Source organism: Mustela putorius, unplaced genomic scaffold (assembly GCF_011764305.1).
Source record: "Mustela putorius furo isolate JIRA1106 unplaced genomic scaffold, ASM1176430v1.1 tig00000129_pilon_pilon_pilon, whole genome shotgun sequence".
NCBI classification, from domain to species: domain Eukaryota; kingdom Metazoa; phylum Chordata; class Mammalia; order Carnivora; family Mustelidae; genus Mustela; species Mustela putorius.
Window position 1 is genome coordinate 26,246,081 of NW_025421290.1, and position 509,803 is coordinate 26,755,883.

General features: G+C 39.1%; 7 protein-coding genes and 1 long non-coding RNA gene across 32 annotated transcripts; 2 read left to right on the top strand and 6 right to left on the bottom strand.

The window, feature by feature from the left end:
* Window positions 1–20,063: 20,063 nt before the first annotated feature.
* TTC8 (tetratricopeptide repeat domain 8) lies at window positions 20,064–78,184 on the bottom strand. 6 transcript variants are annotated; one of them, XM_013057740.2, is made up of 17 exons: window positions 78,008–78,184; window positions 64,248–64,277; window positions 58,682–58,802; window positions 57,324–57,387; window positions 56,815–56,974; window positions 56,507–56,596; window positions 52,961–53,005; window positions 50,783–50,854; window positions 49,219–49,224; window positions 44,865–44,950; window positions 40,599–40,686; window positions 38,126–38,236; window positions 28,964–29,103; window positions 27,449–27,623; window positions 27,025–27,147; window positions 22,757–22,840; window positions 20,064–20,755 (listed from the first exon to the last, which is right to left on the bottom strand). In XM_013057740.2, the coding sequence occupies exons 1-17, from the start codon at window positions 78,119–78,121 to the stop codon at window positions 20,639–20,641; spliced, it is 1,626 nt and encodes a 541-aa protein (XP_012913194.1). In that variant the 5' UTR covers window positions 78,122–78,184; the 3' UTR covers window positions 20,064–20,638. The 6 variants fall into 6 exon arrangements, with proteins under 6 accessions (XP_012913194.1, XP_012913204.1, XP_004739144.1 ...); XM_013057750.2 differs by lacking the exon at window positions 64,248–64,277; XM_004739087.3 differs by lacking the exons at window positions 49,219–49,224; window positions 50,783–50,854 and having other exon boundaries at window positions 78,008–78,183.
* A 29,803-nt stretch (window positions 78,185–107,987) lies between these two features.
* Window positions 107,988–285,655, top strand: EML5 (EMAP like 5). Of its 7 annotated transcripts, XM_004739095.3 has the most exons (44): window positions 107,988–108,313; window positions 137,287–137,446; window positions 147,244–147,342; window positions 148,444–148,512; window positions 151,151–151,336; window positions 153,209–153,344; window positions 154,703–154,904; window positions 170,263–170,400; window positions 175,427–175,683; window positions 176,799–177,011; window positions 183,489–183,656; window positions 184,393–184,499; window positions 185,247–185,365; window positions 186,582–186,768; window positions 196,226–196,331; window positions 197,876–197,969; window positions 198,923–199,023; window positions 205,459–205,661; window positions 206,273–206,384; window positions 207,645–207,772; window positions 213,498–213,639; window positions 234,321–234,473; window positions 235,486–235,617; window positions 242,157–242,245; window positions 243,413–243,589; window positions 244,904–245,105; window positions 245,954–246,080; window positions 249,314–249,328; window positions 251,777–251,785; window positions 255,411–255,489; window positions 257,082–257,211; window positions 259,444–259,542; window positions 261,697–261,717; window positions 271,982–272,155; window positions 272,836–273,044; window positions 275,462–275,619; window positions 276,877–276,991; window positions 278,246–278,434; window positions 278,606–278,778; window positions 280,059–280,221; window positions 280,625–280,728; window positions 281,225–281,378; window positions 281,839–281,939; window positions 282,210–285,655. In XM_004739095.3, the coding sequence occupies exons 1-44, from the start codon at window positions 108,117–108,119 to the stop codon at window positions 282,244–282,246; spliced, it is 5,934 nt and encodes a 1,977-aa protein (XP_004739152.1). In that variant the 5' UTR covers window positions 107,988–108,116; the 3' UTR covers window positions 282,247–285,655. The 7 variants fall into 7 exon arrangements, with proteins under 7 accessions (XP_004739152.1, XP_044927433.1, XP_004739154.1 ...); XM_045071498.1 differs by lacking the exon at window positions 243,413–243,589; XM_004739100.3 differs by lacking the exons at window positions 107,988–108,313; window positions 137,287–137,446 and adding an exon at window positions 139,061–139,079.
* A 220-nt stretch (window positions 285,656–285,875) lies between these two features.
* Window positions 285,876–338,589, bottom strand: ZC3H14 (zinc finger CCCH-type containing 14). 10 transcript variants are annotated; one of them, XM_045071515.1, is made up of 18 exons: window positions 338,380–338,589; window positions 337,869–337,911; window positions 335,596–335,691; window positions 328,221–328,335; window positions 325,732–325,772; window positions 324,253–324,448; window positions 323,069–323,498; window positions 322,223–322,383; window positions 321,738–321,838; window positions 320,059–320,214; window positions 299,265–299,339; window positions 294,508–294,667; window positions 293,509–293,741; window positions 289,303–289,423; window positions 287,828–287,964; window positions 287,446–287,537; window positions 286,577–286,683; window positions 285,876–286,132 (listed from the first exon to the last, which is right to left on the bottom strand). In XM_045071515.1, the coding sequence occupies exons 3-18, from the start codon at window positions 335,603–335,605 to the stop codon at window positions 286,126–286,128; spliced, it is 2,142 nt and encodes a 713-aa protein (XP_044927450.1). In that variant the 5' UTR covers window positions 335,606–335,691; window positions 337,869–337,911; window positions 338,380–338,589; the 3' UTR covers window positions 285,876–286,125. The 10 variants fall into 10 exon arrangements, with proteins under 10 accessions (XP_044927450.1, XP_044927447.1, XP_044927446.1 ...); XM_045071512.1 differs by lacking the exon at window positions 335,596–335,691 and having other exon boundaries at window positions 287,446–287,534; XM_045071511.1 differs by lacking the exon at window positions 335,596–335,691 and having other exon boundaries at window positions 338,380–338,588.
* A 4,975-nt stretch (window positions 338,590–343,564) lies between these two features.
* LOC123390494 (translation initiation factor IF-2-like) lies at window positions 343,565–348,006 on the bottom strand. Its single transcript, XM_045074583.1, has 4 exons — window positions 347,982–348,006; window positions 346,084–346,631; window positions 344,841–344,918; window positions 343,565–344,710 (listed from the first exon to the last, which is right to left on the bottom strand). The coding sequence occupies exons 1-4, from the start codon at window positions 348,004–348,006 to the stop codon at window positions 344,630–344,632; spliced, it is 732 nt and encodes a 243-aa protein (XP_044930518.1). The 3' UTR covers window positions 343,565–344,629.
* Window positions 346,305–420,366, top strand: PTPN21 (protein tyrosine phosphatase non-receptor type 21). 3 transcript variants are annotated; one of them, XM_045071536.1, is made up of 19 exons: window positions 346,305–346,437; window positions 350,578–350,961; window positions 380,441–380,610; window positions 386,921–387,018; window positions 388,894–388,961; window positions 389,734–389,804; window positions 392,151–392,238; window positions 392,644–392,732; window positions 395,152–395,239; window positions 395,956–396,035; window positions 400,827–400,887; window positions 401,546–401,630; window positions 405,566–406,974; window positions 410,881–411,018; window positions 411,976–412,197; window positions 415,137–415,265; window positions 415,450–415,684; window positions 416,264–416,424; window positions 416,642–420,366. In XM_045071536.1, exons 2-19 carry the CDS (start codon window positions 350,782–350,784, stop codon window positions 416,768–416,770), a joined length of 3,501 nt encoding a protein of 1,166 aa, XP_044927471.1. In that variant the 5' UTR covers window positions 346,305–346,437; window positions 350,578–350,781; the 3' UTR covers window positions 416,771–420,366. The 3 variants fall into 3 exon arrangements, with proteins under 3 accessions (XP_044927471.1, XP_004739159.1, XP_004739160.1); XM_004739102.3 differs by lacking the exon at window positions 346,305–346,437 and adding an exon at window positions 349,620–349,812; XM_004739103.3 differs by lacking the exon at window positions 346,305–346,437 and adding an exon at window positions 349,620–349,808.
* Window positions 348,402–349,577, bottom strand: LOC106006123. The gene is made up of 2 exons (XR_001180005.2): window positions 349,360–349,577; window positions 348,402–349,226 (listed from the first exon to the last, which is right to left on the bottom strand). It is a non-coding gene; the product is annotated as an uncharacterized LOC106006123 (long non-coding RNA).
* Window positions 420,367–420,620: 254 nt separating the features above from the next.
* Window positions 420,621–425,589, bottom strand: LOC123390495. Its single transcript, XM_045074584.1, has 3 exons — window positions 425,507–425,589; window positions 424,570–425,343; window positions 420,621–420,732 (listed from the first exon to the last, which is right to left on the bottom strand). The coding sequence occupies exons 1-2, from the start codon at window positions 425,587–425,589 to the stop codon at window positions 424,590–424,592; spliced, it is 837 nt and encodes a 278-aa protein (XP_044930519.1). The 3' UTR covers window positions 420,621–420,732; window positions 424,570–424,589.
* Window positions 425,590–430,739: 5,150 nt separating this feature from the next.
* SPATA7 (spermatogenesis associated 7) lies at window positions 430,740–471,330 on the bottom strand. 3 transcript variants are annotated; one of them, XM_013057853.2, is made up of 12 exons: window positions 471,161–471,330; window positions 464,710–464,784; window positions 462,404–462,499; window positions 458,998–459,045; window positions 451,409–451,542; window positions 443,300–443,775; window positions 442,127–442,193; window positions 439,806–439,921; window positions 437,637–437,690; window positions 435,657–435,734; window positions 431,725–431,782; window positions 430,740–431,458 (listed from the first exon to the last, which is right to left on the bottom strand). In XM_013057853.2, exons 1-12 carry the CDS (start codon window positions 471,177–471,179, stop codon window positions 430,889–430,891), a joined length of 1,791 nt encoding a protein of 596 aa, XP_012913307.1. In that variant the 5' UTR covers window positions 471,180–471,330; the 3' UTR covers window positions 430,740–430,888. The 3 variants fall into 3 exon arrangements, with proteins under 3 accessions (XP_012913307.1, XP_012913303.1, XP_004739162.2); XM_013057849.2 differs by having other exon boundaries at window positions 451,409–451,560; XM_004739105.3 differs by lacking the exon at window positions 462,404–462,499.
* Window positions 471,331–509,803: the final 38,473 nt, after the last annotated feature.

The following is a 509,803-nucleotide window of genomic DNA, read 5'->3' on the forward strand; positions in this document are numbered from 1 at the left end:
TCTCCAGCACATCTTGTTTTATTTCTTTAAGTAATCTTACCATTATAATCAGTTGCCTCATTTATTCGTTTCCAAATAAATTTCCTTCTGAAACACAAGATCCGGAAGCAGAAATCCTGTGTGACCCGCTCGCCACACCCAGGAGAGTGTGCGAAGTGTGTGACATACGCTAGGTCCTCAGTACTTACGGACTAAGTGACCAAGTTAAAGCTTTAAAGATAAATGAGACATTATATGTTAATTAAAATTATTTTGAAAAGATAAATGAGAGTTTTTAAAGAAGAACAACATGGGCAGGCGTTCTAGTCTGAGACAACAGAAGAGCATATGTAATCGGCACTGAGGGATAAAATAGCTTTGGACTGTGCGGAAGAAGCCAACCGTAGGCAGACACAGGGAAGGGGATTCTGTGCCCCAGAGGGAAGCTCATTCCCGCAGGGACAGAGCGGCGATGGGAAGGTTCTAGCCGCAGGTGAAAACACGCTGAGACAGGAGCATGACGAGTGCAGCGGAAGCCGCAGGGGTGGAGATGACGGGAGGAGAGGCGCTCGACAGCAGGCTAAAGACTTTTAATGAAAGCCAGGTTGTCCTCTGGGTTTGTCAGACGCCCTGTGGGATGGCGTGGTTGCACTGGGGCACAGAGGAATCAGAGTCCAGGAGAATACTGAGGAGTTTTAGGGATCTCAGGCACTGTGTCACTAGGGTGTCAACAAAGATGGTGTCATTAGCCATGACCATAAGGAACCAAGAGACATTTTAAGGAATCAGTCGGGTTCTGATGAGAGCCCTCCTGTTTACCACAGACTGCATTTGTCCTGGCTGTATCCTCACAGGACGGGGAGAGAGCCACAGAGCTCGAGGGGATCTCTTATAAGGGTGCTAACCCAATTCATGAGGGCCCCGTTCTCATGAACTAATTACGCCCCATACCCCACGTCCTCATACCATCACACTGGCAGTCAGCCTAGGAATTTGGAGGGAACACGAACATCCCATGCATCGCAGTGACCTTGACCGTCCCTTTCCTCCCACGACCCCTGACTGTACTTCGCGGTTAGTTCTCCTGCCATCCCATCATTTCTGGGCTGCATCTTCCATCCTTGTGACTCACACTGCATTCGAATTTCTGTTGTTCACAGGCAGGAACCCGAACTGGCTCGGCCCACAATGTGCAGACTTTCCTAAGTCTGCAGAGACTTAGGAAAGGAGACCCAGAACAAAAACACATGAATGAAACCAAGTTATTTGATTGTTTTTGAGGATTTTGAGGTATTGAAAACAGATAAGCTTTCTTCTGAGTATACAGTTATTGCAACTACTTTTTTTTTTTTTTAAGAAACAGAAAGTAAGTGCAGGGTGTTGGTGGGGAGAGGGCAGAGGAAGAGGGGGAGAGAGAGAATCTCAAGCAGACTTTCTGCTCAGGGCAGAGCCCCACACGGGTCTTGATCTCAGAACCCTGAGATCACGATCTGAGCCGGGATCAAGAGTCAGACGCTCAACCGACTGAGCCACCCAGGTGCCTGCGACCACATTTTAGCTGGCTCCCAAGCAGAAATCGCTACATTCAGAATTAATGTTACCAAAAAGCAACTTAAATAAAAGTAGGATGCCAGCCCCTTCTGCTCCATGACCCCCAGTATTCCTGTAGTTTAAACCAGAGCAACAATCTCAAAGTCATGCATAGGACAGATACCGATATATGCACAGCAAATAGATGAGATTTCATTCAAACATCACAGGAGGCCCTCCGAGATAATAGCTGGGCTGTAACATAGCAGATAAGAGAGACAAATTGCTACAGAACTTGGAAGTCCAACTATTTTTTTTTTTTAAGAAGTGCTTAATTGATACAGCATGTAATAGGACATGTCCTCCTGGAGTTAATGAAATTTAGATCATAGGACTCACACGGTGAGGTCATCTGCAAATCAAGTTTCTAGATAACATTTTTGAAAATGACTCATGTTACCAGAAGTGCTGTGGGACAAAGGACTGCCTGTGTTATCCCGGAAGGGCATTCTGCTTGTCAGGAAACAAAGCTGCTGGAAAACCGACCATATGTTACCTATAAAACACTGCTTTGTGCTGACTTCCTAGCAGTGGAGGAAAAGAAGAAACTTAGAGACCATGACAAAAAATCTGGTGGAGGTGGAGGAGGGTTGTAACCCCAGAATCCAACCACTTCTCTTCTCCTCCAGCACCATCTCACCCCTGGGGCTCTGCGGTGGCTTTCTGTCTCCTTATTTTCCCTCTTCAGGGTCTGTTCTTGTCACAGCAGCCAGAGTGATCCTTTTAAAACCAAAGTCCTACTTATGTTCCTATGCAGAACTCAACAGATGCCCCACCCCATGCAGAAAAGCCGCTGCTGTGGCTTCCAAGACCCTATAATCCGTCAGCATCCACCACTTCCACACACTCATACACATGCACACATGCACGTACTCATACACACGTACCTTTGACCTCAGCCTGCGATACTCTTCCCCTCACCCATGGTCTGCTTGTCGCCCTTGAACAACACCAGGCGTGTTCCTCTCTTATGGCCTTCACTTGAGCTGTTCCCTCTGCCTGGAACACTCTTCCCTAGGATACCCACTTAGCTGACTCCTTCAGCCTTCCTGAAGTCCGTGTTCAAATGTCAGCTCCAAGACCTACCCCATCCTCTCTATTTAAAATTGCAACTTGCTGCTTCCCTTTCACCCTCTCCTTTGTTGCCACATTTATTGACAGGTGTCTGTCTCCCCTGCTAGAACATACACCCCATAATCACAAGCTTTTTCATGTATTTTTCCCACTCCTATGTCTCCATAGCCTAGATCAGTACTTAGCATTTAGTAGATGCTCAATAAACATTTATTGACTAAATGTCTCAAGGGGAAAGTACAGTTGGGCAGAAAATAGTTTCCTGAGTTTCTAAAACTCTAAGCCCACAGACAAGAGAAAGGAGAGGGTGCAGACAAAATGCGTGGGAGAAACTGGAAAGGGGGAAGGAGTCTTCCCTACCCACATACTAGAATAACGGCTGAGCGGATTGAAGGAAACTGATGAAACCTGAGTTTAGTGAGTTCTAGAGAGTGAACCCGATGCTTTGCCTCATGGACAGAGCCCCAGGGAAAAACTCAAGACCACTGACGGGGGATGCCCAGGGTTGCATCTGTGCAGAGGGGATGAAAAACAGCCTCTCTGAGAGGTGTTTACCCAGGAGGGAGTGGAGCAGCAGACAGAGGTGTGGGACTGAAGACAGCCCCAAGGAGTGGACGGGAAGGAGAGAGGTCTCGGCGGCAGCCTGTGTGTCCAGATGTCCCCCCCCACACACACACCGCCCCCCTCCCACACGTCCACATAACCCCGAGAAAGTGCAGTGAACCCTAGAGACTGATTGGATTTTTCCCGCCACCCCATTGGGATAAAGATAGAAATTTGAGTTATGTAAAGATAAAATTCCATTTCCTGCACTCCAAAGCTCCAATATGCCTGGTTTTATGTCATGTCAAAATGATCACTAATATACCAAGGAATGGAATGGGTTTCAAAGACATTTTGGTCACGTGCCAGGCAGAGTCCAACTTTGTCCCCAGCCTGGGACAGGCACTGTTTCCTCTGCTGACCTTGGGTGCACTTCTGCAGGGAAATTAGAGAAGCGTTAGGTGGCTGCACATAGCCGAGTAATTGCCATGGCAACCAAAGGCCCATCACCTGAGCTTTATTCAAACTGCTTTCTCAGGAGTGAATTGTTGCACCCAAACTCAGAAAAATGGAAGATGGAAAATTCATCTTCTCCCTCTCTTTCTCGTCCTTTTTTATGTTTTAGTACTGGACGTCTAAGAGCGGCCCGTCCCATCTCTTCTAAAATTACTCAGAATGCTTTTTTCTTTCCATCTCTGATTCGTGGTCTGATTCATGGATCTTTGCACTTGATGAGGTGAGGGATTGGGATAGAATGAGCACACGGCAGCTCCCTCGGGGGCTCACCCTGCCATGTCGCACGTTGGAAGGCTGGCAGAATGACGATGTGTCCCCAAAGAGGCCACAGCAGAGCAAGTACATCTCTGGTCTGTTGAAGGGGATCCACAACCCTGTCATTCTATTGTCTGGAGAGGGAAGTTGTCATGTCAGACTGTTTCTGGACGTGGCGTCGTGTTAATGAATAAATGATGACTTGTCCAGATTCTTGTGGATTTTATTTCTCTCTGATCTATCATTTAAAGTAGAAGACAATAAACATGAAATCATGTGGAATACAGTTCAGGTGATGGGCTCCTAGGTTGCTATGGCGATCACTCTGCAAATCAATGTCCCTTCTAAAAACACTTCTAACACCTTAATAAGCCTCAGCATCAACCACAGAACATGCCTACAATGTTTATGCCTGGGACCCTTCCCCAGGATCTGACTTAGTGGAGATCAATATAGGGCCTAGGAATTGTAGGGTTTAAAAATTTTTTTAATTTAAATTCAATTAGCCAATGTGCAGGACATCTTTAGTGTTTGATATAATATTCAGTGATTCATTCGTTGCATGTAACACTCAGTGCTCATCACAACACGTGCCCTCCTTAATACCCATCACTGCATTATCTCGTCCCCCTGCCCACCTCCCTTTCGGCAACCCTCAGTCTGTTTCCCAGGGTCACGAGTCTCAGGTGGTTTTTAAAAAAGCACACCCTTCCCCTGGCGATTCTCATTTAGATGGGCTTCACACCACCCTGGAAGAAATACCACCCACCCAGAATCTTCCCCCGTGAGTAAAGTTGGGCTGTTTGAGTACAGCTTTGGTTGACATGCCGGTGAGTCTCCGCTGACATTGGGGTAGGAAACCGCAGCTGCAGTCGGGTACGCTACTTAATTAGGTGCTCTTGAGCTAGTTGCATATCCTCAATTTTCTTACCTGTGTTAAGACATAGATCTCCTCTTACACAGGGGAAATCTGGATAGCTTATGAGTGAGAACCTAATACAAAATTACTACAGCCTGAATATCAAACATAGGCACAGGCAGACAAAGAAAATTCGATTCCAGACTGGCTCATATTAAAATAGACATTACTTCTGCAAAAAAAAACTTTTAATAATGATTTGGGAGAAAAGATGCCCATGCTCATGTGAAAAAAAAGCCCAGTCTCCTAGCTTGATGTTGAGATTGCAAAAAAGAAATGGATTTTCTATCTTCATGTCTCCAGAGCTGCTGTAATAAGAAGTCATTTAGGTTTTATGGAAACTTTTGTTACTTTGCCTTAAGGGTACCTACATGCATGTGTATCTTGGTCTGAAAGACATAAAATCATTACATATATGGTTATATTGGGCTACAGAGTAGTGGATGGAATTGAATTAATTGCGGGAATTTAATTAAACCTATTGGTTACTATCCCTTGAAAAAGAGCAACCTGTGGGTCAGTTATATCATAGAGACAAAATTACCTGGTTTACAAAGGAAAGAAAAAATTCGATCATAGAATTTTAGGTTGGAAAAACCCTAAGAGAGGCTCCATTCCTATTATTTACACTCGCAGATTTTTATTTTCACACCTGGGCAAAATTCTCAGCACCACCTGGATCCTTGCATGGTTCTGGGGTGATCCAGAGTGATCATAGGTCTACTTGAATTCAAGTATTTTTGTCATTTAGACTTTGTTGCTTCTTCATTTTTCAGTATTTGGATTTGACTTCTACAAGTACATTTCAGATTCTGCTTGCTTTCTTGTTTGTTTTGTTTTGCTTTAGAGAATGGGGCCAGATGGAGGGAGTTGTTTGAACTAACAGAAAAACAAGCTGATAACCAGGACTTTAGCGCGCACACACACACACACACACACACACAAAAGTAGGGGATAATAGGGCAAGATTAGCTCTGCTGCTCTAACAAAATATGTACACTAGGTGGCTTAAAGAACAGGTATTTATTTCCTATAGTTCTTGAGGTTGGGAAGTCCAAAATTAGGGTGCCGGCAAATTCCATTCATGGCGAGGGCCCTCCTCCTGGCAGAGAAGCATGCCTTCACACTGTGTTGAGAGAGTGTGTTGGTGTGTTATTGTCTCTTGCTCATCCTATAAGGGCACTAATCCCATTATGGGGGTTCTATCCTCATGACTTCATTTAACCTAGTCACCTCCTAAATGCCCCACATCCAAATACCATTATATTGGGTGGTTAGGGCTTTCACATATGAATTTTGGGGGGAGCACAAGCATTCAGTCCATAATAATGGCGTTGCACAAAAAGTATTTAACATGGAGGCACACAGGTGGCTCAGTCGGTTAAGGGACTGCCTTTGGCTCAAGTCATGATCCTGCGGTACTGGGATGGAGTCCTGCATCGGGCTCCTTGCTCAGGGACTCTGCTTCTCCCTTTCCCTCTGCCCCTCCACCTCATGCTCACATTCTCTCTTTCTCTCAAATAAATAAATAAAATCTTAAAAAAAAAAAAAAAAAAAACCTATTCAACACCGCTCAGAAGACCTGGTCCCCTGGCGGTGATGGTTTTGAGACAGGCCTTTCAACACTGCGAGCAATGTGCTCATCTGAGACAAAGGGGAGGGACGACACACTTTGTGCAAGCTCTTCTGGCTGTGAAGTGTTATGACTCCACGAGCATCTCGTGCCTGGCCCCTGGTCGTCACTCCAGAAACATGTCTGAATGGGTGATTACATGGATTAGGCGCCCATAAAGAGAAAGAAATCCCTGGGTCTCTACAAGCTTCCAGATCCTGTCTCAAAATGCACACTTTTGAGATAAATTATCCAGGAGCACCTAGATGGTTTAGTCGGTTGGGTGCCTGACTTGGTTTTGGCTCTGGTCATGATTTCAGGGTCGTGGGATCCAGTCCCAAGTCAGGCTTCACAATCAGTGTGGGGTCTGCTTGTCCCTCTCCCTCCCCTATCTGCTCCTCCCCATGCGTGCCCTCTCTCTGTTAAATAAATAAATACACAAAATCTTCTTAAAAATATTTGAGGCAACTGTAAATGGAAGCAGAGAAAGAAGGAAGGAAGGAAGGAGAAAAGGAAAGGAATGAAAAGAAAAAGAACAAAAGAAAGGAAGAAAAGAAATGATCTAGCAAAAAGCACATTGTTATGGGGTATGAGCAAAGCTATGGTAGTGGAATATGGGTCAACTTTTTTCCTTTAGGAATTCTGTTTACATAAACCCAAAAAGCAATACATTTTCCTGAATGTATGATGAAGTTCACTGTTTCTTTTTTCTAGACTTTTCCACAACACCTCAAACGACCCTGGCTAAGGGATCATCTTAGGTGAGTAGATTTCAGTGCCATCTGCTCTGTACTTCATGTTGATTTCAGCCGGCTCTTTGAGCCTCATACAAACTCTGACATTTCCCATTTAACTCTGAGCCCAGTGCCTAGTTCTTTTATATCAACACCCTGTGCTTTGGTTTAACACAGCTGGAAGCAAAGCTATGTCATCTTCACACGCGCTTTTCCGCACATTTCGAGGATTTAACCATAGGAAACCTGCCTATACATAGTCTTTGAGTTACACTGATAGAAGAGACACAATATAATACAGTGCCTGGTACGTAGTGGGTCTTCAGGCAGGGTTTGTTGAATAAATAAATAGCTGCCATCTACATATTCTTCCTGAGACAGGGGCACCTGGGTAGCTCAGTCGGTTAAACATCCAACTCTTTTTTTTTTTTTTTGATAGACAGACATCACAAGTAGGCAGAGAAGCAGGCAGAGAGAGAGGAGGAAACAAGTAGGCAGAGAAGTGGGCAGAGAGAGAGGAAGAAGCAGGCTTCCTGCTGAGCAGAAATCCCCAAGCAGGGCTTGACCCCAGGACCCTGAGGTCATGACCTATGCCGAAGGCAGAGGCTTTAACCCACTGAGCTACCCAGGCACCCCAAACATACAACTCTTGATTTCAGTTCAGGTCACAATCTCTGGGTCATGAGATCCAGCCCTGCCTGGGGCTCCGAGCTCTGCAGGAGTCTGCTTGAGATTCTCCATCTCCCTCTCTTTCTGCCCCTCCCGTCCCCTGTACCTACGCACATGCACACTCTCTCTAAATAAATTAATTAATATTCTTCCCAAGACAGACCTCTGCTTACTGCCTGCTAATGTCCCTTCACGAGCCAGCCATTCCTGGCCCAGATCTCGGAGCCCACGTGTCCACTACAGACAAAGGCGTGGCCCACTATTCACACGGATTCTGCCACACACATAAGAGCCCTGAGTCCTCCCAGCAGGCATCTGTTACTCCCATGTGGACTTCGGTGTAAACATGGCCCCCGGCTGCCTGTGTATTTTTCCTCTGAGTCAGAGCCCTTTATCAAGGGCACATAAAAGAAGGGGAGGAGGAGATTCATTTTTCCAAGCCCTGCAGGGTGTGCATCCCATGCTTTTCCAATCTGCAGAAGGGAACTTGAGTCTCTCTTTCATGAGAGCATGTCCCCATCCTGACCTTCTGTGCCCGGAGCAGCTTTCTACCTGCACAGGCCACCAAGACTCTGGTTCTCAAGATTTCCGGAACATCCTCTTTCAGAGGGGGCCGGCCCCATTGAAGGTGATGGGAAAGGACAGACTTCATACAGAGAATGAGACACAGGATCCCCTATAGTGGGTTGACTAACATCTTCCAAATACTCATGTCCTCCTAGGACTTCAGAATGTGGCTTATGTGGAAATAGGGTCTTTGCAGATGTAATTTAGTTAAGATGAGGTCATATTAAAGTGGACTTTAAATCCAATAACTGATGTCCTTGTAAGCGAGAGAGGACACCTATAGACACACAGGGAAGGAGCCCATGTGACAGTAAAGGTGAAGTCCAGAGAGACGCAGCGACAAGCCAAGGATTGCTGGCCACCAAGGAAGAAGCTCTCAGAGTCATCAGGGCCTTGCCGATATCCTGATTTGGGACTTCTTCCTGCAATGTGGGATTCCCCCAAATAAAAGTATATTTTAAAATAAGTCAGCATGGCGCTGGATTTTGTGCGGTGACATTGTAGGTCAACAAAGGCTTGGACCATTATGGGAAGCGGAACTGAGGAGAAGGAAGGAGAAGTTGGAGCACACATGGGGTCAGGAGCAGAACACTGAGCTAGATGTTACCATGTCACACTGGAGGGTTTTGAATTGCCCAGGAAAAGGTTGGAAACATTAAATAGAGGCTTAAGTTGTGGATGCCTTTTAATATTAACTACTGAGGCACCGGGGTGGTGCAGTCGGTTGAGGATCCCACTCTTGGTTTGGGCTCAGGTCATAATCTTGGGGTCCTGGGAATGAGCCCCACATTGGGCTCCCTGCTCGGCAGGCATCTGCCTCTCCTTCTCCCTCTGCGCCTCTCCCCTGCTCCTGCATTTTCTCTCTGTCTGTAAAATGAATGGATAAAATCTTTAAAAAGGAAGAAGGAAAGAAAAGGAATGTTCTCTGACTCTCCTCCAGGGCCACCTCAAATCCTCGCTGCCTTTCTGTTCTGGCACGAGCAGCATGTGAGAGAACCAGACGAGTGCTGCCTGGCCGAGGGATTTGCTCCTCACTCCCACTGGCTGTGGCAGGGGGGTGGGAACAGGGACCTGTTTAAACCACGTCTGCTGGTAAGGAGCAGATACTTCCAAGAGACATCATGGACTCCGCTGGCACCATAAAAATATGTTTATTCCATGCAGTAGGATTGATGCAACTAATATGAGGCTATAAAGATTGTTTCTGTCTTTAAGGCAAATAGAATGGGGCGTTTGGGTGGCTCAGTCCGTTAAGCATCTCACTTCGGTTCAGGTCATAACCTCCGGGTCCTGGAAATCCTTGTCCAGCAGGGAGTCTGCTTGTGCCTCTGCCTCCTCCCCCATTCATGTGCATACATGCTTTCTCAAATAAATAAAATCATTTTTTGAAAAAGCGAACAGAAGACTTTGATTCCCAAATGGTATCTACATAGCAACTTCTAGGATCTTCAGAGTGACTTGCAATTTTAAAAAAAAGCATATGATCCCCTCCATCGTAAATACACCTACACACACACACACACAGATACACCAAGAACCCCAAAGGTGTAATCTGTGTGGCACCGTGTGGGCAGAAATGGATGTGTGAACAAAGTCAGCCCAGAAAGTGTCTCAAAACACGTATTCATCCTCCCACCCCCTTCCAAACACATTGCGTTGAGTTTACAGCTTTGAAAATGTAATTAACACTTTTATTCATGGGAGAGTCAGCCCTGAGATTTTTTTTTAACAGGATGTACTAGAAACAGATTCAAATCTCAATGAGCAGTGGTTCACCTGAAGGATAAACTGAGGAGAGCCACCGTTTTCTGGTCTCCTGGGAACCTGGAGACCGTCAAGGGCTTAGATCAACCTTTTTTTGAATCCTGCTGTCATCGCTGTCCTATCCCTGCGTCCCATTTGAAAATTAAAGTGCACCGAGTAGAGCTTCAGGCAACAGCACGGTGAAAGCCCAGGAAAGCTATTTAAAAAGAGAGAAACTAAAGCTTTTTGGCTCTTGGCTGGGCTAACGTCACCAGCCCCGCTCCCAGTCTGGGGATCTGCTAGAGCAGTGCCTCTGCCAAGGTGGCTGCTTTCATGATGTGAGCTTAGGGCTGCCGCGGGGCTCCTCCCGCCCTCAAATGTCTCCCATATCATTCTGCCATGATGCCCGAGATCTCAAATGAAATTACAAGTATTCTACTCAGGAGGGAGAAACGCATAAAGCTGCCAACATTCAAGAGCGGTTTTGGCATCCTCTTGAGGGAAGAAGACAGAACTGGCAAATATTGGGGAAGGGATACAAAGGTCTAGAACAGGAGGTGCTGCTGGGCAGGGCAGGGCAGAACCCGGAGACCTGAGCAGCAGGAAAGGAGGCGGGCTGAGCCAGGGTGGGAGGGGGAGGCGAGGGAGGCACTAAACAGGGCAAACTCCACCCACTTAATTCTTCCACCTCGAGCTGAGAAAATAGAAGGATGGTGTGGGTACTGCTGGCAAAACCACAGGCTAAATTATAGACCTTCGCCCTGGAATAGCTGCTTTGTGTGAAAATGTGAGGGACATGTTATTTTTATATTAAAACAAATACAGATACGCTTTGGGGTTAGTTGCAAGATCCACGTGGCTATTTTAAAGAGAACAAACCAGAAGGCTCCAGCCTCAAATGTCATGCTCGCTGGGGACCTCTTGGGGTGACTTTCTCAGCTCTGCCACCTCGCTGGCCCCTGTTAGTGAATGTCACCAAGCACCTGGAAAGGCTGCTGGCTAAAAAGCTTCAAGGACATGAAACTAAGGAGCCTTGTCCTGGGAAATCAAGAACACAGGGCAAGTCATGAGAACTTGTGTTGTTTTCAATGGAAGTTCCCGAGAAAAAAAAATTTTTTTTTTCGATTGACATCCTGTCAGGGGCTATAAAACCAGCCTAACCCCCTGTTAAGCCTGGCCGGTCAGCATGGAGGGGGTGTATTGCCTCCTGTTTCTGTCAGAGTCATTTGTGACTTCCTCCTGTTGTCTTTCAAATGAATAAACCTCGTACATGCTTAGTCACTGTAACGTAACTAAGATGTGCTCGGTGCTGTTTGAGGTGACCGTGTCCAGTCACAGGAAGTTGAACACATTCAGCTTTGCCTTCCAGGGAGTGTCTACGTTATTAGAAGGCTGCCTGGTTGGGAAGGTGGAAATGTACTGGTCTAGTGGGGAATAGACGCATTATTTCCTCCTTTGGTCTCTTACCAGCTGTGTAGCTCTGGGGGGACCATTTTATGTCTCTGAACTTTGTTTCTCATCTGTCCAATGGGGATCTGAATTGCTGGACCGCCAGGCCCACAGGGCTGCTGACAGTGGCAGAGAAGATCATACAAGCACTTTGTGACCTATAGAACTCATGAAAATAGGACACGGGAGACTTCTCATGTGTGTGAACCATTTGTTCCATCTCATCTTTTTTTTTTTTTTTTTTTAAATTTATTTGACAGAGATCACAAGTAGGCAGAGAGGCAGGCAGAGAGAGGCTCCCTGCTGAGCAGAGAGCCAGATGTGGGGCTCCATCCCAAGACCCTGGGATCATGACCTGAGCCGAAGGCAGAGGCTTCAACCCACTGAGCTGGGCACCCCTGTTCCATCGCATCTTGACGTTTATCGCATTCACGGGGAGCTCTTTCCTTGTCATCTACTTTTGCCAGTTCACCTGTTCTTAACTGGCTTAAAGGAGTTAGCACACCAAGAGGCTGAGATTCCCAGGTCTTTTTCAAAAAAAAGAGAGAGAGAGCATGCAAGGGGGGTGGGAGGGGCAGAGAGAAGGGAGAGAGAGAAACTCAAGCAGACTCCTCGCTGAGCGTGGAACCTTATTTTGGGCTCAATCTCGGGACCCTGACATCCCAACCTGAGCCAAAATCAGAAGTCAGTCGCTCAACCGACTGAGCCCTCCAGGTGCCCCTCCTTCCAGCTCTGCATTTTACTTTCCAGATGACCTTGGGAATGGTAGGTAATTCCTCTGGGGTTATTGCCAGGAAAATGGGAATCATGTCAGTTAATTTGTAGAGTTGTAAAGATTACAAGCAGTGGGCACCGAATCCATAGTAATGACCTCTCATTCTGGTGTTCTCTCTCCCCACCTCTGTTCACAAGTATATCATGAGGGTCTTGAAAGGTAGTCGGAATCTTTCAATTTGAAGTCCTCTCTCCAAAGGAAGCTGGAACATCTCCCACTGGAGATTTACTGGATATCTCTCATTTGAGTTGTAGTAACAGGTAGATTCTTGAATAGATATAAGGCTATTTAGATTATCTATTTCTTCTTGAGGAAACTTCAATAGTTTGTCTTTTGAGAAATCTAAAGGTAAAGGTGCTCTTAGAAACCACTTAGCAGGACACCTTGGTGGCTTAGTCAGTTAAGTGTCTGACACTTGATTACCACTGAGGTCATGATCTCAGGGTCATGAGATGGAGTCCGGCAGCCAACCCCATGTCAGGCTCTGCACTTAGTAGGGAGCCTGCTTGAGATTCTGCCTCTCCCTCCACCGTTCCCTGCCCATACTCTCTCTCTGTCTCTCAAATAAATAAATCTTTAAAAAAAAATCCTAGCAAATTGGTTTTCAAACTTTAGAATACATCAGAGTAACCACCACTTCCCCCTAGACACTAATTTTAATGTTGTAATAAATACTATAATGGAAAAAAACTGTAGCCTGGGGTAAGGATTACTGTTTTTATTTCCCCCAAATTCCTGTCTCATGAAATACAAAATATCATATAACTAGAAGCCCTGCATTTGTAAAAAGATAGCAATCTTGTTAAGAACACTACTTGTTGCAAACCATGATTAATGAAGCACCATCTGTGATATTCAGTGCGCTACTCGTGAGTTGGAGCCATCTAGGCAATTTTTATGCTTTTGAATGCGAATGGGAGGACAAAAGGGTGAATCCACGAAGTGTGGCATAAACTATCTGATTGGTTGCATGTACTATGCAGCTGAGAAATTTTTATTTATTATCTAGTATAAGGGTATTCATTTTCACACTCTCCCCAGAAAACTTAATTTAAAATTTATATCCAACTTTATATTCTCCAGCTGATCCTAAACATTGCCTCTACATAAATTCTTTTTTTTTTTTAATTTTTATTTGTTTGACAGACAGATCACAAATAGGCAGAGAGTCAGGCAGAGTGGCGGTGGGGGGGGGGATGCAGGCCCCCCACTGAGCAGAGAGCCCGATGTGGGGCTCAATCGCAGGACCCCTGGATCATGACCTGAGCGAAGGCAGAGGCTTTAACCCACTGAGCCACCCAGGCACCACCTCTACATCAATTCTTACAAAACACTTGCCTCCTCTTCAACCTGAACTCAGGTAAAGCTTGAACTCCTTAACTGTGGACTCGAAACCTTCTGTTCCAATTCTTCCTAGGCCTCCAAATTTTGCTCTCATGCCTAGCCTGCTCCTGCTGCTACTGCCCAGCTCCATCCCGACAAATTCATATTCTAGTGGCCCCCAAATGTGTTTGCCCATTAACATTGCCTGGAAGGCCCCTCCCTAACTTCTCTGTCCTCTGGCTGCTCAGAATCCTTCACCTGACATTCATATAGCATGGTATAGCCTTTCTTATCCTTGTAACTGATTCAGGTCTTTACATTTAATGTGTGTGTGTTTTAAAAAAATATTTTATTTATTTATTTGACAGAGAGAGATCACAAGTAGATAGAGAGGCAGGCGGGGGTGGGGGGAGCTGGCTCCCTGCTGAGCAGAGAGCCCGATGAGGGAATCGATCCCAGGACCCTGAGATCATGACCTGAGCCAAAAGGCAGTGGCCCAACCCACTGAGCCACCTAGGCGCCCCTAATGTGTCTTTTGTAGGTAGTTTGTATCTGGGTCTTTCTTTCTTTCTTTCTTTCTTTCTTTTTTTTTTTTTTTTGACCAGTCTGAAAATCTCTGCCTTTTAACTGGGGATAACCATATTTCATTTAGACCAGACTATGGACTGAATTGTGCCCTCCCAAATTCATCCGTGAAGCCCTAACCCCCTGATACATTCGGGGACAGAGCCTTAAAGAGGTCAGAAAGGCAAAATGAGCTCATAAGGTTGAGACCTTTATTCAGTACAGCTGGTGCCCTTATAAAACAAGAAAAACATAGCAGAACTCTCTTTCTCTCTGTCACGAGAGATCCCAACAAGAAGGCAGCCATCTACAAGTCAGGAAGAGAGCTCTCACCGGGAACGGAATTGGCTGACACCTTGATCGTGGACTTTCCCAGGCTCCAGAGCTGTAAGAAAATAAATTTCTGTTGTTTAAGCCACCGCATCTGTGGTGGGCTTATTATGGCAGCCTGCGCTGAGACAGGCCATTTACATTTAATACAATTATGGATATGGCTAAGTTTAAATCCACCATACAGTTTGTTTTCAGTTTGCGCCATCTCTTCTTTGCTCCCTTTTCCCTTTTTCGTCTTCCTTTGTCACCTGCATGGTACAGGCACGCTGCTGTGGGACTTCAGAGGTAGGGGACGTTTATTCTGCCCAACCAGGGTGTGCTTCCTGAGGGAGCTGGTTCTGAAGGGATCCTAAGCTTTCATACGGTTATTCTCAAATGCTGAGAACTAGTAATTATGTTTGGTGGCAGAAAGGGAAGGTGGGAAAAGTGTGGAATTCCAAGTAGATTTGAACCTGACCCCAGGACACCGCAAAGAACTGAGAGAGTTCAATTTATAACAAAAATCCATTGGCCTTCACGTGCTATGCATAGTTCTTGAAGTTTTTGGAAATTAGTAACTCGGCCTACATATAACTTTGAAAGTCTTTTCTTGGGCAAAAAATGAGCTTCTCTAACTTTTACTCCGCCAATGGCATCCAAAAGTCTTACTTGCACCTGGTTTTTATCTACACCTGTTTGCCACAGAAAAGAAACAAGTCAAAATACAATACAGGAGGTAGCTCTAAGATATAAAACTAGTGAGAATAAGCACTTCCGATAGGAAAAATTTCCACATGTCTGATCTGGGAGGATAGACTTTTAAAATGCAAAACATCATCATTTCATAATACAAAACATTAAAACTTCCATTATGTTCTTAAGATTTTTTTAATTGAAGTTTAACGGATATAGAACTTATTAGTTTCAGACATACAACATGATGATTCGATATATGTACATATGACAATATGATCACAATAAGGAGTTAAAATCTATCACCTCACATAGTAACAATATTTTTTCAGTGATGAAGACTTAAGATCTACTCTTTTTAGTAACTTTCAAATATACAACACAGCATTACTACAGTGGACAGTTAGGTTCCTTTATGTCCTGACTATTGCAAATAACGCTGTAATGAACATCAGGGTACAAGAGAACTTTTCAAGGTAGTATTTTTTTTTTACGATTTTATTTATTTATTTGACAGAGATCACAAGCAAGCAGAGAGGCAGGCAGAGAGAGAGGAGGAAGCAGTCTCCCTGCTGAGCAGAGAGCCCGATGCGGGGCTCATCCCAGGACCCTGGGATCATGACCTGAGCCGAAGGAAGAGGTTTTAACCCACTGAGTCACCCAGGCACTCCACAAGATAGTATTTTTCCTTCCCTCAAATAAATACCCAGGAATGGAATGTCTGGATCATATGACTATTTTAATTTTCTGAGAACTCTCCATACTATTTTCCATAGTGGCTGCACCAATTTACATTCTCACCAACTGTGCACGGGAGTTCCCTTCTCTCCTCATCCTCACTGACACTTGTTATTTCTCATTCTATAATAATAGCCATTCTAACATGTATGGGATAATCTCTCATTGTGGTTTTGATTTGCATTGCCCTGATGATTAGTGATGTTGAGTACCTTTTCATGGATCTGTTGGCCATCTGTTTATCTTCCATGTAAAAATATCTCTGTAGGTTCTCTACCCATTTTTTATCAGATTTTTTTTTTGCTATTGTGTTGTATGAGTTATTTATATATTTTGAATATTAACCCCATATTAGATATATGATTTACAAATATTTTTTCCTGTTATGTAGGTTGCTTTTTCATTTTGTGGATCATTTTCTTTGCCGAAGCTTTTTAGTTTGATGTAGTCCCACTGGTTTATTTTTCTTCAATTGCCTATGCTTTTGGTGTCAGGTGCAAAAAATTGCCAAAACCGATGTCAAAGAGCTTACTGCCTATGTTTTTTTTTTCCTTGAAATTTTATAGTTTCAGATATTATATTCAAGTGCTCTGCTCTGACTTGATTTTTGTGCATGGGGTACAGTAGTATTTCAGTTTCATTCATGGATGTGGCTGTTAAGTTTTCCCAGCACCATTTTTTTGAGATTGTCCTTTCCCCCTTTTTCTTATTGCTTTCCATTGATCGGTGTGCCCATTTTTATGCCAACACCGCACTGTTTTGATGACAGCTTTGTAATACAGTTTGAACTCAGGATACGTTACACCTACAGTTTTGTTATTCAAGATTGATTTAACTTCTCAGGCTCTTTTGTGGTTCCAAATCTTAAGATTGGGTTTTTTTTTTTTATTTCTGTGAAAAAAATATCATTGGAAATTTGATAGGGATTGCATTGAATTTGTAGATTGCTTTGGATAGCATGGGTATTTTAACAATATTCCAATTCATGAGCACAAAATATCTTTCTACTTATTTACATCTTCAACGTCTTTCGTGAATGTCTTGTAGTTTTCTTATAGTTTCAGTATACAGGTCTTTTAAAATTGCTTATAATTATGGTTGCCCAACTGTAAATATATTAAAAACTATCAAATGTACACTTTATTTAAGACCTTATTCATTTCTTTGTCAGTGAGAGAGAGAGAGGAAATGCAAGCAGAGTGAGCATCAGGCAGAGTTAGGAGACTCCCCAATGAGCAAGGAGCCCGATCGGACTCGATCCCATGATGCTGGGATCACGAGCTGAGCTGAAGGTAGACGCTCAACGGACTGAGCCACCCAGACATCCCAAATGATACACTTTAAAAGAGAGAATTGTGTGGTATATAAAGAATATCAGAAACTGTTACGTTAAAACTAAAAAAATCTTTTGGATTTGCTAAATGGGAGTTAATAACAACCTCGATGGGAGGAGTTCCAGCAGCAATTGGAGTTGAAGCCAGACTGAAAAGGGCCATGGAACAAGTGAAGTGAAGTACGCAACAAACCTCACCTGCTCTTTCAAGATGTTATGACAAAGGAGATAGGGTAGTGCTCGAAAGGGAGAAGCTTTAAAGGGACCGCGATTTTAGAAAAAGAGAGAAACAATCCTGTAAAGAAGGAAACAAGCTGTTCCATCAGAGCGGCCTGTGAGGTGCGAGGCGTCGGCAGGTGTGGAATCTTGGAGCCCACAGAAACTTGAGTTTCAAATACTGGAGAAGGGTCTGCTTTATCTAAATACAAAAAAAACCTGTCTTCCTAAAATGTGTCTAAGTTTGGCCTTTTCTTCCCTGAGATAAAGTGGTGGTGTTCTCCAAGAGCTTTGTTCTTTACACTCCGCTAAGAAATTACTCCTGACGAGTCAGGATTCGGGGACGGGGAAGGGTCACAGTGCAGAAAATAGTATAGTCCCACACGATTATAATTCAACCTTTAGTAATCTTTGTTCCTTCATCTCAAGAATTTGGCTTTAATATCAAGGATATAAGATCACAGCATCTCTCAGAAATGTTAATTTTTTAGTCAGCCAAAAATAGGATAAATGCCATCTGTGTGGAAAGATGTAGAACTGCCGTAGTTTTCAAATTGCTGAATCAAATTTTTCCCCTAATATCTGAGCCTTGATAACCATTTTGGGAGTCTGGAACATATCCACAGACCATTCCCATTTATCTGTCTCCTGGAACTAAAAACTATCCAGTAACGGTTTCTTAACTCAACTCCATTTCTGGGTTCATTATTTTCCAGTGTTGGGTCCTACCACAGTATTTCGGAAATCTTTTGTTTTTCAGAATGCTTAAACTCAACCCCAGCTGAAAGCTCTTGATAGGAATCCCTCATGTTAAGGAAGAGTTAGTGGTGGAAACCACATTAAAAGTGTAGTGATGTGCCCTCTTTATGAATTTTCTTATCTCTAGGCCATAAATGATGTTGGGTGCTTTGACGCTGGGACATGTCATTCAGAAACGTAACAGAGCAATGAGAACCATAGAGGACTGGTTCGGACTTGACCTATTTGGGAAGGAAGACCTTCCAACCCCAGCAATTACTGTGTTGGCTGGGATCTTGCCAGTTTCTTCTTTTCATCAGTGGGAAGCTCAATGATGTTAATTTTGGTGGAGCAATTTGTAACTTGAACTTTTTAAGCCAGGGCAGAAGACAACTGGTTACCTTCCTTCTACGGAAATGTTGGCACCGAAGCCAGAGACACAGTCCAGAAATAACTATTACAAAGATGTATCTAGCTCCGGCTGCACAGTGTTCTTTTCAGCCATCGTTCCGCCGGGAGCCGTCCTGACTCATTCTTTGCATTGCTCTTCACACTGAATTAACATAAACTCCAGACAAAAATAGCTCCATGTTACCTTAGGAATACTGACTCATTTATTTTTTGCTGTGTTAATATTCCCATACTATCCAGTTTTATTAATGCATAGAACATTCATTTGAAAAGGGCGTAGCTTTATTTACAGGAGAAACCCTGAGGTGATCTCTCTGGAGGGCGAAGAGCACGTCCTCAGGGGGCCCATATTATCTGCATTTGAATCCCAGCTCTGCCACTTACACGCTTTATAACCCTGAGCAAGTTCCTTGACTTCTCTGTGCCTCATTTTTCTACCAAGGAAGACAGGAGTAACAGCACCTTCTAGGACTGCAGCAGGAATCAAAGGAATAATCCCCATCGAGTGCTTAGAACCGTACTGGGCACATACAACATCCTCCATAAATGCAAGCTGCTGTTAGTGCTTATTTTAGCTTAAATGATTCACATGACAGAATTTCAACCTAAATATTGAATACAGTATTAGGACATTGGATGGCACTTGAGGAAATTCTCATGAACTAAAAAGCATGTCCTGGAGAAGCAGGTAAAAAAGCACACGAACAAGGTCTTGGGTTCTAGTTGTGACCATACCACGGCCCGGCAGTGCGACCCCAGGCCTGGCTTTGGTCATCTGTGCCACAAAGACCTTCAACTACAAATCCTCTGAAGTCCCTGCCCTCATTCCTCAAACTCCCAGCTTTTCCAGCTAATCTGAACAGAAACAAGTATCTGTAAAATAATTTTCATGACATTAAAAACCGAAAGAATAATAGTGAGGGGTCCCACAGTCCTAAATCTGACTGAGTGGCTTTGTCCCTTTAACACATTTCCTTGTGTGAATGCATGGATGAGAATTCCACTAAATATGGGAGGAGACGAGTTTAAGAGTCTTTCCAGGATTTTGCAGTGCAGGGTCTTGGGATCTGGCCTAACCTCCAGGCTGACCGCAGGTGGGGCTCTGGGCTTGTGACTCTGTTTCTAATACCGATAGTCTTATATTGATAATATGATAGCCTGTAAATAGCTTCTCAGGGAAATTCAAAATTGGCGATACATCAAGTAAAATTAAAATAACGATTTGATTTCTAAGGTCACAGGACTTCTGAAAAACTTCTTTTAGCTGAGATGTCTAAGATAAAAACTCATGAAGAATGACAGAATATTGGTGTATTACACACTGATTTATTTTAAAGCATAATATATAAGAAAATGTGTAGTGTCTTGTAAAGCCTTTGAGAAACAGTTTTAAATACAATTTTTAAGTTCTAAATAAAGTCTCTAACTGGGATGAATATACACATTTTTACCCAAAGAACTGTGATCTTTATGGTGACTTCAGACCTCTGAAGCTACATGTTAGCTAATGGCCAGCTTAACATTAAAAATATGCATTGTAAAAATTCGAGGAAATTCATGAAAATGTTTTGTAAACATTTTTATAAACATCTACCACATAATGTGGGAGAAGTTTTCACGATCTATTTACAAACATTAAATCCTATCTTTTATAATACTATACAAGTTATTATTAATAAGTTTGCTTATGAATTCTTATGTAAACTCCAATACGTCTTCTTCATTAGTATTAAGCACAGGTCTGTATAGCATGCATATATATATATATATATATATATATATATATATATATATATATATATATATAAACATACTACTTTTCCCATTGTGTAATGCCCCCTCATATATATCCTATGCCCGAGAATATACTTGGTCTGTGGGACAGTCAGAGCATAGCAAAATGCTGCTTTAGCTGTTTAATTAAGTGTTGGGTATCCACATGATCTGGAAATGCTGCTTCTGACTTTTGAGCAGCAACATAGCTTCTCTGCAGATCTCCAATCTGTAAGAAATACCAGAATAAGACCACAGGATGAGACCAGGAAAAAATGAGTAAGAAAGTTAAAAAAAAAGTACTACCTTACACCATAGAAAATTAAAGGATTTAAGGGTAAATTGCTTGGATTATGCCACTTTAATTTTAAAATTCTTTCACCTAGATTACAATTCAATCTTGAAAAACAGGAGAGAAATAAAATATCCAATTACAATTATCCAAATAATTTCTGCTCCACTACAACTGTCTAGTTATGAATTCATAAACCTTGTTTTCTTTTCCTATCACAGGTAATATTATAAAAATAAGATAACATCTGCATTCTACAATAGCCAGCTCTGTATAGTTTCCAAAAGCCCTTGGACAACTATTTGTAATGTGCCATAAAGATACTGTGGTTAGGGCATTATCTTTTAGACAGAAAATTCAAGCAAAAACGATTGTACATAAGATAAAATAACACGCTCAGGGAGGTTTTAAACGGAGCTAGCCACGTAATGTGGGAGAAGATATCTGTCTTTAGAAGTTTATTAAGGGTATCTGATTTTCAATAAAGCTGGCATTAAAGTCCAGTCCCAGAGAAAAGCACACAGTATCTGGATCCATCTGAATAGATCTGGATTCACGCATACGTTTACAAAAAGTGAGAGCTTTTTAGTATGTGCATGCACACAAAACCTAGATAATTCAATTCTGGCAGGGTTTTTTTGTTTTGAAACACGCAGTACATATTAAAAACGTAAATTTCTTCTTTTAAAAAACTAGTAGCATTTCTTTTTAACATACCATTTTATTTTATTGAAAATACAGCATTTTGCTTAAAGAAATATCTCATTTGAGTTATATATTATTAAAATGTGATAAAGTAAAAAACAGTTATCAAGTCTTTGTGGTTTAAGTACATGGCCATGCAGGGCAGTGGAAAACGCATGGGGATTGTTGGGTGCTGGGTATAAATTCTGACCCCGCCAGGGTCATGCGACTCTCGGGAAGCCTTAGAAGCTCAACCAGCCTTGGGTTCCTTTAGAACGTAAGCTGCATGAGGTAGAGGTTTTGTTTTATTCACAGCTGACATCCTTTGTGCTGACAACAGTGCCAGAGGCACATAGCAGAGGCTCAATAAATGAAACATCAGTTGTATGAAAAAAACGAATCAGGAAGGCCGACCTACATGACAGCTGGTTGGGAGAATCAGAGAGGGTGTGTAGAGTCCCAGGAATAGTGGCTGGCACTTGACAAGCCCTCAAAAATGACCCCTTAGAAATGACTGCTTGGTTCCAAAGCAGAAATGAAAGTGAGGATGGCTTCGTGTTTGTGCTTTGAAAAATGACCTTTTCATAATGTCTTCTGAGTGTCTTTACACCAGCAAACACTTTTAGCCATTTCCTTACCCTTCAAACTTACTTTCCATGTTAAAGGAAGATTTCTCAGTAAAAATTAGTTATTAGATACCTTTTATTGTTGTTCTTATTGAAAATGGCGTGATTCCTTTTAGCTCTTGCATATTAACTGACTTGAAACATAGTATTAAGTTGTATTTTTCCCACATTGTTCATAGCTAAGATAGCTTTCATTGATACCCCTAATTTTATAGCAATTATGGCAGAGCCTTGATGGCAATATGGTCTACAATAAAATACAAGATTTCTTTGCTATAAAAATAAAACCCAATTACTAAATCCTTCCTCGACCAGGAGTTACTAAATGAGTATTTTTTTCAGGCCTAAATGTCATATTTTAAAAATAAAATAATTCTGCAATTGATAACAATCTATAAAGCAATCTATAATAGTAAGTTTAGTCCATATTCAGTGATAAATTTCTTTAAAGTTTATTAAACTGTCCCTTGAAGTGAAAGACAGGTGCATACAATATTTAAAAAATCATTTCTTTCAAAACATCATTATAATTTCCTTATTTATCTTTCTCCTTATTTATCTGTAATTCTTTTTTTAACCCAGGGAAGAAAAAGAAACAGACTGGATGATGAGTCGATAAAGAGAATACCTTGTCAGAGACCGTCGCAAAATTAAAATGTGGCTCATACATATGGGGTCCCAAGGATGACGCGGTTTGTAACAGTGCTCTTGCCTGTATTAAAAAAAAAAAAAAAACGGGGTGGAGGGAGAAAACCAAAAGTACATGAGCATCTATCAGCACTATATTTGTGATTTGTTTTGTTTTGCTTTTGGTAAAAGAATCCTTTACCCGAGATAAGACCTTAATAGGGGCGCCTGGGTGGCTCAGTCGTTAAGCGTCAGCCTTCAGCTCAGGTCATGATCTCAGGGTCCTGGGATCCAGCCCCACATTGGGCTCCCTGCTCAGCAGGAAGCCTGCTTCTCCCTCTCCCTGCCTGTGTTCCCTCTCTCTCTCTCTCTGTGTCTCTGTCAAATAAATAAATAAAATCTTAAAAAAAAAAAAGACCTTAATAAATGTGATCCTCTGAGAAATACAGGTGACATTCCTTGTGAAATAGGACTTTCTGAAATACAATTAATACTTATATCTTGCCAAAATTAATGATAAAACTGCTTCAAAATAAGAATCAAATTAAGAGTAGATTTAAAGTCGAGAACCACAGTTCTTAATGACGTTTATATTTCAATATGACAAATCAAAATATAATCCTCTCAATGCTAAAAAAAAGTCTTATTAACCTAGCTTTCATTGCTGATTGATTTCTTAGCCTTCTAATTACCTGTTCTCTAATGCTATAATAACAACAATAAAAAAAAAAAACCATAGTAAATTTCCAAGCCCCCAGTTCAGTGCTGGAAGACAGTGGTAAGTGTTTATAACAGTGCTGACATCAAAATAACAAGTGACTGCAACTGAAAATTACTAGCTTTTTGTTCTTTCAAGTACTCAAAAAACAAAATTTGTATCCCCTATAGGCTCAAAGGATAGTTAGGACCACAAACTCAGCATTCCAAGTTGCTGAGCACCCCTCCAGTTTGTAACTAAACCCAAAACCTCCATCCATGACCTGTGGACATATCTTTTTTTTTGTTTAATGGGAAATAACATATGGGATGGTAGATATTGATTTTTTTTTTTTTTTTAGTATATGTGCTGCCGAAGTGAGCACTTGATTTTTTTTTTAATGATTAGCTATTTTTGTTTTAATCAAGGTATAATTTTAATAATAAAAAAAAGGTTAGTAGCATGAAAACTTTCACCAAAACCTTTCAAATCGGTTCATAGTAGAGCAAGTGTAATAAGTAGGAAACAAAATCACCAACATGGGAACAGAGAAAACTCCCAAAAGCACTTGGTCCATCATAGAACAAGTTCCCATTTTACTTTATTTATTTTTGTTTGTTTTTAATTAATTATCTTTATGAACATATAATGTATTATTTGCCCCAGGGGTACAGGTCTGTGAATTGTGACACACTTCACAGCTGACACACTTCACAGTACTCGCCATGTAAGTTCCCATTTTAGAGTACAGTCGACCCTTGAACAGCACAGGTTTGAACTGCATGGGTCCACTTAGGTGTGGATTTTTTCAATAAGTATAGTACTGTAAATGTACTTTATCTTCGTTATGATTTTCTTAATCACGTCTTATTTTCTCTAGCTTACTTTGTTGTAGAATACAGTATACATACATATGACATAAAATATGTCTTAATTGACTGTGTACATTCTTGGTAAGGCTTCTAGTCAACAGTGGGCTCTTAGTAGTTAAGTTTTGGAGGGTTTGAAAGTAATACTTGGATTTTCCACTACTAATTCAGCACCCTTAATTCTGAATTGCTCAAGAGGCCCTGTAGTTAGTTTTTTGGTTTTTTTTTTTAAAGATCTTATTTATTTATTTGACAGAGATCACAAGTAGGCAGTGAGGCAGGCAGAGAGGGAGGGGGAAGCAGGCTCCCTGCTGAGCAAAGAGCCCGATGTGGGGCTCGATCCAAAGACCCTGGGATCATGAGCTGAGCCGAAGGCAGGGGCTTTAAACCACTGAGCCACCCAGGCACCCCACTGTAGTTAGTTTTTGTCTCTAAAATACTAACCCATCTTATTTGTGGGAATTTGTGAAACAAAGGCAACATTTCCAAGGATGCTTCTTTCCTTGTTGTGTTACAAGTTCATCACGGTGCTTAGGAGACCAGCTGGGAGGTTAACACTGTGTCTGCAGGTCAAGTTCCTTACCTTCCTTGAGTCCCTGTTTCTTCATCTTTAAAGTCTGGCATGTCGTACTTATCTCTCCTTGATTGTCATTAATATTGTAGGAGGATATTTAGCATTTTAAACTTTTTAAATAATATAATGTATTAAGCATCTATGTGTGCTCAGTACGAGGCTACCATGCCCAGTGCTTTCCATGCATGATCTGCTCATCCTCCCAGAAGACCTTCAGGTACTGCTGTTACCTCGCTGTCTGTGCTGTCCATTCACTTCACAACTACACACTCACTACGCATCACATGCCAGGCACTGTTTTGTTTTTTATGAACATATAATGTATTATTAGCCCCAGGGGTATAGGTCTGTGAATCATCAGGCTTACACACTTCACAGCACTCACCATAGCACATACCCTCCCCAAAGTCCATCACCCCGCCACCCTATCCCCACCCCCCTCTCCCCAGCAACCCTCAGTTTGTTCTGTGAGATTAAGAGTCTCTTATGCTTTGTCTCCCTCCCGATCCCATCTGGTTTCATTTTTTCCTTCCCTACCCCCCAAAACCCCCCACGTTGCCTCTCAACTTCCTCTTAGCAGAGAGATCATATGAAAATTGTCTTTCTCCGATTGACTTATTTCACTAAGCATAATACCCTCTAGTTCCATCCACATCGTCGCAAATGGCAAGATTTCGTTTCTTTTGACGGCTGCATAGTATTCCATGGTACATATATACCACATCTTCTTTACCCATTCATCTGTTGATGGACATCTAGGTTCTTTCCATAGTTTGGCTATTGTGGACACTGCTGCTATAAACATTCGGGTGCGCGTGTCCCTTCAGATCATACATTTGTATCTTTAGGTAAACACCCAGTAGGCCAGGCACTGTTTTGATGGTAAAAATACAGCAGTTGGAAGACAGAGAAGGTCCCCCTATTTTCACATGGCGGCCATGCTCCATTCTACATAGAAATATGAACATATCTGATAAAATAAGTATTGTGAGGGAAAAAATTAGGAGGAGATGTGATCGTGCCTGAGGGCTCCTTTAGACTGACATCCGAGATGACCTTTCTTAGGAGGTGGTGATTAAGCTAAGACCCGACTGACAAAAAGAAAAGTCATGGCAGGATCTGAAAGAACATCCCAAAGGCTGTAAACTAAGAACAGGCGCAGCGTATTTGCAGAGCGGGGAGGCAGCTGATGTGTCCGAAAGTCGGTGTGAAGGGAGAAGTGATGAAAGATATGGTCTGAGGGAGAGCCAGAGGCCGGATTATGTGGGACCCTGTAGGCCAAGATCTGAATCCACATTTCATGCCAAGTGAAAAGGAAAGACTGTGGAGGATGCTGAGCAAAGTAGTGATAAAAGCATTCTTGTTTTCTTGTTTAGTATTTTTTAAATCCCTTCCACTGTTGTGAGGAGGGCGTGGTCTAGGGTACAACTACTTGCTCATAAGTAGAGACAAAAAGACCAGCAAGGAGACTGTTGTTGTGGAGTCCAGGCAAAAGCGGAGGGCAGTCTGGAGAAGGGTGGTAGAGGCGGGAAAAAGTAGTCAGGTCTGGGATGGGGCTTGAAGGTAAAACTTGGCAGGGCCTGCCGAATGCCATGAGCCTGGGGTGGCAGCGAGAGGCAACTAGGACAGACAGGTTTCAAGGGTGGCTCCTTGGCTTTTGGCTGGACCACCCTATTGGTGGATGGGGGACTGGGAACCGTGAACCGTTCACTAACACCAGGAAGACTAGGAAGGTATAGATTTGTCCTGATAAAACTAAAGCTTAGGGGAAAACAGAAAGGTTAAGTAACTTGTCCAAAATCACATCACTAATATGTGACAGAGCTGGGATTCAAATCCAGTTAGTCAGTCTCTAGAGATCACTGCCTGGGCAGTTCAGTGGGTTAAGCAACCGACTGTTGATTTCAGGTCAGGTCCTGATCTCAGGGTCCTGGGATCGAGCCCAGGCTCTGCACTCAGCTGGGACTCTGCTTGGGATTCTGTCTCTCCTTTTGCTCCCTCCCATTCATGACCTCTCTCTCTCAAATAAATAAATCTTTAAAAATAAATGAACTGCAGCATAAAAGACAGCTACACCTGAGAGCTCTCTTTGAAACAGATCGTCCAAGGAACCACAGTAGCTCACTGACCTGCTCAACGTGGCCCTTCCGCATCTCCAGCACGGCCAGGTTGTTGTAGGCCTCGGCGTGGTTGTTGTTGTTGACCAGAGCAAGCCGGAAGCACTGATGGGCCAAGTTCATGTCTCCAATGCCCTTGAACAAAAAAGCAGGTATTTGTACACACAGCTCCATACTTTTACACCCACCATCTCCTCCCTTCTTTCCTTGTGGTGTCTCTTCTGCTACCAAACAACAAGGACCGATCATAATCAAGTGTGAATTGTACATATGAGGATCCAACCTGAGAAAATGAGTTCTAGGGTGACTCTCAGAAATCATGCAGTTGCTACGGAAGACCGTAACCAAATCTGGATTTATGCTACCTGAACATTTCTTCAAACTAACTTACAGCTACCTTTTCTATACCAGAAATTACATTAGAGAAACAGCCTACCACAGCTACGTGGCCCAGGTTGTACCAGACATCAGCTGCCTCTTCTTCGTTTTCAGCCAGAGCAAGGGCACGCTCAAACGAGGTCAGAGTCATATCATACTGCTGGGCATAGAAGCAGCAGAGTCCCAGATTGTTAAAAAGCTGGCAGTTATAAACACCCATCTGCAGGAGTCGCCTTTTCAAAAAAGAGCACACATATTTTGGTGTCAGACCAACTCGATAAATATTAAGACCTATTTTTTTTAATAAAGTTAGAAATGTTTTATAACTTTTAATATCCCTGATGAATACAAAGTATTATAGGAAATGAAAAAAAATGTCAAAGCAAATACAAAAGCATGTCTTTTTTAAAGGTCCTGGTCATGGGCAGTGTATGAGAGGCAAGGTCAGAATCAACTCACATACGTTCTTTTCCCCCAAAAAACTGTTAGAAGACCCAAGACACAAGAGTCGCATAGAGTAAAACCCACAACATTGTGCTTCATAAAGGTTTGGTGTCAGTCAGTAAACCCCTAAGACCTTCTAATTTGAGGGCTGTGTTTAGGATTTACCTTCAAGTTTTCAGCTAACATGAAGCTTGGTTTTGGTTATCTGCAGTATATATATGCTGTGTCTACTGACCTTCCAGGGACCTTCCACCAAGGAAGACAAGACCATCAGTGCAATCCTTACCTTATCCACTGAGCTCTCATGCTGGAGCTCAAAAAACCCATTTGTTTCTACTCATCATTAATCCCCAAAGACTAGATCGTTCACATAACCAAATGAAAATCTACCTCAGCAGCTCTGAGGAACCCATGACCCATTTTGGGGGAGGGAGAGTAGAGGCAGCTGCTTATGCCTAAAACAGCATTCATTTTATCCTAGTTTATGCTGCTGACATATATTTGGAAAGAACTCTTGTCAGCAGCCAGTTATCTCCTTGTATATTACCTAAGGGCAGAAGAGGAAATCAACACTTGAAAAATTAATCTCACAAGCCATCTGTAGGATGAAATAAGAACACACTCAAAAGAAAACCAGAGATCAGAACTTATTTAGGCTTGGAATACTTATCTGGACAGGAGTTGACAATACTTCACAAAACAGGGGAAGCTGTTTCAGGTCCTCGTCAGAGCTCGGGACCTGGTACCCAGTGCTCTTTGCAAATCTCATTGCTATTTCAGCTTCGGGGTCTTTATATGCTGTGGGGTGGTATTAAGGGAAGCCGTGATGGGCAGAAGTGTTTCCGGGAACTATTGAACAGTTGTTCGTTGACAACAAAATGGCTAACACATCCGATGACACGGCGTTAAAAACTCACTTATCCAGGTACGTGTCCACAAGATGCCAAATACCAATGCATTTTCAAATTCTTACATGTCACCTGAATGCTCATAAAACCTCTGTGTGCTTGAATGTTTAGTCTCCTAGAGACATGGCCTATATATTATCTGTCTGCATGTCCACTCTGTCTTTATTGCTGCTGTACTGATACTTCACAGGAAAGTTCTACAAAGTGACTGTAAAGCACACCTGTAAAATCGCAGAGCTATTTCTGGTTGATCGGAATAAAAGTGGTTGCTTCCAATGCAGGCAATGGCTTCCACATGAGTATTGTCCTGTTTCAGAACTTCTTTGTAGTATTCTGCTGCTGATGAAATATTGTTCATTTCCTATTCTCCATCAAGACAGAAGAGCAATACTTCAGTGCCAAGAAATTATTTTTCTTCTGGCTGATTTATGTTCATTCATTCAACAAATATTGAGAGCCTATCCTGTGCCAGACTGTGTTCTAGGCCCTGAGGACACAATATGAATAAAAAGACAAAGCTAGATATCCTCAAGGAGGGTACAGCTAGCAAGGAAGACAAATGAATGAATGGATGGGCGATATAATGTCAGACAAGTATAACTGATGGGAAGAAAAGGAGATAGGCACCTGCGTGGCTCAGTCAGTTAAGCCTCTGATTTCGGCTCAGGTCATGATCTGGGTCCTGCGATGGAACATGTGTCCAGCTCCCTGCTCAGCGGGGAGTCTGCTTCTCCCTCTCCCTTTGCCCCCCACCCCCAGCTTGGGCTAGCTCTCTTGCTCTTTCTCTCTCAAATGAATAAGATCTTTAAAAAAAAGGCAAGGAGAGAGAGGAAGGGAAGGATGGAGCAGAGGAGTAACATGGCTGTATTTACGTTTTTGAAGAATAATTTGATGGCTACACACAGGATACACCGAAGTGGGGAAGGAGTAGCAGGAGAGCTGGAGTCCCCCCAGTAATCCTAAGTCAATGCATTCAGTGTTATTAATGTCCTAGCTCTCAAGTCCACCTTCAAGGCCAGTGCAGGCTCCACAGTCCTCACAGAGATATCCCTAACGCCCTCACTTCACATAACTCTCTTCTGCCTCTCAGTTTATACGACACGTATTGTGGGCACCTCTCACTTGGTCTTATCATATGAGGACTCCTACTTCTCATTAGATTTTCGTAACATTTTATCAAATCTAAGACACTCCACTGTTTGTAAGAAGAACCACAGAATACTTTCTTATCACACAAAACTTTTTTTTTAACCTCCATGGACTTCACTATGTTTTTTTTAAATTTCAGGACTTTATTATTTTTTATTATTATTATTTTTTTTTTTTTAGAGCAGGTTTAGGTTCATACCACAACTGAGGGGACAGTACAGAGATAAATGCATTTTGTTCAATATCAAAAAATTATAGTCATTAATATTATCCCCAATCTCATCCATTATTAGTAATATGAAAACCGTTTTGACCTTGTGGACCCTCTGAAAGGGTCTCAGGGACCCCAGGGAATCCCTGGACCACACTTTGAGAAATGCTGGTATTAAAATATTTGGGGCCTTTCTTCCCATTCTTCCTCACTCATCCCCATAAGGCAATCTCAGGATGCTCGTTTCAGCCCCTTCTGGACCTCTTTGGAAGCCAACCTTGCTGCGACGTGCCCAGCTGCTCTGCCCTGCCATGTGCAGCAGGATCTCTGGGCAGAGAAGGTCTGCAGGTCATATGGTCATGTCTCTGATCTGGGTGGATCAGGCTGTCTAACTCAGGGGCAGAATTCTATTAAGTCCTTTTGGTCACAGAGCTAAAGCCACTTGCTCCAATTCGGCTTTTATCAGTGATAAGTTAGTGGTTTATCTTCTATTTTTCTGAATCTTATTTCTATCTTGCAGTTGTTTCTCAGCTTGGAGTGAAGGGGGTTGATATTAGTTCCATAAAACATTCATGAGTTGATCCAAATTCATTCTGTATGTATACTTGTTCACATACTTTCTATCTGAAATTCTTATTCAAAGCCCTGCCAGGATTTAGTTCCTTAAGAGAAAAGGCTTTCTCATTCATTGTTTGTATCTGAAAAATAAGTAATTTTTTTTTTCAAAACACAAGGCTGTTGATACATTCATTAATTGGGAGTTCATTCTCTCCTGAATTTTGTACTGCTTTTACATGCAACTATTCCAAATAGTCTTTAATAATTTAAGAATGTAAGAATCTACTGAAAAGCATGAATAAAAAGAATTTCACCAAAAGTGTATTTTTACTTTTTGGTGAAAAACAAAAACAAAAAACCCTTGTAAAACTTAAAAGGAAAAAATAGATGAGCACCTTAATTCTCTCCCCTTTAGTCCCTCCTTCCTATAGACTGAATGTTTGTGTCCCTCCTAAATTCATACTAAAGCCCTAATCTCCAACATGATAGTACCTGGAAGTGGGGTCTTTGGGAGGTAACTAGGTCATCAGGATGAAGCCCTCATGAAAGGGTTTAGTGCCCTTAAAGAAGAGACACCAAGGGCACCTTGGTGGTTTAGTTGGTTAAGTGTCTGCCTTCCACTGAGGTTAGGATCCCAGGGTCCTGGGATCGAGTTCCTGCTGAGCAGGGAGGCTGCTTCTCCCTCTGCCCCTCTCCCTGCTCTCTCCCTGTCTGTCTCAAAAAAATAAAAATCTTAAAAAAAAAAAAAAAAAAAGAGAGAGAGAGAGAGAGATACCAGAGAGAAAATCTCTCTCTCTCTACCATGTGAGGGTACACAGAGAAGGTGTCTATCTACAGACTATGGAAAGGGCCCTCACTAGGAAATGAACTGGCCAGCACCTTGACCTTAGACTTCCCAGCCTCCAGAATTATGAGAAATAAAGATATGTCCTTTAAGCCTCTCAGTTTATGGTATTTTGTTACAGCAGCCTGAGCAAACTAATATATTGTCCTTCCAAAGAATAATCTCCACACCTAGGCAGCGACTAACTGAGCCTAATGGCCTTGAGAAGCCTGGGTTCCAAGGAACATGACTCTTCTGGTTTCCAGGCAACAACATCCCACCATGCAAGGCTTCAGTGCTACTGTTGTCAAAGTTGGTGTATTAGTCTGCTGCAGCTGGTATACCAAAATACCATAGACTAGGTGACTTAAACAACAGAGCTTTATTTCCCCAAAATTTTGGAGGCTGTAAGTCTAAGATCAAGATGCCAGCATGGTGAGGATCTAGGGAGGACTCTCTTACTGGCTTACAAAGGGCCACCTTCTCACGGTGTCCTCAGATGGCAGAGCAAGCACCAGCACACTCTGGTGTCTCTTCTATTAAGGGCATTAATCCCACCATGAGGGCCCCACAAGGGTCTCAAAAGGCCTCATCTCCAAATACCATCACACTGGGGGTTAGCGCTCCAACATATTAATTTGGGAGGGACACGATTCAGCCTAATGCAAAAAGACTCCAGCCTGAATGGATAATTGTTTCAAGGCTTTCAGTTGTATAAAATTACTTTGGAATGTTTGTATACTTGATTGATAGGCATATAATTTATGTCATCTTGAGGAATTTTGGACTGAAACTAATTTATGTTTTTGGCAACCTCACATGTAGTTTTTAAAATGTGTTGTTGTAAAATGTGTGCTTATGCTAAATAAATTTAAACACTGCAAAAGGTTATAAAATGAAAATAGTCCCCTCTCCAAATCCAGTCAGAGGTTCTGTGAATAGTTTGAGTATTTTTCTATTATATATTTTTTAAGATTTTATTTATTTGATGGAGAGCAAGCACAAGCAGGGGAGCAGCAGACAGAGGGAGAAGCAGGCTCCCCAGGGAGCTCCAATGTGGGGCTGGGTCCCAGACCTTGGGATCATGACCTGAGCAGATGCTTAACTGACTGAGCCACCCAGGTGCCTCTAGTTTGAGCATTTTTCAAGAAATTTTGTTCACATAAGTGTAGATGTATGCAAGTTTTAACCATAACATAATCATTCTGCACAGTTTTTTCTTCTTTCTTTTTTTTTTTTCATTCTATACATTCCGATACACGGCTCATTGTTTTTGCTCTGTGTCTTGACTCTTTCCATATCAGCACAAAGGGTTCTACCCCATTACTTTTTTATTTCTGCAGTTTTCCATCTATATAGACCACAGTTTATTTAACCAGCCCCTTTTTCATGAAGCATTTGTTTCCTTTTTTTTTTTTTGGCTGTAAAAATATTATAAAATCGTCCTTGTACATAACTTTCTGAACTTGTATGAAAACATCCTTAAGGAAAATTCTACAAGCGAAATTGCTGGGCCAGAGTATGCATGTGAGGAAATCTCATCAGTAATCGCAAACAGCCTCAAAATGGGTTGTGCCAACATACACTCCCAGCACCAGTGTTTATACATGCGTGGGGTTTTCCTCACAACTTTGACAACCCTACACGTCATAGAACTTCTCCATCTCTGTCAACCTGATTAAGTCAAAAAAGGCATCTCAGTATTTTAGTTTTTATTTCTTCAATTATGACTGAGGTTAGGCGTTTCATACACCACCTCTTTATATTTCCTTTTCTGTAAACTGCCGATTCATGTCATTTGCCCATTTTCTTATCTTTTGTCCTTTTACTAGTGGCTTGTGTAATGGGGGCTTGAATGGGAAACTGTCCTCCTGGATACAGGAGAGCTGGGGGCAGACATGTAGCTCAGAGATCTCTGGACACTGACTCTGCTTTCTCCTTTTAGATTAAACGAGTCTGCTGATGTGACTTAAGTTCAAAATCCAGGAAGTCCTGGTGTTTATAAACATTTCCTTCAGAAGACAAGTATAGATGGTTTAAGTTCTTCCAGATGGGTCTTACTGAGCCCCAATATGAAAGGCATTTTGGTGTAGCTACAGTGTAGCTGGAATTGGCTGCTGTCTCATCTCTAGGGTGATTTTACTTGCAGGAAGAGGATCAACAGCCAAGATGCAGGCCAGGAGTTAAACAAGGGCCTACGCAAAAGCCACCCCCACGATTTTGACCCACAACTGCTCTAAGGAAACACCTCCTTTTTATAAGTGTTTACAATTTTGGCTAAATGAGAACCTGTAAGTTTGTGTGAATCCCCATTTGTGCATGTGTGTGTGCATATGCATGTGTAATTCTCCCACCAATCTGGAAACCATCTGAAATTCAGCAACTTTTAAGCAATGTATAGATTGAGGAAATTAAAAGTAGTCTTTTGTCTGTCTCAGGTATGGCAAATATTTTCCCGTTGGATATTTTTACACTGTTTATTTGTTTTGGTTTCATTTCTATATTTTTTAAAGATTTTATTTATTTATTTGAGAGAAAGAGACACAGTGAGAGGAAGCGCAAGCAGGGGGAGTGGGAGAGGGAGAAGCAGGCTTCCTGCCCAGCAGGGAGCATAGTGCCGGGCTCATCCCAGAGACCTGGGATTGTGACCCGAGCTGAAGGCAGCTGCTTAACAGACTGAGCCACCGAGGCACCCCATTTGTTTTTATAGAAAACTTAGCTTTATAAAAAACTTATTTAACTCTATAGAAAATTTAACTTTTATCTTCTCAAATTCAATCTTTTCTGTTATGGCTTTCAACTTTCTATCACACTTAGGTCTTCCCATTCCAAGTTTATACAAATAATTTATCTGCATCTTTTTTTCTGGAACTTTCATGGTTTTAAATCTTTGAGTCATCTGGCAGTAATAGATTCTTTTAGTATAAGAAATCATTATTCATCCAGCTCTATTTTTTTTTTTAAATCATCCAATAATCCAGTTGGTTTTAATAGACAGTCTTTACAACAGTGTAAATTTTCATATGTATGAACATACATACTCTATTTTGCTCCTTTAATCCAGTCCTGCATTAGAATTGTTTAATTTATAGTAACTCTAGAATAAATTTTGTCAATGTAGATTTAAAAAATATTTTCAAATATATAAATGCCACCTCAAGTACATAAATAACCATAGTATCATTTAAGTGATGTTGATAGTGGTTATTTTGGAACAAATTCACAAAATACTATAATTTGATTTAAGTTATTTAAAATAAAATGGCAAATAACTTGAGGTGAATGTTGCAGTGGTTCTCAAACTGTTATACATCAGAAACACCTAGTGAGCTCAAACATACAAATAATTGCCTGAGTCCTGCCTTCCAATCCATCTGATTCAGTAGGCAGAGGATAGGCTGCACTTTTCAACCACTCCTAAAGTTATTTTTACACACAGAAAACTTCAGGGATACTAGAATAATGTCTCCTAAGGTAACATTTCCAATTTCAAATATCTTCAACAAAGAATAGTCCAGAGATCGGCCTTTTGAATGGATAAACAGAATTCCTCAACAATTAAAACCACAACCAAATAAATTGAGCAAGAATAAATCATTTTAAACAATAAGCGAATGAACACAAGGCAGTACTACATGTTCGTTTTAAAATAGGAGAACACTGAAAAGATACAAGATCAAAATGAATGTGATAAATAAAAAAGAACATAAAGGAAGAGGATCCCACAAGGGAAAAGTCTGATGTACATACAAAAACCCCAAAGGCATATGTAGGGTAGGCTGCAATGCTAACTTTACTAATTAACTCCAAAATCATTGTCACAGAAAAAGAATACACTGGAAATCTGTCTTTAAATGGTAAACTTTGGCACAAGGGAAATTAACTGTTAGGTTCAGTGGGAAATACTGCATCTCACTCCTTTAAATTTGCAGTTAGTCCTTGATCGTGCTTTCTGTGGATGATATATCATCCCCACAACTTGAATGCTTTCTTCTCCACTTTGAGAGTCAACTACAATTCTACTTTTCTCCCCAACCCTTCCCTGTAGACTTCTAACCTTCAAAGCCTGGTCAGATCCTGAGCACAGGAAGGAGGAAAGGAGCTGGTTAAGGGTCTACTCCCTGTCCCAGCCCAAGCAATGGTGACTATAACAGAGGGTTGGCAGGAATTCTTCCAACTAGCAACCATCAGAGATTCCATAGATTTCTAGCTCTTTCTGCCAGTACTTCCTGCCTGAAAAGAAGAGCAGAAGGACTGAAAGGGGCAGAAGGCGAAGCTTAAAGGTCAGAGAACTCGGATCATATTGAGGCAGTCACCGCTCTGTATGAACACAATTATATTTCTTAAGCCTTTTGGTCAAAATTTTGTTCGTGCTCAATTTAGGGTCACACAAGGACAGATACAGAGATACAAATACAGCATTTTATTTTTATTGAATGATCACAGCCTTTTCCTTCTGTGTTTATCAGAATTATATTTCAAAAGGGGAAACAGTATTTCCAGACAATTTAAAAATAAAATTTGCTTTTCATTTTAAAAGTAATGCATGCTCATGAGAGAAAATCTGGAAAATACAGAAAGTATGAAAAAGAAAATAAAAGTCATTCATATACTATTATCCAGTTATAGCAACTATTAATATCTTCCACTCTTAACCTAACAAATAATTTTACAACATTGTACCTAGAATTTCAAGGAATGTAAGAGAGTACCGAGATGCTTGTCAGTATTGTATGGGAAGTCCTAAACAATAACTTTTTTTTATTATTAAGTGGCAAAATATTTGAAATGAAGAGATAAAGCTATGTTTGCAGATGATGACTATTTTATTGACTTAGAAAATCTAAGAGAATTTTTGGATAGGGCATTAAAATGTAAAAAGGGTATTAAGTCTATTTTTTAAAGATTTTTAAAATTTATTTATTTCAGAGAGAGAGAGAACATGAGCAGGGGAGAGGGGCAGAAGAAAAAGGACAAGCAGACTTCCTACTGAGCAGGGAGCCCAATGTGGGGCGAATCCCAGAATCCCAGGATCATGACCTGAGCTGAAGGCAGATGCTCAACCGACTGAGCCACCCAGGCACACCAGTATTGGACCTGTTTTCTAGTATCAAATGAATTTTAAAAAATTAATGTATTCCTAGTTACCAGAAATAGTCAAATAGAACATACAATAGAAAAAAAGGATTCCATCCATTGTTATACCTAGGGATGGATCTCTGCAGGAGAGAGTGTTACAGGCCTGAAACTGCTGTGCTTAGAAAGGCCTGTTTATAAGGTTGGTCCCTGGGCATCCGAGAACTTGGTGAGTTCTCTATATTGAAATAAAACTTCCCTCAAATGACAAGAGGGGCTCATACATGTAAACTTTCTGTACAAAGAGTATGGTGCATAAACCTGATATGGTGTAGGAACACCTGCTTTATGTCTGGGAGTCTGGTATTTTGGTACATGGTAGGCAGAGGGTGCCCATATGACCAATGCCCAGGAGTCCCCTTGAGTACCAAGCCTCTCATGAGTTTTCCTTACAGACAGTTCTTCACACATGTTGTCACAACTTGTTGGAAGAATAAAGTGTGTCCTCTGTGATTCCACTAAGGGACAACTTCTAGAAGCTTGTATCCCTGATTTCCTCTGAACTTTGACTCATGTTCCTTTTCCCTTTATTGAGTTTGCTTTAGAGGCTTTTGGTATAAATCTTGGTCGTGAGTACCACTGAATGCTGAGTCCTGAGTCCTTCCAATAAATCACTGAAACTCACAGTGGTTTGGGGAATCCCCAATAAAACATCTTCATGGAGATAATTACAAAATGTTCAATGAAAAACAGAAGACCTAAATAAATGGAGAATTTTACCATGATAGAGAGTGTGAAGAAGGGCAGCCACTCACCCCCATCAGTCATATATTCAGTGCAATTCCAATCACTATGCTTGTAGGCATTGTTTTGATTTTTAATGGTTCATGATAAGTCAATCCTAAAATCAATAAGGAAGAGCAAAGGGCCAAGAATAACCAGCTGTGACAGAGGGTAGGTGGTAGAATTTGTCCAACTTGAAATCAAGAATTACTTGCTGGAAAGCTATAGTAATTAGGCAGTGGGAAGGTATCTCAATGGGGCTTTCCGTGGAATGTGACATGATTCTAAAATTTCTAAGAATAAGTCCAAAATAGATAAAACATTCCTAGTAAAGATGAAGAACCATACCAAGTAGGATGTGAGGCCTCAATAATTAAGGCAGTATAATACTAGTACAAGTATAGACAAACAGATCAAAAGAACAGAAAGTCCCCAAAACATATTGACCATATATGGAAAAAAGTTGATATTTGACATTACAGACCTTGGGAGAAAGATCAAATAGATATGCTGGACAAACAGCTATCTATCGTGGGAAACTCACTGAAATCCCTATTTCATACCACACGCCTTACTCTTCTGTATGTTTGAGATACATCAAAATAAAAACTTAATTTGACAAAATGCATACACTAAAATCTCTTACTCTGTTAGTAAAACACAGGTCCGTAATCATAATTTTACAAACTGTTCTCCTTCCTAGGATCCCAAGGGCCTATGAGCTTACTTAAGTATCATATAACCTCAATTTCACATCAGCTTTTTGAATAATATAAACCTTACCTCATAGATCCTGGCAATTCCACAAAGTAAGGTTACTTCTCCTGGAAACTTATCTAGGCCTTGTTTGAAAATATTTAAAGCCGTCACTGGTTGGTCCAATGAGACATAAACCTAAAACCAAGACACATTTCAATAAAACTACTGGTTTTTAAAATAACAGTGTTTGTTATGACAAGTTTATAATTATTGCTCATTGCTCAATAATTATTGCTCCTAGGTATTACAAGTAAAATCTTTTCAGAAACACGGATTATTTTTCAAGAGTGATGTTATAGTTTTATCTTCACGTCATATATGAAACATCCATTCATTTATTCCTTCAATAAACACTCATGACGGACTTGCTACTCCTCAGAGACCAAGCAGGAACTCAATAAGAGAGGAATGAGGGAAAATTTTTTTAGGATAGAACAGATGGGAGTATGTCTATAAGCAGGTACAAAGGAACCAATTATGAGATAGAAGTTGGAGACACAGGAGAAAGAGGGGAGGACCAAGCAGCAAGAAGGTCTGAGAAAGAGCAGCAGTGGAGAGCCTGTGGAGAAGGTGGTTTTGGACAAGGGCCCTCGGAAATAGAGGAGGAACAGATTTGTGAGGAATGGTGTCATGGAGCTGAGAAAGGTAGCCCTTAATGGCTTCCACTTAATTAGCAATTAGGACATTAGCACAAATAAATCCTATATTCTGTAGGAATTTCTAAAATAGGGAATTACAGTTTTAGGCATGGAAACATAAGAGTAAGACATTTTTTCTTCATGATCTCGGATCCTCTATTTCTTTCCAAATAGACTGTGCTTTGAAGGTGGCCCAGATGGAACCACAGAAAAACTGTTTTGTAGTGTTTAGTGCTGAAGTATGAGATTAAAGGGAGAGGTATGGATGAAAATATTTCAACTTTTACTTTATACACTATTGAACTGCTTTTTTAAATAGAATAAATAATATATCAAGTAATATAACATTTATTTTTTTAAAAATTAACAATCTAGTATTTTCAGAAATAATATTGCTCCTAAATGAGATTGATCTCTATTTCATAGCAATTATTTTTCATATATTAAAGAAAAGTAGTAAATTTTACTTTTATACAGTCACATAGGCAGTAATAGATTTAAGCAAATCAATTCATGGAAAAATATGTCAAACCATGTATTCAACAAGAGTTAAAAAGCACATTTTTTTTTAACCACCTGGCAAGTGATTATCAGTTAAAAAGATGAGTTGAAGAGCGAGACCTGAGTCAAGGTATCTGAAAAGTCTAAAAGTCACTGTGATGCTTAGAAACTTCTTTAAGAATTTTAGGTTTACTCACAAAACAAACTGAGGGTTGCTGGAGGGAGGGGGGTTGGGAGAGGGTGGGTGGGGTTATGGACATTGGGGAGGGTATGTGCTTTGGTGAGTGCTGTGAAGTGTGTAAACCTGGTGATTCACAGACCTGTACCCCAGACCTGTACCCCTGGGGATAAAAATATATGTTTATAAAAAAATAAAAAATTTAAAAAAAAAGAATTTTAAGTTTAATATATAATGTACAGAAAGTGGACTTAGTCTTAAACATCTCTTAAAACTATAGTAAACAAGATTATTTAACACCGTAAGTTTACAGAGTGTAGCTTCATTCTGTTTCTTCTTAGTATGCAAATTCTTAAAACCATACTTAGGAAGTAGTGGCACTTCCTTTGATAGCTCTTCTTTTCAACCTCCTTTCACAAAACTTTTTAATATTAAAAAATTCGTCAAGATACAGCAAGATGATGTCCTAACCACCACTTCATCAAATGTTTCAAATAGCCCTGGTGAGGGCCCAGAAATCACTTTTTCCCAGGACCGAAAATTCTGGGGGGTAACTGTGAGGGGGCCATAGGGGGCGTTGTGAGCGCTGGCTCTGAACATCCAGGTGACCCTGAAAATCCTGTTTCGCCTCTTTTAAGTATCCAGGTCATAAGAATACAAAGGAAATGTTAAAATCTACATTGTGGGGGTGACTACGAAGCTTAAATTCACGTGCGGGTGGGACAGACCGGACAGAATACCTCCTCCTGAACAGGTGTTCAATCAAGGCGAGGTACTGTCTTTGTCATTATGGCAGAGCCAAGAAGCCCAGGACCTCCATGAAAACAATTCTGGTTCTCTGTAGTCTGCTGCGGTGGGAGACAGGCATGCTGTAGAAAAGAAGACCTCTCTGGGGCCCGTTACCCACAGGGGGTGGGAATAAGCCTGTGGCAGTTTCTTCTGCTCTAATGGGCAATCTTTCAAAGGGGTTTTCTTATTTTTCATGGCAATCAATTTCTCCTGAGACAGTTACCCTCCATATGTTCTCACTTTTCCACTTGCTATAAAGAAAAATAAGTCTGAGCACATTAACTTGCCAACAATTCCTGAAGAAATTGGCAACTCTCTGTATACATTGGCCAGAATTTGAACATTTATTTTGAGAAGACAGATTTCACTCCAGTTAAGAATACTTACTTACTTTTGCCAAGTAGAGAAATGTATCTACCATTTCCTGCTGCTTCAGGGCTGATTTAAACTGTTTTTCTGCTTCACGATACATTCCTAACCTAAGAAGAGCCATTTTAAAAATGAGACATTCAACTTAAAAATAAATGCTACAGCACTTATTCACACACACAGGATATGAATAGAGACAAATCACATTTCTAAGAGTAAGCGTGTACCGAAGAAGGTAATGTCATACACACAAATTATTATCAGCATTATATGTAGATAGTTGAGCACAAAGGTGCCCATCTCCCACATTCCTGTCCATGTAACCCTCCAGTGGTGCGTAACAAGTCTGTCTGCAGCCTGGACACAGCAGGACTGATAGCTGCCAGCAGCCAGAGCACATCAGTTTACCACCCAAAGAGCTCATAGTCAGCTGGACCTATGGCAAGTGACCTGAGTAAATGCGCTGGGTCTCCATTTTAGTAGAACTTAAAGATGGCATTTCTTTGAAAACATGGTCTACTCTGAAACAAAGGCCCATTTTTAAAGCCCTTTTTAAACTGTTTTGATGTAAGTAGTAATTGCTTCTTGAATGATACAGTTATACCATTTTATGATTCTAGAAACATTTTCTTTTCCTTTTTTATCTTTGTATCCGATACAGATTGTCCTAGTCTACAAATGTGAGATTTGTTCCTTGTCTAACGATAATAGTTAGTCCTGATATCAGCCCCATTTTTCTGCCCAGGGAACATTTTATTACTATTTTCGCATTAACGCTCAATCATTAAAGCACACTTGAGCCTGCTCTAGATCTGTTGGGCTTTCTTCTAATGAATCCTCCCTAGCCAGCCAAGAGCTGCCTAGGCACTTTATGATGCTTTCATTCTGTGAAATGATTGTTTCATGAGATGTTCCACTGAGCTGCTTTCATTCAGAGCCTTGACAGAAGAGCTCTGACTTTCTACCCAGGTTGTCTAAGTTGAGCACTGGTATGGCTACACCCAAACAGCTGTTGGAATATATGGGATTGAGGAGGTTAAAAGGGACCCCCCCAAAACTGCTTTGAGATGGCAAAAGCCCTACCTCTTCAAAGTTCCCACAACTTTTACCAGGAATATTCACAAAATGTTACCAAAGAGCTCTCAAGTTCTGAAACACAGCCTAGTTCTATAGAAACCTTCAACTGAGCATTCAAATCTTAAGCATGTGGCTAAAGTTCAGCCACACTTAATTATCCAGGAGAGTACGTACATTTCTATCTAATATGCTGTCTCTTCCCAAAAATGATTTAAAAGGGATTATAGGGACCCCTCGGTGGCTCAGTTGTTAAGCATCTGCCTTCAGCTTGGGTCATGATCCCAGGGTCCTGGGATCGAGCCCCATATCAGGCTCCCTGCTCAGCAAGAAGCCTGCTTCTCCCTCTCCCACTCACCCTGCTGGTGTTCCCTCTCTCACTGTGCCTCTCTCTGTCAAATAAATATATAAAATCTTAAAAAAAAATTATAATATAATCCTGTAAGATACATATATAAAACAAGAATATGAAAACAAAGATTTTTTTTAAACAATAGTGATGGAAATGTAAACAAATTAAAATTAAAAAAAAAAAAAGCAATCAAAGCCATTTAGCTACTCTGGAAACCAAAAAAAGGAAGGATGGGTCATATACATTTTTTGAATACTGCAGCCTCAGGAGATAACTTCTTCTAATACTAACAAAAAGGAATAACCACATGGGTTTTTCTGCAGGGGAAATTAAATGGGCAGTGTATAAAGTCTAGGAATAAGGAAAATATCAGTCAAGTTCATGAATACAGGTCAATATCGGAGAGTCAAAGTCCCAAGATAAACCCACCAACTGCCAACCTTTTCTCCAACTTAATTCAGTAAATATTGTCAAGCACCAACCTTATGCACATTTCATGATGCAAAAATGAAGATTAAAACCATGAACTAACTGCACAAATAAGAATGGAACAAAACATGTTCACAAATAAACGGAATTGTATTATGGCCAATAAGAGGGAAAAAAAAAGGTACGTTAGAGCACAGAGGAGGAGTGAGCCAAGATAGTTTCAGGGAGGAAGCGACAGGCAAGATTTTGAGAGCTTGACAGGGTGGGGAGGGGTGGGGCGGGGGGACACCTTAGATGGAAGCGAAATACCAGCACAGGCACACAGCAGAGTGCACAGCATGGAAGAGGAATGAGTTGTTTGGTTTAACTGGAGAGGAGGACACAATAAGTAACGGGAGAAGGGAGTGAGGGAGCAAGCATGGACTGGGACCAGATCAGACATGCTACACTTAAAATGCAGACTCCATCCTAGAGGTCATGGAGATTAGCCAAAGAATCCAACAAGAGCTGCTTTTTCCACAAGTTATGCTGGTGGTGGTATATAAGAAGGATTGGGGGAGCAAGAAAATGGGGGCAGAAAACCAAGGTAAGAAGCTAATGGAACAATTCAAACAAACTAAGTCAGAATTTAGGCACTGGAGTGCGAATCTGGTGGTAGGGTAGCTATTGTAGACCATCCGGCAGAATTTACCAGTCAGGAACAAAGAGAAACAAGTCAACTAGGGCTCCATCCTCTGGTAATCCATCCTTGACCTCTCCAGCCCAAGTTAGGAGCTCTTTCTCTATGCTTCCTGTGCTTGCTTCTGTGACAGTGGAGGCTGGGCTTATCACTGTTGACTGTCCTCTCTCCCCCACTGGACTGTAAATCCTTTTAAGGAAGGGCTATCTAATAAATATTTGTAACCCCTGTGCCTGGCTTGTTAAATATCTTGGTGAATCAGGAGTGCTGAGCACATACTAAAGATGAGAGGCTATTAAGGGGCAGAGAACTGGGATTAATATGGCAAGGTAAACGCATTTAAATGCCATCTTGTACAGATGGCAGAAGGAACCCAAATTGTGCTTTTCTTTAATTATTAAAGATTTCTGAAGGTTTTATTTAGAAGCTCAAGATTTTAAGCTTGCTTTCAGAAATTACATTCATAAAAGTTTAATGGTATAATGCTATAAAATTACCTTTTAGTAGAAAATACTTCCTCAGTCTAGCAGCAGAAAAAACACTTAAGTTCTATGTAAATTATCTAAGTGGAAAGTAGTCTTAATTTCAACCAAAAAAGAATAAGCATCCTTTTTATTCCATTTATATAGTTCCTTTTCCTCACAGTGTTTGGTAAGTAAAGTTCCTAAGTACTAAAGGATGCTCATAGTAACTGGTCTACCTTGTTTTGAATATCAAACAATGTATTAAAAAAATATTATATTTGTAAAATACAGTAATTGCCCATTTGTCTCTATTTTTCAAATGTTCCAATACCAGGCAACAAGTTTTAGTTCTCATTTACTAGTTGCTGTATAATATTATAAAATTAATTACAATTTTTCTGACCTTTCAATTAATTTGCTTAAAAATGTGTGTAGGGGCACCTGGGTGGCTCAGTCAGTTAGGCGTCTGACTCTTGATTTCAGCTCAGGTCGTGATCTCAGCATCATGCTATCGAGCCCTGTGTGGGGCTCCATGCTCAGTGGGAAGTCTGCTTGAAGAGTCTCACCCTCTGACCCACCCCCACTTGTGTGCACACTCTCCCCCTCCCCCAAAAAAGTGTGTTTAAACATTAAGTGAATTAATGTAAGAATATTCAGATCCTAAACACTGGAATTATACAAGTAATAAGAACTGGAGTCAGAAAGCGGAGCTCAAATTCTTGTTCTGCAAGAATTACGGACTGTGTGAATTTGGACAAGTCACTTTATCTTTCTGAGGCTCAATTTTTCTCATCTGGACAAAGAGCTAATGATAATAGCAATAATCTCCAGGTGCTGTGAGATTTAAGTGAGATAATATTACATGAGGACAAGCAAGCTCTCAACTGTGAAGCACTTTACAGATGTGAGGCATCAAGGGACATAAAAAGATGTGCGAGCAAGAGAAGAGGAATGGGAATCACCAGACAGTTCTAACAGGTCCCTTACTAACTAGTCTTTCACTAAGGAGTTCCTGATGCAAATCACAGGCTTTCTCTGGCCTCAGCTTCTTCACCTGAAAAGGGGTGTTGGATCTGATGGTCTCAGAGTTTCCTCTGCCCAGCATTACCATTTTATTATTCCAAAGGTATGAGTTCTTAGTGCTACCATGTTTAAATGTTTTCACACCTAAGTCAAAGACATAGTTCTCATTTCTTCCCAAGGAAATCAACCCACAAAAAAATAACATCAGAGTTGAGACTCTAAAATATGCCACCTGTCTAAGCCCTTCACAAATAATCAAAATTTTACCTGAAGTAACATTTCCCAATCTGCACTTTCCACCACCAGTCCTTGTACTGAGAGTGCTCTGTGGAAAGGGCAGCCAAGTCCAAAGCCTTTGAAAACAATTCATTTTGGATTAGGATTTTCTTTTTGAACAATGAACAGAAACAATAAATAATGAAATAAACCATATAATTAGCATCCATCAAAACATGCATTAGAAATCAGACAGAAACTCAAGTTGCTCATGTTTCCAGATGGCTCCACCAATTTTCCCTAAATAATCAGTTCCAGACTGGAGGGCTGGCAGCAGATGAATAGTAAAAACTGATCAAAGAAAAGCAGATGTACAATATATTAGAATACAGTTTTAATATACAGAGCACAAAATGGCTATTAAAAAAATCCCCTAAGTTGCATGCTCTCCCCACCCTTTATCTACCATCCAATGGGTCAAAGCGCCTCTAAACTCAGTGGCAGCCAAGCCTTTGGTGTGCCAGCTAGGTCCAACTGCAGTCCCCACTTGAAGACAGATGTAGAGAAATAGAGAAAGAGCAAGTAAGCAGAGAGGAGGAGGTCTGGAAAACAGCATCATGAAGCGCCAAAGGATCAAGGGCACTTGGATATCCGTCATCTTTCATGACCACCGTTCTATCATTCTGACCCCAGCTCACATCCAGCGATGCTGCAGACTGAAACAGATCTTCTGAGCTGCTTTCTTATTTTACATGTGTTTATCCCTTTCTCTCTCATGTCTTCTAGTTTGTTCCTTCTAGTGTTTATTCAAGATCAGACATGAGATGACTAAAAGGGACTTAGGATTTTATACAAAAGAAGCGGAAACCTTTTGGACAAAAAGGAAAGCAAGTCCATCTTTACACAAATTTGAAGCTCAGATGAAGATCTGGTGAATTAAAACTCAGGTTATTAGTTAAAAGAGAATTCTCATGTTTTATTATATTTATGATTCGTTCTCTCAAGGTTGGAAAGCTCTTATTCTTTAGCCAGTGTTAGTATTACCGTGCTAGGCAACAGTTAAAGTAACTCTCAGACTTCAGTTCTATTAGCTCAGAATATATCCCATATTACTGTCCATGTCTTAATATGAACTCTTTCCTGAAATGCAAGCCAGATGAGTTCCTACCGCAGAATTAATAACTTTTCTTTGTGTTTCCCTATCTTTTCTTGCTCCAGGGGAGACTTCTAAATATGCAAGCTCTTTATAAAGGGATGATGTCACCACATTGAGGTTCTAATGAACCTGAAAAAATCAACACCTCTATTGGAAAGCTATGGGAATTTAAAACAAGCCACATACTACTTTTATATGCTTATTTTCCTTTTTCCCCAAGCCAGAAATAAAAGTGGAAGCCAAAAAATGCAGGGGGGGAAGTGTAACTTTCATTAGCATTATCTCTGAAAATGCTCAAAAACCGTATTTTTGATCAGCTCAATTGAGGACTCCATTGTAAATATCTGAACATATTAATTTTAACTTAATCTTTATAAAGAACTCTTCCAGCAGATAGATCATATTCACTCTCATGTTTAATATAACAGACCTTCTAGTTTTTCAGAAAAATATGTCACTCTAAAATTGTCACATATTTCAATTTCCCAAGGTTAGGTTTAGCACTTACTACAGGCTGCTGAGTTAGCTGATGGTTCTAAAACAAGTCTTCCTATGTAAGATGTCTCATGTTTGTACTGAACTGATTAACATGAATTGTTGATATAGAATAAAAATTGTAAAAAAAATACATTTTAGTGATCATTCATCATATGAACACTAAGGGTTCACTAGACAAAACTATTTGTGAACATTTCAAATGGGCCTTAAGCTCCCTAAGGAAAGGTACTTCCTCATACACATCTCTGTTGTTCTGATATGTTTCTATGCTATTTTTTAAATTTTTTTTAATTAACATATAATGTATTATTTGCCCCAGGGGTATAGGTCTGTGAATCGTCAGGCTTACACACTTCATAGCACTCACCCTATCATTAAAAGGCACTCGGGAATGATGTATTGATTGAATTAATTCTGTTCCTTATTTCTGACTTTTATTGAAAATAACTTAAGAGCCAAACAAACTGTCATAGTAATAAGATTCATAATGAAAAGCTATTAACATTTTAAAATGTTAAAGCAATGACAGATCTATATTTATCTTTCCCAATTTTTAAAAACAAATGACTACATAATATTTAAGAATCTTTGAATAATTTAATCAATCTGATATTTAGATATTAATGAAGGTCTAGAATGTCCTTAAAAGGACATGTTTATAAAAGTCCATCAGGAGAGGGACCTTGGCAGATCATGATATTTGTGAATATGCCCAACCGAGGGTCCCAGTGTATTTCTGAGTTAACAGTGCTCCAACCACTAATATTTTTTTCTAAAACCAGCCATCCTTTAGCTATTGTTTGAGTTGCAACAACTTTAGGATGATGAAATTAAAGAGCATATGGAAATAAAAGATTCCAGAATCAGCCCACATGCCACTTTAATTTTGCCAGTAGTGCCACTATCACCCCAAAAGGCACAAGTGAGGAGGGAAGGGGGTTAGTAAGGACTCAAAGGCAGAAACAGAGTTTTCCATCGATCAACTTTACTTATTGCCTATCACTTCATAGCATTCCCTATAGTTACGTACACTATCCTCCAGATTCGTCTATAGACAAATACAGAATCATCAACCCACATGGCACTTAGTTTTGTCAGTATTGCCCACACAAATGGAAGAAGCATTAAGAATGGAAAGACGGGAGGAGAGTTTTCCACGGAAAATCAATTTTATTCTTTTTTAACATTTAAGTACAACTTCACAGTATCCTCTTTGTCTATAATATTCTCTGTATCTGTGTGAAAAAGTTTACTGAAAAAGAAATTTGGAGGCCACCCAAAGTAACTAATATAAAAGTACCTCTGATTTCTTTTTTTTTTTTTTTTAAGATTTTATTTATTTATTTGACAGACAGAGATTACAAGTAGGCAGAGAGGCAGGCAGAGAGAGAGGAGGAAGCAGGCTCTCCACCGAGCAGAGAGCACGATGCGGGGCTCAATCCCAGGACCCTGGGATCATGACCTGAGCCGAAGGCAGAGGCCTTAACCCACTGAGCCACCCAGGCGCCCCAGATTTCTTAAGGGTATTAAAAACCCAATTTCTCTCTTCTCTTTCCAGCTATAGTTGTAAAACATAGTTTGGGGAAAAAAAGGTATAAAAATGCACAAATGCATGCTTTCTGCTCATTTCCTAAATCCTTCCCCCATTGAGAAAATAACATTTGTGGTAAAAATCTAAAATGACATCTTAATGGAACGAGCTGATCCATAACAGAACTCTAATGTGATGAGCCCATAACAGAGTAAAAAAACAGATACAGGGCGTCTGTCCTACTCGATACTGCTCACATGCATCATAGCACCAGTACGCAGGCACTCAGTAGTTCCATATTTGAAGAATAACCCAATCAAGCAATAAGCCAATTGATATATTAATGAATAAAAGAAAAACAGAGGAATGAACAATGTGTGCTTTTTACCAAGTAAAAACAAAAATTGCTTAGTTTCATGTTCCGTAAAATATGTGTATTGAGAGTAAGCAGATGAAAATAACAAGCAGCATGCAATTACAAGCATTTTAATTTATTACTGCCCCTAATTTGTAGCTAAACTTACAAATGAAATGTCATTATAATATTATTAAAAATTTTGGAAAAAAACTGGATAAAATTCTAGTCAAATTAGATAATTTCCATTAGTGCCATGAGGTATAGATTTTTATTTACTATTGTAATGTAAGCTATTGGCACCATGAAGGCATTAATAAATATTTGTAGAATTAATACAATATCAACCCTGTAATGCTTTTATTTCCAATTTTTGGTAATACCTTCTAGTATATGTTATAAATATATATGTTTAGAGTGATAATTCTTTTTAATGTATGTGTTAAAGTACATAGTTGTTGGCTTAACATTATAAACACTTTCCTGTTTCTGCCCAATTTTTATGATTATAACTTTTAAGGGCTGCATAAAGACCCAGCATGGAGTATGTTATAATTTACTAAGCTCATCTTCTATCATTGAACATAGAGTTTATCGTAGTCGTCTTTGCTACTACGACCAATGTGACAATGAACATCTTTCTAACTACAGCACTTCTTTGTGAAATTTCTTGAGAAGGGAAATTACAGAAACAAATTAAGTATGTTTACAGCTATCTGTTTCATATTATCATATTCTTTTCCAAAATATACCATTTAAAATATTATCTATAAAGTATCAGTATAAAAATTACTCTTCTCTCTCCCAGCATTTTTCCCAACTTTCATAAACATAAAATTGTAAGTCCAAAATTCCTTTAACTTACATTTTTGTGTTAGAAAGTACATCTCTAATGTGCTTGTTTACTGGTATTTTCTCTAATGTAAATTTTCTGTTACTGGATCATTTCCATTTCCATAAAACATTTCCTAACAAAGTCAGATGAGCTTTTTCCTATTTACAAACACTAACATTTTATAATCATGCTCATATACATATTTCACCCCTCTGTTGTCCTTCTATGTTTCATTTTGTTTTGTTTCTGCTCACTGTGCAGAGATATAAATGAATCAGTTAAGTCTTTATCCTTTGTGATTGCTTCATAAATCCAACCAAATCTGTGAACTATTCTATTGCTTACTGGTTTAATTTTTTTTTAAGATTATATTTATTTATTTGACAGAGATCACAAGTAGGCAGAGAGGCAGGCAGAGAGAGAGAGGAGGAAGCAGGTTCCTCGCGGAGCAGACAGCCCGATGCAGGGCTTGATGCGGGGTTCAATGTGGGGCTCAATCCCAGGACCCTGGGACCATGGCCTGAGCCGAAAGCAGAGGCTTTAACCCACTGAGCCACCCAGGTGCCCCTGGTTTAATTTTTAAAAAAATTCTTCAGTTATCAAATGTCTACAAGGAAGTCTTTAAACAAATTTTCTCAGCAGTGTTGTTTACTGAAGTATAAGGCTCTGTTTCAAAAAGAGTGAAAAAAAATTGCACTCAATGTTGCCTGTTTTTGGAGTATTAAAGAGTCTTTCACTGTTCCTAAGAATAAAAATAAAAAATTTGTAGGTGGAAACTTTAGCTCTCAAACAGAATTTTGTAATACTCCCTTACTATTGAGATCTGACAATAATTTTTGCTGTGCCTTTTCTCTTAATTTGTGGACTTTCTCCCTTGAGTCAGAAGACACACTCCCTCCTATTTGTCTGTTATACGGAGCTCTGGCCTTCAAGTTCTGTTCATGCTCCCAGGTCTATTTTCCTACATTGGGAGGTCTAGCATTCCAGCTTTCTATTAATCAATGCCTTTCAAACCATATTCTTCAGCAGTAGCTCCCAACCCTGGCTGAAAATTCGCATTGCCTGTGGAGCTTTTATTAACAACGAATTTGCCAGACATACCCATGGGGATTCTGATTCAGAGGGTCTAGCACGGTTCCAGAAATCCATTATGTTAAAATCACCAGGTGGTGCAGAAACAGTAGGATTTAGGAAATACTTAAGAGCCCTAGGCTTTGAGGGACTGGAGCTCACCCGGTGGAGTGAGGAGGCGGCTGGGTGGGTGTGTTCGTGGTCGGCTACTTCTGCTTGAATTCAAGCAGCCCTGCTTATGTCTGTTTTACACAGCAGGATCTGGAGGAGATTTCATTTGAATAGAAAGGTTGTGCTGCTTCAAGAAAAAATTTGAAAGTCACTGCTCTATTGGTTTAAGGTTTTCAAATTTTAAGATGTTCAGATTTTTTTTTCAATCAATGAATATGAAGAATCGTGAAAACATTCTAAAATACTCAGATAATAAGTAAAGGTCAAAGTCTGTTAGACTCTACAGAGTCCTTAGAATCTTTAGAATATAGAATATAAGTTCAGTTAGTGCAGAGAATAAACCCTATTTTATTTCAATGTGGTTGCTATTCCTCAACACCATCATATCAATGCCAAGATATAGAATGACAGCCTCAAGATGAATCTATCGATAAAGACACCATCACCATGATCTACAAACAGTGTACAATCGGTCTACATTCTGAACCCATCGTCTGCAACTATTTCTTGAACAATCCAAGCGTGCTTCCACTCAAGGCCTTTGCAGTTAAAGTTCTCTCTGACTTACAGCAGGACTATAGGGTCTGTGCCCCTCGATTACATCTCTGTTTAAGTGTCTTTGCAGAGTAGATATCACTGACCACCTACCACCCTCCACCCCCAAAACAGTATCTTCCCCCCGCAGCACTGTCCAGTCCCCTCCCTACTTCCGGGCTCTGCTGCTCTCACCGTACTTATCATCCCAGGGCATGTGAGGTGTTTCTAAATTTGCTAGTTCTCTCTATTCCTTGTGCAACCAGGATATAATCAACACAAGAGCAGAGATTTTGTCTGCCTGCTTCACTCTGTTTCACTCTGTGATCTTAGGGCTTAGAACAGTGGCTGGCACCTTGTCGTGGCCCAGACAGTTTTAGATGAAAGCATATATGTCTCTTCCATCACTGAATTAATCCTCAAAAAGTCCAAGACACAAATTTCTGCTGTGTAGAGACTGACTCCCTTATTCGGATGTTTCTTTATAAGGGCAGTTTAACTACATGACATTACATGTCTCACTGGAAGCCTCTGCCCAGCTTTGTATTAAGTGAAAGTGGCATGTACCGACTTACTCACAGGAAACGTGCATGACATCTGCTCCAGACTTGGTTTCTCTTCTTCCCTACATGGCCACACGCACTAGCACCTCACGACAGACATGACGCTGTGCGTGTGGTGTGCAGGCTCCCGCCAACAGTTAGTACCAGTGGTATCTCCATTTGGACAGCTTGTCACAATCTCAAACTCAAAATGCCTTCAAGTGAATTACGCAGCTTCCGTAGAAATTGACTTCCTTCCCTAATTATCCCATTTCTGTTACTAAAACAATCCTTCTTCTCATAACATTTTTAGGAGGCAGACTTGATGTGTGTCTTTCCTCTGTCCTCCACATCTAATTTATCATCATGTTCTGTCACTTCTTCCTTTAAAATGTCTCTCTAATGCTCTCATTTCTTAGTAGATGGCCTATTTATTTCTCACTCTATACCCTGTTCATGTTTTTACTCTTTCTTCATATTTATTTTCCTTCCTTCTCCCAAAAAATCTGACTGATTTTTTTGGCTCTTATTGATAACACCCCTCTGATTTTTTTTTTTTTCCCTTTGCTACCTGGTGACAATTTCACAGCTTGGCAATTACCTCTTTAATTGTTTCATTATGCCAATTTTCTTTTCTCAGCTAGATTGCACAGCTTATAGAGTCAAGAAAACAAATATTTTTATTAGTTTTCCTAGTACATAGCAGAGTGGTTGACACACAGAAAACACAACTGAGGAAAACATTTTTATTTTCCTGAATATTTAACATATGGTTATAAAGCTTTTTCCCTAAACTAAAAATAAAATGAGGGAAAACACTATCATTAGACACTGCAGAATTAACTATGTTTAATTTGACAAAATTTGTGAGGTAAGTGGTCATTTGCATATTAGCATGTAAGAGTGAAATAAATAAAGTCATAAGTATATAACAAAATTCTGCTAAGAAGCTACCAAGGTAATTGAATATTACTGAAGCTTGGTGATGGGTGATACTCGCTCATTATATTATTTTCTCTACTTGTGTGTGTTTGAATTTTTCTATCATATAATGTTGTAGGGGAAAGGGGTGCATTACAAAGAAATAAGAAACACTCACATGACCTATAATAATACCCTATATGGACTACAGGAAAAAAATGAAATCAACAGTGCTAACTATTAGCATGAAAAAGATACTGTAGCATAAACACACTATGCAATATTCTCAGTTATCTGTATCTTGCTCTTCAGTGGATATCTACATACTCTCTTGGACCAGGCACAGTTCTTACCAATTCTATATTTATAATAAATTTTCCTGTTGTAACTGACAGTGGATTTGAAAGTATCAGTAATGCTCCAATTTTTAATAATTCCACCTGTTTATAAGGTAAAAAATAGAACCTTTCATAATCAAAATCCCCAATGTCAGAAAAAATTACAAGAGAAAATCGCATGAATTCAAAACTTACGGTCTTAACATCATTTTCATGATGAAAGATATACTCGAACAAAGCCTGTGAAGAAAAAAAATGCCAAAAATACATTAGATTTTATTTTAACAAAAGCACTGTATTGTTATATCAAGACTGAAAGACCATTTTAACAGCAGCTGGGTTGAACCAAAATAACAATAACAAAAAATAAAATAAAATAAAAGTACCTTTACAAGTTAAGGGTCTATCCATTATTACAATCACCATTTTAAAATATAGCGATTTATACCTGATTCCTATTTTTATAGAATACGAACTGGAAAACTCAAATAACTAAACAGTGTTTTTTGTATTACACATACTATTTTACTAGAAAGAGACAAACGAAAAGACCAACTTTGGAAATGCCCAAAACAGATTCAGCCCATTCTATTACACACTCTACATCTGTAGCATAGTGATTATGATATTGATAATGACACTTTAGACATGGGGGAGATCTGGAAGTTCCTTTTGAAACAAAGTAGAGCTTGAGTATAAAACGGGCTGTGTAGATGATGACTGTAAGACCCATTACTGTGCTACTTCCCTCAGCTCATCTGGATAAGTAAGCATTTACTGAATTACCCCTTGATGGTATCACATTTGTCCATAAAGCCATTACTGTACACTTGCAAAGAGGCTAGTGTATCAAGGTTATTACCAAAGAAAACTTAAGAGGCAACCAAAGAAACAGGCCCTTCTTTTAAAAACGATACCTAACCCTCCATTTGTTCTGTTATAAAAAAGAAAAGTTAAAAGTGTGGTTGGTGCTACCATTGCTGTGAAACGAAGCTCATTAGAAATGAGTTCCAATGAGGAAACGTGGGTTGGAAACCAAAGATAGGAAAACTGGGCATTCTTTCTTTTTTTCTTTTTCTTTTTCTTTTTTTTTTTTTAAGATTTTATTTATTTATTCATGAGAGACAGAGAGAGAGAGAAAGGAGAGGCAGAGGGAGAAGGAGGCTCCCTGAGGAGCAGAGAACCCAATGCGGGGCTCAATCCCAGGACCCTGGGATCATGACCTGAGCCGAAGGCAGATGCTTAATGGACTGAGCCACTCAGACACTCTTACTGGGCATTATTTCTATAACACACTAAAAAAGCACAAAATCTAGTTCAGTTTAAGTCTATTAACATAGACCAGGTCTGTTCTGGAAGCATCTGAGTTTACCAGAGATGCCTTCACGGGACTGCACTCCCTGGACAGAAAACAGCAATGGGGGGCGCTATCGGTGGGGGAGGTGGGCAGGGGCCAGGTGGCATAGTCAGTTAAATCAAGACTAGGACTCTTGATTTCAGCTCTGGTCATGATCTCAGGATCATGGGATCAAGCCTCACATCAGGCTCCACACTGAGTGCAGAGTCTGCTTAAGTTTCCCTCTCTCACTCTGCCTCTGCATCACCATCCCCCCACCTCTGTCTCTCTCTTCTTCTCTCAAATAAATAAATCTTTGAAAAAGAAAACAGCAATGGTAGCAACTAGCCATCCAGCCACCTCAAGTAAATGGCCTAAAAGGGCAGGGGAACTAGATATTCCGTATGAGTTCCTGTTAATACTCCATTCTCACAAAGGGAAATAAGTATAACTTTGCAATTCTGCTAAGTGTAGTTGACCAGATTGCTTTCAAATAAGAAATTAAGAAAAATGTCATCAGTGTTATTATAGGATAATTCCCTATCAAGTGACATTTCTTTTTCAGATTTTAATTGCAACTCTGTATGGCTAACAACCACTCTTATATTCCCCAGTGTTTGACATTTAGTAAATATGTTAAACACCATTAGAACTAAGATTCAGAATGAACTCAGTGCTAATGCACAGAATTCACAAAAATTACAGTTACAAACCTGGGCTAAGCTTAGGCCAGTTTCATCACCAGCTAAGTGCTCATGTCTCTGAACTAGTCCAAACAACTCCAAGTTTATCTTTAGATTGAAAAGGTCATGGACCTCTCAGGCTCTTTTTCTCTCTCTTTCTCACTCTTTCTTACCATGCATACACACACTTACTTTCACTCTTTCTCTTCAATTTAAAGGAGCATCTAATCTATTTTTTAAGATTTATTTATTTATTTGAGAGAGGGAGAGAGTACATGTGCACATGGGAGGGGGGCGGAGGGGAAGAGGGAGAAAAATCTTCAAGCAGACTTCCTGCTGAGCACAGAGCCAGATACAGGGCTCCATGTCCCGACCCTGAGATCATGGACCTGAATCTAAGGGAAGAGCTGGACGTTCAACTGACTCAGTAACCTAGGTGCCCCAAGCAACTACTCTTTGAATAGTCAGAATTATTAACATAATTCTCCATAAGGATCACTCAGGCCAGACAGTAACATTGTGATGCCTGCCTAATTACAAATTAGAAGTACATATTTTTTTATCTTCCTTTTGACAGTCCTAAAACTCTACAAGGATAGCAAATCATTTTTCTGAGAAGAGTTCAAGATGAAAAAGAAAACACACATAGACACGGATGACCTTCTAAGCTCCCTTCCACTAAGATGATTCTGCCTGTCTGCTTTCTTTGTTATAAACTGCTGTTCCTTTATCAACAATAGCCAAACTATGGAGAAAGCCCCAATGTTCAATGGTTGATGAATGGATAAAGAGGATGTGGTGTGTACACACACACACACACACACACACACAAAGAAATATTACTCAGCCATCAAAAAAGAATGAAATCTTGCCATTTGCAATGATGGGGCTAGAGCTAGAGAGTGTTATGCTAAGTGAAACAAATCAAGTCAGAGAAAGACAAATACCATATGATCTCACTCATATGTGGAATTTAAAAAAAGACAAACATATGGGAAGGGGGAAAGAAAAAGCAAAGGAGAGAGGGAAACAAACCATAAAAGACCCTTAACAGTACAGAACAAACTGAGGGTTGATGGAGGGAGGTGGATGGGGGATGGGCTAGATGGGTGATGGGGATTAAGGAGAGAATTTGTTGAGATGAGCACTGGGTGTTTGTTGTATGTAAGTGATGAATCACAGAATTCTATTCCAGAAACCAATATTGCACTGTATGTTAACTAACTAGAATTTAAGTTTTTTTTTTTTTAATTGCTGTTGTTTATCAGAGGAAAAAGAATTTCCTATAATGATGGTATATAGATTTTATTTCTGGTGGACTTTTCTTAACTCAAAAGACTAAGAGAAGTTTTACATCGTTCAGTAATTAAACATTTCCATTTCAATCAAGACACCGCCTTTCCTGGGCGCCTGGGTGGCTCAGTGGGTTAAGCCGCTGCCTTCGGCTCAGGTCATGATCTCAGGGTCCTGGGATCGAGTCCCGTGTCGGGCTCTCTGCTCAGCAGGGAGCCTGCTTCCCTGTCTCTCTCTCTCTGCCTGCCTCTCCATCTACTTGTAATTTCTCTCTGTCAAACTAATAAATAAAATCTTTAAAAAAAAAAATTTTTTTTTAAAAAAAGACACCACCTTTCCTTCACCGTTTTTTTTTCTATTTCCTACAATGTTGTTATGATAATATATCTAAACGTCACTTCATAACATACAATCATTTTAAGTACATACCTTTGCCAGTTTAGGTTTCTGGGCATATTTTGTTAAATTCAGTCTAGATAAGTTTATAAAAGGTCCATCAGGACTTGTAAGCATGGAAGCCTATGAGAGAAAATGACAGAACAAGATCTGAAACTTTCTCTTGAAACATAAATTGAGTTTAATGAGCATAAAAATTATAAAGGCAACAGAAGTAAAAAAAAGAATCAACTGTAAAAAACCTTCCATATAACCTTCCATTATAACAAGAGCAAAAAATGATATACCATAAAGTTACTTTGGTAATAGAAAACTGTGGTAATAAAGCGGTCAGAATTTACCGTTCCCAGCCTGACAAATCTTCCAGATGAGCTGGTGATGGGGCGAGCTGTGTAGGCAGTTCTGGGAGTTCTGATGGCCTGCTCCATAGTGCCAGGCCTTCCGCTCTGTGTGCCAGGTCTAAGGAAACCTGTAATGGGTCTTCCAGCTTGAGTGATTGGCCTGTGGAAAGTGTACGTTGTGAAAATACAAAGAAGGTCAATAAAGGAAGATTCTGGGACGCCTGGGTGGCTCAGTTGGTTAAGCAGCTGCCTTCAGCTCAGGTCATGATCCCAGTGTCCTGGGATCGAGTCCCACATCGGGCTCCTTGCTCAGCAGGGAGCCTGCTTCTCCCTCTGCCTCTAGCCTGCCACTCTGTCTGCCTGTGCTTGCGCTCTATATCTCTCTCTCTCTCTCTCTCTAACAAATAAATAAAAATCTTTAAAAAAAATAAATAAATAAAAATAAAGGAAGATTCTCCTACAGTCTGGTCACTATTTAAGGATAGAGGGTATGAAAGAGAAGTGCATACCTGATAGCCGGACTAGGCCCTCCCGTCTGATTAGTTCCAGGGAGTTTCAAAGATGTGCCAGGGCCTATGAGATGAGATGGAAAATTCAATCAATATATGAGTTACTAATCTGTAAAAACTGTCAGCTAATGTAATTTTCAGGAATGCGCTGGTCTAGTGAAAAGGACATTAATAACAGGAAATGTATTTTAGGGAAAAAAATGGGTTTGAGACTGATATTTACTGAATATCTATCATGTTATTTTATGTTATCACATGTAATCCTCACACTAAGTCTGAAAGGCAAGTAATATTCACCCATTCAGCAAAGGCTTAGAGGGTTAGGCAAAGAGGTCATCCCATTAGCAGAGCTGGGGTTCAAACTAAGGCTAGCAAGGCCCAAAGATACTCATAGTTTATTTCTGATACAAAATCAAGAATTTAGACATTTTAGCTCCAAAAGAGCAAAACGATGGGGGAAAAAAGTTCATTTTTAACATGAACCATATGTATTTTTTCCCTCAATTTTCATTTGAAGCTTTAAAAGTTATTATCTTTCAAACATATAAATGGCTGATAACTGTTTTAACTATCAAATTCCAGCAAGACCACCATGTGTCACAGCAATCACTCAATACCATTTGCACCAGCACATCCGTAAGCTGGGGACCCGGCTTCTGTGACGACACCAAGAGGCATTCACAGGCCAGCATATCACCCCATCACTTCACATCACGCATGAGAGCAAACCACCTTCAGTTATTACAGTGATCGTTTTTTTTAATAATCCTTTTAGAACACTTCTGCTGTTTGGGTGCTTCCGGTGTTTCCACTCTGAGATAAACAATCTTCTGATAGGTTAGATAAGCAGTTCAGCTAGAATGCCTTTTAAACATAAAATTTTTAAATGCATAGTATAGCTTTTATTGAAAAATGGTTTTATACATCAATCTCATATCTTAAGTTTAAGATAATATAATTGAATTGAGGAAGGAAAGTCTTTGTACTGTATGACAAGATAGAAACCATTTACGTGGGCGCCTGGGTGGCTCAGTGGGTTAAGCCGCTGCCTTCGGCTCAGGTCATGATCTCAGGGTCCTGGGATCGAGTCCCGCATCGGGCTCTCTGCTCAGCAGGGAGCCTGCTTCCCTTCCTCTCTCTCTACCTGCCTCTCCGTCTGCTTGTGATTTCTCTCTGTCAAATAAATAAATAAAATCTTTAAAAAAAAAAAAAAGAAACCATTTACGTAATAGAATATTATGTAAATGGTCTCTCATGTTTTTCATGTATATAATGTCGTATGTTTCTTTTATATACAAAGAGTATTATTCTTCCTCCTAATGGCATTTCATTTACTTAAGGGAAAAACCAATACTTACGTGGAACTTGAGCAATAGCATTTTCATCCAGCATCATTTCTGCAATTCCTTCCTGATTTACATCAATTTCATCTATGTATACCATTTCAGTTAGTGCTCGTGCCTTTAAAATCCAAGCTGCCTATAAGCGTGGATAAAATAAAGCATATATTAAGTAGTATTAGAAGTACTGCCTACAGAAGCTTTATTATTGTCTAAGTTTCCATTCGGTCTGTTTACCACTTAGTGCATTATATTAATTTAAATAGCTATGTCAAGAAACTAATAAAAGAAGGCAGGGTCATTACTAATCAAGAAAAATCCATTAGATCAATTATCTAGTAAATAAAAGTATTGTAATTACCTGGTAGTCTTCTAACGTGACTTTTTATAAGTAAAAGAAGATCTTAAGAGAAAATTTTACTAGACTAGTAATTTGAAAACAAATTAATAAAGCTATGACCACAGTGCTCTTTCTTCCTCCTTCAGGACCAGAGTCCATCATGAAGACCTTCTCGATGGTTTAGCTCTAAACCTACTTCCCTCTTGTCTTTCTCACAGAGCATTCTCTTTATACTCCTATTATATGTACTTACCATATTCGAGAAACTGTAATTATTGGGCAGAGGTTAGCCCTCCCTTCCCTAGAACACAATCCTTTTTACCTTGTTCAGTTCTGAATTTTCCGTAACACCTACGGTTTTTGCACACATTGGTATTCCAAAAATGTTGACTTGAACTAAGATCAATTTCTCCCAATTCCCAATAACTAATCAACACAATCTTGGTTGCTCTGGGATCTAGCTAGTAGAAAACCTGCTAGAAAATGGAGGTGGGGGAGATAGAAAAGGCAATTAAGGAATCTGGAAAATATCAGCTTTGTTCTACCTTGAGAAATTAGATGTCAAGGTCTACACAGTTAAATATCTTCTTAAACATTTAAAATGGCTTTATCAGAAATGTTTACCTTTCTGCTTCACTAGAGAATAGAAGCAAAGAGCAATAAAGGTTGTCCAGTGGAGGAGCTGGGAAGAAGGCAACTCTTGAGCAGAAGCACAGAATTGACTCTAATAGTACAGAGGAAGCAGCAGCATGGGAACTTGGGGGATGGTGTGAGGAGGGCTCACACATCGGGCTGTGAAGCAGGCTGAAGGAAAGGCAAAGGGACTGAGAGAGAAACAGAGAGAGCTACAGAGGTCCAAACAGTCCTCACATCAAGAACCCAAGATGCATTCATCTTCTCATGCACTCAGTCCATATCTACTGAACACCTCCTAGTTACAGGGCATTGGGCTAGGTTCTGAAAAGGAAACACGAGAAGATTAAAACTTGGATCTTAATTTCCCTGAACACATCACCTATCTGAATTAAGTATCAAGGCAAAGCAGTGCATGATAGGTGACAGGTTTGTGGTATAGAAAATAGTTTTATAGGAATTAAAAAGCAGAGATCCTTTTGTGGGCTAAAATAATTGGAATGCATATAGCAGACAAAAATTTTTAAGGAAAGAAGAAAATCTTTATGCTTTCACTTTAATGGGAATAAAGAAGGCTGCCTTCATTGCATACTTAGGTTCCTAAAACGAAATTATATTTGGTTAGATGATTGGCTTTTTAGGCTTATACTTTGCTGGGTAAGGTTTATTGGATTCTCATAAGATAACTTACAATAAAATGTCTCAACTGTGTGGATTTAACACAACTGAATGAGCAGAACATAGAATCAAAGAATTTGTAAAAAAAAAAAAAAATCAATTCCAATTGGAACTACATCTAACTGTGGGAGCCACTAAAGTGTGGAAACAATTGGAGGTTTTCAATCCTCAAAGATCAAGGAAGGTTGGCAGATCTATACAAGTATGGTCAGGGAAGTCATCCCTCGCTTGTACTAATGATTTAATTTAACTTCAAAGATGGAAATAAGTAATCTGATTTATCTTGAGTCCCCACGGCTCATACTACCCTGCAAGCGTCTGATGGCTTTCATTTCTGAAGAGGACGTTGCTTGTTCAGCAGCCTGGTGGACAGGAAGGACTGCAGCATTTTCTTTGAAACAGTAAAGCAAGATGTGGGCTCCACCGGTTCACTCCTATATTACTAGGGAGCACCTGCTACCTACATGCCAGGTCCTGGGAACAGAGATGAGTAAAGCACAGCTCTCCCAGCTCACACAAATATCAGTGTTGTTGGAAAAACGCAATAATGAAAGTCTGGAGCATACTGTGGGAAGGCAGAGAGTGGCACCCAGCTGCCTGGAGGGTGGAGGAAGAGTAGGAGAAAAGAGTTTGCTAGTGGCCAAGACTGGAGAGCATGTGATAGGCAAAGCAACGGGACCAGGACAGGCTAGCTTGAAGGCTCATGACAAGTTTAACAAATCCAAATCAGTTGGTAAATGGTTGAATCGGGTTCGGGCTGAGGCAGCAATCAGAGAAGAAACTGGAGAAAAAGGCAAAGGGGCTGATGACGGACCCTGGATGCCACAGTGAGGTATATGGACTTTCATCCTGATGAGGAGGAACTCATGAAGCTTCAAAACTATGACTTGGAGTCCCAGTCAAATCAACCTTCTAAAAGCCATGTTCTAATTATTATAGTATCACTTATATTTGGGGCATTAATTATCCCCGCACATATCTTTTTAACAATTTGCATGTACCTACTGATAGAGTCTACTCCATCATGCTTCCTCACATCTATCTACCTATTATTAAATATTAAGAAGGTGCAACTGTTTTTAATATTAGGCTAAGCAAAACAAAAGGAAGTAAATCCACTGTTCCCTCCCCACCAAATGAATAAATGCTTCCCATCTTTTGGAAAATGTGATTCCATAAGAATTCACTTTTTAAAAAAGGTAGAGATCTATATTTCAGTTTCTGGAACCTAATTCTTCAGAAGTAGAAATAATGATGGGAATCTTGTATATTTAAAGATCTATAATAAAATCTATTTAACCATTACTTAATTTTAAATTTCATCAGTATTTGAGAATATTAATCTTCCTGATTTTCCTTCTGTCCTAACAAAAATGACCTTGAAAATCACATACCACTGCTTGATTAAACATCAGACTGTATTCAAAGAACTGCTCTTGGCAATGTGAACAATTCTTAGGATTTTGATGAAAACAGCAGATGGGGCTTTGGCTTTAAAAAAAAATGAAAAATTTTATTTTGGAAACAAGCCAAGTATGTTTTACAGCCCTAAAATCCTCTGTTGAAATTAAAAAAAAAAAAAAAAGTTCAAAACTAATCAGTGATTAAAGTAAACTGCATAACAAAGCATAACGGATGATCCCAAACTGCCCCTTGGATCTGCATAAAAACATAAATTGGTATTATCAGATAATGTTTAAATTGTTACTAAATGACAGGGTCATGTAGTAAATATACTTGAATACCCATCCATTGGAAGTACTGTGAAATCAACAAAAATCATAGAAGTGGGGCACCTGGGTGGGTCAGTGGGTTAAAGCTTCTGCCTTCCGCTCAGGTCATGATCCCAGGGTCCTGGGATCTAGCCCCACATCGGGCTCTCTGCTCGGCAGGGAGCCTGCTTCCTCCTCTCTCTCTGCCTGCCTCTCTGCCTACTTTTGATCTTTGTCTGCCAAATAAAGAAAAAAAATCTTTAAAAAAAATCATAGAGGGGCGCCTGGGTGGCTCAGTGGGTTAAGCCGCTGCCTTCGGCTCAGGTCATGATCTCAGGGTCCTGGGATCGAGTCCCGCATCGGGCTCTCTGCTCAGCAGGGAGCCTGCTTCCTCCTCTCTGTCTCTCTGCCTGCCTCTCTGCCTACTTGTGATCTCTATCTGTCAAATAAATAAATAAAATCTTTAAAAAAAAAAAATCATAGAAGTGTCGGAACTCTTCTCAAGGGAAAAAGCACAGATTCTCCCAATCTAAGCAAGTAATCATCATGTCAGTTATGTCCTTCTTTGTCTGTGAAACATAATCCCATCTCATTTGCCTACTGAGGCAGTCTACAGGACATTCCTCTTGAGGCAATTACATCAGGGAAGTAATGCTTTGCTTGTACTATCTTCTGTGAGGTTGATCCAATTTTAGTTATGAAAATAAACAAGGTGAAAACTCTAGTGAATGAGCAAAACATGTTTAAATTGCCCTGTTCCTTTTAATACAGGATTTGAGGCCACTCGTTGAAGACATAAAAGAAACAATTTTGTTAGGTTATTATTAGAATAAGGCCACCAAAGAACAGTGTGTCTAACCTGATTGAGCCATCATAAGAATCAGTAACATTTGATACTCTGCCTACTCTATGAAAATGAAAAACTGAAGCACAAAATATTGAATTGTTATTGTGAAGCATCATTTATTTTGAAGTTGTAAAAATATGCAAAGGAGGAAGGCAAAATGTGTGAATAATGAGCTCAAAAGAATCCTGTCAGATTTGTTCCCTTTTTATTCTTTTAGATCACTATCGAGTGGATGATTCAGTCTACAGTAACAGAACAGAAAAGCAATACTAAATACAGATCCTTCATCAAGTTCCTGCGCTGGCTGGAAACTTACAAATGCCATTTACAGCTTTAAAACCATACAGTGCAAAGTATTGGTGTTTTAATTTAATTTTAACAAAATCTTCCAAAATTACTGAAAACAAACAGCACAGTACTTACTCTTTTTATAGTTTAGGTCCTTCTCAAAGGAATTGTACATATATTATGCAAAAAACAGTTCTGTACCATCTATCAATTTGGTAATGATTATGAACCTTGTAGACAATGTTGAAATTCTTTTCAAGAACGGAGTGCTACCTTTTAACCCATTTACGGGCTTGTTTAATGCCACACAGACCTCTATCAGAGTACTTTGTATCTTACTTTCTTCTACACGTTTGGATGATTACTCACATGAACCACATACGAGGTTCCAAACTATTTATTTACCTAAAAACCACTGTTACAATTTTCTGTCATGTGGTGGGGCAAACACCTGGAAATACTGAAGCTCTCTGATTTGTAGCACTTTCATCTCTTCACCGTATTCCCAGACCTACTGGAAACCCTCAGAGTTAAAAGCTTCACCTCCTCTCCTTGGATTCCCTCCAGACTCGTTCACTGGGTCTCATCCAGTTAAGCAGGTCTCTCTATCCTGCAAGAATTTGGTAGACATGGCTATCTGGCCAGTAATGTTCCTTTCTTTCTTCCTCATGGTGGCAGGCACCGCTCTCTAAAACCAAGCCCTTCCCAAGCAGAGTTAGCCTAATCTTTGCTCAAGACACTGTCCTATTCATCATGGTCTTTCTGGACACCTGGGGCTCTGCTGATTTCTTGGCTCGCTCACTTTCTAACTCCTGATTCCCCTTGCCTCCTTCTCTAATTTTCTCATCCTCTGGTCAATATTGGTCATTTCTATTTAAACTCCAAGTCTTAAGACCATAAGACTACTCATCCGAAAATGTTGGAAATATAATACTTTACATAAAAAGGTACAGAACGTCTGGTAGAGATGGCTAATTTTATAACAGCATTAATAGATATGCAGCGAGTTTTCTAATCTATAGGACCATGTAAGCAATTGAAATTATAGTATTCTCTAAACTAAAGGTTGCTAAACTAAACCTTTACCTGAGACACTGGCAATTCAGGATCTGGTTCCTGGAAAGCATTAAGAAGGTAGTAAACATTTTTAAGAAATACGGTTTCTAAAATAAAAAGTCTTAGTGACTAATTAGATATGCGTAGGTGGACTCAAACTCATTCAGTAAAAATTCAAATATTAACTTCAATCTTTCCCCACAACTGTTTTCAAGAGTTTTGGATATATTAATACTAATATTGGTATTAGTGTAAAACTAATATATACTGACAAGTGCTGAATTTTCTCCAAGTAGGAAATTCTAATTACTCTAACCTCATTTAAAGCACAGAGAAGTTATCTTAACTACTTATTTAATGAAGACACAAAATCTCAGAAATTACAATAATTTTACAACTATACCAAGGAAACATTTCTTTATACTCAAAAATAAGTTCATGGTGGTTAAAACATTCAGACTTTAATCACTTGGGGAGGAGGAAGAAAATCCACATACTATAAGCCCTTCTGCTCCACATATAAATAATGGGATTAGTGCCTGATGATAAAAAATTAATTCTCACTGTAATGCACTCTGAGAAATGTTTATAAATAGACTATGTCACATATATTAATGTCAGGTGTTAATAAACTCAGGGTTTTTTCTGTTCAAACTAAATAGAAATCCACAGGGAAAAAGTCAGAGTTGTAACAAATGTATTTAACAAAACATTTACATTTGTTTATCTACAGTTAGCAACCTGCACTGAACACTCAGTTGGCAGCATGTTTTATTAGGGAAACTACTAAGAAACAAAATAGAGAAAGAAAAAGAAAAGATCCTTCCTTGCCTTGCTTTCTATAGCTCTAAAACCCAAAAGAATACCCTAAATATTTTTTAAGAATATATTATGCGCACAAGCAATGTGTAAGCCATCTGGTCACCATACAAAGATAAGCAATTTCTATAGCATGACACTCAGTAGGAACATGAGAGGCACGGGTTAAGCTAGGCTAGAAAAGCAAAGGCTCAGAGGGTGGGGTTTAGAGAATATTTGGAAAGCAGCTGAACCAAACACAAAACAGCAATGAAGAATACATCGCAACTGGAGGTTTTCAATTCCAGTGTGTATAAGGAAGATCTGGAAAATTATAAATTGCTTAGAACTCACAGTCCATACTTAAACATACTGATACAGGCAATGAGATGACATAAGACATAACCCTGTCTATTCTTTCTTCTGTTTATTTGTGGACACGTCTGAATGACACATGTCTCTCATTTAAGTCTCATAACCACCACCGGAGGGAGGCAGGTCAATGTTCTTATCCATTTGACAGATCAGGAAACCAGTTCAGAGAGGTCATATAATTTGCTCGAGGTCACACAAGGAAGCCAGAGCTCTTCCTTGCCAGCACATCTTGGATATTAAAAAATGACTTGGACATAATAAGGCAGGATTGAAGCATAAAGTGTAGGAGAGTACAAGGTAAGTCCATATAGAAAGGGGAGGAAACGTTAACCAGAGGTGACTGCAGATAATGGAAAGGAAAACAAAAACAGGTATAAGAGCTAGAAGCCTCTAATCATTAAGTAGAAGCTGGATGCCTGTTATTCTGCCAAGAGCAAGAAGATGCTTCCAGTGGCCCAAATTCAAACCACCAGCTCAGCCTCGGTGTTCTGTTCACTGCTAAAGGTCTTTGTGCTCCCTGGGGTTCTTCTGTTCCACAGGAACACATCTGTGACTTACCACACAGGTAAAGCATGTGGGGAAATGACAAGCAATGAGAGGGTCAGAGAAGACCATGAGAGGCTTAGAGGAAAAGGTGGACAGAGAGGTGATGTTGCTTAGATGGGAGAAGGAGAAAGACAGAACCAGGAGTGAGGCAGAGAACACGTTAGTCCCACAGCATGTCCCTGACATAGCTGGTCCCCTGGCTAGGTGCTGAAAACATTCTATGAGGAAGGCATGCAGAGTTATATACCTTGCAGTAAAATGTATCAAATGCTATATTCAAGTTAGGGGCCAGTTAAATATGACTTAGAGCAAGAGGGGGGAAAACAGAATACATGGGAGATAAGAAGAGAGTCAGAGAAAAGGGAAGGAGATTATTCTGGAAATTATTGAGTACCAGGGATCTATGAACTGTATTCAACATCACTCTGTCATCAGTTTCACTGAACACTTTCCTCACAGGTGCGTTCCAGGTTACCAACAATCCTTTCAGAAAAATATCAGTGATTTTGATCCTGCATGGAAATTGCATGAATCCTGCATGGAAATCTCTCTAGCTATCTAGAGACAATAGCAGCTAACATTTGTGATCACTTACTATATTTTAATGAACTTAATTAACCCTCACAACAACCCTTTGAGGCATATTATCATCTCCATTTTACAGATGAGAAAACACTCATCCGTATATAGGCAGTGTATAGGCAGTATTTGAACCCAGACACTCTGGCTCAAGAGCCTGAACTTTGCTGAGTATATGAGATCATAGCAAGGCATGAAAGCCGGCTACTATATGGTGAGGGAGACCAAGGCTGGGTATGGCTGGTCTGGACTGGAGATCCATCAGGAGTAGCAGGACTAAGAAGGGAAAGTCAGGATTTTTAAATTTAGAGGTAGAGAAAAAAAAAATTTTTTTTAATCACTGGGACTTTCATCTGTGGGTCTCTCAATTAGAGTCTGTTATTTAAATTAATCCATCCAAATAGGGAACCACAAGTCAGGTTCATTTGGTCTAGCAGATTATTTCCATGGGCATCAACAAAGTTGAGGCTAGGGGAGCCTGGTTGGCTCAGTCAGTTAAGTGTCCAGCTCTTTTTTTTTTAAATTTTTTTAAGTATCTAACTCTTGATTTCAGCTCAGGACATGATCTAAGGGTTGTGAGATCAACCCCTGTGTCAGGCTCCCCTTGTCAGGCTCCATGCTAGTGCCTCCTAGAGCCTGCTTAAGACTCTCCCTATCACAATGGACTCTGGGAAAATAAACCAAGGGAGGGGGGTGGGAGATGGATGAGCCTGGTGGTGGGTATTAAGGAGGGCATGGACTGAATGGAGCACTGTGTGTTATACACAAACAGTGAATCATGGAACACTACATAAAAAACGAATGATGTACTATATGGTGACTAACATAACACAATTAAAAAAAAAAAGAAAGAAAAAAAATTCTCCCTCTCTCTCTCCCCCACCAACGTTCTCTCTTTCTCTTTCTCCCTCTTTCCCCTCTCTTAAAAAAAAAAAAAAGAAGAAGAAGAATCACCATGCCTAGCCTTAGAGTTAGAAGAGCTGGGCTCGATCCTCAGGGAGTCACTTAGCTGCATGACCTTGAACAAATCATACAATCTCTGTAACCTAGTCCTCCTCTTGAATTGGAGCAGTAGGGTCTATAGGGGGGTTTTAAAAAGAAAAGCTTGCATTTTTAAGAATATTTCATAATTTTTAGAGTCTTTTCACATATGCTGTCACAGTTAATGAAATGTAAGGTGCTATCACTTTCAATAAGTATCAGTCACATAAACAATTCTATAATAAATAGGCACCAAACTCGCTAGTACTTCCCTTTTCAGAACGAAGAACTCCCAGTTGTGGCACATCAAATTAAGACCTCCCTTTGACTCTCCTTCAAAGTGAGTGAGTGAGAGGACAGGGAGCAGTGACACTGCCTAGAACCAGCAAATACTCATTAGCATCAACTTCAATTCACATCAGTTTGCTTCCTTCCTTCCTCCCCAGGGTAAGGCTTTCTCTCTTAGGGTGTTGCTGTTACTTCAGGGAATCAAATCTCTAGCTAATTCTGAATGTGACTTCTTAATTGCCACCAATACTTACTCTGGTTAATGAGTCTGACCCAGCTCTGTTCTGAAACTACTGAGACATCATTCAGATGGTAGCAGTAACAAGAAGGAAAAAAAAAAGTAAGAGAACAGAGAAATGGATGGATGTCAGAAGGTTTGGGCAGATCTAGGGACCAAGCAGCCAAGTAGGAATGTATATCTAGAATTCAGCGGGAATACAAATTCATAAAATGAACTGCTCCACAGAGTGTAAGAATCAAAAGATTAAGTTTGGCTGAGTCTCCACGGTCCCAAAGAGGAAATAAATTCGATAATCATATAGAAAGATGGCTTTGTTTTGTTTTGTTTTGTTTTGCCTGGAGCACCAGATCATTGTCTCAATCAACTACTAAGATGTGGCTCACTGGGGACCCCTAGTTCCATGTCTTTCCTCTAAGCCAGTGGCTTTTAGCCTTTTCTCTATCTCCAAATCATTTACAATAATAATCCCCTCTCTGTATCATCTCTTATTATAAGTAGAGATTGGGGAGGAGAATGTGAATTCCCATTCAAAGCCAACACTCCCACTCCCAGAATCAGTGATTTTAATAATTTGAAAATCCATCAGAAATCTACCCTGTAATAAAAGCATACTGTCTTTTAAAAACCTCACTGCCTGAAAAATCTGCATGTTTTATGAACTGTTTAATTATAATGGAGCTTAAAAAAAAATTGGGGCTGGTTTTAAAGCCATGCATCTGACATATGGAACACAAAGAACAGTAATCAGATTAAGCAACTAATCAGGATGATGGACATGAGCTGTAACAGCAAGCATTCCCTCTGGGTCACATTGCTGTGCGGAAGGAAGACCGTTTTGTATTTCTCCCTTTTGTATCTTACAACTTACAACTATTTGTTCAATCATGATTGAAAGAACACTTTGAAAAAAGACAGAACCTCTCTATGAATTTCTTGTTCTTGCTGTATTTTATCAAGCAGGGAAGCTACAATAAATTAACCAGTTATCTTTCTTTCTTTATTCCCAAGAGATCAGAACCTTAAAGTCATGCTTACAGACCCTGCCTTCTTAGTTCTCACTATTCCATACCTGGGGAAAACAGTTCACAATCCATCTTCTTCAAGAACCTTGCCCCATTACCAAATACCATGTTCTTAACAGTCAACCTATCCTTCAGTCCTTTTGTGTCCAAATAAAAATGTATTACTCTAAGGAAACATGCTATTCCATGCTCTACCTCCCTGACCAGGCTAACTACTCTGACTTTGGCAAGAATCAAAATTAAATAAAATCCAGATGTCCTAATGGAAAGTACAAGGCACAACTTAAATATTTTTGTTTAATAGTACCAAAATTGTATCTCTTAAAGGAGGAATAAAAGGAATAGTCTCAGAGGTGGGCTTATCCTAAAAGGCTAATGTATTGGGACCAAAATGGGATTTTTGAGAAGCTCCCTGGACCAGCTTAAAGAAAAATGAACAAATAACAAATCACTTTACAGAGGTTCTCCTCACCTGGGACAAAAACAAGCAAACCAAAAGTGAAAAATAACATCCCAAACAAAAGCTATTTTTGTCTTAGGAGGGGGAGGAGGGAATCCACTTGGCACACGGAAAAAATAATTTAACTTCCTTGCTCTTCCGTGTGTCCAGACACTGCTTCAAAGTCATTCATTTGTACTAAAACCGGTTTGGTGGCACAGGAATGGTAATTCAAAGAGCTGTGAGGGAAAAAGACTCTAAAATGTAGAAGCCTCAAAAAAAAAAAAAAAAAAAAAATAGCCCATGAGGCTAAACGAACATGTGAAGACAAATCAGCTAACTGCAGAGCTGAGGACCATCTGCTTCTGCTCTGATCACATTTCTGTTAGCTTTTCATAGATCGGTAGTCTTGCCATCATTTAACTTCCTCCACTGAAACAATGAGAGCATCATATGAAATGCCAATGATGATAACTACTATCAAAAATACTCTCTTGGAGGAATCTAGGAAGAATTTTCTTAACTGATTAAAAAAACAATAAGATGGGAGCACCTGGGTGGCTCAGTTGGTTGGGTGCCTGCCTTTGGCTCATGTCATGATCTTGGGGTCCTGGGATCGAGCCCCACATCAGGCTCCCTGCTCACTGGGGAGTCTGCTTCTACTTCTCCCTCTACCCTCTCCACCCCCACTGTGCCCATGCTCTCTCTCTCTCAAATAAATCAATAAAATCTTTAAAAATTATAATAAAAAATAACAAGGTATACAACATGTTCACTTGCTACATTTATATTTTGTAAGATGATTGTCATTATGATGATAGTTAGCACCTCTATCACATCTGCCATGTGGAACACAATAGCACCCCTATCACATCACATAATTACCATTTCTATTTTGTGGTAGGAATAATAAAAACAAAAAACAAAACAAATCAAGAAATGAGTTAAGAATGTCCATAATGCAATTACATTTATTTGAAAAGGTAAATGTGTTTAGGAACCTATAGGGGTGGAAGGACAAAAAGGTCCTCAGGCAACTAGGATGATCTTTGTAAACAGAAGGGAAGGTGATACACACGGATAATGCCATCAAAATACATAGGGGTGCCTGGCTGGCTCAGTCAGAAGAGCATGCAACTCTTGATCTTGGGGCTGTAGGTTCGAGTCCCGCATTGGGTGTGAGATTCCTTAACAATACAATCTTTAAAACACACACACACACCACACACACAAACATGAATACAATCAATACACTCATTCAGCAGATACATAATGAGAACCCCTGTGTAGCAGACTCTGTGCCATAACCATACAGATGTGCCATCCTGGATTCATGTTGTAAGAGAAGGAAAGAGAGTTTTCAATTTCTTAATCAAATGAAACTTCTTAAGCTTCCTAAAGCTCTTCATTATTTGTATCATCACTCCAACATAAATATTTTTAAATGTTTTAATTAAATAACAAAAAGGCTATGAAAAACCCATAGCGAATACCATTCTCAACGGAGAAAAACTGAGAGCTTTCCCACTAAGGTCAGGAACACCATTATCACCACTGCTATTCAACGTAGTACTAGAAGTCCTAGCCTCAGCAATCACACAACAAAAAGAAATTAAAGGCAGCCAAATCGGCAAAGAAGAACTCAAAACTCTCACTCTTTGCAGATGATATGATACTTTACGTGAAAAACCCAAAAGACTCCACACCAAATCTGCTAGAACTTGTACAGGAATTCAGTAAAGTGTCAGGATATAAAATCAACACACAGAAATCAGTTGCATTTCTATACACTAACAACAAGACAGAAGAAAGAGAAATTAAGGAGTCAATCCCATTTACAATTGCACACAAAGCCATAAGATACCTAGGAATAAACCCAACCAAAGAGGCAAAGAATCTATATTCAGAAAACTATAAAGTACTCATGAAAGAAATTGAGGAAGACACAAAGAAATGGAAAAATGTTCCATGCTCCTGGATTGGAAGAACAAATATTGTGAAAATGTCTATGCTACCTAAAGCAATCTACCTATCAAAATCCCACCCATTCTTTTTCCAAGAAATGGATCATATAATCCTAAAATTTAATGGAACCAGAAAAGACCTCGAATAGCAAGAGGAGTGTTGAAAAAGATAGCCAAAGTCGGTGGCATCACAATTCCAGACTTCAAGCGCTACTACAAAGCTGTCATCATCAAGACAGTATGGTACTGGCACAAAAACAGACACACAGATCAATGGAACAGAATAGAAGGCCCAGAAATAGACCCTCAACTCTATGATCAGCTAATCTTCGACAAAGCAGGAAAGAATGTCCAGTGGAAAAAAGAGAGTCTCTTCAACAAATGGTGTTGGGAAAATTGGATGGCCACATGCAGAAAAATGAAACTGGACCACTTCCTTACACCACACACAAAAAGAGACTCCAAATGGATGAAGGACCTCAATATGAGAAAGGAATCCATCAAAATCCTACGGGAGAACACAGGCAGCAACCTCTTCAACCTCAGCCTCAGCAACTTCTTCCTAGAAACATCGCCAAAGGCAAGGGAAGCAAGGGCAAAAATGAACTATTTGGGACTTCATCAAGATCAAAAGCTTTTGCACAGCAAAGCAAACAGTTAATAAAACCAAAAGACAACAGACAGAATGGGAAAGGATATTTGCAAAGGACATATCAGATAAAGGGCTAGTGTCCAAAATCTACAAAGAACTTATCAAACTCAACACCCAAAGAACAAATAATCCAATCAAGTAATGGGCAGAGGACATGAACAGACATTTCTGCAAAGAAGAAATCCAGATGGCCAAGAGACACATGAAAAAGTGCTTGATATCACCTGGCATCAGGGAAATACAAATCAAAACCACAATGAGATACCACATCACACCAGTCAGAATGGCTAAAATCAACAAGTCAGGAAATGAGAGATGCTGGCGAGGATGCGGAGAAAGGGGAAGCCTCCTTCACTGCTGGTGGGAATGCAAGCTGGTGCAACTACTCTGGAAAACAATATGGAGATTCCTCAAAAAGTTGAAAATAGAACTACCCCACGACCCAGCAATCACACTACTGGGTATTTACCCTAAAGATACAAATGTAGTGATCCGAAGGGGCACATGCAACTGAATGTTTATAGCAGCAATGTCCAAAATAGCCAAACTATGGAAAGAACCTGGATGTCCATCAACAGATGAATGGATAAAGAAGATGTGGTGTGTGTGTGTGTGTATATACATATATATATAAATATATATATATATATATATATATATATATATATACTATGCAGCCATCAAAAGAAATGAACTTTTGCCATTTGCAACGATGTGGATGGAACTAGAGGGTATTATGCTGAGCAAAGCTTAAGTCAATCAGAGAAAGTCATTTATCATATAATCTCCCTGATACGAGGAAGTTGAGAAGCAACATAGGGAGTTTGGGGGGTAGAAAAGGAATAAATGAAACAAGATGGAATTGGGAGGGAGACAAACCATAAGAGACTCTTAATCTCACAAAACAAACAGAGCGTTGCTGTGGGGAGAGGGGTAGGGAGAGGGTGGTGGGGTTATGGACATTGGGGAAGGTATGTACTATGGTGAGTGCTATGAAGTATGTAAACCTGGCAATTCACAGACCTGTACCCCTGGGGCTAATAATATATTATATGTTAATTTTAAAAATAAATAATAAAATAAAATAAAAATAAGAAAAAGGCAAGATTTCTACATACTGAGGGAGACCATACCAGGAAATATTTCCAAAATGAAATAACAAATGGGCACAAAATACACAAATCTGTGCTAAGAAAAGTATACAGTAAAGGAACTCTCAAGCACTGCTGGTGGGAATAAGTTGATGCAGCCACGGTGGAAATAGCATAGAGGTTCCTCAAAATATTAAACAAAGAAATACTATACGATCCAGTAATTCCACTCCTGGGTCATTACCCAAAGAAAACAAAAACACTAATTTGAAAAGATATATGCACCCCTGCATTTCTTGCAGCATTATTTACAATACCCATGATACAAAAGCAGCCATATCCATAACCACAGATAAAGAAGATGCGGTATGTGTGTACCATGGAATATTACATGGTCATAAAAAAAGAATAAGAGGCGGGGCGCCCCGGTGGCTCAGTGAGTTAAAGCCTCTGCCTTCGGCTCAGGTCATGATCCCAGGGTCCTGGGATCAAGCCCCGCATCAGGCTCTCTGCTTAGTGGTAGCCTGCTTCCCTCTCTCTCTGCCTGCCTCTCTGCCTGTGATCTCTGTCTGTCAAATAAATAAATAAAATCTTTAAAAAAATAAAAATTAAATTAAATTTAAAAAGAATAAAAATGTAAAAAAAAAAGCAAGCCATTTGTAACAACATGGATGGACCCTAGAGGGTATTATGCTAAGTGAAATGAATCAGGCAGAAAAACACAAATACCGTATGATTTCATTTAAAACAAAACAAACAAAAGGCAGAAACAGATTCAAATACAGAAAACAAACTGATGGTTGCTAGAGGGGTGGAGTGCAGGGAGTGGGCAAAATGGGTGACAGGGAGTGTGAGATAGAGGCTTCTAGTTATGAAAGGAATAGGTCATGGGAATAAAAGGTACAGCATAGGGAATATAGTCAATGATACTGTAATAGCATGATATGGTGACAGATGGTAGCTACACTTGGGGTGAGCACAGTATAATATAGAAAAGTTGAATCATTATGTTGTACACCTGAAACTAATGTAACATTACATGTCGACTATACTCAAATTAAAAAATTAAAAATAATTACTTAAAAAAGAAAAGCATACAGTGGAAAAACACAGTGTTCAAAGGTTGAGTCAAGAAATGACTAACATGAGTGAACCCTATAAACTTTTCAACAGCCCTATCCAGCTATCAAAAGCCCCGTTTGGTAAGGTAAACTTCTATTCCTGATGAAACAGTGCATTGTTCTGGCAATATATATAGTTCTTACTTAACTAAACTACATGAGCAAGACAAATAAAAAGATTACAAAGGAAAGGAATATCATCAATTTCTTCTAGGTCTGGTACTAATTCTCCTAGGCCTACTCTGATATTTATAGGAGCTGAACATATCAACCCCTGCTCAAAACAAGAAAAAACTAACAAAGAGTAACATTTTTTTAATGTCTGTGGTATTAGACATTAACTATATCACATTATAGACTATTCTTTCAAATCCACAACAAATAGGCCAATAGAATAGGCCCAGACCTAACAAGACTTACTACCCTAATGATCTTAACCATGTCAATGGGTAACCAATGCCTACAGCAATAGGGAATTTTTTTCCTATAGAAACCTGTGTCTTTTTCTTCATTATCATTATCAAAAATCACAGTTCTGGGGCGCCTGGGTGGCTCAGTGGGTTAAAGCGTCTGCCTTCAGCTCAGGTCATGATCCCAGGGTCCTGGGATCGAGCCCCACATCTGGCTCTCTGCTCAGCAGGGAGCCTGTTTCCTCCTCTTTCTCTGCCTGCCTCTCTGCCTACTTGTGATCTCTGTCTGTCAAATAAATAAATAAAAATCTTAAAAAAAAATCACAGTTCTACCAAATATACTTTGTAACAAGTCTTTAATCCACCAAGAGGGTCCATGAGGCCTAATGAGAGCTGTACAAGAAACCAAATAAAAAGACCCAAGCCCTTACCTTCTTTAGCTGCTAATTCAGGAGCTGTAGACAAAGTCCTTCATCTCTTTATCTTACTCTTCCTAGATAAAAAGGAGCAAGAAGATCTCTACAGCCTCATCTAAACCATTAATGAAAATACTGCTGCTTTGCCTTGCACTTTCCAAAATGATCTCTCTCCAAGAGGATATGGGAGCTATCTGTCCCTCTGCCCCATCCCCCAAAAGGCGCCAGAGATCACATAAGTTTCAGAATACTGTCTTAATCAAATTTCGTTAGTTTCCTTCCTTCAGGACTTTCCAGAGCCTTTAATCCAAGTACACAAATATGTCAAAATTCTTTACTATTTAGCTAAAATCTGGAAAAAGGCACAGTAGATGGGAAAATGTACTGGGAAATGTTGAGAAACACACCATTTTGAAAAATTTGGCTACATAAGGGCCAAAGAGGCAGCACAGTATAAAGACAATAGGTTTACAAGCTTAGTAATTTTGGACAAATTACTTCACCTTGTGCCCCAGTGTAGTCAATCTACAAAATGGTGGAAATAGTACCAACTTCCTAAAATGGCTGAGGATTAAATGAGATGAATTGTAAAATCCTCAGAACCAAGTCTGGCACAGAGTAAATAATAAACGTTAGCTATTACTTTTGTTACCTTCTTTGCAGTGTTATTCCAAGCACAGAAATACATGTAATTAACACAACTTACGCCTGGTAAGTAACAAGCATTCAACAAAGGGTAATTTAATTGAACACATATAAAATTCTGATCACAGTGCCTAGCACAAACTAAGTCTGAATTCATAGGCACAGTACTGTAGTGAATTCACTATGATTATGTTACTAAGATTATAGGATCTTTTTATTTAAAGATTTTAAAAATTTATTTGACAGACAAAAAGACAGGGAGAGAGAGCACAAGCAGGAGGAGTGGCAGAAGGAGAGGGAGAAGCAGACTCCCTGCTGAGCAAGGAGTCTGATGCGGGACTCAATCCCAGCTGGGATCATGGCCTGAGCTGAAGGCAGATGCTTAACTGACTGAGCCACCCAGATCCCCCAAGATTATAGGAGCTTAACCATTAATAAAAACAGTGCTGCTTTGCCTTTAACAGTGTTTCCCCATAAGACTGTATCTCCCTAGTATGATAACAATGAAGATATCTGAGCCTTGCCCACTTCTAAAAGTAAGTTTCAGAATTATTGTATTAATCAAAATTGGGCAAAATTAAGTTCCTTTTCTTCAGGACCCAGGGCCTTTAGTATGAATCTTGAATCTCTAAGTAGGCAATGTACAGTTCCCAAATGCATTGACTGAGGAAACTTCCTTTCACTGAACAGTTCTTGGGACTATTGCTCTGTGGAACACAGAATGGAAACTGCCCTAAACTGATGAAAAACAGAAACAGCATGTAAAGTACTTGCAAACCATTGTGCCAAGAACAATGTCTGGTACATCACAAAGAGTTTTAACAAACTTTTGCTGTACAGATGTGAAGGGGTCATGATTTGTAACATTCCCAGACATACTCGATTTTGGAAAAAAAATTTTTTTAGCAGCATCTGTAGGACTACTGTGGCAAAAAATACACTTAGAAAAATGCTTCCTGGGGCAGCTGGGTGGCTCAGCTGGTGACCAGCTTTTGATTTTGGCTGGGGTCATGGTGAGGGTCCCAGGGACCTAGGCAGAAGCAGGCTCCACACTCATCAGGAAGTCAGCTTGAGGATTCTCTGCTCCCCCTTCCCCTCCAGGCCAGATGTTCTCTTTCTCTCTCTCCTTCTCTTAATAAATCTTAAAAAAAAAAAAAAATGCTTCTCCATGGATACGGAATCCTATTAACTAACATGAACAAACACAAAAGAATCTAGCTTTGTATTCCCACTAGCATGGATTGTTCTAGGATTGTTCTATCTAAAAGTCAAAACATTCACCTCAACAGGTTATCCTCCAGCCACTTGCTGGGAACTAAGGCAGAGCCTAGTAACAGTGTTCACACATATACCTGCACTTAGGTAACTCCCCTCAACGTCCCCTTTTTTTTCTAACATCTCCAGGGCAACACCACTAGAGGAAAAGTTGGAAAACCAGCTTTTATCAGAAGCACTGACAAACTGCCACAGCTCTGCTCTTCTTTTTCTCCTTTTTGCCTCTTCCAGGAACTATCTGCACTGGAGTATACGACCATTTTCGCTCTTTAATATCTTAATTCATCTTATTACTGCAGTACAGCAATAGTTAAGTTCTCTTAAAACCACGGTAATCATTCCTTCTTTTTAAGGGGTCTTTCCCCCTCATCTTCCCCTCCCAGATTCGCCTTTCTCTAACTTGTATGCACTCATACCCCAGAATCAAAGCCTCCTTCACTCTTGGAAAACAATCTTAAGATGAAGTGGAGAGATCACAATGTTTGGTCCAAAAAAGAAAAGAAAAGAAAAAGCTGCTATTTCAACAAGAGGTGAGAAGTTACAGATTTTGTTTATACATCACTGTCTTATAAATTAATAATACACACGCAGCGAACTTCAGAGCCCATCCATATGCAAGTATAAATGACTTATCAAAGTTCTGCACCAAAGTAAAATTCGGGATTTTTTAAAGTGTTCCTCAAAGGGACCCGTAAAGGAAAGGGGCTGTTCAAGTTTGAGGAGGGGCGGCCATGGCGCGGCACTCGAGAGTCCCGCGGGGACTCGGGGACGCCGCCACCAAGGACGAGCCAGCCGGGTTCGAAGGGGTTCCAGATGCCTATGCTGACCACACGGTCAAGTTCGCCCTGGGCCTTCCTCCCCGGAGCCCCCACCCAGCGGCCTGGGGACCCCCCAGTGCCCTCTGCCTCTCGCTGGGATCCACAGGGCTGACAGGGTCCGGCTGGTACCTGGTCGTAAGGGGACTTCTCCAGCATCTGCGTGCACAGATCTGCGCAGAGCTGGAACTTCCTGCGCCTAAAATAGCTCCAGGCGAGGAGCAGCGGCTCCATCTCCGAGCCCATGGCGGCCGAAGGCGGCCCACGAAGGACCAGGGCCCGGGCCAGGTGGGCGGGGTCGGGAGCGGGAGGCGTCCGGCTCTGCCCGGCAACGCGGCGGCGAGGGCCTTGCCTGAGGGGTGCCCGCGTCGCGCCTGAGATCAGGAAAATGAAAACCCGGCTCGAGCAGAACGCAGCTACAAGGCTTGTCAAACCTTGCTTGCCAAGAGGGTGTACTTTTAAAGGATACATATTTCATTAATTTCGAGAAGAGGGCGCCATGGATAAATGAAGAGGTAGTGCCTTAGACACCTACAGCCAGGGCCCTCCACTGTCGCTGAGGAGGAGCGGTTGCCTAGCAGCCGAACGCTCTGCTTACTGTGCGAATCTGAGAGTAGGCGCAGGAGCTGACCCTCCTACGGGTCCCTGTCCTACTCTTCCCGTGCATACATCCTTGCCCCTATCATTGACCCTTCTCGTGTTCTCCTGTTCACAACCATGAGAACAGTTTCTTCAATACCATACTGTCCACCAGAACCCAAAGACTTACATCCTAAAATTCTCCAGTTTGTTTCTTCAAGTCCTCAAAAGCAACAACAACTCAGTGTTCAAATAAAAAGGGGCATTGGATACGGCTTAGTCCAAACGACGCATTTTACGTAAGAGAAGCTGAAATCGGCTCAGAGAAGAAAAATTATTTACCTGAAGTCTCATGAAGTTAGGAAGCTGGACTGTAATCCGGGTGACTACAGACTGCTAATACAGTTCATTCAACAATGCGTACAGATTCTGGATTATAAATTGGTGACGTTTTTACAAACGAAATAACGCAACACAAAAAATTTAAAAGGGAGCTTTCTGAAACGCCGTCTCCAAGCAATTATTGTGTGTCAAATGCTTACTTGTGCAGAATGATTTCTTTAGGCACAGTTCTGACTTTGCTCTAGAGATTTACACAGATGACAAATATCTTTAATGGTTATGACAAAAGAAGTGTGACCGGATTAAATCCAGGTAGACTTCATTATGGAGGACTAGGAGAAGCAAGAGAGAAAAAATTAACTTGATACTGAAGAACTTTCTGGTCAGGTCTGAATTTCCTTAGCAAAGATAAATCACTCAGTTTTCTCAAATGCTAAAGTACCATAATGCAGACATTATCTTTAATCCAGACATTTCTATCTTTCATAGGTATCAAAACTAACTTTCTACTGAGAAATGGGTTAATATGAGTAGGTTATTTTTTTTTCCTTTACTAAGCAGTCTTTCTTGAATTTTTGCATCTTAGAAGCAAATAGTTATGGTTATTGTTTTGTTTCCCTCAAAGTGCCTCTAGAAATGTATGCTGTCCTAAGCAGCCTACCATTTCTGGGAGTCCGGCTTTAGGACCGCATATGCTGCCAATTGCAATTGGGCTCAGTATTTCAAAGGGGCTTTTTATTTTCTGATAAAATGTAAGCAGATGGTATGTAAGTAATTCTCAACTCCAGATCCTTATTAGACAGATTTTTTTTTAAGATGTTTTATTTATTTGAGAGAGAAAGGAGAGAGAGGACGAGAGCGGGGTGAGGAATAGAAGGAGAAACAGACTCCCCCACTGAACAAGGAGCCCCATGTGGGGCTTGATCCTGGGACTCTGGGATCATGACCCCAACCGAGGACAGCCACTCAACTGACTGAGCCAAATAGGGTCCCCAGACAGATTTTTAAACAAAATTTTTTACTTTAAATTTCCCCTATTGTTAACACTGTTAACATTTTATGTTACTGTGGTACATAAATCACCACAAAGGAACCAATATTGGCACATTGCTATTAATTCCATAGTTTATTCTGATTTTAGTAGGTTTTCCCTGATATCTTTTTTCCATTCCGGGATCCCACTTTGGATACCTTATTACATTTAGTTACTATGTCTCCCTTCCCTTCTCTGGTCCTGTGGCAGTTTCTCAGACCTTATATCTCAGACCTTGACAATTCTGAAGAGTACTGGTCAAGTATTTTGTAGCATGTCTGGAAATCTTTTAAAAACAGATGCCCAAATCCCATCCTTAGAGATTCTAAATTAAATGGTTTGATAGTAGGGGCACCTGGGTGGCTCAGTGGATTAAAGCCTCTGCCTTTGGCTCAGGTCCTGATCTCAGGGTTCTGGGATTGAGCCCCGCATGGTGCCCCCCATCGGGCTCTCTGCTCAGCAGGGAGCCTGCTTCCCTTCCTCTCTCTCTGCCTGCCTCTCTGCTACTTGTGATCTCTGTCCATCAAATAAATAAATAAAAATTTTAAAAAGTGGTTTGATAGTACATAAATAAATAAATAGTTTGATGTAGAGCTAAAGCATCAGGTTTTTTTGTTGTTGTTGTTTTTTTTTTAAGTTTTCTGGCCAATCTTAATAAACAGGCAGAGTTGAACTCCATGTTGAGATCTACATGGTCTTGCATTGTTGTTGTTGTTGTTGTTTAAGATTTTATTTATTTATTTGACAGAGAGTGCAAGTAGGCAGAGCAGCAGGCAGAGGGAGGAGAGTCCCTGCTGAGCAGGGATCCCAATGCCGGGCTCGATCTAAGGACCCTGGGATCGTGACCCTAACCGAAGGTAGCCACTTAACCAACTGAGTCACCCAGGCACCCCGGTCTTGTGTATAGTGAGAGTACTGCCAACTTCCTATACAGAATAAGGTTTTTGTATGTGGGAAAAATAAATGAATAAATACCTAAGTATATAAATAAGTATGGAATTTTAAAAGAGGCATTAAAAATATTTTAGGGCCACAAGAATTCATCTTAGCTTCTTTCAGAAGGTTGTTATTTTTTTCTTTTAGAAAAGTCAAATGGATGAGAAAAATTGTATATTAGCAAATTGCAGGATGTGAAGCATGTCCAAATGTAGCATAAACTGTGACTTTAAAAGGTTGTAAACATTTGTTATTTTTTAATCATGTAAATACATTAATCGATAACATGAATGTATAGCTAGACTTTATTACATTTTTTATAATTTCTAATCCATAATGCAGAAACCATTTTTTAAATGGCGTGCTAGTAACAGGAAGAATAGTAAATATAACAGTTCCTAGTGAAAAGGGTAGATGGGAATTACTAGAGCCATTTTCCTACTGAAGAAAATGAAGCACAGAGAAACAACTTAATCCCTTTGAAAGAGTCAGTTTCACAATCAGAGCTCGATCTCAGTTCCTGGATCCTTATCTTTTGCTCTCCAGCAACTAGATACCTCTTTTGGTTAATTCGGTTTAAAGCCAAATGCCAAAGATAATGTAACTTTAAAAGCCAAAGGTTAAATTTTCTTAAATCTTAAATTGGTATTATTCAGGCCATTTAAACTTAAACCAAAAGGAAAGCAAAGTTAAAAATGGAATCCTCTCTTCATCAACAAGTGTTTGTATAGGCCCCTATGCTTGGTGAAAAGAACACAGAGATGAACAAAAGAGGTGTCCAGCCCCAAGGGTACTTAGAATAAAAAGTGTTTAGTGGAAAGCACAGTGGATTTGAGGTCAGACTTGCTAGCTGTGTTTTCTCAGCTTAATTTTCTCAAATTAGGAATCAATATAGAAAAGAGGTTAAGAAGTGGGCTCTGGAGCTAGATTTCCTATATTTGCACTTCTGACTCTCCCATGCACTAAATGTGGGGATCTTGGGCAAGTGGTGTAATGGACCTATGCCCCAGATATGTGCTTCATCTATAATATGATGTGTGTTCACTGCATTCTTTTAGAATTTTTGATTCTGCGTTAAAGGACAAGAAAAATAAACAGGATGGATGAAACTCGTAAGAAATGTTAACTATAGATAGTAAGTATATTATAGACTTATAGGACATGTTAAACATAGAACAGACATTTATGTGTCAAAGACATTGAAAGGATGAAAAAAATGAAAGTGTTACTTGTGGATAGAAAGAGATGGAAAGCAAAATAAACCTTAAATATGCATAAAGCATGGATCAACTTTATCAACTCAAACTGGCCACCCATTGGTATCACCCATTCTAGCACATTTGCCCTCTGCTTAAAATACATACTGTTGGGGTACCTGGGTGGCTCAGTGGGTTGGGCCTTCTCCTTCGGCTAAGGTCATGATCTCAGGGTCATGGAATTGAGCCCCACATCCGGCTCTTTGCTCAGTGGGGAGCCTCCTTCCACCCCCTCCCCTGCCTGCCTCTCTGCCTGCTTGTGATCTCTCTCTGTGTCAAATAAATAAAGTCTTTTAAAAATAAAATATGTACTGTCACGGCTGGCACGACAAATCGATGAGGAACACGAGGGTAAGAAGATGGTGAAAAGAACTTAAGAGACAAAGAGATGGGGGCAGGAGGAGCACTGAGGAGGATGTCCAACAGTGCTAAGTTTATTCAAAGCACTAAGGCCATATATATAGTGATAATAGGAGAAGCAATACACCTGTGTCTAGTTAAACAACCACGAGTTCCTCATGACGCCAAATGGCTGATGCAGTGCAAATACAGCAAACCTGAAAGTTATTTATGGGCTGTACTAGGGCAGCAAGGACCAGCAACGAACTTTTGACCCCAACCGAATTGTTCTCATTTGTTTAGCAAGCGTGTGGGAAGTCACGTAGGCGAGCGCACAACACATAGCACAGACCCTTTCTCAGTGCTACTCAACTTTTCCCGTCCTAAACCTTTGGTTAGGTTATTCAGACTTTAAAGGAGGCACAAGTCAGGGCCTGGTTTGGTGCTCCTCTCAAGCCTTATTGCGGCCTCCCACAATGTACTGTTGCTCGCCAGATTATCACAGACCTATAGCTGTAGCCATGCATATTTTAATAGACTCTTCATCTCTCCAAGAGAGCAAGCATATATTGGCACCACAAACCTTCTTCCGTCTTTGAACTTTCTTGCCTGCCCTTAACTCTGCTTCTTGTAACCACACCACCTGCAGTAAGGGAAAGTGGTGCAAAGACAGAACATTGAGCAACCCATACGCAATGTGGTCCTTCTATTTGTGTTAAATTCTTAACCTACCCAATTCCCTTTCCCTTTGCTTCTCACTGTAGATTTTAAGTTGATTCAACAAACCAGATGATCTGAGCATTTTAATTTGGTCTATGAACTTTTCAGTTCCAGGACTTGTGGGATCGCCTACCAGTTTGTGTACTTAGAGGCCACCATGCCATTTCTCCACTATGTATAAAATGGGGATGACGGTGATGACTGCAACAGTGATTGATGATGACGTAGTGACTATCTTATGGGATGCTTATAGAGATCAAGCCAATTTAATTTAGGTAAGGCATAATTACATTGTCTTTTCAAAGATCACAGAAACACATTGGGATGGAAACCAACAACATATGCAACCAAGGATTGCTTCAATTTTCAGTCAGGCACATTTATTACATGCTAGAGAAAGAGCACTTTGAGACAATACTGAAGAAATTGAAGGTGTTCTTTTTTCCCCAGTTTCTCAAGAAAGTGCATAATAAATACCTACTGAAATTTATGAGTGGGTGCCTGAGTGGCTCAGTTGGTTAAGCGTCAGCCTTCGGCTTGGGTCATGATCCCAGGGTTCTGGGATGGAGTCCCTAGTTGGGGTCCCTGTTCATCAGGGAACCTACTTCGCCCTCTCCCTCTGCCCCTCCCCACCGCTCATGCTCTCTCTCACTCTCGCTTGCTCTCTCTCAAAAAAAAAAAAAAATAATAAATCTAAAAATTAAAAAAGAAATTTATACAAAAAATTTTCTTGAATCCCTATTATGAGATGCCAGGGATACAGAATGAGTAATGCATGGGAACAAATAAGTACAATAAAAGGAAATGGGAGCCATGATAAACCTATAAAGGGACAAGAGTATAAGTGAAGACTCAGGACTGGGCAACTTTATCTCTTCTCCATAGTTGGCAAAGGGCTCTGCAGTCAGCAGCTAAGGAAAAGCTTCACAACAGCATGAAATCGTGTGATCAGGAAAAAAGGTGTGGAAAGAAGGAAGAAGAAAAGGTGGGCTGAAGCCAGATCCTCAGGAGTATGGAACACCATGTAATAGTTTGTACATTCAGTAAAAAGCCACCAGGGAAATTTTGCCAGAGAATAAAAACAACTTGACAGACTTATGGTAAAGGCAGAAAGATTACTTAGGATACTACTGCAATAGTTAAGGTACAAGATGCTAGAAATAATAAGCACAGACAGAAGGGCAAAAAAAAATTTAAAGAAATAAAATCAGTAGGACTTGGACACTCATGGGTTAGGTGAAGGGCATTTGGCTAAGAAAAGAGAGAAAGCTAGTCCATCTCCAGGTTTCCAGGTTGTCATCAAGATCAGAGTGAAGGAAAAGGAATGGGTTGAGAAAAAAAAAAGAGATTGAATTTAGACTGGGGGATATTGACTTTATTGTCTCTGGACAGCCAGATGGAGATATTCTGTCAGTAACTGGAAATAGATGCATATAAGAGGCCATGGAAAGAGCTCAGGGATGGAGACAAAATTTGAGATTCATATAATTATATATCTTCTCATTAAAGGTGATGGAGAGGATGAGATTACCCCTCATGGAGAATTAGTGGAATGAGAAAGAAAAGAACCAAAGACATAACGCTGCAGATCACCAACATTAAGAGACAGGTAATGCAGATGTCCATCAAGATGTGTTGTATATATACAATGGAATATTACTCAGCCATCAAAAAGAATGAAATTTTGCCATTTGCAATGATGTGGTTGGAACTAGAGGGTATTATGCTAAAGGAAATTAGTCTGTTCAAAAAAGACAAATACCGTATGAGTTCACCCATATATGGAATTTAAAGAAACAAAACAGAAGAACGTAGGGGGAGGGAGGGAAAAATAAAATAAGATGAAAATTGAGAAGGAGACAAACCATAAGAGGTGCTGAACTCTAGGAAACAAACTGAGGTTTGCTGGAGGGGAGGTGGTGAGAAGGGATAATTGGGTGATGAACATAAAAGAGGGCACTGGATGTAATGAGCACTGGGTGTTATATACAGCTGATGAATCCCTAAATTTTACCTCTGAAACTAATAAAAAAGAAAATGAAAAAAAAAAAAAGAAACCAATAATGAAGATAAAACATACCAAGAAGAATTGATCAGGCATGTAAGAAACCAGATATAAGAAAAACAGAGTGTGATATCATGAAACCAAAGTACAGAGAGAGTTTCAAAAAAGAAGAAGCAGTTCAACCATGTTAAATTCTGACAAGAGATTATGGAAACTAAAAAAAAAAAAAAAAAAGTTAATTACCAGATTTGTCTATTAGTCATCTGTTTACAGTATTTGTCAGTGTCATTTCAGTGGAGTCAAGAAAGAAAAGGCAAGGAAATCTGAGTGCAATTGGCTGAGGTAAGAATCAGACCTAAGAAATAGACACAGGAATATTAGGTTATTCTTTTCAAGGAACACTCACTCATGCAAGTGATTTTAAAATGCTTGCAAAGCCACATGCCTATGCTTGAATTAATAGAAGTTTTGTACTTTATCGTGGTTCACCATATACTAAATACTGTAAGATTTTTTTAAGCTATAGGGTTCTACTACAGGTAGTTGGATAAACCACTAATTCTGCAGTCTAAATTTTTTTCTAAAGTGGATATGAGCTGAAGTAACATGTTTACACTCTTTTTGCTCAGGGAGAAGTGATACTTTTATAGTTCTGGATTCTACTGAAAACTGAGTTCATTATTAGCACAAGCATGGGACTTATTCTACTTTCTAAGTTTAGAAAAAAGCCATAAAGTGAACAATTCTCAGCAATATATAAGTAGCATTTGCTACTCAATATTAAAATAGGAATCACTGGGGTGCTTGGGTGGCTCAGTCAGTTAAGCTTCTGCCTTCAGCTCAGTTCATGATCCCAGGATCCTGGGATTGATTCCCACATCAAGCTCCCTGCTCAGAGGGTAGCCTGCTTCTCCCTTTCCCTCTGCCCCCGACCCCTGCCCACTAAGGCTTTCTCTCTCCCTCTCTCTCAAATATGTAAATAAAACCTTAAAAAAAAAGTAGGAGTCCACTAACAGATTATCTACTTACCAACATGACAATAGTATCACTTATTGAGCTCTTACTCTAGGTGGGTTGGACACAGTATTAGGTTCTATACATGCTCTTAACTCTCCCCTCTAACCCTGCAAGCTTGGTACCATTATTGTCCCCATTCTACAAAGAAAGAACAGACAGAGACTTAGACTTAGTTGTTTGAGGGGTCATTCTGCTAGTCTGTGGCAGACCCAAGATTTGAACTCCTGTTAGTCAAGACCCTACACCCTCTGCTAAATGTGCAACTTGTATTCTTTCAAGTGTACAAGATGCTCCAGCCACACTGAATTTCTCCTATTCCCTCTACGCTTCATGTACTTTCAGCATTTCATGCTTTTGCATGTGATGTCCCATAGCTGCAGTGTTTTATCTCCTTCCCCCCTGCCTTTTGTCTGTTTGGCATTGTTCCAAGCCAAAGTTCAACTCTGCTTAAAACTCTACTGATTCTCCAAAGACCGGTCTATGGGATACTCTCAATACCCCCTCTTATATAAAACCCGTTTGTGTGACATTTCAGTATCCCCCTAGTAGACTTTGGGGTTACTCATACCTTCCCAAAAGCCTAGCACAAGGCGCCTGGATGGCAATAGACATTTCACAGACTTCCGTTGAGTGAAGCTCAGTGAATACCATACTTTTCTACTAAATTAAAAATTGACAGTTATATTTTGAAATAAATAGTTTAATGTCTGAATATGCATTTCGACATCTATTTATATGTTTAGGGACCTGATTTTAACCATGTCAAAACTTCGTGCTATACAACTTGTTTTCATTAAAATGTCAAAGCCTTTCAAGATCAGTCTAACATAGATATAGTCTACCTAAATCAATTTGAAGATTCTTTTCTCTTTTTTTAAGATTTTATTTATTTGTTTGACAGATAGAGATCACAAGTAGGCAGAGAGGCAGGCAGAGAGAGAGAGGAAGGGGAAGCAGGCTCCCTGCTGAGCAGAGAGCCTGATGTGGGACTCATCCCAGGACCCTGAGATCATGACCTGAGCCGAAGGCAGAGGCTTTAACCCACTGAGGTGCCCCTGAAGATTCTTTTCAAAGAGAATTAAAAAGGGATAATCCTGAAAAGGTTAAAAGTCTATCAAACTGATTTTCGCTCTTTATTTTCTAAAATGATCAATTTAAAGATCTTTACATACTTTAAGACATATATATATGTGTATATATATATCTATGTGTGTGTGTGTGTGTGTGGTACAAGTTATCAAAAAGTTCATTTATTTTAAGCAGTGGATATTTTTTCTAATACTTTTCTATATGTATAATTCCAGTCTTGCTAGATGAATTTTTCTTAAGATCTCAAATTAGCTTTTCTTCCCCCCAGGTAATATCTTTGACACTTCAAATAGCTTCTGATACAATCCTCTTGACTATTTGTTATTCACCAAGCATTTATTGAATGCCTACCTGTGCCAGGCACTTTCTAAGCTATGGGTATAATGATTATTAGAGCTCTCTCTGGTCGTGGATGGAAGAAGAGATTACAACTATTGGTAAACTACTAATATACCTATCCTAAGCCATAGCCAACATCATGATACTCAACTCAATGATACCCTTAGAAACATTCCCAGTAAAATCTGGAGTAAGATGTGCTAGCACTACTATTACTTAATATTGTTCAGGAAAGTATAGTTAATGCAATGAACAAAGTTAAGAAGTTTGGCTATTCGAAAGGCAGAGCCAAAATAGTATTGTTTTCCAGTGGCAGATAATTGTCTTTGTAGGAAATTTTGTTATTTGGAAAGTTTTTATTCTGTAACTTATTGCACACTCTGAATCAGTGCCTTGGAATGCTACCTTCATTATATGCTAAACTTTAGAATAGAAGAATACTGTTTCTGGGTTGCCTGTTCAGGTCATTGACAGGAAGGTCAATATTTTTGAAAGTATAGCACAGTTTTAATTTCTGTAGCTCTATTTACAAATCTTTTTTTCACAGTCCACACATTTTTTCAAGCCTTCAAACACATGAGCCTTTATTCATAGAAGAGCTATTTTATGCTATAAAGGTAGTCACAATCCAATATTACTGTCATTTCAAATACCTGAACCATAATTTTCCTACTGGGAAATATTCTTTTAATACTCTGTTACTACTATGGTAAACCGCAAATGAAAAAAAGCTCTATAAAACCAGTGACTTCCTTGAAAATAAAGAAAATGCTTCTCAATTTCTGAACCTGAGTTGCACTACATTAACCTCAAATTACTGACCATCTGCCAGGATCTGTTCTTTTCTTGTGGCTCTTGAATGAATCTATTACCTGTTATTTTGGTAAAGCTCTTTAAAAAGTGAAAAACAATTATTAAACATTCCCTTTTATTCTAAATTTCCTTGTTTCGGTCTGAACTTCACAAGCAATTATGCATCCACTCAGGTGAGCCATCTAGGTGTTCTTGGAAATATTTATCAAGCCCCTTTGATTCATATCACATATGACAGCCTAAACAATTTTAAACTGAGCACATAAAGAGAGGCTGATTACATTCAATTGCTTTTCCCATCAAGCTCCTTGTACTCTGAAAATCAGATTCTGAAGACTGAAAAATGAATTAATTCTCAACAATTGAAAGAGGCTTAGAACTCTGTTGGTGTAAATTCTATTTATGTGACAGACAACCACTTCCAACTCCATCTTATCCTCATGTAGTCAGACATGATATGAAAGAGTACCTTATGTCTATTCATTTGTAAGGGGTCATCCAGATTCTTTAAAATCTTTTTATTTTTCTTAAGAAAAATTGACATAGATTCTTTTCACTGAAAAAAATGACAAGGATCAAAGCAAAATCTACCTATTATTTGACATTTACACATAGAGAACCCTAGTATAAATATTTAAAATATAAAATCAGAGTACAGAAAATTGCTACAGCCACTGTGGAAAACAGTATGAAAGTTCCTCAAAAAACTAAAAATAGAGGGGTACCTAGATGGCTCACTTGTTAAGTATCTGCCTTCAGCTCAGGTCATGATCGCAGGGTCCTGGAATCGAGACCCGCATTGGGCTCCCTGCTCAGAAGGAAGCCTGCTTCTCCCTCTCCCACTTCTACTCCCCCTGCTTGTGTTCCCTCTCTCGCTGTGTCAAATAAATAGATGAAATCTTTTTTAAAAAAGAAGTTAAGTTCCAGAAATGCTCTAACACCACCATCCAGACTCTGTAATAAGACTTTAAAGTCCTATGGCTCTTGGCTACTTCCCTGACCGAATCTCATCCTCTTATCGACACGCTTACTCCACTTATGCGACATTGGCCCCCTTGCTGGTCTTTGACTGGGCTTAGCAGGGCGATTTTGCTCTTATTCCTTGCTAACAGCCACATTCTTATCCCACATAGCCACTTTGTCACTTCATGAAGATCCCCACTGAAATGTCACTTCATTAACAAGGTCCTCCCTACAAATCAGCCCATCTCATTTCCCTGCCACTTTTTGGTCATAGTACCTACCACCACATATTTCATAAGAATGCACCTATACGGTATCATCTATGTTTGCCCCTACCCTCTCTTCCCCGGAACACAAGCACCAAGAGTTGACACTTTGCTGTATCCCTGATGCCTAGAATAACACTTGGCACATAATACGATCTCAAAAAATATTTGTCGAATGAATCGCTTTCTTTCCAATAATACTATGCTACATAAAACAAGTTGGAGGTCACTATTTGAGTTTAAAGTTCTAAATATTGATTAGCATTTTGATAAAAATTAACACTTGGTGATACGGGTTATTTAATAGAACATCTATACTTCTCATAAAACCAAACAGAAAATTGTCATCTTAAGAACCTCTGCATCTTTATCCCCTTCGTTTCATAATCTCTGGCCTCAGCTCTCTCTTTGCTATTAGGGACAATAACAGATTGCTACCTTCATGGTATTCATTACTAGACAAATTTAGTGGAGAAATAATGAGGAAGGAGTCCAGAAGAGTCATCTGCCCAGCAGACTTAAATGCTGACACCCATCCTTAAACCCCCCACTGGTCCCTGGGAAGATGAGAATGTCTAGAGCTGCATGGTGGAACATATTTTGTCTTCTTTTGAAAGTGTCATATTTGGGGCGCCTGGGTGGCTCAGCGGATTAAGCCGCTGCCTTCGGCTCAGGTCATGATCTCGGTGTCCTGGGATCGAGCCCCGCGTCGGGCTCTTTGCTCAGCGGGGAGCCTGCTTCTCTCTCTCTGCCTGACTCTCTGCCTAATTGTGATTTCTCTCTCTCTCTCTGTCAAATAAATAAATAAATAAAATCTTAAAAAAAAAAAGAAAGTGTCATATTTACACTTACTAGCATTCCCCCTTCCCTTCCTCAATATCTCGAGAAATTGTGCACTTCGCACTGAAGTTCTTTTTCTTTTTTAAGATTTTATTTATTCACTTGAGAGACAGAGAGAAAGAGCACAAGCAGGGGTGGGAGGCAGCGGGAGAGAGAAGCAGACTCCCCACGGAGCCCGACTCTGGGATCATAACCTGAGCTGAAGGCAGATACTTAACCTACTGTGGCATCCCCATTCTGGAACTTCTAAAGTACTAAGCATTTGTAGGCTATTGAATTCCGTTACATGACTCCTTTTCCTTTGGGTTATTGTGGCAGACTGTATCATTATTCCTGGTTATTCATTCACTCCTCCCCTGCAAGAAGGATGTTTAATCTCACCCATTGTTGCCATGTGACTTGACATTGAGTTGGCCTCCACTGACATTGAACCTGGCCATGTAACTTGCTGTGACCAATGGGTTATGAGCAGAAAAATTATACTACGTGTTCTAAATCTTTTCGAGCCTTTCTGTGGTTGGCTTTGCTCTTTTCCCTCTGCTCCTTCAGCCTGAGACCTAGAATGAAAAGAGAAAAGAGGTATAAAGCAAAGTACAGCTAAACCACATCACAGAAGCTGACCTACAATTGCCTACAAAGTGTGAATGGGAAAGAAATGCTGGTTGTTGTAAGCTACCGAGGTGCTTGGAAATTTCTCTTCAAATTAACCTATAAATTCAGTGTATTTTCGGTAACTAGAATAGTTGAATCTGCCATTCATCAGCAAGAACAGCCCCCCAAAAAATCCGAGAAAGAAGAGTCATAAGGATAATCTTGCCCTACAAGATATCAAAAATGAACACTGAAGCTATATAATCAAAACAAGGTGGTACTAAGATAGGTTCACAAAGTAGATTGATGGAATAGAATAGAAAAACTAAAAATGGCTACACATATGTGATGATATAACACATAATAAACATGGTATTTCTTCCCTACACTGTCCAATCTGTTCTTTCTGAAGTCACTCCAATCTCAAAAAACCATGCATCCCTCCTTCCAGTTGCTTGGACCAGAAGACTTACATATGTGCTTATCTTCTCTTTCTCAAACATACCCATCCAAACTCGTTAACAAATCCTGTGTTGGTTCTACCTCAGAAATAGATCCAGAATCCACCTCTACCAAACGACTTTGCCCCAACTCTCCTTATCTCTTTTTTTAAAAAAAAGATTTTATTTATTTGACAGAGAGAGATCACGTGAGCCCAGGACCCTGAGATCACAACCTGAGCAGAGGCTTTAACCCACTGAGCCACCCAGGCGCCCCCCAACTATCCTTGTCTCTTGTATCAATCACTGCTTTCGGCTCCTGAGAGCTTTGCTGCGTTAGACTTTGTCCCTTCATTGACACTACTCAACACAGCAAAGTTATTCTTTCAAAATATCCTACATCAGATCATGTCACTTCTTCCCTCAAAACCCCTCCAGTGTTGGCCATCTCACTCAGATTTAAAAGTCAAAGTTGTTTTGTTTTGTTTTTTTAAGATTTTATTTATTTATTTGACAGAGAGAGAGAGAGAGCTCACAAGTAGGCAGAGACGGGGAGGGGGAAGCAGGCTCCCTGCGGAGCAGAGAGCCTGATGCGGGGCTCGATCCCAAGGACCCCAGGATCACGACCTGAGCCGAAGGCAGAGCCTTAACCCACTGAGCCACCCAGGCACCCCCAAAGTTCTTAACGCTAATTCATAAGGCCCCTTCACCCACCTCATTAGATAAGATTTGATCTTACGTTGGCTTATTATACCCAAGTTACATGGGCTTCTGTACTATTCCTTGAATAGAGCGAACACGGTCCCATATCAAGTTATTTGTGCTTACTCTTTCCTCTTGCTCTATTCCCAGATGCCCATGTGAATTGCTTCCTCTCTTACTTCATGTTCCGCCTCAAATATTATTAGAGTGATCATTCCTGACCACAAAAACTAGTTATATAATTTCCCCAGTGCAAAATGAAAATACAGGGTTTTTTGTTATTGGAATTTCAAGACAATGGAGCATTACAACATTCAACATTTGGAAAGGTCCAAAGCTAACGCATATCTTTCTATCACTTTATCAACTGTACGTTAAACCACCGACACAAAAGGAAAACAACTAATTCTTATTTATATAAAACATAAACATAACATAAAACTAGTTTTATGTTCCTGTTACATATAATAAGACTCTATGATCATGTTGTTTCAACCTCCTTTATAGTTTGTCTACACAATTTCTGAAATCCATACTTAACCCATCCCATTTTTCATTTGTTCATTATTGTTATTCCAGAAGGCCCATCCCATGATCATGTGTAACCGATCTGGACTTTCATTCTGTGGCATAGATTTTCATGTAGATTTATTACCGTTGTGTGTGACATTGCTTAAAACAATCTTTACTCTTCATGTCTGATAACAACAACCACAACAATGTAATAGTAAGGATTACATAATACCTTTGGGGATACTGGTCTTCTTTTTGATCTGTCAGTTCATTGGAACCCAATTCAACAAAGAAATTTCTTACTAAGAAAGAAATCAATCAATGCCATTGCATTATTTGATTATTTTAAATCAAATCCTTTTTCAATTTAATTCCTATTTTGAGAAGGATTAATAATTAGCCAACTAATAGCTTTTGGGGGGATTATTCCATGACTCTTTTCTTTTCTTTTTTTTTTTTAAGATTTATTTATTTATTTGAGAGAGAGAGTGCACACAGAGAGAGAAGGAGGGAGAGAAGCAGACTCTCGCTGAGCAGGAAGCCCTATGTGGGACTCAATTCCAGGACCCTAGGATCATGATCTGAGCTGAAGGCATACGCTCAACCACTGAGCCACCTAGGCGCCCTATTCCACAACTCCTTTGTGAAATGAACATATTACATATGTGCCTTCTTAATTGACTACTTACTTTTTGCAGCTGTGTTATGTTAACACTGCTTTTCTTACAGATAAATTTTAGAATCTAATTTCAAAATTGTTAAGAGCTTTCCCCCTTCTATCTAGTCTCTGCTTGTTTCTCTACTTTTAGGCTAATGCTCTAACTTATTTTTCAAATTTGTTGAAGTTTTAAATTTAAAATTTTTCCCCACTTTTGCTCAGGAGGAAAGAGGAAAAGCTTCTTTGAATAATTATTTAAATGGACCTATTTCTCTTGAAGTCTTCCAAGAGTCCTGTCATTGTGTCAGCCCTGTTAGAATACAGATCAACATAAATTATAAAATATTCATAATGTTTGCTTCCCATAATTAGATTTTTATTTATGGGACTGTGTATTAGCTGGTATTTAAAAATTAATAGAAAAGGATAAAAAGTTTCAACAACAGAAGTTAATTTTCAGGAAAGAATATGTTTTAAGATATGCCAATGTTCAGGGGCACCTGAGTGGCTCAGTTGGTTAAGCATCAACTCTTGATTTCAGCACAGGTCATAATCTTGGGGTCATGAGGGGCACCTGGGTGGATCAGTCGGTTAAGTGTCTGCCTTCAGCTCAAATCAGTATCCCAGGGTCCTGGGATCAAGCTCTGCATTGTGCTCCCTGCTTAGTGGAGAGCCTGTTTCTCCCTCTCCCTCTGTAGCTCCTCCTGCTTGTGCTCTCTCTTTTTCTGTCAAATAAATAAATAAAATCTTTAAATAATAATAATAATAATAATCTTGGGGTCATGAGATTGAGCTCCACATTGGGCTCTGCGCCCAGTGTGAAGTCTGCTTGAGGATTCTCTCTCTGCTTCTGCCCCTCCCCCTGCTCTCTCCTTATGTAAAATAAATGAATAAATCTTAAAAAAAAAAAAGATGTGCCAATATTCAAAATGCTTTATTGTGACCTTTGAAATTTCTTTTCAGTGCATAATAAACTAGTTGACTATCCTTTGAACAAAGCCAATTACTCTTAAGAATGAGGTTTTTATTCTAAGCATTCATAGAAAATTCTCTACAGACTTTAATGAACATCACGAACAGACTAAAGATATTGTCACATGTATTTTTATCAATCAGAGGTCAAAATAGCGATATTTCTATTCACTATTCTGCAGTTTGTAATCTTTTTATTATCCCTTAAACACCTCTCATGAACAGCATACCTTTATAGATTATAGGAACCAAACTGCAAATATTAATTATCAATTTATTTTTTAATGCTTATGAATCAAGATTTTATATTAGAATTTTCTGATTAATTCCCCTCAAGGTAGTAATTAATTAATTATAACTTTGTAGTGGAGAAAACTGGTAGGCACCAACTTAACTGAGTGGCCAAAGTTAACATAACCAATAATGGAACAAATAAATATCATCTGCCTCTGGGTCTGATGTACTGAGACAGATACAACATTGCTTTCTGTATTCCTGCCAACAACGTAAAGCAAGAATCTAGTAGTGAGGGAAAAACATCAGACAAGCCCAACAGAAGAACATTCTACAAAATAATCTGCATTCTTCAAAATGTTAAAATGATGGAAGATAAAGAGAGACTCAGAAACTTTTCCAGATGAAAAGAGACATGGAAATTAAAACGCAACATATGAATGGAATCCTGGATCAGATCTTGAAATTTTAAAATGTTTCTTCTAAAGGATATTAACTAGACTACAGCAGCATTTGAATACGGTTTGCAGATCCAATAATGGTACTGTATCCATGTTAATTTGCCCCTGCTTCACTCCTAGATCCGTCAGGACTGTCACGGAACAAGCAGGGTCTCTCTCCCTCTGTGTTCATGCCCTTGCCCCAGTAGGCCACTGAGGCTTGTTACGCTTAAGCTTGTGGTGGGAGTGGAAAGATGTTCTTCGTCCTTTTGTCCAGCATCTGAGGCTTAGACCGGTCTGTGAGTCGGGGCCTGGGCACTTAGGCTTTTTTCCCCCACTCCTGCCTTCTCCTGACAGTCAAATGCTACCTTGTATCTCTGTGTGGTCTTTCTGGGGGAGTTCTCTGTTCCCAGCCCAGGAGTATCACACCTCTGCTTTGTGTTGGTATTTGGATGGTATTCCTGGGCCCAAGAGGATTTCCTGCCCCTCCCTAAGAACTGGTGGATTTTGAACTACCCCTCCCCTATCAGCAGTGGATCTTTTTCTGAATCCTACCGTCCTGTAAGTGGGCAGAGTTCTCTGCCTGTCCCCCACAAGAGAGGGACAACCAAGCAGACCTGTGTGCCTGCACCATGAAGGAAGCCATTCTCCATTTTCCTGCTCTGCCCTTGCTCTGATTTCTTTTTCAGGAAAGCCCTCAAGGAGCTTGTAGCTGCTGGGGAGACCGACATAAATGATTTATACAAGGAGATATAAAATTACAATTTTGATAAGTATTAAGAGGAGGAAGCAGGTGTTATGAGAGTGTATGAGAAGGAGAGTAGCCTCTTTAGGAAGGATTGACTCGAAAATGGCGACAGAGTATACCAACCAGTCAGCTGACAGTCCCTGTGGCAGGGTAATAGGGCACGTTCTAGGAAACAAAAGAAAACCAAAAGACCAGGGTGGCAGGAGCCTGGAGTAAGCCCAGTAAGTGCGAAGAAGGTGTGAAATGAAGGTGGTGAGGCAGGAGCCAGGCCATACTGGAGTTCTGGGCCTGGTTAAGGATGTAGCCTTTATTTTAAGCAGTGGGAAGATGCTGGAGAATTTCTAGTGGTGGTGGTGGTAGGGGGAGTAATTGTAATTTGATTCACAAAAAAATGGTATTTAAGCAATGTATAGTTGAGATCCTACAATGTTTGTATTTTACCTATTAAAGCCTTTCATTTCTTGAGGATAAACCAGACTGTACCAGAAGGGACCACAAAGAGAGTAAGTAACATTTGAACTATTCAGTGGTATGTCAGTATTTTGCATTTGGTTATAGAATGAGCATTGGCAAATGACTTTGCTATAGTGTATTAGATGGGTATAAGTTGTAATTCAAAAGAAATTTTAAATTAACTTAGTCACATTTATTTATTTATATTTTTAAAAAAGATTTTATTGATTTATTTGACAGACAGAGATCACAAGTAGGCAGAGAGAGGAGGAAGCAGGCTCCCTGCTGAGCAGAGAGACCGATATGGGGCTCGATCCCAGGACTCTGGGATCATGACCTGAGCCAAAGACAGAGGTTTTAAACCACTGGGCCACATAGGAGCCCCAACATAGTCACATTTAAATATGTGGCATTATACTGCAAAATAATGAGCAAATCTGTATTCAGAAACGTTTGTTACAAGTATATTTAGTTTTAAAAGGTTACAAAATATATAGATCAGATATTTATGGCATGCTCATAGGGTAGAACAAAATAAAAATAAGAAAATGTAAAGATATTGTTTAGGGATAGTGTTTTATTTGTTGGTTAAAATACTTTCCTAGGGGGTACCTGGGTGGCTCAGTGCATTAAGCCTCCACCTTCCACTCAGGTCATGATCCCAGGGTTCTGGGATTCAGCCCCACATTGAGCCCGGAATCAGGCTCTCTGCTCAGCGGGAGGCCTGCTTCCTCCTCTCTCTCTGCCTGCCTCTCTGCCTACTTGTGTCAAATAAATAAATAAAATATTTAAAAAGAAATACTTTCCTAGTATAGTAAAGTCTGTGACTTTGAAATGTATATGGTATTTTACTACTGTCTTGTCTTTTGTACACCCTGGGTTATCTTCTTTTAGCTCTAGTTATCATATCTCCTTTTTCTGGAACTGCACAATCTACAACTAGACTGTGGTTGCCTCTCCAGGAAATCCTCCTGCATCAAAATCAGCTTAAGATTTACCTTCTCATGAATACTTTGTACCTAAGTTTATTTTTTTGCACAACCTATAGTTAATCTACTTTTGTCTCTTATCTTTCCTACATTATTTTTAAAAAATATATAGTAAGTGGGGGTACCTGGGTGGCTCAGCCATTGGGGTCTCCCTTCAGCTCAAGTCATGATCCCAGGTCCTGGAATTGAGCCCCACGTCAGGCTCCCTGCTCTGCGGGAAGCCTGCTTCTCCCTCTCCCATTCCCCTTGCTATGTTCCCTTGATCGTTCGCTCTCTCTATATATATTGAATAAATAAAATTAAAAAATATATATATAGTAGGTGTTAATGATCAAAAGAATTCAAAAAAGCCTCAGATAAGAGCATGTTTACTCTCTAATTATTTTGTAATTTTTAAGATATGGTCTTTAGTTCCATTAAAATGTGCATATATATTTATATTTAATTCACTTTATATATTTTTTTACCTGTTTTTAAAGGTACTTATGTACTTCTCTTGTTTTCTCCTTTCAAACATAAATTTTTCAAAGCACAGACCGTAGGTTCCTTTTCCTTGATTACTCCTCCATACTACCGACTTCAGTGATTCACACGTGGGCGCTCAGTTTATGTTTAGGAATGATTATGGTGGTGGTTCTTAACCTTTTTCTTTCTGTGGCATGCTTTCGATTAGTAGAAGCTTTGGTGATCTATTTGAAGGCATTATAAACATGAAGCAGCTTGAAACAAGTCAACAATAATTACAGAGTAATCACTACTACAGTGGATAATAACATCTTTCAGTATTTGTGCAAGCATCTTCTGGCCTCGAAGGTGTTCTATTCAAAGTTCATTGAGCAAAATTGTCCCATTTTTTTCATGAGACTAATGTGAAGATATGTTTCTTACTTCCTACTGGTAGCTAGTTCTGCAACTCTGTGCTGAGGACCGTAGAATGCTTGGCATGTAACAACTCCATCTAATCCTCTGTGCTAAAACACTTAACAAACTCCAGCATAACTTTAGGAGTTTATGGCCATGATCCTAGAATTATCTCAGCTCCCTAAAAATGCCTGCCTGAGAAAGCTTGGTGCTACCAGCAGAATTTACCATTGTTCCAGCCTAGTAAGAGGGCTGTGAATTCCCTCTTATGGCAGTTACTTCAGAAAGCTTTCAATTATAAATCTGTTTTCTGCCCTTTGAGATGTAAAGCTACCATGGGAAACTACTTCCTGAAGGACAGAAGAGTAGTCTCTTTGAAATGCAAACCTTCAGGGAGATAACTTTCACCCTCAGTCCCTGCATTTGCAGAAATAAACAATTTCCTAAAATTCGTTGTGATAAGTGCTAAATGGAGGATAAGGGCCTAACTTTGGTGTCAGCCTTGCTTTCACGTGCACCACTGCCTCTTGTCATATAGAAGTTTATTTCTCCTCCAGATAAGCTTCAGTTAACAAATCTAGGTGTCCTAGTCATGTGGACTAATGGCTCTTAACACCCTGCCTTTTCCTTAGCACACCCAGGCTTTAAAAAAAATCTCTGCTCTTTTGTTTCAGGGAAGCTGAGTTCAATGACCACTGGACCCTCTTCTCTAGCACAATAGTATTACTGAATAAAGTCTGTCCTCAGAAAAGTTTCTAGCTTTGTCTTTGACAATAATATGTAGCACTCCTTGCTTGAGTCAGTGTTCTCAGTTGCTGCAGAAATATATTTTACCTATTGATTACAGTTGGGTAGCATTTGCATGCAGGAAGTAAGCACTTGGCTGCTGAAGGTTGAATCTATGTTAGGAGAGAAGGTTCCACGGGTCTCCTGTGTTTTTGCACATCTTGTTTGCAGTGGCACGGACTGCCTTTGTTCCAGACTATCTCCTCAAGGATGTTTGAACAACCTTGGAAGACAAAGATAGTGTCTCCCTCTGGAACAAAAAGTGGGTTTATTTATTATCCAGTAGAATAAAGATAAATAAAGATGATGCCTCGCTTGTGGGCAAGAGTCAAAGAGACTTACTGCCCATTATAAAAGACTTAGGTTCTCTGACCTTGGTTGAAATTCCTTTCCTTAATGAAACTGTCTTTGTAATTACCGTCTGGTCCTCTTTGCGTTACTCTGTGGGAATTGGGGCTCAGGGAGCCCATGGCCCAGAGATCACAGAAGAAGCTGGATGATGTAACCTGGAAGTGTGGGCATTAACTCCAACTCCCCAAGAGATAAACTTTAATAACTAGTGGGAGAAGAAACAGCTGGACAAATAAGTCCTCCCTCCTTCCTTTTTCTTCTACATTTTAAAAATCCTGATTAAAAGAAATTAATATCTTATTATGGAAAATTTCCAGTGTTGCCAAAATTTACTTGGAAACCTAATTTTCATGGTTTTATAATATTTTTCATATGGGCTGAATCTGTTTACTTAAAGTTTTCTCTATGGTTGGATAGTTAGGATTCCTTAATTTTATTGTTCTAAATTATGCCATAGTAAATATTTTGGCACATGTGTCTTGATCTGTATTTTTTATTATTTCACTATGACAGGTAACTAGCTGAGAAATTAGTGAGTCAAAGGAAAAGAACATTTCTTTTTTTAATTCAATTAGCCAACATACAGTACAGTACATCATTGGTTTTTGACATAGTGTTCAGTGGTTCATTAGTTGCGTATAACACCCAGAGCTCATCAGATCATGTACCCTCCTTAATGTCCATCACCCAGTTATTATCCCATCCCCCGACCCCCTCCCTTTTGTACCCCTCAGTTTGTTTCTGGAGTCTCTCATGGTTTGTCTCCCTATCTGATATTTTCCCATTCAGTTTTACCTTCCTTCCCCTATGGTCCTCTGCACTATTTCTTATATTCCACATATGAGTGAAACCCTATGATAATTGTCTTTCTCTGATTGGCTTACTTCACTTAGCATAATACCCTCCAGTTCCATCCATGTTGATGCAAATGGTAGGTGTTCATCCTTTCTAATGGCTGAGTAATATTCCATTGTACACATGAACCACATCTTCTCTATCCATTCTCTATCCATTCATCTGTTGAAGGATTTTGGTCCTTCCACAGTTTGGCTATCATGGGCATTGCTGCTGTGACATTGAGGTACATGTGCCCCTTCTTTTCACTACATCTGTATCTTTGGGATAACTACCCCAGTAGTGCCATTGCTGGGTCATAGGGTAGTTCTATTTTTAACTTTCTGAGGGACCTCCATACTGTTTGCCAGCTTGCATTCCCACCATCAGTGTAAGACAGTTCCCCTTTCTCCACATCTTTGCCAACATTTGTTTTTTCCTATCCTGTTAATTTTTGCCATTCTAATTGGTATAAGGTGGTATCTCATTGTGGTTCTGATTTGTATTTCCCTGATGGCTAGTCATGTGGAACATTTTTTCATGTGTCTATTGGCCATTTGTATGTCTTCGGAGAAGTGTTTTTTCATGTCTTCTGCCCATTTCTTGACTGGATTATTTGGGTTTTGGGGTGTTGAGTTTGGAAGTTCTTTATAGGTCTTGGATACTAGCCCTTTATCTGTTATGTCATCTGCAAATATCTTTTCACATTCTGTAGGTTGCTTTTTAATTTTATTGACTATATCCTTTGCCGTGCAGAAGTTTTATCTTGATGAAGTCCCAGTGGTTCATTTTTGTTTTTGTTTCCCTTGCCTTTAGAGACCTGTCTTTCAAGAACTTGCTGCAGCTGAGGTCAAAGAGGTTACTGCCTGCATTCTCCTCTAGGATGTCTGTTTTTATGCCAGTACCATGCACCTTGATGATCACAGCTTTGTAACATAATTTGAAATCAGGCATTGTGATGCCCCCAGCTTTGGTTTTCTTTTTCAACATCCCCCTGGCTATTCAGATAAGAACATTTCAAGGCTTGAGATGCCTAAACTGCTTCTAAAAAAATTTCTTGAAACGGGAGTGGCATAATCAGATGCATGATTTTTTATAGATAACGCAGGCTGCAGAATCTAGCGAATAGATCATTAGAATTTGAACTGAGCTATGGCAATGGAGGTGTGGCTATAGAGATGGGGATGGAGTTTAGGAAAATTTATAAAATAGAATCAGATGGAGTTGTTAATTGGATATGGAAAGTGGGTAACACCAAAAAATCAAAGACAACTGCCTAGCTTCCCAACCTGCCTACATGGAGGAATACTGATGTTGTTAATGTGGAAAAAGGAAATGGCAAGATGTGTAGAAGTGTAGAAGACAACTTGGTTTGAGACTTCTTTTACTTAAATCATATACCAGTTTTTAGAGGCTTTAGGTAAAATCTAATAGGTACTTGAAAATATGGTTAGTGATGGACAGCATCTGTTGCTTTGTTCTGCCTGGCATCTGAGGCTAGCTTTAGAATTTTTTTTCAGAGGAGGATATTCGAGTGGCAATCTGGTTAGAAGAAATTTTGTCCTTTTTTTTTTTTTTAAGATTTTATTTATTTATTTGACAGACAGTAGGGAACACAGGCAGGGAGAGTGGGAGAGGGAGAAGTAGGCTCCCCACTGAGCAAGGAGACTGATGCAGGGCTCAATCTCAGGACCACAGGACCCTGATCCAGGGCTCGATCCCAGGACCCTGGGACCATGATCCAAGTGGAAGGCAGAAGCTTAACGACTGAGCCACCCAGGCACCCCAAGAAGTTTTGTCTTAAAGCTGCATTTAGAGATGCCTGTGTGGCTCAGTCAGTTAAGTGTCTACCTTCAGCTCAGGTCATGATCCCAGGGTCCTGGGATCGAATCCCACAGCAGGCTCCTTTCTCAGCAGGGAGCCTGCTTCTCTCTCTGCCTGCTCCTCTCCCTGCTTATGCTCTCTCTCCCTCTCTCTGACAAATAAATAAATTAACTAAGGGGCGCCTAGGTGGCTCAGTGGGTTAAAGCCTCTGCCTTCAGCTCAGGTCATGATCCCAGGGTCCTGGGATCGCCCCGCATCAGGCTCTCTACACAGCAGGGAGTTTGCTTTCCCCTCCTCTCTCTGCCTGCCTCTCTGCCTACTTGTGATCTCTCTCTCTCTGTCAAATAAATAAATAAAATCTTAAAAAAAAAAGACTTAAAAAAGAAAAAGAGAATCTATAAAGTACTCATGAAAGAAATTGAGGAAGACACAAAGAAATGGATAAATGTTCCATGCTCCTGGATTGGAAGAATAAATATTGTGAAAATGTCTATGCTACCTAAAGCAATCTACACATTTAATGCAATTCCTATCAAAGTACCATCTATCTTTTTCAAAGAAATGGAACAAATAATTCTAAAATTTATATGGAACCAGAAAAGACCTCGAATAGCCAAAGGGATATTGAAAAAGAAAGCCAACATTGGTGGCATCACAATTCCGGACTTCAAGCTCTATTACAAAGCTGTCATCATCAAGACAGCATGGTACTGGCACAAAAACAGACACATAGATCAATGGAACAGAATAGAGAGCCCAGAAATAGACCCTCAACTCTACAGTCAACTAATCTTCGACAAAGCAGGAAAGACTGTCCAATGGAAAAAAGACAGCCTCTTCAATAAATGGTGCTGGGAAAACTGGACAGCCACATGCAGAAAAATGAAATTGGACCATTTCCTTACACTACACACAAAAATAGACTCAAAATGGATGAAGGACCTCAATGTGCGAAAGGAATCCATCAAAATCCTTGAGGAGAACACAGGCAGCAACCTCTTCGACCTCAGCCGCAGCAACATCTTCCTAGGAACAACGCCAAAGGCAAGGGAAGCAAGGGCAAAAAAAATGAACTATTGGGATTTCATCAAGATCAAAAGCTTTTGCACAGCAAAGGAAACAGTTAACAAAACCAAAAGACAACTGACAGAATGGGAGAAGATATTTGCAAACGACATATCAGATAAAGGACTAGTGTCCAGAATCTATAAAGAACTTAGCAAACTCAACACCCAAAGAACAAATAATCCAATCAAGAAATGGGCAGAGGACATGAACAGACATTTCTGCAAAGAAGACATGCAGATGGCCAACAGACACATGAAAAAGTGCTCCATATCACTCGGCATCAGGGAAATACAAATCAAAACCACAATGAGATATCACCTCACACCAGTCAGAATGGCTAAAATCAACAAGTCAGGAAATGACAGATGCTGGCGAGGATGCGGAGAAAGGGGAACCCTCCTACACTGTTGGTGGGAATGCAAGTTGGTGCAGCCACTCTGGAAAACAGCATGGAGGTTCCTCAAAATGTTGAAAATAGAACTGCCCTATGACCCAGCAATTGCACTATTGGGTATTTACCCTAAAGATGCAAACGTAGTGATCCAAAGGGGCACGTGCACCCGAATGTTTATAGCAGCAATGTCCACAATAGCCAAACTATGGAAAGAACCTAGATGTCCATCAACAGATGAATGGATCAAGAAGATGTGGTGTGTATATACACAATGGAATACTATGCAGCCATCAAAAGAAATGAAATCTTGCCATTTGCGACAACATGGATGGAACTAGAGCATATCATGCTTAGCGAAATAAGTCAAGCAGAGAAAGACAACTATCATATGATCTCCCTGATATGAGGAAGTGGTGATGCAACATGGGGGCTTAAGTGGGTAGGAGAAGAATAAATGAAACAAGATGGGATTGGGAGGGAGACAAACCATAAGTGACTCTTAATCTCACAAAACAAACTGAGGGTTGCTGGGGGGAGGGGGTTTGGGAGAAAGGGATGGGATTATGGACATTGGGGAGGGTATGTGTTTTGGTGAGTGCTGTGAAGTGTGTAAACCTGGTGATTCACAGACCTGTACCCCTGGGGATAAAAATATATGTTTATAAAAAATAAAAAATTTAAAAAAAGAGAAATAAATTAACTAAAAAAAATTTTTTAAAAAAAACACTGCATTTATTTAGCAAACACGTATTACTTTTCAAAAGCTTAGATTGCATGTGTATTTAGTTGTATAAAAGGAGGTTGAGTAGTACGACAGCATCAAAGTCACTGAGTAACCACTGCTGGCTTCCATCCCTTCTTATTCTGGTCACACCACTTAAGTTTTCCTTGACAGCATCACCCTTCTCTAACTCTCCCTTCCTGGGTTTTAGTCACCAGGCACTATTCTATGGACCCAAGAGTGGGTTCATATCTGAACTCAACCAATCAGAGCCAATGAGACTGAAGTCTAGGAGTTTCCAATGGAACTGCTGAGGAAAACAAAACAAAACACTCTTTCCATAGTCATTTGCTAAGAGACTATGATGTAGAATTGGAGATGATGGCAGCTAGTTTTCTTGTCTGCCATTGGAGTCAACCCAAAGGAAAAGAGAACTGATGATCTGGTTCTGAAAACCTTACTGGAGTCCTACGATGCCAGTTCTGGGTTTCAATTGTATGTGGCATTAAAATTCCCTTTTTACCTTAAGCCATTTTGAGTGGGTTTCTATCACATACAACCAAAGAAGTCCTGACTAATACAGTATGGGGGATGAGAAAAATGTTCAATTTTTCGAAAGTTTCAACTATTCAAGAAAAAACTAAGAGGGGGCGACCAAGTGCCTCAGTCACTTGAGCAACCGATTCTTGACTTCTGCACAGGTGGTGATCTCAGGATTGTGGGATAGAGCCCAGGATGGGGCTCTGTGCTGAGTGTGGAGCCTGCTTAAGTTCTCTCTCCCTTTCACTCTGTTCCTCACCCCTCTGCCCCCTCCCTCATACTCTTTCTCTTAAAAAAAAAAAAAAGATAAAACTAAAAGGAATCCTATTGTGACTACACAAGTATTCTCTTCTATATTTAGTGGCTGACAAGTGTATATGGAACATCTTCTGTAGTGCCAGGCACTGTGTTAGGCTCTGTGCATAGAACAGGTTAATTTAAAGGTATAGTTGCAACAATATATTTATGGACAGTTTATTAAAATATCAGTATAATTATAAGTTGACTGAATTAGCTAGCTAGAATTAATGCAAAAATCCGTGGTCAGGAAATAAAGTTATTTACTTGAATCTTAGAAATATTTCAAATGTCTGGAATATAAAACTCTATACTAGGAACTTGAGTTTCATGGTATAGATGGCCAAAGGGTATTGGAGATTTTACTTAGAGCATCTCAACAAATGTCTAACTCCTGATATATAGAATTTGGGGGTTCTTTATCCTGTATCCTTATTTGCACTATTTTCAAAGGTTACTGGTGGTAGAATCTCATCTAGTGAGAAAAGCTTGATTAAACTTTCTGATGTAATGTTAGTAATAGCAGATTATATAAAATTGTAGGCCAAGAACTAATCAGGCTTGTTTTTTTCTCTGGTAGCATTCATGAATACTTCATTTTTTAGTCACCTTTGTGTCTCAGCTGTCTCTTTTGGTCTTTAGTTGTCAGTTGAGGATGCTTTAATTAAGCATGTTTTTGCTTCACACTCCGCCCTTGGGTCATTAAAAATTGTAATGGAAAACATGCTAATGGAAAAATAAATTGTTTAAATCTGTTATTAATATGAGTATTTAAATATATATCATGGGATTCATAAGACATTGTACTGAAAAATCTGAACCAGAAAAGCGTATTATTTTTCACCATCCCACGTCTCATAAAAATTACATGTAACTAGCAATTAATGTACCACAAATACATGGCAACAAAATATTTCATCGTTTCTAAGTTCGCTGCTTAAATTTAAATGATCATTAAGTGTTTCTTTTTCTTACCAGCAGTTTTCAGGGAACTCACTAGGGTGAGCTAGCAAACATATTCTTAAGAAAAAGACAAAAAAACAAATATAGATGTCAAAGAGAAATTATATGTGCCTTTGTCCAGAGAACCTTTTTATGGCCTCAGAGCCCTTCTCAGGCCTGGGTTCTCTTTTCTCTTCAGCAAGTGCTCAGTCCGAATTCCTCTTTTTTCCTGAGATTGTTACTATCCGAAGTCAAAGATAAGCTGCGGAGTGGGGCACGTTTCCCCCAGTCTTGCTCACTACCCGCTTCTAATTCTTGGCTGCTCCTGGAAATTAGGACAAGGATCATTTTTATTACAAAAGTTTTAATCACTCTGGGAATAGCAAAAATAATAAGCTTGAGAACATCTGAAAGCTTAGAAACTACACGAAGTCCTTACACTAAGTTTTTTTGTTTTTGTTTTTTTCTTACACTAAGTTTTTCCTGCATCATAGTTCCTCACTACCCTGTTTAGATGATCACATACTGGAAAGTACAGTGGATTTGATTTTTACTTCCAGACTTACTGGTGGAGTTCACCAAATCTACTTGCACCTTCGGAGTTTACTCTTCATGATACGTAAATTCCTTGCTCTGAGATGGCCCTTCCATTCCTATAGACTAGAAGTCACAATCAAAAGGTAGAAAAACATCCCCTCCACTCAAGTAGGTAATTTACATCTTTGAGGATGTAGAGACTGGGTAATATCCATTCCAAGGTGTAGATACCCTATAGGAAACAACACTTTTGTGCAAGACACATTTCTTAAGAGGATACAAGTTTATTCTAGTTTTTGTCAGATTTCCAAGTTTTGGTATTTTCCAGGGAAACCAAAACCGATTTTTTAGACATGAGTTAGTATTCGTTGTAAAACTTGTGGCTATCATCATGCACTTAAAACCTTTAATAAAAATATGGATTTCAGGTGGCTCAGTTGGCTGAGCATTTCTTAGTCAGGTCTTGAAACCCCACATTGGGCTCCATGCTGGGCATGCAGCCTATATAAAAAATAAAAATTTGGATTTTATTTATTTTTATAGGTATTGGTAAATCTTTACATAATCCTGTGAGAAGGGGGGGCACTTAGAAAACTGAAAAGGAGCTGAACTGGCATGGTGAGGAATTCACTTCTCCCAGTAATTTTGTTTCGGGGACATTCTCCAGGATCACAATACTCAAGCCATCTTACTTCACCAATGCTACAATGTAAGACATATCAACAGTTTATTGGTATTTGGAATAGTAATTAAAAATAAATTCAGGTGCCATAGCTATTAAGAAATCAGACCTAGGGTGTCGTTTTATGAGCTATATCCTCCTGTCCGTTTTAAGGTCACCTGCACAAATAAGAAAACCTAAACTTAGAAAGTTAGGTTTTACCCCAATGGCTGGTATAGTGAGCAGTATGAAGCACCAAGAAACACACACACACATACACGAAGTATCACGGAAAAAATGAGATTGGCATCCTAGTGTTTATTCTCCCAGGCGCAAATGTAGTCCTGGTCGGGAGAGAGGCCTTTCCAGACAGACAGGCGCTTCACCGTTTCCAAGCAGCAGGAAGCTGGGGGTCGCCCACGGTTCGCCAGCGGTCTGGGGGGTCTCAGTGAGGGCTCAGCGCTGTGAGCGGCGAGGGGACTCAGCGCCAAGGCCGGGGTCGGGGATGGAGGGTGCGGGTGGGTAAGGGCTCCGTCGCTGGAGGAGAGCCGGCCAGCAGCGGTCGCCTGCAGCTCCGCATGCCCTCACTGTCTCCAGCTGAGAAGGGCGGGGCGAAGCGGGCGCGGGCGGCGTGGGCGGCGACGGCGGCTGGGGGCGGGGCCACGCGAGACCGCGCCGCCGCTTTTTTCGGTCCGGGGATGCGCGGCGCGAGCGCGCGGGGCTGAGGGACTGGGACGAGGCGGCGGCCGGACGCGAACGCCGCAGGTGACCGGGGCGGGGAGCCGGTTGCGCCGGCGGTGGCTTACGAGTGGAGGCGGGGGGCGGGACCTCGCTCGGCTCGGCTCGAAGCCTGGGCGCTGCGGGCCGCGGAGACGAGCCGAGGCGGACGCAGGGCGTGCGGCATCTCACTTGACGGCCGGCGGCGTCCGCGGCCCTCAGCATGTTCCGCGAGGCTCGGGTTCTCCTCCCGCCCGTGGGCTGAGGCGGCGGCGGCGGCCAGAAGAGGCGACATGCACCTGCCCGGCGCGGCTTAGAGGACGCGGCAGGCGGGAAGTCCCGGCCGCCAGCGGGAGGGCTGTCTTCGCGGGGCCGCGGCCGCCTGTCGCCGCCGCGGGCCTGAGCTGGAGCGGCGGGGTGGGCGCCCCGACATGGCGGCTCGGAGCGCCCCGAACTGCCACCTGCGGCTCGAGTGGGTGTACGGCTACCGGGGCCACCAGTGCCGCAACAACCTCTACTACACGGCGGCCAAGGAGATCGTGTACTTCGTGGCGGGCGTCGGCGTGGTGTACAGCCCGCGGGAGCATCGACAGAAGTTCTACCGGGGCCACAGCGACGACATCATCAGGTACGGGGAGGGGGGGGCGGGGGCGGCCGTCAGCCCCGCGAACCGCTCGCGGAGTTGGCCCTTGCGCGTCCTTCTGGGTGCCTGCCCTGACCCGCTCCTGCAGGGAGCATCGCCCCAGACAGAAACCCGCCAGTGTCTTGTCCCGGATCCACCCTGGTGACACCCGACAAACGCCTTTCCCCGTGTTCTAGAGTCTCCGTGTTCTAGAGTCTCTCCGTCGGGTCGGTGCGGTGATACCTGGGCGTTCGGTTTTATGGCTTTGTGCCCCCTTCCTCCTCCAGATTTGTGAAAACTGCAAAAAAAGGTTATTTTGGTAGCAGTTTATTCCTTTAAATCCCGCCAGAGATTTCTTATTAAACGAGTTCTTAAAGCACCAAGGTGGAGATCCTTTGCCTAATAGGAAACTGACAAAAATACTGCAAGCTCTAAAATAGTAGGTCTTGGGAAGCGCGCGCAGGTGGCAGCCTGGAGGGCACTCACCTCGTGGCCATAATAATGAGTTCAGATTTCACTGCCTACTGTTATCAGCAGACAGAAAAGAAACCCCTGCAGCCTTCAGGTGATTCATTGGAAATTAAGAATTTGCACGCCTGAGGGCACTTTGGTGTGGAGGGTTTAATCTGAAGGAGCAGCTAAAAGTGATGAGCACTGATTTCTAATTCTTTAGTTTTTGTTGTTTTCCCTAAAGTACTCCTAATAAGTTCAGTTTTGTGCTTTTTATTTAACCCCCCCCCCCATTTTAATTATTCTTTGGGCATTACCTTAAAATTGGTGTGAGTGCTTGTTTACGTTTTAGTGAGCGGTATATTTGAAATTTAATTTCCAATCAGTGTCTCAGCGGAACTTTTTTGACAAATAAAGTGAAAAGCTGCAGAAATGATTCTAGGCCATTGATTGATTATGTTTCAAGCACAACATTTTTGTCCTTGACAGAAGGAGAATATATTTAAAAACATTTTGAGAACATGTTTGTGTGCTGCTTCTGGGTTTTTAACAGAGATACCATGATTTGACTTGGTTGCTCAGTCTTCATTTATGTTCCACAGGATTTAAATTGGACATTTCAAGTCCAATATCTTCGTTTGATATCTTGTAGGCAAGATGCTCTGGTATTTACATTTTGTAAATAACATAGTAGTTCTAGTTTGTGGGGTCTCTATGGAACTCTGGTCTTTTAAAAGGGAGAAGGGAACCTAAAGGTAGAGCAAAATGAGTAAAGATAAGGAGAGCAAAACCCGAGATTATGGTGTTTTTGTTGGTTGGTTTTTATTCATTCACTCCAAGAGTTGAATTTACCCCAATTCTTTGTCTTTTTCCCTAGTCATTTACAGTTTCTCTCTCCTTTTCCTTGTGTTAGGTCTCCCTCACTAAAACAGGGGAGAGTAGTTTTACTTAGTTGAAGCTGCTGTGACTGAAGCCCTCTTCCAGATACTAGCTGTTAGGTTGAATTCAGTAGGCGGGGGTATGTGTGAACAATTTCGAAGTGTTCTCCTGGTGAACTTCTATTGTTTTTTATTCCTTGGTAGTGGAGAGCAGTGTAGTCCTGATGTTTTCTGTATCAAATATGATGTATTTGATGGGATAATTTATGTTTTGTTTATTCTTCCAGCAGCAATTAAAGCTATATGTTATTGTGTTTTAGTAAACAGGAAGGAAGGTAATGCTTTTGTCTTTTTTTGGTATATAGAGTTGCGCAGCCCAAACATATATCTCAAAATGACAAACTACTCTAATTTTTGCCGTAATTGGATACATGGTTATGATTTTATGCAAAAGTTCATCCTTAAAGTAATCTATAACAAAAAGATTTCTCAAAACATTGCATTGGGGTAGTGAAATCTGTATCATGTAGCATCTTGAAATTAGTGGCATGTATTAGATACAGTGCTGAGATTGTAACTTAAAAATCAGTGAAAGAGCTCTGGAAATTTTATTTCAGACAATAATGATACAGATCATTCTTTGTGAAATTGATCAAATTTTTTAAACATTTCAATTTTTGTCAATTTAGTGTTTGAGATGTAAGTATAGAAACTACTCCAGTAACTTTTCAATTATGTCACAACAAAAAAATATAATACTTATAAATGTGATACATGCTGGAAAATAATGTTACTGTAATGTTAGCTTTAGTAATAAAAAGTCAATCCTATTTTTATCATGTTTTGTTTCCATATTTTGTTGAAACTTACATAGAATTTATTGGTCAAATATGACAGTCTGGGGCTAAGATTATTCCAGAATGAGAAGATTGTTGGCCTAAGGTTTTGAAAATGTAAGTGCTATATTGAATGTAAAGACTGTCATTTGCTTACCAGTTCTTCTATCATCTTACTGCATCTCGTATGGCCAATAGTGGTGCCACCTGACTTGTCTTATCATTTTGTGTTGCTTGTGGTTGTCTTATTTTTGCTATCTATCTATACATACTTCTCTAGTAATTTATCCTTTAGTTTTATTTATTTCAGTACTACAGAATCATGTAAGAATTCATTCTACAGTCAGAAAGAATAGAGGAATTTTAGGGTCAATTTTTCTTTCTTTTTTTTTGTGTGTGAGTGTCTCAAGTTACTGATAAAATTCTCCAGCTTTTAAGTGTTTATTACAGGTTTAAATTATAAAATAAATTATGAAAGTCTAGACTACTGGTTTAGTACAAGATGCACATCTATAGCTTGGTCGGTATTTTGAAACTTTTCTCAGTTGTCTTCCCAAAGGGTGCATTAACTTAAAAAAAAATTTTTTTTTTTTTTTAAAGTAGGTTCCATGCCCAATGTGGAGGCCAGTGGTGGGTTTGAACTCAAAACCCTGAGATCAGGACCTGAGCTGAGATCAAGAGTCAGACACTTGACCAGCTAAGCCACCCAGGCACCCCTAAAATTTACTTTTCTAGTATGTCCCAACACTTTTTTGTCAAGTTCATTCTTGAAGTGGTGTATATTATTGGCCATTTTCAAATCATTTATCACTAGTGAGGACCACTGATGGTGGTCAAGCTATAGTTAGCTTGGTACATTTTGGTACCTGACTCTGGTTTTCTTATGCAAGTGAACCTCCGTATTGTGCCTGTGCCCATTGTTTCTGTATTTTCTAGGTATAGAGTTGTTGTTTTAAGATTTTATTTATTTGAGAGAGAGCACACAGAGTCATAGGGACAAACAGACTCCCTGCTCAACACAGAACCCGAGGGGCGCTCCATCCCAGGACCCTGAAATCAAGAGTCACATGCTTATCCTAAACAACTGAGCCATCCAGGTGCCCACTCCTCCTTTTTTTTCTAAACATGATAAAAGTATCTCACAAGTTAGTGATGAGCCTAAATTATATAATGCCTCTGAGACACTTTGGGAAGCATACCATATTAGATGGTTGCAGGTTAGAATGATGATAATCATTGCTTCTGGTTGGGACTTTTTTTCTTAGACAAAATGGAATTATAGTAGCTTTTTTCTTCAATTGTGGTAGGTAGTGTTCTTAAGAAAGAAAACTGATCAACTGACTGGAGAGAACCTGGTGAGTGAGGAGAAGCCTGGCCTTGTGGCTTTTCCTCCCCAGCCATGGCTGAGCTGGGGACTCTGATGGATTCAGTGGGGCGGGTGGGGGGGCGGGGGGGGAGGAAAGAAAAAAAAAACAAAACTGATCAAACTTCATTGCAATCTAGTAAAAGTGGTTTTTAACAGCTCTATTTATGGTATAGGAATTGAATTATATGAGTCAAATTATAGTTGGAAAAGCAATTCAGAATGTTGATCTTATGGTTGGTCAATATTTTTTTGTGTTTTGTATGGGTTCAAGGTGCAACTTTTTAAGGTCTGGAAGGAAATACTGCATATCTACTTGTTGTCTACTTGTGTTTTCAGTTATATGGCCAGTATTTCCCATAACTAGCCGATCATCAGAATCATTTAAAGAGCTTCTTGCCAATTTTTTAGACTTTTCCTCAGGTGCACTAAGTCGGAATCCTCTAGGATTGAAGTCCAGAAATATATATATTTTTAATTGCTCTAGATGATTCTGTTTGGGAAGCTCACTGTCAATCTGTATCCCAAAACATGCATGTGTAGAATTCTTTACATAAGCAGTTTGAGGAATGGATGTAAACCTCCCTTGAAACCTAATATCATAATTTTCTTAAGCACTGTGTAATATCTAGAAGCAGTACTTCCAAAAATATTAGCATATATACAGATTTAGTAAAATGTCCCTATGTTTAAGTTACTAGAATTTGGTAAGCTTAACTTTCACAGACTATATATCTTTTTTTTAAAAAAAGATTTTATTTTATTTATTTGACAGAGAGTGAGAGATCACAAGTAGGCAGAGAAGCAGGCAGAGAACGAGGGGGAGGCAGGCTCCCCATGGAGCAGAAAGCCCAATGCGGGCTCAATCTCAGGATCCTGAGATCAGGACCCGAGGTGAAGGCAGAGACTTAACCCATTGAGTCACCCAGGCACCCCTAAATGTATCTTTATTAAGGGAAATGTCAGGTTTTTAGATTTCCATTATAATAACTACTATTGTTTTATAATGTCTCCTTGAATATGAAGGGAACTAATGAAATATATTTTAGATATAAATGAAGGAAAACGTAGACTAATAAGTTCTTAGAACCATTAAGAACTTACTGTTCAAGGCCTTTTCACACCTGAAGGAAATACAGGTTTCCTCGTTGAGAGGAACAGACGTTGAGAGTAGCATGTCCTCATCAAACTTTAAAAAATTTTTTTTTTTTTAATTTATTTAACAGAGAGAGATTACAAGTAGGCGGAGAGGCAAGCAGAGAGAAGGGGGGGAAGCAGGATCCCTGCTCAGCAGAGAGCCCAATGTGGGGCTCGATCCCAGGACCCTGGGACCATGACCTGAGCCGAAGGCAGAGGCTTAACCCACTGAGCCACCCAGGCGCCCCGAAACTTTTTAAAGCCAAAATGGTGTAAAGCAAAGAAGCAATTACCATTAATCATATAGAAATTTTTTTGTACATTCTTTCACCCAGAAAATAACTTCTCTTAGCTTTTCTGATACCTTAGGATACATATTGTTAATGGATGCACAAATTAAATTGAAATCTAAAGCGCACATGGTCACAGACACACTTCAAAACTATGACGGCTTGATGCTGAGAGGCTGAATGTAGTTCCAAGCAAGGAGCTTTGGGGGGCCGCTCTCCCTGCTTGGGGTATATGCTCTGTGACACCTTGCAGTAAAAGAAATGCTATTTCTGCTTTTTACCTTTTTTTGGTGAAAGCTAAATTCCTTTTCAGGTTCCTGTCATTTAGTGAAAACAGGTTCTAAAGTAGGTCTTTAGTAAAGCAGGGTGGCGTGATGAATTTTCAAAAAAAAAAAAATGGGAGATACCTATATTTATTGAGCATTACCTTCGTGTAAGGGTCCTGCCTGAAAATATTATGAGTATAAAGATACAGTCAAGTGAAGAATTACTTAGGATACTATGTGTACTAGGGATAGCGCTGGTATACCTGTAATCTGGTATATAAATGGGGACATAACAGTTCACAACGATGTTTCTTAGTGAATATAGTACTTTAACTGGGTTTTTAAGGAAAACTGGAGAACATGTCATCAAAAGAATGAATGAAGGTATAGCATCCTGGGAAGGTATAGCATTGTATGCAGTGGTCTCATGTTAAGAGAGAATATTTGGGGGCGCCTGGGTGGCTCAGTGGGTTAGGGCCTCTGCCTTCAGCTCAGGTCACGATCCCAGCGTCCTGGGATCAAGCCCCACATCGGGCTCTCTGCTCAGTGGGGAGCCTGCTTCCCTTCCTCTTTCTCTGCTTGCCTCTCTGCCTACTTGTGATCTCTGTCTGTCAAATGAATAAATAAAATTTTTAAAAAAGAGAATATTTGGAAGAATTATTTGTACTCACTATCTTCAGTTTTGTTTTGTTTTGTTTTTTAGGATTTATCCATTTTATAGAGAGTGTGAGCGGGAGGGATGGAGGGAGAGGGAGAGAGAATCTCAAGCAGACTCCATGCTGAATGCAGAGCCCAATGCGGGGTTCAGTCTCACGATGCCAAGATCACAACCTGAGCTGAAACCATGAGGCAGTGATCAACTGACTGGGCCACCCAGATGCTGCTTCAGTTCTTTTTCTCCCATTCAGTCCTTTCTGTTTCTGTCCCTTCAGTCTTTCTGTTTTACCATAGCAGCTCTTGTCAAGGTCACCAGTGATCTCCACATTGCCACATCCATTGATCAACTCTCTGTTCTCATCTTTTTTTATTTATTTGCCACAGTCGGTTACTCTGACTTTCTTCAGACATTTCTTTGGTGGCATTTGGGAGACATTAGCATAGAAATGGGTATTTCATATTCTTTCAGTAAGTATTTATTGAGTACCTATTATTTACCAGGGACTAATCTTAGCATTAGAGATACAGCAGTGAGCCAAACAGATGAAATTCTTTACCCTCTTGGAATTTATATCTACTGGGGAAAGATATAGAATAAACAAGAAATATATTATCTGGTATATATATATTATATACAATGTGTGTATATAGTACATACTTCATATGTACTATATACATATGTTATATACATATGTATAGGATATAGTATATATATTAGATGGTATTTATATATAATTATAATGTGTTTGAATAGTGCAGGACTTAGGGGCACTGACTCCCCCATGCAGTTGAAAACCTGCATATAACTTGACTTTCTCAAAAATTAACTAATAGCCTGCTATTGAACAGAAGCCTTAGCAATACCATAAACAGTTGATTAATATATATTTTGTATGTTGTATGTACTTTATACTATATAATTACAATAAAGTAAGGTAAGAGAAAAGGTTTTTAAAATCCTAAGGAAGGGGGCCTGGGTGGCTCAGTCAATTAAGTGTCTGCCTTTGGCTCAGGTCATGATCTCAGGGTCCTGGGATTGGGCCCCTACTTCTGTCTCTCTCTCAGATAAATAGATAAAATCTTTAAAAAGTATATTTAAAAAAAATCCTAAGGAAAAGAAAATACACTTAAAGTCTTATAATATACTGACTGAAAAAAAAATCTCCATATAAGTGGATCAAGGGCCAACTGTACATATTGTGTATAAGGGCTAAAAAAAAAAAAAAAAAAAAAAGGAAAGTGAGGTAGAGACTAGAAACTATTGGAAAGAGTTTAGATAGGATAGTCAAGAAGGCCTCACTGTAAAGTATAGCACTTGAGTAGAGACTTGGAGATAAGGGAATGTGTTGCTGTGTGGGTATTTTAAAGGAAGGACATTTCAAACAAAGGAACTATCATGTGCAAAAGCCCTGAAGTGGAATGCTCAGGAGTGAGGCAAAGTCAGAAAGTGAGTGTGGTTGGAGTGCAGTGAATTTGAGTGATATTAGTAAGAAATGAGGTCTGCTGAAGCAGTGGTTGTGGGGCAGATTGCATAGGACTTCCTGGGCTGTGAGGATTTTATTTTAGTCTTCTCATTTGAGATTGGAAGTTACTGGAATACTTTAATCAAGTTAATGACATAATTTGACTTAATGGTTTATCAAGGTCACTCTGGCTCCAAGGTTCAGAACAGACAGGGAGAGGGGCAAGATGGGAAAAGACTGCTGGAATAATCTAGTGAAGAGATATGGGTGACTTGTGCCAGAATGCTAACAGTGCAGGTAATAAGAAAAGGTCAGCTATATTTCGAAGATAGAGACAACATGATTTGCTTATGGATCAGATATAACTTGTGATAGGTCAGTGATAATCACGTTTTTGGCTGAAACAACTGAAAGCATGGAATTGCTAATTACTGAACTGGGAAAGACTGTGGGAAAATTTTATGTTTTGGGAGAAAAGACCATGAATTCTGTTTTAGAAGTGTTAAATATGAGATACTAATCATCAAATGGAGTTGTAAATTAGGCAGTTGAACATATGTGTCTGTGATTCAGGGGAGCAGTCTAGGCTGCTATAAATTTAGGTGTTATTAGTATGTAGATAATATTTAATAAACCCATGAAGTCACTGAGGGATTAAGTATAGATGGAGAAAAGATCTAAAAAAAAAAAAATGGATTCATGTGGCACTCCAACATTTAAATGTATAACTTGGAAAAAGAACTGATTAAAAAAATGTGACCAGAGAGGCAGGAGAAAAACCAAGAGGGTGTGGGGTCATGGAAGTCAAATGAAGGGAGTATTTCAAGAGAAGGAAGTGATTAGGTATAACAAGTAAGATGTGAAGAATGCAGCACCTTAGTGGAGATGTTAGCTATTTTACAATAATTACATTCTAATCACAAGATTTTCCAGGAGACTGTGTATATCCAGATGATTGCTGGAACAGGGATGAGCAGGAAGTCAAAATGAGTCACTTCATTATTAGTATACAAAACTGGCCTTCTTCAGGATTTTTCCAGCAGCAGCTTTTTTTTGTTTGTTTGTTTTTGTTTTTACTTTCTTTTTCTTTTTTTTTTAAAGATTTTATTTATTTAACAGATAGAGATCATAAGTAGACAGGCAGGCAGAGAGAGAGAGAAAAGCAGGCTCCCTGCGGGACTTGATCCCAGTACCCTGAGATCATGACCTGAGCCAAAGGCAGATGCTTAACCCACTGAGCCACCCAGGCGCCCCTTTCCAGCAGCTTCTAATTTGAGTGCTAGAAGGCACATGACTGTTAGCCCTACCTCCCTGCTACTCAAAGATATGGGCCTCAGAGGAGGTTCGGTATCACCTGGGAGCTCTTTAGAAATGCAGATCTCAAGGTGCCTGAGTGGCTCAGTCGGTTAAGTGTCCAACTCTTGATTTTGGCTCAGGTTATAATCTCGGAGTCATGGAATTGAGTCCTGTGTTGAGGCTCCACGCTTAGCAGGGAGTCTGCTTCTCTCCACTTTCTTTCTGGCCGCTCTCTCCTGCACACCGAGCACATGAGTGCGCGCGTGCACGAGTGCGTGCTCTCTCTCAAATCTTTAAAAAAAGAAAGAAATGCAGATCTCAAACTCCACTGCAGACCTACTGAATTAGACTATATTTTAATATTCTCAGATAATTTGTAAACATAATTTGAAAAACATGCTCTAGATCAGTGATTTTTTTTTCAAAGTGTGGTCTGAACTAGCAGCATAGTATCATCTAGAAACTATTAGAACTACTAATTCTTAGGCTTCCCCCCAGAACTAATCAGGAACTGTAGAGACAGGTAAGACCCAGCAATCCATTTTATTCACTTTCAGGTAATACTGATATAGTCTAATGTTTGAAAACCACTGCTCTAGATTCCTGATTATCAACTGTGGCTATATATTAGAATCATTTAGCAGATAAAAACAAAGCAAACATAATAAAACCACCAATGGCTGAATCTCATCCCTGAAAGTTCTGATTTAATTTGTTTAGGGTAGGTCTTGAGTATAGTTTCTTTGTTGTTGTTTGCTTCTGTTTTAAAATTTTAAGCTTCCTAGATGGTTCTAAGGCAGCCAGGATTGAAAACCACTGCTGTAAATATGGTAGTAATCCATGTTTAGCTGGTGGGCTAGGAAGTCAACCTGAAAAAAATTCAGAGCCTGGTCAAATTTATTCACTTACTATTATGCATTATATAATGATGTGGATAATTTGCTAAGTATTGAAATCCCTTTAAAAACTTCAGACCTCTTGCCTAAGGTCCCCCCATGCTAGATAGGATAAATCTCCATGTTTGAAGATATATTACCAAAAAAAAAAAAGCAATCCTCAACATGTCCTCAGTATGGTTTTCTGTTGATGAATTTGCTCAGTATCATCAGGGACTTAAAACACTAATAGATATCATGCATCATCAGTCCAGGAAAGTGCTCACTCACTGGGCACCTGGACAGTTCACTTAACGTGCAAAATTAATGTGCACGGATGGTATCAAGTGAGGTGTAACTCTGTGCTCTGGGTGATGATTTCAACAGACTCAAATGGTTGCAGTGGGTTTGTCTGAGTAATTTGGACCATGGAGATCCCGATTGTCCATTAATAAATTCCATTTTGAAGCCAGCACTCAGAGATAGACCAAATATGTTAGTATTTGATAAGAAACATAAGTATATCAAAAGGACAGATCCTCTCCACCCTATGAAATTCTAAATTGATGTACTTGCATAGACAGTTCAAATAGCATGCTAGGTTCATATCCAGTCAGAGAATGATGTGTTTCGTAGGGCTTCAGACTACATATTGCCACTACCCAAGCATAAAGCACCACTAACAGCAGGCAGACAGACTTCAGTCCTAAAGGCCAGCAAATTCTCCTTGCTGGAGAATTTCTGTCTCAATATGGATCAAAATTCAGAGAGCATAGCACTGGCAAGGAGTTACATCTAATCAGCATAAACACACTGCTTAGGCTACAGTAGTATCTATTCTAAGAGGCACATGGCATCACCATATTGGCCAAAGACACCAAGAACTAGTACAAAGGCCTTAATAGTACCTGGATTTCCTACCTGAAGTATTACATTCTGTTGGCCAATGTAATTTAAAGGAGGATTGGATTCTAAATGGTCATGTGAAATACAGTGCCCATCTTATACTGGCTTGTGTATCTAAAGTAGAAAGCATTGGGCGGGGGGGGGGGGGACTAATTCCTTGGTGTTGGTTGATTGCTAGCATGAGGGAATAAGCATGGGACCAAAGATGGACCTTGCACCCTGGATCTAGCTTTTTTGGTCTGTAGTCAGGCTTAATTTATAACACCACAAAATTCTTAGTTTTTTTTTTTCTTCTGAGATGGGCAGCTTATAATGCTGGATTGGCAAATGAGGTTATGATTGTAGGTGTTGTTAACTCAGATTTCACTCTGAAAACAATCTTGTTATTCACAATTGAGGGCAGAATACCTGATTTTACTTTAAGTAAGAAGCTGGGGAATATAGGGATAAAACAGACCGATTGGATGTGAAGTGAGAATTCTGGAGTATCATTGCCATGTTATGGATGGCGTCAGCCTCTTGATGGAGCATAAAAAAGTGAGAGGTCTTTGTCATGGATGCTAGAAGCATGGCATGTGGCATAACAGGGAGCACTTCATTGAAATGAAAGACCCAGAAATAAATTGATGGCAAAAGAAGTGTACATAGCCCGGTCCCCAAATCAGTTAGATGAACTGAGAGGGACAGTCACCTTGTCAAGGAAATCCTGCCACTCTTCCTGTGAATCATGTATCTACTTCACCTCCCAAGGTGGAACACATCTATTCTTTGCCCCCAATCCATTGGAATTTCTTTTCATCACTATGGGAGGACTGACTTTCTTGGTCAGGAGATACAGTACTAGACACTACTGCTGCTAGTGTAAAAGCTCTCATTATGTTATTCATTTTAGTCTATGCAACGTAATTATAGTCACCATAAGCAGTTATTCTAAAGAATTCGCAGTTTTAACTTGATTTTGCTCATGGTATTATTTAAATTAGCCACAGGGTGATGATATAACCAAGTCTACCCACCTCAGAATCCCTGTCTTTATAGATGGTTGATCAGGGAACAAGGCATAATTCCCAGCCAGGAATGGAAAATGAAAGGCCATAGGTGATAACTAACTACAGAGCCCACAGACTAGTCATCCATTACGTGGTTGCAGTGTGACTTTTCTAATTATTAGTTAACCTTTGGACAATGTATTTAACACATAAAACTCTACAGAAGGTGGCTCTACTGGCATGATAAGGAATGTTACCTGTAACCTGGATGTTAGATTCAGATGACATGCACTTGGAAAGGGCAATTTTTGCAACCATAAAGAGACTACATAGGAGTCTGAAGTTTGACATCATATGGAATGTGAGAGGCTTCATGAACCTCCCCCTCAAAGGGTAGTTGTTATATTTTTTAAAGTAGCAATAATATACTATCAAATACAATTATAGAAAATTGAAAGCTGTAGAAAAAAATTTACCTGTGGTCTTGCAATCTGGAAATAATACTACTGTGTTTTAGAGATTTCCTTTTAAGTCTTTTTTTTTTTTTTTTTAAGTAAGCTCTGTGCTCAATGTGGGGCTTAAACTCATGACTCTGAGATCAAGAGTCCTATGCTCTACTGACTGACCCAGCCAGGAGCCCCTCCCTTAAAGCCTTTTTTTTTTTTTTTTTTTTTTTTTTTAAAGAGCAGTTTTAGGCTTATACACCAAAACTGAGAGGAAGGTACCCATTTCCCATATACCTCCTGCCCCACACATGAATAGCCTCCCCATTATCAATATCATTCACCAGAATGGTATATTTTTTACAAAGGATGAACCTGTGTTAACACATCATAATCGCTCAAAATCCATAGTTTACCTTAGGGTTCCCTCGTGGTGTTGAACATTCTTTGGGTTTGGACAAATGTGCAGTGACATATGTCTATCATTATACAGTATTTTTGCTGACCTAAAAATCCTCTGTGCTCTACCTGTATACTCCCTAGCTCCCCCATTCCAACCAGTTGATGTTCCTACTGTTTCTATAGTTTTGCCTTTTCCAGAAGGTCATATAATTGGAATAATACAGTATGTAATCTTTTCAAATGGACTTCTTTCACTTAGTAATATGCATTTAAGGTTCCAACCGTGTTTTCTCGGCTTGATAGCTCATTTCCTTTTAGTGCTAAATAATATTCCCTTGTCTGGATGTACCAAGTTCATTTATCCCTTCACCTACTGAAGGGCATCTTGGTTGCTTCCAAGTTTTGGCAATAATGAATAAGACTCCTGTAAACATCTATGGGCAGGTTTTGGTTAGATAGAAGTTTTTAATTCCTTTGGGTATAAAGGAACACAATTGCTGGATTGTATGGTAACAGTATGATTAGTTTTGTAAGAAACCACCAAACTTTCTTCCAAAATGGCTGTACCATTTTGCATTCCCACCAGCAATGTATGAAAGTCTCTTTTGCTCATCAGCATCAGCATTTGGCATTGTCAGTGTTCTGAATTTTAATAGGCATGTTCTAATAGGCATGTAGCTCTAATAATAGGCATGTAGTAGTATCATGTTGTGATTTGCATTTCCCTGATGTCATATGATGTGAAGGATCTTTTCATATGCTTATTTGCCATCTGTATATCTTCTTTGATGAGGGGGTCTGTTAAGGTCTTTGGCCTAATTTGTAATTGGGTTGTTTTCTTATTGTTGAGATTTAAGAGGGCTTTGTATGTTTTGGATAACAGTTCTTTATCAGATGTGTCTTTTGCAAATGTTTTCTCCCATACTATGGCTTGTCTTCAAATATTCTTGATGTTGTCTTTCACAGAGCAGAAATTTTTTAATGAGGTCGGTTTATCAGTTATTTCTTTCATGTATCCTGTATTTGATGGTGTATCTAAAAAGGCACCACCATTTTTCTGTGTTATCTTTTCTGTGTTATCTTTTAGGAATTTTATAGTTTTATGTTTTATCTTTAGGTCTATTATCCATTTTGAGTTAAATTTTGTGAAGGACGCTAAGGTCTGTGTTTAGATTCACTTTTTGCATGTAGTTGTCTGGTTCTAGCACTCTTTGTTGAAGAGGGAGACGATCTTTGTATTGCTTTTCCTCCTTTGTCAAATATCAGTTGACTATATTTATGGGGGTCTGTTTCTGAGATCTCTGTAAGTGTTGTTGAGTTCCAGTTTTTGTTGAGCAATATACTAGTTAATATGTGGAATGCAGCTTAACTGTAATATTGACTCCAAGAATAACTAGAAAAATACTTATGCTTTCTTTCTCATTAAGAAAACTGGAACCATCCTGGACTCAGAATCCACATGCCCAGGGTGTAATATAGCAGCCTAATAAGTTACAGCTCTTGCATTCAAATGTTTCCACCAATGCAAGTATATATTGCCATCAACCATTTTCAGAGGCATGACAAGGATATCCTAACAGAGAAGGAACACCAAATTGGGAGTCAGACAGCCTGGGTTCCAGTCCTGACTGTGATTAACTAGAAGGGAAACATTAACCAGAAGATAATGAAGTTGGAGAACTTGCTACGAGTTTACCCTATTTGTTGGCCGTTGTGCAGCTTGGGTCAAAGTACATTTGCACAGTAGAGTCATGTGTTTTCGTCTGCTTTCCTCCTGTGCCCAGCTCAGCTCTAAGCCCAGCTGGCCCTGGAAAGTAGACTCACTCATTGGGGTGGCTTTATCTCAAATAGGCGTCTAGTAACAAAGAAGGCAGCTGAAACTTCTATCAGTTCCTACATTATTTGGTCTGAGATGAAAGTGCCTACAGTCATGAATAGAAATACATTTTGAGCATTCTGTCATTTACAGAGTCTTTATTCCTTATGCTATACTCCAGGCAATAAATCTTTGTGAAGAAGGGAAATTTTAGTTAGTTGCTTAGTAATGCTGATGAATTTGATTACTAGGATGTTTGTGTATAAATGGTAAATTAAGGATGCACCATTTTTAAATATTAGCCTAAGGTTTAACTACTTCTGGAAGTGTTAGTAGGTAGAAATAGGAGTTGTGACTCTGGTAGATAATCCAGAATAAATCTTCATGTCACTTAAAAAAGAATATTGGAGGCATCAGAACTTTCAGATTCCAGCAGTACATTCAGCTCCTATCTCATATTAATCCTCCAGCATGTGCATGAGATCTTGCCCTTTCTTGCCTGCTCCAGCGATTCTCCTCATTCACCTATATCAGTATTTTTGATGATACTTTTAGATGAATCTTGAAAAGATGAATCTTAATGACTTCTAGATGAATCTTGAAAAGGCTTTTCAAGAAATGATGTTAAAAATAACCTAATATCCTTGCGGGGGGGGGAGCGGAATGAACTCAGTTATATCTCACCATATGCAAAATTTAACTCATATTAGGTCATATGTCTTAAACATCAAAGAGAACACTATAAAACTGGTACAAAAAAAGTATAGGAAATAGGGCATAAAATGGGTGACTTCTGAAAAAGAAAATTATAAATTGAACTGGAATAAAATTAAAACTTTTCAAACTTCCAGGTAACCAAAGATAGTGGTGGATGTATAGTAAGTAGCTTTCCAAAATTTCTTCCCTAAACAATGCATAATCATTTCACAAGTATGAAATTTCTATGCAAAGCTATAGCCTTACCATTATGTAAATAGAGAATACCAAGACTGTAAAATAACTAAGTAAAAAAATGAGAAAGAGAAACTCTACTTACAGTTTTGCAAGCTCTTTCCTCTCAACCACTGAGCTCTGCAGGGAGCAAATTAACCTACAAGAACTGTGAATACAGTATCTTGACTGAATACTGTAAGGATAAAGACAAAAAGAACTATAGATAACGGTATAATCTAGTCAGTAAAATTGTTTCTCACAGGGGTAGTGATTCTGAAACAACTTTGGATGTATTACACTTAAATAAATAGACTTTAGTTTATTGAAAGCTAATTTCTCACTCTTCGAGGAAGAAGTTATACATAAAGGGAGAAATTCTCAATAAAACTTGTGGTTTTGGATTAGAATCACAGGTATCAATATGAAATCATGGTTTTTAGATGTATACCCACATAGATACAGAATATAGATATATGTATATACATGGATATGGATATATATATATATATATATATATAAAATATATATATTATTTCCGAGTTCTGTCTATAGCCTAGAAGGAATAACACTCTGTAAAAATGACCACATTGATTGCTCCAATCTTGTTCTCTAAATACCATTCTCTAATAAAAGGAATTAGGGCTTCCTGGATAAGTAGCTAATTATAGGATGGAGCAGGAAAAATTCTAGATGAGCCTTGAATATATTGTGGTGCCTCTAAGTAGACAATTGCAGGGGTGCCTGGGTGGCTCAGTGGGTTAAGCCTCTGCCTTAGGCTCAGGTCACGACCTCAGGGTCCTGGGCTAGAGACCTGCATCGGGCTCTCTGCTCCCTGGGGAGTCTGTTTCTCCCTCTCTCTGCCTGCCTCTCTGCCTACTTGTGATCTCTCTGTCAAATAAATAAAATCTTAAAAAAATAGACAAATGCAAAAGAGCTAGTGGCTTGTTGAAAAAATAAGGGAGCCAACCTGAAGGATCTCCTGAAGGTCACAAATGGAACAATTTGAGCTATAAAACAAATAATGATACTTTTTGAATTTTAACCCATAGAATAAAACAGGAATTGTCAAAAACCAGACTGTGGGCCAATTATGGCCCGCCACATATTTTGATAAATAAAATTTTATTGGAAAACAAACATGACTATTTCTGCAACTTTTTTTAAAAGCTTGAATTATTAGAGAGCACACGAGAGAGCAGGAAGGGGCAGAGGAAGAGGGAGAGAGAATCTCAGGCAAATTCCCCACTGAGTGTGGAGCCTGATTTGGGGCTTGATCACACCCTGAGGCAAAATCAAGAGTCAGACACCTAATCAACAGAGCTACCTAGGTGTGCCACTGTTTTTGCAATCTTTTTTTTTTAATAGTTCTTCTAAGAAGCCTTTTTTGGAATTTTCTTTTTCTTAATTGCCCCAACTCACCACAGAATTCTATTACCACAGATAAACTGTGTATCAGTTTATGTACTTTATATGTATCTATTCATAAAAATAGTAAGACCTTCACACAAGGACCAGTTTTTTCAAAACCCCATGAAAGTGATACTGCTCCCAAGTAGAATGCATAGTTTACATATTGTCAGTGGCTGATTTGACATTATAACAGCAGAGTTGAGTAGGTGTAATAGAGACTGAATGGCATGCAAAGCCCAAAATATTTACTGTCACTTTACAGAAAAAGTTTATTATTGACCTTTGAATTAAAATATCTTTGAATTCAGCTGATAAAAACAATGGATTAACTAAATAAGAGAGAAAAGATCGTTCTTCCTATGGCTAAAATAAAAAAGATAAGAAATGACAAATATTGGTGAGGATGCGGAGAAAAAGGAACACTTGTACACTGTTGGTGGGAACGTACAGCCACTGTGGAAACAATATAGAAGTTCCTCAAAAAATTAAAAATACAAATACCATATTATCCATTAATTCCTAGCAAAGAAAACAAAAACAATAATTCTAAAAGATATATGAAACCCTATATTTATTGCAGCATTATTTACAATAGCCAGTAGAGAAGCAACCTAAGTGTTCATTGATAGATGAATGAATAGAGAAGATGTGGTACATTTGCAGACATACACACTCACATACACAAAATGGGATATCACACGTCCATAAGAAAGGATCTTGCCATTTGCAACAACTTGGATGGACCTAGGAGGCAAAATAAAACAAATACTTTATGATTTCATTTGTATGTGGAATCTAAAAAGAAAATGAACAAACAAACAGCAGAATCAAACCTAAAAATACAAAAACAAACTGATGTTTGCAGAGGGAAAAGTGGTAGAGGGATGGACAAAATAGGTGAGGGGGAAGGAGGGATACAGGTTTCCAGTTAGGGACTGAGTAAGTCACAGGAATAAAAGATACAGTATTGGACATATAGTTAATGATACTGTAGTAGTGTTGTATGGTGACAAATGGTAGCTATACTTGTGAGCATAACATAGAGAAGTTGAAAAACTACATTGTACACATGAAACTAATGTAACATTATGTGTCAAGTATACTAAAAAAAAAAAAAAAAAACTTAGGGGTGCCTGGGTGGCTCAGTCGTTGAGCGTCTGCCTTCGGCTCAGGTCATGATCCCAGAGTCTTGGGATCGAGCCCCACATCGGGCTCCCTGCCCAGCGGGAAGCCTGCTTCTCCCTCTTCGCTCCCCCTGCTTGTGTTCCCTCTCTGTCTCTCTCTCTGTCAAATAAATAAATAAAATCTTTAAAAAAAAAAAAAAAACCTTAAAAAGATAGGGGTGCCTGGGTCGCTCAATTGGTTAGGCGTCTGCCTTTGGCTCAGGTCATCATCCTGGGGTCCTGGGTTCAAGCCCCTTGTCGGCCTCTGTGCTCAGTGTTGAGTCTCTTTCTTCTATTTCTCCTCAACTCTTCCCCTTCCCTTGCTTGTTCTCTTTCTCAGATAAACAAAATCTTTAAAAAAAAATTAAAAAGCTATTTCTTCCTATGGTAGAATTCCAATTAATAAATGTAGAAGAAAAGAGTGAAATAAAGGGACCACATAAGTCGAATAGTACAGTAGTAACTGTTTCAGGCAAGGTCTGGTAATAGATGCTAAAATGAATGAAAGCTTGAGGAGAAACAGGATGGAGAGTAGGAGCATAAGCTCAAAGCATCTCTCCTAAAATACATACTGACTGCAAAGAAAAACTTCGTAGTAACTTTATAGTGAAGAAACCCTGAAAACACCATTTTTATATTTTCCAATATAAAAATGGAAGGACAATTCCTTGTCCAAGGAATTGAGGTAAACATCATCAGTAATAATACATATTGACCTCCTTAATTGATGAACTCCTTCATATGATGCGCTAAGAAGAACAAATAAAAATTTTGTGGTGTATTTGCCAAAAATGCATAATTTCACTCCGATTGTGGGAAAACATGTTACAAGTCCAAACTGGGAGATAGTTTACAAAATAATTGATGAGTATTTTTCAAAAGTGACCATCATGAAAGACAAGGAAAATTAAAGGAACTGTTACAGAGACTGAAGTTGCTAACGAGAAATAGCAACTAAATGCATCCTGGGATCCTAGATAGGATCTTGAAATTGGAAAAAACCTTAGTGAGAAAACGTGAATTTTGAATAAGTAGTTTAGATGGTGGTATAGTACTAATGTTAATTTCCTCATTCTGGTCATCCTACCAAGGTTAGGTCAGATGTTTATATTAGGACAGTGAGATGAGGGATGTAAGAGAACTGTTTGTACTATTTTTGCAACTTCTTTAATAAATCAAAAGTTCATCCAAAATAAAATTTTTTTAAAAAATAAAAATCTTTTGCTCTTTAAAAAGTACCATTAAGAAAATGAAAAGACAGTCCAAAAACTGGAAAGCAAGTTTACAAAACGTATATTTGAGAGAATTGTATCCAGAATATATCAAGAACTCTTACAGTGCAGGAATATGATAACAGATTAATTGAAACATAGGCCAAATGCTTTTTGACCAGAGTCAGACCCAGTTGCAGGAAGTGCATGACAATGTACAGAGGCTCACACCCTGGACTTCCAGTCATAGTTCAGTGAAGAAGAGCCCCTGGGAGATGGAGAGTAGGGGCATTTATAGAGAGCAGGGAGTTCAAGAAGGGGATCTTAAAGAGTTGATGTCCCACATTCACTCTTACACTGCATGTGGTTGAAACTAATTTGAAACAGCATCCCAAAGGCTTTGAGAACTAAATTATAATCATCCAGATTTCAGATTAGCCTCTGTGGTGTGTACATGCGGTACTACTACAAAGGGTTTAAAAATTCTAACATTGGAATCACAGAGGGAGAATTGGAACATGTACCCCAAACCTAACTGGATTGCTTGCCTGATGAAACACACACAAAAAATCAACATTCTTTAGAGGTTTTTAAAAGGGCCCAGAATTTATAACACAATATTAAAAATGTCCAGTACATAACCCAAGATTATCACACAAAGAATTAGGAAACTCTTAACAAACGATAGCAGTTGCCAGCCCCAAGATTATGTAAAGGTTAGAATTCTCAAAGAACTCCGAGCAGTTGTTATAATGATATGGCATGAAGTAAAGGGGAATGCTCTGGAAACAAATGAAATGTTCCAAGTTCTCAGTGAAGAAGTAGAAGCTGTAAAAAAATGGCATATTTAGAATTAAAAAATATAAAAATGGAAGTAAAGAATTACCTGGTGAACTCAGTATCTGTGTGGTAGACAAATTGTGCCCTCCCCTCCTCCCCAGCGCCTGTCCCCACAAATATATCCACTCCCTAATCCCTAGAATTTGGGAATATATTGTTAAATGTCAAACATGACTTTGAAGATAATGATTAACATATGGACCTTAAGAGAGTGTCCTGAATTACCCACTTGGGCCTAATTTAATCATGTGAACCCTTAAAAAATAGATAGCTTTCTCCAGCTGGAATCAGAAGACATGTAGCAGAAGTCAGAAAGATTCCAAACTTGAGAAGAGACTCATTGTCCCATCACTGGTTTGAAGATGGAGGTGTCAGTATAATGAAAAATGCAGGCAGCCTTAGGGAAGTTGAAGTTCTCAGCTGATAGCCAGCAAGAAAACAAAGGCCTTAGTCCTTTCACCACTGGGAATTGAATTCAGCCAGTTCTCTGAATGACTTGGAAGCTGATTTATCCTCAGAGACTCCAGTAAGGAATGAAGCTGTGTTAACACCTTGATTTTGGCATGTTGAGACTCTTACTCAGAGAACTCAGCTGTAACTGGATTTCTGCCCTGCAGAATTTTAGCTAATAAATTTGTGTTTGTCAAGATGCTCAACTTGTGGTAATATGTCATAGCAGGGTAGGAAACAGTCTGGAATATATTTTCACCCTTTTCACAAACTAATACGTTAGACTTTTATTGTTTCTTGGATGTCAGTGCAGTCATGAAATACATGGTTCAGAGATAAAGAACTTTATTACTCATGGCACAGCAGATAGCAGGAGTCAATAATAACATAATTTACATTCTTTTCACATGCCTTTGGAATTTTACCAAAAGTATAGGTCATATCCTATAAAACAAACCTCAATAAACTTAAAAGAATTGAAATTATATAAAATATGTTCTATAAACATAATGAAGTATAAATCATTAACTTAGAGAAAACAGGGAAATCAGAATATTTTAAAACGAATAAAAATGAAAACATATCAAAATGTGTGAAAATCGACTGCAGCATTGTTTCAAGGGCAATTTATAGTGTTAAGTACATATACTGGAAAGGAAAAAGGTTGAAGATCACTAATCTAAGATTCCACCTTTAGAACTAGAAAAACAAGAGCAAACTAAACTCAAAACCAGAAGGAAATAATAAAGAACAGAAATTAATGAAAACCATAAAACAGTAGGGAAAAATCAAACCACAAACTAGTTTTTTGTCTTCGGTTTTGTTTTGTTTTGTTTTGTTTTGTTTTGTTTTCAATGGTGGTCTTAAACTCCTGACCCTGAGGTCAAGACTTGAGCTAAGATCAAGAATCCACTGCTAACCAACTGAGGCACCCAGGAGCCCTAAAAAGCTAGGTTTTTTTGAAAAAAGTGATTAAATTGGTGAATTTTCAGCTAGACTACCAAGAACAAAAAGATGGAAGTTACTAGTATTCATCAAGCTATCACTGCAGACCTAAAGACATTAAAAGGATAATAAGGGAATACTATGAACAACTATACATAGAGCTATTTGACAACTTAGATGACATGCACTATTCCTTTGAAAGATTCAAGCTATTATAGCTTACCAAGAAGAATAGGTATCATGAATAACCCTCTATTTATTAAAATAATTGGATTTGTAGTTTGAAACATTTCGAAAAAGAAAGCCCCAGGTACAAATGGTTTCACTAATAATTCTGCCAAACATTTAAAGAGGGAATAATACCAATTCCACATAGCTCTTACTGACAATAGATGAGGAGAGAATACTTCCAACTCATTTTATGAGACTGGCTTTACTTTAATATGAAGTCCAGACAAAGGCATTAGAAGAAGAGGAAATTACAGACCACTATTCCTCGTTAACATAGATGTAAAAATTCTCAATAAACTAATCAAATAAAATCCATCAATAGAATAATACCTTGTGACCAAGGGGTTCATTTCAGGAATATAGGGTGAGTTCAATATTTGAAAACTAATCAAGTCAACTCCCTGTATTAAGAGACTAAAGAAGGAAAATCATGATCTTCTCAACAAATGCAGGAAAATAATTTGACAAAACTCAACATCTGTTCATGTATTTTAAAATGCATAGCAAACTAAGAATAGAAGGCTACTTCCTTAACTGTATAAGCATCTATAAAAAACCTACAACTAACATTATGCTTACTGGTGAGAGACTGAATGTTTTCCTTATAAGACCAGGAGAAAGATAAGGATGTCTTCTCTTTCCTCTCCTAATTCAACATTGTACTGGAAGACTAGCCAGTGCAATAAGGCAAGAAATACAAATAAAAGACTTAGAGGAAAGGAAGAAATAACTATTCCTAGATAATTTGCTTACATAGAAATTTCCAAATAATTTATAGCACTCACACACTACTCCTAAAAGTAGTAAGTGTATTTACCAAGGTCATAAGATACAAGGTCAATCTGCAAAAATCGGTTGTATTTCTGCACACTAGCAATTAACAACTGGAAACGGAAACTAAAAAACAGTACCATTTATAAGAACTCAAAAACCAATCTTGCATAAATTTAACAAAATCTATGCAGTTTTTGTATACTAAAAACTATAAAATGAAGCTGGAAAAACAAAACAGAGAACTTAAGAATGGAGTATATATATAATGTTCATGGACTGGAAGACTTAATGTAGTAAAGATGTCAGTTTTTCATAGATTGATTTATAGAGTTTATTTAATCCCAGTCCCAACAGGGTATTTAGGATATATAAACTGATTCTAAACTTATAGGGAAGATAAAGCAATTGGAATATCCAGAACAATTTAGAAAAGGAATGAAGGTGGAAGACTCAAAGTACTTAATTTTAAGGATTATTATAAAGCAACAGTAATTTGACCATATGATATTAGTGACATGATAGATACATTGATTAGTGGAACAAAATTATAAGGTACATTTTATGACAAATTAACATAGTCAATTGATATTTGACAAAGGTACATGAACAATTCAGTTGAGAAAAGAGTGTTGTTTTTTTTTTTTTTTAAGATTTTTATGTACTGATTTGATAGAGATCACAAGTAGGCAGAGGGGGAGGGGTGAGTGGGCTCTCTGCTGAGCAGAGATCCCGATGCGGGGCTTGATTCCAGGACCCTGAGATCATGACCTGAGCTGAAGGCAGAGGTGTAACCCACTGAGCCACCCAGGCGCCCCAAAGAGTATTTTCAATCAATGGTGCTGGAATATTTGGACAGCCATATGAAAAAATAAGCAATTACACCTTATACAAAACTGACCCAAAATGGATGGTAGATTTAAATGTGAAACATAAAACTACAAAGATTTAGAAGGAGACTTAAGAGCAAATCTATATTACCTTTGGTTGTGCAAAGGCATGGTGTATAAAAAAAATATGAAATGTACTTCATAAAAATAAAAGTTTGCTCTGTGAAAGAAACTGTTATGAGAAGGAAAAGAAAAGCTTCAGCCCGAGAGAAAATATTTGCAAATCACACGTTGGACAAAGGGATTTGTGTTGAGAATACATAAGTTAATTTTAAAACTCAAAAGTATGAAGACAACCCAATTAAGATGGCTAGAAGACTTGATCAGATTATAAGAAACATTAGTCAATCTTATTCATCAGGAAAATTCAAATAAAAAAGATTGACCCCAAGTATTAGTGAGAATGTGGAGCAACTAGAAATTGCATACTTTTGGGGTATATCACATGGCACAAGCACTTTGAGAAATTGGTGGTTTCTTATAAATCTAAACATGTACCTACCCTATCCTCCTTTCTGTCTTAATGAATTTTCTTATTCTCTACTTTTCATCAAAATGGATTCATATAATATGTGGCCCTTATATATCTATCTTCTTTAATGTATATGCTTTCAAGGTTTGTTCATGTTGTAACATATGTCAGGATTTTATTCCTTTTTATTGCCAAATAATAATTCATTGCATAGGTATATGCCACGTTTTATCCATTCTTCAATTGAGGAACTTTTTGGTTGTTTTCACTTTCTGGCTATTATGAGTAATGTTGCTGTGAACATTTGTATATAAGTTTTGTAAAGACATATGTTTCCAGGGTGCCTGGGTGGCTCAGTCATTAAGTGTCTGCCTTCAGCTCAGGTCATGATCCCAGAGTCCTGGGATCAAGCCCCACACTGGGCTCCTTGTTCCTCGGGAAGCCTGCCTTTCCCTCTTCCACTCCCCCTGCTTGTGTTCCTTCTCTCACTATTGTCTCTTTCTGTCAAATAAATAAATAAAATCTTACAAAAAAAAAAAAAACCCAAACCATAGGTTTCCATTACTTGGGAATTTAGAAGTAGAATTACTAGATCATAAGATAACGCTATGTTTAGCTTTTGAGGAATTGCCAAACCATTTCTGGGAGGGGCTGTATCATTTTACAGTCCCACAGCAATATTTGAAAGTTATGTTTCCTCCATATCCTTGCCAGTACTTGGCATAATATAAATTATATATATTTTACATGCACAAATATTATATATGTGTGTATATATATATATTGTGTGTATGTGTATACCTACACACACATCCATACTGTCTTTTCAATCATGGAAGTGGTATATCATTGAGATTTAGATTTGCATTTTCCTACTGGCTAATGACATTGAGCATCTTTTCATGTGCTTTTTGTCTGTCTTCCTTGGGGAGATGTTTATTCAAATCCTTTGTCCATTTAAAAAATGGGGTTATTTATGGTTTTATTGTTGAGTTCTTTATATATTATAGATATAAGTCCCTTATCAAATCTTTGCAATTATGTGTTCACATTCTGTGTGTTTTGTTTTCTTATTTTTGATAGCTGTCCTTTGGAACATAAAAATTTATTTTGGAGGCACCTGGTGGCTCATTTGGTTAAGTATTTGCGTGCTGCTTGGGTCATGGTCCTAGAGTCCTGGGATCAAGCCCTACATCACTCCCTGCTCAGTGGGGCTTCTCTCTGTCCCTCTGCTACCCCCCCCCCACTTGTGCTCTCTTGTTCATACTCTCTCTCAAATAAATAAAAACCTTTTTTCAAAACAGTTTTTAATTTTGATGAAACCTATTTTATTTTATTTTTTTGTTGCTTCTGTTTTTGGTGTCCTATCTAAGAAACCCTTATTTTATCTGAGGCTGGTAAGATTTATGTTTTCTTCTAAGAATTTTATTATTTTAGCTTTCACATTTTGAATTTTGAATTTTTGTATGTAGTTTAAAGTATGGGTCTAGATTTTTTGTTTTGCATTGTGGATATTCAGATGTCCTAGCACCATCATCTTCCTTTGAATTATCTTGGCATCACTCTTCATGGAAGTCAGTTGACAATGTATTGATTTATTTCTTGACTCTGAGTTTTGTTTCATGATCTGCATCTCTGTGATGCCAGTGTCATGCTGTGTTGATTACTCTAGTTTTATAGTAAGTTAGTAATTTTTGAAATTGGAAGTGTGAATCTTCCAATTTTGTTCTTTTTCAAGATTGTTTTAGTTATTCTCAGTTTTTTTGTCAGCTTGTGAATGTCTCCAAGACAAGCAACTGGTATTTTGGCATGGATTGGTTTTAACTCTAAATCAATTTAGTCAGTATTGCTATTTTAACTATATTACAAGCTTGGAATATGAGATATCTTTCCATTTATTTAGATATTTTAAATTTTATTTAGTGGTGTTTTGTATTTTTCTATGTACAAGTCTTGTACTTTTTTGTTACGTTTATTCCTAAGTTTTCTTTTTTGATGCTAATATAAATGAAATTGTTTTCTTCATGTAATTTTCAGATTGTTCATTGCCAGTGTATAGAAATATAACTGATATTTTATGTTGATTTTGTATCCTACCACATTGCTGAACTCATTTATTAGCTTTACTTGGGATTTATTTATTGTTTGTGATTTCTATATACAAGATAATGTCATCTGCAAGTAGAGATAGATTTACTTCTCCCTTTTGTTTCTTTTTCTTGCCTAATTGTCCTGACTAGAATATCCAGTACTGTGTTGGATGGAAGTGACAAAAGCTGACATCCTTATCTTGTTCCAACACTGAGAGGGGAAACTTTCGGGCTTTGACCATTAAATGTGATAACACTTGTGGGTTTTCATAGATTCCCATTATCAGATTGAGGACGTTCTTTTTATTATTTTTATTTTTTTAATTAAAGTTATGTAGATAAGATTTTTTCAAAACACAATTGGTCATAATACATTTGATAATATATTAAATATGAATTATTCATTTTCATAAGAAATAAAACTTTTATATGCAGGATTTTAATCCTCAGTTGCGTATTTTTATCACAAAAGAGGTTAGATTTTTGTCATATGCATCTTCTGCTGAGATTAATGTATTTGGGCCTTTTTTAAAAAACTTTTTTTTTGTTTTTGTTTTTGTATGTTGAACCAACCTTCCATTCCCACTTATCTTCCTTCCTACTGGTTACTCATTTAGTATTCCCTGACTTGATGAATACCATCTAAACCATCCAGATGCCCAAGCAAGAAATCCTAGACCCTTCTCTTTCCCTTACTCACTACATCCAATCAGTTGATTTTGTCTTTTTTTTTTTTTTTAAGATTTTATTTATTTGTCAGAGAGAGATTGAGAGAAAGAGAGACTGAGCAAGCAGGGGCAGCCAGAGGCAGAAGCAAGCAGTGTGGGACTTGATCCCAGGACCCTAGGATCATGACCTGAGTCAAAGGCAGCTGCTTAACCTACTGAGCCATCCAGGAGTTCCCAGTTGTTTCTGTCTTAATATGTTCCTAAATTTTCCCACTTTGAATCCACCCTCACTCTGATGCCAGGGGTGATTTTTTTTTTCTTCCCAAAGTTGAATCTCCTATTCTAAATCTACTTGTAGAAAAGTTTATGAAGGAGAAATTTCTATGAACTCCCTGCCTTCTGATAATGTACATAAACCATTACCAGCTGTTAAGTCTTTGTCTTGGTTTTAAAGACTCAGATTATTTTCTGTGAATTATGAGTGACATTTCTGTTTCTTGAAATGAGATTTGTGTTATAGTAAGTAGCCAAAACAGTATGGTATTGGCATAAAAATAGACACATAGATCAATGAAACAGAGCCCAGGAATAAACCTACATATATATGGACAATTAGTTTACGACAGAGGAGCCAAAGACATGAAATGGAGGAAGGACATTCTCTTTTTAAATGAATGGTGTTGGGAAAACTGAACAACCACATACAAAAGAATGAAACTTGACCACTATCTTATACTGTACATAAAAATTAACTGAAAATGGATTAAAAACTTGAATGTAAATCCTGAAACCATTAAATTCCTAGAGAAAAACAGGTGGTAAGCTCCTTGACATCAATCTTAGCATTTATTTGTGGATATGACTTCAAAGACAAGGGAAACCAAAGCAAAAGTAAACAAATTGAAATATATCAAACTAAAGAGCTTCAGCATGGTGAAAGAAACCATCATCAAAAGGAAAAAGCAACCTACTGAATGGGTATTTGCCAAAATTACATATTTGGCAAGGGATTAACATCAAAAACATAAAGAACTCGTACAACTTAACAAAAAAAATCTAATTAAAAAAACGGGAAGGGGGCACCTGGATGGCTCAGTGGGTTAAGGCCTCTGCCTTCGGCTCAGGTCATGATCCCAGGGTGCTGGGATCGAGCCCCACATCAAGCTGTCTGCTTTGCAGGGAGCCTGCTACCTCTTCTCTCTCTCTCTGCCGGCCTTTCTGCCTACTTGTGATCTCTGTCTGTCAAATAAATAAATAAAATCTTTTTTAAAAAATGGGAAGAAGATATGTATAGACATTTTTCCAAAGAAGATAAATCAGTGGCCAACAGGTACATGAAAAGATGTTCAACATCCATAATTATTAGGGAAATGCAAATCAAAACCACAATGAGATATCACCTCGCATGAGTAGACTGGCTATCATAAAAAAGACAAGAAAAAAACACATGTTGGAGAGAATGTGGAGAAATGGGAACCCTCCTAAATAAAACCCTGAGAATGTAAATTAGTGCATCCACTATGTAAAATACTATGGCTGTTTCTTAAAAAGTTGACAATAGAACCGCCATACTATCCAGCAATTCCTCTTCTGAGCATTTATCTGAAGAATGTGAAAACATTAACCAAAAAGATATGTGCAGCTTATTGTTAATTGCAGTATCATTTACAGTAGCCATGATATGAAACAGTCTAAATGTGGTCAGTGGATGAATTGATAAAGAAGGTGTGGTATATACACAGAATGGACTACTACCATTCCATAAAAAGCCATAAAAAGTGAAATCAGATGGCAACAGCATCAGTGGGTGAATGGATGAAATTAGCCATAAAAAGAGTGAAATCAGATGGCAACAACATGGATGGACCTTGAAGGTATTAGAACTAAGTCAGAAGGAAAAAGTAAAAAACAATATGATCTCGTCATATGTGAATCTAAAAACAACAACAACAACAAATAAAACAAAAATGAACTCATACACAGAAAATAGATTGGTGGTTATCACAAAGGTAATGGTGATTCTACAATGGTGGGTGGTTGAGGGGTGGGCAAAATGGGTGAAGGAAGTCAAATGTATGACGATAAATGGTAACTAGATTTTTGGAGGTGATCGTTTTGAGATGAATATAGATACTTAATTATAATATTATATACCTGAAACTTATATAATGTTACATACCAATGTTACTTCATTTAAGAATGGGATTTGTAATTCAAGTATTATCCTAGGGGTGCTGCTAAATACTATTTTTGGACACTAAGATTAGAGTAAAATTGGAGAAAAGGCTTAAAAACAGATGAAGACCAAATGGGAAAATGGCATGTGGTAAGGTTGCTACTAATTTGTTGCTGAGGTGCAGTTGATCTCTTGAGAGAATTCTTTTCTTGCAAAGTTTACACACGTTGTATCATATTACAGAGATTATGAAGTCTATCATCAGTCTGCTTATCACATACATATACTAGTTAAGTAACAACTTTTTGCATGAATTTTTGTAGAAGTTATTTATTTATTTTTAAAGATTTTATTTATTTGACAGAGACACAGCAAGAGAGGGAACACATGCAGGGGGAATGGGAGAGGGAGAAACAGACTTCCTGCTGAGTAGGGAGCCCGTTTGGGGCTCAATCTCAGGACACTGGGATCATGACCCAAGCCTGAGGTAGATGCTTAATGACTAAGCCACCCAGATGCCCCTGTAGAAGTTATTTTAAATCCAAATTATTTAAAATGGATAACATCTAATTTTTGCATTGGTATATATAAAGTTTACATCTATCAAATACTATAAAAGCTCTATAATCAATTTTAAGTCAATTTGTTTATTTATTTTGCAGCCTTGCATTGCATCCTGAACGAGTATTAGTAGCAACAGGACAAGTTGGGAAGGAGCCTTATATCTGTGTTTGGGATTCATACACTGTGCAGACCATATCAGTTCTAAAGGATGTTCATACACATGGTATAGCCTGTTTAGCATTCGACTTAGATGGACAGGTATGTGATATTTTTTCTCTTTTCCTAAACTATATCTTAAAAATGTGTACCATAAGAAATTATTATAAATCTATAAATATTAAATTGGAAAGCAATAGATGAAAGATGCCTATTTGTTCAAGGGTAGAGGTAGGTAGGTTGGGTGGATAGTTAATGAGTATAATAAAATAAGAACAGTAAGGAGTCTTTATTTCATGTATCAAGAACTTTTTAATCAACACTATTAAGAAAGCCAAAGAGATTCTGACTCAGTAGAGTATTACCTGGTTGTCCTAGAAAATTTTACATATTAATAACTCTTTTCCAGGTAGTTGAGTTGATAGGACAGATGGGAGACATCTTAGGAAAACTAGGTTTCTCTAAGTAGAGCTGTATGCATTTTTTCGGTTATTTTAAAGGTTTCTGTTAAAATTACATTTTTTATTGAAAATAGAGGCAGCTCTTATGAGCTATTTTTATACAAAATCAAAGTTGAAAACAAAGTATAATTATCATTCCACTTACTTATTACTCCCCAAATTATTATCTACTTCTAATTAATGATTGTTAAAAAAATTAAACATGCCAAGAACTTTTTTGTGGTGCTTTCATGAAACTTGTTATACCAAAAACATATTTAAGTAGTAGTAAGAAGTTGAATTTTGCAGATGTGGTTAATTTATAGCCTTTAATTTTTATGTTAAAATTAGACTTTAAAAATCATTTTAATTTTTAAAGAAATTTTAGTTACCTGCTTTTCAGTTCATAAAATTAATTTTATATTGATATTTTACAAAAACAGATTACATTGTGTTCTGTTTCCTTGAAAATGATAAAGTACATGTTTTATTTATAACTCTGAGGAATAGCTTATTTGAGTAGCATTAGATTAATGACTTTCTTTTAAGAGTCTGGTAAGAGATCTTTAAAGACTTAACTGGAAGCTTTCATTTGGGGAAAAATGTGTTTCTAGGTTTAATATCAATATGTAGCAGTGATTGGCAATTATAGATCCTTAATTTGCACCCCATTTTTACTATTATTTTTCAAGTCCCTTACTGTCCTCATATCCATTTCATTTTCTTTTTTTAAAGAAAGAGAATAATACTCTTTACCTACCTTACAGAAGATTAAATTTTATGAAACAAACCTCCACAGCTTTTTTTAATCATTTATCAAGTGTTCTGAAGTCCAAGGTATATTAACTATAATAAGCATCTGTATACTTTAAACACAGATGTTTTCTTAATTTTGAAATTGTTCTTTCTAAATGTAATATGTTGCATTGTTGAGGAATTTCTTTAATATATACAAGGAAAAGTCATGCCCATAGATTTTCCTAGTTGAAAGGCCTTTAATTTGCTTAAGTAACTTGAAAAGCCTTGGTTACATGTATTATCACAGATCTTTATGAGAATGTGTTACTTAAAAATTTAAGCTTATAGAAAACATAACAGCTAAAAGTTACTGAGCACATACTAAGTACCAAGCATTGTGCTAAGCCTACCTTATCTTATTTAATCCTCACAGCAACCCTATGAAATAGATACTATTATTATCTCTATTTTACAGATAAAGAAACTGAGACTTAGAGAGGTTAAATAACTTGCCCCAGGTTACACAGCTAGTAAATGGAGCCAGAGCGGAAACCCAGGTCAGTCACACTCCAAAGCTCATGTTTTTAACCGCAATACTCTCCTGCCTCCCAAACATGGAACTTAGGTGGTAGTGATTTATATTTCAGAAGGAATTCATCCATCTTAAATATAGTTAAAGCTTATAAGGAACTGCTGCCAATTGAAGATTAAATTAAGAAGAGTATCTCTGAAATGATATTACTGAGAAAATGTTTTAGTTAAAAAAATATATTTGAGAACATATCTATTCACTAATATCTATAAACTGTTTATGAGTTATCAACTAGAAAATATCATATGATTTTTGCATTTTGTACTAGGTTTGAAACTATAAGTGCTCTGTTAAGATTTATCCAATGAATGAGTTTCCTTGTTGGTAGTAAGCTGAATGTTATTTTCCCAGAGGCTTTCTTCTAAATGGACTGAATACTCTAATACCAGAAGTCTGCCTTACTGAGAACAATTAGGACTTGATATGCATGTAAATGCACATCAAATAGGAACTCAAATTTCTTAGTGGGAAGAAGGAAAATTTGAGTGGTACTTTGTCTTGAAAATATAAAATACATTTTAAAAACATTTCTCATATTAAAATCTAAGCTTATAATAACATCTGGTGATTCACAGAATAAATAAGAATAGTGTTACTTTTTAAACCTAATTTTGTCAGTTATGTGACGTTACAAAATAAAATGCTTTAGTTTACCTTTGACTATTGGCATATGATTATGAAGAGAGTAATTTTTGCAAAAACAGTAGGGGAGTTCACTGGTTTTTTCAAGTGCCTTTTAGAAATCTCTTGATATCAGGACATAGCTCAAGTGCCTAATGTATTTTTCTTGAGTTTTTTTTCCTATTTCTTTGACAGACCTAATTTCCGATGGCTTTATTTATGATTATACCAGTATTTACTCCATTAAGCCCTGAATCTTTTACAGAATTTGTGATTTTACTTTGTAACAACATGACAATTGTTATGTAATGAACACTGAGATTACCAGGACCCCCATACTAAAATCTTTTAAGTGTAACTGCTCCTTATTTGAGTATGTTTCACAGTTGCAGGAACTTATGGGATCATCTAGTTGTGTCTTTTGGGATATTTTTCTTATTTGAGAATTTAGTGTGCTAAAACTTTTTAATGAATACTTCCAATTCAATTAATGGACACAACGAAGATTTTGTTTGGGACTTAGATCAAGGAGGAATTTAGGAAGATGGTTAGAGGCTTCTTTACCTGGTTTTCTTTCTCCCTCTCTGACTTTTTACTTCTTAATCTTTAAAGGAGCTTTTCCTTCTATCTGGTTCTTAAATATCAGTGTTATTTAGGAGTTTGTAGCCTTCTTATTCTCTCACATGATTTTAACGTTCCCATCAGTTAACAGTGGCCCCGGCTTCTCTCCTTAACTCTAGACACCCCCTCCCTTGCGTGTCATACAAATATACCAAATATTACACATTTAAAACTGAATCTCCCTTTATTCCAACTCTATTAAAACACAAAGTTTATTCTTTCTCTGGCTCTGGCCTACATTTCTAGCTTTGTCTCCTGCCACTTTCCAGGTGGTACTCCCCTAAGCTATCCTGAATTAGGCTTTTTCTTGAAAATACCATGATCTCTCTAATCTTGGTGTCCTTTGGTCTGAAAGGCACTTTCTCTTACTTTTCTACCCAAATCCTCCTCAGTCTTTCAAGATACTGTTAAAGCATTACTTTAAAAAGTTTCTTGTTTATTTGGAAGAGAGAGAAAATACATGCATGAGGCAGGGAGAGGGAAAAAGAGAAAGAGGAGCAGACTCCTTGCTGAGCAGGGAGCCTGACAAATAGCTCCATCCCAGGATTCTGGGATCATGACCTGAGCTGAAGGCAGATACTCAACTGAGCCATGCAGACACCCTGAAAGCATTACTTTTACTGGAAAACCTTATTTTCTTCCTTATCTACCTAGGCTGGGTTAAATGTGAGGGAAAAATGATAAAAAATGACAGAAAGCTAGGAGAGGAAGTAGTATTGACTTGATTATTTCTACCTTATCCTCTCTGCTGTTACTTAACCTATGTTGAGGGAGGTTGATTTTGGCTATGTAAATTTGCTCAGAGAAGTGCTCCCAGATCTCTTTTGTTACTGCCTATATGTTTGGAGGCTCTATGGAGATACATGGAGTTTTAAAACTTTTGACCAGTTGTGGTTTGCTGTTTGTGTATGATGAGCCAAGTCAGAGAGAAAGGACGGTGCCCCTTAACTGTCCCTCACTTGATGCTTGTCTTGTGAAATTTTAATCTCTACACAGTAAAGATCTCTTTTAGCTAGATACTGATACCTTATAGTTCCGAACTATTAAAGACTCTCAAGAAAGCAAATCCTCTCCTTTTGTTCCCTTGAGATTTCTGCCAGCATGATTTGATGGAGAGCCATAACAGACTATATACTGTATCTTTTTATGGGAGCCATTTATTCCACCCATATGAAATATAATAAATAAATAAATAGTAATTCTACTTTGCAGAAATCTGTTTCTAACTGGGTACTTGATGACCTTTCTAATTTGGAAAGGAAGAGGGCATAGGTTCTTTCTTTCTTTCTTTCTTTTTTTTGGTAAGATTTAATTATTTGAGAGAAAGAGCATGTGGGTGCATGTGTACCCTCACATGCCTGTGTGTGAGTCGGGGGAGGGACAGAGGGTGATAATCTTCAAGCTGACTCTCTGCTGAGCACAGAGCCCAACTCAGGGCTCACACCCATGAGATCTCACACCCATGAGATCATGACCTGAGCTGAAACCAAGAGTTAGACACTCAACCAAGCCACCCATACACCCTGAGAGGATAGGTTCTTAAAGTTAATTAAGATTATGGTAAGCTGGGCACCTGGGAGGCTCAGTGGATTAAAGCCTCTGCCTTCAGCTCAGGTCGTGGTCCTGGGGTCCTGGGATCAAACCCCACATTGGGCTCTCTGCTCAGCGGGGAGCCTGCTTCCTCCTCTCTCTCTCTGTGCCTGCCTCTCTGCCTACTTGTGATCTTTGCCTGTCAAATAAATAAAATCGTAAAAAAAAAAAAAAAAGATTATGGTAAGCTAATAATGATGATAGCAAACATTTTATAATATAGTAACTCTCATATATATTAATTTTCTTGTTAACCCTATGAAACATGTTTATTATCCCCACTTAACAGGTGAGGAAACAAGATACAGAGAGACTGCATAACTGCTGAAAGTAATCCAGTTCATGAGAAATGTAGCTAGTGTTTGAACCTAGGCAGTCTGGTACCAGTGTCTATGCTTTAAATAAGAGATTAGTAAACTTTCTGTAACAAGTCGTATAGGAAATATTTAAGCTTTGTAGACCATACAGTCTCTGGCTCAGCTAGTAGTAGCTCTGCATTGTAGTGGGAAAGCAGTCATAGACAGCTTGTAAAAGAATAGGTATGGCTGTGCTTCAATATAACTTTATTTACAAAAACAGGGTGCAGGCAGGATTTGGCTTGAGTGTTATAGTTTGCTGACCCCTGCTTCTAAACCAGTGCTTTTCACATTTTGTGTTGTGGGCTGATCCTTATGATTTCTTTTTTAACCCTTCAGTTACTTAGAAGTGTATTGTTATTTTCCACCCATTTGGAGCATTTTCTGCATAGCTTCCTGTTATTCTAGTTTTTGTTTTTGTCAGACAACATAGTCTGTATTTTAATTTTTTTAATTTGTTTAGGCTTATTTTGTGATTTTCATGAAGCTCATATGTACTTGGAAAGATCGTGGAAAAACAAGCTGTTTTGTTTCTCCATTTGTTTACTGTGCTGTTTTGTTTCTCCATTTGTTTACTGTGCTATTGTTACTTGTTTTACTTACACATATTTTGTAAATTTTATAGCTGTTATTTTTGCTTTACACAGTTTTAAAAGAAAATTAAAAACAAAAGCCTTATTTACATATTATTTGGGCATTCTTCATTCACAAGTGTATCATTTCTGTGTGCCTGAAGAAATTTCCATTATTGTATCTTCTAGTGCAGATTTGTCAGTGGTGTATTTTCTCACCTTCTGTTTACTTGAATAACATTATTTTGACCCAATTTTCCAAAGATAATTTTGGTAGGTATACTATTCTATGTTACCTTCCCCTCAGCATTTTAAAGATTTTATGTATTTGTTTATTTGAGAGAGAGAGAGTGGAAAGTGCGAGTGGGGGAGGACCAGGATCAGAGGGAGAGGGACGGCCAATTCTGCACTGAGCTCAGAGCCCACTGCAGGCTTGGTCCATGACCCTGAGATCATGACCTGAGCCAAAATCAAGAGTCCAGAGCCAAATGGACTGAGTCACTCAGATACCCCCACCCCTCAGCATTTTAAAAGAGGTTATTCATTGTCGTTTGACTTGTATAGCTTCAGATGAGGAATCTAGGATAATTTTTTAATCTCTGATCCTCTCCACCAAAATTGTCTTTTTTTCTGGCTGCTTTTAAGATTTTTCTCTTTAGCACTGGTTTTCGCACTTTGACTACCATTTGTATTGATGTATGTTTTCTCTATGTTTGATTATTTTTGCTGGTAGTTCACTGAGCTTCTTAGATTTCTGGGTTTATGGGATGCATCACATTTAGAAAAGTATAGCCATTATTTCTTCAGGGTTTTTTTTGTCTCTTCCTCCATCTTCTCCTTGTGGAGCTAGAATAACTTGTATGTTAGATCACTTGATGTTTTTCTAACGTTAACTAAGGCATTGTTAATTTTTTTTCCATTTTCTTTCTGTGCTTTATTTTGGATAGTTTTTGTTGCTATGTCTTCAAGTTCATCTATCTTTTCTTAATGATATAAGCTGCTATTAATCCTATGGAATGAATTTTTATTTCACATAATTTAACATTTATTTTTACAAGTTGTGTGTTCTTTTATGTCTTTTATTTCTCATTTTATTCCTTGTATGTTTTAAAATAATTATTGAGCAGGGCTTCTGACTGGCTCAGTCAGTGGAACACGCAACTCTCGATCTCAGGGTTGTGGGTTTGAGCCCCATGTTGGATGTGGAGATTACTTAAAAATATAATCTGAGGGACACCTGGGTGGCTCAGTTGGTTAAGCGGCTGCATTTGGCTCAGGTCATGATCCCAGCGTCCTGGGATGGAGTCCCACATCAGGCTCCTCGCTCAGCAGGGAACCTGCTTCTCCCTCTGCCTCTGCCTGTCATTCTGTCTGCCTGTGCTCACTCTCTCTCTCTCTGACAAATAAATAAAATCTTTAAAAAAATAAATAAAATAAAATCTGAAATATTTCTTAAGCATCTTGAACATTTTCATTTTAATAGCTAATGTCTCAATTTTAATTATTCCTGTGATTCTTAGGTCTCTCTCACTCTCTCTTTTTTTTTTTTTTTTAAGATTTTATTTATTTATTTGACCGAGACCCAGCAAGAGAGGAAACACAAGCAGAGAGAGTGGGAGAGGGAGAAGCAGGCTTCCCACTGAGCGGGGGGCCGGATGTGGGGCTCAATCCCAGGACCCTGGGATCATGACTTGAACTAAAGGCAGATGCTTAATGACTGAGCCACCTAATTGCCCCTCTTAGGTCTGCTTCTATTAATGGATTTTTATCCTGATTATATGTCACATTTTCTTCTTTGTTCACATGTCTAATAATTTGTTTTATTGGATGGTGGACATTGTGTATGTTACATTCTGAATTCTTGATTTTGTTGTATTCCTTTAAAGTGTTTTGGTCATTGTTCTGGCAGGTAGTTAAGTTCCTTGTGGATTAGTTTGATCCTTGTGAAAGCTTGCTTTCAAGCTTTTGGAAGACAGGGCTAGAGTAGCTCTTTCTCTAACATTATTGGTTTAATTTCACCACTAAGTTGTGACACTTCTGGGTCACTGAATACCTAGTGAATTTAAAGAGGTATCTATGTTCTGGTTATTGGGAACTCAAGGGATCCTAACACTTTGTGATCTCTGGCAATTTTTTGGCTTTAGCTCCTCAGTAATCGCTTTTTAAAAATTCCCCAGAGTTTGTTCTTTGCATGGCCTCATAGATTTCACCCTATGCATGCAAAGATTAGTGTTCTCAAAGGGTCCCATAAACAAATTTTATGGGGCTTTTTCTCTGCTCTACGAATTCTAGCTGTTTTGACTTCTCTGAACTCCAGGCTCTGGCTTCTCAAATCAGCAAGTCTCCTGGGCTCTGTTTGGATTCTACCTTTCTACGCTGTAATTTGCAAACTGCTTCCTAGATGAGAGCTGGGGCAAGTGCAGGTCTCACCTTGTTTGTTTCTCCCCTTTCAGGGCTCACAGTGCTTCACTTCCTCTTATGAATGTCTGAAAGCATTTGTTTCATACATTTTGTAATTTTCTAGTTGTTTATAGTGGGGGCAGGTTCAGATCCTAATACTTCTCCGTGGCTGAAAGTCCATCTTTTGTGTTTCTTAATCCCTCTCACAGTTTCCATCTTCCTGTCTCCTCTTCTTACCTCTGTATCTTCATCTCCCTTTAAATGCCTATTTAACTCCTCCACTGTTTTAAATTTATTTTTCATTTCTAAAAATTGCGTTTGCTTCTTCATATCTCCTTGAATACTTTTTACAGTCTCCTATTCTTTGCTCGAATGAAGATACTTTGAAACCTTAATTTTATTTCTCTTCACCTCATAATTCCAGTGTCTGATGTTTTCTAGGACTGGTTTTGCTATTTGTCTTGACTTGCTAATTCTTACTCATAGTCCCTTATTTCCCATGGCTATGGGGGTTGGGGATGTTTGTTTATTTTTATGTTTACTGAATTGCTACCTGTAGGAATTCTTTGAGGGACGGATTGAAGTGTCAGTTCTCCAAATAGGATTTATATTTGACTCTGCTACACTGTTGAAGATGCTTGAAGAACCCTCAGACCACTCTGAAATTTTCCACTTGAGGAGTTCGTAATTAATGTAGAGTTAGGCCTTATGATTGTATGAAAGCTGTTTTTGACTATCAATTTTCAGGGAGGATTGTCTTTCCCTTAATGCATTGTGGCCCCCCCCTTTATTTTCAAAGGAGTGGTTTCTTGTCTTCCCTTACTTCTGAGGAGTTCACTGCTTTAGTCAGAAGTCTCAGGTTCAGATCTACACTATGGACTTGCCCTAAACTTTTTTTTTTTACTTTAATTTTCAGCGTAACAGTATTCATTGTTTTTGCAGCACACCCAGTGCTCCATGCAATCCATGCCCTCTCCAATACCCACCACCTGGTTCCCCCAACCTCCCACCCCCCACCCCTTCAAAACCCTCAGATTGTTTTTCAGAGTCCATAGTCTCTCATGGTTCACCTCCCCTTCCAATTTCCCTCAACTCCCTTCTCCTCTCTAACTCCCCTTGTCATCCATGCTATTTCTTATGCTCCACAAATAAGTGAAACCATATGATAATTGACTCTCTCTGCTTGACTTATTTCACTCAGCATAATCTCTTCCAGTCCCGTCCATGTTGCTACAAAAGTTGGGTATTCATCCTTTCTGATGGAGGCATAATACTCCATAGTGTATATGGACCACATCTTCCTTATCCATTCGTCCGTTGAAGGGCATCTTGGTTCTTTCCACAGTTTGGCAACCGTGGCCATTGCTGCTATATACATTGGGGTACAGATGGCCTTTCTTTTCACTACATCTGTATCTTTGCGGTAAATACCCAGTAGTTTGACTTGCCCTAAACTTTATCTCCTATTTTCGTTCAGCCTACAGGACAAAAATCAGGCTTCTCAGGAGTTAGCTGGTACTTTTAGAATAAAGTGTACATGGGAGCTCTCTTATCCTCCAGGACTCCCAGAAGTCTCTTTGTTTTTGTTCCAGATTTCATAATTCCTTGACAGCTCAGCAGTACATTTAAAAACATGTTTTTACATTTTTATCCAACATTTTTAGTTTTTAGCAGGAGAGATGTTTATGGTATTTTGTCAGTCCTACTGTTAGAATAGAAGTCTCTCTTCTGTTTCTTAATGTGAAGAACTATACTTATGCAGATATTACCAAGATGTAATACATCCAGCCTTTCTCTGTGAGGTCTATATAATATAAATGTGTAAGTTTTGATATGAAATATAAGTGTGTAAGTTTTGATGTTTAAGTTTATAATACCCATGAGGATAATTTGTTTGCATTTATAATTTGGTTTCTTTTTGATTTGTTTGCCTTTTTATTCCCTCATGGACTTCTTGGATATAATTCAGCGCTTGGTTTCAGTTGGACTTGATTCAAAGAATGCAGTTTGTGTTTGGGATTGGAAGAGGGGGAAAATGTTATCTATGGCTCCTGGTCACACAGATAGAGTAAGTATTCTCCATTGGAGTTTCTACTGGCTATTGGATGGGAAAAAGAGGAGAGCCAGGGGATATGTTTCCATGCTTTGTTATTACCAGATAGTTCATAGGTAATTAAAAATTTAAAGTACAATTATTAGACAATTGTGTATACTTAGATCGAAGTAGTTCACACTTTGGATTTAGTAAATAGATTATTTTAAAAGATGGTACTGTCAGAATTTTTAGAGTATTTTGGTGGTTAATATTTTAAAGTTGCACAAAATGGTTTTCGTGTAATCTGTCATGGTGAGTTGTTAAACATTAATTTATAAGATATATTCTTTATTATCACTGAAGAGAATAATTTTGTACATTTTTAAAGGTAATAAGCATCTTAGATGATTATGTAAGTAGGTGTCAAAGAAACATGATAAAGACTAATGATTTTTTTCTGCTATGAAATTATTTTTCAATCATTAGTTTTTACTATTAAAGTGCATGATTCTAATGTATATTTTATTTCAGCTGGGTTTTTTATTGTTTGCTCTTATAACAAAAATGGTTTGTATATATTTTGAGTTTTGGGAGAAGAACAAAGAACAAAGCTTGAGATCTCCATAACTTAAATATAGGTTAGTTTTGTTTGATCCATAAACAATAAAGCTAAAAAATAAAAACAGAATTTATACTGTGAAATAAATATTGTGATTATTTATGTAAGTAGATCTGTATGATAGAAAGCTATAAAAATGTACTCTATTTCACATACTTAAAGTTCTCTGTTTATAGCTATATAAGTGTTAAATGTACATTCAGTATCTTGCCTCTATAAAAATTATGTAGGTACCTGCCTCATGCTTTAGTTCTGTTGAACTATTCTTATTACTTATAGACAAAATTCTTTTAAAAATTAAAAACAGGTTGTTTTGGAAAGTTCACTGAAGTTAAGAAATAGTTTTGTTCATATCATTTACATATTTCTCATAAGATTGTGAAGTATGGGATTCTGATTATTATTTAGTGAGGAATATTGTTTTATGATGGTAGGGTTTTGGGGTTTTTGGTCTTTTGGATTCTTAAATGATTCTGAAAATAAGTATTTTAACCATGAATCTGATTTGTTTGCAGATATTTGATATCTCTTGGGATTTGTACCAGCCAAATAAACTTGTCAGCTGTGGTGTAAAACATATCAAGGTACTAGAAGAGTCTTATTTTATAATAGTCATGTATACTTACTCTCTGCTGCTAAGTACATACCACACTATTTACAACTTAGGTAGTCTTAGGATTTTGACAGTACTTATTTTTAAAATGTCAACATTTTTAACATTCTGTTGTTCAACCTAACAGGTATTTATTGTGTCATTACTGTATGTGAGGCGCTATAAGGGATATAGGTATGAGTAGGGAATGAATAAAACACTATTTATCAAGAAACTTATAGTCTTGTGAAGTAGGCTTTATTGTGTTCATCTAGTCTTCTCATGGTTTACTTACAGAGCAAAATGTGAGCATAGGAAACCAAGAAAAGTAAGAGGTTTCTTTCACAGAGACAAGATGGTGTGGCAGAAACCTCATGGACGGAGTTGGCTTTGCCATACTTAGCATTGTTTGACTTGGGATTAGTCATGTAGCCTCGTTGAGCTTTTTTCACATCTTAAAAGTGTGTCTTATAGAGTGGATTAAATAAGGCAGTATTTATTCAAGTGCTTTTCATAGTTCCTAGCACATGGTCATCTTTCTGAAAGTGTTATCTTTTACTTTCTCTATATTTACTCTCTGATTTGACCTTAGCCTTTGTAGTCACAGTTTATTTTGCTTATGAAAGCTCTGAGTTTTGTTTTACAATTATAGTTCAGATTTTGAAGCCCATATAACAGTTACTGTTAAATCCCTGGTGCAGATTGGAAGTGCTTGTTTTTCTTCCATCATCTAATTTAACAGTTCCTTGCAAAAGTTAATTCCTAGTAAGTAAGGTTCTCTGTTCACATTCTTTCTTTGATATGCTCACTTCCATTCACATTTTCTCCAGAGCATCTTTAGCTGCCACTGCAAGTTTGGTTTTGATATTTTGGTACTGATTTGATAATGAATAGTATTAAATATTTTTTGTACAAATATTCAGTAGCAAAAGGTTCTATGTTAGGTTTCAGGTACATAGTATAAGCACTGTGAAGATAGAAATTTTTGTTTTTTTCATCTATGATGAACAAAGGTTTGAGGTAGTACTTGATAGAAAATACTTAATTATTGGAAAATTAATAAGTAAACAGATCTTACTGTTTTATATTGTAAATAAAACTGAAAGTTCCATTTTCAGGTTTTAAACAAACTATTTTTCTGAATTAAACTATTTTTACTATGAGTTACATTTCTTTTCTTTTGGTAGAGTCAATGAAAAGCAGGGTAGATCTCTTTGTAGGCAATATGTGTGAGGACACTAAGTCCCAAAGATGATCTAGAACTTCCTTGTCCAGTATAGTAGCAATTAGCCACATGTAGCTATTTAAATTAAGTTAATTAAATTTAAGTTAAGTAAAATTTAATCATTTCTTCAGTCATTCCAGTCACATTTCAAATGCTTAAGGTCCACATGTATCCAGTGGTTACTTTACTGGACAGTATATATAGAGAGAGAATATATTCATCACCACAGAAAGTTCTATTAGATGGCATTGATCTCAATTATAGAACAATAGTTCTTTACTCTGAGTGTGAAAATTATTTAGTTGCCTGGGTTTGACTCTTCAGAGATTCTTTGTCCATTTACCTTGGTGGGGACCCAAGCAATACCATGTTTTATAATTTCCCTCAGGTGAGTCTAATGTGCAGCCAAAGTTGAGAATCACTCCTCTAGATGAAAATAATAGACTGAAAGGAAGGCTTTGTTGAATTTGCTGGAATAGAAGAGAACTAGTGATCCTTGTGCACAGGAATCATGGAGTTTTTAGAATTAAAAATCATAAAGTTTCATTGATTAAAAGCGTTCATTAGGTATTTAAATGGATAAGCATCACAATTTTTAGTTTTCTGAGGCTTCTGGTTTTAAGATCTTTAGGTCTTGAAATAAGATCTGAAAGATGAGATACGATCTTTATTATCAACAAATTATGTTACTTTAAGTGGTAATTTACTTATTATAAAGTTGAATTTATTCTCTGGGCCAAATATATTTGTGTAAAACTCTTCTTATATCCTTGCCCTGTTCCATTTTTGTTTCTTTATTTCTTTCTGCAAACTATTAAAATTTATCTGAATCTACATAAAAGAACAAAAACCCTGGTCATAAAGATTTATGTTTGACTTCCTGTTTTCTCCTAAAAATGAACGAATTATTCCAAATATATATCTCTTTTATTTTTAAGCTTTACAAGTAAAGGAATTGCTCAGCTTTGAAATATCAATGAGAGCAACATTTTTTTCCCCATCTTTACTTCACCAAAGATTGAATGTTAGGTTTGGTCCTCCTTCCTATTAGTGTATATCATCTTCATTTTCATTGCTAACACATAGCCAGATCTTTCACTTGTTGGAGTTTCAAGTAGATTTTTTCCAGAGACCAAAGGAGGGAAGCGTAGCCTATTGTAAAAATAATCTAGCTCACCCCCCTTATTCTTACAGATAAGGATTGAAACCAGTGACTTGTCTGTTATAATATAGCTATTGACAACACTAGGATGAGGATGTGAACATTTGAATGCTAATGTTTCATAAGGGGATTTCTTAGGTAATTTTTGGTCTGCTGCTCTAATATAGCTTCACAGTATTAGAAATATTTTCCTTTATTTTATAAGCATTCTTTGGTAATTTGATGATACTGTGTACCTTTTAGTTCTGGAGTTTATGTGGAAACGCTCTGACCCCAAAACGAGGGGTCTTTGGTAAGACTGGTGACCTTCAAACAATTTTGTGCCTGGCCTGTGCAAGGGATGAATTAACATATTCTGGTGCACTTAATGGGGATATATATGTTTGGAAAGGAATCAATCTTATAAGGACAATACAAGGAGCCCATACTGTAAGTATATTTACATATTTTGAACACCTTTAGATAACTACTTAACTTCTTATCCTAGAACAAAAGATTATATAATATAGCAGACTTTCTAATCACTTCAGTTACTTGAAAAATGCTGTTCTAACTGAATTATCTGTTGGTTTTCAAGATTTCAATGAAGAAACATTATGCAATTAGACACATGGATATTCATTAAATTAGTATAATTAGTAACTTGTTTAAACCGTTGCTCCAGTATGGTATCTTTCTCGAAGTGTTGATAAAAAGTTTATTAAATTCAACAAAAGTATTCTAGGTTAACTACATTAGAGTAAAGTTAGTACTCTTTTTTGGTTTTGTTTTAAAGATTTTATTTATTTATTTGACAGAGAGCATGAGCACAAGCAGGGGGAAGGGGAGGGGCAGGCAGAGAGAGAAGCACATTCCCAGCAGAGCAAGGAGCCCCATGTGGGATTCAATCCCAGGACCCTGGGATCATGACCTGAGCCAAAGGCCACTGTTTAACCAACTGAACCACCCAGGTGTCCCTAAAGCTAGTATTCTTATGACTAATTTACCAGTGGGAAATTTGGGGACAATTCTAGAAAACAATACCTTTTTAATTTTAATATCATTTTTTATTGAGTGGCAAAGAAATTTAATTTTTGTAATTCATGAGATTTTCATATTAAAAAGTTAACAAATCTGGAGTGAGGGGAATCTGTTGTTAAAACCTTGTAGTTTTTTTTTTTTTTTTTTTGATTAAGGATTTTTAGTAGTTGGGTCTCTTACATAGAGAAGGGAACTAGAGAGTGCAAAGCTGCCACATGATTAGCAGTGAGATCTCAAGTAGAGAAGTTATTAAATGTACTAATATGACCCACTATTAAATAGATAATATATCACATATTACATATATTGAAGAACCACTTAGAACAGGACTTGCTTTGAGCAAAATGTCTGAAGACCAGAAATACCAGATTTTTTTCCACAAAGATTGCAGCAACTCCTGTTTTCCTCTTAGTGCATAAAAATACCAGTTTCTTCCTTGTACACCTCAGTACAGGATGTGACCACTTTTGTAAATTTGGGGTTGCTTTCTGGCTGCAAAATAGTAACGTCTTGTTTTAGTTGTTTCTTATTTGTGAAATTTCATATATTTATTGGCTACTTGACATTCCTTTTCTATTAATTGGTTGTTATTACCCTTTGCTCTTTTTTGTTGTCTTTGTGGTTTGATTCTCTGTATTCACTTATATATTAGGGATGTTAACCCTTCAACAGCCCTACACATTGTAGATATCTCCCCAATCTGTTTGTCTTTGTTATGATATCTTTTCTCATATGAAAAATTGTTTTCCTTTGTGGTTTTTGGGTAACCTGCTTGCATAAAAGTTCTCTCATAGTTCAAAGTTATGTAAGTGTTCTTTTTTAACATACTTATTTCTTACATTTAAGATTTTATGTCTAAGGGCGCCTGGGTGGCTCAGTGGGTTAAAGCCTCTGCCTTCAGTTCAGGTCATGATCCCAGGATCCTGGGATTGAGCCCCACATCCGCATCTGCTCTCTGCTCAGCAGGGAGCTTGCTTCCTCCTCTCTCTCTGCCTGCCTCTCTCCCGACTTGTGATCTCTGTCAAATAAATAAAAACTTTAGAATTTTATGTCTATAATTCATATTTATATGTGGTGTAGGTTTAACTTTACATTATGCCCATGTCATGGACCATATATTGTTTTCATATATGTGTGTGTGTGTGTGTGTGTGTGTGTGTGTATATATTTGTGTTTTCTGATATTCCGATGTCATATCAAATTCTTTTAAAGTGTGTTTCTACCTACACACAGATTTTCTTAATGAGAATATATTGTTAAATTACTTTTTTTCTCTGTTAGGCAGGAATTTTTAGTATGAATGCTTGTGAAGAAGGCTTTGCTACTGGTGGCAGAGATGGCTGTATTCGTCTTTGGGATTTAACTTTTAAACCGATTACTATGATTGATCTCAGGGAAACAGACCAGGGATATAAAGGTAATAACAAAACAAATGTCTGACTACTAGGCAAATTCTAAATATAGCCAAGATTGTCTGTTTCTTTTAATAAATATAAATTTATGTTTTGTAAATATAAATGAGACTCAAATTTGCCCTCATATATTGTGTGCTTTTAATTGCACTCCCTTTATTGAGAGGTGAATTTGCCTAAAGACAGTCTATGTTTACTGTTATGACAAGGATTCTTTTGTATATCTAATGCTTATTATGATGGAACTTAGAGATGTGACAAGTGCTTGCTTAGGTAACCTTGGATTTTGAAAATATTTTACTATTAGAATGTCAAATGTAAGTATTTAGCAACTGTTGAAAATAAAGTGTGTTGAGGTATGGAGAAGATTTTGTTCAGGATGATTTAAATTCATATAGATGTGTTTTGTTTTTGGTTTTTTTTCATCCAAATTTGTCAACAATTGGGAGATTTTCTTCTTTGGGGATTTAAAAAATTGATATAATAAAACAGAATCACTATTAAGAAACCTTTTATTCACTTGTATAGGAATAGGATTGGAAGTTGCAGAGGTCTGTGTTTAAGCCTTATTTCAGTCACTTACTAGGTGTGTGACCTTGGGCCACATATTTAATCTCATCTATAAGTGAGAAAAACTATCTCATAGGATTAAATGAGCTAATTTAATATATATAAAATGTTTAAAAGTGCCTGGGACATAATAATCATCCAGTAAATGTTAACTGTTATGTTATTTTCATTAGTTTTGCTGAGCATTATTGTACCTTAAAGTCTGCAAAATAATTTGACACTTTTTCTTATTTGGCCCTCACAAGAACATTGTGAAGTCCACAGCACCTTTATGTTGGCCACATTATACAGATGAGAAAACAGAAGCACTAGCTTTCCTGAGGTTACAAAAGGGATTGTGGAATATGTAGAAAGAGTAGAAGTCTCTCTTTCTAATGATTTTATGAGTAGATGGAAGAAGTGAAATGTAGACACATGAAAAGTCAGATTATTATAAGAAAAAATAATACAATTCTGTAAAGGTATTTCCTGAATAGTTACTGTTTGTATTGTGGAGACTGTGTTATAAGACCTTGGCTGAAGAAGTGGTCAGACTATGACTGAAATTTTCTAAGAAGTAAGAAGAATGTATGTCCTGAAGGATGTGTAGAAATTGGGTATATCATATCATTTGCTATGTGGACGTATCATTCCATATAGCAAACAACCTGCATAATTGAAGAAAATGTGTGGATCAAAGACTTGCAGATTACTTTTATCTTACATCTAAGGTATAAAAGGTACAGAAATTAAATTGATTTAGCAGATTGGCATTATAACAGATTTATCTTAAATACAATTTACTTTTGATTAGGGTTGTCTGTGAGGAGTGTTTGTTGGCGAGGTGACCATATTCTAGTTGGAACACAGGACAGTGAAATTTTTGAAATTGTGGTGCATGAAAGAAATAAACCTTTCCTAATTATGCAAGGACATTGTGAAGGTGAACTTTGGGCACTTGCTGTCCATCCTACAAAACCTTTGGCTGTGACTGGAAGTGATGATCGTTCAGTCAGGTAAGCAAATTAAAATGTAATTTCATAGGCTGGAATTTGTCCTTAGAGAAACATAACAAAAACTGAATAAAAAAACTTCAATTTAAATATTAACAGCTTAAAATATAACAAATGAACATAATTAATAGGTACTTAGTAGAATTAACAGCTGATAAGATTTTTTTCTCTTAAAAAGTTGGAGTTAGCTACATAGCAAAATGTGCCCAGCTATTTCTGCCTCTTTAATAACCATATAATATTCCACTGTATGGAATGTCTCATGGAATATTATATGGAATTTTATATGGCTCAGTCAGTTAAGTGTCCACCTTTAGCACAGGTCATGATCCTGGGATCATGCCCCATGTCGGACTCCCTGCTCAGTGGGGAGTCTGCTTCTCCATCTGCCCTCCCACCACACTTAAACACTTTTTCTCTCTCAAATAAAAATCTTTTAAAAAATTCCGTTGCAGGGGCGCCTCGGTGGCACAGTAGGTTAAAGCCTCTGCCTTTGGCTCAGGTCATGATCTCAGGGTCCTGGGATCAAGCCCTGCATCAGGATTTCTGCTCAGCAGGGAGCCTGCTTACCCCTCTCTCTGCCTGCCTCTCTGCCTACTTGTGATCTCTCTCTCTGTCAAATAAAATAAAATTGTTTAAAAAATTCCATTGCATGGATATACTGTAATTTATTCGACTGAATCATTTTTTTTAAATTATAGTTGACATACAGTATTACATTAGTTTCAGATGTACAACATAGTGATTCAACAATTAATATACTTTACAAGATGTTCTCCACAATGGCTATAGTTATCCTCTGTCACCACACAGAGTTATTACAATTTTGACTATATTCTTCACAAACTGGTGCAGTTACTCTGGAAAACAGTATATAGGGTCCTCAAAAAGTTAAAAGTATGAACTTCCCTGTGACCCAGCATTTGCATTACTAGGTATTTATCCAAAGGATACAAAAATACTGATTTGAAAGGGTATAAGCACCCAGTGTTTATAGCAGCACTATCAAAAACAGCCAAATTATGTCAAGAGCCCACATCTCCATCGACTGATGAATGGATAAAAAAGATATGTGTGTGCGTGTGTGTGTGTATATGTGATATATATATATCACATATACATACATATCTACACATACAAATACACAGGAATATTACTCAGCCATCAAAAAGAATGAAATTTTTCATTTGCAACAATGTGGATAGAACAAAAATATATTAAGCGAAATAAGTCAGAGAAAGACAAATACCATATGATTTTACTCAAGTGGAATTAAAAAAAATAGATGAATGTAAAGGAAAAGAAGGAAGAGTAAAATAAGATAAAAACAGAGAAGGGGGCACCTGGGTGGCTTAGTAGGTTAAAGCCTCTGCCTTCGGCTCAGGTCATGATCCCAGGGTTCTGGGATCGAGCTCCACATCGGGCTCTCTGCTCAGTGGGGAGCCTGCTTTCTTTCCTCTCTCTCTGCCTGCCTCTCTGCCTACTTGTGATCTCTGTCAAATAAATAAATAATTAAAATCTTAAAAAAAAAAAAACACACACACACACACAGAGAAGGAAGCAAAGCATAAGAGACTCTTAACTATAGAGAACAAAACTGAGGGTTGCTGGAGAGGAGGTGGGTCAGTGGATGGGTTAAATTGGTGATGGGCATTAAGGAGGACACTTGTGATGAGCACTGGATGTTATATGTAACTCAACTAAATCACTGAGTTCGCTGAAACCAATACTACACTATATGTTAACTAACTTGAATTTAAATAAAATCTTGGAAGTTTAAAAAAAAATGGGTCAGCCAAGAAATCAAAGAACAAATTTAAAAATTCGTTGAGAGAAATGAAAATGAAAACACAGTGGTCCAAAGCCTTTGGGCTGCAGCAAAAGCAATTTTAAGAGGGACGCTTACAACAATATAGGCCTACTTCAAGAAGCAAGAAAAGACTCAATCTACCCATACTCCTAAAGGAGTTAGAGAAAAACACAACTCAAATCCAGTAAAAATAAGGAAATGACAAAGATTAGAGCAGAAATAAATGATACAGAAATTAAAGAAACAGTAGAATGGATCAGTGAAACCAGGAGTTGGTTCTTTGAAAAAATTAACAGAATTGAGGGGCACCTGGGTGGCTCAGAGGATTAAAGGTCCTGGGATAGAGCCCCACATCGGGCTCTCTGCTCAGCAGGGAGCCTGCTCCCCCCCCCCAGCCTGCCTCACTGCCTACTTGTGATCTCTGTCTGGCAAATAAATAAAGTCTTAAAAAAAATTAATTGATAAACCTCCAGCCAGACTCATCAAAAAAAAAAAAAATACTCAACATCAGAAATGAAAGAGGAGAGGTAAAAACAGACACCACAGGAATTTGAAAGATTATAAGAGAATAGTATGAAAAATAATATGCCAACAAACTGGACAATATAGAAAAAATGGATAAATTCCTGGAAACATGAAACTTACCAAACTGAAACAGAAGAAATAGAAAATTTGAACAGACTGATCACCAGTGAAATTGAATCAGTAATCCAAAAACACCCAACAAACAAAAGTCTAGAGGCTTCACAAGTGAATTCAGCAAACACTTAAAGAGGAGTTAATGCCTATTCTTCTCAAACTTTTCCAAAAAAGTATTACAGTAAAGAAAACTTCCAAATTCATTCAGTGAGGCCAGCATTACCCTTGTACCAAAACCATGTAAAAAGTCCACAAACAGGCTAGTATCTCTAGTGAACACAGGTGTGATAATCCTGAATAAAATATTAGCATTCCAAATCCAATAATACATTAAAAAAATCATTCACCATAGTCAGGTGGGGTTTATTCCTGGGTTGCAAGGGTGATTCCGTATTTGCAAATCAATGTGATAAATCACATCAATAACAGGATAAATAAGAGAAGATCTGCATCTATTTTAATAGATACAGAAAAAGCATTTGACAAAGTAGAACATCCATTCGTGATGGAAACTCTGAGTGGGCTTAGAGGGAACATACTTCAACATAATGAAGACCATATATGAAAAACCCAAGCTAACATCATACTCAATGGGGAAAAACAGAGCTTTTCCCCTAAGGTCAGGAACAAGACAAGGATGTTCACACTCACCACTTTTATTCAACATAGAACTGGAAGTCCTAGACAGGAATCACACAAGAGAAAGGAATAAAAGGGATCCATATTGGTAAGGAAGAAGTAAAACTTCCACTCTTCGCAGATGACATGATATTATATATAGAAAATTGTAAATTTACAATTTACAATTGTACCAAAAACAATAAAAGGAATAATCTTAACCAAAGAGGTGAGCGACTGCTACTCTGAAAACTATAAAACCTGGATAAAAGAAATTGAAGGTGACACAAAGAAATAGAAAGACATTCCATGCTTGTTGATTAGAAGAACAAATATTGTTAAAATGTTTATACTACCCAAACTAATCTACAGATTTAATGTAACCCCTATATAGATAACAACAGCATTTTTCACAGAATTAGCGTAAATAATCCTAAAATTTTTATGGAACCACAAAAGAACCCAAATACCCAAAGCAATCTTGAAAAAGAAAAAACTGGAGCTATCTCAATTCTGGACTTCAAGTTATATTGTAAATCCATAGGAATCAATACAGTATGTTCCTGGCACAAAAATAGACACATCAGTGGAACAGAGTAGAAAGCCCAGAAATAAACCCTCAGTTATATGATCAATTTATCTTCAATCAAGGAGGCAAGAATATACTATGGGGAAAAAGTCTCTTCAACAAATGGTGATGGGAAAACTGGACAGTGACATGTAAATAATGAAACTGCTTTCTTATACCACACACAGAAACAAACTCAAAATAGGTTAAAGTCCTAAATGTAAGACCTGAAATTATAAATATCCTAGAAGAGCGTACAGGCAGTAATTTCTCTAATATTGGTCACAACATCTTTCTAGATATGTCTCCTGAGGCAAGGGAAACAAAAGCAAAAATAAGCTATTGTGACTATATCAAAATAAAGAGCTTCTGCCCAGCAAAGGAAACAATGAAAAAAACTAAAAGACTACCTAATGAGTGGGAGAAGATATCTGCAAATAACATATTCATTAAAGGGCTAGTATCTAATATATATAAAGAAATCCTACAACTCATCAAGGAAAAAAATAATGCAGTTAAAAAATAGGCAAGAGATGTGAACAGACATTTCTCCAAGAAGACATCTAGGTGGCCAACAGACACATGAAAAAGATGCTCAGCATCACTCATCATCAGGGCAACGCAAATGAAAACGACAATGAGATATCATCTCACAGCTGTCAGAATGGCTAAAATAAAAGAAACAAGTGTTGACAAGGATGTGGAGAAATAGGAGCCCTTGTGCCCTGGGAATGCGAACTGCTGCCGCTACTGTGGAAAGCAATGTGGAGGTTCCTGAAAAAAATAAATTACCCTACTATCTAGTAATTGCACTGCTGGGTATTTACCCAAAGAATTAAAAAGACACTAATTTATGGGGATATGGGCACTCCTTTGTTATTATTGTCACATTATTTACAATGGCCAAGTTATGGAAGCTACCTAAGTGTGTACATCAATAGATGAATGGATAAGAAGTGGTATGTACATACAATAGAATATTATTCAGCCATAAAAAATGAGACAGTGCCATTTGCAACAACATGGATGAATCTATAGACTATAACGCTAAACAAAATAAGCCAATCAGAGAAAGACGGATACCATGTGCTTTCACTTGTATGTGGAATTTAAGAAAAAAAAATTTAAAAAAAAAATTAACAAAGTGAGGGGAGAAAAAAAGACAAACCAAAAATAGACTCTTAACTATAGAGAACATATGGTTACCAGAGGGGAGGTGGATGGGGGGAATGGGTGAAATAGGTGAATGGGATTAAGAGTACAGTTATCTTGGATGAGCACTGAGTAATATATGGAATTGTTGAATCACTATATTGTGCACCTGAAGCGAATACAACACTGTGTGTTAACTATACTGAGATGAAAATAAAAATTAAAACATAATTATTCATAGGTATGTACTTATTGCCATTTTGTTAATTGTTATTTGGTTGTTTTTAGTTCTTCTCTGTCCTCTTTTTCTCTTGCTCTCTTCGCATGTGGTTTGATAACTTTCTTTAGTATTATGCTTAGATTCCTTTTTTTGTTATCTTTTGTGTATCTATTACAGGCTTTGGTTTGTGGTTACCATGAGATTTGAATATAGTGTCTTAATATATAGCACCATATATTAAGTTGGGGGCCACTTAAGTTTGAACCTATTCTAAAAGCACTACAAGTGTGCATGGGTGTCTCAGTTGATTAACGTCAGACTCAGTGTCAGCTCAGGTCTTGATCTCAGGGTTGTAAGGTCAAGCCCCAAGTTGGGCTCTAGGTTGGGTGTGGAGCCTACTTAAGAAATAGATAAATAAAAGCACTTCATATTTATTTCCCCTTTTGTATTTTGTGTATGATGTCATATTTTACATCTTTCTATTCTATGTGTCCCTTACCTAATTTTTGTAGATAAAATTGATTTTACTACTTTTATCTTTTAACCCTTTTATTAGCTTTATAAATTATTGGTATCTTACCTTTATTTTGTGTTTGCTTTTTACCAGTGAAAATTTTTTGTTTCATAATATTTGTCTGGTCATGGTCTTTTCTGCTTAAGGAAGTCCCTTAACCTTTCTTGTAAGGCTGGCTTAGTGGTAATGAACTCCTTTAACTTTTGTTTGTCTGTGTAACTCTTTCTCTCTTCAGTTCTGAATAATAATCTTGCCTGGCAGATTATTCTTGGCTTTGGGTTTCTTCCTTTCAACATTTTGAATGTATCATGCCATTCTCTTCTGGCCTGCAAAGTTTCTGCTGAAAAGTCAACTAATTTCCTTATGGGGTTTCTCCTGTATTTAACTAGTTGGTTTTCTCTTACTGCTTTTAAGATTCCCTCTTGTTTTAACTTTTGCCATTTTAATTATTATGTGTCTTGGTATACACTTCTTGGGTTCAACTTGTCTGGGACACTCTCTGCTTCCTTGACCTGGATGTCTGTTTTTTTACTTGGGTTAAAGGAGTTTTCAACTATTATTTCAAGCAAGTCTTCTGCCCTTTACTCTCTTTCTTCTCCTTTTGGGGCCCCTGTAATGCAGATGTTAGTATGCTTGATGTTGCAGGGGTCCTTAACCTGTCTTCATTTTTTTAAAACTCTTTTTTTTCTTTTTTGCTTTTCAGCTTGGGTGGTTTCCATGACCCAGATTACTGATCTTCCAGATTATTGATCCTTTCTTCTTCATCCTCTGATCTGCTCTTGCTTTCCTTTAGGTTTGGGTTTTGTTTGTTTTGTTTCGTTTTGTGTTTTGTTTTTTCAGTTACTGTGTTCTTTAGCTCTGGTTGTTTTTTCTTTATATTTTCTCCTTGTTGACGTTCTCAATAAGTTCATCCAGTCTGGTGCTCATTTTTACAGCCATTAGTTTGAACACTCTGTCAGGAAGATTGTTTTCTTCCATTTTGTTCTTTTTCTGAGGTTTTGTCTCATTCTTTTATTTGGCACATATTCCTATTCCTTTGTCTTACTTTATCTGACTCCCTGTGTTTATATATTAGGTAGTTCATCTATATTTCCTGGTCTACACAGTGGCCTTAAGTACGGTGTCCTGCAGAGCCCAGTAGTGTAATCTACCCTGGTTACTAGAACCAGGTGCCCCTGGCATATCCTGTGTGTGAGCTGTGTGCAACCTCTTGTGATTGGGCCACAACTGATGTGGGAATGCTGGTAGGTGGGGCTGGCCCCCTTTCCTGGTGCAAGATTCATTTTGGAGGGGCACTTGTCCTAGGCTGCCAGGTGTGGCAGGGTGGTTGTCACTTTGGGGAGACATCAGCGCTGACTGAGGCTATTCACCAGGTGTGGTGGAGTGGGAGTCAATTTGGAGAGGCATTTGCCAGGGCAGGTAGGTTGGGTGAGGTAGGTCATTAGGGCAAGCCCACTTCAGGGCAAGTAGTACTTGCAAGATAAATACAGGATGTCAGCTAGGCTTAAGGAGGGCAAGAGAATGGTACCTGCTAGTACTTCCATTACCAGAGAAGACTCCTACAGATTACTGCCCCTCTAACATGCACCCTAAAGTTAATCTCTTTTGGAGAGACTTTTCAAACTACTGCTGCTTCACTGGGTCTCTGATCAGGCGATAAAGTGTGCTGGTCCCTTTAAGAGCTGTCTTAAGAGTCCCAGTAACTCTCTGGCTCTTCCGAGTTAAGTCTTGCTGATTTTCAAAGCTGTTGGAGTCATGCCCTGCTTATTTTCAAAGCCAGACATTATAGGAGCTCATCTTTCCAGTGTAGGTACCTAGGGCCTAGAGTACCTAATGTGGGGTTTGATCCCCTTTTTCCTCAGGGTGGACCTCTGTATGTCCTCCTGCTTGTGGGTCCTTACGCTGGGGCTGTGGTATCTGACCACATCTCTTGTCCTCCAACCCTTCTCATTTTGGCTGCTTCTTTGTGTTGTTGGCTGTAGTTCATCTGTTCTGCTCATCTTAAGGTTGTTTTCAGAGTGACGTGCATTGTATGTAACTCTTGCTTCTAGGTATACATGGCAGGAAGTGACCTCAGAATTCTCCTATTTTACTATCTTCCTAGTCCATTATTGATGAGACTTTAGGTTTTTCCAGTTTTATACTATTAAATACAATGTTTACAATGAATATTCTTTTATCTGTGCTATTATATAAATGTTTAAATGTGCATATCTCTTTGGTAACTTCTGAGTATTCAAATGATATATGCATTTTAAATTTTGTTAGATAATGCTTTATAGAAAGGTAGTAACAATTTATACACCTGTCAGCAATGCATAACAGTGCCTATTTTCCCATACCCTTGGCAGCCCTGATTATTACCCCAAAAGGTAAGTGATTTCCTGGGGCACCTGGGTGGCTCAGTCGTTAAGTGTCTGCCTTTGGCTCAGGTCATGATCAAGCCCTGCATTGGGCTTCCTGCTTGATGGGAAGCCTGCTTCTCCCACTCCACCTGCTTGTGCTCCCTCTCTTGCTGTGTCTCTGTCAAATATATAAATAAAATCTTTAAAAAAATTTAAAAATAGATCCATTTAAAAGTGATATAAAAATATGTAGTGGGCATGAAATACATTAAGTAAATGGTATAGCTCCCAATAGTATATTCCTGCTTTGTCCAGCACAATAGCCACTGGCCACATGAGCATCTGAAACGTGGCTAATCTGAAATGAGGTGTGTGGTAAGTGAAGAATTGGCATGGGAAACAAAAATGTAAACTATCTCCTTGATAATTTTTATTTATTTATTTCTATTGATATAATTTTATATTGATGTATTAATTGATAATATTTTGGACATATTCAAATTAATTTCACTTTTTCCTTGGTACTTACCAAATTTTTACTTTTTACTTTTATTTTTTAGTAACAACTATATATGTTTAAAGTGTACAACATAATGTGGTCTTTACCATAATGTTCTGATGTACATATACAGAGCAAAATGATTACTACAAACTCATTCACATACCAGTCCCTCTCTGTCAAATAAATAAAATCTATTAAAAAGTGATTTCCTGTTATATTGTGAAAATGTGCTTTTCTCTCCTGTTGAGATGTGTTGAGTATGTTTACATATGGTTAGAGGACATTAATATTTCGTTTTCTCTGATCTGTCTGGTGAAGCTCTTTTGCTGTTTTCTGTTAGTTCCTTGTTCTTTCTCTAATTACTTTAAAATATGATCTAATATTTGTCTACATTTTATAGAAATTAGCACATTGTCTATGATAGTGGTTCTCAGTGTGGTTCCTGTACCAACAGCATCAATATTCCTTGTAAGAAATGCAAATTCTCATGCGTTATCCAGGACCAAGTATCAGAAATTCATGAATTTGTGGTTTGATAAGTCTTCTAAGTGAAGGTGATATACACTAAATTTTAAGAACTGCTGGTCAGTTATATGTGTTTGGATATTTTATACACTTTGTCATTTTTTTTTTCCACCATTTTATCTGTAAATGTTTTGTGTAAAAGGTAACTTTAAATGTCACCACAGTACTGTTTTCACACAGCATTCCTTTGGCTTCTTTGAGTTACGCTCCAAAGAATGTGCATATACAGCATTTGTTGATGTGTCCTTTAAATCTTGTATTCTGTAGCTTCCTTCCTCCTTACCCCCTTTTTTTTCTTATAATTTTATTGTTGAAGAAGCTAAGTATTCGTCCTCCAGAGTTCCCCATATTCTGGATTTGGCTAGTTGCACCTCCATGTATTTTAATACATTCTCTTTTCCCTGTATTGTATAAACTGATAAGTAGATCTAGAGATTTGATGAGATGCAGTTATGAATTTTCAGCAAGAATATTTCCTGATGGTAATGTGTATCTCTGTTTGATGATATCTAACATGTAATCTCTTTTTAAAATCATATTAGCAGCTATTGATGGTTATTATCTAGATGAGTGTTTCTTAACCTTTTTTATAATTATTGCTTTTCTAATGAGAATTTTTAGATAATTTTTTCCCAAATCACATCCCCTTCACATGAAATTTCAAGTAAATGATATAGCTCACCACAAAAAAAGTACATATTTGTTTTTGTACTATGGCCCGAGAGAGTTACAAAGCATTATATTTAAAATTTTCATTCCTGAGAACTAATTTTCATTCCTGAGAACTAATTTTTAGCCCCCTTTGGGACAGTATTGCTCCTGTCAAGAGCCCGTGACCTAGATCTTTTATTAAGAGTTTCATATAGTGGTATTTTAACTTCACTCATATTCATTTGTTAGCTGTCATATTCCTATAAAAAGAATTTCTCTTCATCAGCCATTTGCTTATCCTGGGTGAAGTTTGTACAGGAAAACAAGAAAGTGTTTCTTTGCCATTTACTAGTTTAAAACATAGTTGGCTCCCTGGGATGCTTTGTATGATCTATTCACATTTCTTGCCATTTTTTGTAGGGTTATAGATTATTTCCTCCTTTGTTTTTAGCAGGTTTTTTATGTTATGGATATTAACTCTTTCTGATGTAAGTTGCAAATAATTTTCACCAATTTCTTTCTTTTTCTTTCTTTCTTTCATTGCTTTTTGCCACACAAAACTTTTTTGCTGTTATTTTTTTTTATGAACTTAATATTTTCTTTTATGACTTCTGAGCTTTCTATCAAAAATCTTCTGCAAAGTTAAAAAAAAGTTTTTAATATATGCTTCTGTATCCTAATGGATTTATTATTATTTTTTTAATTTACTTCAAGAAATGAGGTGGGATAACATAACATAACATAACATAAATGATATGTTAATCAGTCATCATTATGTCATTGACATAATGATATGTCAGTCAAGCATATCATTAACATGATATGTTAATCAGTCATGACTGATTGTCATTGTTCTGTCAACAGAACAGTGTTCTGTTCTGTCATTGTGCTACTCAGTTTTATGGGGATGAGAGATGCCATAGTTCTGTGTCCACCTGGAAATTTAGTGTGGGGCCACACTTAACCCATGTGCTCTGCTAGGAACTATCTTAGATTTCGTTTTAGGAGAATGCTATTACCAGTTGCTGCATAGCTGTTGAAAAAAAGGCAACTGATCTTTTAAAAAGTAATTCATCAGACTTCTGTTTCTGCTCTTGGTGAGCGAGTAATTTGGAAGGAACTCACATTAAAAACAACTAAAAATGCTGGTTAAAATATAAAATCTTCAAAGAACTGTCAAAATATTAATGATCTACTAGCCAAATTGTGAAAGAAAATGGGAATTTAGGAGCACCAATGGGCCAATGCCACTTTGCCCTGGGGGCATTTTTCTACCTTTGAGTAAAATTGGGCGTTGTTTGTGGCTTTCTTTTAGGGCAAGGGGGCAGATGTCAAGATCCAGGGCCCATCCACGAGAGTAGGTCAGCACACTCTACTAGAACATTGGGCTCTGAAAAAAATAATACCCTGCAAATTTGTGTGGGAATAGAAATCTCATTTCAAGTTTCAGTAGCACAGGAAGAGTAGTGTAAAACTGCTTGATGTTGTTATTTAAACAGCATTAGTCCTGGGGCACCTGGGTCTGCCTTGGGCCTGGGTCATGATCCCAGGATTCTGGGATCAAGTCCTGCCTCAGGCTGCTTCTCCCTCTCCCTCTGCATGCTGCTCCCCCTGCTTGTGCGCTCTTTCTCTGTGTGTCAAATGGATAAATTAAAACAAAACAAAACAAAACAAAAAACCAGCATTAGTTCTTGTCCAGATAACTACCACAGTGTAAGTTTTACATGTAAGTGCTGCTCTTGCCTAATAGTTTTAGATTGAATTCATTAAGACACAATATCAAACATGCATGAAAGCTAAGTTCCAAAGCTACTAATTGTTAAGGGCAGTTATGGTTCAGAAGAATTTCATTCTTGACTTTGAGATCAGCAAGGCATAATAAGATTTTACTACTTTTAAGCCATTAACTGCTGTGTGGTACAGCAAGTCAGGTTTTTGAACTTCTATTCCTGACAAAACTTCAGAACTAACAATGGTTATATCCCCCAAATCAGATGAAGTTCATCATTAACATTATTGGTTCGTAAACATTCAGTTTTGTGTTTTGTTTTGTTTTTCTTCAAAATACTTGTTGAAGTATAATACAATGAATAATCATAGGCTTTTTAAAAACCTTACATTTTTACAGTATTTGTAAAGTTGCCTAGGCCATTTTTTTCTATCCATGTTTTTCAACACTATCTAATTCCACCCTACATTGAATTAGTTTAGTTCTTTCTCACTTATGTCTTTGGAAACATTCTAGGCTATAGTTACTTCACACCAACTAGTCATAGAAGCTAATTCTTCATCACTTCAAACTTGGCATGGACTCCTTGAATAAACAATTGAGTAATACTAGTAATGTCTGTTGACTCTTCACAATCCAAGGAAACCACTCAACATTATTTATCTTGTTTAATTAACTGTTGGTGGTTTTCCCCAAACCCTCAACTTTTTGAGAAACTGTTCTCACTTTAAAGGCTAATAATCTTAAATTTATTTTCTCTGGACACATTTTTTAGCCACTGCAATTTAAAATGATATTGTTAAGCCATTACCAATAAGTAGCTTTCCTTGTTTAGCTAACATGACACTTAGAAACTTAACTTTTGTTGACATCTAATTTTAATTCTTAAATTCTAACTTTTCTGATAATTGCTTTCCTGTAAGAGATATTGCAAGGAGTGCTTAGTCTAGTAATGTTCATCTATATCTGTATTTTGTAGGGCAACTATATTGTCCTTGCATAAGAAATAGAGTGCTTTACTCTGCCGTGACCCTGGGATCATGACCTGAGCCGAAGGCAGAGGCTTTAACCCACTGAGCCACCCAGGTGCCCCTGAATTCTACAAGTTTTGATATGATATTTTTTATTATGACTTCAAAATATTAACTTTCATAAATTTTTTTTCTTTGTTCTTTGGGTTATTTAAAAGTATAATTCTTTACTCTATCATTTATACTCCACTCCACTACGCCTTAAAAATGCAAAATTTGAAGTTTACTTTTCGCTTTTTCTTTTCGTTTTGACACAATATGTGTATGTGGTTAACACACCTAGAACTTGAAATTCTATCAATTGTGCCCCTGCAATTTGTAGTGCGTGAAAGAAGCAGTGCAAAGTGATATGATTGTTGCATACTGTTTGCCATAGCTTTTCAACAACTGTACTTTGCCTATGTGGTATGAAAGCAGCCATAGATAATGTATAAACAAAAAAAATGTGGCTGTGTTTCCATGAAACCTGATTTAAGGACACTGAAATTTTAATTTCCTATAAGTCTCTCATGTCTCAAAATGTTATTTTTTTTCAGCCATTTAAAAATGTAAAAACCGTTCTTAGCTTTCCAAACTGTACAAAAATAAGCAGTGGTTCCAGTTTGGCCACAGGCTATGGTTTGCTGACCCCTGCGGTAGAGCATTAAAGTCTTTGGTAAATATATTTATTGTTGAAATATAGAAAGTTTTCCTTTGGAATCAGGAAAAGTGATATCCACTTTCCCCATTGTATTTGTCACCATTTTATTTAACTATGGAAGTCTTTGTCAGTACAGTAAGACTAAATATATATTTATAATACATTTATATATAAATACTTGGAAAGGAAGAACCATTTCATTTGCTGATATAATTGTATATGTAGAAAATCAAAAGAAATTTTTTAAAAGATAATTTGACAAATTTCCTGCCTATAAACACAATATAAAAAATCATTTTTCCCAGGAAAAATCAACAAATAGAATTTTTTAAAAAAGATACTGCTGTAGCAATGTCCACAATAGCCAAACTATGAAAAGAACCTAGGTGTCCATCAACAGATGAATGGATTAAGATGTGTGTATACACACACAGAGAGAGAGAGAGAGAGAGGGGGGAATACTATGCAGCCATCAAAATGAAATCTTGCCATATGCAACCACATGAATGGAATTAGAGGGTATTATGCTGAGCAAAAGAAGTCAGTCAGAGAAAGACAATTATATGGTCTCTCTGATAGGAGGAATTTGAGAGGCAGGGCAGAGGGTTGTGGGGGGTAGCGAAGGAAAAAATGTAACAAGATGGGATTGGGAGGGAGACAAACCATAAGAGACTCTTTTTTTTTTTTTTAAAGATTTTATTTATTATTTGACAGAGAGAGATTACAAGTAGGCAGAGAGGCAGGCAGAGAGAGAGGAGGAAGCAGACTCCCTGCTGAGCAGAGAGCCCGATGCGGGACTCGATCCCAGGACCCTGAGATCATGACCTGAGCCGAAGGCAGCGGCTTAACCCACTGAGCCACCCAGGCGCCCACCATAAGAGACTCTTAATCTCACAAAACAAACTGAGGGTTACTGGAGGGTGGGGAGTAGGGATAGGGTGGCTGGGTGATGGACATTGGGGAGGGTATGTGCTATGGTGAGTGCTGTGAAATGTGTAAGCCTGATAATTCATAGACCTATACCCCTGGGGCAAATAATACATCATATGTTCATAAAATTTTTTTTTAAAAAGAGACTGCTATAAAAACATTTGAAGATCTAGGTTTTGTTTTTGTTTTTGTTTTTTAGATTTTATTTATCAGAGAGAGAGGGAGAAAAGCGAGCACAGGCAGACAGAATGGCAGGCAGAGGCAGAGGGAGAGGCAGGCTCCCTGCCGAGCAAGGGGCCCAATGTGGGACTCGATCCCAGGATGCTGGGATCATGACCTGAGCCGAAGGCAGCTGCTTAACCAACTGAGCCACCCAGGCGTCCCTGAAAATCTAGTTTTGACAATCTTTTCTTAACCTCTTGGAGTTCATCTGTTCATTAAGATGAAGCATTTGTTTTTATATTATCTATATTTAAATTTCCTCCTAAGTACTATTTCAGCTGAATTCCACAAGTTGTTTTTTTTTTTTAAGATTTTATTTATTTGACAGAGATCACAAGTAGGCAGAGAAGCAGGCACAGAGGAGGAAGCAGGCTCCCTGCTGAGCAGAGAGCCTGATGCGGGGTTCGATCCCAGGACCCTGGGATCATGACCTGAGCCGAAGGCAGAGGCTTTAACCCACTGAGCCACCCAGGTGCCCCTGAATTCTACAAGTTTTGATATGATATTTTTTATTATGACTTCAAAATATTAACTTTCATAAATTTTTTTATGAAAAATTTTTTTTCTTTGTCCTTTAAAAGTATAATTCTTAATTTTCAATTGGCATTTTCTACTTTCTGTTACAGATTTCTAACAGAGTGTGGAACAAACTGAATTTGCATAGTCTTAAGTGTTACTTTTAAATTAAAAGACTCTATATAAATATATAGTATATACCATATACCACTATATAGATACACACACACACACACTATATGTAGTGTGTGTGTATGTATATCCCCTTTGATCAGGGTAGAAATCATCCACCTAAAATAAATGATTGGAAAAAACTGATGTCATTACACCGTTGTAAAAATAAAAGATTCTAGGGGCAACTGGGTGGCTCATCAGTTAGGTGTCCGACTCTTAGTTTTGGCTCAGGTCACAATCTCATGGGTCGTGGGATCAAGCCCCATCTTGGGCTTCCCACTCAGCTGGGCGTCTGCTTGGAATTCTATCCCTCTCTTCCTCTCCCCACTCACACTCTTTTTCTCTGTCTCGAATAAATAAATCTTAAAAAAATAGATTTTATAAACTCTTATCTTTCAAAGTATGAGTAGTATTCCTTTTCTCATAGATTAGAATTTCTGGCCAGAAAGTATAGAGTTAAAATATGTTTATATTACTTTCTTAGATGATTATTTTAACAAAAATCTTCTCATAGAGTTCATCATTTTTAAGCATACATTAGTTAATTATTCTTTTATTTTAATTAAATATTACAGGATATGGAGCCTAGTAGATCATGCACTAATAGCAAGGTGTAATATGGAAGAACCAATTCGTTGTGCAGCTGTAAATGTAGATGGAATCCATCTTGCCCTTGGAATGAAGGATGGCTCATTCACTGTACTTAGAGTAAGGTATGGTATTGGGGTAGAAACAGTAAATTTCTGTTAAGTGATAATTTGCAATACTCATTGTTTTTACCTATCTCATTTTCACTCTGCTTTCATCTTAACATATATACACACACATCTATATATTTCAGATATTAGTTTTATTAAATACTAAATATATAAAAAATGACTCGAAAAATTGTTAACTCAAAAACCTTGGCTTTGGGGCTTAAGAATGCTTAGTGGATTAATGGCTAAAATTTTGAGCTATGAATTTGGGTGTTGACCTCCATTCCTTGGAAGTATTGACTTTTAGTAATGATCCACTGCCATTGGTGGAAGGGGTTGGTGGTGACCTTGAGGCCGTTATAAATGGGTGAAAGGTTTTTTGTTATTTGCAGCTTTATTCTTTGAAAAAAAAAATGCCTCCATATTTTCTCGTTTGTTTACATAATTAGAAGAGTTAAACAAATCTGTTAAAGCAGATGAGAATCTCATGTTGAATTATAGGTACAGTACATTCTATTGAATTCTATATAGCTATTAAAAACTTTGCTGTGGGGATGCCTGAGTGGCTCAGTTGGTTATGCACCCGACTCTTGATTTCCACTCAGGTCATGATCTCAGTGTTGTGAGATCAGATGCCCTATTGGGCATAGAGCCTGCTCAAGAGTCTCTCTCTCCCTTGACTCTCCCCACCCCAACTATCATGCCCTCTCTCTTAAAAACCAAAGCAAATTTTGATGTAAATCCATGTGTGTTCACAAGCATATGTATTTATGAAATTCTTCTTCTCTAGCTTAAGGAATGGTAGGACATTTTCAGTTGCCCAATAAATAAATAAATTAAAAAACATGCTCAAATATATCCTGTCTTAAATGCTTACCTCAAACCTAAATCCCCTCTAATTATATCACATTTCTACTCTTCCACAGTGAAATTCCCAAAAAACTATGTAATTTACTGTTTTCTTCCAGTTATTGACTTAATACCCATAATGCAGTATAGCTTTTGCCTTCATCTTTATATTGAAAAATTCTTGCTAATTGTACCATGTCACTAAAGCCAGGCAGCATTTTTCACTTTTCATCTAGCTTGATTCTCAGTACTATTTAACCCCCTTAACCACTTGCTCCTTCTCAGAGCATTCTCTTCCCAGGCTTTGGATATTTGTTCTCTTTCGCTTTTCAGCCTACTTCTCCAGGTTCCATTTTCTTTATAGGCTAATTTATCTTCTGCCTACCAGTAAGTATCGGAGGACCTTAAAGCTCAGACCTGAGCTTTAAAAAAAAAAAAACCAAAAAACTCAGACCTGAGTGTTTGTTCCGTTTTCTCCCTAGGTAATCTCATCCTGCTTCTAACTTCAGTTACCACTGATGGTCCCAGATACATAGTTCTGGCCCTGATCTCTCCACTGAACTCCAGTTGTATATATCCGGTTGTTTAACATCACTTGGATGTCTCAAAGGCATCTGCAATTCAGCATTTCCAAAACTGAACTTATGATCCTCCCTCCTGGGCTGATCTTCTGTCTGTGGGCCACATTCTTTTGGGTGGCACAATTGTCCAGGTTCTTGTACCAACCAGAAACTTAGGAATTATGGTTGTTTCCTCTCTCTCTAACCCACCATGTCCAATCCATTACATTCTATTGATTTTACTTGCCTGATTTTCAAAACACTTTAATTAATGTTTGTAATATTAGAATTATAATATCTTTAACATAGACTATATATTGTATAGTATAGTAGTATAGATTATAATATACTCTATTTTTTTAAAGGTTTTTTTTTTTTTCTTTAAAGATTTTATTTATTTATTTGACAGAGCGAGATCACAGTAGGCAGAGAGGCAGGCAGAGAGAGAGAGAGGGAAGCAGGCTTCCTGCTGAGCAGAGAGCCCGATGCGGGACTCGATCCCAGGATCTTGAGATCATGACCTGAGCCGAAGGCAGCGGCCTAACCCACTGAGCCACCCAGACGCCCAATATACTCTATGTTTTAAATCATTTCACTTTTTTCTGAAGTCTGAATACCCACCATCTGTAATAGCCTTCTAATTAGTCTTTTTTTTTTTTTTTTTAGATTTTATTTATTTGACAGAGAGATCACAAGTAGGCAGAGAGACAGGCAGAGAGAGAAGGGGAAGCAGGCTCCCCACTGAGCAGAGAGCCCTATGCGGGGCTCCATCCCAGGACCCTGGGACCATGACCTGAGCAGAAGGCAGAGGCTTTAACCCACTGAGCCATCCAGGCGTCCGGAGCCTTCTAATTAGTCTTAATCCTACTGTTACGCTACTTCAGTCTATTACTGTCAAACCATACAAGTGACTTAATTGATTCATCCTACCCCAACATAAACTCACAGATTAAGGCCAAAAATCTTAAGATTTGTGAGGCCTTTTTGATTTTCCCTCAGCTGCTCTCATCAGACTCATCTCACACTCTAGCCTCTTTGCTTGTTGTCAGTACAGCTACACTTCATTGACAACAGGTAGAGCTTCAGGACTTTGTGTTGCTGCCAGCTCTTTCACGTACAATTCTGCTGGAAGGTGGTCCCTTCGCCTCCCAGTTCCTGGCCTCTCCTAAGCTAAATCTCATTAAGTCCTTAGAATGAAGTTTAAATTCTACTTCTTTTGGTCTGTCTCCCCTAACTCTCCCACCTAGGAACTGTCTTCCTGTTCTGTGCTGTAATCAACACTGTGTTTTCACTTCTGTGATGTGTCACAAATTGTTAATATATGAATATTCCCAGGCTATGGCCTGCCTCCCTCTCTTTCCTAAAGAAACCATAGAATTCACATAGCAGTTTTCCAGAAGACTTGAGAATTTTAAAAAATTAATACACTTTCATCAAATAGTCTTCTTTCCTATAAGCTTTTCAAACTTCCTCATGAGAGAAGGTAGTCACAACTTGTAATGTTGACATAGTAGCATAATACATACTACAAAAGAGCCCATCAGAATTGTGGTATATGTTCACCTGTGTGTGCATACCTGTGTATGTGTGTTGGTGAACAAGGACTTAAACCACACTTATTTCTCTCATTACTTGGGAGCAATTAAGTGTCTAGCAAAAAGGCTATATATAAAAAAATAGTTCTGAAGAATTTTTAGGGAACATTTAGGTTAATGTTTGTGAACAAGATTAGAATGATAAAATCTTCAGTAAAGAAGGCATAAAAAGTAAAAGCTATCAAATAGTGCCTTAGGTGTTTTCTTAAAAATCTTGTTCTTTGTAGATATGGATGGATAGGTGGATGGATATATATGGAGAAAGGGAAATCAGATGTGTGGACTTTATTAAAATGTGAAGGGAGGGGATCACTGGGAAAGGTAGAAATAGCTACACAAGTCTTTGCTTAGATGGAGAACATTGTGAGTTGCAGGGCTTGAGGCAACAGTGGTATTGATCAGGAAAACTTTTTTTTGAAAAAGGTTTTTCTTTATTTGTCTTGTTTTTATCCCCTTCTATATAGTTAAGAGGCTGATTTTCATCTCTTACGTTAACACCAGGGTAAAACCCAAATTCCTTGGCAACATTGTCACATCTGTCACACATGGTCTATAGTTTCTCTCTTCTACCCCGTCAAGTCACTACTTTTCCCACTTAGTCTTATATCCACATTGTGATATCTACCATTCTCCAAATGTGCCTTATACATGCACATCTCCATGCTGTGTCTTCTTCCTGGAAAACCTTTCAAAAAGTTTTATTCTTAGCCAAACCATCAGGTTTTATGTTCAAAATATAGATGTCATTCTTCCTTGGTCCCCTCTTGCTTTTAGTCTGTCTAAATCCTTTTTCAGTATTTCTTATAGAATTTCCCGCATACCTTTTGAGCACTCATAACATTTTATCAATTTTAAAGTACAATACTACTTTCTATCCATCTCACAGAAGATGAGCTCCTCTTTGTATCCCATGTAACTAGAACACAGTTGTTAGTAGGTGTTACTGGAAAAAAAAATTGAGTTTGATTGCTTTAAATTGTCCACTTAGGAACCTTAAAAATTGAGATATATCCATTTAAACTTCTAAAAAATTACCTACATCGAACATTTCAGGTGGTAATGCAAAATTTAAGTGGAAAAAAATCTTGGCACTAAGTGGAAATGGGAATTCTTACCTCCTCCTGCCCCTTCTCCCTCACTGCCTCCCTTTTCTTCTCCTCCCCACCAACTCCCGACAACTTTGGTAATTCAGTGGTATTAAATTAAGTTTTTATCCATTTGTATGACTTTTACAAATACCCGCATTATTTTGGAAATGCAGTTATAAGACATCAGTGAAAAAGGTGTTTAACTTTACTGGTTGACATGATCTCTGGGAAGAATTTGTATTAAAAAAGGTCAAAGGTTGAAATAAAAATAGTGTGGCTGTATAAAGATAAACATTCAAACATGTTACTTAAATAATACAAATAAATTCCTTTTTTCTTTTTTTTTTTTTTTAAGATTTTTATTTATTTATTTGACAGAGATCACAAGTAGGCAGAGCGGCAGGCAGAGAGAGAGGAGGAAGCAGGCTCCCTGCCAAGCAGAGAGCCTGATGTGGGGCTTGATCCCAGGACCCTAGGATCATGACCTGAGCCGAAGGCTTTAACCCACTGGGCCACCCAGGCGCCCCAATTCCTTTTCTCTTTATCTCTTGAATATAATTTTGTACATTTGTCCCATTACAAAAATTTATTTGAAGATCTTAGTGTTTATAATTAAGCATATTTCATAAACTCAGTTAAAGGAGCTTTATCATAAAAATCTATTGACTATATCTCCTTTATTGTATGACTCTGGAAATTTAGAATTAATCTTTAAACTACATTAAAGTAATTAACCGAAATTCAGCATTTTCCCTTACTTTCAGCATATGTTGTCCTCATATATTTCTGTTTGAAAAAGTAATTTTTCCTGAATTAATATTTGTCTCATGTATATTTACTTTGTGATTTGTAAATACTTGTAGCCTCCCAGCCATTTTAGGCACATTTGAAACTGAACTAATTCTGTAATGACTTGATTTTATGTGTTATCATTATTTTTTCCTTACAGAGATATGACCGAAGTTGTACATATTAAAGATAGGAAGGAGGCAATTCATGAGTTAAAATACTCACCAGATGGAACTTACCTTGCTGTTGGGTGTAATGACAGCTCAGTTGATATCTATGGTGTTGCGCAACGTTATAAAAAATTGGGGGAATGTGTTGGATCACTTAGTTTCATCACTCATCTGGACTGGTCCTCAGACAGTAGATATTTACAGACAAATGATGGAAATGGGAAAAGACTTTTTTATAGAATGCCAGGTAAAAATTTCTAATAAATTGTATATAATTTGTAGATTTTTTTATTGCCTATTAATTTTAGAATTTGAGTAGAAGCAGAGTATAAAATACATTTGATTATAGGAAATTAAAGAAGGTCTGAGCTAGTATTTCAGGCATTGTGATCTTTTCTATAAGGCTGCCCTATTATATTGAAATTCTTTATATTTTAGTCCTTGGTAATTAAAACTTTGCTTGGAGGATCTAAGACAGGTCTACTTTATGTCGAATTCCATGCTATGTGAGTAGTATTCGGTAAAGCCCTAGTGTATATTAGAAAGTCAAAATGCCATTTTTATGGGTGGAACTAATTAAATATAATTGCTAAAAATGTCTGATACAAATTGGGATTTTTTGTGGTTACCTCAAATAAATTTTGCAAATATCCATAATATAGCTAACAAACTAAATTTGGAAAGCAGTTTCCATCAAATATTTTTTTTAAAGAATAAAAGCAACCATCAAAATATTGTCTCTCAGTACTTCATTTAGTATGATCCTTATGAATTAGTCACTGTTTTACAACAACTTATTTAATAACACTAGGTACATAATTAAATTAATATATCTCCCCAACAGTTTTTCATTAATAATCTGTAATGAAAAGTGACTGAATCCTAAATTCCTGTTCTTAAATGTATTACTCCTTGCTCATTCTTCCTTCTTTCTCCTTTTCAGTTTTTTTTTCTCAACTCTAGATCTTCTTAGGTTTCTTATTTAATAGCTGATTTGCCACTTTATATATAGATTTTACTTGTTCTAACTTACCTTATTGTGACTAATCTAGCATGAATTTGATAGGGGTGTTTATTCTCCAGATGAGTAAACCTGCTGTGCTATATCACAATCCAGTCAATGTGTGTCTCCGTATAATTTTGGTAGTAGCTTTTTTTTTTAATTCCTTGCATTTAACTTTCTTCTTTCCTTACCATATTCACCTACCTATTCCTAATAATCTCCTTTAACTATAGTAGAAAGATATTTAAATTTTGGAGTTTATTATGTTATCAGTATAATTTATCAGATATTTATAATTTATCAGTTTATTTGAGAAAAAATTAAATAACTTCTTAATTAAGACTCTGATTTCTTTTTAGGAGGAAAAGAAGTAACAAACAAAGAAGAAATAAAAGGTGTTCATTGGGCTTCATGGACATGTGTTTCAGGCCTTGAAGTAAATGGAATTTGGCCCAAGTATTCAGATATCAATGACATAAATTCAGTAGATGGAAATTATATTGGCCAAGTTTTAGTTACAGCTGATGATTATGGAATTATAAAATTATTCCGATATCCTTGTTTGAGAAAAGGTATCTTTTCTTTCAAAATACAAGTTCAGGTCACAGTTTGGAACCTGTTGGTTTGTTGGTTGGTTTTCATATACAGGTGTGTTTTTTGCTTAGATCCTTAACATTATTGTTTTGAAATTTGTGTATTTTGTATAATAGAGTAAGAAAAATAAGGGGTCTTACTGGTTATTTTCTGCACATTTTATGTATCACCTTTTTTTCTTGGATCTCTTTTTTTTAATTTTTTACTTTTTATAAACATATATTTTTATCCCCAGGGGTACAGGTCTTTGGATCTCTTCTTTAATGATGATGTTAATCATTCTGTTCATAGACTTAAGAATAATTAAATGAAATGCTGTATTATTTATTTATCCCATGCCTTGTTCCATAAAGTATTTCAGTACACTTATATACAGGTCCACAGGTACTAAAATAATTACATGAATAGAAAATTAGTGTCAGGAAATTAGTTTTCTAGAATCTAAAAATTAAAAGCAGGGCACAAAGTAATTTTCATCATAGCTACTTTTTTTAAACTACTTTTCAATTTTTTTTTTTAGTTTTTTGAGGGTAGTTGACACACATTTTTATTATTTATTTATTTATTTATTTATTGGTTAACTTTTCCTACCAGTGAGGCTTGAACTCACGACCCGGAGATCAAGAGTTGCATGCTCAACTGAGCAGGCCAGGCATGCCCCCATCATAGCCTTTTTCTTTTCTTTCTTTCTTTTTTTTTTTTAAGCATTTTTTTTTTCCCCCTATTCAGGGAAAGCAATTTTTCCCTGAGATTCAGTTTTCAAAGAATTCTCTTCTACAGTATGGAGCTTTAGATTAGGAGCAGTGAGAGTATTCCTAGAGCATTAACGTCTGTAGCAAGTGTAGTAATGATTTTTTACTTTTGGATGAATGTTAAAAACACATTTCAGTGAAAGGTGATTATGGGAATATCTGGAATAGTTGTATTTATTTTTTTTAAGATTTTATTTATTTATTTGACAGAGATCACAAGTAGGCAGAGAGACAGGCACTGGGGGAAGGGAGCAGGCTCCCCACCAAGCAGAGAGCCCAATGTGGGGCTCTATCCCAGGATCCTGGAATCATGACCTGAACTAAAAGCAGAGGCATTAACCCACTGAGCCACCCAGGCACCCCTGGAATAGTTGTATTTAAGTAGGTAGTTCATTGATGTTAAACTTAAGGGCCCAATTTTCCCAGAAGTCTATGCTAACATTTCTGTTGTGCCTTTATAATAAAATGGTAAATTTCAGATACTGCCAGTTAATGCCATGTGGTTGATTCCTGTTTGCAGGGTGTCAGCTTCCTAGTTATATGTGAGATTACATCCATAAGTAATTAAGTGTGTTAATAAAGGCTAGTTAAATCTCTAATAATTGAAATACCCTCTTTATGGATCCCATCCCATAGCCAGGACATGAGAGTCATTAGGCACAACAGATTTTATTATGACTCAGAATGAGACTTGCTTAGTTAAGAAGGTGTGTGAGATTCAGTAAGGTTAATCATGATGATCTTAATCTTGGACATTGCTTCTACTCAGTGTTTCATATACTGGCTCTATGCAGAAACAAAAATAATTTTCCAAGCATTCTTAATCAAATGGGTGGGATTTTATTGATAGTCTTTATGTTCTGTAGTTTATTGACAGTATTTTTGTTGCATAGTAATTTCATTTTTATAAAATGTATAATAATCTGAATTGGAATATTTTACTGAAGTCTCAGAAAAATAAGTCTTGTTCAGTCACTGCTTCAAGAATATAATTTGTTTTCCTTATTTTTCTTTTTGTTAGATTATTATAAGAAATTTAATTATGGTAAGGGTTTTTATTTCTGGGCACTTGTGAGTTAGCTTGAGACTATGTGTAAGTAACTGGGAGAACAGAAAATAGGATAGAACTACTGCATCTTTAAAGAATTAGTAGAAATATTTTAAGATTCCATGTTTATTGAATTTACATACTTGCATAAAGTTAGCAGTATTTCTAGAAAAATTACCTTTTACATTAGTTATGATGTATATGATGTATATTCTTTCACACATTAAGTTGTATTATTGATCTAACTGAAGTTTGGGAAAAGAGTGTGTTTACTGTAGTAATTCTTGTTAAATACTTACTTAAGTAATATCCATTGCATTCTAAGAAGTGCAGCACTTACAAAATGTGGAAGTTAAATAATAGAGGTAGTTTATATTGTAGAATCATTGTTATTCAGACACAAAATGTATGAGATTACCTGAATGGGAATGATCCTCTTCCATATTTAGCCCCTTTGAATCCTAGCCCAAAGCATTACTTCTCCTTTCCCCCCCATTATTATCCTCTTTCTATCTAAATTATTTTGCTTTCAACAGTAATTTCTGTCAAATAATCGGACTCTTCCCAGGCAGCAGCACATAGGCTTTGGTGGAGGATGGAGAGGTGAAGGCAGGGTGTTGTAAGCTAATATCTCCATCACTCATACTAGCTGTCAACACTTTCTCTCCACTTGTTGACAAATGAAAATTTATATTTAATAAAAATCTTTCTTTAGATTTGATAAGAAAATTCACTGAAAAAACAAACATCAAATAAAAAACATATTTGTATTGGAGATTTACTCAGGATTTGTTTTCTAAGATTCATCCATATTGTTGCATGTAGTTCTAGTGTCTTCTTCTTGATATGTTGTGAATATATGGTATAACTCATTAATTTATTCTCCTGTGATGGACATTTGGGTCATTTCCAGATTTTTGCTATTAGATGCAAATTTCTCAAAGATGTATACTTAGAAGTGAATTGCTGGGTCATACAGAATTTGTGAGAAAATGTTGAATTTTTTCCCAAAGTAGTTATACCCTTTTAAAAGCCCTGTTGATCCACATCCTTTTCAGTACTTGGCACTGCCACACTTTTTAATTTGTGTACATCTAATTAGTATAAGTGATGTCTCATATGTCTAACTAATGAGATTGATCATCTTTCCCATTTATTTTTTTGGTTTTCTGCATTTCCTCTTCTGTCAAAAATGCCTTTTTTTCTGTAGAGTTGTTTTATTTGTTGAAGATTTTTCATATACTCTAGATATAAATTATTTGTAATTTTTATAGTTTATAAATGCCTTTCTCCAGTTTATGGATTATTATAATAATTACTGTAATGGCTTACTATAATTATTGTCTTTTCTTGACCAGTTGTTCATTTCAGTGTAGTCAAATCTATCATTTATCTCTTTTTTTAATGAATAGTTCAGTTTTGTGTATTAAAATTTTACTATATTAGGGTCAGAAAGATAGTCTCATATGTTTTATAAAGAAGTATTAAGGTCAGAGTGGCTGGCTAGCTGAATCCCAGGAGCATGTGACTCGATCTTGGTTGCAAGTTCGAGCCCCACATTAGGTACAGAGATTACTTAAAAATAAAAAAATCGGGGCACCTGGGTGGCTCATTGGGTTAAGCCTCTGTCTTCAGCTCAGGTCATGATCCCAGGGTCCTGGGATCAAGCCTGGCATCAGGCTCTCTGCTCAGCAGGGAGCCTGCTTCCCCCTCTCTTCTCTGCCTGCTCTCTGCCTATTTATGATCTCTCTCTCTCTCTCTGTGTCAAATAAATACATAAATAAATAAATCTACACTTGATCTTAGCCAAAAGACCAAGAAGTGATAAAAAAAAATTTTTTAAATCTTAAAAAAAAATAGGATTAAGGTCATTAAAACATAGTTACAAATGGGAAAAAAATCTTCTGTCATATTGCTACAAGCTTTTGAAGAGATTTAGCTCATATTAATTATGTGTAAATTAGAAAATGAGATCATCAAAGCAAGTATTTCAGTATATTGCTTTACCTTCACCAAAAATTATCATCCCCTCCTTTAAGAGTTTCTATGACCATTCTAATTTGCTGTGACAAATCTTCTCTCTGAAATACTAATTCTAATTAATGACACACTCTTTAGGTCTTAACTATTCTTTCATCATTTCCTGTCATAGGCCAGAGTTTTCATAGTTAAGGGACTTTGAGAGCTTTTAACCCAATTTATATTAGAATGGAAATGGGGTTCAAGAGAGGTGAAGTGATGTGCTCAACTCCTGTGCTATTAAGCCATCAAGCTGACACTTAAGCTCTAGTCTTTTTATTTCAACTCTGATATTCTTTACACATCATACTTTTGTCTCCTTTTATAATTAAAAGGGTTGGAGTCATGTTCATGCCCTCTCCTTTCCTTCACTACTCTTCTTCCCTCCTCTACAATCTAGTATTCCAACTCAACTGTAGCATAGTAAGGAGAAATGTAATCTTTGTTTTTCTTTTTCTTTCTTTCTCTTCAGGTATTTAATGAATGTTTCCTATATACCAGGCACTAGAGATACAGAGTAAAAAGATGCCAACCTGTCCTAAGGAGCTTATAGTTTATTACAAGAAATAATAAGTAAATAGACTGTTACTTTTCAGTGTCATAAATATACTCACACAGGGTAATCACAGGGAATTCTGGAAACATGTAGGACAATACATGTGGTCTTGATGTGTCAGAGTCACTTGATGAAAGATGTGACATTTAGGTTCACTTTTAAAATCTGTTTATCACAGTTAAATAAGCAGTTCTGGCTATTGGGTAATTATTAATATAGTCCTTTTAATTAGAAACCATTTGTTCCCCTTAGACTTATTCTACAACTTTTTTGTTACGTTGCCTTGGTTCTTTCTTAGGGGGGATTGATCTTTGAAAAGTCACAGAATATAATCTGGAAGGGATTTACAGGATTATTTACACCTCTCTTGCGGTTATTGCCCCATATAGTTAATTTGAATACTGGCTCATATAACGCTTCATATACCTAAACATGACAATATTAATACATCTTTAAAACTTGGAATCTGATTTCCTGGAATCTCTGGCTTTACCTTTTAAGACTCTCTGGTGGCAAAGAGTACTTAAAAGACCCCATCCAGGAAAGTAATAGCTATAGTCCTCTTGATGGTCAAATAATGCACTCTCATATAGACAAATGAGACTAAATCTACCTTATTAGACTTTCCTAGATGAACTGTGGCAAGTTGCCCTTCTAGAAAGTTATTTCTTTTCAGCTGCATTAAAAATATGGTTCTTAAAATAACAGCATTGCTGTTAAGCACCAAATTGTAATTTAGGTAAGTTTCGGTCAAATCTTGTATGCTTTGCTTAAAATGGCTATCCCTAAATTCATGGCCAGCATGAAAGCTTATCTCCAGATTTTAACTAATGGAGCTTTGCCATCCTGACAGGGCTTCTGTAATTTAAAAATTTTTAAATAGTCTCAAAATGAAGCCAAATATTATTCTATCCAGTATACTCTAATAGAGATGTGTATATGTTGCCAAATACCAGGTTTATCCTAGCAAGATGCAGAGAATGTTTTCTGAACTTAAAACCACAATATTGGCTCTTGTCATCACACAGATTTTTTTTTAATTAACCACAAAGTTAGATATTTCCTTTATAGTTAGAGAAATTTGGTGTATACCACCTTAACCAAATGATACAACCTCACATCACTAATGATAGAACTGTGCCCCTTGAAATGATGTATCCAAAAGGATACAGGAGCACATGTGCCAAAAAACACAGAATCTGAATCTAATCATGAAGAAACATTAGACAAACTTATGTTGAAGAACATTACACAAAACATATAAATTTAAAGTATTACTATAAGGGACAGTTTTTGGGACAGCTGGGCGTATTTTATTTTGGTGAATGTGGTGTATTACATTGATTTTTGACTGTTGAACCAACCAGCATTCCTGGCATAAATCCCATTTGGTCCTATTGTGTATTCCTCTATATGTTGCTGTGTTAGGTTTGAAAGTATTTTGTTGTTGATGGCTTGTTGTTTGTTTGTTTTTTAAGACTTTATTTATTTGACAGAGATCACAAGCAGGCAGAGAGGCAGGCAGAGAGAGAGGAGGAAGGAGGCTCCCCACTGAGCAGAGAGCCCGATGTGGGGCTTGATCCAGGGTCCTGGGATCATGACCTGAGCTGAAGGCAGAGGCTTTAACCCGCTGAGCCACCCAGGCACCCCTGTTGATGGCTTAAGTTTTAAAAGGATCCTCTGGTTGCTAGTGCTAGCCCTACTGGGGATGGAGTAGACTGGGTCAATTTCACTTAAGACCTAAGGCGTCAGGACAAAACATTCAAATTTCATTATATGGAAACAGTTGATGCTTTTGTGGCTGCAGGCTTTTCTCAGAGCAGTAAGAAAATGTCTCACAATCGTAGTGGTTCGTACCAAATTATATTATAAATCAGTAGAGCAAATATTTACATCCCTTGATGTAGACTCATTCATTTTTTCATTCAGCAAACTTTTGAATGAGTATTTTTACCCTTTGATCATAATTAAGATAATGGAGAAAGGTTGTATTGGTTCAGATATAGAAATTGATGTTTTGAAGTGGTATTTTCATGTGTTGGCATTTACTTATCAATTTAAAAGTATATTTTTGTTATAGGGGCCAAGTTTAAAAAATACATTGGCCATTCGGCTCACATAACTAATGTCAGATGGTCACATGACTATCAGTGGGTTATTTCTATTGGTGGAGCAGATCACTCTGTCTTTCAGTGGAAATTTATTCCTGAAAGAAAACTAAAAGATGCTCTTCACATAGCACCCCAAGGTGAGTAGTACACACTGCCTAAGGAATTTCTCTGTCAAAAAACTTCAGTAACTGCAAATGAACACTTTTACTATTAAAGTGTAATCTATCCTTTTAAGTGACAATATAGTGTTTTGTTAGTGGAAATTTTAAAATACTAGGCAGATGTGTTTAGAGTCAAATATCAGAGCATGGAATACAAAGTACTTTTGCATACATTGAAATCCACCCAACAATGAGTGAAGAAACCATTACATTCTCAAAACAAACATTTAATGTATTCTTGGGGAGATAGGTATCTAGGTGTCCTATATGGTTTTTTGGACAAAGAAAATTTATCTAATGTCAATTCATTCGTTGCCTGTGGTATTTTCTAGATATTTTTATGTTAATTATAAACCTGTAAGGCTTATAAATACATATTTATATACATAAATATATATAATAGTATGTAATTATAAACCTGTAAGTTTTAGTTACTTATGTTTGCCCCAGCTTTTAAGTTTGATATAGCAGTCACTGGGTGCCAGTGAAGGGACTTACAGTAGCTGTTGAGTTTGCAGTGAGTGGAGATGAAGGTAATCTGTGGTGCAGTTTACTGACATCTGTGTCACTTGAAGAGATAATTTCATTTGATTGTTTTATGGCTTGTCACCATGTCAGTTGTCACAGTCAGCTCTTAATTATTAATTTTACAGTGCTTTTTTGAAAATGAATGTTCTTCAAACAAGTAATGTTTCATTTTTTAAAATTGCAGAAAGTCTGGCTGACTCTAATAGTGATGAATCAGATTCAGATCTGTCTGATGTTCCAGAGCTGGATTCTGAAATTGAACAAGAGACCCAGCTTACCTACCGTCGGCAGGTAATTAATATTATCACGTAATTTTTTTCTGAAAAAGTCTAGTTTCTTCTTTATCTTTCTCCCTGTTGTTTATTGATTTATTGTTATCTTTTGTGGTTTTTAATTTTCCAGGAAATGATGGTCTTTTTCAGTTTTCCTCCTTTAAGAGTTAAAGTGCACTTGTATAAAATGTTCTTTTATAATAAGGGCTTGATATATCAAATGTGCCTGTATTCTATTTGCCTATGGCTTTTTGTCACAGTACACTCCCATTTATTCTCTTTAAAATATTCTCTTCTGAAGTGTATGAATTTCATGGAACACTAAATACATATTTGTCAGTGTGATACATAGAAAATGTAAATTTGTTATTTCCAAGGAAGGAAATTTCATAAAATACATATCTGTTTAAGACAAGTGTTAAAACTTGGGGCACCTGGGTGGCTCAGTGGGTTGGAGCCTCTTGCCTTTGGCTCGGGTCATGATCCCAGCATCCTGGGACGAGCCCCGCATCAGTCTCTCTGCTCGGGGAGGGGGAAGCCTGCATCCTCTTCTCTCTCTGCCTCCTCTCTCTATCTGCCTCTCTGCCTACTTGTGATCTCTGTCTGTCAAATAAATAAATAAAATCTTTAAAAAAAAAAAAAGACAAGTGTTAAAACTTTAGTGGTCAGTAGTAACCACAGTGTTTGAAAGTTGCAGTAGGAATCTGTAAACACCTTTATTAATTTATATTCTAAGAGACATTTTATTTCTGTACATTATTTAAAGGTTTACAAAGAAGATCTACCTCAGCTTAAAGAACAGTACAAGGAGAAACAAAAAAGTGGTACTTCTAAAAGAAGAGAGCGGGCTCCAGGAAATAGTATTCGATTACACTTTGTTCATGGGTATGAAACAACTATTTTTCATTTATGTGTTTGCATTTTGGTTCACATTTAATAGCTGTATGACTTGAGCAAATCCTCTGGCTCTTTCCCCATCTGTGAAATGAAGGTAACAGCACCTATTTCATAGGGTTCTGATGAGGAATAAATAAGCCAGTGTTTGTGGGGACTTAGAATATTGTCCCGTGCATAATAAACACTATATGAGTGTTAATAATGGATTTATCTTATGGAAGTTTAGTATTTGTATTTATAGACATGATCTCTTTAAACAAATGAAAATAAGTAAAATGTAACAGATTATCATCTCCCCTAACTAATTATGATTTGGAATTATATTGTGCCCCTTATTGGGGCCTGCATTTGGCCTTTGTATTTTAATTTTAGTAAAATATGGCTTCTGGATTTTCTTAGAAATATAAGTTTCACATTTCATCCTTGAACAACAGATTCTCAAATTTAACCCTTCCTGTCCCTGATAATGCTTTCAGGAATTTAAAAAAATTCATTTAGTAAGAATATTTTATTTCCATTGTTAAAGTAGACAATATTTCCCGGCAGTTACGTATTGTACATTGAATTTCTTTGAAGTGCAAAGAGAGTTTACTTGTTACGAATGGAATTATATTGACCATTTTTAAAAGATTTGGCTTTTTTTTTTGGATATATATAATATTTTTAAATTGTTTTTTGGACATTTTTGGAATATATATTCTCATAGTTCAATAATGCATATAAAAGCATTCACTTTGAATATCCTTCTCCCAGGAAGCTTCCCTCTCCTTGCTAGATGGGAGATTGCCTGATTCATGAATCTTTTAATAAAACCAATTAGATCTTCAAAAAAAGAAGGAAAAGAAAGTCTTCCCAGCTCTGCCCTCTCAGGCATCCTTTTTCACCCTCCCAGGGCAGTTCTATACCCTTCCATTTATAAAAAAGCACCAATTTTTGTTTTATAGTGTACAAATTCAGTAATACACTTATGTAAATTGTAGTATACTATATATACTTTTCTGTACCTTTTTCCATTCAGTATTATAGCTTGGATTTAGCTGTTCGTAATCAGAGCAATTCATGAAAGTTTATGGAATTTTAGTTTTTCAGTATCTTGTAAAACTGGAAATAGAATGATCTAAAACGTACCTGCTTCTCTGTATAACCCATATTTACCAGATCAAAAGCTATGGTCAGTTTTATACGATATGTTTTCTGTTTTCAGTTACAGAGGTTATGACTGTCGAAGTAATCTGTTTTATACTCAAATTGGTGAAATCGTATACCATGTAGCAGCAGTGGGTGTCATTTACAATCGGCAGCAGAACACACAGCGCTTTTACCTGGGTCATGATGATGATATTCTCTGCCTGGCTATTCATCCTTTGAAAGACTATGTGGCAACAGGGCAGGTAGGTTAGACCTTTGTTTGGATTTACATGTGGGTTAGTCCACTTCTTAAAAAAAATCTGTCTTTCATTTTCTAGGAAATGAAGAATAATGAATTCTTTAGAATGGGATTTTATTTTCATACTACAAATAAAATTTATTTCAACTTTTTCCCTATAGTTTTCCTTTGAGTTTTATTGTTTTGATTATTATTTTTTTTATTTGGTACTAAGGACTTGGCTTGTCTTCTTTCTGTCAGGATACATTTTTTTAAATTTGTGAGTAAACAGAGAAAACAAAGACTAGAAATCTGATTTCTTTCTTTGAATTTTCTAAAATAAAATTATCTAACAAATGTTCTGTGATACACAGGATGACTGTTTTTATTTTACAATCATGATATTTACCCATTTAGGTTTACCAAAGTACAAAGCAGAAATGTTGAAATAGAAAACAATGAGAAAAGTCTTAACTGATATTTCTCTATATGGTTATTCCTAGAGAAGGGGGAAAAGGTGATATTTATAAATACTCTTTCTATATGTAAGCACTTTACTAGTTTCTTAGTATATATGATTGACCCTTGAACAACACAAGTTTGAACTCCATGGCTCCACTTACATGTAGATTTTTTTTACAGTGCTTTAAATTTGTTTTCCTTATGATTTTCTTTCTTTTTTTTTTTTTCCTTATGATTTTCTTAACATTTTCTTTTCTCTAGCTTACTTTATCATAATAATACAGTACATAATACATGTAACATACAAAATGCATGTTTACTGACTATGTTATCAGTAAAGTTTCTGGTCAACAGTTAGGTTATTAATAGTTAAGTGTTTTGAGGGGCACCTGGGTGGCTCATTCAATTAAATGTCTACCTTTGGCTCAGGTCATGATCACAGGATCCTGAGATTAAGCCCCTTGTCTTGCTCCTTGCTCAGCAGGGAGTCTGCTTCTCCCTCTGCTCTTCCCCACTGCTTGTTCTCTCTCTCTCAAATAAATAAATAAAATCTTTTTAAAAAATCATTAAGTGTTTTGAGAGTCAAAAGTTAAACATGGATTTTTGACTGTGCAGGAACCCCTAAGCCCCACGTTGTTCAAAGATCACCTGTATTTTACAACTCTATTTTACTCTCACCTCACCTTTATGAGTGAGCCATTTCTATTCACAAATGAGGAAATTTAGATTTGAAGAAATTATTTTCTCAAAGATCTTTCAGCTAATAAATGATAAAGTTTAAAGCTGCATTAGTCTGTCTGGCTTTTTAAACACTGTAAATATACCTTCTAGGATATATTGAGGCAGAGCTGGGCAACTTGGATTACTCTTTTCTGAAAGGAGAGAAAACTCTTCCCTTTTTCTTTCCCTCTTCCCTCCCTCTGTTTGTGCCTCCCTCTTCCTCTCTTTCCTTGTCTCCCTCCTTTTTCTCCCTTTTTTCTTCCATTTCTTGAAAAACATTCATAGGGCACATGCTGTGTACCAGAAAATGTGCTGGGAATACAAAGATAAATAAGACATGTTCTTGCCATGGTAAGCTTTCATCTTCTGAAGGAGAAGACATACATGCAAGGAAAATCATGATACAAGGTTATAGGTATGGAGCAGGGCTTCTTCTTCTTCTTCTTCTTTTTAGAGATTTTATTTGTTTATTTGACATAGAGAGATTACAAGTAAGCAGACAGAGGGAGAGGGAGAAGCAGGCTCCCCGCCAAGCAAGGAGCCCAACGTGGGGCTCCATCCCAGCACCCCGAGACCATCACCTGAGCCGAAGGCAGAGAGGCTCAACCCGCTGAGCCACCCAGGCACCCCTGGAGCAGAGCTTCTTAACCTTAGTACTGCTGACGTCTTGGGCAGATAATTTTGTTGTTGTTATTTTAAGGTTTTATTTACTTATTTACTGGTCAGAGAGAGAGAATAAGCCAGGGAAGCAGGCAGAAGGAGAAGCAGTCTCCCCACTGAGCAAGCCCAATGCAGGTCTCAATCCTGGGACCTGGGGATCACGACCTGAGCAGCTGCTTAACCAACTGAGCCACCCAGGAGTCTGTTGGGCCGATAATTCTTTGTTGTGAAGATAATTGCATTGTTGTGTACAGTGCAATCCTATATATTATGGTATGTTTAGCAGCATCCCTGGAGTCTACCTGCTGTATGTCAGTAATATCCACTCAGTGTGACAACCAAAAATGTCTTTAGTGTCAAATGTTGCCTGGGAGGCAAAGATCGCCCCCTGCTGAGAACCACTAGTGTAGAGATATGCATAAATTCCTTTTGCATTGTAACAAAGGACTGATTAATTGTTCCACATAGATCAGGGAAATCCTCATGGAGTTGAGGCCATTTGAGCTGAGTACTTTACTTGACAGGGGAGGTAGGAGAAGGTGTTCTAAGTGTGTTATTTGTAAATGTGGGGCAAAAATCCCACAAAACACAGCTTATTTAAAGAACTATGAGTAGCCTAAAGAATTCAAATCTTAGAGGGATGAAGAAGAACTAATTAAAAGGGTTGGTGAGGGCCTGGGAGGCACCATTTAGCCTTATCTGTAGTTTATAGAAAAGTTTCCTCTTAAAGCACAATTATTTACCCATTGTGTTTTGCAAGAAGTTAGAACATTATTCTGGTACTACTCTAAGGAAGGCTGTAGAAAAACTCGTCATTTGCTAACATGAGTCTGGGATTGGAGAGAATTCAGGCCAGATTAAATTAAAAGTCAATATGACCACAGGACATCCTTGGATACCTACTGCTGAGGAGGCAAAACTTTACCCCTAGACCTCCTAGGTTTTCAGCTGGGGCTCTTTAATAAAAAACCAAATATACAAAGAAAAACAAAAAGTATATTAACAGGTATAGTGCATACCACATTGGAGAAATCTACACCCAAGTGACTGAAAACGGTGACTTAGAATTTCAGCATACATAGGACACAGTAGACTGGTGGAGAAATGACAGAACAAAGAAAAGCAGTTTTAGACTTCCAAGGGCGACACACTGTGGGAAGGTAAGTATATGACAAAATTCCTAGAGTAAGGTTTCTTTGCAGATTCCTCTTATGCTATCTCTGGGCCGAGTCTGTCTCCAGTAAAAGGAGAATTTATATAATCAACGGGTTGTGCACCTTAAATTTATGCAATGTTATATGCCAATTATATCTCAATAAAGTTGAAAAAATTATATATATAATATACCATATCTTCTTTATCCATTCCTTTATCAGTGGACATCTGGGCTTTTCCCATATTTTGGCTACCGGGGATATTCCTGCCATAAACTTTGGGATGCAAAACAGAGGATCATAGGGGAAGAGAATAAGATGAAACCCAAGAGAGAGACAAACCATTAGAGACTCATAGTCATTGGGAACAAACTGAGTGTTGCTGGAGGAGGTGGGGTGGAAGGTTGGAGTAACTGGGTGATGGACATTAAGGAGAGGGGCATGTGATGTAATGAGGACTGGGTGTTAAATAAGACTGATGAATCACAGACCTATACCTCTGAAACTAATAATACATTATATGTTAATTAATGGAATTAAAATAAAAACACTATGTCATGGGGAAGCATGATTCAGATTGGCTGCCACTGTCAAGAGCTCACAATTTAGTATGAATTGGATGAATTACTCTGTGTGTGTGTGTGTGTGTGTGTATACACAATTAACTAAAAATTTACTAAAGACACCCTCATTCAGGTATCTTACAGGTAACTCAGGTTAAGCGTGTCTAGAATGGAGATAAATGAGGTTAAGCTTTCCTTTCAAGCCTGCTTATCCTTGTGTTTCCTACTTAGAACGTGACACAATATGTATTAACCTGGTCACCTAAGCCCAAGAGTTTGTGACTTGTTCTCCCTCACACCTTATAACCAGTCAGTCCCAGAGTTACAGCCAAGATTTGCCCTCAGTATATTTAAGTTCTCTACGACGAATGTACCTTGCTTCGTTTGTTTTGTATTTATATTTTACCTTGTCCCTGCTGGCACTTCTGGGCTTCATGATTGCTAATCTTTTGTTATAACCAACCAACTAGTCTTCTATCTTCATACTTCTCCCCTAACCATTTCCCCAATCTTTCTTTTCTTCTGTGTTTATTAGTAGCTTTTAAGCTAATGTGTAAGCTCATTAGCATACAGCTCAAGCCATTTAACCTAGGCCAATAGGCCCCTCTTCTTATCTCTTACCAGTTACCTCCTCATAAACAATGCTCCTGCCTTTTGAGCTATTTAGAATTTGTCCATGTGTAGTACTGCTTCACATCTTTTACTTAGTCCCCTCCTCTGGAAAATTCTTGGCCTCCAGTTCTGTTCAACTGTCCAACTTTGTCTAATTTCTACTCATTTTAAGACTTAGGTTTAGTGGGGCGCCTGGGTGGCTCAGTGGGTTAAGCTGCTGCTTTCGGCTCAGGTCATGATCTCAGGGTCCTGGGATCGAGTCCCGCATCGGGCTCTCTGCTCGGCAGGGAGCCTGCTTCCCTCTCTCTCTCTCTCTCTGCCTGCCTCTCCATCTACTTGTGATTTCTGTCAAATAAATAAATAAAATCTTTAAAAAAAAAAAAAAAAGACTTAGGTTTAGTAACATATCTGGAAACTTACCTAACCTCTCTCTTCTTCCTGATCCTTGACTGACAGGCCCCAAGTAGGTTCTGATAACACTCATTCTGTTACTGCTTCGGCCACCACTGAACATGGTGTTATCCAAGCTTCCCCACATATTAGCTGTGGGGAAATTACCTAGCCTCTATATGCCTATTTCAAAATAAGGATACTGGGGCTCCTGGGTGGCTCAGTCAGTTAAGGATCTGCCATTGGTTCAGGTCATGATCCTGGGTTTCTGGGATCAAGCCTGGTTTGGGCTCTCTGTTCATCGGAGTGTCTGCTTCTCCCTCTCCTTCTGTGCTCTCTCTCTCTCACTCTCTCTCAAATAAAATCTTTAAAAAAATATATAGGGATACTGTCGGTGCCTATCTCTTAGAATTGCTTTGATTGTTAAGTGAGTCAGTCCTTACAAATGTTTAGAAAAGTTCCTGGTACATAAGTCAGTTCTCCATAAATGTTAACCTTCGTTGTTATCACTGTCATTGTTTCCATGTGAGATGTCCAGTAGGCAATTGAAAATGTAAGTATTAAATTCAGAAGAAGAATTTAGTGGTTAAAAGAATTTGGGAGTCATTTGTTGATTTAACCACTGAAACTGGAATTGAGATACGCCAAGGCAAAAATATGGAGTGAAAAGATTGGAGTTTTAAAAGACAGAATCTTGGGGGGCTTTTTATTTAAGGGAGAGGTGATGAAATTGCAAAGGAAACTCAGTAGTAAGAGTTCAGGAGATCAGAGAACCAGGAGACGATGGTACTGCAAAGTTCTCAAAAATACCATGCTCTGCAGAAATTCAGTAGCAAACTTAACAGTCATGGGGAGCATTTGGGCTACAAAACCTAATGAAATATTGGCTGATGGCAGGCTTGTTATTTGTTACATCTTTATATAAAATCAGTGTCAAAATTAATAATTGTAAGCTATATTCATTATTTTGGGAGTTGTCTTTACAGGCAAAGCTATTCTTTTTATCCTCATACTTAAAGACAGTTATCACTTGAGTCTAAAGGAATAATTACTAATTTTAGTTTACTTGTGGATTAGTGAACATATAACCTAAGTTAAAACATAAGTGATAGTCTGTTCATAGTCTTATTTACCTTTCGGTACTTTAACCCCTTGTATCTCTATTAATACTATTATCCTGGCCTAGAATGTATGTCTCTTTTTATCTGACACTGCCCTTCTGAAGGCCCGGGTCAAACATCATCTCTTTAAGTTTTTTTTTTTTTTTTTAAGATTTTATTTATTTATTTGACAGAGATCACAAGTAGGCCGAGAGGCAGGCAGAGAAAGAGAGGAGGAGCAGTCTCCCCGCCAAGCAGAGAGCCCGATGCGGGGCTCGATCCCAGGACCCTGGGACTACAACCTAGGCTGAAGGCAGAAGCTTTAACTCACTGAGCCACCCAGGCGCCACTCTTCTAATTCTTTATAACCTTTTCTTTTTTTTTTTAATAATTTTTTATTTTTTATAAACATATATTTTTATCCCCAGGGGTACAGGTCTGTGAATCACCAGGTTTACACACTTCACAGCACTCACCAAAGCACATACCCTCCCCAATGTCCATAATCTCACCCCCTTCTCCCAAACCCCCTCCCCCCAGCAACCCTCAGTTTGTTTTGTGAGATTAAGAGTCACTTATGGTTTGTCTCCCTCCCAATCCCATCTTGTTTCATTTATTCTTCTCCTACCCACTTAAGCCCCCATGTTGCATCACCACTTCCTCATATCAGGGAGATCATATGATAGTTGTCTTTCTCTGTTTGACTTATTTCACTAAGCATGATATGCTCTAGTTCCATCCATGTTGTCGCAAATGGCAAGATTTCATTTCCTTTGATGGCTGCATAGTATTCCATTGTGTATATATACCACATCTTCTTGATCCATTCATCTGTTGATGGACATCTAGGTTCTTTCCATAGTTTGGCTATTGTGGACATTGCTGCTATAAACATTCGGGTGCACGTGCCCCTTTGGATCACTACATTTGTATCTTTAGGGTAAATACCCAATAGTGCAATTGCTGGGTCATAGGGCAGTTCTATTTTCAACATTTTGAGGAACCTCCATGCTGTTTTCCAGAGTGGCTGCACCAACTTGCATTCCCACCAACAGTGTAGGAGGGTTCCCCTTTCTCTGCATCCTCGCCAGCATCTGTCATTTCCTGACTTGTTGATTTTAGCCATTCTGACTGGTGTGAGGTGATATCTCATTGTGGTTTTGATTTGTATTTCCCTGATGCCGAGTGATATGGAGCACTTTTTCATGTGTCTGTTGGCCATCTGCATGTCTTCTTTGCAGAAATGTCTGTTCATGTCCTCTGCCCATTTCTTGATTGGATTATTTGTTCTTTGGGTGTTGAGTTTGCTAAGTTCTTTATAGATTCTGGACACTAGTCCTTTATCTGATATGTCGTTTGCAAATATCTTCTCCCATTCTGTCAGTTGTCTTTTGGTTTTGTTAACTGTTTCCTTTGCTGTGCAAAAGCTTTTGATCTTGATGAAATCCCAATAGTTCATTTTTGCCCTTGCTTCCCTTGCCTTTGGCGTTGTTCCTAGGAAGATGTTGCTGCGGCTGAGGTCGAAGAGGTTGCTGCCTGTGTTCTCCTCAAGGATTTTGATGGATTCCTTTCGCACATTGAGGTCCTTCATCCATTTTGAGTCTATTTTTGTGTGTAGTGTAAGGAAATGGTCCAATTTCATTTTTCTGCATGTGGCTGTCCAGTTTTCCCAGCACCATTTATTGAAGAGGCTGTCTTTTTTCCATTGGACATTCTTTCCTGCTTTGTCGAAGATTAGTTGACTGTAGAGTTGAGGGTCTATTTCTGGGCTCTCTATTCTGTTCCATTGATCTATGTGTCTGTTTTTGTGCCAGTACCATGCTGTCTTGATGATGACAGCTTTGTAATAGAGCTTGAAGTCCGGAATTGTGATGCCACCAACGTTGGCTTTCTTTTTCAATATCCCTTTGGCTATTCAAGGTCTTTTCTGGTTCCATATAAATTTTAGAATTATTTGTTCCATTTCTTTGAAAAAGATGGATGGTACTTTGATAGGAATTGCATTAAATGTGTAGATTGCTTTAGGTAGCATAGACATTTTCACAATATTTATTCTTCCAATCCAGGAGCATGGAACATTTTTCCATTTCTTTGTGTCTTCCTCAATTTCTTTCATGAGTACTTTATAGTTTTCTGAGTATAGATTCTGTGCCTCTAGGTATCTTATGGTTTGGGGTGCAATTGTAAATGGGATTGACTCCTTAATTTCTCTTTCTTCTGTCTTGCTGTTGGTGTAGAGAAATGCAACTGATTTCTGTGCATTGATTTTATATCCTGACATTTTACTGAATTCCTGTATAAGTTCTAGCAGTTTTGGAGTGGAGTCTTTTGGGTTTTCCACATATAGTATCATATCATCAGAGAATAAAGAAGCTGAGCAAAAGAGGGACAAACAGCTACTGGACCACGAGGGGAGAATTTGAGAGATAAGTGACACCATAAGACAAAACAACATTAGAATAAGTGGGATTCCAGAAGAAGAAGAAAGAGAGAGGGGAGCAGAAGGTATACTGGAGAGAATTATTGGGGAGAATTTCCCCAATATGGCAAAGGGAACGAGCATCAAAATTCAGGAGGTTCAGAGAACGCCCCTCAAAATCAATAAGAATAGGCCCACACCCCGTCACCTAATAGTAAAATTTACAAGTCTCAGTGACAAAGAGAAAACCCTGAAAGCAGCCCGGGAAAAGAAGTCTGTAACATACAATGGTAAAAATATTAGATTGGCAGCTGACTTATCCACAGAGACCTGGCAGGTCAGAAAGAGCTGGCATGATATTTTCAGAGCACTAAATGAGAAAAACATGCAGCCAAGAATACTGTATCCAGCTAGGCTATCATTGAAAATAGAAGGAAAGATTAAAAGCTTCCAGGACAAACAAAATCTGAAAGAATTTGCAAACACCAAACCAGCTCTACCCGAAATCTTGAAAGGGGTCCTCTAAGCAAAGAGAGAGCCTACAAGTGGTAGATCAGAAAGGAACAGAGACCATATACAGTAACAGTCACCTTACAGGCAATACAATGGCACTAAATTCATATCTCTCAATAGTTACCCTGAATGTCAATGGGCTAAATGCCCCTGTCAAAAGAGACAGGCTATCAGAATGGATAAAAAAACAAAACCCATCTATATGTTGCCTCCAAGAAACTCATTTTAAGCCCGAAGACACCTCCAGATTTATAACCTTTTCAACTTCATTAAGCCTATGTTATCAGATATTCTAATTTAACTGAAAATATCTTGTTTTCCTAATGAGTTTGCAAAATTTTCCTGAGTGTCTTTTGCTCATTGTATCTAGCATGGGAACACAGCCAACTATAGGCACTCAGTAAGCATTATCCTTACTGTGATGCATAGGACCAGATTTGTGAGTCTTGTAGCACATTTCTAGAAACACTGAGCCTAGTCTCATTAGCATTTCAAAACGTATAAGAAAGGGGTGCCTGGGTGGCTCAGTAGGTTAAATGGTTAAGCATCTGCTTTTGGATCAGGTCATGATCCCAGGGTCCTTGGGATAGCCCCACATTGGGCTCCCCGTTCAGCAGAGAGCCTGCTTCTCTCTCTCCTTCTGTTTGTGTGCTTGCGTGCTTTCTCTTTCTCTCTCAGTGTCAAATAAATGAGTAAATAATCTTTAAAATACATACAAATTTTTAAATTAAATATATATATGAAAAAAATGTCAGTCACATGCATGAGCTGCCTTATATTTTTTATTTGATAAATGCCTATAACAAGACAAAGTCTGTAAAATCTGTTTTATTTCCTTTTAATAAATAAGAAAATAATTATATGAGTTTTATAATTCTTTCTATTGTAGGTAGGTAGAGATCCCTCAATTCACATATGGGATACAGAGACCATTAAACCATTGTCAGTATTAAAGGGCTGTCACCAATATGGTGTCTGTGCTGTTGATTTCTCAGGTAAGGATGTTTTCTGTCTCAGTAAGAATAATCAAAATGCAGAGGTGATATATAGCATTATAGTCTAAATTGGTATTACCTAAACTTGTCACCTAGCTATGACCTTCACAGTTTTTTTCAAATGTGCATGCTATTGTCCTAACCAGTCAGGGCTGAGAGTGTAGGTGTGCTGGCTGGCTTATAAGTTAATGAGTATTATTTTTAATACCCATTAATATAAATATGTTTCTATTTTTAAATGTCCATATAACATCTAAAACCCACTAGAATTACCTACCCACTAGTGGTTATGTAACTCCCACTTTAGGCAAACCCCAATGTCACGTAATAATTTACAGTCACAGGGTAAATGAAAATATTTAGGGTAAAAGCTAAGAAGGAAAGAGGTTAACTCTGAAATACTTGTTTTGTAACTTTTCTATGAAGTAACAAATCCAAGCTATCTTATAAAAATAATTTTAAGCGATTTTAGCTCTTTCCTGTATATTTAAAAGTTTAGGCACTCCTGAGCAGCTCAGTTGCTTAAGTATCTGACTTCAGCTCAGGTTGTAATCTCAGGGTCCTGGGATCTAGCCCCACGTCAGGCTCCACTCTCAGTGGGGATTCTGCTTCTCCTTCTGCCCCTACTCATACATTCTCTAACTCTCTTGTTCTCTCTCAATGAAATATTTTTAAAAAAATTTTTAACAAATACACATAGATCTACAATGAAAGCCAGGCTGTGGATTGGGAAGAGGGGAGAAATGCCATTGATAGAAGATTTCATTTTAGGAAACAGTAAATTTGTACTTTCTGCAGCTCTTACTAAAATGGGAGTTATTGGGAGGAAGCATAAATATGCATTTAAGGATCTTCTAAAAGTCAAGAAATAAGATTAATGGCAAACTGAGGGAGTCAGTAAGAAAAATATCACTAGTATTGATAATGAAATAATTGAGGTTTGCAAAAAGTGCCAGAGTGGCCAGTGTGTAACTAGTTTGGGCCTTTTCAACTTGTAAACATGTGCACAGCTGTCAGCATGACTTACTTAGTTCAATCATTTGTCCAACACTTCATTACTTGTTTGGTAATAGTAACAAATAATATAGTTGACCGTCACTGAAAACAGTCCTATTAATGATGAAACGCAGTTGTAACCTAAATCTTTTTCCATTCAATTAACTTTTCATAATCACTGAGTCCTATATCAAAATAGAGTTATGACAGTAAATTTAATTGAAGTAAATATTTTCTTTATTTTCCTTTCCTTCTCATTTTAAAATCTTTTTCCACTTAAACTTCTTCCTTCCCCCATTCTAATCTGGTGGGAAAATAAGGAAAATGAAGTAAGAGACAATGTCAACAATGTTTAGATGCATTGAGAAATTGTTCTTCCCCTGCTTACAAATTCTGGTTCTTTTTATAGCTATATGTGTGCATGCCTAACATTTAACATCATTTTATAAAATTTTAAATGGTGCTGTAGGTTTTAGGGTTTCTTTTAGATTTTTTATCTTCTGAATGTTAATGGTCAGTCTGTCTCTCTCTCTGATTAATTTTTATAGCTGATGGGAAACGTTTGGCTTCAGTTGGAATAGATGATAGTCACACCATTGTGCTGTGGGACTGGAAGAAAGGAGAGAAACTTTCAGTAACAAGGTGGGGGAAAATTTTGATAGCACATTGGCAAAATAATGAAATTACTTTAAAACTTTTTCTATTAAAACACTATTGAAATCAAATATGTAACCTTTTAAAAAAAATTGCTGTCATCTTTATTACCATTGAATAAGTAGTATAATCCTGGTAAAAAGACCAATGATTTGAGAATTCATTGGTAGGTTTATCCCTTGTGAAACTGCTTTTACTGTAATAATACATTGGAAGTAGCTTTTATCTAAACTCTTCATTTATGGGGAAAGAATTCTATACAGTAAATTCTACTGTATGGTAATCTACAATGTGGCCATTGGAAATGCTCAAATCAAATATTTGAGTGACAGATGACACATACACCTGTATATCACAAAGAAGCTATAGATTATATTTTCTCTCACATTTTCCATCTTCTAAATTTTCTAAAATGAGCATGTATTATTTTTATAATAAAAAATATTAACAATTGCTTTAAAGGAGGAAGTAGTCAACTGTCAGATTATTTTTTAACGTCCTATTCCTTAATGTGTGACATAAAGCACTTTTAAAATAGAGATAAATGCTTTTTTCAGTACATAAACAATGGCAAATAAAAGATAGTTTGAAAGGAATTTTGTGTTTGGAATGGCTATATTAAGCTGTAACAAAATATTATAAAAATTTTTTCTTTAACTGATTCATGCTACAATTCCCTAGTCACAGTACCAAAGTAGGTGCTATCCAAAAGAAGTTCAGTTCTCACTGTTCCTATGTTTAAAGATTATGTTGAGAAGAATTAAATTAAAATTACGACAAGATAACAGATGTACAAATGCGTGATAATATAGCCCAAACCTGAGAGAGATGTAGGCAAAGGATTCAGTAGTGAAGTAATCACAATAGGGTATGGATTAGGCAAAAGATTATTATAGGAGAGATTTATCTTTAGAGTTAAAACATTTTGGTATTTTTTTCAGAGGAAGTAAAGATAAGATTTTTGTTGTAAAGATGAACCCCTACGTGCCTGATAAATTAATTACAGCTGGAATTAAACACGTGAAATTTTGGCATAGAGCAGGTAAGGAAATGCTTCTTTTTTACTCTTTTGAAAGAAATTATTACTTTCAAAAGTGATTTAGCTAAGTGCAATGCAGTATCCTAGATTGGATCCTGGAACAGAAAGGAGACGTTAATGGAAAACAGGTGAAATGAATTCAGTTAATAGAAATGCATCAAACATGTTGGTTTCTGGGACGCCTGGGTGGCTCAGTTGGTTAAGCGGCTGCCTTCGGCTCAGGTCATGATCCCAGCGTCCTGGGATCGAGTCCCACATCGGGCTCCTTGCTCTGCAGGGAGCCTGCTTCTCCCTGTGACTCTGCCTTCCACTCTGTCTGCCTGTGCTCGCTCTCACTCGCTCTCGCTCTGACAAATAAATAAATAAAATCTTTAAAAAAAAAAACAAAAAACATGTTGGTTTCTTAGTCTGCAGTAATGTAGGTTGTTAACATTAGGGGGATTTGGGCAAGGAGTATACAAGAATACTCTCTTATCTTTTCATCTTTTATGAAAATCTAAAATTATCCAAAATATTTGTTTTTTCAAATGATTCATAACTGTCTTGATATATTTTAAACAAATGTACGATTGACTTTTTGTCTACAATAGTGACATTAATTTTGACTACATTAATGTAATATTCATATTTTCAAAAGGGTTTAACTTGGGTTAGCTTGGGTGGCTGGTCAGTTAAGTGGCTGCCTTCAACTTAGGTCATGGTCTTGGAATTGTGAGATTGAGGCCAGTGTTAGACTTCTTGCTCAGCAGGGAGTCTGCTTCTCCCTCCCCTTTCTGTGAACCCCTCCCCCACCCCTAAGCTCAAGGTATCTCTCTCTCTCTCAAATAAATAGAATTTTTTAAAAAGTGTTTAACTTATGAGATAAATCAAGTGATGTTCAGACTCCTTTCTTCTTCTGTTAAAGACATTTTTTAGTACAGACTGAAAACGAAAAATGCAAAAATTCTTTATATGCTATAAAATAATACAGAAAACAAAGGTTGTATAACTTCAGTCCATTGTAACTGTAAATTAGGTGCTGTGGAAGAAGTTAATATTTTAAAATAAATGTCTCTTTTCTGAATAAAATAGTAGTACAGTTATAAATTCCACCAGTTTGATATCAAAGTCCCAGCATACTTAAAACTTGCAGATTAAATACACAAATATAGAAGAAGTAAAACATAAATAAGAAAAAGTTTTAGTAAAGAGATTTCTCAAGTTGAGGTTACTTTCAAATTCACGCTTGGATTTAATACTTTATCACAAACTCATCAAATCATAGTGTATATATGTTTACAAAGTAAAAGAGTATTTTCACATTTTTATTCCCATATATTTAATAAAATTTTGGAATACCTCATTTATTTAGAATTGCAAATACCAATCAAGTAATGCTTATTATTTCTGTCTTGAAAAACAAAACAAAATCCTATAAATTTCTTTGAAATAAGAGACAAAGAAAGTAAATAGTTTTAGAATGAAGAGATTTCTCTCTCAAATAAATAAATAAAATGTTTTTTTACAAAAAGGGCGCCTGGATGGCTCAGTTGGTTAAGCGACTGCCTTCAGCTCAGGTCATGATCCTGGAGTCCCGGGATCGAGTCCAACATAGGGATCCCAGCTCCACAGGGAATCTGCTTCTCCCTCTGACCTTCTCCTCGTCATGCTCTCTCTCACTGTCTCTCTCTCAAATAAATAAATAAAACGATTTTAAAAAAAAATGAATAGATTTGCAATTGAATGACTTTTTTCCTTAAGTTTGATTAGTCATATAGTAGACCTAAAACTGAACCATAAGGATAAATGTTAAAACTTTGATGTGCCTTTCAACCTTCCTCACTTTTGGGGTTCTGATTCACAGAGTTCACTAGACAAGTGAGAAAATAAGTAACCACTTTATTAATCTGAGTAAGTGCTCAGATAAATGCATAACTTTATGTAAATTAGGTAAAGATGGCTAGAAGGGAGCATCTTACCTCCTGTCTCAGAACTAGGCTTTGAGAATTCCAACTCATAAATTATTAAGCTGACCTCTAAGAAATTTGAACTCTGTTCCATGGTTGGTATGGGCAGGCAGCCACTGAAAGTTTTTGAGTGCAGTGATGATGTGACCTGGTACAATAGGAATATGTTATGCTATGTCTATCAGAAAACCCAGTTGATAATTTAAATTGGCAGTGGCAAACTCTTTCTGTAAATGGTGAGACAGCAAATATTTTAGACTCCCCAGACCCAAGGGACATAATAAAAAAAAATTATGTAAATACTTAAGGAACAAGAGAGAAAACTCCTACCCTGCTTTCTACCCAGTTGCCATGAACTGGAGACATTGTATCCAAGATCAACTTGTTGCAGTGAAAGGGACTTGCGGATTGGGCTGGAGGAACCACAGTCATGCCCCAGTGACACACAGGTCCTACTGTGTTGTTCTCCCTTCCCACTTTGGGCAGCTAGCCAAAGTTAAGGCAACTCCTAAATAATTCTACTGCTAGGTACTTACTTAGCAGTTGCCATTTGCAACGTCTTCAACTTGCAGATCGCAACCAGCTTAGACCCTGGGCAGCTGCTAGTTGGCAGCCATTTGTCAGGAAGGCAGGCTCTAGGAGTGGAAAAGGAAACAGGCATGGCTTCTGTAGCTCACAGTGCTAACCTGTACGCTCTGTACAAAAACGGTGGCAGGACCTGGCCCACAGCCAGGTCTCTCCAGTAGGAGAGACAACCTACTCCAGATAGACTATGCTCTAGTGAAAGCCAGTCCCTTCACTTGTGTACTAGATCCTTTCTCTTCTCATCTACTCAAGAGCATCAGTCCAGTGCTTCTTCCCTTCCTCCCCTACCTACATCACTGCTTTTCCCTCTTTATTTCACTCTGCATACAAGTATGGGGTTATTTCTCCATCTTAAATAAAACCAGATGAACCCCCCCCTTCAGCTCTACCCTCAAGCTGCTAATCAGTTTCTTATATACCTACTATAATACCTTTAGACTGTTTACATGTTCATTTTACAATGTGTTTTCTCCTTCTTTTGAGAGAAATCTAAACCTGTTAGGGTTTTTTCCCCCCCTTTCCACTCTACTTAGTTACCCTAACAAGTTCATGAACTACTCTGGCTGCTACATTAAGAAAAGACAGGGGTGTCTGGGTGGCTCAGTCAGTTAAGCATCTGACTCTTGATTTCAGCTTGGGTCATGATCTCTGGGTCATGAGATCAAGCCTCATGTCAGGCTTTGTACTCAGGGTCTGCTTAACATTTTCCCTCCCTCTCTTTGCCACTTCCCCTGTTCATGCTCTATTGCTTTCTAAAGTAAATAAATAAAATCTTTAAAAAAAAAAAAAAAAGGACCGTCTTCTGCATACATGTGGAATATGACCACTTTTCATCATCTTCCATGTTACCACTCTGGTCTATGCCACCGTTATCATTTGCCCCGATGGCTGAAATAGCCATCTAACTCTTTTCTTCCTTGCCATTCTCTGATTTACTCTCAAACCAGAAATCAGAATGAACATATTAATATATGATATGCCAGCTTTTATTCCACTAACCACTTCCCATCACATGCAGAGTAAAAGTTAAATTCTTAAGTTGGCCTATAACTGCCTTTGACCTCTGTGGCTTCATCTCCCATTACTTCCACCCTTATTTTCTTTGTTATACCATGCTGACCTCTGAAACTGTTCTTTGAAGTTTCTTTCACATTACTGTATTGGGGGCCCTTGCTGATCCCGCTGCCTCGAACAGGGAGCAGAGCAGGGAATTTTATTGTCTGTTTTGTTTGTAGCTCTACCCCAGTGCCTTGAATAGTGCCTGGTGCATACATATATATATCTATATATATATAGATTTATTCATATATATATATATGAATAAATTCAATTGGGAAAAAATGGGCAAAAGATATCAATAGGTAATGAATGGCCAATAAAAATAGGAAAATATGACAAAGCTCATTAATAATCAAAGAAAGGCACATTAAAACAACAATAAAATTCAGTTGGGGGGCACCTGGGTGGCTCAGTTGTTAAGTGTCTGCCTTCGGCTTGGGTCATGATCCTGAGGTTGAGCCCTACATTGGGATCCCTGCTTGGTGAGAAGCCTGCTTCTCCCTCTCCTACTCCCCCTGCTTGTGCTGCCTCTCTCACTGTTTCTCTGTGTGAAATAAATAAAATCTTTAAAAAAAAATTCAGTTGGTATTTCATATCCCCCAGTCTGACAATACCAAATGTTCCTGAAAGGTGGGAAACAAGATCTCCTTTTAATGGAAGTGTAAGTTGATGTATCAACTTTCTAGAACAGTTTGGCAACAGATGATACCTCTCATCTATATGCTTTCCTTTTTGCACATACCCTGTGGTCATTTCTAGGCACTCCTAGAGAATCTCTTGCATTTGTATAGAAGAGACCTTTATAGGAATATTTAAATCAGCATTGTTTTCAGTAGCAAATGCTTGGAAGCAACTTAAGTGCCCATTAATAGGAAAATGAACGGACTGTTAGGTTCATATAATGGAATGTTTATATAGTTATGAAAATGCATATTCTAGAGGTACAAATCAACATATATAAAATTCTATAGTGGATTATTAGTGATAAAAGCAAGTTGCAAAGGAATACAGTTGACCCTTGAATGACACAGGGAGTTTGGATGCTGACCCCCGGCATAGTAAAAAATCCACATATAACATTTTAAAAAATATTTTTATTTATTTGAGAGTGAGAGAACATGCACAAGCAGGGGAAGGGGCAAAGGTAGAGGGAGAAGCTGACTCCCTGCTGAGCAGGGAGCCTGACACTGAGCTCCATCCTAGTACCCTGGGATCATGACCTGAGCTGAAGGCAGATTAATCGACTGAGCCACCCGGGGGGCCCCAAAAATATGCATATAACTTTTGACTCCCCCAAATAATTCTAATAGCCTGCTGTTGACCCGAAGCCTTTCCAATGACATAGTCAGTTAACACACATTTTGTAAGCTATATGTATTATATAGTGTAATCTTACAATAAGGTAAAATATAGCAAAGAAAATATTAAATAGAAAATCACAAGGAAGAGAAAATACATTTAGAGTACTGTGTCTATTGAATAATGTGTAAAAGTGGACTTGTGTGCAGTTCAAACCAGTGGTGTTCAGGGTCAACTGTACATAAAATGGTATTTATAGAAAATCTTAAAACATGAAATATATGACCTATTGCCTAAAAATTTACAAATAAGTAGTAAAATGTATTAAAGAATGCATGAAGGTAGTCAATAGCCCATTCACAATAGTAGAGGGTCAAGAAGGGAAATGGGATTGGCATCATGCCTTGGTTTTAGTAATTTTGTGTGCGTTCTTATATTATTTTTTTATATCTTTCTGTTTTCTTAAGTATGTCATAATAAAAATTTTGAAGAACAATCAGAAGTGCTGAGAATTGATCAAAGCTGATTTAGTATACATGTTTTTATCCAAAGAGCTGTGGCCTAAAAGCTGCCATGGTATGGCTGTCTTAGCCAGGCAAGTCGCTGATTGAGAGAACTTTATTTTTCTTTGAAAGTCTCCATACTATTACAGATTTAAACAATTACAGTAGGAAAGAAATTTTATTACTTTAGAATTTTATACATTTTAAAAATGGTACTTCTGGAAATACAAATCAAAACCACAATGAGATATCACCTCACACCAGTCAGAATGGCTAAAATCAACAAGTCAGGAAATGACAGATGCTGGCGAGGATGCGGAGAAAGGGGAACCCTCCTACACTGTTGGTGGGAATGCAAGCTGGTGCAGCCACTCTGGAAAACAGCATGGAGGTTCCTCAAAATGTTGAAAATAGAACTGCCCTATGACCCAGCAATTGCACTATTGGGTATTTACCCTAAAGATACAAACGTAGTGATCCAAAGGGGCACGTGCACCCGAATGTTTATAGCAGCAATGTCCACAATAGCCAAACTATGGAAAGAACCTAGATGTCCATCAACAGATGAATGGATCAAGAAGATGTGGTATATATACACAATGGAATACTATGCAGCCATCAAAGGAAATGAAATCTTGCCATTTGCGACAACATGGATGGAACTAGAGCGTATCATGCTTAGCGAAATAAGTCAAGCAGAGAAAGACAACTATCATATGATCTCCCTGATATGAGGAAGTGGTGATGCAACATGGGGGCTTAAGTGGGTAGGAGAAGAATAAATGAAACAAGATGGAATTGGGAGGGAGACAAACCATAAGTGACTCTTAATCTCACAAAACAAACTGAGGGTTGCTGGGGGGAGGGGGTTTGGGCGAAGGGGGTGGGATTATGGACATTGGGGAGGGTATGTGCTTTGGTGAGTGCTGTGAAGTGTGTAAACCTGGTGATTCACAGACCTGTACCCCTGGGGATAAAAATATATGTTTATAAAAAATAAAAAATTTAAAAAAAATGGTACTTCTGTGATATTTTTCATGAACCAGGAGGAGGACTGATTGGAAGAAAAGGCTATGTAGGCACACTGGGGAAAAATGACACAATGATGTGTGCAGTGTATGGATGGACAGAAGAGATGGCTTTTTCTGGAACATCCACAGGAGACGTGTGTATCTGGAGAGATGTCTTTCTTGTGAAAACAGTTAAAGCACATGATGGGCCAGTGTTTAGTATGCATGCATTGGAAAAAGTAAGTATTCTATAGATATTTTTAAGTTAAATGTAATTTGATCATGGATTGTAGAGCATTTTCACAAGTAAAGGAATATTGTCTTTCTGCTAAGCAGAGCCACTCATTAATAATCTGTGAACCAGAGTCTTCCTACCTTCTTTTATTCCTTTTTCAAACTCCTGAACACACTGAAATGGGTCTGCCTTGGAAAAAAAAAAGTTTAACTTAATATTTATTAATTCTTTCTATGAGTCAGCAATTATTTGACCATATTATCACCATATCCTGTGATCCTCTGTTTATATGAAGGATGGGATTATAAAGCCTCCGAGAGAAAATATGTATCTTGTTGAAAGTGTTAGAACTACCTTATGTTTACAGATTACAAACCTTGTTCTTAAAGTTCTGTCCTAAAAGTAGATTGTTCAGTGTAAATATTGTTCCTGTAAATATTTTTGCAGATTCCTTGCTAATATATAAAAAACACAATTGATTTTTATGCTAATTTGCTTACAAGCTATAACTTTTAGCTGTTAATGTTCTTTCCTCTAGAATTTTTCAACATAAGGAAGATTCTTATTTTTAGAAATATTTAGATCTTTATTAACTTGAAGATTTTACTTTCAAAGGGATTTGTAACTGGAGGAAAAGATGGTGTAGTAGCTCTTTGGGATGACTCCTTTGAAAGATGTCTCAAGACCTATGCTATCAAAAGAGCTGCTTTGGCACCAGGATCTAAAGGTGATTTGAGGGGTGCCTGGGTGGCTCAGTCGGTTAAGCATCTTCCTTCAGCTCAGGTCATGATCCCAGTACTCTGGCTCTCAGCTCAGTGGGAAGTCGGCTCCTCCTCCTTCCTCTGCCTGCTGCTCTGCCTGCTTATGCTCTCTTCTTCTCTCTCTGTCAAATAAATAAAATCTTCAAAAAAATAATAAATAAAGATGATTTTAAATTTAATTCCCTTTGTAGGATAAGCTATTAATTACTCATTAACGTATATGGTCCCTGAGGTGGAGAACATAGAATACATTTTTCCTTCTTTACTGGATAGACATCAGAATTTGATGGGAGAAGCCATTTAACTAGAGCCCAATTCTTGCTGTCCTTTCAAAAATCTATTTTCTTTGATAAAGATGGCAAAATATTAACAAAGCACAAGATTATTCATGGTAATTTTGATCATTTTTAATGTTTCAGAGAAAATTGACACATGAGCATCACACTTACCACCAGTCAAGAATTTGTTTTTAAGCTTGGCATTTTGTTTCACATTCGTGTTTTGTTGACCTTTCCTGTCTCTCCTTGCATGCCCTTCCTTTTACCCTCTCATCAATGTGTTAAGGTACTACATCACATTCTCTGTAACCTCCAGGCCTTTCTGTATGCTATTACTTGGCCTAAAATTTGCCTTTTCTCCTCCCTCTTGCCTCTTCCAATTACCTGACCACAGACTCATTTTCAGATCTCAATAAGGTGATTTCTTCCACTTCCATCTCCCTTCTACCCCTCAAGAAAGGGAAAATTCCCTTACAATTGCCCTGTTTCAATACACTCCTCACAGAGGGTCTATTTTCTTCATTGTATGCTCTGTAAGAGCAGGAGCTGGCTATGTTTACCAGTTACCTCTCTGAAGCCTTCCTAGGACACAGTCTACATAAATGAATCAATCTTAAGTTGAATTAAAATTACTAACCAGAATATTGTAGGTGCTCAAAGAAGGTAAGGAGGTGAATGGGGAGGAGCAAATACCTAAATATAAGAGGAAAAGAAACAGTCAACAGAACAGTAGTAAAAGATCTGGGATAATAGGGATTTGTAGTATGTAGAGATTAGCAAATTGAGTGGTTTGGGAAACTGCAGTGCATTTATTAGAATATTTAAAATACAGGGGAAAGCAACCTGGTAATATGATTTTAATTGTCAAAAGAGCATCATTGGCAATATATACATCTTTGTGTTCTAGTAACTTTATACCTAGAAGAATATCTTCATTTAACATTTCAGGTCTTCTCTTGGAAGATAACCCATCTATACGTGCCATATCATTAGGACATGGTCATATTTTAGTTGGCACAAAGAATGGTGAAATACTAGAAGTGGATAAAAGTGGCCCAATAACACTTCTGGTCCAGGTAATTTGAAAAGATAATATATGTTTTTTTCTTTGTATGCAATTGATTTAATACCTAGGAGCCAAAATAAATAGTAGTGGAAAATAATGTTAAATTAATTAGGGAAATATTTGATAATACATACCAAAAAATTTCTAATTTAATTATAGCTGAGTAGATACCAGTAAATAAATACTCATGTTATCATGTGGAGTAACTGCCATTATTTTAAGTAATTTCTTATTGTAAAAGAAAAAACCAATGAAAAGAAAAAACAGTTGTAATTAATTAAACCAAGTCACTTTATTTCATATTTATTTTTATTTCTTTGAAGTATATTTGTTGAATGTCAGGCAGTTGTTTTTATTTGAAAGTCTTTATTTTCATTAAGTTTCTAACTTAAAGAATAAATGAACATAAGCTAAAAATTTTATTGCTGAAAACATTTGTCAGTGAAAATGTTAATATTAAAAATCTAGCAATGTAAACTTTTGTATGGTAGAAATATAAAATGAAGGAGCAGGATCAGATGATCCTTAACATTTTTATCAGGAATGCTGTATTAAGTTTTTAGTTGTACATTTCCTATATGTATTGTTTTTCTGAAAGTAGGAAGACAAATCAATAGCATAGAACACAGCAAATGAGGTAGGATCTACCCTACTGAAAATCAGTCCTGCAACTCTATATAGTAACACCAATTTTGAGCTTACCTTTTATTCTGAAAAAGAATTATGTTCTTTCTTATTACAGACATTTCTTCTCCAACCCCACTTTCCTCCCACCTCACTTCTGTTAAAACAACACGGAGCACACATAGACAAGAACACTGCACATACTTTAATGTTAATTTAAAATCCTAATGTAATGTGCCAAGGGGAATTCGTAAGCAAATAACAAAACATTGTATATTTATTGTCCAAACTTCATGTCTTACTCTTGAATTTCAGTCACATAATATTCCTTTGAAATAAAAAGATGATGGAGTCATGGTGTTTAACATGTTTATGATCTCTTAGAAAATATCAGTACAAGTATACTTTTACAGATGAATCTATGGACAGAACTTTTCAAAAACACAGGCAATTTTATAATTGTAAGAAAAGGTTTGAAGTGATAAATGACATCCTATTATTTTTTATGTTTATTATAGTGTGTAAGATTTTAAATATCTGTTGTTTCTCTCCTAAATATCAGAAACAAGACAAGGATACCATTCTGACCATTATTGTCCAAAATTGTGTGTGATGTCTTAGACAATTCAGAAAAACATTATGAAGTGTAAGCACTGGAAACAAATGGATAAGACTGTCAGTATTTGCAGATATTATAACCCTATATCTTGGGTATTCCAGAGAATAAACTGAAAAATCATGAGAACAAATTGGGGAGTCCTGTAAAGTGAGATTCAGAATCAACATGTAAAAATCAATAGCATTTCTTCAAATCAGCAATAATCAGAAAATATGGTACAAAATTGGTAGAAGATATGGTACAAAAAACCAAAAATTTTTGAAGAAATGAAAAAGAAAACTATACAATAACCAGGAAAAATATGCAAGATCAGTGTTAAGAAAACTATAAAGTTTTACTAAAGATCTAAAAGATCTAAATAACTTATAAATTTCATATGATCATAAACCAAATCCAAATGAAATTTTTCAGAAATTCTGGGAAGAGTTTTTAAAAATCATCTAGAAAAAAAAAACCAAAATAGTACAGAAATTGTTGAGAAACTTCATGCTAGAAATGAGATAATATAAAACTATAATAATTAAAAGTTTAGGGACACATGGGTGACTCAGTGGGTTAAAGCCTCTGCCTTCAGCTCAGGTCATGATCTCAGGCGCCTGGAATCAAACCCTGCATCGGGCTCTCTGCTCAGCGGGGAGCCTGCTTCCCCCTCTCTCTGCCTGCCTCTCTGCCTACTTGTGACCTTTCTCTCTGTCAAATGAATAAATAAAATCTTTTAAAAAAATAAAAATAAATAAAATTTTAAAAAAGTGTAGAGACATACAGGGAAATAAAAATCAAAACCACAATGAGATAGATGTCACATCCCACCTGTCAGAATGGCCAAAATAAAAAACTCAAGAAACAAGCATTGGTAAGGATGTGGAATAAAAGGAACACTTGTGCACTATTGGCAGGAATACAAGCTGGGACAGCCACTCTGGAAAGCAGCATGGAGGTTCCTCAAAAAATTAAAACTAGAACTACCCCGTGATTCAGTAATCACACTACAGGGTATTTAACTTAAGAATGCAAAAACACTAATTTGAAGAGGTACATGCACCCTATGTTTATTGCAGCATTATTTGCAGTATCCAAATTGTGGAAGCAACCAAAGTATCCATCAATAGATGAATGTATAAAAAAGATGTATATAGATACATATACACACACGCCTGCCGACTATTATTCAGCCATAAAAAAGAATGAAATCTAGGCACACCTAGGTGGCTCAGTAGTTTAACCTCTGCCTTTGGCTCAGGTCATGATTCAGGGTCCTGGGATGGAGCTCTGCATCAGGCTCCCTGCTCAGCAGAAACCCTGCTTCTCCTTCTCCCACTCCCGCTGCTTGTGTTCCTTCTCTTGCTGTGTCTCTCTCTGTCAAATAAATAAAATCTTAAAAAAAAAAAAATCTTGCCATTTGCTAGATGGCAACATGGATAGAGCTAGAGAGTATAATGCTAAGCAAAATAAACCAATCAAAGAAAGACAAATACCATCTGATTTCATTCACGTGTGGCATTTAAAAAACAAAACAAATGAACAAAGTGTGGGGGAGAGACCAAAAACCAGACCTTAACTATAGAGAACAAACTGATGGTTACCAGAGGGGATATGGTTGGAAGATGGGTGGTATAGATGAAGAGGATAAAGAATACACTTATCAGGGACGCCTGGGTGGCTCAGTTGGTTAAGCAGCTGCCTTCGGCTCAGGTCATGATCCCATCGTCCTGGGATCGAGTCCCACATCGGGCTCCTTGCTCAGCAGGGAGCCTGCTTCTCCCTCTGCCTCTGCCTGCCATTCTGTCTGCCTGTGCTCGCTCTCTCCCCCCCCCCTCTGATAAAAATAAATAAAAAACCTTAAAAAAAAAGAATACACTTATCAGAACGCCTGGGTGGCTCAGTGGGTTAAGCCACTTCCTTCGGCTCAGGTCATGATCCCAGGGTTCTGGGATCCAGCCCCACATCAGGCTTCTTGCTCAGCAGGGAGCCTGCCTCTCTCTTCACCTCCGCCTGCCTCTCTGCTGCACTTGTGTGCTTTCTCTCTCTCTCTCTGACAAATAAATAAATAAAATCTTTGGAAAAAAAGAAAAGAATACACTTATCTTGGTGAGTGAGCACTGAGTACTATATGGAATTGCTGAATCACTCTATTGTACACCTGAAACTGACACTGTATGATTATCTACACTGGAATGAAAAAAGTATGTAGATGTATGTACACAACAGAAGTACATTCAGATGTATTAAGAAAAAACATGTACAGTAGTCTTTGTAGTAGAATTCTCTGGATCAGTTTGGAGAGTGGCATCTCTTTTTTTTTTTTTTGAGAGTGGCATCTCTTAACAATATTAAATTATATCAGTGAACATGGGATCTCTCTTTTTTTTTTAGATCTTTAACTTTTTTCAATAGTTTTATAGTTCACAATATAGAGATCTCACAGTTTTGTTTTTTTAAAATAAAATTTTTTAAAAATAACAGACCTCATTTATTCTAATAATTTTTTAGTAGATTTTTCAGATTTTCTCAACATAAGATCATAAGAGCTGTAAATATTGTTTTACTATTCCCTTTCCAATCAGAATGCCTATTATTTCTTTTTCTTGCCTAATTATCCTGGCTGGAATCTTCAGTACAATGTAGCCTGGAAGTAATGAGAACATCCTTGTCTTGTTTCTAATTTTAGGGAGGGAGCATCCAATATTTTACCATTATGTTTAAGTAATCTCTACACCCCAGATGAGGCTTGAAGTCACGATTCCTTATCATAATGCTAACTGGATTTTTCATAGATGTTCTTTATCAGATTGAAGAATTACTCTTCTGTTCCTAGTTTGATGCTAGTCTGTATCAGGAAACAGTATGTCCTTTGTCAAATGCTTTTTCTTTGTCTATTGAGAGATGATCATATGGTTTTTGTTTTATTCTATTGATAAAGATATTACAATAATTGGTTTTCAGCTTTTAAACCAACCTTGCATTCCTGGGATAAACCCCAGTTGGTTGTGGTGTATGATTGTTTTTGTATGTGTTGGATTCCGTTTGCTACTTTTGAGGATTTTAGCATCCACATACTGTATATAAGGGATAATTGGTCTATAGTTTCTTTGTGATGTCTGTCTGATTTTGCTATCAGACTCCTTGGCTCCATAAAATGATTCGGGAAGTGTTCTCTCCTCTTTGATAGTCTTTTTCCCTGGCTATACCCAGCCACTAAGTCCATTACAATCCTGGCTGATTGCTCTGCTGTTCTCAAAATTTGCCCCAGAGTATAAATTGCCCAACAGATCAAACTGATCAAATTCAGGCTCCCTAAAATGGACATCCATTCCCTAGATTAATGTTTGAGATTTATTTTGACTTGAAGCATTCTCCCCTGAGATTAACCTGGTTCTGTTGGACAAACTCACTGGCCTTCTATTTAGCTTATATAAATAATACCAGTACCAGTACCAGTTACCTCCAAGTACCTTTCATCATAACCTTCATTGTTTTCAAAAGCATCTTTAGGCTTAAACTTTCCTACACTATGTAATAATGTAGTCATTTCATTTGAGAAGAGATTAGGAGCTGTTTTACTGCTTGGCTTCTTCCTTCAGGCACAATCTCTGATCCAAGGCTCTGGAGTTGAGGGTGAGAGCAATGGAGTGCTCCTTTTTGAGTGTCCCTTGCTTTAGAAGCTGAGTGCTCAGTTTAGGGTGGGAATAGTGGGGAGTAGTAGCCTTAGGTCTTCTTGGATTGTATTAAAGCCCCTGTATTCTTAGTGGCATGACTCCCAGTGTAGAGCCTCCATCTCAGAATAAGGGGGTTCATCGAGGATTTAACCTCTAGCAGGTAGCTGGGGGCAAGATGAAATGCCAGTCATCTGCTCCTTCTGAGAAGATAGCCCAATAGATTAGGGGGTAGGGAAAGAGAGTGCCCTTACTCTGTGTTCTTGGTTATGTCCGGCTGGTGTGGACTTTTCAAGTCGGTGAGTTGGAAAGAGGCAGGAAAGGAGTGGGTTTCAGTTAAAATATTGCTCTTACCATTGTTCTTACCAGATTTTAGCAGATTTTTTGAATAAATATTTCTTTTGTCATACATAACTCCTTGGAACCATTTCCAGAGACCTTAAAATTTTTTTTTTTTAATTTCATCAGTTTGACTGGGGAGTAGGTCTACAGCACTCCTTACTCTTGAATGCACGGAGTTCCTCCTGTATGGCGATTTTTAACATTCCAAGGCAGCCAATTCCTAATCTCTCCACTCAGTGAAATTTCAGGATTTTTAAACTAATTTTGATACTAACTTGATTATGTTGATTATATTGTAATTGTGTAATTGTGAATTAATTGTAATTGTATCAACAAAAGCATTTTAAGGTATAGTCCAAAGATAAAGAGAAAAGTTTTATTAGATTACTATAGTATTTATTATCCTATCATTATATATTATCAGTTGTTGTCTGTAGTTTTCTTCTAAATACACATATATTTAGGTTAAATTGATCTGAACTGTGTTCTCTTTGTAGGGACACATGGAAGGAGAGGTGTGGGGTTTGGCTACACATCCTTATCTGCCCATCTGTGCTACTGTAAGTGATGATAAAACCTTAAGAATATGGGATCTCTCTCCTAGTCATTGTATGTTGGCTGTCCGGAAACTGAAAAAGGGTAAGAGGCTCTCAGGCTTGAATATAGAATAAGTTGTCACAATTTCCCAACCCTCATAAATGTAAGAAAGCAATAGTAGGTATATAAAAAAGACTTTTAATATTTATTCCATGTATACTTACTCATGATGATATATAAAGAAAATTAATTATACCCAATCTTTGCTTTATGGCACCTCCTCTGATCATACCTATCCTGAGCCAGTTTGCAGTGTTATGTTGGAAAAGAAAAAATACAGGAATGTAGGAAGAAAACAGAAGCTAAATTTTCCACCCTTTATGACTAAGAAAAAAGGGCTTAATTTAAAAAGAGGTAGCAGAATTGAAGGGAGAACATTTTAGGGTGAAACAGAACTGAGCACATTTGTAAGTATCAAATGAAGCTAGCCTGTCCATATAGAGAGGTAAGAGGTGCCATTTTTAGAGCAAAGCAGATATTATTAACCTAGGGCAATTAAGGATGTACAGATAACTTTGAATTTCTTAACTGGTAGGGAATGTTATTTTATAGCATGGAGGCATTGTAGGAGGAGCTCTTGTTGAAAAGTTTGGAAATTGTGACTAAGAAGTGAGAATCAGCAGATGAAGGAAAGGATTGTCAGGCCATAATAAGGGCCAAGTTGAACTTAGGTAACATGAATTTGTAATTTATTTTTATTTCCATCTATTGACTTAAAAGTTAGGGTCTGTTCTCTTTTTTTAGTGTTATTATATTTAATATTTATACTTAACTAAAAATCTAAAATTAATCACAACCTCTAGAATAATTGAACCCCAGTCACTGCCCCTTCTCTTTCTCTGTCTCTCTCTTGAGTTATGGATGTTTCATTCTTTGGTGGGTTTTTCTCCCTGAGAACTAGAAAAGATTACCAAATATTATCTCAGTGGTTCTGTATTGAATTTTCCAAATGAAGGTTTACAGTAAAATCACAAAACCACAGTCATACCTTTGTCTACACAGGAAATCATGGTACCAAATACTCTTTTCTTCACAAGGCTATCGGAAATCCTTATCAGTCAAATTTGAACATACTTGCTTTTAATACCCCTCAGATTTTTTTTTGTTTGTTTTACTTACTTTCTTTTTTTAATTGAAGTATAATTGACATACAGTATATCAGTTTCAGGTATACAGCATAATGATCTAATATTTGTATATATTGTGAAATATATTATAAAATATATTGTGATCATTACAGTAAATCTAATTAACATCCATTGCCATACATAGTTACAAAATGTTTTTGTATGATGAGAACTTTTTTTATCTACTTTATTTTTTTATTTTATTTATTTATTTTTTTGAAGATTTTATTTCTTTGACAGAGAGAAAGATCACAAGTTGGCCGAGAGACAGGCAGAGAGAGGGGGAAGCAAGCTCCCTGCTAAGCAGAGAGCCATATGCAGGGCTCGATTCCAGGACCCTGTGATCATGACCTGAGTCGAATGCAGAGGCTTAACCCACTTAGCCACACAGGTGCCCCAATGATGAGAACTTTTAAGATCTCCTTTTTTAACAACTTTCAAATGCACAATACAGTTTATTAACTATGGTCATCATGATGTACATTATATCCCCATGACTTACTGATTTTATAACTGGACGTTTTACCTTTTGACCCTCTATACCCACTTGGCCCACCTGCCAGTAGCAACCACTAATCTTGTTCTTTGTATCTATAAGCTTGGGGTGTGTGTGTGTGTGTGTGTTTGGTTTTTGTTTTTGTTTTTGTTTTTAGATCCCACATATCAGATGGTATGGTATTTGGCAAATTGTCATTCATCTTTATGACTGAATAATATTCTGTCGTGTGTATGTTTACACACCATTTTCTTTATCCATTTTTACCATCATTGGGCACTTAAGATTGTTTCTGTATCTTGATTATTGTAAATAATGATGCAATAAACATGGGGGTACATACACCTTTTTTTGAATAAGTGTTTTCATTTTCTTCAGATAAGTACCCAGGAGTGGAATTGCTGCATTATGTGGTAGTTCTGTCTTTAATTTTTTTAAAGAATTTTTAAACTGGCAACTGGGTATTATTATTTAAGGCAGTCAGTGTTTACTTAGGTTTATCTATGCTTATACATTTCTTTGTTCCTATTTTCTTCTTGTATCTCAGATATTTTTTCTTTTATCATTTTTTTATCTAAAATACAGTCTTAGGGACACCTGGGTAGCTCAGTGGGTTAAAGCCTCTGCCTTCAGCTCAGGTCATGATCCCAGGGTCTTGGAATTGAGCCCTGCATCAGGCTCCCTGCTCAGTGGGGGCCTGCTTCCCCCCCACCTTCTGCCTGACTCTCTGCCTACTTGTGATCTCTATCAAATAAATAAATAAAATCTTAAGGAAAAAAAAAATACGGTCTTGGAGTTTCTTTAATAAAGACTTCTTTATCTGAACCAGCGGCATTCCAAGTGTTCTGTTGCACCAGCAAAAGTATCACTGACATTGTAATTCATCTTTTTTAAAAAGATTGTTTTATTTTGAGAAAGAGTGCGTGTGCTCATGCACACATAGGGGGAGGGGCAGAGAGAGACAGAGAGAGAATCCTCAAGCAGACTCCCTGCTGAGCACATAGCCCGATATGGGGTTCCATCCCGGGATGCTGAAATCATGACCTGAGCAAAAACCAGGAGTTGGCCACTTTTGACTGAGCTACCCAGGCACCCCTGACATTGCAGTTCTTAAAAAGCAAGCTTATTTTTTTGTTGTTAATGCATAGTTCACACACAATGTTACATTAGTTATGGGTACACAACATAGCAATTCAACTTCTCTATACATTATGCTGTGCTACTGCAATGTACTACCATCTATCACTATACAAGACTATTACAGTAGTATTGACTATATTCCATATGCTTTTATCCCTGTGACTTACTCATTCCATAACTGGAAGCTTGTACTTCCCACTCTCCCTAAAAAGCAAACTGATTTTTATTCGGCTTTATTATTATTGTTTTAAAATTTTTGATAAGATGGTGCTTTGCCACTCTGGGTGAATTATTACCACCTCCCTCTCTGCCTTTGGTATACTATTACTGATTATGTTTTTGTTTTTTGTTTTTTTACTCTTATTCTTTAATGTTGATTTAACTGCTTCTGGAGTTCTGCTTGAGAGTTATTCCCCTCATTTCCTTTGTTCTCTTATTTTATTCTATAGTTCTGTAGTTTCATAACATTATCATGTATGGTGCTTCATTTTTAACTTATTCTGTTGAGGATTTGTTGTGCTTCCTCAATTTGTAGATTTATGTCTTGTATCAGACCTGGAAAAAATTATCTTCCAGTATTATTGGCTGCTCCTAGGAATAGATCTTCATATTAGGTTATGGAGAAAAGACATAATTCTGTGTGTTTGTTTTTAAATATTCTCCTCTTTTATTTTTGTCACCATTGATTCAAAAGGAAAATAGTGAAGGGAACCCTCTTGCACTGTTGGTGGGACTGCAAACTGGTAGATCCACTGTGAAAAGCAGTATGGAGGTTCCTCAGTAGTTAGAACTACTCTGTGATCCAGCAATTGCACTACTAGGTATTTATCCAAAGAATACAAAAACCCTAATTCAATACATACAAAGTTTATAGCAACATTATAAATGATAGCCAAATTATAGTTGAAGTGTCTATCAACTAATTAGTAAATAAAGAATATGTAGTGTATATATATATACATACACACACACACACAATGGAATATTAGTCATAGGAAAAAAGGGATGAAATCTTGCCATTTGCAACAACATGGATGGAGCTAGGTATATTACACTAAGCAAAATAAGGCAGTCGGAAAGATAAATACCATATAATTCCATTTACATGGGGAGTTTAAGAAACAAATGAGCAAAGGGAAATAAAAAGAGAGAGGCAAACCCAGAAACAAGCTCTTAACTATAGAGAACGAACTGATGGAGAATGGAGGATCCAGAATGGAGGTGGGTGGGAGAATGGGTTAAATAGATGATGGGGATTAAGGAGTGCACTTGTTGTGATGAACACAGGAGTTACTATGTAAGTGTTGAATCACCATATTGTACACCTGAAACTAGTATTAGCTTGTTAATTGAAATTTAAATAAAAACCTTAAAAAAAGGAAAGTAGATGGATTTTTCTTAACTTCAAAGAGTTATGTGTGGTTTTATACTAGTTAACTACAAAATTACTGAAGTCCTAATGGTTTAAGTATTATGAAACAGAGTTATCTCCTTCAAACATTTAGTAACCAAATACTGTTTTCTTCAGCAAATAAATATACAACTATTACAATGCTAGGGCTTAACATTTTATAAAATTAGGTCATTATCGGGGCACCTGGATGGCCCAGTTAAGCCTTGATTTCAGCTCAGGGTCCTGGGATTGAGCCCCATGTCAGGCTTCCTGCTGAACATGAAGTCTGCTTGAGGTTGCTCTCCTGACCCCACCCCCTGCTTGCTTACACTCACTCTCTCTCTAAAATACATCTTTAAAAAAAAGTCATTATAGTTAATGTAGATTGTCCTATGAGAATTTTGCCAAACAAATGATTTCATTTTATGGTAACAAGTTATAGAATAACTGGAAGTATAAAAATGTAACATGAACTAATAATGTCTGTAATGTTAATGTCTATAAAGCAAGTATTTTCTAAATATTGCTAACCTTTCACACTTTTCTGTGTAATGATGTATTAGAAGTTTCTGTTAGAAACCTGTACTCCCTGACTTTAGCTTTTAATTATAATCAAACCCCAATTTTTTCCCACCCCTTCCACAACTCTAATAACCACCAATCTATTCTTGGTATCTATGAGCTTGGGTTTTTGTTTTGTTTGAGATTCTGCATATAAAAGAGATGATAGAGTATTTGTCTGTCTCTGTCTGACTTATTTCACTTAGTTGATACCCTGAGGTCCATCCATGTTGTCAGAAATGGCAAGATTTCATTTGTTTTCATGGCTGAATTAAATTCCATTGTATACCATAATTTCTTTGTCCATTCATCCATCAGTGGACATTTAGATTATTACTTATCCTTACTATTGAATATGATGCAGCAATGAACATGGGAATGCATATATCCTTTTAAATTATTGGTTTTATTTTTTTCAGATAAATGCCCAGGAGTGGAATTGCTGCATTATATGGTAGTTCTATTTTTAATTTTTGTGGGAACATCCACGCTGTTTTTTGTACTGACTGCACCAGTTTACATTCCAACAGCAGTGCATGAGGTTTATTTTCCCTACATTCTTGCCAACACTTGTTATTTTTTGTGTTTGATAATAGCCATTCTAATAGATATGAGGTATATCCTACTGTGGTTTTGATTTGCATTTCCCAGATTATTAAAGATATCAGGCATCATTTCATGTACCTGTTGGCCATCTGTGGTCTTCTTTGGACAAATATCTATTCAGATCTTCTGCCCATTTTTAAATTGAATTGTTTGTTTTTTCACTATTGAGTTGTAGGAGTTCCTTATATATTTTGAATAATAGGCCCTAATCAGACAGATGATCTGCAGCTGTTTTCTCCCACTTGATAGGTTGCCTTTTCATTGATTTCCTTTGCTGTCCAGAAACTTTTTAGCTTGGTATAGTCCCACTTGTTGATTTTTGCTTTTGCTGTGTTTGATTTTGGTGTTAGGTTTTTAAAAAATCAGCAAGACCTATGTCAAGAAGCATATCACCGCCCATGTTTTCTTCTAGGAGTCTTATGGTTTCAGGTCTTACTTTTCTTTTAGGTTAACTTTTGTGAATGTAAGATAGTGGTCCAGTTTCATTCTTAGTGCATGTGCCTGTCCAGTTTTCCTAACACCATTTATTGAAGAGACCATCCTTTTTTTTCTCCATTGTATATTCTTGGCTTCTTTGTCTTAAATTATTTGACCTTATATTTCTGGATTTATTTCTGGGCTTTTATTCATTTCCTTTGATCTATGTGTTGTTTCTATGCCAGTATCATACTGTTTTAATTCCTGTAGCTTTATAATACAGTTTAAAATCAGGGATTGTGATGCCTCCAGTTTTGTCCATTCTCAAAAATTGCTTTGGCTACTCAGGGTCTTTTGTGGTTCCATACACACTTTAGGGGTGTTCTATTTCTGTGAAAAATACCATTGGAATTTTTTAAGTAGACTCCATGCCTAGCATGGTGCTTGAACTCACTACCCTGAGGTTGAGAGTTCCATGCTCTAGTAACTGAACCAGCCAGGCATCTCAATATCATTGGAATTTTGATAGGGATTGCATTGAATCTGTGTTTTGCTGTGGGTGATATGGACATTTTAACAATGTTAATTCTTCCAATCTGTGAGCACAGAATATCTCTTCATTTATTTTGTTGTCTTTAATTTCTTTCATTAATGTCTTAATAGGTTTCAATATATAGGTCTTTCACCTCCCTGGTTAAATTTATTCCTAGGTTGTTCTTTTTTTAATACAGTTATAAATGGGATTATTTTCTTAATTTCTTTCTTGTAGTTTGTTATAATTATAAAGAAATACAACAGATTATTGTGTATTGAGTTTGTAGCCTGCAACTTTACTGAATTTTATTCTGACAGTTTTTGAGGGAGTCAGAATTTCCCGTATGTGATGTGTCACCTGCAAATACTGACATTTTACTTTCTAATTTGGATGCCTTTTCTACACATGCATAACACACACACACACACACACACACACACACACCCCACACCCCCACACCCCCTGCTGCCCTTCTCTTGCTGGGAATAAAAGTGGCAAGAGTAGACATCCTGGTATACTGTTCCTGATCTTAATTTTATGTTATTTTTTTTAAGATTTTACTTATTTATTTGACAGACAGAGATCACAAGTAGGCGGGGGGCAGAGTGGGGGAGCAGGCTCCCTGCTGAGCAGACAGCCTGATGTGGGGCTCGATTCCAGGACCCTGAGATCATGACCTGAACTGAAGGCAGAGGCTTAACTCACTGAGCCACCCAGGTGCCCCTTGTTCCTGATCTTAGAGGAAAACACGTCAGCCTTTTAGCATTGAGTATGATGTTAGTTGTGCGCTTGTTATAGGTGGCCTTTATTACATTGAGGTAGCCTCCTTCTATACCCACTTTGTTTAGAGTTTTTATTAGGAACCGATGTTTAATTTTGTCAAAGGCTTTTTCTGCATCTGATGAGATGATCATGCTTTATATCCTTTTTATTTTATTTTATTTTATTTTATTTTATTTTATTTTACTTTTTGAGAGAAAGAGGTTGTGGGGAGGGCAGAAGAAGGGAGAGAATCTTATGCAGTTTGCCATGGGGCTCAATTTCACAACCCTGAGATCATGGCCTGAGCTGAAATCAAGAATTGGTTGGTTAACTGAGCCTCCCAGGCACTGCTGTCATTCATTTTGCAAATGGTAGTGTATCACTTTGACTGATGTGTATATGTTGAATCATCCTTGCATCCTTGGAATAAATCCCACTTGATCATGCTGTATGTTCCTTTTAATGTATTACTGAATTCAGTTTGCTGACACTTTGTGGAGGATTTTTCCATCTGTGATCATCAAAGGTATTAACCTTTAATTTTCTTTTTTGTGGCATCTTGGCTGATTTTGGTTTTAAGGTAATGTTGGCCTTGTGAAATATGTTTGGAAGATTTCTTCCCTCTTCTGTTTTTCAGAACAGTTTGAGAAGGATTGGTATTCTTCTTTAGGTATTTGGTAGAATTCACCAGTGAATCCATCTGCCTTTGAACTTTTATTCATTGGAAGATTTTTGATGACTGACTTAATCTCCTTGCTAGTAACCAGTCTATTCAGATTTTCTGTTTCATCATGATTTAGTTTGGCAGGTTGTATGTTTTTAGGAATTTATTTGCTTCTTCTGTATTGTCAGTTGTTGGCAAATACTTGTTCATAGTAGTCTTTTAGGATCCTTTCCTTGTTTTTTTAAAAATATATGTATATACTTTTATTAATTATTTTTATTAACATATAATATTATTTGCCCTGGGGTACAGATCTGTGAATCATCAGGCTTACATATTTCATAGCACTCACCATAGCACATACCCTCCCCAATGTCCATAGCCCAACCACCCTATCCATACCCCCCACCCCTCAGCAACCCTCAGTTTGTTTTGTGAGATTAAGAGTCACTTATGGTTTGTCTCCCTCCCGATCCCATCTTGTTTCATTTATTCCTTCCCTACCCCCAAATCCCCGACTCTGCCTCTCAATTTCCTCATATCAGAGAGGATCCTTTCTATTCTGTGGTATCGGTTGTAACATTTCTTTCACTTCTGATTTTGAGTCATCTCTTTTTTCTTGGTGAGTCTAGCTGAAGGTTTGTCAATTTTATTTGTCTTCTCAAAGAACCAGCTCTTAGTTTCATTGATTTTTCTATTTTTTTATCTCTATTTCTGTTCAAATCTTTATTTCCTTTTGTTTTTAAAAAAAGATTTTATTTATTTATTTGACAGAAAGAAGGATCACAAGAAAGCAGAGAGGCAGGCAGAGAGAGAGAGAAATGCAGGCTCCCTGCTGAGCAGAGAGCCCATGTGGGTCTCGATCCCAGGACCCTGAGATCACGACCCAAGCTGATGGCAGTGGCTTAACCCACTGAGTCACCCAGGCACCCCCTTTATTTCCTTTCTTCTATTAACTTTGGCCTTCAGTTCTTTTTTTTTTTTTCCTAGTTCCTTCAGGTATAAAGTTAGGTTGTTTAGTTCAGATTTTTTGTTTCTTTGCCTCTTGAGGTAGGCATTTATTACTATGAACTTACCTCTTAGAACTGTTTTACTCTTATAAATTTTGGTAAGTTACATTTCCATTTTTGTTTATCTCAGTATTTTTTTAAATTTATCTTTTTAAGTTTTTCTTTAACCCATTGGTGGTTTAGTAGCATGTCATTTAATCTCTGTGTTTTTGCAAATTTTCCAGTTTTCTTTATGTAATTAATTTCTAGTTTCATACTGTTGTGGTTGGAATAGATGCTTGATATGATTTTAGTCCTCCTAGACTTATTAATACTTGTTCTGTGGCCTAACATTGATTTGTCTTGGAAAATGTTCCATGTGCACTTGAGAAGAATGTATATTCTCTTGTTTTCGGATGGATCTTCTGTAACTATCTATTAAGCCCATCTCGTGTAACATGACATTAAAGGCCAGTGTTTCCTTATTAATTTTCTGTCTAGATGATCCATCCATTGATGTGAATGTGGTATTAAAGGACTCCTACTATCATTATATTGCTCATTATATATTATCCCTTTAGATCTGTTAATATTTGCTTTATATATTTAGGTGTTCTTCTGTTGGGTACATAAATATTAACAAGTGTTATGTTCTTTGTTGCATTCACCCCTTTATCATTATGTGTTGACCTTCTTTGTCTCTTATTACAGTCTTTATTTTAAAGTCTCTTTTGTCTGATAAAAGTATGGTTGCCCAGATCTCTTTTGGTTTCCATTTGCCTACAATGTCTTTTTCATATATGCACTTTTGTCTTGTGTGATTTTATTTCTATAGTGTGGTTTTTGGTTTGCCTCTCTTTATTTCTCCCTGCTTACTTGTTTTTGTTAAATTCCACATGTGAATGAAATCATATGGTATTTTTCTTTCTTTGACTTATTTTACTTAGTATAATACTCTCTAGCTCCATCCATGTCATTGCAAATGGCAAGACTTCATTCTTTTTAGATGGCTGAGTAATTAACAGCTTTCTCTTTCACATCTGCTGTGTAAATTTTTAGGTATTTGATTTTGAGAATTCTCATTTTTAGAAATTTTGTTTTCAGATTACCTTAGATTTTTTCATACCATATCATTCCTTGTTAATGTTTTAGCTTTTCTCTCTTATGTCTTTTATCTTTACCTATCAGATAAAGAATATAAAATCCAATTATTTGATACCCTTTAGGATCTGATTATGCTGTATTTTTCTTTCTGGTGTTTAGGGGTTGTTTTCCTGCTGACTCCCTTCTAGTGTACCATTTTCTTTTGTGCTTGAAAATGTGGATTGTAAGTTTATGTTTAATTGGGCTTTCTTTACCTGTAGGGATTTTCTGAGGTCTTACTGGATTAGGATGGGCTCTATATTAAATGACTGGTATGTGTTCTTATAAGAAGGCTATGTGAAGACACAGAAACACAGATACAAGGGGAGAATGTGATGTAATAACAGGCAGAAATTGAGCTGATGCATCTACAAGTCAATGAGCATAGAGAGTTGATGGCAAACTCCAGAAAGCCAGGGAGAGGCAAGGAAGGATTCCTTCCTAGAACTTTCAGAAGGAGCATACTCCTGTCAACACCTTGATTTCAGACTTTAGCTTCCAAAACTGAGAGAAGAGATTTCTTTTGTTTTGTTTTAAGCCACCCAGTTTGTGGTAATTTGTAATGGCAAAACTCTAGGAAGCCAATCCAGTGTTCACATTCACTTGTAGAAAAAGTCTTTGGACTAGAGTAAGAATTATTCACACAGTTGAAACTTTGCTTAGTTGACTGTAATCTCCTTAAAGCTTGAGAGAATTGGGAAAATAATATAACTCTAGATAACTTAAGATGCTAACAATGTAGTTATCAGATTATTTTAAAATTTGAAAATAATGTCTTACATCTTCAGTACTGGCATTTTGGAACTTAAAAGTAACCTAGATTCCAGAAGAAGAAGAAAGAGAGAGGGGAGCAGAAGGTATACTAGAGAGAATTATTGGAGAGAATTTCCCCAATATGGAAAAGGGAACAAGCATCAAAATCCAGGAGGTGCAAGAACCCCGCTCAAAATCAATAAGAATAGGTCCACACCCCGTCACCTAATAGTAAAATTTACAAGTCTTAGTGACAAAGAAAATCCTGAAAGCAGCCCGGGAAAATAAGTCTGTAACATACAATGGTAAAAATATTAGATTTGCAGCAGACTTATCCACAGAGACCTGGCAGGCCAGAAAGAGCTGGCATGATATATTCAGAGCACTAAACGAGAAAAACATGCAACCAAGAATACTATATCCAGCTAGGCTATCATTGAAAATAGAAGGAGAGATTAAAAGCTTCCAGGACAAACAAAAACTGAAAGAATTTGCAAACACCAAACTAGCTCTACAGGAAATATTGAAAGGGGTCCTCTAAGCAAAGAGAGAGCTTAAAAGTAGTAGATCAGAAAGGAACAGAGACTATATACAGTAATAGTCACCTTACAAGCAATACAATGGCACTAAATTCATATCTCTCAATAGTTACCCTGAATGTTAATAGGCTAAATGCCCCAATCAAAAGACACAGGGTATCAGAATGGATAAAAAAAAACAAAACCCATCTATATGTTGCCTACAAGAAACTCATTTTTTTTTTAATTTATTTATCAGAGGGGTGGGGGGAGAGCGAGCACAGGCAGACAGAATGGCAGGCAGAGGCAGAGGGAGAAGCAGGCTCCCTGCTGAGCAAGGAGCCCGATGTGGGACTCGATCCCAGGACGCTGGGATCATGACCCGAGCCGAAGGCAGCTGCTCAACCAACTGAGCCACCCAGGCGTCCCAAGAAACTAATTTTAAACCTGAAGACACCTCCAGATTTAAAGTGAGGGGGTGGAAAAGAATTTACCATGCTAATGGACATCAGAAGAAAGTAGGTGTGGCAATCCTTATATCAGATCAATTAGATTTTAAGCCGAAGACTATAATAAGAGAAGAGGAAGGACAACTATATCATATTCAAAGGATCTGTCCAACAAGAAGATCTAACAATTTTAAATATCTATGCCCCCAACGTGGGAACAGCCAACTATGTAAACCAATTAATAACAAAATCAAAGGAATACATTGACAATAACACAATAATAGTAGGGGACTTTAACACTCCCCTCACTGAAATGGACAGATCATCCAAGCAAAAGATCAACAAGCAAATAAAGGCCTTAAATGACACACTGGACCAGATGGACATCACAGATATATTCGGAACATTTCATCCCAAAGCAACAGAATACACATTCCTCTCTAGAGCACATGGAACATTCTCCAGAAAAGATCACATCCTCGGTCCTAAATTAGGTCTCATCCGGTATGAAAAGATTGGGATCATTCCCTGCATATTTTCAGACCACAGTGCTCTGAAGCTAGAACTCAATCACAAGAGGAAATTTGGAAAGAACCCAAATACATGGAGTCTAAACAGCATCCTTCTAAAGAATGAATGGGTCAACCAGGAAATTAAAGAAGAATTGAAAAAATTCATGGAAACAAATGATAAAACACCATGCTTCAAAATCTGTGGGACACAACAAAGGCAGTTCTGAGAGGAAAGTATATAGCGGTACAAGCCTTTCTCAAGAAACAAAGGTCTCAGGTACACAACCTAACCCTACACCTAAAGGAGCTGGAGAAAGCACAAGAAAGAATCCCTAAACCCAGCAGGAGAAGAGAAATCATAAAGATCAGAGCAGAAATCAATGAAATAGAAACCAAAAAAACAATAGAACAAATCAACAAAACTAGGAGCTGGTTCTTTGAAAGAATTAATAAGATTGATAAACCCCTGGCCAGACTTATCAAAAAGAAAAGAGAAAGGACCCAAATAAATAAAATCATGAATGAAGAGGAGAGATCACAACTAACACCAAAGAAATACAGACAATTATAAAAACATACTATGAGCAACTATATGCCAACAAATTTGACAATCTGGAAGAAATGGATGCATTCCTAGAAACATATAAACTACCACAACTGAACCAGGAAGAAATAGAAAGCCTGAACAGACCCATAACCAGTAAGGAGATTGAAACAGTCATCAAAAATCTCCAAACAAACAAAATCCCAGGGCCAGACGGCTTCCAGGGATTTAAAGAATCGGAAAGAACATTTAAAGAAGAATTAATTCCTATTCCCTTGAAACTGTTCCAAAAAATAGAAATGGAAGGAAAACTTCCAAACTCATTTTATGAGGCCAGCATCACCTTGATCTCAAAACCAGACAAGGATCCCATCAAAAAAGAGAACTACAGACCAATATCCTTGATGAACACAGATGTGAAAATTCTCACCAAAATACTAGCCAGTAGGATTCAACAGTACATTAAAAGGATTATTCACCATGACCAAGTGGGATTTATTCCAGGGCTGCAAGGTTGGTTCAACATCGGCAAATCAATCAATGTGATACAACACATCAGTAAAAGAAAGAACAACAACGATATGATACTCTCAATAGATGCTGAAAAAGCATTTGACAAAGTACAGCATCCCTTCCTGATCAAAACTCTTCAAAGTATAGGGATAGAGGGCACATACCTCAGTATTATCAAAACCATCTATGAAAAACCCACTGCAAATATCATTCTCAATGGAGAAAAACTGAAAGCTTTTCCGCTAAGGTCAGGAACACAGCAGGGATGTCCATTATCACCACTGCTATTTAACATAGTACTAGAAGTCCTAGCCTCAGCAATCAGACAACAAAAGGAAATTAAAAGCAACCAAATTGGCAAAGAAGAAGTCAAACTATCACTCTTCACAGATGATATGATACTACATGTGGAAAACCCAAAAGATTCCACTCCAAAACTGCTAGAACTTGTACAGAAATTCAGTAAAGTGTCAGGATATAAAATCTGCTGCCAATCTCTTGGTCAACTCTGGGTCCTCCCCTTACGCACCTCACAGTAGTTTTTGATGTAATGCATTCTTTTCTGAAATGCATTCTTCACTTGGCTCTGAAACCCATGCATGTCTTTTCCCCCCTCTACTTTATTAACTTCTTTTTTTTTCCTTCCCTTAACTGACTCTCCCTTTTCTTCCTGCTCTCTACATATAGAAATGCTACTAGGTTTGCCCTGGCCTTTCCTGTTTCATTTGTTCACTTACACTTTGTGTGATTATATCGGTTTTCATACAGTTAGAAGACAGGTTATACAGCTACTAGCCCTAGTTAGCTGAGGGAGAATGAACAAAGAAAGAATTTAAAGGAGATGCAGACATGTTTGGAAAGACTGTGAGTCCCATCCTAACACTCCGTCTGTCAGTGGTGAAGAAGCTTGCCGAAGAGTGTAGGTCTCAGTGGAACAGAGAAAGAGTGGTCAGTGGTGAAGGAAAAGCTTGCCAGAGGGTGCAGGCCAGAGCTGGTGGTGAGACCATTGCTTGGAGAAGCGCTTAACCCAGAGAAAATGCTGTTTTACAGTGAGAGCTGCTGTTATCTTAGCAGGGCATCTCACTAGAGGCTGAAAATCACAGCTGAATCATTAGGACCCTTACTGTGATGGTGGGGGATCTCGCTAGGGTACTCTGAGTACTGCCCCCACTGGGGAATGCTCCAGGCTCCCCACAAATCAGTGCTCTGGCTCAGTAGGTAAAATCTAACTCTGTAAAGAGTTTCTTTCTCCTGCTTTGAACTTGTAGTGTCTTTCTAGCACTCTATTGGCAAAGCCTTGTATCAGTTAGCTGGCAAAAGGCAAAAAGCCTTCTACAGGGCTGTAAGAATAGTAAATTTAGAACTAAAAGGCAATAAAGTAATAACTGGCACAGACTACCCCTTTGTGTAATTAGCATCCATATGTATCTTTTTACAAATACTTGAACTTTTTTATAACTTCAGAATTAACGTACTGAGCTCTTCTGATTTAGTTTTATTTCCCAAGAGCAGGGAGAATTCCTTTATCAGAGGACATAATGCTTTCTCTGAACTGGAAGGTGAGACTGCCACCTGGTCATGTTGGGCTCTGTATGCCAGTGAAACAACAAGCAGAGTAAAGGGCTCTTACTCTCTGGCTGGAGTGATTGATCCCAACTGCAGAGAGGCAACTGAGTTATTCCTATACACTAAGGGCAAAGGGGACTGTATCCAGAGGGATTCACTGGGATGTTTCATGGTCTATCATGACCAATGGTAAAACTTAATGGAACAGCAACCAGGAAAAAAAAAAAAAGGCAGAGATCCTGAGATTTCACATCATTTGGTAATGAAGGTTTGGGTTACCCCATAACCCAAATAACTCCTACCACTTGAGGTTCTGGCTAAGGACCAGAAACTTTATTTTTGGTTTTGGTTACCCCATAACCCAAATAACTCCCAACCACTTGATGTTCTGGCTAAGGACCAGAAACTTTATTTATGTTCTACCCCCCAATTTTTTTTTTTTTAAGATTTTATTTATTTGTCAGAAAGAAAGCCAGAGCACACAAGTAGGGGGAGTGGCAAGCAGAGGGAAAAGCAGGCTCCCTGCTGACCAAGGAGCCCAATGCGGGACTTGATCCTAGGTCCCTAGGATCATGACCTGAGCCAAAGGGAAAGGCTTAACCAACCAAGCCACCCAGGTATCCCTACCCAAAAAGTTTCTAACCAAAGAGATGCAGATATGGCTGGTACAAGTGAAGAAATTCTCACCCTCTCCCCCAAATTAGAAGACACACAGTTCCAACAGTCACTGTATCCATTGCTGACTATGTTCATTACTATCAAATTTAGTCATAGTCTTACTGAATATTCTGTTACCTTAAGACTAAATGGTAAAGTTTAACCACCGACAAATTTGTATAAAATATTTTTTAAAAAGTAAATAGTTTATGTATACACATAATAAGCATTTCTGTATAGTCCTTATTTCCATAACTGGTTATAGGCTGTGGTTGATATCTCTGACTTCCTTCTTCTGCTACCCATTTCGTATTTTTTTGTTCTTAGTGGACACTTTTTGTTGGGCATTCCGTAGGACACACAAATCTTCACATCTTTTACCCTTTCTGAAAGTTTCATTTTCCAGATTTCCTTGTATCTAATCTCTAATCTTCTAATCCTGAAAGAATCCATTCCTCAACTGATCATCCACATAGTTAACAGATGGTAGTGAGTCTGTGTAAATTTGTCCATCTGGTCATCTCTCACCACAGAAGTGGAAAACCAAATGTACTGCTCAAAGTGCTGCCCATTGTGAAATTTTATCTCTACTGCTATCCTTCAGGGTCACCCCTGAGTGGGGCTACCAACATATACTGTAGAGGAACATCTGTAAATCTGGCTCAAGTTTTGTCTTCCTCAGCCAACTGATCATTAATGAATACCCATGAGGCCAGAGGTATAGATTGAGAGAGAGAAGAGAGATTGTAGCAGGGATTATTGTTGGATTCTGAGCTGCTTGTTCATGCAGGTTACTCTTGACTTCTGGATCTGTGAAAGACTGGTCTTTTATATACCATTTCCATTTGATCATAGATTGCTGCTCTGCACACCCAGTCTATGGCTAGGTTGGTCATGTAACTTGCAATTCATGATAGGAAGCTTATGACACATAGTCACCTGATACCCCATAGCTAGGATAGCTAGGCATTTACTCTCTACCAAGGCCTAGTAGCAAGGCCAAAACACCTTCTCAAAGGGAAAATAGTTATCTATAAAGGAGGGTATGGATTTTTCTCCCAAATCTAAGAGGTCTACAGTATAGTTCTCCTTTAGTAGCTTTCCAGAGTCTTCATATAGCATCCCTGTTTACCACAGACACTTTGAATATCATTGAATTTGCTACGTATAAGGCCCAAGTGAAAGAGCTTGCCCCTCTTGTTCTGGTCCCCTGGAAGCCTTTTAAGTGACTTGATAAATGAGTAGAAGCATGACACTCAAATATATAGGCTTCTAAAAGGCATAACAGGCATTTTACTCCTTTTGTTTGTGGTAGGTTTTGGAAGGTGTAGCAGCCTTTCACCTTAAAGGGAGTATCTTGACATATTCCATATCATTGGATCCTCGGAAGCTTCACTGAGGTGGCAGGCCCCTTAATTTTTGTGGTAATTATCTTCCACTCTCTTGATTCACTTACATCTAAGACACCTAAAGTGCTTGTTGCTTCCTGCTCCCCAGATCCATTCTGCATAATGTCATCAATGTAGTGGACCATTGAGATGTTTTGTGGAATGTCAAGATGATCAGGATCTCTGTGGACTATATTGTGGCAAACAAACAAAAAAGAACAGGAGAGTTGAATAGCCCTGAGGCAAAGCTTTGAAGGTGTGCACAAATACAAGCCAGGTAAAAGCAGACTGCTCTGGTGGTCCTTATAAACTGGGGGTGGAGGAAAAAAAAAAAAAGCATTAACCAAGGAAATAACTGCATGCAAAATATTAGGGGCTGTGTGTGTGTGTGCTGGTAAAGATCTGGAAGAGTACCTTCGTCAGCATCACTACCTGATTAAATTTATTATCCACAATTAGTATCATCTTAGGGGTGCCTGGATAGCTCAGTTGGTTAAACATTCAGCTCTTGATTTCAGCTCAGGTCATGATCTCCAGGGTTGTGGAATTGAACCCTAAATCGAGCTCCATACTCAGCAGGACGGCTGCTTCTCTTCCTCGCCTTCTGCCCCAGAGAAAGAGAGAAAGTGAGAGTGTGGTGGGGGTCTCTGTCTCTCTGTCTCTCAAACATATCTTTAGAAACATTAAAATCCACCTTAGTATATCTGCTACAATTCAGGAATTGGATAGAATCCACAGAATTAGTGTCAGGTCAGAGCCCCTGTTTACTAATTTCTGAACATTTGAGTATTTCCTTTTCTTCAGTTGAGTCATTTGTGACCACTGATTGTTGGAAAAATATTTACTTAATTCATTGTGGCATAGCTATAGGGTCCTTCTTGATGGGACTTAGCCTTCCCGTTAATCATGGGGCTCTGAGTATGTGAATTGGCTCAGCTCTAAAAATAGGCTGAGAATCTGTGACTTTCCATTATGGTAACAGAAGTCAGTTTTTTTAGTCACCAGGTTAGGAGTTTTTTCGTTATATGGATCAGACACTAATCTAGTAGCCTACTCTCATCTGTTTCATTCCTGCAGATACCATGATTGATTAGTCACCAACAGAAATCTCTACAGGCTAAAGCATTCTGATTATTAAGACATTCCTGCTGCCCTTTTTGGTAAAATAATCTGCTCTTTCAAGTACTGCTACTTGGCTTCTGCTTTTCCTAGAATGATCCCTTTTGAATCTGGGAGCCCATATTAATGGAAACCTCTCCCTTCCTGATCTACATAGGAGGACATCACAGAGGCTTTTCAAAGATGTAGATGTTGCCCTTAATAAATGAATTCCTTAATGCTTTTGTAAAGGTACTGTTTAGCTTTTGGGGGCAATGTAGTTGGTGGACAAGTATACAGGTTCCATATGAAAAATCTACTTCAACATTCTTACTTCCTAAGCTTTTGGATTCCTTTCTCTATAGCAGAGAGCAGCAAATCCAGCCCACTTCCTAATTATGTGAATAATATTTTACTGGAACACAACCATGTTCACTCATTTATGTATTGTCTAGATTTTGCTTTTGTACTACAGTAGCAGAGTTGAGTAGTAGAGACAAAGACCATATGGTCGGCAATGCTGAAAATATTTACTCTCTGGTCCTTTACGAAAAGGTTTGTTGCCAACCTCCTCCCTAGAGCATGCTGAGATTTGATCCAAGTTAGGGGTCTAGTGACCACAGAGAAGTGATTGTGATAATTCTTCAGAAGATTAAACATCCCCTGTAAGGCATCTACCCCAGAAGGTTAGTCTACCCAGACACAGGAGAGCAAACTTGGCACTGGCTGTGAGACTCAGAATAAACACAGAAGTTCAAGGCTTTCAGTTTTGTCAGAATCTAACTAGACACTCCCATTCCACAGTTCAGTGTTCTTTCCTTCCCAGTCAGTGCCCCATCACATAAGAAACTTGGTGAAACTGGGAATTCAACTGACATTTTAAGTTTGCAACATACATAATTAAAATTTGTGTTTAATTTTGTAGCAACATTAGCCCATGGTCTCTAGTCGGACCATGACTCCTCCTGAGAATTTAAGGATCTAAGTTTGTTACTTCTTTCTGTTAAACGTCCTATGCCCTCAGTGGAGTCTTTTGCACAGCATTGTCTTTGCAGTTATCACTATTCTTGAAATGGTCAAAGGTAGCAGAACTTGGACTCCCAGGGCATTTTACTTCAGTAGACACTATACAGTTAACTGCAAGAGATAACTTGATTGTTATGCCCATGCATACCCTGCATTACTAACACCCCATTTTTCATTGACAAGGGCTCAGCACTGTGCTTTAACCCAAAGGCATGACTAAACCAGTTCTAAAAATCCTGTCTTCAATGATCTGTCTCCTGTGACTACTTCAGTACCAATTCTATACCAATTAAGAAACAGAAACCACCTTAGTAAGTGGAATAGGGAAAGTTTAATATTGAATAAGTGTTTTGAACTAATAAAATAAAAAAGGATAAGAAGGATTGATTCTAAGGAGTATAGAAGTAACAACTGCAGAAAGCAGCTGCCACCTGTAGGGTTGGTGGGTGGTGATTAAGGAAGGAGCCCTTCCTCTCTTTTCCCAGGCTGAGATTCAAATCTCTCTGGAGAGGATGTGGGTGTCAGTAGAAAAGAAACTTGCCAGAGGCCTGGTCTAGGAAATCTTTTGCTGTGGTGGCAGAAAAGATTTTCCAGTCCCAGCGCCATCCCTCATACCTACCCTTGCCCCATCATTAATCTGATCTAGTTCATGCACACCAGAAGAAAGAACAATCCTTTCCTTCTTCTTTGGCCTTGCAAGGACCTTCCAGTACCCTCTATTGGCCAAAATCAAATTAGCTGGAAAAGGAAAAATGTCTACAGGGCCTAGCTCTAGTATCACATAGCAGGAAAGAAAAGAGTGAATTTGGAGCTGAAGGGTGATAAATTAATAACCAGCTCTTACCCAGCTCATGACTGTGACTACTATCTGTACACTACTGTCTCCCATATTTCTATCTCTAGTCTGGTCTTCTTCCTTGAGCTCCAGAGAAGTGTAATTCTACCAAACTGCCTTCTTGATGTCTTCACTTGAATTTCTCATAGGTATCCTTAACTTTATGGGTTCAAAACCAAACACTTGTTCCTCCTCTAGTTTTTTTCATCTCGTTAAATGACATCGCTGTTTGAAAAAAGAATCCTTGATTTTTATCTTTTTCTCCTATGCTCTTCCCAGTTCGTCAGAGTCCTGCCAACTCTATCTTCAAAATATCCAAATCCTAACCTTTCTCATCACCTCCATTCCAGCTACCCTGCTCCAGGTTGCCATCATCTCTTAAATACCAGAAATAATCCTAGATTTCATTGTTATGTTCTTGATAATTAAAAGATAAATGACTAGTTCTCCATTCATTCTGTAACTGTTCATTCTGTGACAGCTGTAACCCATCCCTTCCTCTCCAAATTTTATGCAAGACACCAAAAGTCTTAGGCTTGTGAATATATCTGCCATATCCCTTGCTGTCAGGACAAACACACTCTTATTTCCCAAAAAATAAATTTTTTAAATATTGTCATTTTTTTTCAAATTTGAGAGCATTTTTATAAAGATGGACTTATTTCTTACATTTCTGATTTGTTGGATAGAAACTATAGAGGTAGCAACCTCCCACAAAACATTTCCACATGTCTTTGGCTTTTTATGTTATTAAAATCTCTCATTCCTTTTCATTAGCTTAATTTTTTAAAGTAAACATTAGTACTTATGTTACATTCAGAAGAGGGGTATGGTTTGTATTTATTACTGCTTAGAATTTCATACCACTGATTTCAGTAGAAAACTGTGTTGCCTTTATCCCTTGGCTGCTTTTGAATATTGATTTGAAGCCACAATGAATTCAGGAATTCTCTTTGAAATTAAAGATTCCTTAAGCACATAATTTTTTTAAGTAGAAAATTACCTGATATATGCTTTCTATCTCTTTTTAGGTGGAAGATGTTGCTGTTTTTCTCCTGATGGTAAAGCTTTGGCTGTAGGTCTGAATGATGGAAGTTTCTTAATGGCAAATGCAGATACGTTAGAGGATCTTGTGTCTTTTCACCACAGAAAAGATATTATTTCAGATATTCGATTTTCACCAGGTAAGATATCATTGAAATCATATTTGATTATCAACTTGGGGTGGCAATGAACAAATATATCAATATGTAATTTTTATTAACCATTATTTTATCTTAGAATTTCAATTTTTTGACTAGTAAAGAGTATGGTAAAAGGTAAAATTCCTGTATTAGATCAGTGGCAAAATATCCAACTTTAACAATTCTGTCACTAAAAAAATAGGCTTAAGCCAAGGAACTGTTCTGAGTTTTGATTTCCTCATTTCTAAGATGGAAGGATTGGGTGACTCTTCATTATATTCTTAATACTTTCAAAATGTTGCACTAATTTTGCTTATTAATTTCCGTGTATTCATTATCTCTGACAAAACCCACTGTAATGTGGGAAGTACTAATGTTAAGGCAAAATTTACTTATGTTAGTTTACTTCCACTTTTTTCTGAATTTAGAGGGCTTACTGAAAATTTGAGAAAATAAAGTTACAGATTATCACGTGATGCACGTTGTGTTATAATTCACAGAACACCTAAGAGTTCATCCAAAAAATGTTAAGAAAATTAACTCTAGGGGTGCCTGGGGGCTCAGTTGTTAAGCATCTGTCTTCAGCTCAGGTCATGATCCCAGGGTTCTGGGATCCAGCCCTGCATCGGGCTCCCTACTCAGCAGGAAGCCTGCTTCTCCCTCTCCCACTCCTCCTGCTTGTGTTCCCTCTCTTGTTCTCTTCCCCTAAAAATAAATAAAATCTTTTTAAAAAAGAAAAAAAAGAAGGGGCGCCTGGGTGGCTTAGTCATTAAGTGTCTGCCTTCAGCTCAGATCATCATCCCAGGGTCCTGGGATTGAGCCCCGCGTCCGGCTTCCTGCTCAGTGGGAAGCCTGATTCTCACACCCCCCCTGATGCTGTTCCCTGTCTCACTGTGTCTCTCTCTGTCAAAAAAATAAATAAAAATCTTAAAAAAAAAATTAACTCTAGTTGTGCACTGTAAAAAATATTTCTAAATATAGAAAATCTCAAGCAAATATGTTTCTGTTACAGGTTCTGGGAAATATCTTGCAGTAGCATCCCATGACAGTTTTATAGATATATACAATGTGATGAGTAGTAAACGAGTAGGAATATGCAAAGGCGCTACCAGTTACATAACCCATGTTGATTGGGATATTAGAGGTAAGAATTTAAAAAACCTACTTGCTAAAAGTTTCATTTGATTTAGTTTGGCTATTTTAGAGAAACAGTGGTTCAACAGATGAGTTCAGAATTATTGTGAGAAACATTCTCAAAATTACTTTCCACTCCATTTCACATCTGAAGGAGAATGCTGTGAGGTTAGATTTTTTAATATTTCCAGTATAATTCAAGTGATAGTACAGTAACTGACAAATTCTTTAATTTGTAAAGTAATTAAATATTATGTAAAGAAGGTTTTTTGTCATTTTTTCTGGCTTTTGTCAGATAAACTTAGTCTAAATAATAATTCAGAATTTGGAGATTAGATATGTTAATAAGGATTTTAATGTCCTTTCCCCATCACATTTCTTAAAAATATCTTTAAGTTGTATAACATACAGAATTTAATGAGTGTCTTTGTTTTTTCAGTAAAATGCATTACACATCGCAGTGTTTAATCATTTGGATAAATGCTAAATATATTAAATCCTCTATTTTTTGTTTCACATATTCTTTACATAAATCTTAGTATTGTTAAAAGTTTTTCCAAATATAATTAAACAAAACACTTTTTTAAAAAAATCATCAAATTTATTTCTAGGGTTTTTATATCCGTAACAACAGAAATAGTTTCTATGTATATACATACACAAGTTAAACCATTTATGAATTAATTATGTGGTTGACTCTGAGGGAAAATGTTTTTGTGTTTAAGCTTAATTTTTCCCATAAAAGTTAAACATTCTACTTCTGGGGAAGATGGTATAGTAGGAGGGTGCTAGACTCATCTTGTCTCAGATAAAACAGATTCTCCACAGCTAAATGTAGAGGAGAGGCCACATGAAGAAGGTAGGAAGGACAGAGGATGCATTTGGGAGCTAAATTGATTCAGTGGACTGTCTGCTGGAGGGAGGAGGGACACTGTGGGCATGGAGAGGGGAAAGAAATAGTCACAGTGGGAGCCCACAGGGAAAAGATAAAACATTTGGCTTTGAAAACCAGAGGGGTCAAATTCCACAAGTTCTTAGAGTTAGTTCTAGGCTTAACACCTAGAACTTAAAAAAATCAGTCAGTTTGGTTCTGGAAGAACCAGGAGGGTGAAAGGAAACTGAGTATCTGCCCTTAAAGACGCAGTATAACAATCGGCCCTGGAAGCAGCAGTTGGGAAACCACCTGAGGTATGTACAAAGGAGATTTGTTTACTAATCTCAGAGCATGTGAGTTGGGAAACTCTAAGAACAAAAGAGCCAGCAGGCGCCATTTCCCTCCCCTGTCCCTAGCCTAGACACAAGGATACCTAGAGAACCAGTGAAGCAAGAACACTCTCCATCTAACTTGTTTAACAGTGCACCCCGCCCCTCCATGCCACACACACATTCCCTCCAGCCAGACCTGGGTTTCAGGTCGGCTCCCACAGCAGACCTGCACAAACCTTGTTAACAGTGCACACCCCGCCACTGCGTGCTTTTGGGGACATGCCCCCTCCAATATACCCTTGGCCGGAGCCCTTCCAAAACAATGTTACAATTCTGGTAGGGTGCAAGTGGCCCTGACAGGGAACAGCACCACTTCAAAGTGACCCCTGCTCTAGGGAGAGAAGAACATAACCATGGCTGAACACTAGTCCCAACTGAGCCCCAGCAGTGGACTCAGGGCAGATATCTCATCTGTCTGCAAGCCATGAAAGCTTCTCAGGGGACAACACAGAGAAAGTGCCCTGCAGTTTGGTGCTACTACATCTCTGGCAAAAATCTGGTCTGACCCAACTCAAGCCCACAGTGGGTTGAGACTCACCCGTTAACAATACAAGGATCAACCCTGCCCACAATTGGCAGAGGGAGCCATTGCAGATGACTGCACTAAAGGCAAAAGCTGCTCTGCAGCAACACTAGGGCACATACAACACACACAGGAGATACTTCTGAGGCGCAGGGGACATGGTGCTACAGGGCACCACAGGACCTCTTTTTCATAAAGCCACATTTTCAAGAGCAGAAGACATAGCTGACCTTCCTAACACATAGAATGTCCCAATTGAAAGAAGAGGACAAAATCATGGTGAGAGAGCTAAATAAAATGGAGATGATGAACATGCCAGATAGAGATTTTAGAGTAATGGTCATAAACATACACAATGGATTTGAACAAAGAGTAGATGACCTTAATATGATCCTTAATAAAGAAATAGAAAACATAAAAAAGAATCAATCAGAGATGAGGAACTCAATAAATGAAATTAAAAATACACTTGATGGAATAAATAGTATATTAGAGAAAGCATAAGTATGGATCTATGACCTGGAGGACATAATAATGGAAAACAAGCTGAACAGGAGAGAGAAAAAATAGTAATAATAAATGAAAACAGACTTAGGGAACTCAGTGACATCATCAAGAATAATAACATTTGGGTGCCTGGGTGGCTCAGTGGGTTGAGCCTCTGACTTTGGCTTAGGTTATGATCTCAGGGTCCTGGGGTTGAGACCTGCATCGGGCTCTCTGCTTACCCCCCCTCTCTGCCTGCCCTTCTGGCTACTTGTGGTCTCTCTGTGTTAAATAAAATAAAATCTTTAAAAAAAAAAAAGAGTAATAACATTTGCATTACAGGGATCCTAGTAGGAGAAGAGCAAGAGAGGCATAAAATTTATTTGAAGAAATATTAGCTGAAACCTTCCCAAATCTGGGAAAGGAAACAGAAATCCAGATCCAGAAGGTGAAGAAAGCCGCCAGCAAACCAACCCAAGGAAGTTCATACCAAGACACAGAATAATTAAAATGGCAAAAAGGAGTGATAAAGAGAACATTTTAAGAGCAACAAGAGAAAAGATGACAGTTACATACAAGAGGAAACCCCATAAGGCTATCAGCTGATTTTTTAGCAGACATTTTGCAGGCCAGAAGGGAATGGCATAATATATTCAGAATGCTGAAAGAAAAAAACCTGCAGCCAAGAATACTCTATCCAGCAAGGCTATCACTCAGAATAGAGAGAGAGAGATTTCCAGACAAACAAAAGTTAAAGGGTTCATGACCACTAACCCAGCTCTACATGACTCATTAAACAGACTCTGAGTGGAACAAAAAGATCATAATAAAAAGATAATCATAAATTAGAGTAAGAAAAGCACAAAATCAGTAAAATATATCTGTAAAAATCATCATGGGATTTATAAAAGAAAAGGAAGGGAAAGTATGACACCATATACTTAGGGAGGAAGGAGAGGAGTAAAGAATGAGTTCAAGGGGCGCCTGGGTGACTCAGTGGGTTAAGCCACTGCCTTGGGCTCGGGTCATGGTCTCAGGATCCTGGGATCGAGTCCCGCATCGGGCTCTCTGCTCAGCAGGGAGCCTGCTTCCCTCTCTCTCTCTGCCTGCCTCTCTGTCTACTGTGATCTCTCTCTGTCAAATAAATAAAATCTTAAAAAAAAAAAAAAAAGAATGGGTCTTTTTTGGGTTTTTTTTTGGCAAAATGGATTTTTTGCCATGGATCGCCAAACTTAAGGCGATCATCAACTTAAAATAGACTTATAGGCATAAGATGTTATATAAAAATCTAATGGTAACAACAAATCGAAACCCAGTAGGAGATATGCAAAAAATAGAGGGGAATCCAAGTATATCACTAAAGAAAGCCAGCAAACCATGAGAGAAGAGAGCAAGGGAAGTAAGGAACAGAGAAGAACTACAAAATCACCATAAACAAGTAACAAAATGGCAATAAGTACCTACCTATCAATAATTACTTTGAATGTAAATGGACAAACACTCCAATCAAAAGACTAGGGTGACAGAATGGATAAAAAAGCAAGACTTGTCTTATATGCTGCCTAAAAGAGACCTCATTTCAGATTCATTTCAGACATGCAGATTGAAAAGAAATAGTGATGTGATGAGTACTGGGTATTATATGCAATTGATGAATTATTGAAACTGCACCTGGCACTAATGATGTACTATATGTTGGCTAATTGAATTTAAATTAAAAGAAAAAGTGAAGGATTGGAAAACCATTTCTTGTGCAAATGGAAGTGAAAAGAAAACAAGGGTAGCCAATACTTATATTGGACAAAATATACATTAAAAAACAGTAAAAAGAAGCAAAGAAGCAAAGAAGGACAGTAATATTCATAAAGGGAACAATTCAACAAGAAGATATAACAGTTGTAAATATTTCTGTACCCAACATGGGAGTACCTAAGTATATAGAGCAGTTAATAACAAACATAAAGGGTGATTGTTAGTAATACAGTAATAGTAGGAGACTTTAGCACCCTACTTACATCAACGGATAGATCCAAAAGAAATCAACAAGGAAAGAGTGGCTTCGAATGACACTGATGAATTTAACAGATATATTTAGATCATTACATCCTAAAATAGCAGAATACACACTCTTTTCAAGTGCATATCAAGCATTCTCCAGAATAGATAACATATTAGGACACAAAACAAGTCTCAATTCAAAAAGTTTGAAATTATACCATACATCTTTTCTGACCATAATGCCATGAAACTAGAAATTACAACAAGAAAGAAAATGTGGGAAGAATACAAATATATGGAGGCTAAATAACATGCTACTAAGCAATGATTGGGTCAACCAAGAAGTAAAAGAAGAAATTAAAAAATACTTGGAGACAATGAAAATGAAAACACAATAATCCAAAATGTATGGTATGCAGCAAAAGCAATTCTAAAAGAGAAGTTTAGCAAAATAGGCTTACTTTAAGAAGCAAGAAAAATCTCAAACATCCTAACTTCTGTACCTAAAGAAGATAGAAAAAGAAGAACAAACAAAACCCAAATCCAGCAGAAGGAAAGCCATAATAAAGATTAGAGCAGAAATAAAAGAGAAACTAAAGAAACAATAGACCACGTCAATGAAACCAGGAGCTAGTTATTTGAAAAGATCATCAAAATTTCTAAACCTCTAGGCAACTTCATCTACCAAAAAAAATAGAGGAGAAATAATAACTGACACTATAGAAATACAAAGAATTATAAAAGAGAATAGTATGAAAAATAATATGCCAAACAATATGACAACCTAGGACAAATGGATGAATTCCTAAAAACATATAACTTATCAAAACTGAAACAAGAAGAAATAGAAAGTTTGAACAAAAAGTTTGATTAACAGCAGTGATACTGAATCAGAAATCCAAAAACTTCCAACAAACAAAAGCCCAGGACCAGACAGCTTCACAGATGAATTCTATCAAATACTTAAGAGTCAATACCTGCTCTTAAACTTTTACAAAAAATAGAAGAGGAAAGGAGACTTCCAAATTCACTCTATGAGGCCAGCATTACCTTGATACCAAAATCGGATAAAGACACCACAAAAAGAGAGAACTACAGGCCAATATCTGATGAACATAGATGCAGTAATCCTCAACAAAATATTAGCAAACCAAATCCAACAATAAATACAGTCACTCACAATCATGTGGAATTTATCCTAGGATGCAAGCAGGGTTTATTATTCACAGATGAATCAACATGATATGTCCCATTAACAAGAGAAAAGACAAAAACCTTAAGATGATTTCAAAACATACAGAAAAAGCATTTGATAAGGTACAATATCCATTCATGATGAAAACCCTCAGCAGAGTAACTTTAGAAGGAATGTATCTCAACATAATAAAAGACCATATATGAACACCCCCAACTAAGATCATATTTAATGGTGAAAAACTGGGAGCTTTCCCTGAAAGGTCAAGAACAAGACAAGGACGTCCACTCTTGCCACTTTTATTAAACATAGTATTAGAAGTCCTACCCATAACAATGACAGAAGAAAAAGGGGAAAAAAGTGATCCAAATTGCTAAGGAAGAAGTAAAACTTGACTCTTGGCAGATGACATGGATACGATATATGGAAAACCCTAAAGACTCCACCAAAAGTGGAGTAAGTAAGCTCATAGGATACAAAATCAATATACAGAAATCCATTGCATTTCTGTAATAATGAGGCAACAGAAAGAGAAATTAAGAAAATGATCCCGTTTACAATTACACCAAAAATAGTAAAATGCTGGGTTGCCTGGCTGGCTCAGTTGATAAAGCATGTGACTCTTGATCTCAGTGTTGTGAGTTTGAGATCCACGTTGGGTGTGGAGATTACTTAAAATGAATAAATAGAACTTTTTAAAAAGGGGGGCAATGGAAAGACAGGTGAAATAGGCAAAGGGGATGAAGAATGCACTTGCATGAGGCGCACTGTTTAAGATTATCAAATCACTGTGTTGCACACCTAAAATTAATGTAAACTACGTTATCTACACTGATATTTAAAAAGAACTTAATGAGAGAAAGGTGGTAAAAAATACTAATGTAGTGTTCACTGAATGCTTTTAAATGGGATTAACTCTGTAATTTTATATTAATGAAACAATTCAATTTTATGAGTATAAAACAATTTAAATGTCATAATAAGCCATGGAAAAAAAGTATTTTAAAAAGTTAAACTTTCTACTAACTATATAGATATATTTTATATGTGTGTATATTTCAATTTTTTTTTTTTTTTTAAGGAAAGCTTTTACAGGTCAACACTGGTGCTAAAGAACAGTTATTCTTTGAAGCTCCCAGAGGGAAAAAACAAACCATCCCCAGTGTGGAGGTAGGAAGATAATAGTGCTTGCAATGTTGTTGATATGACTAAGTTGTTAGAACACTGATGCCCACCTTCTATCATTTACATATGAAACCTGTTCTCATGTTATTCAAATCATGGCTATTCCTTCTGTGAGTTTATTTTACTGGCCCAGACTATTAGATGAATAAAGGAAAAGATGCTGTATTAAGAAAAGGAATAGGGGCATCTGGGTGGTTCAGTGGGTTAAAGCCTCTGCCTTTGGCTTGGGTCATGATCTCAGGGTCCTGGGATCAAGCCCCACATCTGGCTCTCTGCTCAGCGGGAAGCCTGCTTTCCCCTCTCTCTCTGCCTGCCTCTCTGCCTACTTGTGATCTCTGTCAAATAAAATCTTTAAAAAATATATATATACATATATGTATATATATGTAAAAGTTCTTAATATCCAGTAATGATTAAATGGAAAACAAGCCTCTAAAATATTAGAAATCTTCACATGAAGTACAGATTTATTGGTTATTCTAAGAGCAGAAATTATCTTATTATCACTGAATGCTCAGCATCTAGAACACATAAAAAGTACTTCTTGAATAATGTTATGTCAAATTTTTTCTATAGGAATTAGCAGATTTGGGAGCTACAAAATGAAGACAACTAATAATTTAACTTTTTCTACTAAACTTTTAATTTTAGGGATGCCTGGGTGGCTCAGTGGGTTAGAGTCTGTCTTCAGCTCAGGTTATGATCCCAGAGTCCTGGGATCAAGCCACATTGGGCTCTCTGCTCAGTGGGAAGCCTGCTTCCCCCTTTGTCTCTCTGCCTGCCTCTCTGCCTACTTGTGATCTCTTTCTGTCAAATAAATAAATAAAATATTTAAAAAATTTTTTTAAATTTTTCTCGTGACATATATAATTATAAAAAATATTCAGGTTTTCGGGGTGCCTGGGTGTCTCAGTGGGTTAAGCCTCTGCCTTCAGCTCAGATCATGATCCTGGGGTCCTGGGATCGATCCCTGCATCAGGCTCTCTGTTCAGCGAGAAGCCTACTTACCCCCCTTCTGTCTCTGCCTGCCTCTCTGCCTACTTGTGACCTCTGTCATATAAATAAATAGAATCTATAAAAAAAAATCGGACTTTTGTTGTCAGTTTTTAAGGTTTAGATATTGCAAACTTACAGCCCTTATTTTCTTTTTAGGTAGAAAAAATTTGTTGGGCATCATGGACAAGTGTGCTTGGTTTATGCTGTGAGGGAATTTGGCCAGTAATTGGAGAAGTCACAGACATAACTGCCTCTTGCCTCACCAGTGACAAAATGGTCCTAGCTACTGGGGATGATTTGGGATTTGTGAAGTTATTTAGATATCCTGCTAAAGTATGTGTTTTTCTTTAACCCCCCTAATGATAATAATTATAAAAATGGTTAACGTAATCCCCTTTCATAGTATTTCATTGTTGTAATATGAATATTACATATGTAATATGAACAGTTTAGCATTATGTATACTATTTTTGACATATTTATAACTTTTATTTAGAAGTAGTCTTATAATTCCATGCCTTAAGTTGTATTGTACAGTGTTTCTCAGTATTGAGTAATATAAATATCCCTTTTAGAAGAAATATTTCTTTTATCCTTAATATTAACTTAAATAATTTTGGTATTCTTTTGATTAAATACATACCATTAACAGTAAACACAAACTCTTTATATTTACACCTTAAGTTTTAAAATGTTTCAACCCATTAGATCCAAAATACTATAAATACATACCTATAATATTAAAATCGCATTGACTCAACATAATGAATGATGTTATTTTGCTAAAACTAGACTGCACAGACTCTTTGGGGTGCTACGTGCCCATGCTGTGGTGTACTGTGTGATGATTGAATTCTCTTAGTGCTTTCCTCTGTTCAAGATACTGGGAAACCTTAGGCTTTCATTTAGCATGAAAATTCATATATCAGGTCCAGATGCATTATTTTTTCATTATTTTCACTGATTCAGATGACAATGTGGGGTTAGGGATACTGACCCCTGCAAAGTCAAAAATCCGTGTATAACTGTTGACTCACCAAAACTTTACTGATAATCTAGTGTTGACTGGAAACCTTACCAATAACAAACAGTCAACACATATTTTGTATGTTTTATGTATTATATACTGTATTCTTAAAATATAAGCTAGAGAAAATAAAATGTTATTGCAAATATATTATTTTAAAAATATGGAAGAGAAAATGCATTTACAGTGCTATACTGTGTTTATCAAAAAATATCTGCATATAAGTGGACCTGTGCAGTTCAAACCTGTGTTGTTCAAGGGTCAACTGTATATTATAACCTGGCATGAACATAAACATAAATTTGAAATGGGGCACTGAAATCATATAATGATTTCTTAAATAGCTGTTCATTTTTGTATTTTTAGATCACCATTGAAATGAAAACACAAGTTTAAAAATTCTCATAGAGAACCCAAGCACCTGAGCAAATATTCCACACAGCCCTGTTTTAGATGCGCTTGAGTGACAGAACCTTAATTGATAAGAATATGTTCCCAAATGGCATTTATTGTTCAGAAACTTTACTTCCAGCTTTCTAGATGGTATAGATGCCTTAAGATAGGACCATTTTCAAGTAGTAGCATTTCTCAAAGACTCTGAATTTTTTTTTCAACTTTAGGGAAAATTTGGAAAATTTAAGAGGTATGTGGCCCATAGTACACATGTCACAAATGTTCGCTGGACTTATGATGATAGCATGTTGGTCACCTTAGGAGGTGCAGATATGTCTTTAATGGTTTGGACAAATGAAATGGAGGGCTATCAAGAAAAAAGGCCTTGTGACAGTGAAGAATCTGATACAGATTCGGAAGAAGATGGGGGTATGTCATTTTAAAGTATTTTAATAAAAGTACAAATAATTTAGCACAGCTGATTTAAACTACAGCACTTAAACAAGTAATAATAATGTTTGAATGATTGTGGTTTTAGTCTTTGTGGTCTGCTTAACACCAGACTCGGTTTTATGCCTCAAAAATGACAGACTGGCATATATTGATGACTTAAATATTTTCCATCTACAAATGTATGATAATCCTACTTTAAGTACTGTTAAAATAAGTTTTATGGTGGGGCACCTGGGGAGCTCAGCTAGTTAAGTGTCTGCCTTCAGCTTGGGGCATGATCCCAGGGACCTCCAGCTCCCTGCTCAGCAGGGATCTGCTTCTCCCTCTGCCCCTCCTCCCCCACTCGTGCTTGCTCTGTCTCTCTCAAATAAATAAAATCTTTTAAAAAATTTTTATGGTATTGAACTTCATATTTTAAAATGATTTTTGTCTTTTCCTAATATGTAAATAATACCAGCTCATTATAGAAAAAATTAAAATACATTTTGCAATAAAAGTAAACATAGCACCCCTAATTTGACCACTCAGAGGTAACTTCTGTTAACATATTGAGGTATTTCCATAAGGATATGTGCATTTATATACATAATATTTTTAAACAAAAATGATATATTGAATTTGTATTTTATAGGCTGTTATCTCTTAGTAATATTTTGAAAACATTGTTACATATCATAAATATTCTGTATCTTTTTATTGGCTGTTATATTATTTCATAATTTGGCTATGACACTATTAACTTATTTTATATTGTTGAGCATCCTTGTATTCAATTTATAGACTCAGTTGTAACTTAGAGAATGATTCTTCTGTTTTGATGGCAGGCTATGACAGTGACGTTACAAGGGAGAATGAAGTCAGTTACACCATTAGAGCCTTATCAACAAATATTCGCCCAATGTTTGGAGTCAAGCCTCATTTGCAGCAAAAAGAACCCTCAGTTGATGAGAGGTAACAAATTTAAAAGTAGATGAAGAAAAATGTATTGGCATTAAAATTGAATGTATTGTTTAACTGAATGAAGTTTTGTAAAAACTAATTAGCAGTGGTACTTTTGGATTTTCCAGCACCCAACACCTCTTGGAAAATGTTTGTCCTTAAATACTTCTTGGGGGTGACACTGTCTTTTGCAAGTAGTTTAAGGAATATAAAGTGTCTATGATTAAAGGAATATTATTTGCTAACTTTTATAAATAAATATGAGAGGGTTGTAAGAAATAATAAAATTTTAATCCAATACCAAGTGTGTTTTAGGAAGCACCTGAGCAGAGATAGGATTGAATTTTGAAAGGCATTTTTATCCATGTGCCTTTATCAAGGATAGAAAATCCTTATTTAAAAATTTTTCCAGGAGTGCCTGGGTGGCTCAGATGGTGAAGCATCTGCCTTCAGTCAGGTCATGGCCCGAAGGTCCTGGGCTCAAGCCCTGCATTGGGTTCTTGCTCCACGGGGAACCTGCTTCTCCCTCTCCCTCTACTGCCCACCCTGCTTGTGCTCTTTCATGCTCTCTGTCAAATAAAATCTTTCAAAAAAAAAAATAAATAAAGATTTTTCCAAGAGGCAAATTGAAGTATAGCTTCCCATTAGAGAATGGGAATTACTGGTCTTTGTCTAAAAGCAGCACATCAGTAATAAAAGCTATGCCCACAGCAATTTTATAAGGAGAGAGAACTTTTTAATAAAGCCTCTGAGTTAGATGACAGCTTAAGAGAGGAATTGTGAACATCACGGGATGCTTTTAAAATTATTTGGGAGTATGGAAGACAGTAAAGAGGTGTATGAATCAGTGAATGAATGACGTGGACTTCAGAAGCATAGAGTTTTAAAGAAATGATAAAGGATAAATTATCCAGAAACTGCACTGAGGAACCAAGGAGTGAAAGGTGGGAACAGCAGTGACCTCGTGTGTCTAAAGACATGCTGAGGAGAACTTTGTTACGATAAGTTGGTAAGAATATTTGAGGAAAAGTTAAAAATGAAAGGGAATTTACTCACATTGAACAGAATTTGTGGAAAATTTGAGTGAACGACGCGTGGGGCTCAGCTAGATAGAGATGACAGTACAAGAAAGCACTGGCAGAGTGGTTGGAGTTTGCACTACGGGTTTAACATTCAGGAGGAAGGAGGAAACTGGAAGGATGAGGTACGTGTTCCTGGTGGAAAAGGGGCATCTAGAGCGTCTCTGAACAGACTAGCCACACATGTTCCCATGAGAGTTCTAGGGGGACTGTTGAGTCATGATGTCTCCACAGCTTCTCTTCTAGGTGCCCACTTGCTGATGAGTACCCAAATAATAGCATTGACGTCACCTTTACGGATGGGGGGTAGAGGGTAAATATTCATTTTCTCATCACTATCAAGAGAGTATTAAATTAGAAATATGTTTTGGGACACCTGGCTGGCTCAGTTAATTAAGCATCTGCCTTCGGCTCAGGTCATGATCCCAGAGTCCTGGGATGGAGAGTCCGACAAATGGGTTAAAATACTAATTTTTCTCATTTTATTCTTGTGTCACCTTGAAAAACTATTTGTTGCCTTTGAGCCTCTATTTCCTTAGAGGTTAATGACCCTTACAATCACTAACTTATGGAGTATTTTATAAAATGAAATAAAATATGTATAAAGAAGTTAGGAAGTAAGTCTTTACCACCCCTCCCTGCAAATGAAATACAGTGTCACCTGAGGAAAATAAACTGAAACATTTTCTGAAATTAAATATCCATAAAGTAGTGAACAATATCGATATATTACTCAGAGAATACGTATCTATAAGTTTGCAAATGTGGATGTTCCTAATGAGCATAGTATAGTGCTTAAAATGACTTAAATTATATCTCACAGGTAATGAAAAGTGAAACTCTACTATAGGGAGGAAGGAGGTCTAGACATTCCTTTAAATCTTTTTCATTTATTTTTTAAGAAAAATATCAGATAAATTAGGTATATCAGAAAATGTGACCAGATTTTAATCTATAAGCTGTCATTTATGGTAAAACACTTAGAATTCCTCCTTTATTAATGAAGTGACCCAAATTCTGACAGATGGAAGTATTTTTCTGCTCATGAAAAATGCTTGATGTTCTCATACTCTTTGCTGTTAGCTTGCATTTTTTACACTAAGATGTTCCAAATTATTTTGAAATTATTTTGCATTAGTTCTCAGTTTATTTTACAATTTCAACTCTGCTGAATTCTTTTGAAAATGCTGAGGCCAAAAAAAAAAACAAAGAAGAAGAAGAAGAAGAATGAATGAATGAAAAGAAAATGCCTGGGTGCCTGGGTGGCTCAGTGGGTTAAGCTGCTGCCTTTGGCTCAGGTCATGATCTCAGGGTCCTGGGATCGAGTCCCACATCAGGCACTCTGCTCAGCAGGGAGTCTGCTTCCCCCTCTCTCTCTGCCTGCCTGTCTATTTGTGATCTCTCTCTGTCAAATAAATAAATAGAATTTTTTTTTAATTTTTTATTTTTTATAAACATATATTTTTATCCCCAGGGGTACAGGTCTGTGAATCACCAGGTTTACACACTTCACAGCACTCACCAAAGCACATACCCTCCCCAATGTCCATCATCCCACCCCCTTCTCCCAAACCCCCTCCCCCCCAGCAACCTTCAGTTTGTTTTGTGAGATTGAGTCAATAAATAGAATTTTTAAAAAAAGACGGAAAAGAAAATGCTGAGTCCAAAATGATTCAGAGTTGGGAGTCCTCATTTTCATAAAAAGAGAGAATCAAAAAAATGAAGATTCTTTTTCTAACCAACTTTGTGTATATTTGTAAGGAAATATTATAGTCTACATAAATGTTTTTGTATTTTAAATGTTGCTATCAAATATGAAACAACATTTTATAAACAGTGAAAACAAATATCTGTCAGACAGCCACTTAAAAGGTTTTGGATGGAATTGGTAACTACTTGACACTTTCATGGGGCCTTTTTTCCTAAATGACTATAATACTTTTGTGTTTTTCTTTTTGTAGCGGATCTTACATCTTTAAAGTACTTGTCAATCAAACTTCCAGTATTTTTTAGTAAAAATATTCAGAACAGAGGAGCATAATAGGCATTTTGGTATTTCCTTTGAATTCTGTTGCTGTTTCCTTTATTCTATGTACGTAACTGCTGCATTTTAATCATCAATTATTCATCATTAGTGTTTCTTTTTTTCCCTTGTTCCTTTCAAAGGCAGGGGGTAGTAAGGTAAGTTTTATTAAATAAAATGTTTTATTCCATTCTTCTGTTTTGGTCTTTATTGTATTTAAGGTGTTGATTTTTTCCCCTATAAAACATGGAGCTATATTTATTAAGAAAAAATTAAAAAGTGAAATTTTAAGTCCTCCAGAATAGTTGCATTTACATGTGTAGTATGTGGCTGCTGTGAGGTTTTCATTATGATCATTTAGTTTTACAACAAACTCCAAAGTGTTTTAGTTATTCCGTAAGTTTCAGAGGTTTACAAAAATAGTTAGCCACACATATTTATCAGTGAAAAAATAAGCAGTTTATAAGTATGTTAGCTTCATATAATGTATAATGTATATTTATACATTCGTTTAAAAAATTAACATAGGGCAATGATGATATTTGTATGTGTAATAAAATGATATGTGCATAAAATGGCTCTGTGGGAGACTTTCACAACTAGCTTTAGTGAGATGAACATGTCCTCAGGCAGTTTCTGAAACTGGACAGTGTGGAAAAAGTGTTTTAGAAGTAAAAATAAATACAAATAGGTAAATGCTGGGAAATAAGGATGAAAGAACATCCTTATGTTATGAGATATGAGAACAGATTGTACAGAAACTCCGATATAAGGCACTCCTTAATTTATTTGGTGGACAGCAGAAATTCATTAATTGTTTTAAGCAGGGGTGATATATACAAAGATAGGAGACTAGAGTGTTATGTAACTTCTAAAAAGGCCCACCTATCTTAGACTATTTTAACAAATAAAACATTCAGATCTAGCCTTAGATCTGAAGTAGCTTATTCAGGACTGTTCTCTGCATTTTAAAGGGACACTGATAATTTATAGTGGAAGTCACTTGTTTGAAAACAAAGCTAAGTGAAGATATAATTGTTGACTTGGGTGTGAGTGACTTTTATGGAACAGTGACCTCCTTTTTTAAAAATTATTTATTTATTATTTTAAAATTATTTTTATTAACATATAATGTATTATTTGTCCGAGGGGTATGGGTCTGTGAATCATCAGGCTTACACATTTCACAGCACTCACCATAGCACATACCCTCCCCAGTGTCCATAACCCAACCACCCTCTCCATACCCCCCCACCCCAGCAACCCTCAGTTTATTTTGTGAGATTAAGAGTCTCTTACGGTTTCTCTCCCTCCTGATTCCACCTTGTCTCATTTTTTCTTTCCCTACCCCCCAGACTCCCCACTTTGCCTCTCAAATTCTTCATATCAGGGAGATCATATGATAATTATCTTCCTCTGATTGACTTATTACGCTCAGCATAATATACTCTAGTTCCATCCATGTTGTTGCAAATTGACCTCCTTTTCATAAGCAGTTTTCATGAGAGTTTAGATGACCATTTGTCATCAGTGCTACAAAGGGATGTTTCTAGAAGTGGAAAGACAACTCCTGGGGGGCGCCTGGATGGCTCAGCTGTTAAGTGTCTGCCTTCAGCTCAGGTCATGATGCTAGGGTCCTGGGACTGAGCCCCACTTCGGGCTCCCTGCTCAGCCAGAAGCCTGCTTCTCCTTCTCCCACTCCACCTACTTGTATTCCCTCTCTCACTGTCTCTCTGTCAAATAAATAAATAAAATCTTAAAAAAAAAAAAAAAAAGAGCTCCTGGTTTCTGTAGAGGGTAGTCAAAATGACTTTTGTGATCTCTTCCAATTCTCTTTTGGTCATTATATTTTTTAAGGGATTCTTTTAAGTTACCTCCTTTACTAGCAAAATCCCAAAGCCGGCATGATCTTGAGTGACTCACTTTGCCTGGTAGGTTGGACTGGCTTGAATGAGAAACCCTCTTGGGTCAGAGAAGGGGTTGCTTCCCCTCCTTAGACAGTTTCCTTAATAGCATCTCCAGTACGACCCAACTTTTTAACTTTTTACCATTTCACTCCCACTCTTAAGAACAAAGATCAGCAAGGTGCCTGGGTGGCTCAGTGGGTTAAGTCTCTGCGGGCTCAGGTCATGGTCCAGGGTCCTGGGATCAAGCCCTGCATCAGGCTCTCCACTCAGTGGAAAGCCTACCTCCCCTCTCTCTCCGCCTGCCTCTCTACCTGCTTGTGATCTCTCTCTCTCTCTCTCTGTCAAATAAATAAATAAAATCTTTAAAAAAAAAAAAAAAGAACAAAGATAAGCTTCAGTATTTTGTTTGAAATTCAGAGTGCACTGTAGAAAAATAAGAACGATAAGATTTAAAGTTTACAACTAAAACATGTTCAATTCTCATTTTTCTTTTTTCACCTTCTTTTGATTTGCTTGCCATTAATGGAGTACCTTTAGCCTTCTATGCAGTAATCAATAAAAACAACAGCCCTTAATATATGCAGTATGTTTTACCTGCATTAAACTTATAAAAATATTTTATTACAGAAGTATTTTAGTAGTGTTTTAAATTCAAATCTGTGTTGTAATCTTTTCCCTTTTTTATCTGCTGCTAAAAAGAGGTTCCAGGTAATTCTCTCTCTTTGTTATACTTTGTGACACCAAATTTTGTATTTTTATCATCTTTCATTTTACCATTAATGAGCTGTGTTACTTGATATTCTTTACCTCTATTCACAGTTTTCCACGTTTTTCTCCATTGAAATCAGTATCACTGAAATGAATAACATCTTAATTATTGGATTTCTGCTACATAAGTAATTGCTTTACCAAAACTTTATTTGTACAACTTGTATAATTTTATAGTTGTGTAACTTTAAACAAAAGTATATAATATTATAGAAGTTATCTTTAGAAAATTAAAATATACTTACTGGTATACAGGTTTGCATGGATAAAAATTACCTGTTTGTTGTTTGGGTTACAGTTTAAGCTGTCAGACAATAACACTGAATGAAGTTCACCAAAGAAACTGACCTAGAGAAAAGCCAAGGCTGCTATCATTCTTTAAAAAGGCCCTAAGGAGGGGCACCTGGGTGGCTCAGTTGGTTAAGAGACTGACTGTTGATTTCAGCTCAGGTCATCTCAGGGTCATGAGATCAAGTCCCACGTCAGAGTGTGTATGGAGCCTGCTTGAGGTTTTCTCCCTCTAAATAATTAAATAGGCCCTAAGAGAAGCATTTTTAAATGTTAAATATTATAAATCAAATTATATTACTTATAGACATTAAAATGTATAAAAAAGTTTTGAAACCAAACTTTCTATAATAATTTAAAGAGTTCTTTATATATTCTTATAAGTCCATATAATTTTTATGTCATCAGTCATGGTTATTTGCTTCTATATACTACTTCACATCATGTATGAATGTATTCACTTCTTTTATACTGCGTATTCAAGATTGAGCACTTCATTTACTTTAATAGTTGTGTAACCTGGAAATCCTTGTGAAAATGCAAATATGCTTTTATCATTTAATTTTATACACTGAATCACACATTGGATTCTTTTTCCCACGGCAAACTCATTTCGTGTCGTTTTCTGCTTTAGTTTTTACAAATTGAATATTAACTTAAAATTTGGAAGTGGGAATTGATAGCATGATTGATTTAGATTCAGTGTTCAGGTGATTAAACATTTCATTAATGGTTACCTGAGATAAAAAATAAACCAAATGAGGTGGTTTTTTTTTTTTTAATTAAAAGATTTTAGGAGAAAAGTCTCCCCTTGCTCACTACAAGTATAGTTACCATCTGTCCCCATACAATGCTATTATAATATCATTTGCTATATTCCTTATGTTATGTCTTTTGTTACTGTCACTTATTCCGTAACTGGAAATCTGTATCACCCATTACCCTTCACTTATTTTGCCCATCCCTACCCCTCCTCTCTGGCAACCATCAGTTTGTTCTCTTATTTATAGGTCTGATTCTTCATTTTGTTCATTGACTCGTTTTTTTAAATATTCCACACATGAGTGAAATCATATGGTATTTTTCTTTCTTAGTCTGACTTATTTCACTTAGTGTAATACCCTCTAGGTCCGTCTGCACTGTCAAAAATGGTGAGATCTCATCATTTTTAATGGCCGTGTAACAGTTGTGTGTATGTGTGTGTGTGTGTGTTCCTTATCCAGTTGTCTATCACTGGAAACAGGTTGCTTCCATATCTTGGCTATCGTAAACAATGCTGTAGTAAATATAGGGGTTCATATATCTTTTTGAATTATTGTATTCCTTTTTAGAGGGCATTAAATATGCAATAGTGGAATTGTTGGATTATATGGTATTTCTATTTTTAGTTCTTTGAGGACCCTCCATACTCTCTCCCCAAGTGCCTGTACTCATTTTACATTTCTATCAACAGTATCCAAGGATTCTTTTTTTTCCGTATCCTCACCACCATTTATAATTTCTTGTCTTTTTCACTTGAGCCATTCTAACAGGTATAAGGTGATGTCTTACTGGGGTTTTGATTTGTATTTGCCTACTGATTAGTGATGTTGGACATTTTTTTATGTGTCTATTGGCCATCTATATGTCGTGTTTGGAAAAATGTTTATTCAGGGCCTCTGTCTTTTAATTGGATTTTATTTTGTTTTTTTGTTTTTATTTTTGGTATTGAGTTGCATAAACTATATATTTTAGATATTAACCCCTTGTCAGATATATCAAGGGGTTATCTTCTCCCATTCAGTACGTTGTCTTTTGTTTTGTAGATGGTTCCTTTTGCTGTGCAAAAGCCTTTTATTTTGGTGTAGTCCCAAAGTTTATTTTTGCTTTTGTTTTCCTTGCCTTAGGAGACATACCTAGAAAAATGTTGCTATGATTCGTGGCAAAGCATTGGTTGAAAATTGGTCCAGTTCTTTTACATGTAACTGGCTAGATTCCCCAGCGTCATTGATTGAAAAACTGTCTTTTCCTCCATTGTATATTCTTGTCTCCTTTGTTCTAGATTAATTGACTATATAACCATAGGTTTATTTCTGGGTTCTTTATCCTGTCCCGTTGATCTAGGTGTCTGTTTTTGTGCCAGTACCCTATTGTTTTGATTACTATGTCTTTATAATATAGCTTGAAAACTGTAATTGTGATACCTCCAGGTTTGTTTTTCTTTCTCAAGATTGCTTTGGCTAGTTTGGGGTCTTCTGTGTTTCCATACAAATTTTAGTATTATTCTAGTTTTGTGGAAAGTGCTGTTGGTATTTAGTAGGAATTGCATTGAATCTCTGGATTGCTTTGGGTAGTGTGGACATTTTAACAATATTAATATTTTCCATGAATACGGAATGTCTTTCCACTTGTTTTTGTCATCTTCAGTTTCTCTCATCAGTGTTTTATAGTTTTCGGAGTCTGTCACCTGTTTGGTTGAGCTTATTCCTGGGCAAATATTTTAGAGCCTCCTCATGTAAATGATTCAAAATGGGAACTCTGTATGCCTAATGGGACATTATAAATAGATCCTGAACTGGTAGTGGAAACAGAAGAGGAGGCTAGACGTGAGAGCTATTCTCTAGGTGAAGTTGATGAATGTTTAGTAAATAGAATAGAGAAGAGGAGGAGTTGAAGGCAATAGTAAGTAATATAATTACCTTTTACAGAGTGTTCATGGTTTATAATGCTATGTAACTGTAAAATATTTGCTTGACTTGACTTCACTAGAGACTTCAGGGAGAAGGGAAGATAAAGGGCCTAGAGGAGCAAGTCATGAGTACAAATTTGAATTCAGACATAATTTATGTTGCCAACAGTATAGAAAGTTCATAGAAGTATTTTCCAAATTCAAGAAGAATGTATTGAATACCTGCCATGTGCAAGATACTGTGGTAGACCTTTTAGAGCAGTAGTCCAGGCTTTGTAACAATGCACCCCATCAAGAAGTTTCTGAGTATGTTAAATTAACATTTGTATATTTATCTATCAACAGTCTGCTGTTGTGCTAATGTGTTATTTACATTATGAAACCCACACCAAAGAAGTTAAAATAAAATGAAAAAAGTTCTAATGTCTTCTTTCTACCTACTGGCTTTAGAGGTTATCAAGATAAAGAGCACGATCTAGTGAGAAACACAGATTGGGTTCATTTTTGTGAAGGTGTGTCAGACATCTCTATCCAGTGGGCAGGTGAGGGATGCTCAGTGAAGGCGCCCAATGCTGGATGCCTTTCCTCATTCCCACTTTCCTATTTCAGGCCCCCCGTGAGCAGAGCGCCACCAAAGCCAGAAAAACTCCAGACAAACAATGTTGGCAAGAAAAAGAGACCAATAGAGGTAAGGAGAACCCCCTGCCCAGTGTTCTGCTTTAAGATGGATTCAGAATTCATTCCATTCCCTTCCTCTAAGACACCCAAATCTTGTCATTAGGTTTTATGAAAATAAACATATTGAATCATCTTATTTAAGATTTTGTTTTTAAGTAATCTGTATAGCCATGTGGGACTTGAACCCTAAGATGGAGTCACATGCTCTACCGACTGAGCCAGACAGTTGCCCCTGAGTGATCTTTTTTGTTCAGTCATAAAATTCTGATAGCTTAATTGTCAAGTCTGAATTTTGGATTGATATCCTTTATTTCTTTTTATTTTGTATTAGTCTTTTTTTTGTTTGTTTTCTGTGAATAATACTAAATTGAATTGAACTCTCAGACAACCTGTAAATATAAACATGTGAAGATCTATGGCTTATAGAATGCAGGTCCCTTGGTAGTATCTTATGCTTAGTGGTTTGAATTTATAAGTCAAAGTTTACACCCCATGAGATCTGTTCACCGTAGAGTTCAATGAAGGCTCTACTTTCAAACAAAGAAACTTACCATAATAATTGAGCAAGAAAGTTCTTCCAGGCACTTATTTCTCACATCAGCAGCCACAAGCAAAATGCTAAATCAGGTAAAAAATGAGGCCTAAATCTGTGGGACAGTGATTGTTGTATTCATTACCCTGGGAAGCCCATAAGGTCAGAGAAAAGGAACACTTTCAGTGGCAGAATTACCTGCTAGAACTTTAGTGTGAGTTATCAGAGATGGTATATTTAGTTTTCTGTACCAACACTGATGCACTTTTTGACTTCTCAAATGTACAGCACTTGGGTGTAATGTATCCTGAGTTATATATGCAGATTACATTTTTTTTTAATTTTTTAAATTTTAAAAAAATTTTTTAAGATTTTATTTTATTTATTTGACAGAGAAATCACAAGTAGGCAGAGAGGGAGATGCAGGCTCCCCGCTGAGCAGAGAGCCTGATGTGGGGCTTGATCCCAGGACCCTGAGATCATGACCTGAGCCGAAGGCAGAGGCTTAATCCACTGAGCCACCCAGGCGCCCCCAGATTACATATTTTTAATAATAATGCAAATCAAAATAATTCTTCTTTTGGACACAAGAAGTATCTTAGTGTTTAACACATAAGCTTTTTTTTTTTTAAGGTTTTATTTATTCATTTGAGAGGAAGAGCACAAACAGTGAGAAAGGCTGAAGCAGACTCCCAGCTGAGCTGGGACCCCCAACATGGGGCTCAATCCCGGGACCCAGGGATAATGACCTGAGCTGAAGGCAGATGCTAAGTCATCTGAGCCATCCAGGACTCCCCAACCCATGAACTCTCAACAACTGACATTCTTGAAGCCAAATGACCTTGTGATTCTCTTTTCCATTTTTATAACTCTGTAGAACAGTATAGTGTGTGTGTTTCAGCTGCCCAGTGCACATTATGGAGAAGTTTGTCTCCTTAATTTTGTGTTCAAAGTTTGTAAAACATCAAAACACATCCCCCATTTTGACTGAAGATACCAGTACTATGTATAAAAATAATGGTGAACGTTTAGAGATAAGGAATTGTAAAATGGTTTTATTGCTGTTATAGGACCTTGTGTTGGAGCTTGTTTTTGGCTATCGGGGAAGAGACTGTAGGAATAATGTTCACTATCTAAATGATGGTGATGATATAATTTATCACACTGCATCCGTTGGAATTCTTCACAATGTAGCTACAGGTAGGAATCTCTGATTCTCCATCTCCCACTGTTTTTTTACTTTAGAATTTTGTTATTTATAGTCTTACATTTCTTTGTTAAAGCTATAAATAATTAAATCGCTTAAGTCCAGAATGTCTTTCATACTATTGAATTTTCCAGTAATATTTTAAATAACCAAATTTACAGTCTTAAGAACATATAGCACAGCAGAAAAAGACATCATAATGCAAAGTACTCATGGCTCTCTATTAGAAGTGAAGGTTTACTGTACATTGAAGCCATGTTTTATAATGAAACCACTTGTAACTTTATTTCTGCCAAACCTTAGCATGAAAATGGATGGCTTAGTGGTTATCTTTTCTAGGTAGTGATTAAAAGTAGCATGTTCAGGGAGTGATTGCTGGGGCGTAGGGTGAAGTGAGCAGTGTTTTGACTGAGGACTTGAAAAGCCAAGGAAGATACTAAGAAAGTAGTTCCCCTGTGGCTCTTCTGTGAGGATGCTTTGTTTGGTTCATAGTGAGAAAATACTTCTTGATGTTTATTTAACTGATTGGATTGTTGAAAAGCAAATAACATTCTCTTATCATTTATTGACCAATGATGTATAATCCTACTAGTGACATTCACTATTTAATTTTGAATTGTTTTCTTATACGTAATTATAAACTTCATAAAGTCTAAAGTTGGAAGTAAAAATAGAGATTGTTTAGTTCAAACATTTCTGGCTTTTTCCTCTGATAGCTTCACTCTGAAGAAGTAAAAAATGGATTATGTGAGTCTTAAACCCCCATGCCTATTCTGTATTAATCATTAATATGATAGTCCTATTTTGGTTTCCTAAGGAAAAGGATTCACTAAGATCACGCAGAAATCAGTGTTGATTTTCAGTTTAATAATTTGGGTCATTTAAAAAATACTTGGATGATCCTCTTTGAGGCTTCACTTATCATTCAAGGAGAATAGAGAATAAGAAAAGATGGTCTAGAAAGGAATATGTAGATATAATTTCATGTTTATACTGATAATTTTCTTTATTTTTAATTTTCTGATTTGTAATTAATCACTTTTTTATTGATGGAGTGAAGGGAGAGAGAAAGAGCAGAAGGAAGGCTAGGCATCTCTCCACTTGTCATTATTTGTCCTTTCCAGTTTGGGATACATTGCTCTGATTCCAGTCCAAGGAGTTTTGATGTATTAGCTGATCTTCTTCAAACTTAGCCAATAGCACATATAATTGCTGGTTTGTTGTCACTCAACTCTCAGCCCTGGGAAATATGAAGTACATTTCACTTTGAAGAGAAGTTTTAAACTATTAGACCTGGTAAATGTCATTCATATATATATAAATATGTATACACACACACACACATACATACATATATATATGTATGTGTATATATATGTATGTGTATATGTATGCACATGTGTGTATATATATACTTTTCTTTTCTTTTTTTTTTTTTCATTGCTTTGCTTTTTGGAGGACCTCGGGTTGATGGCTCTCTGTAATTTGGACCTGACCTACAACCTATCATCCTGACCTCATTTCCCACCTCTCCACTGTACTTACACAAACCTACCTTTATTATGTCCTGTCTAAGGACATAATGTCCGATGTCCTGTCTCCCTTTATTTATGATCATGTCTAAGGTCTCTTCACTATCAGTGCTACTAGATAAATCACATGACTTCTTTGATCAAAGTTCTTGAGTACCACTGACTACAGAATAAATGCAAAACTCATAGGCTGGCATTCAGAGTCCTCTATCATTCTATTTCCAATTTGCCCTTCCAGCCACATTTCTCAGATTTCTTCTTGACCTTACACTTCAACCAAATGAGCCATATATATGCATACTTAATACTTTCTGGTCTTTGTACCTTTCCTTAAAGTACTTCTGTACCTGAAATGCCCTTCCCCACCCACCTTCACATTTACAAAGTGTGTCATGTCAGTCCAAGAGTGCCATATGCCCACAATAAGAATAATTCCCATAGCCTTTGGATCTTTAACACTCTTTTGGCACTTAATGTCTTTAGCCTTGTGTTACATGGTTTATGCCTTTCAGGAATCTATCCAATTAAAGACTTCTGAATCATATTTCTGTCTTTATGATGATGTGCACATATTCAGTGTCAAAAAATATGTATTAAGTACGTTAAACAGAGCAGTTCATTGTTCTGGATGAATGCATTAGGCTGTTATACCTTAAATTTTCAGTTTTAATTCTCAAATTCTTTTTTTAATAGGGACTCAGAGTTTTTATCAGGAACATAATGATGATATACTGTGCCTCACTGTAAATCAGCATCCCAAATTTATCAACATAGTGGCAACTGGCCAAGTAGGTATGTTTCTATATTTTAAAAAGAAACAACTTTAAGTAATTGTATTGTTCAAATTAATTCAATATCCTAGAGGGGAAAAAATGTAAAATTTATTGTGTATTGTTCAAAACTACTATTTGTATATAAAACACACACCCAGTTTTACCATATTATTTGCTTCCAGGTACCTTCCTCTTACTTTGGTTATCTCAGTTGGTGCAGACAGTTCAAAATTAATAAACTATTTTATGGTGATTGACATAGTTGGATTTAGTCCTTTAATAGAAATTTCTGATCAGCAAAAAGGCATAATATAACATAGTAAGCAGAAAGGAAGAATTTGAGGCGAAAGTGGTAAATAAGGGGAGCCACGAAGGAACTAGACTGACAGGGCCACGATGTCTGGGGTAGCTGGGGTTGAGCTAGAAAGAAGAGAGAAGCCATGTGACCATGCTGGTAAATCCTCCCTCCTTTCTCTTGTCCTTGGCATTGATCTAAGTTGTCAGCTGTTTTAAAACCACCTGTCTTGCTGTCTTCTTTTAACTCTTTAAAAAACTCAAAGGATATCATTCTGCAAGCAAAACGATGAGAAGATAGCAGGTCTGTTTAGAACATATCTACCAATCAGTGATCACTATGAATACTACATAATAGATTTGGTCAATCAGAATTTTATACTCTGGTGTACTTTGTAAAAATGACTGATGTCATTGGGATTGTTGGATCTTGGTGGGCCTCAGTTGCTAAACCAGCTTTCCAGGTCTTTTTCTTTTGGATGGGATAATTTGTGCTTTTAATATCTTCTTTTTCATACAGGTACTAAACTGATCAGTTAGCAGCTTGATCAGTGGGTTGCTTAGTTCTACGGTTATACCACTTTAGTATTCCTCCTTTCTGTAAATTTATCTATTTTTAATCTTTGAGTCTAGGCCCTTTTTGCACTAAATTTTTAAAAATTCAAGTCTTATTTTTACTCTGCACAGAGTACTTTATTCTGCACAGAAAATAAGATTATGTTACCATTTGGGTCATGAAAGCCTAGTTTCGTACCTCTTCGCATCTAGTTATTCAGTTAACTTTTATTGAGCTAAATTCATTTATTCAACAAACTTACTGAGCATATACCATGCACAAGGTATTTTTCTGTGTGGGGGATATAAAAATCTCTGCGTTAATGGAATTTGCATAGTGTGAATAGAATACTAGAAGGTATGGTTCTTCCATTTTCCAGCTTTGCTCCTTCTTTTCTTTCCCTTCTTTCCCCTTTTTAGGCAGGTTTGCTTAATATATTAGTGCTATGGTTTTCTTTTGATTAAGAAATGTTGTAGTCACAAATACAATCTTTCATGAAATTTGTCCCTCTTTTCTTTTCCCCCTTTTTATTGAGATATAATTGACATCTAACATTATGTTAGTTTCAGGTGCACAACCTAATGATTCGGTATTTGTACACGTTCCTTTTGTTTTGAAAGGTAGCACTGTAGGGAAATGCGAATGGCTAATTATATCCCCATGTCTGTCATTTCAAGGCAGAGTGCAGGCAGTACAGAGGTGAATTTTAGATCATATGTGCAGCCCTGTTTCTTGCCCCACTGTACCCTTCCACAGAGTAGATACAATTTTTTTTTTTTTTTTTTACTGATGGCTAATGAAGTATAAGATAGACTTAAGACCAAAGAGTGAGAAACTTTTTCTCTTCTGACCCCAAAGAAAATTGAATGAGTAGTTATTTTGCCTGCCAAGCTTGTATGATACAAAACACTGTCTAAAATGTTTATGGCTCTCTTGGTTAAAAATTGTATAGGTCATAAGGGAAATACTTGCTTTGTGGTATTTTAGCCAGTTACATTCAAACTTTTTTTTTCCCCTTAGCTAGAATCTTGGACTCTCAGGGCCAAGGAGATACATTAAAATTTCAGTCTTTTAACAGAGCATTTTGTAATCTAAGATGTATCCAAAGATTAAATGGTCATATACATTAAATATAAATAAATATGTATAATTGAAATGAGTAGCTTCAGTTACAGTTTACTCAGTGCAACATAATAAAATTCATTTTGCATATAATGCTTTATGATTTATGTTGTGTAAATTATTTTGTGATAATTGAATTTTTATAAATTTTGCTTTTAAGTTATTTATGGATAATTATTTTTCTGCTGCTTTCCATTGTAGGTGATTTAGCAGACATGTCAGGTAAGGAAAATTCATCACTTTCTGTTGTAGTTATATTGTTTAGTACAAATTTTTTGTTGTTGTTTAGTACAAATTTTTATAGAGTAATTCAGTACTTGAGCCTATTTTGGATTCTTTTAATGAAAAATATATCATTTTAATGTCATGGTACTGAACCCTATCTGCAATAACAATAAGACTTGTTTATTTTTAAAACCAGTTTATTTTGACCTTTTTAGTTTGCCAGCACCACTGTAAACACTTCACATGTCTTAACTTTTCCTGGTGGGCATTAACCTGCCAGTATCAAACAGCTGCTAAGAGTGCAGGTGGGAACAAAAATGAATCTTAAATATGACTCAATAGATTGTATTGCCTAAAAGTAAAATTTTAATTATTTTTATTAATCACTCCAATTATTGCACATATTAGATCAACAGATCATAGGATTTAAGAATAACTTTCTATTATTGATCTTGACCATAGCTTTTTGACTCTAAAAAGCTACTAGGTAAAGTGTCCATTGTTTTTAGGTATTCACTAGGCTTTTTCTACTAAATTTTCAGTTTACGTAATATAATAAAAAGAGCAGCTTGATACAAAAATATTTCCCCATGATGTGCATCTATTTCCCTCTCCTCCAGGATAAAGCATGATTTTGTGATTTGACTATTAAACTACAAATTTATCCAAGCCAACAGGCAATGTTTCTGCTCTCTCTCGGTTACATTCAAGAGCAGGGATTGGCAAACTACAGCCCTGGAGCCTAATCTGGCCTATTACCTGTTTTTGAATAGCCCATGGGCTAAGTATAGTTTTTACTAAGTTAGACAGTTGGGAAAAATAAAAAATATTCACAGCACATGAAAATTATATGAAATTCAAATTTCAGTATCCATAGCTAAAGCTTTGTTGGACACAGCCAGGCTCATTCATTTGTGTCTGGTTTCTGGCAGTGTTTGTGCTACGTCGGCGTGGAATAGCTGCACCAGAAACCACACGTGACTGCCCTCTTGTCGCTTCACATTGCTGCTTGGCACACTCTGAGTGCAGCGATGCCCTTATAACGTGGCAAGTTGCGAGCTACACCACAACATTGAATTTTGTTATTTAACCAGTGTATATCCATCAAAACAAGGCAAAAAAGGAAAGGGGAATTTGAAGGTCACACTTCTAAGGCACAGTGAGATGTGGATTATGTTGTTATCAAGTTACCTGGTAAAATACTGTGTTTATCCTGCAGTGACACTAGAGCTGGGCTAAAAGAATACAATATATGGTAACATTTTCACATGAAACTTTATCACAGTATTCCCAGCTCACAGGAAACCAACAGCCAGAAAAACTAGAAAATTTTAAAGAATATGAGAGTATCTCATCACAACAGAATTTCTTCACAAAAATAAAACATTAAATGAGCCTGCAACCAAAGCTTCTAAATGGCGCATTTGTTAGTCAAGAGAAGCTGTTTACTGACTGTGAGTCAATTAAATTATGTTTGATTGCGCAAACATCTGTCCAGAGAAAATAAAGTTGTTTAAAACTATTAGCTTTTTGGCAAAAACTGTTGCTAAGAGAGTTGAGGACATTGGGAACAGCCTCAGTAGTCAATTAAAAGCAAAATCCCCAAAAAGGCAAATAATTCTGGTTTCCCTTGGCTCTCGATGGATTGACAAATGTTGTCAGTTGCTTGCTTGAGGAATCAGTGCTAACTTAGAAGTGACCGAAGAGTTGGCCTCTAAGAATAGTCTCCATGGAGACAACTACAAAAGATAATATTGTCAGAGAAGTAAAGAAAACATTAATTTAGGACAATCTGAAGTGGAATCTGCTAAGGTACTTGGTAACTGATTATAAAAATATATGTGCAGCTGGAGCAGAGAAAAGGGATAGTTGGTTAAGTGTACAAAGCTGGTGAAAGTTTCAGGTATTTAAAGCTTACGGTTATTCATTGTGCTATTCGTCAGGTGGTTTGTGGAAAACCTTTCAATGTATCGTGTGTTATTGACAACCTCGGTTTGTCATTGAGAGTCAACAGTTACTGTCCTTTGTTCTCGTAGAGTTAACCCTCATCAGTTCCATGAATTTTTGTTAGAAGTAGAAGCTGAATATCCTGATTTGTCCTATCCACAGCAGTTCAGTGGTTTAGCAGTAGTCATTATTGCAATTTCTGGAGCTCAGAGCCAAGACTGAAATTTTTCTGAATGAGAAAAGTGTTGTTGTTTGTCTCTATTATGGAAAACTGAATGGCCTTGGAAATTAGTTTTTGCTACAGACTTGATCATGTTTCTTAATGAATTCCACATGAATTTACAAGGAAACTACAATCACAGTAACAACCTGCAGTTAACAATTACAGTGAAACTTATATCTACAGGAATGCTGTACTCGCAAGTCATGCCAACCTGCATGATATGCTTCTCATACTGTCAAACATTAAAACAAGGAGTGAGAGTCCCATTTGCAGCAACTGTATTCTCTGGTCTCAAATACAGTTCCAGTAGAACTTCTCAGATCTTGATACAAATACAAAGAAAATCCCTATATTTCAAAAATTGGTTTAACTGAAACTGAAGAACATCCACCCAACCTTCAGTTAATGGTGATTATTCTACAATGTAATACAAGCTAAAAGCCAGATAATCAAGACAAGACCCTAACAGAATGCTCTCAACTTTCCAAATGATTCATATGCTCAGTTAAGATCATGTGTTTATGAGTTAATATTGAAATTTCCCAGTAACTATCTACATAAGACATTTTCAAGGTTGAAATGTGTAAAATTACTACAGGTGAATATTTGCAATTGATTTTTTTAAAGATTTTATTTATTTGACAGAGAAAGTGAGAGAGGGAACACAAGCAGGGGAAAGGGCAGAAGGAGAGGGAGAAGCAGGCTCCCTGCTGAGCAAGGGGGGTGCTAATCCCACGACTCTGGGATCATGACCTGAGTTGGAGGCAGCCAGGCACCCCCACAATTGATTTTAATGATAAATAACTCTGACTTTGAACCTCACTTAAGTGACATGTTATCTCCAAAAAAGAATTTTATTCTTCCATTAGATCTGCATTCATTTTACACAATGAATTTCATCAATAAAAATTTTATGGAAATTTGTTTTTTCTTATTACACAAGTACCTGCACAATATCTTTAATTCTGTCTCTGACCCTATATAGAGAAAGTTTACAGACATCAGCTCCACAAGGAGACAGGCAATAAATAAGTAAACTTTTAAAACTAACATGATCTATTAAAAAACAAAGTTTTGTAAAACTAACATGATCTGAGGTGGTAATATGCTAAAAACAAGATGATGCCAGTAAAACAAGATGTTCGGTTTTTTTTTGTTTTTTTGTTTTTCTTTTAAAGATTTATTTATTTATTTATTTGACAGAGAAATCACAAGTAGGCAGAGAGGCAGGGAAGGCAGAGAGCCTGATGTGGGCCTTGACCCCAGGACCCTGAGATCATGAGCTGAAGACAGAGGCTTAACCCACTGAACCACCCAGGCGCCCAAGGTGTTTGTTTTCTGAGGTGGTAACATTCAGCTAGGCCAAGAATGATTAAAAAAAAAAAAAAAGATAGCCAAGGGATGAATTGGGGACTCCAGGCTGAGGCCTGGTTTGGGGGTCCCAAGACCACCCATACACTCAGTGATTCACTAGCAGGAATTATAGGGCCCAGAGGTAGTTAGGGCTTTAGTTTCTTATAGTAATCAGCGAGGGGGAAAGACACAACAGATAGAGTCTAGAGGCTTTGGGCACAGGCTTTCTCTGTCTCCCTCACCACCCTTCCCCAGAGGTCACACACAAATCTGCTTTACCAGCAGCAGATGCAGCAACATGGGAGCAGGGTTTTGTCCAGGAAAGCCCACTCCAGCGTTAAAGTCCAGGCTTTTTACTGGGGGCTGGTCACACAGGCACAGACCAGCCACAACTACTGAAATACCCAGAAGAAAGCAGGTGTTCAGCACCCCGTGTAGATAAAACAGCCTTAAATCAATATAGGGACCATTTCAAAAGTCAGGTCTCTACGCACTTGCAAGCAGGCCCTTCTAATGATAGTAACTTCAGGCTTGTTTATGTTAACTCTTTCCCTGTGCAGGCCATAAAGCTAAATCAAGAAACAGGAAGGTTGGGCGCCTGGATGGCTCAGTGGGTTAAGCCGCTGCCTTCGGCTCAGGTCATGATCTCAGGGTCCTGGGATCGAGGCCCGCATCGGGCTCTCTGCTCAGCGGGGAGCCCGCTTCCCTCTCTCTCTCTCTCTCTCTCTGTCTGCCTCTCTGTCTACTTGTGATCTCTCACAAGTGGAAGGTTAGTTTGGAGGAGTAAGGCCTCTGAGATGCACATGGAGAAAGGGGTAGGAATAAATTGCACCGGGCTTTGGAGATCATGGAGAGGAGTTTGGATACCTGCTAAGTGCAGAATCCATCATGGAGACTGTGAAGCAAGGGAGGGAGGTGAGCTCATTTAAATTTTGAGAAAATCGCTCTGCACTATTAAGGATGTAGAGGGGAAAGAGATATAATCAGAAAGTTAGGAAGATACTATAGTTGTCAAAGCAAAATACATTTTTAATTGGGGTGGTAGGAATAAAAACGGAAAGAATTAGACAAAGATGAGATGTGTTTTGGAGTTAAAGCCAGTGGTCCTTTCTGAAGAATTGGTTGTGAAGGCATGATAGAAAGCGAGGAACCAAGGCTGTTTATTTTTTGCTTGAGCCACTGGCTCAGTGAGATGGGAGAATACTTCTGGAGAAACAGTTGGGCAGGAAGAAATTATTTACAGACATAAGGATTGAAGGGAAGGCAAGAAGACTGGTGGGTTTGGGGGTTGGGGAATAAGGAAGCTCTATTTTCTTCATTTCGATAGCTGAGAGTGAGGAGGTGGTACGAAGGTAGGGGGTAAAATTTTGAACTTATCACTTTGGAATGTGTGAGAGTAAATATACATTAGAAAATATGTGGAGTAATTACCAAACTTGAATAGATGTCTTCTTTCTGGGTAGACACAAAGGGGACATCTTTTGTCTGACAAAGTTTTTTCAGCGTACCTAAGGCAGTGCTAAGAATTTGACATTTGATCCTTAAGGGGATTCAAAGAGAATTCTCCGCACCTCCCCCCAACCCCTATCATAGTTACCACTTGTCACAATAGGCAATTGTCCATTAAGTGACCCTAGTGCTCTTCCAAGTGCCCTCTGTGACAGAAAATAAGGAAATTTATTAGCCCTAAGTTTGGTTGCATTTGTGGTCAGAAAAGGGCTGCCAGTGCCAGTTAGAATTACATGCTTCTTTGCTTTCATTCAGTGGAAAAAAGGATAAAAACTCTTTTCACAACTATGAGCTAAAAATGCATGGTTCCTTCCTTTTAGTCTGATTGAGTCCATTTAAGACCCAAAGCAAATCCTGTACTAAGAGGACACCTGGGGAATACCATGTGCTGATGGGCTAAATCTGGGTTACTGAACTCAATCGCTCTGTTGGAGGTGGGGAGTGGGGAAGGCAGCATGAGGGGTTGGGGTATAGGGGAGCTTATTACAAGGGCATTAGACTAATCAACTGAGCAAACAGTGTCTTTTCCCTGAGTCACTTGCTCTCCCTATGGGAGGACTGGATTCCTGCAGAGAAGTATAGCTTTGTGAAGAAGGAAGGAGGAAATGAATGGTGGGTAGACAGCAAGGAGCTGACCACTACGGAAACTGAAGAAAAGGGGCACCTGGGTGCCTCAGTGGGTTAAAGCCCCTGCCTTCAGCTCAGGTCATGATCCTAGGGATCATGACGATCCTGGGATCGAGCCCCACTTGGGCTCTCTGCTTGGTGGGGAGCCTGCTTCCCCCTCTCTCTCTGCCTGCCTCTCTGCCTACTTGTGATCTCTGTCAAATAAACAAATAAAATCTTAAAAAAGAAAGAAAGAAAGAAAGAAAAAGAAACTGAAGAAAGAACTACCATTAATTGGTGCACTTAATGGCTCATGTTAAAATTTTGTTTTAAAATACAGTTTTATTATGCTGTACCAAAGGCAAAGTAGAGGACGGGGAAAGAATATCCTTTAAAACGTTGATTCTTATGAGATCCAGTTAGTAATTGAAACAGACCCTTATAGGCATCTCTGTTCTAGAGACTGACAGTTTAGGAATGCTTATAAAAAGTCAGTGGGAGGGGCGCCTGGGTGGCTCAGTTGTTTGGGTATCTCCCTTCAGCTCAGGTCATGATCCTGGGACCCTGGGATCAAGCGCCACATTAGGCTCCCTGCTTTGTGGGAGTCTGCTGCTTTTTTCCCCTCTCTCCTTCCACCACTTGTTTTCCCTCTCCCTCTCAAATAAACAATCTTAAAAAAAAAAAAAGTGGGATTGATTTTCCAGGGATAGCTTAATGTAATGGAAGAAGCCAAGAACAGAATGGATTCTGAGGACAGCACATCTCTGTTGGCTCTGCCAGCTCTGAGGTGTGTGTGACTTAGGGCTTGACTGACTTCATGGGAAGACACATCTGCCTAGAAGTGGGGCCTAGATGTGTTCCCTGTAACACGCCTGGCCCATGATAGACATTAGCTGGTAGCGTGTAGGAAGGGGAACAGTGAGAGCACGATCTGTGTTACTCCGGTATCATAAATGACCATTTTTGAATCGTAGGAGAAAATAAAATGTACTTAATGAACATAATTTAATCTTTCTTCAGTAAGTTAGGCCTTGAAAATTTGTAGTGATTTAAATCTTAGATCCTGTTACTGATATAAGTTCAGAACAGTCTAAATATGTAGTAATCCTATGCCATGTTCATACTGTATGTTTTAAAACACAAGTTTCAGGTATATACTCCTTACCATTTAACTTTCTTGGAAAGCTTGAAAAGCTCAGTAATTAAGATTATTTGCTATCTAAACTGTAGATAAATGAAAGTCCTTGTCATTTGTGAGATATGGAATTTGGAGACAAAACTGATGTCCCTTGAAAGCCATTATCTACCTCCTCACATTTAGGCAGATAAAGTACATGGATTGCTGAGAGGTGCTTTTTGTGAACATGTAAAAATGTTTTATGTTATAGAAGACCTATATAATATTTATTATTGGCAAGAAATTATAGACTGATCTAGTATATATTTACTTTCTTTTTCAAAATTTTATTTAAATGCTAATTAACATAGAGTATAATATTGGTTTTAGGAGAATTTATTGATTCATTACTAACATACAACACCCAGTGCTCATCCCAACAAGCGTGCTCCTTAAAGCTCCTCACCCATCTAGCCCATCCCCCACCCGACCCCCATCCATCAACCCTCAGTTTGTTCTCTGTCATTAAGAGTCTGTTATGGTTTGCTTCCCTCTTTATCCCCCTTCCCAAATGTTCATCTGTTCTGTTTCTTAAATTCCGCATAGGAGTAAAATCATAGGATTATTTGTCTTTCTCGGACATTTTGCTAAGCGTAATACTCTTTAGCTCCATCCACAGCATTGCATATGGCAAGATTTCGTTCTTTCTGATGACTGAGTTATATTCCATTGTGTATATATACCACGTCGTCTTTATCCATTCATCAGTCGGTGGATATCTGGTCTCTTTCCATAGTTTCCGAGGCTACTGTTGATGCTGCTATACTTAAGTTTGCCCGTCCTTCATATCCATTGCCTTCTACTGAATAAGAACATTCTAGTTTTAGTCCAGTACTTAAGTTTATTATGTTCAGTTTTTCACACATAAATACCCTATTTTATTACATGGTAAACTGTTCTTTAGTTTATTTGAGAGAGGGAGTGCACGTGCATAAGCAGGGGGAGGGCTGAAGGGAGAGGGTTCCAAACTGACTCCGCGCTGAGTGTGGAGCCTGGCACGACCCTGAGATCATGACCCAAGCTGAAATCAAGAACCGGATGTTTAACTGATTGAGCCACCCAGGTGCCCCTATATGGTACACTTTAAAGTCTGCGGTTTGTTTTTGTCTTTTTAAGATTTTATTTATTTGAGAGAGAGAGAGATCACAAGTAGGCAGAGAGGCAGGCGGAGAGAGAAAGAGGGAGAAGCAGGCTCCCCGCTGAGCAGAGAGCCCGATGCGGGGCTGGATCCCAGGACCCTGAGATCATGTCCTGAGCCAAAGGCAGAGGCTTTAACCCATTGAGCCACCTAGGCACCCAAGTCTGCAGTTTTGATTACTTACAGTTGCATAAATCTTTGAACAATTTTTTTTAATGATCTTAGATCCCTGGGTTAATAGATTTTAATTACTTTGAAAACTGTCAGATTTATCACTGTATACTATAAATTGTAAATGGTATATAATACCGTCTAAATTTATCAGAATGTTTTCTTTGGAAACCAAAATGTCTCTATTTTTACAATAACACAAGCAGATATGTAATTTGAAACAAATGCACTTTAGTATTTGGCTTATTTTACTAAAAGTACTTATGTTCTGGGGCACCTGGGTGGATGTGAGTTAACTGCCTTCAGCTCAGGTCATGATCCTGGGGTCCTATAATCAAGCCCTGTGTGAGGCTCTCTGTTCAGCAGGGTGTCTGCTTCTCCCACTCCTGTGCTTTCTCTCACTCTCAAATAAATAAAATCTTTAAAAAATATGTAAGTACTTATGTTCTGGAACTGAATTAGCTGCCAAATTGACTTATCTATTCATTTTCGTAGGCTACAGTTCATGAAGAAAATACAAAGCCCTGACTTTTTGACTTTGAAAATACAAAGAGCTGGGAAAAAATTTTAAACAGCACAAATGGGCTACACAGGATAAATAAAAACAGATATAATTTTTTGAAAGATTAGTAGTTTTGGGGTGACTGGTGGAACATGCGACACTTGATCTCAGAGTTGTGAGTTCACATCCTATGCGGGTATAGAGATTACTTAAAATCTTTTTATAGGGACAGCTGGGTGGCTTAGTGGGTTAAAGCCTCTGCCTTCGGCTCAGGTCATAATGCCAGGGTCCTGGGATCGAGCCCTGCATCGGGCTCTCTGCTCTGCAGGGAGCCTATTTCCTCCTCCTCTCTCTCTCTGCCTACTTGTGATCTCTGTCTGTCAAATAAATAAAATCTTAAAAAAAAAAAAAAAAAAAAAACAGAAAACTTTTTTTTAGAAGGGTGCCTGGCTTGCTTAGTCAGACTAGTAGAATATGTGATTCTTGATCTTGGGGTCATGAGTTCAAGCTCCATATTGGGTGTAGAGTCAACTAAAAAAATTTTTTTTAATTAAAAAAAAATCATGAAAAATAAATAAAAATAAAAAATAAGCAGTTTTATTTCTACCCTGAAATCCTATTTAGAAAAATTACACTGTCTTATAAAATAATATGAACTTAGCTTTTTACCAAATATCTGTCTATATGGCTGAAAATTTGTTTTGAGATCTATTCAGTTGCCTTTCTCAATTTATGCTTGCTTTTCATCTCTCCTTCAGATGACATAAGATATGGAATAACATTAGTAACTGATAGTAACAAAGATAGCATTCAGATAACTGAATATAATCTGATATTTAATTATTGCACAATATTTGTATATTTCCCCACATAATTACGTAAAGGTTTAACACATATCTAGGGGTTGAGCCCCACGTCGAGCCCTGCATCAGGCTCTCTGCTCCACAGGGAGCCTGCTTCTCCCTATCCAGCTCCCCTCGCTTGTGCTCACATGCTCTTTGCCCCCCCACCCCGTCCCGTCAAATAACTAAGCAAAATATTTTTTAAAAATTTAACACATATCTAAAACATGCATTATTTTAAAGCTTGTGACTGCCTAATATTCTTGTCTAAATGTTATTTTCTCAAAAACGCAATTTGAACTATTGCCTGAAGAAGTATTTTGCATTTTTTCTTTTCCTTCCTCTTTCCTTTTCTCTCTTTACTTTTATTACAATTTCTTAATTGTGGTATAGTTGACACACAATGTGAGGTGAGTTTCAGGTGTCCAGTGTCATGACTGGACACGTGTGTGCATTCTTCTGCACTTGCCATGAGCATGGCTGCGATCTGTGACCGCACGTGCAATGCCGTCACGGTTCTGCCGCCTCGTATCTCCCACTCCCTCTCCTCCAGCTTGTCCATCCCCCACAACCCTCCCCTCTGGCAACCGTCAGCTCTTCGTATTTATGAGTGTTTCTTTTTTCTTTTTTTTTTTTTTTTTGAATTTAGTATTAGATTTGAGCTATTTTTTATTAAGTATACAGTCTTACTTTGGCACATACTTTTCCATGTTTCAGAAAATATGCATCAGCTATAGAAATGGAAACATTTGCAGTGGGCATATTATAACTTTTGGATTTTATCTTTATTTAGCTACCGCTCCTTCCATCCACATCTGGGATGCAGTGAACAAGCAGACTTTATCTATACTGAGATGCTACCATTCAAAGGGGGTGTGTTCAGTCAGCTTCAGTGCTACTGGAAAGCTATTGCTGTCTGTGGGGCTGGACCCAGAACACACTGTTACTATTTGGAGATGGCAGGAAGGTAGGGTTCTTTTTCCTTTTGTGATTTACAAAAACAGTAAGTATATTAGGGTAATATGAATTCTCTAGCATTTGCTTTACCTTAGTGATGAAACCATTTTTTATTTTAGCCCTCTACACAGCTGATGTTACTTTTGGTATGTTCCATTTTAAAAACTCAGTGAAAGAAGCTCACAAAACATAAATCAGTGAAAGTTATTACTACTATATACGATGCACTGCTCTTTCCTTTCAGTAAGAAACTATATGTGAGTCTCTTTGCAATCATTATTTGATTGGTTATGGAGGGTCTTAGTCAAGGATGGAAACAAAGTATATCGTGACAATGACCATCAAAAGGGTAATATTACTTACACTTTAGACAAAACTTTTCTATAGCTTATATCTAGCTGTTATAAAAAGTGAAGTTCACAGAGCCACACAGAAGAAAGTAAGCTGTAATTTCTAAAATCTGGCATGGGCCTTCAGTGATAATAAAGCTCCCGTTAATACAACCCTTGAGAAACTATGTCAGAAGGACTCTTTCCACAGGTCCTGTGATTGCTAGGTAGCGGCTAGGTAGCTGTGCAAGGGGTATGCTGCCTCATAAGTATTTGTTTTTTGAACTATATACTTTGAACAACTGATTGTGTAAAAATTAGCATTTTATACTAACCTCATTAATTTTGTTGTCCCAATCAGGTACCAAAATTGCCAGCAGAGCCGGTCACAACCAACGTATTTTTGTGGCCGAATTCCGACCAGATTCAGATTCCCAGTTTGTCTCTGTGGGAGTCAAACACGTGAAGTTCTGGACACTGGCAGGAAGGGCTCTTCTTAGCAAAAAAGGGCTCCTGAGCACAGTGGAAGATGCCCGGATGCAGACCATGCTTGCTGTTGCATTTGGTGCAGTATGTCTCTTAAAATGCATGTGCTAGTGTATCTTGGAATTACAGAAATTGGACTACTTTCAATTTTCTCTTTCCTTTTTTTTAATATTTTACTTATTTATTGGTCAGATGGCGAGCGAGTAAGCATAGGCAGGCAGAGTGGCAGAGGGAGAAGCAGGCTCCTTGTCAAGCAAGTAGCCCAAAATGGGACTCAATCCCAGGGATCAGGACCAGAGCCAAAGGCAGCCGCTTAACCGACTGAACCACCCAGGCATCCCTACTTTCAATTTTCTTATTTTAAATAGATAAGCCACCATAACCTTCTATGGCATTGTGACCCACTAATCATTACCTGTGTCCTGGTCATGCATACATTTCCCCTTTCAGAGTCTGATACTTTCAGAAATGAGGAAGTGGGAAAGAAAATTAATGAGGGTGAAGGATTATAATGCAACATTTGAGTCCTGAGGCTATTGCCATTCTTAAAAGCCTTCTATAATTTTGTCATTGTCACCCTAAAACTCCTAAAATTTCTATTCTCCTAGTTGTTCCTCATAATCCTAAAGATTGGTCAGAATACAGAAAGATGAATCAGGAAATGTGATTTTCTACTGCTTAAGGTGTGATGGGGTTTAGGATTTCCTTTGCTTTCTATCATCATAAATCACTGCTTAGCACATACTTGGAAGTGCTCCGGGCCAGTGCTGCTCACTCCACTCACTCAGCTCACTCTGAGGAGGAAGGAGAGCACAATTCCTGGCCGGCACAGAATGTTCTAGAGAGCCTATCCCGCCCCTCCCCCACCCCATCTAGGCTGACGGATCACAATCCACAGCTCTTTCCTTTAATACTCGGTACCCTGCCCAGACTTTTTAAATCCTTCTGTGCATTGAAAACCTAAGTGGATTCCCTTACTAACATGTTTATGTGGGTATGTAATATGAAGAAAATCATACTTTTAGAAACTTTAAGCACATGTTTTTGAGAAGAAGACCGTTGTAAATGTTGGTTGTACCATGTCAGATTTCCGTTAAACATTTTGGGCCTTCATTACGTAAGACCAGTAATCATTATCTAGCAGAAAAAAATCACACATTCAAATGCTTCTGGCATTTAATTTGTCTGTGTAATTTTCTTTCTGGATAAAATTTCTTGTGTAGCCAGTTGCCTATGCCCAACAGGAAAATAAACTTGAAGACTAAAATGTTAGTCATAATTGATAGATGTTTGAAGCAACAGTACGATCAGGGTGTTTCGTTACATAGAGAGATGGGTTTATGTCCAGTTTAGGCTCTTTTTGCACATCCTCTTTGCCAAGGGGCTAAAAGCAAGGGAGGTAAAATACTGGTTTCTATACCTGAAGCATTCGCATTCTAATTGCAGGTAAGGCAGAGATTAATGATGCTTCTAGATGACAAATGTAATTATTGTTATCTAAATATAAGGCACAGAGAAAATGCGTAAATGCTGAGGAATTTGGAGTCACATTAAATCGTTGATGGGGGTGCGCCTAGCTGGCTCAGTCCCTGGAGCGGGCGACTCTTGATCCCCCCAGTCAGGAGCTCGAGCTGCACGTTGGGGATAGAGGACTTAAAAAAAATTGTTGTAGGGAAATTAATATACCAACCATATAGTATTCTCAGAAAGATTAAAGAAAACCTTTGTTCTGTTGTAATTCAAAATTAATTTTCCTATCGGTTCTTTCCATGTTGTTTCTGGTGAAAGATCTGGTACCAATGGCTCCAACAGTGAAGCTAAAATGGATGAAAATAGCACATGATACAGAATTTCTCCAGTCTTCACATAAAGGAAGTAGGCTGCAATCTTCAGAGTGATCTAAAGTGCTATTACTTTTGGCACCTTATCAAATTTATCATATTTTGTATCACATTGACTTTGCTATTTTAAGAAGCCATGGCAAACACTGATTTCATATATAACTTCATGAATTAGTGAAGCTCAAAAATTCCCACAGCTTTGCTCTATTCATGAATTCTATACATAGTTTTACTTTCCGTGACAAAATACCAACCTGGTGAAAACTTACTTTCACGTCCTGTTCCTACTTTTCTTTTACTCTCAATTGACTAATGACCTCAAGTTATTTCTCGGGCAGCTGAAGGGAAGCAACCCAAAGGGATGATATATTTTAGAAATGGACGGGACTCTGGAGCCTGAACTCCCTCATTTTACACGTGAAAAAGTTGGTTCCTCCTAGAGGTTACGAATCTGAGGTCAGTCCAGTGAACGAGCAGCAGAGCCGCACAGCAGGCCCTGACAAAGCCATTAGGGTTTTCTGGTCCCTGCCCATGGCTTTCCCCCAAGCCCCCACTGGGCCATCTGGGAGGGAGGCCACACTTAGGGTAGAGAATTGTGTCTGTTTCATCTGTATTTGAACTTTTGATGAGTTTATCTCCCCCTTCCCCACTCCTTTTCAGAATAACTTGACGTTTACAGGTACTATCAGTGGAGATGTCTGTGTGTGGAAAGATCACATATTGTGTAGAATCGTGGCCAGAGCTCACAACGGGCCTGTGTTTGCCATGTACACCACGCTGCGGGATGGCCTTATTGTGACCGGTGGCAAGGAAAGGCCGTGAGTCCTTCTGTGCATGGCCTCACTGTGTGTCTGTGTGTTGGGCTCAGCCTGTGGTTTGCAGTTCATTATTCTAGTTCTTTCTAGAATATCCCCTCTGCATTTCCTCCTGTGCTTCACTCTTATTGCCTCTGATGTGCCTTCTTGTTGACTCTTAAATGCTGGTCTTTAAAGTCTTCTTGTAATTTTTTTTCATACTGTATATAGAAGCCTAGACCCCAGTAATCAGGGTGAGAATTTCTTTGAGGTAGTAGTGAGGCACACAGAGAACTGATTTCGGCATGTTTGTATCCGGTGTGTATTTGCTAGGTCAGAGGGGACCTGTGGGAAAATCTCTGCCCTCACCCAGGATGCACCTGGACTGCCTGCTCCCTTCTTTGTCTGGACGGACACTTGCTGTCTCAGCAGAGGATGAGAGGCTGCTGGAAACAAACTGCCTTGTTTGCTTCTCCTTGAGGCAAACTTGTGACATAAAATTATGTCATACAGGGCTTCAAAAATTTAAGTCTAAGGAAAGGCCTTTTTCTGAGTGCTTTGGAAACCTCCCAGAAGCCAGATACTTAGAATTGATTTTCTGCCAACATATTCATGTGAAAATGCAGTGTTTATGTGTCCAAGCAGTACATTTCCAGAAAGGATTGAGAGAAGCCCTGGGTATGAAGCACAAATGCAGTAGCTTTTGTCTTTCACATGGGCATGTTTTTGTCCTAAGACAAGCAGTTCATCTCACAGATAGAAAATAAAATTTTACATTCTTCAGACTCCCAAGTGAAAAACCATAAATGGGCTATATTCTGTCTTTTCCATATTACTCTGATGCTAGGGTTTCCCACATGCCACATACTCTGCACACCTCCGCTCGTGGGCAGCCGCTGAGTTGGGTGCTTTCATCACGGGAGGAAAGGTGCTTACCTTTTGGCCATTAAAAATAATCGTCTATAGCATAGCATCTGTAATCTTATTATCTGGCCTTACATTTTCATTATCACTTTAACATCACACATTATTTTTACACATTTTCTTAATCAAGAGAATACATTATGTAGGGGGGTGGGATCTAGGTAAGATTATGCTTATGTCAGAAAAATGAGGTAAAATCGGTTTAAACTGAATGAAGTACTGTGTATCTTAAAATTGCTCTAAAAAGTTAATATTGGGGCCTTTTTTTTCTATTCTGCTTATAATTTAGTATTTGTTTATTTCAAAAATTATTTGGAATAGCTAATAAATGCTTATTTTGGTTTGGGTTGTTACTAGGTCAAAAGAAGGAGGAGCAGTCAAACTGTGGGATCAGGAGCTGAGGCGATGCCGCGCCTTCAGGCTCGAGACCGGACAAGTCACTGACTGTGTTCGTTCTGTGTGCAGAGGCAAAGTAAGAAAGATGTTCCTTGAGCCATTACGGTGCGGCAGAAAGTAGAGGACAGTTACTCGTGGGGTTCTCTCACCCTCTGGCACTTGATGAATGATAGAAAAGATGAGTTTGCTTGTCGGCCATCCTCTGCCACCCCTGCTTCCGGTGCTGGGCCAGCCAGAAGACAGGGGGCCGCTCTTCTCAGTACTCTAGGCCAGCCTCTGTGTGTTCTTGAATCTGTTGGTTCAGCTGTGGTAGGCAGAAGTGGAATTTCTTGCCAGTCAACGCATTTTGATTAGACCAGCTTTTTTTTTAAGTACTCTCCCCTGCAACGTGGGCTTAAACTCATGACCCCAACACCGAGTCGCTCACTCTATTCACTCTACCAACTAAGCCGCCCAGGTGCCCCATCTGTTTGTTTTTTTTAAAACACCCATTACCATAAAAAATGTTGACAATGCATGAACTTTCAGTGAGTCTATTTAGAAATCATACACGTGTTATTCTCAGTCCATGTATGCATTGGTTAAACTTACCTTTTTAAAAATTTTTTATTAATGTATAATGTATTATTTGCCCCAGGGGTACAGGTCTGTGCATTTTCAGGCTGACACATCTCACAGCACTCGCCATATCACCTTCCCTCCCAGTGTCGATAACCCAACCACCCTCTCCATACTCCCCCCTCCCCCCAGCAACTTTGTTTCCTGAGATTAGGAGTCTCTTACAGTTTGTCTCCCTTCTGATCCCATCTTGTTACATTTTTTCCCCTCCATACCCCCCAAACCTGTCTTTCTGATTGACTTATTTCACTCAGCAGGATACCCTCTAGTTCCATCCACATCATTGCAAATGGCAAGATTTCTTTTTTGATGGCTGCATAGTATTCCATTGTGTATATATACCACCAAACTTACATTTATACTTCCCTCAACTAAAATCCAGTACTTTCTTCCTGTATCCCAGTGCAGTTACACCTCCTTGTAAATCTTCAGCTTAAAATAGAGGCCAAGTTCAGACTCTGACGGGCAAAGCCAGGTGCTGGGATACTAGAGCACAGTTGTGTTCTTTTACATGGACTCTGCCAGGCAGCCCAGGCCAGTGCTCCTGCGGGTGTGCCTCTAGTCAAAGGAAACCGCAGGAGCTAAGGCCTGGCTTGCTCCTAGAGCAGTCACAGCAGAAAGTTCTTTGAAAGGAGGTCAGTAGGGTCCTTTTTAAGTTATTGAAAGCAACTGTTGTATTACATTAAATGTATTGGTCCCATTTGTGTTTTAGGGCAAGATCCTAGTTGGGACAAGAAACGCAGAGATCATTGAAGTTGGAGAGAAGAATGCAGCATGTAATATTTTAGTTAATGGCCATGTGGACGGACCCATATGGGGACTGGTAACACATCCTTCCCGGGATTTTTTCCTTTCTGCTGCGGAAGATGGGACAGTGAGACTCTGGGATATTGCTGATAAAGTACGTAGTTTTCTTTCTTGAAGTTAGAATTTCTAAGGATGGTGTAAGTCCTAAATTGCTAGCACTTAAATAACTATTTGAGAATTATATTGAGAATTTTGAAAAGAAATTGGTTTACTTTATAAGTACTCTATTTAATGTAGTTCTCTATGACTCTTGGTTCTTATGCAGAAGATGTTAAACAAAGTGAATTTGGGACATGCTGCCCGTACCGTGTGTTACAGCCCTGAAGGAGATATGGTGGCTATTGGAATGAAAAATGGAGAATTTATTATTTTGCTGGTGAGCTCTCTAAAAATATGGGGAAAGAAGAGAGACAGACGATGTGCAGTCCATGATATCAGGTTAGTCAACAAGTGGAATAGAATTTTTAATATATACATTCTTAATGACCCAGGTTATACTTGGAAACAGGTCCTTGGAGCCTATAGCATTTAATGACATCCTACACTGTATGCTGGAATGTGGCTGTTTGTATGCTTATTTACTGCTTGCTGCATTATCTACCCATTGGCACCAACTATGGTGCCTTATAACGGCATGTCCTTTGGGGGATGTTTGGCGAGTTAGTATCACACTGGATGTGTCCAGCAAGTTGAGTCATCCAAGAATTATGTTCCACTGTACAGAAGAGAGGCATCTGTCCTTTCTAAGTTGTCAACCTGGAGAATTAAAGTCGTAACTGCACATCTCAATTGAATATTTAGTCACTCAGTTAATGAGTTCTCATCAGGGCACCTGGGTGGCTCAGTTGGTTGAGTGCCTGACTCCCCCTCAAGTCACTATCTCGGTCCCGGGACCAAGCCCCTTGGTGGGCTCCCTGCTCAGTGGGAAGTCTGCTTCTCCCTGTTCCTCTGCTGCTCCCCTCTCAAATGAATAAAATACTAAAAAAAAAAATTAATACTCCCCAAACACCTATGCCCCAGACTCTGAATTCTTGAATGTTTACATTCCAGTGTGTAAGCTTATTTTGACAATGGCTACCATTTACTGGGTATTTCTGTGAGATCAAGATTTTTGAATCCAGTTGTTAAAAGCTTGCATTCTTTTCATTAGTAAAAACCCTTTTACACATAAAACCTTCCTCAGAATTTCAATATATATATAAACTTCCTGCAGACCCATTTTCCTAAAGAACCTCGACTGAATTGTCCCATACTATTTCCCATGCCCACTAGGCATTTGTTTGTCTTTTAAGGTAACTCCCAAACTTCAGGTAGTGTCACTTCATCTGTAACCTGAGGCAAATTAATCTGGTCTGTTTCCAGATGAAGGAATCCTAGCTTGGTAAATTTGGTGTATTATATAACTGAAAGAGTTATGTATATGTTAGTGGCTTTTTCAAAACTTAGATCTTTTTAAAGGAAACAGATGAAGAAACAGGAGCCACTTAAAACTGTAGTAGAGTGTAAGCTTTCTGTTTCATGTAACACACATAAAATCTCAATATACACAGTCAGTTGTGTGTATTCTGAGTAAAACTTGTATCTTTGGGTTAATCTACTTAAGGCCAGATCACACACGTACTCATTTTTGAGAGGTAGAAAACAAGTCACTGGTTTTAAATGTTTATGGGATTTAATGTGGTCTAATGTGTCTTTCACGTGTTTTATTACCTCTCCAGATTTAGTCCAGATTCCCGGTTTCTGGCAGTGGGCTCTAGTGAGAACTCAGTGGATTTTTATGACCTAACGTTGGGTCCCACCCTTACCAGAATCAGCTACTGCAGGGACATTCCCAGCTTTGTCATTCAAATGGACTTCTCTGCAGACAGCAGGTATCTCCAGGTATGATACCAGTAACAGAAAAGCCAGTTTACACAAGCTAATACTGTTAGCAGAAGCATTTACAACGGAGTTTTAGGGATGCCTGGCTGGCTCAGTCAGCAGAGCCTTTGACTCTTAAATCTCCAAGCTGTGAGTTCGAGCCCCACATTGGCCAATAACTTTCTGAAAAACTCCTGAGTTCCAGAACTTCTGAACTCTTGCCTTTATTTACTCTTCACTGTTTCTGCATTAATATCCTATTCTTTCTAGTCCTCGTCTCCATTTTTTCTAACAGGCTTTTGTAGTCATGGTTAATGTTAGGATGTTAGAAATATAAATCAAATAACACACTGCCATTATCCTATAGCCTTCTGCTGTGTCTCTCACATAATGGAATTCTTGTCCCATTTTAACATGATACAAGGTCTCCACTGGTTGCTATAAACGACATGTCTATGAAGTGCCTTCAGGAAAGCCTGTTACGGATCTGGCCACCATGGATAGGATCACTTGGGCTACATGGACTAGGTAAGAACTGACTGAAGGTCAGCCAAGAAAACTGGAAAATCCTATTGCTCAACAGTTAGAGCCATTCCACTAGGGAACAGTAGTTGAGTTTTATGTTTGTTACCGTATCTTGAATTCTTCCGAAGAGGATGATGACAGGTTTATGCTGGAACTTCTATTCATTGAACACAGTCCCATGCTTTATCAGAGTTAAAAGCCTTTAAAGAGGCCCTGATGATTTTAACAGTCTGTTTAATAACAAGCAATAAAACCACATACTGGGTACTATTAAGCAATTGTATTACTTATCTAAAGAAATGCTATCTTGCAGTTATTAGAAATGGAACCTTATAAATTTGTTGTTTAACAGGTAACCATGAGTAGTCATCTTTTTTAATCCATCAAATTCCTAAAGCATAAAAGCATCTTTTAAAGTAACATAATTAAGTAGGGATTAATTAACAAAAACCTTTTCAGTGTTTGCTATGGTGGATTTTCTTTAATTCCTTCCCTCTAGTATTCTAGGGGATGAAGTTATGGGAATCTGGTCCAGACACACTGAGAAAGCCAATGTCAACTGTGCCTGCGTATCTCATTCAGGAATCAGCCTCGTAACAGGAGATGACTTTGGCATGGTTAAGTTATTCGACTTCCCGTGTCCTGAAAAATTTGTAAGTTTTTGTTTGGTTTTGGTTTTTTATGTAGCTTTACGAGTTTAAGTATCTGATCATTAGTACTTCTTCCCCCATAATGTAATACCTAAATATGTTACCGTCTTCTGATTTGGAAACATTTATGTTCCTAAAATCTTTTCAAAACTTCCTCAATCCCTTACTCTGAAGTAAAAGCTTTTAGAAATCATCTCCCCATACCAAGTAACACCATCTTTGCAAACTATCCTAATAAAGCTGTGATTAGCCTTTTTATCAAACCTTTACTCACAAGTTTCAAATGCTTTTCCTCCGAGGAAAATGTTCAGAGTGCCTGGAGACATCTGACTGCCCAAATTTGGTGCAGATCTATTAACTAACATTAGTAATGCTGGCTGTGGGCCAAACTGCCTACCTCTCTTCATAGCCCATGAGAGAGATCTAGGGTTCCAACATCCTGAGCTTTCTCGTTGTTTTTCAGGCAAAGCACAAAAGGTTCTTCGGTCATTCACCTCATGTGACAAATATTCGATTTACCAGCGGTGATCGACATGTTGTTAGTGCTGGAGGTGATGACTGCAGGTGAGTAACTTTCTCAGCCGAAGAACAGACTATCTTACTAGTTATTAAGAGATCTAGTGTCACTATATCAGATGACAGACTGCAAGCCATCAACCTAGGAAGGTAGCATAACTGGCCAGCTCAATGGGGGCTCATACAATGGCAATATGAAATAAAAGGAGTTAATGAAAAATTGTATACATTTATGATTTGAAAGCTCTTACTTAAACTTCTGAAAATCTAGAAACATAATGAACTCACTGCCTTTTTTTTTTTCTTTCCTGACTGCAGTTTATTTGTCTGGAAATGTGTACATATGCCTCACTGAAAGATATGGGCGCCAAGAAGACTCTCTATAAATTAACAGCCTTGAGAGACCAGAATTACAGAAGAGGAAACAAAACAAAACAAAAACAGAACCAAACCTTGCATGGGCAAGTGGTGCTAACTTAGGATTGTAACAGGGATAAATGCCCAGAGTCATCCAAACAGAAGACAGATAAGTTCAAAATATTTGCTGTATGCACTGGATAACTGTCCATAATCCATACACTGCCAGACAATTACTTAAAGAAAGGATTGAATAAAGACTTGGTGAAAGGCAGCCCCCCATTCTGGGGAAGTGTGCAAACTTGACACACCTGCCAGGGAGGCTTAGGGGACAGCACCTTTCAAAAAACAAAACCTTAAAAACCCAAGTTGCTTAATTTTCATCCTCTCTTTAGCAAACTGTTTTTCTTTTTTAGGATTTATATTTTATTTTCAAGGTTCATTATTTAATGACTTATTTTATCCTTGTGTTTACATAAGGAAAGGAAACACACCATCCCGTAAAGGATCACAGTTTTTAAAGGGCAAACATTATTTTCCCTAATGAAACACACACAGGCTTTACTGGAAAAGATAATGCTACTTAAGCATCGATAAACCTCTTCTTTAATAAGTGACATTTTTTCCCCTGGCAGTTTCACATTCAGGAACAAATCCCAAGTTAATAGTATATGATAACTACATTTTCATTTTTGAGTTGTTGATCCTTTTCAGAAGTCATCTCTATAACAGAGAAATTAAAACATGATTATAGTCTCATTAATGAAAAAGTAGTATGACGAAGAGTCCTTTCCAGTGGTGTACAGGTTCAAGTTTTAGACAGCAATAGTATTTAACCGGGAGAGCATACTGAATATTTAAAGATGTAGTGTAATAGAAACACTTGTTTAACATGTAGACTGACGTGTTCAAGGTCACATTTACAAAGCTAAATAATTTAGTAGCTCTTGAAATAAAATTTTTATAGCTTTCTTTTCTACTGGAAAAGTTATTAATTAGATGTATGCCACCCCATTAGGCTGACTTCCAAAAGGAATGAATACAGGTCCACTTGTAAAATTTGTCCATTAAAGTTCCTTTTTGGTGGATTAGGGCTTAACTCTTAGATATTTATCCCTATTCACTTTAATGCTGCCAAAGATCAGTACTTGCCGTTCAGGAATTTGCTGTTTAGCCTGTCCGTAGTTTCCTAAAGATGGGAGATTATGTAGATTACTACTTAAAATATATATTTTTCTAAGTGTGAAAAAGTTTAAGATGCTCTACTGGTCCTATGAATTTTTATTTCAATGTGTTAATTATCTCTATAGCATAACAGGTTTCTGAAAATCTCAGTCTGGTTCAACCTGACGTGAAGACTCCTGACACCTATTTTTAATGCCCAACACCTTGTAAATACTGAAAACAGAAAATGGCTGAACTGTATCACAGAAAGCCTAACCAGTGATTGAACATCGTCAGTTTTAAAGCTCTGAATAGTACCTGTGTCTGAAGACTGATTAAGGCATTAAGAAGCTTGATACATAAGGTCATATTCACATCAATGGATTCTCCTAAATTAAGCCCAATTTTAGAATATACTAATATTAAATGTCTATTCATGTGTAATAGAAAGAGCCATTCAATAAATTAAAGAAATTCCCCTGAACCACCACTCCCACTCACCCCTTCCACCTTTGAGCCTGTTGCAGTTTCAAATCTTCCTTCTGAGCCAAAGCTTCCCAGCTTTTGGCTAAAGAGAAATTACATTTCTATTACAGTACATGTAGAAACACTAATTACAGCCTTAGGTAAGTGATACAGATATAGGACAAAAATGCCTCTGCTGAATTCTCCAAGTAGCCAGCCAAGTAGGTCAGCTTCACAACTAAAACTCACATTGATCTGAAGTAGTTCTCCCGCCACCCGCCTTGTTTATTCCAGCCATCAGCTAAGGGAAGGTGAATAACCATGACAGGTTATGAAGATTTTGACACAGAGAAATACTTTCGTGTGCAGTATTTTAAGCTCCTGAATTTGTCACCTGAGGCTCTGGCCCCTTCAGTCCTGTTTTTGTACAGAAATACGTGACAAGAGTGCGCCACACCTGGTAGCCACCTTGTTCCCTCCCTCGTTACAATGCTTTTTTGATGGTGGTTCATTTTAAAAATTTGTTGGATAACTTGGTCTAGAGTTAACGTTAGCTTGCCCATAAACCACAGCAGCTAAAAGGTAACACTGAACTCTTAAATGTGTTTCCAGGCAGTATTTATTAAATGGTAAAAAATATCTGACTTTAGCATGTAACTGACTTGTAAAATGGCTGAACCAAACCACTTAGGCCCCATTTCCCATTTATGTTCTTTGTAATGGAATTAGGAATGTCATTTATAGTGATACTAGAAGTCTGAATTTCTAGAAATACACCGTAAGATGCTTTACTTCTTTGTAGAAGGAATTTAAGTAGCACTGGAATGAACAAATGCCTTAAATTCAGAGGAGTCCACTTTTTAGAATGAAGCAGAATGGTCATTTCACCGCAGCCTAACTTCGTGAGAGCTCTGTGTTCTCCTGTGCACTGTCTTTCCTCTTTCAATGTTTCAAGTTTTTTCTTAGGAACTGGCTCAGCAAAGTGCAACTTACAGATGGTTTAATAACTGGTTAATTCTTTCTTCCCCCAGTGGAAAAGCAATGACCACAAAAACAACTGCTCGTTTATATGCTCTTAATCATGGACTTTTTTACACATGTTGTTATCCCTCCGACACATAAGTCAATGAACTTTTTTTTTCCACAGTTAATTTGATCATGAGAGTGTTTGAGTCTTTATCTCTTTTGCATTAATTCGCTCTGTTCTAACCAACTTCTAGCTTATTTTTTAAAAAACTGCTGTACATCAAGTCCTTAAGATCAGTGATCCATTGGTTATTTAATTCTAAAGCATCTGACACTTTTGCCTTAACTATTTCAAAAATCACACACAGAAGATTATGTATTGATTCAGTAGTCCAAAAGTTTAGTCCTGTTTTGCAGTTTACCCATCAGATTTCTGTAATTTAGTCATTTAAAATATACTATTTGAATCTAATTTTTACATTTAAAAAATTTTCTGTGGTTCTGAAAATGTTATTTTTCAGAATGTGAGATATATGTACAGTTATGATCTTGTGAGCTCAAAGTATGTTTTCTGATACCTTCTGTATATAGCATTGTAAAAAAAAATTTTTGTATAATTTTGTGATAATGCAGCCCCAAAATATTTATTTAAAAAGTGTATGTTAATAGTAAATGAAAGCATTTTAAGGAACTGTTGGATCTTTTTTGCATTTGTCATTCCGTTTTTACCCAACCCATCCTATCCCAGAAGGTAAGAACCATCCACTGAAGCAGCACTCAACCCAAGACACCTGTATGATCATGCTTTCAAACTCAATTCACTTAAAATTAAAAAGCAGGACTGAATGACTATTTTATGCTGCCTCCACTCTTTGGGCCGCCACTCTGTTTTCACAGTGTATAATCCTTGGGAAAAGGGAACAAAATCCAATGTTTTAGAATAAGGATGCTCCTCTCTCTCAACACAGAGCAAACTGCAGCCCCGCACTGCCACTGTCACCACGGGGTAAATGCGGATACTTGAAATAGCAGTCAGGGTGCAAACACGCCTCCAATGTTTTAATAGAATGTAGCTTTTCCTTGAACGGTCTTTCCACAGTCAAATAACACCCAATGTTAAAACCACTTAATAAACTTACAAACTTGAAAAATTAGACACTTGAGATAGGCAATAAACTTCATATTATGAAAGCAATATATTCCAAGTTTCAAAGGTTTGACAAGTTTTGCAGAATATGTTCACCAGTAGATGGAAATTCCAGTCTTCTGCCAAGTAGGACAGTCATTCACTGAGTAAACAAAAAATTTTAATTAACTGCTTTATGTTCATACATACCCAGCTAAGGAGTATTTTCACACAATATTTGTTCTACAAATTACAATAGGTAAATATCAGATTTTTAAAAAATTATATAAAAGCTACATAAAAGATAATGATGGCATGTATTTAAATTTATAGGCCATACTAAAGCTTTCTGAAACTCTCTTCCAATGATTTATATTACTAATGCCAAGAAAACTGACGTGAGATTTGTAAGCAGTGTATATACAGAAGGTAAATCTGATCTGGAGATACCTAGGTGAATAAGCAATCACTGGTAAAACGGAATTTGGAAACATTTTCCAAGGACCCTGTATAATTGAAACAGGTGAGAAAAATCAAAGTGATCTTTTCCCCCTAATCTGTAGACTTACAAATCTAAGAAACCATTAGAAAGACTTTTAATTTTTACCTGGTTTGAGGTCGAATCCATTTCAAGGCATGTCGTGGTGGCACAGTAATGGTGGGATGATAAAATGTGCAGTCGGGTCTTGTACACTGAGTGTTAAACCTGCAGTGCTAAATACAAACAACAATCTCAACATCTGCAAAGCTAATACCAGTAAAAACAGGGCAACATGAGAGAAACATTTAATGGGGCAAGAGATACAGATATTTTAATACTAAAACCCTGACAAATGACCCCCCTCTCCAACACAAAATTCTAGTCAAAGATTTCAAAAGGAACCTCAGGATACAATACAAACTTCTAATCACCCCGCACACTGGCCCAACATCCCTTCTATCCATCGTACCCCGGACGCCTTCATGTACAGCCAGCTGCAGCTGGGGGATACGATGGCCAGAGCGCGCATTCACGCTGATCACCCGAACAGGAGGAGACATGTCAATCGTCATACACAGAACATTAGAGCCATCAACGGAAGTACTACTGGACCTCATCATCTCAGTTTCTGACATGAGGTGGAATGTTTTAGAATAAAGATGCTCCTCTCTCTCAAAAAAAACCCACCCACATGCTTAGGCGTAGAGCGGAACGGAAACTAAGCAAAGGGAAGCTTCCCCCCGAAAGCCTAGAATATTAACCTCTGTTTCAGACCTCTTAATCTTAAAGGACCAGCTGGGGGCTCATACAACTAAGAACCTCAACGTCTTAAAGACCATAACATTAACTCTAACAAAAACAGAGACTGGGAGATGGGGGATAGGGGGCAGGGGAAGACCATGGACATACAAGATGCCCAATTTGCTAGTGCTTTTACAGGCCTCAGAATTGAAAAGTTCCCACTAAACCATTTTTGGGAAAATGAAAATTCTTACTTTTGGATGATAGAAGGGACATTCCATTTTCTTACAAGCAGGGAAATAACGGCACAGTTGACTACTAGAAGGTGATGCTGGTGTTGCAACTGCTGACAAAAATAAGAAGATTGATCAAATTTGGCAAAATAATTTGTAATGCAATATACTGATGTTTTTATGAAAACCATTTTAAAAATATGAGAAGATTTATATATTCATTAGATAAAATACTTCAGAATGATACCAAATAGGCATATTTGCTCTTTAAAGACTGGTTAGGTTAACGGATTCTGGCATGATAATTTATAAAACTCTTACCTTTTTTTTCCTTTAAAACAGTTTATAATCACAAAATATTTTCCATTTTTTACCTACTAGAGTAGTGCACAATGTCACTAACCTGGTTTTGGAGGCAGTACTGGAATTCTTCTACTCATGTGAGTGAAGGGACAATCTGGCTTAGTACATTTTGCATCATATTTACAATTTGGATGAACAAATAAACATTTTTCAGCAAATTTACAATTGGGGAAGGCTCTATAAAACAAAAACATTTTTCACATTTATTTTCAGTGCATGATTAGTTTTGTTTTTTGGTTTTTTGTTTGTTTTTTTTTTTGGTAGAGGCTCCTTAACTCTCTCTCACTACTTGTTTTGAGAAACAGAACAGAAACGAGGGAAACTCAATTTTTTCTTAAACTAAGCTCTATGTTCAACTTGGGACTTGAAATCACAACCCAGAAATCAAGAACTGCATGCTCTCCCGACTGAGCCAAACAGATGTCCAGGAAGCTCAATTTTTAAATGAGGCCAGGGCTCCTGGGTGGCTCAGTGGGTTAAAGCCTCTGCCTTCAGGTCAGGTCATGATCCCATGATCAGGGTCCTGGGATCGAGCCCCGCATCGGGCTCTCTGCTCAGCAGGTAGTCTGCTTCCCCCTCTCTCTGCTTGCCTCTCTGCCTACTTGTAATCTCCATCTGTCAAATAAATAAAAAAAAATCTTTAAAAAAAAAAATGAGGCCAGGTTTGGGGTGCCTCGGTGGCTCAGTCAGTTAAGCTTCTGCCTTTGGCTCAGTTCAAGATCCCAGGGTCCTAGGATCAACCCCTGCATCAGGCTCCCTGCTCAACAGGGAGTCTGCTTCTCCCTCTCCCTCTGCCCTTTCTCAAATGAATAAATAAAAAATTAAGAATTAAAAAAAAAGTAAAAAGAAATAATGAGGCCAGATTTCAAAAAAGGACACAGTAATCTATTCCGAAGTCTAAGGCAGTAACAGATTTTCAACTCAAACCATGACCCTGAAAGACAAAAGGGTTTTTTGTGTTAAAAATCAGACCATTTCCTGTTAGATACTTTATGAAGTGAACTCAATCTACTGAGCATAATATATGTACAAGGCACTGCTCCAAAAAGACTCATTCTGTGGTCTCCCTCCATGTACATCCATATTATTCTTACACCCAAACTTCCTTAAAGGAGTCAAAACATGGAGTTCTGTTTTGTTTTTATCTAAAAGCCATCCTCAAAGGTCATGCCATCAAGTCCAAAATGTTCTTTCATTAACTGTAACTAATTTTGTCCCCAGTGCCTTGGCAGTTGTGGATATGGACATGGACATGAACACGATGCACTCAAACCAGCGCAGCTAGAGAGAGAACTCTCTCCTTAAATGTACAGAAGCCTTCTCTCATCTCCCTGCTCCCCTAAACACACACACATGTATTACACATGGATGCTATTCTGGGAGGGCAACCATGAAGTGTCATTGCATTTAGTTATATGAATCAACCATGTCCACAGAAAAGAAAAACAAACAGAATAAGATCTAAGATCTAGAAATTAACCCAAAGATCAGAATCCGCTTGCTGCAGCTACTCACTTGCACGGTGAAACAGGATGATGGTAAGCACACTCATCCCCATTTTTACAGGCAGGCCAGTACTTGCAACGCTCCAGAAGTTTTTCGGGTTTCTGGACCACACTCAGTTCACTCATCTCAGCTAAAAGGGGGAAAAAAGTTAAAAGTATCTCATTAATTAAGATCAATTCAGTACATGGCACCTGTAATACATTTCCCTCAAAACCCAGTCTTAAAATCTTATGTTCTTCTATGTCACAATCATACAAAACAGTTCAATATTCTAGTTAACGGAGGTAAGAGCCTGCTAGAAAAGGTCAGCAGGAAGGGGACTGCAGTTCTCACTGTGAGAGGCAAACCAGATAGAGACGCTGCAACTACAGCCAGAGTTCTCACCCTAAACTCCAATGCTCAATATTATTTCAGAGATGAATTAAAATATGAGAGAGAAGGTGAGAGAGAGGAAAGAACGTCCAAGTAGGGAACCAATAAAATGAAATGAAAACTGCAAACACAAGGTGAAAAACAATGTGAACCAGGGCACCTGGGTGGCTCAGTCAATTAAGCATCCAACTTTGGCTCAGGTCATGATCTTGGGGTCCTGGAATCAAGCCTACCAGGGAGTTAGCTTGAGGATTATTTCTCCCTCTCCACCTGCCCCTCCCCCTCCTCATATTCTCTCAAATTAATCAAACTTTAAAAAAAAAAAAAAGAATGTGAACAAATACAAATATGTTCAGACATTGTAAGTGATACATACACAAAAGTGTTCGCACTCACTGAGGTATACACAGTTTGTTGTTAAGTCCACGTGGTAAACTCACATCAGTATGAGGAAAAGTTTTTTGCTTACAGTGGATTACAATGGGCCATTACCTACAGCGACCCACTAGATCACCCATCAGTGAGCCTGGCTGGGTGTGAGATGATTGGTGACCGACAGCCTTGGTGAGGGGGAAATAAAGGCAGGTAAAAGCAAGAGGAGAGCAAGTGTATGCATCATCCATAGGGCTCACTGCCTGCTACTCCCTTGCGAGGTCATGTCCAATGACAATGTCAATTGCTAGGGTGTGGGAAAGTGGGCCCCATGTTGCCAGACTGTTTCCTGATTCAGAGAAAGCAAAAAACCATTTCATATGACATACAAAGTTTAAATCCAGGCAACTAATGCCCATGTAAAATGTAAAAAAGCCTAATAAATTCACAACCAAAGGCGATAATGACCTGCCAACTTCTGGACCAAGACATCCTAGCTTAAAAAGAACAAAAAAGAAAAAGAAAGGAAAAAAAACAAGCATCATGGGTGTTACAAATTAGGATTCACATTCCTAATTATAAAAGCAAGTATCACTTCAACCACATTGCTCTAGTCCTCTTGCCTGAGTTCAGGCCAGTTCAAATTTGGCTCTGTAACTTAGCTGAGCTAGAGACTTTGGACAAGTCTCACCTAGTACCTCAACTTCAGTTTCCTTATCAAAGCAAAAAGAAAATAATGTCTTCCTTAGAGTCTTGTAATTGAATGGAAACAAAAATACAAAGTAGGCAACCAATCAAAACGTAACAGGGCAGCAGCTTACTGAGAACTTACTGATCTAGTGACCCAACCTCAGTCCTCATCACAGGAGAACAAGACACACGTATGCAGTCCTGGATCCCAAACAGGAGGACCATCAAAGGGCTACTATAAAACTATGCCAGAGGCACCTGGGTGGCTCAGTCAGTTAAGTGTCTGCCTTCGGCTCATGTCATGATCCCAGGGTCTGGGGAATCGAGCCCTGCACCAGGTTTCCAGCTTAGTGGGGAGTCTGCTTCTGCCTCTGCCCCTCCCCTCTGCTCATGCTCTCTCAAATAAATAAAATCTTGAAAATAAAATTTTAAAAAACCCACAACTATGTCTAATATATAGCTTTCCATGCTACTTTTAAAATAGTAAATAGCTCCATATTTATATGGATATATTTATATCCATAAAGGCATCCTTAGTCTCCAATAAAATCCTTGCATGCAGTTTTCTCCAGTTTTAAGTCTTTCTGATATCCTGCCTGCAGGAAATGTGTCTTACCGTCCTCCTAAAGAACATACTTTAGACTATGATATACACGTGGAAACCCACGCCAAATGAAAGAAGTTAACAGAATACCCAAGAGCAGACTGGCTGGAAAATGAGGTCGTTAGATACTCGTGGGCAGTATTAAAGAAGTTAAATACTTCATAAGGAAACATGATCTTCCTAATGGAAATGTCATATAATCAGAGGTCTTGATTCTGGTTTCCCCCCAACATTATAACCTCATAAGCCATTAAAACTTTTCCTGTTTTAAGTTTTAAGATGAGGCAAATTCACTTTTTATTCCAAGCTATAAACTTGCACTGCCATTCGGGGGGGAGGGAGAGTGCTGTTGTTAGCATCCTTGAAACACTGGACAAAAACTCAGCAAAAGCAATCACCAAGTTTCAAATTCCCTGGATGGAGGGGAAGAGTAAGAAAGACCAGAGCCTCTCTGTGACTGTTATTCAGTCTCTTGGGCCTCACTTACATTCTAACCACTACAAAGCTTCATTCTTGAGCAGCAGCTAAATGCTGAGAGTCCCAGATCAAAGCACTGGCACAGGAGGCTCCCCGCTCATCCGCCTGGCCTCCAGAAGGGCTAAGGCACTTGTGAAACCAAGACAAGAAGTCTAATGTGTTATTTACTGGGGGCACTGCAAGGACATATACACCAATAAAGCCTAATATGGACATCTGCATTTAAACAAAGTAAGACCCTAACTTCTTCTCTCACGTGAGACAAAATATACAGGGTCAGAAATCTGTACTGCATAACTATGGTAATTCTTTTTTTTTTTTTTTAAAGATTTTATTTATTTATTTGACAGAGAGAAATCACAAGTAGATGGAGAGGCAGGCAGAGAGAGAGAGAGAGAGAGGGAAGCAGGCTCTCTGCTGATCAGGGAGCCCGATGCGGGACTCGAACCCAGGACTCTGAGATCATGACCTAAGCCGAAGGCAGCGGCTTAACCCACTGAGCCACCCAGGCACCCAATTATGGTAATTCTTAACCACCTCGGTTACCATTTAAAAACTTTTTCTTCCTTTTTATAGGGTCAGACTTCCAATTCCCTCCACCAACCCAAACTAGGACATTTGGGGATGCCTGGGTGGCTCAGTGGGTCAAGCCTCTGCCTTCGGCTCAGGTCATGATCACAGGGTCCTGGGATCAAGCCCTGCATCGGGCTCTCTGCTCAGCAGGGAACCTGCTTCCCCCCACTCCGCCTGCCTCTCTGCCTATTTGTGATCTGTCAAATAAAAATCTTAAAAAACAAAACAACACCAAAAAAACCTAGGACATTACATTATTAACTCAGCCTAAAAGTATTCAGCTCAACAGCAGTATCTCCTCACTCACTCATGATCTCCCTCTAAAGGCTATTATCTTTTTAGGACCTGAAAAAGGTACTGACTGCATCTTCATGTCTCTGCCAAGACTGACTCGGAAAAATACCGAAACGCATTTTCTTTTGATACTATTCTTTTTTAAATTTTAATAATTGTCTCCCCTCCCAATGAAGGTGTTTTTCAACATTTTACAAGGTACAAGGAACATGACTACCATTCTCTTGTCACAAATGAAAAGGTCCAGCAGTATGTGCACCTGACAGTAGGTCTGGGGAGAGAACGATCCATCTGCCTAAAAGCAGGCTGTTATCTGAGGAGTTCATCTCGTTCCTACTAAATACTATTAATTAATTTAAACATAAGGCTTTGCTAAACTTCCAAGCAGTATCTTGATAGATTAGGTGAGAAACTCCTTTTAAGGGAATTTCAAAGAGGTATGAACAGAATCAAAATGCAAATTCATTTTTCTGCCAATTATAAGAGACTATTACTGTTACAACAAAAGGGAAGTAACAAGTGTAGTTTCTAAAGGGAGAAAGGAAGCAAGGTATGAAGAACGACGGCTGAGCCTTTCATAAGCACGGTTCCGAGGTACTTTGGCTCTCGGGGCTAAAGCCGACCGTAGCACGGGAGCCGGGAGCCCATACAGAACACACGCACGACAGTCTCACATGAACTCATTTTGTCTGAGAGAAGAAAAAAGGCCGCTACTGAATTATGAGAAAGAGCAAGGCCTCTACCCAGAATGCATCCCAGGTAGAGAGACTGGGCCCAGATTCCCTGCACAATGACAGCACCCTGGAAAGGGAAAATCTGAGCTCTCAACACACCATTTGGAAAGCTACCATCTGGGTCATCGAGCTGCCTGCTCGTCAAGTGCAAGTGCTGTGGGTGGAGGAGACCTCTGAGTCCCTTGTTTGAGGCTGCAGTTTGGTTTACAGGTTTCACTCCTTCAAAGCACATGTCCTCCTCTTGATCTGACATGTATCCTGGGGGGCTGGGGACACCATCCAGCGTCACTATAAACTTGGGACTTGCAGGTTTATCTGGTTGTACAAGATCTCTGCCAGACAGATAGAAAATACCATAGAATTAGGGAAACAAACACAAAACGCTGAGCCTCCTACAGTGCTCTTCAGCAGAACTATCGCTCCCTTACTTGGTGGTGGTCTCTTCAGTAGGAAAAAACCAAACACACAAACTCGGTAGGCCTTCCAGGAATGGCCTGCTTGGCTCCCGCCAACACACCACGGCGATGGCCAGCTGCTGTGGCGGCATCACCAGTGACCCTCCAGGCTGCACTAAGGACAATCTCCCCTCCACCCTGAACATCATCATCCAATGGATCTCCATAGGGTCACATGGAAATAAACTGGAAAATCCGCATCTACGCTCAGATCACATAGCCAGCAGTTCCATATTTACACTGATTTTATTATCGGTACATCTGTTCCTTCATAGAATATTTAGTCCATTTTCTAAGGGAGGCATCACCCCAACCCAATCTGCTAATTCTCTGCGCAGAGATTTCCTGATGTGATCACGTGACTTTTAAATTTCATTTCCTGAATGTGCTTTAAGGAAAGAATCTTATTTACAAAGCTAAATCATACATGGACTTCTTTGCAAGTTAACGGATTTCTGAACAAGAAAGAGGAACTGGAATTTCTGAAAACTGAATGGGCTTACTATTTATGCATGGCCTAGCGACTGACCCAATAAAAGCACTCTGCACTGGGGGCAAGGACGGGAGGAGGGGAGCTGGGAACGGTTAAGCTGCGCTATCTCATCAACACAAAAAAGCTACACAAGAAAAAGAAACCATCTACCGTGTCTGCATAAGGTGTCCTGAAAGTACCCGAAGGGTATCTGCAGTCTTCATCCCCGACTCTTGGTTTGGTGCCACTACTATTTCCTCAGACAGCTTTGGCTTCTTCAGAATAAATGATCTTGTGTCTGCATGGACCATGGATTCCATGTCATAGTAATCTGAGCCAAAAAAATTGGCCATAAATGTTTACTTCTGAATATACCTTGCATTCCCAACATCACACATGTGAGAAGAACGTCAACCTTTTATATATTTTGTAATATTTTCAAAGGAAAATCACAATAGTTCTACCCAGGAATAGCGCTGCAATTCTGTGCCAAACACCTTTTCAAAAAGTATTCCTTTCCTCATAACAGCCCATTACATAAGCCTTCTAATCAATACTCCCTGCCTACAGTACAGAACGGTTTTTATGTGAGACATCTAATGGGATATGAACAATATAAACTTACTCTAAGTACAACAGTATCTTCTAAAATTATAAACAAAACCCCTCATATTCCCTCAAACCATGATACTGAGGCTGCTTAAAAATTTTTCTCAAAATTTTCTTTTGTTCATTTTGCACAGTACCACTGAGAGAGAACACATTCTGACGAAAACAATTCATCAGGTGTAATTTCTGTCTGGTTGTACCGAGAAGACTGTATTGGAAAGGAATTAAGATAAATGGGCATTTAAAAAAAATACAGCAAAGCAAACAATGACCTTCAGGGCAAAAGGCCACAGTTCATGCCATCTCTAATATGCTTCTTAACCCTATTTCATAAAATATGCCAAGAGCCCAGACTGGAGACACCTGACCTATCGATATATGCCATCAACTGACAAGTTAATGAGTTGCACTTCTCTTAAGGTTAATAGGCAAATAAGAGATGAAAATCCACAGGATGTCCATTCATGTTCATTCAACTGAACAAATCCAAAACCTGAGAACTGAACACTGAGCTGGGTACAAAGAAGAAAAAAGTAGAAAGGTAGGTGTGCAAACAATTTCAAAACAGCACACCCAAAAAGCTAATCCTAAGAGAGTAAGTACAAGGTTTTGGCAAGAATACAGGAAACCACTCCAGCTGAGCAATCAAGACAAAGGCTACAGACGAAGGACAATTGAAGATGTTGAAGTAAATGAGCACGAGTAACCAGAGCGTTGCAGGCAAAGAAAACCGCATGGAAAAAGGCAAAGGCTTTCATGAGACACAAGGAATCTAAGACCTGCTGAGACACAAGGAATCTAAGACCTGCTGAGAAATGTGGTGTGGCTGAGGGCTGTGGCCGGGGTGGGGTGAGTGGCAGGGAAGGCCGAGGCATAAAGGATCTTGTATGTGTGTCAATGGCTTTGGATTCTGATCTAGAAGTGTTCAAGAATCGTGAGAGGTTTCTAAGGAGGGAAATGATACAATCAAACTGGTTTTTAGAACAGGCAGAATTAAGAATGGACTGTAGTCCGAGAACTCAATTACCAGGCAGTTGCCCAGAGGAGACAGTGAGGCTCCAAATTAAGATTCTCAACTCTGCCCTCCTGGAACCCACACACAAGGGAGAGAAGATACACTGCACACACCTCAGCAGCACCAGCACCTCACAGCAGCTGCATGTCCAAGTCCCAGCCTAGGAATGAGGCTGAGCATGCCGTCCCCTGTGAGGGCCGGAGAGCATGAAGACGCAGATGGAGCAGAGCGGTAGATGAGAAAGCGGACACAGGAGAGAGAGGACAGGAGAAAGAACAGACTTAAAACGGGGCAGGATAAATTTCAATTTTATATTTATTTAGTCTGAAGTCTTTGTGGGGCTCTCAGATGTTTAGAAGTTGAAATGAGAGAGAAATAAGAGAAGCGCTGAAGGTAAAAGAAGTGTTCCATCAAAGCACATATATAGCGCTGCCACGTCTCACGAGGAGCCTGAAAAGGATACTTCCCTCCTCTGACCAACATGCAACTCGCTGTTCTTCAGTGACTCTCAGAGGGCTCCCAGCTAGCAAAGGTAGACTCGACAATTTAGTCCAAGGCTGCTGCCCTCCTTCTTACCATCCAGCCCTTTACGAGGCAAAGCAGTTCTACCAGTTTGTATCTTGGGAGAATATAAAAAGATGAAAATAATGCTAAGGGTAGGACACATGATGAAATGATCATTTTAAGCGTTAATAGAGGAGGAGAGGAGATGATACAGGAGAATGACATGGAATTACAGAAGAGACATCATGAAGTCCTGGAAGCCAAACAAAGACTTAAGAAAACATGGGAACGACATGTCATATGCTATAGAGTTTAGCAAAGTGGGCACTGAAAACAGCTTTTCATTCCACTAAGCCACTAGTCACCTCTGCAAGATTTACGTTATCACCTGGGTCAAAGAGAAGCAGACAGATGTGAGAGTTAGTGACATCTTCTGGGTACAGACCACAGGCTGAATCCATGCATTTGGTTTCCTCCTAAAACCCCACTAAAATGTCAACAAAGGGTTAATTTATTGGAAGATAAACTCACAAAGAAAATAACTGTTTAAGAGCAGACATCCAGATTTTGAAAGTGAAAAACTAATATTTTCAAAAGCCAAGTCTTAAGCCAATAATGAAGTAATTCAATGTGGATCCGAAGATTCTCCAAAGGCTTGGGTAACCAACCGGCAGCACAGGGGACCTTGGAAAAAAGGGGAAGTCAAGGCCGAACCAGGTGTGTTCAAGTGTCCATTCCAGAAGCAATTATGTCTTCTTAAACTCAGAATCTGTTTTCTTCATTTCTGATCCCTATCACACCCATTCCCCAACCTATCTATATTCAAGTCTTTTGGAATAACTGGGAGACATGCTTTCCCATTGGTCAATGTTGGAGAGGCCTACAAATGAAGCATCATGGTCTTTGACAGAATAGTGCTACAACAAAACAAGCTAAATGTATACTATTAAAATTTTTAAAAGCATTTAGATTTCCTGATAACCCTTTGACTATTTTCTCCCTTGGAGAAAAGTGGAGCTTAAGACTCCTGAAAAGGTCAAAACAGAGAGTCTTTGGAACAAGGAATGCCAGCCACACAGAAAGAAGTACCATTTTGAAAACAGGGAGGCGGTTCTTAAGCAAACATCACATGGTAACTGAAGTTGAAGTGCCTCCCCCAGCCCCTTTTCCTCACCTAGCTCCCAGAACACTGGCAGCCAATCCACTACTTTGAAAGATCTTTCTTTGGAGAAGCGAACCACTGCAAGAGGAAAAGCCTAAAGACAGTAACCTCGGGGTGCTCCTGTATTAGACAAGAAAAATGCCTTTCCATTGTAGAATCTATATTCAAATGTGAAGTCAAAAGCCCACCATCCTGACTAATGAACCCAGAATGCCAATTAGCTTTCCCACTCATAAATATAAGACAATCAAGGATCCTCAGACACCTGAGGAAAACCTATCACAAAAGACAGCAACTGAAACAAACAACTTGGAGAAAATAAGACTAAGAAGGGAGGGGAAAAAATACCCCAAAATATCTTTAATATCCTCAGAGAAGTAACAGAGCGTTGCATACATATGAAACAAAGTCAGTATGTGAAAAATAAAAGGAATATGCAGAAACAAGAAGGCTCTCACAAATAAAAACCATCACAAGAGGTAAGCCAAGAATGCAGTACCTCATAAGCCTCATAGAACTAGATGCTTCAAACTGTACATGCACCATGGAAAAAAAGAAAAGTTAAAGAAACAAAAAAAGAATGTGCAAGTCCCAATGAAATGGATACAACATACACAGAGCCTAGCTGCCAAACATTTTGAAATACCCTAATGTGGGAAGCAGAATGGAATGTGGAGAGATGACAGGGCAAAATCAAGGATGGAGAGTATCTAACACTTTGACAGAAGAAAGGAGAAGCCAGGAGAGAGGCAAAGACTGAAACTACAGGAGTGTGGGGCTACTCCAGTATTCAACAACTGGGGAGGATCTGGTGTCTAGGCGGAACCCTGAGAGAGGACAAGTTCCTCTTTCTGAGACAGAGCTAGGTGGGGTAAGGGGATATACCTACTGACTCTGGAGGCCTGACCAAAGGAGTAGAAGAGCCACAGGGAGGGGTCAAGGCACCAGAAATTCCAACAACGGGTAGGGATAGGGGAAACAGAAAAAGAGGTTTCCAAATTTAAGATTGCAGGTATCCAATGACTCCCTTCATGTAGGCAACGAACATTTACTGGGGACTGTACATGCATCTGGCAGAGGCTGGGCACTGGAGAATGTGGAGAATGCAGAGATAAGTAAGGCAATCACCCCCTGTCCTGAAGTAGGCCCTGGCATATATGTCTAGGCTGGGCAAAGGGGGGGGGGAGGCAAAAAATTAAGCTACGGGGGCTCTAAGAACAACATGTTCTTGGTGTGGCCCTGGTAAGGAGATTCTAAAGTGAAATAAGTGAGAATAAGGCTGAACAGACAACAGGACAGTAAAGCAGGGCAAAACATTGTAAAGTAGGGTAGAAAGGAGAGAGGGTAGGGATTTGAGTTGTCTCTAAAGCAGGGGAGTGACAGCCAGAAAATTCCAGAGACTCAGGTGAAACGGCACCAAAGTAAGAAAGTTTTTGAATGAGACGAAAAATACAAACACCATAAAACATGAAGAAAATGCAGATCTTGTTTCCTGGCCCTAAAATATTTTTCACAATCTAAATATAGCATCTTAGGGCAGGATCTAAGATATACAAGATACATTAAATGAAGTGTAAGAAATGGAAACAGCAACTGAAAAATGCTAGATTACAACGAAAATTTAAGATTATTACCAACCTTGACTGATCTGTAGAGTTTCTGCCATTACTGGGTCAATTTGCAGTCGGGATAACAACTGCCTCTGTTGAGTTCCTAGAATAACAGATTTTAAAACTTTACTAAACTTAAAATTAACAATCCCAGCATGTGTGTTTCCCAAATATGAAGCCTGAAATAATCTTTATGGGTTTTTAACTTAAAAATAATTTATTAGCTTCAACAATGCAATTTAATAATACTTATAGACCAAAGGTCTGTAAGAGAAAAACCTATACTCCGAGTTAAACCAAAAACGGCAATGCAGGGCATTCCTAGTTCTCCCTTTGTCTGGAAGCTAGTTTTCCTGGACTGGAACAAAGCCTGGGAATAAAGGTAAAAGGCTGGAAAAACCAGGAGGTGGTGCTGCGTGGACCCAGAGCTTGAGCCATAACTGACGGGTGACAGCCAAGTGCAGTATCAAAATGAGAAAACTCTCCCTTCATCATCTGGCCGCGCACCATTACAACTCATCCCCAACCCTAGAATTGCAAAGCGAAACACAGCGGAGTTATCTGATCATAGAATTCCCAAAAGACAAACTATAAGCTTAGATAGACAAAGAAAATAATAAATAAGTATGACATTTAAAAGGTCTGGAGTCTAGGTCCTACATGAGCAAGAAAACAATCATCTGGGTGGTTGAGTTGGTTATGCATCTGCCTTTGGCTCATGTCATGATCCCAACATTCTAGAATCAAGCCCTACACTGGGCTCCCTGCTCAGCAGGGAGTCTGCTTCTCCCCCTGTCTGTGTTCTCTCACTCACTGTCAAATAAATAAGTAAAATCTTAAAAAGAAAATAATCTGAATCTCCTGTAAGATATTCGCTAGAGTATTTATGATGTCTTTAAAAAGTTCATAACTTCCTCAGTTACACTACAAATTAAAACAAAACAGTGACACAGAACTGATCTTCTCTATCTTCAATATGAAGGCTGGGAGGATGTCGTATTTCTCCAAACATCCCCTCCTCCACAGTGCTTAGGAGGTATTAGGTACTCACTTGCAGATTTATTTATTTAAGATTTTACTGGGGGGTTGGGGGAAGCAAGAGAGAGAGAACATAAGCAGGAAGAAGGGGCAAAGGGAGAGGGAGAAGGAGGCTCCCTGCCTGACCTGAAGACAGATGCTTAACGGACTGAGCCACCCAAGCACCCCTCACTTGCAGATTTAAAAAAAGTGTTATCAAAAACAAAATTAAGTCCTATCAACAATGCATTAAAATAATTATTCACCATGATCAAGTGGCATTTATTCCACAGATACAATGATGATTCAATATCCGAAAATCAATCAACATGGCACACCAAATTAACAAAATAAAAGGCTAAGTAAGAACTGCGAATTCTTGATGGTTCAGTCGTTAAGCGTCTGCCTTCAGCTTAGGTCATGATTTCAGGATCCTGGGATTGAGGCCCACACTGGGCTTCCTGCTTATCTCTCTCCCACTGCCTCTGCTTGTGTTCCCTCTCTCTCTGTGTCTCTCTGTCAAATAAATAAATAAAATCTTTGTAAAAAGAAAAAATGAGGATTCTTTCGATACACGCAGAAAGAGCATTTGACAAAATTCAACACCCATTTAAACTCTCAATAAAGCGGGTTTAGAGGGAACATACCTCAACATAACATAAGACACATATAATAAAACCACAGCTAACATCATACTCATAACATCGTAAGATCAGGAACAAGACAAGGATGTTCATTCTCGCCACCTTTATTCAATATAGTACTGGAAGTCCCAGCCACAGCACTCAGACAAGAAATAAAAGGCATCCAAATTGGAAAGGAAATTAAGAAACAGAAAAAACCAAAACAACAACAACAACAAAACCCCCCAGAGATGACATATATACGCAAAACCCCTAAAGACTCCACCAAAAAACTATCAGAAGAAATGAATTCAGTCAAGTTGCTGGAAGGACACAAAATTGAAACATAGAAATATGTTGTGTATAGAAATACACAAATAACAAAGTAGCAGAAACAGAAATTAAGAAAAGGAGATAAAAGAAACTGGAGAGGACACAAATAAATGAAAAGATACAACATGCTCATGGACTGGAAAAAATAATACTGTTAAAACGTGCATATTAACCGAATAACCTATGATAAAAAAAAAAAGGCATGAGGGACGCCTGGCTGGGTGTGTAGGAAGAGCATGTAACTCTGAATCTTGGGGTTGTGGATTCAAGCTCCATTTTGGGTATTAGGACTACTTAAAAAAATAAGAACTTTAAAAGAAAGGCAGGAATCTACAGCAGGAGAGAGTCTCTTTGATAAATGGTATTGAGAATATGGACAGCTACATGAGAGAATTAATTAAACTGGACCATTTTCTCACACCATATGCAAAAATAAACTCAAAATGAATTAATGTAATGTAAAATTTAAGACCTGAAATCATAAAACTCCTCAACAAAAATACAGGTAGTAAACTCTTGGCTATCACTCTCAGCAGTATTTCTCTAAATTAGTCAACTTAGGCAAGAACAACAAAAGGAAAGCAACTGGGTCTATATCAAACTAAAATAACTTCTGCATAGTGAAGGAAACCATCAATACAATAAATAGGTAACTTACTGAATGGAGGGAGATATTTCCAAATGATATATCCAATAAGGAATTAATATTCAAAATATAGAAAGAACTCATAAAATACTAAAAAACAAAAAACAAAAAAACAAACACAATCAGATCTAAAATGGGCAGAGGGGGTGCCTAGGTCGCTAAGTTGGTTAAGTGTCTTGACTGTGACTCGGGTTAGGATCTTTCTGTTCATCCCTCTCCCGCTGCCCCCCCCCAACTTCATGCAAGCACACGTGCACACACACTCTCTCAAATAGATATAATCTTGGGGGGAAAAAAGGGGAAGAGCAAAGGACTTGAAAAATTCGACATTTCTGAAGATTTTACTTATTTACTTAAGAGAGCAAGAGAGAGCGCACACTGCAAGTAGTGGGTAAAAACAGAGGAGAAGCACTGGAGCAGGGGGAGGAAGGAGGAAAGAATCTCAAGCAGACTCCCCACTCTCCCCATGCTGGGCACAGAACCTGACTCAGGGCTTGACCCTAACTGAGATCATGACCTGAGCCAAAACGAAGAGTCAGATGCTTAACTGACTGAGCCACCCAGGCACCCCACTGACATTTTTAAAAAGAGAATGAGATAGCTAACACATGAAAAAATGTTCAGTATTTTTTATTCATCAAAAAATTCAAATTAACGGCCTTGGGTGGCTCAGTCGATAAAGTGTCTGACTTCAGCTTAGGTCATGATTTTGTAGTCTTGGGATAAAGCTCCAGGTAAGGCTTCCTGCTCAGCAGGAAGGCTAAAGCTCCTTCCCCCTCTGGCCCTTCCCCAACTTATGCTTGCGCTTGCTCGCTCTCAAATAAATATTTTTTAAACTGCAAATTACCATAATGAGGTATCACTTCACACCTGTAAAAATGGCTAGTATCCCTAATACAAAAAAAAAAAAAAAACAAGTCTTGGCAAGAATTTTAATTAAGTCTTTCTTAACAAGAAAAGGGAACTCTTATGCACTGTTTTTGGGAACATAAGTTGATGTAGCCACCTGGAAAACAATAAGGAAGTTACTAAAAAAATTAAAATAGAAATACCATAGGATCCAGTAATTCCACTTCTGGGTATTTGCTCCAAGAAAATTAAAACACACATTTTAAAAGATATACACACCCTTATGTCTACTATGGCATTAATTATAATAACCAAGATACAGAAGCAATCTCAGTGTGCACTGAGAGATGAATAAAGATATGATACACACAAGGAATATTACTCAACCATAAAAAGAATGAAATCTTGCCATTTGCAACAACACAGATCAACTTAGAGGCAGGGTACTATGCTACCATGAAAGAAGAGAAAAACAAGTATCATGTTATTTCTACTGATATGTGGCATCTAAAACATAATAAAAATGAACACAAGACAAAAACAGACTCAAAAATACAGAGAACTAGTGGTTGCAGTGGAGAGGAGCAAATAGATTAAGAGAACTAAGAGGAACAAACTTCTGGTTATAGTCAGAGATGTACAGCATAGGGAATGTAGTAAAATATTTTAATAACTTCATATGGGGGGAGCGCCTGGGTAGCTCAGTCCATGATCCCAGGGTCCTAGGACCAAGCCCTGCATCAGGGTCTCTGCTCAGAAAGAGTCCTGCTTCTCCCTTTCCCACCCACCCTTATGTTCCCTCTTGCTATCTCTGTCAAATAAATAAATAAAATCTTTAAAAATAATTACTTTGTATGGTAACAGATGGTAAACTATACTTAGCGTGAGAACTTCATAATGTGTATATAAATGTTGAATAACTATACACACCTGAAACTAATGTAATACTGTCACCTACACTTCAGTTTAGAATAAACTTTTAAAAAGTAGGGACACCTCAGCACAGTCGGTTAAATCTCCAACTCTTGGTTTCAGCTCATTATCTCAGGGTCATGGGATCAAGCCCCAAATCAGGCTTTGCACTCAGTGCAGAGTCGGCTTGGGATTCTCTCTGTCCCTCTCCTGCTATCTCGCTCTCCAAAATAAATCTTTTAAAAAAATCTTAAAAATTAAAACAAAAGTGGTATGGTACAGTGCAGAAAGGGATGTGACTGATAGGGTTCCAAATACTGAAATGTTAGTAGGATGCCAGAATACTAATTTTTAGTGTACTTATTACTAGCAGTTCCATGAGAACAGCCTTTGCTCACTCAGTACATTAGCTGGCAATCAAATGCCATGTTTCATTAAAAGGGGTTTTTCAACTTTATTTTTAAAATTTTAATTTTAAGTAATCTCTACATACAATGTGGGGCTAAACATATGACCCCCAAATCTAGAGTCACATGCTTAACCAACTGAGCCAACCAAGGTACCTGGGGTTTTCAATTTTAAATGCTCAATTTAAAATTCTATCAATTATTTTCTTTTAAAATATGTTATATTGGGGTGCCTGGGTGGCTCAGTGGGTTAAAGCCTCTGCCTTCGGCTCAGGTCATGATCCCAGGGTCCTGGGATCGAGCCCCACATCGGGCTCTCTGCTCGGCGGGGAGCCTGCTTCTCCTTCTTTATTTCTTTGTCTGCCTCTCTGCCTACTTGTGATCTGTCTGTCAAATAAATAAAATCCTTTAAAAAATAAAAAGATAAAAAAAATACATTACTCTTAAATGGTATGTCAAAAGAGGTTAATCCTTGCAAAATTATCGTGGTAAAAACACAGTAAATCCCAATGAACTGATCTGAAATGCAGGAGTCATTTGGTCAGGTTGTACTCCTGTAAGACAGCTTGGAAAACTAACACATATTAGGATTACTGGAAGAAGCTCTTTCAATTCTAATACTACAATAGGTCTCTTTAATACAATGAATAATGAAAGAATTACACATTTTAAAAATACTTGGACGAAACAGATACATGAAAGAGGACCATTCTCTCCCATTTCAAGTTTTGCTTCTCTTTGTTCACCTCTCCCTTTAAAACATAATTTTAAAGAGATCCACTAAAGAGAATTATGGTAATTTCTAAGCTTCTAAGTTAATCACGTGGACTCCAAATTTGTCATTAGAGATACATCAGAAATTCAGGTTTTGTGACTTGCTGCCTCCATATGTGAACTAATCAAGTCACATAAAAAGACACAGATCCAAGGGTGAGTTACCTAGAAGATATCAAATACTAAACATTTACCTTTCTCAATGTTTCTAAGGAAGCCAATTATTTTTACATCAGTAGTCCTTGACTGTGATTCAAAATCTACTTCTTCTTGAAGATCTTCGAACTGTTTATTGCACTCAGATGTTGATGTTGAACATTCATTCATTTTAACCTCCAAAGATGAAATTTTTGCTTCATTCTGTGACACTCTAACATTTAGATCAAAAAGATTTGCTTCTACTGTCAAAATTGCGGCTTTCATTCCCTTAATTTCATTGATATCAGTTGATATTTTCCTTAAAAGATGGGAAATATTGTCTAGCTCATTCAGTGAACAAGAACTTGTTACAGAACCTAAGTCAATTGGCCCAGGTGAGAAGAAAATCGGTAAAGATGGTGATGGAAACCTTGAAGACATTTTCTCAAAATTCTCTCTCCCTCTTAATATTTTGTAACTTTTCCTTCACAGCCCATTAAATTGTCTCATCAAAAATAAAAACAGTGATTAAGGCTTCTAATTTAAAAAGTATTAAGAGTTAGTAACATTTTAAAACCTACAACTAAAAAGATAGGATTGTACATTTCTGGAGTCAGAACGCAAACTAAATTTGAAAATGCTAAACAAGCCAGACCAATGTTCTCTTTGCTACAACTAAGAAGCCTTAATTAATATGAAGCCCCCTATATCCTGTAAGTCCTACTTAATGCTCCTCTCCAAACAATAAACCCTATTATTGCATAAGAAATAATTCTGGCTTCTGATTGGCTGAAAGCAGACAAGTAGACACAAAGAATTTTCTATTATTTACCTCACATGACAAGAAGCACTGAAGATCTGAAGTAAAAATTAATAAAATGAAATTAAGTACCTTATACCTGGATATGATGTGAAATTTAATGGACTTTTTGTCCCTTCATCTATTAAACCATAATTTTCAGGCTTTAATTATTTTTAAATTGTTTTATCTAGAACCCAGAGTTTCATTTACCCTTGAAAATAGTATACAGCTGTTATTTAGCACTTCCTTTTTAGGGGAAGGATAGGGGGATAACTGGACCCACAATCACAGACAAATCTCTTTTAAAATACATGGAAATAATGCAATTCTGCTGCATGGATACGGTATGTTAGGAATTTACAGATAAGAGAAATGAGGACTTGACCTTGTTCAGTGATAGACTATTATTAGGTAAGTGATTTTCTCCACAGTGAGAGTTATCTTTTAATTTTTAGAGTATACTCTGAAACACCAAATTTTTAATTTAATGTCCTATTTATCTTTATTTTTTTTTTAATTTTTAAAAAATTTTATTTACTTGACATAGGACAGAGCACAAGAGAGGAATCACAAGTAAAAGGAGTGGGAGAGGGAGTAGCAGGCTTCCCGCTGAGCAGGGAACCTGATGTGGGACTCATCCCAGGATCCCGGGATCATGACCTGAGCCAAAACCAGATACCCAAGGACTGAGCAACGCAGGCACCCCTAAATTATCTTTTTCTTTGGATGCTTGTGCTTTCGGTCTCATAATCTGAGAAACCATTGCCTAATGCAAGCTCATTTAGGTTTACACCTATTTCTTCCCTAAGAGTTTTATGAAATTAGCTCTTACACATAAGCCTTTGATCCATTTTTTAGTTTATGTAAAGTGAGGGTCCAAGGGGTGCCTGGGTGGCTCAGTGGGTTAAAGCCTCTGCCTTCGGCTCAGGTCATGGTCCCAGGGTCCTGGGATCGAGCCCCACATCGGGCTCTCTGCTCAGCAGGAAGCCTGCTTCCTCCTCTCTCTGCCTGCCTCTCTGCCTCCTTGGGATCTCTGTCTGTCAAATAAATAAATAAAATATTAAAAAAAAAAAAAGTGAGGGTCCAACTTCATTCTCTGCATGTGGATATTCAGTTGTCCAATGCTTTTTGCTGAAAAGCCAATCTATTCCCCACTGAACTGTCTTGGCAACCTTACTGAAAACCAACTTAATCAGGGCACCTCGGTGGCTCAGTCGTTAAGCGTCTGCCTTTGGCTTGGTTATGATCCCAGGGTCCTGGGACTGAGACCCGCATCAGGCTCCTTGCTCTGAGGGAAGCCTTACTTTTCCCTCTCCCACTCTCCCTGCTTGTGTTCTTTCTCTCGCTGTGTCTCTCACTGTCAAATAAATAAATAAAATGTAAAAAAAAAAAAAAAACAACAAAACTTATGATAAACGTGTTGGTTTATTTCCAGATGCTCAATTTGATTTTACAGATCTGTCTGTATATCCTTATGCTAGTACCAGTCAATTATAGCTTTGTAGGAAGTTTTGCAGTTAGAAAATTTAAGTCCTCTAATTTTCTTTTTCAGTGGTTTTGGCTATTCCAGGTCCTTTTCATTTCTATATGTATCTTAGGATCACTTTGCCAATTTCTGTGAAAGCCCCAGAAGGATTTCAACATGGACTGAGTTGAACTTATAAATCAATTTGGAGAGGACCACCATCTTTTTTATCTTTTTAAATATTTTTTTTATTTGAGAGAGAGAGATCACAAGTAGGCAGAGAAGCAGGCAGAGGGGTAAGGGGAAGTAGCCCCCTGCCGCTGAGCAGAGAGCCCAATGCAGGGCTCAATCCCAGGACCCCGGGATCATGACCTGAGCCAAAGGTAGAGGCTTAACCCACTAAGACACCCAGCTGCCCCAAAGAGCACCATCTTAACAATATTAAAGTCTTCCAGTTCATGAATTTTCATGAAAGGTCTCTTTCCATGGCTTTAGTTAAAGAAAGGTCATTTTTACTTTGGTTTACTAGCTGCAAAAAAGCTGCAAAGTATAAGCATGTAAGATGGTGGACATGACTCCCAACAGCCCTACAGAAGAATTCTTATAATGAAGTGTAGCCTTTGGTTTCCCAGTTAAATAGATGTTTATAGTAACAGGAAAAAGAAAAACTGCTGAAACTTACAAAAGAATCTTTATTCACTACTCCACTGTATCTATAAATTTAACCTGATTTTTTAAGATCTTCAGAAAAAAATATTTTTCAAAATTTACAAGGCTTTGGATTCATATAGAATTAAGAGCCCTAGCTGCCAGACAAGACATCTACAGCATAAACCATGAGAAGGAGCAGCACATCCTCAGCCAAAAGCCACCTGAAAACCAGCGGGTTCACTAGAGGGCAGCAAACAACACATCAAAGAGAAAAGCAGGACTGGAGTCTTAGCAGCAGATGAGTAACAACAAGGCTACAAAAAAACTCATTTGAGGTTTCTGTCATCACCCTCTATACCCAGCCCAACATTAGAATGCAGAAAAAGATCCCTTCATGGATTCCAATGTAAATATCTATCAGCAGAAGACAATTACATATTTTAAGGAAATCGGAGTACAAAAAGGTTAAGGTCACTTAGTAAGTGGCATAGCCTGGATTAATAACACTGAAGCAGTCGGACTCCCTCAGTCCATACTAATAATCACGCCATTATACTTTTCTCCATTACATATTAAGTGAAATAAAACATGTCACAGAGAAATTCATGTGATGCTATTTTATATGTACATATATGGTAGGTACATATAAATATACATATAATTGTACTTTACAGAACGGACATACATGTACATACATATAAAAAAAAATGCCAAGGAGACTACAGATATACACCAAACTGGTCTTTTTTAAGATTTTATTTATTTATTTGATAGAAAGGGAGAGGAGAAGCAGGCTCCCCGCCAAGCAGAGAGCCCGATGCAGAGACTGATCCCAGGGCCCTGGGATCATGGATCATGACCTGAGCTGAAGGCAGATGCTTAACCGACTGAGTCACCCAGTGCCCCTACACCAAACTGTTTTAAGTGAAGTACTTATCTCCGAGGAAGGCAATGGACAGAACAAAAGGGAGATTTTCATTTTTCTGAATACAAAAACTCCTCTCTTTATTAAGACTCCTTCACAAAAAGCTTCCAGTCCAGCAGGACACACTGAGCATATGTATACACACCTCATTCTGCAGAGTCCATAAAAATGAAGTAAAGAACTTAAAAATTACAATCTCCTAATACATACAACAGTGACTCCAGACTGGGTTTCTAACATTACCCACTAAGGTACAGGAAGAAAATAGCCAAATAACCAAATATTCTAGAAATATTTTTATCCCTATCCTTAGAATCCTATTTTTACACATTCTTACATACCAGTAACAGCGTAGACATATTTAAGTCAAATACATACAGAGTGTAGTCGCAAAAAATGATTCTAGTACACAAAAAATTATATCATCAGAAAAAGTAGATCACTGATTTAGAGGTGTGAATTAGGAAGGGGATCATAGATGAGTTTTCAACAATCTCTGGAAAACAGAAAATATATGAACAAATACTGCCTGTGAGGCAGAGCAGAAAAGCCAAAATGAGATGCTGGGAAAGCTGCAACTGAGATAGATGCAAGGCCGACTGACACATTCATTAAGACAAAAGGATTTAGGGCAGCCTGGTAGGGACGTGTGGATGGCTCAGTTGGTGAAACATCTGCCTTCAGCTCAGGTCATGATCCCAGAGTCCTGGGATCCAGCACTACATCGGGCTCCCTGCTCAGTGGGGAGTCTGCTTCTCCCTCTCCTTCTGCTTCTGCTCTCTGCTTGTGCTCGGTCTCAAACAAAAAAATAAAATCTTTAAAAAAAAAAAAAAAAAAAGACAAAAGGATTCAGTGAGCTCCTACTATATGTCAGGCACTGTTTTAGCCACTCAATCACAGCAAGGAGTAACACATAAATCCCTGGTCAGAGAACTTGTACTCTGGTGGGGAGGGGAAGGAGACGGGAGCTCAAAAACAAACAAAAAAAGCCCTCAAAATGTATGTAAAGCAGAACATGTTTTGTATTGATGATCTGAGGGGATAAAAATATCTAAACTATGAAAACACAAAATACGTATAACATAATAAGTGCTGTGGCAAAAATAAAGATTTAGAAGAGTGGGTAAAGGAGTAGGGGGCTAGGGAAGGCTTCACGAAGACAACTTTTGAGTGAGTTATGTGGACCTATGGAAAAAAATATTCCAGGGAAAGGGTGAAAGCATCTCAGACATGCTCTTCTTTGAACGCTCTGAAAGAGAAATACAGCAAGCATGTCCGGGGGATATCAAGGAGAAGCAAGTGGAGGGAAGGAAAAGGCTAATAGGTGACAAGATCAGGGAGGAATCTTACTTTTAGTTGGAGTGTAATGGGGAGCACCAGTAGGTTCTGAGAAGGGGAGCAACATGATCTCACTTACAGTTTAAAAGGATCACTTGCCAATCGGAGAAAGACAGCTATCATACGATCTCCCTGATATGAGGAAGTGGAGATACAACGTTGGGGGTTTGGGGGGTAGGAAAAGAATAAATGAAACAAGATGGGATCAGGAGGGAGACAAAACATAAGAGACTTTTAATCTCAGAAAAGTGTGCAAGCCTGGCGATTCACAGACCTTGTACACCTGGGACTAATAATACATTATATGTTTATTAAAAAAAAAAAAAAGGATCACTTGCTACTGTGTGGAACAAACTGTAGGAGGACAAGTTTGAAAGCAGACCAGTAAGGACACTATTCCAATAATCCAGGTAAGTCATGGATGATGGTTTAACCTAGGATGGTAGAGGGAGAGGCAATGAGGAACAGTGAATTTAAATATACTCTGAAGGTAGAAGCAGACAGGATTTGCTAAAGGTGGAGGGAAGAAGGAAGGTAAAAGAAGAAAGACAAAGAGGAAAGCAAAGACAGAGGCAAGGAAGAATGGCCTTAAGTTTCAAAGAAAGAACAGCATTAAGTTTCTGGCCTGATCAACTGGAAAGGTGGTGCTGTGCTGTTAACTAAAATGAGGAAGACTGTAGGAAAAACAGAATGGAAGAAAAAATTGTTAGTAGTTATGTTTTAGACAAGTTTAATTTATTACATATCCAAAAAAAAAAAAAAAAAGTAGAATAAGCAGCTGGAGGAGAATTAGGAATTCAGATGCAAAGCCCTGGCTGGAGATACCCACTTGGGAATCGACAATCTGGAGATACTTAACCTGGATGAAAAGAACAAAGAGGAGCATCCAAGACTGTGAGAAGTGAGGAGCAAAGAAGACTACAAAGGATGTTCAACAGAAAACAAGGGTTTGCAAATGAGACGGCCACGCATTTTCTAAAAATTCAAACATTTTGGGGTGGCTCCCTGACTCAGTAGAGTGTAAGACTCCTGCTCTCCGGGTCAGGAGTTCAAGGCCCATTTTGGGCATGGAGCCTACTTTAAAGAAATTTTTTTCAAATGTTTTAAGAAGAAGGAACTCAGAAAATTATCTGGGGAGAATCTTAGATAGCTATTGGGAGTGTAAGAACCTCCAGAAAACTCCTCTTTAATTTCAAGGCCACCTGCAGGTCCTTGTCTGCTTTATTTAAAATAAAACATGCCCACAGCAAAGCTTGGCCCACACAATTCCAGGTAAGCCTCTTTACTGACTTTTCTTAAATGAGGAACTCACATGTTTACAAACATTTTTGAAAAGAGCCTGCAAATAAAAGGGAAAAACAAAAAAACAAAAAACAAAAACTGACTCTGGAAAACCATCAATTAGGACACAAAATATAATTCTTTAAAAAGAAAAAAAAATCCTGTAATTATATTCTTTTGACAAATTTGAAATATTATATCCCCAAAACAAGATACATAAACAGACCAAGAAAGACCTTGCAGACATTTTTAAAATATAATTTTAAAAACTTAAATTCATTTAAAAAAGGAAACCAAAAACAAAAATGGGGGAGAGGCACCTGGATGGCTCAGTGGGTTAAGCCTCTGCCTTCAGCTCAGGTCATGATCCCAGGGTTCTGGGATCGAGCCCCGCATCCGGCTCTCTGCTCAGCAGGGAGACTGCTTCCTCATCTCTCTCTGCCTGCCTCTGCCTACTTGTGATCTCTGTCTGTCAAATAAATAAATAAAATCTTTAAAAAAAAAAAAAAAAACGGGGGAGAGGGGAGACAAAAGTCAAGTCAATAAAATATGCCAAAGAAGATCAGACAAAAGATCAGACAAAAATGAGGAGAAAATAAAAGCAGGAATTTAATTTCCAAAAGAGAAAAAAATTTTAAAGAAATAATTTAAAGAGAATTTCCCACACTAAAAACACGAATTTTCAAATTTAAGAAGTGCACAAAGTATTTGGCCCGAAAGTGACTAAATAGCATCTTTTTTTTTTGAAGTTTACCACAGTAAAAAAAACACACAGAAACACACAGAAAATCCTAAAACCCTCCAGAAAAATAAATCCCTTGTATTCTATAATGGAATAAGAATCACATGGGCAACCAACTCCTCAGCATAAACATTAGAAGCTTCAAGATAATGAAGCCATGTCTTCAAAGTTTTGAGAAAAATTCAACTTAGAATTTTGTACCTATCCAAAGTATCAATTAAGTAAAAGGGTATCTTTAGATTTCTAAGTACTCAGAAGAATTTACCTCCCATACTTTTTAAGTTTCTTCATGATGTGATAACAGAATGAGAATATACCGAGAAGACAGTGGGATCCAGAAAATGCAGAGCAAACTCAGGGGAGGAGTTAAGTCCTGGAATGACAGTCTTGAAGCAGATCTAGAGAGCAACCAGTTAGATGAGCGAGAGGACAGACGCTCTGGAATGAAGGTACCTAAGAAAAAAGTGGAACTCAAAGACTTAGTATAAAATGACAAATTTTTAGACTATAATGAAGGTAGGCAATACAATACAAAAAGGGGGGGTAGGGGAAAGAACTTCAGGAAAACAAAAAATTGTTCAAGAGCAGAAAAATTAAACTTATCTAAGGAATCCCTAGCAAACAGCTATAGACAAAAATGGAAATCTGACCCTCTAATGAATTAGTTTTTTTTAAAAGAAGATTTTCATTTATTTATTTAGACAGAGTAAGAATGCATGCTCACACTTGAGCAGGGTGACAGGCAAAGGGAGAGGAGAAAATCTTAAGCAGGTTTCCTGCCTAGTATGGAGCCTGATGCGGGGTTTGACCTCATGACCCTGAGATCACGCCGTGAGTGTAAATTGAGAGTCTGATGCTTAATCGACTAGCCACCCAGGCACCCCTATTTATTTAGTCCTAATAATGTAAATACACTCTTTATTGGTCTCAACTTTTACTTTCTTGTTATTTTTTTCTTTTCAGTGTTCCAGAATTTATTGTTTATGCACCACACCCAGTGCTCCATGCGATATGTGCCCTCCATAATACCCACCACCAGGCTCACCCAACTCCCAACCCCCTGGTTCTCAACTTTTAGAGCCAACTTACAAAGCATAGTAGTCTTAACGAGGAAAGCAAAACAAAAGATGTACTTGATCATCTTTGGCAATATAAAAGTACAGAGTTTAGAGCACCTGGGTGGCTCAGCTGGTTAAGCATCTGACTCCTGATTTTGACTCAGGCTACCATCTCAGGGTCGTGAGATAGAGCCCCACTATGCGGGGTGTGGAACCTGCTTAAGATTCTCTCTGTTCCTCCCTCTGCACACCCCCCAAAAAAGTACAGAATTTAGAAGGTGTGGTAAGGAAAGATGTATTAAGAGTTTAAAAAGGGGGGTGCCTGGGTGGCTCAGTGGGTTAAGCCTCTGCCTTCGGCTCAGGTTATAATCCCAGGGTCCTGGGATCAAGCCCTGAACCCAGCTCTCTGCTCAGCAAGGAGCCTACTTCCCCCTCTCTCTCTGCCTGCCTCTCTGCCTACTTGTGCTCTCTGTCAAATAAATAAATAAAATCGTAAAAAAAAAAAAAAAAGTTTAAAAAGGGACATAAATATCCTTATCTTTTGGAAATCAAAGTATACTGAAACAGGGGCATCTGGGTGGCTCAGCTTAGCATCCAACTCTTAATTTCACCTCAGATCATAATCTCAGGGTCATGAGATTGAGTCCTTATGCTGGACTCCGAGCTCAGCACAGAGTCTGCTTGTCCCTCTCTCTCCCTCTGCTTGCATTTTCTCTCCTAAAATAAATAAATAAAATCTAAAAACTAAAACAAACAAACAAACAAAAAAACCAAAGCATACTGAATTATAGTAATCACACAAAAAGTAAATATTTAGATATATTATTTAAAATGACAAAACCAGGGACGCCTGCATGGCTCCGTTGGTTAAGCAGCTGCCTTCGGCTGGGGTCGTGATCCCAGTATCCTGGGATCGAGTCCCACATCGGGACTCGATGCAGGGAGCCTGCTTCTCCCTCTGCCTGCAACTCTGCCTGCCTGTGCTCATCCTCTCTGACAAATAAATAAATAAAATCTTAAAAAAAAATAAAATAAAATGACAAAAACAGGGACACCTGGGTGGCTCAGTGGGTTAAAGCCTCTGCCTTTGGCTCGGGTCGTGATCCCAGGGTCCTGGGATCGGGCCCCACATCAGGCTCTCTGCTCTGTGGGGAGCCTGCTTCCTCCCCTCTCTCTGCCTGCCTCTCTGCCTACTTGAGATCTCTGTCAAATAAATAAAATCTTAAAAAAAAAAATGACAAAAATAAGTAAATGAACCAAAAATACTGATTTTACTTTATAAGCTTGAAAAGCAGGGAAAAGTGTGGTTAAATCCTGATACACCATAGCAAAAAAACAAGAAATATCATCTACTGTTAGTGAATGAAAAAAATTGTTATAAAGCATATTATGGGATATGGAGAAAATTAAAGACATAAACATAAGCATTTAAAAGTGGCAGCCATCTGGGAAGAACCAATGTAGAGAAGAATGAAGCAAAGAACGATGCTTTTTATTTTTAAATTTCCTACACTATTTGATGAGTTTCTAATCTATCAACAAGCATTACAAAGATTTGTTTTTCCAATTTTTCTATGGTAAACATATATTTCATATGTAAAATATTTTATTTAAATGTTTTTTATACAACATATACAAAATAGGAAAACCAAAGGAAATCCATGCCTAGATACATCGTAGTGAAACTGCAGAACATCAAAGACAAAGAGAAGATCTTGAAAGCATCCAGAGAAAGGACAGATCACCTACAAAGGAACGACAGACAATTAGAATGACAGAAGTCCATTCAACAATAATGGAAGCCAGAAGACAATGGCATAATACATACAAGGTGCTGAGAACAAAGAACTGTTGTTATCCAGCAAAATTACTGCACAAGAACAAGGAGGGAAAAAACACAGATAAATAGCCTCTTGGCAAATTTAGAGCAAAAGACCTATTCTTAAAGCAACTGTCAAAGAATACACTTCAAAAATACTTCAAAACATTGAAGATGATGATCCTCAAGTAACATTCAAGGTGTGAGAACAAAAACTGATAAACATGTAGGTAAAATCAGAATAAACACTGGGTGGGTAAAATAATAATAGTGCCCAACTTGTGCATTTAAAAAATAACAAAAATGAAAAACTGGAAACATAATGTAAGCCAGAAAGGTAAAGCCTGGAGCTAAGGTATTCTACAGTTAATTTACTTTGGAAATCGGGTCAGAACATTAACTTCTGGAATATGTAATTAAATTTGCATGGTAAGATTTTGGTGCTAACCACTGGATAAATAGAAATGGAGTGTTTAAACTAGTTAAAAAAAAAATACAGAGCTGGGGCAATCAATAATAGTTACTAATGAATCTTAAAGGCAATGAGGAGGAAAAAACAAAAGGCCAATATGAATCAAAAAAAAAAAAAAAAAAAAAAAAAAAAGAAGGGTGCCTGGGTGGCTCAGTTGGTTAAGCTTCTGCTTTCAGCTCAGGTCGTAATCCCAGGGTCCTGGGATCAAGCCTCTATCGGGGGTCCCTGCTCACTAGGGAGCCTGCATCCTCTCTCTGCCTGTCACTCCCCCTGCTTGTGCTCTCATTCTCTCTCTGTCAAATAAATCAATCAATCTTTGGCAAAAAAAGAAAAAAAAAAGAAAGAAAATATGACAGAACTATCAATGGTTTAAACTTTCCAGTAACAGGCAAACTCAGATTGGGTTAAAAAAAAGACAAAAAAAATCTAGGGGCGCCTTGGTGGTTCAGTCAGTTAAGGGTCTGACTCTTGATTCTGGCTTAGGTCATGACCTCAGGGTCCTGAGATCAAGCCACATATTGGGTTCCACACTCAGCACAGAGTCTGCTTGTCCCTCTCCCTCGGCTTCCCCCAGAATAAATAAAATCTTTACAAACAAACAAACAACAAGCTAGCTTTGTAATATTTAAGAGATATATATGCCTAAAGCATTAAAGGTCTGAAAAAACCTGACAACTAAGGCATGGAAAACACTGATAGAAATATAACGAAATTAAAATAAATTTGTTTTCATAAGACAATCTCAAGACCTTCTCTCAATTATTGTTAAGTCAAGCAAATCAAAAACTCATTAAGGTCGAGATTTGAACAACATAACCACAGAGCTGTATCTATTCAATGCAAAATTCTGAATCCAACAATTACAGCCCACTTTCTTTCAAAATGCAATGGAAGAAGTGCAAAATTAATTCTTAACAATTTTCAAAAAATATGTATTACACAGATCACACTGAAACAATTCAATCAAGTCAAGAATATATAATAAAAGAGCAAAAGTCAGAAACAAATCCTCCAGATACTGTAAATTACAAACACTTTCAAATAGCTCATGGGTCAAAGATGAAGATCATATTAGGAATTAAAGATACTCTGATTGATAATGAAAACATTATATATCAGAATTTGTGATTTGCAACAGAAGTGGCACCTCAAGAAAAATTTACAGCTTAAATGTTTACATCTGAAAAAACAAGCAGAGATAAAAAATTAATAATTAAAAATATAGGTGGATCTATTAAAAATAAGAACAGAACCAAAGAAACAGAAAACCAAGGCATCAAAGGAGAATCGATAAAGCCAGAATTATCACTGTTAAGTCTTTGAACGCATTAGCAAAATAAACTTCTGGTGACAGACTAATCCAAGACAGAAAGAGAAATAGCATGAATACTGTGAGGTCGGTAGGCTAATAAAAGTAGAGACCAGAGAGAGGAAAAAACACTAACTCATGCCAATACATGTATACATATTTAGATTTTAAAAAACATGTTACAAAGCTGTAAAACACAAAGCTTTAAAAACATGTCACAAAACTGTAACAGTAAGTACGGTAATTAATTGCTATTTGCAGAATGTCACTTTGTACTTGCGAATAAACCAATTCACTAAGAGCAGTAAATCCTCATGAGATGTACTTGATACCATTTCAAATTTTTAACCTTTTACTTTAAAACAAAACAGAGAACAATACAGAGAACGACACAAAACAAACAGTAGCTTAATGAATTTTATAAGGCAAAACATCCTTACAGCCACCATTCAGTTCTAGAAAATAGAACTGTGCCGCCCACCCCAGAAACTGTCCCATATATGCTCCGTCTCAATCAGTCCTTCCCTAAAGGGGAAGGACTTTTTATGCCTTTTATAATAACCTAAAATTTCTTTGCGGCTCATAAATATGCATCCCTAGACACTATAGTTTAACCTTGCTTATTTTGTCTTTTAATGCAGAATTCTCAGGCTATTTGACCTATATGGCACCCCAGATACTGTTCTTTGGCTGTTGCACACTCATGATGTGACAAGCAACATATTCCTCTGGCCTCTGTACTTCCTGCAAGCTGAATGCCAGATCAGAACCCTGATTACCCAAGTTCAAATCCTCTGGCAAGTAGACTAAGGTAGTTTGGGGTTTTTTGGTGCAAAAATGGTGATTTTATTACAGCATGGGGAAAGGACCTGTGGGCAGAAAGAGATGCTGCCAAGACTGAGGTAGTTTTATTCTTTCCTCTGGAGGCATGAAATAACTGTTTTTCACTTTTTTAGTAGCCATTAATGATCAGTGCCTAGATTAATTCACTGACTTGGGGGGGGAACCCCAACAAGCTATAATTCTATCATTCTGTTTTCACTTATTAGCTGGAGGAATTTCTTTAAAAATCCTTTTTCTAGGGGTGCCTGGTTGGCTCAGTCTGAAGAATGCAACTCTTGATCTCAGGGTCATGAGTTATCCTCATGTGCCACTTTGGGCACAGTATATTTAAAACAACAACAACAACAACAACAACAAAAACCTTCCTCACTAACTACATAAATGATTGCAAATGTCTGCTTTTGGTTGCAGCTATTCAACTCGGAATATAGTACAAAAGCAGCCACAGACAATATATACATGAATGGGCAAGGGTTGGTCCAATAAAACTATTCACAAAAGCAGATGTTAACTCCTATACTATTTGACTATACAGGGACACCATTCTTTAACACAAAAACAGCATAAATGCTCAATAATTTACCCAGTTTTCAAGACAATGAATTAGTATCTATTATCCTCCAGAAGGTGACCAATGAAAGATCTTTTTTTTTTTTTTTAAAGATTTTATTTATTTATTTGACAGAGAGAGATCACAAGTAAGCAGAGAGGCAGGCAGAGAGAGGAAAGGAAGCAGGCTCCCTGCTGAGCAGAGAGCCCGATGCGGGACTCGATACCAGGACCCTGAGGACCGGAGCCAAAGGCAGCGGCTTAACCCACTGAGCCACCCAGGCGCCCCTAAAGATCTATTTTAAAAAAAATATGAAATCATGGGGGCTCACCTGATCAAGCATCTGCCTTCAGCTCAAGGCATGATCCCAGAGTCCTGGGATCAAGTCCCACATCAGGCTCTCTGCTTAGCAGGGAGTCTGCTTATCCCTCTAACCCTCCTTCTGCTCGTGCTCTCTAAAATACATAAAATATATTAAAAAATATATATGAAATCAAGTTTGATGTACTTCATGATGTTTGATGGACTTCAACACACTGTGATTCTTACCCTTACTGAAGCTCAAATGCTTTCTAGTTGCTCTTTACAAAATACTGATCGGCTCATTTATACTTTCTAGTTAATGTATTTGGCTGTTTTGGAATTTTCCTGTTATCATGTCCATCATTTATTGGATTTGCACATAATGCTGCATGGCAAAATGCAAAATACAAGGATCTTTTTTTTTTAAAGAGAGAATGAAGGGACACACAGAATGGAATCATTAAGGCCTCATGAAACAGATTTGAAATGAACCTGAAACAGTTTCAAGAACATAGTTAAGAAGGAATGAAAAAACGTATGCCAGCATTAGAAAAGTGTGAGTCAGAAATAACATGACGAGCATTCAGTTTTGGCGAGGTTTTTTAAAATTTAGATCTCAATAGAAAAGAAACAGATGTAAACTAGGACCTTTCTTGATAGAACAGAAGAGGTTCTTGACTGGAAAGGCCCAGAGACCAGCTATCCAAACTGACTAAAGGCCAAGCTGATGGCATCAGTCCCAGATAATGCATGAGATAGAAACATCATAATGCTCTCAAGAAGAAATCACATGATTAAAGCACACCTTGACATGACAGGAAAAGTGTCTGTACTGAAGATGGGGTAGTGGGGTTGAGAGAAAGGAAGTAGGAAGATCAGCTGAAAGCTAACTGCAGTTAACCAGCAACAAAAGAATAAAGTAGGGCCACTGGGACAACTGGCCAGGTGAAAGAAAGGATGCTAAGAAGTGTCCCAGTTCAGGAGAACAGGGGTACAATTAACAAGAAGAAGAAAAAATGCAGATATCTATGTATCTCTAAGTAGAAACTTTCTCAGGACCAGCAAAACACTGGTAATTATTAAGGCTAGATAACTGGGTTCGTGGGAATTCATCGCACTGTTCTTCCCACTTTTAATAACATTAAAAATTTCTGGGGCGCCTGGATGGCTCAGTGGGTTAAGCCTCTAAGCCTTCGGCCCAGGTCATGATCTCAGGGTCCTGGGATCAAGCCCTGCATCAGGCTCTCTGCTCAACAGGGAGCCTACCTCCCCCCCACCCTCTCTCTCTGCCTGCCTCTCTGCCTGCTTATGATCTCTGTCAAATAAATAAATAAAATCTTCAAAAAAAAAAAATCAAAAATTTCTGTAATAAAAAGACTTAAGATCCTAAAATGTGCAGGCTTATTAGACTTTCCTCTCAGCCCCTTCTCCTTCTCTCTTTGGGCCTAACGAGCACTTTTCTCACACAACTAACATTTCACAAACACCCACTGGCAAATCTTTAGTGCCTCATGAAAAAAAAAAAAGTGTAGTAACAGAGAATGACATATCATTTAAATTATTACCTTGGCTCTTTTCTATATTATCTCCCTTTGTTTCCTCTTCTTTAATGGGGGTACTTATTCTGGGGGTCCTGCTTTGGCCCTGGACCATTTCTGCCAGCAATTCTTCTTGAGAAGTTCGAGTTCTGGGAGCAACTGGAAGTGTCTGTTTCTGTGAGACTTTTTAAAAGGAAAAAAGATGGGAAATGTAGATGCAATAATACATCAAAACTGAGCAGTGAATATATCCTATTAAATATAAATGCCTCCATGGGTTTAGAACAAATGAAAAATTTGAAATGGTTCACAGGTAACATCTTTTTTTCTTCTAATATTCCAGATATATACCTGACTTCATCTATACATTTTAAACCACATGCCATAAATACACTGCCAGACATTTTTAACCAAATGTAATTTAAATTTTGCTTCATTATCACATAACAACTTCAAATTATAATTTACATACTACAGGTCAAAAATGAGTATCAATGTTATTTCTCAAAAATACATGAGCAATCTCCCACTATTATAAAAACAGGGGGGTGCCGGGTGGCTTAGTCGGTTAAGCATCAGACTCGATTCTGGCTTAGGTCATGATCCCAGGGTCCTGGGATCAAGACCAACATAAAGGTTTTTGCTCAATGGACAGCTTGTTTCTCCCACTCCCCTCTCTCCCTGCTCATGCTCTCTCTCTAATAAAATCTGAAAAAAAAAAACCCAAACAACAAAAAAACAACACAATATTATAGAAAGGCAAAGAAATGAAATTTATATAGGTTAGGTCTAGTTTTGGCCTTAGCCTGATAGTCCTCATATGCAAAAGCTGTTTATTATGTTCAAAGTTAAATTAGAAATGAGAAGAGGACAGATACCTGAAGTTCAAAAGCTGGTAACTTAAAATCTACTTCACTTTAGGAAAGGGTGACATAAAGAGATACAAAAGAAACGGCAGAAAAATGCTAAACAAATGGTCATCAAATCCATAGCAAAAATAAAATAAAAATTTTTAGAGTGGGCAATTATCAATTTTTATTAATTAAAAGTTTTGCACACTAGCTTTAGCACATGGGGCAGAACAGAATTTATGACAATATGGCACCCATCATTTAGTTTGCATTTCGGAACAAGTTTTCTGTAAGATCAGACTATATGTGACTTATCTCCTTTTCTTATCCTTTAAAAACATGCAATACCTTTACATTCTCATAAAATAATTCAGTACTTCCACTAGGACTGGGGCAGGAACATCACAAGTGAGTCAATTCTCTGCCTTATATTCCATTAATGGGTTCTACTGGGGGAAAAAAAAGCCAATCTGCTCATGCACTAGCCAAATTTGTCTAACTCTGACTCTTAATATCCAACTGCGCTCCCTTTTATACGTCATAAATCCTATCAAATGTTGACTCCAATGACATGAATATGAAAGTCTCACCTTTATCAAAACTCCCTATAAAAATTTTATTAAATATTTCACACACAATATGAAGGGAATAAAAGGCACTACACAGTGATCAAAGAACTAAATTACACTGACAACTGGGGTTTCTCAAAAATGATCTGTTAAAACCATTCTTCTCCGAAACTCTTCTTGGTTCTGACATCTGGCAAGTGTCTTTATTATACAACTTGGGAAGCAATCAATGCAAGCTTCAAGAGACAAAGAAAACTCAATGTAAACATAATACATTTGAAATTACCTGTAGAATAGTTAGTTGTTTTTGTTACAGATTCTTGAGCTTCAGATATAGCCTTCAAAATTAGGTTCTTGTTAGCTTGTTTAGAAGGTGGGAGTGAAGGTCTAAAAAAAAGTTAAAAGTATATTAAATTTTAGATATGAGTTCTTTCATGCTAGCCATCCGTTGGGCCTTTACTACAGTCTTCCCTTAGATTCTGTACAGAACAGCTGTACATTTTTAAGAAGTGTCAACTAGACTGGAACATTTTAACCTTTTAAAATAATGAATCTGGATCACCCCTTCACCAGCCCCACCATATTACAGTTTTTATTCTCTGTAATCTTCTCCAATTTTAAGCAATTTCTCTTTTATTAATCTGTTTCTCAAAAACCAATAGAAAAGTCTTACATACTATTAAAATTTTATTTTTATGATATCCTCTTCAAGAAAACCAGAAGATTCCATCAGGCAATTAAAAATTAATTTACAGACAATGGTCAAGGTACCTCCTTTCAGGCTTTGCTGGCACTGACACACTGCTGGAGATGCTTCCTGTACGAGACCCACAATCATCATCTTCCTCCTCCTCTTCTCCATCATGATTGAATTTTTTTACTTTAACAACTGAACTTACCACAGGCAACTTTCTCTTGCGAAAGTTTTCTTCCTGCAAGCAGATAAATTTACGCTTACCTAGTCTCAGAAAAAAAAACAAAGTTCTATCACAGTGTTTTTTTTTTTCCCTCAAGAAAAAGCCAATCATACTGAGAATTCACAAGCTACTTCCTGGTTTCTTATAAAAATGTAACTATTATCCTAAGAGCCAATCATTAGCTGTAACAAAAAATAACGCTTTACATTCATGCATAAACAGCAGCATATAGCACTGTTGAAACTAATAAAATGGAATTACTTCATTGTTCCTAAGTAACTGCCATGGAAAATCTAAAATTGACTTAAAATTCCCCTGAAATTATAAGGTAAGGTTATAGCTATCTCAAATGCTGGCATCCCAGCAAAGTAAACAAGATGTAAACTATCTGTAGGAGCCAATCGTGAAGAGGAAAATCTGGTGTAGTATGTTAAGTAGCACAGAAATCAGTCTAAAATAAACTTGCAATATTTGTTTAGTTATTTCACATATATTCAGTACTAAGAAACACCAATTTTCAGTCTTAGAAGCCAGAATTTAAAAGTATATGCAGGGGTGCCTCGCCAGATCAGTTAGCAGAGCATCTGATTCTTGATCTCAGGGTTTTGAGAGTTCAAGCCCCATGATGGGAATGCAGCCTAACTTCAAAAAATAAAAAAACTTTTAAAATGTAATAACAACAAAAAAAGTATATACAAACCTCAATACTCATTTTTTCTGAGTTGTTTCTGAAAAAGGGACTGTAAGTCTCTTCTAAACTGTTAAGCACTTCCGGTTCACACAAACGTCCAGTTTCATATACCCGGCTGTTCTGTATATCAGATTGCTTGGCAGCATGAATACTGTTTTGCTGCTGCTGAAATTGCAACCTGTTTAAATGAGCACCACTATCTGCATTTCGACTTGCAGGTGGTCGATAAATTTCAATAGAAGGGCGAGAAGAACCATATGTAAGTGTCACTGTAGGTTTTTTCTGAGATAAGGGATTCTCCTGCACAAAATTGAGGTCTTCATCAATGAGATCATCTGGTTCTGGTTTAATATCAATCACATCTTCAGAGGGTGCTGGCTCCCTCAGAGGCTTCACAGTTGACATTAATCGGGTTGCAGCTCCATCATCATAAGTCTGTCTATTTTTAAAAACACACACACACAAAATTATAACCAACTTAGAGCAGTAACTTCAAATACTTAAATTTTAATGAAAAAGTTTACTCTTTATGTACTCCATTAAAAACTACTTCTTTTTTTTAAAGATTTTATTTATTTATTTGACAGAGAGAACACAAGTAGGCAGAGCAGCAGGCAGAGGAAGTGGGAAAAGCAGGCTCTCCGCTGAGCAGGGAGCCTGATGTGGGGCTTGATCCCAGGACCCTGGCATCATGACCTGAGCTGAAGGCAGTCGCTTAACCGACTGAGCCACCCAGGCGCCCCTAAAAACTACTTTAAAAGTACTTTTTAAAAAAAACCTTACATATTTGAGGTAAAAGACAATCATACGTAGGTCTTAACCATTACCTTATTTAAAAAAAAGGAAAGGGTGCCTGGGTAGCTCAGTGGGTTAAAGCCTCTGCCTTCAGCTCAGGTCATGATCCCAGGGTCCTGGGATTGAGTCCTGAGTCAGGCTCTCTGCTCAGCGGGGAGCCTGATTCTTCCTCTCTCTCTGTCTGCCTCTCTGCCTACTTGTGATCTCTGTCAAATAAATAAATTAAAAAATCTTTAAAAAAAAAAAAAAGAAAGAAAGAAAGAAAGAAAGAAATTGCTTACAACCACCTCAGTATTTCCAAAAATTTCTGAAAACAAAAATTGAAAGATCTAAAAACTAGTATCAAGGTCACATACACATACTTACCTACCCACAGCAGGTCTACACAGGACTCTTACCTGACAGTAGTGGTTTTCTGCTCTTGTGAACTAGTAGAAACCCTGGAATCTCTTTTTTCAGGTCTACTGCTAGCAACTGCAAGAGGTGGCACTGCAGCTTCATGCCTTCTCTCATCTCCCCGACTGAAACAGCTCTTGTTTGAAGACACATTATTGTCAAAGATGTTAGTATCAGAAGACTTAAGACTGGAAGGGTCTGGAAAGAGAAATACATGGTCCTTTTAAGCTGTTTTTATTACTTTACTTTGAACCTTTCCCCTGTTCATCACCAATTTAAAAGCACTATGTGTTCTTCCACAATGTTTTTAATGGCTGAACATTACTCTACAGATAATCAGTATAATAATTAATTCAATTTACTATTACTGAATTTCTCAGTAATTTTCCATTATAAAACATTAAAACATCCTTGGGGCACCTGGGCGGCTCAGTCAGTTGAGCAACCAAGTAGTGATTTCAGCTCAGGTCTTGATCTCATGGGCAGTGGGACTGAGCCCTATGTCAGACTCTGCGCTTATTAGCAGAGTCTGCTTGAGATCCTCTCCCTCTGCACTCCCCCACATTATCATGCATGCACACTCTCTCTTTTTCAAATAAATAAATAAATCTTTAAAACTAAATAAATCAAAGGTGCCTGCATGGCTCAGTTGGTTAAGCATCTGCCTTCAGCTCAGGTCATGATCCCAGGGTTCTGGGATCCAGGCCTGCATCTGGCTTCTTGCTCAGTGGGGAGCCTGCTTCTCTCTCTCCCTCTGCCTGCTGCTCGCCTTACTTGTGCGCTCTCTATCAAATAAATACATAAAATCTTAAAAAAAAAGTAAATAAACCAATAAAAACATCCTTGAAGCTGAAACACTGCACAAATTCACAATTCTTTCCTTAATTTTCCTTCCCTTGTTTAATTATCTTTAAGTTATGTTCAATTTCTTGCTCTTGAATTCACCGTTCATGCACCTCCTAAGAAAGTCCCAAGAAACTATTATTTTCAAATTTATGGAATTTTTTCCAAACCAGCATTAAATGACTTTAGAAAATAAACATTAGCACCTGGGTACCTCAGTCAACTGGTTAACCGTCCACTTTCAGCTGAGATCACAATCTGAGACCCCCCCCACATCAGGCTCCCTGCCCAGCAGAGTCTACTTCTCCCTCTCCCACTCCCTCCCTGCTCATGCTCTCACTCTCTCTCAAATAAATAAGATCTTTAAAAAAAAAAAAAAAACACACACACAAAAAATGCTATAGTAAATTCAAAAAACTTTTTTTAAAGATTTTTATTTATTTATTTGGCAGAGAGAGACACAGTGAGAAAGGGAACACAAGCAGGGGGAGAGGGAGAAGCAGGCTTCCCACCAAGCAGGGAGCCTGATGGGGGGGCTCAGTTCCAGGACCCTGGGATCATGACCTGAGCCAAAGGCAGATACTTAATGACTAAGCCACCCAGGTGCCCCAAATTCCAAATGTTTTAATGAATCTTACCAGTTGTCACAGAGCGAAGTTTATCTAACACACCATGAAGCCTAAAATTAAAAAAAAATATATTAAATCTTCATCTAATCAAGAAAAGATTTTATTTCAACTATCACTTGAAATTTGATGACATTACAGACTCTACCTTCAGATACAAATATTGATAAATGGTACTAAACAGTATTTAATGGACAAAGTTAAAGAAATGCCACATTTTTAAAAAAGGCTTATATGAGTATTCTAGAAGTAAATTAAAAAATCATATTTTTTCATCATTGTTTTGAACATCTATCTTCTGTCCAAATAAGGGAAAAGATATTATTTGACCAGTCTTCATCTACAAAGAATGTAATTTTGTTTTAAAGACTCCATGTAGCTTATGGTAAAAGACGAAGTAACACAGATATGTAATATAGCTTATTGTTACAATTCCTTAAGCAGAGTTTAAGTTTATTTTATTTATTTATATGGTTTCTGAAAACAGCTTAATTCTGAGAAATAAAAAACTTGAAAATAATATCAAAACATATCACCTCATTACTAATGCTGTAAACAAGCACAGGTTACAACCTTGTTTATAACACAGACTATCTTAGTAGTTAATGTACAAAGTAATTTTACCTTACAATCCCTTCCAAGAGGCCATTCCTTCTGAAAATACCAGAAATATCTATCTCATTATAATGTTTCACCCAGCACCCAGTCACATGCTACTGTCCCCTTGGACACAATTACTACAGGGCTCCAAACAATCATGATGGTCCATTTCAGGCTGATGTCAATGAAACTTAACCAGGGAAATAAAGTGCCCAAATAGAGACAAGTTAACTTGCATCAGTATACATTATGGAATTTATGGCAAGATGAGAAAACTGAGTTTGATTTTAAATTCAAATTCATTCAGTCCTTTATGTAAGAAATTAATCCAAAGTGTTCCATCAAGTTATCCGAGAAAGGATCTCTATCTAGGTCAATCTTCCACAGTATACTACTGGGACTCAAACCCAAAGCGATGCCAAGGCTGAACCAAAAGTCAAGTCATAAAACACGTATACAAAACAAAACAAACACCTGGAGTGCAGAAGAGCTTTTTTAAAAAAAAGTACTCATGCTAACTTCATGATAACTTCCCCAGTCAAAAGTACCACGGCACCATGGTCTGCGCTCGCTCTCTCTCTCTCTCTCTCTCTCTTTTTTTTTAATAACTTCTGAGGACTAAGTGTAAAGAGTGGGTTAGGGAACCACTCTGCAGTAGTTGGCTGTACCAAAAAATTTTGAGGATCAACCACTGAACTTAATGTCATACAAAACTATGTAATCTAAACATAGAGAATTCTGCATGGAATTTCAAGAAAACTTCACAAGACCTGCAAAGCATATAGTGGCCCACAGGGGCAAAAACAACTTTTAGATAAATTTTAGCTTAAAGGTAAGAAGCTTCATATGCCTCTTTAGTGTGTCCTACTATCTCTCCCAGTCTCTTGACATTCAAAATAAGCAGGCCACTCTGCTCACTCAATTTTTGCTCCATTATCAACCTGTGCTGTAACTGGTGGTTCCCAGAGAGAGGGCACTTATAGGAGAACTTCCTGATCTATTCTCAGTCACACATTATCCTCCCCTCCACCCTCACTCTACCTCAAACCTGCCTTCTTAAATTGAATCTTGTGCTTTTAGTCAATATTCTCAACTAAGAGGCACTATTTGGTTTGAAAAAGAACACTGAAAATTATAACATGAATTTATATTTGAACATAAAATTTTCTTTTTAAAATTCCAAAACTTTAGGGACGCCTGGGTGGCTCAGTTGGTTAAGCAGCTGCCTTCGGCTCAGGTCATGATCCCGGCGTCCTGGGATCGAGTCCCACATCGGGCTCCTTGCTCCGCGGGGAGCCTGCTTCTCCCTCTGACTCTGCCTGCCACTCTGTCTGCCTGTGCTCACTCTCGCTCTCTCTCTCTGACTAAATAAATAAAATCTTTTAAAAATAAATAAATAAATAAAATAAAATTCCAAAACTTTAGAAAGTTCCAAATTTTTAAAAATGATTTGAAATTTTGTCCAAAAACTTCGCCCCCTAAAGCAATTTAGGAAGTCAACCCAGCCCCCAAAATATATGCAACTGGTTTTGGTTGAGGGAAAGGAGTAAGATGCAAAAGAATACAAAAGAACCATAGTAACTACAGTTAACATTGACTAAGGACTTGCTGTGGGACAGGCACACAGCTACAAGTACATTACCATGTATTATTTCATTTAATCCTTGCAACAGTCCTATAAACGGGATTTATTAATCCCATTTTACAAACTGAAAAACCAAGGCAAAAGGCAGATCCAGGATTTAACCTCAGGAGTCTGGCTGCAGAAGCTGTGCTCTCCTGGCTCACTATCTGCCTCTCCACAGTGAATCTGACTCTCCTGTCAAGAACCTCTTTTCAGACAATACCTATTCTGACTTGTGCCAAACTTTGGTCTAAGGGGTAAAAATTCAAAAACATACCATACGGTGAATCGAATTGTGTTGTTCCCTAGAAATAGGGACAGGTCCTCTGTCATTTGGTCCTGACTTTTCTTGTTGGCCACCATCACCATAATGTAATCAGGAAGTTCTTCATCTAGTTAAAAGGAAAAGTATATAAAAAACTTTTTTATGTTTTCCTCAACATTGTCTTCTACTTAAAAGTTATGCTCTTGAAAATATAGATATAGCTCTAAAAATTAATATCTCAGCTCTACTAGAATTATGTTGGACAACAAAGTATAGTCTTTTCCCCCTCTTCATTACATAGGTATTTTAATTACTAGAAGGATGGGAATTAGGAATAACTAACAAATACTTACAAAACTAGGTATTCTGAATTACAGTATCAAACTTGAGTGTATTCACTGCCTTTTAATCTTTTTAATAATGCTCATCAATTTCAGAGAAGCTTTTAAAAAGCATATGGACATGCCTCAAGAGTAACTGAGTTTGTCTAGTTTTGTGTTTATGTTTCAAAATGATACTCATTTCTCAAGAGAACATCTTCATCTTCAGTGAAGGCAGATTTCTATTATCTCAGGGTAACCAATTTGCACCAACAGCCAATAAACTAAAACCACCCAAAAACTCTACAACATTCAAAAAATTTAATCCTAGGGGCCCCTAGGTGGATCAGTCATTAAGTGTCTGCCTTCAGCTCAGGTCATGATCCTAGGGTTCTGGGATGGAGCCCCGCACCGCATCAGACTCTGATGGGAAGCCTGTGGGAAGCCTGCTTCTCCCTCTCCCACTCCCCCTGCTTGTGTTCCCTCTCTCACTGTGTCTCTGTCGAATAAATAAGATATTTTTTAAACTTAATCTTAAATTTAAATAATTTCAACTTCATTTACTGTTTTATCCTCACATACACTCCTAACACAATGATTATGAAGGTGAGGTCTAGGACCAAAAACAAAACCACCACAGTAAGAAGGTAAGGAAGCAAAAGCGATTATCAAGAACTCCAATTCCCACCAAAAAAATTCCTTCAGATTTCTTCAATACCTTAAAGATTCATATTTCTAAGTAAGCAGAAAGGTTCAATTCAGAAGTACTATCAAACCAAAAAGAGTACTATCAGACATTTGTTTCAAGGAGAATTATCAAAAATCCAGTTAAAGAAAAGCACAAATATACTCAGCCCAATCTACAAATGGAGAGAGAAATCTTTATTTTTTACTGCTCTAATAGTATGAATATACAATTTACTTACTCATTTTATGTCTTTGGATATTTAGATCTCTTGCAATTTTACTAACAACAACAACAACAACAAAATGTTGCAAATAAATTTTAAGTCTAGGTGGCAACCCTGCCTCTGAAAAGTTAAAAAAAATCCAGGGGCTATGGGTATGAAATACCTAGAGACGGTATCATGACATACCTAGAGAATGGTAATATTTGTAGGGTGCACTGGAGTGAAGAAGAAAATTACTCACAGACAGTCAAAGTAAACCAGCCACTTCTGCCAGCCACCCCAAGTGCTAAGAAAAATCTAATCTCAACAGACTGAAAAGTTTTCCTGATGTCCAGTATACTAATGTTCAGGTAACACTAGATAAGCAGCTGCTATAGGGGAGAGATTCTCAAATTTAGTTGCACATCAGAATCTACTGGGAGCTTTAAATAATCTGCTTATATCCAAGCTGCACCCCAATTAAATTAGAATATTGGACAGGAGGATCAAGACATCAGTGCTTTTTATTTATTTTATTGAGGTATAATTAACATACAATATTTTATTAGTTTCAGGTGTACAACATAGTGATTGGACACTCTATATGTCACTCAAAGCTCACCACAGTAAGTGCAGTTACCATCTGTCACCATACAATATTATTACAAAACTGATTATACTCCCTGTACTGTACTTTTCATCTTTGACTTATTTTATAACTAGATCTCTTAATCCCCTTTATCTAGTTCACCCATCCCTGACCTACCTCCCCTCTGATAACCACCAATTTGTTCTGTGGATCTTCGAAACTGGGTTGATTTTAGTTTAGTTTAGTTTTTTAACAGATTTTATTTATTTATTTGACACAGAGAGAGAGAGAGAGAGAGAGAGATCACAAGAAGGCAGAGAGGCACACAGAAGAGAGGGGGAAAGCAGGCTCCTTGCCAAGCAGAGAGCCCAATGTGGGGCTCAATCCCAGGACCCTGGGATCATGACCTGAGCTGAAGGCGGAGGCTTAACCCACTAAGCCAACCAGGCACCCCTTAGTTTTGTTTTTCACTTTATTTTTAAGTACTCTCTACACCCAACGTGGGGCTTGAACTCATGACCCTGAGATCAAGAATCACATGCTCTACGGACTCAACCAGCCAGGTGCCCATTTTGTTTTTCAGATTCTACATTTAAGAAAATCATATGGGGGCGCCTGGGTGGCTCAGTGGCTTAAGCCGCTGCCTTCGGCTCAGGTCATGATCTCAGGGTCCTGGGATCGAGTCCCGCATCGGGCTCTCTGCTCAGCGGGGAGCCTGCTTCCCTCTCTCTCTCTCTCTGCCTGCCTCTCTGTCTGCTTGTGATCTCTGTCAAATAAACAAATAAAATCTTTAAAAAAAGAAAATCATATGGTATTTGTCTTTCTGTGTGGTTTATTTCACTCAGAAAGTGAAATATATTTATATATTATATTTATATTATATATTATTATATACATAAAATATATTTATATAATAAATATAATACTCTCTAGGTCCATCCATGTTGTTGTAAACAGTAAGATCTCATTGTTTTTTTATAGCTGAGTAATGTTCCATTATAAACACACACACACACACCTTTATCTTCTTTATACAGCCACCTATCACTGGGCTGCACTTGGGCTGCTTCCATATCTTGGCTATTGTAAATAATGCTACAATTTAACATAGAAGAGCATGTTATCTTTTTGAATCAGTGGTTTTGTTTTCTTTGGGTAAATACCCAATAGTGGAATTACTGGATATGGTACTTATATTTTTAATTTTTTATTTTATTTTTATTTATTTTTTTTTAAAGATTTTATTTATTTATTTGACAGAGAGAGAGATCACAAGCAGGCAGAGAGGCAGGCAGAAAGAGAGGAGGAAGCAGGCTCCCCGCTGAGTAGAGAGCCCGATGCGGGACTCGATCCCAGTACCCCGAGATCATGACCTGAGCCAAAGGGAGCGGCTCAACCCAATGAGCCAGCCAGGCGCCCCTATTTTTAATTTTTTAAAAGATTTTTTATTTATTTATTTGACAGAGAGAAATGAGAGAAGTAACACAAGCAAAGGGAAAGGGAGAAGAGGAAGCAGGCTCTCCGCTGAACGGGAAGCCCAATGCGGGGCTTGATCCCACGACCCCGGATAATGACCTGAGCTGAAGGCAGACACTTAATGACTGAGCCACCCAAGTGCCCCATTTTTAATTTTTTAAAAAGATTTTATTTAGGGGTGCCTGGGTGGTTCTTTTTTTTTTTTTTAAGATTTTATTTACTTATCTAACAGAAAGAGAGAAAGTACAAGCAGGGGGAGCAGCAGGGAGAATACAACATGGGGCTCAATCCCAGGACCCTAGATCATGACCTGAGCTGAAGCAGATTGCTCAACCAACTAAGCCACCCAGGCATGCCTATTTTTAATTTTTCGAGGAACCTCCATATTGTTTTCCATAGTGGCTGCACCAGTTTGCAATGGAAAGAGAGTCCCCTTTTCTCTACATTCTTGCTATGTTCTTGTCTCTTTGATTCCACCAACCATTTTGATAGGTGTAAAGTGATATATGTAGATTTGATTTGCATTTCCCTGAATACTATGTAGCATCCTTTCATGTATCTATTGGCCATCTGTTTATCTTCTTTGGAAAAATGTTCAGGTCCTCTATCCATTTTTTAAATAGATTTTTTTTTTTTTTGGTGTGAAGTTGTATAAGTTGTTTATACATTTTGGATATGGACCCCTTATAAGATGTATTATTCACAAATATCTTCTCCGATTCAGTAGGCTGCTTTTTTGTTTTGTTGGAGAAATCTGAATATTTAATAAAATCATGCAATACGTTGTGAGGGAATATAAGTGAGAACAAGAAGCCAGTCATTTATTTTTTTGTAGAGTATCAAAAGGTTCCCACTGTTTCTGGCAACTGTAGCCAAGTAAACCTGGCAGCTTATTTATGCAAAGTGTACCTAATATGGACTACTATTGGTTAACTAAGGAAAGGTCAACAAAAAAAGTTAGAATGCTTTGCTAGCCTTCACAGATTTTTTCTCTCACAATGTCAATGATGAAAATGTGCTTTCCTGGGTGCCTCCGTCAGTTAAACATCACCCTTCATTCAGCTCAGGTCATGATCCCAGGGTCCTGGGACCAAGTACTGCATCTGGCTTCCTGCTCAGCTGGGAACCTGCTTCTCCCTCTTTTCACCCTGCTGCTTCTGGTGCTGGTGCATGCCCTCTATTTTTCTGTCAAATAAACAGGTAAAATCAAGAAAGAAAGAAGAGGAGAGAGAAAGACAGACCAAAAAAAAAAAAAAGGAAAGGAGAGGAGAAAAGAAAAGAAGAGAAAAGAAAATGTGCTTTCTTGTCACTATTTTCTAACATTCTATTGTGAGATCAGTGGCTGTTCCCATACAGAGTCAAGGCAGCAAAAGTTGGGAAGGAGGGATAAAAAGGAGCCCCAGGGAACTTCTGGGAGTAATGAATATGTTCATTAATCTGATTATCATGTGTATTTGTCAAGACTTAGCAAACTGTACACTTTAAATTTGCAGTTTAATATGCCAGTAATAATGTACCAATTATATCTCAACAAAGCCACTGGAAATTCATATACTATTTCCTCAGTATACAAAACAGAAAAAAAATAATCTAATGAAAAATTAATGCATTCATGATACACTTCCACAGAATTCAGATTTCTCAATTTTATTTGAAATCTATACTGGGGGGAAAAGTGTTTTGGAGATTTATGTAAGTTCAGTCTTCTAAAACGTGAATGAAATTGTCAACTATACTCAAAAACATTTTTTAAATAAAAAATAACATGAATGAAAGACTGCTGTGAATCATAATCACCTTCCCACTGAAGTGCTCCATTTTAAGCAAACAACAAATGAGAAGTTATCACTATTAAGAGTTGTATCACCTTTGCATCCCACCCGATACTGTGAAAAGATATCCAAGTGTTCATTAAATACTTAGTGCTTCCATAACCTTAAAAGTTTTTAGGACTCTTTCTTATGCAAAGAGAAAGATTAGAAAATCATCCTTTTCAAAAGGACAATGATGTATGTATATACAATTAGGTAGCTAATTGTAAACCTAAATTCATAAGGTATGCTTTTATTTCAAACACAGTAATTGTAACCCGTTTTTCTACTTAATCAACACTTAAAAAAAAGGGGGGGGGTCGCGCCTGGGTGGCTCAGTGGGTTAAAGCCTCTGCTTTTGGCTCAGGTCATGATCCCAGGGTTCTGGGATTGAGCCCCGCATCGGGCTCTCTGTTCAGCAGGGAGCCTGCTTTCCTTCCTCTCTCTCTGCCTGCCTCTCTGCCTACTTGTGATCTGTCAAGTAAATTTAAAAAAAAAAAAAAAAAAAAAAAGAATCACTTTCTGCTAGGCTTTTGGGACATCACAAATACTAAGTCTTGGCCCTCAAGAAATGTCCAGTCAAGAAGCAGACACAAGTTGAAAAGTCATGCTCATGTGTCAATCACTGGAACAGATTTCATGGAGTTCTGGAGCAGCACCAAGGGAGTGACTCCTATGCCTTTATCAGCATCAAGGACACAGAAGACCTGAGTTCTTTGGTATTAATTCTGCTACTGACCAGCTCTACTACTCCTGGCTCCATTTTTTTTTTTTTTTAAATAAAAGATCTTATTTTGACAGAGACAGAGAGAGCGCGCGCATGCGTTCGCACACACACAAGGAGGGGCGTCAGCAGAGGGAGAGGGAGAAGCAGTTTCCCACTGAGCAGGGAGCCCGCTAGGATCCATCACAGAAGCTAGGATCCATCACAGAACGTTGGAATTATGACCTGAGCTGAAGGCAGACATTTAACTGACTGAGCCACCCAGGCGTCCCTCCACCTGTTCAGTTGTAAAGGGAGTAACACTACCTGCCATTCTCACTTAGCACTGTGTTCAGTTACAAGTGGAATTATATGAAAATATCCTAAAAATCATATACTTTTTAAAAACTATTTATATTTTTGCTATAATTTCATTTCATATTAAACAACATTAAGCTTATAAACCAATTTTCAATCGACTCATAATTCTTGGTTTGAGATTTTTGATAAACGATAGGAATCATCAGTAAGACTGAACTTAGACTCAATTAACAAGTGTTTGTTTCATGTGTTAGAACTAAAAAGTTTACACTAGATGTTTTCTGTAGATTTCTTTTTGAACCAAAAAAGTTTCTGACACATAGCTGGTATCCATTAAGTGCTGAACAAATAAAAGAATAAATCAATTCTGATTCAGCTTCAGCTTTACTTCTGAGCCTCAATTCTCTTACCTGTAAAAGACTTTAGAAGAATCTTGACAACAAAAAATTTATAAAAAGTGCCCAGCATGCGGTAAATAAGTAATTCTCAAACTGTTGGGTCTCAGGTTCACTTTCTGCTCTGATGACCATGGCAGGTCAGTCAGTTAAGCTTCCAGCTCTTAATTTCGGCTCAGGTCATGATCTCAAGGTCCTTAGATTGAGCCCTTTATTTGGCTCCATAATGAATGCTTGGGATTCTCTCTCTCCTGCTTCTGCTCCTTCCCCAGCTCACACATACAAGCTCGCTCATTCTCTCTCTCAAAATAAGTACATAATATCTTAAAAAATACTGATGATCCCAAAGAGCGTTCATGTAAACTATCTACTGATAATTACCATGCTAGAAAAACTGAGAATGTTAAAGTCTTATTTAAAATAACATACGTAGGGGCGCCTGGGTGGCTCAGTGGGTTAAAGCCTCTGCCTTTGGCTCAAGTCATGATCTCAGGGTCCTGGGATAGAGTCCTGCATCGGGCTCTTTGCTTAGCAGGGAGCCTGTTCCCCCACCCCTCACCCCGGCCTGCCTCTCTGCCTACTTGTGATCTGTCAAATATATAAATAAAATCCTTTAAAAAAATAAAATAAAAAATAACATACCTCTCACATGTTAATAAACCCATGTATAATGACGTTTTTATAAAAAATAACTAAAATTTCCAAAAAATTAAAGTAAAACTAGTTATATTTTTGTAACTTTCTTAATATGTGGTTTTTAAAGACAGCTAAATTCAATTTCCACTTCTACATTTAATCTGTTATGATATGCTGCTCTAACTGAAGAATATGACAAAAATCTAGCCTCAAAAATACACAGTTGGAAAAGGAAGTATAGCTGACCCGTGAACATGGGGGTTCGAACTGACTGGGTCCAATTATACCTGGAATTTTCTCTTCCTTACGACTTGTGCTATCTTCTTTTTTCTAGCTTACTTTCTGTAAAAATACAGCATAGAACATATATAACATAAAAAATATGTGTAAATGGACTATTTACAATACCAGTAAGACTTCTCTGATTATCAGTAGGCTATTAGTAGGCAATGTGGAGGGCAGTCAAAAGTTATACTCATATTTTCAGTTGTGCCAGGGAGAAGAGTGTCCAGCAGCCATAACCCCTAAGTTGTTCAAGGGTCAACTGTATTTTAAAAGCATTTTCAGATAATGTGGACATCCTTCTGGGATACTACATCAAAACTTAACAAGTGGTAGTTTCTTAAAGGTCAGCAGCAATATGGAAATTAAAACTCTATCGGGGCCCCTGGGTGGCTCAGTGGGTTAAGCATCTGCCTTTGGCTCAGGTCATGATCCCAGGGTCCTGGGACCAAGTCCCGCATTGGGCTCCCTCTGTCTGCCTCTCCCCCTTATTGTATTCTTTCTCTATTTCAAAGAAATAAAGAAAATCAATTTTTTTTAAAAAGCTTCCTTTAAAAAAAGAAAAACTCTACCAATCACCTTTTTGTACCTTCTTACGTGAAAATTCATCCTCTACTTTTAATCTTTCTCCCTTGTATAATTTTGTAACAAAGTGCATTGATCATTTGAAAAAATACTGGTTCAGGGAGCTATACAAATCCCTAGCATGCTGATACAATTCATTACAAGATACAAAAGAATCATTTGTTAATGTCATCATCAGAAATTCTTTTTAAGTACTCTGAAGCTTTCAAGTTCATGAAGGCAGACACAAACTTTTCAAAATTCTAATTTTATTTGAAAGCTCAACTCTTGTCGTTTGTAACCAAGTGTACCAGTTCTTTTCCTCTGTTCACTTAAAAGAAAATGTCTGCCAAATATACAAGTGTATGTCTAGCTAGCTTGTCAGTGTTAGGAGATAAAAATGATGTTCCAAGAAAAAGGTGTTTAATTCAATCACACAAATCCTTCCCCTTTAGAATAACCAACCCGTTTTAATATACAGAAGTACTTCATGAGTAACTCCTATTTTCTCACATCACACATTTAAAAGATGTAGTCAAGGACCAAGATTTTAAAAAATATTTTTACTGCTTTACTAATTATATGAAGTGAAACTGGCTTTTTAAAATAATTCCCAGGGGAGGAGGTGATAGAGTTCAGCGTGAGATCGCCATTCACACTAAGGTACCATCAGTTTAACTCACCACTGCTTTTGCATAATCCAAATCTCAGCACAGTGAAAACAGCAAACACCCTTTCCATATTAAAAAAAAAAAACAAACAAAACAGTTTTGACTTCAGAGACCCTTGGCATCTCTCAACACCTTGAGAACCACTGCAGTAAATTTTTACAGGAGGCACCAGCTTTGGAGCCAAACAGACCCAAATCTCAATCCATAAAGCACTGCTCAAGTGAGCACTCCAAGTCTCAGCTTCCTTGCTTGTACAAGTTGGGGTATTACCGCTCACCACCTTCCAGTGTTCTCCTGGATATCATCAGGACCTAACTAACACATAGACAGTGGTTAAGCACGGTGCCTGACCCAAAGTAAACACTCAAATTAGAAATCATAAAAGCATCAAGAGAAAACACATTAGGAGGGCGCCTGGGTGGCTCGGTGGGTTAAGCCGCTGCCTTCCGCTCAGGTCATGATCTCAGGGTCCTGGGATCGAGTCCCGCATCGGGCTCTCTGCTCAGCAGGGAGCCTGCTTCCCTTCCTCTCTCTCTGCCTACTTGTGATCTCGCTCTGTCAAATAAATAAATAAAATCTTAAAAAAAAAAAAAAGAGAGAGAACACATTACTGTGCGTGGTAAGAGAAAAAAGAAACGTGAAAAAAAACCTCACTGAACTGTGACAGAGGCACATGCCGGGTAATACTCATATACAAAATAAGTTCTGAAACAAGAACATCAAGAGAAAAGGAAAAACAGTAGGAATCAGATAAACATTACGGAAAACAGGACAGAGCCTCAACAATCTTAAAAGCACCATATTAAAAGGCGGGGGTGGGGGGCAAGGTTGCTCACAGAGCTTTCAAGAAAAGACCGTAAGGAAAAGAACCGCAGAGAATCCGATCTGAAAGGAAAACCGCGTCTCTCCAAAGTACGAAGGGGGAAAAAAAATGCATTCACTAAAATTCATTTAGCAGCAAAGTCTAAATTCTATTACGCTGACGACAACAACAAAACTTACCAACGTAAGCTCCTAATTCTTGTAATTTCCCCTTAATGGCACTCTGAGGGAAGAGAAAGAAACGTGCGTTGTGAGGAAGGCGGAAAACCACCCGGCTCCGTAACGCCGAGGGAACTTGGCAGCTGCGCGCACCTCCCGCCCCCTCGTCGCCCAGGTGGGGGCGGGGAGGCGCCCGGGTCCCCTCCCCCGCCCCCGTCCCCAGTCCCCGCGGCGTCCCTCCGGCCGCCGCCGAGCGCGCCTCTCGCCCGGCGCTCCACGCCTCCTTCCGCTGCCGGCGGCTTACACCAGCCGCGGCCCCGCTCTTCCGCCGCGCTCTCGGAGGCCCGTCTGCCCGAGGCGCCCCCGGCCGAGGAGGAGCCGTTCGCCCACCGCGCGGCTCGCAGTAGAGCCCCCGCCGGCGACTAGGCCGCGGCGTCCAGGCCGGGCCCACAGTCCCCGTTACTCCTGACAACCGTGCGCCCGCCCGCCCGCTGAGGCCCGGCTTCCCGCCCCCGCCCGACGCGGGCCTCACCCGGATCTTGCGGCTGATCTCGGTGCCGATTTCCATGGCTCCCCGACGGGCGGCGGGCTCAGCACTGCGCGGCGCTTCGCTTACCCAGAGCCCCGCGCCCGCCCCCAGTCCGCAGTTTCGCCGCCGCAGCCGCCAGCCGCCAGCGCAGCTCCGGGCCGCGCGATCTGCGTGACCCGCCCCCACCGACCCGGCGCGCCAGAGCGAGCGGAGCCGAGCGCGCCTGCGCCTGGGCCTGCGCCTGCGCGCACCTGGGCCCACGGAAACTGTCTCGGGCGGCCTCTGCTGGCGGCAAGGAGAGCAGCGGCGGAAGGATTCCCAGCGTTTCTCACCGCGGCTCCCCGCACCTGAGCAGCTCTCCCTTTTCCTCGCCCCCACTTACTCATTTTAAGCTCTGTGGAAAATAAAGAAGTAAACCTAGCGTGAAGATCCCTGGCTTTGCTATGGTATCTGAGTTAGAATCCGGCTTTCACTTGCTTTTAGTGTGTTAATGGTCTACATTTAAATCTTTAAATCTTAAACATTTAAATCTTAAATCTTAGTCCTTAGTTTTCTTACCTGTAAGATAGACAGTCTCCTAGCGGTTGCACTATACTTACACTTGGAGGGAACCGACTATCCAGCTCAAGAGAACCTATTATTCAGTCCTCTTTTTTTCTTTTTGAAAAGATTTTACTTATTTGAGTGTGTGAGAGAGAGAGAGAGAGCGCGCACGCGAGAGCCGAGGGGAGGGCAGAAAGAGAGGGAGAGAGAGAATCTCAAGCCAACTCCACTGAGCAGGGAGCTGGCGTCGAGCTTCATTCCAGCACCGGAGATGAAACCCAGAGCTGAATGCCCAACCGAGTCACCAGAGCACCCCCGTCACAGCCCTTTCTAATGATTCCACAAGTACTGCTTCCCTTCAGTCTGGTTCTTCCTTCCCACCCCCCACCCTCTCCAACCCTTCAAACCCCCTCCCACTCCCCAAGTTCTACAGTCACTCTCCTGCTCCTTCCTTTCTGACACCCCTCCTTTAGCAATGCTCATTATTCTCGGGATTTCAGCTGTCATCTCTGTGCTGAGAACAACCAAATCTTCTGTCAGACCTGACTTTTCCCCTAAACCCCACTCCCAAATTCCAGATGACTCCAGGCATTTGTATTTCCCCCAAATTCAGCACATCAAAACTTATTTCTTCATTATCTCCTGTCCCCCACTCATATTAGTTTATATTCCTGACATCCCCGTTTCTATCAATAACAGCTTAATTCTCCCTGTCTGTGATCACAAAATCTCGGAATAACCAGAGAGATCTCCCTTCTCCCCCATATCCACTGAATCTGCAAATGGTCCCTATAAGCTATCCATTGCTTAATGGATAAACTAAACTAAACTTAGCAGCTTAAAACACACGAATTTATCATCTCATGGTTTCAATGAGTCAGGAATGTGAGCACAGCCTGAGTCCTCAAGTCCGGCTCTCACAAGGCTGCTGTTGAGGTGTCAGTCTCATTTGGAGGCTTGACAGAGGAAAACTCCACTTTTAAGCTCATTGGTGTTGTTAGCAGAATTCTCTTGCAACTTTACCAGGGAGGGACCCAGGTTTTCCTGTTTGTCTTCAGGCTACTCTCAGGCCATAGAGGTTGCCCACAGTTCCTTTTCTTGTGCTTCAACATCGCTACTTACTTAAGTCCTCCAAGACAGTCTCTCAGCTCAGGGAAGGAGGGCCCAGTTCCTCTTCTTCTTAGGGCTTTCACTCTATTTTGTACCTTAGGGCCACCCAGGGCCTGCCTCCCCCCAAGTCAAGTGATTCAGGGGCTAATTGCATGTGCAACCCCACCCCCCTTTTCTTTTTAGGATATTCATTAACTAAAAGCAAGTCACAGGTGCTGCCCACTCTCAGGGGGAGGGGATTATAGAGGCTGTGAACAGCAGGGGCAGGAATCATGTGGCCACCTAGGCTCTGTCAGTCACATGGCCCTTTATCACATAATCATTTTTTTTTCTTCTGAATTCCTATAGCATCTATGTAGGAGCTACTAGTATGACACTTAATATACCCTCTGTAATATTAATTGTGTGTATGCCCTCTCTAACAAAATGACAAACTCTTGTAGTTCTGCATTTCTCCAAAATTTCTTTAGGATGCTAGCTAGGCACATAGGAAACACTTATGAAAGATTTGTAGGATAAAATAAATGACCTAAATTAACAAAAACATTCCTCATGGATTAATCCAACCATCATGCCCTCATCCAACATTGATGAGAAGCAGTGGAGCAAAGTGACTGAGTACAAGAACACCGGAGCCAGCCTGTCTAGGTTTGAATCCCAGCCCTGCTACTCCCTCCTAAACCTTAGGCAAGTTGCTTAGCCTCTCTGTGTCTCGTTTCCTCACCTGTGACATGCGTATGATAGCAGTTTCTCCTTCATAAGGTTATGAGAATGAAATAAATTAATATTTGCATTTTAAACTACTTGGCTCACAGCAGCACTGTTTGTTGATTAAAAATTAAATGCCTTCTAAGAGCCAGATACTGTGCTGGGAGCCAGAGCACAAAGATGAGCAAGACAGAATCCCTGTTTTCATGACACTCACGATCCAAAAGCTAGTACATTATTTCTATTTCTTTATCCAGCATTTCAGAACTAAGAATGAAGAAAACACAGGTTTTTGAATCCATTACTGATTACAAAATCCTTAGTCAATATTTAGATAATATTGAAAGAACATTTTACAGAGAATAGAAAATGTTTTCATTAAAAATGTATTTGGAACAGGGAAACTTTTATTAAAATGTATTCAAGGGCACTTGGGGGGCTCAGTCTGTTGAGTGGTTAAGTGTCTGCCTTCTTTTGGCTCAGGTCATGATCCCAGAGTCTGGGGATTGAGCCCTGAGAGCCCTCAGCAGGGAGCCTGCTTCTCCCTCTCCCTCTGTCTTCCCCACACCCCTTATGCGTGGGCGCCCTCTTTCTCTCTCTCTCAAATAAGGAAATCCTTAAAAAATGTAATCAAGAAAGGGTTGACTTTCAGAGCAATACATTTAAAACTATGGAAGAAGAGATTTGCAAGCTGCTTAAGAATGCAGACATTTATAATAAGAAAAGAAGTTGAAAAGAAATTCTTTTACTTAAAAAAAAAAAAGTTGCGGGGTGGGGGCGGGGAGCACCTGTTTGGCTCAGTCAGTAGAACATGTGATTCTTGATCTCTGGGTTATAAGTTCAAGCCCCACTTTGGACCTAAAGCTCACTTAAAAAAAAAAAAATAGAATTCACCCCCTCTGCCTCTTCCTCATGGTCTCTTTTCTGGCTTGTGTTCTCTCTCCCTATCTCTCTCAAATAAATAAAAGCTAAAACAAGCGGGGGGCGAGTGGTGGCTCCGCGGGCGAATCCTCTGCTTTCCGCTCAGGTTATGATCTCAGGATCCTCGGATCTAGCCCTGCATCAGGCTCTCTGCTCAGCAGGGAGCCTACCTCCCCTTCTCTCTCTGCCTGCCTCTCTGCCTACTTCTGATCTCTCTCTCTTTGTCAAATAAATAAATAAAATATTAAAAAAAAAATCCACACATTCGGATCTCAGGAGGAGTTACAGTGTCTGGATCACAGGGGGCAACCTGCTAAACCAATGGTGTTCAGTGGTCCAGCACTATTCAAGGTGCTTCTCTGGAAGATGCAGCTTCGTAAACCACATCATATCCAGAAGAAGATGATCATGATGATGACCAGAAAGAAACAATTAAAGGAACTAAGGGTATTTAGCTTGAAAAAGACTAAGCTGAACCAGGAGAATTCTTCTCTGGCATGGAAAGGCTCTCCAGTTCAGGAGGAATGACCTATTTTTCTAAAGGGGATAGAATGAAGACTAGAGGGACCCTGGGTGGCCCATTGGATTAAACATCTCCCTTTGGCTCAGGTCGTGATCCCAGGGTTCTGGGATGGAGTCCCTTGTCAGGCTCCCTGCTCAATGAAGAGCCTGGTTCTCCCTGCCCTCTGCCTTCCTCTGCTTGTGTGCACACACTCTCGCTCCTGCACTATCTCAAATAAATAAAATCTTAAAAAAATAAAAAAGAATTTAAAAAATGTGGACTAGATTTCAACAAACCACAATGCAGGCTAAGAGGGTTCTGGGTTGTCTTTTAAAGAGAGAAGATGACTAATAAGAGTATTAGTTTTGAAGTGAAAGGGGCCTGAGCCCAACTTCATGGAGCCTTGAGTCCTCTAACATTGGCCTCCTTGGATCTCCAGCCTCCTCTCAGGGCAGCAACCCAGCTGGACATTGCACATGCACATCCTTGCAAGCCTGTGTGTGTGTGTGTGTGTGTGTGTGTATGTGTGTGTGTGCACGTGCGCAAGGCAGAGCAGAGGCAGGGTTTGGGGGTGGGTTCCTTCAGCCTGAAATGCTTTTCTCTTCTTTTCCTTGAGTTCTTAGTGAGCTTTTTCATCTGTCCTTCCAGAGTCAGTTAGAAGCTGATCACAGTCATAAACCAGACACGACTATCTCCCTTAAAATATTAATATATTAAAATATTAATATATTTTAACTAATATATTAATATATTCCCCTACTGTAATACGTATGCATATATATATATACACATATATATGTACTATTAGAATGTGTGTGTGTGTGCGTGCGCACGCTCATGCGCCACACACTAAGTCTCCGAGGACAGAGCCATGCATCTCATTTGTCTTTTGCTCTTCCTATCCCTTCCCTCTGGGCTATCTCTATGTGGTGGGAGGAGGGGGTCAGTCATTCAGTTCAGGTTCTTGCATAAAATGATAATTTGCATAGGTAGACTACTCACCAAGCTATCAAAGGAGATTAATTTCTTTTTTAAGATTTTATTTTTTTAAGTAATCTGTACACCCAATGCAGGAGCTCAAACTCATAACCCCAAGATGGGGTCACATGCTCTACCAACTGAGCCAGTCAGGTGCACCCTGAATTTCCTAACTCCTAAGAAAATATTAGTCAGTGCACCACTAAGATCACAATTTCCTTTCCTTTTATTGATTATCTTATTTAGTTCAGGACTTTCTTTCTTAAATTTTATTTTTTAGGATTTTATTTTTAACTAATCTCTACACCCAGCTTGGAGCTCAAACTTATAACCCTGAGATCAAGAGTCTCATGCTCTACCAATGACTGAGACAGGCACCCCTTAAATTCTAATTTATTTATTTTATTAAAAATTATCTTTATGTGGATAAATATTTAAACTATGCCACTTTCTAGGTAACAAGAGGAGGTAAAGATACAGATATCTAATGGCTTATTTATCTACAGAGTATCTCTAAATAGATACAGAAGGTTTTGGTAAACCCTGGTTACTGGTAAGAGGAGAGCTGCCTGTCCAGCAGTGGGGGCAGGAAGGAGATTTTCTCTTATACCTTTTTATACCTTTTGGGGTTGAACCTTACAAATTCCTTCTCTTCATTCAGACATAAATCAATAATTTTAAGTCTGATGCTTTGAAGGGGCTGTTCATGAGGCTTATTATGGGGGGGTTAATGTCAAATTAACATGGTTGAGGGAAAATAGAGTTTAAGTCCTTGTTTAGCAAATGACACTGGAGCAATGTGAGTGAGGAAGTTCAAATTTGTTGTCTAATATCCCTTGGATTTTATGATCACTTTCTATTTTTAAAATTCTTTTATATTCTTCCCGATTCAATTAACACATTTTTATTTAGTGCCTACTCTCTGCCAGTAGTTGTCCTAGGAATTCTAGGAGATATAAAAGAAGCCTGCATGAAATAGTTTTTAAAGCTCTTGCCAAGTGTGGAGATCACTGTGGAATAGTGTGGCTAGGAAGCTGTCTTGAAAGCAGAGTCTTGAATTGACACTTGGAGAACAGAGACTCAGACAAATGAAGTGTGGGGGAGGGGAAGGAGCAGGGAGTGCTATGGGCCAGAGAAATAGCTTGACTGGGGCATTCAAGGGGAAGAGAGGAATTGAGGATGGCCAGAGAGGCTAGAGCAGCTTAGAAAGGCCCTAAAGGACTGGCAGAAAAGCTAGCCTTGGGGGTCCATTGGGAGTGATAGACCAAGACAGAGAGAGAGGTAAGCTTGGTATTTGCATGTAAAGGAGAGAGAACTGAGAAACCAGATGCAAGACCACCCTTGTTGCAATAATCCGGATGTAAAATGATGAAGGTTTGGATTAGAATTGTGGGAAGGGGGTAGGAGGCAGAGAGGAAAGAAACCTTGCAAAGGAGGAAATACCAGTCCTTGATGGTAGGCTGGAGATGAGAAAGGGAGAAGGGTCTCAAATCATTTCAATTTTTCTAGCCCAGGAGACCAGAACAGTGACTCTTTCCTTTCTTCACACGCAACTTGACCCCTCATGGTGTCCTGTTGAAATATCAATTACAAACAGAATTAATTTAATTTTTCTATCAGAAACACGTGTAGTCTTACTTGCTTTTAGCTCCATCACCTGCCTTGAATCTTGGCGGGCTTCGTTCTCCCAGAGCACTCATACCTGTGGGACGCATGTGTGGTGTGTAGGTGAGTGCATCTTCCGGTTGACCAGAAGTCCTCTGTGTGCAGGGCCCATGACCTAAGCAGAGTAAGTACTCAATCAGTGGCTGCTGTTGATGAAAATGAGAGAGTTAAATAAAAATCTAACACCAAAAAGCTTTCCAGAAACGGTATTTTTAAAAAATCATTTAAATTAAAATTTGCCAAATAAAAGCTTCCCTGCTCCAAACACTCAAACCACATCCCAGGGATCGAACAACCCTATTGCGATGCTGTTAGGGTCACACAGTTTCATTCCTCCCCCTAAGGGCTGCTGCAATTCAGTAATAATAATGCAGCTTAAAAATACAGTATCGTGGGGCGCCTGGGTGGCTCAGTTGGTTAAAGCCTCTACCTTTGGCTCAGGTCATGATCTCAGGGTCCTGGGATGGAGCCCCGCATCGGGCTCTCTTGGCTTGGCGGGGAACCTCCCCCCCCCCCACGTCTACTTGTGATCTCTCTCTCTGTGTCAAATAAATAAAATCTTTAAAAAAACAAATACAGTATCGTGTAATAATAAACACTGCTAATGGGGTCTAGAGTTAAATGAAACACTTCACATATATCTTACAGTTAATAGACAGTGATTATTACTATTTTCCCCTTTAGAAAAGAGGAAGCAGGCACAGAGAGGTTGGCGCGTTTACCCAGCTAGAAATTGTTGGCGCTGAGATTCGAACCTGGACAACTTGACCACGGAGTCTCCATCTCTAATAAGCTCTACTCTGTACTTCATATGCATACACTTATAGAGACCGAGAGATTATTTGAGGCAGATCAGCCTTTGGGGGGGAGAAGGGGACTTTCCCACCCAGCACTTAAGAGTGTTTTTCTTTTTTCGGGGTATATCTTCAGATGTAAGCATGGAAGTAAGAAATAGAATATGCGAATTGTTTTCAGAAAGGTACAAGAGTAAAGGAATAACTCCAGCAATAATAGCAGTTTACCGACCCTTTACCTGGAACCGAAATAATATCCCCCTCCCCTCCTTTTTATTAAGAGCCTTGCTTTATTTGGAAACTCTTAAAATAAGTGGTCATATGATTTAAAAAAGCAGCGGCGCGCCCCCTCCCCGGCGGCCGGGCGCAGCTGTCCGCACCTCCCCCGCGCCCCGCCGCCCGCATTCCAACTCTCTGAGGTCACGGGCCGCCGCCGCCTCCCCGGATCCGCCCGCCTGCCTGCCCGGCCCAGGGGGAGGGACGCACGGCCCCGGCCGCTCCGCTGCTCCGGCCGCGCGTCCCGTGCTTGTCTGTTCGTCGGTCCGTCCGTCTGTCCTCCTGCCGCTCCGGCCCCCGCCCGGTTCCTTTGTGCGGCGCTCCCGACCGGTCCCACCTCCAGGCCTCTCCCGTCACCACCGCCGCCGCCGCCGCCGGACTCTGCCCAGGGGAATGGTCTGCGGGCCGAGGTTTTGGAGACAGGAAGTGAGGCGCGCGAGCCCCATGAGCGCGTCGCGGCGCGGGCTGGCGTGCGGGCGCGGCTGTGGCTGCCGCGCGGCGGGACCCCGGGAGGCGGGCCGCTGAGCGGGGCGCGCGGCCCCGAGGATGCGGGAGCGGGAGCAGGTGAGGGCGTGGGGCCCCGGCCGGCGGGCGGGCGCTGGGGCCGAGCGGTGGGGTGTGTCCGCCTGCGGGGACCCCGGAGCGCGTCGGCCAGCCCTGGAGTCCCGGAGGATGGGTCCCGGCTTCCAGACCCGTGGCAGGAGCGTAACAAAGAGAAAAGTCTTCCTTTCCAGGTTCTCCGTCATCTAGTTGAGGTCCTTTCTAAAGGGGGTCTTGAACTTCTATTCTGAACTCCTTGGCTGATGGTTGCGGCTTAATTCTGGATCAGGGGTTTAACACTCTTAGGCATATTTGTGCCTCTCGGTATATTAAATGCGAAATTGGGCAGATAACTTTGGCGAGAAGGCAAGCAGGAAGGATTGTTTGGTGATGACTTGTTTTTGGAGTAAAGAGTGTTTACTCTGGAAAAAAAGAATTCTTGGGTCTACAAATTCCGACTTGTGATTTCTGCAAATCCTGAATAGATTGGCCGCTCTTGGCGTGCACGTCTTTTCTTTTTTGCTGAGAAAGCCTTATAATAATAGCGTATACTCGCACACACACTGAAAACACTCCGTGTGCTCTGACAACCGCTGTATGTCTAATGAGTTGCTGACATTTTTTTTTTTTAACTTTGGGATATGACAATAATTTTACTGATAGTAGTTGTCTGTCTTGTTTCTAGGGTATTTTATTCTTGAGTATCTACGCATATTGTCCGTGAGAAATATATTTGATACTATAGATCTATATATTACTCTAAAGATGTCATATACTCTGTGATTATTTTAAACTATCACTGGCAAGATTACAAGTGGGGGAGGATCTTGGCATTAAGGAGGGAAATGACAGGGTTCAGAGTTACAGTGTATTTGAGAAACTTTTGAAAGGGGATGTGAAAACATTAAAATGAATTAACAAGTGTCTCAGACTACCTTTTGAAAAGTGGAACAGAATTTAACATGAATCTCTTATTGCATAACTGAATGGTTTTGTAGAGAAAGTATTTGGTAGTTTTTTCCTTCAAAAGCGAATTATGAATTACCTGTTTAGTAGACAAGTTATAATTTCAGAACTTTCAAATTATTCCATATTATTTTATACCTGAAACAGACCCCCCTAAAAAGCAACTTCTATTTCTACTCCATTTGAACATTAGCAATTTTGGCATGATTTGATAGTGAAAACTACATAACAAAATTAAAAGGTATAAATCATTGATAATTTTTCTAAATTATTAAACAGTATTATATTAACACAGGTTTTATATAAATAAGCAAAAAGCAAGCTGTTCTAGTGCACAGATCTTGGGGGGAAAAATGCATCCTGATATCCACACCCACATTCACACCCCAACTTTTTCTATTACATTATAAAATCTACCTAAAGAGAAAATATTGGCTTTTCTTTATCTCTGATGCAGTAAAACATTTCAAATCTCAGAAACAACTGAAAGTTTTACTCTGCATTTGCTTAATCAGAGCTTAAGTTAATAATTAAGTTATATAGTATAATACTTACTGCCTTCAAGGCATCGGTCTATCTTTGTAATGAAGAGTCTACCATACCTGAACATTTAATACAATTACTCATCTTTCCTCTGTAGAAATGCAGTATCTTGTCTCTTCGTCACACTAATTTTGTTACCATAACTTGTATGTAAAATTGAAATCCACCACCTCATCTCATGGAAGGTATTTAATAGAATATGCGGTGTGGTATGTTATATACATATAATCTTTTAACATTTGTATTATACAAACCCTGATAGCTTATTAGACAATTTTCTAGTCAAAAGCTTATTAAAGTTCTCATTTCTTTTTCTTTTGTTTTTTAAGAAAGATTTTATTTATTTGACAGAGATCAGAAGTAGGCAGAGAGAGGGGGAAGCGGGCTTCCTGATGAGCAGAGCCTGGTATAGGGCTACATCCCAGGGTCATGCGATCATGACCTGAGCTGAAAAGGCAGAGGCTTAACTCACTGAGCCACCCAGGCACCCTATCTCATTTCTTGATTTTTTTTTTCCATTTTGCCTCAACTAATTTATAAACTGACAGAGCAAAGAGCATTGAAAACTGCAGGTGGAGACCATATCTTTTTAAGATATTTATATTACCTCCTTTATGCTTTTACTTATAGAAGGTACTCAGCAAAAATGCTGTTTAGAACAGCATTTGGCCTTCTTCCTCTGATCCTTGTTTTTAACTTTTACGTTTCTGGCTATCAGGGCATAACCAGAACCCCAAAGGCAAAAAAACCAAACCAAAACACAAACAACAAAAGCAAGGAACACAGAAACAGAGAAAACCCTGGTGCGGTCCTTACTAGAGATACCAGCCGTGTATGTAATTATAGCATGCATGTAATCTCCTTAAGGACAGCGACGGCTTAGGGTTCATCTTAGATTTCTCGCACTGCCCGCTACGCTGCCTTGTATTCGGAGACACAAATACACTTTTGTGGAATGGAGCTACAAAATGTTAACTTTGGCAAAGCCTAGTGAAATGGCTACACGCAATTCTCTAGCTCTGCCTACTCCAGCCCTGTGTGCCCCATCATCTCTGAAACCGAGACGCAGTCGGGAGAGCGGAACAGAGCGGAGGACCGGGAACGAGGCCCCCGGGATCCATTTCCCAGCTCAGCCCATCCCCGCGTGAGGCTGAGAAAGCCGCTTCTTTCGAGGCCTGGGTTCTGGGTTTCCCAGACGGGAGGGCAGGGGGTAGACCCGGCCCCTCCGCGCGGTTCCCCGCCCAAGTTCAGGGTAGTCAGCCTCCGCCGAGCCTCGCTGAACGATTCGTCTTCTGGGGCAGCCTCTATTCAGAAACAACAAAAACGAAAAAAACCCGAATGGGTGGGAACCCTCCCGGGATTTTGTTGACTCGTTAAGGGCGGCGGGGGGGTGCGGGGGGGAACCACCCAGTGTAAAAACCTCCAGCCGCCGCTCACGCTCAGTTTGCTCCAGCCCAGGAGTTACCATCAGCACGTGTGTTTAAAAACGTTGTGAATCACGGATGGGCGGGGGTGGGTGGGGAGGGGGTCCTGAGGTTCCAAACCGGGAGCCAAACGGACGCCGCCCAGACCCCTCCACCTCCCGTAGGTCTCGAGCTGGGTTCTTTAAACAGTCCCTCCGGGGGCAGCGGGGGGCCAGTCCTTCGCTAGCGCGTCCGTCCGGAAACGCGGCGGCAAACGAACGAGAGTTCCCGGATATCTGAGGCTGCGCGTTGGCCCGGCAACGCCGCGGGCTTTTCGGCCGGGAGGACGCTGAGGGGGGAGTCGGAGCCCGAGTTCTCTGCTGTTCCCTGGCTTCATGGGCTTGCTGAGCCCGGTCCGCCCCTTGTTAATCCGGAATGGCGTTTAAGTCTTCGCCCGCCTCGGCCTCTGGGCCGCGGCCCTCCGTAGGTGAAGGCCCACCGCCTCTTAGGCGTCCCCACCCGTTGGCAAACCGGGGCCACCCTTTTCAGAATTTCCCTGCTTTTGGGGGTAATCGGGTAACAAGCACGTGTAGGGTCTTTATGATTTGTTAATCAGCCCATCAATTTGGTGACGTTAATGTTTATAAAGCAGAAACGGCCCTACACGTGCTTGTTAAGCGTTTCACCCCGCTTGAACCCCACAGCTGCCATATGTTACCGGGGATGATTCCTCCCCTGTGGGGTCAGGGTTCATGGGTCTAATGGGGTTTGGACTTTTACCGAGTGCCTCTCGAGGTGTTTTGCAGTTATCGCCCTTTAGGGCTGAAGAACCCCGACAGTTGGCGTCTTAGGGAGCCAAAAAGTTCACTGTAAAAACCAAAACTTCAGCGTCGAAGCTCTAATGCCAGCTACTAAGTTTGGCGGTTGGGCAGTGCCAGCCGCTGTCCTGTCGGGTTTAATCCCGAAGATGGCTGTAGGTGGTGATCGCTATTTGTAGGGTTCAATGAAGGGTGGAGTCTGGCCCAGGGGCTAAAGCAGTGGCCTGATAAACTTCCTCACTGCCTCCCAGATCCTGTTCCTGCCCTCTTTTTCCAGGAGAGAGGGAGAGCTTCGTCTTTGGGTACCTCTTTCCTGATTTTTATTTTTAAAAAAAACTCAGAGGCGGCGGGGTGGGGGGCGGGTGGAGTAAAAATAAAAACTCGGTTTCGGAAGTTGCTATTGCCCCTGTAACTGGTGTTCCTCTTTTCCTCAGCACTGGCGTGGATGCTCCCTTCACCCGGCCTTCGGGGACTCGGTTGCTGTTTGATGGCGGCAGCCGCTGCTGGGTGAGCAGCCGGAGACTGTACCGTACTCTTCCCGTGGGGACAGGATCGCTTTCTCCCGCCATCGCCACCGCCGCACGGGTGGCGGTGCTTTTCCCTCTTGACCTCTCCGCCACGCTCCAAGGGACAAGAAGATGCCACTGCCGTTTGGATTGAAACTAAAACGCACCCGGCGCTACACGGTATCCAGCAAGAGCTGCCTGGTTGCCCGGATCCAGCTGCTCAATAACGAGTTTGTGGAGTTCACGCTGTCTGTGGAGAGCACTGGCCAGGAGAGCCTGGAAGCTGTGGCCCAAAGACTGGAGCTGCGGGAGGTGAGCCCCTCTCAAAAGGCTGCAGGCTTCTCTAGTCTGCCTTCGTGCCTTCTTCCTTCCCATTTTTTTTTTTTAAGACTTTATTTATTTATTTACTTGACAGAGAGATCACAAGTAGGCAGAGAGGCAGGCAGAGAGAGAGGGGGGGAGGCAGGCTCCCCGCTGAGCAGAGAGCCCCATGCAGGCTTCAATCTCAGGACCCTGAGATCATGACCTGAGCCGAATGCAGAGGCTTTAACCCACTGAGCCACCCAGGCACCCCTTCCCAGATATTTTAATGCATGCTGGCTCTGTGTTTTCCAAGTAGGTCCCTGGCGGTGATGTCTGAGTCTGCAAGCCTCTCTTCTGTGAAGAAGGAATTCAGAGCAAAGGGTCTTTCTTTGGGTGTGCCCCTTAAGATCCCTACTAGTGCTTGAGTTTTGAAAGTGCTTATATTTGTTCCCTTAAACTATAATCCAAAATCAAATAGTAATGCATTCAGGATTGTCCACATTCCTTTTGTTTTTTTTTTTAAGATTTTTATTTATTTATTTGAAAGAGAGAGAGAAACATGAGCAGAGGGAAGGGGCAGAGGGAGAGGGAGAAACAGACTCCAGTGGGGAGCCTGATCTCAGGCTTGATCCTAGGACCCTGAGATCTGACCTGAGCTGAAGGCAGACGCCTAACTAACTGAGCCACCCAGGTGCCCCCCAAGTTTTCCTTTTTTAATATAATCCCGAATGTGTCATCCTGATCTAGTACAGTTTACTGATTTCGATTATTCATTCAATATTCATTGACTGTTTTGCACAGACCAGCAAGCCAAGATTGTAAAGACTTATTGTCTGAGTTTGAATTCTGGTTTCCTCACCAACTGGTTGTTTAACCTTGGATGAGTTATGTGACTCTCTGGGCTGCAGTTTCCTCATCTGAATCATGGGGATAACAGTGGTGCCTGATGCCCAAGAGTGGTTGTGTGATTTAAAGTGCATGTAAAACCAACACCTTTTTTTTTTTTTTAAAGATTATGTATAATTTTAGTAGTCTTTGTACCCAGGGTGAAGCTTGAAACCACAACCCTAAGATCAAGAGTCTCATGCTCTTCTCTCTAAACCAGCTATGTGCCCCAAAGCCAAAGCTTCTAAGAACAGTCTGTTATAGTTATCATAGGGAGGTTTGCCCTGGAAAAACCCCTAATCTCATTTGTAGGATATTGTAGAATCCTCAAGGACCCATATAATGTCTTAAATTTAAAATGCTGTATAAGGCCTGTGAAGAAAAGGGCTCTAATTAAATGTTAGGACCCTTCCTATCTTTGGCTACTTGACTCTGGGGTAAGAGAAAGATGGAGGAACTGGTTATTCCCTGTAAATGCCTACGTCATATTCCTAACTGGAAGTCCCATTATTGTAGTTCATAGAAAGTCAGAAATAGATGAACTGTATCCCTGGTGACTATTCAGAATTATTTGATTATTTGATATTAAAGACCTGTTAAGTGCCAAGGACATATGTAGGAGGCGCTTATGCTAATTGACACCAGTAAGAGGACAGGCTGATTCATGCTGCGATAGGGAAAGTAGAGGGTGCCATAGACAATAGGGACAGGTAGCAGAGGGGAAAGGGATGGTGCACGGTAGTCTTGCCCAAGGGTGGAAAAGACTGTTCTGATAAAGGAGCTGCAGGCATGAGGCCAGCGATCTACCTGGAGCTTTAGGTGGGGAGAGGAAAGGCTGAGAACAGGGACACATAATGCCAGGTTTGGGGTTTGTCCTGAAAGTAGTAGGGAAGTTAGTGAAGGATTTACTTTATCTTATTTATTTTATTTTATTTATTTATTTATTTATTTATTTGATAGCGAGAGATCACAAGTAGGCAGAGAGGCAGGCAGAGAGAGAGGAGGAAGCAGGCACCCTGCTGAGCAGAGAGCCCGATGTGGGACTCAATCCCAGGACTCTGAGATCATGACCTGAGCCGAAGGCAGCGGCTTAACCCACTGAGCCACCCAGGCGCCCCTATTTTATTTATTTTTAAGTAATCTCTACACCCGACGTGGGGCTTGAACTCATGACCCCAAGGTGAAGAGTTTCATGCTTCTCTGATTGAGCCAGCCAGGTGCCCCATTAGTGAAGGATTTTAAGCAGGAGGTTTGGTATGATTGTTTTTGTGAAGAGTAGGTCTTCTGGAGAATGAGTAGAAAGGAGTAGTTGTTGTGCTGCAAATGGTAGTCCCTTGGATCTGGATGGGGATGGAGAGAAGTAGCTGGAATCTGCAGCAATTTAGGACCTACCTGCCAAGTGTGGAGAAACACTAGCCAGAGGGTCCAAGCTGATACTCAGGTTTCCAGTAAATGGTGGAGCCTGTAACTCGGAGAGGAAGCATAAAAGGAAGAGCAGGTTTGAAGGGGTAGGGAGAGTTGTGTGATGAGATCAGTTCTGGAAGTGCACAGAGATGCCTTTTGGAGATGTTGAGCAGGCAGAGGCCAGTGTGGGCTTGGAGCTCAGCTGGGGGGAAGGATTTGGGAATCATCAGCCTAGGTCAGTTCATCAAAGCTGGGAGAGGGCATGAGGCTGTCTAGGAAAGAGAAAGAAGATATAGCAGACCCCTGGGTTTGAATAGAGGAGGCTGAGCCTTAGGAAGGAGCTGGAATAATGGAGCACCAAGGAGAAAGTAAACCAGGAGAGCTGGCCTCAGTGACCAGCCCTGCCTGTTCTGCTTCCATCACCAATTTTCCTTTTTTAAAATATTGGTTCTTTTTTCATGTTCATTTCTTCTTTCTTCACATACCAGGTCTGCGTACAGACACTGTAGAATCAACTCCTTGAGGAACTGTCATTAATTTATTTTTGTACCCAGGGTACCAGGCCTGGAATGTGCTCAATAAATACAGGCTGGACTGAACCCACAAGCATTGCTTTCCTTCTCTGTTAGTCAATAAGTCCAGAGAAGTGAGGCGCCTGGGTGGCTCAGTGGGTTAAAGCCTCTGCCTTCGGCTCAGGTCATGATCCCAGGGTCCTGGGATGGAGCCCCACATCAGGCTCTCTGCTCAGCGGAGAGCCTGCTTCCCCCACCCCTCTCTCTGCCTGCCTCTATGCCTACTTGTGATCTCTGCCTGTCAAATAAATAAGTAAAATCTTAAAAAAAAAAAGTCCAGAGAAGTTATCATCGCTTGTTTGAGGTTACTCTCACCAGGAACAAGCACCTTCATAAAGCTGTGGGTATCTAATGAGACTGATTTTTTTTTTTTAAGATTTTATTTATTTATTTGACAGAGAGAGAGATCACAAGTAGGCAGAGCAGCAGGCAGAGAGAGAGGGGAAAGCAGACTCCCTACTGAACAGAGAGCCAGATGTGAAGGTCTGGGGCTCGATGCTAGGACCCTGAGATCACGACCTGAGCGGGAGGCAGAGACTCAACCCAGTGAGCCACCCAGGTGCCCCATGAGACTGATTTTTAACCAAAGAGTAGAGTGCTTTGAGATGGGATAGGCGTGAACTGTGGGAAGTGTCCTGCCCTTGGACAGATTATCCCAGCATTTCCAGTATTTAATGACAGTCATGGTTAGGAAGTTAGTCTATATAGCAGACTCTTCCTTGTAAAGCTCTAGAAGCTCTGCTCTGTCGCATATAAACAGATGGCTCAAGCCCCAGGCCTAATCTAACCGAATGACCCAATGACGGTTCAGAACATCTCTGAGTCAGGGTGACACCTGTTCTGCCTTTGTGGCCACACATACGAGATTCATACCAAGAGCTGTTGGTATGTTGTTATCTTGCTCTCTTCTCTCATCAGTCAGACTCAGAATCATCATAGTATGTAAATTTGGCTGATAGGCTCTGCTGCTTGCCCACATTTCAGTTGGGGTAGAAAAAGTCTTTATTGGCTTAATCGAATCCTATTTTAGTTCTATAATAAAAATTATAAAGGCTACGGGCGCCTGAGTGGCTCAGTGGGTTAAGCCACTGCCTTCGGCTCAGGTCATGATCCCAGGGTCCTGGGATCGAGTCCCGCATCGGGCTCTCTGCTCAGCAGGGAGCCTGCTTCCTCCTCTCTCTCTGCCTGCCTCTCTGCCTACTTGTGATCTCTCTCTGTCAAATAAATAAATAAATTCTTTAAAAAAAAAAAAAATTATAAAGGCTATACATAACCCTTCACAGCAGTGCCCAGAGGCTTTAGCTAGTATTATATCCCTAGTATTTTATTTCTTAAGCTGGTTGGGTGAGTGTATGTTTGTTAGTCTTCATATTTTTTTTGAATGTCTAAGATATTTTATGATACATTAAGAAACTACAAACTGGTTATTGTACTTATATCCAATTTAGTTAACTTAGATGAACTTTTTTTTTTAAGATTTTATTTATTTGAGAGACAGAGTGCACGTGAGAGCTCACAAACTGGGGAGCAGCAGAGGGAGAGAGAGAAGCAGGCTCCCTGCTGAGAAGGGAGCCTGATGCAGGACTTGATCCCAGGACCCTGAGATCATGACCTGAGCCAAAGGCTGATGCTTAACCAAATGAGGCACCCAGGTGTGCCTGTATGAACTTTTTTCTAAATTCACCATAGTTGAGTGGTGAAGAGTAACTTTCAAAAATGAAGGAACGTTACCCCCACAGAAAAATATTGCTGTTCATTATAACAACAGCCTCAGAGCTGTTGAAATTCTCTGCATATTATTCATTCTGAGTTTCATGACACGTTTTCAAGAGAGATTGTGAAAGCCTTTGTAGAATTTAAGGAGAATTAGAAAATTTTCTCTCCAGTTTGGAAGGTATATGTTACAGAGCTTGATGGCGGTGGTGAGACCAGAGGGTGTCAGCTGGGCAGGGTCACCTTGATGTAATCAACACAGTTTAGAGTGAGGTGCTTCAACTTAAAAACCCGTCCCGGTGGGAAGCCTGGGTGGCTCAGTTGGTTAACTGTCTGCTCTTGTCTGCCTTCGGTTCAGGTCAAATTGATCCCTGCATCAGGCTGCTTGCTTCTTCCTCTCCCTGCCGCTCTGCCTACCTTTGCACACACATGCTCGCTCGCTTTCTCTGTCAAATAAATAAATAAATAATCTTGGAGTGCCTGGGTGGCTCAGTGGGTTAAAGCCTCTGTCTTTGGCTCAGGTCACGATCCCAGCGTCCTGGTATCGAGCCCTGCATCAGGCTCTCTGCTTAGCAGGGAGCCTGCTTCCTCCTCTCTCTCTGCCTGCCTCTCTGCCTACTCTCTCTCTGTCAAATAAAATCTTTAAAAAAGAAAAATAAATAAGTAAATAAATAATCCTAAAAAAAGAAAAACCAACAAATAAAAACCTATTGTCTTTGGGAGTAAGACCTGTGCTACCCCAGCTGACTGAGAAAGATTTATAAAAGCAGGATGCCATTTAATAATTTGCAATGAGAAATGGAACCACCAAGGACCCCAAGTATATGTGTTCCCTGGCCAGGCCATGTTCTCCCTGTAGGCAGGCCACATGGGAGCCAGAGCTAACTAGAAGTTGCTTGGTGAGCATGGACCCAGAGAGTGAAGCTGCTCTGAAAACTTTCCTTCTCTTCTTAAGGGGAAGGGTGTTGCCTCCAGGACCAGACAAGTTCCTTTGAGTCTGGGTATCCTTTCTGGGCAGTCCTTAGTTGGGTACTGCTTGCATTTGCCTCTTGAGAAGAATCTTTAATAGAGTGGTTAAGACATTTGTAAGTTGAAACAGAAAAACTTGAGTTTGGACCCTAGTGCTGCCATTTATCAGTTATGCGACCGATTAGCTATGTGATCCAGTCCAAGTGATACACAGCATCATCACATAATTCATAAATCAACCATATCAACCATCCTGTCCACTTTATGCACATCTCTCCTTCATTTATAACAGTTCACATAGGTAGAGATTTTTTATCTGCAAAAAACCAACATGAGACTGAAAAAGGAACTTTTACAATAAAAACATTTTTTTTCCCCCAAAGATTTTATTTATTGGAGAGAGAGAGAAAGAGTGAGAGCATGGGCGGTGGGGGGGAGTCAGAAGGAGAAGCACACTCCCTACTGAGCAGGGAGACCACTGCTGGCCTCAGTCTGATCCCGGGACTCCAGAATCATCACCTGAGCTGAGGGCAGTTGCTTAACCAACTGAGCCACCCAGGTGTCCCAGGAAAAACATTTTTTAAAAAGTGATTTTGTTCAATTACATTTGGAATTGAATTTTTCAGGTCCACTGTTTTTCATCTGTGGATTGGGGATAATAGTAATAGAGGTACCTACCTGGTGGTGGCTGTGAGGATTCAGTATTACATGAAAAACATTTAGTGGAGGACTTGGTATGTGAAAAGCTCTCAGCAAGGGTGACTGTTCATTTCTGTTGCTGTAATTCGTGACTCCCATTTCCATGTTGTGGTAACTGACTAACTTCTCTTCAGACTGATTCTTTTGTAAATATCTTGTGTTCTCTTAGTAAATGGAAAAAGCAGTGTTTGTTCATAAAATGTTCTTAGAGTAAAAACAAGTATAGTGGCCATTGGTAATTGCAATTTTCATGTTACTAAACAGTTAAAATTTTAGTGTACCATTGTAATTTAGCATCATATTTGAACGTCTTTTTCATGCCACTTGATATTGATTTGTATGGGGTCACTGCCTCAATGCCCTCCCCCTCAAAAACAACAGAACTTTAGTAGGTTTTTACTTCGCTATTAGCCTATTTCTTCCCACTTATTGTCAGCCTATGATTAGAAACAAACAAAACAAGACTTATGAAATTTTGTATTAAGGGTTTTTTTTTTCTCTAGGGTATGTCTTTCTGAAGGATTCTTTATATATATATATATTTTTTTTTAAGATTTTATTTATTTGACAGAGAGAGACATAGCGAGAGAGGGAACATAAGCAGGGAGAGAGGGAGAGGAAGAAGCAGACTTTCTGCCGACCAAGGAGTCTGATGTGGGGCTCGATTCCAGGACCCTGGAATCATGACCTGAGCCGAAGGCAGACACTTAACAACTGAGCCACTCAGGTGCCCCATTATTATTTTTTTTTTTAAAGTAAGCTCCATGCTGGGCCTGGAGACCAATGCAGGGCTTGAACTCAAAATGCTGAGATCGAGTCAGATGCTTAACCAGCTGAGCCACCCACGTGTCCCTAAGCATTCTTATTTTTACCCTAAGTATTCTCTTTAAATCTTGTATTACATTTGATAATCATATTTTTGTCATGTTGTCATGGGTCTTAATTAGATTCATTGCAAATTATTATTTCTTGTACAGAGTAACTTCCTTTATCATAAAGTCTTTCTTTATGCAGCTTAATTCACATGTGGTTGGTGGGGTTTTTTTTTTTTTTTAATTTTTTAAGATTTTAAATGTCCAGTTAGGAAATGGAACTTAAAACTCCCTGGAAGCTTTTTTTTTCTTTTTTCTCTAAAGTAATCTCTATGCCCAACATGGAGCTCAAACTGAGGACTTGAGATCAAGAGTCACATACCTTAGGACTGAACCAGCCAGGTGCCCCAAGCCTAGAGACTTTTAAAACAAAAACACAAACTTTATTTATTAGGTAATCCCTATCCCCAAAATGGGGCTTGGACTCATGACCCTACGATCACAACTACTGAGCCAGGCAGGAGCCTCTTCTAAAAGACTTCTGAAGATGACTTTCATGTTTCTGCTGTGATACATTATGTGTTAGTTTTATAACACACTGGCTACTTCTGAGTGTTGTGTGTGTGTATAGGGAAAGGGGGATTCTCACTGGCTGCATAAGTAGTGCACATACATAACTACAGTTTTATTTTATCTTTTTTTTCTTTCTTTTTTTTTTTTAAAGATTTCATTGATTTATTTATTTGACAGAGGGAGAGAGAGCACAAGTAGGCAGAGAGGCCAGCAGAGAGAGGGGTGGGGGAACAGACTCCCTGCTGAGCAGAGTCAGATGCAGGGCCCAATCCCAGGACCCTGAGATCAACACCTGAGCTGAAGGCAGAGACTTAACCCACTGAGCCACCCAGGCACCCCCATAACTACAGTTTTAAAGTTGAGTTCAATACTAAGCCATTTGGTAGAAAATCAAGCAAAATTTACAAGTTTTTCCTGTGGCCTCTCATTTTAAGATTATAATTAGGCTTTAATATTTGGTTGTTCTGTGGTGGTTTATCACAGATGTTCAGAAAAAATTTTTTAATTGTATTTGAATTGTATCACACATATGTCAAGTTTTTATTCTTTAGAATGTAAGCTCTATCAGAGTAGGACTGTTTCACCACCTGTGTCTGTAATAGTGCCGTTTACCTTACAGTACATTGTTGCTGAATAAATGTCTTCTTAGTTTAAAAACTAAGGTTCTTGTTTTGAATTTACATTGATAAGCATAGGCAGCCACTCAGTTAAGTCAGCCTTTATTTGTTGTATGATTTTATTTGCTGCAGAGAGTTGAACATTTACAAAGCTTTAACCATAGGTAGAAAAGTACCTTTTTCTTGAGAATTTTCTTTCTTTTTCACTTTGTGGTTTCTTCTGAAACACTTAGAAAATGATCAGGTTTTAGGGACTCCCTGAGGTAACATTGCTATATGAAGGGAGTGTTAACTTCTTTTGAATAGAGTGTTCCTGTAATGTTTTCTGGCTGATGGGGAAACTTTTTGGCTAAGGGACTTGTTGGTGTAGAGAGAGATCAAGTATATAATGCAAACCATTACTCTAAAGCACAACTTTAGAAAGTGTTCTTGGCCATCAGAGTGTTTTATTTTAAATTAGTGTGTTAGGTATTCCAAATATCCACTGACCTTATCTTGACTGTTATCTGAGTAGACCTCAAGAATTTCATGCGTATTTCCTTTTGCACTAGTTGTTTTCAGTTGGTCTCTAAAAATAAACTGGAGTATGTGTAAGGTGAAAAAGTACAATACCTGCAAACTTTTCAGCCTTTGGGGCTGAATATTTATTTATTCAGGTATGTAGGTTATAAATCAGATAAAATTGGTGTGTAGATAAGTATCAGTAAATATCTCTGGTTAGATCTGTTGGACCATCTGAAGCAAATGTAAATTTCAGATTGACCTCTTCACCTAGATAAAGAAAGCTTTCCAAAATCCAAAACTGATTAAAATGAGCAAGGGTTGGGGGGCCTGGGTGGCTCAACTGGTTAAGCCTCTGCCTTCGGCTTGGGTCGTGATCTCAGGGTCCTGGGATCGAGCCCTGCGTCTGGCTCTCTGCTCAGCAGGGAGCCTGCTTCCCCCTTTCTTTCTCTCTGCCTGCCTCTCTGCCTACTTGTGATGTCTCTCTATGTCAAATAAATAAATAAAATATTTTTTAAAAAATGAGCAAGGATTTTTCTTGATTTTTACGTTTTCTGTTACTTTTTTTTTTAAATATTTATTTATTTTAAGGAGAATGTGAGTTAGTGGGCGGAAGCAAAGAGGGGCAGAGGGAGAAAGAGAATCTCAAGCAGACTCTCCGCTGTGTGTGGAGCCCAACACATGGGCTCAGTCTCACAGCCCTGAGATCATGACCCAGGCCAAACTCAAGAGTCTCTTCCTTAACAGACGGAGCCACTCAGGTGCTCCAGATTCTCTGTTACTTTTTTCATCTGGTCATGATATTTAAGACCTGATGAAAGGGGTCTAATATAAGGGTGCCTGGCTGGCTCAGTTGGAAGAAGATGTGACTCTTTTTTTTTTTTTTTTAATGTTTATTTATTTATTTGACAGAAAGAGATCACAAGTAGGCAGAGAGAGAGGGAAGCAGGCTCCCTGCTGAGCAGAGAGCCCGATGCGGGACTCGATCCCAGGACCCTGAGATCATGACCTGAGCTGAAGGCAGCAGCTTAACCCACTGAGACACCCAGGCGCCCCAAGATGTGACTCTTGATCTTGGGGTCATGGGTTTGAGCCCCATGTTGGGTGTAGAGATTAATAAAAAAAAAGAAAGTTAAGAAAAAGCCCAACTATATAAATAAGTAGAGGAATTATTAATACAAACATGTAAATGTTACCTATTTTAATACAAGTAGCATCACACAAGTTATTATGGAATTTAGAAACCTGTTTACTTAAAGTGGATTAACCTGTTTACTTAAAGTGGTTATTATAATAACCAACTTTATTTCTAATAAATTTAAGGGCTGATAGTCTGTGATGTTTTTCTCCCAGTATTGGATTTTTCACTTCAGAGATGTTAGAGAGGTCCTTGAGTCTGCCACATTCATGTAGTCTCATCACCATATAGAATTAAGCATAAATTTACTCTTGTGCAGAGTTTTGTGAGTTGAATTACAAAATGGTGGACCTAGGGAACTGATGGTGTTTTGGGGGCTCTCACTAAGTTCTGTCATTGCCTTTCATGTATAAAGTTTCAGATTTCATTCCTTATAATACCGAAAGTTTTAGTGGCTTTCTGCTGCTCTCCTTCTGGATGGATAAACATTATTGTGCTGGAAGCTTAATATGCCTTATCACATTTAATCCTCACATGGAATTAGGCATTACCTTCCCATTTTAAAATGTAGAAACAGAAGTTCTGAAAAATTGAATGATTGTTTTGCTAATCTGGGTTATCACACAGCTAATAAGTAAAAGAGTCAGAATTTGAGTTTGTATCTATCAGAATGCTTGAACTTTGACTTTTAAAGTTATAGTGGTCTTGGACTCCTTTAGAATCTGACAAAAATGCAGAGTTTTGCATACAGTTTCAGGTGGTTCATGGATACCCTCTCTACCAGTTCACTTATAGCCAAGCTGTGGGCCTAGAAGCCTCTCATAGATGAAGCAGTCTTTCCCCTGCTCTCAGTTTAACAGGACCTTTCTTCTCTGATCTTTCCTTCTCCAGATGAAGGTGCTGGAAGAATAGAACATTTTTGAACAATTCAAGACCTTCGTATTTTGAGGGAGAATAATTTGCCTCTTAAGTATACTTCTCCCCACCTTCACCCACAAATGTCCTTTTTGAATGGTCTTGATCTTCAAATCTCAGGAAAGGACATTTGAGGTATTTGTTTCCTCACTGGGATATCTTACTCCTTTTTTTTTTTCTTTTTAAGATTTTATTTTTAGGTCATCTCTACACCTAACACGGGGCTTGAACTTACAACCCCACGATCAAGAGTTGCATGCTCCCACCAACTGAGCCAGCCAGGCACTCCAGGGACACCTTATTCTTGAGGGAAAATCTCCTTTCAAGGAGGAAAAGGAGGAGGTTGTGAGTGGGAATGCCTTCCTTATATCTCTTATGGTAGATCCACACCCGTCTTCCTTACCAGGTAGTACCTTTGTGCCCAAGTAATAGGTGTGTGACAGTTTTTATTGAACAGGATGACTCATACTCATACTTCTACTTATGCATTAGCCAAATTCACTGGCCAGTCGTTGAGCCCTGTATTTCATTCTTCTTATCAGAAACATACCTTGTGTTGTGGGGTTTTTTTTTTTCCCTATTAAGAAGTCCTTTGTTCATATCACTTTTTTTTTTTTTTTTTTTAAAGTAACTCCATGCCCAGCGTGGAACTCAGTGCAGGTCTTGAACTCCTGACCCTGAAGTCAAGAGTCAGACGCTTAACCAACTGTACCACCCAGGCACTCCTCATATCACTTTTTTAACAGTATGTTGGTTTAGCAAATATTTTCCTGTTTGGTTCTCCACAGTTTGTTCATAAATAAATATCACTTACATTTATTTTTTGATGGACTGACAGAATATCCAGAGGCAATTTAAATTCTCATGACTTAGCCTAAAATGCTAATTTCACTAGAAGAAACGATGTATGTCGCAAATCGTATATGAGAAGTAGCAACGTGTATTAGGCATAACTTTTCCATGCAGGGTTTGTGTACCTTTCTGTAGTAGATTGCCCTGGTGAGATCACTAAAATGAATGTAGGGCTTAGACTTATAACTAGAACAGCGTAATTACATCATTTTGGATGAGCTTTAACTGAGCAGGCAAAGAAAGTGTACAAGGATTTAATGCTGGTTGGTAGCAGCTCATTTTCTTTATGAATATAAAAACAATTTGCCTTTGTTCAGCTGTGTTATGGTTGGCTTAGACTTTGACTTGACAAATTCATTTTGATGTCAAGTGAATTTTCAGCCAATTGAACTTTGTACCATTAGATTCAATTGTAGTTGGCAAAGTGAGGTTATGTGGGCAACAAGGAGGACTTTTGGTGCCACATGAACTTGGGTTCAGATCCCTGTACACTACCTGTGTGAACCAAGCAAACCAACTTAACGTCTCTGGATTTTGTTTCTTCTGTGTGTGAGATGGTAACACATTAATAGTAAGAATGATAGCTGTTTACTGGGTACTGACTAGATGCCAGGCACTGTACTAGATGCTTTACCTATGTTTACTTTATCCCGGAGTATAATGGACTTCCTTCCTTCTCCCACCATCTCAGAAATGGAGTGGGCCAAAGATGGACAGCATCCAGACCAAGGGGGGAGGTCCTGATGAGGACATTTATTAACTGGCAACTCTGAGAGTTAGGATATCCATTATAATATTCTTTCTTTTCTTCCCAGAGTTTGGTGTGAATCATCTAGAAAAGAACCTTAATTATCATTCACCCCTGTTTCACACTTACTGATAATATTTAATCAGATACGTATTTGACTTGTTTTTAATTTAATGACTGGTACTTGTTTTGAAGTTAGATTTATGTTTGAATGGCAATGTAAGGAAAATAACACATAAATTCTGTATTACACTATGATAACATAGAGAAAAATGAACCCTGTTTAATAATGAAGACTACATCTAAAATTATACAGTGTTTGTGGGTGCCTGGGTGGCTCAGTGGGTTAAGCCGCTGCCTTCAGCTCAGGTCATGATCTCAGGGTCCTGTGATGGAGTCCCGCATCCAGGCTCTCTGCTTAGCAGGGAGCCTGCTTCCCTCTCTCTGCCTGCTTCTCTGTCTACTTGTGATCTCTCTCTGTAAAATAAATAAATAAAATTAAAAAAAAAATTATACAGTATTTGTATAATCGTCACCCACTACTAGAATGCAGACTTCACTGTACACTACTCTTAGTCTTAGTCCCTGGCTGGGGCAACTAGCAGTGACAGTCCCAACTAGAGTTCAGGTCTTCCACCCCTGGTTTAGCATTTTTCCATCAACATTGCACTGCATTTCCATTAAGCCATTGTCATTTTCCTAAAGAAAAGCAATCCGTGTTGGCATTTTCTTTCTTTCTTTTTTAAAGATTTTATTTTATTTTTAAGATTTTATTTATTCAAGAGAGAATGAGAAAGAGAGAGAGTGCACACATGAGGGGGAAAGGTCAGAGGGAGATGCACTCTCCCTGCTGAGCAGGGAGCCCAATGTGGGACTCCATTCTGGGACTCCAAGATCATGACCTGAGCTGAAGGCAGTTGCTTAACCGACTGAACCACCCAGGCGCCCTCTTTATTTATTTGAGAGAGAGCGAGGGTGAGAGAGCATAAGCAGGGAGAGTGGCAGAGGGAGTAGCAGAGGGAGAGGGAGAAGAAGTCTCCCCTGAGCAGGGAGCTGATGTAGGGCTAGATCGTAGGACCCCGAAATCGTGTCTTGGGCCAAAGGCAGAGGCTTAACTGACTGAGTTACCCAGGAGCCCGAAGTGTTGGTATTTTCTAATAACTTACTTACTTACTTTATTTTAAAAAATATTTTATTTATTTGTTTGACAGAGAAAGATCACAAGTAGGCAGAGAGGCAGGCAGAGAGAGAGGAGGAAGCAGGCTCCCCGATGAGCAGAGAGCCTGATGCAGGGCTCGATTCCAGGACCCTGAGATCATGACCCAAGCCGAAGGCAGAGGCTTAACCCACTTAGCCACCCAGGCGCCCCTCTAATAACTTATTTTTTTTTTTTTTTTTTTTTTTTTTGACAGAGAGAGATCACAAGTAGACAGAGAGGCAGGCAGAGAGAGAGAGAGGGAAGCAGGCTCCCCGCTGAGCAGAGAGCCCGATGTGGGCCTCGATCCCAGAACCCTGAGATCATGACCTGAGCCGAAGGCAGCGGCTTAACCCACTGAGCCACCCAGGCGCCCTCTAATAACTTATTTTGACAGGAAATAATTTATTTAAAAATTTTAAAAAAGTGTTTCTTATTATTTTTTTAAAATTTTTAAAAGGATTTTATTTATTTGTCAGAGAGAGAAAGAGAGCACACAAGCAAGGGGAGAGACAGGCAGAGGGAGAAGCAGTCTCCCCACTGAGCAATAAGCCCGATGTGGGAATTGATCCCAGGAACATGGGATCATGACCTGAGCCAAAGGCAGTTGCTTAACTGACCCACCCAGACATCCCATCTAATAATTCATTTTAAAAGGAAAGAAAGAAACGGGGCACCTGGGTGGCTCAGTGGGTTAAGCCTCTGCCTTCAGCCCAGGTCATGATCCCGGGGTCCTGGGATCGAGCCCCGCATCGGGCTCTCTGCTCAGCATGGAGCCTGCTTCCTCCTCCCTCTCTGCCTGCCTCCCTGTCTACTTGTGATCTCTCTCTCCCTCTGTCAAATAAATAAATAAGACCTTTAAAAAAGAAAGAAAGAAAGAAAGCAAAAGAACAAGAAAAGTTACCAAAAACAAAACCTAGTTAGTGAAGGAAATAGTTAAGTATAGAATTTCCTATACTAAAGAAGATGTAATACGAAATTTTCTACTATTTAAGGGAGCTTGCACACTGTGGTAAGAGGAGCTAATATTACTTGAGCCCTTGTTTTGTGTGAAACATTTTTTAAGTGTTTTGAATATTTTTGCTTATTTTGGTCCTCAGCAATCCTTTGAGGGAGGCATTATTACATTCCTCTCCACTTTCCAAATGGTAACACAGGTGTTAAGTAACTTTGCTCATGCTTCCAGGGCAGAAACCACAACTGGAGTAGCTCTTCTGGCTCCTCTTTGATCAGCAGCTTTCTTCCCAGCCTGTAACTGGGCAAGTGACAGGTGGCCTGCCATGGAGTTCGTGCTTCTAAGGACAGCTTGGCACAGGGCAGCCTCCCAAATCTGATGGAGACTGTCTTGAGATATTTGTTATCATTTATTTTAATTACTACAATTTTCTCTTTTGCTGAAAATATGTTTTTGAAGTTACATCAGGCACAGAAAGATAAGCCTGAGAACAAACACACATCTTATAATTAGGCCAGCGAGACACCGTGGGGAATGCCTGAAGAGCTGAGGGCAGAGCTGTTTGATAGGGAGCCTTCCGTGAACCTGTTCCCTGGCAGAGCCGGCAGTATCAGGCTGATGAAATGGACCCCAGGAGAATTCTCTGCTGAGTGATTTTCCAAAGCAGTAGCTGGTTGCTCTGCTGTTGTTGGAACTGGGGGGGCTTCTTGAGTCTGAATCTGCATCCAAACAAGAAAAAGTGGAAGAAGCAGTGGGCCTGTCGCCATGCTTGCTGCATTCTCTGATGGAGCTGAATCGCTGTGATTTAGCCGCTGTGCATGCAGGTGTGGTTCCACCTGTTCAAAGCATCTCACACCACCCAAGCATTTCCACTCTACTATTTGTGAATCGTGAGCACTGTAAATTGTTACTCCATTTTAATTCCTCTTCTGCAGGTCATGATTATCTTTATTGTCTGTCTTTCCATTGAGACTTTTATTATTTCTTAAGTATAAAATAATTGGATATGGGATAATGAATAGAGAAACTCCATTATCCTTAATACCACATACATATTTATAGCCAGATCATTCTCTTCTACAATAACAAAAGTATCTTACTTCATGCATATTAAATAGCACTTCTCAGAATAAAATGTAACCGGCATGATGGTATTTAAACAACTTAAAAATATAGAGTGTATATTTATGAGTTATATACCTTTACTTAGTGCCTTGGTCCTCAATGAAGAACATAATTTAAAAGGAAATCCATTAAATCCTTAAGTGTGGCCTTTGTTAAGGGGAACCTTATAAATAAAAAAGGGGAAAAAATCACTTTCTATGTCAAAAAAAGGAAATGGTTTTGCTCTTGGAGCATTTGTGTAAATGGAAGAAGTATTTGCTGTAACTAGAAAATCACCTTATAGGGCGCCTGGGTGGCTCAGTGGGTTAAGCCGCTGCCTTCGGCTCAGGTCATGATCTCAGAGTCCTGGGATCGAGTCCCGCATCGGGCTCTCTGCTCAGCGGAGAAGCCTGCTTCCCTCTCTCTCTCTGCCTGCCTCTCCATCTACTTGTGATTTCTCTCTGTCAAATAAATAAATAAAAATCTTTTAAAAAAAAAAAAAAAAAAAAGAAAATCACCTTATAAAATATGTTATTTCATGTATGATGAACAATTATTTCATGTATGATGAAGGCATGAGTTTTGAACTTTGATTAATGAAGAAAACAGAGTTTTTAAGAAGCCTGGGAGTTTATTCATGTGTATCTGTTTAGGATTTTAACCACAAGAGCAATTTTCTTGATTTTATAATCTTCAGATCTTTCATGGTAATACTAATTTAAGCACAGTGGAACTGTTGTGCATTTTATTTTATTTTTTAAGGTAGTGGAAAATTGTTGGCAAATATTCTGTCAGGCAATACAAATGAACATTGATTTGATTCTTCATTAAAATGTATTTAGGCCCATACTCATTTATAGTTCTAAAATCGAATTCCCTTTATCTCTCTATGGTTCTACCTTCCCCACATCACAACCATATCTAGAAAACAGGATACAACAATAATTTCAACCTGATGAAAGTGAATGTTAGAAAAATAAGCAGCTATTTCAGTTTCAGTTCTTCCTTTTTTTCAGTTCTTCCTTTTCACTTTTATATTGTACAGTTACAACTTCTAGAAATATTGCTCACAGTACTCACTGTCTGGCAAGACAAGATAGAAAAAATAAGAGGAGTTCAGGAAAATATTAAAAACATTTTTAGGGTGCCTGGGTGGCTCAGTGGGTTAAGCTGCTGCCTTCGGCTCAGGTCATGATCTCAGGTGTCCTGGGATCGAGTCCCACATGGGGCTCTCTGCTCAGCAGGGAGCCTGCTTCCTCCTCTCTCTGTCTCTCTCTGCCTGCCTCTCCGACTACTTGTGATTTCTCTCTGTCAAATAAATAAATAAAATCTTAAAAAACAAACAAACAAACAAACAAACATTTTTAATCCCCTGGGAATTAGTTGGGATAAGATATAGATAGATATAGACATAGATCAGATCATTCTTTCTCTCTTTCTCACTCTCAAATAAATTTAAAAAATTCTTTTAAGATTTTTATTTATTTATTTGACAGCAGGATAGCGCAGGCAGGGGGAGCAGCAGAGGGAGAGGGAGAAGCAGGCCCTGTGCTGAGCAGGGAGCTTGATGTGGGGCTTGATCCAGGACTCTGGGATCATGACCTGAGCTGAAGGCAGTCGCTTAACCAACTGAGCCACCCAGGCACCCCTAAATGAATTAAATCTTAAGAAAAAAAGACAGTCCATTTTTTTAGAAAGTATAGTATGATATATTTTTTTAAAGTTTGTTTGTTTGCTTTTTGTAATCTCTACATCCAAATTCAGGACCCTGAGATCAAGAGTCACATGCTCACTCTTCTGACTGAGCCAGCGAGTTGCCTCACAGTATAACATAATTTTAGAAGAATGATTTTACTGTATTTGGGGATCACTATATTCTTCCTAGCATCTCATTGCCCAGGATAGTAAATAGAAAATATATGAGAGGTCATCTATGTAAATAGTGATTCCATTTCATGCTTTAGACTTTCTTTCATTATATCCCTAAAATTAGCTTATCATTTAACTCTTTTCCTAAAAGTTAAATGCTGCAATAACAACAAAGATCTGGCCATTCGAGGAATTCAGTTACTTGAACTTCAGTTTAGTAAAAATTTGAGTGTAATGAGAAGACCAAAATGTACTTTTGATTGTTCTTTTTTTTAGTCCTCATATGTGCTAGAGTATAGTGATCTTGTGTGTTATCACCTTAACCATAAAAATAGATAATATGTTATTTGACTAAGGACAGAAGAAAATGGAAGAAAATTAAACAGACAAGGGAAAAAACACTGTCTGTTTATGGCACTGTGACCACCATACTCTGTCAAAAGGAAGAGGTACAATGCTTCATTATTTATGGCACACTCAGCGTAGAGGTAAGCTCCAGGCTTGAATTAGGTTAATACTTGTTAACTACCCTTGTTAGATGATCTCTACCTCGGACAGGCTTTATCTAGATCTATCTCCTCTCATCACTTTCCTGATGAAAAGTCTTCTGACTTCTGCCTAGTCTAAGAAAAGCATCAGGATAAAATTATAGTTGCAATTTTATATGGGATTAACTTTTATCAAATTTAGTGCATCAGTGGCTTAAAAAACCTTCCAGCTAAATCGTGTGTCCCTTTGCTCTGCTTTAAAAATAGTACAACTAAAAGACTCTTAAAATAATTAGACAAGAAATGACTGGAGGATTAGAAAAGGGTTTACATTCTGACAAGATGTGGACCTGCTTATAATAGCTTGGGTCTCTTTAGATGACTGTGATTTGGGGGACACCTTTTACCCAAGCTCAAAAATGTGTAAACTGTCTTTCTCTCTGAACAAAAAGCTTAATTATCAAATCACCTTGTTCTCAGGGTAAATATTTGATCATTTAAAGGAAGTCAGCCATATAGTGTCTGAAAAGATGGCAAGTTTTGTAAATGTAACTTTTGTTTTTACTGTAATTTACACAGCAGACACAAGTATCTGTATCATTTTAGGGGAGTAGCTGTGAAAACTTTTAAATAACAAGAGATTATTGCTGACATGTTCAGAACAAAATAGGAAAGAAAGGGTGAGGGTAAAAGTATTCAACAGTGGAGAAGTTTTACAAAAATCTGTTTGGTGGGGCACCTGGGTGGCTCAGTGGCTTAAGCCTCTGCCTTCGGCTCAGGTCATGATCTCAGGGTCCTGGAATTGAGCCCCGTGTTGGGCTCTCAGCTCAGCGGAGAACCTGCTTCCCCCTCCCTTTCTCTGCCTGCCTCTCAGCCTACTTGTGATCTCTGTCTGTCAAATAAATAAATAAAATCTTTAAAAAAAAAAAAAACCTGTTCAGTGATAATTGAGCATTGATCTAGAGGATGCAAGAATGCTTTACTGGAATTCAGTGGTTTAGGATCTTTACTGGAAAGAGTTTGCCAAAGGTTAGATCAGCTTCCTCTGTCAACAGTGAGAGTAGAGAGAGCTGTGGAGAGACACTACGTGGAGGTGAAGTTTCTTATCAAGGCAAGGTACGGGGAAGTAAGATAAGGAAGCCTGTGTGAGGCTTGAACCAAAAGCCAATAATTAAAGACTGGTTTATGAGGAAATTTTTATTATAATTAAACCAAGCCTATTAATAAGACAGGGCATGGATAACCCAAAGATTTGGACTCAACAGAAGACACATGATTCTGGGAAAGTATCCTAGACCAAGAAACAATTGGTAATAATAGTTGAAATTCAAGGCACATGGGGCTTGTCTGTACTAAGGTTTTTATATTTCTTTTAATAAAGGAAAAAAAGAACTAAAAAACATGTCTTAACTTTAAATTAAGGAAGTAAATTAAGGAAGAAGGGGGCCTGGATGGCTCATTTAAGTGTCTGCCTTTGACTCAGGTCATGATCTCAGGGTTGTGGGATGAAGACCTGCTTTCTGGTCTGTGCTCAGCTGGGAGTCTGCTTGAAGATTTCCTCTCCCTCTGCCCCCCCCCCACCCAACTCATGCTTGTGCGCTCTCTCTCTCAAATCTTTTTTTTCCCCTCAAATAAATCTTTTTAAAAAGATAAATAAAGGAAGAAATTTGGCAATTATTTGGTCAGTCATATTTTCAAGGAAGAAGCATGCTTGACTCAAGTTTTGTTTTATTTTCTGAGTCACACCTGGAGAGATCCTATCTGCTGAGTTAATGTACTCAGAGCAGATGTAACAGGAATGCTTTTAACTTTTATCAGTACAGTGATAACAGCAGAGTTCACCACTATTTTCTGAAGAAGGCAGGGCACATGTTATTTTCCCTATGAAGAAACAGACTCAGGGACTGGCTCACTCAGGAGGGGGTAAGGGGCGGAGCCAGGACTTGGAGGTGGAGCCTTGTGACATCAGTCGAGCGCTCTTGGCGTTATGTGGAGCTAGTGGCTGCTATTGGAATTGCAGGCATAGCCCATTAGAGAAAATCTAAATAACCACAGGTACCAAAACAGCAAAAGTTGAAATCTCTTTCATGGCTTTGGAAAATGCAGTTGCACTTATAAGTGAAGTAATAAAATTGCAATTAATTGGCTAAAGTCTGTGAAGTTGTAACATACAATAAATTATTTTTCTAATCACTTTTGGGAAATAAAGCAATCTTCATAACTTTGCCCCAAAACCAAGATTTATTTTTTCGCTCAAACAACTTTTTAAAAAAGATTTATTTTCTAGAGAAAGCATGAGTGGGGGAGGGGGAATGTGTTGGCAAAGAGAGAATCCTCAAGGAGACTCCCTTTTGAGCATGGGAACTGGTGGAAGGCACCATCCTAGGACCCTGAGATCAGTACCTGAGCCGAAATGTAGAGTCAGCTGTCCCACCGACTGAGCCACCCAGGTGCCCCCAAACAACTATTTTTAATGCCAGTCTTTGGAAGGATTTATAAACTTCTCTATTCATCTTAAAAGAAAAACTGTGGGGGCACCTGGGTGGCTCAGTGGGTTAAGCCTCTGCCTTCGGCTCAGGGTCCTGGGATCGAGCCCCACATCGGGCTCTCTGCTCAGCAGGGAGCCTGCTTCCCCCCTCTCTCTGCCTGCCTCTCTGCTTACTTGTGATCTTTCTCTCTCACATAAATGAATAAAATCTTAAAAAAAAAAAAAAGAAAAATTGTGGTTGTGGTTAAATACATGACTAATGTTTACAATTTGTTCCTTTGATAAATAATTCCAGACTACAATGCTTTTGTGATTCTTTATAACTTCTCTTTAAAGGTTTTTTGTTGGTATGTATGCGCTCTCTCTTGCTGGAGAAGGTATTACCCATCATTTCCTGCTGTTGTCAACATGCTATTTAATAAACCCTTTTTCCTTTAATTTATCATCTTTTAACCTACTTTGAATTGGATAACCAGTTCACTTAACTAATTGAAAACATGGAATAAGAAAAAGAAAAGTTCATAAAGGAGAACAGAAATTTCTTTTCTGTTGGGGACATATACTTAATAATTGACTCTTGTCATTACACACTTTTTTGCCTATTCTTTGTTAATTCAGTTATGTTCAGAGAGTTGGTGTTTCCAGATATTGTCTAAACTGTACAAAATCTTGACCTAAGTATTTGTATTGGGAAATAGGAAATATTAACTCCTGGCTAGAGCCATCTGTTTCTGGCTCATTTTTTTCCTTAGACTTTTTCAAATGAAATGAATTTGATATATTTGAAGATTTAAAAAGTAAGGTTTTAAAATTCTGTACTTGATTTTATTTTTTTATTTTTATTTTTATTTTTTTTAAAGATTTTATTTATTTATCAGAGAGAGAAGGGGGGAGAGAGCGAGCACAGGCAGACAGAATGGCAGGCAGAGGCAGAGGGAGAAGCAGGCTCCCTGCTGAGCAAGGAGCCCGATGTGGGACTTGATCCCAGACGCCAGGATCATGACTTGAGCCGAAGGCAGCTGCTTAACCAACTGAGCCACCCAGGCGTCCCTGTACTTGATTTTAATTGAGTATATCTTAACTTTAAAAAAAATTTTGAGAAAAAAAAAAAAACTTTTGTGGGGGCGCCTAGGTGGCTCAGTGGGTTATGCCGCTGCCTTCAGCTCGGGTCATGATCTCAGGGTCCTGGGATCGAGCCCCACATCGGGCTCTCTGCTCAGCGGGGAGCCTGCTTCCCTTCCTCTCTCTCTGCCTGCCTCTCTGCCTACTTGTGATCTCTCGCTGTCAAATAAATAAATAAAATCTTAAAAAAAAATTTTTTTTGTGGACTGAAATTCACATAACAGAAAATTCACCACTTTAAACAATTCAGTGACATTGAATACATTCACAGCACCTCTATCTAGTTCCAAAACATTTTCATTACCTTAAAAGGAAACCCTGTACCTGTTAAACAGTGAATTCTCTCCCCTTCTATCAACCACCAGTTAACTTTCTGTGACTATGGATTTATCTATTCTGTATATTTCATTTAAATGGAATCATAAACTGGGACGCCTGGCTGCCTTAGTAGAGCATGTGACTCCTGATCTTGGGTCATGAGTTCAAGCCCCATGTTGGGTACAGTGTACTTTAAAAATAAATAAATAAATAGATAGATAGATAAATAAATAAATAAATAAATAAATAGCAAGCCTACATCTTTAAAAATAAATAAGTAATTGGAATCATACAATGCGACCTTATATGCCTGGTTTCTTCCACTTAATGTTTTTGAGGTTCATCCATATGGTAGCATGCATCCACTTCATTTTTTTTTTTTTTTTTGGCTGAATAATATTCCACTGTATGTCTGTTGCACAATTCATTTATCCTTTCTTCTTTGGGTGGACATTAGGTTGTTTCCACTTTTTGGCTATTTCTTATATTCCTAGTATGAATATGCATGTGCCTGTTTTCATTCCTTTTGGGTTTATATCTAGGAGTGAGATTGCTGGGTCATATGATGATGATGATTGCATGTTTACCTTTTGAGGATTGCATGTTTTCCATAGTGGCTGAACCCACTAGCAATGTATAAGTTCTCCAATTTCTCCACAGTCTCACCAACACTTTGTATTTTTTAAATTATAGCCAGCCTAATGGGTATGGAGTAGTATCTTATTGTGGTTCTAAACTGCATTTTCCCAGTGACTAAGAATGTTGAACATCTTTTCATGTACTTACTTGTTTAACATATTTGCTTATGTTCTTTGGAGAAGGATCTTCACATCATTCGCCTATTTTATAATTGAGTCGTCTGGCTTTTTTTTTTTTTTTTAAGATTTTATTTATTTATTTAACAGTGAGACAGAGAGAGAACATGAGAGGGGAGAAGGTCAGAGGGAGACGCAGACTCCTTGCGGAGCAGGGAGCCTGATGCAGGACTCGCTCCCGGGACTCTGGGATCATGACCTGAGCCAAAGGCAGTCGCTTAACCAACTGAGCCACCCAGGCACCTGAGTTGTCTGGCTTCTTATTGTAGAAGAGTTCTTCATCTATCCAGATACTAGACCCTTAATCAAATATGATTTGCAAATATTTTCTCCCATTCTGTAGTTGTCTTTTTACTTTCTTGATTTGGTTCTTTGATAAACATAGTCTTAAATTTTGAAAAAGTCAGATTTATCCATTTTTTTTCCTTTTTTGTTCATACTTTTGGTGTCATATATAAGAATCCATTCCTAAATTCAAGATCATGAAGATTTACCTCTGTTTTCTTCTAAAGAATTTTACAGTTTTGTTCTTATTATTTATGTTGTTGATTCAGTTTGATTAATTTTTTATATACTGTGTGCAGTAGGGTCTAACTTCATTGTTTTGCGTTTTTTGTTTGTTTTGAGGGAGAAAATGTGTACATGTGAGTAGGAGAGGGACAGAGAGAGAGGGAGAGAATCCCGAGCAGGCTCCATTTCCAGCATAGAGCTTGATGCAGGGCTTGACCTCATCACCCCAAGACCATGACCTGAGCCGAAATCAAAGAGTTGGCTGCTCAACCTACTGAGCCACGCAGGCACCCCTTTTGTTTTACATGTTGATCTTTGGTTGTCTTAAAACCATTTGTTGAAGAGATTCTTCTTTCTCCACTGAATGGTCTTAGCATTCTTGCTGAAAATCTGTTGACCATGGATGCACAGGTTTATTTCTGGACTCAATTTTATAACATTTATCTTTGTGTCTCTATTATACCAGTACCTCACTATTTTGATTAAGGTAGCTTTATAGTAAGTTTTAAAATCAGAAAATAGGAGTTTTCCAGCTTTATTCTTTTTCATTATTGGTTTGGCTACTCGAGGCCCCTGGTAATTCCATATGAGCTCGAGGATTGGCTTTCTCTGAAAAAAGGGCTTGCATTTGAATCTGTAGATCACTTTGGATAGTTTTGCCATCTTAACAATATTAAGTGTTACAGTTTATGAACACAGGATGTCTTTTCATTTAATTTCTTTCAACAGTGAAGGGGTGCTTGGCTGGCTCAGTCAGGAAAGCATGTGACTCTTGATCTCAGGCTCATGAGTTCAAGCCCCACATTGGACATGGAGCCTTCCTAAAAAACAATAGCAATAATTTCTTTCAGCCACGTTTTATATTGTTCAGTATACAAACTTTCTCACTTCATTTATTTTTAGATTTTTTATTCCTTTGGATGCTATTATAAATGAAATCTTTTTTTTTTTCATTTAACCAATAACTCTTAAAAGCTTTATTGAAATAGAATTCACATAGCATACAATTCGCCCCTTAAAGCATGCAATTCAGTGGTTTTTTGCATATTCAGAGTTGTGTATCCATCACCACCATCAGTTTTAGAATGTTAAATGAAATCATTTTTTTGAATTTCTCTTTAAATTTTGCAATTCCTGATGTGTAGAATCCATACTGATTTGTGCATGTTGGTTTTGTACCCTTCAGCTTTGCTGAGTTTATTAGTTCTAGTTTTTTTTTTTTTAATATTTTATTTATTTGACAGAGAGAGAGAGAGATCACAAGTAGGCAGAGAGGCAGACAGAGAGAGAGGGAGAAACAGGCTCCCTGCTGAGCAGAGAGCTCCATGTGGGGCTCGATCCTAGGACCCCAAAATTGTGACCTGAGCTGAAGGGAGAGGTTTAACCCTCTGAGCCACCAAGGTGCCCCAGCTCTAGTCTTTTTTGTGTCAATTCAGAAAACTCTGTATTTTCCCTTCATATTAATAATATGTTACATTGATTCTTTTGTATGTTGAACTACTCTTGCATTTCTGGGATAAATCCCACTTGTTTGTGGTATATGATCGTTTTGATATGTTGTTTAATTCAGTTCATGTCTATTACATCTGTATTTATAAAAGATACTAGCCTATAGTTTTCTAATGGTGTCTTTTTTTTTTTTTTTAGATTTTATTTATTTATTTGACAGAGATCACAAGTAGGCAGAGAGAGGAGGAAGTAGTCTCCCTGCCAAGCAGAGAGCCCAATGCGGGGCTCGATCCCAGGACCCTGGGATCATGACCTGAGCCGAAGGCAGAGGCTTTAACCCACTGAGCCATCCAGGCACCCTCTAATGGTGTCTTTTGTCTATTTGGGGCATGAGGATAATGCTGTCCTATAGATGAGGTAGGGAGTATTCTCCCCTCTTCTTTGATCCCCCCACTTTGTTTTTTGGATGGATTTTAAATTATTTTGGAAAACTAATTATCCAGATGCTCAAGATTGTTATCTGAGACAAAGCCCCCAAAATGGACTTGTACAGAAAATGTTATGCCTGATGAGAATTTAATGACATTTTGTTGCTCAAACTCTACCTATCCATCTTAGAAACAAACTGTATTGTAGTCTTAAAATCTCAGGCAATCAGCTCATTATATATGTGTAGAAATTGTAAGGAAGCACTGAATCCAAGGATTATGGTGTTATGAGATTTTAGTTACCCATATGTATGTAAACATTTCTAGTGACAATTTTATTAATTCATTATTTTTAAAAAAATAAGTTATTTATTTGAGAACGAGCGAAAGCAAGAAAGATCACAGAGGGAGAGGGAGATGCAGACTTACCACTGAGTAGAGAGCCCAAAGTGGGGCTCGATCCTAGGACCCTGGGACCATGACCTGAGCCAAAGGCAGACACTTTGACTGAGCCACCCAGGATTCCCTCTAGTGGCAATTTTAGAAATATAATACCTCCTTGGAATATTTAACAAGATATAAATGTGATTTTGGCTAGGCTTAACTACTTCTTAAATAGAACTTGAACACAGGAGCAAGTATCAAAGCAAATACTTTACTACATATAATCAGTTTATGTTCAAATGTCCAAAACCTTAGACTTTCCACAAATATAATAGCTGATCAGCAAATAATTTGGTATATCTATTATTTTCAGCCATTTGTACAATTAGATAAAGTCCTTGCTACTCTTTTATAAGATATATACTTCATAAAAAACTAATTATGGTGTAATTTTACAAATGTATTTCCCTTTCTATTTGATTTTCTATCTATATGTGACATGAGTATAAATGCATTGCTAAAATAAACTTTTAGCATATTTTAAAAATTAGTTTCTTTTAGAAGGTACTTTTTTAGAATGCCACTAGATCATTCAGGTTTTCTTCTTTTAATTATCTCATGATTGGTTCACAAGGAACAACAACAAATTATATAGTGAACCTATAGTGTTTTTGCCTGTGTTGTTTTTTAAGTAGGTTCCATGCCCAATGTGGGGCTTGAACTCATGATCCTGAGATCAAGAGCCGCATGCCTACCAACTGAGCTAGCCAGGCACCTCTATAGTAAACTTACAGTTTTATAACTATTTAGATATTTGTGTTTGGAGCATTGAAGTCCAACTATATTTTAGGGGAAAGGTAATATATACAAAGAGTATTTTTAAGACGTTTTAATTTTGGTTAAAAGTGACATACCATTGTGACCCAAATAGTTTTAGATCCTAAGGGATGCCCAGCTTTCTGGTTTAATGGCAAAAAATAAGTATTTGTAGAATTAAGTTCATGGCAATAGTATGTGTTATAGACCGAACAAAGTACATTCAATCCAATTCTTTTTTTTTTTTTAAGTTTTTATTTATTTATTTGGCAGAGAGAGAGACACAGAGCAAGAGAGAGAGCACAAGCGGGGAGACTGGGAGAGGAAACAGACTCTCCGCTGAGCAGGAAGCCGGATGTGGGGCTCGATCCCAGCCGAAGGCAGAAGCCCAACTACTGAGCCATGCAGGCACCCTACATTCAATCCAATTCTAAGATGAAACACAAAACATAAATACAATTAACAAAATGTGTTGTAATCAGTCGATATAAATGGAAGTAATTAGAAAATTATTTTGGGGGGGGTGTATAATTTATTTTGCTGATGTTTAGTGGAGTGGGTAAAACTAAATAATCATTGGAAAATATGGTGGCTTTTCGGGGCACCTGGGTGGCTCAGTTGGTTAAGTGTCTAACTCGATTTCAGCTCAGGAGGTGATCTCAGGGCTGTGAGACTGCGTCCTGTGTTGACTCCGCACTCAGCAGGGAGTCTGGTGGAGATTCTTTCTCTCCTCTCCCTGTAATGCTCTGCCCCTGCTCTCTCTCTCTCTCTCTAAAATAAATAAGTAAAATCTTTTTAGGGATGCGCGGGTGGCTCAGTTCGTTAAGTGTCTGCCTTCAGCTCAGGTCATGATCCTTAGGGTCCTGGGATTGAGACAGGCGTTGGGCTCGCTGCCCAGGGGGGAGCCTCCTTCTCCCTCTCCTCCCCATCTGTGCTCTCTCTTGCTATCTCTGTCTCTCTCTCCCTCAAATAAATAAATAAAAATCTAAAAAAAATAGTGGTTTTCTTGTGGCAAACACATTCATTTAAGTTTGGTATTGTGTTCCCACGATGGAAGTGTGAAGGAGATATTACTTACACTTATTATTACCCCCTTTTACATTTGGGAAAATGGAATTGGTCTGATTGACTTTTCTACCTCCCAGTTTAGCAAGTGACAATTAGTAATTAAACCCAGGACTTCAGACTTTAAGTATCAGTTTTTTTGTTATATGAGACTTTCTTTTCTTTAAGTTGCAGTTCAAAAGAAAGAAGTAATCGTATCCATTTTCTATAAATGTAATAGATACTCTGTCCTTACAGATAACATGTAATTCATTTTATAAACACAATTATAACTTCAGAAAATAGTTCACAGTAAGACGCAGACTTTCTGCTGTATTAAAGTGTGTGTGGATTTTCAAAAGTTGACTTCTGTGCAGCTTCTCAAGGATAGGTTGTTCATACACCAGTTCCTGTATAACTCGAGGGGGGCAGTGTGCTGTAGTGCAATGATTTTCACCCACCAGTGGGCATAGGAATTACTTGGGAGTTGAATAGCTCTGGAGAGCTCAAGAAGCTCTCCAGGTAGTTCTGGTAGAAGTGGTCCAGGGACAATCCTTAGACAAACACTGGCTTTAGAGTTTCACACACACATATCTGTTTCATGAGGTAGTGGTGGTGATTTGATATATGATATTATTGTCCTTCTTGGGACAAAACCTGGTACATAGGAAATGTTCAGAATATTTCATTCATATATATGGCTTGGGTGACAACTAGGAAGCCAGGGAATACTCGTTCTTTCAGCAAAATTTACTGAATTCCTGCACCATTCTGGGTCTTTGGTTACAAAGGGGGAATGGACACATTCCTCACTTTCATCGAGTTTGTTTGATTAAGAGACTCATTTTAAAGCTATAGTTCTTCCTTTGTAAAAAGTTGTAAGATGAAATGAATATTAAGAACATGTTTGTATACTCTTTTGACCTGTAAATTAAAAAGTCATTTTTTATTTTAATGAGGATTATAGGTTAAAAATATGGCCTGAATATTATTTCTTGTTTTATTGTTGCTCTAAAGCTGTATTTTCCAATACAGTGCCACTAGAGACTTGCAGCTATTTAATTTAAGTCAATTAAAATTAAATAACATTAAATATTTATTTCCTCAGCTGCACTAACCACATTCCAGGTGCTCGATAGCCACAGGCAGCTAGTGGCTGCTATATTGGGAGACAGAATATTTCCATCATCATAGAAAGTTCTGTTTGGCTGTGTTGCCCTAGAGTCTAGAACAAAGCAGGGAATTTTTCCAGTTGCCTTGATCTGTAAACTGATTTTGAGATAAATATTAGCAGTGTCCTGAGGCTGTCATTTTAATGCTTAAGTGCATTAATAACCTTTCAGCTTGACCAAGCCCAGAGCTAGTATCGATTTCCCTGAACAGTTTCATTATACAGCAAGTGCAATCTAAGTGCTAATATCTGGGCATTTTTTTAAACCTTCAAGTGATATCTTATTGCTCTATGTAGAGCTTTTTGTGTATTTTTGTATATGTGAGAATTTACCACTGTAAAGTTATGATTGCGTTAAATTTGTATCTAATAAATTTGGGGGGGCAAAGAAGAGTTGCATTTGTACCTATATTTCTAGAATTTACAATATTTACATGAAATAATTTATGTATAGAAGCCAAATTCAAGAGTAGTAAGAAGTTGGATTAACACTATCTGATCAGTATTCTATATAAAACCCCACTTGTACTTATAAAATACCAATTATGATACATTTAGTATTTTGACAATTTTAAAACTAAACATTTATTCAGTATATGTTATTTTTTTGTTGTTAAAACTCTGTAAAATGGTGTAGCACCTGCTACATTCTGATGTCTAGGCATCATTTTTCTAATGCATTTTTCTGTGCAGAGTTCAAAAAACAGTCTGCAAGAGTAGTTGACTTTTCACCTCTTTTTCCTGCATGTATCTAGATATATATGGGGGGGTGTGTATGTCTTGTGTCTTTCTTTGGGTTTTGGTATTGTCCCTTTTTAAGAAGAGAAGGAATAGGAGACTGATGTCATTTGGTCCCAGGTCATGGACCAGAGCAGTGAGAATAGGCATTCTCTCGTACACGTCTGCCTCCATCAGTGACTCTCCCTCTTTCCAGATCACTTACTTCAGCCTCTGGTACCACAACAAGCAAAACCAGCGCCGGTGGGTAGATCTGGAAAAACCTCTCAAGAAGCAGCTGGATAAACACGCCATAGAACCAACCGTCTATTTTGGAGTGGTGTTTTATGTGCCTTCGGTTTCTCAGCTGCAGCAGGAGATTACCAGGTGAGAAATAACATGCTCTCTGTTTTTAGGAAACACTCTTAATGAGATGAAAAAAGGGACACCGAGGGACACTGAGGTTAAGGTCAGGAGATCAGACTAACCGTGGCCTCCAGCGCCCATGTGCAGCCACATGATTAAATGGCGGCCACAGTCTGTGGTTGTCTGAGGGCTTCCTTGCGCAGAGCAAGAGTTTCAGTTTCGCACAGACTGGCCATTAAAGGGGAAGATGATGTTTTTCTCTGGGCTGTGAACTCCTCTTGTAGTGCTATCCTCTTCAAATTTGTTCGTTTGTTTGTTTCTGGTCTTCGTAATGCTGAAACGAGAGGAGATTTTAGAAAGTTTCAGAATCTGTATTCTTTCCTCAGGGAAGTGTGCAGAAGGGTTCTTAAAGTTCTCCGACTGCAGGCGCTGTGTATTTTGTAGATAGTTGGGAGGGTACAAGAAGAGGCCAGTAAGTGCACTTAGAAGGGATCAAGGCAGAAACGGAACAGCATATTCAGGAGTGGGATAGAGGAACGAAATGTTTGTTTTTTTCTTGAAGACAAACCAAAAAACAAGGAATAAAATTTGGGATCCATGAGTTTTTCTTTCAAGTTCTCCCAAATCCACCACTACCTTATCTTTGGAACCCTATTTAATATTACTTTTCAGCCAAGCTGGGCTACTTTCAGTGCCCTGAACATGCCGCATGCCTTTTCATCTTTGGGTTCTAGATTTATGTACTGGAATCCTACTCATCCTCTGAATTTTAGTTTAAAAGGCACCTCCTCCCTGAAGTTTCTGTGGTCCCTAGGCTGGAATGAGCTTTGCCTTCTCTGGACTGCCCTACAGTTGGCTTGTACTTGTGTTAGATGGAAGTTGTTACAGCCTTTTGTTATAGTTATTTGTGTACATATGTTATCTTTTTCTTGGATTTTAAACCTCTGTTTTCTTTAGCTTTACCTTTCCTACAGTATCTAACACAGTGCCGTGTAGATAGTGAGAACCTGGTACTGCCCTGTGTTTGTGTAATGTTCTTTTCGAGTACTGAGTTTGCCAGTTAATTATTGCAAGAAGATAGAAAACCAAAGAAGCAAGAATCAGGTAGTAGGGATAAATATGCACTGACTATAAAACTGAGATGGGATAAAAATATTGAGGAGAGAAGTAGAACCAAGGAGGAAAAATAACAACTGATCCCTGACTCATTTATTTAAACATTCATTGAGTATATAATATGGTGTGATGTTAAGAACTAGCTTCCTTACCTGGGAGATGAATATACAAGTGAATAGGCTTTAATCCTACCCTGGAGGAGTCCTGTGGAACTGACAGCCCATGTAGATAAACAATTACAGTTTATTATGATGATAAATGCTTTAATTAACGCTAGATTCCTAGGGGTGGGGCAGGTGGGGGGAACAAGAACTTCAAGAGGAATTTTCTAGTTAGAGGGATTAGCTTGTGCAGAGTAGGGGAGAGAATGAAAGTCACTGATGTTTTCCAGAAATTTCAGATATTACCTGGAACAGGGAGAGGAGATTTGAAAAATAGGTATGTCCTAGTCATAAAGTCATGGTACTCTGAGGAAAGACATTTTTGAATTTTAACGGAATGGAAAGATGACATTTGTGTTTTACCAATGTCGCCCATCATGGAAGGCAGCTTAGAGGTGGCAATATAGTTAGGAGACCAGTTAGGTAGGTACATGCTATAAACTAGACAGGAAGGAGAGGGAGGGCCTGGTAGATGCAGTCAGTAGGAGTGCACAGCGATGAGGTGGAAGAGAGCCTGTTAGAGAAGTTGTTGATGAAGTTTGGCTGCATGTAACAAAAGCCGTAAATATCTTTCATTTCTTAAAGGAAGTCCAGGGGTCAGCCACACCGAGCTTATACTGCTCCACAAAGTCTTCAGGGACTTTGTTCTTTCTTACTGTTCTGCGTTGCTCAGCATGTTCTTTCCATTCACTACGGAATCTCGTCAGAGAATTCTAGAGAAGGTCTAGCTCTCACATTCGTACTCCAGGCAGCAAAAGGATAAAATGGGTTCCACTCTCAGCTAAGTCATGTTCCTTTAAGACGCCTTCTCAGTTCCTCAGTCACACTAGCCACATTTTAATCCTCAGTAGCCACATGTGGCTAATGGCTCCCATATTGGACAGGACAGATAGACATCACTTTTATCACTGCAGGAAGTTCCTTAGACAACACTGCCCTGAACCTAACAGTTCACAGGAAAAATCAGAGACCAGATGAACATGTTAAATAACTCTACAAGAGTGCAATCAGACAAATCCAGAATGTAGGGAATTCTATATGACCCATCGCACTATTTTGAATACAAATGACATGAACATAAAGAGGAGGAATTTTTCTTTTCAAAATTAAGAGAGAACTGTCAATCGAATGTGGCCTGTGGAACTTTTTTTTTTTTTTTTAAAGATTGTATTTATTTATTTGAGAGAGAGAGAGACAGAGAGAGCATGAGAGGGAAGGTCAGAGGGAGAAGCAGACTCCTGGTGGAGCTGGGAGCCTAATGTGGGACTCGATCCCAGGACTCTGGGATCATGACCTGAGCCAAAGGCAGTCGCTCCACCAACTGAGCCACCCAGGTGCCCTGGAACTTGTTTAGATACTGATTTTTTTTTTTAGCTGTAAAAATAGATTTTTGAAGGGCGCCTAGCTGGCTCATCCAGTAGAGCATGTATGTGACTCTTGACCTCAGGGTTATAAGTTCAAGCTCCATGTTGAGTGTAGAGATTACTTAAAAATAAAATATTTAAAAAATGCATTTTTGAGGCAATCACAAATATTGCATATGGACCAGGTACTGGGTAACTTTAGGACATTGTTGCCCATTTTATTGGATATGTTAAAAACATGTGTGTGTGTGTTCTTTTTAAAAGCTTACCTTTTACGGATATCTACTAAAATATTTTAAGTACGGTGCTGTGATATCTGAAATTTGATGTAAAACGCTTGGGTGGGGAAGGGGAGACAGTAGAAGAACAGGGCATGGGTCAAGTTGATGTTTGAGGCTGTGTGATAAGGATGTGTGGGTTCACTGGACTTGTTCTCTCTATATGTTTCCAAAATTCCATAATAAAACTTAAAACATAAAACCTTCACATTAGCCTTCTAATACTAGCCTAAGAAAAACAAGTGAAGGAAAAAGACTACATTTCTATATATATTATTTGAAATTTCTATTGGGGAGAATGGGGCAACCTATTTATTATAATTACTCAATGTAATATTTCTTGTGTAAAAATATTTTATATTAGAAAGTTGATAATTTGGTAAGATTTAGATAAAACATCTATTTAGTTTTAATCAGCATTTGACTTTGGGCAAATTTATGGAATGCTTGCTTAGAATTAAGATGTGCAGTTTCTTGAATTCAGAACTGTTTGTAAGGAATAAAAGTTTGCATGTTACATTTTATTGCTGCGCTGTATTTTAATTCTTTTTATGATAAACATTGAAAAAATATATTTGTAAACCATCCTTAGCCTCACCAACATATTATCATTTTAACAAAAAGTGTTCACAGAAACTGGTAATGCCTTTGAAGTAAAATTTCTTGGCCCTTTCATGTAAATACTTAAATATATACATACCTGTATGCATATACACATACATGTATATAAACATATAGAGATATATGCATATCCATATATATCATACACCCTGCTTGCTTCCATTAAAGGATTTTGGGAACAAAACAATGAGATAATAATAAAAGCAACCATTTCCCTTTCTTACTCAATGTCAGGCATTGTTCTAAGCCCTTTATATTTAATCATTCATAATCCTCACGAGTCCTACAAAGTAGGTATTATTGTCCAGTTTGTAGTTGAAGAAACCAAGACACAGAAAGGCTAAATATTTTGCCCAGGGTTATACTGCCAGTATGGAGCTGGGATTTAATTTAATTTAATTTAATTTTTTAAGTTTTTTTTTTATTTATTTACTTGACAGACAGATCACAGGCAGGCAGAGAGAGAGGGGAAAGCAGGCTCCCCGCTGAGCAGAGAGCCCAATGTGGGGCTCAATCCCAGAACCCTGGGATCATGCTTTAACCCACTGAGTCACCCAGGCGCCCCTGGAGCTGGGATTTTAAACTCAAGAAGGCTGCCTTCTGAGTCTTTGCTCTCAAGCATTGTATTCATATGGACTCTAGGATAAAAAAAAACCTAAAGAAATGTAATAAAAATACTAGAAAAGTCCTTAACTGGAGATTTGTGACAGTTAAAGACATGCACTTTGAGGCCGTCCTGACCTGGATTCAAACTGCAGCTGAGGCTACCTTTGCGGATGTGAGCATATCCCTTCATGTCTGAGCTTTGGCACAAGTAGCTGCCATTATATGGTGGAGCTGGTGGTTAAGAGGGTAATGAGAGGGGAAGCAGTGTGCCTGTGCCTGGGTTCTAACTCCGAGCTTCATGGCAGTCAAGGCAAAAGAAGGAATATTCTGAGTCCCATCATCCTTTATCTGATAAAAAGCATATCAGTTTGCAAACATGACAGATTTTCTTTTTTTTTCTTCTTTTTTTAAAAATTAACATATAATGTATTATTTGCCTCAGGGGTACATGTCTATGAATCATCAGTCTTATACACTTCATGGCACTCACCATAGCACATACCCTTCCCAATGTCTATCACCTAGCTACCCCATCCCTAACCCCCACACCCCCAGCAACTCTCAGTTTGTTTCCTGAGATTAAGAGTCTGTTACGGTTTGAATGTGACAGATTTTCTTGGTGTATCACTCAAAAGGAAATTTTCAGGTGGGATTTTATAGAAAAGACATTGAACCGGCAATGAACATTTGAGAGTAAATGGAATCAACTCTTATAACAGAAAATTGTAATACAAGGCAAAAACAAAAAACAACAAAGAAAAACACACCAAAAAATAGCACATGTCTGTGGGAGACTAAATAAATTTGGTCCAGGTATGTTGCTTCCCATGATTTGGTTTAAGGAAAGAACCTGGATTATTTAGAGTGGTGTATGTTCAAGAGATAGACTTCTCTCAGTACAATCTTCTTTAAATAGGCTTCTGGAAGGAGCTGCTTCATAGAAGGTGTGAAGTTTTCTTCTTTGACAAGATCCCAGAGCTATCAGCGTTCTGCTTCTCAGTTGAGGGAAATGGATCGATTCTGCTACTAGCAGGCGGAAGGGGATCAGTTGGATCCATATTCTTATCTGAATGGATGGTGTTTTGGTGAGGTTTTTGGGTAACAAAGAATGGAGACCTCAGAGCTAGCTAAAATAAAAAAAGATGATAGTATGATAAAAGGAGATGAAATGATGAAAGGGGAATTCTAGTACCAACAGCGACTAGGTTGTACTTCACAGATGCCAAATCTGGGAGACATCCTGGATTCAAGATAGCTCTACTGTACAGGCAGAGCATTGGTAGATCTTCATCCACCATTGTACCCCAGCATCTAGAACAATGCTTGACGTGTAGTAGGCCCTAGGAATTACAGGTTAAATGAATACATAAAAGGAAGGCAGCATAAGTCACTGTAGAACTTTGTCAGAATAGAGTCGTGATACAGATGAAACACTGCTGACCCTGCGAAGGGGTGACCATACCCCTTTTTTACTGGTGATCATTAAAACCACAGATTTGCCCAACTTCATTCAACATGCTACACTGGGGAGCTGGAATTTCACTAGATGTGCTTGACTAAAGCTTGTGCTGGTGATTTGTGCCCCAGAGGTTGAAAGTGTAAACAGAAGTAAACCCACATTACAAGAATATTAAGAAAGCATCATAGCAGCTGTTCTTTTGGAGAGTCCATCAAAAAATATTTTAATAAGAGCCTGATCTGAAATATCAGGAAGCATTTTCTCTTGGTTTTACTATTTAGGGCTAGGGAACCTCTATCAGAACAAGTAATTTCTATCAGAGTCTTGTATTACTGCGTTACTAGTCAGAGTTTTTAAAGTAAAGATTGGCCATGGATTGTCTGTGTCTCCAACTAAACAGAACAAAATGTAGGAACTGTCTTACAGGGCATTAGAAAGGAGACCAATTGTCTTCTGGGTGGTTGTAGCTTTGAAATAACTACAGTTAAGCATAAGGAACTCAAGAAATTGCTTACATTGTGTGTGTGTATGTGCCCACATGCATGCCCGTGTATGTGTGTGTAGGTATAGATATGGTCAGCGGTATTCTTGCCATTTTTTGAAGCCATCTGGGGTTAAGGTTTTCTTTGACTAGTTTATGATCCTCTACCAAATTACTGTAGAATGCATTGCCTCTCCACTGGAGGTCATATTGATATTGACTTTTTAAAATTGACTTTTTTGTAGGTATCAGTATTATCTGCAGCTGAAGAAAGATATCTTGGAAGGAAACATTCCTTGTACATTAGAACAAGCAATTCAGCTAGCAGGCTTGGCTGTTCAAGGTAAATAATGACAGTTGATGATGTAATACATATATCAGATTAAGATGTGTGTTATAACCAGGGCGCCCGGCTGCCTTAGTCAGTGGAGCACGGGACTCTTGATCTCAGAGTTGTAAGTTAAAGCCCCATGTTGGGTGTGGACATTACTTTAAAAAAAAAAAAAGATCCTTTAAAGAAAAAAATGTGTGTTGGGGCGCCTGGGTGGCTCAGTCAGTTAAGCGTCTGCCTTTAGCTCCGGTCATGATCCTGGAGTCCTAGGAGATGTGGCCCCTTGTCTGGCTCCAGGCTTAGCAGGAAGTCTGCTTCTCCCTCTCCCTGTGCCCCATCCAACTGCTCATGTCCTCTCGAGCACTCTCTCTCCCCCTTGCTCTGTCTCTCAAATGGATAAATAAAATCCTTTAAAAAATGTGTGTTATAACAAAACCAGCAAGGGATTCTTAAAGTTACTGACTTCCTATAGTAGTGTTTATGTATTGGTGAAATCAGTTTTCTTGCAGGAAAAAATGAATTTGGGTTACTTCTGTGAAATAAGAGACTTTGGAAGGGTAAGCCTGGTAGCATATGTCAACAGTGCAAACAGACCACCATTAGAGAAACACACACACACAGTTCAAGGAATTTTTTTTTTTTTTAAGATTTTATTTATTTATTCGACAGAGAGAGATTACAAGTAGGCAGAGAGGCAGGCAGATTGAGAGGAGGAAGCAGGCTCCCTGCTGAGCAGAGAGCCCGATGCGGGACTCGATCCCAGGACCCTGAGATCATGACCTGAGCCGAAGGCAGCGGCTTAACCCACTGAGCCACCCAGGCGCCCCACAGTTCAAGGATTTGATCTATAGCTAACTAATATTTAGTTCAAGGGCTTGATCTATAGCTAACTAGTATTTTAGGAAGTGAGGTTGATGAAGTTATGTTTACTTACACTTTTTTTCTTTAAAGATACGTATATTAATTTTTTCTGAGAGAGAGGTGAGGGGGGCAGAGGGAGAGAATCCTCAAACAGATTCCCTGCTTAGTGAGGAGCCTGATGCAGGGCTCAATCTTAGGGCTCTGAGATCATGACCTGAGCTGAAATCAACAATCGGGTGCTTAACTGATGAGCCACCTGGGACCCTTCTGTTCACTTATACTCTAAGTATACCTCATTTATTGGGTTTCTTTCTTATGCACTTGTCCTGGATTATAGGGCATTATCAATCATAATAGATAAAGTTTTGCATTTCACAAACAATTTTGAATTGTTTGGTTCTGTTATTTTTCATGTCTAGTCAATATGTATTTACCTGTATATATATACTTTGGGAAGACTTATGATGGGGCATTATTTCAAATGATAACTGGCATTTAATCTTGGAAACTAAAACTTAATCAGAATAATCACTGGCTTTAAGAGTTTTTCATAAGATCTTTGCTGAGCTGTCTTTTTTTTTTTTTTTTTAAATAACAAACAATCTCTAAATAAATACATCTGAAGTGATACATCTTGAAGTGATGTGATTCCACATCAGAGGTGATCATTGCTATGAACAGTTTGGTTTCTTTCTGACATCTTTCTATGCATAAATAAGTAAGCACATGTGATTATAGGGCAGATTTTGTTTCTTTGTTAATTATTAGAAATGAGATCATAATACATGCAGTTTGTAACTTATTTTTTCATTTTATTAGTAGGCATTTTTCCAAGTCAAACACAGGAATCTACCTAATTAATATTTTTTAAAAAGATTTTAAAAATACACACTTTATATAGCTGTAAGGCATATTTGACCTCTAAATCATAAGTGTACTATCTATATTCTGCATATTGAATTTAGTTGTGCATGCTTCCTGTGCAAATTAAATATAATTGACATGAATATTTGTCATTTTGTATAGCTGATTTTGGTGACTTTGATCAATATGAATCCCAGGACTTTCTTCAGAAATTTGCCTTGTTTCCAGTGGTAAGAACTTCTTTTGACACTGGGGTTTTTATAAATAGTTTATTTCCATGTCCTTAATAACCCCTGAAATGAAGTCCGTATGGTAGACTGGCTAGGCTGGAATAGGGCTAAAACAGTTGACTCTTATAAACAACTCAAGTGTAAATGCTTCCCTTGTTGTAGTCACCAGTCTTTGTAAACCCACAGAGAGGGAAGGTGTGCATTCCCTGGGCTGCAGCCAGAGAGATTTGTTTTGTGCTTGGGTGTGAGTCTAAGAGAGAGATTCCCTTCCACCTTCTGAGGAACCACACAGAGGTTTTGCTTTTTCCTGAAGGCTCAAGACCTCACAGTTCTGTGGCAATGAGTGTGGCTTCTCAGTAGCAGTGTAAAAAGTAGACGGCAGGGAGACAGCGCTGTCTACTTTTTAAAGGCACGACGGATGTGACCGACAGGAGAACCGCATTGGAACAACCAAGGGAGGTGGCACGATGCTCTTCTGAGCGTCCACACAGCCAGCCAGGGAGTGCCCAGGCTGTGCGAGGCTCGGAACTGGCCGATGGGCATTACCAGCCTGAAAGAACGCAGCTGGAACCTCTCCGGGAGGAACTGGGAGGGCACGGCGGGCAGGGCGGGTGTTTGGCTCCTGAGCAGAAGAAGATCATGACCACCGGCTTCCGCAGACCCCCCCACAGACCGACACTAGTCCGAATGCTGCCCAAGAGCGAGGAGAGCCACGAACAGTCAGTGGCTTGTTCACACACTTCACATACTTACGGCTGTGTGTTCTCTTCAGGGGTGGCTACAAGATGAAAAAGTATTGGAAGAAGCAACCCAAAAAGTGGCCTTACTGCATCAGAAATACAGGTAACGCTAAGAAATAAGAAATGGCGAGCGTCCGGAAGCACAGAGGAGCTGCCGGTGAACTCGGTGTTGGCACAGGGACCCTTGGCGCTTTACCGCTGCTGCCGCCGGGACTGCGATGCGGGGCTCGCCTAGTAGCGGTGTTTATCGGCGAGGATGCGGGGAGAAGTGGAAGCCGTAGTCGAATTCACTCCCTGTGGTGAAGGGTTTGGTGGTAACATAGTCCATGTGGGTTAGTGCAAGACCAGGGAGGCTTGTTTCCTTTGATGGTGCAGCACCCATGGGGTCTTTCTCCTCCGTCCCCCACCGCACCCATCCCCCCCCCCACCCCCCCGCGCCCACCTTGGAAGCTGTTTATTTTCTTCTCGGGAATCTGTGCAGAGAGCTGTGGCGCTCTGACACCGTGCTTGTTGTGTCAGAGTGCTTATCGCCCTGACCCGCGCTTCTGGGTGGGTAAGGACTTTCTTCGGTCATGCATCTGGGTGTGTCGTCTATGAGAAAAAGCCTCCCCCCAGAGAATGCTAGTCTTTGTCTGAACCAAGTACCACACAGTTCCATTCCATTCCATTCCTATAACCACTCTTTAAGGTAAATGATACTCTTCTTACAGATTGGAGAAACCAAGCTCAAAAAGACTAGATCACTTGCCCACAGTTACATGGGGTAGAGATGGGATTTGAACCTAGGTTTGTCTGATTATATCCTATTGTTTATCCCCTTGCATTAAAAATAACCTTTGGATGGGGCACCTGGGTGGCTCTGTGGGTTAAAGCCTTTGCCTTCGGCTCAGGTCATGATCCCAGAGTCCTGGGATCAAGCCCCACATTGGGCTCTCTGCTTAGCAGGAAGCCTGCTTCTCTCTCTCTCTCTGCCTGCCTCTCTGCCTACTTGTGATCTCTGTCTGTCAAATAAATAAATAAAATCTTAAAAAAAAGGATAACCTATGGTCTTTAGTCTCTCCCCCCTCAAATCTATATAGTTGCTCACTAAAGATTAATCTTAAAATATCACTTTCTTTTCATCTCCCTTCCTTTCCTTCCCAAGTGTTCATGACTCTTCTCTGGCTTTCCCCTAGCCTGAGTTCATTAGCGCTGCAATTAAAGGCTTCCCCCAAGTTGGTCACATCCTGCCTTTCTAGCTTCGTTTTTTGCTGTCCCAAATGAACCTTTTTTTCCCCTGACTAGTATAATAGATCCTTCAGGCACACATCACCCTATCTCTTGTTACTTGCATGTACTCGTTTGTGCATCTTTTTAAAAAGGAAGTTTAGGAGGTGCCTGGGTGGCTCAGGCGGTTAAGCAACTATCTTTCATGCTCATGTTGTGATCCTAGGGTTCTGGGATTGAACCTTGCCTCCAGCTCCCTGCTCAGCAGGGAACCTGCTTCCTCCCTTCCCCCCTGCTCTTTCACAGACTCTGTCTGTCTGAAATAAATAAATAAAACCTTTAAAAAAAAATAAAAAGATAGCTTAGTACTATTGCTCTGTATGAGGCAGGATGCTGTGGCATGAAGATAAATAGAATTCCCTGCCATCATAGAATGTATTCCCTGCTTTGGAGTCTAAGGGGTGGGCTGGACGACCTAGCGGGATAGCAATTATAAACTAACAATGTGATATGAGCGCAGTGGGAGAAGTGTGCATAGAATGTGCTGGGTCTGCACTGAGCAGGGGCATCTGACTTAGACCCAGGGAAATCATGGGAGCTGACAGAGAAGTGATACACAGGTCAACTCTTCCAAGATAATTAGGGATTGATCAGGTGCACGGGTGAATGACAGGTGTGCTGGAAAGAGGGATGCGTGTGCGCAGAGGTAGGGAGGCATGAGGGAGCACCATGGCTTGGTTGCCATGTGGGCTGCCTTGTGGATGTGGAGGAGCAGCAGAGTGAGGCCGGGAAGGTCAGTCTCTGTATAGTTGAGCCCCACGTGGCCTTCTTGCCTATCCTTGTCATTTATAGTCTTTTAACCCTTATTTCCTGGATCAGTCATTTGGCATTTAGCACATGAGGCTTAGTATTGCCTAATATTTTGGATAATGAGCAGTTACTGAATGGTTTAGAATGAATTCCAGCTTTCAGTGAAGATTTTTGCGGAGTTTTATTCCCTGTGTCCCCCTTGCCTGCCTGAAGTACAGGAAGAGGATCTTTATGACTAACCCTTAGCAGGCAGCACTGTGCTATGCACGTAGCTGGTTTTCAGTCGATGTTGGTATAACGAATTTCAGATGCCTAAAAACCAAAATGTTTGTGGAGGTCTAATGCAAAATTGGTATGTAGCCTTTTAGAATTGCCTTTTGTTCTTTTTTCCATTTTTGGTTTGGTGATCGATCTCACATCTTTTGGGTTGCAGAAGGCTCACCGCTCCTGATGCAGAAATGCTATACATGCAGGAGGTAGAGAGAATGGACGGCTACGGAGAAGAGAGTTACCCCGCGAAGGTGAGCATAGCCCGGAGGCCGGGCCTCTCCAGATTAATGTTGAGAGCTTTGAGAGGATAGCGGGGAGGCCCGGGTACACCCTCCCATGCAGAGGCTGGAGATGTGCAGAAGCCTGCATACTTGAAAGCGAGATCCTGTGACCAAAATGTCACAGTGAAACACATTCCTGTTTGGCAGTTTGTTCTTTGAAATGCTCTTGAAGTGGAGTTCCTTAAGGAGCCCAGGGCTTTCTATTTTCATATCTATTGACAAGGTGATGCCTTGATTTCTTTCAGACTTTGCCCTCCAGGGTAGGTCTTCTGAGCATCTTCTGTCTGGGAAACCAGCCCAGGGAGCTGGGCGTGGTTGTCACAGCTGTTGTGCGGCTGGTGCCGGACTGCTGCTTTCTGTGCTTTCTCCTTCCAGGATAGCCAAGGCAGTGACATATGCATTGGAGCGTGTCTTGAAGGGATCTTTGTGAAACACAAGAACGGAAGGCCTCCTGTGGTATTTAGGTACTTTCCTTATGTCCTTCTGTGCGCGGTGCGTGGCTCCTCCTGGTGACAGGTTTTAGTACCTCAACTAGTAATGGCCCACAAGTCTCTCCCCGAGTCTCACTAGGAAATGGAAAGATGCCCTTCCGAGAATAAAATAACCCCCGACTGCAGTGGTCCTTTCATGAGCCACTTTCTTGAAAATCAAATGTGTGGAAAACTGCTTGTGAGGATGGCCTGCTTATGAAATGCTTTAGGTGTCTGACCCTTTTCTTACCATATGGAGGCCATTCTTTGTTTCGATGTGAGTTTTTAATTCCAGCTCCAGCTTCTAGGACTGTCTGTTTGTGGAAATCTGGGCCTTTTTCTGACTCTAGTTATGTACCAAAAATTCCTTAAATATCAACTTTTAAGAAAATTTCTTTCTTTCTTTTTTTTTTTTTTGGTTAAGCTAAGTTCAAATACTTTTGTATAATGTTCTTTTTTTCCCCCTGATTGTAAAAATGTGATACTAGTCATTTGTGGAAATCTTAGAATGTATGTAGTGAGAAAGAAGAAAAGGAGGTTCTACGGAAATATGCCAATAGTGGCTGACCCCAAAAGTGAAATTTCAGGTGGTTTAAATTTCTGGGTTCCAAATTATATCTTAAAGATAGCAAATTGGATCATGTTGCTCAGTCCCTCCTTTTTCATTCCTTAAAGTCCATCCCCTAGAAGATCCAAAGTGTCATTTCACAGAAATAGTTCCAATTTTACTCTGAGAGCCTGTTTACTTTGATTCTATTCCTGATGAAAAATTAAAAGTTTATATTGTTTTTGTAGAGCAGTAAAATATTATACCCTTTTTGGTTCTGAGTTCCTTTATATTTAACCATTTACTGAGTGCTCGTGCTAAGTGCTCTCTGTGTGTTTTCTCATGTGGTCTTCACAGCGCTGAGCAGAGGATAATTGAGACTTGGAAAACTAAGTGATTTGCTTCAGGTCACCCAGTTACTAACTGGCATGACCAAGAACTCCAGTTTTCCACTTCGGGTGGTTCTTAACCGCTGTGTTAAATGGCTTCTTTTATGAAAAGGAACTTAATTCCCCACAACTCAAGCTCTCTAAAAACTATCCTGACTTTCTTCTTGAGAACTGGTTTTTTCCTTTGAAGATTTTTTTTTTCCTAAGCTGACATTTTTTATTTCTTTTGCTTTACTGCTGGCTTTGGGGCTCAGAATTCTCCATAGCAATTATGACCATGGAGAGTGTACCTGGCTTGAGGAGCAGACACCCAGTCCTAGACCATGTTGCTCTGGGTTGGGCAGTACTCCTCATTTAAGTCTTCCCAACTTGTGACTTGGGGACAGGGGCCAGAGAAGGATCTGGACTACACCAGATTGGGCAGGACTAATGGTGCCCAAAGGGCCACTTGAAAACTGAAGCCCATCAGCCAGCTTCTATCTCACTGGATAGGAGTTTTTAAAATTGCCTTCTTTTGTGTGATGCCAAAAACCTTTAGGTTTAACAATTAAACATTGAGGGGCACCTGGCTGGTTCAGTCGGTAGAACATGTGACTCGTGATCTCGGGCTGTAAGCTCGAGTCCCATGTTGGATATAGATATTACTTAAAAATAAAATCTTAAAAAAAACCACAACGAACATTGGATCACTGCAAATTAATTTTATTTATTTAAATAAATTTAGAAGAAATAAATCCAATGTAATGGAGAAGGATAAAAAAGAGTAAATTTTTTGTTTCAGACACATTTTTCCCTTTCATAAAATCATATAGTTATGTAATAACATATTAACATGTAAAATCTAAATGTCAAATACAGTTAAAAAATATAAGACAGGAATTTGAATCCCAGTGAACTCATCCAGAGAAGTTCATGCTTTGGGTTCTTGGCATTTGAACTTTTCACCTTCAGGCTTTTAGAGCCCCAGTCCTCCACCTTTGTGCCTCACTTTTGCCTTGTATACCTGCAGAACTTAATGATGCTTGCTTGCCTCTCTCTTCTCTCTCACCCACCCTCCAACTGTGTCCCTTTGAGGGAAGCCCTGTACTGCACCTCACTGATCTTAGTATCCTGGGGACCTAACACAGTTTCTGGTATTGCCTATAATGGGTGCCCTTGAAGATGTTTGTTGAATGAATGAAGGAGGCATTGACAACCAGCTAAGATAGGGATCTTTGATCCAACTAATCTGGTAAATGAGGATAAAGAGATCTTACATATTTAAGTACTCTTTGCCTTTACTTAAGTCTATTTACTTTTTGCAACTAGCTATTGTCACTTCAGTGAGAAGATGCATGTTAGCTGATTAAAACAACTGTTTTCTTTCTAAAATCATTAACAAATGTTAGCTTGACAACCTCAAGCTTGAGAAGGAAAATCATATATTCTATCTTCCAGGTAGAACTCACATTGCTGTTTTCAATTTGTTGTTCTTTAGGTGGCATGATATTGCTAACATGTCCCACAATAAGTCCTTCTTTGCATTAGAGCTGGCCAATAAAGAGGAGACCATCCAGTTTCAAACTGTGAGTAAACATTAGGAATCTATGTGGAATGTTTTTCCTAAAAGTTAACAGGTTAGCATTTCTTTGTGTGTGTTGGGGGAGGGAGGTGACATTAAAATTATAATACATAATACTTACATAAAATGTAAAATTTTATAGCATTTTGCTTAATAGCCCTTGGAAAAAGTAGTTGCTTAGTTAATAGTATTGAATGAATGAGTCCTTGGATAAATACTATCTAGTATGATGATTTTTAAATTAAACCTAAGGGACTAAATAGGAGAGAAAGTAAGCACTGATACCTTAATTTCCATTGCTAAGCGAAGGGCTCTGTAGAAATACTGTTTCACAGTTACTCAGTTTTGCTCTTGACAAAGGCAGTATTAAGTCACTGACTCAAATATCTTGTTTCAAATTGTCTTTGTCTATCTTTGTCAAAATAAAAGTCGATTATTTTCATAATCTTAAAATTTCGACGTTACTTTCAAACAGTTTCATGGAAGAGTCAAACCTTAGAATGGTGTTCTTTGTTTTTGTTTTTGTTTTCGGTCTTCTTAATTTAAATTCCAAGTATGGCATTTGTATGATAGGCACAGCATTGGAAAATGAAAGAACAACAGTGTGTTTAAAGTGATTTTGATATACTATATCCCACAATTATATCTTGTCCTCAGACAAAGTCTGCATCAAGTCATAAATGTGTTCTCATTTACTTTGTGCAATATTTCCTTTGCTAGGAAGACATGGAAACCGCCAAGTACGTGTGGAGACTCTGTGTTGCACGACACAAATTCTACAGACTGAATCAGTGCAGCCTGTGAGTAGAGTCTATCCGTGGAAATGGTAGGAAATAAGGAGGTCAGGCATTTTTAACTCGAGCTTATGGTATCCTCTCGAAAAGCAAATTTTGTAGAAAAGAATAGTTTTATGACATTACTAACACAAACTCGGCTTTTTCCTGTTAAAATAACTCTCAAAAACATTTTCGTTTTACCTTCAGAATTGCTTCCAATAACAACAGATACATGCCTCTAAGATCTTCACCTGTTTACTAACATCACTAATCCTTGATAGTTAAAAAGAGAATGTTCTTTTTTTTAATCGGCATTTTGAGAAATTAAAGATTATTCAGCTTGTCAAGCTGTTTGAGGAATTTATACCTTCTCTTCCTAATGTACCTTGTTCTTGGTCCCCATGGGTTTTCCCCTTTGTGCTGGATCGTTCCGATCAGCATGCAGTCCTGCTGTACTAAGTTGCCCATTAAAAACACTGTCCTTCATTCCAGGTGCCATTGAGCCACGGCTGCATAGCTCTGCTCTCCCGTAGGGCACATTTCTGCATAGGGGTCGTTCGCGTATGCTGACTTTCTCCCACCTTGCTTCCCCTAGCTGCCACACACTGACATTGCTTGTCATAGTGTCAGTGGCCTTCATCCTGTGGTCCTTTCAGCACTTAACCCCCGGCCACCCCTTCCTTCCTGCACCCTGCCCCTCGTCGGCTGCCAGGACCCCACCTCTCTTGCTTTTCCTCTTTCTAGGCTGTTCCTTCTCAGCTTTGCTGGTTTAATCCTCAGACCACTTCCACGCCTTCCTCCTGCCCCTTGTACAGGCTTACAAGTAGTGCATCTGGTTTTATTTCTAGCTCAGTCTTCTCCCTGAGCACCGCTGACTGCCTGTTGACCTCTCCACTTGGGGACCTAAGAGGCATCTCAGACGTGATAATGTCTCAACCCAAACTTGATGCCCTCTTCCTCTTCCTGGCCCCAAATCTGCTTCTTCCCTACTCTTTCCCATTCCATAAATGGCAGCACTCCATATTCACTCCACTAAGTAGGCCCCAAACCTACTTAATTCCATCGTGAACTCCTGTTTCCTTCATCCCACATCCAGTTTATCAGCAAACTCTGCCTTCGAAATGTATCTGAAATCTGACCACTTTTACCACCTCCTCTGCTAACAATGTGATGCGAAGCCGCCAGTGTTTCTCCTCTGTAGGATTGCTGGAGCCTTCTGACGCTCTTCCCATGTCTGCGCCTGCCCTGCCTACAGCTTGTTTCCAGATTCAGCCAGACTGGTCTTAGTTGAATATGGGTCAGATCTCTCACCCTTAAAACCCTACACTGGCAAGACCATCTGAGATCTGGTCCCTGCCTGGTTCCCACCTTGTTTCCTTTATACCCTCCTCCTGCTCACCCTCTGCCAGCCACATTAGGATCCTTTCCGGTCTGTGAACATGTTTTGCCCTCAGGGACACTGTGCTTGCCCCTTCCTCAGCCTGAAATGCTCTTCCTTCCGATGCCTCATTCTCCCACTGTGTCCGTCGTCGTGTGATCAGAGGGAGCCTGGCTGCCCCAGGTACTCCCTCCCTGCCCGCTGCCTGTCTCTGTCCTTCCCCTTGCCCTGATTTATTCTTCCTAGTACTTGTATATTTGCTTGCTTACTTGTTTATTGCCTGACTCTCTTCTCAGCAGGTAAGCCCCACAGCAATGCGGGGGCAGGCACTCTGGTTAGTCCCTGTGTTCCCGGTGCTGAGCAAGGGGCTGGCCTGCAGTAGGCCTTGGTGAATTTGTTGAAGAAATGCATGTTAAGAGATCTGATTGGGGATGTCCGTGGTGCTGGAGGAGCCCTTAGAAGAAGGGCTCCTAACCCAGAACTGCCAAGCTAGGAAAGGCTTCCCAGTAGATGGCATCTACCCTGAGATGTAGAAAGTTTCACTCCATATCCACAACCTTCCTTTAAGCTGCGCTCTCCCCCTGGCGCATTGTGGCTGCCTCCCGTCTGGCTCCCCTACCCCATCTCCCCTGGCTCTAGCCAGTTTTCTGGATGGATGAGCAAAAGATGTAGCACTTCACCAAAGTTCTAGCTCAGAACCACATCTGAGCCTGTCCCCTTCCGCACCCTTCCTTAGCTATGGTGTGAAGTGCAAGAGTCCTGTGATCCTCCCCTGGGCTCATCTGCCCAGTTGACCCCTGGCCCCGGCCCCGGAGCCCATAGTCCTTACAACGCCGATGGCTCCTGCAGCCCCATGTCTTGCTGGAATGCGCTCTCCCCCCTTCTCTGGCAGACTCTGTGGTTTGTCCGGATCGGTGCAAGTGGGGCCGTCCTGGAGGCCACCAGCATTTAGTTTGCTTCATTCTTTGTCCCATTCTCAAAGTACTGGTGGTTTCCTACCACTTTCATAACAATGATCTGATTCCCTGGATACTTTCTCTGGGCCAAGCATTATGCGGAGAGGTTTTATCTCCTTTCCTCTTTACAGTTGCCTGATTTGTACAGTTACTACTGCCCTTTTGTAGACCAAGGTATGGGGATGTAGAGGCCTGCAATGTCATGGCCGCTGTGCAGCCGGCGCTCCCTGCACCACATGGGGCTGCGGGCGTGGCACATGCCTGCTGTCCTCTGTGGACCAGGCATTTGTGTCTCATCTGCCAATGTCCCAGTGGCCACCAGGGCACCTGGCACCTAAGGCTTAGTGAGTGATGGAAGCCTGAGACGGTGCTGGGTATCAGAGGGGAGGAGAGAGAGCCGTTTGCTCCTTGTTGATTTCCTTTTACCACTGATTGTAAATTGAGGAAAAAAAAATCTGAACAGGACATTTGTCCCTTCAGGCCAAGAAGGAAGAGGAAAGGCTGTGGGGATACTTTCTATTTTATAAGTACCAAAGGTGTGAAGAAAACTTGGTTAAGAATAACCGTGCAGGGGCGTCTGGGTGGCTCAGTGGGTTAAGCCGCTGCCTTCGGCTCAGGTCATGATCTCGGGGTCCTGGGATCGAGTCCCGCATCGGGCTCTCTGCTCAGCAGGGAGCCTGCTTCCCTCTCTCTCTCTCTGCCTGCCTCTCCATCTACTTGTGATTTCTCTCTGTCAAATAAATAAATAAAATCTTTAAAAAAAAAAAAAAAAGAATAACCGTGCAAAGGGCAGGCCTATCTTTGGGACTCAGGAAGGAAAAGAAATGATCCGGGATGACCCTGTGGGAGAACAAGCCAGCAATCAGCCTCTAGCCCCAGTCCTCCTTTTCCCTTTGAAAACTTCCTCCCCCAACCGTGCTTTCCTCTGGGTCGGCTGCTGGTCTGCGGATGGGATTTGGGAGCGCACTACCCGACAGGGAGGAGGAGCCCTGCTTTCTTTGTGGGTATGGGAAGCCCTCTCTGAGGGCGGCGCTCTCAGGTCAGAGTGCCTTTGTGTGTGAACGCGCTTCCTCTGGGGGCCAGATTCCGTGGTGCTAGGAGTCCAGGCCAGTCACATTTGGGGCTCTCCTGGGCTGGCCTGGTTATCTGAGCACGTGTGACACTATTCTTAGGCAGAAGCGGTGTTCTGAGGTTCAGGCAGTCCATAGCACTCTGGAGGGGCACGGCCTTTCCTAAGTGTGAGGGTCTTCGTAGTGTTGGACCCTTAGAACCTCAGTTACCTCTTCTGGAAAAGAATGGGGTATCAAAGCAATCATTTTGAATAGACCCAAAATATCATCTCTTGCCAGTAGGCATCCATGTTGATTAATGGTTAATGCCTTTTTTTTTTTTAAGATTTTATTTATTTGAGAGAGCTAGAGGCAGCATAAGCAGGGGGAGAAGCAGAGGGAGAGAGAGAGGGATACGCAGACTCTGCTGAGCAGGGAGCCTGACGAGGGGCACGATCCCAGGACGCTGGGATCGTGACCTGAGCTGAAGGCCAAAGCTTAACCAACTGAGCCACCCAGGTGCCCCAGTGCCTTTATTTATTTATTTTAAGATTTTATTTATTTATTTGACAGACAGAGATCACAAGTAGGCAGAGAGGCAGGTGGGGGGGTGCAGGGAAGCAGGCTCCCCACTGAGCAGAGAGCCCGATGTAGGGGCTTGATCCCAGGACCTTGAGATCATGACCTGGGCCGAAGGCAGAGGCTTAACCCATTGAGCCATCCAGGCGCTCCTATAAATTTATTTCTTGATTATGTTTGTAGTGTGTAATAATGAGGATTTTTTTTTTTTAAGATTTTTTATTTATTTATTTGACAGAGAGAGATCACAAGTAGGCAGAGAGGCAGGCAGAGAGAGAGAGAGAGAGAGAGAGGAGGAAGCAGGCTCCCTGCTGAGCAGAGAGCCCGATGCGGGACTCGATTCCAGGACCCTGAGATCATGACCTGAGCCGAAGGCAGCAGCTTAACCCACTGAGCCACCCAGGCGCCCATGAGGATTTTAACTAAAGGCATTTCCCATTGCTTCAGGCTTCTGGCAGTGGATGGTCACCCCTCAGGACTGTTAATAGAGGTGGTCAGTGCTGACCAAGCCCCCAGGAGAGACACATTTGCACTGAGTCTTACTTCCCTGGGATGTTTGCCCCCTTTTCCTTTCTGCATATGCTCATTCCGAGGTTTTACCTGGATAGACCAGGAAAAGGTAAACCTGCCCATCCTCTGCTCGTCCAGGCAGAGGTTGCAGGGGTCTGGGCAGCCACTAAGGGTGGAGGCCCCAAGTGAGGACAGAGTCTCCTTTTCTCTAATTCATGACTGGATTAGTTTGTCATCTACTTGGTTTAACAGATTTATTATTTCACCTTCTTATTAATTTATTTTGGCAGAATTAGGAAAACTACATGTATGTATGTCTCAACGACATGTCTTATTTTTATAGGCAAACTCAGACTGTCACAGTGAACCCAATTAGGAGGAGGTCGTCTTCAAGGGTGTCCCTGGTAAGAAAGAAGGAAAAATGTAATTGCTTTTTTTCTTTTAGTGTTATCTTCCTTAATAAGAGATACTTTTGATAGTACTAATTTTTAGTTTGGACCACAAAAGTGTGCCTGGTATTTGATTGTTTTTATCCAAAGAAATGGTTAGAAATTAACCAATTTTCTATAGGCTGACCCTAATATTTATGTAATAATTTATTTTATTATTCATATTTAAATATTAGGTCCAACCTAATGCTTAAATTTTTTGACTATTAGTGAAGAGCAATCAGAAGGTAGTAGATATGTAAAATACTAGCTAATTTTGCCTGGCTAAATTAAATACACTACATAAAAGCTTTTCATATTCTTATGTTTACATAAGAATTCAGGAAACTTTGTCTATTCCTTCTCGCTCTTAACTTTTTGGGTAGAGCTTGTTTTCTTGTGATCTCTGGTGTCTGATACTAGTGCGTAGGCCTTGGCATTGTCATTCTGGGAGACACTGAAAGTGACAGATATCGTAAGAGCTGTAGGGTCTTCATGTTTATTTTCTATATAATGTATTTAACTTCCCGAGGAGTTTTTTAATGGACAGAAAGAAACCAGCAGAGACTTACTTTACATATATTACGTAGGCAGCAATGTGTTTTAACCCTGTTTCCAACTTTCCATTCCTTAGCCTAAGCCCCAGCCCTATGTGATGCCTCCCCCACCCCAGCGGCATTATAATGGACATTATACAGAACCATACACTTCCTCCCAAGGTAAAGTACACTATTTCTGAAATGCCGTACAAAATTATTACAATTTGAATAAACCTATGAAGACTAGGAAATCTTGGAGCCAGGATAGTTTTTGGCTGATTACAACCAAATCGCTTTCATGATTATAGCCATCCTGAATCCACAGAAGCAGCAGCCGTTAGATTCCATTCCTCGAAAATGTGTAGCAATATTCAGTATCAAATTCTGATGCTCAGATGATCCCAAGTTTGGCCCTCTTTTTCAGCCAACTCCTTTGTCCTGCTGACACTCCCCCATTAGCCTTTGAGTGTTTCCTTGCTTTACAGTGCAAGATATCCCAGGCTTGTTTTGGTTTTTTTCCTGCACGAGAACTTCCCATTGTAAGCGTTTAAACATTCCGTTTTTATTTTTCGCTCGGTTAGTGTAGGGAGCTGTATTTAAGACCATGCCTCCCGGGCACCTGGGTGGCTCAGCAGGTTAAGACCATGGCTCCCCAGCTGAACCTCAAGCATTCGTTCCGCAAACATTTACTCTCTCCTCTACAGGCAAATCCTTGCTGCAAAGGCCAAGGAGATTTAATGTTGAGAAGTAGTTGCACATCTTAAGAAGCTTAGCAGCTAATAGGTGGGGGATAAGACTAGCACACAAATAACTTAAACACAAAGAGAACATGATTGTTTTGAGGAGAGAGAGCCAGCAGTTATGTGACAAAAGACCCTCATGTTGAGAAGGGCTTTCTAGAAAGAGGAGAGGGAGGCGGGCAATTGATGGGGATTGCTGCCCCTGGTTTTGGGAGACAGTGAACGCGACGGCACAGACTGAGGAAGGGGCATTAGGGAGGGGCGTGGTACAGTTGGACTTCACGTAAGGAACTGGGAGAAGCCATGTGTGAAGGACCAGAGGTGGTTTGTGACGTCATGCTCTGGGCCTTCCGTGCACAGATGAGAATTTCCATGCAATGGGGTCGGCAGGTGGGCAGTAGGGGAGCCATGCTTCAGGGTGTGGGTCCCCTGAGGGTGCACCGTGGGGTGGGGGTGTTTTCTCGCTTCGTCACTGCAGGCTCCCTGTGCCCCATGATTGCCTCCTTCTGCGCCCCAAGCCCCACGCGCCGCTGGGTAAAGGCATTTCTCTCTGCCGTGTTAGTCTGCACGTATCCTAAGACTTTTCCCTTGGCTCTCTCTTCCAACTATGGCTTGCGTTCATTTTCCCTTCCGTTTTCCAGCTGCTGCTTCTGAGAGTAGTGCCCGTGTGGGTGGTGACCCGCTCACTCCCTCTGACTGTGCTTTGCGGCCCCAGCTGCCCTCTCAATCCCTGGCACCCCCCACATCCTCCTCACTCTTGAAAAATCTCTTGTCAGCGCACTGGTTCTCCTCCCCCTGTGCTGTCAGTGGCGGTCCCTGTCTGGAGAAGTCTGCCTGGTGTCCTTCTTCCCTCCCTTCGCAGGCTCCCACAGCAGTCCCGTCCACATTTCGGGTTTCGGCAGGGGTGGCTGTCACATCTGTGTTTCCCATGTGTCGTCACTCCTGGGCTGCAGCCTCACATCGCCATCTGTCCCACAGGTGACAGGTTAGGGAGCCACTGCACCGAAAGCCCTCGGCGGGGGTCCTGGCTTATGGTGTTAGCTATTAGAGCTTGCTGAAAATGGAAATGTTAGATTTGCGCTCATGCTGTGCTCCACAAGCCCGTCCCTTTCCCCTTCGTCCTTATTTCATCTTTGCAGTGACGTCACTCCCCTGGTCACTTGGATTCCACAGTGCATGCAATTTTGCTTTGCTTTGCTTTTCCCCCCTCAGCACACAGTCAGTCACACGTGCTCTTGCCTCTAACTCCATATAATATGCCTTCCGTCTGTCCCGCTGCTCCTGGTTCAGTCCAGGCTTACCGACTAGCGGTGGCTCCACATCTTGCACCCCGCCCTCCCCGGTTTACCTGATACGTGGGTGCCAGGCTCTTCCCCTCTCCCCGATGACCATTCCCTTGCCTGGTGTTGCACACTCTCCACAGTGCTTCCCAACGCTCCTCTTCCAGTCTTCCTTCCCACTGCTCTCTTACCCGTCTCCAGCTCCCCGACACTCCAGCCAAACCGAGGAAGCCCTCCAGAAGTCTCCTGTCCCGGCCAGTGCTGCCCTGTCACCCAGAATGCCCTTTGTCCTTATAGACGCCACGGCGCACTCCTGCCAGCGTGCTTCCGTCCCATCCGGGTGGGCTGGATTGGGCTGTGGGGACGCTCAGCAGCTCACATGGCAAAGGTGACTTCTGCTCAGATCCCTGGCCACCCTGGACTGGCAGGAGGGCTCTGCTCCACATCTGCCTGCCTTGGGCGTTCTGGCTAGAGGAGCCTCTTCCATCTGGAATGTTGGTCAGGGTGGGGGTGAGGAGGGAGCATGGAAACTGGTTGGCAACCCTCTGCTGTCTTTCCCTTGACCGCTGCTAGTCAGTGACTATGCCTGACTGACACCCAGGGGTGCAGATGGGTAATCCTGTGCACACTGGCTACTGCCGAAGCTGGACATGCCTTCCCCACCCCCACAGACTGCCTGAATGCTGTGTCCTCCGTGGGGTTGTTCTTGACCCCATCGACCTAGCCCAAGCTGGAAGTAATCCTTCCCTCCTCCCCTGTGGGCTCCTGTCACACTGAGTTTCATAGTGTAACTTGTCCTTGAACTGTGGTGGTGGTATACATCTCACTGGATTCCAGTCATCTTTTCCTCCCACCAACAGTCTTTCTCACACATGGGCTCACAAAGGGATGGTTTACTGGGTGTAGGGAGGGGCCAGGAGGGGCGGGTACTATGCCTGTGCCAATAGGCCGGGGTCAGGACCTGAGCTGTGGTGGCAGTGAGAAGGGGGAACTCCAGGGACTCCGAGGTAGCCGAGCCTTCCAGGTGTGGGAGCAGTGCCAGGACCAGGAAGCTTCAGGGTCTGCAGGAACAATGCAGTGATGCACTGAGCCCCGTTTCTTCCTGGCTTGCGTGCCGCCTGCATAACATCCACACGCTCAGCCGTGATATATTCACTTTGATCATCACTAGTCACGTAAACCATTACATGGCTCTTGAGTCCCAGAAAGAATACTTTTGAAAGGCAGCTGTTCTCTGAAGGACCTGACTGCTGCTCTTTGAGGTGTCAGGAATCACCCTCAGTAGTGATGGTGTTTCTGGTAAACTACAGATCCGACAGAAGAAATGTGCCTCCTTCCAGCCCCACCAGGCACACAGGCAGCCACTGTACATTAGACGGTGCTCCCAGTTCTGCTGCCTGGGGATCCCCATCCCACTGGAGTGTGGGGGCCAGAGTGGAGGGGGGCAGGTGTGAATGGTTTCTGGCCTCGGTAAGGTTTATGGCAACTGATGATATCGTTGGACCTGGGGAAGTAGAGCCTGTGGAGCTATTGTTTTTGTCTTCACCCTAGAAGAACCGGTACGGAAAACCCAGAATCCTAGTTAAGGAGGTTTTTGCAGGTGGTTGGTGCTTGAACTAGCTCAGCACCAGCGAGTCCCACATCCGTACCAGGGGAGAGAGCAGTTCGTGGTCCAATGCCTTGAACAGTATATCTGCCTCCAGCCACCCAGATTTCCAGAAAGTGTTTCAATTCTACCAAAACACATGTTTTTGATTTTCAAAAAAAGACAATATTTTATAATCATCTGTACTCTTAATATTGGATTTTGATTTGGTTAATCTTTATTGGGGGCCAAATCCCGAATACCAGCTTTAGGGTAGGCAAACTATCACCATGCTATAGATGTGGAAGCCAGGACTCTGGGAAATGATATGCCCAGTCATTCAGGGAGTCTGGGTAAGGCCAGGTTATTTCTGCATGGATTTTTGTAAGCTACACTGAAAGTGTGATCAACATTCAGGGCCTGTCTCAGTATTTGCCTAGAGTCATTGGTGCGATTTATACATCTTAAAATCTCAGTTTAAAACACATTTTAAATGTGCTTGATTCCCAGATAACCTCTTTGCCACCAATCAGAATGGATACTATTGTCATTCTCTGACAAGTCTGGATCGAGCCCAGATTGACCTCAATGGTCGGATCCGAAACGGCAGTGTATACAGTGCGCACAGCACTAACTCCCTGAACAACCCGCAGCCCTACCTGCAGCCCTCCCCCATGTCCTCTAACCCGAGCATCACGGGCAGTGACGTCATGAGACCCGACTACGTGCCGTCACACCGGCACAGCGCCCTGATCCCCCCGTCCTACCGCCCGACCCCAGATTACGAGACGGTGATGAAGCAGCTCAACAGAGGAATGGTGCACGCCGAGAGACAGAGCCACTCGCTGCGAAACCTCAACATCGGCAGCTCGTACGCCTACAGCAGGCCGGACGCGCTGGTCTACAGCCAGCCGGAGATTCGGGAGCACGCCCACTTCGCCTCCCCGCAGTCGGCCCACTACCCGTTCAGCCTGAACTACAGCTTCCACAGCCCGTCTCCATACCCGCACCCCGCTGAGCGGCGGCCCGTAGTGGGTGCCGTCAGTGTGCCTGAGCTGACCAACGTGCAGCTGCAGGCGCAGGACTACCCGGCCCCCAACATCATGCGGACGCAGGTGTATCGCCCACCCCCGCCCTACCCGCCCCCGCGGCCTGCCAACAGCACCCCGGACCTGTCCCGCCACCTGTACATCAGCAGCAGCAACCCCGACCTCATCACCCGGCGCGTGCACCACTCGGTGCAGACGTTCCAGGAGGCCAGCCTGCCCGTGGCGCACTCCCTGCAGGAGGTCAGCGAGCCGCTTACGGCCGCCCGGCGCGCGCACCTGCACAAGAGGAACAGCATCGAGGTGGCCGGACTGGCGCACAGCCTTGAAGGCCTGCGGCTCAAGGAGCGCACCCTGTCGGCGTCGGCCGCGGACCCGCCACCCAGGCCCGTCTCGGCTGGCTCCCAGCACGGCGGCTGCCCCGACAGGGCTGAGCGGCGTCCAGCGGACGAGCGGGGAGGCCTGGGCTATGGCCACAAGAAGTCTCTCTCCGACGCCACCATGCTGATCCACAGCAGCGAGGACGAGGAGGACCTGGACGAGGAGATGGCCTCGCTGGCGGTGCCCTTTCCCCACGCCCGTGTGCCCCGGGGCCACCACTCCCCGGAGCTCCCGCCGGGCCCCTCCCGCGGCCCCTGTGCTCTCACCCCTTCCGCGCCAGGCCCAGGCCCCATGCATGGCCGGGAGCCTGTGCCCCAGCTTGGGGAGGCCGGCGGGCCCCGCAGAGAGGGGCTGCTCACGCCCTCCATGTCCGAGTCCGACCTCACCACGTCGGGGCGCTACCGAGCCAGGAGAGACTCCCTGAAGCAGCGGCCGGTGTCCGACCTCCTCTCGGGGAAGAAGAACGTCGTGGAAGGCCTTCCGCCGCTAGGGGTAAGCCGTGCGCCGCTGTGCGCCATCGGGCCGCGGGGGACCTCCCAGCGTCTTCCCTCTGACTCTTGTTTCTTCCAGCTCTTTTCACCCCCCCCCATTCTCTCTATTGTATTTGGAACACTTTAATTATCTACGGAAATAAGGGGGATCGATTAGAATTGTAGCTTGTTTGCTGGAGTGAAGAAGTGGACTGGGGAGGGCCCCGCGGGCTGGAGTGGGAGGAAGGCAGGCGAGGTTTAGCAAGCTGCCTTAAGGAAAAGGAAGTGAGGTCTGGCGGGTTTGAGGTAAGGTGGTTTTGTTAGCCCCGGTTAGAAACGCCGTGTGGTGATGCCGGTGCCGGGCGTTGTTCCGTTTGCCGAGTGGTGTCAGAGTGAAGCCTCCCCCGAGGGAGGTGTTGCTGATGTCGGAGTGTGTGGCTCCAGCTCCAGTGGCCGGCCATGATCTCTGAGGGCCGCGGCGCAATTCTGGAGTTGGGAAGGTGGCACTTTGTCAAGACAAACACTCCAGAGCTCCGGGTCTCTTTAAAAGAAAGATTAAGTGAATTGAGAGCCCAAAGCCCAGAGTTCCTTGTAGAAAATGCAACTCTTTGATGCTCATTATAGTAAATAACCATGAGTTGCACTCTTATTTATTTGAAGCAAAACAGAACATAATATCATCTCTAGCGGCCGGCCATTCCTTGAGGATTTACAGAGTTCCAAGGTGTATCCAGCATACAACAGGCCTATTGTTCCTTCAGAAGAGAAAGCAGACTCTGAGATGTTAAGTAACTTTTCCAAGGTCACACAGCTAGTGGGTGACTGAACTGGAATTTTAAACCCATGTTTATCCCTGCAAACTACCCTCTTATCTTCTACACTGTATTGCATTGAGGTATATTGTATATATTATTTTATTAAGTAGTTTTTGCTTGTCTAGCTGTTTTCTGTCTTTTCACTGAAACTTTTAAAGTCCCCAAGCACTGGCCACACGTTTGTGCCTTTACCATTTCAGTATGGCCACTGTCCTCTTTCGGCATTGCTCAGGTTTCTAGCTCCTCCTTTACCCAAGTCTCCTTGCCTGGAGCCCTGCCCTCTGATTGAGCTAAAGTGATTAATCAGTCTCTGCATTCTGTCTCCACCTTACTCTCAGCACCCTAGGAGCTAGAACTCCTCATCTCTGAGAGTCTGCATACTCAGACTTGAGGACCCATCACAACTATAGTATTATCTTCATAAACTGGAATAAAATTCATGCAGTTTTACAGTGTGTATGAAATTGATTAGTAGATGTACACTGAAACCACTTACAATAGTGCTGTCGATTTAAGTGTGTTTGCTTTTAGTGAATCTGGGGTTTGCATTTTAAGCTTAATTTTTCTTGGGCTTATATTCTGACCTATCTGAACATTAAAGACCAGTGTCCTCTGGAGTAGAAGGTGTGGACTCATGATCAATGATTCAGGGTGGGAACAGGGTACGGATATGTTTCTGAAAAGGTAATTCTATCTGAGTCCCTGTCCAGGTGGTTCTTTTCATAGTTAATACTCTTTTCCTAATTACATCAAGAACTGTCCATCTTTTTTTATTTTTTGTTTTTGGGAGAGAGAGAGTGTGTGCAGGGGGAGGGTCAGAGGGAGAGGGAGAGACATCTCCCCACCTTGAGATCATGACCTAAGCTGAAATCAAGAGTCAGATGCTTAACTGACTGAGCCACCCAAGTGCCCCAGAACTATCCACCATTTTTATATGACCCGAGTCTTCCCCAAATGATACTTCTTTTTTATATAGTCCACTATTTAAGCGTCTTGTCCCTGTACCTTTTGAATGGGATATAGCGAGGTCCCCTAAATCTGAGGCTTTTGATGAGTTTGGTTCTCTAAAAATATAAGTTTTCTCCCTCGCTGACTTTGAAAACCCATAGTATTAGTACAGTTTTGCTCCCTTTTTTTGGCATAATGGATTCTCCTTGCTTGAAGAGGAGCTGTGGCTTTGGGGAAAGGTCTAGGACCTAAGATTGGAAGAACCTGGGTCTCAGGCTAGACCCTCCTGTGGGCTGGACCTGGTAGCACCAGAACCTTATCTCCATCTGTGGCATGCGGACAGTCACCCCTGCTCTGCCTGCTGTGGGAAGTCCCCTAGAAGGTTAGGCATGAAAAATGCTTTGTAAATTCTATGATGGGGCATAGCTGACTTTAAGGAGAGGTTTTTATTGTTTTGACACCGATTACTATTTATAACAAGGCAGCTGTGTGACCTTGGGCAAGCTGTCCCATCTCTCTGACTCTGCTTTCTCATCTGTAAAAGAAGCTGACCCCAGAGAGTTGTTGCGGGATAAGTGAGGTCCTGGCACATGGTCCTGGCGAAGTTATCTTATTACCCTGAGGTTGCATCATCCTGGCTGCCGGAGAACTGAAGAGTCAACCCCCTGCTAAGCCCCTGGGTCTCCTCATAGTAACATGGGGTTGCTGTGACCTTCAGTGTCACCACTGACACTGAGTTCACATACTAACATGAATTCAGGTTATGGGAGTTTAGTATTTAAAACAGTGAACTAAATTGCAGACAAGCAGAAACATTTTCGAGTTCTCCACCCTTCTCCACCTCCAGGAGCTTGATTGTTATCTGAAAAAGAGTGGGCTGAGGTACAGATTTCCCGCCTGTGCATGCTTGAGCCCCGGCTGGGGGTTCTCACAGAAATCACTGTGGGGCGGTGCCCTGAAGTAGGTCCTGGTTTTGATAATATGTGTCTTTCTTCACATACTGGCTTTAGACCTGGACCTTCCAGCCAATCAGTTCCATGGGGCACGTGGCAGCCTGCTGACCTCATTCTCAGGCAGAGGAGAGCTGGAGCCACCCTGTCCTGGTGGGTCAGTTTTCAGGAGTCTTGTGAGCCCCTTGATGTCACACTAGCAGCTTAAAATTGGCCGTGGTGAGAGTATTTGCATCATGGCAACTGGACAACTTTGCTTGGCAGACCCCTCCCCCCCAATCCCATCCTGCCCCAGTCAGTTGTTAAACAGCAGAAAACTGGAGTTTTCTGCACAGGTAACAATCATGAATGACATCGTAGCCTAGGCAGCAACCTTTCAGCCTCTCCCTCCCAGGCAGGTAGGGCTGGAGTAAAGCTGGTTTCATTTGGGAGACGGAACTGAGAAAACCATTGCTATCAAACAAGGGGGCTGCTGTCATAGTGAGTAAGGCTTCCAAGGAGGTGTAGAATGGCCGAGGAGACTTCGCCACCTTGGGCTTGTCTGCTGTAGAGAGAAAGATCATTACTTCAATAGTCATGTTAGGAGACTGTCCTGTATTGTCTTCTGGTGTCACTTTGGAGATATCAGTCCTGTTGTCTTTTCCCTGTTAAAAATGTGGCAGTTTTGAGATGTAGTTATCCAATCCAGGTCACCCCAGTCCGCAACAGAATGTTGGGAAAGTGACCCCAGAAAACATTTAATTTTTTCAGAATGATTTAAAGAACTAGTTTATATCTTAAAAAAAAAAAAAAAAAAAAAAAAAAGCAAAAACAAAAACAGCCTATTGTAATCATGCAGTTGCTTTAAAAACCCTTTTTGTGGACTGCCACTGATTTTTGTGTGCGTGTCATGTTTTGAAATTTGGGAGTTCTGTGAAGGAATGCTGTCTGCCTGAAGCCTCACCTCTCTAATATTACAACAGAGACTTGAACCGAATTGCATTCAAAATCTTCTCTATCTGCAAGACTTATCAGGGCTTTGGCCTTGAAAGGAATGTCTTCCTCCCAGTGTTTGTTAAACAAATGTGTGTGTGGAGTGTAATCTCTCCTGTGGTGGTTGGTGAAGAAGAACACTCCACTCCTTCCGCTTGTTTCCAGTCTTCAGTCCACAGAAGTTTCTTTTCAAGGGAGCTGTATTTGTGTATATGTCATATATACATGTAAATATTTTTATAGGGAATGAAAAAGAGCCGGGTAGATGCAAAAAAAATTGGTCCTCTCAAATTGGCTGCCCTAAATGGACTTTCCCTATCTCGACTGCCTCTGCCTGATGAAGGAAAGGAAGTGCCTGCCAGAGCCACCAATGACGAGAGGGTATGTACCAGATGTATGGACCGAGCAGTGTGCTTTCTCTGCGACAGTCCATTGGATGCTACAAAAATGCCTTCTTCACCTTTTAATGAATTTTCTAATACATCTAATTATCATAAGAGAGTGTTAAGTATTTTATAATCTGGATGTCAAAATTGGGGCAAGTCTAATATGTTAATAGATCATTTTGAAGTAAATGTTGATTTTTTGTTTGTTCCTGACTGTTCTTACTGTTCTTTACCTTCTTCTGGTCATCCATAGCAGTCTTGATTTCTGATGGCTTTAAGTGAGAGGAATTCTGCAGGGCCATATGAGTACAAGACCAGTGCTCTAACCCCTGAGCTATAGGGCCGGTCCATACGAGTACACCCGGGAAGGGGAGCACACATTGCCTGCTTTCATTGTCTCGAAAATTTATCTTAGGAGTCAACAGTTACTGAATTTTTCATGACTTTCTTTGTGACCAACATATATTTGCTATTTGGTTTTACTATATCAAAATCAGACAAGCAAGAATTAATGCTAAGTAAAAATTAATTTGCTTACAATTTCCCACATTTTTCAGTTTTTCTATACCACAGATGAGAAAATTGAAGCATTTGTTCATAGAAGTTGGAATTGATTCTCCTGCTCTAGGATTTACTCTTCTCCGGGAGAACTTTCTCTTCCTTAGGAGTCACAAAACCGACCACAGACTTAGAGAAAATGAATTCAAATTATTGTCAGCCAGTTTTCACCTTTAAACAGAACTCTGCCTTCTGCATCTCACCAACAACGTGGTTTTGTTACTTGACCTCTTCCCATTATGGCTTGTTAAAAATTTAGCTTTGATTTCATCTAGAGTTTTCAATACTAGATAATTTCTAAACTTGAAGTGAAAACAAGATTTCAGATGTGCCTTCGGAATGCAGCTTGGACAGGTGACGATACTCATATTATCCCATGTGTTCCATTTTACAGTGTAAAATTCTGGAACAGCGGTTAGAACAGGGAATGGTGTTCACAGAGTATGAAAAAATTCTTAAAAAACGGTTAGTTGACGGGGAGTGCTCAACAGCACGACTCCCTGAAAACGCAGAAAGAAATCGATTCCAAGATGTCCTTCCCTACGACGATGCCAGAGTGGAGCTTGTCCCAACTAAAGAAAACAACACTGGCTACATCAACGCGTCCCATATTAAGGTGAGAGGAGCGGGCAGGACAGTGAGGGCTGTGAAGTTGCCATTTCACTTACAGGAATAACTGTGTTCACATCTGTATTCTAAGAACAGCCTAGTTGGAGCCATTGTGACAAATCACGTTATAAACTGGGAAATCTGTACAACCTGGCTGGATAGGAAATGTTTACCAACAGAGCCAAAGCTGTGTTCTCTCCCAAGTGCTAAGCCCCTCTGCCTCTGACACAGTGGCCGGGACTCAGAGAGGCCTCCTTGGCCTGACCTTAGGCCTTTGTTCTTCTAAATCTGAAGATCTCATCTGGCTCATAAATTCTCTCCAGAGTGGCAGAATTGCTAGTTTTCTGTTATCACATACCTGCACTGACTCTCTGTGACAAAGGTGTCTGGGATTGTTTATTTTAGAGAGAGAGCCGGGGAGGGGCTGAGGGAGAAGAAGAGGGTCCATCAGACTCCCAGTTTAGCACAGAGCCCGGTCTCACAACCCTGAGATCCTGACCTGAGCTCAGACCAAGAGTGGGAAGCTGAACCTGCTGAGCCACTCAGGTGCCCTGTCTGGGTTTTTTAATGGTGGTCACCAAAGCTCTTAAAACAGTGACATCTGGAGGCACCTGGGTGGCTCAGTGAGTTAAAGCCTCTGCCTTCGGCTCAGGTCATGATCTCAGGGTCCTGGGATCGAGCCCCGCATCGGGCTCTCTGCTCAGCGAGGAGCCTGCTTCTTCCCACCCCCTCTCTTCCTGTCTCTCTGCCTACTTGTGATCTCTGTCTGTCAAAAAAATAAAAAAACGGGCACCTGGGTGGCTCAGTGGGTTAAAGCCTCTGCCTTCAGCTGAGGTCATGATCCCAGGACCCTGGGATCGAGCCCCACATTGGGCTCTCTGCTCTGCGGGGAGTCTGCTTCTTCCTCTCTCTGCCTGCCTCTCTGCCTACTTGTGATTTCTATCTGTCAAATAAATAAAATCTTTAAAAAACAAAACAAAGCAAACAAACAAACAAATAAATAATATTTAAAACAAAAAACAAAAACAGTGACATCTGTTATTTTTGCTTTTTCCCTGTGATCACTTTTCAAGATTATTTGTCCTTTGAAGAAGCAGTGCACTTTTTCCCTAGAGTCAGTGTTATGCCATTTAACTGGGGTAATGTTCCACCCATTAAGATGGGGAAAGTGATGATGGGGGTGCCTCGGTGGCTCAGCAGGTTAAAGCCTCTGCCTTCGGCTCAGGTCATGATCCAGGGTTCTGGGATTGAGCCCCACATCAGGCTCTCTGCTCAGCGGGGAGCCTGCTTCCCTCTCTCTCTGCCTGTCTCTCTGCCTACTTGTGATCTCTCTCTCTGTGAAATAAATAAATAAAATCTTAAAAAATAAAAGGGATGGGAAGTGATAATTCCCAGCTGGGCCACGAGGAAAGCAGGGTTTTGTCCCTTTTGTTTGTGCTGGCTGGAGATCACGTGCTTTTATTTGGGGAAGGAGACGTTTTCTTACTGGGAGTCAATGAGGAAGTATCCACGTCAGGAATTTTTCTTCTTTCCCACATTTTATTTTGCGTGCAAGTGATATTTGATGAGTGCAGGTTCACGCTTGAGGCTTTCAGGGACCAGGCGGTCGGCCTGCTAAAGCCTTTGCCCTTGGTGGTATCAGGGAATAAGCACGTGCGCTTGTTGATGTAGGTATAATTAATTTAAAAGCTGAGCATTTCTGTGCAGTAACTCATCCAGCGTCTCATGACGGGATGGGTGAGTACTGAAGAAAGTCCTCCTCCTATGTAGGTATTGCAGAATCTTCAGGAGCCAGCTGAAGGCGGGGGTAGGCAGCTGAGCCTCCGAACTCCAGGGTCTGCCACTTAACCAGCGCGGGGCCTCCTCGTGCTTTCCTCGGAATAAAGCACTGACTCCTGCCCCTTGGGCCACAGACCCCAACCCCTTGCTGGCTGGAGCCCGCCCTCAGTGAGGGGGTCTAGCCAGGACTCCAGCGGGGCAGCCGTGAGTGTGGCTGTGGGCCGAGCCGCGCGCAGGGCCCTTGGGAAGCCCCGCTGTGGTCTCGAATGTCAGTGGGCGTGGCCTTTAACCAGCTCTCCTGGCTACAGACCCAGCCGGTTCTCAAGGAGGTGCGGGCTCCGGTGGTAACTTAGTATCATTGGCGGGGGGGGGGGGGGGGGGGGGGGGGGGGGGGGGGGGGGGGGGGGGGGCGTATCTAGACTCAGAAGTTCAGAGGCGAGACCACTTTAAGCAGGAATATTTTTTTTCTGTCCTAGAAATCTGGTATTTAACCTCATTTTTTTTTTTAACCTCAGTTTTGACTTAATTGTTACTAGTTTTCCCAATGTTTAGTACTTCATGAGGGGAAACTATTTGTACTTTAGGATACTGTGATGTGGATATTTTTATATCAGCAGCAGTAAGAGCTATGTATTGAGAACCTATTATGCGCAGGCACCAGATCAGATACATTGACTCATTTAATTCTGCCAGTGGTCCTATGCAGGCACATGGCATTTTTATTTTGCAGATGAGAGCAGAGAGGCAAGAGGTTAAGCATATTGTCCCAGGTCACATACATATCATGTGCATTCACAGTATGTAAGTTTATAAACAGGTAGTAATAGGAATTGTATTAACAGAGAAAAAGAGTAAGAGCTACACCTTTATTCTGAGTAATTCAGCACACCTTTTAGTACTACCATAAACAAATACGCATACATTCATATATGCATACACATTAATTAATATTTAAAGATTTATTTAGAGAGAGCGGGAGAGGAGGGGCAGAGGGAGAGAGCGAGAATCCCAGGCCGACTCCCCACTGGCTGTGGCCCCCAACATGGGGCTCGATCCCACGACCCTGAGATCACGACCTGAGCCGAAACCAAGAGTCGGCCGCTTAACCGACTGAGCCATGCAGGCGCCCCACACATTAGTTTTTTAAAACCCGTTTTCTAATTTCAGGTCTCTGTCAGTGGAATTGAGTGGGATTATATTGCCACACAGGGGCCGCTGCAGAATACCTGTCAGGATTTTTGGCAGATGGTGTGGGAACAGGGAGTCGCCATCATAGCAATGGTGACTGTGGAAGAGGTGAGTGCTCCCGTCCCGTTGTTGATTTTCTCTGCCTGAGAACAGTTTCTTCGATGATGGGGCCCCGAACTTTACCGCAGGAGGCAGGCCAGGTTGCCGTCCTGCTTCTCAGGTGCGCAGTCTGTATGAGGGGGTGCCTGCGGCTGGGCTGCTCTTGGCTTCTGACCGCCCGTGTCCTTCACAGGAGGGCGGGAGGGAGAAGAGCTTCAGGTACTGGCCTCGGCTGGGTTCCCGGCATAACACCGTCACCTACGGGAGATTTAAGATCACCACTCGCTTCCGCACTGACTCTGGCTGCTACGCTACCACGGGCCTGAAGATGAAGCACCTGCTCACGGGACAGGAGAGGACGGTCTGGCATCTCCAGTACACGGACTGGCCTGAGCACGGCTGTCCTGAGGACATCAAGGGATTTTTATGTAAGTGTCTACCCGGCACAGCCTCCGCTCTGGTCGTGTGCATGGAGCAAGACATCACTCCTCAAGTATTTCCTTTAGATGGCTAATAGAAGCTTTGGACTTGCTTTATTTTATTATTTTTTTAAAGATTTCATTTGTTTATTTGAGAGGGAGAGCACGAGCTGGGGGCTAGTGGCAGAGGCAGAAGCAGGCTCCTGGCTGGGCTCCATCCAGGACCCTGGGATCACAACCCTAGCCAGGGGCAGATGCTCAACATGCTGAGTCCCCTGGGAGCCCTGGACTAGCTTTAAAGTAAAGGCTTCAAGTGTTTAGAGGAAGCTTATCAGAGAAAAGTTTTTAGAGTATGATTTGGTGGTGAATAGAAGGACTTTCAGAGACTGTCTCCTCCATCACATTTTGTAGTGGGGCAGAGGCAGTGACTCGCCCATGGTCACACTGTCAGTTAGCTGTTGGGGCTGGTTAACTGGCACCTGGTGTTCTTTATCCAGAGTCCTTCCAATCAGTGATGATAATCTGAAAACTGTCAGTTTGATGGGCGTTAATCCTAGCCTATTTCTCTGTTCCACTGATATTTCATAGCATACCTTGAGGAGATCCAGTCTGTTCGACGTCATACAAATAGTACCAGTGAACCAAAGAGCCCCAACCCTCCGTTGCTGGTCCACTGCAGTGCTGGGGTGGGAAGGACTGGCGTCGTCATTCTGTCCGAGATCATGATCGCCTGCCTGGAACACAATGAGGTATGTATGTCCTTGGTCGGGGGAGAAGCGGGCTGGGCACAAGGCTGTGGAAGAAAGGGGCTTAGTGGCCTACCAGTGCTCTTGGAGCATGTTCCCCAGAGGCTTCTTCTAGAAGGCGCTGGGCTGGGACAGTGTGTGGGTCTTGACCAGACTTCTGCTAGGACTGCTCCTGTCTCTGTGGGGGCCTGCATCCGCTCATGGTTGTCTCTCCTTCCAGGTGCTGGACATCCCGAGGGGGCTGGACATGCTGAGGCAGCAGAGGATGATGATGGTGCAGACGCTGTGCCAGTACACGTTCGTGTACCGCGTCCTCATTCAGTTCCTCAAGAGCTCCAGGCTCATCTGAGCTCCCACAGCTCAGGACGGGGACTGATGGGGCGACACGCTGACAGCTGACGGGAGCGCCTGACTCAGACCTCCCCGCGGCTGCCAGGCTGGGCCACGAGTGGCACCTTGACGGCGCCTGGACAACGGTACCCGGAGGGAGACCTGCAGAGCCCAGGGCTGGGGAAGGGCTGACGGAAGAGGACGTGGTCTTTGGGGCCTTGCCCGCTTGCGTCTGTCCGATTGGCAGCGCTTGCATACTTTGTGGAGGTGGTTTTCCAGATAGTTCTCTGTTGTACTGAAGCTGTGCAGGGCAACTCTGGCAGTCAGGAAGGTGCATCAATTTCTAGCTTGGATGTCTTGGAATTTTATTTTATGATTAAAGTATTTGGGGCTTTTTGGTGAGAAACTTTCTACGGGGATGGTCCACAGGTGTGAATAGTTCCCATGTAAGTTTGTATTTAAAACCATTCTATCTCTTGTTATTTTTTTAAAAACTTTAACAGTTTAGTTACCAAACCTAAAATTACAAGAAGAATCTAAAAGTGTTATTTTGAAACATAGAAAGCATTTTTATATTCAGAAAATTTTTTATTCTAGAATATTCTATATATTTGTACCTTCTCTATTTTGCAAACAAGAGTTCAACTCATTAAGGTACTGAAATGAACCCATTACTGTAAGAGAAAGTCGGGAATGAAGGCACATTATTGGAAATGTAAGACAATACTCAGAGTCACTATTTTTTTCAGTATTATTTGTAAACCTAAACCAGTTTGATCTGACTGGTTGAAACTGAAGTGAAAGACAGTTGCCTAGGTTGGTTTTAAGCACTTTGTTGTTAAAGACAAATCTGAATTTTAATGTGTTTCTTGATAGATGAGACGCTAACAGTGGGTATCCAGAAGTGTTTGGATGTGAGAAGGGCTAAGCATACGTGGGTGGTCAGGGCAGGGTAAGTGCGGTGTAATTGCGGGACGGCAGGCGTGAGATGCCTTTGACAGAAGTGCAGTATTAACTCTGCTCCCCCTGAGAGGCTGGGGTGGAGAGTGGGGGCTGGGCGGTGGGTAGGTACCTGCCGGGAAGTTCAGGTCACTCTCTGTGACTCACTGTTTCCTTGGAATTCTTACACCTGAACTTCTGTTCTTTTTTGATAAAGAAAGTCAGTTTTATTTTATCATTAAAAGAAGCCTGGAAGAGGTTTTATCTGCTGACTGAAAGAAGGGAAGAGTTAGTAATAGTTTCACCTCAGTTCCCAAAACTACAGCCCAGACTACTTGTGGCTCCCATAGATTGCTGTTTTAGTCAAGAGATGCTGGGGTTTTAGTTTCCCGAGCCCCTAACTTCACCGCTGAGGTCAGTGTTAGCTTCTCGGTTCCTCCTCCCTCCATCGATCACATCCTGATGGCTGAGCTAGAGATGGAGAAGGTGGCCTTTGGTCGGGGCTAGGATGGCCTTGTCACAGAGGGACTTGAGTATAAGGACTTAATGGGTATGTTTCACTGAGGAACCATCTCATTTTTCCTTTTGAGGTTGCTTCTCTAAAATGCAGAGCTTCCAAAATGCCACATCTGGGGCTGTTCCCCTAATGACAGTGTCCTAGGGATGGTTCTGATCTCCAAGTTCACTCTGAAAGCAGTTTCACTCACAGTTGAACGTGACCACTGACTGTGTGTTGTCCACTGTGAGACAGGATTTGCTTCATACAGTGTGGATTGGCCTGTCTCTGGGTTACCCAGAAACCAGCGCTTAAGTGGGTAATTCAGGAGACAGTAGTGAAAACGAATACTGGAAGTGGGCACACTGCTCACTTTGGGATAAAATGTTAATTTTAACCTGAAATTGTTTTAAGAGTCAGGTTTAAATAACAGTGGACCCAAGTGTAAATACTGAGAAAGAGCTTCTGGAGGAATGAGATGAGAGGTTTTTATGATCATATTTCCCATCTCCACATCGTGTAAAGGATGGGAGTATTTTCAGTGTTGTTTTTTTTTTCCTCCATGGTACGTTTTTTTAAGAAATACTATTCTGTCAAGTTTAAACATTTTGAAGTGTCCCATTGACAAGAACATACGGTAAAACAAAAATCTAAAGAGTAATATATGGTATATTTGTGTTCCAGTTGTAATAATTACAAGTAGATTACTTCTGAGGGCTTATTTACAGTATTTAAATGTCACTCTTAAAATGTTGCATGTTTGACCCTTGTGAATATTTAAACTTTTTCAGTTAGTGAATATGGAAGTATTTCTGAATAAAAATCGACATTACTGGACTTTGAAATAATGTGATCTTCAAGAACAAACTGTACGTTTAGGCTTCATAGGTTTGCCACATCTGAACCGAGGATGTTGCTTTCTGCCAAACTTACGTAGTGCTTTGCTGTCCCAGTATCTCTTAGTTTCTTGAGATTCTAAATTTCATAGCAAAATTACCAAAATGTACATTTTCACAAAAAGTAGGTTACAAGCCAGTGTTTTCCAATGGATTGATTTTGGCATCTCTGTATCAGTCTTCCTGATGAGTGGGGTCTTTTGAGGACATATTCTAGCTGAGAGTTTTGAGCACAGAAAGTACTCCTTAGGAATGTCAAGTGCAATCATTATTACTTACTTTCCTATGGAATACTTGCTGTGAAGTATTCTGAAAACCCTAGTATTTAGCCTTTAAGACCCTTTGGCAGAATTAAAACAGAAGGTGGACGGACTTATGCTTCCTTGGAAGCTTCCAGAAAGAGGAAGGTCTAGGCAAAAACGCAGAGGAGGAGTATGTGTCAGGGTGGAGGACTGAGTGAGGACAGCAGGCAGGCCAACTTTTCTGTGAAGCTTTCGTCGTCAGAAGAAAACAGCCCCTTCAGGATGGGTTGATATGTTAATATTCACAACATTAAGAAAATATATATGTATATATTACATATATATAATATAAAACCTCACGTTTTAAAATGTGCAATTGGAGGTCAGCGGCACCGTAGGAGCGGGTTGGAAATTTGCATGAACAAATGGAAGCAAGAATTACTGTTTATTGTAAATTGTTTTTAAGATCTGACTTTTTAAGTTTTAATTTAGTTATTCATTTTAAGCAATCTCTGCCCCCAACATGGGGCTCAAACTCACGACCCCGAGATCTGGAGTCACATGCTCCCCCCACTGAGCCAGCCAGGTGCCCCTGAAACTGGACATTTTAAAGGAGCTCTTTGGGATATAAATTTAGGGAACTTGTTTCCCAGCAAGATTTCATGTGGAACAAGCTAGAACTGTCTTTTTTCCAGTTAAAAGTTTATTTAAAAAAGAACCCTAAATTGGAGGGGACTCATTATTGAGGTGAGAGATATTTCAAAAATAGAGGAATAGGTACATTAGGAATTTGTCTGGAAAAACATTTCTCGAAACATGAGTTTTTCAAATTCATCTAGGTAAGGGCTCCGTTCCAGTATCTACAATTATAGAGAAATGAGGAAAAATCAGAAAGCCCAGTTGTTTGAAGTTTGCATGTGTTGGGGATGAGTGGATAAAGGATTTTAGGCAACAGTTGAAGGAGTCCTCGGGCGGTTAAAGTGGCATAGTTTTCCATATATTACAGGCAGTTCCCAAATAAAAATTATGCTCTAAAAATTCAGATGTGTGTGGAATTATTGAGAAAAACAGTGATATTTCCCCTTGTAAACAGTAGCCCAAGTGGGTGTTAACTCACCTGATTTGTCCTCCCAAAGCTTGTTTGGTGTAGAACCAAATCGTCAAAACCCGGAGCTCTGAAAAACACAGAGCAAATTTTCTCCCTGCTGCACCCTGGTGGTGAGATGCGAGAACGAATTCTCTGTCTGGTGGTAGGGACTCAAGCCTCAGCAAGGGGCTGGCCAGGTACAACAGCGTTTGCTTAGAGAACTCCACAGAAGGGAACATCCACCACGCTTACAGAAGCTTGAATGGCTCATGAAGGACAGGAATGGACCGGGACGTGGGATGAAATGAGCGGGCATGCCACCTGTGAAAGCAGGCCGGGGGTGAGGGAGGGTGAATTGGCACTGCACTTGCCTGCCCTTCCTGTTGCCCCCTAAATACCCTCCCTTTCCTGTCCCTGGCAACAAATGGGAAGCAGAGGATGGGCCACGAAGGAAGTTCAAGGTCTGCAGCACCAGGCTGAGGAGGCATCAGTTCCAAGCAAATGTTCCCACGCAAAGGGTATGTAGGTCACATGTACATTACGTAGGGTCTGGCCACACAGCCTGTCTCCAGAAATGTTTACATTGCCCCACATACTTAAGAAATTAAAATAGTTCTCAAAAATCTAGAGTAAACCTAAACTTCTCCCAATATGTTGATGGGTTAAGGGATAGTGACTACTTACTGTAAATTACGCTTCAATAGTATCAATAAATACAGATGGATGACAAGAAAGGAGTAATTGTCTTTGAATTTCTAACCATGGAACTAAAAATATGGATGTTAATTTTTGAAAATAACTAGCTGTATAAGTCTTGATCATTATTCTTTAGTTTCCATTAAGCCATTTTGTGGCGCATGATATAAAAAGACAGTTAAAATCTCCAAAACCTGGGGTGCCTGGGTGGTTCAGTGGGTTAAATCCTCTGCCTTCAGCTCAGGTCATGATCCCAGAGTCCTGGAATGGAGCCCATATCACATAGTACTCTCTGCTCTGCAGGGAGCCTGCCTCCCTCTCTGCCTGTCTCTCAGCCTACTTGTGCTCTTTGTCCCTCTGTCAAATAAATAAAATCTTAAAAAAAAAAAAATCTCCCAAATTCTCTGGCTTTGAATCTATAATTCCGTGTCCCCAAACTCGCTATAGCAGTAAACAATGCCACTGTAATAAAGCTACAATTTTAACTGAGTTGCTTGGTGTTTTACCTGTGTGAAAATATCAGTACTCTTAAGTTGTCAAATGTCCACACTATGGACATTTAAGTGTGCGTGTGTGTTTTAAAGTCACACTCAAAAACTTGTAGGAGAAAATATACAGTATTCACTCTTAGGAGCAGGTCTGTGCCAAAGAAATTCAGAAGGTGGGGTTATCTGTGTTAACCAGAACACGAATCTGACCTTGATTTGGGGGGTAGGTTGACCGGACTAGTACAGAGTTAATGACAACTGGCTTTCTGTTTCAACCTGCTCGTTCATCAGCTGAGAAAATCTGAACAAATGAATGAGGGATAGAAGCTCAGTCACTCATTTTTTTAGAAGAATGCAAATGTCATAAGTCATATATGATCAGTACTAGGAGACCGTCCTAGAAGTTTATTAGAAATCACTTGCAGTTAATGGGCCACCGAGACAAGATCTTTTTCTTTATTCTGTCGTGTTATTTTTCAAAATGTAGTTTGATCTTAGAGTTAATTATCTCATAAGGATCTAATGGTTTTGTGGTTTACTGGAATAAGTCTAGTGCAAATACTGGTTAAGCCCAAGTGGCTTGAAGAAGTAAATACTCTCCAGAGGTGAGTGACAAATTTATTTCCAGAACAGATTTTTTTACGACAGTGTTAAAAATAGTACAAAACTCAGGTTAACCCTCTGAAGTTAAGAGATGAAAGAAAACAAACACAAACAGAAAAGATACTAGAATTTGCAACAACTTTTAGACCAGAAGAGTTCTAATGGGTTTTATTTGCATAGTCTGGTTTTTATGGCAGGACAGAGAAATTGAAGCAGTAGTTAACTGTGCAAGGATGACTTTTAGTGCTTTTGAAACTTTTCTGTTACTATCAGCTTGGACGCCTTCATATTAGAGTTTCTCAATTCTATATTTGAGTAAGTAGCTTAATTTCTCATAGAATTGAGCTATTACACAATTATAAGTATATGCAATTTCTAAGCAATGCAAAATGAGGGGGAAAATAAAAATATTCGTTAGTTTATCAAGCCTCTTTAAAAGCTCGGATACTTACTCAACAGATTGATTGGCACTGGGCCATTGGAATATATATATATATATTTTACTGTATTTTCATGTAATTTTTTACATTATGATATAAAACAGATTTTTATCATGGAAATGTTAAATATTTTCCTATGAAAACACCTCAATGTTTCATTCTATTGTGCTTAACTGGAGGAAATATTCTGAGATATAAAGATGCAGTTTGGCTCAGATGAAGAATTACAATGTAACGAATCAGAAATTTGTATATTTCTGAATTGTATGATCTGGTTAAAAACTGAAGCAATCTAAACCCTACCCATAGTGAATTTAGCAGAGCATCATTTAAAAATAAACATCTAGGGGTGCCTGGGTGGCTCAGTGGGTTAAGCCTCTGCCTTGGGCTCAGGTCATGATCTCAGGGTCCTGGGATCCAGCCCCACATCGGGCTCTCGGCTCAGCAGGGAGCCTGCTTCTCACCCCCACCCCCACCTGCCTCTCTGCCTAATTGGGATCCCTCTCTCACTCTGTGTCAAGTAAATAAATAAAATCTTTAAAAAAAAATCTAGATAGCAAGCCGATTTAAGTAAAAATTCCAACAGAAGTTAATATGATTTAACAGATCTAATAAACCCAAAATTTGGAGAAAATTTATATGAAATACATTTTCTTAGAAAACGGCCCTATAATTCAAACAATACACTGGGAATTCTAACTTTTCAACATGCTAGTATAAAGAATTGTCTAGTATTATTTTATAGTTTAAAAAGCAATTTTTAAAAAAAGCAATTTTAAGTGCTATCTGGAGATTAATGTAAAAATGTATAAGCAGAAGAACTTAATTCTTTTAAACCATCATTGGTTTGTAAAATTGTTTATTTTTAGTGGGCAAAAAAGTTTGAATGACTGTAATATATGTGAAATGAATGTATTAGTTTTTGCCATGAAAATAAATATTGAAGCTGTAATTCATTATGTATTAGTACAATTAAAGCTATTTTGCTTGTGTTTTTTTTCACTCTAGATCTTATTGCATGGAAGCATATAATTAGTCCCATTTCCCTCTGGATTATTCTTTATTTATACTATTTAATTACTTTTTAGAGTGTGTACATAATGCAGGCACACAGGGGAGGAGGGAGAGGGAGAGAGAAAATGTTAAGCAGAGCCCCACACCTAGCATACAGCCCGATCTCATCACGAGCTGAGCTGAAATCAAAAGTTTAATTTTGGTTAACCAGCTCAGCTGCCCAGCATCCCCTCTGCTGGATTAGCTGGATTATTTTAGTATTAATTTTAATTCATTTATTTTATTTTATTTTATTTTTTAAACATTTTATTTATTCATTTGACAGAGATCACAAGTAGGCAGAGAGGCAGGCAGAGAGAGAGGAGGAAGCAGGCTCTCCACAGAGCAGAGAGCCGGATGCGGGACTCGATCCCAGGACCCTGGAATCATGACCCGAGCCGAAGGCAGAGGCTTTAACCCACTGAGCCACCCAGGCGCCCCTAATTCATTTATTTTAAAATATTTTATTCATTCATTTGACGGCGAGAGAGCAAGAGCGGGGGGAAGGGGGCGTGGAGGCGGAGGGAGAAGCAGGCTCCCCGCTGAGCAAGGAGCTCAAAGAGGGGCTCCATCCCAGGACCCCCGAGACCGTGACCTGAGCTGAAGGCAGGTGTTTAACCAACCAAATCACTCAGGTGCCCCAGATTATTTTAAAGATTTTTTTAATCTTTTATTTATTTGACAGAGAGAGGGATCACAAGTAGGCAGAGAGGCAGGTTGGGCGGGCGGGGTGGGGGGGGGGGGGAGGCAGGCTCCCTGTTGAGCGGGGCTCGATCCCAGGACCCTGGGATCATGACCTGAGCCCAAGGCAGAGGCTTTAACCCACTGAGCCACCCAGGCGCCCCCCACACCACCCCAGATTATTTTAAATAATGTACCGAACCATCGGGTGTTTCTTCTAGTCGTTGCCGGACGTCAGGCATCTCCGCGGTGACGGGCTGTGTAGACGTTGGAGTGCATCAGGACAAACAGGCCGCTTCACTAACGAGGACACCGGCGGAACCATTCGGTGTCCTTCCCGGACCAGCATCGCCGACGCACTTCCCAGCGGGCCGACGGAGCTCCTCCCACCCCCAGCCCCGCAGGGAGCTTTTTGTCGCCAAGTGGTCGCCTCATTTTTTGGCGAGGCTTCTTCTAGACCAGCAGCAGCGGCCCTGGAAACTTGGTAGAAATTCAGACTCTCCGGGGCCATCCGGAGCCGGCGGGCTGGAGGCCCGGACATCGGCCTCCACCGGTTCTCCGGGCGATTCTGACGTGCCTTCCCGCGGGAGAACCACCGCCTAAGTCGCTTAAAAAGCCCCAGGTGTCCCACGGAGATCTCAAGTTGGGATTCCTTCCACAGCCAAGTGTGACCGTCCCCTCGCACGGCCAGAGGGGGCTTTGCGGCCAAATGACAGGTCTCGAGGTGGGGACTGTGTGCTGGGTCCGGGGTGGGGCGGCGCAAATGAACCTCAAGGGGCCCCGAGGGAGGCAGGAAGGCTCCTGCTCCGGAGCAGACCGGCTGATGGAAGCCGAGGTGGGGGGAGACTTGAAGGTGCTGCCCAGCTGACCCCCATGAAGGAGGCGGCCGCAGGGGGAACGGTCGCGGGCGGCCTCTAGAAGCCGGAGAAGCCGAGGCCACGGTCTCCCCCAGAGCCTGCAAGAGGGCAGCCCTAGCGCGATTTGGATTTTAGGGCGTCTGACTTCCGGAACAGTAATAAGGCTTTCTTTAAGTCCCTAAGTGCGCGGCAACTTGTTACAGCGGCAAAGGAAAGCCCGCGCAAGAGTGTATTCGTCCTGTCGGCGGAGCCGGGAGGTCAGCTCCGTGACCCGAACGTGTTCGCGGAACCAGCGCCGTCGGGCAGCCGCGCTTGCAGGGCAGCTGGGCGGCGCCGCCGTCTGCTAACCTGGATGCTCATCCCAGACGCAATTCCTGAGGCAAAGGTTGGTTTTGGAGCAGAACGTCCCTTAGGTCAATTCAACTCTCCTCTTCCTCGCGTATAGATGAAGCATGGATTTGTTCTTTGGGGCTGGGCCATTAGAGGTCCGTCTGCCGCTTTTATTTATTTATTTATAAAGATTTTTTTTATTTGACAAAGAGAGCACAAGTAGGGGGAAGAGCAGGGAGAGGGGGAGGGAGAAGCAGGCTCCTCTCTGACCTAGAAGCCCGACGCAGTACTCGATCCTAGAACTCTGGGGTCATGACCTGAGCTGAAGGCAGATGCTTAACAGACTGAGCCACCCAGGCGCCCCTATCTGCTGCTTTTAAAAGGTCTGGGAAAGCCGCTGATTAGGTGGCATCCTCTATCACCGCAGTGTGATGGGCCCAGCAGGTGCCTCCCACAGCGCGGTGGCAGCACGTGAAGGGCAACCAGCTACTCCGATCTTCGTTACCTCAATGATATTTTCTAAAGCCCCGAGGAAGTAAGACAAGGCTAACTTTGGTATATTAAAACTAAAATCTTGGGGTGCCTGGGTGGCACGGTTGGTTGGGCGTCTGCCTTTGACTCAGGTCATGATCCCAGGGTCCTGTTGGCATTCTCCGCCCCCCCCCCACTCACCAGGGAGCCTGCTTCTCCCTCTCCCCCTGCTGCTCCCCTGCTCATGCTCTCTTGCTCATTCTCTCCTTCTCTCGCTCAAATAAATAAAATCTGAAGAAAAAAAAAAGAAAACTAAAATCTTTGGATCATCTAGGCCAAATTAAACCAGGGCCCAGGGCAAATTAAAAATTGATAGGCAACCTTGAAGCTAACCGATCCACTTGGCAAATTGTCTTGCCCTGTAAAAGCTGTTCTGATCTTTGCTGATTGGCTTCACTGGGAAACAACAACAACAACAACAACAACAACAACAACACACACACACACACACACACACACACACACACCTGTGAGTTTTAGAAGAAAAATCTCAGGAAGATGCTAATTTATGTTTTACACCATGTAAAACGTGAGCAAATGAGGAAATTTTCTTGTAATTTAGCAATTTGCTACATTCTCCCTTCCGTGGGTGATTTGTCCTTCCTATAAAGACAGGAAAAGTCTGTCCTGTTTCCCGCTAAAGTCGCCTGTGCCTAAGTCTCTCCTCTAGCTTCAACTGTCTCCCTCCGTGAACAAATACATTCATTCTCAAGCAGACAATGACCTGGAATCCAAAGAGAAATAAGTCTTTCCTCTTTTTTCTTTTTAATTTTTTTTAAAATTTTATTTATTTGAGAGAGAGAGATCACAAGCAGGCAGAGAATGGGGTGGGGGGGAAGCAGGCTCCCTGCCAAGCAGACAGCCCGATGTGGGGCTTGATCCCAGGCCCCTGAGATCATACCTGAGTCGGAGGCAGAGGCTTAACCCACAGAGCCACCCAGGTGCCTGAGAAATAAGTCTTTCATCTTAAGAAGCCCATAGTCTAGACAGGAGAGAAACTAGGCACATAAACAATATTGTAATTCATATTATGGATCTGAGTGATGCCGGATCCCAGAGCAAGTGGGACAAATGTTGGAGCAATCAGATAAGGTCTCATGATGTTACAGTCTGGGCTGTTGGCGAAGGCCCAAGAGGGCAGCACAGGGGAAATGATAATCTGAGCTGTTAGCAAGTACGAAGGGGAGGTGGGCAGGGGTATGGAGTGGGGGAACCTCTGCCATGCTTAAGGAACAAGTAAAATTCGAAGTGCTAGACACTTAGGATGCTTGGGGGTTGGATGGCTAGAGATGAACTGGGAAGGAAAACATGACTTGATAAAAAAATGCAAAGGGACCTGGACTTTGTCAGTAAGAGGAAACTCTCAAAGGTTTTTAAAAATTTTTTATTTATTTATTTGTCAGAGAGAGAGCACAAGCAGGCAGTGTGGCAGACAGAGGCAGAGAGAGAAGCAGGCTCCCTGCTGGACAAGGAGCCCGATGCGGGACTCAATCCTAGGACTCTGGGATCAGGACCTGAGCCAAAGGCAGTGGCTTAACCAACTGAGCCACCCAGGCATCCCAAAGGTTTTTGTTTTTGAACAGAGTGGTGACATGGTGTTAGAATAGCAGCTGTGAATATTTAATTCACACACAACCTATTTAGTTCTTAGAGCCCAGCAGTGAAGGCTTTTTAAGTTCCTTGCCACCCAGAGAGGCTGGTAACCCAGCTGCTGGTCCCAGCTCAAAAGGATCAAGTTCAGGCAGTCTGTCTCAAAGGCTCACTCATCACTCCTCCAGAGAGCAGAGTGGAGGATGCTGTGGGAAGGGGTAGAGGAGAGGGAGAAACTGAGATGCTGCTGGAACACCCTAAGCCAGTGTTTCCCAACATTCACTTCCCACCTTTGCACAACTTTGCCAGAATCAAGAACCAACACATCTAAGCTTGAATTTTATATTTGATATTTCTTTAAACCAACACATCTAAGCTTGAATTTTAAAGGGAATCCTGAGGACAGTGACAACAACAACAAAGTACCCTAAAAGATATAAAAATGAGGGTGGGTCATGGTCCTGGAGACAAAAAGCTGTACCCTGGGGTGGAGGTTGGAGAAGGCAGACATGGCAAAGCAGGCAGTGGCGGATCTGAGGCTGGGCCCAAAGGGTGGAGAACCAGCAAGAAGCCAGTTACTGAGAATGCCGTAAGCAAGATGGCTGCTCCAGGAAAGGGAGGAAACTTGGAGCCAGCGCAGAGAGACTGAGGCAGTTGCATGGATAATGGGGCAAGGGCTTTGTGGAAGAGTGAGGTTGGGACTGAAAAAAGGAGCCCTGGGGGCTGAGAGAAGGATGGGGCCCACGAAAAGATGGGGTGAAGGATGACTGATGGGGAGACCCGGGCTGGGAGCCAAGCATAGGGTTGAGGATCTTTTAGGAGGTTGAAGAGGATTGTAGGATGGAAAAGGCAGGAGTTGCTCAAAAAGTTAGAGCGGAGAATTCCACATTTGGGAGCTGAGGAATAGGAGGGGCTGAGAAAGGGCTGCAGCAGGGTGACTTGGGGCCTAAGACACTGGGGGAGGAGTAGGCTGGATGCTCAGCCCCACCATATTATACTTTAGAGTTGTTCCTGAGCCTGAATCCTGAACACAGTGGTGCCAGTCATCTTCCCATGAGTGAGACAGATCTGTCACCTATATTTGACCAGAAATCATCTCTAATACCTGCAGTGGTATACGCTACCTTTGTGAAAACCCTGGTGTGGGCCGGGGATGATAAAAGCCTGAGTTGAAGACTGGGATACTTGGGTGCCATTGCAAAGTTTCTAGAACATCTGGGTTATCATTATTTTGTTTCATCTGTATATTCTTCATAGTCCCTAGGCATGAAACTGGGACTCAATTAGTCAATTACATTATTATAACCAGCTGAAAACATCAATAGCGCTAAGTCTTCTGAGACATATATTTTTAAAGGATTTTATTTGACAGAGATAGAGAGCACAAGCAGTGGCAGGCAGAGGGAGCCTCCAGAAGTAGGCTCCCTGCAGAGTAGGGGGAGCCCGATATGGGACTTGATCCCAGGACTCTGGGATCATGGCCTGGGCTGAAGGCAGTTACTTAACCAACTGAGCCACCCAGATGCCCTTCTGAGACATATCTTAATAGAAAAATCCCACTCATGAACTACAAGGGCAAGAGGAGATTATCAAACTGGGTTGATAGAATGTTGCCCTCATTAAGAAGGGACAATTTTTTTTTTTAAAGATTTTATTTATTTATTTGTCAGAGAGAGAGAGCGAGTGAGAGCAAGCACAGGCAGACAGAGTGGCAGGCAGAGTCAGAGGGAGAAGCAGGCTCCCTGTGGAACAAGGAGCCCGATGTGGGACTCGATCCCATGACGCTGGGATGATGATCTGAGCTGAAGGCAGCTGCTTAACCAACTGAGCCACCCAGGCATCCCAAGAAGGGACAATTTTTTAATGTGTATTTGTTTTATTTATTTTCAGCATAACAGTATTCATTATTTTTGCACCACACCCAGTGCTCCATGAAATCTGTGCCCTCTCTAATACCCACCACCTGGTTCCCCCAACCTCCCACGTCCTGCCCCTTCAAAACCCTGATTGTTTTTTCAGAGTCTGTAGTCTCTCATGGTTCACCTCCCCTTCCAATTTCCCTCAACTCCCTTCTCCACTTCATCTCCCCTTGTCCTCCATGCTATATGATAATTGACTCTTTCTGCTTATTTCACTCGGCATAATCTCTTCCAATCCCGTCCATGTTGCTACACAAGTTGGGTATTCATCCTTTCTGGTGGAGGCATAATACTCCAGAGTGTATATGGACCACGTCTTCCTTATCCATTTGTAAGAAGGGACAATTTTTCAGAAAGCTGACAGTCTGCCCTAGCTCACTGGTAACTAGGAAGGCCTTGAAACTTCAGATACTGCACAGAAGTGAGAAAGAAGAAATTAAAGATATGATAGGGGCACCTGGGTGGCTCAGTGGATTAAGCCTCTGCCTTTGGCTCAGGTCATGATCCCAGGGTCCTGGGATCGAGCCCCACATCGAGCCCCACATTGGGCTCCCTGCTCAGTGGGGAGCCTGCTTCCCCCTCTTTCTCTGCCTACTTGTGATCTCTATCAAATGAATAAATTAAAAAAATATATATTCTTTAAAGATACTACAGATAAAGCTTAATGTTTCAAGATCCATGCCAGGTCATAAATCATTTCCCATTGCATACAAAATCACTTATGTTTGGGTAAACTATTTTCCCCTGAAGAGCAATTTTAGAAATCGTGGCCAATAGATCCTAGGACGACCCTGTGATTCTCACCTTCTGGCATTCATACCCTTCCTTGTATAATATCTCCACTCATTAAGTGTGGGCAGGACCTGTGACTTGGTTGTAACTAAAAGAAGGTAGCAAAGGTGATGGAAAGTCATTCCTGTGATTGTTATATAATATCTCACTAGCCAAAGAGAAAGGAATTCTGCCAACAACCTGAAAAGAGTTTGGAAGCAGATTCTTGCCCCAGTCAAGCCTCCAGATGAGATCATATCCCCAAGTAACACTTGGCTTGTAGGTTTGAGACCCAGACCAGACCCATCTAAGTTATACCCAGAACTCTTAACACACAGAAATTATAGGATAAATAATACATGTGTATAGTTTTAAGCTGCTAATTTAAGGTAATTTATTATAGAGCATAGAAAGCAAATACAGAAATCTTAATATATGAAAGAATAAAACAGAGGAAAAGGAATATTGAATTACTGGCCACTTGGGATATTTATTAATGAAGATCAAACATCCAAAGGTCAGTCCTCAATGCTCATTTCCATGATTTTAAGAGTTGGCCCTTCCATGTCATGACTGTTGGTCTCTTGGATACTGTGAAATTGAAGAGCCGGGGAGAGTTCTGTGCTAAGACAACATAATTCATTCGAAGTCTCCACCTTTTCAGTGTCACTATCCCCTTCAATGACATTCACAGAAGTCTCCTGGTCTGCTAAGTTGTCAGAGACACTTGGATTTTTGTCATCCCAAACTGAAGGTCCAGGATTTGTTTCATCATTCACTTGCTGAATTATAACCCCTTCTGAGCACTTTGATTTATAGATGGGCAGGAAAAATTCATTTGGTGAAGAGAGTCTCTCATTCTCATCTTTTGGTATAGACAATAACATATCCAAAGCTTTTTGATATTCTTGACGTTCCTGTTGAATTGTGGTATCATGTTTGCTTTTATCTTCATCTTCTTCTGAATTCTCAGCCTGTTCAAAATCAAGTAAATTCAGCATATCAATATCGTCCAGCTTTACTGAGTTTTCTCTGGATGTGCAGCCTAAGTCCATCTTCAGGATATGCAGCAGATGGCGCATTTTTTCCTAGGATTAAAGACAAGACCAGAATAATTACATTAATTAATAAGCTAGTCAAACTGAATTACTTTTGTCTGCAGTGCTGCTCATCTCAGCAAGATTAACATTTCTTTCACCGCATCCCCCCACCCCCCCGCAACTGCCCTCATACACACAAAAGGTGCAAGGAAAAAAAAGCATCTGCTTTAATGCATTCTTTGAGGCTGTGGAAAAGCTTTAAAATTCTTTCCATGTTAGAATTTTTTCTAATGAATGTCTAAAGAAAGACAAACCTCCTCCAAATGATGTTTATTTTGTTTTATGTGTCGCTCAAAAAGGCGTTCTAAAAACCTAAAATGATAAATAGAAATGTTAGTGTCTCAAAATCAGAAAAGCAACTAAATACAAAATAGCCATGCAACAACAAAACTACTAAAGGTTGGAAAATATTTTTTAGATTCTTCCTTTTCTTTCCAAAGCTAAACACGAATCCTTCCCTATTCTGTCAAGTTCTTCAATTTGGGAGCTAGTATGGCTTTTTTGTTTAAGTTTTATAACAGATGCCATTGTTTCTGAAACATTATATACCACTTACATTTCTGTGAAAATATTTTAAATGAGGTCCAATAATACCCCTGCCACATTCCAAAAGCATTCTTTTTTTTCCTCTCACACACATATGCAAACACCAAAAGCCTCTCCCTCTCCTTCTCTTTCACATACACACCCCCCCAAACCAAACCCTACAGGAAATTCTCTTATAAAGAGTTATTTTATAATGCTTCCTCAATAATATTTGAAAAAAAGTTCGATTGATGGTAAATCCACATAATAACCTAAAAGCTGTCACTTATTAAGTACCAGTAAGGGCTAGACATTTGTGCTAGACACACAATCATTATACCTCTAATCATGATCAATATTTGGAGAGAAAGGTATTGTAAAGATCATTTTAAAGATGAGAAAATCCTCTAAGACGATGACTCCTTTCCCCTAAGGTCACAGGTCATTAAGAGAATTTAACCCAGATGTGTCTGGCTCAAGAGAAATTATTTTTTCAACTAGGCTTGTCTTATTATCACATGAATGTTTCAATACCTTTATCGAAAACAACTCCTTTGTTACCATTTGTTATTTATCAATGAAGTGAGCCAATTTTAGATTTAGTAGTTCTACTTTAGTTAGCAATTTTTAAAAAATATTTATATATTTGTTTTAGAGAGAGAGAGAAGAGAGAGTGAGTGTACACAGTGGGAGGGTAGGGGCAGAAGCAGAGGGAGAGAGAGAATCTCAAGCAGACTTTCTGCTGAATGGGGAGCCTGACACGGGGCTTGATCTCATGATCCATAAGATCATGACCTGCGCTAAAACCAAGAGTCAGATGCTTAACCAACTGGGCCACCCAGCTTGCCCCAACTTAGCAATTTTTTAAAAGAACTAAAAACAATACATACTATTTGGTTACTTAGTTGTTTTTTTTTCTTATCAACCATGTATTTTGAAATTTTTCTGTATAAATGAATTCACTTCTAAAACATCCTGAATAGAACTTGCTCTTGTAAATATTCAACAATTTATTCACTTCTAAAACATCCTGAATAGAACTTGCTCTTGTAAATATTCAACAATTTATTCAACCTTTACTATTCGACATATGGGTTGGTTCCATTTTTTTTGGTGACTTATAATAAATGCTGTAATAAATAGCCTTATAATCTAAAAGAAAAATTTAAGTTTTTTCTGCAATAAACACATGTTCTATGCAAATGTTTTTTGTTTTTATTTTTGCTTCTAACTTGTGCTTTACTTTTTTCTTTTATTAACATATAATGTATTATTTGCCCCAGTGGTATAGGTCGGTGAATTGTCAGACTTACATATTTCACATGTGTTTTACTTTTTGGTTTACAGTTGGGATCTTAATATTTTTGTTGTGATGAATCGAACTTTTTCGTCTTGCAAATTTGAAACTCTACAGCCATTACAAAAACATTTTTAACCAAAAGTAGTAAACAATTATTATTAAAAAAAACTTGGGTCTTTTTAGTATATCTTTTTTTATAGCAATAATACAAATGTTTAATTAAAAATCCACTTAAGAGTAGAATAATTCATTAGAAATGTACTTGACATATTACAACAGGGAAAGCATGTAGTATAAATAATGGCATTCCATAACACATGACATTAAGTGGGCCTTGGTGTCCAGTGAACTTTAGATAATGTTCAAGCTGATTCAGGACCACATGGTTTCCTTAAGATATACAAATACCTAACCTGGTTTTGTAAACTTTCCATTTCACTTACAATGTATAAACCTAGCTTTTAATTGGTTCTCACTTTACTAGTGACAGTTGTACCAGACATGCCTGCCTTGATTCTCCTGACAAGTTTCAAATAGTAAAATGAGATGATGGATCTTTGCAGAGAAACAAAAATTTGATTCACTAGCCTATTATAACTAAGAGATAAAGTGGGGTTTTTTTTTGCATAATTTTTTTTTTGTAGACTCTGTGGGATCTTTACATGGATGACAACATTACCTATGAATAAAAAGAGTTTCACATCTTTCTTTCAAATATGGATATCATTTTATTCTTTCCTCTCTCTCTCTCTTTTTTAAAAAAATATTTTATATATTTGTCAGAGAGAGTGAGCACAAGCAGGGGGAGTAGCAGAGGGGGAAGCAGGCTTCCTCCTGAGCAAGGAGCCCAATGCAGGACTCAATCCCAGGACCCTGGGATAATAACCTGAGCCAAAGGCAGATGCTTAACTGATTGAACCACCCAGGCATCCCTCATTTTCTTCTTTTCTTTTTTTGTGATAGATTTAGAAAAAAAGATTATTTTATTTTTAGAGAGAGAGAGAGAGGGCATGAGCTGGAGGGGAAGAGACGGAATCTCACGCACACTCCATGCCGGGTGGGGAGCCTGATACAAGGCTTGATTCCACAACACTGAGAATGCAACTTAAGCTGAAACCAAGAGTAAGATGCCCAACTGACGGCATCTTGTAAATATTCAACAGTTTATTCTGAGGCGCCCCTGTGATCAATTTTTTAAATTCAGGTATGACTGACATATATTATATTAGTGTAAGGTATACAACATGGTTCAATATTTGTTCATATTGTAAAATAATCAACAAAGTAAGTCTAGTTAATATCCATCACCACACAGCTATATAATTTTTTTCTTGTAGTGAGCACTTTTAAGATCTACTCTCTCACAAAGTACTTTCCAATATGCAACTCAGTAGTACTTTTTTTTTTTAAGATTTTATTTATTTGGCAGAGAGAGACAGAGAGGGAACACAAGCAGGGCGGGGTGGGAGAGGGAGAAGTACGCTTCCTGCTGAGCAGAGAGCCTGATGTGGGCCTCCATCCCAGGACCCTGGGGTCATGACCTGAGCTGAATGCAGATACTCAAAGTCTGAGCCACCAAGACGCCCAACCCAGTAGTACTATTAACTGTAGTCGCCATGCTATACATTATATCCCCATGAGTTATTTATTTTATAACTGGGAGTTTTACCTTTTGACTACTTTTACCTTTTGCCTACCCCCTACCACTGACAACCACCAATCTGATCTCTGCATCTTAGAGAAATAACAGTATTTAAGTGAATAAAATCTCTATTCTTTTCTGTAACTCCCTCAAATTGTGAATTTGCCTTATATGGTAAGAATTAAACATTCTTTATAATTTGCTATCAATGATAAGACTATGTCCCCTAAGGGGCGCCTGGGTGACTCATTCAGTTAAGCATCTGACTTTTGATTTCGGTTCAGGTGACAGTCTCAGGGTTGTGAGATTGAGCCCTGCATCAAGCTCTGTGCTCAGTAAGAAGTCCGCTTGTCTCTCTCTCCCTCTACCCTTCCCCGCACTTGCATGCTCTCTCTCTCAAATAAATAAATAAATCTTAAAAAAAAAAATTAAGTGTGTAAGCCTGATGATTCACAGATCTGTACCCCTGGGGCAAATAATACATTATATGCTAATAAAAATAATTAACAAAAAAAGATTAATGGGAAAAATGTTATTCTTAGTAAAATAAATCCTCCAGCAAAATTCATTAAAAAAAAAAATGTTCACCCTCCCCTTACAAGAAAGCAACATAATTTTTCATTTCCTAGTATGTGGAACTAACTTAAAGGAATTAACATGATAAGGAAGAGTATTTAATATACTATTCAACTACCATAATAGAACTTAAAAAAACTAACCTGTTTGAAAATAAACCAAGTTTCAAAATTTCATCTGTTACATCTTCAATGAAACTCAGATATAACAGTTCTTCTTCACTGTGAAAACAAAGCAGTACACAGCATAAAAATTATTTCCTACTTACTTTGAAAACTAGAGGAAATATGAGTACCTAATGAGAAATATCTACCATTACTATGACAAATATACTGTTATTGCTCATTAAGAGAAATGTTATTAAAAAACTGTCTATATTCTTAAAATATGCAGATAAATTTATTTAAAGAGGAGAAAATGTTCCCTAATAAAGTAAAATTTCGTAGATATGGAGCGCATTCATCCAGCACTAACAGATAAGCAGGAATTAAAACAGCAAACAAACAAAAACCAATAAAACAAAAAACCCCCACACAAAACAAACAAAAAAACAAAACAAAGGCAAAAGGGGAACCAAATGTGAACCACTGGAGGTGTGTGTTCTTGACAAGCATTTTCCGGGTCCTCTGACTTCTAACCATGTCCAGCAGCAGAGGTGCGAGTCCTGTGGATGGTACTTAGAGGAGGGGAAAGAGGAAACTTATCCAGAAAAGAAAGAACTTCAACTGTGAAATCCTCTTCTGCTCCTAGAAGAGCATCTTGTTTGAATGCTGGGAAATTTATTCAGCAGAAAAAAAATTATTTTTTTCAAAATTTATGGAGAGGAGAAAAAATATGATAGTAGGGAAATTTGTGTATATAATTGTAGTGATAATTTTAATTATGTGGATACATTTATCTTATAACATTTTAATAGCTCATCAAGTAATCTGAATACTATTATAAATTTGATTTCAATTAGCTGATATCAGTGATTTGATACAAAATATAAGTAGTAGGTAACCACTCAATTACTCAATAAGTAAATATAATGGGAAGAATTAATAAGAAAATGAGATAACAGAAGATTAAAATGTTACATAAAAAGTTACACTTTCAAACTGATTCTCAGGCTCTAATATTTACACAGCAAGTTTAAGAATAAATGGAACTCTATAAAATAGATGATATTTGGGGTGCCTGGGAGGCTCAGTGGGTTAAAGCCTCTGCCTTTGGCTCAGGTCATGATCCTGGGGTTCTAGGATCAAGCCCCGCATAGGGCTCTCTCAGCGAGGAGCCTGCTTCCTCCTCTCTGCCTGCCTCTCTGCCTACTTGTGATCTCTGTCTGTCAAATAAATAAAAATCTTTTTTTTTTTTAAAAAAGATGATATTCCCTGAAAAAGAATAGCTTGACTAAAACAACAATAAAACCTAGAAGTATGCTATCTGTAAAGACCTGGTGAGGTTAGAAACCTCCTGGAAGGGTATCCTGAGCTACCCAAAGTCTGTGTTTACTTAGGGACGAATTTCCCCTGGACATAAAGATGAAGTGACTGACAACTATTTCAGAAAATTCTGATCATTCTCAAATTGAGGGCATATTATATGACTGAACTTCAAAGCTAGTTGTAAGAGAAATTAGAATTCAGTCCTGATTTATTTAATAATAGTTTGTGTGATCCCTTTTTTTCTTAAATTTTAAAGATTTTATTTATTTATTTGACAGAGATCACAAATAGGCAGAGAGGCAGGCAGAGAGAGAGGGGAAAGCAGGCTTCCCGCCAAGCAGAGAGCCCGATGCAGGGCTCGATCCCAGGACCCCAAGATCATGACCTGAGCTGAAGGCAGAGGCTTTAATCCACTGAGCCACCCAGGCAGCCCCTCTTTTTTTTTTTTTTTTTAAAGATTTTATTTATTTATTTGACAAAGAGAGATCCCAAGTAGGCAGAGAGGCAGGTAGAGAGAGGGGGAAGCAGGCTCCCTGCTGGGCAGAGAGCCAGATATGGGGCTTGATCCCAGGACCCTGAGATCATGACCTGAGCTGAAGACAGAGGCTTAACCCACTGAGCCACCCAGGTGCCCCAGTTTGTGTTTCTTAATTCTTGATTTCCGCTAAGCAAAATGAAGAGGTAAAAAAATCTTACCCAGAGTGGATTTTTCTCTCTGGAGGAAGCTGCAGGGAATATTGACATACTGCCCTGGAAAGAGAAAATTACAATATTTGAACAAAACAATAATTGGCATACAATAAGTTTTCAATAATATTATATTAGTAATAATGTATTTTAGAATTTTTAAAGTACTTTCATATCCATGATCTGATCTAATATTCAGAACAACCCTGACTGGTATATTAGGTAGGTATTATTTTTTCTACTGATTGATGAGTTCACCAGGGGCCAGAATAGTTGGGTAACTTGCCAAGGATGGGTGTAAGTAAGTAGCAAAGACATTTTTTTTTTAAGATTTTATTTACTTATCTGACAGACAGAGATCACAGATAAGCAGAGAGGCAGGCAGAGGGTGGGTGGGGGGTGAAGTAGGCTCCCCGCTGAGCAGAGAGCCCGATGCGGGGCTCAATCCCAGGACTCCGGGACCATGACCCGAGCCAAAGGCAGAGGCTTTAACCCACTGAGCCACCCAGGTGCCCCTAGCAAGGACATTTTTAATTAGTCTTTCTTCTGACTACAAATTCAGTGTATATACTGTATGTAAGTAAATATTTAGTAGGCTCCACGCCCAGTGTGGGGATTGAACTCACCAACCTGTGATCAAGACCCGAGCTGAGATCAAGAGCTGGATGCTTAACCGACTAAGCTACCCGGGTGCTTCCACAATCCTTTTCCAAACTGGGCTATATCACTTACCTAGTACACACAATTTCACTTTGACAAGGTTAACATATAAATAATGCTGGAAACAGATTTCCCTATGAAAAACTGTTTTAAGCTCATCATTATGATAAATTTTGTTAATATTTATTCATGTCATAATTAGATAATTCTAATCTTTTATTCAGATACGCACAATTATAAATATTTTGCTTTACTTCTTTTAGATAGAAACTACTAGAAAAGATAAATGTTCCTTTCTTTTTTTTTTTTTTTAAGATTTTACTTATTTATTTGACAGACAAGATCACAAGTAGGCAGAGAGGCAGGTAGAGAAAGAGAGAGAGAGGAAGCAGGCTCCCTGCTGAGCAGAGAGCCGGATGCGGGGCTTGATCCTAGGACCCTGGGATCATGACCTGAGCCGAAGGCAGAGGCTTTAAACCACTGAGCCACCCAGGCGCCCAAATGTTCCTTTCTTTAGGTCATTCTTCATATTCATTGCAGAGTGGCGCAAGGGTTAGCTTATAAATCTTGTTATGAGTACGGAAGCATCATGAATTTCAAGACAAGAGAGGTTAGGAATGAACCGCCCACAGCCCTGCCAGGTGCCATCTCCCTGGGAAGGGCCTAAGGGAGGACCTGGGCTCTGAGGGATACCGTGTGCTTGGCCTTCTGGTCCGCTATATGACAACTCATTCTTGCCCTCTTTTTAATCTCTAGTCCTTTATTTCCACCTCCATCTCATATATAACATCTGATACTGGAAATATATTTGACAGCTATAACTATCAAAGGCATTTTTGCTAACCTATCATTTTTACTTAGGTGTAGTATTCCATAATTATGAAATATGATGTGTAGCTTTTAAAAACAATGCCAGTTACACAGCAGTGACAGATACCACACTAGCATATGGTAAATATTCAAAATCATGAATTATGAATCCTCAAATTGTGAGGTTCTTCAGTGTTATTTCTGCCACAGGATTTGTCTTCAGGAAAATCCCTTTCTTTTCTTTCTTTCAAGATTGTGCATGTGTGCGGGGGCTGGGGGGCAGAGAGAGAGAGAGAGAGAGAGAGAATCTTAAGAGGCTCCACACCCATCAGGAAGCCCAGTGCGGGGCTTAATTTCATGGCCCTGGGATCATGACCCGAGCCAAAATCAAGAATTGGATACTTAACTGAGCCATCCAGGCGCCCCAGGAAAAATCCCTTTTCATATGAATAGCAATGGCAAATAATACAAGCCAGTATTGCCTTTTTCTTTGTTAATGAATTAGCAAATGAATTCACTTAAACTTTTATTGAGTACCTACTTTGTAAAATTTCCTTAGTAAAACTAACACTGAATTGTAGAACACCAAAAGAGATTAGAGTGCACGTAATTAGAATAGTACTTATGTTGCAAATATTATCTGTTATACAGGAAAGCAGTTAAATAGACAGTGGTAATGACAATATTTGAACAAAACAAGCTGTTTACCTTGGTGAGGAACACTGGAGAGTGCCATCTTTAATCTCGTCCCACGGTAAGTCATGCCCTTGTAAAGGTAAAGGAGCTATTTTTTCTTTGATATCATATGTCATACAATTAGATGCCTGGGGATGTAATGAGAAGAATCAAACTTTATTTTGCTTCAACAATACATTATGAAAGCAGAAATAAAGCAAAATAGCAAATTTCAAAAAAGTCAAGGAGCTATCCCATAGGCAAAAGTGACTGATATACTATGACCAAGGCTGTTTTAAAATACATTTTCAGGGCGCCTGGGTGGCTCAGTGGGTTAAGCCTCTGCCTTCAGCTCAGGTCATGATCTCAGGGTCCTGGGATTGAGCCACCCCCCACCTCTCTGTCTGTCTACTTATGATCTCTGTTAAATAAAAAGAAAAAAAAATTTTTTTCTACCCAATCAAGGATTCCTTTTTTTTTTTTTTTTAAGGATTTTAGTTATTTATTTGAGGGGGAAGGATGCAGAAAGAGCCAGGGCAGGGGAAGCACAGGGAGCCTGATGCGAGGCTTGATCCCAGGGCCTTGAGATCATGACCTGAGCCACAGGCAGATGTGTAACTGATTGAGCCACCCCGGCACCACTCAAGGACTTCTTTCTTAAATGTATTTAAAGCAAGGTAAAAATAGCTTCTTATTTCTTATATTTTAATAAGGGATATTTTAAATCCATTAAGGAATTACCATAAATAAACTACACAAAGAGAAAATGAAGTAAATTTGCAGGTTTTAAGTAACCCCTAAAAAATGTACAAAATATATCATTATAACAGAAATTCAAATAGCCCATTTGTTTCAAAAGTCAATATATCAAATATAGAGAAGCAGTGGTAGCTCTGACAGTACAATCAATGATATTAACAAACAAAAATAATGGCAGCTTACCTTTATGGAATCCTTACTATGTGCTACTTACTGTGCCAAGCATTTACTTGCATTATTAGTTTAATCTTCACAATGCCAAATTATGTAAGGTGCTGTTAAAATCTGGTCTATTGTAGATTAATACTTACTAAGTTTCCCAAGTAGATTGCTGGTGGTACAGATTATGGAGTAAAGGACACATCATTTTCTTATAGGGTTATGGATAAGCATTTGGAGCACAATGTCATGAAAATGGGATTTCTGCTTTATTTAGTTATCTACAGAGCTAACTGTCTTCCTAAGTCTCAAGCTAGTCATAGCCATAATTTACGGAGCCCTTCTCAGGCTAGGCACTTTACCTATATCATTTACACTTTCCAGTGATCCTACACATTAAGTAGTTTTTCTAGATGTAGAGCTCTCAGAGGATAAGTGATTGCCTTTGGGCTTTAAATGGCAGGGTCCCATGTCAAACAGGTATTTATGACTGAGATGGAAACTGACAATTATCTACCCATATCCAGAAGAGAAGATTATATTTTATTCTTTTATCCCCCAAATCTGTTTGACATTTTATTTTATTCAATACTTCTTTTTAAAAGATTTTTATTTATTCATGAGAGATAGAGGAAGGGAGAGAGTGTGCGCAGGTTGAGGGAGAGGCAGAGGGAGAGGCAGAAGCAGACTCCCCAGTGACCAGACAGCCTGACTGTGGGACTCGATCCCAGGACCCTGATATCATGACCTGAGCTGAAGTCTCATGCTTAACTGAATGAGCCACCCAGGCATCCCTGTGTTTGGCATTTTAATAGACAAACTGTTTTTTATAAAGAATAAATTTAAACTAGGACACAAGTGTATGATTAATACCCCTAAAATAAAAATAATCAGTTTATGAGAAAATTGACTTAAAGCTGTAATATTTTTAAAAAAATGACCAAGCACTCAAAAACATAAATGCTACTGAAAAGAGCCTTATGGTCTAGAAAAAAGTAAAAGCAAATACAAAAGAATGATCTTCATCTATTCTTATACTATGTATAATTTCCAATAATCAGTGGCAATTTAAAAAAGTACTGGCATAGAAACTAAAATAACTTCTGTATTGCTTTTCTGGCTCCTTCAGTGATCCAAGTCTACATCTCTGAAAGCAACATTTAAGGTATCTTATTCATTTATTCATCTAGCCAGCCAGCCAACCAACCATCTAGAAAAAGTGCTAACAACAAATGATTTCCCAGACTAAGCAGGATCCATCTGGCCATTCAAAGAGAGCTATGGCCATGTATAAATAGTCCTTCTCTATACTGGTTACATCATCTACAAGAAGTGTCACCAAGAGATTATTCAAGTCCAAAGAGCTACACATATTTTATTAAGTTAAAGCAGCTATAATTCCAATGTGGCACACAAAGAGATCTCATTTTTATTACCTGTTCTGTGTTTTCTTCTGAATCTGTGAAGTTCTTGGTGTCAACTGTCTCAAAATCAGATTTAAAGCTGTAATATTTTAAAAGAAGTAACTGTCAAGCTTCGAAGTACAAATACCCTGATAACAAGTTTACTGTCTTAAAAAACCTCTCAGATATAAGAGATGAAATCCATCTATTCTTATAAAATGTGTGATTTCTAATTATATAATCAGGACATAGATATGGTTTGGATTACACAGCTTATTTTTCCCATTTTCTTTGAACAGCAGCTAGATTTCAGCTGGATAGAATGGGAATAGGGAAATAGGATCTATTATCCTAAAAAGCTGTCAGACGTATAATAAAAAAAAAAGGATATAATATGCTTGCTTTTCTCGTTTCTCCCCATTCCTTAATTCTTGAGGTTAAATGAACACAGACTCATCTGATATTATCGTACCTCTTCTCTATACACAGAGAAAAGAATACTAGTCCTAAATTGTTTTTTGCTTTCTAAAAATAGCTAAAACCTAGGACCGGGTAAATAGTTGTTTATGTAATTCTAGGAAAAAAAATCACAAATCAGTTATTAATACTTTGTAAGATTTGTTTTTCTTCAATCATTTGGCAGACTTTTACTGAATATTCATTTTGTGCCAGGCGCTATCAAATATGAAAACATTATTGAAGCAAATTATACTTAATTTCTAGAAATTATCCCACTTGGCTAAATTATTCCTGGGAGGAGTTGTTATATAAGAATGGGGTTGAATATTTGCAGGAAAGGAGCTCAGGGAGAGTCAGAGAAAGTATTTTTTTTCCTTGATAGCTCATTGTTTTGCCATTTTTAACACAAATCTATAGGCATAATTACACAATGCTGTTTGATGACTTATTTTGAGGATTCTCTGAAAGTGTATTTAAAAGCCTATACCATGTTTGAAACAATAAATTAAAATATGTAACATCTCTGTTTATAAGGAGATTGACAAGTTTTATAGCTACTTTTCAACAATCACTTAGGTAGTTCCAGTGATACAAGCAAAAGGAAAAGTCCCATTAATCTCATCATTCAAAAGAGCACTACCAGACCTTAAGTCTGATGCATTAGATACATGATAAAAAATAAAGATTATTATTATTTAATTCTACAACACCCTGAAGGACTTACTAATGGCTGTGAATGTGCCATACCTGCTTAACTCAGTCTGAGTTTCAGCTTCTATCCGCTGATCTGTAAAATCCTTTTTTCTTTTGGCAGGCGTATAATATCGATAATGTGACAAGAAAGATTTTGCTTCTGTTTTTAAAGTGCGTGGAGTGAATGGCAAATGTCTGTTGGAAAAGAGTTCAGAATGTTTATCCAAAAGGTCCCCACTGGGTGCTTTTGATATAACTAACTGAAACCGATGGGTATTTGGGAATGTGCTCTTGGGGCCTCTGCCATATGAAGTTCCAGAGCACGCTTTCCTGGGCCCAGAGGCAGTGTAATCCATGTTGAGCACAGAAGAACTAGAGTTCTTCTCAGTACCATTTGTGAAGACTTTATCAGGTTTAGGTAGAAGATTGAGGTGTAGTCTCTCTGAAGAAGTTACTGGTGACTTTGTAAAGGATGGAAATCCATTCACTTCTCTGATTAACATATCTTCATCTTCTGGTTCTCCTGAGGGCTGAGAACATTTGGTTTGATGGTCATCAATTATGTTTAAAAATTTACATAATTGGGGATCTCCACATTATACACCAAAAAAGAGCTGCCTTTGTGGGTTTGGAGATTATATATTCCTGAAGATGTTGGCATTGTATATGAAGTTTTTTTTTTTTTTTAAAGATTTTATTTATTTATTTGACAGACAGAGATCACAAGCAGGCAGAGAGGCAGGCAGAGAGAGAGGAAGAAGCAGGCTCCCTGCTGAGCAGAAAGCCCCATGCGGGGCTCAATCCAAGGACCCTGAGACCATGACCCGAGCTGAAGGTAGAGGCTTTAACCCACTGAGCCCCGCAGGCGCCCCTATATATGCAGTCCTATTCAAGGTTTTGAATTATTAGTATAAAAAATATAATTCTAAACATAAGTAATATCCACCATTTTTCTTTTTTTTAAAGATTTATTTGACAGAGTGAATAAGAGAGATAGAGAGAGGGAGAGAACACGAGTCGGGGGTAGGGACAAAGGGAAAGAGAGAAGCAGACTCCCTGCTGAGCAGGGAGCCCAACATGGGGATCAAGACCTGAGCTGAAGCCAGACACTTAATCGACTGAGCCACCCTGGTGCCCCAGCAATCATTGTACTTTCTGAAACTAAAAAAAAAAAAATTACTAACATCTACCTATATTTGTGGTCTTGAACTTGTATATTGAGATCTACAGGTAGATCTCAGTTTTATCTGACAATTTCCAAACCACTCGTGAATACCAATCCCCTCCTCAACCACTCTCTTGGTGGCAACATCCTTCCCTTCTCATCATGTCTTTCTGGAAATCTCCAGTGTCAGCAGTTCCTCAGACTTCAGGGCTTTGAAGAAATGAAAAGGAACTTCTCAACTTCTCATGAGAAGGGAAAGCTGAAAAGACTTTGAACTTTTGGACTGCTCTATTTCTTTTTGGTTTAATTTTGAAAGAACCATTTCTATAGGGTATCTACAAAGTCTTTTTTTTTTTTTAACAATTTTTTAAAAGGATTTTATTTACTTATTTGAAACAGAGCGATAGAGATAGAGAGATAGAGAGAGAATGAACAGGGGGAAAGGCAGAAGGAGAGGGAGAAGCAGACTCCCTGCTGAGACAGGAGCCTGATGTGGGGCTCGCTCCCAGGATGCTGGGATCATGACTTGGGCCGAAGGTAAACACTTAGCCATCTGAGCCACCCAGGTGCCCTGACACAAAGTCTTAAAACATAGATAATATTTTATTCTTTTACAGATTAGATGCCCAAGATGCCATTTCTATGATTCCAGACTTTATGGACACCTTTGTATCCTTTGTAGAACTGTGAGGCACTTTATTAGGTAGAGGGGAAGTTACATGGAAGGCATAGATTCTGAGAGGACAATGGCTAGTAGTTAGCTGTTACTTCTGCCCTTCAAGCTCACAGAGAGAGAAAGAGAGGAAGATGGACAAGCTGAGTAAGAGAATAGCTGAGTGCTTCCTGTGTGCAAGGTACTATTCTTGCCATTGAGCAGGATAAAAGAGGACAATTAAGAACTTCTATCACTGCTACTCGTAAGTTACTATGCTGACTATCTATAAGGTACAGTTCTAAGTAATTTACATGCACAACTCATTTAATCCTCCCATCAACTTTTGGGTGGTGATACAAATACTACTTTTATTTCAGAGATGAAGAAACTCAGGTGGTGCAGGGTCTCATAGATTTAGACCCAGGCTGAGCCTATGCTCTACACCACTGTATCACATTGTCTATTAAAAATCTCATCCGAAAATTACATATTTTAGATTTTTTAAAAAGTAAATTCTACCCACAATGTGGGGGTCAAACTCGACCCCAAGATCAAGAGTCATATGCTTTACTGACCAAGCCAGCCAGGTGTCCCTGTATTTTAGACTTTTTACACCACGAGGAATTTGAAACTGATTTTAACTCTTTTCCTGATGGTGAATCTGTCAGCTACCTACATACTGATTTATCTAAGTAAGAAAATTGCAGATGACTGAATAATTTAATTGAAGCCTAAAACTGGTCAAGTCAACTGCCATTTCCTTTCCAAGTACTTTCTAACCTGATCTCAAATATAAGGCAAAATTAGTCAAGGCAAGGAAATATTTTTGCATTAAATTCTGAATCACTAGGGTACTTTTTAAAGGATTTCAATATATTAGTTTTAAAAAGTGCTCCCAGGGGCGCCTGGGTGGCTCAGTGGGTTAAAGTCTCTGCCTTCGGCTGGGGTCATGGTGTCAGGGTCCCGAGATCGAGCCCCACATCGGGCTCTCTGCTCATTGGGGAGCTTGCCTCCCCCTCTCTCTCCACCTGCCTCTCTACCTACTTGTGATCTCTGTCTGTCAAATAAATAAATAAAATCTTTAGAAAAAAAAAAAAGAAAAAAAAAGTGCTTCCAAACAAGACTCATAGCTTATATACCACAAGACTTTGGCTCCCAGGGGAAAAGTTTCTAAGTAGGATCTGAAAAATCCTACAGGGTTTTAAAATAATAATCACAGGAATTACTTACACTTAGAGGAACAGTACAGGCTGAGATCAGAGCAGGCAGAAATGCACAAGGCATTAGACTGCCTGTAAGAAAATTCTCATCAGTAATGGTATTTTAGTAAACAAAATGAAACACCAAAAAAAGTCTTTAAAGGCAGAAATATACTCTCATCTATCTGAAATGAGCTGGAAAAATTGCTTTTGAACTGACTAAAAGCAAGAAGCTTTCCTGTATTTTTATGTCTCATAATTCCTACCTTGTATTCTACACTTTCTCTCTCTCTTTTTAAGATTTTATTTATTTGACAGAGAGAGAGAGAGATCACAAGTAGGCAGAGAAGCAGGCAGAGAGAGAGGGGAAGCAAGCTCCCTGCTGAGCAGAGAGCCCGATGTGGGGCTTGATCCCAGGATCCTGAGATCATGACCTGAGCCAAAGGCAGAAGCTTAACCCACTGAGCCACCTAGGCATTCTACACTCTTTTTTTTCTTTGGAAACCAGTAGAACATAGTATGAAATCAATTATACCTCTGCTTTTTTGAGATTATATTATAGTTTCCTGTAGCTATGAATATCAGAAAGCTTGGATATAATTTTCACAGAAAATATGCAACACACTGGTAAATTCACCAAAATCTGAAAAACAGATAACTGTTAGGTTCTAAAATCAGGAAAGGGTTTATCAATTACATGTGAATGGAACAAAAATTCTGGTGGTAATTTGACCATGTTGACTTTAAGTCAGCTTTACAGTTCAATGCAAGTTTTTTGTGAACTGTTTCTGTGATTTTAAAAATTCATGCAAAGTGATAATTACTGCATAGTTTATATACTCAAAATGTTTTCATGTAAGAACACATATCAAAGTTTATAATCAGAACTAAGTACTAAATGTTTTCAGAGAAAATGTCAGACGAAATAGTATTCAAAGATTTTCCAATTGTCAGATTTTTAAAATTAATTAGCTAATTAATCTTAAAGGATTTTATTTATTTATTTGAGAGAACATGAGCCCCACACAGGGCCGCATGTGGGGCTTGATCCCAGGACCCTGAAACCATGCATGACCTGAGCCCAAAGGACACTCAACCAGAAGCTCCTCCAATTGTCAGATTTTAAAGCAGTTGAGAGATCAATCCAATTGCAGAAAAGGGTGGGTACAAATTATTTAAAAATTTAGTTAACACTTGTTTTGAAAAAAAGTTTCAGATTATATTTTATAAAAGAAATTGGTAGTTCTTGCTTTTCATTGTTTCATACTGCTTTAAACATGTTTCATAGATTTATTTAGGAATATGGGTCATGGGACACCTGGGTGGCTCAGTGGGTTAAGCCTCTGCCTTTGCTCAGGTCATGGTGTGGGGGGTCCTGGGATCAAGCCCCGAGTCTGGCTCTCTGCTCGGTGGGGAACCTGCTTCCCCCGCCCCCGCCTCTCTGCCTGCCTCTCTGCCTATTTGTGATCTCTGTCTAATAAATAAATAAAATCTTTAAAAAAAAAAAGGAATATGGGTCATATACACATATTCAGTTAATCATAATAGCAAGTAGTAAGTGATGTGTCAGAGATGTGAGTGAGTGGTGAATAATTGCGTGGAGGTTATAGGGTACAGACTGGAAGGTACCAGAGGCTCCTGAGATGAGTCAAAGTGTGAGAGAAAAACAGCATGACTGTATAGGCAATTATGAGAAAAGGCTTTTGATTATATGATCTCATGTATATAAATGGCTAATATGTTCAGAGGGTAAAGTTAGCATTTCTTTCTTTCTTTTTTTTTTTAAGATTTTATTTATTTGTTTGGCAGAGAGAGAGAGAGACAGAGAGAGCACAAGCGGGCAGAGCATCAGGCAGAGGAAGAGGGAGAAGCAGGCTTCCACCGAGCAGAGACCCTGATGTGGGACCCTGGGATCCCAAGACCCTGGGATCCTGACTGGAGCTGAAGGCAGACGCTTAACCAACTGAGCCATCCAGGTGCCACTAAAGTTAGCATTTTCTTTTTATTTGTAGCAAAGTTCAGTAAATGCAGACTATAATTAAGATAGGTATCTATTAACCATAAAACCCAATTATTAAATATACCAAAAATAATAATTTGAATCTGAACTTGTCTAAATATTTATCAGCAAGGCTTATAAAAAATGTAGGCAAGTTAAAAAATATATATAATACACACACATATAAAACATAAATGAACTACTTTATGGAGTCAGAAAAAAGATTACAAAAGCTAAAGGAAAATGAAAGAAAATACTCTTACATTTACAGATTTAATTATATATTTTTAACAAACTCTATTTTTATCCCCAAATATAATTATTAATTTATATTGATAGAAAAGTATTTTAAATTTTCAGTTATAAAGTACAATCATTAAGGGGCACCTGGTTGGCTTAGTTGGTAGAGCATGTGACTCTTGATCTTGGGGTTGTGAGTTTGAGCCCACATTGGGTATAGAATTCATTAAAAACAAAATCTTTAGGGACACCTGGGTAGCTCAGTTGTTTAAGCATCTACCTTCAGCTTCAGTTCCTGGGATCCAGTCCTGCACTGGGCTCCTTGGATCAGCAGAGAGCCTGCTTCTCCCTCTGCCTGCTGTTCCCCCTGTGTGTGAGCTCTCTCTCTCACTCTCTGATAGATAAAATCTTTAAAAAAAAAAGTGCCTGGGTGTCTGCCTTCAGCTCCTGCTCTATGGGAAGCCTGCTTCTCCCTCTCTCACTCCCCCTGCTTGTGTTCCCTCTCTCCCTGTGTCTGTCTCTGTCAAGTAAATAAATAAAATCTAAAAAAAAAAAAAAAAAAAAAAAAAATCTAAAAAAAAAACCAAAACAAAACAACCCAAACCAAACTTTAGGGTCCTCCTAAAATATTAGGATTAAGAAATGGAAAAAGATATATCAAGAAAGTACTAATCAAAAGAAAACTGGTTTAACTATATCATTATCAGAAAACACTTTAATACAAAAAACATTAAGACAAACTCAAAGCAGTGATAACAGGTTTGATTCACCAAGAAAATATATTATCTCTAAATCTGTATATGTAGAATAATAATATAGACTCATAATCTATAAAACAAAAATTGGCAGTACTATTTAAAAAAATATTTTATTTATTTGTTTGAGGGAAAGAGAAAGAGAGAGTATGAGAGCAGAGAAGGTCAGAGGGAGAAGCAGACTAACCATGGAGCTGGGAGCCCAACCCGGGACTTGGGATCGTGACTTAAGCTGAAGGCAGTCACTTAACCAACTGAGCCACCCAGGCACCATGGCAGTTCAATTTTTTAGAGAAATATCCTATAGAGGATTTCTCTTAATAAATGACAGACTGATCAGACAAATCAGTAAGATCTGAATGAATATGAAATTTAATCTAATGAATACACGGGATAGTAAATACTGTACACAACAGCTATAGAATATTTTCAAATACATCTTGACAGTGCATTTTAAGAAGTTTGTCTACCTACTGGGCCATAAAACAAATTTCTCAACAAATTTCAAGAGATCAGCATCATATAGTTATTCTATGATTAGGCTAGAAATCTGGAACAAGAGAAAACTTGTAGGAAAAAAAAAAATAGACACAGATTAAGAAATACTCCTAAATGACTCGGGTTAAAAAAGAGATTATAATGGAAAATACTCTGAATTAAATCATAATAAAAATACCACATTAAAAACTTGTGGGATGCAGCTAAAGCAGCATGTGGAGGAAAATTTATAACCTTAAAAAAATATGCTTATACTGTTCAGAAGTTAGCTGAAAATAAGCTAAGCAAAAGTAGGAAAGTAAGACAAAATAAATCCAAAGAAAACCAAAAGGGGAAAAGAAAGATAGGAGCAGACATTAAAAAACAAAATACAAAAACAAAAACAAACAAAAAAAACCAACAAAATATAATAGGGAAGATTAATGAGGTAAAACAAAATGTCCCTTAGAAAGGTTAAAAAAAAATGACAAATCTCTGGTGAGGAAAAAAATCAAAGAAAGAAGAATAAAGGCACAAACAACATGAGGAATAAAAATGGGGAAATAATACTTATTCAGGAGAGATTAAGAGATTATATTTAAATAAATTTATGCCAAAAATTTGAAAATCTAGATGAAATGGACAACTTCCAGCATAAAAACAACAACAACAAAAAATAGTTCCAAAATGATTCAAAAACTTGAATTAGTAAACAAAAAGCTTCTAACAAAGAAAAAGTCCAAACTTACAGAAACTATTCTAGAGCATGGAAAAAAAAAGGTAATAGCACCCAATTTATTTTATGAGGCTACTGTAACCATATATAGAGTAGAAAAAAAGGAAAATGACAAGTCAGTATCAATAATGTGGTAGATGGGGGTGCCTGGGTGGCTCAGTCGTTAAGCGTCTGCCTTAAGCTCAGGTCATGATCCCAAGGTCCTCGGATAGAGTCCTACATGGGGCTCCTTGCTCAATGGGAAGCCTGCTTCTCCTTCTCCCACTCCCCCCACTTGTGTTCCCTCTCTTGCTATGTCTCTGTCAAATAAATAAAATCTTTAAAAAAAATGGTGGTAGATGCTAAAATCCTAGACAAATATTAGTAACTGTATCCAGCAATGTATAAAAATGTATTGCATTATGACAAGATTGTGTTTATACTAGGAATGCAAAGTTGTTTTAACATTAGAAACTTGTCTATAATTCACTACATACACAAATTAAAAAGAAAATGATACTATGTTTTCAAAAAATGCAGAAAAAGCATTTTATAAAATTAACATCCATTCATGAGAAAGAAAAACAAATCCCCAAGCAAATGAAGAATAAGAGAACTTCCTCAATCAGATATTAAAGGGTATCACAAAACACCAAGAGCAGATGTCAGTAAACATTAGCCTGGAGGTCAAATCTGGCTTACTGTCTTTCTTAATAAAGTTTTACTGGAACTCAGCTATGACCATTCATTTACATCTTATCTGTGGCTACAGTCCAAGGGCACAAGAATTGTGAGAGACTGTAGCCCTGAAAAGCTTAAAATATTTACTACCTGGCTCTTTACATAAGAAGTTTACTGATTCTGACCTACAGTAAACATACCACCATGAAGTCAGGTTGTACCACTAATGAAATACCTTAGAAACATCTGCTTTTAACAGGCAAAAATACTATCTTACCTTTTGTAGAGTGTTAAATAATGACTTAGAATTATTTTTAGAATTGGCCTGCACTGCTGTTTTACTTAATTTCAACTCCCTTTCACATCGTGCTAATTCCTTTTTGAGTTTCTCTCTTCGTTGTTGGTCTGCATCTGATGGGGAAAACAAATCTTTTAAAATAAAGAACAAAACAGAAAAATTAAGGTTTTGGTCTTAGAAGACTAATAAAGGGCACATTTTTTTTTCTTGCTAAAAATGTTTATACTATTGATATATATAAATAAAAATCCATACACTCTTCTGTACAAAGGGAAGCTAACAAATATTTAATTTACAGAAACTTTAAGTGCATTATTTAAAAAACATAAACAAGATGTGACAAACTAGCTAAGCCTAAGAGCTCAAGGAAGCAATTCCTAGCAGATATTCACAGCAATACTGAAGGTGAGAAATGCTTTATGTTTTGTTTGTGACTCTGTCATCACCAAATGCAGTCTGAATTAGTCCATACACTTTCCCCCAAAATGCAATAGTATTGTCAATAACATCACATACCATATAAATTTAACTTTTATAGACTTCAAAAAGATAACATTATTTTCAATTAGGATAACTGATTTCTACTATCTCTTAAGCACTATTCATTTGGAAATATAAATGAAAAAAGTGTTTTTGCACTTTAGAATGCTTTAGGTCAGGCACTGAGTTATCAAAGATTTATCACTGTATGAAGGCTGAAAATGGTGAAATGAAAGCTAGTCAAATTTCAAAGTTAAATATAAGGTTAGCCATAATCAAAATGATTTATATTTTCATATAAAATTAAAAATTTATCATATACTTTTTAAATTGGAACTTATCCCAATTTAATGGACAAGATAATTTCAAGTTTCAAATCACTCTGATTTGAATCAATTTATAAAAATTTCTATAAGCTTAAAAAATAAACTAATTTTTAAAGTTTGAACTATATTTAAAAATAAGCATGATAAGGTAAATATATTTATTATTTTAAAAGGTAGACTGTAATATAGATGACTCTTGAACTGTATGGGTCCACTTATATGTGCATGTTTTGCAACACAGTACTGTAAATGTATTTTCTCTCCTTTTGATATTTTTCTAATTTTTAATTTGTTTTTTTTTAAGATTGTATTTATTTTTTTGACAGAGAGAGACACAGCAAAAGAGGGAACGCAAGCAGAGGTAGTGGGAGAGGGAGAACAGGGTTCCCTCAGAGCAGGGAGCCCAATGGAAGCTCAATCCCAGGACCCTGGGATCATGACCTGAGCTGAAGGCAGACACTTAACAATGAGCTGCCCAGGTGCCCTGTGATTCTTTTTTAAAACCTAATTAGCAACTTGGCCATTTTTTAAAAAAGATTTTTTATTTTTAAGTATTCTCTACACCCAACATGGGACTCAATCTTACAACCCCTTGATCAAGTGTCCCATATTCTACCAAGTAAGCCAGCCAGGTGCCCCCCACCCTCTGTGATTTCCTTAATAACATTTTTTTCTCTAGCTTAATCTATTGTAACAACACAATATATATAATACATGTAACACACAAAGTATATGTTAATTGACTATGTTATCAGTAAGGTCAATAGTAGGCTCTTAGTAATGAAGTTTTTGGAGAGTCAAAAACTATAGCTATTTTTGACTATGTGAGGGGGTTGGTACCCCAATTTTGTCAACTGTTGGTGTCAACTGTGTTACTTTCAGCTTATTCTATCCTCAAATGCCTGTTTAATTAACTATTATACATGTAATATATACTATATTATTATGTTATTATTACTAATGTATTAACTACATTATAGCAGATAATATCTGTGGAGTGAATTAATAGAATTTTCTCTGTCAAATCTATTATTTCACTTAAAAGTAAAACAAGTGAGTAAAAAAATCCTCAACAGAGTCCTCAACACTATCAATTTTAAAGTACTTCCATATTACCAAATCTGTCCAACCTATTCATTTAAGTAATACCTCCTCATACCATACATAAAAATCAACTCTAAATGTATCACAGACTTAAATGTGAGAGATTAAACTATAAAACTCTTAGAAGAAGACAGAAGAGTAAATCTTTAGGACATTGGGTGAGGTAAAGATTTCTTAGGTACAAACAATTTTAAAAAATTACTTAAAATGAAAAACTTTTAAACATTTTTTAAAGATTTTATTTATTTATTTCACAGAGAGAGAGATTGGTCACAAGTAGGCAAGAGAGGCAGGCAGAGAGAGAGGGGGAAGCAGGCTCCCCGCTGAGCAGAGAGCCCAATGCGGGGCTCAATCCCAGGACCCTCAGGTCATGATCTCAGGGTCTCAGGACTGAGATGCACATCCAGCTCCACATCTGGGTGTGGAGCCTGCTTAAGACTCTCTCTCTCTCTTCCTCTTGCCAGCCCCATTCCCCCTAAAAAATATGGACAAAAGATTTGAATATTTATCAAAGACAAGCAAATGACCAATACACATAAGAAAAAAATGCTCTACATCATTAGTCATGAGGAAAATGCAAATTGAATCCATAATGAGATACGACTTCACACCCACTAGAATGGCTATAATCAAAATGGGAGTCAATAGAGGGGGAACCTGGCTGGCTCATTTGGAAGAGCACCCAACTCTTGATCTCAGGGTCAGGAGTTTGCACCCTACACTGGGTGCAGAGATTACTAAACAAACAAACAAAAAAAGGGAGTCAATAACAAGTGTTGGCAGGGATATATTGGAGGCAAGAAGGTAAAATGGGGGCGCCTGGGTGGCTCAGTGGGTTAAAGCCGCTGCCTTCGGCTCAGCTCATGGTCCCAGGGTCCTGGGATGGAGCCCCGCATCAGGCTCTCTGCTCAGCAGGGAGCCTGCTTCTTCCTCTCTCTCTGCCTACTTGTGATCTCTGCCTGTCAAATAAATAAATAAAATCTTTAAAAAAAAAAAGAAAAGAAGGTAAAATGGTACAGCCCCTTAGGAAAAGAGCTTGGCAGTTTCTTAAAAAATTAAATATAATTTTGCCATAAGACTTAGCAGTTACATTCTTAGGAATATACCCAAAAGAAATGAAAACTTACATCTACACAAAAGACTTGTACTTGAATGTTCTTAGCAGCACTACTCATAATAGCCAAAAAACCCCAGCAATAATGCAAATATCCATCAACTGATGAACAGACAAAATATGGTATTATCCATACAATTTAATACTATTTAGCAAGTAAAAGGAATGAAGTACTGACAAACTATGACACAGATTAATCTCAAAAAACAATATGCTAAGTGAAAAGTGTAATGCAAAAACCCCATATTGTTTAAATGAGATGTCCAGAAAAAGCAAATCTAAAGAGAAAAAAAGTTGATCAGTAGTTGCCTGAAGCCAGGGGTGGGAATAGAGAACAGTTGCAAATGGGTATAAGGGATCTTTTGGGCCTGACACAAATGTTCTAAAATTGGTTTGTCATGATGTCTGTATAACTTTTAAACTTAGTAAAAATCAGTGAATCTTATTTACTTAAGTAAGTAAGCTCTATGCCCAATGTCAGGTTTGAACTCATGACCCTGAGATTGAGTCACATGTTCTACTGATAGGAGCCAGCCAGGAGCCCCTAAAATAATGAGGTAGGCAAATCATTTGTCAATAAAACTGCTATAAAAAGTAAAAAGTCTTTTAATGCAGTCAAATATTGAATTTTAAAAAAAGATTATTTATTTGAGAGAGAGAGAGAGAGAGAGAGAGCAAAGGAACAGGTGCACATGAGCTGGGGGAGGGACAGAGGGAGAGAGAGAATCCTCAAGCCAACTCCCTGCTGAGCACAGAGCACAACACAGAGCTCCATCCCAAGACCCTGAAATCATGACCTGAGCCGAAACCAAGTCAGATGCTTAGCCCACGGAACCACGTAGGCACCCCTCGAATATGGGACTATTTAAACAATTCAACAAACTATGTAGAGCTATTCTAGCTTAGATACTATGAAGATTGAAATGACCGAGTCAGTAGTCTGTTAGAAGAGAGTATCTTAAAGAAACAGATGGCTCAAACCAAGAGATTTCTTTTTTTAAGTGTCTATAAAATCTGTTTCTAGGTTAGTTATATTAATTATAATGAACATCAGCTCTATAACACAAGAATAATGATTATTAATTACACCGGTTTGGAGATAACAATCTTTGTAATTCTTCTAGCCATCGCAATTTTCTTCATTTACATGGCAAAAAAGAGAACCTCTTGCCTCAACTGACTAAAAGCAGAAAGAACTCTGAGATAAATAAGCACTAGTTAAATCTAAATTCCAAAAACAAAAAAGAGGAGCAATTCTTTAAATACAATCTATATGCTGTCAATTCTCAAATTTTTTCTTCCTTTTTTTCTTTCTCTTTTCTTTCTTTTCCTTCCTTTCCTTTCCCTTCCCTTCCATTCTTTCTCTTTCTTTTTTAAATAAGCTTCGTGTGTTCGGGTTAGTTGGACACTTAGAGCCAGGGTCCCAAAGAAGAAAGAAAAGAACCAAGACAGCTAAGACAAAACTGCATTAGCACCCTGATTTGCAGCTGAGACAAGACCACAAGAGCACCCTGTCTAGCAGCTTTTGCAAAACATCCTGAAACAAAACAACTAACCATAGAGCATGGGTCACTATCACTTAGTCTCCAAATGTCAGTCCACAAGATCGCCAACACGTGAACAATAACCTAATGGGTGGATGGGTGCATGATCAAAGCCTGACTGGCACACCTTAGCAGCCAATCCACAGGGCTCCCCACTCAGGATGCTTAAGATAGTTTCATGAAAGAGTTAATAAAAACCCCCACACCTACAAGCTCAAAGGGCAACCCTCTTGGGTCCCCTCCCTCTTTGGGAGCTCTGTACTACTATTGTTCAATAAACTTTGCTGCCCACCACTCTGTCTGGTTTACCTCTTCATTCTTCAAAGTGGCAGGACCAAGAACCATGGGCACTAAGGGAATAAAAATCCTATAACATATGCTCAAAGTGGGGCTTGAACGGATGACCCCAAGATCAAGACACACATGCTCTGACTGAGTCAGCTGGGTGCCTCAAGTCACCGTTACTTCTTATCTGCATTCCTTTCTCTTAACTAGTCATTCTGCTTCTATCATTGCCCCTTATGGACTATTCTCAACTCAGTAGCCAGAGAGATGTTTGTAAAAGTTAAACTGGCTCTATTCCTCTTCTACTCAAGACCCTCCAATGGATTCCAACTCCATGCAGAGTGAAAGGCAAAGCACTTGCACTGGCTACAGCCCACCAAGTCTATTCTCTCTGTCCAACCTCAGTAACTTCTTTTCCTAACACCCTTCAAATGGCCCACTGCACATCGGCTAGATAGCTTTCTTTGCTGTTCCCTGAATACACCTATCACAATACCATGTAAAGGCTTTTGTACTTGCCATTTCCTTCGTCTCGACGGGTCCTCTTCCCCCATCTACCCATGTGCCTCTCCCTTAGTTCTTTTAGGTTTCTGCTCACTTTCTCTGTAGGCTTCTCTTCCAAGCAGACTCTCAATCTCCCTTATCCTGCTTGATTTTTTCCCCATTGTACTCATCACCCTCTGACATAGTCTGTATTTCCTTATCTTGTTAAAATTTTTCTTATCATTTGTCTCCTCCAACTAGAATGTAAGCTCTATAAAAGCAGGTTCTTTATTCACCTCCACCTCCTTTTGTTCCAAGGGCCCTTAGAACAATATCTAGCACATAGTAGGTACCTAATATTTGCTGAATTAATCAATGAATAAACTCTGGTGAACTAAACAAAATATTACACAAAATGCCTGATTATTTTAAATTGGTGAACATGAATGTTAGATCCCAGGGCTTGATTCAGTAAGAGGATTAATACATACATTCAGGCAGGCTTTTTAATGCTCAATCTAAATTTTTTATTTTTTTAATAATTTTTTATTTTTTATAAACATATAATATATTTTTATCCCCTGGGGTACAGGTATGTGAATCACCAGGTTTACACACTTCACAGCACTCACCACAGCACATACCCTCCCCAATGTCCATACACCCCCCCATCCCCCAATCCCCCTCCCCCCAGCAACCCTCAGTTTGTTTTGTGAGATTAAGAGTCACTTATGGGGGCACCTGGGTGGCTCAGTGGGTTAGGGCCTCTGCCTTCAGCTTGGGTCATGATCCCAGGGTCCTGGGATCGAGCCCCACGTCGGGCTCCCTGCTCCGCAGGGAACCTGCTTTCTCCCCTCTCTCTGCCTGCCTCTCTGCCTACTTGTGATTTCTCTCTCTGTCAAATAAATAAAATCTTAAAAAAAAAAAAAAAGAGTCACTTATGGTTTGTCTCACTCAATCTAAATTTAAAAAGAGATAATCTTATTTACATGTTCAGGAAATTAATATCAGTATGAAAACTTAGCAAAACTTTCCCATTTAGAGGTGATCTTCGTTAAAGATTATCTGATAATGACAACTGGGTAAAAACATCTTCATTGAAATGATTCAGATTTTTTTTGAAGACTGTATTTTTTAAAAAGATTTTATTTATTTATTTGACAGACAGAGATCACAAGTAGGCAGAGAGGCAGGCAGAGAGAGGAAGGAAGCAGGCTCCCTGCTGAGCAGAGAGCCTGGTGCAGGGCTTGATCCTAGGACCCTGGGATCATGACCTGAGCGGAAGGCAGAGGCTTTAACCCACTGAGCCACCCAGGCACCCCACTTATGGATAATCTTTGAAAGTTACAAAATACTTCCTCAAAAGGCAATATATCAACACCCATTAATAGGATGGCTACTAACAAAGACATAGAAAATAACAAATGTTGGGGAAGATGTGGAGAAACTGGAGCCCTTGCACACTATTGCTGGAAATGCAAAATGATGCAGCTGCTGTACAAAATACTATGGTGGTTTCTCAAAAAATTAAAAGTAGAATTGCTGTATGATCTAGCAATTCCACTTTTGGATATATACCCAAAAGAATGGAAGCCGGTCTCAAAAAGATATTTGTATATCCATGCCCACAGGAGAATTATTCACAACAAACAAAAGGTGGAAACAACCCAAGTGTTTACTGAAATATGACTGTATAAACAAAAAAGCCTTAAAAAGGAAGGAGATTCTGACATATGTTACAACATGGATGAAATTCAAGCACCTTATGTTAGGTAAATTAAGCCAGTCACACTGCGGGATGATTCCACTTACATGAGGTACCAGAGTGGTCAGAGTCAGAGACAGAAAACAGAATGATGGTTGAGAGGTAGTTATTGTTTAATGGGTATGAGTTTCAGTTTTGCAAGACAAAAAGGGTTCTAGAAATTGGCAGTAGTGACAGTTGTACCACAGTATGAACAGAGCCAATGTCACTGAAATGGTTAAACTGGTTAGACGTACAAATGGTTACGATGGTAAATTTTATGTTATTTGTAGTTTACCGCAAGGTTTAAATATTTTTTATTTATATTTTAAGTTAGTTAGTATACCGTGAGATATTGCTTTCAGGAGCAGAGTTCAGTGATTCGTCGTAGATGACACCCAGTGCTCATCACAACTGCCCTCCTTAATCTCCATCACCCATCTAGCCATAAGTTTTTTTTAAAAGTCAGTATGTGAAAAATAACTTACATTTGATGCTGGCACTCATGCTTAATGGAACCGAGCAGTCTACTGCAGCTGAAAAAAAAATTAGTTGTTTAATAATATTCTTAATAGTTATAAATGACAACAAATATCAGATGTGGAAAGCACAAAAAGTTCCAGAATTTGCAGTTCCTTGTTTTGATTTTTATGGTACTTCTAGAGATGAAAAATATAATACCCTTAATAAAAAAAATACATAGGTTAGGATTAATAGCTCATTGGATACTGCAGAAGGAAGTATTAGCGAACTTGAAAATATAGCAATATATTCAAATTGAATATGAGTATTCAAAATGAAACAGAGTAAATAAAGATTGGAAAATAAATGCATAGAGCATCACTGACTTACCTACCTCTATCCTGCACTTAGCATACCTATAATTGGAGTCCCCAGATAAGCACTCTCAAGACTTACTGTAATGCTACAGTAATTAAGGCAGTATGGTATTTTTTTCTTTTAAGATTTTATTTATTTATTTGACATGGGGGTTGGGAGAGAGAGGAAGCACAAGCAGGGGGAGTGGCAGGCAGAGGGAGAAACAGGCTCCCCACTGAGCAAGGAGCCAGATGTGGGGCTTGATCCTAGGACCCTGAGATGACAACCAGAGTCGAAGGCAGCTGCTTAACCAGCTGAACCACCCAGGTACCCAACGCAGCGTGGTATTATAATAAAGATAAACATTTAAGATCAGAACAGAACCAAAAAGTCCAGAAATTTACCCTCAAATATGCATCAGCTGTCTTTCAAAAACTGCCAAGGCAATTCAACACAGAAAGGACAATCTTTTCAACAAATGGTACTGGGAATATCTGGATATTCATAGGCAAAAAACTGATACTTAAGTCATATATAAAAACTCATTCAAAATGGATCATAAACTTAAATGTAGGAGCTAAAACTTATACTTCTAGAAGAAAACACAAGAAAATCTTAGTGTCCTAAGATTAGGAAAAGATTTCTTTTTTTTTTTTTTTTAAAGATCTTATTTATTTATTTGTCAGAGAGAGAGAGAGAGAGAGTGAGCACAGGCAGACAGAGTGGCAGGCAGAGGCAGAGGGAGAAGCAGGCTCCCTGCCGAGCAAGGAGCCCGATCCCAGGACACTGGGATCATGACCCGAGCCGAAGGCAGCCGCTCAACCAACTGAGCCACACAGGTGTCCCAGGAAAAGATTTCTTAAGCAGGATATGAAAAGTATAAACTATTAAAATAACTGAAAAGCTGAATTTGATTTTACATGTCACAAAATACAGTTTTTCTTTAGATTTCTCAGTCATTTAAAATATAAACTTCATAAAATGCGAACTACAATTTGAAAAACAGCTCTTGGGCGCCTGGGTGGCTCAGTGGGTTAAGCCTCTGCCTTTGGCCCAGGTCATGATCTCAGGGTCCTAGGATTGAGCCCCGCACTGGGCTTTTTGCTCCGCAGGATGCCTGTTTTCCCCTCTCTCTCTGCCTGCCTCTCTGCCTACTTGTGATCTTCCTCTCTGTGTGTCAAATAAATAAATAAAATCTTAAAAAATAATAAAATAAATAAAAACAGCTCTTTAAATGAAAAAAACCAAAAATTTCTTGGAAGACATAGGTGAAAAACTGGTGAAATTCAAATAAGATCTGTAGTTAATAGTATTCTATCACTATTCAGTTGCTAGTTTTAATAATTGTACTGTAGTTATGTAAGATTTTGACACTAAGAGAAGCTGGATGAAGGGTTTCTGTGATACAATACTATTTTTGCTACATTTCTAGAAGTCTAAAACAATTTCATAATAAAAATTTTAAGAAAATAAAAAGATAAGCCCCCTGAGAAAATGTATCTGATATAGGATCTGTATTTAATATACAAAGAACTTTCACAATTTAGTATTAAGAAACATCTTATTTTTAAAAATGGGCAAAACATCTGAACAGATATTTCACCAAAAAAAGATCTACAGCTAGCAAATAAGCACAAGGAAAGTTCCTCGACATCATTTGGCATTAGGGAAATACGAGCTAAAACCCTGATGAGTGACTTCAATCTCCACTAGAATGGCTGCATAAGGATGGCCAAAAGGAAGTGCTAGTGAGAATGTGGAAGTGACAGAAACACATAATGTCACTACTCACTCTGGAAAATAGGTGGTTTCTTAAAAAGTTAAACATACTTAACATTTTACCCAACAATTCCACTCCGAGTGAATACATTTATCAGAGTAAAAAGGAAGCACATGTTCAAAGACTACACATGAATGTTTATAGCAGCTTTATTCTTAGTGGCTAAAATTGAGTCAAAACAATCCAAATATCCACCAACTGATGAATTCATAAACTAACTGTGGTATATTCATTGAATGGAAAACTGCTTAACAATAAAAAGGAAGAATTAAGGATGTACATACCAACATGGATTAGTCTCCAGAGCATTAGCTAATTGAAAGGAGCCAGACACAAAATGATACACAGTGTATGATTCCATTTGTATGAAATTCTAGAAAAGGCAAAACTATAGTGATAGAAAGCAGATCAGTGGTTACTAGGGACTGGTGGAGAGACTGATTGCAAAGGACTAGAGAGAACTTTTTAGGGTGACGGGAATGTCCTACATCAGGGGTCAGTGAATAGTTTTCTGCAAAGGGACAGATGGTAAATCCTTCAGGCTTTACGGAGTGATTATGGCCTCTGTTACTACTAGTCCACTCTGCTTGTTAGTGCAAAAGCTACCATAGACAAAATATCCAAGAATGAACATGATTATGTTTATTTATGGACAATGACATTTGAATTTCATGTGACTTTCACATGTTATGAAATATTGTTCTTTTGATTTTTTTCTGGCTGTTTAAAAACATAAATATAAATATCACTCTTAGCTCAAGAGCTGTACAAAAATATGTGGCAGGAGGATTTGACCTACGAGCTGTAGTTAGTCAATACCTGCTACAGAATGATTGTTGTGGTCATTATACAAATGTATAGATGTTCCAAAACACTTAACTATATGCTTAAAATTGGCTGATTTTATTGTGTATGTTATTATCTCAATAAAGCCACAAACAAGAAAAAAGTGGTAACTGGCATCCTCTTTGTACAATTTCTATAGTAGATTCGAAAACAAAAGAGCAGATTACAAACTTTTATTATATTAAGATCAATATCTAACCACAAAAATATATTATGGATAACACAGGTAAAACCAGATAATATAGTTATTATACAGATATCAAATATAGTTAATAAAAATGGCATTCTGAATTTTCTACATATAAAAGTTAGAGTTAACAGTTGATATCTTACCACACCAAACGCAAATCCATTTATATATATTCATTTTTGCTACAGATCTACCCTAATTAGAAGTGAAGCTGAGGGTTTAAATTGGGTATAGAAAGTTCACATTTGCACATTTTTACCTTTGGCTGAAAGGATTTTATTATAGTGAACAGCCATGTGATTCTTGACCAGGTGGAGAGTACTTAGTCTGAGAGAGGAGGAGTCAGTGCAAAAAGCTAAAAATTAAAACATATTTAATAATTATATATTTAGAATATAAAATTCATCATGAGATAAACAAGATACTGATTATTAAGCTCATTTTTACAAAATGTTCTGAAAATTAACCAACTGACATACTAACCTGTGATGCTGAATATGTTCTAGCCTTAATCTTGCACTGATAACTGATGTGCTATTGACTACTTGGGTTCAAACCTTTCTAAGACTGAGAGTTTGGGAAGAAAATGTAGAATATAATCTATCATTATATTTACAAAACTGTTTCTTATTGACAGGACTCAATCTCACAACTAAAAATGTCTAGCCACTTGGCTGATTATAAAATAATGTTAGCATTGTTAATAGTTGAATAAATTAAAGAAATTTGAAACTCAAATACTATACTGAAAACACCATCAGTTTACTGCACTCTTCTTCAAGTATTAGGACTATCTTAAGACAAATATAGTCACATAGAAATTCCAAGACATTAAACTTCTCAATCTCATCTAAACTGTTTAAAAGAAACCTTAGAAATTTATATTAGTATAAATGTATAAAATGTAAATAAATGTAGGCATAACTTTTAAACATTAAAAACAGACTTCAGAATACATACATATAGTTTTAAGAAATCAACAGCTAAAATGGCATATAAAGATTGAAAAATACGGGAACTTCCTGCCATGACCACTCCCTCCCCTCCCAGAAGCATAACTCTATTATTATTTTTATGCAACCTTCTAGGGAAATTCTATGCATAATATAAGGATATACAATAATGATAAGCTCAATACTACTATTACTATTAAATTCATTGAATAGGTACCATGCATGCATTGTTCTAAGCTCTTAACATGGAAACACTCATTTAGTTATTATTATCACCATTTAATAGAAATGGACACTAAGGCAGAGAGATGTGAATAAGGTCTTCAAGGTCCCACAGCTGATAAAGGGCACAATTTAGATGTGAACCCAGGCAGCCTCCAACTTAGACCCACTAAACCTTACCAGCTCTGCACATATATTTTTTTAAATTTTTATTTACTTTTTAAAATTTCTTTCAGTGTTCCAGAATTCATTGTTTATGCACCACACCCAGTGCTTCATGTAATACGTGCCCTCCACAATACCCACCACCAGGCTCACCCAACCTACCCCCGACAAAACCCTCAGTTTGTTTCTCAGAGTCCACAATTTCAGCTGTGCAGAGATTGTTAAAAAGTCAGCAAACTATTTATTGCTGTTCATTCTGCTTTTCTAATGTATGTATATTTTACATCTAGTTTTAGATTTTTATTATTTATTTATTTTAAAAATATTTTATTTATTTAACAGAGAGATCACAAGTAGGCAGAGAGAAAGGGGGAAGCAGGCTCCCTGCTGAGCAGAGAGCCCGATGTGGGGCTCGATCCCAGGACCCTGAAATCATGACCTGAGCCAAAGGCAGAGGCTTAACCCACTGAGCCACCCAGGCGCCCCAAGTTTTGATTTTTAGTTAGAAATAATTTTTCAACATTTATGACTCTGATTTATGTGTACATATACTTTATTATAAGAAATAAGTTAACTGAAAATGTGATCCTTCTTTCACTTTTGTTTCTTCTTTCACTTTTACAGGAACCAGTATTAAAGATTTTTCATGAAAATAAGGGAAAAAAGACTTAAATCATTTTGCCTTAAAAAACCCAGAGTTTAAATTTTGAAGCTATAATTATAAAAATATATTTTAAGTTCACATTAAAAAGTTAAAGGCTTTAAAATGTGAAAATACAGATTTCTTTTTCATACAATCTAGAAATCCAGATGTAAAAATAAAATCATAGGTGTTTACTTCTGATACAAAATGCATTTTTCAAGTGCTCTTTTTATCTGTACAACTTTTCCTTTTCAGCGCCAGTGTCTTTACTAACCTCCAAATCACCCTTTTACCCAGGAAGGCGTGGGAAGCCAGGGAGGTCTGCCAGCCCGGAGAGAGGGGCTGGAGCCGCAGCAGGGAGCAGGCAGCAGCCAGGGCCACATCCTGGGCACCACACTAGTTTGAAAGGATGGCTTCCTAAATTCCTTCATCTCAAGAATTCCTATAATATTTAACTGTAATTAACCATATGAAGTCCAATACTGATTGAAGTAATTTTTCATCATGTCCTATAATTTATAAATAAAGTAAACAGTCAACTTTTTAACACTTAATCTTTTACCACCCAAATACTTCACTTACCATTACTTTTGGTGCTCAAGTGTCCTTTAAACAAGCATGGTGGACCGTATCTGGGAAGGACAGAGGTTGCTCTGACTTTTAACAAAAAAATGTAAATTAGGATAAATGAAACACAACTTGTACAACAACAATATTGAATGTTTAAAAATAATAAATATATCTTTGATTTTAACTTTCAGAGTTGTTTAAAATTTTATTCAATCATGATACTAATCAGCAATGATATATCAGACAGACAAAAATTCTACTGCTGTAGAAGATAAAAGGCTATCTCTTAAAAAAATAAGTTGTTTTCAGCTGTACCCTGAGATGTTAGTTTCACTGAATAAAATGATAAATGCCTCATTATGTTATTTGATATATATTAATTTTATTCAGATTTTTTAATGATTTGGAGATAAAATAGAAGTGAGATTTTGAGTTACTACCTAAATACTAACTATTTCAGTTAATCAAAAGTAAGTCTGTTCTTAAAAGTAATTTTAAGAAAGTAATCCTCTCACAAAGTAGTTTAATTAGAAATTATATAATGTTACTATGTATAACATAAATATATAAAAATGTCAGAATCAGAACTTAATTACTAAAAGATGTCTTAAGGTTCATCTTGTCCAACCCCCTTATGCTCTTGTTTGGATCCTCGCTATTTCCCCAAAGTCAGTGTCTCATCTTTCAGACCAAATGGAATGTCAGAAAATTAGACATATACCTCATCACAAAATTAATTTCTCTCTCCCAAAAGTGAATTGTGTTTTGAGGAGTAACCTTCAAGATAAAAAGGCTGAGTTATAGATTTTAATAGAATTTAAATATGAATTTAATATGAATAGTGTATACCTAAGATGTGTTTTAAGAGGGTAAAATGGTCAGTCTGCTATCCGGTAGGCTGCTGTAAGCTAAAAAGGGATGGAAGGGACACAAAGTCTGGAAGAAATATGGATGAATGAAAATGGAAAGAGTGGTACTGAGATAGAACTAAAATCCAGGCCAGAGAACAAAGCCTACTAGAAAAGACTAAAATAAAAAATACTTGAGATCTGATTATCTGAGAAGATCCTTCTCTATTACAGGCCAGAGAGCAGGAAGGAAAAAATTAACTTATTATTTGGGACAAGAGAGGTCAAGGTGATACCATTTGAGTTGATAATGAAAGTCATGAAATTAGCATAGTTTGTTTCCATCAGGAAAGAAGGGGATCTGAGCCCTCAACACACAAAAAAAGCAACATGACCAACAAAACCTCTCTAGCAAATCTTGTTTCTCTGGAGGAAAACAAAGTGTTTCATGTTTTGCCTGCCTAGAATCCAATGTCCCTTTATCTGGAAATAGAACCTCAACTTGCACTTGGGTTGCCTTACTCTTGCCTTACTCTTATACCAAATAATTCAAGTAGAGCTTATCTCACAGCTAAGGGGTGGGCATATAATCCAAATCTGACCAGTTATGTTCAGTGAATCAGGAATAACAATGTGATCCAAGTCCAGCCAATGACACACAATCCTGGGACTTTTACTGGAACTATTAGGAAAGAGATACTCTCTCTACTTGGCTGGAGCCCAGTATAAGACAGAAAGAAGTCTAGTTCTCCTGGTGGCCATCTTGTACCAGACAGGGAACCAGTTGGAGAATGAAGCCTAACAGAAAGAAATGGAAGACAGAAAGATTCCTGGTAATTTCATTTGAGTCCCTGGATCTAACCATGTTTGACAGTACTAGACATTACTAGCCATTTCTTTACAGAAACTGAAAATTCTCTAAACCAGTTTGAGTTGGGTTTCTTCACTTGTAGTCAAAAGCCAATATACTGAACACTAACTGTGCGAGGGAGCACTTGGTAACTATAAATTCATTTAATCCTTATAACAATCCTATGAGATAGGTATTATCATTACCCTCACTTTAAAGTGAAGCACAAAGATTTGCCCAAGTTTACACAATTTTCTGTAATAGACTCAGATTTTGGATCGGAATCAAGGGAGACTTGATAAATGTTGTATGTTCTGACTGCTCTACCAACCAGCCATTCCTCTACCTATCTTCACTTTCTTGGACTTCCCTATTCCCTGAGAAACAAAGATATTAAAATTAGGCCAATTAATGATCCTACAATGAGCTATAAGTGTTCAAGTGAAAGGAACAGAAGCATGCATCTCACTTTAAATCAACTTAGAAATAATTAAGCTTAGTGAGGAAGGCATGTTGAAAGTGGAGATAGGCCACATCTAGGCCTCTCGTGTCAAACATTTAGCCAAGTTATACACACAAAAGTAAAGTTCTTGAAGGAAATTAAAAGTGCTGCTCCAGGAAACACATAAGTGATAAGAAAGTGAAATAGCCTTATTGCTGACATGTAGAAAGTTTTAGTGGTCTGGATAAAAAATTAAACTAGCTACAATATTCCCTTTGACCAAAGCCTAATAAAAAAAACAACAACCCAAAACTAGAAAAAAACAAAAATGCAAAGCCTAATCCAGAGCAAGTCCCCAATTCTCTTTTCTATGAAGGCTGAAACAGGTAAGGAAGCTGCAGAAGAGAAGTCTGAAGCTTGCTGGGGTTAGTTCATGAGGTTTAAGAAAAAAAAAAAAAAAACCACTTCTATAACATAGAAATATAAGGTGAAGGAGCAAGTTATCTGGAAGATCTAGCTAAGATCATTATTGAGGTGGCTACACTAAACAGACTTTCAATGTAGACGAAACAGCTTTATATTGGAAGATGTCATCTGGGACTTCCAGAGTCTCTGAGGAGAAGTCAATGCCTGGCTGTCATGCTTCAAAGGACAGGCTGACTCTCCTGCTAGGGGCTAATAATGCAGCTGGTGACTTTAAGTTGGAGCTAAAGCTCATTTACCATTTTGAAAATCCTAGGGCCCTTAAGAATTATGCTAAATCTACTGTGCCAGTGCTCTATACACGGAACAACAATGCCCACATGACAACACATCTGTTTACAACACAGTTTAATGAATACTTTAGGGTGGTTATGTGTGTGTGTGTGTGTGTGTCTGGGTGGGCTCAATAGATTAACAAATTTTTTAAAAGATTTTATTTTTATTTATTTGACAGAGAGAGAGAAAGAGAGAGATAACACAAGCAGGGGAAGAGGAAAAGGGAGAAACGGGGTCCCTGCTGAGCAGGGAGCTTCATGGAGGGCTCCATCCCAGGACCCTGGGATCATGACCTAATTCAAAGGCAGTCCCTTAACCAACTGAGACACCCAGGTGCCTCTCAATGGATAATTTAGGCTTACTCTTGAGGCCTATTCCTCAGAAAAAGATTCCTTTCAAAATACACTGGTCATCGACAAGGTACCTGGTCACCCAAGAGTTCTGATGGAGATGTACAATGAGATTAATGTTTTCATGTCTGCTAACACAATATCCATTCTGCAGACCACAGATCAAGGAGTAATTTCAACTTTCCAAGTCTCATTATTTAAGGAACACATTTCTTAAGGCTACAGCTGCCATTCCACTGATGGATCAGAGCTAAGTAAATGGAAAACCTTCTGGAAAGGATTCACCATTCTAGATGCCATTAAGAATATTTCTGATTTGTAGGAAGAAGTCACAATATCAACATTAATATGAATTTGGAAGAAACTGATTCCAACCCTCATGGATGAGTAAGGGGCTCAAGACTTCAGGGGAGGAAGTACCTGCAGATGTGGCAGAAATAACGACAGAACTAGAATTAGAAGTAGAACCTTAAGATGTGACTGAATTGCTGCAATCTTACAATAAAACTTTAACAGATGAGGAGTGGCTTCTTAAAGACAAGCCAAGAAAGTGGCTTCTTGAGAATCTATTCCTGGTAAAGATGCTGGGAAGATCGTTGAAATGACAACAAAGGATTTAGAATACAACCTAAACTTAGCTCATAGAATTAACTCCAGTTTTGAAAGAAGCTGTACTACGGGTAAAACACCATCAAAGGGCATCACAAGTTACAGAGAAATCATTCATTAAAGGAGGGGTCAACCAATGTGGCAAACTTCAAAGCTGTCTTTTCTTTTCCTTTTCTCCTTCTTCCTTCCTTCTTTTTTAAGAGATTTCTTTTTTTTTTTAAAAGATTTTATTTATTTATTTGACAGACAGAGATCACAAGTAGGCGGAGAGGCAGGCAGAGAGAGAGAGAGGAGGAAGCAGGCTCCCTGCTGAGCAGAGAACCCAATGCGGGACTCGATCCCAGGACCAGGACGCTAGGATCATGACCTGAGCTGAAGGCAGAGGCTTTAACCCACTGAGCCACCCAGGTGTCCCAAAAGATTTCATTTTTTAAAAAGTAATCTCTACACCCAGTGTGGGGCTCAAACTCATGATCCGTACATCAAGCATCACATGCTCCATTGGGCATCCCAGGCACCTCTAATGTTGTTTCATTTTAAGAAATACCACAGTCACCTCAGTGGTCAGCAACCACTACTCAGACCAGTCAGCAGCCATCACATTAATGCAAGACCTTTCACCAGCAAAAAGATTATGTACTTGCTGAAAGCTCAGATAATGGCTAGCAATTTTTTTAGCAATAAAGTATTTTTAAATCAGGGTACACATTGTTTTTTTAGACATAATGTTACAAATTGTTTTTTAGACATAATGTTACTGCATACTTTTTTTTTTAAAGATTTTATTTATTTATTTGACAGACAGAGATCACAAGCAGGCAGAGAGAGGAGGAAGCAGGCTCCCTGCTGAGCAGAGAGCCCAATGCAATGCGGGCTATCCCAGGACCTGCTGAGCAGAAGGCAGAGGCTTTAACCCACTGAGCCACCCAGGTGTCCCTGTTACTGCATACTTAATAGACTATAGTGTAGAGTAAACACAACTTTTATATACACTGGGAAACCAAAACATTCTTTTGACTCACTTTATTGAGATATTTGCTTTACTTCAATAGAATGGATTCTGCATTATCTCTGAGGTATGCCTGTATACTTAAAATTTTACATACATCTTTTCCCATACTTCCACCTCTGCCATGGGACAGTAAGTAAAACACAATAGCTCTAGGATTTCACATTCCTCTTCTGGATATAAAGACTGTTCTGCTGCTTACTGTGACCTTGGCAAGTTATTTATGATCTCTTAGTTTATTTGCTGTGAAATAAGGATAATACCTATCAAGAGATAGCTTGAGAATTATTTCTGATACACAGCAAGGGTAGCTTATGTTGCAAAATTTCTAAAAACTATAAAGGCAAGTTAGTTAGCTTTTCCTGGAATTTAGATTGATAAGAGTGTCAGAATATACAGTTTGCTATCAATGGATAGTAATTTCCTATATTCAGAACAGCACTTATTTTGACCAATGATTACATAATAAAGGCACACTCATATTCAAAGCAAGACTTATTGCAAGGAACTATCTAGCAGCTTGCTTTAAAGATACTTTTAAAAGTGATAATTGGGAGGGAGGATCTGGAGATTACTTTATCTGGCTTGAGGCAAGAACTCTCTTTGCTCAGAAAATGTGAAAATGCAAATTATTTGGATTGAGTGAATTCATAGAGATTTAAAGTTATATGGCCCCAAGAGTTCTACCCTAAGAATAAAGTGCAGGTGTACACAGTGATTATGGATTAGTCTTTCGCCACTAAAACTGCAGCCGGCAACACTGTATCATTTGGAAGCTTATTAGAAATGCACAATCTGGGGCGCCTGGGTGGCTCAGTGGGTTTAAGCCTCTGCCTTCCGCTCAGGTCATGATTTCAGAGTCCTGGGATGGAGCCCCACATCGGGCTCTCTGCTCAGCAGGGAGCCTGCTTTCTCTCTCTCTGCCTGCCTCTCTGCCTACTTGTGATCTGTCTGTCAAATAAAATCTTAAAAAAAAAAAAAAAGAAAAGAAAAGATGCACAATCTCAGACCCCACCAGAGGTACTGACTCATAATCTACATTTTAACATGATTTCCAGGGGATTCCTTTTCACATTAAAGTTAGAGAATTCCTGGGTTACTTGTTTTGTGGGGAGGCAGGTGGTTACAGAAGAAAGATTTCATATTTACTGATTACTTAAAATATGCCAGGAGTTATATATTATCTGCATTTAATTTTCAAGAACTCGGACATGATTGTTTTACTGCCACCTTCCAGGGATCAGGAAAGTGGGTGTCGCCCCTTGCGTAGAGCGGGGGCTTTGATAGGGGCCTCTGGGAGGTCTGACTCTAAAGACCAAATTTAGCTCCTCTGACTCTGAGGCACCGAGGTGAAAAAGGCTGCATGCCCCGCAGTTCAGGTGACCAGGGTTCCAGGAGTGAGGGCCACAAATTCTGAGCAAGGAGGGCCTCCCTCCAGTGCGCGGGATAACACCTGGGTCAACAGTGGCGACTGAACAGAGGAGCGGCAGCCCCCAGGGCGCTCCCGCACCCGTGCACCCGCGACCCGCACCCCGGATCCCAGGCCCGGAGCTAGGGCCGGCGTGAGGCGGCCGTCACTGCGAGAGCTCCCTTTACCTCTCCGGCTGCCATCCATGCTTAGATTCTCTTGCAGCCGCCGTGGGGACACGTTAGGACCCCTTCGGTCCTTCCCCGGGCCGGGCCTGGCCCCGCAGCAGAGGACTGGCGCGCAGGAGGCGGCGCGGGGCCGCAGCTGCCGGAGACCGTCTTCAGGCCGGTTGCTAAGGGCCGGGGCCGAGGCGCTAGGATTGTGACGTCACGGCGCAGGGACGTGCTCTCCCGCAGCCCCGCCCCCGGGGGTACCAGAAAAGGCGGGGAGCAGTTGAGGATGGGGGCACTGGGCGGGGAAAGTGCCTGAAAAGCCTGTCTGTGGCTCTGGGTCACAGAGCGACCTCCTGTCAGGAGCCAAGTCACCAGCACCTGCCAGGTCTTGACCTGCGGGAAGAGCAGGCGACAAGGTGGTCTCATCTGGCATCCACGGCCCCTGGGTCCCAGGGAAAAAAAATTAAAAATAAAAATAAAAATCAAACGCAGATGTTGATTGAGGTCTGGGTAACATTTAACCAGGTCCAAATAGTTAAATTTCAAAGTAGCTCGTGAACACTTGGATTAGTGAAAATCCTGGGGATGAAAAAGTCTATATATTTACATCTTGATTTTTAACCTCAATAATCAGTTTGCATTTCCTTTCTGCGTACTGAGCTCTACTCCTCTTCTCTCCCCACAGCCAGTGTTTTCATTTTAAGGCTCCAATCTTTTTCTTTACGCTGAACAGAGTTGTAATATGAACGAGGCGTTCTGTGACTTTCTACACTTTAATTGTGAAGCAGACCTACCTTTGGATTCTTGGAAATAAGATCACAATAGGGCAGGGAGCATTCTGTAAGGTACCGCTCGCTTCTCATCAGGGGCACCACTGACATTTTGGGCTGGGTGCATAATTCTTTGTTGTGGGAGGTGCCCTGTACATGGTAGGACGTTTAGCAGCATCCGTGGCCTCAACTCACCAGAGGACAGTAGTAACCCACGCTTTCCACCTCTGGTTGTGACAAAAATGCCAAATATCCCGGGGGGGTGCAAAATTGCACCTCCTTTGAGAATGGCTGGTGTGATGGAAAAAATACTGGCTTTGGAGTCAGGTATATGGAACTTTTCTGCCACTTGTCAGCTTGGGTCCTTGTTTGGAAACCTCTCTGAGCCTCAGGTCCTTGTTTTCTAAAATGTAAATGATGCTACTAACACTGGCAAGGATAAATATATACACTGCCTGGAAAATAAAACGAGGTTTTCAAGAAATAATAGTTTTTCTCTTTCCTAAGGAAAAATCCAGACATAAGGGAGTTATTCCCTTTCTCTTGTCATAGCAAGGGAAGGGGAATAAGCCAGAAATTCAGCTACAGTAACACCTGAACTCCCGGTTCTCTAAAACCAGGGAAAGGAGAAAATTAGACTAAAAATTTGAGGAATGTGTCAGTATGTGTGATAGCTCTGTGGCCCCAACAACAAAGGTCATTTAGAAGGATACAGGGGCAGAGTCAGATGTTGCCCAGAGAACGAAACTCACTTGCCTACCTATTCACTGATGCTTGAAATCCCTATCTAAGAACATGAAGCCTTTTATTCCACTACTAGCATCTGGAAAATACCTTGCACATAATAGGCCTCCTGTAAACATTTGTTAAATTGAATTACAGCAAAAGCTTAACGGGCAAACACCCCTGGGAGAGGTAACAGTGATTTGGTTCACCCAGGTGATGCCAGCTCCTCTGATGAAAGTAAAACTTAGGATGAAAAGTAGATAATGCTTTGAAATAGGAAAGAATCTCCAAGACTAGGAGAATGTACTCGGTATCCAACTTCAACTGAAGCCATCTCATTTCATTATTTAAGGATTTTGTTCCAATTCTTTCAAGAATTTACTTTTTCTCTCCAATTTTAGCAGCGAACATTATTATAAGTTCAATTCAATTTGTCCTTGACTTTCAGTCGGTGTGTATAAAGAAGAAAGCGAGGGTCCTTTCTGGTTGCCATTCCCAGGAGGCAATTGTGATCATAGACAGATCCATGCAGCCAGTATGGGCTTATGGTAGAGTCAGTTCCCAGAAACATCCTTCCAGTGGCGGGGGGATCACTACCATAACTACCAGGTGCAATAGACTTGGAATCTTGGCATTCTTAAAAGCTTTTTATTGTATATTTAAATATGAATTTCATATTAAGAATTTATTCCAAAGGTATATATTTTTAAAATATTTTATTTATTTATTTGACAGAGATCACAAGTAGGCAGAGAGGCAGGCAGAGAGAGAGGAGGAAGCAGGCTTCCTCCCAGGACCCTGGGATCATGACCTGAGCCGAAGGCAGAGGCTTTAACCCACTGAGCCACCCAGGCGCCCCCAAAGGTATATTTTTTATTGATATCTAGAAATTTATATACTTTAGAAGGAAAATCTTTTTCTTCCCTAATTAATTGGCATACTTACTTTTATTATTGGGTTTCCCTTTTTGTCTTAGCTGACAGGAAGCTTGAAATTAAGATTTATGCTCAGTTGCAATAATCATTCATAGTGTATTTTTCTATTTATCTCTAAATCCCTTTAATAGGTGGCTTTTTTTTAATGGCTCAGTTAAACCTATATTTTATAGGGGGAGCTCTAAACCCTTTGGAACTAGAGATCTGAATAAAATAAACTGTATGTCACACATACCATATTATATAGTCTAATACATATGCTATATAGTTTATTTATTACATTTTACTTTACATTTAAAAATCATATTATATTATCATTTATACATTTTAATCTGTATATTTATAGATAACCCTTAGTTTCATAATTCAGAGGATTCCTGGAACTCATGTTTGTCTGTTAGGACATGCTTAACACCACAGTGAAATTTATCCAATAAACATAATAAAAGCAACAAGATGTAAAAGCCCAAGATAATCTTTTTCCATTCTTTGGGTTCTGATGAACATATTGTAATCCCTAAAGTCCCTGAAGCACAAAAACAAATATTTAGGAAAATTTTTTAAAGAAATAGATAACAGGGCAAAGTAAAAGAAGTAGAATTACAAGATGTGTGTGCACTTTGTGTTGACTTCAGATTCAAACCAAAGTCCCTTAGGTTTTGGTGACTAAAGAGTGTTTGAGATCATGAATTATTGACAATCTCTTAATCATTCTCCAATCAAAATACTGTAACTATTGATTCATCTAATATTAAAAGAGAGAACAGAACTTGCAGCTTGGAAATATTAGCATGTTATTAACGGATTAATTTGTTTTTAGTCACTAGAGGGGGCTTTAAGAAAATTTTAAGCGGCTTCCCTGTTAGGAGAGCAGCCCAACTGAGGCAGTATTAACTTATAAATCTTACTCAAGGAGTATAAGGTCTAACTGAAAGACACTTTTTTTTTTTTTTTTTTTGGAGAGAGAGAGAGAGCGCGCATTCATGAGGTAGGGACGGTTAGAGGAAGAGAGAGAATCTTAAGCAGGTTTCATGCCTAGTATGGAGCCCAATATCAGGCTTGATCTCACAACCCTGAGACCATGACCTGAGCCAAAAGCAAGAGTCGGGCACTCAACCAACTGAGCTACCTAGGTGTCCCCTGAAAGACATTTTTGAAAGTGACTCTCAGGTAGAGCTTTTCCAGTTATAATTATGACATGCATGCTGAGTTCTTTTTGGAGCACAAGAAAAAAATGACTGTGTTACCTAAAGGTCCTTAATGGACCAAAGGGAAAAAAAAATCATTGTCAACCTAGAACTTGGTTTTTCTTACTTTTATTGTCAAAGCTGGGGAGAACGGAATGACCATAATTCTCTATAAACCAACATGTGCCTAACAGACAAAAGGGAGTGGTAACAGGATATACTGACCCCAAATGACCATTCTGTGTTCTAGTGAAGAATAGAACTTTGATATCGGAGCACAAACATAATCTTGTACACAGGAAATGGTCACTCTCAGAACTATACTGCCACATGGAGTTTGCACTACACTTAATATGCTCCACTGCATACCTTATCTTCATTTTTCCTATAGGGGAGGGGAGCTCAGAATTATGGTCTGTAGGCAGACTCGATGCTGCTTATTACTAACAAAGGATTCAATCCCATACTGTGGCCCTTAAGTGAAGGCTGCTAGAACTGCCAACATGAGGCCCACTGACGCCTGTCACAGTCCTCCGTGGCTCCAGTTTCTCTCCAGCTGTGTTCTTTAAATCTTTTCATCCAATTAAGAGAACAAGTCTCTGTGAACAGAATTTAATCATTCTGTGGTTACTAGGTAACCTGTCCCCATAGCTTAGGAAGAGCATTTTATCTGTTCTTCCACTGCCAATCAGTTGCCACAATACATCAGGGGCAATGCTCAGCCTAAAGGTTGGATAATCTCCACCTAATGTGTTCCCTGTTTACAGGTGACTTCACCACTAAAAAACAAAGCAAAACAAAAAAGCGTAACTAAGTCGTTAGTCTATCCTGGTAATATTTGTTTCACAACGACATGGATAGAATGAGAGGGTATTATGCTAAAAGAAGTCAATCAGGGAAAGAAAATTAACATATGATCTTTCTGATATGAGGAATTTGAGAGGCAGGATGGGGGGGTCATGGGGGGAAAGGAGGGGAAAATGAAACAAGATGGGATTAGGAGGGAGACAAACCATAACAGAGTCTTAATTTCAGGAAAGAAACTGAGGGCTGCTGGAGGGGAGGGAGTGGGAGGGTTGGGGTGGCTGGGTGATGGACATTGGGGAGGGTGTGTGCTATGGTGAGTGCTTTGAATTGTGTAAGACTGATGAATCACAGACCTGTACCCCTGGGAAAAAAATACATTGTATATTAATAAAATTTAAAAAAATTAAAGCAGAGTTTGGAGTTTTAACAATTAATAGATTTCTGGGACATTGCAGATTTCTGGGACAGGTTCTTCTAAGTGCATCTATGATTCACAAACTGCCACGCATAAACCAGTTAAAACAACAATAACAACAACAGCAGCAACTGGGTTTTAGAAGCTGCCAGTGAAAACCATCCTTTACTGATGCCCTATCCAGTTTTCCTTAGGGATTCAATCTCCTCTCCAGGCACCCTTTTGTGCTTTATCTTTTAGGATATCTGTCTTCAATATACTCCTCAAACACTTTAGTATATGTGTTGCCAAAGTGAGCACCCCCTCAGACACTTTAAATTATTAGGGTGAATGACAAAAAATTGCTCTTTTATAAATCAAAAGTGCTTCAATACAGACAATGCCACTTTTTTTTTCTTTTAGTTTTATGGTTTTATTAACACAAATACGACATGCACACAAGCTGTTTCAATTCATTTTCTTCGCTGTGCAACCTGGCAATGGGACTGGTGACCCTGTGATGGCCAAACAGGCTGTTCTTGGGATTCTTGGAGGAGACGTTGTGAGCAATCTCTGCACGGTGAGATTTGTTGCGCATCCGCCCACTCCTCAAGCTCCTTGATGTTGTGGACGAGGAACTTCCAGAAGCCACTGGGTAGCATGTGCTTTGTTTCCTTGTTGCTCCTGTAACTAAGCCTGGGCGTCAAGATCTGGTCCTTAAATCTTCTACGAACCCTATTGTCAGTGCTTCTGGGTTTCCGCCAGTTGCGCTTAATTTTGACATATCGCTCTGACTGGTCCCAGATGAACTTTGGGGTGGTCCCCTTTTTAATGAACTTGGGCTTCACTAGAGGCCTGATGCCAGTAGAAGAAGGCTTCCACCTTTGCGGACAGCACTGAAGAGAGAGGGCCATTTGGTTTGACGTGATAACCTAGTGTTTGGAGAGCACCATTGGAAACTCAGATGCAGATTTCTACTTCATTAATTATTTCTTTAGGGTATTTGAACAAGTAGGCTTAGACAATAAGAGTGGGGGGTTTCCTGACCCCCTCAAATATGCTCACTTTCTGATTTGATTTGGTTCAGATATGAGGTTTCTCTGACCTTGAGTCTTTCCGTTTCCTTGCCTGCAAACAATTATTCAGAGCTCATTGTGTTTCATATTTTTAAACAAAATCTAAATTGACCAACAGTATGAAAATGTGTTATGAAAATACCTTCTTGTCATGTAACATTAAGTGTCCACTGACGTATATACCCATGGGTAACCTCAGATTAAAGAAAAACATTGTGGGTCAACAAGTAAGTTCAAGAGGCATTTCCCACAATGAGGACACAGTCTAGAAACTTTTATTGTGCTCTGGGCATAGAAGGACTTCTTCTGTTTCATTTATAACATGTGGAGCAGATGTTTGTGTACGATAAACAGACAAGTAAGATAGAGTGAGTGACTCTCCAAGCCTCCTTAATTTACTTTTTATTTTTTTTAAGATTTTATGTATTTGTTTGACAAAGAGATCACAAGTAGGCAGAGAGGCAGGCAGAGAGAGAGGAAAGGAAGCAGGCTCCCTGCTGAGCAGAGAGCCCGATGCGATGCGGGGCTCAATCCCAGGGGCTCAATCCCAAGACGCTGGGATCATGACCTGAGCCAAAGGCAGTGGCTTTAACCCACTGAGCCACCCAGGTGTCCTTTAATTTACTTTTTAAATAAGGTTGGCGGTGAACAAATATTTCTCTTTGCACATCAGAAAATTTGGGGGCTAGAAGGATGCCAGTGATCCCTAAACCAAAGCCCTCATCTAGCAGAAAAGACTACTGGAGCACAGAGAAGATAAATAATTAGCTCCCACAACTCAGCTTATGATTCTTGATTTAATGCTTATTCCACTAAGTCAGGAAATAGACAGCTAGACAATTATCTCAGTGACATTTCATTATGCCTTTTTGCACTTTTATGCACATGCTACCTAAAATAATGAAAAAATTATTTTCATGTGCAATCATGGACGTATAAAATGGAAAGGGTAAATGAGACTTTTCTCATATCCTTTTTCTTGGGCAAACCTGTGTCTCAGCTGCCTGAGATAAATGTATGTATATTTTAAAGTCATATTTTTTCCCTAAAAGACCAACATATATTATTCTCTCAAAATGAAATAGAGCTCAGTTGAGCCTGTTTTTTCTCCCACCCTGAAGATAATTACTTTGCCATAATCCAGAGAGACTATCACTGACATTGAGTTTAGGAACATTTTATACTGGAGAATTATTTCTGAGAAGGGGCAGCTTCTTTCTCAAGGATGGCAGAAAAGAACACATTAATAACATCCTGCAAACTAAAAACTGTCACCTGTTATTTCAACCATTAATTTATTAAGAAGTTATTCCAAGTAATTGATGAGCACCTACTCTGTGTAAGACCTGTGACCCTTCAGCTCACATTTCCCTTTTACTTACTTATTTAATTTTATTTATTTATTTTAAAATATTTTATTCATTTGAGGGAGAGAGAACGTTTGCACACCGGGGATGGGAGGGGCAAAGGGAGGAGAAGAGGCAGACTTCTGCTGAGCAGGGAGCCCAATGTGGGATTCAATTCCAGGACCCAGGGATCATGACCTGTGCCGAAGGCAGACACCCAACCGACTGAGCCACCCAGGCGCCCCATCCCATTTTCCTTTCGGAATCTACGGGATACAACCATATTTTCTCTGGATCATTTATAGTAATCCTGGAAGCTGGACAGGTAACATGGGGTAGCCATCAACTGTCTGTTGAACTCTACTTACTTTTGAATCCTGGCTTTGCTATTTCCTGTCTGACTTCAACCAAGGACCCCCTTTCTTTGAGGGTAAGATATCATAGTATAGGGAGTATAGCTCAGGGGTATAGCATTTGAATGCAGATATCACAGCATAATAATTGTGTCTATGTGATTCTTGTGGGAATGCTCAGAGGTACTATGAATAAATAGCTTACCAAATTCCTGCCCGGCTGCCAGAGTGTGGGCTCCCCAGAAGCAGACTCTGGGACAGGGATTCAAGTACAAGTTGTTTATTTAGGAGGTCATCCTAGTAAACCTCAGTAGGGAGTACATAAGTGAGACAGAGAAGGGAAGGAGGCTGTAAAGTGTTCCGTCAATTCATGCACAACTGAACCTCAGTGTCTGCAGGGAACTCTGGGAAACAAAACACAGTGGAGTTCCCCTACCCGAGGATGGGGAGCTGGGGTATTTATCCACCACCTGCCATCTAAGAGCTGTCAGGGGCAGGTGGTTAATTCCCAATGGGCAGGTAAAGTGGGCTGCAATGTTCAGAGAAACCTCGAGGCAGTAAGGTGTAGGGGCTCAGCATTAAAGTTGGGATCAGCAGGCGAAGAAGGGGCATTGACAGGGTCCACTTCCCTGGAGACAGTAACCATTCAACACACATTTACCCTTTGTATTTTTATTTATTTATTTTTTAATTTTTTAAAAAAGATTTTATTTATTTATTTGACAGAGAGAGATCACAAGTAGGCAGAGAGGCAGGCAGAGAGAGAGAGAGGGAGAAGCAGGCTTCCCACCAAGCAGAGAGCCCGATGCAGGGCTCGGTCCCAGGACTCTGAGATCATGACCTGAGCCGCAGGCAGAAGCCTAACCCACTGAGCCACCCAGGTGCCCCTACCCTTTGTATTTTTAAATGTTAGTATCATTAAGTAACTTCTTAAGTTCTTTTTGAATTGCTTACACTGGCACAGAGAAGGCGTCTGTTGCAAATACGTGTTATTTTTTGTCTGCCCAGCATTCTCTCCCTTGTCCTCCTGTGGGAAGCACATCCCTTGTCCTTTGGGTGATATTCTCCATCTTCCTCCTTCCCTGTCCCTTCTCTTCTCCTGCCCCTCCTTTATCACAGGAAGGGGAACGGTGACTCTGGCTTGGCCAGAATGTGTCCAGCCAACTGGCTATGGGGATTTATTCAAAGATGGGCACAGAAACCTAGTCAGCATCCCACTCTATCGGCATCCTCTTTGGGACCTGGCTTCTAGAGCTATTAATACTGACTCTTTCTGCTGGGTTTGCTGAGCTGGGAGGTAGAGGTCTGTGCTGCTGACAGCTATCTTGTTCTCTGTGGAGAGCACATGTACAACAGATAAGGGGAAACAGAAACAGGGAGAGAGGGAGAGAGGTTGAAAGAGAGTGAAAGGGGGGATGGGAGGGGGAGGACAGTGGGAAGGAGAGGGGAGAGCCCCCCAGTACAGCTCTGGTGGAAGTATTTGAACGAGACCTACCAGTTATAGGAACCATAAATTCTGTGCTCTCACTTGCAAGGAAAGAGTCCTAATGGGCACATTTATAGAGTTTCATGCTCTAAAATTCTAGGATGTCTTTTAACACCTCATCTTCAGTGTGAATTCCCATGTAGTGGTAAAAGCTGCTAGTGAGATGGTGGAGGCAGGTGTGTGCCGATGGTATTTTTTTAAAAAAAGATTTTATTTATTTATTTCAGAAAGAGAGAGAGAGAAAGAGAGCATGAGCAGGGGTGGGACAGAGGGAGAGGGAGAAGCAGATCCTTGTGGAGCAGGGAGCCTGACACAGGGCTCCATCCTAGGACCCTGAGATCATGACCTGAGCTGAAAGGCAGATGCCCAACCAACTGAGCCACCTAGATGACCCTGACGGTATCTTTATATTCTGGAATAACTTCCTCTCATTTGAAATTTTGGCATTCCATACCTTTTGGCTCAGTCACAGTGTTGAATAATTTCTGATTAGCCCGTGAGAAAGTTACTCCCTTTGCAATTCTCTCACTCTTAATTACAAGAGGTCTCATTGTGATCCTCCTATGGCATTGGGAAATTCACCTTCGCTAATTTTCCTCTTTAAACAGAAGCTGAAACTCAGTCACAGGCCATAGTATTTGAGGGTATCCTTTTTCTTGTCTTTGTGGTGCTTATTTATGGCAATTACTACCATCCTTCCAATTATAATCGAGGCATAGTTTTTCTTTTAAAAATGTTTCATTTAAAAAGTGAGTAAATTCAGGGGCGCCTGGGTGGCTCAGTGGGTTAAGCCACTGCCTTCGGCTCAGGTCATGATCTCAGGGTCCTGGGATCGAGCCCCGCATCGGGCTCTCTGCTCAGCAGGGAGCCTGCTTCCACCTCTCTCTCTGCCTACTTGTGATCTCTCTCTGTCAAATAAATGAATGAAATCTTTAAAAAAAAAAAAAGAAAAAGAAAAAAGAACAGTTAAAAAAAAAGTGAGTAAATTCAAAAGAAAGCTGTAAAGGGAACAATAATGTTTACTGATTATCACAATACGGCAAACTTCATGTGGATGACACTGAAAAGACTGAAATTTGGAAAACACCAGCATAGTACAACAGTGTCCCTGCTTCCACAGGTTGGTCGGCGGGGTGTGGGGGTGGTACAGGTAAGGGACTAGGTAGACAAGGCCACACTCAGATTTGCAGAGGCTGGTGCTGATTAAAAGACAAAATGTTTTTGTTTTTGTTTTTTTTTAGATTTTTTATTTATTTGATAGATAGAGAACACAAGTAGGCAGAGAGAGAGGAGGAAGCAGGCTCCCCGCTGAGCAGAAAGCCCGATGCGGGGCTCGATCCCAGGACCCTGGGATCATGACCTGAGCCGAAGGCAGAGGCTTTAACCCACTGAGCCACCCAGGCGCCCCAAAAGACAAAATGGTTTTAAAGAAAGTTTCAGTTTCAAGTGAGGCTAAAAACATAGAGCATTTTTTTTTCAACAATTTTTAAAAATTATTTATTTCTTTTCAGTGTAACAGTATTTATTGTTTTTGCACCACACCCAGTGCTCCATGCAATCTGTGCCCTCCCTAACACCCACCACCTGGTTCCCCCAACCTCCCATCCCCCGCCCCTTCAAAACCCTCAGGTTGTTTTTCAGAGTCCATAGTCTCTCATGGTTCACCTCCCCTTCCAATTTCCCTCAACTCCCTTCTCTCCATCTCCCCTTGTCCTCTATGTTATTTGTTAACATAGAGCTTTTATTTTTCCAGATCCCTGCTTCCACCTGTGCTCTAATGAAGTTCCATTTCACAGCATCAGAGGGACTCTTAAGGACACCTTAGCCTGATTCTTTAGTTTTCTTGTCATTTTCCACAAATTAAAAAGCACCTTCAGTTGTTTTTAAGACTCAGTTCTGTTTATCTTAAAATGCAATCTTTTGTCAGACCTAAAGCTCTTCTCTTCTCCACCTGTAGCACTGGCCAGTCTAGTGGGTTCTGCTGGATGGTATTGGAGGTGCCTGGGATCAGGTTTCACACATTCCCCCCTCCCTACCTCCTTGTCCTGGCTCCTCTGTTGCTAAGATGGAGAGGAAGAAGGAATAAAATAGACAAGCTCCTTATTGGATTTGATGTCTTCACATATCTCTCCATGGGTGGTTGATGATGTTCTAGCTCTTTAGTATGAACTCAGTCTGGAGGAATGCCCTTCTGATGGTGTTTCAGTGCCAAGCAGCTTCCCCAGATGTTGGTAATATGTTGCAATATTTGACTCCAAATGAACCCCACTGGCTGCTTTGCTCCCCACAGCTTTAATGGATCAGCCTGTCTGGCAACTGTAATCCCCAACCAGACTGTAGACCCCAGACTTATAGACTTGCAGGTATATGGGAAATTGTTTTCGGCGTTTTTGGGGACCAAGAACCATGGAGTGGTGCGGGGAAGGGGAGTGGCCCCTCTCTGTCTGACTACCCTCTACATTGTATTGTCTCCTTAATTCATTCCCTTCTGCCTGGATCACAGGTACAGGTGAGAAGAACCACTGGCTAACATAGACATGTATGTAACCAGGGAGTGGAATGAGAATTCCCCTTTTCATAGGTACCTATGAATCCACCAATGAATGTTTCGCTTGGCATCTTCCTCCCTTGCTTTCCAGGAGGGGAAGCAGCTCTCCTCTTCCCCATGACAAAGAAGAGAGGCAGGAGATGAGATGGCTTCTCCTTGTAAGAAATGTCCTCCACCAAAAGGTGATGACTTCATTGTTCCCAGTCATCTTCACATTTTCTTATTGGTGGCTGTAGTACGCTGAATGTCAGCCACCCAAAGATATCAGATCCCAATCCCTGGATCCTAGAAATGTTATTTTATAAGGAAAAGGGGGTCTCTGTAGAGGTGGTTAAATGAAGGATCTTGAGAAGGGACAGTGATCCTGGCTTATCTGGGTGGGCCCTGAATACAACCACAAGTGTCCTCCTCATAAGAGGGAAGTAGAAGGAGGTCACACAGAAGGAAGAGAAGATGATGTGACTATAGAAGCAGAGACTGGAGTATGTGGTCATAAGCCAAGTGATCGTCAGCAGCCACCATAAGCCAGAAGAGGCAAAGAATAGATTGTCCTATGGAACCACCAGAGGGAGAGAGAGAGAGAGGCCCTGCTGACATTTTGATTTTGGCCCAGTGATACTAATCTCAGACTTCAGGCCTCCTGAGTTCTCAGAGAATAAACGTTTGTTGTTTTAAACTACCAGAATTGGTTATAGCAACCCTGGGAAACTAATACAGTGGATAGAATGCTTTTTGCTGAAATACTGTTTCTCCCAGTGACTATGTCCAAGACCAGCATTTCTCAGAAATAACAGTGCAATTGTCCATCTCTTTTTGTTCTGATTTTGGGTCTTGATTATAATGTAGGGAGCCCAGGGGAAAAAATCCCACTAAACACTGACCATCATCCTGTTCCAAAAAGGAACATCACTATTAACCACTAACATGGTCATTAAAAAAAAAAAAATCTTGCTTTCCAGACAGCTGAGAATGTTTGTTTTCATCTGTATCATTTGTATATAATAAACAAAAGATTTTCTCACAAGCTATGATAGAGACTACTACTTGCTCTCAATGTCTATTTTCCCTTAAAAAAATAATTGCACTCCCCATTTTTGGTTGAGTTATTGGGAATCAAAACATTTCTCATTCTCCTTTACAAGAAGCATTCATGTGTGACAACATTCTTGTTAATGTGTAAGATAGAAGAGATGTATGTAATATTAGGAATATGTCCATAAAGATGGGAGTATGCCTTTCTTTTTCCCTTTCTTTCTTTGTATTGGCTGGAATGTGGATGTGATGGCAGAGCCTGGAGAAGCCATCTTGGCCCAGGAACTGGTCCTAAGAATGAAGGCCATGTTCAGTATAGTAACAAGCTAGAAGGAGCATGAGTCTCTGGAATTACTGCATTTATATGGATCCTGGAATAGACCAGGTAGAGACACCAATCCTTTGTCGGACTTTCATAAAAGAGAAAACTTAACTTTTGGGTTTTCTATTACTCAGTGTTATACATGATCTTAACCAATCATAGCTAGAATTTTTATTATCTTCAAACTACACTATGGAAATGGATCCTCCTAAAAGTAACTTTATTGACCACTTGCAATAGAATGGTCAGAATAAAAATATAACAGTATCTTTACCTTTACATATGGGTATTTTCATAATTTCTAATCAGAGCAATTTGGGAACTGACTTGAAACAAATCTAACCTATCTTCAAATTTTAACTATGCCTCCATCAGAAAGGATGAATACCTAAATTCTGTATCAACATAAACGTGACTGGAGGAGATTATGCTGAGTGAAATAAGTCAAGCAGAGAGAGTCAATTATCATATGATTTCACTTTCTTGTAGAGCATAAGGAATAACATGGAGGACATTAGCAGAAGGAAAGGCAAAGTGAATTGGGAGAAAATTGGAGGGAGAGATGAACCGTAAGATACTGTGGACTCTGAGAAACAAATTGAGGGTTTTGAAGCAGAGGGGCGTGGGGGGTTAGGTGAGCCTGATGGAGTGTATTAAGGAGGGCACGTATTGCATGGAGTACTGGGTGTGGTGCATAAACCATGAATCTTGGAACACTGAAAAAATAAAATTAAACTAAAAAAACACCCCCCCAAACCCCCTATATTCAAATTTTATATAGAATTTCCCCACATATTCTCTACTCCTGGAGTTATCCTGAGTAATTTTTCTAACAATCTGAAGGCTTAGTTTATGAGAACATGGAAGCATTATAGAATGAAGACTTAATGAGATCAGAATCTTTGGACTTGGGGCGCCTGGGTGGCTCGGTGGGTTAAGCCTCTGCCTTCGGCTCAGGTCATGATCTCAGGGTCCTGGGATCGAGCCCGCATCGGGCTCTCTGCTCAGTGGGGAGACTGCTTCCCTCCCCTCTCTCTCTGCCTGCCTCTCTGCCTGCTTGTGATCTCTGTCAAATAAATAAATAAAATCTTAAAAAAAAAAAAAGAATCTTTGGACTGTGTGGTCTTGACTAGGTGTGTGAACCTGAACAAAGCACTTTTATAAGCTTCTTTCCTAACTTTTTTTTTTCAAGATTTTATTTATTTATTTATTTATTCATTTGAGAGAGAGAGAATGCATACTTACAAGCAAGGGGAGGGACAGAAGAAGAGAATCTTAAGCAAATTCCCTGCTGAGCGGGAGCCTGACTAAGGGCTCGATCTCACCACCCTTGAGATCATGACCTGAGCTGAAATCAAGAGTCAGTGCTTAACCAGCTGAGCCACCTGGATGCCCCTCAGTTTCCTAACCTTTAAAATAAGAGTCAGAATTCAATAAATGTTGCTTCTAGTCCCTCTTCTATGAAAAACTGGGTGTTTTTAAAGATAGCCTTTTCCTACTGTTCTGACAAAGGCCAAACCTCTAAACTTCAGAATTATTTTAGGACTCATGCTATCAAGCTGCTTATGGGAAATGACAGATTTAGTGCTAGTGATTTCACTGATATTTTGTTCTTGGAAAATTATTCACGGTCTTAAATCACGTCCAGACTCTCAGATTGTTGACACTACCGTCTATAAAAATTGAAGAGTTTCAGGGTGAGGACATAAATTAGTCTGCCTGGTCCTTCCTTGATGGATTGGAGGGAGGCATGTTATATCACACCTATAAGAAATTGATTTCTTTTATCCATTTCCATTAAACATGCTTTTACACATTCCTTGCACCATAATTCAGTGTCTTCTAATGGTTATAGTCTAAACCAGAAATCTCAAAAGCCTGCAGGGGATGGGCAGTGGACATAAATGTATGAGGATAATAGGTGCTCAGTCACTGGTACTGCTACCAAGTGTAAGCACTGCTCATGTACTTTGCCTTCTCAATGACAGATGTAATCAAACTCCTTCCCAGGCTATACATCACATATAAGCATTGGGTGGTAACACATGATCTTTGGGGAGGGTGGTCCAACCTGGCTGCTTACTAAGAATCTCTGGGAATTTTTGCCTTGCAGTCCCCCCTCAACCTCCCACCCTAGATTCTGATTAAATTCATTTTTGGGGCTGGGGGGTGTGCCTGAGTGGCTTAGTCAGTTGAGTGTCCAACTCTTGATCTTGGCTCAGATCTTGATCTCAGGGTCATGCGTTCAGACCCTGTGTTGGGTTCCATGCTGGGCATGGATCCTACTTTAAAAACATTTTTTTTTTTTCGGTTAAGCTTGGGATTGCTGTATTTTTCCACATCTCCTTAGTGATTCTCAGGTGTAACAGAGAATATACTGGGGATATACCTTTAGAAGTTCTTTATACACAAGTAAAGGGGTATAAGACATTTGCAAGTAGACTCTCACTAACTAAAGATGCGTATTGTAAACCTAGGGCATCCACCAAACATTTCATTCCATTTATTTATTTTTTAAGTAGGTTCTGTGCCCAATGTGGAGCTTGAACTCACAATCCTGAGATCAAGGGTCAGATGCCAGGTGCCCCTCTACTAAACACTTAAAAAAAACTGAAGTAAATAATATCTATAGAAGTGATCAAATGGAATTCTAAGAAATACTCAGTGAACCTGATAGTAGACAGAGAAAATGGAAAAAGAGGCAAATGATGGAACAAATAAATTATAGCTAGTAAGAAGGTAGATCTAATTTTTAAAAATTTTTATTTTTATTTAAGATTTATTTTAGAGAGAGAGTATGAGCAGGAGGGGTGGAGGAGAAGAGAGAGAGAATCTCAAGCAGATTTGAGCATGGAGCCTGATGTGGGGCTCTGTCCCAGGACCCTGAGGTCATAACCCGAGCTGACACCAAAAGTTGGAGGCTTAACCAACTGAACCATCCAGGTGCCCTAGAAGGTAGATTTTAATCCATTTTACTTGTGACCTATACACTAATTAAAACACAGATTATCAGAATTGTTAGGAAATAAGATCTAACTATATGCCTCTTTTCTGATCTCAACAAGCTGATTCTGAAATTTATATGAAAAAGTGAAGGAACTAGAATAGCTAAAAGAGTTTTATAAAATAAAAACAAAGTTGGAAACCTCATTACCTCATTTCACAACTTGCTGTAAAGCTCCTATAATCAAGCCAAAGTGGTGTTGGTGAAATTTAGAACAGATAAACACAACAGCAGAGAGTCCAGAAATAGACTCATCCAAATACAATCGCTGCATTTTTTTATAAAGCTGCAAAGACAATTCAATGTAGAAAGAATCGTCCTTTCAACAAATGGTGGTGGAACAACTGAACGTCCCTCTGTAAAAAAAATTAACCTAGACATTTATATCAGACCTTTTACAAAAATTAATTCAAAATGAATTACAGACCTAAGTGCAAAGCCAGAAGATATAGAACCTCGAGAAGAAAACATAGGAGGAAACTTGCCTGCTGTGGGGTTTGACAGAGCATGATATTAAAAGTATGGTCCATAAAAGGAAAAATATTGATGAATTACAATTTATTAAAATTAAAAACATTTGGTCTGTAAGAGACATTCTTAGGAAAAGGCAAAGATAAGCCATGGACTTGGAAAAAATATTTTCTTTCCTTTTTTTTTATTTTTTATTTTTTTATTTTTTATTTTTTTTTTAAAGATTTTATTTATTTATTTGACAGAGAGAGATTACAAGTAGGCAGAGAGGCAGGCAGAGAGAGAGGAGGAAGCAGGCTCCCTGCTGAGCAGAGAGCCCGATGTGGGACTTGATCCCAGGACCCCGAGATCATGACCTGAGCCGAAGGCAGCGGCTTAACCCACTGAGCCACCCAGGCGCCCATCTTTTTTTTTTTTTTTTTTTTTTTTAAGGATTTTTAAAATTTATCTGACAAACAGAGATCACAAGTAGGCAGAGAGGCAGGTGGAGAGAGAGGGGGAAGCAGGCTCCCTGCTAAGCAGAGAGCCCAATGCGGGGCTCAATCCCAGGACTCTGAGATCATGACCTTAGGTGAAGGCAGAGGCCTCAACCCACTGAGCCACCCAGGTGCCCTAGAAAAATTATTTTCAAATAACATATCTGATAATGTTTTTATACACAGAATGTACAAAGAATTCTTAAAACTAAGCAATAAGAAGACAACCTGATTTTTTTAGATGGGCAAAAGTTCTGAATATACACCTTACCAAAGAATGTATAAGGGCAACTCACTTCCGTTGAATGGGGAAAATAGTGATTTTACTGTGGGGAAATCTTTCAGATGCCACCTCAACCAACTGCTCACCAGTCGTAAGTAGTAAATAACCAAGTGATTATGTCAGTAATAAGTTATGTCAATGCCTTCTACTTCCCGAAAGACGCAATTTGCCTCTATGATATTTTCCCCTTGAATCTATAGCCTCAGTCTAGTCAGGGGGAAACCCTAGGCAAACTTAAATTGAGAGAGGGTCTACAAAATGTGTGACCGGTACTCTTCCAAACTGGTAAGGTCAGGAACTCCAAGGAAAACAAGGAAACTATATCTTAAAGGAAGCTGAGGACACTGATGATTACATGGAAGCATCTACAGGTGGATCTGGGAATTGGATCCTGAAACAGAGAAAGGACGTTAGTGGGGAAAAAAAAAATCGAAAACAAAAACAAAAAAACTGGAGAAATTCTAATAAAGCCTGTCATTCAGCTATTTGTTCTGCACCAAAGTTTATTTCCTAGTTTTGAAAATTATATGATAGTTATGCAGATTGTTGACATTAGGGGAAGTTCGGAAAAAGGTAGAGGGGAATTCATGTATCCCTTCTCCAAGTTGAAAAATTATTTCCAAATAAAAAGCTAAAAAAGATTAACTCTGTTTAGTAGGTATTATCCTAGTTCAAAGATGAAGATACAGAGGCATAGAGTGATTAAGTGACTTTCCATAAATTTATTAAGTTCCACATCTAGTGTTTCTGGTCTAATGGTAAAGCATGTTTTCTTTCATTACCCAACAATTTTTAAAAAATTTTTTATTTTTACCAACTAACTTTTTTTTTTTAAAGATTTATTGGGACAATAAATGGGTGGCTCAGTCAGTTAAGCCACTGCCTTCGGCTCAGGTCATGATCCCAGGGTCCTAGAATAGAGTCCTGCATTGGGCTCCTTGCTCAGGGCGGAGCCTGCTTCTCTCTCTGCCTCTACCTGCCACTTTGCCTGCTTGTGCTCTCTCTCTCTCTCTCTGACAAATAAATAAAGAAAATCTTTATTGGGACATTTTTAATTTTTAAAAAAGATTTATTTACTTTAAGAGATAGAGCAAGTGAGAGAGAGCGTGCATGCACAGGGGTAGGGCAGAGGGAGAGGGAGAAAGATCTCAAGCAGATTCCACGCTGAGCACAGAACTGAGGTGGGGCTCAATCCCTCACAACCCTAAGATCACAACCTGAGCTGAAACCAAGGGTCGGATACTTATCTGATTCTGTCACCCAACTGCCTCCCAGCTATCTTTTAAATCATGTTTTCTAAACAGTTTGCAAGCTGTTGAAGGATAGGATTGTATCTTTTTTGTTCTGTTTTAATTCCAAGGTAGAGGTGAAGTTCGACACCTTTGTATTCTCAGCACCTAGAAAAATGATTTCTTCCCTATCTTCACAGAGTCTTTTCGGAAGTCATACCTACGAGCTTGCGTGTAATGACTCAGTGTTTTCCTTCATCATTCCCCAGCTCAGGGTCCATTGTAAGGGGGTAAGCAGAGGGGGAGGTCAAGGGCAAGGTGATCAGAAAAGCAGCCAGAAGTAGCACATTCAGAATGACCACCACCCATTCTTTCCCTGGGCTCTTAGCACGTTCTCTTGGTCAGCGTGGGATAACTGCTGGAACTACCCTCCCCCAACTCCCCACCCACATTTTAGGAGCCTGATACTATAGATGTTTATATTTTCCTTTCATAAATTCCAATTAACAGGAGTATTGGTATTGGCAAGCTTAGCATCACACAGTCATTCAAGGATCTGGTGGTGGAGGCTCCTCCATTCTTCAAACATGATTTCATGGTTAGCTGGGCATGGACATCCAGCTGGCAGATGAGGGAAGAAAGAGGAGAACTACCCATGGATATCTTAATGGGTCAGATGCGGAAGTGGCCCACATCGCTTCTGCGTGCATTCATTCCATTAGCTCTGTTCTCCAGGGAGGTTGAGAAGTAGAGTCTAGTTATGTGCACAAGAGAAAGAGGTTATGGGTTTGGTTGTACACATGCTTGTTGATACCCAAACATGAAGTCATCTGTAGGGACAGACTGGACTCAGTACTCAGCACCATGGCAGCAACTACTAAAAATAGACTCGTGACAGCCAGTCCCTCCTCCTCAGCATTAGTGGGACAAAATCTCCCACTTCTTTGCTGTGCTCTGTCGTATCATCTTCTGCTTTGCCCTGTGCGGGAGCAGCTACTGACAACAAGTGCAGGGGAACAAACGGACATAAAAGAGAACAAAGCCGCCCTTGTTCCAATAAAACCCAGCTGACAGGGCCCATTTCTAATTCCTCAAGTACCGATTCCAAGTGTTTCTTGGAAGTGATCTCTTTAAATCAAATCAAGCCAGAATGCACTTAACATTCATCATCTCCTACTTTTATGTAGCTCGATACTATGAGGTCTGTGGCATCTTGTCAGGCCCTTTGTTGTTGGGCAATAATAGATTTGTTTGAAAACAAAGGAAAAGATGGCACGTCAGAAGGAAGAGCATGATTCTATGGCAGCAAATATAATAGACCCACTCTTCTTCCTGAGAATGGGCTGTCATGTAGGCCCCAATGTCCTTGCCCAGGGCCATTGTTTGTCCCTACAGAGAAGCTAGTCTTAGAGAGAGGAAGGCCACAGTGGAGACTTGTCCCATCCAAGAGCCTGGAAAAATCAAAGACATTGATCAAAATAAACATTTTCTTGCTGTATTTTAGGAAGAGAATTCTTTTTTTGCAGTGAACTGGATACTCATTCATCTACCAAATAGATGATTTGGACAAATCACTTTATCTCTCTTTGCCTCAATCCCTTTTGCTATAAAATGGTATATGAATATTACCTGCCATATAAGGCTACTGTATGGAATAATTTGGATTATCTTTATAAAATACTTAGAAAAGTGTCTGGCACATTGCAAACACTCAGTAATTATTAACAATTTTTATTATTACTTCTCTCATTTCTGTTGGTAGTGGTATTGGAGGTATTTTAAAAATGCAGAGGCAAGAAGATTAGTTAGAACACTACTTCAGTAGTCTAATAATAAAGTCATGAAATTAAATGTAGGGGCACCTGGGTATCTCAGTAGGTTAGGAGTCTGACTTCTGATCTCAGCTCAGGTCTTGATCTTGGTCGTGAATTCGAGTCCCATGGTGGGCTCCATGCTGGGTGTGGAGTCCACTTAAAGAAAAAAAGTAAAAAAAAAAATCATTGTAAAGTTGTAGTGGTGCCATAAGATAATAAAGATGTATTGTTTGAATATAAGAAAAAAAAATACTTTCTTAGCTTAACCCAAAGCACCTGAAATACTTAGTCATTCCATACATGTAACCCAGCTTTACATTCAAGGTGAGGTTTACAGGAATTTTCTAATGTAGATGTACATTCTTTCCAGCTGTTTTTTCAAAGGTATTTCATCTACAGGAAGTGTTGAATTGCAGCTTGTCCTATATTTACACAAACCCAGTTAAAAAGCTATGTGAAATATAAAAAACACACTATATGAGTTCTTTGCAAGAGTGGTTATGTGGAGTCTGGATCCTAGATACTGTGAACGCACATCAACAGCAGCTTTTGGACCTGTTGACGCAGGCGTTGACTTGCTGACCACAACCAATCAGAATCCAGTACCTTCCGGTCCCGAGCTTTTGCTTATACAATATGCCAGCTCTCAGAGCTCAGTAGCTAAGCTAGAATAGTAGTAGTTGAGAAGTGCTATTTTAAATCAACACTGAACCATGGAAAACATGAGTTAACAATGTTTAGTGACTGATAGCAATAATGCTAATGATGATAATAATCTTTTAAAAAATTTTAATTGTCATAGGTATGTATGTATTATTTTAAACCTTTTAGTTTAATTCCAGTTAGTTAATATGTACAGCATGTCTTGGTTTTCCTTTCTCCTTTTCCCCCTATGATCATTTGTTTTGTTTCTTAAATTCCAGATATGACTGAAATCCTATGGCATTTGTCTTTTGCTGACTGAGTTATTTTGCCTAGCATAATACTCTCTAGTTCCATCCACATCATTGCGAACAGCAAGATCTCATTCTTTTTATGGTGAAATAATATTCTATTGCATATAAGTCGTCTTTATCCATTCTTCCGTCCATGAATACGTGGGTTAGTTCCATAGTTTGGTTATTGTTGATAATGCTACTGTAAACATCGGGGTGAATGTGTCTCTTTGAATTCCAAAGAGGACCTACAGATGGCCAGCAGACACGTGAAAAGATGCTTATCATCACTCATCATCAAGGAAATACAAATCAAAACTATAATAAGATATCACCTCCCACCAGTCAGAATGGTTTAAATTAGGAACACAGGAAACAACAGGTGCTGGCCAGGATGCAGAGAAAGGGAACCCTCTTTTGCTGTTGGTGGGATTGCAAACTGTACAGCCACTGTGGACAACAATATGGAGGTTCCTCAAAAAGTTAAAAATAGAAATGCCCTACAATCCAGCAGTTGCACCACAAGAATTATAGAATGTTAAAACTGGAAAGAGCCTTTCAAAATCAGAGAGTTCAACTATTTCATTCCATTTAATTATATTGCTCTTTTCCTTGGAGTTATGAATTGATGGGAGAAGACGTACTACCATCAAAACATAATGACAACTTGTCTACTTGACAAAAAAAGATATAAAAGAATGAGATACCAGATATTGGTAAGCATGTGAAGAAACTTTATGCACATTTCTAACAAGCACGTATCTACATTAGCTAATTTTTCTGGGGAGTTGTGCAGACGATACGGACCAAAGATTTAAATATATATCCCCTTTGAGTTAGCAATCTCACATTTAGGAATTTATCCTGTGGAGGTAATTGACCAATTAAACAAAGATATGTTTGTAAAAAGATCTTCATCCTACTGTTGTTCACAATAGCGAGATGCTGGAAACACTCTTAATATTCCTAAATAGCCGGTTAATTAAATAAATTATGGAACCTCTATGTAGTAGAGTGTAAAACCATTCTATATTAATTGGTATGGAAAGATTTTCACAATGAGTTGAATGGGAGAAAAGCAGGTCACAGAACATTATGCGGGGTATGGCTGCATTTATACACATTTACTAAAGCATGCATTACTGTGCACAGAGAGATGTTGGGAGGATGGTCACCACGATTGTAACTGTTGCTTCTGGGTGATCTGGGGCAATTTTTACTTCCTTCTTAATGTCCTTCTCAAATGAGTTGATGGTCTGCTTGAGCATGTGCTGATATTATCAGAAGAAAATCAGAAAGCTATTTTCAGTTTTAAGCAAATTAGAAAAAGAATGATCCCTCCATATTTGCCCCTTGGGTGCCTGCTACTTGGGTAGTATCACTGTGCAGAAATCCCATTTTACTTTTATTACTTAACCTCACTTCCGAACCAGTTGTGCACACGGTCCTAACTATAGAAAGCCCACAGCCCAGAGATTTTTCTCACTTTTGCCATCTTCCCTTGGGGTTTTTGGGAGTTACCACAGGTCTCTTTCTGAAATAAGGAGGTGGAGATAGAAACACATAAACAAATAATGAAAATTATTCCTGTCTTTCCCTAATTGTAAAGCTTAGAGCATCATGAATCCATTTCTTTCCTAAGTAGAAGCAAAAGGTTAGCCATTCTATAGTGTAAATCTGTCCTTAAATGACAACCAAACAAAACAGATTTCCTGTCTTGTGATGAAAGAATGTTAAGGACTACCGGGCAAGACCGGCAAGATGTAGGATGTGTGCTGAGTACTGGTTGCCATGGTTTTGGCTGAGGATGGGCTATTTAAGCTTATCCTTAATCTGGATAGGCATGAGTCTCAGCTTTGCAGGGTTAAAAATGGTGCAGAAGGCATGGCTGTTTTTAGCTGAATGGGAGTCTGGCTATAGTAACAGCTAAAAATAGAGGGGGGCCTTCTCTTTAATTAACCCCTTAGCTACCAAATTGGATAAAAAATTAATTTCAGTGTCTTCTCTTTAGAAAATACAGCTGGCATGACATGGAGAAAGCTGGCATCTAATTATATAGCATTTTTGAACAAACTTCCTGATATTAAAAAAAAACAAACCCTGATTTACATGTGTAAGTATATGTATATGTAAAAGGCCTGTTTTAAGCTTAAAAATCAGCTAGTCAGTTCCCATGGCAGCTTTAGGCTGTTGAAGGATTCCAGATTATAACCAAAGTAACATTTTTAGCAGCTAATTTCTTTTTCCATTTTCAAATAGCACTTTGGAGTAAACAGTGGACTTTCATCCTTGTTTCTGTTGTTTGTATTAGTTCATGTGGCATGCTATGCATTATTTAAAAAATGCAGATGGCCTCTCCAACTTTGACTCTGAAAATAGAAATATTTGAAAAGGCTGGATAAATAAGCATATGCTATTTCCACTTACGATTTCCAACCCCTCTTTTTTGGAAACTGTGGAAGCTCTGTGATGGACCCTTGGTGGTTTGGAAAATCCGTTTAAACCAGAATTAGAAAACAAAAGGCCAGCTCTTCTCCTGCCCCTGACGAGCTCTGGGATCTGGGGCAAATTGCTTAATCTGTTTGGGTCTCCTTTTCCTTTTTGTAAAATCTTCAGTTTTCAGGATATTTGGACCAGCTGAGTTGTCTACTTTAAAAACTTTCTTATTTCTTATTTTTAAAAATTATTTTAAAAATATTTTAAAAATATTTTTCTTTTAAAAAAATTTATTTATTTGAGAAAGAGAGAGCACACAAGGAAGGTGATGGGCAGAGGAAGAAGCACACTTCCCCCTGAGCAGGGAGCCTCACACAGGGCTTGATCCCAGGAGTCTGGGATCACGACCTGAGCCGAAAGCAGACACTTAACTAAGCCACCCAGACAGTCCTATTTCTTACTTGTGAAGAGTTGAATGCTTTCTTCAAATAAAGCCCAGTAATGCCTGGATGGCTCAGTGGGTTGGGTAGCTGACTCTTGATTTCAACTCAGGTCATGATCTCAGGGTCCTGGAATCTGAACCCCTAGTAGGATTCAGTGCTCAGCAGGGAGTCTGCTTCAGGATTCTCTCTCTCCACTCTGTCCCTCTCCCTGCTTGCTCCTCACTCTCTCTAATAACTAAACAAATCTTAAAGTCAAAACAAGACAGTATGGAGGTTCCTCAAAAAGTTGAAAATCGAGCTTCCCTATGACCCAGCAATCACACTACTGGGTATTTACCCTGAAGACACAAATGTAGTGATCCGAAGGGGCACATGCACCCAAATGTTTATAGCAGCAATGTCCACAATAGCCAAACTATGGAAAGAACCTAGATGTCCATCAACAGATGAACAGATAAAGAAATGCATATATATACACACAATGGAATACTATGCAGCCATCAAGAGAAACAAAATCTTGTCATTTGCAACGACGTGAATGGAACTAGAGGGTATTATGCTGAGCGAAATAAGTCAATCAGAGAGAGAGAATTATCATATGACCTCTCTGATATGAGGAATTTGAGAGGCAGAGTAGGGGGTCATGGCAGGTAAAAAGGAAAAAAATGAAACAAGATGGGATCAGGAGGAAGAGAAACTATAAGAGACTCTTAATCTCATGAAACAAACTGAGGGTTACTGGGGGGTGGGGAGGTAGGGAGATGGTGGCTGGGTTATGGACATGGGGGAGGCTGTGTGCTAAGGTGAGGGCTGTGAAATGTATAAGCCTGATGATTCGCAGACCTGTATCCCTGAAGCAAATAATACATTATATGTTAATAAAGAAAACAAAACAAAACAAAACAAACAAAACAGGGGCCCCTGGGTGGCTCAGTAGGTTAAGTCGTCTCTGCCTTTGGCTCAGGACATGATCTCAGGGTCCTGGGATTGAGCCCTGAAGCAGCCCCCACCCTGCCCCCCGCCTGCTGCTCTGCCTATTTGTGATCTCTCTCTCTCTCTGTCAAATAAATAAATAAAATATTTTTAAAAAACCCAAAAAACCAAAAAATGTGGAAGCCTGTTATGGAAACAAAAAATGTAGAGTTCTACTTGTTAAAGCTGGCCCAGTGTTGGGAGAGTCCTGAATATTTCTCTCCTGGTCCTTATCCAACCAATTCCTGGGTATCCTTGACATATCAAGTAGGATGCCCCAGGGCTCCTCAGGGGCATGATTTGAGGACCATTGGGTTAGGTAACATTTCACGTCTCATTCAGTTTTAGAAGTCACTCTAAACTTATAAGAAATCTCAAAAAATAGTATTCTAAGAATAAGTCCCCATATTATACCAACAAAAATTAAGTAGAGCAACTTCCAAAAGATAGTAGTTATTATTTTCAAAATTATGAGTTAGAAAAACTGTTGCCTTGGGGTTCCTGGCTGGGTCAGTCTGTAGAGTGTGAGACTCTTGATCTTAGGATCATAAGCTCAAGCCCCACTTTGAGTGTAGAACTTAAGAAAAAAAGGCCTGTTGCCTTGATTTTCCTAATATTTGACCCAATATTTGATCTGGAGCCCCACTTGGGGTGTGGAGCTTAAGAAAAAAAAATTGTGGACTGATTTTCCTAGTATTTGACCTCGAGGGATACTAGTGTGAATCCTCTTCTGCTGCCTATTTGTTAATGAGACTTCACAGTAAAATGATTTATTGCTTGATGCATCCCTTTTGTTATTTTGTCTGTTTCCAAATGTCTACCCATTAGCTCATCATTTCACAATTAAAACATTTTTATCTTCTTTTTGATTTTTTATGATGTTAGATAGCCCACAAACTCCATTATCTTGAATAACAGAGTGTTGCTTATAAGGATCACTTGTTTATTGTCAATGTTAATTCAGCCTCTACCTTTACTTATGCAGAACTCTTCTGCTTTTATTTACAGAAGAAGTTGTAACAGTGAGAAGAGATCTGGTTGGATCAATGACATGTGGGTTCATGTGCAGAAAGCTAGGGAAATGAAGATTTTTCTTAAAGGTTTTATTTATTTGGGAAAGAGAGAGATAGAGTGAGTTGGGGGGGAGGGGCAGAGGGAGCCTTAGAGAGAGTATTCTGAGGCAGGCTCCACACTAAGTTCTGAGCCCAACATGGGACTTAATCTTATGGACTCTGAGATCATGACTTGAGCCGAAATTGAGAGTTGGAAGCTTAACCAACTGAGTCATGCAGGCGCCTGGAGAAATGATTTTGTTGAAAACCTGACCATTAATTATTCTGTGTGTACAAGATACAGGACAACTGATGGGAAGTAGCAATAAAATGAAGAAGACAACAAATCTCAGATTTTCTTCATTATCTCAAACAGGATCAACCATGAAGACATTCTCTGACTCTTTCCTTGATTTCACGCCCCTAATATCTGTGATCTGCATAGAACCAAGTGTGGTGTCTTCTGCAGCTGGAAATCATGGATGCTTCTGGGTGCGCTGCAGCACAGAAAAAATAAAGGCAAGTAAAAGTACTAGCACTTAATAGTGTGATCTTTATGGGAACAAAATATTGTGTACATCCCCAGATACTTAAAACTAACTAACTAACATTTATGTTGTACTTCCCAACATTTATAACTCTTATAGTGATTATAAATAGTTTCTCTACAAACTATTTATAGAGAAATCACATCAACCACCCACCACATGTTAAAACAAAGCAAGTATTTTAACACAAAAGCAACTTTACAGAACAGCAAGGGAATTGGTAACAGAAAGAAAAGATAGGCTGGAAATGACAGGCTGGAGACTTAACTGATTCCTTCCTTTTCTATTTTTAACCTTTAGAGTATAATATTTGTTCAGAGAAATGTAGGTGCATTTCAGCAGAATTTTTACAAACTTAACACACTCATGTAGCTAGCAGCCACATCAAGAAACAGTATTCCAAAACCTCCAACTCTTCAGGTCACTGTCCTCCTGAGCTTACCTGGTGTCTTGTCTTCTTCTTCTTCTTTTTTTAAATATTTTATTTATTTATTTGACAGAGATCACAATTAGTCAGAGAAGCAGGCAGAGAGAGAGGAGAAAGCAGGCTGCCCGAGGAGCAGAGAGCCCGATGTGGGGCTCAATCCCAGGACCCTGGGATCATGACCTGAGACGAAGGCAGAGGCCCAACCCACTGAGCCACCCAGGCTCCCTGGTGTCTTGTCTTCTAATAGCACAGATTAATTTAGTCTGTTCTTAATTTTTATATAAGTGGAGTGCTACCGTATGTATTCTTTTATGGCTGGTTTCTTATATTTAATCTTTTTTTAAAAAGATTTTATTTATTTATTTGACAGAGAGAAATCACAAGTAGATGGAGAGGCAAGCAGAGAGAGAGAGAGGGAAAGAGAGGGAAGCAGGCTCCCTGCCGAGCAGAGAGCCCGATGCGGGACTCGATCCCAGGATGCTGAGATAATGACCTGAGCCGAAGGCTGCGGTTTAACCCACTGAGCCACCCACGCGCCCCTCTTATATTTAATCTTATGTTTGTAAGACTAATCCATGTTGTCCGTTCATTCTGCTACACAGTACCCAGTGATGCAACTGTAATACAATTTATTGATCCGTTCCACTGTTGATGGGCCTTTGGTAGCTTTTGGCATTTGACTGCTATGAATTGGGCTTCTAATGAACCTCCTTGGTCATGTCTTTGGGTATATTTTTAGGAGTGAATTTACTGGCAAAGTATAAGCACATGTCCACATGAATAGCTTCTGCCAGTTTCCCAAATGGTTGTATCAATTTACACCCTCAACAGTGAAGGATGAGAATAATGGTTGACATATGTAATCTCCAACATTTGCTATTTTCTAGTGGGTGGGTAATGTTATCCCATTATGCTTTAAATTTACATTTCCTTGATGACAAAGAAAGTTGAGCACCTTTTCATACATGTATTCGTTATTTGGATAGCTCCTTTTGTGAAGCGTGTCTGTTCAGGGTTTTTGCCCAAATTTCTGTTGGCTATCTTTTTCTTATTGATTTGTAGGTGTTCTTTATATAGACTAGATAATTTCTTAATTTTCTTATGTATGATATGATTTCAAGTGTTTCTGTTTGAGCTAGGTATGTTTTCATGTTTTCAGCCATTCTGTTTATGCAAAATATGCATCTATCATCTATATGCATCTTGGATCACTGTATATTCAGGGCTGAAAAGCTTCTAATGACACTTAGGCGGAAAAAGTAACCTTATTCCAGAATTGAAAGTACTGCATGCAAACAGCTACCACAAAATGCATCATTATTATTTAATGACATTTTAGATTCGTGATCTATTTTTTTTAGCTTTTTCATATTGTTTGATTCATTGCTTAAAGTTGAATATAGAGATAAGAAAGACAGGCCTTCCCCCTGAAATATGAAGGGATAACGATCTTGCTTTGACTTTGTTAAAATAGACCACGACATCTCATTTTGGGAAATATCTATGATGAAGTTCAGAAAAAGATTAAAAATTTTCGCAGGACAAACTGAGGGTTGCCGGGGGGAGGGGGTTTGGGAGAAGGGGGTGGGATTATGGACATTGGGGAGGGTATGTGATTTGGTGAGTGCTGTGAAGTGTGTAAACCTGGTGATTCACAGACCTGTACCCCTGGGGATAAAAATATATGTTTATAAAAAATAAAAAATTAAAATAAAAAAAAATTTTGGTTTGGGTTTCAATTTTGCAACCTACCAGTGTTTCTTACATTAGTCAAAATAGTCTCAAAATCATCATATATTTAGAAGGACATTTGCCATTTTTGGCTGTCCAGTATCCTTTTGGTAATAGCACCCAGTATCTTTTTGGAGAGCTACCCTGATCACAGTTGGTCCGTTTGTGTTGACTCTACAACCAGCTTCTGCAGAGAGCAGGTGCCACTGACTCAGACCTGGCCAAATGTGTACCACATTCCTCAGAGCACAGTCATTGGTTCCAGGATGTCTGTGTGACTCATTAGAGCCAATGGCATATAATGAGATCCGTTCTGGGACAACAGAGGGAAAAGGAAGCCTCTTCCTTGCTGGACTTGACTCCAGGAGGATGTGAAGTGGAGCTGCTGTGACCATCTTGCAAACTTAAGGAGATATTCTGTTGAAATCAGAGCCAGACCAGAAGCAGCAAAGCTAAGGTATAAAGAGAAATGGAGTTGAAATAATATTTTGAACCCCTAGTCTGAAATCCAGCATGGCTGTGCTCCCTCCAGGGGCAGCAGGGGGAGAATCCAGTTTTGTGTCTTCCAGCTTCTAGTGGTACTGACATTGCTTGACTTGGAATTGCCTCACTCCAGCTCCTGGCTCCATGGTCACACTGTCTTCTCTTCTGTCTGTAATCTCTGTCTCACTCTTTTTTTTTTTTTAAAGATTTTATTTATTTATTTGATAGAGAGAGGCACAGCGAGAGAGGGAACAAAAGCAGGGGGAGTGGTAGAGGGAGAAGCAGGCTTCCCACTGAGCAGGGAGCTGGATGCAGGGCTCCATCCCAGGACCCCGGGATCATGACCTGAGCTGAAGGCAGACACTTAAGGACTGAACCACCCAGGTGCTCCTGTCTCACTCTTATGAGGACACTGGTCATTAGATTTAGGGCCTCGAATAATCGTGGGTGATCCTTAATTAATTATTAAGGTTTTTATTTAAATTTCAGTTAGCTAAATACAGTGTAATATTAGTTTCATGTTGCAATATAGTGACTCAACAGCTCCATACAGCACCTGGTGTTCATCACAAGAAGTCCACTCCTTAATTCCTGTCACCTATTCCACTCATCGCCCCTCCCCCTAACCACTGGTTTGTTCTTTATAGTTAAGTGTCTGTTTCTTGATTTGCCTCTCTCTTTCTTTCCACTCCCCCCCTTTGTTCATTTGTTTTGTTTCTTAAATTCTACATAGGAGTGAAATAATATGGTATTTAATTGTATCTGCAAACACCCTTTCCCCAAATAAGATAATATTCACAAATTACTAAGATTAGGACATGGACTTACCTTTTTGGTGGTCAACTTTCAACCCCCTACAATAACAGATTTCAATAAGAAGATTTGAAAACTAATAATCAAAAAGAATGGTTTAGTTTTTCTAAATTTGATATTAAAGGATAAGTTTCAGAAGGCCCCAGGCTGGCTCAGTCAGTAGAGTATGTGACTTGGTGTTTTAAGTTTGAGCCCCAGGTTGGATGTAGAGATCACTTAAAAAATAACCATCAGAGTTATCCCTAATTCCAAATATGTGAGGTATCCCTGATTTCTTCCTATGTACCTTACCACATAGGCAAGTCTTATGAGTTGTAATCCCAAAATTTAAATAAAATCTATTTCATTTTTTCAATTTCAATGTCTATCCTTGCATATGCTATATTCTGCAATGGTCTTCTTACTATAGAAATGATCCCTGAAAATATAGCCTTTACTATGCTCTTCTTACTGATCTTCCTGGCTTTTAATCTTGTCTCACTTCATTCCATTCTTCATGAAGAAGCCAGAGTAGTTAAAAACAAATAAAACAAAAACTTCATAGATCTAACCATTGCTCTTTCCTTGCTCAGTACCTGAAATAGCGGTCCATTGCTTCCAGAATAAAACTCAAATTCTGCACCATAGCTTCAAATCTGGGAATAATTCAGACCACAGCTCTTTGTCTACATTTATTTTGGAACATTCACTTTCTTACTCACGACTCTCCACCCTGCTGACTTCCCTTAAATATGCCAAATCCAATCTGACCGAATGTAGTTTCTAAAAAGGGGAAACCAGGCAGGCTTTACCCCTAGAATCCTGTTGACAATTGGGTAAATTATTGTTTTAGAAATTCATTTTTTAAAAAAGATTTATTTATTATTTTAGAGAGAGAGAAAGAGAGTGTATGAGTAGAAGGGGCAGAGGGAGAGGGAGAGAGAATCCCAAGTAGATTCTGTGCTGAGTGCAGAGCCGACATGGGGTTTGATTTCACCGCCCTGACTTGAGATGACTACCTGAGCCAAACTGAGTCAGATGCTCAACCGACTGCACCACTGAGGCTCCCAAATTGTTGTTTTATAAACAGAAACAGTAATCTATGGAAAACTGATACATTAGAAAACATGTAAACAAAATGTAAATGTTCTCACTCCCACCCCATCTTACTCCAAGATAATGACATTTTGGGTTATATCCTTTCAGAATATATGTTTAAATATCATAAGTATATATTTTTATAACTTGGTTACCTGTTTTTTTCTACTTAACAGTGAATTGAAAATCTGTTTTCATCTTATTACATGTATAGCTGTATCACTATTTAGGCTTTTGATCCATACTTCTACATCACCCCAAACAAAGACTTGTACCAATTTGCATTCTCACCAGCAGTGCATGAACATGCTCGTTTCCCTACATCCCTGGAGATTTTTGTGATCTCTGCCAATCTGAGAGATGAAATGTCACACCTTATTGTTTTAATTTGCATTTCTTGGATGGTCGTGAGGTTGAAGTTTTTCGTTTCTGATACTGCTCTCCTGTAGCTCTTCATAAATTGTGTAATTAAAAATGTTTGCTTACATTCTAAAAAGAAATAGCAAACTATCTAAGGAAGAGTCATGGAAGCCACTCAGCACTGCTTTGTAGAGACCCCATCACCATGCCCTGGCATTAGCATTCCATCAATGCCTTTGAACTGTTCATGCTTCTGTGTCTGAGCATATAGCCTGGGTTTTATTGTTTTCGTTGGGTAAGTCTTTATTTTGTTATTGCACCATATGTCAGATAAAAAAAATCATGGCATTTCAAGGTCCTGTGTCTGATATGTTGCTGTAGATTTTCAAATGTACCACAAGCTTGCTTATGCTATGAAGGCAGAGATCACAGCCAGAATACATTTAACTGTCCAAGGTCCTGAAGTCCCGCATATTTTTAATCTGCAATCTTGTGTGTTATTTTGAACTCCGAGTGACTTTCTTTCATGTCCTATTTCTTTGTGTCCTCTTTCATGTATGTTTTTCTAAGGTTAGTACATTTGAATGCGGATCAGTTGACTGAATAGAGAAATTTTACATGTGGGAGAGTGCCATATATTTTAAGAAATACTTAAAAAGCAAAGCAAAACAAATAAACATGCTTATGGTTCTGATTGTGAGACCAAGTAGCTTCAAACATAAACGAACATGACCAAAGTCACAGCAGAATAGAGACCTAATTACAAATGGAAATTTTAAAGAAAGAGGTGAGCAGACCAGGTCACCAGGAATATAAATAAATGGTATAGTAAACTCAAAATACAAGGGTGCTATACTTAAAATTAAAAAGAACCTGTAAGATAAGAGGGACAGGTGGAAATAATGTTTTGTTCTCACAGAAAATATGGAGAGCCAAGGAACAGAATGTGCCATTTCATGAAAAGGAATGGTGGCACTGGAAAGACATACAGTTTGTACTATTTTTAAAAAATCCAGTCCTTACCAAACACAAAGGTCAGCTGTGATCAGATATGTGGCTCATACACCATCTGTGATGGGAGGAGGAAAGTCAAACCAGCTCAAGGAAGGAAGTGTCAGCATTTATTGAATGAGTGAGCACTCTATGTAGCTTTACAAAAATAGGTGCAGTGCAAAGAGAAAAATAAATGAGAAAAGATATCTCCTTTCTCCCTTAAAGTGAAGGGACAGGCACAGAAGGAGATGACTCAGAATCTCAGGGTTTAATCCTTTCATTGAACAATCTCTCAGAAAGGCTAAGTGACTTGCTTAAAGTCACACAGCTTATCAGCGGAAGAGCTGGGACTAGAATAAGTAGTTCCAATATTTGTCATGGTGGTCTTCCCACTCTGACAGCTTTCTCTTTGCAAAAAGTGTAACATTCATATGAACAAACATGCACTAAAGTTAGAGGCAGAAATAGGCAATAAAATGGAAGGATGATAGAGTGAATTGTATGGGAAATAATTTTGCAGTGTGAGTCAGGGAAGACATGTCTGGTTTGATAAAAGTTTTAAGGATGACAATGCAGAAGATAGATGTGATGATAGGTCTAAGGTCACTGTAGAAAGCCCCCCAAACCATATGCAGGTCAAATCAGAGAAAAGGTTGGAGGAATGTATACAGGAAATAAAGGACAAGAGTGTCATAAATGCTCAATTAACCAGAATGCATCTGAAGCAAGGAGATTCAGATAACTTAAATTTCTGATTATGTACCTCTGGTACCCCCCGCACCCCCCCCCCCCAGCCACAACCTCTACCATGGTTGAAAATGTCTCTCAAACACATTATTCCATTTTATGAAGACTTGAGGCCTCTTGGGATTATTTCTCTTCCAGTCCTGACTCTGTCATGGACCAACGGTTTGACGTTGGGAAAATCACCTTACCTCTCAAGACTTCACTGGCTCTAGTGCAGGGAGGTTCCCAGACTTTGCATGAAAGAATCACCTGGGGCTTTTGTTGAAGTAAATCCGAAGACAGCCTTCTTAGATCTATTGAAACAGGATCTCCAGACCGTGGAATCTGCTTTTGGTTACCAGGAAAGTCTGGAATCTGGAATGCCCTCACTACCTGATCTCTGAAGTTGCTTCTACTAATGATTACCTTTTATGATTTAGTTTTCTCACTGAGTAAGCTCAGAGTTTCTTTCTTTAAAAAAAATTTTTTTTTTTTAAAGCTCAGAATTTCTAAAGCAACTACATCCCTGTTTGATGGACTAGGGGTCACTGCCAATATAAACATTTTAAGGATTTTTAGCTTTGCATGGAGAGAGGGCAGAAAAATGGATAAGTACTCTAAACCCCAGTTACCCTTTTTGAATACAACATTTAATAAATGAGCTCTCTGATGTCAGCTTTTAAAATTATACTTGCCAGAAAAAAATGCTTTATATCCAGTGTGCCTGCCTTACCAGTAAAAGTCTCAGCATCAAAGACAGAATATAGGAGGTGGCGCTTTCTCCTAGGGATAAAGTAGAAGAAAGCAAAACATCTCTGTAAGTTTCAGATTCTCTCAGTAGTTTTTCTAATACAATAACAAATTATCCAGCTGGTCAGAGGTAGAAGGTGATACTTTAGAATGAAATTATATTTGATATTAATATTTTAGAATTAAATTTGTTTCCATCATGCATGGCTCAGAATCAGTGGAGGCATCATACCATATTAAGTTCGAGCTTAATGTTTTGGAATTCATGAAAGAACTTGGCTAGGATGTTACAGAGTTATGATAATTTGATCTTCTACTAACTGAGAAAAATAATGAAAACAAGAGAACCTAAACATGTCCAGAAATGACAAACATAATAATAAGATAATAAATAATAATGATAGATTCTTTTAAAATTAATTTGGGGGCACCTGGGTGGCTCAGTCAGTTAAGCATCCAACTCTTGATTTTGGCTCAGGTTATGATCTCAGATTGTGAGATCAAGCCCAGAGTCGGGCTCCACACTCCGCTTCTCTCCCTGCTTGTTCTCAGTCACTCACATGCTCGTGTGCTCTCTCTCTCAAAATAAATAAATAAATTCTTTTAAAACCATTTTGAATTCGTGTATGGTATAAAGTACTAGATATTGGTTTTTCAGAAATCTGACCTTGAATAATTGGAACCCATCATGTACTCTTGCTGAATGTATCCATTTGTATATCTTATATAAGGGGCCAGAGCATATAGTTACAAAGTTTCTGCCTTGCACCAAGCTGAGGGGATGAATGAGAACTAAAGTCCATTCCAAGTGTTGGACATGCTGCTGTGTTTCCTGATACCCTACCCTCCATCCCCAAAGAGTGTCTTCTGGTTTGAACAAAGACACTGTCTACAAATCAAGCCAGGGACATGGTGCTTTTTCCACTGGAGGGAGTGCCATTCTCTAATTGTCATATAGGCTAGGAGGAACATTGTTAATATTATCATATAAAACAGCAGTGGCCATCTAAACTTGCAGTGACCTTGTTTATACCCTAGTAAATATAGTATTTGACCCTTCCAAGATGTTGCTGAGGGCAGATTTAATTTGGTGGGTTCTTATGAGCCAAAATTTTAGTAGGATGCAGTGGATGATGGGGTAATAATTGATGGTGGTTTTCTAAAAATGTTGGGTTCTTTCTAACTGAAGGTTATGGTCACTTACAACTTTTGGAACCCAAGGATATGGCTCTTTGGAAACTTCTTGAAAAACAGTGCCCCATGTCGAACCCCGGATGGAGCCCCTCATGGGGCTCTCTGCTTGGCAGGGAGCCTGCTTCCTCCTCTCTCTCTGCCTGCCTCTCTGCCTACTTTTGATCTCTCTCTGTCAAATAAATAAATAAAATATTAAAAAAATAGTGCCCCATGTTTGAAAAAAATGAAAAAGAATTATCTTCCATAAGATATGGAATATAAATATAAATATAAAACATAATAAGACTCCTAGAAATCATAGTCGTCAGCTTAACTTTGATTCCTGATGAAGAGTGGTGCATTTCAGTAATTATTTTGCAAGTCTGAGTGCATCCATATTTCAATATGTATCAGTAACATTGTATAACTATTTTTAAAACACAGTATCAGAATCTAAATATAGAAGTATTACATAAACTGGAAGGAGATCCTCTTTCTATAATCAGCATTATTAATCGACCACTGGAAGAGCAGAGCAGGCCTAACAACATAATGCGGTTGTGCAGAAGTGAGTAAGACCTGGAAAAGTCAAAGTAATTCCACCAAGACTGCCTCTCTGACTACCTACTTTAAGATGGTGGAACATTTGGTTTGATTTAGTGTGACTTTTGGGACCCTAAGCAGGCTTTTGCACTGCTTTTCCTGCTCACCTCTTCCTTAATCTTTTACTTGTTTGATAATGCCTGATGGTCTAAGATTCATATTCACTTTGCCAGGAGGAAGAATATAAGGAACCCCAGAAGGTGGGGAGATGCCAATGTAACAGGAAAAGGGTACAGATGGTTTAGGTTGCAGTTTTCCATGAAACTGACTACTCCATAGATCAAGATAACTTTATGCAATTAGCTCTGGGTAAGGAATGGTATTTTAATCTAGAGATGAGTGGGGGCCTAGTTTGATTTCTACTTTCATCCCTAACTAGCCATGTTTATTTAGACAATCCATCAGCCTCTCCAAGCTCCAATTTCTCCCTTAATAAATATTTAGGAGTCTAATATATGTCAGGGATTGTTTTAAATGAAATCATGATGATAATAATACCCATCTTACAGGATTGTTATGAGAAATAAATGGGGGTATTCTTAAAAAGTGCTTGCTATGTGCCTGGCAGAGTAAGAAAGAAATCCTAATCCATCAGGATTAAGTAATAATGATCTCTTAAATCTGCACAGTTTACAAAGCACTTTCACAAAGCACTATTGTCTCCTTAGGCACAGTTTACAAAGCACTTTCACAAAGCACCATTGTTTCCTTAGGCAACCCTGGAGGTACAAGTAGCCAGATATTTAGTACCCCATTTTGCAGATGAAGAAACTGAGTGAAGCTTGGCACAATTCACCTGCTTGGTTGCACTTCCTTCTGAAGAGGATGGCTGGCTAAAATACGTGTAAGTTGGTCAAATACTCTGTACTTATTGCTTATCTTTATTTTAAAAAAAGATTTTATTTATTTATTTGTCAGAGACAGAGAGAGAAAGCACAAGCAGGGGAGCAGCAGGCAAAGGGAGAAGCAGGCTCCCCGCTAAGCAAGAAGCCTGATGTGGGACTCAATCCCAGGGCCTTGGGATCATGACCTGAGCCAAAGGCAGATGCTTAACTGATTGAACCACCCAGGTGCCCGAAAGAGATGACTTTTTTTTTTTTTAAGATTTTTATTTATTTATTTGACAGAGATCACAAGTAGGCAGAGAGACAGGCAGAGAGACAGGGGGGGAAGTAGGCTCCCCACTGAGCAGAGAGCCAGATGCCGCTTGATCCCAGGACCCTAGGATCATGATCTGAGCCAAAGAAGGCAGAGGCCCAACCCACTGAGCCACCCAGGCTCCCCCGAAAGAGATGCTTTTTAAGAAAAGTATGGATAGGCCAAATTCTTGTACCTATTGACAAAAGTGTAGAAAAAATTACCTGACACGAAGAAGAAGATGTTGGACAATTTAATCCTTAATAGGTCATGGTATTGCTGCTCTTCATCGCCGTATGTAAGTATTGAAAAATTTAAGGAAGGAAAAGATTTAGACCAGAAGTTAAAAAAAAAAAAAATCTGAGCTTAGCAAAGTTTCTTAAATTTCGAAAAAGCCCATCAATACAGGATTTATAATCTCTTTCACTAGATGTGTTTACTTTTTTTTTGTATTTAGTATTTTAAAAAATTATTTATTTAAATTCGATTTAGTTAAAATATACTGTATTGTTAATTCCAGGGGTAAATTTAGTGATTCCTCAGTTGTATATCACACCCAGGGCTCATCACATCATGTGCCCTCTTTAATGCCCCTCACCCAATCCCCCCTCCTCCCCACTTCCCTCCAGCAAACCTCAGCTTGTTTCCTAGAGTCTCTTGCATTCAGTATTCTTGAATGGTCATATAAACTGGAACCCTTTGCAGAGGTGGAAAACCGAACCAGGAAGTACCTTGAGATGACATCTTCCAAATATCATTCTATGATTCAGCAAACATTTAGATGGCTTAATGGTAGAGAGGAAAGTTCTACCACTACATTTGTTATAATCATTTTTGACCAGACAAATATTTGCTTTAAAGCAGCAAAAATTAAATGAATATATTTCAAACATTCCCATTGGATGCTGAGACTCTGTCCCACCCCATAGTGAGCAAAAGCTTTTCTATTGGCCAGGTTTTCCCAGGACTTTCATTGGCTGCTTGAGAGAAGCACCTGTCAATATGCCGAGACAGTAGGTCCCTCTAAAGGAATTTCAATTCTTTGCAAGCAGAGAGACTTCAGGAATTAGACTCACCCATAAATAAATAGGTTATTGAAACCATGCATGACTTCTACAAGTCTTAAAGTTTTGGTTCAAGTTAAAACCTTCCACAATGATATGAAAATCTGAGCTCAGGTATAATGGTGTGTAGCCTGGGTGAATTCTTATTTTGAAATTTAATAAAATAACCATATGCACTTGTCCAATTGGTGTGCAAATGGGAAAGTGCTCATTCAACCCCAAAAGGATGGCCTTTTGGGGGATAAGAAACAAAAATAAGTTATTTGACTAAGGCTAGGACTAAGTCTGGGGAGAAACTTGAGTGAGCAGGGATACAATTGCCTTCTATCCCATGGATATTGTCATGGACACTGAATTTATAGAAAGTGTTGAGTTCTTTTAATGATCTTCTGTGATCAGGAAATCATTTTCTTCTCTTTGGCTCAATTGATCTTTAGCTACATCATGACATTAAACATTATGAGAAAGCAAATGAATTTGGATTCTTGAAAAAGTCACTGTCATGAAAAAATGAAGACACTTTTCTAGAATAAAATACACTACATAAAAATAAGAAAGAAATGCAATATTTGCATCCTGGTTATTAACCAAACAACTATAACTTTTCTCTGTGTTTGAAAGCTTTAAAAATAAAAAAGTTGAGGGGAAAGCCAATAAAATTCAGCTCCATCTCTTA

Excerpts from the sequence above, each read along its gene's own strand:
- ZC3H14 (XM_045071511.1), bottom strand. The coding sequence starts at position 338,415 with ATGGAAATCGGCACCGAGATCAGCCGCAAGATCCGG. Across the intron at positions 328,336-337,868 it reads AGAATTAGGAGCTTACGTTG|ATGAAGAACTTCCTGATTAC; the intron begins GTAAGTTTTGTT and ends CCTTTTAACTAG. Across the intron at positions 289,424-293,508 it reads AGATGGTAGCTTTCCAAATG|CTGAGATGAGTGAACTGAGT; the intron begins GTGTGTTGAGAG and ends TCCCCCTTTTAG.
- LOC123390495 (XM_045074584.1), bottom strand. The coding sequence starts at position 425,589 with ATGAGCATCCAGGTTAGCAGACGGCGGCGCCGCCCAGCTGCCCTGCAA. Across the intron at positions 425,344-425,506 it reads GGCGCTGGTTCCGCGAACAC|GGCTGCCCTCTTGCAGGCTC; the intron begins GTTCGGGTCACG and ends AAATCGCGCTAG.
- LOC123390494 (XM_045074583.1), bottom strand. The coding sequence starts at position 348,006 with ATGAGTAATTGTATTAAATGTTCAG. Across the intron at positions 344,919-346,083 it reads GCAGCGGAGCGGCCGGGGCC|GTCATGGGCCCTGCACACAG; the intron begins GTGCGTCCCTCC and ends TACTCTGCTTAG. Across the intron at positions 344,711-344,840 it reads ACCACACATGCGTCCCACAG|GACACCATGAGGGGTCAAGT; the intron begins GTATGAGTGCTC and ends ATATTTCAACAG.
- TTC8 (XM_013057740.2), bottom strand. The coding sequence starts at position 78,121 with ATGGGCTCGGAGATGGAGCCGCTGCTCCTCGCCTGGAGCTATTTTAGG. Across the intron at positions 27,624-28,963 it reads ATAGCTCTGCGATTTTACAG|GCGACTCCTGCAGATGGGTG; the intron begins GTGTGCTTTACA and ends TTTTTTGAAAAG. Across the intron at positions 20,756-22,756 it reads TTGCGACGGTCTCTGACAAG|ATTGGAGATCTGCAGAGAAG; the intron begins GTATTCTCTTTA and ends TATTTCTTACAG.
- PTPN21 (XM_045071536.1), top strand. The coding sequence starts at position 350,782 with ATGCCACTGCCGTTTGGATTGAAACTAAAACGCACCCGGCGCTACACG. Across the intron at positions 387,019-388,893 it reads AGCAGGCTTGGCTGTTCAAG|CTGATTTTGGTGACTTTGAT; the intron begins GTAAATAATGAC and ends CATTTTGTATAG. Across the intron at positions 415,266-415,449 it reads CAATGGTGACTGTGGAAGAG|GAGGGCGGGAGGGAGAAGAG; the intron begins GTGAGTGCTCCC and ends TGTCCTTCACAG.
- EML5 (XM_004739095.3), top strand. The coding sequence starts at position 108,117 with ATGGCGGCTCGGAGCGCCCCGAACTGCCACCTGCGGCTCGAGTGGGTG. Across the intron at positions 148,513-151,150 it reads GTGGTGTAAAACATATCAAG|TTCTGGAGTTTATGTGGAAA; the intron begins GTACTAGAAGAG and ends TGTACCTTTTAG. Across the intron at positions 205,662-206,272 it reads GTATGCATGCATTGGAAAAA|GGATTTGTAACTGGAGGAAA; the intron begins GTAAGTATTCTA and ends TTACTTTCAAAG.
- SPATA7 (XM_013057849.2), bottom strand. Across the intron at positions 443,776-451,408 it reads TATTTAACACTCTACAAAAG|CCCTCAGGAGAACCAGAAGA; the intron begins GTAAGATAGTAT and ends AAATGTTCTCAG. Across the intron at positions 442,194-443,299 it reads ACTCAGACTGAGTTAAGCAG|CTTTAAATCTGATTTTGAGA; the intron begins GTATGGCACATT and ends AAAATATTACAG.